Source organism: Rhinoraja longicauda, chromosome 9, assembly GCF_053455715.1.
Source record: "Rhinoraja longicauda isolate Sanriku21f chromosome 9, sRhiLon1.1, whole genome shotgun sequence".
Lineage (NCBI taxonomy): Eukaryota > Metazoa > Chordata > Chondrichthyes > Rajiformes > Arhynchobatidae > Rhinoraja > Rhinoraja longicauda.
In genome coordinates, this window is record NC_135961.1 from 46,709,440 (window position 1) to 47,183,454 (window position 474,015).

A 474,015-nucleotide genomic window follows, 5' to 3' on the forward strand; every position below is an offset into this window, starting at 1 on the left:
ACAGACCCCAGCCTGTGCAGTCTCTTATGCCTCCTTTGTTTTCTCTGTTCTCACCTTCTGTTTCTTCCATTTTTTGGATCTGCTTGAATATTCACATACACTCGGTGGCTATTGCTGAGGAGTTGCAGCAAATGTTTGGATCAGAATGGTCAGCTTCCGAGCAGAGGGTAAACCATCCAGCTGGATCTCAAACTTCTTTCCCCACAACAAAAGGGTGGTTCAAGTGTTAAATCACACACAAAATGCTCTATAACTCTACTTAGTCTCTTTTAGTTTCATCTATTTGATTCAATTTGTAATTACAATATAATATTTAAAGTGACACAAATGTCCAATTATTTATTATTTCAGAGAATCTTGTCCAATTCTTCTACAAAAGACAGAGCAAAATTTAAGTTACTAAAAATTTACTGTGCTCTTAATCAACTCCGCATAGAATTAATGTTTATTCATACTATCATAAGCTCTACACTCCCACCGTCACCTTATTAATTACCAATTTTAAGAGAGTAGCAATTTGTTGGAAATCTGTTAACTCCATAATGTTGCTGCAGGAGTTTCTCAAGACACTGTTTGCAGCTTAACCATCTTCATCCCTCCTAATGTCGAAAGTAGGATTGCTCATTGATGCTTGCAGTGTTCAGTTTCATTCATATCTTCTTGAAATGGAGCAATATATGTGTGCAGCAAGACCTTGGCAACCTCCAACGATGTTGCTCGCAAGTAGCCAATAGTATATGCAACCACACACATGGTTGACTAAGGCCATTTCCAACAAGATCTTGCCAACTTCTCTTGAGGGTCATTCTTAGTCACGTGTGTGACCAAATATGTGAAAAATTGTGGAATGCATCTCTTCTAATTCTGAAAACATTACAGGTATATTGTTTTGTACAGTATATATGACTTATATATGTCGAAGTTTATCAAGTGAAATTTTTATATGTTATGCTGACAATGTTTGTTTAGGGTCGGAGGTCAAATATGACTGGTCATGTGTGTGACCATGTGATTGAATTCCCCATATTAACCAGGAACAAGCTTAATTCTGCAGCTGCAACACTGGTGGAGGGGTATTCTGTGGCAAAAGGCTCACCCTGACTCCAAATCCTTTCTATAATCCACAAGGCACCAAAACTCTCCATTTGTCTGAATGAGCACAGCTCACATACTCAAAAACACATTATTTTCCAGATCAAGTATAGCCCAATTAATCAACATCCCATCTGGTACTTTCAATATTAATTCCCCCACGATCTGCAAACAATATCTGGACCATGTTCCATCTGCAAGGCACACTGCTACGCTTTAAAAAAAATTCTCGTAAATCTGCAACCTCCTCTACATAATTACAGGAGCATGTATAAAGGAACACCTTCAAGTCATACACAATCCTGGCTTGAGCATGTAATGGGCAGCATTTATTGCACAGGCCTAACTATCTTGAATCTGAATTTCACATTAATTTTCATTTCAGTTCAAAAGATGCTGATGTTACTCTGGGCCGAGAGTCAAAATTGCACCAGGCTATGCAAGAACAGTAGGTTTTCTTCACCAAAAGATATTAACGAATAGATAATCGCTTGATGAGTCGGAACAGCTTCATGGAACTAGAGCCAACCGTGCCAGGTACCAAACCAGATGGCACCAGGACAACACCTGCCTTATACTACCTGGAAAGCCCTAAACCGCCTCTGCACTGGAGTGGGACGCTGTGGACTCAACCTGAAGAAGTGGGGCTTCTCAGACTCTGACAAATGCAACTGTGGAGAGGTACAGACAATGGCCCACCTACTGACTTGCGGCAGAGAGGCATGCACTGCAGACGATCTCCACAGAGGCACAGATGTGGCACTGGCTGTGGCAAACCGATGGCAGAACGTCTTCTGACACATGAGCGGGAAAAAAAATAGACAGTCTTTTCTGACAACCCCATGCTCTTTAGTCCAATTTAAGTAATTGAATTTAAATTCCCTAATGGTCTCAGTGGGATTTGAACTCATGTCTGTAGATCATTAGCCTGTTTGTCTAAAAATCCAGTCCAGTGGTCTGATCAGGGCACAACGACATCTAATATAATAGATGCTGTATTCCACTTTGTATCATCGGTGAGACCTATTGCAGACCGCTGAACAAGCTTCTCAGAAAATCAAATGGCTACTGAGGCTGGAGGAAGGGCAAGAAGCGGTTTATTTTCCCTTTCACATTGAGTTACTCTAACTGATTTGTGGCTGATACAACTCCTATGCTGCGTTGTTATGGTTTAATTAAGATAAGGTATAGATGTGGGTTATAGAACTCGTTAAACTATCAAGATAATCTTAGACATTGAAGTTGAATTGAATTCACTTTTAGCTAATGCAACACCACATTTCAAGAAAGCAGGGAGAGAGAAAACAGGGAATTATAGACCAGTTAGCCTTACATCGATAGTGGGGAAGATGCTTGAGTCGATTATTAAAGATGTTATAGCAGCGCATTTGGAAAGCAGTGACAGGATCAGTCAAATTCAACATGAATTTATGAAGGGGAAATCATGCTTGACCAATCTTCTAGAATTTTGTGAGGATGTAACAAGTAGAATGGATAAGGGAAAGCCAGTGGATGTGGTGTATCTGGACTTTCACAAAGCTTTTGACAAGGTCCCACACAAGAGATTAGTGTGCAAAATTAGAGCACATGGTATTGGGAATAGGGTATTGGCAAGGATAGAGAACTGGTTGGCAGACAGGAAGCAAAGTAGGAATTAACGGATCCTTTTCAGAATGGCAGGCAGTGACTAGCGGGATGTTGCAAGGATCAGTGCTGGGACGCCGGTTATTTACAATATATATTAACGATTTAGACGAGGGAATTAAATGTAACATCTCCACGTTTGCAGATGACACAAAGCTGGGTGGCAGTGAAGGCTGCAAGGAGGATGCTATGAGGCTGCAGGCTGACTTGGATAGGTTGGGTGAGTGGGCAGATGCATGGCAAATGCAGTATAATGTGGATAAATGTGAGGTTATCCACTTTGGTGGCAAGAACCGGAAGGCAGAATTATGTCCTAAAGAGATTTAATAACAAGACTTTGGACCGAGACACATGAGCAGCTGAGCAGATTGGACAAGGAATATGAACTGTCTTCAGGTTCCTTGTTACTACTCGCTGTAAATGCTAATGGACTTCTGTGGAGTTGAGCACTCGGGTAATGCCCAACATTAAAGAGCATTGCAGTCCAGAATCAGGCCACTATTTTCCCAACTGGTCTTTGCCAGTGCATGTGATCATATGTTTCATCTCACTTCCTGTTTTGACTGCTTTCAGGATAAGCTATTGTCTCATTCATGTTGATGTGGCTATGCCCCTAAGGCATCTACAGCATTCATCTCAAATATTTTGTGGTAGAGTTTTATATTCCAGCAATGATTCACAGACATTTCTCTTGAATTCCCTTTTGATTTATTAGTGAAGATATTTATTGTCCCTAGTTTGGAGAAACCTTATCAAACTCCAATTTGTTCCAGAGACAGGTCACCTTGTTCAGTCTTTCCCAATTGGTGGCACCTTTCTGTTCTGCCATTATCCTTACACCATTTGAAAGAGTCTTTGATTAGAAACATTAACTCATACACCACAGATACCACTTGACAAGCTCTTTCCTGCATGTTTCATTTTAATTTCAGGTTTTCATTCACTGCAGGATTTCTTATTTTTATAATCTTTTCAAATTATTATCCAGCCTCTGGCACACTTTTTATGCTCTTTCTAACATGAGTGACTAGTCTATCAGCTCACACAGGAAGAGCGAGCAATGGGCAAAAGGATACCTGACACTGATGTAGAATATCACTTAATTTAATATAATGCTGTTAAAAATTCCTATACAGGTGACCAAACACTAAGACTACTTTGGGAAGCTCAGGGAGCAGACTGTTCGCTCAATATTTTTTCTCAAAGGTTGTCCAAAAGAACTACATGCAAACACAAAGAAAACATCGTCCCTTCTGTTTTCTTTGGGAAAACATCGCCTTGTTTAATTACTGCTGTTTCTTTTGACCTTGTGCAATTGAAACTGAAGCATGGGAATGAAGTGAAAAAACAGAGGCATCAGAATGTAACGCAGTTAAATCTAATCCAGACCTCGTGACAGTTGCAGACTTGTACTGAACCATACATAACATCTAGACTGCTGCCCCGGCAGAATCATAATGGACACATAATCATATGTGTATCAAAGTCAAGCATATACAAATGTTTCCATTCTTCTCCACTTTAACCTCTCGCAAGTCAAGACAGTGAAATACAACACCCACTCTTTCCTCCATATGTTTGTTATGTTACTTTTAATTATAGGTATATGCCGGCAGTAATGGAGGAATGTGAGGTATTGCAATTTGGGAAGTCTAACAAGGGCAGGGCCTACACAGTGAATGCCAGGGTTCTGGGGATGTTGTAGAGCAGAGGGATCTAGGAGTGCAGGTGCATAGTTCCGTAAAAGTTGCATCACAGGTAGATAGGGTGGTCAAAAAGGTATTCAGCACATTGCCCTTCATCAGAGTATTGAGTATAGAAGTTGAGAGGTCATGTTGCAGTTATGTAAGACATTTGTGATGCCACATTTAGAATATTGTGTTCAGTTCTGGTCACCATGTTATTGGAAAAATGTCAAGCTGGAAAGTGTGCAGAGAATATTTACGAGGATGTTGCCTGAACTCAATGGCCTGAGCTCTCGGCAGAGGTTGAGCAGGTTAGGACTTTATTCATTGGAGTGCAAGAATATGAGAGATGATCTTATAGAGGTGTATAAAATCATAGAATAGACCGGGTAAATGTACAGTCTTTTACCCAGAATCGAGAACCAGAGGACATCGGTTTAAGGTGAGGAGGGAAAGATTTAATAGGAACCTGAGAGAGAATTATTTTATGCTAAGGGTGGTGGGTATACGGAATGAGCTGCCGGAGGAGGTAGTTGAGGCAGGTACTATCATAACATTTAAGAGACATATGGACAGGTACATGGAAAGGATAGGTTTAAGGGGTTATGGGCCAAGCGCACACAGGTGGGGCCAGTGTAGATGGGATGTTAGTTGCATGGTCAAGTTGGGCCGAAGAGCCTGTTTCCACGCTGTATGATTCTATGACCGTATGGAAGTGTCGGGCACGTCTGTTCGGCTTGGATTAGATTGGACCAGCAGGTGGCTGGACAAAATAACACTTAGAAACATCTCTAGAATCTGGGAGGCTCCACTTGGATCCAGGTGTTGATGCAGGAATTTTAGTTTAATTGAAGATATAATCGAGAAAGGTCAGCAGCCGTTGGAGTAAGAGGCTAGGAATATCAACCGAGAGATGTGAGTTCAAATCTCACCAGGGTAGCTGTGAAATTTAGATGTTGTTAATGATGGGGAATTGAAAATGATGTGATAATGATGAACTAACCAGCAGATTGTAAACACTCAGCTGGTTTACTATCCCCTGTGTGACTTCAGAACTGCAGTAATGTGGTGGACTGCTGACTGCCCTTTGACATAGCAGCTGTTCATCTGCATCTTCAATGGCAAGTATATCATTTTTAAGCAAATAATCCCAAACTGTGTACAATACTCTAGCTGAGGTCTCACCAAGGTCGTAATCAATTGCAATGACACTTCTTTGCTCCTGCATTCACATTCTCTGGTAACAAAGGCTAACATAGCTTTTGCATTTCTACTGGCTTATTTCACCTGCATGTAGACTTTCAGTCACTTTCATTAACCTTCGCACACAGAGACCTAGGTCACTTTGATCATCAGCATTACCCAATCTTTTGGCCTTTTAAAAACAAAATCTGCGTCCTGGTTTTATGCCTTAAGGGTGGTGGATATTTTTTCCACATTATATTACATCTGCCGCGTTCTTGTACCTCACTCCACTTGTCGAGATCTAATGAAAGTTTCATCCATCCTCTTCCCTACTCATAACACCACCTAGTTTGTATCACCATCAGAATCATTGAAATAGGTTGTAAATAGCTGGGGCCTGAGCACTGATTCCGGCACCAGTGCACTGAACAAGGCCTGGCAACCAGAGAAGAATCTAGTTACTGCTGCAGGAGCTCCTCAGGGCAGTGTGCTGTAACTGACCATCAATGGCCTTCCCCCCCCACCCTCAATAAGAATGTGAATCAATGATGAATAATGTTGAATTCCATTTGTAACTCATCAACAAATGCAGCAATCCGTGCCTGCATGTAATGTGATTGCATTAGCACCACACAAGGGCGAGGCATTCACTGTGCCTGATGGGAAAGTCTAACCACGTACCTTTGCCAATTCCCTCACCATCAATATCTAGTGGGGCAATTAACCACAAACTCAACTGATCCGGCCACATAAAATCTACAGCTGTAAGAGCAGGCCAGAAGCTGGGTTTCTTGTGGCAAATAACTACTTCTGACTTTCCCCCGCCCCAAAATCTTTTCTCCATCTGCAAGACACAAGTCAGGAGTGCATCGGAATACTCTCCATTTTCATCCACTCTCAGAGTTAAACACCATCTCACACAGACGAGCCTGCCCTGAACATTCATTTCATCCATCTATATACCATGGTGTTAGTTTAAAACATCTGCAAATCTCACTCAGGATCCTCTATCAGAACTGCCAAACCCACAACCTCTATGGTGAAGATGGACAAAGGGTCACTACATCGACAGATTCATTTCTGAGCAGTGTGGTCATTTGACTCAAATATTTCAATATTTCTTCATTATTGTTGGGTCTAAGCCTTGGCAAAAACCTCACCGACTGAGGGGAGTACTTCCACTAGATGGCTCGCACCACCTTCTTGTGGGCCTTCTCAAGGCCACCTCAAGGGCAATTAAGGACACCAAATGCTAATGTGTGTTTCTGTGAAAGGAATGAAAAAGCAAAAACCTCAATTTATGTAGAAATTGGAGCAATGGATCAAGATTGACAACATTGTACTAGTGCAGATAAAGGCAAATTAATCAAGATTTGCTAAAGATCGGGTTTATAGTCAAACAAATAAATGAAATTCACTATACCAAAAATGTGGACTGTTACAACTGCTCACATTATCACAGTCCTTTTTTAATAGGCTGAATAAACTTTTGCAGTGTATGTGCACGCTCGGGATGATCTGTGTCATTAGACCATTTGAGTCAAAATACCTTTTTCAGTTTGACTGTTTTTGAAGGCTTTGTGTTTGCAGGCTCTGATCACTAGATGGTGCCATCTTTCAGTTCTGGCTTCTGCTCATAATTGGTTGCCAAGCTTTAAGTGAGAAGGAGGTGAAATGGATGGAACTGTTTTGTGAGCCAGCAGAAAACTCAATGGGCCAAATGTCCTCCTCCTGTTTCATAAGGAAATAAATAAGAAAATTGACTGTCAACTTGCACAGGACCAATTTAGCAAAACACAAAATGCTGGAGGAATTCAGCAGTCATGTAGCTTCTACGGAAGGAATGGATCAATTGATCACTAATGAGTGCATCAATGGATCATTATGGGCATCATTACTTTTTGCATATCTTTCATGCATTTGTTCTACATCCCTCTATATCACCGTCTATATCTCTCGTTTTCCTTTACCCTGATTCTCAGACTGAAGAAGGGTCTCATCCCGAAACGCCACCTATTCCTTTTCTCCAGAGATGCTGCCTGACGCACTGAGTTACTCCAGCTTTTTGTGTCTATCTTTGGTTTAAACCAACATCTGAAGTTCCTTCCAACACAGTGCATCAATTTAGTTTAGTTTAGTTTAAAGGTACAACATGGAAACAGGGCCTACGGCCCATCGAGTCCATGCTGACCGTTGATCACCCGTTCACACTAGTTTGATATCCCATTTTCCCATCCACTCCCTACACACTAGAAGCAATGTACAGAGGCCATTTAGCCTACCAATCCGCACACCTTTGGGATACGTGCGGAGCCTGGAGCACTTGGTGGAAACCCACGCGGTCACAGGGAGAACATGCAAATTCCACACAGTCAGGATCAATTCTGGGTTTTTGGTGCTGTCTACCAGCTGCCCATATTGTATTTATACAGTGTTTCTAATGTAGAGTAAGATTCCAAAATGTTTCTTAAATGCCATAGGCAAAGCAGTTTGTAAATCAAATGAAGGGAAACTATGAAATCTGAAAAGTTAATGGAGAATCTTGATCTGCCATGAAGATATGAAAAGGTCAGAGTCTGGGCCTAGTGTCGTGATTGACTTACCTATCAACTCTTCCAAAGCCCTTCCACTTCCTACTATGCACAAGTCATAGGTTTGAAAGAATTATCTGCACTTCTCTGAATATGTACAACAACAGCAACATTCAACAAATTTGTTTTGTTAAATTTTCATTGGCATTTCCTCAGGGACCAAGGCTGATTTGCTTCCACCCTGGTCTTGTGGGTTCTCAGGTGACTGATGAGGCCAATGTGTCTTCCACAGATGGGGAAGGAGGTGCCTGATGGGGTGGGCAACAGGAAACATGGTGAGTGTGTAGGAAGGGACTGCAGATGCTGGTTTAAATCGAAGATAGACATAAAATGCTGGGATAACTCAGCGGGACAGGCAGCATCTCTGGAGAGAAAGAATGGGTGATGTTTCGGGTCGAGACCCTTCCTCAGACTGATGTCAGGGGAGTGGGCAATACATAGATAAGGAAGTGCATAGATAAGGAAGTGTAAGGTGTGAAAACAGGACAAAGGGAATGGAGATCAAGGAAACTGTAGAATAGATCATTGTTGGTTGGGAGAGTGTAACAAAGCAAACAGAGATAAAAGGGGGAGGGGATGGAGAGAGAGGGAAAGCAAGGGTTACTTGAAGTTAGAGAAGTCAAAGTTCATACCGCTGGGGTGTAAGCTACCCAAGCGAAATATGAGGTGCTAGGCCTCACTCTGACAACGGAGGAGGCCCAGGACAGATCAGTGTGGGAATGTGAGGGGGAGTTGAGCAACCGGGAGATCAGGTAGGTTTAGGCGGATTAAGTGGAGGTGTTCAGCAAAATGATCGGCGAGCCTGTACTTGGTCTTACCGATATACAGGAGTCCACACCTGGAACAAAGAGTACCGAAGATGAGGTTGGAGGAGGTGGCAAGTGATCCTCAGCCTCACCTGAAAAGACTATCGGGATCCTTGAACGGAGTCGATGAGGAAGGTATAGGGACAAGTGTTGCATCTCCTGCTTTGCAGGGGAAAGTACCTGGTTTGGGTGGGATGGGGCGAGTTGACCAGGGAGTTGCAGAGGGAACGGTCTCTGCGGAAAGGGGTGGAGATGGGAAGATGTGGCCAGTAGTGGGATCCCATTGGTGGTGGCGAAAATGTCAGAGGATTATGTGCTGTATGGGCTGATGGGATGGAAGGTGAGGACAGGGGGACTCTGTCCCTGTTGTGAATACCAGGAGGGGAAGCAAGAATGTAGCTGTAGGATATCGAGGAGACCCTAGTGAGGGCCTCATCTATAATGGAAGAGAGGAACCCCGTTCCCTAAAGAATGAGGACATCTCTGATGACCTGGTATGGAACACCTCATCTTGGGCGCAGATGTGGCATAGACGAAGGAATTGTGAGCAGGGGAGAGAGTCTTTACAGGAAGCAGGGTGGGAAGAAGTGTAGTCTAGGTAGCTATGGGAGTCAGTGGGTTTATAATAGATGTCAGTTGAAAGTTTGTGTAGGAAGGAACTGCAGATGCTGGTTTAAACCAAAGATAGACACAAAATGCTGGGCTAACTCAGCGTGGCAGGCAGCATCTCTGGAGAGAAGGAATGGATTATGTTTCTGGTAGGGAAGGGTCTCGACCTGAAACGTCACCCATTCCTTCTCTCCAGAGATGCTGCCTGTCCCGCTGAGTTACTCCAGCTTTTTGTGCCTATCTTCAGTTGAAAGTTTGGCTCCTGTGATGGAGATGGTGAGATCAAGAGCATGGTGAAATGGTCACTTCTGCCATTTACTCTGGGTTTCTCTGTGCTTCCATGCATGGTCCATCCCAAATTTTCCTTTTCCATTTTGAGGACACATAAGCCAGAGGTTTTCAGGAGTCAGTTACAGGGTGGGAGGCTGGTCAGGAGACTGTGGTGTAGTTATATCCAAACTTGTGGTTGAGGTCTCACCAAGACATGAAACAGAAGCTGGAATGTTTAATAATCACCGGCTCACATCGTATGACTCGAGGACCTAAATACCACAGTCTGGAATTCACTGTCTTACATGGTGGCTGAACTTGTCAAAAGGGAATTACTTCTGTATTTGAAGGCAAACTGCATGGAAAGACCACATCTTATTTGGACAAACAAGTTGCTCCTTCAAAGTATCAGCAGAGGAGTAATGTGCCAAATTGCCTCATTCTACACCCTTCGAAACTTTTAATACTATCATAGATACACATACACAGCCATCATGCAAATTTCACGTTAATATGTGTAGCAGAGTTCCTCAATGGGTGACGGTGTGATGGTAATAGAGTGTTGGGTTGAGGAATGGGTGCCAATCAAACGGGCCAGCGTGCCCTGGTGGTGCTGAGTTTAGTGTTGTTGGCGCTGCACTTATCCAGGCTATTCCAGAATGTTCCCCAGGGGCTGCAGCCCTCACACTGGTGATTAGTTTTAAAGAGACGATAGATTGCCGAGGGCTGCTTGGTTTAATGTTGTTTTAATTTCTCCACCTGTTCCTCTGCTGTGCATTGTTAAATCCCAGAACTGTGATAAAAATAGATTATTGAACAAAATCTCTTCTGTTTGATGTTACATTTGCTTTACAAATGCCATAAATGTTCATATTGAGATTGTGCACTCCATAAAAGTCAAGGGAAAGCTGTAGGGATTAATCCTTGTCTCTTTGTCTGTGCTGTGCTGGCTGAGACCAGGGCCATGAGTTTTACCATCCCTTTAACCCCCCCCCCCCCCCCCCCCCCCCCGCCTGGTGTCTGGTGTCCAGTCCTCTCCCTCTGGTATGTGTTTGTGCTGGGACGTCAGGTGAGGACATGTTTGGCTGTAATGCCTGATGTGGGAGAAGAGCCAGCAACACAGTGTCCAGGTTTAATTGAAGTAAACGTGTGATCGTAGTTTGGCCTTAAGATCTTGCAGTGTGGAAGAAAATTTAAACAAAGAACAATATCTGAACTGGGATTTATCTCTCTGCAGTGAGTTTAAAGTGCAGTTATTGAAGAGAGATTTAGAATGAGGACATGAAAGAGAGCTGCAGCCTATACCCATGCAGAAGCCTGGTCAGATCATCCCTGACCCCAAGGAGCAGTTTAGTCCACACACAGGAAGGGTTCACTGCCTCTGGAGGGAGGGAGGGAGGGTGGGGTAAACTTACTAGAATTATACATAAGAAACAACAAGCTTGTCGGAGACCTGTCTGCCTTGTCATTCAGTAAGATCATGGCCTCAGCACCACTGTCACATTCTGTCCCTACACCCAATGATGGCTCTATGTAGTTTAAATCTCAATGATTCAATGATACTTAATTGTTACATACACCTAGGTACAGTGAATGCTTTGTTTTGCACACAACCTGATCAAATCATATAGCAGACCACACTTAGGCAATACACAAGTGTTGTAATGTTTCTGGCGCCAACAATTACCAAAGTTCACCGAACAGTCCTATCTCTCAGCAGCCCCACCCTGCAGGGTCCCCCCCTTCATTCTCAGTGGTCCACCGCGGGTAGCTCTTGGTGGCCCTCCTTGCTCTCAACGGCCCTCCTCTCCACAATGGCCCTCCTTGCTCTCAATGGTCCTCCTACACTCTCAAGAGTCACGAATATTTAATTGTCATATACACCAGGACCCTAACAATGGAATTCTTGAGCAAAAAAACAAATTGCTAAATCAGGCAGTGGAGGGAAATGGGCAGATGGTGTCTCAGACTCGACCCAAAATATCGCCTGTCCATTGCCTCCGCCGATGCTGCCATATCTGATGAGTTCCTCCAGCAGTTTGCTTTATGTTTGCTTAAGATTCCAGCATCTGTAGTTTCTTCTGTCCACTGTGAAATTCTTACTTGCTGCAGCTTTACAGGCACGTTAAACACAACACAACTGCACTGAAGGTCGTTTTTGCATTTTGTTTGAATAAAATTCCTCTTGCTCCAATGTGTGATTTCAATGTATTATAAAGGCATTGCAACAGGTGGCGCTCTTGCTCCACAAGTAGCAACAATTTACAGCTCATTGGTTCTTGAATTGTGTAACATAAAACAACATAAATGTAAGGTCTTCCACACAATCTGATGACTACTCTTTGTTACTGCCTATTATTCCAAATCTGTGCTAATACGTCTGCAAACCAAAATAGCCTTTGACCGCAGACAGTCACCATAGATTTCAGACATGCGTTAACCCTGGGATAACCAGAATGTGATAGTCCTATCAGCCAGTGGTGTGATAGGCAACTCTAACCTAACTCAGACCAGGAATCAAACCTTTGTCCCTAATTCTCTGTCTTATTATTAAATCTTCCATGTTTTTCTCTTCCTCTCTTTGTTTCTAAGTCTTTCTCTTTCTCTCGTTACCTGCTCCCCCTTATTCTCACATTTTCTTTGATCAAACTTATTTTTGGTGCGGCACATTATTGTTTTTCTTTTGCTGTAGAGCTAAATGGGTTCCCCAATAGCCCCCCCCCCACCCCCCAGACCTCATCCCCCCCAATAAAATCCCGACTGTAAGCAAGATTTAATCCAAAAGACAATAGGGATGTTTATACTCATATATTTGTGCAAAGGTAGGACCTGTGCATTTCCCAGTGAAACTTTGTTCAATCTAGCACAGCTCTCAACACCCAGAGAGGTTTCAACTGGGGACAGTGTTACTCTCAAAGATCCACAACCCATCAGTAGCTTCAATACAGCTGCCACAGAGGGGAGACAACATGCAGGTCAGAAGTCTGACAAAAAAGGTCTTGGGCTGAAACATTCACTCTGGTTTTTTTGCCATGCACATTGCCTGATTTGTTGAGTGCTTCCAGCATTTTCTGTTTTTACAACAAAGTAGAGAAATGTGCTCCGATTCGGCAAAACTGTAGTGTGGAATTTCCAGCTCCAATTGGTGTTGGTACGGGCAGACATTTGCAGTGGACAATCAGTGACAGTGTTACACCTGACCCCTGATGAAGGTCAACGGGGGGTCACACAGTGGTGCCCATTCCAAATTTATGAATGGTGGGATTTCCACCAGAACTGATTGCTAAAACAATCCACTCCAGGTATAAACAAAATTTGTGTGGTAACTGCTAATGAAATAGGTGCTCCGTTATCTTTGTCTCTTTGCTTCTGTCTCTCACTCTCTCATATCTTGTCTTTGTTGAAATGCCTATCTGTTACAACTCTGCCATTACTTTTCATAGTCTTTGGTTTGGATTCAGATTCAAACTCATTTATTGTCAAATGCACCAGCTTGCAATGAAACTCTTTGTTCATATGAAACTCATACAGTATACTGTAATGATAGATGAAACAAAACAAGTGCAAAACAGCAGAATGGTGCAGAGATTGTAGTACCACCTGAAGCCTCCATGTCACTCTTACTCCCTATCCTGATTCTGTTTATTTATCTCTCTGTCTGTTTCACCGTTTCCCAGTCACTGTTTTACACCCTACACATGTCTCTCCCATTTTCTTTATTTCCATGTCCCTCTCGGTCATCTTGTAACCATTTAACTCTCTAAATGCTCTTGGAATTTGTCTTTTCTGATCTTTTGTGGGGCCTTATCAAAGGCCTTGCAAAAAGCTATGTCCACTGGCCTGAGATCATCAATCCTCTTGGTGACCACTTCAAAAAATTCTCAGATTTGAGAGACATTTTATTCCCAGGGACAAAGCCGTGCTGACTCTCCTTAATCAGTCTGTGGCTATCCAACACCAACCGATAGATCCTGTCCTTTGGAATCGGGTCAAATTTTCTCACCACTGATGTCAGGCACAATGGCTGGCAGTACCCTAACTTGTCCTTGCTGCCCTCCTTAAATAATGGTACAACATTAGCTACTTAGTCTTTGTGAACTTCACCTGTGGCTAAAGATGATGCAGGACCTCACTGCAAGGCCCTCTGCAATTTCCTCCTTAGCTTCCCATAAGGTTCACTGATTTACTTGGTCAGGCTCTGGGGATTATCCAAATTAATGTGCTTTAAAAGTGCAAATATCTCCTCTTTTGTAATTAATATATGATCTAAGGCATCTCAACTTCTACCCCTCCCTACATGTGTTAATTTCCATCATCTTCACGGTAAAATTGGATCAGAAGTATTCATTTAATATTTCCCCGATCTCTTGTGGTTCCACAGAAAGACATCCATGCTGATCTTTAAGGGGACCTATTTTTCCAGAGCGACCTTTATACTCTTAACACGCCTGTCGAATCTCTTCAGATCTTCCTTTACCTTGCTTGCCAGTTCCATTTCATGTCCTCTTTTTGCTCTCCTGATTGCTTTAAGTATACTCCTACACTTATACTCATTGTTTAGAATATGGAGAGAACTCAATTGGATTAATGCAGGGTTAATGTAGATGGGCTGTTAATGGTCAGCATGGACTTGGTGGACCAAAGGGCCTGTTTCTGTGGTGTACCACTCTGACTCTGTTACCTGGCTCTTGCTGTTTCATTTACACATTGAACAGAAACTACACTTGCAGAAGAATAATTGACTTTCAATTATCATATTGATGCAGTATTCCTCCAGCATTCCTTTGGAGATTTGAGATCTAAAGTCCATTGGGAGTGTTGAGCCTTCTGACTGCTTTAGACAACTGAAATGATTATATCAAGAATTGGAAATCAAGGGAAATTTTCAGCACTGCTGTCAGGTTGTGCTAAGGTGTCTCCTCTGATTGCATTTCCTTTAAGTGTCAGTATTACAGTTGCGCAAAGGGGACTATGGAGGCATGAGAGAGGAGCTGGCCAAAGTTGACTGGAAATAGACCCTAGCAGGGGTGAGAGTGGAACAACAATGGCAGGTATTTCTGGGAATAATACAGAAGGTGCAGGATCAGATCATTCCAAAGAGGAAGAAAGATTCCAAGGGGAGTGACCGTGGGTGACAAGGGAAGTCAAGGACAGTATAAAAATAAAAGAGACAAAGTATAACATAGCAAAGATGAGCGGAATGCCAGAGGATTGAGAACTTTTAAAGAGCAACAGAAGATAACTAAAAGGCAATACAGGGAGAAAAGATAAGGTACGAAGGTAAGCTAGCCATAAATATAATGGAGGATAGCAAAAGCTTCTTTAGGTATTTTAAGAGGAAAAAAATAGTTAAGACAAGTGTGGGTCCCTTGAAGACAGAAACAGGTGAATTTATTAATGGGAACAAGGAAATGGCAGACAAGTTGAACAGGTACTTTGGATCTGTCTTCACTAAGGAATACACAAACAATCTCCCAGTTGTGCTAGTGGCCAGAGACCCCTAGGGTGGCGGAGGAACTGAAGGAAATCCACATTAGGCAGGAAATGGTGTTGGGTGGACTGATGGGACTGAAGGCAGATAAAAAAAACCCCCAGGGCCTGATGGTCTGCATCCCAGGGTACTTAAGGAAGTGGCTCTAGAAATCGTGGACGCATTGGTGATCATTTTCCAATGTTCTATAGATTCAGGATCAGTTCCTGTGGATTGGAGGGTAGCTAAAGTTATCCCACTTTTTAAGAAAGGATGGAGAGAGAAAACAGGGAATTATCGACCAGTTAGCCTGACATTGGTGGTGGAGAAGATGCTGGAGTCAATTATAAAAGATAAAATAGCGGCACATTTGGATAGCAGTAACAGGATCGGTTGGAGTCAGCATGGATTTACGAAGAGGAAATCATGCTTGACTAATCTGGAATTTTTTGAGGATGCAACTAGGAAAATGGACAAGGGAGAGCCAGTGGATATAGTGTACCTGGACTTTCAGAAAGCCTTTGATAAGGTCCCACATAGGAGATTAGTGGGCAAAATTAGAGCACGTGGTATTGGGGGTAGGGTACTGACATAGATAGAAAATTGGTTGGCAGAGAGGAACAAAGAATAGGGATTAATGGGTCACTTTCAGAATGGCAGGCAGTGACTGGTGGGGTACTGCAAGGCTTGGTGCTGGGACCGCAGCTATTTACTATATACATGAACGATTTAGATGATGGGATTAAAAGTAACTAGAAATTTGCAGATAACACAAAGCTGAGTGGCAGCGTGAACTGTGAGGAGGATGCTATGGGGATACAGGATGACAGTCCATCCCTTCCGGGAATTAACCTCCTGAACCTACGCTGCAAATCAAACCAAGAATGCCCTTCCTCAAATTTGTAGATCAAAAATGCACACAATACTCCAGGTTGTGTGAGTGGGCAGATGCATGACAGATGCAGTTTAATGTGGATAAATGTGAGGTTATCCACTTTGGTGGCAAGAACAGGAAGGCAGATTATTATCTGAATGGTGTCAAGTAAGGAAGAGGGGAAGTACAACGAGATCTGGCTGTCCTTGTACATCAGTCACTGAAAGGAAGCAAGCAGGTACAGCAGGCAGTGAAGAAAGCTAATGGCATGATTGGCCTTCATAACAAGAGGAGTTGAGTATCGGAGCAAAGAGGTCCTTCTGCAGTTGTACAGGGCCCTGGTGAGATCACACCTGGAGTATTGTGTGCAGTTTTGGTCCCCAAATTTGAGGAAGGGCATTCTTGCTATTGAGGGAGTGCAGCGTAGGTTCACAAGGTTAATTCCCGGGATGGCTGGACTGTCATATGAAGAAAGACTGGATAGACTAGGCTTATACTCGCTGGAATTTAGAAGACTGAGGGGGGATCTTATAGAAACATATAAAATTCTTAAGGGGTTGGAGAGGCTAGATGTGGGAAGATAGTTGGTAGTTGAGAAGGTAGTTGAGGCCAGTTCATTGGCTATATTTAAGATGGAGTTAGATGTGGCCCTTGTGGCTAAAAAGATCAGGGGGTATGGAGAGAAGGCAGGTACAGGTTACTGAGCTGGATGATTAGCCATGATCATATTGAATGGCGGTACAGGCTCGAAGGGCCGAATGGCCTACTCCTACACCTATGTATCTATGTTTCTATTAAGGGACACATTAGAGGCAGGAAACATGTTCCCAATGTTGGGCGAGTGCAGAATCAGGGGCCACAGTTTAAGATTAAGGGGTAGGCCATTTTGAACGGAGATGAGGAAAACTTTTTTCACCCAGAGAGTTGTGAATCTGGAATTCTCTGCCTCAGAAGACAGTGAAGGCTGGTTCTCTGGATGTTTTCAAGAGAGAGTTAGATCTTAGGGATGACGGAGTTAAGGGATATGGGCAGGAACAGAGTACTGATTGTGGATGGTCAGGCATTATCACGATGAATGACGACGCTGGCTTGAAGGGCCGAATGGCCTACTCCTGCACCTATTGTCTATTGATGAAGTTTAATTTTAGAGTCATAGAGTGATACAGCGTGGGAAAGGGCCCTTCGGCCCAACTTGCCCACACCAGCCAACATGTCCCAGCTGCACTAGTCCCAAGCTCGCCCATTCTTTCAATTACAGTGATACAGCGGGTTCACACAAACCCTAGCCTGAGCCTTCCTTCAGATCCTTTGTGAACACTGGACACTTTCCAGGACTTGTCAGTTTGCACAGCTTTCTGATAAGAGGAAGTATTCAGCTTCATATAAAACATCATAGTTGTGACTGGGCCGCCCTGCCCTCGAGAATCTCACACACTGTTTATTTTACATCAGTTTCCCTCTGAGTCTTGCTTCCTGTAACTGAGGAAAGGTGGGCTCGGACATTCAAGAGGGGAATAGGACAATCGGTTTTCCAGCTCTGTTTCCATCTGGTACATCCCTCAGATAAACATTAATTGCTGTTCCTCAGCACTGAAGAGTCTCACATCCTGAGTTCAGGAATGCAAACCTTTTCTTTTTTGGTCTGTCTGTGTGTGTGTGAGGAAGTATCTTTCTGACTGTCAGTGTGTGCATGTACAGTATATGTGTATGGTGTGAAAATGTGTATCTGTGCCAGTGTGGGGTATGTTTGTGATTGAGTGCGCAGGGAAATGGCTTTCTGCTGCCTGCGTGTTTGTGTCCACATATGTAATGGTATAGACTTATAATTGTCACGTGTACTAAGATACCGTGGAAAATCATTGTCATCCAGTGTGCATTCAAGCAGGCCACATCATACACCATACACGAGTGCAGTCAAACCGTACATGATTGGAACGGGTAGTGCAAAAGAGAAAGGAAAAAGGGTAAAGAGTGTAATGTTGCAGCTGAGAGAAAGTGCAGGGTTACAACAAGATTGGGAGATTGGGAATACATCCTCAGCATATCCTTAGTTGGTGGCACGGTGGCACAGCTGGTTGGTGTGCTGGAGACCAGGGTTTGATGCTGACCTTGTGTGCTGTCTGCCCTTAGTTTGTACATGACCACAAACCTTTGAATTCCTTTGAATGCTACAGTTTTCACCCACATCCCAAAATCGTGCAGGTTCGTAAGTTCATTGGCCTCCGTAACTTACCTCTTGTGTCCAGGAGTGGATGATAAAGTCAGTGTGGGAAATCAATGGTCAGTCTGGACTTGGTGGGCCGTCGGACCTGTTTCCAAAAAGGGAAAGAAGCTATTCTTCAATCTGGTGGTTCGTGCTTTCAAGCTTTTTATCTTCTGCTTCACGGAGGAGGGGAGAAGAGTGAATGGCTGGGCGTTATTGGTCCTTGATTATGTGGGCTGCTTTTCTGAACGGTGTGAAGTCTCGATGGGGTCGATGGGGGGAGGCTAGTTTGCGTGAAATACTGGGCTGTGTCCACAAAATTTGCCAAACCAACCTGTAAGCATGAGTGTGTGCACGTGCATGTGTGCACCTGGGTGGTTGTCTGTGTCAATGCGTGCACGTACATGTTTGTGAGTCTGTGTGACTGTCTTAAGCATTGACAATCCACCTCAAGGTGTTGGGGAGATTGCATGAAAGAAATCCACGTTGGGGAGATTCCATGCTTTCCATGCTCAGTGACAGGAAGAGTTGCTGGAAGATTGAGGGAAAGTTTCAAGGATGTGCTCATAGCCTTAAATGCAACATCCCCATCTACTCCTGTGAATCCCAGGCTCAACGTGAAGAATGTGCATTTGCGCTGGTGTTGAGAGCCTCAAGGCTGTGCATGAGGAAAGTGTAGAAGCTGTATGTAAGTAATCGGAGGAGTGCAACATCTCATAACCCTCCTCAGCCCCCTCATGGGCCACCTGTGGAAGGAACTGCTGTGCTTGCATCACTTATCATTCCTGTGCTGTCTATGCAGGTAAAACAAAATGTTTCAAACATTATTTATGGAACTCATTGCATTAGAGATTTAAAACATGAAGACGGCAAGCCCCGCCCCTCCCTCCCTGCCCCACCTGCTGTACAGGTTGTCCCACGGAACTGCAGATGCGAGAATCTTATGTAAAACCGCAAATTGCTGGGGAGCTCAGTGGGTCAGGCAGCATCCGTGGAAGGAATGGATAAGTGACCTTTCGGGTCAGGATCCTTCTTCAGACCAAATCTAAAGGTCACCTATCCATTCCTTCCATTGATGGTACCTGACCTACTGACTTACTCCAGCACATTATATTACAGGCTGGAAGGCTGCTTTGGGAAACAGGATCTCAGGGCTCCATTGGCTGAGGCTTGTTCACTGCCGGGGACTCTGTGCACATCAATGGAGTCCTCCAAGCGGAGAGGGCCTTCTTGCTCAGCCCTGCATGGCAGGAGCAGGTGGGGACGGCAGGCAGAGACCTAATTTGCCATGTTCACGGCCTGGTGCACATAAATCCCGGGAGCACATAAATCTCAGCGGGCATCCCAGTACAGTAATGAAAAAAGCCCTGCTTTGTACACCCCCCCCCCCCCCAAGTCCTGGGCACCCGCTCTCTTTTTTTTAAGAGGCGGCGAAAGCTATCCTGAGAGTTGGCCATTGGGACAGGACATTGGGAGCCTGACCGGGATCTTTAGCCATCCTGCAGATGTTGCAACAGCTGGAGATTTCTGGAGCCTCATATTTATGAACAGATCCACTCAGAGTTGTCAATCCCTTAGGATTGCCCTGCACTTGCCAGGGATTAAAAAAAAAAATTCCATGACAGCTCTGTAAGGGACTCCAGGAGCAAAAGTCAAAGGGGCAATCAAACTCTTTTTAAAAGGAATCTGTTTTGAGTATTTTGGATATTAATGATTAAAGAAAAACATCCAAGTGGTTTGACTGGAAGTCAAGAATTCTCCAATTTGGATGATGAATACTCTGCTCGCTTGCTCGATTGGTGATGGAAGATGAAACACTGTAATTATTGGCTTGTTGGGTAAGGAATGGTAGGACTGTAGGGTCAATAGACAATAGACAATAGGTGCTGGAGGAGGCCATTTGGCCCTTCGAGCCAGCACCGCCATTCAATGTGATCATGGCTGATCATTCTCAATCAGTACCCCGTTCCTGCCTTCTCCCCATACCCCCTGACTCCACTATCCTTAAGAGCTCTATCTAGCTCTCTCTTGAATGCATTCAGAGAATTGGCCTCCACTGCCTTCTGAGGCAGAGAATTCCACAGATTCACAACTCTCTGACTGAAAAAGTTTTTCCTCATCTCCGTTCTAAATGGCCTACCCCTTATTCTTAAACTGTGGTCAGGGGGTTGGAAGCAGGAGGTCACATGATGACACTTCACAGCCACCTGCAATTGACCCTCTAGGTCCAGCTTAAGAATGCGTGAACTGTGATGTCAAGGGCAGCAGAGCAGGATTTACATAAGTATCTCGGAATTAGTCAAAATTATTTGAAAGCACTTGGTGAGCAGTGAGCAGGAAGAACTCTGGTTCAGTTCTGCCCTTCATTAGCTGATCTAAAGTGTGGTCTCAACAAACCTACACCAGAGCCCAGCACCATCTACTACTCAAAACTAAAATACCATAGGTGTTAAAAACAACAAAAATGTTGGAAATACTAAGCAGGTCAGGCAGCATCAGTGGAAATCTAGGTTAACGCTACAGGTTGATGAATTCCAGAGAAAGTGGAAAATTTAGAAATATATCCAGTTTTAGTCACAGAGTTGTACAGCACAGAAACAGGCCCTGCAGCCCACTACATTGATGCTGGCCATTGTGCTTATCTATACCAGTACCATTTTGCTGCATTCATTTTATCATCCCTCTAGGCCTTGCTCATTCAAATATCTGTCCAGATGCCTCTTAAATTATGTTATTGATTCTGCCTCCACCACCTCCTCTAGCAGCTCACTCCAAATGCCAATTACTCTTTGTGTAAAAGATTTACTCAGATCTCCTTTAAATTTCCTCTTTCTCACCTTAAGCCGAAACCTTTCGTTTTAGAGACTCCTGTGATAGGAACCAGACTGCGGTGTCTACATTGTCTATCATCTCATCATTTTAGATATCTCTATCGTCATCTCTGACCCTCCATGGACAAACACCCAACCTTTTATAATAATAATAATAATAATAATAAGCATTTATTTTATATAGCGCCTTTCCAGAAGCTCAAAGCGCTTTACATAAACAATCATAACATAAAAACAAACAGACAAACTATCCTAACGGAGAAGCGGCGAATAAACAATGCCAGCGTCCTCTCACGTCAGGGTCCGGCAGTAGACAACAAAAAGCACAGGGCACACAGATACAATTTTTAACACAAACAGCCATCACAGTGATTGCTCTAGGCACACCGTCACTGTGATGGAAGGCAAAGTCTTATCTCCTCCTGATTTCTTCTCCCGTGGTGCCACGAGGTGATCGAGGCTCCCAACTTTTTGAAGCCCCCACCGGGCAATGGTAAGTCCCAGGGCCGAGCCAAGCAGGCCGATGAAAGTCCTGAGCCCCCACCGGGCGATGGAAAGTCCCAGGGCCGAGCCAAGTAGGCCGATGAAAGTCCTGAGCCTCCACCGGGCGATGGAAAGTGCCGCGGCCAGGCCACGCAGGGCGATGAAGGGCCTGCGAGCGGGTCGATCGTACCTCGCACTTCGGGGCGGTCGAAGCTGCTACGGCTGGAGCTCCCAAAAACCTGTCGCCAGCCAGGGACCTGCGAACTCCCGATGTTGCGGTCTGCAGGGCCCACGGCCGAAGCCTCCGAGATGGTAAGTCCAGGCCCTGCGACCGGAGTCTTCAAGGTCGATCCCAGCTGGAGGCCGCCGACTCCACGATGTTAGGCCGTAGCGCGAACGGAGACACGACACGGTAAAGGTCGCATCTCCGTTGAGGAGGAGATTTGAAAAAAGGTTTCCCCCACCCCCCCACCACCCCTCCACATACACAGAGTTAAAAATAGAACAAAACGTACATTAAACGATGACAATAGACAAAAAAACAAAAAAAAGACAGAGAGACTGCCGGTGAGCCGCAGCTGCAGAACACAGCCACGCCCCTTAAGACTTTAGACATACATCCAGAGCAGAAACAGGCCCTTTGGCCCACCGAGTCCACACCGACCGCGATCACCCCATATCATAATATTATCTTACACACTAGGGACAATTTATAATTTTCTACCAAAGCCAATTAACCTACAAACCTGTATGCCTTTGTAATGTGGGAGGAAACTGGAGCACCCGGAGAAAACCCATGTGCTCACAGGAAGAATGTACAAACTCCGTATAGACAGCACCCGTAGTCAGGATTGAACCCGGGTCTCTAGCAATGTAAGGCAGCAACTCTACAGCTGCACCACAGGTGCCATCCTAAATCTCTCCTTGTAACTCAAGCCCTCCAGTCCAGGTAACATTCTTGTGAATCATTCTGCACACTCTGTAGTTTAATCATAGTTCTCCTTTGGTGCGGTGACTAGAGCCGCATACAATACTCCATGTATGGTCTGACCAATGTTATGTACAACTGTCACATGACATCCCAATTATTGTGCTCAATGCATCAGTGATGTGGGCAAGCACACTATATATCTTCTTTACTATCCTTTCTACCTGTGTTGCCACAGTCAGGGAACGATGTGCTTGTACCTCAATGCCTCCCTGTTCAACAACACTCCCCATGGGCCTACCATTCACTATGTATATCTTGGCCTGGTTTAACTTCCCAAATTGCATTGTTTTGCATCTGTCTGATTTTACTTCCACCTGATAAATCTTTGCCCAGTTTCCCAGTTGATTGAGATCCTGTTGCAATTTGAGACAACCTTCTTCACTATCTACGATTACTGTCATTCGCAAACATACTAAACATGCCACCTACATTCTATCCACCTCATTGATATATATGGCAAGCAACAGGGCACCCAACACCCAACACTAATCCCTGTAGTACACCATTGGTCACAGTTCCCCAATCTGAAAACAACCTTCCATTATCACACCCTTTTTAACTTGCAGAGAAAGTGAAAAGAGCTGGAATGAACCACGGGAACAACTGTCTTCAAGGAGACCCTGGGACTCTGAAATGGTCCTGGTGGGTGTGGAGGTGGCAGAGAAATGTTAATGTGCCTTGCCATTGATTGCCCAACAAGCCAATTCAGACAGTGCCTTATCTTCTAGCACCAACGTGGGAGTTGTAAATAGGAAGAACAAATTAAATGCTGAAATTACTGTGGGGGGTGTTTTGGGAGAGAGGAAAAAAACCTGCAAATTCTAGAAAAGTGACGTATGTCGCTGGAATGTTTGCTTGGCCCATGGGTTAGAATAACAGGCTGGCTGCTGCCCCTGCCTGGTTAAGTCGCCTGTTTGTGTTCACCATTTAAGTTCATGCAGAAAGACTTGGTCAAGGTCCAGCAGGATCTCAGTTCCTGGAGGACAGCCAGCGTCCTTGGAACTGTACCTCACCAAAAGGATGCAGAAGGGGGAGGGGGGGGGCAGAGAGAGAGTGGTTGGGGGCAGGAAGCATGTCAACAGATATTTGCAGATGCAGAAAGACACTTAACTTAAAGGCTTTACAATGTGAAAGGCACTACAGAAACGCAGGCTCTGATGAGCAATGATGTTTGATTTAGGTTGGCTTGCTAAATGTAAAGTTGTTTTTTGAGTACAATCATATAAAGCTGAACTTAGCACCCGGGATAAAAGCAAAATATCTAAAAGGACAATGCGTACAGGCATTTGCTGCAGGTTTCATTTTGAGATTTTAAAGAAAAGCCAAGACCTGCCGTCTGTGGCTGTGTCCACATTATCAGGATGCCCCAAAGGCAAAGGAGAGTATTGGCTTGTGTAGTAACTTTCGGAAAGTCCACATTATCCAGCCGATAACAAACTGGAGGAATTTGTTTTGTTTAGAATTCCTCTTTATCTGCGGGCAGGGGTCGGAATTGCCAAAAGCTCGGAGAAATGTTGACTTTTAAAAAAATATATTATTTTTAGCTGTATATTTTTAGCTAAAATTTACTTACACACAAATCCCATGGTGCCAAAGGAATAAATGGGCTCCTTATTTTCAGCTTGGATTGAAATGAGGTTTTGTTTTTGTTCAAGGTTTATAACAATCTCCCATAGAAATGGGACTAATCTCTGACATTATGTGTGAATCCGTGTTTTAAGCAATATCTCTCTTTGAGGTGGGAGAGTGGTGAAATCTAATTATGCTTGAAAGGGTTTGTACTGGAGCGGGTGCAGGATGTTGGGGTGACAGAAGGGAGGATGGGGGAGGGTTCATTAAATCTGCACACTCTACTGCTTGAGTTCAGTGAGACAGTAGTTAGGAGGACTGAACAAACAGACTCAGACTGTGAGAAACACTTGCAAAGATCAATCTAAATCAATTAGAGGGCATCAGGCTGACAATTTTAAGTTTGCCACGGTAATGGAAAGAATGGAAAATCACTTGACGTGAAAATGGGGAAGAAATAAAAGCCCATTCAGGGGACCCCCAGAAGAGAGAGAAGAAAGGGAGGCAGTGAAGTTGATTTGATCAGTTCCTTGGGCAGGAAAGAGGGAAGCTGTTTCACCAGGCGAGTAATGCTCTTAAGTGTATTTCATGGTAATGTGTTGAATGGACAGGGTGGCAGAGGGTGAATGGCTGGTAGACTACTGACTCAGTGCCAGAGCACGTTGTCAAGCTTTAACCTAATCACTAAAAACAGCGGGTGACAATAATGTTGAACATTTACTACCCAATGCTTCTCACAGTCAGAGCTACTAATTCCATACAGCAAGCTAAGATGGGAGCATCACCAGGGCTTGAGGAAGATTATTTCATTTCAGAAAGTGTTATTAAGGAAGAATTTACCATTGAAACCTTCATTGAAACGTTGCTTTAAACATCTTATGTTGTAAACTGCCTGCCTTGGGCACTGCAATCTCTCACATGCAGCAGTCCAATGAACCTGTGAGATATAAACATAAATTTTTGGAGTAACTCAGCAGGTCAGCAGCATCTCTGGAGAAAAAGGATAGGTGATGTTTGGGGTCGGAACACATCTTCAGACTGAGTGATAAATACTATCCAGGGTTCAGGGAGAATCCTGTTATAAATAAATGCCATGGAGATCTCTTCCAACCAAATAAATGTTAGATGGGTTTCATGACTCAACTGAGAAAATGGCACCACTGGAAATGCAGCAGCCCCTGAGAACCTTGCTGATCTCAACCTACAGTGCATTCAAAAAGTATTCAGACCCCTTCACTTTTTCCATATTCTGTTACGTTACAGCCTTATTTATTATCATCAATCTACGCACAATACCCCAGAAAGAAGAAGCGAAAACAGGTGTTTAGAAATTTTGGCAAAGTAATTAAAAAGAAATAACTGAAACATTACATTTACATAAGTATTCAGACCCTTTGCTATGGCACTCAAAATTGAGCTTAGATTCATCCTGTTTCCATTGATTATCCTTGAGATGTTTCTACAACTTGATTGGAGTCCACCAGTGGTAAATTAAATTGATTGGACATGATTTGGAAAGGCACACACCTGTCTATATGAGGTCCCTCAATTGACAGTGCATGTCAGAGCAAAAGCCAAGCCATGAAGACGAAGGAATTGTCTGTAGACCTCCGAGACAGGATTGTGTTGAGACACAGATCTGGGGAAGGGTATAAAACAATTTCTGCTGCATTGCAGGTCCTGAAGAGCAAGTGGCCTCCGTTATTCTTAAATGGAAGAACTTTGGAACCACCAGGACTCTTCATAGAGCTGGCTGCCCGGCCAAACTGAGCAATCAGGGGAGAAGGGCCTTGGTCAGGGAGGTGACACGAACTCGATGGTCACTCTGACAGAGCTCCATAGTTCCTCTGTGAAGATGGGAGAACCTTCCAGAAGGACAACTATATCTGCAGCACTCTACCAACCAGGCCATTATGGTAGAGTGGCCAGACGGAAGCCACTCTTCAGTGAAATGCCCATGACAGTCTGCTTGGAGTTTGCCAAAAGACCTCTAAAGGACTCTCAGACCATGAGAAACAAGATCTCTGGTCTGTTGAAACCAAGATTGAAATCTTTGGCCTGAATATCAGGCATCATGTCTGGAGGAAACCAGGTACCGCTCATCACCTGGCCAATACCATACCTACGATGAAGCATGGTGGTGGCAGCATCATGCTGTGGGGATGTTTTTCAGTGGCAGGAACTGGGAGACTAGTCAGGATTGAGGGAAAGATGAACGGAGCAAAGTACAGAGAGATCCTTGATGAAAATCTGCTCCAGAGCATTCTGGACCTCAGACTGGGGCGGAGGTTCAACTTCCAACAGGACAATGACCCTAAGCACTCAGCCAAGACAAGGCAGGAGTGGCTTCATGACAAGTCTGTGAATGCCCTTGTGTGGCCCAGCCAGAGCCCGGACTTGAACATGATCGAACATCTCTGGAGGGACCTGAAAATAGATGCATCGATGCTCCCCATCCAACCTGACAGAGCTTGAGAGGATCTGCAGAGAAGAATGGGAGAAATTACCCAAATACAGGTGTGCCAAGCTTGTAGCGTCATACCCAAGAAGACTTGAGGCTGTAATCACTGCCAAAGGTGTGTCAACAAAGTACTGAGTAAAGGGTCTGAATACTTATGTAAATGTGATATTTCAGTTATTTCTTTTCAATTACCGCAAAAAATTCTAAACACCTATTTTCACTTTTTTATTATGGGGTATTGTGTGTAGATTAATGATTAAAAAAAAAGAATTAAATCCATTTTAAAATAAGGCTGTAATGTAAAAAATGTAGAAAAAGTGAAGGGGTCTGAATACTTTCTGAATGCATTGTATATTCTGTGCTCAGCTCTTTGGAGTTGAGGTTAATTCTGCCCAGTCTGAAGAAGGGTCTCGACCCGAGACATCACCCATTCCTTCTCTCCAGAGATGCTGCCTGTCCTGCTGAGTTACTCCAGTTTTTTTTGTCTTAATTCTGCCCAGCTGGAAAGAGGTCACCCCCCTCACACCCAACCCTCTCACCCTAACAAGTATTCCTGTATGTCTTTCATGGTGTCAGGGCTTTGTGTTTACCATATACTTTGTTACATGCAGAAAGCAGCCATAAATTTGAGGAGTGCAAGCTTTCCCAAACAACGACCTTATGATCACCAGACAAGCTGCTTTGGACCAACTGATTGAGGGTGTGACAGACAGTGAGAATAATTTGTGGCTCTTATTTGAAACAGTGCCCTGGAATCAGTTTAAATTTTCAACTGCAAGCTCCAGAGCAGCGAAGAAAATTCTATTCCCTTATTTAAACTCATCTCGACGTACAACTGGAGAAAATGGCAGCTTCAGAAAGTGTTAGAATAGTTAGCGCAGAGGGAGGATCCTGAGAACCCAGTCTTTGAAGGGTTTTACCTAAATTGACCTAATAAGGGAACACTGGATTGCTCCCGGATATCAAACCAACAAATTGACACACATGCCTCTTTGTAAGGAGGCGCAAGGAATAGAGAGTTAAAGCGTGAAATTCAGGAAGTCTAAAAAGTTAAATATTACTTTCAAGTCAAATGTGCCCTCTGTACCTAAAATGCATATTGGTCACAGAGATTTATTTTGCACTATGAAGTGTAAAGAATCAAGATCTGCTAACTGCTAATTTATTTTTCGTTCCATGTGGATGAGATTCAAACAATAAACTCTCTCTTGCATCTATTTAGGCAAAAAAAATCTTTGCCAAGCTGCATTTTGACTAGATTTAGAAAAGAAAATGCAACTGATGAAACTGCCCTTTGCCAACAGAGTAGTCTCCCAGATGCCAGTGGTTGGAATCAGTGGCTTGAAGTGGTGACTATACCCATTAAACAGCAGCTCCTGGTCCGAGATTGGGTCTTCAGGAGGCCTTGCCTTGTATGCCAGCTGAGGCTGATACCAGAGCTGATAGGGGAAGATCAATGTGAGGGCTAAACACCTTGAAGTGCTATCCTTTCAAGGGAAAGGAGGCTGACAGATGCCCCCACAGTGAGAGGTTGTTAATGTTCCGAAGGGTTTTGAGTGAGTCATTTCGGAGGATACCGAGTTCCAGTGTGGGATCCTGAAATAAGCAAATAAAAATGAGAAATAAGAGCAACCTTTTCAGCAGGTAGAAGGGATGGTGACGCAGTGGTAGAGTTGCTGCCTTACCGCACCAAAGACTCGGGTTTGATCCTAGCTACGGGTACTGTCTGTAGGGAGTTTGTACCTTCTCCCCATGACCTGCGTGGGTTTTATCCAGGACCTCGGGATTCCTCCCACACTCCAAAAATGTACAGGTTTGTAGAATAATTGGCTTGGTGTAAAGTAAATTGTCCCTAGTGTGTGTAGGATAGTATGAGTGATTGTTGGGCAGTGTGGACTCGGTGGGCCAGAGGGCCTGTTTCCACGCTGTATCTTTAAACTAAAACTAAGATAACTTCACCTTAAAGGCATCAGTTCTATTCACCATACTTATTCCCTTTGCTTCCAACTCCAGGTCCATGTAAAGACGCTACTTCTCAACGCCTTATAGGATTCATCTGCAATGATAATGAGCTCGCACCCATTTCCAGTTGCGAATGAGTGATACAAATTTCCATGATGCAACTCACTATTTCCAAAACTATTGATCTGACCAGTGGAACATGGCGGATCAAGAGGCAAAACGATCTCCTCAAGCTTTCTATCATTTATCTATGAATCCTTGTGAACATGAATCCTCATGAAGATTCACAATCCTCTGTCCCCATTCTTCCAACTCCCAATCGTCAGCTTCCTTCCATCTTCTGCCACTCTTGGGCTTGGTTTGGACGAACAGCTGCTGAGTCTCTAGCTGCCAACTATGGTGAGCAGCTCATTATCGCCAACTGATTTACGACTCAATTCCAAGGAAGTTCAAACATGAAGAGTTTGGAGTCTTCTCACTGAATCCCCTGGATTGCTTCCACCCCCCCCCCCCCCCCGGGTGAGAAGAAAGTGGGTAGGGAGGCAGGGGTGTAATTTGTGTCGGTAGTGGTCGAGTGCAATTCCATGGAAGGGATACAATGCCTTGCTCTCAGCTACTTTACTTTACTGCCCAACATCAGGTGCAACTCCTATCTGAACTCTGCATTCATGGTTAAAACTGTTGACACCAAGAAAGGAAGTAGTAAGGGTGATTGTAAGGATGTTAGGTGTTATGGGGAGAATGAGGTTGAGAGAGAAAGATAGATCAGCCATGATTGAATGGCAAAGTAGACTTCATGGGCTGAAAGGCCTAATTATGCTCCTATAACTTATGAACTGATGAGAGTTTCTACTCTCCAAATTAATCTAATCTCGAGTATTGTTTAAAAATCTGCTTCGCAAACCAAGTTTGCGATCGCAATGATTGGTCACAACAGGAATGTAAGTAACAAATTAAAATAGAAAATGGTAGAAACACTTAGCAGGTCAGTCTGCACCTGTAAAAAGAAACAGCCAATGTTTCAGCTTTGCCGACCTTTGCCAGATCTAAAATTCCTACTGCACATTAATGTTTGGTGCTTTGTCTTATAGCAAGTCCTTGGATAGAAACAAACTCCAGAAAAACCAAAAGGAAAAGATTGCGTTATAAAGTATTTGGACCTTTTTCTTTTTGACTGTTTCTTTTTCCACAGATGCTGCCTGCTTCCAACAATTTCTGTCTTTATTACATTATAACTGTTATTTTACACATACACTATGACTGCATGTTCCTGACATAAAGTTATTTTTTTCTCAATGCCTATCCCAAGGCCAGTGATGGGTGGATAGACTCCTGGATCTCACACAGAAATGTACAGGAAACACAACCATTTCCTCAGGGTAATTGGGAACAGGGACAGTTTGATGTCTTTTGTGGAAGGCTGTTCTCGATTCCAAACCAACAGCTGAAGGAAACTGATCGTGCACAACTTCTGCCCAGTAATCGTGCGCACTGAATGATCATGTGTCAAATAAAGGAAGCCTGTAGTTAGTGGTTGTAAGGTATATGTCTTTGCAGATATGAGCTCCTTTGAGTTCATCATTTACCACAAGTCTTTCTTTCTAATCCTGACCAAGATCCTTTTGATTTTTGTCTCTGATCTGCTTGCCACAAAAATGGTTGTTCTGTAACTTTAGTGGAACTTGGCCTTCAGATTAAATCAAATTTCTCCATGTCTCCTCTTAACTACTTGATCCAAGCATGTATGGGACATATTTTGGAGAATGGCCAAACCTCTCTGGGAGCTGATTAAAAGGGCTGCAATCTTTCAGCAAAAACAAACCATTAAATATTTGAATTGGCGCCTCAATTGGCAAATAGAAATCCTCACTAGGATTCTTCTTCCACTGAAATTGGATCAATCTATATCTCTGATCCAACACACAAGGTTCTCAACATACCCCATAATTTATGAAAATAGATCCATTCCAAATACCGGCAATTAACATTGGTCGTAATCGTGCAGATGTGCAATGAAAGATAAATGAATTGCCACTCCTCCCTTGTAAACAGAGCATTGATGTGCACAATTATCCTTTTAAAGTGCATGCAGACATGGGATGTCCATTACCGTCCATGATATAGTCTGCACATTCCCCATGTGACTGTATGGGTTTCCTTTGGGTGCTCTTGTTTGCTCCCACATCCCAAAGATGTGCAGGTCGTGAGGTCAATGACTACTCTAAATTGTCACTAGTATGTAAGTCAGCAGTAGAATCTGTGGGAAGTTGTTGAGAATTTTGGGAGGATGATTTGGGATGAGTGTAGTATTGGTGTAAATGGGTTTGTGATAATCGATGTGGACTTGAGGGGCCTGTTTCAATGCTGTATGATGCCATGATTCTATACTTTTACTTTTAAAGGTTTCCTCTTTTCTCTGCACAAGGCAGGACATGCAAGCCCAGTGCAAAGGTTTAGTTTCATTCTCACACTTCACATACTAAACACAGAAGAAGGACAATTGGCCTAACTGGTCTGTTTCACCATTCATGTAGATCATGGCTGATCGGTTTTGTTTCTCCAAGTTTGTTCCAAGTGCCTTGATATTAAAGCCATCACTTACCTCCGAGGGTCTACCTCTGACTCTTTCCCAACTTTCCCTCATGACATTCTTGATCTCTGTCTTCTGGCATCTCAAATTGAACTGCTCCCCTCCACTGAAAAAAAGTTGCTTCTAAGAGATTTTTAAGCCTATTGTTGGAAAAATGTAATTGTTTATTATTGGATATTCTATTACTCGTAATCGGAACGATTTGTGAAATGTCAAAGTTATATGCTCAGAATTTATTAAGTGATATACTTCAAATATAGATCGCAGAATCATTCCAATAGGAAAATTGAATGCATTAATTGTTTGAAGATTGACCCCTCACCAGATTGTGAGGAGGATGTGAAGGAGCCTCAATGCAATTTTGACAGATTGAGCAAATGGGCAAAAAAGTTTAAGGTGGACAAATGTGAATGTAGATAAAAAGAGAAAGGGACCATATTAGTTAAATGTTTGTTCCCACATCCCAAAGATGCGCAGGTCGTGAGGTCAATGACTACTCTAAATTGTCACTAGTATGTAAGTCAGCAGTAGAATCTGTGGGAAGTTGTTGAGAATTTTGGGAGGATGATTTGAGATGAGTGTAGGATTGGTGTAAATGGGTTTGTGATAATCGATGTGGCCTTGAGGGGCCTGTTTCAATGCTGTATGATGCCATGATTCTATACTTTTACTTTTAAAGGTTTCCCCTTTTCTATGCACAAGGCAGGACATGCAAGCCCAGTGCATTAATATAAGATTGAGAACTGCTAATGTACTAAGAGACTTGCATGCCCTTATATGCCAAACACTGGAAAGCAAACAGTCAGGTGTAGCAAAAAGAAGGTAAATTGTACATTTGCTTTCTCTGCAAGAGTGTTTGAGTATAGAAAAAGGATGTTTGAAGAAGGGTCTCGACCCAAAACATCACCCATTTCTTCTCTCCAGTGATGCTGCCTGTCCCGCTGAGTTACTCCAACATTTTGTGTTTATCTTCGGTGTAAACGAGCATCTGCAGTCCCTTCCCGCACAATAAGGATGTTTTGCTCTATTTATGTAGGGTATTGGTGAGGCCACACTTCGTAAGGTAAGGAGACCCACACTTGCAGACTACGTTTGAGTCTTCTTATCTTAGGAAAGATATATTTGCCATAGAAGGAGTGCAGCGTAGGTTCACCAGACTCATTCCTGGGATGGCGGGATTGCTGTCTAAAGAGATTAAGTAAACAATTTGTTAGAATTTGGAAGAATGAGGGAAGCACTAATTGAACATTAGAAAAATGCTTATAGGGCTGGCTGGCTTATAGACACCATGTGAAGGGAATGTTTCCCTTGGCTGACTGGCTGGAACAGACTCTGGTTACCGGGCAAGAGATTTAGCACTAAGATGAGGAGAAATTTATTCACTCAGAAAACAGTAAAACTGTGGAAAATGCCACCACAGATGCTTACAAAAGACAAGCTGTTAATAATGTTTAAGTATATTTCTTGAGGAAAAAGATGTTGGGGCTATGGGGAGAGAGCAGGGTTATGGTATTAAGATGGAAGATCAACCATGATCATATTGAATGGCAAGCGGGGACTCAAAGGGACAATTGGCTATGCCTGCTCCTATAGTCTATGTTTTCATGTTTCTTGTTAAGATCTGAACAATTCAAGGTAATCAGACTTTCCAGTCTAATTTTACTGACTCTCCCTATAATCTTGTCCTCTGACATTCTCATAAATCTTCTTTGATTTCCTTTAGGCAATGCTTAGGACTCTCTCTTTATATTACCCTGTAATATTTAGAAGTAATTCAAACCTATCCCTATTGTACTTTTCACAACTTCAAATTTAGCTGCATTTCTGGATGATCTGCGTATCATTGCAAAGGTCAGCATTTATTGTCCTAATCTTATTATAAGATCCTGTGACTTCTGGCCTATTGGCAAACCAGAAGTTACATATAGGTACAGGAATAGGTGAGGGTGGCAAGGGAGAAGTTAGGAAAAGGAGCTTGTGTGTCTTGCAAACTGAGTGACATTAATGAGCAAAATGGTTCATTTACCAAAATCCTGTGGTGTTATTGATTTAATATAAATTCCAGATCAAGAACCGAATTTAAATTGCACAGCTGCCACTGTGGGATTTGAACTCAGGGGTCTGCATCATTAGTCCGTGTCTCTTGATTAAAAATCCAATGATTTAACCACTGTGCCACTATACTGTACACAAGGGCAATGAGGAGTTTACTTCATTGAAAGCAGTGAACTGTGGTCACAGTGGTAACATGAGAAACTACAACAGCGCCTTGTTTCACAATAAACTCCCACGAGCAGCGACGACCAGATATTCTGCTTTTAGAGTCATAATGAAGGTACAAAAAATTGGCCGGGAACCAAAGGATAAACATTTCTCCTTTGTCTTGGGGTCTTCTAACCGAGAGAGAGATGGACCCCAGTTTAATGTCCCCTGTGTATGAATCACCCTGAAATCTCTTGACATGCCTTGGTGTTGAATTCTAAGTTGGCAAATGTTGCTTGATAACGCATCTGTAAACCCTTAGGTTTAAAGCTGTTACAGTTATCATTGATCACTCTTGTGCATCTTGAAGCCCTTAATCGTTTACCCAATTTTGCAACCATAGGTCAATTTTTCACAATTATCTTAATGGCAAAGATAAAGCCATAGAGTTATACTGCTACCCAGTAATCAGTCAACAACAATATCAGTCCCAAGCCTAAATGTTATCCATCCATTCCCTCCACAGATCTGCTGAGTTCCTCCACCACTTTGATTTTTGCTCTAGATTCCAGCATCTGCAGTCTCCTGTATCTCCAGCAACATTCTCACATCTGACTGAGAAGGTTATTATGGATAGAGGCTGAGTCATAGAGTGATACATTGTGGAAACAGGCCCTTCAGCCCACACCGGCCAAAATGTCCCAGCTACACTAGCCCCACCTGCCCGTGTTTGGTCCATATCCCTCCAAACCTTTCCTATCCATGTACCTGTCCAACTGTTTTCTAAATGTTGGGATATTCCCTGACTCAACTACCTCCTCTGGCAGCTTGTTCCATACACCCACCACCCTTTGTGTGAAAAAACTACCCCTCAGATTCCTATGAGGGGTATGTCTATGTCCTCTGGTCCTCGATTTACCTACTCTGAGTATTGACTTTCCGAACATTGAGTGGATCTATAGGAAGTGCTGCCTCGAGAAAGCAGCTAATATCATCAAGGCAAGTTTATTTATATAGCACATTTCAGCAACAAGGCAATTCAAAGTGCTTTACACAAATAATAATATAATAATAATATTCATTTATTGTCATTGCAACGAGTACAACGAAATTAAAAAAGAACATTAAAGAGCAATTAAAAGCGATTAAAAACAGTCATTAAAGAGAATAGAAAATAAAAACAGGCTAAAATAGAATAAGACGTATAAAATACAAGAATAAACGTTACAGTGCAGTGTAAGAAATGAATAATTTCTCTGATTTCATTCTTTCTTACTGTTTCTACCCATTTCCCTCCCATCTTTCCTCCCCTCTTTTGTGCAGTTTCCCTTGTATTGCTCAAACACTCTGCGCAAATTTAACTTATCATATATATATATGAATGTGTGTGTATATATATATATATATGCGCGCGCACACACACACATATATATATGGATGTGGCGACGCTGCCCTAGCAGCTGCAGCTCGCCTGTGGTCCGTTTGTCTTTTCTTTTTGGTCTTGTTTTTAATGTTAGTTGTATGTTATAGTTTACTTTTAGTTGTGTTGTCACAGTCTGTCCTGTTCACTCACCTGCCAGCCACGCCCACCACGTTAAGCCAACTCCCCTCACCTGTTCACTCACCTGCTCCAGATCACCAATCAAGCCAGCATATAAACCCTTCATGCACACACACTCTTTGCCAGATTGTTCTTAGCCCTCATGCAAGACTCTCCAGCATTCTCTCTTGGACTGATTTCCCGTTGCCGACCCTGCCTGCTCCCGACCTTCACGCCTCGTCGTAGCCCTGGTGAACGCCTCAGTCTTCTGTCCCCGACCACGAGCAGGTAGAAAGAAAGCTCATTCTAAAACTACTTCCTTGGTTCCGTGTGCTGCATTTGGGTCTACCTGCGGTCCGTTACATGTGTATTATGTGGTGGGGAGGTAAGATTTACATCATTTTGTGTGCGAGATACACAGGGTTGCATTGTTTCGCATATCAGCTAACCAACGAAAAGGTCAGGTCCTGATTTATACCAGCTCTTCACCTTCCCCCCCCCCCCCTGTCTGAAGAATGGTCCCAACCTGAAGCATCACCCATCCTTTTCCTCCAGAAATGCTGCCTTACCCGGTGATTTACTCCACCACTGTGTCTATTTGAATTGGATTCATGCTTCTGTACCACGTCAGGCAGCATTGGCCATTTTAGTGGCTGTCAAGGGTTTTTAACTAATCAATTCACCAATTCAAATTTTCTTGGCTCCAAGTATAAAGTTGAATGTCTTTGCAATTATATTGTGGATACAGTAGAGTTCTATTGTTTGCAAATGCCTAATCTCTGCTTCCATGACTTTTTAAAATAAAACAAAAAGAGATACAGCTCGTGGAGGTGAAATTAAAATTAACAGAGAAAACAAAGATGAACATCATTAAATATGATCAATTGGCCTGATACAGACAGAATGGTTCTCTAGTGCAAATATTTAATCGGTAACATCCAAAGTTTGAAGATCACGAAGCAGCAACTCTTCAAGAAATAGTTATAAATGTCAACTGTCAACTTATCCAAGAAGTTGAACAAAAGTAATTGTTTGCAAACATTTTATATACGAAGAAATCGCAGAGAGTTATGAACACTGCCCAGTCTAGCACACAGAATCTGCCTACTAAAATGGCGCTGAAATGTACCCATGACCTACTACGGTTTTTAGGGTTGAGTGGTCTACCTTGCTCCTCTATCATCTTTGTTGAAGATCTTAGCAAGAGCAGTCTCAGTGCTGTGGTGAAAACCTGACTGGAAGACATCAAAACAGTTGTTTAATGACAAGAAGTTGTTAAGCTGTTGAAAAACAGCTTTTTCAATAATTTTACTTAAAAATGGAAGGTTGGATTTGGGCCTGTAATTGTTCTTTTTTAAGAGTGGCTTGATGACTGCAGTTTTCAGGGCCCGTGGGAAGACACCTGAGAGAAGAGACGTGTTTACAATTTGTAGAAAATCTGAGGCCAAATAATTTGAAACATTTTTGGAAAAGCCTGTTGGCAGAATATCAAGGCAGCAGGAGGAGGATTTCAGATGTTGTATCATGTCCTCCAGGTTTTTATGGTTGATCGCACAAAATTGTGTCATGGCATTTGAATTGGTTTTACGTGGACACAGGGACGACACACATCAAGTACCTGATATGGAGGCACTGACTGCTTGTCTAATTTTCTGAATTTTGTCAGTGAAGAAGGAGGCAAATTCATTGCAGGATAGAAGTTCAGAGGCTACTGTCACAGGACGGTTTGTTAGCCTGTCGACAGTAGCAAACAAGGCATGTGCATTATTATTGTTTTTGGCGATGATGTCAGAGAAGAAGGACCGCCTTGCATTTCTCAGCTCCAAACCATAAATGCGAAGTCTCTCCCTGCCAATGTCATAGTGAACCTGAAGATTTGTCTTTCAAAGACCCAAACTACCCTGGCCACAGTCATTTATCGGGAAGAACATGCAGGAGCCTCAGAACTGTTACTTCTTCCCATCAACCATCAGGCTCTTGAACCATACTGCACCACCCAAACCACAAACCTATCTCAACAACAAACTGCTATGGACTTTTTATAGTTTACACTACATACTTTGGCTTCAGTAGTATGGACCAATTACCTAATAGAACTGATAAATTAATTGAATTATTGTTTAATGTACATTTATTTGTTGTGTTGTTGCATTAATGTGTCTGTAAAGCTGATGCAAGTAAGAATTTCATTGTTCTGTTCCCAGTGCATATGACAATTAAACTCTCTCGACACTTTAGACTCCATGCTGACATTCCCAGTGCAGAGCTGAGGAAGTGCAGCACAATTGGAGGTGTCGTCTTTTGGAGGAGATAATAAGCTACGATACGATATGATAGAACTTTATCATAAGCCTTTGGAAAATCAAGTGCAGGGGCTCACAAGATTTCTGACACAGGCTCCTCCTGTTGCTCAGTAAAGATCACAAGAAAAACTGTGATCAGACCTAAGCCTTTCATTAAAACACAATCCTCCTGCTCTTTCCCATTCACACGGTGACTTCACTCCTGGGTTTAGTTCAGTGGGCAGTCCATTATCCCACAGTGTCAAGTGGTCAATTGGCTCTCTCTCATGAGGCAGTGTCATTCGCAGCCCGGTGTTAATTCTATTTGACCTCTTTGAATTGTTGTCTGCAGGAGGAAACATCAACCTCCAAGCTGTACAGATTAACAGAACACCCGTCGCAAAGTTTTGATCTCAGAATTATAATTTACCAACTAACCGTTAACATCTTTGTTCAGGAAATCCCCTTCTGGTTATTTAACCATGCAACTGTGATCTACTTATCTCAAGCATATAAAATATGAGAGATTGTGAGATCTGTGTGTAGATGGGGAATAAACATGAGATAAATAATAAAGCATATTACTGAATTAAGTGAAAAAGCACAATGGGATCAGTGGCCCTCCCGTAATGAGAGGATATTTTCTGTGTTTAGTGATTTGAGGCTTCTGCAAATAGGCAGCACCTGTAAGGTGTCTTTCTATGTTGTCAAATCTGCTCTATATCTCCATTACCTGGTTTGATTAAGAACACAAGAAGATAGGGGCATGAGCAGGCCACTGCCTGGGTCCCTCAAGCCTGTTGTGCCGTTCTATATGACCATGGCTGATCTGCCCCTGATCGCACCTCTTCTAGGCCAGTTCCTTCTAGCTCACAATTCACTGATCTCTCAACAATATATCTCTCTCCACTTTAAATATTTCTAATAATCTAAGATAACGGATTTTCTTTTCAGACTGCCTTCATTGCCTAACAACAAACAATGCCGTGGAGTCAGCATGTAAGGAAAGAGATTGCAGATTTTAGAGTCTGGAGCAAAAAGACATACTGGAGGGAATTGACGGGCCAGGCAGCATCTGATGTGGGTCTCAACCAGAAATATCATCAATTCTTTGCCCCACAGGTACTGCTCAACAACACTGAGTACTTCCAGCAGTTTGTTCTTTTCTTGAGAAACACTTAATATTTCAAATCCGGGACTTGATAAAGAGAAACAATGAGTATAAACAAAGAATGCAGATGCTGGTTTATACTAAAGATAGACACAAAATGCTGGAGTAACTCAGCAGGGCAGGCAGCAAGTTAGAAACAAGTTAGACCAGGTAACAGCAAAGCCAGGTGAGGGCGATGGATGTCTTCTTCATGGCTTCTTTATCTGATCCATTTTCTTGTTGCCCACGTGACCAATTTTTCCTTGATCCTTTGTGCCTTTTCCCAGGCCACTGTGAACTGTGAGGAGCTTCTGGTCTCACATAACTCTCACATAACACACAGGCTGTGTAAAGGTGTGAATGATACTCATTCACACTCACAGAATAGGAGCCAGCAGCAGGAAGCCTGAGCTGGCCTGGACTCTCTGTGGTGTTGGGACTGTAACACAGAAACATCGCTCAGCACCACACCCCAGCCCCCACTGCCAGCCCTATGAATACAGGAGTCCATTAACTGCTTTATTACATTACACTCAAGGTTTCCCATTGTGTCAAAAGACTAACACTTAGAGCAATTGAATACTTCTTTAAAAATTCACAAAAGAGCTTCAACCAACTGCTCAATAACAGTGTGAAAATTGATTCTGCCCACTTCAAAGTATCCTCATTTGAAAACTATTCGCTCACAGAATATCAGACAAAGCGCAATTTTCGAACTCAGCCTCCAGTTCACACCAAAAGGTAAGAGCTCCTTGTGAAATAAGAGCATTGTTCAGGGTAACATGTCACAATCTCCCAGCACCCATCGCATCTCATCAGAATTGAAAGGAGAGTCAGTGGAGTTGTTGCCTCTACTCTGGGAGTAGCCTTTTATGTTAATATTGTTTGGTTGTTACTCGGTTGTTCATTTGAAAAAAAAAATTGCTTTGACGCCAATGTTCCCCACTTCCAACTTTGTTAAGAAATAAAAGAATTATTAATCATGAAATATTACTTGATAAATCAGAACTGATGTATCTCATTGATAAAAGTTGATTAAGAAGGCATAAGGAATAAATCATACAGTTAGAAAGCTCAGAAACCAGCACCTTTGGCTAAACCCTTTCATCGTGTCCAGGGTGCGTTCCTGAGCTAGTTCCATTTGCCTGCATTCGCTGTGAACCTTTTCTATCCACATATCCAAATGTCTTTTAAATGTTCGAATTGTACCCCCATCTCCCACTTCCTCTAGCAGCTCGTTCAATATACCCACCAGCCTTTGCGTATAAAACATGTCCTCGGGTCCCCTTTAAATCATTCCCCTTTCCCCATAATCCCCTCTAGTTTAAAACTTTCAAATGCTGGGAGAAAGTCTTTGACCATCCATCTTATCTAGAAGGTCACCGCTCAGCCTCCTTCACTCCAGGGAAAACAGTCCCAGGCCATCCAGCCTCTCTTTATAACCACAGCCCTCCAGTCGCAATGACATGTTTGTGAATCTTTTCTATGCCCTTTCCAGCTTAATCACATCCTTCCCTATCGTATGGCGATTTGAAATGCACACAATATTCCTAATGAATTAGACACGGCTGGAAGAGGTCCATGTGCATAATGGATGAAACCAAGAGTAGACTAAGCGACCATTTCGCCCAACTCTTGTGCTCCGTCAGGCAAGACCTGCTGGAGTTCCCGGTTGCTAACCATTTTAGCTCCACTTCCCATTCTCATACCGACCTTTCTGTCCTGGGCCACATGTCCTCCATTGCCAAGGTGAGGCCAGATGTAAACTTGCAGAAGAGCACCTCGTATTCCATTTGGGTAGTTTACAGCCCATTGGTGTGACCAGTGAATTCTCTAATTTCAAATAATATCCCCCAGCCCTCCATTTCCCCCTTGCACCCATCATGGTACACATCCATCTCTCCCACCATCACCCATCAATCCACTCACCCTGCTCTATTTTCCTCCCCTCCCCTCAGCTCCTTTGTTTTCCCTTCATCCCTTATTTCCTTTTATCCTTCTTTCCCTGCCCCTTGTCCCCTTCCATCCATATCCCTGCATCTGCCTTTACATTTTACTGCTGCTCTCCTAATCTGACCCTCTTGATATCCTCACCTCAAGACTGTCACTATTTCCCCCCACCTGCCCCCATCTCACCTGTACCCACCTATCACTTGCTAGACTTTGCCCCATCACCACCTTTCTTTTTTACAGCTTTCTCCACCCTACTCCATCAGTCTGAAGAAGTGTCCCGAACCAAAAGATTCTCTGTCCATTCCCTCCATAGATGCTGCCTGACCTATTGACTTCCTCCACACTTTGTGTTTTGCTCAAGATTCCAACATCTGCAGTTTCTTGTGTCTCCTATGTACTTGTACCTCTTGGTCTCTCTTTTCTAAAGCACTGCCAGACCCTGTAATTTGCAGGTATGTTCCACCCTGGTTTACATTCCCCCCAAAATGTAAGATTTGGCAATTGTTTGAATTTAATTCTATCTTCCTTTTTTCATCCAATTTCCCAGTTGGTCTAAATCGTTTTTAGCCTGAGACAACCTTTTGCATAATCCACTATATTACCAATTTTGGAGTCATCTGCAAACTTACTAATCACGCCACCGATATTCTCATCTAAACCGTCAATAAATATCATAATAAACCCAACACTAATCTCTGTGGCACACCACTGGTCACAGTCTTCCAAAGTGAAAAACAACACTCAAGTACCACCTCTACCACCACAATTTTAAGATACGATCAAGTCGAGCATTGCTTAGGCCCCACCTAGTGTGCTGTTGTACACTCACATCTGGAACCCAGGCACGTACATGGGTGTCTAGAGATACTTTGAATACCATTGAAAACCCTCTGTGCTTTGGGGGTGGGTTGATCCTTCTCTATGTTTCCCATCAGATACAAGGCGGCCAGGAATGAAAATCCCTTGAGTTACAGGATGTCCCCAATTTTAGATAAGATTTGAGTTTTCGAATGATGTACCACACAAAACGTGGCATCCTATTATGTACTAGATCCATCTCCATCAAAACAAGTGACAAGAATCCTAAACTCCTCTTTGGATTAACTCTTTAGAATTTTCTTTGCGTATTTTAATCCTGAAAACTCTACTTTTCTCACTCCTACGTCTGATGATATTTAGGTTATTTTTAATGAAATTTTTAGTGGCATTTTATCACCACGCTAAATTATCTTAGATAGACACAAAGTGCTGGAGTAACTTTGTAGGTCAGACAGCATCTCAGGAGAAAAAGGATTCCTTGTCTCCAGAGGTGCTACCTAACCCGCTGAGTTACTCCAGCACTTTGTGTCTATCTTGAGTATAAACCAGCAACCGGCACGGTAGCGCAGCGGTAGAGTTGCTGCTTTACAGCGAATGCAGCGCCGGAGACTCAGGTTCGATCCTGACTATGGGTGCTGCACTGTAAGGAGTTTGTACGTTCTCCCCGTGACCTGTGTGGGTTTTCTCCGAGATCTTCGGTTTCCTCCCACACTCCAAAGACGTGCAGGTATGTAGGTTAATTGGCTGGGTAAATGTAAAAATTGTCCCTAGTGGGTGTAGGATAGTGTTAATGTACGGGGATCGCTGGGCGGCACGGACTTGGAGGGCCGAAAAGGCCTGTTTCCGGCTGTATATATATGATATGATATGATCTGCAGTTCTTTGTTTCTAGATTATCTTGCAACTGGCCTTAAGTGGCTGCACAGATTCTGATGAGTCCAGTGATAATTTAATTTTTTTTTGAGGGGAGATTTGCTTCAGGGGGAAATGTGTCACAATAGCAGGGGAACAATGAGTTCAAGAGATGTGTCTGAACAAGCAGAAAGATCCTCGGCATACTATATTATCTTAAGGACCTTCAGTCATGCAGCACTCCCTTCACACTATATTGGATTATCAGCCTGTTAAAACTGATGGCCCCAGGGAGAGAATCTTAACAACAATTACTCACCACTTTCCTTTCTTCTTAGATTCCACCATTTGCGCCCTTGAGAAAAAAATAAACTGCTGGATGAACTCAGCACATCAGGCAACAACTGTGGAAGGATTAGACAGACTCGGGCTCAGACTCATGTCTGTAGAAGAGTCTCAACACGAAAAGGCATCTGTACATTCCCTTCACAGATGCTGCCTGACCCATTGAGTATCTCCAGCAGTTTGGGTTTTTTTTGCTCAAGATTCCAGCATCCGCAGTTTCTTGTGCCTTTATCTGTCATCTTTGTCTTTTCAACATTTATCCTTCAGCCTTGGTTACCATCTCATCCCTTCTCTCCCTGCCTGACTTACCTGCCATTCAACCCCACTTTATCTGGATCTATCACTTCCCAGCTCTTGTCCCATCTCTTCCCCTCTCCTCTTTCTAACAGTTATCTTGCTTCTACTCCATCAGTCTAAAAAGTCAGCTTTCCATTTCTCTCCACAGATGCTGCCTGACCCACTGAGTTCCTCCAGAAATTGTGTTTTTTGCTCAAGATTCCAGCATCTGCAATCTCTTGTGTTTCCAACAATGCCTGTTGTGTAACAATGTATAAATCTGGAGTCATGGAGTGACTATTCACAGCACAGGAATAGATCCTTCGGCCCATGATATCTATACTGACCATCAAGTACCTACTCGTATAAATCCCAACTAACCAGCACTTGGTCTCTAGCTATCAGAATCAGAATCAGAATTACCTTTATTGTCATCCAAAAAACAAGTCTTTTGGACGAGATTTCGTCACCCACAGTCCAACAGTAAGAGCAATAACATAAGCAATTACACAACCACAAAACAACACAAAACAACAACAAAAAAGAAACATCCATCACAGTGAATCACAGTGAGTCACACTGCCTTGGCATCCAGATGCTCCTTAACCATTGTGAGAGGCTCTGTAGCACACTGAGTTCTTCCAGCATTTCATTTAAGTTGCCTAATATTTTGTTCTGATGATAACAAAGGTTTTAAGGTCCTCCCATCTTTTACCCCTTTTATTATCCATAAGCTTTTGGTTGTTTTCTCCAGTGAAGGCCAATCCAAAATTATTATTTAGCACCTGTACCATTGTAGATCCCCGCTTCTTCCTCTGAGAAACCAATGTTTGCTATAGCTACTCTCTTCCTTTTACTATACACGTAGAAGCTCTTACTGTTAGCCTCATTTTCTAAATTAATCTTAAACTGACTTCTCCCTTTTTATGATTTTTTTTAGTCATCCTTTCTGGTGTCTAAAATGTTCCCAATTATCTGGCCAATCACAAATCTATGATTTTTCATTCTATTTAATACTATTCCCAACTTCCTAAATTAGCCACGGATTATGTGTCTTCCCCACAGAGGCTTCCTTCTACACCCTTCTGAGATTTACAGATTTACTTCCATGATTTTATGTCCCAGTCGGCATAAATTCAAATTACTGACTCTCAATCACTTTGTGATGTTTTAGAGTACATTAATGCAGGTTATTGTTAGAGAGTCAAAGAGTCATGCAGCATGGAAGCAGGACCTTCGCCCTGACTTGTCATTGCCAACCAAGTTGACCCATCGAATCTAGTCCCACCTGCCCGCGTTTGACCCATATCCCTCTAAACATATCCATCCGTGTACGTGTTCGAATGTTGTTGTAGTACCTGCCCTCAACTGCTTCCTCTGGCATGTTGTTCCATATACCCACTATTTACATAGAAACATAGAAAATAGGTGCAGGAGTAGGCCATTCAATATGATCATGGCTGATCATCCAAAAACAGTACCCTGTTCCTGCTTTCTTCCCATATTCCTTGATTTGTTAGCCTTGAGCCATATCTAACTTGAAATCTCAATTTCAATTTTGTTGAACCTACCCTGGAATACAAAGGATTAGGATTATGATATTTCACAGACCCACCAGAAACAAATTTGCAAAGTAACGTGGTGAAATCATTGAGTTTATCATAAATCATTGAGTTGAGTAACAGGCTCCATTCTCAAGAGATTTGTTTTATTCAGTGTGTAGATATGGTGCAATTTGGACCCCAGCCTGGGGTTTCACACATTCAGTAATCTCCGTACCCTGTGAAGAGCTTGGTGTGAACTCATTATCACATGAAAGCTCTCTAGTCCCTCTGATACCAGGATGTGCTCTGACAATCGCACACAAGTGACCATGGGAAAGCTGCCCCAACACCTTTTCCTCAGAGCATCTTGCACAGATGTCCATTTAATGTCTCACCCACAATCAAAGGGTCCTTTTTACAAGCTATACATAGAGTTTGGTGCAGAATACTGTTGGGGGAGGGTTGAGTTGGGGAAGTCTGCTGGTTTTATTGCTGAATCATACATCTGGGAAACAGGCCCTTCAGCCCTCCGAGTCCATGCCAACCATCAAACACCCATGTACACAAATCCCATCTCTAACCCCACCACTGAAGTACAAACCTTAATAATTATTACTAAGTCACTATTATTCTTCTCAGAGCCTCAACTGCAACATTTGTAAACCATGTGACAATGAGGGGCTTCACACTCAATCAGAGAAGCCAGGGACTATTTTGATGAGGCTGCAACTCTGCTAATAACTGTTTTGCCTTTGAATCACAAACTTCTGGGCAACACAGCCAGTACAGTTTGCAGCCTTACTGTTCTACAGCCCTGGTTTGATCCCGACCTCCATTGCTGTCTGTGTGGAGTTTGCACATTCTCTGTGTGTTGGTGTAGGTTTCCCTTGCCATGCTCCTGTTACTTCCCACATCCCAAAGATGTGTGGGAACCATTGAATTGCCTTGAAAGTGCTGGTGGTAGCATGTGGGGGTAGATGATGTGAATGTGGGCGTATAGGTTGCTGAAAAAAATTCTGGCGGAATAGGATTGATCTGTGAATCAATATAGAATGAATTAATATAGACTCAACAGGCCAAATACCCTCCTTGTGAGGATATATGAAAATACAAAATTGTACTCCAGAGGCATATTCATAAAATCTCGGCCTGGTGCACCTGTGTTGAAAGACATTGCATTGGCCACTTGTTAGCAGAGCCAATAATCAATGATTGTTACTCCATTAACCAGGTAGGAAAGATTTCATGATTTTATGTGAAGAAGAACTGGGCATTATTCATGATTTCATGGTTAATCATGAACCAAGATCTAGATTATCTGGTCACTTTCACACTGATGTTTTAGGGAGCATAGTTAGGATGCTGTAGATAGGAATCTCCACTTCAGATTCCGATTAGTTTCTTGTCATATGCGCTAGGGTGAAATGAAATTGCCTGTTTTCATGAAGCCGTACACATAAGAATGCAAGTGCAAAGCGGCAGGATGGTGTAAGATTATAGTGAAATCAGAAGGAATGCAAAAATACGAAAGTACAATAATCAAATAATGGAATGAGGTATAGTTAAGAGTAAGAGTACATGATAGAACCTCTGGGAATGGGTTGTGAAAGAAGTGATTGGTTCATGAGCCTGATAGCAGTGGGTAAGAAGTGTTGTTAAGTCTGGACATCCGAGCTTCCAAGCTCCTGTATCTTCTCCCAGAAAGTAGAAAGGACAAAAGGGAATGGCCAGGGTGGCAGGTATCTTTGACGATATTTCAGCCCTCCTGATGCAACGCACCGTGAAAATGGACAAGAAGTACATCGTTAGCCACAAAATGCTGTGGAATATCGCGATAGCCTGGAAGTACCATAGGAGTGCAAGGTCTCTGACCAGGGACAGGACCCTATCCTGGGGACAGCAAGGCCAGGAGTGGCATTTTCAATCTGCTGCACAATGAGCAGCAGTGAAATCTAGCACAGACTGGCAGCTTGGACAAGTGGGCAAACCCATGAACAGGCTAAGGAGCTGAGTGGCCTCCTCTTGCTCCTTGGGTGGTTGATAATCAGCACGTCAGCTGCAAGTGCTCTGAGCTCCTCAGTGGTAACATATCCAGATCATAATTGATTGGGTATTTGGTTGTTGATACACAATGCCCTGGTGTGACGAGGACAACTTTCATCTTCTTGGTCTCAATATTTGCCCAATACTGCAGTGGCCCCAGTGGCCATTTTCCACATGAGCCTTGGTAAGCATATTGCCTGCTGTTTAATCTGCTGGTAATGGTGGGTGGGCATCACAGTCAGGTTGAATGCTTTGTACTGACAAAGCATCTCATTCCTGAAAGACTCACTGTTTCTCTTTCCACAGACACTACCTCACTTGCAGAAATTTCCTATGTCTTCTACTTTTACTTCTGATTTTCAGCCCCTGCAGTTCTTTAAAAAAAAATCATTTACTTTTGAATACTACCTTCACGTGACTCACAATAAGATCTCAAGTAGGGAGAGGGATGCTGTACAGTAATCGCCAGTGCAATGAGTCCAGGTGATTCTCCATGCTAGGTCTAAGTTTCAAAGGTCAACTCTGGTCTCTATGACAATGATCATCTCCAGTGGCTTTGATCTCTTTATTTTTTTATTTCAAAATATACTTTATTCGAGAAACAAATATATCTAACACATGATCCTTACCACTACCAGACTCCATCCAACGTTCTCAAAGGCTATACACACATTTAACACTGTTTACACAAATTACACAAATTTACCCACCCACACTTGCCATTCATGTGGCCCACTAACGTGGTATCCCTTCCCTTATTTCTGAGGGGTGTCTCCACCACACCTTGCCCCCCATGTCCAGCAGTGGAAGGACCCTAGACGGTGTCCTCCCCCACAGATCCTTGGCGTTGGCTGCACCAAGCTTCAGTGCATCCCTCAGCACGCACTACTGCAGTCTGCAGTGGGCCAGTCAGCAACATTCCCCGACGGACATTTTGCTCTGCTGGGAAGTCAACAAAGCTCCAAAGAGCGTCTTTCACCGAGTTGATGACCTTCCAGCAGCACTCGATATACTTCCAGGCTCTCGGGATATTCCACAGCATTTTGTGGCCAACGATGTACTTCTTGTCCATTTTCACGGTGCGTTGCATCAGGAGGGCTGGAAATATCATCAATGATACCTGTCACCCTGTGCCCATTCCCTTTTGTCCTTTCTACTTTCTGGGAGAAGATACAGGAGCTTGGAAGCTCGGATGTCCAGACTTAAGAACACTTCTTCCCTGCTGCTATCAGACTCGTGAGCCAATCCACACTCTGCAAAGAGGTGGGCAACTGTCTCCTCTCCATAGCAGCCGTCCCGAGGGCAGCGTGCGCTGGTGGTGAGGTTCTGGCGGTGCAGGAAGGATCTGACTGGGAGGGCTTCCCTCACCGCCAGCCAAGCCAGGTCTTGGTGCTTGTTGGTGAGTTCTGGCGATGAGGCATTTTGCCAGACAAGCTGGGCGGTCTGCTCTGGGAACCACGCCACAGGATCCATGGAGTCATTTCCCTGCAGGACGTTCCGTGCTGACCACTGCCTGATGGACTTGTGGTCAAAGGTGTTGGTCCGGAAGAACCTTTCCACGAACGACAGATGGTGCTGCAATGTCCAGCTGACTGGCACATTGTGTGGCATCTGTGCCAGGCCCATCCTTTGCAATACCGGGGACAGGGAGAACCTCAGTCAGTAGTGACACTTGGTGCCCACGTGCCTTGGCTCTACGCTCTGCCTGATGCAGCCACACACGAAGGTGGCCATCAGGATGAGGGCGACGTTGGGCACGCTTTTACCCCCGTTATCTGCCGACATGCATTGTGGCTCGTCGCACCGGGTTCATCCTCGACCCCCAGATGAAGTGGAAGACGGCCCGGGTGATCCCTGTGGCGTAGGAGGGAGGGACAGGCCACGCTTGCGCCAAGTACAACAGCCCCGAGTGCACCACACACCTGATGACCAGATTTTTTTCCCGTTATGGAGAGGGAGCGCTGCTTCCACAGCTCCAGTTTCTTCCCCACCTTGGCTATCCCCACCAGCCAATTCTTGTCACACACCTCAGCCCCCCCAAACCAGATCCCCAGCACTGATGAAGTCAGGCTTGATGGTGAAAGGGATGGAAGATCGGTGGGGCCAGTTGCCGAAGAGCATGGACTCACTCTTCCTGCGGTTCACCCTGGTTCCTGTGGCCGACTCAAACTGGTCGCAGACGCTAATGAATCTGCAGACCGACCCTGGATCCGATCAGAAGACGGCGACATCATCCATGTACAGGGAGGCCTTGACCTGAGTGCCCCCACTGTATGGCAATGTCACTCCTCTTATTCTCACGTCCTTCCTAATGGACTTGGCAAATGGTGCAATACAACAGATGAACAAGACTGGGGACAGAGGGCAACCCTGCCTGACTCCAGACCTGGCGGGGAAGCTGTCTGATTCCCACCCATTGATTTGGACTGCACGACAGTTATCGGTGTAGAGCAGTTGGATCCAATTCCTGATTCCTTCCCCAAAGCCCATTTTGGAGAGCATGTCCCGTGTGTGATATCCTGTCGAAGGCCTTCTCATGGTCCAAGCTGACCAGGCAGGCATCCACCCGTCTGTCCTGCACGTAGGCAATGGTATCTCTCAGCAGCGCCAGGCTGTCTGAGATTTTCTTGCCAGGTACAGCACAGGTTTGGTCCGGGTGGATCACCCGTCCTAGAGCAGACTTGACCCGGTTGGCGATGGCCTCAGACAGGATCTTGTAATCAACATACAACAATGTGATGGGTCTCTAATTCCTTATATCATCAATCTTCCCCTTCTGCTTGTAGATTAGGGTGATGCTGCCCTTCCTCATAGAGTCTGACATGCTGCCGGCTAGAAGCATGTCATTGTACACTTCCAGCAGGTCTGGGCCCACCCAGTCCCACAGAGCCCAATATAGCTCGGCCGGTAAGCCATTGCTTCCGGGAGTTTTACTCGAGCCTGTCAGCTCCTCTAGGGTCAGTGGTTGATCCAGACTCTCCCGCTTGCTGTCTTCCAAGACGTCCGTGATAGAGGACAGGAAGTTCTGGGAGGCGGTGCTGTCTGTGGCCTTTCTGTTGTACAAACCCGTATAAAAGGATGTGCAGATCCTCAGCATGTCCGTCTGCAAGGATGTTACCGAGCCGTCATCCTCCCTAAGAGCTCCCCCTGTGAACCTTATGGAAGAAGAAACATGAGCACGTCTCATCCTGCTCCACATGGCGGACACTGGATCGGAAGATGATCTTGGAGGATTTGGAGGTAAAGAGCCGAGCTTGCCGGCCCTTCAACTCTCTAAGTTCCTCCCTCACATCCACTCCTCCCGACTGCAGTTGCTGCAAATCTGTCTGGAGTTGACACAATTCCCTCTGACTCTGTCTTGCTCTCTGAACCCCTTTAAATATGAAGAACCTCTTGATGTTCTTCTTGGTTGCATCCCACCAGAGTGTCGGGGAGTCAAAGAGGGGCTTCACAGTTTTTCAACATGTGTAATGTAATCCCTCTTTATCTCCTCAATGCTCTCTGGGGCCAACAGCTCCCCATTTAACTTCCACGTCCCTCTGCCTGCCTTCCGGTCCTCCTTTATTAAAAAATATATATAAATTTGTAACAAAAATAATGTATTTAATTACGATCACGATACAAAACAAAATCGTGGTAACACACCCACCACCATAGTACAAAATCACCAAATTAACTGGACACTGATTTTCAGACAACTATGTTACAATTCTTACAAATATACTAAATAACTACTATACAACTATGTCCCACTCTCTTACACCACCCAAGCGTGGATGTAACCCCGGAAAGGGGGCAGGCATCTGTCTCGGGCAGAGCCCTCTGCCGCCTGACGCCGTGACTCGCTGATGGCCAGCTTGGACAGGCCCAGGAGCAACCCAACCAGGACATCTTCGGCCCTACGCACAGGGTGTCCAAAGATGAGGATGGTGGGTGAGAAATACAGCCAGAAGGCAAGGAGCAGCCCCTTTAGATATTGGAACAGGGGCTGCAACCTCACACACTCCATGTACACATGGTACACAGACTCACACACTCCATGTACACGTGGTACAGACTCACACACTCCATATACACGTGGTACACAGACTCACACACGCCATATACATGTGGTACACAGACTCACACACTCCATATACACGTGCTACACAGACTCACACACTCCATATACACGTGGTACAGACTCACATACTCCATATACACGTGCTACACAGACTCACACACTCCACATACGCGTGGTACGCAGACACACACACCATATACACGTGGTACACAGATTCACACACTCCATATACACGTGGTACACAGACTCACACTCCATATACACGTGGTACACAGACTCACACACTCCATATACACGTGCTACACAGACTCACACACTCCACATACACGTGGTACGCAGATACACACTCCATATACACGTGGTACACAGACACTTCCTGCCCGCAAAAGTGGCAGGCGGCTGGCGAGTCCGTGAACCCCGAGAGAAACGGGATGCAGGGAATTCCTCTGTGCAGTACCCTCCACCCCAGGTCCCCAATGTATAGGGGGAGAATCTCTGCGTAGAGGGACCCCACCGGGGGGCCCCCTCGCGACCGGAAGGCAACACAGATCGCCACTTAGTGTCCGGATGGTGGACAAGGGCGAGGAAGTGCAGGGTGTGGAGGAGGAGCCCGTACAGGTGACGCCTACCTGCATCTCGGAAGGAGATGATGTTGAAACTGGCAACGGAGATCGCCATGTCAGGAGTACACTAGATCCCCTCACCAGTCCCCGGTCGCTGTCAGCAGAGCCACCTCTCCCCCTACGGACCCTAGGTGGATTGGCAGTGCGTTTTACCTGCCGGATCTCAGCTACAAGGGATGCTCTGCTGATCCCTCCGGTCCTCCTGCAGGCGACAGGAAGCCTGAGGGAGGCAGTGGTCAGAGAAGAACTCCGGCGTGAGGTCGGTGTGTCTGACCGTGACGGCCTTCGATGCGAAGAGGAAGTCTATCTGGGACCGGGCTGAACCGTTCGATTTAAACTTCCGATTTAATAAGAACAGAAACTTCACCTGAAGAACAGATACTACTCTTGATCTTCTGATGAACAGATACTACACTTGATCTTAGCCAAAAGGCAGAGAAGCAATCCAGTGGCTTTGATTGTGGAGCTACTGTCTGTGTTTAGGTCCCACGCCAACAAAGTGTGCACAAATGGATCTGGGATATTAAGCAATCACTGACTGCAAACAATGGGGCCAATTGGCAGGCAAAGTGCCAGCACAAATGGTGCAGGCCACATTCCAATCAGAAACCCATCACGGTCCCATCACTACGATGTGTGATCACATTTTGTCCCATTGATCATCAATCGAGCAATTAGCAACAGTTTATGACTTCCTGGTCACTGGAAAGACATTCCGCAGTGGCATTCATGGTAAAGAACCTCTACTTGGTGAACATGAGGCATTTTGTGACAGACATATGCTTGATTGCCCCAGAATTAAATATTCAAAGTCTGTCTTTCTTCTGATCTTTAACTCCTTCTGAGATCAGCTGCACTTCATGCCTTCTGCCTTTGGGGAAGAGATTTGCATCAGTGCCTCTTCCCAGGCTCCCAGCCGGTGTTTAACGATTGGGCTTGTAATTAAAGGCTCCATTTACTCAGACACTGTTGAACTGACATTGAGTCAGAATGAAGTGCTGATCTAAACTAGATAGCAGCGTGTAAACAGATGAGTTGAGAATATACCCATCTTCCAGCTGTCCCAGACACTGCAGAGTAACATTCTGGATTGCATTGCCACAGTTCTTTGTTGGAGAATCCCAATTAGCAGTGCCTTTAATGGAAATCAGGAAACCTGAAAACATTGAATTCTGTAATAAAAACGGAAAATCCTGGAAACACTCAGCAAGTCAGGCAGCACCTGTTGAGATAGAAACAGAGTGATGTTACTGGTTGAAGACCCTATGTCAGAAACCTCCGATAAAGAATCTATGACCTTAAACATTAATGTTGTTTCTCTTTCCAAAGATACTGTCTTTCCTGCTGGGTGTTTCCAGCATTTTCAGTTATTATTTAGGATTAACCTTAACGTCTCCCTCAGTCCAGCACCAGGTTCAGGAGCAGCTTCTTTCCCAGTGTTATTGGATTCAAATAGAACCTCTCATATGCCAAGTAGCATAAGAAAATAACTGCAGATGCTGGTACAAATCGAAGGTATTTATTCACAAAATGCTGGAGTAACTCAGCAGGTCAGGCAGCATCTCGGGAGAGAAGGAATGGGTGATGTTTCGGGTCGAGACCCTTCTTCAGACCCTTCTTCTCATATGCCAAGGATGAATTTCCGATTTTCCAATCTATCTTATTGTAATTGTTGGACTTTTTAAAATCTGCACTTTCTCTGCAGCTGTAACGCTATATTCTGCATTATCATTTATCTTTTTCACAACCCAATGTACTAATGTACGGTTCTTTTGCCGAGGTAGCATGCATCACTGTATTTCGGTACACTTTAGACTTAGACTTTAGAGATAGTGCAGAACCAGGCACTTTGGCCAACCAAGTCAGCGCCGACCAACAATCAGCCAGTACACCTACACGATACTACACATTGGGGACAATTTACAATTTTACTGACGCCAATTAACCTACAAAGCACTACATCTTTGGAGTGTGGGAGGAAACTGGAGCACCCAGAGAAAACCCACACGGTCAAAGGGAGAAACTCCATACAGACAAGATCGAACCTGTGTCTCTGGCGCTGTAAGGCACCAACTCCACCATTACGCCACTGTGCCGCCCTACATGTGACAATAATAAAGCAATAACAATATCTATGCCCCATCCATTTGCTGCCTCCCCCCCCCCCCCCCCCCCCCTCCCCCTTTCCTCATACACTGCAGAACATGCAACATGTTCCGTGTCTGGGCATTATATGGAATTAAGACCTCCGGCTTCCAGCTCCCCTCTCTGTGTTGTCGAATATCCCTGCACAAACGAATCCATTTCTCTTTCCACACGATCCCTGGAATTTACCCTTTGTTTCAGAGCACCATTTACTATTCTCCAATTTCTCGAACCTCGATAAGGACAGCAACGTAGAAATGACCGTATAAAGATTATCCACTACTCATTGGAAACCTGCGACGCTCAAGATGTAAAAAGTCCCGTCACAGAGGCAACTCACCCAATCTGAAGTATTGATATTGATGTGTTATTATCACATGTAGAAAAGAGTTTAAAATGGTTTTTTTTTGCTTTCCAGCCCAATCACACCATAGATCAGTACACCAGGCAACTGAAAACAGAAAATAAACGCTGTCGAGAATGTAGTGTTACAGCTACTGAGAAACTGTAGATAAAAAAACATGCAGGAGCTGTATTGAGGTAGAATGGAAAATCAGAATTAATCTGCAGCATAAGAGTGAATTTGTTTAAAAGTCTGACAACAACAGGGAGGAAGCTGTTCTTGAATCTGTTGGTAGACACAAAATGTTGGAGTAACTCAGCGGGACAGGCAGCATCTCTGGAGCGAAGGAATGGGTGACTTTTCAGGTCGAGACCCATCTTCAGACTGATGAATCTGTTGGAATGGGCTTTCAAGCTTTTGTATCTTTGGATGACGGGAGGGGGAAAAGAAGTCAAATTAAGTTTCTGGTCAATTCTGCACAAGTACTGTGAGCTTCAGGCACAATGGAAAATTTGCTCACAGCAACATCACAGGCACATAGGCTCAAACAAAGACACAAAAACATCAATTATACATAAATCACACATTTTATTTTGAAAGATAGTAAGAAGAAGAAATAGACTGTGAAAAAATACAACAATTGTGCAAAACGCAATCAGAAATATAAATGCATGGTAGTGCAAGAATAATCTTTAGCTTTCTCTTGTCCAGGTAGAATTAGGATTGTGTGGGTTGGTTCAAGAAACTGAAAATTGTAGGAAAAATAGCTGTTCCTGAACCTGGTGGTGTGCGACTTCAAGTTTCTGTGCCTCCTGCCACTGAGCAGTGAGCAGAGGACATGGCCAGGACGGTGGGGATCCTTGATGATAGATGCTGCCTTCCTGAGGCAGCACCTCGTGCATGCTGACACATCACTGCCTGTGATTCGGCCACCAACAGTGGTGTTGTTGGTGCATTTATCCATGGCACTTGAGCTGTGTGTAACCACACAGTCATGGTGTAAAAGGAGTAGAGCTTGGGGCCAAGCTCACAGACTTGAGATGCACCCATGTTGATGGTGGGCCTGTGCTGCCCTCGGAGCTGTGGCTTGCCTGCAGTCCGTTTGTCTTTTGTGTTTTTTGTTGATTTTTGTCTTAATTGTAGTTTAGATGTGATGTAGTGTTTGTGATTGTGTGTTATGTGGGGGGGGGGGGGGGGGGGACTGTAAAACTGTTAAATTGTCTCTTCCGAACGGAGATGCAACCTTTGTTTTCTGGGTCGTGTCTCCGTTCCCGCTGCGGCCTACCATCGGCCAAACACCTGGAGCTGGCGGCCTCCACCTGGGACCACCTGGGCTCTGGTTCGCAGAGCCCGCGGACCGGACTCACCATCTGCGGCACTGGCTTCCTTCGGATGCTGCGGGAGCAGGTTGTGACTCGTCTCCGGAGGCTACTTCGGCCACGGGCCGCATGGATATCGGAAGCCCGCAGGCCCTGCCCTGGGTGGGGGCCGACATCGGGAGCTCCGGCAGCGGCAGCGTCTTCGCCCACCCCGAATTGCGGGGCTTGGATCGGTCCGCCGCGGACCTTTCACCGTCCGTGCCGGCCTGGAATAGGCCACGGGATTTTTCTTTGCCCAGCGGGGGCTTCAATGTCGGGAGCCCCGACCGCCCCGAAGTGGCAAATTCAACAGCCTGACCGCGGGAGAAGACGGCAGGGGAAGAGAAAAGACATTCTGGCCTTCCATCACAGTGAGGAGGGGACGGGAGGAGACTCACTGTGATGGATGTTTCTTTTGTTCGGTGTTGGTTATGATTGTATGTGTTATTGCATATTTTTATTGCTTATTTTTATTGGTGTTATCGTTGGACTGCGGGTAATCTTCCATTTCACTGCACATTTATGTGTATGTGACAAATAAATTGACTATTGACTATTGACTATTGGTCCATGAGGAGAAGGTGTTGTCACTGATCCACCGTGATCGAGGTCTACGATGAGGAAATTAAGGATCTGGATGCAAAGGGAGGTACGGAGACCCAGGTCTTGGGGCTTGGTGATGTTTAAAGGGAATTTAAAACAAAAAGCTATAGTCAATGAATATCAGCCTGCTGTTATGTATATGTATTAAAAGATGGTCCAGAGCAGATAGCATCTGTTGCTGATCTGTTGTGGCAATAGGCAAATTGAAGCAGATTCAGCACTTTCTAAGGCAGGGATTAATTTGCGGCATAACCAACCTCCGAATCCCTTCATTACAGTGCATGTAAGTGCTACCGGATCATTGAGTCATGTCACCATGCTCTTCTTGAGAACTTTTTTTTCTAGTACAATAGATGCCCTTTTGCAGCAAGTGGGAACCTCAGACGCAGGAGGTTAAAAGGTTGTCCTTGAATACTCCAACCAATTGGTTTGTACAGGTCGTTAGCACTCAGTAGGTATGCCGTCTGGGCTGGATGATTTGTGTGGATTCGCTCTCCTGAAGAAAGTTCTGATGTTGGCCTCAGAGACTGAGATCACAGGATTGTCAGGGCTGTGTGGCTTGTGCAGGTGTGTGATTGTTCTCCTTTTCATCGCATAAAATGCATTGAACTCATCTGGAAATGACTTGGAAGAGAGAATGGCTGGGATGTGAGCAGTCCTTGATTATGTTGACAGCTTTCCTGAGGCAGTGTGAAATGTAAATTGAGTCGATGATGGGGAGGCTGGTTTGTGTGATGGACTGGATTACATGTACAATTCTGTAGTGTCTTGCGATCTTGAGCAGAGTAGTTGCTCTACCAAGCTGTGATATGTCTGAAAAAGAATACTTCCCATGGTGCCATTCTGGTGTACTAATGAGATAGAGCTGCGCAATCAAAGGTGCTGCCTTTTATATAAAATTTTATATTAACATCTGTCTGCCCTGTTTGCCAAATAACCCATGAAATAACTGCTGGCCTGGCAACATAACATGCTAAAGATAGACACAAAATGCAGGCGTAACTCAGCGGGACAGGCTGCATCTCTGGCGAGATGAAATGAGCGACGTTTCAGGTTTTCTCCAGCATTTTGTGTCTATCTTCGGTGTAAACCAGCATCTGCTGTTCCTTCCCAAACATAACATGCAGGATGTGGAAACACAGGGGAAAATAAATGATGATCCAATCAGATTTGTTTTTTCTGAAGATGGGAGGAGGATGATGCTCCACAAGTTGAAGTTGTGCACAAATAAACACAACTCTGCTGAATGATAATAAGCAGATTTTAACGTTTTAAGGGAGAAATGCATGGAGAAGTTTTCACAACTGTGGGTTAGGCACAACGTGACAATATATAAACTAACTAACAGGCTTCAAAAGGCTGCTGAGTGCATTTGGGACTCTGGGACATGTAAAGCTCATTACAAATGCAAGTGTTTTTCTTATGTTGTCAGGCCAATGATGGATTGGTCCAAGTGCAGGTCAACTTAATCAAAGGGTCGCCAATATGGTTAATTCAATGAATTGCTTGCCTGCATACCAACTTAAAGCTGGTATTAAAACCAGAAGCTATACAACTACGTATGACTGCCCATTGGAGTGTAGGCAAAACCTTTACCTCCACAGGCACCTGGCATGGAGGTTGGAACCCAGTCAGGACGAGTGGCAGATGAGGGGGTCAATTTGACTCGTTATTTGCCCTTTGTTACTCCAGTGTTGTTTAATATAGTCACCACTGTCCTCATGAGGCAAACTGGGAATACAAGTACAGCTAATTGCATTTTGGATTTATAACTAATAAAATTAGCAACTGCCACAATCTTTAAGCATGAAACCTCAATCCTGAGTATGACAGGGTGCATGAAAGATAAGATTAACCTAGTTATGCAATGTGAGGTGTCATGTCTCTCCACCTAAAAAAGATGTGCATGTTATAGATGAGTTCAGTGAATGTTCATCAGACATGTTTCCCAGGATTACAGATCTAACATTTGAGGAGATGATCAGTTGGCTGGACCTCTCACAATAGAATTTAGAAGAATGAGAGGTGATATTGCAATATTTTGTTAGTCAGAGAGTCTGACAGGAAAGGTGTGTGGAGGATGTTTCCTCTGTCGAGAAACAATGGGAACAAGTAAGCCATTTAGAACTCAGATGAGGAGAGATTTCTTCACACAGAGTCCACAGTAAACACCGTTTAATTATCACATGCACTGAAACAGAATAATTAAATTCTTACTTGCAGCGGCACAACAGGTTTCAAAACACAATAGATAAAATAATAAACAAACAAAAAAAGATGTTGAATAAATTTAAAAACGTGCAAAAAAACAAAAGCCAGAAGTTACTCATGCAACCAAGACAGTTCGAAGTTCAAAGTTTAGTTGGAGTTCGCAGATTTCAATAGCCTGATAGATGTTGGGAAGAAGCCGTTCCTGAATGCAGTCATCATAGTTTTCAGACCCCTAATGCTTTTACCCGATGGCAGGAATGAAATGAGAGCATGGCCAGGGTGGTGTGGATCCTTGATGATGCCCCTTTGAGGCAGCGCCTCCTATAGATTCCTCCCCCTCAGCTTTAACAGATTTTTTACAGGATGGAGTTCCCAATTTCTACATTCCCTAGTATGAAGAAGTATTTCCCCACGTGATCCAATAAATTGTTCAGCTCTAATTTAAAGGTAACTTCTCACAACCCTGTAACCAAGCAACCTAACAGGCTCCACTCCATATGCTTTCAAAGTCTCATGTGGAATACTCTTGAAACTGCATGATCTGTTTTAGCCACTGCCTGACAAACTATAATAGCAAAATTAAGAGTCAACTGCTTAATTGTTATATGTACCAACAACAGTACAATGAAATTCTTACATGCAACAGCTTAATGGGATAATAAACACAATACACAGAGATAAATATAATATAATAAGTCAACAACTGTAATAGTGCAGAAAAAACAGAAAACAAAGTCATTAGTGCAAAAAAATGACTATGTACAAAGAAGCATATACTTGTTGAGGTTAGTGTTGTGTCATGTTCAAACGCCTGATGGTTGACTGGAAAGAAGCTATTCTTGAACCTAGTGGTCACAGTTTTTAGGCTCCTGTACCAGTCAGGGTGCTCTCTGCAGTGCATTTGTAGATGTTCAATAGAGTATTCATCAACACTTGAAGCTCCTCAATCTTCTAAGCAAGTAGAGGCATTGATGAGCTTTCTTTATGATTGCATCAATGTGCTGGGCCCAGGACAGATTTTCAGAGCAATGCATGCCTGCAGACTTGAAACTGTTGACTCTCTCCACTGCCACCCTTCAATGAAGATAGTTTTGTGGAACTTTCCCTTTGAGGAAGTCATCAATCAGCTCCTGAACCTGATGTGTGGAACTTCTTTCTGTTCCTCCTTCATCAGTAATCACTGATGCAGCAATTAAAGTTAGGAATAAGCCCGAAGTCAGAATTACTGGATTGCAGAGATCCTGGAGGCTCCAAGGGCTGGACAACATTAGGTAGAGCATATGCAGAGCTGAGACCGTGGAGAAATTTGAAAGCAATTAAGAGAATTTTAGAAATTGAAGCATTGCTTAACTGGGATCAGCGAGCACATGAGTGAATAGTACATCAGCAGAAATTTGGATGACTTTAGCTAACAAAGAATGAAGAAGACTGAAGACCTAAGGAACTGCAGATGCTGGAATATTGAGCAAAACATAAAGTGCTGGAAGAACTCAATGGGTTAGGCAGTATCTGTGGAGGGAATGGACAGGCGATGTTTGGGGTCACGACCCTTCTTCAGACTGAATGGTCCTGACCCAAAATGTAATTTCCCTTCCCTCCAAAGATGCTTACTAACCCATTGAGTTCCTCCAGCACTTTGCATCTTGCTCAAGATTCCAGCATCTGCAGTCTCTTTCATCTCCTGTATACCAGAGAACCTGTTTCAGTGGGCTTTGGGATGTGATTTTTGTGTTTCCCAGTACTTGATCCAATGCATCGAAGGTACATGTCAGCCAGTCAGAAAAATCGTGTAAAGTTGCATTTGGACTGTTCGAATAAGTAAAATGTTCCCTTCCTAATGCTATTATCAGCAAGCGGTCCACGGAGTCCTGTGAATAAAGTTTGGCCCCTGGAGTAATGGATAACAGAACACCTTATTATTGTGACAGTCTGTGCATTCAGAAGAGGGGATGTTTGTGTCGCAAAAAAAATAATTTACTGCCATTCCTTCGCACTGTCTGAGGAAAAGTGAAATCTGAGCATAAAATGCTTTCAATGCCATTGCACTCAGTTGCTCAGTTCCCATAGCGACTAGAGCACTTAATCAACTTGGTAAACAGATGGTCAGTGTGCAACAGGCAGCATATGTGACAATGAGGCCTGACATCACCACAGATGGAGGGTGGAGAGAAGGCTGGTGCAGAAACATAACCTGACATTTCCTCTTCATTTGGTGCTGTATTGTAATCTCTCACACATGTAGATTAGCTGAGGTTATTCATGCAGAAAACAAAAGACAGTGCGGAACCTGCTCCTATACAAGACTCCCAACAACTCGCCACTCACACGCTTACCGAACAAGGCAAGTGACAACTCTGGACCACTGCTATGATTATGTTTGCAAAAAATATTACTTGCTTTGCAATATGACATCTGTACAAATGTAACTCTACTTTAGCAACAAACTACTAACAACCTTTTGTAGATTGCACATCATTCTTCAACTTGCAATATTCTGTCTCGTTAGTTACCTCATATAACTGATAATTTATTGTGTTATTTACCATATATTTATTTGTTGTGTTGTTGCATTAAGGTGCCTGTAAAGTTGCAGCAAGTGAGAATTTCATTGTTACCTTTCCTGAGCAGGAGAATTAAACACTCTTGACTCTTGTAGCTTCTATTTCCCCAAAACACCCCTCCCACGTGAGAGCATTCAGTCTTTAACTGGGAATATAGTCCTTTGATAAGAAGCTGCACTTATATGTGGATCTGTGTAGTCAACAACTGTGGGCCATCAGCAGTAACGGAAAATAAAGAGTCTCTGATGCACTTCATTTTCCAGGAGTTCCTGAATTCAAATAGCACTAAGAAGCCACAGAATTTATCCGTTCCTAAACTTGGCAACGTTAAAGCCAATCACAGTGGCCTATTATTCATACCGAGGATCCTTCCTTACTTTTGACCTTTTTTTACCAGCTGTAGAGAAGGCTTTGCTGAATCCATCATGAAGCACAAGAGCATAAGAGGGGTGACATTGACAAGCAGTGGGGGCACTCAGATTAAAGCCTCCCTGAAAATGAATGCCATCTTCTGCTCGATCCGCCGACAGTCAGTTCACTGATTGATTAGCGTCAGCAACATTTGAGTTTACATCGGGAGCCGTAATAAACCGCAGCATGAGCAAAGCCATGCTCTTCGGCAACTGGTCCGACCAATCGATCGTCCCCTTCATCATCAAATCTGACTACCTGGCGGTGTCTTGGATCTGGTTTGGAGGGGCCGGGACATGCAACAAAAATTGACTGGTGCAGATAGCCAAGGTCAGACATGAATTGGGACTATAGAAGCAGCACTCCCTCTCTGACCAGCAGAAATGTGGTCATCAGGTGTGAGGTGCTCTTGGGGCTGCCGTGCTTAATGCAATAGACAATAGACAATAGGTGCAGGAGGAGGCCATTCAGCCCTTCGAGCCAGCACCGCCATTCAATGCGATCATGGCTGATCACTCTCAATCAGTACCCCGTTCCTGCCTTCTCCCCATACCCCCTCACTCCGCTATCCTTAAGAGCTCTATCCAGCTCTCTCTTGAAAGCATCCAACGAACTGGCCTCCACTGCCTTCTGAGGCAGAGAATTCCACACCTTCACCACTCTCTGACTGAAAAAGTTCTTCCTCATCTCCGTTCTAAATGGCCTACCCCTTATTCTTAAACTGTGGCCCCTTGTTCTGGACTCCCCCAACATTGGGAACATGTTTCCTGCCTCTAATGTGTCCAATCCCCTAATTATCTTATATGTTTCAATAAGATCCCCCCTCATCCTTCTAAATTCCAGTGTATACAAGCCTAATTGCTCCAGCCTTTCAACATACGACAGTCCCGCCATTCCGGGAATTAACCTAGTGAACCTACGCTGCACGCCCTCAATAACAAGAATATCCTTCCTCAAATTTGGAGACCAAAACTGCACACAGTACTCCAGGTGCGGTCTCACCAGGGCCCGGTACAACTGTAGAAGGACCTCTTTGCTCCTATACTCAACTCCTCTTGTTATGAAGGCCAACATTCCATTGGCTTTCTTCACTGCCTGCTGTACCTGCATGCTTCCTTTCAGTGACTGATGCACTAAGACACCCAGATCTCGTTGAACATCCCCTCTTCCTAACTTGACACCATTCAGATAATAATCTGCCTTTCTATTCTTACTTCCAAAGTGAATAACCTCACACTTATCTACATTAAACTGCATCTGCCATGTATCCGCCCACTCACACAACCTGTCCAAGTCACCCTGCAGCCTTATTGCATCTTCCTCACAATTCACACTACCCCCCAGCTTAGTATGCAGGTGTGGTCTGTTCCCGCTCCTCAGCCTCGGCGATCACCCAAGCCACCTTCCAGTTCATTTGGGGTTCAAAGACGGAGCGGCTCCAACAGATCATGACTCAAGTCCACAGACAATGGAGGCAAAAGCATACGCAATATCGCCCTCATCCTGATGGCCACCTTCATGTGTGTCTGCATCAGGCTGTGTGTAGAGCCAAAGTATGTGGTCACCAAGTGTCATTACCTGCTGAGGTATTGCCTGTCTCCGGTGTTGCGAAGGATGGGCCTGGTACTGATGCCATGCAATGTGCTAGTCAGCTGGACATTGCCACACCATCTGTCCTTTGTGGAAAGGTTCTTCCAATTAACACCTATGACGACAAGGCTATTCGACAGAGGTCAGCATGGAACATTCTGCAGGCACTGCAGGATAAGGAACAGATGGATCCTGTCGGGTGGTTTGCTGAGAGAACTACTCACTTTGTCTGGCAAAATGCCTCATCGCCAGAACTCACCATTAAGCATCAAGACGGCTTCAGGATTGCTGCTATGGAGAAGAGACGATTGCCTACCTCTTCACAGAGTGTCGATTTTCGAAGAGGGTCTGGAGAAGGATACAAGGCTACTTGTCACTGTTCATCTCGAGCATCTCCATAACAGAGGACTCATTGATTTATGGGTTTTTCCTAGAGATTCACTTGGGCATTGGTGATGTCCCACATCCATGTCCACGTGCATGGTGAATAACCACAGATTCCCTCTGATCACTGCACCAACAAGCCTATCTCCCCAGGAGATAACTCTCCAACTAACAAAGGATATAATTCTATGATGCAATCTTCACAAACCTTCAGCTGATCTGTACTAGGTCAACATTGCCCCTTTAAGACTGTTTTCAAAGATCAATGTACAGATTGCAGTCTGATTCACTGAGAACAGGCTCAAATCTGGCCATGCATTCAATTAAAGACTTGCCAGGGGTTCACTGGGTGAGGGAGAGAGACTTTCATTAGATGTTTGTCTGGGTCAGATCCTGCATTTTCTTAACCGCTCGAAAGCATGTTGAAAGCAAGACAAATTCATGATCTCCCAGCTTACACAGCGAAGAACATGGATGTACATTTACCTTGAGAAAAATGCTTTCAAGGACACAAGGGTCTCGACCCGAAATGTCACCCATTCCTTCTCTCCCAACTGCTGAGTTACTCCAGCATTTTGTGTCTACCTTCGATTTTAACCAGCATCTGCAGTTTTTTTCCTACACATTTCAGCTTGCTCCCTTGGCTGGAAAAGCTGTGCTGCATACAATTAGAAAAAAGTGTGGGGTAAAGTGTCACACTTTACATTAGCAGTTGAGAAGGTGTACACATTATGACTGTGTGCTCAGTGCAATACTGCCATGGAAACGTGCACCTGGTTTCTGAGGGATCTGTACTATGTGCACTGACTACAGTGCTCATTAATCCCTGATAAGATAATGATAGGAATGAATTGCTTGGCTGCTGCAGTAACTGCTGCTCGCTTTTGCTGCTCGCTTTTGGGAATTGGCACAATACAGCTTTGTTCTCCAACTCGATTTCGCCCAGGACTCTTGCCTTTTTTGTCTCCTTCTTCCGCACATGACAGCGCTTTTGCCTTACACAGAGGTTTAACAATAAGGGAGCACTGTCCTGCCAGTCTACATCTCCTCACACCTTGTCTACTGCATTTGGTGCTCTGGAGGTGGTCTTCTCTACATCGGTCACACTAAGTGCAGATTAGGCAACTGATGTGCAGAGCACCTGCGCTCTGTCCTCAGTGGCAGGCCGTCCCAAGCTTCCGCTTACACGTCATTTCAACCTCCCTTCCCTTTTACTCACTGACCTGTTCATTCTCTGCTTACACCACGGACAGGGTGAGGCCAATCTCAAACTTGGAGACCAGCACCTCATATTCTGCCTGGGTAGTGCACACCCAACGGATTCAACATTGAATTTTCCACCCATCACCCACATACTTTTCCTAAAGGGTCTCCTATCCGTTCTGTCATCTAGTTCCAGCTGCCCATCAGTCCTCTTTCACCTCATTCCACATCGCCTACCTTATCAAAGAACAGTACTCACACTCTTGTGCCTCCACATCACCCTCCAGCCGCTACCTCTACCTTGACTCTTCTCTCCCCCATTTGTCCCTTCTTTCCCTTTGTTTCTTTACACTTATCACATCCTAGCTTCTGTCTCCCAACTCCACCATCTCCCCCCCCCGTTCGCCTACTACTTCCTGGCTCCTGCCTCACCCCTCCCGCACTCCTTTATATTAGCTATCCTCCCTTTACACTCTCAGTCCTGATGCAGGGTCTCTGTGTACAGACCACCAAACAGCGGTAGGGGGGTTGGGGACAGCATCAAGTAGGAAATTAGGGATGTGTGTAGCAAAGGTACAACGGTTATCATGGATGACATCCAAATTGGTAACAGTGCTGAGGAGGAGAATTTCCTGGAATGTATACAGGATGGGTTTTTAAACCAATATGTAGAGGCAGGCCATCCTAGACTGGGTATTGTCTAATGAAGACGGATTAGTTCGAGGTCTTGTTGTGCAAGGCCCCGTGGGCAACAGTGACCATAATATGGTGGAATTCTACATTAGGATGGAGAGTGACACAGTTAATTCAGAGACCAGGGTCCTGAACTTGAATAAAGGAGACTTTGAAGGTATGAGAAGGGAATGGGCTAGGATGGACTGGCAAATTATACTTAAAGGGTTGACAGTGGAGATGCAATGGCAAAGATTTAAAGACCGCATGGACGAACTCCAGAAATTGTTCATCCCTGTCTGGCGAAAAGATAAAACTGGGAAGGCAGCTCAATCGTGGCTGACGAGGAAAGTCAAGGATAGAGTTAAATTCAAGGAAGAGGCATATAAATTGGCCAGAAGCGGCAAACCAGAGGACTGGGAGAAATTTAGAACTCAACAGAGGAGGACAAAGGAGCTAATTAAGAGAGGGGCGGAGGGGGGAAGAGCATGAAAGAAAGAAAGCTTGCGAGGAATATAAAAACTGACTATAAAAGTTTCTTTAGGTACGTAAAAAGGAAAAGATTAGTGAAGACGAATGTAGGTCCCTTACAGAGACAGGTGAATTTATAATGGGAAGCAAGAAAATGGCAAAACAGTTAAACGAGTACTTGGTTCTGTCTTCACTAAAGGCACAAATAATCACCAGGAAATATTAGGGGACCGAGGATCTTGTGGGTGGGAGGAACTGAAGGGAATCCACATTAGTTAGAAAATGGTGCTAGGTAAACTGTTGGGACTGAAGGCAGATAAATCCCCAGGACCTGATGGTCTGCATCCCAGAGTACTCAAGGAGGTGGCCCTAGTAATCTTGGATGCATTGGTGATCATTTTCTAATATTCTCTCGACTCCGGGTCAGTTCCTGTGGACTGGAGGATAGCCAATGTAACTCCACTTTTTAAGAAAGGAGCGGGACAAAACGGGAAATCATAGATCAGTTAGCCGTACATCGGTAGTGGGGAAGATGCTGGAGTCGATTGTTAAAGATGATTATAGCAGCGCATTTGGAAAGCAGTGACAGGATCGGTCAAAGTCAGCATGGATTTATGAAGGGGAAATCATGCTTGACTAATCTTTTGGAATTTTTTGAGGATGTAACAAGTGGAATGGATAAGGGAGAGCTAGTGGATGTGGTGTATCTGGACTTTCAAAAAGCCTTTGACAAGGTCCCATACAAGTGTGCAAAATTAGAACACATGGTATTGGGGGTAGGGTATTGACATGGATGGAGAACTGGTTGGCAGACAGGAAGCAAAGAGTAGGAATTAACGGATCCTTTTCAGAATGGCAGGCAGTGACTAGTGGGGTGCCGCAAGGCTCGGTGCAGGGACCCCAGTTATTTACAATATATTTAACGATTTAGACGAGGGAATTAAATGTAACACCTCCAAGTTTGCGGGTGACACAAAGCTGGGTGGCAGTGTAAGCTGCAAGGAAGATGCTTTGAGGCTGCAAGGTGACTTGGATAGGTTGGGTTAGTGGGCAGATGCATGGCAGATGCAGTAAAATGTGGATAAATGTGAGGTTATCCATTTTGGTGGCAAGAACAGGAAGGCAGATTATTATCTGAATGGTGTCAGATTAGGAGAAGGGGAGGTGCCATGAGACCTGGGTGTGCTTGTTCATCAGTCACTGAAAGTAAGCATGCAGGTACAGCAGGCAGTGAAGAAAGCTAATGGCATGTTGGCCTTCATTGCGAGAGGATTTGAGTTTAGGAGCAAGGAGGTCTTACTGCAGTTGTACAGGGCCCTGGTGAGACCGCACCTGGAGTAGTGTGTGCAATTATGGTCTTCTAATTTGAAGAAGGACATTATTATTATTGAGGGAGTGCAGCGTAGGTTCTCCAGGTTAATTCCCGGGATGGCGGGACCGACATATGATGAAAGAATGAGTCGACTGGACTTAGAAGGATGAGAGGGGATCTTATATAAACATATAAAATTCTTAAAGCATTGGACAGGCTAGATGCAGAAAAAATGTTCCCGATGTTGGGGGAGTCCTGAACCAGGGGACACAGTTTAAGAATAAGGGGTAGGCCATTTAGGACTGAGATGAGGAAAAACGTTTTCACCCAGAGAGTTATGAATCTGTGGAATTCTCTGCCACAGAAGGCAGTGGAGGCCAATTCACTGGATGTTTTCAAGAGAGTTAGATTGAGGGCTAAGGGAATCAAGGGATTTGGGGAAAATGCCGGAACGAGGTACTGATTTTGGATAATCAGCCATGTTCATATTGAATGGCGGTGCTGGCTCGAAGGGCTGAATGGCCTACTCCTGCACCTATTTTCTATCTTTCTATGTTTCTACCTAAAACTCCATGCCATTCATTTCACAGGTGCTGTATGACCCACTGAGTTCCTGCAGCAGTGTATTTTGTGCTCTTTATCCCCCTAGTTGCTGTTAGTGAAAGGCTTCCCTCAGTTAGAAACATAGAAAATAGGTGCAGGAGTAGGCCATTCGGCCCTTCGAGCCTGCATCGCCATTCAATATGATCATGGCTGATCATCCAACTCAGTATCCCGTACCTGCCTTCTCTCCATACCCCCTGATCCCTTTAGCCACAAGGGCCACATCTAACTCCCTCTTAAATATAGCCAATGAACTGGCCTCAACTACCTTCTGTGGCAGAGAATTCCACAGATTCACCACTCTCTGTGTGAAAAAAAACTTTCTCATCTCGGTCCTAAAAGACTTCCCCCTTATCCTTAAGCTGTGACCCCTTGTTCTGGACTTCCCCAACATCGGGAACAACCTTCCTGCATCTAGCGGCACGGTAGCGCAGCGGTAGAGTTGCTGCTTTACAGCGAATGCAGCGCCAGAGACTCAGGTTCGATCCTGACTACGGGTGCTGCACTGTAAGGAGTTTGTACGTTCTCCCCGTGACCTGCGTGGGTTTTCTCCGAGAACTTCGGTTTCCTCCCAAACTCCAAAGACGTACAGGTATGTAGGTTAATTGGCTGGGTAAATGTAAAAATTGTCCCTAGTGGGTGTAGGATAGTGTTAATGTACGGGGATCGCTGGGCGGCACGGACTTGGAGTACCGAAAAGGCCTGTTTCCAGCTGTATATATATGATATGATATGATATGATAGCCTGTCCAACCCCTTAAGAATTTTGTAAGTTTCTATAAGATCCCCCCTCAATCTTCTAAATTCCAGCGAGTACAAACCGAGCCTATCCAGTCTTTCTTCATATGAAAGTCCTGCCATCCCAGGAATCAACCTGGTGAACCTTCTCTGTACTCCCTCTATGGCAAGAATGTCTTTCCTCAGATTAGGAGACCAAAACTGTACGCAATACTCCAGGTGTGGTCTCACCAATGCCCTGTACAACTGCAGCAGAACCTCCCTGCTCCTATACTCAAATCCCCTCGCTATGAATGCCAACATACCATTCTTCACTGCCTGCTGCACCTGCATGCCTACTTTCAATGACTGGTGTACCATGACACCCAGGTCTCGTTGCATCTCCCCTTCTCCTAATCGGCCACCATTCAGGTAATAGTCTTTGTGTGTTAATTAAGGTGATGTATATGTGCATAGAAAGTATCTTGCAACACCAGGTCAAACACCCTCGACCAAGGATTTGGCAACAAACCTGAATGAATACATCACAGTTGTTACCCACTTCATAAGGAAATATGTGGATTGTGTTCCCACACAAATCCATCGGAATGTCTCCCTCCCCCCCACCTCTATCTTTCAGTCTGAATAAATATTCCGACCCGAAACGTCACCTATCCCTTTTCTCCAGAGATGCTGCCTGACCCTCCGAGTAACTCCAGCATTTTGTGTCAACATTGCCTTCAACATCAGTAAGCTCAAGGAACTGATTGTGTTCTTTGCAAGAGGAAGGAAGAGAATTCACAAACCTGTCATCATCAATGGGACGGCAGTGCAGAGTCCAAAAGCTTCAAATTCCTGGGCATGCATATCTCTGAGGATCAGTCCTGGACCCAGCACAATGATACAATCACAAAGAAAGCCCATCAACGCCTCTACTTCCGAAGAAGATTGAGAGATTTGGTATGTCAACATACGTCTCTCTTGAACCTCTACAGGTATACAGTAGAGAGCATATTGGCTGGTTGCATCATGGCCTGGTTCGTCAACTTGAATGCCCAGGAACGAAGAAAATTGCAGAAAGTGGTGAACACTGCTCAGTCCATCACGGGTATTGATTGCCCCACCATCAAAGGAATGTACAAGAGTCGCTACCTCAAAAAGGCAGGCAGCATTATCAGAGAACCAGACAAATGTATTATTCACTGGAGTTTAGGAGGATGAGAGGGGATCTTATAGAAACATAAAAAAATATAAAAGGACTGGACAAGCTAGATGCAGGAAAAATGTTCCCAATGTTGGGCGAGTCCAGAACCAGGGGCCACAGTCTTAGAATAAAGGGGAGGACATTTAAAACTGAGGTGAGTAGGAACTTTTTCACCCAGAGAGTTGTGAATTTGTGGAATTCTCTGCCACAGAGGGCAGTGGAAGCCAAATCACTGGATGGATTTAAGAGAGAGTTAGATAGAGCTCTAGGGGCTAGTGGAATCAAGGGACATGGGGAGAAGGCAGGCACGGGTTATTGATTGGGGACGATCAGCCATGATCACAATGAATGGCTGACTCGAAGGGCCGAGTGGCCTCCTCCTGCACCTATTTTCTATGTTTCTATGTAACCCTGGCCACTCTCACTTCACTCCTGCCATCGGGAACAAGATATCAGAGCCTGAAAACTGTAACGTCCAGGTTCAGCTTCTTCCCTACAACCATCAGGCTATTAAACACTGCAACCTCCTAATAAGCTCAAACTACATAGACATGGGGGCATTATTTTTGGTTTTGCACTACTATTGTTTGTTTATTTGTTTGTCTGTTTTTTTATATATATATACTGAGCTTTCTTATGTCATTTATTATGGGTTTACAGTGTACTATGTTTCTGCAGTTCCTTCCTACACACTATGTTTACATATCTGTTGTGCTGCTGCAGGTAAGAATTTCATTGTTGTGTTTCGGGACATATGACAATAAAACACTTTTGACCCTTGGTTTCTTCGGGCTGTTACCATTTACTATTTAGGTTGCAAGAAATTACTTCGAGTGCTTAATGTGTAGGAACTGCAGATGCTGGTTTACACCGAAGATAGACACAAAATGCTGGAGGAACTCAGTGGGACAGACAGCATTTCTGGACAGAAGGAATGGGTGACACTTGGGTCTCGATCCAAAACGTCACCCATTCCTTCTATCCAGAGATGCTGTCTGATCCACTGAGTTACTCCAGCATGAGTGTTTATTGGTCATGTGTACCAACACAGAACAATGAAATTCTTATTTGCAGCAACTTAACCAGCCTGTAAACCCAATGCACACAAATAAATATAATAATTTAAAAAACAATATATTAATAACTGTAATACTCATGCAAAAGAAAATCAAAGTCCTTAGTACAACTAAAGATACAGTCCAAGGAAGCTCATAGCTGCTGAGCTTAATGTTGTGTAGTGTCAAAGAGCCTGACAATTCCTGGTGTGAAGCCGTCACAGATTTCAAACTCCTTACCTTCTTCACGATGGTAGCAGTGAAAATGGAGCCAGGGGGATATGGGTTTTTGATGAAACTAACTCCTTTTTGAGGGCGAGGAGTCTGTGTCAATGATGGACTGGGTAATGTCTATCACTCCACGTGTATATGAATTGGATGCAGTGTCTATCTGGTTTCATCTTCCACCTCCCAGTGGGAAACGTTACTATAAAATCATGCATGTTTTGAAGATCAGCAGATGGGGCTATCACTAATGGTTTTAATGCGGGCACATTAATATTCACTGCTCACTTCCAGCCCATTGTGAATGGTATTCAAAATAATTCCTGCCACTTCAGTATGTTTCTTTGTTTATCATTTTAGTTTCATTTTGAAAGTCACTCAAAATCTGCTTCCAAAGTCCTTTAAGACAGTGGATTCCCCTTCTCATGACTGAAAAAATTGAATTCTCATTGCTTTCTTGGAATTATTTGCTAACTTGTTTAAATACCAAAAGCTGTTGGGAGTTCTGGCCTCGGACTCTTGAAGTGTTGTATTGAGACTAATAACACTACTGGTAGTATAAGAAAATAACTGCAGATGCTGGTACAAATCGAAGGTATTTATTCACAAAATGCTGGAGTAACTCAGCAGGTCAAGCAGCATCTCGGGAGAGAAGGAATGGGCGACGTTTCGGGTCAAGACCCTTCTTCAGACTGAAGTCTGAATAGATCAGTCTGAAGAAGGGTCTCGACACGAAACGTCACCCATTCCTTGTATCCCGAGATGCTGCCTGACCTGCTGAGTTACTCCAGCATTTTGTGAATAAATAACACTGCTGGAAGCTGTTGGAGGATGAGCTGCCTGATTGAAACCTGGAGCTCTTTGTGGCCGAGTAAAATTCACTGGAATGCACGACTGAGGATTGAAAGTTGAATTTCCCAATTTTTTTAAAATGTCAATGTAATTCTGAACTTGCTAGACTCCGTATGCAATCAACAATTACCTCAAAGATGAACAAAAATAGATACAAATAAATGCACAGCTGGCAAGTCACAATTTGTGAAAAGAGAAACAGTATTAATGTTCATGTCAACTCTTTTTTCATAGAAACATAAAAAATAGGTGCAGGAGGAGGCCATTTGGCCCTTTGAGCCAGCACCGCCATTCATTGTGATCATGGCTGATCACCTACAATCAGTAACCTGTGCCTGCCTTCTCCCCATATCCCCTTGATTCCACTAGCCCCTAAAGGTAGGGTTCCCAACCTTTTTAGTCCCGTTTACCCCTTTGTAACTTTCCAAAAGTAAATTTACCCCCACCCTGTTTTGTTCTGTAATTTGAATTTACACTTCTACCATAATAAAGCAACCGACAAAGGGGAAATTTAAAAATACTGTTTTTAACATTATTATTTTAAGTTCAAAAAACAATAATAATAGCACATAACAATGTTATTTCATTTATTAAGAATAATTAACGATGAACAGAACCATACTAGAACCAAATGCAGTCAGTCAATATGTACAAATCCAGAATCAACAAATTTACCCCCTGGATAGGTGAAATTTACCCCCTGGGGGTAAATTTACCCCAGGTTGGGAACCCTTGCCCTAGAGCTCTATCGAACTCTCTTTTAAATTCATCCAGTGAATTGGCCTCCACTGCTTTCTGTGGCATAGAATTCCACACATTCACAACTCTCTGGGTGAAAAAGTTACTTCTCACAGTTTTAAATGGCCTCCCCTTTATTCTTAGACTGTGTCCCCTGGTTCTGGACTCCCCCAACATTTTTCCTGCATCTAGCTTGTCTAGTCCTTTTATAATTTTATACATCTCTATAAGATCCCTCTAATCCTTCTAAACTCCAATGAATACAAGCCTGGTCTTTCCAATCTTTCCTCATATGACAGTCCCTCCATCCCAGGGATTAACCTCGTGAACCTACGCTGCACTGCCTCAATAGAAAGGACGTTCTTCCTCAAATTAGGAGACCAAAACTGCACACAATACTCAGATGTGGTCTCACCTGGGCCCTATACAACTGCAGAAGGACTTCTTTGCTCCTGTACTCAAATCCTCTCGTTATGAAGGCCAACATGCCATTGGCTTTCTTCATTGCCTGCTTACCTGCACATTTACTTTCAGTGACTGATGTACAAGGACACCAAGGTCTCGTTGCACTTCCTCTTTACTTAATCTGACACCATTGAGATAATAGTCTGCCTCCTTATTTTTGCCGCCAAAGTGGATAACCTCACATTTATCTACATTATACTGCATCTGCCATGCATCTGCCCACTCACTCAACCTGTCCAAGTCACCCTGCAACCTCCTAACATCCTCTTTGCAGTTCACACTGCCACCCAGCTTTGTGTCATCCGCAAACTTGCTAGTGTTACTTCTAATTCCATCATCCAAATCATTAATATATATGGTGAATAGTTGCGGCCCCAGCACTGAGCCTTGCGGCACTCCACTCTCCACTGCCTGCCATTCTGAAAAGGACCCGTTTATTCCTACTTTTTGCTTCTTGTCTGCCAACCAATTCTCTATCCATGTCAATACCCTACCCCCAATACCATGTGCTCTAATTTTGCTCACCAACCTCCCGTGTGGGACCTTATCAAAGGCTTTCTGAAAGTCTAGCAACACTGGCTCTCCTTCATTCAATTTACTTGTCACATCCTCAAAAAATTCCAGAAGATTAGTCAAGCAGGATTCCCCCTTCATAAATCCATGCTGACTTGGACTCATCCTTTTACTGCTATCCAAATGCGCCATTATTACCTCTTTAATAATTGACTCCAGCATCTTCCCACCACCGATGTCAGGCTAACTGGTCTATAATTCCCCGTTTTCTCTCTCTCGCACCTTTCTTGAAACGTGGGATAACATTAGCTACCCTCCAATACACAGGAACTGATCCTGAATCTATTGAACATTGGAAAATGATCACCAATGTGTCCACGATTTCTTGAGCCACCTCCCTGAGTACCCTGGGATGCAGACCATCAGGCCCTGGGGATTTATCAGCCTTCAGTCCCATCAGTCTACCCAATACTATTTCTCACCTAATGCAAATTTCTTTCAGTTCCTCTGTCTCCCTTGATCCTCTGTCCACTAATACATCTGGGAGATTGTTTGTGCCTTCCTTAGTGAAGACATATCCGAAGTACCTGTTCAACTCTTCTGCCATTTCCTTGTTACCCATAATAATTTCACCCGTTTCTGCCTTCAAGGGACCCACATTTGTCTTTACTAACCTTTTTCTCTTAACATACCTAAAGAAGCTTTTACTGTCCTTCTTTATATTCTTGGCCAGCTTCGCTTCGTACCTCATCTTTTCAACCCGTATTGCCCTTTCTGCTATCTTCTGTTGTCCATTGAAAGTTACCTACTCCTCTGGCTTCCCGTTACTCTTTGCTATCTTACACATCTTTTCTTTTAGTTTTATTCCATCTCTAACTTCCCTTGTCAGCCATGGCCAGTGAGACCTCCACTGCTCTTTGGGGTGGAAAATTCAAAGTGCAGAATATTGAGTAAAGTATAACAGTTAGGAGAAGTGCTCATTCCACAATGAGGTAGGTTGGAAGATCAAGTCTACACTCTAGATTGTGGGAGACCCATTCAATAGCCTGATAACAGCAGGGAAGAAGCTGTTCCTGAATTTGGTGGTATGTATTTTTTGTATCTTCTGCTCAATGGGAAAGGGGAGAAGAGAGTGAAGTGGGTGAAAAAGGTCTTTGATTATGTTGACTGCTTTCCTGAGGCAGCATGGTGTACATGTAGTTGATGTGATGTGGTCTGTGTGATGGCCTGGGTTACAACCACATCTCTCTGCAATATCACTCTGATACACACTTTATTTTCCCCAGTTGGCATTTATGTTAGGTATTTTTACCTTAATTTCCCCAGTTTATGAAATACTGGTTATGTTACCAGACCAGTTTCCAGCACCCTATACTATTGATTTGGAGGCATATGCTGGAGTCTCATCAGGGCAGCTCGGGAATTTAATTTCATCTAATTAAATGAAACTGATAGTATCAGTAATGACACCACTGGATTATCTTGAAAAACCCTTTTATTCAGTAATGTCCTTCAGAAAAATATGGACTTAACAATATATGACCCCCCCCAGATCCAAAGGTTTGGTTGAATCTTAACTATCTTTGAAAAGCAGTAAGTTCAAGGACACAGGAATTTACAATAAATAAGAGCCTTGCCAGTGAGACCAATTTCAAGTGAAGGAATAAATAAAAATAATCCCAATCCCTCCTCTTGGATGGTCCTGTAGACAACGACACATTTGTACCAAACCTATTATTCAAGTGTAGGCCAACTCTCCAATGCACATCACCATTGCTCAGCCCTCCTTAGCAGTTTAACTATAGATGCTGGTCTCACTAACCCTGTCCACACCCTCACTTTACGATAATCGTTATTAGTTAAAGTTGCGGCTGAGGATCCTAGCTGATCTGTAAGAGAGTGTTGTTGTCTATAATAATTAAAGTACTAGCCCAGGGAATTGAAACTTCTGCTTGGAATTAAATTTAATTTGCAATTACAACTCCCACTGGAAATGACAATTTCCAGAGTGCTGCTCATCCCTACTGGAGCAACAGACAAATTCAATGTAGGTCTTCTGTTGTGGACTGAAGCACTACCCGTGACAAAAGCTCCTGAAACGAATTCTACCAATTTGCTCACATTGGCATTGAATGATGAAGACACATTTTCCCTTGGTGAGCTGAAAGAGTTGTAGAAAATTATCGGTCACGCTTCAAATCATATTCAAACCAAAACTATCAAGCTATTGACAAACCTCTAGCATTCAGAGAGCATTTGAAAGTCCTTTCAGGAGAAGGGAATTTTTTGTGTATGTTCTAAGCTTGTGCTAACCGGATTTAAGATCTCTTAGGAGTCTTGCCTGTTGTCACTGGATTTCTGTAAAATTTGACAAAGGGAATGGGATTAGGAGCTCTTCCATCACACACAGCATCACAATGTAACCCCATCATATTCTCAATGTTCATGCTCTGCGGCTGAGGTCACCAGACACCTTGCAAGACAACCAATCAACAACTATTTTCCGACAACCATTCAGGTTCTAGAACCGACCTGCACAACCCTATTCCTACCTCAGCAACGTAATACAATGGACCACCTCTTCCACTACCATGATCTTGTTTTTCTAATTGTGTATTTTACATCCTTTTGTTTTTTCACTGTCTTATAGAATTTATGTAGGTTATGTTTTTGTGTGTTGTTTGAGTCTATGTGTATCTGAAGCGCCAGCAAGCCAGATTTTAATTGTACCGGTGCCTCACCGCACACGTGCATATGACAATAGGCTTGACTTGAAAGAAAATACTGCAGATGTTGGGAATCTGAAACAGACAAAAGGTTACTAAATTTAACCATTAACTCTGTTTGTTTCTCCAAAGCTGCTGCATAACTTGCTGTGCATTTCCAACATTTTTGTTTCCATTCAAAAGAATGCATCCACCCTTGTCAATGTTCCTTAAAGCCAGTGACAAGAAAAGAAAATGATAGAAGCATTCAGCAGATCGGACAGCAGAGAAACCAAGAAAGAGTCATTGTTTTAGGTCAATGACCCTTTATCAAACTAGTGAGCATGACAGTGCGACTGAACTGGATACATTTGCAGAGATATCATCAAAACACGCTTTAGAGTCTATAAATCATTTATTGCTCTACTGGACAAATACAATTTTTTTTAAATGTTGTTAATAATTAAATTAATGTTTCTGGTGGTGTATTGATTGATTAAGTGGAAATCAACTTTACATTCTTCTTCAGATCCCGTGCTGTCTTCACCGCTTTAACATTCCACAAACTAACTCCAACTAGGCTGGGGACCTTGAAACCCATATGGCCTGAAATAAAGTGACACAATAGTCAGAAACCCATGCTCCAGATGTTGCATAAATGTGAAAATTTCATTTATTTTACACAATGTTTCAGGTCAAGGACACTTCATTGGAATTTTCATTAATTCTGATGTAGTTATCAACATGTAAGGTTAACTCTAGTTCTCTCACCACAGATGCTACCTGACCCACAGATATAAACAGCATTCTCTGTTTTTATTTCAAAGATTTGAAGAAATTCACAAAGTATTACCATTAGTAGATCCACCCTCCAGTAGGAGAGGAGAGCATAAAACCATCACATGATACATGACAGAGATATTACTTCAGCCAAAAGGTAAGTAGAATTTGGCGACCTGTGCCTTTTGACTCAACTTTATCATACATGGGCAGTGCCAAGATATCAAGATTTCTCACATACTTTCACACTAGCTCTGACTGAAGACATTTTGATCTCTTACATCTTTATTCCAATTGTAAAAGTGTTATGGATTGATTTGAGGGATGGGATTTTAGAACTAAGAGTCTAGGCACATTCTCCAATGTTGGAATGATTCATTTTATTGGTAGATCAGTAATTTGAGGACACCAACGTTGAGATTTAGTTTTTGGCAATTTGAAGTGTTTTTTTTGTGCTCAGTATAAAACCATTCCTCGTGCACAACCTCCTCCTCCTCCTCCCCACTCCCCCCGCCCCTAGAATTTTCATGTAATTATACAAATTCAAAGCAATTCCACCGAGACACTTTTTCAGATATCCCACACAGTTATAGTCACACGTGTTTAATTACAAAAATATCTCCACGTAGGCAATGCAAAGAATGAGGATTGCAAATCAGGGAAGCTGCCTTGGAAAGAGATTTCATATTTGGCAAGCAGAAAGAATTTCAAACATGTGAAAGGACCTAAGTTATGCCCATTATAAAGAACCGTGTGAAAGATGCAAATTGAAGCTATTCTTGAAGCTGGTGGTAGTTGCTTTCAAGCTTTTGCATCTCCTGACTGATGGGAGTGGGGAGAATCACTGGGTTGTAAGTGGTCTTTGATTATGTTGGCTGTTTTCCCGAGGAGCATGAAGTGTAGATGGAGTCAATGAGGAGTGGGAGGGGCTGGTTTGCCTGACGGACTGTGCTGTGCCTGTGACTTCATCACTACAGACTTTGTCAGGGCAGATCTTAGGACTATCTTCACCTGCTTCATTGATAACCATATTTCAACGGTCAGAAGTGGGCATGCTCACTGGTGACTGCATAACATTTAACTCCATTTGAAGCTCCTCCAAATATAAGGCAGTCCCTGCCTGCATGTAGCAAAGACGAAACAAGTTAAGTCGGGTATGTGTACAAATACGGTGAGGTACAGGTGAATGAAAATCTTGCTTGCAGAAGCATCCCAGGCACATAGACTCAGACAAAGACTCAAAAACATATATTATACATAAATTACACTTAAAATTCTGCACATAGAAAAAAAATTGTAGAGAAACACAATTAGAAAAATAAGCATGTCCACGGTAATACAAAAGGTGGTTTGTGGAGTTGTTGAGGTGGGGTTAGGGTTGTGCAAATTTGTTCAAGAACCTGATAGTTGTAAGAATGTAGCTGTTCCTGAACCTGGTGGTGCGAGACTTCAGGTTTCTGCACCTCCTGCCAGATAGTAGCAGTGAAAAGAGGCCAAAGCCCGGATGGTGGGGATCCTTGATGCCACCTTCTTGACAGAGGTTACAATGTGTAGCATTCACAGAGTGCTTTGCAGTTATTACCACGTTTTAACGACATTTCCTAAATCCATGACCTCTCAGACTAAGAAAAACACAACAACTGGATTCTCCTCCAAACTATAGGCCATCCTGGTTTGGAAACAAATCATCTGTTGTCCTTCATTGTCACTGGGTATAAATCCAGTGACAATGTTGACCTCTGCTTTTCCTTATCCTTTTAACCTATATTTCTCCAACAGCAGAGACCACACAATATGGGAATCCTAAGGCTATAACTGTGACTGATGTATGAGCCAACTACTCATCAGTAATGTCCCAAAATCAACCATCTCTGGGGATTGCACGACAAACTGGAATAAATCTCCATTGATCCTAGTCAGAATGTGGACGCACCGCAGGCCTGTATCACTGACCACCATGCCAGGAAAACGTTGTTCAGCCAACTATGCATGCAACACCGTGGAAGATAGTGTTCTAGGAGAGGTATGGGGATAACCTGGAGCATATCACTTTTAAGGAAGAGGCCGTGTTAGGTGTGGCACAACTGGTAGAGATGCTGCCTCACAGTGCCAGAGGCATGGGTTCAATCCTGACCTCGGGTGCTGTCTGTGTGGAGTTCACATGATCTCTCTGTGACTCCGTGAGTTTCTTCTCAGTGCTCCGGTTTCGTATGTATGGAAATACATACTTCAATAACCTCAATTGCATAATAAGTTCTGGAAATAAGAGATTTGATCTTTTAAATATGGAGGGGAGGGTTGCAACTGAATTATGATGGTGGCTGCAATTCCAAACATGGTTAATTGGCCTCTGTAAATTGCCCCTAGTATGTAGAAAGTGGATAAGAAAGTAGGATAACATAGAATTAATGTGAACAGTTGATTGATGGTCAGAGTGGACATGGTGATCCAAAGGACCCGTTTCCATGTTGTATCTTTCAATTGAAGGACCAGATGATATCTATCCCCAGTTGCTATAGGAAACAAGGGAGGAGATAGCTGGGATCCTGCATCTTTGTTAGTCACAGGTGATGTGCCACAAGGCTGGAGGATAGTTAATGTTGCTCCTTTATCAAAAAAGGACAGCAGTGATACGCTGGATAACAACAGGCTAGTGAGCCTAACATCTGTGATTGAAAAATTATTGGAGAAGATCCTAAAGGAAAGAATTTGTGTGCATTTTGAAAGGCAGGGACTGATCAGGAGGTGTCAACATAGCTTTGTTAAGAGAAATTCTATCTCACTAATTTGATTATGTTTTGAGGAGGTAAGTAAATGAAGGCAGCGCAGTGGATTTTGTCTATATAGAATTTAGTAAGGCATTTGATAAGATTTTGCATGGTAGGCTGGTTCAAAAGGTTAAGGTGAGCTAGTTAATTACATCTAAAGTTGTCTTGGTGATGAGGCTGACGGTATTGGTGGAAGGATATTTTTCTGATTGGAAGTCTGTGACCGTGGCAAGAAGCTGAGGTGGAGTACTGCAGGGATTGGTGCTGGGGCCCTTATAGTTTGATGTATATTAACAACTTGAATGTGAATGCAGGAGATAATATTCGTAAGTTTGTGGATAACGGGAAAGTTGGTGCTGTGGTTAGTGAAGAAGGCTGTCAAAGCCAGAACAGGATATACATCAGATGGATATCTATGCGGAGTGATGCCAGATGGAATTTGATCTTGACTAGGACCGACGCATTTTGGGAATTCAAATGCGCAGAATGAATGCAGTAAATGGTTATGAAAAGATGGACCTTAGGGTTTTAAGTCCACAGTTCCCTGAGAATGGCAACACAGTGAGATAAAGTGGTGAAGAATGCCTTTATTACCCAGAGCATAGAATATAAAGATTGGAATATTATGTTGGTCATCTAACACTGGTTAGATCGCATTTGAAGAACTATTGTGCCACATAATAGGAAGGATGTGGTAGTGCACAAGAGAATTTAGGGGAGATTCACCAGGGTGCTGCTTGGATTGGAGGAATGGGAGGGGTTTGTTTTTCCATGAGTGAAGGAGGCCGAGGGGGTGACTTAATCTTCTCAGGGACAGAGAAGGTAAATGGCCAAATTCTTTTTTTCCATGGAAGGGATACCTAAAACAAGAGGATTTAAGGTGATAGATAGGAAGGAGTTTTAAAGGGAATTTCTGGGGAACTGTGTTTTTCCATAGAGAAATGACATGAGAAGTGGAGTACTGCAGGGATTGGTGCTGGGGCCCTTATAGTTTGATGTATATTAACAACTTGCCTGTGAATGCCTTATTATATTAAGTGGTGGGGTAGTCTTGAAAGAATTGCTCTTATTTTCTTGTCTATGAGGTGTGTCATTCAAAATTACTTTGGAGTTTAGAGTCACTGAGTCATACAGCGTGGAAACAGGCCCTTCGGCCCAACTTGCCCCCACCGGCCAACATGTTCCAACTGCAGTAGTGCCACCTGCTGCGTTTGGTCCATATCCCTCCAAACCTATCCTATCCATGTACCTGTCTAACTGTTTCTTAAACATTGGGATAGTCCCTGCCTCAACTATCACCTCTGGCAGCTGCTTCCATACACCCACCACCCTTTATGTGAAAAAGTTACCCCTCAGATTCCTATTAAATCTTTTCCCCTTCACCTTAAACCCATGTCCTCTGGTCCTCGATTATCCTACTCTGGGCAAGAGACTGTGCATTTACTTGATCTATTCCTCTCGTGATTTTATACACCTCTATAAGATCACCCCTCATCCCCCTGTGCTCCAAGGAATAGAGTCACAGCCTACTCAATCTCTCCTTTCTTGCTCAGATCCTCGAGTCCTGGCAGCATTCTCATAAATCTTCTCTGTACCCCATCCAGCTTGACAACATATTTCCTCTAACATGGTGCCCGGAACTGAACACAATACTTTAAATGTGGCCTCACTAACATCTTTTATAACTGCAACATAACCTCCCAACGTCTATACTCAATACTCTGACTGAAGAAGGCCAATGTGCCAAAAGCCTTTTTGACCACACAATGTGCCAAAAGCCAAAAGCCTTTTTGACCACAGCCGGTTTGATGGAACAGCATAAGCAGCTGAGGACAGGTTGGGAACAGGGCAGAGAATCAAAGTTATTGAAAACTTGTAGACAGAATGGAAGTATTCCACAAAGTAGTCACTCACACTGTATTTGGTCTAAAAATAAAAATACTGGAAACATTCAGCAGATCAGGTCGTATCTGTAGGAAGAGAAACAGTTAATGTTTCAGGTCTGTGGCCTTCCATCAAGTTTGGTTTTTCTGAGGTCGAAGAGATGACATCTTCAACATTGAATGAAGCATACCAAAATGAATGTACAATGGGTAAATTGCTGCTTCCTGTGGAATGAGTGGTTGTGGCTAAATACAGAACGAGGGAAGAGGTAAAGAGGGAAGGTGTTATATCTTATGAAGTAACAAAGGACATTGTGTAGTTTCTGCATTTGTAATCTGACACAGAGAGAAATAAAATACAAAGATTCCTCAGACTCACTGTGATGTGTACCGTGGTCTTCTGTTGTAGGATCCCGGACTCGGTTGAGGTCTTCTACCTGAAATAAATAAGCTGAACAATAAGTATGTTTGATAACAGTGTCACGGATGCATTTTAAGATAATGTGTTCATTTGATGGTGCAAAGAAGAGAAAGACATGTACCAATTGTATTTCATGTACATTTCATTATAAATGATGTATATTTTTGAAATTCTGAAGTTTTATCCTTCTGTGTTTTCTGTTGCTTCTTACATCATTTTATACAATCAGTACAAAAGACACAGAAAGAATTTGGCCGACAGGCCCCAAAGACAGCAATTTTCCTGATCTCAAAATTGCCAACGAAATACAGTGAGCTTCCTATGTCTTAAGTTTCCAAAGAAGGGTCTCATCCATTCCTTCTCTCCAGAGACGCTGCCTGTTCCGCTGAGTAACCCCAGCATTTTGTGTCTATCTTCCATTTAAACCAGCATCTGCAGTTCTTTCCTACACACTTCCTCTGTCCTAAACCGTGCAACAATCATTGCAAGTCTTCCCCTGATACCTTTTTTGATATTTTCTCTTGACTTTTTAAGATTTGGGAGTAAATATTTATATGGAAATTAAGAGAAAAAAAATGACGTGTTGCGGTTGAAAAATATGTAAATGTAAATATGTAAATTGAAGGCTATTGAATGAATTTCAAACAAAGTTACTGCAGAGGACAAAGAAACAGGGAGTTCCAGAGATATAGGCACCACATTCCTATTTAGATATACAATATTTATAGAAATATAAGGCAAGAAACAAATCTTGAAATAAAAATAAAAGTCACAAAAAGCATAGGAATTTATTAAGTAGCAGCTTTAAAACTACTATCACCTGTTAAGAAATTACTTTCACAACAGCCAAAATCCTTAGAATGAAAACTTAATCAAATTAATTCAACTGACTTAAAATCAGAAAGTGCTAGAAACTCTCAGTGGTGCAGTACACAGAGTGAAACATAGATTTCATTTTACAGGTGGATAACTTTTCATCAGAAGATTTCCTCTTTCCACTCACATGGCTTCAACTGCTGAATATTTCCTGAATATTTTGATAAATTGTTTTACTTTCTGTTTGAAGATTTAGAAGTTTATCAGTCAAGGTTGAGACATATTCTGCAGAATTAAAAGACTCTATAAGACTATAATACCTCTCCATGGCTTGGTAAACAAATGAAATCAGTTAAAAAAGCTACAGAATCAAAGGATGCAGTAGATTTATTAGAATAAAGAAAGCGAATGGTATGTTGGCATTCATAGCGAGGGGATTTGAGTATAGGAGCAGAGAGGTTCTGCTGCAGTTGTACAGGGCATTGGTGAGACAACACCTGGAGTATTGCGTACAGTTTTGGTCTCCTAATCTGAGGAAAGACATTCTTGCCATAGAGGGAGTACAGAGAAGGTTCACCAGATTGATTCCTGGGATGGCAGGACTTTCATATGAAGAAAGATTGGATAGACTTGGCTTGTACTCGCTGGAATTTAGAAGATTGAGGGGGGATCTTATAGAAACTTACAAAATTCTTAAGGGGTTGGACAGGCTAGATGCAGGAAGATTGTTCCCGATGTTGGGGAAGTCCAGAACAAGGGGTCACAGTTTAAGGATAAGGGGGAAGTCTTTTAGGACCAAGATGAGAAAGGTTTTTTTTCCACACAGAGTGGTGAATCTGTGGAATTCTCTGCCACAGAAGGTAGTTGAGGCCAGTTCATTGGCTATATTTAAGAGGGAGTTAGATGTGGCCCTTGTGGCTAAAGGGATCAGGGGGTATGGAGAGAAGGCAGGTACGGGATACTGAGTTGGATGATCAGCTCAGGCCGAATGGCCTACTCCTGCACCTATTTTCTATGTAATAGTCCTTAGGATGAGAGACTGGTATTTTGTGCTGGGAAAAAAATGCCATCAAGAATCAATTGACAAAATAATTAGAGGAAGCATTTTAATTTAATGCAAATAGGTTCTCATGATTGGGAACTCACTGTCTGAAAGAGTGCTAGTACCACGTTTGATAAACAACTTTCAAAAGGGAACTGCATAAATATTTGAATCAGCGGTTTGGCTGTACAGCAGGCAAATGGGACGAATTGGACTGTTCTTTCAAGGAGCCAGCAGAGGCACAATTGGCAGAAGAACCTCCTTACATCATAGAAGGCTGTTCAGCCCATCAAATCTATGCCACTTTACAAAGCAATTCCTTTCCCACACTAATGCAAACTCCATATTGCAAGATTCAATGATTCTATGATTTTTATTTCCCAAATGTCTGGGAATTTACCCATTCCAAAATGATCATAACAGTAACTAAAAATTTGGTTGCTCGTGAATGCAATATCGTCGTTTTGGAATAGTAGGCACAGCCAATAAAGAAAAAAGCAGGTAGATACAAAATGCTGGAGTAACTCAGTGGGACAGGCAGCATCTCTGGAGCGATGGAATGGGTGATGTTTCGGGTCGAGACCCTGCTACTTTAAAGAAAAATGCACATAGGTTTACATCCTTCGCCATGCTAAAGGCTTGGGATATTGCCAAGCTTGAAGTGATTCTTGCCAAGCTTGAAGTGAAAGTCTGTAGTCTCTTTTTTGCTCTGGTTTATTTTCACCCACATGTTTAGACCGTAATGGTGTATCCTTATTGTTTTGATGTGTTTATGCTTTATTCTTAATTGTTAACTGTATGTTTGTGTTGTCATTTGTGAGCGGAGCACCAAGGCACATTCCTTGTATCTGCATACTTGGCCAATAAACTTATTCATCATCATCAAGTGATTCAGCTTATGAAACATTTTCTGGGATAATTAAAGGTTCCAAAGGTCTTTTATTGTCACGTGTACCAATTAAGGCACAGTGACATTCGAATTAGCGAGGAATTTAAGTTTTTTGTATTTTCTTTGACCTGATTGTTCATAAGTCTAATTCTACGGTTACCTTTGGTCACAACATAGATGCACAACATAATTATATCACATTATAAAATTTTTCTCCATTGGAATACTTACCTTATTACTGTTGTAGAAGCTTGCTCGGTGCCTTGTAGCAGTCATGTTTCCTAATCGAAGGTATACACAAAAAGAAGGGTCTCGACCCGAAACGTCACCATTCCTTCTCTCCAGAGATGCTGCCTGTCCCTCTGAGTTACTCCAGCATTTTGTGTCTACCTTATGTTTCCTACTCTACTACACGACACATCAAAAGCACCTCATAGACTCTCAAGATAACCAACTCTCAAGATACGCGAGATAACCACTTAAGAGGTGTCTGCGCAGTAATCAACCAGAACCAGAACCAAGCATTTTGGGACTTCATAAAAGGGGTGAGAAAACTTTTATATAAATGCAAATATTTCTCTTTTCCCCTTCAACTTTCCTGGGCATCCCTTATGACTGACCATTTGGCCTGGATCCCTCTTCAATACACCACTAAGTACGTTGGGAGATTTTGCTCTCTTTGCCACAAATAACACTAGAAATCAATATTTTAATAGATGAGGCAATTCTAGTGTGACAATCAATGGGAAGCTTACCATTTCTCTGCACTGGCAAGCTGCCTTAAGTTCAATGATTTAAACTTCAGCCAAACATTGCACGTGCTTGGGAGTTTGCTAAACCTTAATTCTTACTACATTCTACCCAAGCTGCTCTGTCTTGGATAAGTGTGCCACTAGGTAGTGAGCATGCACAACCTGTGCAGCTGAACAGGGTGATCGCTGGGTCGGCATGGACTCGGTGGGTCGAAAGGCCTGTTTCCACACTGTACCTCTAAACTAAACTCAACTAAACCCCCTGTGGGGTAAGGGAAACAATATTTAAACATATTTTCTCACTGGCTAACATGGTTTCCAAGTACATCAGTAATCTGGCTGATCGTAGATTTACTTTTTTATTCATCTTAATTCCTTCTTTCTCTCCATTTCATTAATTGCACTATGGTTAGTAGTCTCTCCATAATTCTCTTTTTGTTATTCCAAATTCTGAATGGATCATACGATAAAGATTTCTTCCTTTGAACTTCCCCACAATCTCTGTACTAACCTTAACTCATCCTCATCTAGCGTCCGAAAACTGACTGACTGACTCTGATTGGGAAAGGAGAGATGGATCAGCCATGATTGAATGGCAGAGTAGACTTGATGGGCCGAATGGCCTAATTCTGCTCCGATCACTTATGAACATTGAGGACCTTGATACAAAATGCATTGTTTTTTTCCCTATGACCTTCTAATGCTCGACTAAGCAGCTGACCACAATTTGTGACTGGGAAGTAAATGTTTAACCATTCTAAAATGATAATCATAACAGGAACCAAAAGATGGTTCCATCTCTCCTTAACTCAATGATACTGGTCAACCGTTGGACTAACATTTCCTGGTAGGGATTGACTAGATTGACTAACTCAGCACAATCAAACCATGTGGCAAAATGTTAGTGTTGGGAACGTAATATTGGTCTGACAGCCAGTATGTTGAATCATTACTCTCAACCTCCACCATCACGAAGATCAAGATCACTAAGTACAGGAGAATATCACATTCCACAGAGGAAATGTATCAATCTTCCTTCATCAGAGCAGAGTCAAAATCCTGAAACACCACAAAGGGAGCCACAATGCTAAGACTGCAGCAGTCAACGCACTTTCTCAATGACAACTATAATGCACAATAAAAACTGTATCGTTAACAATGCTCACATTCAGAGAATGTGATATGTGAATGTGGCACCCAGTGATATTGGGAATATTTTCATTGTTTTTTTGGTTAAATTTTAGATTGTGAAGTAAAATTTGTTGAAAAAAGCAATCTGTAACATACCTGCTTGAGCTGAGTTGGTCCAACCAGGCTGTGGATATTGTCCCTGATACCTCGGGCTATGAGTAGGCTGTGCACGCTGGAAATTGTGATGGTTGCCTCTACCGTGGGGGTCAGGCCTTTCTCTGGCTACAGAACATATAAAAGAACCATCTTACTGCAACAGATTGCTTGATGACAATACAATGGCAAATGAATTCTGCTAAATGGTTGCTCTCAATATTTTCACATGAGCACAATGTAGAATATTCAATGAATGCTTCATAGGGTTTCATCTTACTTTTGGTGACTTTTTTTTCCCCTTAAAGGCAAAATGACAGCAGCTGGTGAATCTGGTGCCAAGCACCTGTTGTTACTTTACTCAAACGTGGGTGATGACAGCAAGTATCAGCAACATATCAATGCTGAGGAGATCACAGACAAGCTGAATCCCATTTGTGCTCCATTAGTTTCCAACATAAGTCATTGGACAGAGACCACTGGCAGGGATTTTGGATAATTTTCTTCTCACTTGTAATAAGCCATTGACTAAATTCACAAGCTATTTTGTTGGCCGAGATTAGCATTCAGTTTAAACCATGGATTGAATCTGAATCTTATGGTTCCATTATGGATGAGCATATGTTTCAGTGCATAACTGAGAGGGGGTTTCTCCACTTAGGTAGAACATAATAGATTGCACGATCCTACTGGAGTGGATTACAGAGTGCTTCTAGCACTCAAGCCAATGTACCTCATGCAAATAACAGGTTTAGGTTTTTTATTGTTGTGTGTATCGACGTATGGTGAAATGCTTTGGTTTGCATGCTATCTAAACAGATGAGATATAGCATACATGAATATAATAAAATCAAACTCAAGTACTGTAGATAGAGCAAAGGGGAAGTTACAATGGTGCAGAATATAGTTTTCAGCATTGTGGCACATCAATTCCATAGACAATGTCCAGTGTCCGCAATGGGACAGAGGTAAATTGGACAGTACCCGAGCTTACAGAAGGACCATTCAAATGCCTGATAACAGAGGGGAAGAAACTATGAGTCTGGTGGAGTGTACTTCCAAGCTTCTGTACCTTCTGTCAGATGGGAGCATGAAGAAGGAGGAATGACCTGGGTGGGATAAGTCTTTGATTATGTTGACTACTGTCTTAGATAGCATGAAGTGTAGATGCAGTCAATGGTGGAAAATCAATTCTGTGATGGGCTACATTCACAACTCTGTAATTTCTTGCCGTCTTAGGCAGAATTGTTCCCAAATCAAGCTGTGATGGAACTCGACAGTATGTTTTCTGTTGTGCATCTGTAGAAGTTTGTAAGAGTCATTGGAGACTCCTCAGTCTCCTCATGAAATAGAAATGTCTGAGTGTCTTCCTGGCTGCTACGACAATGTGGTTGATCCACGACACATCACCAATTAACTCCAATGAATTTGAAGCTCTTGACCATTTCCACTTCTGCCCCATTGAAGCAGATTGGAGCATGTATTCCACGATACTTACTTAAGTCAATAACTAGCTCCTTCATCTTACTGACATTGAGGGAGAGGTTATTGTGCTGATACCAGGTTACTAAGCTCTCTCCAAATGTACTCCGTCTCATCATTGTTCGTGATTCGGCCCACCACACCGGTGTCATCTGCAAACCTGTAGATGGAGTTGGAGCCAAATTTGCCTGTATTATCATGAGTGCATAGGAAGCATAGTATGGGACTGAGAGCACATCCTTACGGGGCACCAGTGTTGAGAATTATTGTGGAGGAAGTGTTGTCACCTATCTTCACCGACTTTGGTCTATGGGTCAGAAAGTCAAGGATCCAGTGGCAGAGGGGTCCAGGAATTTGGAGATGAGTTTGGATATGATTATGGCGTTGAAGGTAGAGTTATAGTCTATAAATAGGAAGCTAGTGAAGGAGTCATTGTCAAGGTGTTCCAGAGATGAGTTTAGGGCAAAGGCAAATGGTAATTGCTGTGGACCTGTTGCAACCATTAGCAAACTGCAGATGATCAAGGCTGGCTAGGAGGCTGGAGCTTATGTGCATCATCAGCAGTCTCTCGAAGCAATTTGTGATGGTGGATGTCAGAGCCATTGGAGAGCAGTAATTAAGGCACGCTGCCTTACTTTCTTTTGGCTGTGGGATGACGGTGGACCCCAGACTGGAGTAGTGAGAGGTTAAACATGTCTGAAAGTACCTCTGCCAGCCTACCTACACAGGTCCTGAAGACATGGCAGAGACTCTATCCGGACCAGTTGCTTTCATGGATTGATTCACAGGACGGTCAATCTCATGACTGCTAGAGTAACTGTTTATACAGGCGCATGTAAGACTGGAAGGGCAGGACGGGAAGCGATTCTTCACTGACCTTTTGTTCAAAGCAGGTGTAGAATGCACTGACTTCATCGGGGATGAACCCATTGCTGCCGGCAATACTGCCCATCTTCAAATTGCAGCTCATTTTAGCATGCAAGCCATGCCACAATCTACGGGTATCCATGTCACTACCATGAGATTCCAGTTTAGTCCGGAATTCCCTATTTGCATCCTTAATGGCTCAGCAAAGATCGTAGATAGATTTATTGTATCATTGAGAATCATTTAACTTGAAGGCTACAGACAGTTACCCATCATTTCCGGTTGGCTAACACATGTATTGTCTTCTTTGGTATGCAGTTCGCTACACACTTGCTGTTGAAGTCTGTTGCAGCATTGGCATATTCATCTAGGTTAGCAGCTGAGTTTTTGAATATGAACAGTCCACTGACTCAAAGTAGTTGCGATGTTTCCATGGACCAACACTGCACAACTTTCGGTACTGCAGTGAGTAGAAGCACAGACAGGTAATCAGAATTACCAAAGTGTGGTCTGGGAATGGAGACAGGACATGGCCAAGGAGAAAGGACGAGAGTTGTAATGACAGGGGAAATAAATTGAGCGCAGAAATCAAACTCGTCACACCCATATTCCCAAGTCATACTGAAGATACTCGACTGCATATCCATTGAAGCTCATAGTAAATATTTGGCCAAAGATACTCTGGTTTGACTGCAGAAAACCTTCAGTGCTCCTCACTCAACCTGAATCATCTCGACTTCAGTCCGGCACTCAAGGATAGCAACAGTGTCAGAGGTGTTATATTTTACGAGACACAAAACCTAGAGATTTGATGTTTGCATAAAGGGGCGCCAAAGATTTCAAAGAAAAAATATCAAAGTAGTTTTCCTGACATTTGGTTTTCATATCTTTGCCACCAACACAAGAGACAGTCGTTGAAATGGTATCTCAGTAAAGTTCCTGGAATCTTATTTTGTACAGAAATAGTTGCCTATTTACCTACATAACAATATTGATTACATTGGATTGCAAGTGGAACACTGTAAAAAAAATTGAAAGATATTAAAAAATGTAAATCTACGATAAATTATTCTGACTTTATTTTATTCAAATAAAAAATATTCTCACCCAATCTCACTATTAAATGTATTCATTTCTCCCTTCCTCTCACTGACTTCTAACTCTCCAAATTCCTTATGATTTATGCAATGCAAATTAACAATCAAGAGTTTAATTCTGTCTCCATGGTCTACACAATATAGTGAAGGCAGTGAACAAGGATATATTTACATTATAGCCTGACCACTGACCTGGGGCAAGAGGCCGAGGTTTGCTCTGTAAAATTCTATTCTTTCCTGCACATACTGTGTTGATGAGAAACTTTAGCCTCTGAAACTCGTGAACCAGGATGTCCTAGAACCAAAAGAATGAATTATTATTAAATGACAAAAAAAATCTTATCAGAATTGAATAAACTTATCAGCAAAAAGTAGCATCACTAAAACTTGGATTTAAACATTGCATTTTAAGGGTATTAAAACTGCCCGAGGAGTTTCACAGGAGCAATTTCAAACAAAATCTGACACCAAAGAGATTCTAAAACAGGGTTTAGGTAAAAAGGCAAGTTATAAAGAGTGTCTTAAATGTAGGGAGGTTGGTAAGTTTAGTAAGGTATTCCAGAACCTCATGCCTTAGCCACTGAAGCACAAATGCTAGTGTTTAAAATTAAGAATGCAAAAATAAAAACCCAGGAATGTAGAACAGGCAAGATCTTGGAGGGAAGTGCAAGATTACAGAGGCAAAGCAAAAGAAAGTCAAGAATGGATTGTAAAAAATGGCAACTTTCAAATTGGCAAATTGCCAAACATGCAGTCAACATGGGAGGATGACCAGTAATGTATCGATATAGTCAAAACCAGAGGTCATAAAGGTATAGTTGAAAGCTGAAGTAAGGAGTGAGAAGTGTAAGCTTTGGAGGTGACAGAAGGCAATCTGGATCCTGAATAGGTTGCCTAATGTTCATTGGTGAGTTAATTTTAACCAAGCTTTAAATGATGTAGATCAGCCTCAAACAGCCAGGGAGGAGATCAAAGAACAGTACAGTCCTTCGGCTCATGATGTCTGTGCTGAGCATGCTGCTAATTTACGATATCTTATGATACAATAGAACTTTATTCATCCCCGGAGGGAAATTGGTCTGCCAACAGTCACAACTCACAAGATACACGAAAACTTGAAATTAAAATTAAAATTGAAATAAAAAGACAAGCAATTATTGGCTGGCTGACGTGTGCACAGCGCCTTAACCGGGACGAACGAACAAACAAACGCAGGCTTTTCCCCATGGCAGATGATTCTAAAACTAGAGTGCCCCCCCTCCCCCACAGTGTCCCCTTTTTTTTCTCCCACCGTCCCTCACGGCAGTCCCCCCATGACGGGTCATCCATTGTTCTTCACAGTAGTCCTTCCACCCCGGGTCCTCCATAGTTCTTCACGACGATCCCCCCACGCCGGGTCCCCATTGTCTTCCCCTCCCCTGTCATGCTCATTGACCGCTGATCGCGGGTCGATCGCGAGACCCACTGTCACCGAGGTTCCCGTTGCCGCAAGGCTCCTGCTGCCACGAGGCTCCTGGTGCCGTGAGGCTCCCGTTGCCACGAGGCTCCTGCTGCAGCGAGGCTCCCGGTGCCGGAGGCTCCTGCTGCCACGAGGCTCCTGGTGCCGTGAGGCTCCCGTTGCCACGAGGCTCCTGCTGCAGCGAGGCTCCTGGTGCCGTGAGGCTCCCGTTGCCACGAGGCTCCTGCTGCAGCGAGGCTCCTGCTGCAGCGAGGCTCCTGGTGCCGCGAGGCTCCTGTTGCCGCCGAGGCTCATGCTGTCGCCGAAGCTCACGCGGCCACCGAGGCCCCACCCCCACCTACGTCGAGGCTCAAGCTGTCGCTGCTGAAGCGCCTTCGGCCCAAACAGGCCTCGCTTCTCCGCCGTCCCCCGGGAGGCCTGTGGGGTGGGACGGGGCTACTGGGGCGCGTTCCCGTTAGCGACGCGGTTGTTCGTCGAGTGGATCGGGCCCGCGCGGGTCGCCGGGACACTACTGCCGAAACTGCACATTTGCCTGCACATGGTCTATATTCGACAATTCCCTTTTCAGATGTCTATCAAACATTCCAATCAAATCCGCTTCCACCATTTCCTCTGTTAGGACGCTCCAAGCACCTACCGCTCTCTGTTTACGAAACATGCCTTTAAACCAACTCCCTCTTACCTTAAACCTATGCCCTCTAGTATTTGACATCTCCACCCTGGAAAAAGACCATCTACCCAGTTTATATATGTCACTAGACTGTGTAGACCTGTTGGGCCCAAACCTCTCCTGCATTGGTCCAGCACCCTCTGCTCCCCCACTCCCCCTCCCCCCACTCCATCCCCCCTCAACCCCACTTACTCCCCCTCCTTCCCTCCCCCCCTCAGCCACTCCATCTCCCCTCATCCCCCCAATCCTCTCCTGCATTGGTCTGGCAACCTCTCCTAAGTTGAAAAGGTAATTTTTAAACTTTAAAATGTCTATAACTTTAAAAATATAAGACCAATTTGAATGAAACTTGGGTACTATAGACCCCAGGACAATGTGTAGGAAAATAATTGCAGATGCTGGTACACATTGAAGGTATCACAAAATGCTGGAGTAACTCAGCGGGTCAGGCAGCATCTCAGGAGAGAAGGAATGGGCGACGTTTCGGGTCGAGACCCTTCTTCAGGAAAGATTATAGGAAAGATGTTGTCAAGCTGGAAAGAGTACAGAAAAGATTTATGACAATGGTGAGTAAGGTGGGCCGAAAATTGTTGCACTATCGTGTGACGGGGGCACAAAGATAAGGCACAAACATAAGGGGGAACAAACAACCCTAACAAACAAATGGAACAAACAAGATGAGAGTTTTAGTTATATATATATAGATAATTTTATAAACTTCTATGAAATTTTCCCTCAGTTTCCAATGCCCCATAGAAAACAACCCATTTTTGTCCAACCTCCTTATAGCTAAAGATTTGGAGTTGGAGTCCATATTCTCTATTTACCACTGGAAAGGATGATATTGAATCTAAGGTGTCAAGAAGTGGCCATTCATCATGGGTCGCAATTCCATAGTATTTCAATCATACTAGGAATGGAAACTAGGGCAGCAATTCTAGTCTCACATTATGATAAAGATGAGCAATGTCAATGAAGAGGAGATACTGTCTTCATCCTGCTCCTCAAAAATAAATTGTGATCCCTCTGCCCTCTTTCTCATTCCCGAAATGGCTTCCTCTAAGATCCAGGCCTATCTTTCTCATAGCATCATATATGATTCCCTGTTAACTGTGTTTGGATGTGTATCTCTTGGACAAAGTGTGTTCTGAGAGGACATGAGGAGAGATAGCAAAGACACCTGGGGAAAAATGTAAAATCTGGGCTAGAGCAGTGTAACCATTAGATTACATAAATTCATGAAGCTACACACCCTGGAAACAGGCCCTTCTGCCACCTTGTCCACGCTGACCAAGTTGGTATTCTGGACTATTTCCATTTACAATTAACTCTGCGGGCAATTGGAATGGTGGGAAACAGCAGAGTAGTCCAATTACCTTCTTGTCTTGTGAAGGACATAATGGAAAAGGTGGAAGGGGAAAGTTCAAGGTCATGGTTTATGGTGGAAAATAAATAATGGCATTAATGCTGCGTATCAGAATGATCGTGAAATAGTGGTTAGAAGATCAGATTGAAATTTGCATCTGCAAATTAATGGGGAAAGGCCACACTTCCCCAGAATATCCAAGTTCTCTTGGATTGAAAGAGGCTAAGATAAAGGAATTAATAAGAGAATGACCAGGATCAGGAGGGATCATCAGATTTAATAAGAAGAACTACTTTAAAAATAGAGGTGAACTTATGATTAAGTAAATTGATTGTTTCAAAAATAAGAAGAATGGAGTCCAAAGGCAAGACAGCTGGGAATTAATGATGGGTAAAATGAAACATGTACGATTGCCAAATTAAACTGGAAACCCCAGGTGACACGAGGGCTGGGTGACTTAGCTGGCATCGGGACCTCCATTCTTAGGTCACAATGAAAGAACAAACAATCTCTCTACCATTTGCAATCCAGTGACCCTGTTAGAGGGTGTGCACGTGCTACGACACGATAGAACTTTATTTATCCCAGGAGGGAAATTAATTTGCCAACAGTCATAAAAACACAAAATACATTAAACATGAGAAAATAAAGTGACAAGTGGTAAGGCTTTGGGGATGTGCAAAGATTGTGGAGTTGGGAAGGTCAGTCTCAGAACAGTTGATGTCATGCCAGAACAAGATGGGATGCCCCGCATGATCAAATAGGCTGCTGACAAAAACAGTTAACGCTGACAGATAAATAATGAGTATCTGGGTGAAGAAGTTGAACCTTATCTGATGGCACCAGCAGATTGGAAGTTGGAAAGATAAAACAGGGCAACGCACAAGAGTTTGTAGTGTGACTTTAGTGAAGACGCTGCATGTTTAGCAACAAGAGTAAAATAATCAAATGTTTTTTTGTGGACTGGTACAAGCACATTGAATGGAATACACCCGTTCTGTCATATATTCTGTAATGATTTCCAGTTTGTTTTTAAATTCCATTTAAGAAGAACACACAAATGAAGTACATGCATTCATATATATACACACAAGCTGACTTTGGACCGAAAAGATTAATAATTAATTTTGCCTTGTTTTTGATAGCTGTTCTTTGTATTAATGTTACCAGATGGTATTTGCTTTTGAAAATGACCGACTGTAAACCACCATCATTAGTTGAGAACCACCTCAAGCATGAACACTCCATCTGTATACGTACATTTTTTTCCAGGAGATCCTCCATTGTACATCCATTGTGAGACTGCAGGTACTTTGCATGGAAAAGCTTCCCGTCAAACACCTCCCATGGCATCAGGTCGTCCATTTTAAATGGGAACCCACAAGCACTATTAGCTGCAATGAGCACGGAGAGGCCCCGCACAAAAAGGGAAGCCAGGTGCACAGCTCGCGAATCAACACGGGGCACCTGAACAAGAGAATTAAAGATTAACGACCGGACAATGATGGCAAATTAGTCACCTGCTGCACACGCTGTGTGAAACAAAACGAGTTAGTGGGAGGTCCGTCTGGAAGCATCCATGTTACCACAATGGTCAATGTAGCACAGCCAGCAAAGTACACAAGACAGTTTGAGAAGACATAGAACATTACGGCACATAAACAGGCCCTATGGCACTCGATGTCTGTACTGACCATAATGCCAATTTAAATTCCACATCTGCCTGCACGTAGTCTACATCGCTCTATATCGCTATGTAATCTACAGGCTTCCCTGCCCGTTGATGTGTCTGTCTAAATGCCTCTTAAAAGGCATTTGGTATCTTGGCTAACCGCGAAACCAGCAAGATGTGTCTTTTGCCTTCAAGCTAATACAAATGCAATCCAATGTTTACATCTGTAATTGGAATTTACCACATCTGGAGGTTCACAATACTTTCATTGTTGGTTTTCCAAATCATGACGTTAGAGCGAAATGGCACATTAATGGCAAACTGATCTCAATCTCAATGAGCGTGAGAAATTTCCTGAAGTTATCAGCTCCCTTTCATAAGGTGCAAAAGCAACATTATAAATTATATTGTTAATTAATTCCCAGGATGTGTAATTGATGATGTACCACCATTTATTGCCCATCCTTAGATGCCCTAGGCTGGTTCCACTGGCTACCCTTGAGGGAAGCATGACCACAAAAGTAAATGCCAGCTTTCCAAATTTAACAGACATGAGTGAACAGGTTTTTTTTTTTAAACCGAGATGAGCCAGGCCCATTTCCACTGATGCTGGATGTTCAGCTCCTTTTTCATATTTAAACCAAATTGAAAATGTCAACCTCCTGTGGTGAACTCAGAATTTGGATCATAGTTCAGTGATGTGATAGATGCAGCTCGATAATGCCCATCTTCCTCAACCCATTACCCCACAACAACTCACTCCACCAATCCAATCATTTTCTCTCTTGAAGTTATGGTTTCTCTTGGCATGGTCTGCACACACTATGCCTGCGTCATATACTACAGGTAAAAACAATGTCAAAAGTTGTTTTTCTAGTATTTTGGTTCTTGACATATTGTCTGAGTGGAAAGTTCCAATGAGGGAAGAGAATGTAACTTCCTTACCCACCCTGTCATAGTAATAGATCAGTTGGAAGTATCTTCTGTTAGACTGGAGTAGCTCTAGTCCTTCTCCAGAAACACATGCACATAATCCAAGCTGACCATCCAGAGCACTGAGGGAGTTTTGCAGGGCTGGTGCTGCAGTCTTTCTGAAGAGATATTAAACTGAGGATAGACACAAAATGCTGGAGTAACTCAGCGGGTCAGGCAGCATCTCTGGAGAAAAGGAATAGGTGATGTTTCGGGCCAAGACACTTCTTCAGACGATGCCTGACTACACAGATAGATGCAAAAAGAAAATCTAATGATATGATTTCAAACGAGTGTGAAGTAGCTCTCTCTGGTGTCTTGACCAAACATCATACTTCCACAAATAAACATCTGATTATCTGTTCATTATCTCTTGTACTTACGAGATGTCCAGAGGTCATGACAGGCACTACACAAACCCCAACATCAGAATCACTAACAGCTCTTTGCCTTGCAGTGGCCAAAGCAGGCACAAAGTTGCTGACTTCTCAAATTTGAAAATAAAAGCACCCACAGATCACTGCAAAATTACTGCCTCTTAGAAAATCTCTCCTGCAGGACTTCCATATTGTAAAATGAAAGTGTCCAAATATTAAATCACACGGAAATAAAATAACATGTATTAATTTATTGTCACTCGATGCATAAATCAATGGAAGACAGTGAGTGCATGTGTCAGACAGAAAGAGAATGCAGTGTAAAAGCAGGCATTATTTAGGAGGAGCCCGCTAGCAAATCCCGTCCCTGGGATCTGCATATGGCTTCAGTGAAGTTCACATCTCGAGCCTGTATTTTCCAAGCAGCAGAAGCAACAAATGCAGCTGAAGGAAAAATAAGGGAACAAAAGAAGAAAAGCCGTAGACCCATTAAAGCGAGTGTTTCCCGCACAAGGGCAGAGAATGTGTCTGATCTGCAGAAGGCTTAAGACAATAGTCCAAAAGCAGGGCATCTAACGTTACATTAAAATGAAGGGATAATGTCTGCTGGGTTATAGATAACAGACAGTAGGGCTTTGTGAACTTCAACTGACAGCAGTTAAAACAATACCAGCGTCCTAGCAAATTTGCTACAAAACCCACTGCCAACATTTAAACGTGTACTGTATTTCAATTAGGTTTCCCATTGGCTTATACAGTATGGCATGCAAATAGTCATGGGAAAAATCAGTGAAAAGTCTGTCCCATATAATTAGCATCAGCTCCACAAAAATCATTTGAAATGATAAATTCACAGACACTGCAGCTCTGTCAGCTTTGTTTATTAATAATGATTCCAATTTTCTCCCTCCCAGAAGTAGCCATTCACTCTACATTTGCCAATCTGAATTAAAAACCCCTTGTTGGTCTGCTATTCATCACAATGGGTATCATGGCTTAGCCTGAACCTGTGCTACTGGACATCTCCTCCTCCGCATTTTCCATTACTGGTCACCAGAAACAAAAACCTCCAGCTGGAAACAACACCACATTAGCTCAAACTACTAAAGTTAGCCTTCTGTTTCTTAGTGTGCGAGGTTCAATGGTTTATCCATGCATAAAAATGCCAAACATCCATTACAAGCCTATTTAAATAATTTATATTATATATAGTGCTTTCAGAAAGTATTCAGACCCCTTCACTTTTTTTCACATTTTGTTACGTTACAGCCTTATTTTAAAATGGATTAAATTCATTTTTGTAATTATCAATCTACACACAATACCCCATAATAAAAAAACGAAAACAGGTGTTTAGAAATTTTTGCAAAGTAATTAAAAAGAAATAACTGAAATATCACATTTACATAAGTATTCAGACCCTTTGCTTTGACACTCAAAATTGAGCTTAGGTTCATCCTGTTTCCGTTGATTATCCTTGAGATGTTTCTACAACTTGATTGGAGTCCACCAGTGGTAAATTAAATTGATTGGACATAATTTGGAAAGGCACACACCTGTCTATATAAGGTCCCTCAGTTGACAGTGCATGTCGGAGTAAAAACCAAGTCATGAAGACGAAGGAATTGTCCATAGACCTCCGAGACAGGATTGGGTTGAGACACAGATCTGGGGAAGGGTATAAAACAATTTCTGCAGCATTGCAGATCCCGAAGAGCACAGTGGCCTCTGTCATTCCTAAGTGGAAGAACTTTGGAACCTCCAGGACTCTTCATAGAGCTGGCCGCCCGGCCAAACAGAGCAATTGGGAGAGAAGGACCTTGGTCAGGGCGGTAACTCTGACAGAGCTCCAGAGTTCCTCTGTGATTTTGGGAGAATATCTGCAGCATTCCACCAATCAGGCCTTTATGGTAGAATGGCCAGATGGAAGCCACTCCTCAGTAAAAGGCACATGGCAGCCCGCTTGGAGTTTGCCAAAAGGCATCTAAAGAAACAAGATTCTCTGGTCTGATGAGACTAAGATTGAACTCTTTGGCCTGAATGCCAAGTGTCACATCTGGGGGAAACCAGACACTGCTCATCATCTGGCCAATACCATACCTACGGTGATGCATGGTGGTGGCAGCATCATGCTATGGGGATGTTTATCAGCGGCAGGAAATGGGAGACTAGTCAGGATCGAGAGAAAGATGAACGGAGCAAAGTACAGAGAGATCCTTGATGAAAACCTGCTCCAGAGCATTCTGGACCTCAGACTCGGGTGGAGGTTCACCTTCTAACAGGACAACGACCCTAAGCACACAGCCAAGACAACACAGGAGTGGCTTCATGACAAGTCTGTGAATGTCCTTGAGTGGCCCAGCCAGAGCCCGGACTCGGAACCTGATCGAACATCTCTGGAGGGACCTGAAAATAGCTGTGCATCGACCTTCCCATCCAACCTGACAGAGATTGAGAGGATCTGCAGAGAAGAATGGGAGAAATTACCCAAATACAGGTGTGCCAAGCTTGTAGCGTCATACCCAAGAAGACTTGAGGCTGTAATCGCTGCCAAAGGTGTGTCAACAAAGTACTGAGTAAAGGGTCTGCATACTTATGTAAATGTGATATTTCAGTTATTTCTTTTTAATTACTTTGCAAAAATCCCTAAACACCTGTTTTCGCTTTTATGGGGTATTGTGTGTAGATTGATGATTTAAAAAAAAGAATTTAATCCATTTGAAAATAAGACTGTAATGTAACAATGTGGATAAAGTGAAGGGGTCTGAATACTTTCTGAATGCACTATAGCATCTATAAGAAAACTGGTTGCCAATTCTAAATAAAGAACCTAAAAGGTGCTTTTTACACAGACAATATTACTAACTTTTTAAAAGGTTCAACATTTTTCCCTGCCAAACTTCAGGCACTTCGTATTAGTGTGGTGGCATACAAATATCAGGTTTCCATTCATTCTTACTTTACCCTCTAATCCCAGGAACCAGCCTCTGACATGCTGGTCACCAGATTCCTTTGCACGCAGACTTCATCCTTATAAAGACCACTGATCAAATTTTCTTTGAAGGGCTTAAAGCTTCTACTTTCAATTGGGATTGCCTTCTCCTTAAAGAAATGATGCTCAGAAATGTTTCTACCACGAAACTGAGTCAGCAAACGGTGGTTAAGTAACACAGAGTACATGAGTTTAACATGTGGAAGTGGCAGGAGGAGGATCAAAGCGCATCAAGAATTGCAACAGCAGAGCCCAGAACTATTTCTGCTCATCTGACCTACAGATACCTTCCAGTCTTGAAAGAGAAGTGAGGTATTTGTTACTCTATAAACACAAAATGTGAGATGGGCTTAATGGCTCCTCTTGTTTCCCACTGATCCTGGATTGTGGAAGGAGCCGTACAAGTGCATCGCACAATTGACACTGAATGCCCTTGGGCTTTTATTTCACCCCGCTGCTGCGCATTGCAATGCTTTGTTTGGCTATCGTACTTAAAAGGGAATGAGAGCAGAGGACCAGTGATAGTGGCGCTCACATGGACCTGTGGATGTTGTCAAGCAGTCAGATACATGATTATTTGTATAAATACCAGGTCTTTCAAAGGAAATACTACATGTCTACATGTCAGAGTGTAGCTAGCAAGAAGCTATCTCATGTGGAACTTCAGCACAATATTAAAAAAATACACATTGCTGGAAAAATAAACATGTTGCAGGATCTAAATAGTTGAAGTGCTTTTGGACATTTTACTCCATTAAAAATAAGGTTCCTTGAAGTGAAAGAAACAGCTTAACATTATGAGTGCACAAGTCACAAAATAATTGTAGATATGGGAAGTCATTCTATCTTCAATTATACTTTCAGAAAGATTCTGAACAATAATTTGCAGCATCAAACTGATTATCTTAAATGATTCCAAGCCCCTCACCTCCACTTTCCTGTCTAGAAGGCCATTCTATCCACTGACTGCTTCTTACTTGAGGGCAACTTTCAGATATAAGTGTTAAACTAACTTAATTAACTAACGTGTATCCCTCCTCTTCTCTCATAATGTAAAACAATGTTCTAGTCGTACTATTCCTAATCCTTTAACTATCAGGATACTTCTGCAAGATTACTTGTCGGATTTATTGGAATTCTTCCAAATTGACTAGAATGACAATAATGATGAGTGAAGCTCAGTTGTTCCGATGGGATAGAGAACCCAGGAAGAGATTTGAAAAGACTTCAGAAGTGTAATTATTCTGTTAAATAAGGAGATACAGTAGCAGGCATGTGAGTGAGGTATAAAAAAAAGGGAAAAGAGCCGAGCGCTTGCGCGAGGCCTCCAGCGGGGGGGTCAAAAAATTGGAAACATTTTGAAAATTTACACACAAAATTACCAGTTTCAAGCCTCTTTTATTGCATTTCAAAGTAAAAACGGACATTACAAAATAATGTGAATAAATCACTGTATACTAATAACATTTTTATTATTTTAATTAATTTAGTTATATAATCTTGCACTTAAATTTAATATTTACTCATTACAGTTCCACCACTGATTTTCTGGTACTCTTGTTTCCAGAGCTTTGCTGGTTTATCTAGCCGGCCAAGGAAGTCGGCTATGGGGATAGATGTGCTGGCTCCAGCTGGGCTGGAGTTCCAGAGCCTCGGCCGCAGGTTGCAAATTCAACCCACCAATGGCTTCCACAATGGCTGTGGAAGTCCCGATGAGGTCGAGATTGGCTGCCTTGCCCAGCCTAGCTGCCATATTTTCGGGGAGACTTCCAGGGCAGGGGGATTTCAAGTGGGCTCTCGTAATTTTGTCTGGATTTCAATGATTAGCGGCTATTTCTCGCGGAACTCCTAGCGACTTCTAGCAGAACCCTAGTGTTCCAGGGAACCCCGGTTGAGAAACGCTGCTATACATCGTTTATTTTCTTTTTTTTTCTTTCTTTTGTTCGATCCGATTTCTCCGTTGGTAAACGCGATTTTGGCAAAGTGAAAAACGCGGAAATCATGCAAAAAGCACGGAAAATGGATTTTAAAAACGCAGAAATCCGCGGAAACTTCACATGCCTGCAGGTTCGGACCAGTTTCGAAGTAGTAGGTTCGGACCAGAGCACACTGTGTGCCAATCTTGGGTGTGCCTGTACCAACAGTTACCGTGGCAGATGCAAGATTGGCCTTCCTGAGAATGAATCCATGGAAAGCAACTGGTCTTGATGGAATTTTGGCCGTGTCCTCTGGAACTGTGTGGATCAACTGGCAGAGGTATTCACAGACCTCTTTAAAATCTCACTACTCCATTCTGAGGTCCCTAAATACTTCAAAAGGATTACTATCAACCTGTTGCCGAAGAAAGGTAAGGTAGCGCGCCTCAATGACTAATGTCCAGTGGCTCTGACATCCATCATCATGAAGTGCTTTGAGAGACTGGTGATGGTGCACATTAACTTCAACTTCCCATCCAACCTTGATGCAGTTTGTGATGCAGTTTGCTTACCATCGCAACAGGTCCACAGCAGACATCATCACCCTCACCCTAAACCTATCTCTGGAACACCTAGACAAAAAGGACTCCTGCATTAGACTCCTATCTATCGACCATAGCTCTGTCTTCAACACCATAATCCCATTCAAACTCATCTCCAAACTTCCGAAACTAAGAGTCAGCTCCATCCTCTGCCATTGAATCCACGACTTTCTGACCTACAGACCTTAACCAGTGAGGGTAAGTGACAACACCTCTTCTCAATAATTCTCAAAACCAATGTGCAGGAAGGAACAGCAGATGTTGGTTTAATCCAAAGATAGACACAAAAAGCTGGATTAACTCAGTGGGACAGGCAGCATCTATGGAGAGAAGGAATGAGTTATATTTTGGGTCGAGACTCTTCTTCAGACTGAAGTCATGAAAGGGAAATGAGAAATATAGAACATGACGTAAAGAGATAAAGAATAATGAATTAAAGATATGCAAAAAAGTAATGATGATAAAGGGAACAGGCCATTGTTAGCTGTTTGTTGGGAGAAAATGAGAAGCTGGTGCGACTTGAGGGTGGGGGAGGGATAGGGAGTGAGGGAATGCTGGGGTTACTTGGTTAGAGAAATCAACATCATACCACTGGGCTGTTAGCTGCCCAAGCGAAATATGAGTTGCTGGTCCTCCAATTTGCGTTCAGCCTCACTCTGACAATGGAGGAGACCGAGGACAGAAAGGTCAGTGTGGGAATGGGAAGGAGAATTAAAGTGTCGAGCAACCAGGAGACCAGGTAGGTTCAGGCGGGCTGAGGGAAAGTGTTAAACGAAATGATCACCCAGTCTACGTTTGGTCTCGCCGATGCATAAGGCTCCACATCTTGAACAATGGATACTGTAGATGAGGTTGGAGGAGGTGCAAGTGAACCTCTTCCTAACCTGAAAGGACTGTCGAGATCCCTGTACAGAGTTGAGGGAGAAGGTATAGGGACAGGTGTTGCATCTTCTATGGTTGCAGCAGAAGGTACCTGGAGAGAAGGTGGTTTGGGTGGGAAGGGATGAGTTAACCAGCGAGTTGTGGAGGGAACAGTCTCTGCGGAAGGCGGAAAGAGGTGGAGATGGGAAGATGTAACTAGTGTTGGGATCCTGTTGGAGGTGGAGATCCCATTGGAGGCGGCGTCTTCTCAGTAACCTATACTCCCTATGCACTCACGACTGTACGGCCAAATTCAACTTTAATTCCAGAGGTGGCAGATTCACAAACAATAATTATCGACAGAAAGCATGGTGGAGTAAATGCCCCAATCAGTATCAGTGGTTACAAAGTGGAAATTGTTGAGTTTTAATTTCCATGGTGTTAATATTACCAATGACCTGTTGTGGACCAACCACATTGATATGACAAACAATTCGCCTCTACTTCCTGAGGAGATTGAGGAAGTTTGGCATGTCTCCAATGAGTCTTACAAACATGTACATATGCACCATAGAAAGCATACTGTTGGGCTGTATCACAGCTCAGTTTGGGAAAAGCTCTGCCAAAGACCTCAAGAAATTGAAGAGATTTATGGATGTGGCCCTTTCTAAAACACAGATCAGACTTTCCACCATTGACTCTATCTACATTTCATGCTACCTCAGAAAAGTAGCCAAAGTAATCAAAGACTTGATTAGTCATTCCTTCCTCTCCCTGCTCCCATCCAGCAGAAGGTACGGAAGCTTGAAAATGTGAATGACCAGACTGAGGAAGAGCTGGTGGTGCACACTTCCATAAGTTGTCCGATTCACCTCTCCCCCTTTGCAGACATTGGTCTTTCTCTATAGAACTGATGCACTACAATGTTGAGAACTATTTCTGCACTCCGTATCTTTCCCCCCTGCTCTGCCTCTGAGATTTAAGTTTGACTTTATTGTATTTATATATGGTATATCTGATCTGTTTGGATAGCATTCAAAACAAATGTTTTCACTGTACCTTGGCACACATGACAATAATACAATACAATACAATATCTTTATTGTCATAGTACAAGTATAATGAGATTAAGAATGCCACTTCCATATCGATGCTATAAAATAAAAAAAACACGGCAAAAACAAAAACAACAAAAGGAGGGGAAAAAAAAGGAAACAAGGAAAAGTGAAAAAAGGTTCATGCAGGGTCAGTTGTGCCAGATGACCATGTGGGCAGAGACAGATCATGGGGGGCTCTTAGCAGGTCCGATTCAGAGCAGCTATAGTTCTAGGAATAAAGCTGCTTCATAGTCTGGAGGTGCGGGCGTAGAAGGCCTTGTAACGTCTGCCAGATGGAAGTAGTTCAAACAGACGGTGGCATGGGTGTGTGGAGTCCTTGTAGATGCTGGTGGCTTTCCTGAGGCAGCAAGCGTGGTAGATGTCCTCCAGGGCTGGTAGCTGTATCCCAATGATCCTCTGCACTCTGCAGACGACCTGCTGAAGAGTCCTAAACCTAGTACCTGCCTCAACTACATCCTCAAATCTGGATTTAAAATCATCCACATGGGCATAAGAGGTGGAGAAACCAGTTTCAACCCACTTGATAAAATACTTCATGTAAATGATCCCATTCATATTTATACTACGTATTTTCACTTGCCAAATTGGTCTGGCAAATGCAATCAGTCTCTAACCAAAAATAGTTCATTTTGTAATCAAAGGCTTCAAAGGTTTCAAAGGTCTTTTATTGTCACGTGTACCAATTAAGGTACAGTGATATTCAAATAACCTGCATTCCTAGGTTTAGAGCTTATCAGATGGCCTAGCAGGACCCTGCTGTTGCCAATGTTTAGAGTAAACAACAGGTAACAGCATCTGCAGTCCTTGGCTTTTCAAATACAGATAACAAACTGCTGGTACATCGAAGAGATTTAATAGTTCTGAGGGATTGAAGTTATGAAGAAAAACAGGAAAAAAAGTTTCCACTGACTGGGTGTGTAACCAGTTTTAAACAAAAGAATCAAAGGGAAGTTGAGGATTCTTTTTTGTGAGTCCTTACAAAAAAAGACTTAGGGTGGTGGATAGCCATTCAATAGTGTTGGATAAACAAAAGGAGAAACATTTGTAGGAACACGGAAGGCAAGAGAAAGAGTCAGACTAATTATGCAGCTCTTTCAAAGAGGTGTGCAGACAAGATAGACAGAAATTCTATATTATCATGTCCATCGGATAATTTGATAACCAGAATTGTTATCACTAAAACAGCTGCTGGAATTACATGGGTGGGATGAGGAACATATATTCACCTCTGCCTGGCCTGAACTAAAATCCTGCTTCAGTTAAAATGATGTGTTATGAGGCAATACCACAGACAAGAGACAATAGGTGCAGGAGGAGGCCATTCGGCCCTTCGAGCCAGCACCGCCATTCAATGTGATCATGGCTGATCATTCTCAATCAGTACCCCGTTCCTGCCTTCTCCCCATACCCCCTGACTCCGCTATCCTTAAGAGCTCTATCCAGCTCTCTCTTGAATGCATTCAGAGAATTGGCCTCCACTGCCTTCTGAGGCAGAGAATTCCACAGATTCACAACTCTGATTGAAAAAGTTTTTCCTCATCTCAGTTCTAAATGGCCTACCCCTTATTCTTAAACTGTGGCCCCTTGTTCTGGACTCCCCCAACATTGGGAACATGTTTCCTGCCTCTAACGTGTCTAACCCCTTAATAATCTTAATAATAGTCTGAAGAAGGGTCTCGACCCGAAACGTCACCCATTCCTTCTCTCCCGAGATGCTGCCTGACCTGCTGAGTTACTCCAGCATTTTGTGAATAAATCCCTTAATAATCTTATACGTTTCGATAAGATCTCCTCTCATCCTTCTAAATTCCAGTGTATACAAGCCTAGTCGCTCCAGTCTTTCAACATATGACTGTCCCGCCATTCCGGGAATTAACCTAGTAAACCTACGCTGCACGCCCTCAATAGCAAGAATATCCTTCCTCAAATTTGGAGACCAAAACTGCACACAGTACTCCAGGTGCGGTCTCACTAGGACCCTGTACAACTGCAGAAGGACCTCTTTGCTCCTATACTCAACTCCTCTTGTTATGAAGGCCAACATTCCATTGGCTTTCTTCACTGCCTGCTGTACCTGCATGCTTCCTTTCAGTGACTGATGCACTAGGACACCCAGATCTCGTTGTACGTCCCCTGTTCCTAACTTGACACCATTCAGATAATACTCTGCCTTCCTATTCTTACCACCAAAGTAGATAACCTCACACTTATCCACATTAAACTGCATCTGCCATGCATCCGCCCACTCACACAACCTGTCCAAGTCACCCTGCAACCTCATAGCATCTTCCTCACAGTTCACACTACCACTCAGCTTTGTATCATCTGCAAATTTGCTAATGGTACTTTTAATCCCTTCATCCAAGTCATTAATGTATATTGTAAATAGCTGTGGTCCCAGCACCGAGCCTTGCGGTACCCCACTAGTTACTGCCGGCCATTCTGAAAGGGACCCAATTATCCCCATATGCAATATGGCGCATAATGCAATTTTTCAGCAAAAAGAAAAGTATGCACGCCAAGTGCGCATATACGTTGCGCATATTCATGTCTGAAAAATGACTATTATTTCCAACAGTCTGTAGTTCTTGGACTAAATGTACAATGTCAGGCCTATAATGAGTATATTCTGCTATTTGTAGAAAGGTTATTGAACAGAAATATTTTTTACAACACAAAGAAATATTTTTTTTGTTTTGTTTTTTCTATTTTGCTTTTTCCTTACACATCCCAATTCTCTTGGTGTTGAATAAAAGAACAATGGTCATAAAATGTATGACTAAGCTATGAAGAGTTTCATTTAAAACTACACATACCTAATTTCATTGAAGACATACTTGCTCCAGTGGTCTTCAACAGCAAATCACAACGGTTCATGTCCCCCCCCACCCCCACTCCCCTCCCCCTCTCCCCTCCCTTTCCCCCCACCTCCACTCACACCTCCCCTCCTCCCCACTCCTCCTCCCCCCACCCCCACCCCACACTCTCTCCCCTCCCCACCCCCACTCATCCCCCACCTTACACATGTGCACTTTAACCACATGTGATTTTTTCTATTACAAATCTCAAATTGTGGAGTACAGAGGCAAATAAATAAATGATGGGTCTTTGTCCCAAACATTATGGAGGGCACTGTATTTTCTTACAATATCGAATGAGGACCATCGTCTGGAATGCAAAACATGCAAACTTCACCCAGACAGAACTGGAGTGCAAAATCGAATGTGTTGCAGGAGCTGCAAAGCAGCAGCACTGTTTACTGCACCATCGTGCCAACCAAAGAACCTCAGTTCTGCTGAAAGGTCACAAGCAAGGGTCACTTGAAGTTAAAGAAGTATATGTTCATACCGCTGGGGTGTCTGAACCCTGTAAGTTCTCCATGGGTCTTCTGTTTCTCAGTTCTTATATCAGTATCTCTCCCTCTCTCTGCATTGTTTGTGTTTCTATTCTCAGAATTTCCCTATCTTCATCGACATCTGTACCCGTTGTTAGACTGTACCCGCATGTCTCTCCTCTCAGACAGCTATGTGTCTGTCCCTGTGTTCAGGTGAATGGATTTAGAGAGGGCGGGTGCGTTTCCTGCCAGCTGCTGATCCATTCAGTGGTAGCCCTGTATGGTATGTTGTGGGGCCATTCTGGCCATGCTCTCTTCTCACTGCTTCTATCAGGAAGAAAGTACAGGAGCTTGAGAACCACTACCTACAGGTTCAAGCACAGCTTCTTCCCATCAATCATCTGGTTCATGAATAATGCTGCACAACCCCAACCACAATTCTACCTCAACTCTACTGTGTCACTTTGTTCTTTGCTCTACTATAGTTGCGCTATGTACTTTGCTTTTTGCTCTATCATGGTCCAATTTAGTTTGAAGTTTTGTTTATTGTCACGTGTACTGAGGTACAGTGAAAAGCTTTTGTTGTGCGCTAACCAGTCAGTGGAAAGACAACACATAATCACAATCGAGCCATCCACAGTGTACAGATACATGATAAAGGGAATAACGTTCAGTCCAGTAACGTCCGGTTAAAGATATTTTACTTAAAATAACTGATACTTTAATGTACATTTATTGTTGCTATTGTTGCAAGCAACATGCCTGTAAAGCTACAGCAAGTAAACATTTTATTGTTCTTGTTCATATCCAGTGCATATGACAAATGAGCACTCTTGACTATTGATATCCCTCTCCAGCAAATCTGTCCATCTTACTTCTGCTCCTGATTCTCTCCCTCTTTCTCCTCATTCCTGAACATCTGCCTGCCTCAAATAATTCTCCTTCACCACATCAGTGGCTCTGTCTATACCACTATTTGTCCTTCCTACACGTACATTTCTCCCCTGTTTGGCTCCCTCAGACATGGGCGCATGTCTGTGCCCATGTATCACCCTCTCCTCACACACACACACACACGTCTGTATGTTCATGCCTCTTCCTCTATGTCTCTCTACTCCCACTCCTGTGTCTGTCACTTTATTCACGTACAACTCTGCACGTCAGTCCTTATCGTTCCCTCTGTCCACAGCCCACAATGCACGCAAGTTAACTCTGAGCAAACGCACTTGTTGGAAACATTGTTCCATCTTCATCACACGCAATGATGACCGACAGATGCACACAGACGGCAGATGCAAGACATTTTTGTGTTGCTGCATTCCAGACCACGTGCAACAATAGGACCCTCACCTCCTCCCCAGGACCCAACAGGTGCGCAGGAACCGTGGCAGATGACAGGCAGGTGCACGGACCGCTCCCGGTTTGCTGCAGGCCAGGCCCTCCCTCAGGCAGCACCTGCCGCTGCTGATACCGGCCAGTTCCAAAGAGCAATCTGATACCGTCCAATTGACTAACTGTCAGCCTCACCCTGTGCTGCACAAGCCTCCTTAAACATTCACTGGACGTTTAACTGGTAATACTGTCATACTGGTTTGCAGATTAGTTGTTTTAAAATGATTGGGGGGAGGGGTTAAGTTTTACAGGTACTAACAATAACAAGCTCTGGTGAATCTAGATCTGTCGAGCCACTGTCAGATTTTAATGAGAACCATTTCCCCCAAACAGCATGATGTCCTCATTATAAATTACCCACTCCAGCACGATGGAATGTGTGCAGTACAAATGAAGGATTGCATGGGGCAAATGTTGCTAATGAAAGGGTTCGCTTTTGCTTGAACTGAAGTTCAAGCTTGAACTGAAGGGAAGTAAAATTTACATTTCCAATTCTAAAATGAGAGTGTTAAATCATGGTAAAATTAAAAAGGATGGGGAATGAAAATTAGATGACATAAACGTTACACAAATGAAGTGCTGAGTCCTTATAACATATTTCACTGGCAGGTTTGACACTTTACTATTTCACTGCCGTATTTGGTATGTGTGATAGACGTACAACATTCACTGTTCATCCGTCCGCACTTCAGCAACGAGAATCCTCTGGAGGCAAACTTTCCACGTGTCATATTGAGTCGTGCGTGCTGCAGTGATTGCCCACAACACACTATGCAAAAAAAAAACAGGAGTCAAAGCTCAGCTGCCTTACAACAGAAACTTCACTCATTATTGCAGGCTTCAGAAAAGCCTGGCGTGTGCTTTGGAAGTTCTGGATAATTAACCAATTGTTGTAGTTACACCTTAAAACACTCTGTTCACATCCTTCAGCTTAACTTTCTTCAGCTTAACAGCTTAACATCCTTCAGTTTAACAGTCCCAGCCCGTCCCCACGTACCTCGGAGTGAAGCTCGACAGAACGCTGTCATTTAAACAACACCTGGAAGGTGCCAAGGTAAAGATAAGCGCCCTTGCCGCACTGATACGGCGCCTAGCTGGCACCACATGGGGAGCCACGATGAAGACACTGCGCATGTCCACAGTGGCCCTGGTGTTCTCAGCTGCCGAGTACTGCGTCGGTACTGCGTCTGGTGCCGTAGCCCTCACGCTAAGAAGCTGGATGCTGCCCTCAACAGCGCCCTAAGGACTGTCTCCGGATGCCTACGAGCCACCCCTGTAAACCTACTGCCCATCCTTGCCGGCATCGCCCCGGCCAACATCAGACGAGAAGCAGCCACGCTGGCCCTTTCTCAAAAGGCACAGACCAGTGATTTCCACCTTCTCCATCAGATCGTCACAGAGACACCACGACATGTGCGCCTCAAGTCAAGGGGCCCCTTTGCCATGCAAGCCCACGAGCTGCTCTGTACAACACCGGTTGACACTTCCAAGGCCACCTGGGTCAAGATGAGATGGAGAGACCAGTGGAAGTCAGCGGAATGTTCTCAGATGATTGACATCTAATTTGAAGCCAGTAAGATTATTTTCGATCCCCATATCATGGAAGAAGATATCTTAGACTGTCCAGCCTCAAACAGGTTAGCAAACCCACAAGAAGCAGCTCCTGCATTTCCAAAATTCCAGTAACAGCACTTTACTTAATGATTAGCAATGACAGCTGAAGCATGGCTTATTGACTCAAACACTACTAACCACAAAGGCATTTAGAAAGTGTGCTGAATGAGTGCTTGTGACCAAATGACTGATTCACAAAGTATCCAAGCATTCTGCAACACTCTTGTACTGCCCATTACACCATACATACTTCCAGCGAATCCTTCATAATGGTGATGGAGACTTAATCTTATCCATATACTTATGCCACATCATAAAAGCACACAGACGAGGTAGTGTTTCTGTCCCTCCAGCCTCTTGCAATTTCATTAAAAGAGCAACTGAATTGGTCGCAATGCCTGCTCTGTCCCAATAACCCTGCAAATGTAGCCTCCAGGTAGGCCTCATGCAACATGAGGGTGATGGTAGAAGGGTGCTTCTGTGACTGGAGGCCGGTGTCCAGTGGGGTGCCGCAGGGATCGGTGTTGGGTCCCTTACTGTTTGTAATCTACATAAATGATCTGGATGTTAACGTACAGGGCATGATCAGCAAGTTTGCAGATGACACAAAGGTAGGGGGGGTGGTGAATAGCGAGGAAGGGATCTGCAAGCTGCAGGAAGATATAGATGAGATGGTCAGATGGGCGGAGCAGTGGCAGATGGAATTTAATCCTGAAAAGTGCGAGGTGATGCACTTTGGCAGAAATAACTTGGAGAGGGAGTACACCATGAATGGAAGGACCCTAGGGAAGACAGGGGTACAGAGGGACCTTGGAGTATAGGTACACAAGTCCTTGAAGGCAGCAGGACAGGTGGACAGGGTGGTCAAAAAGGCATATGGGTTACTGGCCTTCATTAGCCGGGGCATCGAATATAAAAGTAGGGGAGTAATGATGGAATTGTACAGAACACTGGTGAGGCCACAGCTGGAGTATTGTGTACAGTTCTGGTCACCACATTATAGAAAGGATGTGATAGCTTTGGAGAGGGTGCAGAGGAGATTCACCAGGATGCTGCCAGGGATGAAGGGCCTCGGCTATGAGGAGAGACTGAGCAGACTGGGGTTGTTTTCCCTGGAGCAGAGAAGGCTGAGAGGAGACATGATCGAGGTGTACAAGATCATGAGGGGCATAGATAAGGTAGATGGCGGGGAACTTCTTCCACTGGTGGAAGGTTCAACAACGAGGGGACATAGATACAGGGTAAGGGGAGGGAGGTTTCGGAGGGATGTGAGAAAGAACTTTTTCACCCAGAGGGTGGTTGGAGTCTGGAACTCACTGCCTGGGGTGGTGGTGGAGGCGGGAACACTCACAACGTTTAAGAGGCATTTGGATGGGCACTTGAAATGCTACAACATTCAGGGCTACGGTCCAAATGCGGGAAAATGGGATTAAAATTAGACTGTGTTTGGTAACGGGCGGCGCGGACACGATGGGCCGAAGGGCCTCTTTCTGTGCTGTAGGACTCTATGACTCTATGACTCTATAACAGACTGCAATCTCACTGCAAAATAAATTATGATAAAAATAAATGATGATTAACCATTATTTGCTTCCTGTGATGTATGAAAGTTAACTATGGTCCATCCCTGGTTACCATGCTGAGAGAATGGTGGGCCACCTTGCAAGTCCACTGTGACATTCTCCCAGAATAGTAATGCAACACCTCCACCACTTTTACCTCCTTCTCTATCACATCTGAAACATCGAAACCCTAGAATGTTGATCTGCCAGTTCTGTCCTGTCCCTCTTGCAATCACATCTGTGTAATGACAACAACATCATACTTCTATCAACTAATCAAGGCTCCAAGTTCATCTGTTTTACCTATAATACTCATTGCGAAAGTACCTGCCTCAACTACCACCTCCGGCAGTTCGTCTCATCTACCCACCACCCTTTGTGTCAAAGTTACCCCTCAAGTTCCTATTAACTCCTTCCCCACTCGCCTTAAACCAATATCCTCTGGCTCTCGATTCCGAAGTAAGTATAGAGATAGAATTATTCAATGGATGATAACATCGATTTTGTGCCCTAAAAACTAGGAAAGGCAAAATAAAAATAATCAGGGTCGAGCTGGAGACTGTATGCAATACATACCTGTATTTGAGTGAGATGGTCAGCTGGCTTATCACGGATACATATAACTTGAGCCAAATATGCATCTAGGTCCTCCACACATAACGTGGTGACCTGAAACAAACAATGGAATACATTTAAAGCACTGGTGCCACAGGAGACCTTCTCCAATCTACCACAAGATTATGTTGATCTCAAGCGCTCTATGTTATACTTTCCGATAGGTGCCTTAGACTTCATTTCCGGCAGACTATCAAGTGCACATAACATCAAGTTACAATCTACACTACTTCTTGTGGCTTCCCCGAACATATCCAGTCCTGATATAGCTATCTATTGCATTTACAACTCTGTCCCCAAATCATTTGGGGATTTCCTCCTTTTATTTAAATGACTAAAATCTCATTAAAATTGCCTGCTCATTTTCACGGTGTGCCTGAGCAGATTCAAGGTAATTTAGATATAATGAGTGACTGGACGAAAATGGCTGGTTAAAGCTGTGAATATATTATCCACTTTGGTATAAGAAAAACAGTCATTTAGAGTACTATTTATATAATTTTAAAAAATATACAAAAATGGATCTGGGTACCAGTACAGCAGTCAGTGACAGTAAACATGCAAGTGCAGCAAGCAGACAAGGCAGCCAGAATGGTATATTGGACTGCACTCAAGAGGATTTGAGTACAGGACCGAGTATGTCTTACAACTATTCTGCAGGTCCTGAATGAGACCACATTTAAAGGATTGTATGCAACACAATACATACTGTAAGTCCTTACCTAAGAAAAGATATATATCTGCCATTACGGAGTGTAACAAATGTTTACCGGACTGATTCCCAAGATAGCAGTACTATTGCATGAGGATCAATTAGGTTGACTCAGCCTGTAATCTCTACAGTTTAGATGAATATGAGGAGGTCTCATTAAAATATACATTCTTCTGGCAGGGGTTTGACAAGTAAGATCACGGGAGGGTGTTTACAAAGTGGGGTGACTGGAACCAGGGGTCACAGTCTCTGAATACAAGGTTAGACATTTAGATCAGGAGACATTTCTTCACTCAAAGGGAACGTAATTCCTCAACTGTTGACCCTTTTTCAGCCACGAGATTTGTACAATACAATACAATACAATACAATATATCTTTATTGTCATTGTACAGGGTACAACAAGATTGGGAATGCGCCTCCCATACGATGCAATAAATTAATTAGCTAGTCAGTATTAATTTAAACAACCCAATGAAACAAATTAGAACAGTTTTAAAACAGAATAAAGTGCAAGTAGATCTGTGCCAGTTCACTGTGCGATGTGACCATCGGCTCAGCAGGACCGGTTCATAGCAGCTATGGCCCTGGGGATGAAGCTGTTCCTGAGTCTGGAGGTGCGGGCGTAGAAGGCCTTGTATCGTCTGCCCGATGGTAGAAGTTCGAACAGACTGTTGCAGGGGTGTGAAGAGTCTTTGTGGATGTTGGTGGCTTTTCTGAGGCATCATGTGTTAGACAATAGACAATAGGTGCAGGAGGAGGCCATTCGGCCCTTCGAGCCAGCACCGCCATTCAATGTGATCATGGCTGATCATTCTCAATCAGTACCCCATTCCTGCCTTCTCCCCATACCCCCTGACTCCGCTATCCTTAAGAGCTCTATCCAGCTCTCTCTTAAATGCATTCAGAGAATTGGCCTCCACTGCCTTCTGAGGCAGAATTCTACAGATTCACAACTCTCTGACTGAAAAAGTTTTTCCTCATCTCAGTTCTAAATGGCCTACCCCTTATTCTTAAACTGTGGCCCCTTGTTCTGGACATCCTTCTGTAGCTGCCCTCTAAGGCTGGTAGCTATGTTCCGATGGTCCTCTGAGCTCTATGGACTACTCGCTGAAGGTTGTCAGCAGCTGTTGGGGTAGACCAGACTTTTTCAGTGTTCTTAGGTAGAACAGTCGTTGCTGTGCCTTCTTGACCAGCGCAGCAGTGTTAGTGGACCATGTTAGGTCCTCCGAAATGTGAGTGCCCAGAAACTTGAAGCTAGACACTCTCTCCACACTGTCCCCATTGATAAAGATCGGGGCGAATTCCCCGTTGTGTGACCTACGGAAGTTGATGATCAGCTCCTTGGTCTTGATGGTATTTAGGGACAGGTTGTTAACAGAGCACCAGTCCGCCAGGTTCTGCACCTCCGCTCTGTAGTTTGTTTCATCACCGTTGGTGATCAGCCCGATCACTGTTGTGTCGTCTGCAAACTTGACAATGGTGTTGGTGTCGAATCCAGGAATGCGGTCGCTCCAGCAGGAAGTCCAGGATCCAGTCGCATAACGATGAGCTGCCTAGCTGGTAGAGATTGGTGATGAGCTTGGTGGGGATGACCGTGTTAAAGGCAGAGCTATGGTCAATGAATAGCATCCTCATGTACATGCCCTGTCTCTCCAGGTGAGTCAGGACAGTGTGAAAAGCCAGTGAGATGGCGTCCTCTGTGGATCTGTTTGCCCTGTATGCAAATTGATGTGGGTCCAGTGAGGCAGGGATGCTGGATTTGATGTATATCTGGATCCTGTAGAATTCACAGTATACAGTGAAGACTAAGTCACTAAATATTCTTAAGATGTATGGCAATGGATTTCTAAATACATAAACAGCAAAAATTCTGGGAAGGGTGCTGGATCAAAGCAGAGGGTCATATTGAATGGTGGAGTATACTCATGGGGATAAATTGCCTTCTCCAGTTCTTCTGAATTCAATATAATCATTTTCCTATCTGCAAAAATATTAAGCAGTATATGATTTGATATATATAGGATGTATGGGCAGTAACAATCAGAAAAACACAGAAAAAAAGCTGTTGGTCACTTTAAGGATGTACAGTAACATCGTAGTCAAAATATTTCATTTACACTTCTGGATTAGGATCAGGACAATAATTTACACTTATTGAAATAATTCATCTCTGCTTTTAAGTGGAATTCTAGAATGTTCACTTCTATTTTGAAATCACATTCAAATAATTTATAACTATTAACATTTACTTTCAGTACTAAAAGACTTCCCTTTTATGAGTGGTAAACGCGCAATCTCTTAAACACAAGGTTTTCATGGCACTATTGTCAAGACTGAAACAAGCGATTCTTCTCCCTACCTGCAGCGTGATATAGAGCAGCAGGCAGCAAACAACTGCAGTCGACGGAAGCTCCAGATCATGAAAATCCTGAACAAAATCGTGTAAGCCAAAACATGCGAAAAACATCCGGTAACGTAACTCCTCAACTGCGGGTCCTTCAGTTAGCCATAAGGTCTGTAAATCTGGAATTCCTCCTGCAAATAAGGATTTGATTTATTATTATCTATATACTAAAACTCTCATTTGTTTGTTTGTTTGTTTGTTCCTGAACTACAGCCAAAACGGTACACGATAGCACAACAATTCTAGGCCCACCTTACCCACCGTCGTCCCGTTGGTGCTAATGGAAGAGGTTTCATTGAAATTGGTGTTACATTTTTTAAGTTATTCACATTTTAAAGTTTAAATCTATCTCCTAGGGAGGGGGAGGGAGGGAGCAAGGGGGGTGGAGGGAGGGAGGGGGAGGATAAGGGGGGTTGAGGGGGGTGGAGTGGGGGGGGAAGGGGAAGGGGATGGGGGGAGGGGAGGGAAGAGGGATGGGGGGAGGAGAAGGTGCTGCACCAATGCAGGAGAGGTTTGGGCCCAACGGGTCCACTTGGTCTAGTTGATACTAAAGTCTTCAGTGAAAATTTTCCTTCTCAAGTGACTTGCTTCCATTGAGGAGCACTGCTCCAAATTCTGCAGGCAATGTCAGTATAACAGGTCTAGTTCTCATTGCTGGATGTGTTACAAATCATTCAACCAATATCATAGCTAAAAGGAAATAACTGATCATATGTCTCAGTGGTCTTCATGGGATCTTGCTTTATGTAATCTGGCTGCCACATTTTCATACAATAGTGATTCCAGTTCAAAGGTACTTTGTTGACTGTACAGTGCAGCAATGTCATCCTGGAGACACTTAAGGTGTTATAACTAATCTGGGCTGTTTGTATTTTTTTGCTAAATTGGTCAAAACACAGAAGGCCTGAAGTACCTGGTAGTTCTGGTGGCAAAGCTGGTACAAGATCTGGCTGCTGGAGTGGGTTCCCTGGATACACAAACCACTCCTTCACCATAGGACACAAACTGGCAGAATCCGGCTGGGCATCTAGACATAAAGAATTTCAAACAAGATTATCAACTGAACAGGATGTTCTCTTTCAGCCGACCTACAGACAGTGAATAAAATTTTGCAGACTGATAAGAAGTCATTTAAATCCACCAGGATTTCTCATTCTCTGATCAAGGTATCCATAGCATCCACTTCTTCTATCATTGTATATCAATACCACTGTACATTAAATAAAAATAACAGTACCAATCTATTCATCATTGAATTATACAAGACAAAAGGCTTCCATTTAGTCATCTTCCCTTTGCCAGCTCTTTGAAAGTGCTGTCCATGCAGTCCCACTCTGGTGCTATTTCGAAATAGGCCAGCAATATTTGAGGTTCTTTCTGTTCTGTGTCATTAATGTGAAACTGTATTAGAATGACAATCCTTTGGAGGTTCCTGGGTGGCTCATCTGGTTAAGGCAGTGAGTTGATAAGAGAGGAAGCAAAGTTAGGAAGCACAAACCACTATTTAGTAGTTAGTTTCGGCTAATCATTATTTTACAGCCTAAACTGAACTAGAGTGAAAATACGCAAGTGGGTTTGTTGTACCTGTGATATGCCCAACACACACAATGTTTTGAAGGTGCCCAATGCACAGTGATCCATACCGTTAACAAAGTCCATGACCTCAACATAGAGAAGCACAGTTAATCATTGTTTCTATAATGATTCATTGAGAATGAAGGAGGAAACAAATAAGTGAGCTACATGGTGGTTATTTTTAATATCCAGTGTTGGGAAATACAGGAATCCATTATCAAGGCAGTGAGTGGTAAGAGCACTTAGAAAACCATAGTAAGATGATGTATGGTTTAATGAAAGGGAAATTACCTTCAATTAATTTAGCTGATATCAGAGAAGATAAAGTGTGTAGGAAAGAACTGCAGATGCTGGTTTAAATCGAAGGTAGACACTAAATGTTGGAGTAATTCAGCAGGGCAGGCAGCATCTCTGGAGAGAGGGAATGGGTGACGTTTTGGGTCGAGACCCTTCTTCAGACTGATGTCAGGGGAGTGGGCGGGACAGAGATAGCATGTAGTTGGAGACAGTAAGACTGGTGGGAGAACTGGGAAGGGGAGGGGATGGAGAGAGAGGGAAAGCAAGGGCTATTTGAAGTTGGAGAAGTCAATGTTCTTACCGCTGGGATGTAAGCTACCCAACGAAATATGAGGTGCTGTTCCTCTAATTTGCGCTGGGCCTTACTCTGACAATGGTGGAGGCCCAGGACAGAAAGGTCAGATTGGGAATGGGGAGTTAAAGTGCTGAGCAACTGGGAGATCAGGTAGGTTAAGGCAGAATGAGCGGAGATATTCAGCGAAATGATCACCGAGTCTGCACTTGGTCTCGCCGATGTACAGGAGTTGACACCTGGAACAGTGGATACAGTTGATGAGGTTGGAGAAGGTACAAGTGAACCTCTGCCTCACCTGAAAAGACTGCCGGGGTCCTTGGATGGAGTCAAGGGGGGAGGTAAAGGGACAGGTGTTGCATCTCCTGCGGTTGCAGGGGAAAGTACCTGGGGTTGGGCTGGTTTGGGTGGGAAGGGACGAGTTGACCAGGGAGTTGCCGAGGGAATGGTCTCTGCGGAAAGGGGTGGAGATGAGAAGATGTGGCCAGTAGTGGGATCCCGTTGGAGGTGGTGAAAATGTTGGAGGGTTATATGCTGTATGAAACGGCTGATGGGGTGGAAGGTGAGGATGAGGGGGACTCTGTCCTTGTTACAAATGGGGAAGGGGGAGCAAGAGCGGAGCTGCGGGATATCAAGGAGATCCTAGTGAGAGCCTCATCTATAATGGAAGAGGGGAACCCCCGTTTCCTAAAGGTTGAGGACATTTCCGATGCCCTGGTATGGAAAACCTCATCCTGGGCGCAGATGCGGCGCAGACGGAGGAATTGGGAGTAGGGGATAGAGTCTATGCAGGAAACAGAGTGGGAAGAAGTGTAGTCCAGATAGCTATGGGAGTCTGAAGAAGGGTCTCGACCCGAAACGTCACCCATTCCTTCTCTCCCGAGATGCTGCCTGACCTGCTGAGTTACTCCAGCATTTTGTGAATAAATCGATTTGTACCAGCATCTGCAGTTATTTTCTTATACTATATAGCTATGGGAGTCAGTGGGTTTGTAGTAGATGTCGGTCAATAGTCCGACATCTCAGGAGACAGTGATGGAGACGATGAGATAAAGTGTTCTCGCAGAGTAGATAAAGTGAATATTATGCATTTAGATTTCTTAAAGACATCCAGAAATGGGTCTCATAAAAGGTTATTAAAAGATGTAGGCTCATGGGTTTGAGGGTAATATTTTAACATGGAACTGAGGGTAAGGATAATTGGATCATCTTTGGGTTGGTAGGGGGAAAAGTTAGATGTCTCGGGCGTTAGTGCAAGGGCCTTAGCTATTTATAATCTATACTGATGACTTTGATGAAGCAGTTGAGTATAACATTTGAACATAATATTTTAAAAAACGTTGGGGGAACTCAGTGGGTCAGGCAGCATCTGTGGAGGGAAATGGACAGAGTGACATTTCAGGTCGGGAACCTTCAAAAATTCCCACGTCTGCTTGAGAGGCAAAGATAGGGCGGCACGGTAGCGCAGCGGTAGAGTTGCTGCTTTACAGCGAATGCAGCGCCGGAGACTCAGGTTCGATCCTGACTACGGGTGCTGCACTGTATGGAGTTTGTACGTTCTCCCCGTGACCTGCATGGGTTTTCTCCGAGATCTTCGGTTTCCTCCCACACTCCAAAGACGTACAGGTATGTAGGTTAATTGGCTGGGTAAATGTAAAAATTGTCCCTAGTGGGTGTAGGATAGTGTTAATGTACGGGGATCGCTGGGCGGCACGGACTTGGAGGGCCAAAAAGGCCTGTTTCCGGCTGTATATATATGATGATATGATGATATGATGATATGATAGAGTGTGAAGACATGTATCTGCAAAGATATATTGGTCCACTGGGCAAAAATATAATATTTGGACTTTTATGAGGAGAAATGAGAGATTATCCATTCTTGTGGGATGGGAAAATATTATTTAAATATTAGATGGCTATTAAATAATATTATTTTGGAATACCAGGATGTCCTCACACAAAAATCCTAAATTAGCATGCAGATAGAAGAAGAATTAGAAAGGCAATCTATTTTATGGAAAGTGAACAATGAATAAGGATGTTTTGCTTTAACCGTACAGAGCTTTGGAGTAATGCGGCAAACGTTCACTAGATTGAGTCCTGAGATGATGGAATGTCATACGAGGAAAGATTGAGCAGAATAGCTGACAGGACTTTAGGAGAATAAAAAATCATCTCATGGAAATATTCAAGATTACAAACAGCGTTAACAGGCTAGACATTGTGGTAATGTTTGCCTAGGTGAGAAGTCTAGAACTTGTGGCACAGTTTGTGAGTTAATCACGTAAGGCTGAGTTGAGGAAGAATTTCCTGAGTCAAAAGATGATGAATTTTTTGAATTTTCCATCCCAGAATACTGTGGATGCTGAGTCATGAAGTATATTGTGGCGGCACGGTAGCGCAGCGGTAGAGTTGCTGCTTTACAGCGAATGCAGCGCCGGAGACTCAGGTTCGATCCTGACTACGGGCGCTGCACTGTAAGGAGTTTGTACGTCCTCCCCGTGACCTGCGTGGGTTTTCTCCGAGATCTTCGGTTTCCTCCCACACTCCAAAGACGTACAGGTATGTAGGTTAATTGACTGGGTAAATGTAAAAAATTGTCCCTAGTGGGTGTAGGATAGTGTTAATGTGCGGGGATCGCTGGGCGGCGCGGACTTGGTGGGCCGAAAAGGCCTGTTTCCGCGCTGTATATATATGATATGATATGATATCGGGACTTGAGGATAATGGGGTTTGAACGGGAGCATGGAGCTGTGGTCAAATACCATACAGCGTATTGAATGGCAAAGCAGTTCTATGCGGCAAAGTGGCTTACTCCTCCTCCTATTTCTTACACTCAAATGAAATTAATGTCATTAATGTAAAATCACCTGGTTTGAAGTTCTTAACCTTACAGAAACCATTCCCTATCCTTCTCTATGACTGATGTGATGATGATGCAATAATTAGGAGGCAACACTGGATCTAACAACAAAGTGGGTGAGTTTTTTGGGGGGGAGGGGGATTAATTTATTAACTACCGAACTGCTGAAAATGTGTAAACAGCTATCACTTCAAGCCAGGCTCAGATTAGTTATGATGCTACCAGCAGCCAAAGAGACTTCTAATCCACAGGGCCTTGGCTCACAAAGGCTGGGTGGGTGAAGAGATTTACTAGAATGATGCCGGAGAATAAAGACTGCATATGCCTTATGTAGGATTTATTTTCTTGGGATGAGATGGCTGTCCCATGAAAAGTGGCTGAGGAATTTTGGCCTATATCCACTGGAGACAAGGGTCAAGAGTTCTAAATTATCATATGCATTAGCAACGGAACAATTAAACTCTTACTCGCTGTAGCGTTAGAGGCACTGTAATGAAACAACACAATAAATAGACAGTGAATAATACAATATATTATCAGTGTTACTAGGTAGCCAGATGTAATAGCTTTGAAGAATAAAAGGCTGATCCAGATTCTGAGAGGCATGGAAGAGATTGAAAGTAAATGAAAATGATTGCCTCTATTCGGTGCAAAGTATAAATTTAACGAACATTGTCTCAGGACTATGGGTGGCTGTTTAGTTATAAGAGGAGGAGAAATTTCTTTACGCAGATTAAAAGGGCTGAGATTGCTCAAGTATCGAGAGCAGTCAAGGCTAAAATGGATTGAACTTTGAATATCAAGGTAGAATAGAGATCAGGCAGGAAATGTACTAGGATTAAGAAATAGGATTGCCCATAATCTTATGGATAGGTGGACAGGCCAAGTTGCGGGGCCACGTCCCTACTGCCACTTCTATATTTTATGTTCTCTAGTCTTCATTATTCTGGTCCACTCTTCGTCTGATTCTCAACTTCTACCCTCCAAGAACAAACTATTCAGGTGTCTGTAGCCCTGATTTACACAGCTTCTTTTTCCCATTAAACATGCTGCCTGACCAACCTTGACTGGAAAAAACAGTGTTGCTGGCTAGAACATTTTCATCTTGTTTTTAAATGTCTCTTTGGTCCCAACTCTCCCTATCTCTGAAAACTTTTATTTTATAAATCTTTGATATGTCTCTGTGCTCCTCCAGTTGAGACATTTTGCACATTCTAATTTTAGAAAACTCACTCCCTCGTATTTTTCAATTTTCCCTTCCCTACTCCATCAGCCTCTGACCTATCATCCACCAGTCCTTCTTCACCCCTCTCTCTCTCAGCTCTTTATACTGACCATCTCCCCTCTACACTCTCAGTTTTGATGGAGGGTCTCGACCCAAAATGTTGACTCTCCTTTTGCCTCCACAGGTGCTGCCTGACCCGCTGAGTTCCTCCAGCGGGTGTTTTTTTTCTTTCACATCACAGCATTTGCAATCTCTTGTCTCTCTGTTTTCATTTTTTTTTACTCAATACGCAGGAAGAATCAAAAATCTTCGACTATTTATGATTCTCCTTAAAATCTACCTGTCTAACAAAGCTTCATTAAACTTTATCTTTTGTGTGTTTATTTCTTATTGATCAGGTTCTTGTTAAGTGCAATGGAATGTTCTGCAATGTTACAGATGATATGTTAATGAAAATTACTGCAGCATTTATACCCTATAGTGCCAAGAATAGTCAACTGTGTGAAGAACTAGGTGGTGCAAGACACTAATGAGATGTTGAAGAGATATGAAAAGTGGGAAACCGAAAAAGTAGACTATTATAATGTAACACAGCACTTGCTGATCACACAGCTCTCATCCGCGAAGATACATTTCATAAAAGTTTATTCTCAGGTTTTTTATTGAGCAGTTATTTTGATCGTAGCTTTGTTATAGTTAGATCTTGAAAGTGATCTGTTTAAATGAGAAAGTCCTTCTGACATCAAGGGAATTGGCATGTTGGGTTCTAAGAGGAAGTAAAAGTAATCTTAGCTCTCCTGTTGTTTGAATGATGGAGTTGACCTCATTTTATGACCAAATTCCCCTAAGAGCAGCAAATGTAAGGTGCACTGCATGTTATTAACCGAAGGGTTCAAGTTGATGCTTTTGTGTGTGATATTCAATAACCTCATTTTGTCTGGTACAGGACGTTCACAGGACCAGGTCCACTAAAGCTGTGACTGGCAAGTGAAATCAGCATGAATAAATGCAAGGAATTTGCTAATACCTCAAACCGTGTCATTTGAATGGTTTAAATATTTACAGATTTCCTACTTGGTTCAGCTGAGAGAAGAATGCCATAAATAGACTGTCGAGCGGGTCGGTAAATAATTGCTTGTCCAGGAAGTTCTGTATCCAACTCATCTTCCAGAGTGTTGCTGCAATCAACTTCTCCATTACTCAAGACTTTGTAGACCATAGAGCTCTCAGCTTTGATGTGCTTTTCTCTTGCAAACTTTTAAAATTAAAAAGGAAATTAAATTTAATAAGCATATTTTTCCTTTAAACATTCAGTCTTATGAATTTACACATTCAGTGTGGTGAGCTAACTTGAACAACATGTAATTATTTCCAGTGCTATGCAGTAAGGAGATTTATGGTCCAGTGACAATAAAGTGGCCAGTACATGTCCACATCAGGAAGGTGTTCTCCCAGAAAATAGGAGTAGGAGGTCAATGTGGTCATGACTGACCTACCCCAGGCCGAAACTGCTCTTTTGTGTCCGCTCCACATAGTCTTCAACTCCTCGATCTTTCACAAATGTATGTATCTCTTCTTTAAATGTCTCTGGTGATCTACTCTCCAATAACAGCTGGAGAATTCCAGAGATAACCATCCTCTGCAAAAAGTAATTCCTACACATTTCATGATGGGTTCCTTATCTTGTAACCATACCCCCTCATTCAAGAAGCATCTGCACATCTACTCTATCACACCCCTTTGGGATCTTATATGTTTCAAAAGTTACCCAGAAACTCCAAGGAATACAAATCTAACATTTTTAACGGTTTGTGTTAGGACAATGTTTTCATCCCAGGAATCAGCCCAGTGAATCTTCTCTGGACTGCTTTTTCAACTAGTTTTTTTCTAAGGCCCCCCTCGGTCATGGCTAACCATGGGTGATGCATCCTGGTTGTTGGCTGCTTGCTCCAAACCTCGGCTAGAGCAGCGTCGATGTGTGGTCAGATGCAAGCCTGGGCGATGTCATATGAAGGATAGGCTGTTGCCCATGCAGCACGTCTCCCCTCTCCACGTTGCTGATCGATACAAAGGAACAGCAGAGCCGTTACAGTTTGGCACCAGTGCCGTCGCAGGAGCTGCCAGAACGAGGTTGTAGATAACGACGAACTGCCTTAGGGACTCCGACTCCGGATTTTTCTTGAGGTTTACTCCTGGAGCCTTTTCAATGACTGAATATGGCCACAAGGCAGTGGAGGTTTTAGATCAGAGTTTTCCCTCTCCTAGATGGACTGCCTTCCCAGGCTGACGAGCCTCATCTGCCCAAGACTTATGGAAGGGTTGGGGAGCGTCTACCTTCCTGCCCACCTGCACCTGCCCTCTGCAGCCTTCATCCGCCTTCCCAGCCATTGTGACGCTCCACTAAAGTCAGCCATCATCCTAAGCCTGTTTCACCTTTGAGGTCTTGGTTGGATTGCTCTTTGTCAGGGGCCTCCCCCTCGACCTTACCACCATGTGTGACCCTAGCAGGAGCATAGCTCCAGACGGCATCACTCTCAGGATCTCAGGACCACACAAGCTTCTCCACCTCGGCAAGGTGACAATCCACGGAGAAGTTTCAGCTAGTATAACTTTTCTTAAATAAGGGGACCAAAAATATGCACATACTCCCGGTATGAGTACAACTAGAACAGTACTTCCCTATTTTTAGTAAATAATTGAAGACCAAAAACTGTTCCTTGAGGCACTCTTCTACTTGCACCCTTCCAGCCTCAAACAGGCACATTTATTTGGCATTTTCTTCTATGTGATAACCAGTCATAAATTCATGTCAATCCACTTCTAGCATGAGTGGGATACCACTCATTTATCAAAATACCTTGTGGGAAGTCCAAATGCATGACATCTATAGATTCCTCTAGAATGGAAATGAGAAGGAATTTCTTTAGCCAGAGGATGGTGAATATGTGGAATTCATTGCCACAGATGGTGTACCCAACTCATTATTTTTTTTTACAGTAGAGATTGATAGGTTCTTGATTAGTAATAGCGTCAAAGGTTACAAAAAGGCAGGAGAATGCAGATTCGGAGGTAAAAATAGATCAGCCCTGATCGAATGGCAGAGCAGACTTAATGGGCCGAATGGACTAATTCTACTCCTATGTTCAATGGTCCCCTTACTGAACTTTATACATATATAAATAAATAAATCCTTTGGTCACTATTTAATGATGTGTTAAATTTATTCAGAGACTTACAGTGCCTGGTATTTCCCAAAAATCGTTTGAGATCCATCACTGATTTCACTGGAAAAATTCATGTGGAAGGAAAATGTCGCAATCAAATATTTTCTAGAGTCAAAACTGAATTCAACAATTTTCATATGATGAACAGTTCTTGTATTTTCATTCCGGATATCAAGCACTTACAGTTTTCCTTCTCGAATTGCAGAAAAATACTTTGCTTTGACTGTTCCCATCTCTTCTTGACCAACCGATGTTCTCTTATTTGTCCCATCACCACCATCTTTCATTGTTATCTCTAATATAATTTCATCTATTCTGCTTTCAATTCTACCTCAAATCTTACTTGTGTTCTCTCTCTGTCTCTTTCGTTCCCCTTTCACTTTCACTTGATGCTTGTTCAATTCTAACCTGAAAAGTTAAGTTTTTCTTTCCCTGGTTGTTGGGCGACCAGCTGATATTTACAGCATCTTATGATTTGAACCCAATCTTTTTGTTTAGTTGCTATAATCTTTAAGATAAAAATGCACTTATAAACCCATTCAATACCTCCTGCATGCTCCAAAGTGCTCTAATAACCAAAGTGCTTTATATCTAAAGATGTATTCATGAAATGTAGCAACAATGTAATGTAGAGAAAGGTGGCACAATAAGCGAGTTCGGTATTACAACTGCACATGCCCAGGTCATGGGTCATTTGGGATAAACATTCTCGCCAGCTGAGTTACTGTGTGTAAACAGACCTGCGTTTCATCCGTATTTTCCAGTTTTGCTTCTTCGAGGTAAGAAAATACTGCTTTCAAAACTATTAACTAGGTGTATTTATGGTACATTTGTACAAAACTACAGTGATTTTGATGGCTTTCCTTGGTCTCTTGCTGGCCCGCTTCGGTGAGTGAGCGAGATTGTGACGATTAATAACAAACATTTTTTATTATTTTTGTTTTTGGGGGGGAGGGGAAAAATGAAAAGAAATATATGATTTCTATAACTATCGATAGATAATATGAAACGTATTTGTGGGGTTTTCACCTCTTACTATACTAGTCCATGGCCACGGGCTGTATGCACGTTTGTTGACTTCTGAATGAGTTCTGCATGCACATGTGTAAGTAAAGTTGTGTAGTACAAAACTTAGTCACGAGTCTCCTGACTAATCATGTCTCTTCTGATTCCCATTACGTTGGATAATTTTAATCAGTATTTGACATTCTAATTTTCAGTTATAATCTTGTGATTGTATAAATCAATTCAATATACTTGCACCATTTCTTTTGCATTGTAACTTGTAATGGACATGTTTACAGATCGTGATTTGATAAGGTCCACGCAGCCAAAACAGATAATAAATAAATGCCCAGCACTGAGATGCATTCTCGACTGCACAGAGATATTTATAGAATGACCATGGCATCTACAGTTGCAGGCTTTCACATGGTCCGATTACAAGAAACATAACACTGTGAAACTATTGGTTGGAATTGCCCCAAACGGCATGATCACATTCTTATCAAAAACTTGGGGTAGGCGATCATCTGATGCACACAGTGTAAGAAAATAACTGCAGATGCTGGTACAAATCGAAGGTCGGGTCGAGACCCTTCTTCAGACTGATTTCAGGGGGGCGGGACAAAGGAAGGATATAGGTGGAGACAGGAAGACAGTGGAAGATCTGGGAAGGGGGAGGGGAAGAGAGGGACAGAGGAACTATCTAAAGTTGGAGAAGTCAATGTTCATACCGCTGTGCTACAAGCTGGCCAGGCGAAATATGAGGTGCTGTTCCTCCAATTTCCGGTGGGCCTCACTATGGCACTGGAGGAGGCCCATGACAGAATGGTCAGACTTGTTAGGAAGGTCACATTGTTAGGAAGAGTGGATTTTTGAACTTAGTTGATCCTGGGGATTGCATAATGGTAGATAGTGGATTTCCCATTCAAGAAGACTTGATGTTTCGCCAAGCCTATTTAGATTCCCCCTCCCAGCCAGCGGTGGTTATCAGCAAATGACCAGAGTAAAAGTACACAAAACCAAGAAGGTTGCCAATGTCCGCATTCGTGTTGAACATAGGTTGTCTAAAGTGGTTTAACATCCTGAGAAACACTTTACCCATCACTTTAGGTCTGCATATTGATGATATTTTCACCGTCTGCTCAACGTTATATAATTTACTGCCTCCATTGGTGTGTAAATAAGATGTTGGTGCGCTTGCAGATCATTTTGATCAGAAGTTCAACCTTATGTTCAACCAGATTTGATATGAACTGAAATCCAGAACTCAAACAGTAAATGTACAGAGGTTCATACAACTCTTAATTTCTTTCATTTCATTTAATCATTTATCAACCATTGTTTCAGTGTACATTAGCCATTAATTACATGTATATGTTTCGTAGTTACACAGAGTTCTGCCCAATGCATACACACAGTTTATACAGCACTGCGTTCGCGATCACTAGCTATGCTCTTTGTTCTTCCCAAAAGACCTTTGACAAATCCCATGATTCCTTGCGTTTATCTAAACCAAACTCACTTAAATACTATTGGATAATCTGCTTTCACAGATCATGGCCGAGGGAACACGGAAACAGAGCTATCGGCCCAACTCATTCATGCCTACCAAGATGCACCCATCAAAGCTAGTCACATTCGCCCAAGTTTTGTCCATATCCCTCTGAGCCATGTCTATCCATCATCGTTACTTATTTGCATATCTTTCATTCATTTGTTCAATATCTCTCTACATCACTGTCTATATCTCACGTTTCCCTTTCCCCTAATTAGTCTGAAGAAGAGTCTCGACCCGAAACGTCACCCATTTCTTCTCTCCAGAGATGCTGCCTGTCCCGTTGAGTTACTCCAGCATTTTGTGTCTATCTTTGGTTTAAATCAGCATCTGCAGTTCCTTCCTACACAATACTCTAAATGTGGCTTCACCGACCTCTTGTACAACCATAATATAACTTCTTAACTTATTTTTTCTATACTCAGACTGATGAAGACCAATGTACCAAAAGACTCTTTACTACCCCATCTATCTGTGACACCACTTTCAGGGAAAGTGGTGTCACAGGTAAATAGGGTGGTCAAGAAAGCTTTAGATACTCCTGGACTCCTCAATCCCTCTGTACTAAAAAACACTCCCCAAGGCCTTACCATTTACTGTGAAGGTCCTGCCCTGGATTGACCTAAAAATGCAACATCTCACTGTTATCTGCTGTAAACTCCATTAGCCATTTTTCAGCCCACTTGCCCATCTAATCCAGAGCCTATTATATTTTTGATGACCACCTTCACTATCTACGATACCATCCACTTTAGTGTCATCTGCAAAATTAATAATCGCCTTGTACATTGTCATCAAATAAAACATCCTTACGAAGATTCAGCATAGATTGATTATACTCTCATAATTTAGATATTAACCCATGAACCCCTGACCTCATAGTTTACGTGCATTTCTAACAGAGGGCACCAAAGAAGAAACATTATCAATTTGGCCATACTTTCTTTAAACACTGATGTAATAATATCTCAAATCACAGATGAATTTTTACCTCTAACCCGAGTTCTTGTAAAATTACAAATCAATTGACATAAACAAGTTGGCTAACCAATATCATTGCTGCCTTTGAGAGAAAGCAGTTACTTGTGGTCCATTTGAATGAAGCATTCATTTTAAATCATTCATTTTAAATCATCGTGCTCTGTTTAATTCCATTGAAAAGATCTTACCTCAGGCAGCTCTGCCAAAGTTTTATCCCCAATGCTCAGACGTAATTAACAGTGAATATGATTAAAGACCGGCTTCTTAAGTCTGTCTTCTGTCAAGTGAGTTAGAATTATTCCTGATGGGTTATAGCTCTGCTAATTTGGCAGGCTCACTCCGGAGGTGTGGGTTGCCATGTATTTGGGTAGTGCTGAGACACATTGCTGAGGAAAATTCTCTGCTACGCCTGCATGGGAGTATTTAATCCGAGCAGTTTTGTCCAAAAGGGTGATGCTCTTTTATTTTCAGTCTTCCTTAATTTTTAGAATATAAAATTTAACGAGAGAATTCCCAAAAAAATCTTGCCTCAAAGAGAAGTGATCCTGATTTTTTTTCCATGAAAGAGACAACAGAGACAATTTTAGAATTTAAAAGTACACATGCGGTTTTGTTGTAATTACCCATGAAAGTGAAGACGACATATCAAGAACAGACTATCCTTCTTGCATGCAGTGGCGGCATTACGCCCTTCCTCATCTCACATGCATTGAGCCATTGTATAGACGTGTCTTCACACTGCCTGACAATTTGCTAATATGGAGCAAGCTACCCTCAACCGTTTAATTTTCTCACATTAATCATTCCTGTTAATTAAGCATTTTTACTGTAATTTGTGAAAAGGATGTTGTGGCCCAGATAAATCCCATTCCTAATTGATCCCAGGAACATAATGATGATCTTTAGGATTGTAATGGTATAGAGGGTAGCCATTTGTCCCAACAAAGTTCATGTTAGCTCCAAGAAGAGGAATCCCATCAGTCCCATTCCACTAGACTCTTTCCAGTTTTCAGGTAGGCCAAGGCAGACCAAGCAAAGCTGTTCAGCGAAACAATCTCCCAGGCTGCGCTTGGTCTCGCCGATATATAGTAGTCCACACCTGGAACAGCGGATACAGTAGATGAGGTTGGAGGAGATGCAAGTGAATCTCTGCCTAAACTGAAAAGACTGTCGGGATCCCTGGATATAGTTGAGGGAGGAGGTATTAGGACAGGTGTTGCATCTCCTGCAATTGCAGGAGAAGGTACCTGGGAGGGAGTGATTTGGGTGAGAAGGCATGTTAACTAGGGAGTTGCGGAATGGTCTTTACGGAAAGAGGAAAGGGGTGGAGATGGGAAGATGTGACTAGTGGTGGGATCCCGTTGGAGGTGGTAAAAATGTCAGAGAATTATGTGTTGGCTTATGGGGTGAAACGTGAGGACTAGGGGGACTCCGTCCCTGTTGCGACAAGGGGGAGGGGGAGCAAGAGCGGAGCTGCGGGGTACCCACTCTACACCCCTTCTTGAACAAGCATGTTACATATGCCATTTTCTAGCCCTCCAGCATTTTTCCTGTAACTGGGGAAGTTTGGAAGATGATGGAAATCCCTTCTGCAACCTATATATCTGCTCCCCTTGCAATGTTGAATACATCCCATACAGACTTGTTCACTTGTTTACTTTTAACATAGGCAGCCATTCTGGTACTTCCTCTTTATCAATGATCACAACATCCATTATTCACTCAACCTCTCTTCTGATTAGACGGGAGATTAATGCAAAGACATTCCTGACATTCCAGTCTCAACGCATAGATCAACTTCTTTACATCTTATTGGCTCTACCCTGCCTTTTGCTGCTCAATTACTACTAACATGCTTATAGAAGACATAAAATAACACAAATTAGGAGCAAGGACAGGCCACTAAGCCCCTTAAGTTAGGTTAATTACTAAGTTACTAGGCTAAGTTACTAAATTACTAACCTTACTAGGTTAATTCCCGGAATGGCGGGACTATCATATGTTGAAAGACTGGAGCGACTAGGCTTGTATACACTGGAATTTAGAAGGATGAGAGGAGATCTTATCGAAACGTATAAGATTATTAAGGGGTTGGACACGTTAAAGGCAGGAAACATGTTCCCAATGTTGGGGTAGTCCAGAGCAAGGGGCCACAGTTTAAGAATAAGGGGTAGGCCATTTAGAACTGAGATGAGGAAAAACTTTTTCAATCAGAGTTGTGAATCTGTGGAATTCTCTGCCTCAGAAGGCAGTGGAGGCCAATTCTCTGAATGCATTCAAGAGATTGCTAGATTGAGCTCTTAAGGATAGTGGAGTCAGGGGGTATGGGGAGAAGGCAGGAACGGGGTACTGATTGAGAATGATCAGCCATGATCACATTGAATGGCGGTGCTGGCTCGAAGGGCCGAATGGCCTCCTCCTGCACCTATTGTCTATTATCTATTGTGTAGTCTACCATTTAATAAGATCTGTGTAACCTCAATTTGGTGCTCCTGTCTACCTGCTTATCAAGAATATTAAATCACTTTGCTTCAAGGACCCTTTGAGGATGAGAGTTCTATAGACAATGCCCTCTGAGAGAGAACAAAAAAAACGGTCTTAAATGAGCCACCACCTACTTTTAAAACAGTGATATTTAGTGCTAGATTCTTTCACTGGATGAAACACCTTCTCGACATCCATCCTTTCAAGACCCCTCAGGATCCCTATTTTTAAATCAAGTTACATCTCACCCTTCTAAACTCCAGCAGATGCAAGACATAAGGAATTATTTTTACATTACATTCTCTGCTCTTATTCAGTCTGTTTATTTTCAGGCATTCAGCCTTGCTCTCGCTGGAGTTATTCATCAGACGTTTATCAAACTTCCCTTTCTCTTTATCATACACTTTGTCTCCTTTGTCATCCAAGGAGTTCTGGGTTTTGTTCCCCCGCTTTTCCCTTGTGGGAATGTAGCTCGCCTGCAACTGAAACATATGCTCTTTAATAGTTCTCCTAGTGACCCATCATCTATTTGGCCCACTACATTCCCGGAACCAGATTTAACAATGCCTCCTTTCTTGTTGGTCGTAAGCATATTGATCAAGGACGCTCACTTGACATTTTTAATGGTAAAGGACGTGGAGCCGTGAACTGCTGCAACATAAGCGAGCTGTGGCAGTGGAACCTCGGCTTTGCAATGTGAAATGCTGTTCTTTGGATGTAATGTTTAACTGTTTGATCTTTCAGGCAGATGTAAGAGAACCCATGGCATGATGACAAAGAACAGCTGAGGCGATACCCTGCAAAATGGTCAATATTTACCCCTTAAGCAATGTAAGAAAATGGATTATCTTGTCATAACCACATTGCCGTTTATGCAAGCTTCAAGCATGCAAATTGGCAGCTGTGTTGTTTCATACAAAACAACAATTATGGTTTTTCAAAACTACTTCTTTCACTGTAAACAGTTTGGAATATCCTAAGAATATAAGGAGGCTTTAGAGTAGATATTAAGACATTGGGCAATATGCTGGCCAGTTTTGAAAAAAACGTCTTGACATGATATGTCAACCATCCATTTCTCTCTACAGCTGTTGCCTGACCCACTAAGTTCCACCAATGGCCTAATTTATAATTTTCAGGCAGTAACAACCGCCTAATTCATTGCAGACAGAGCAGTGAAGGAATACTTTGACTTTGATTCAAAATGTATTCCCAGAAGTAAGAAAGATAAAAAACGATTTTTGTTCATTATGCAACGCCACTTCCAATTAAGCTTTTTTAAATCAAAAACACTGTTAAGTAAATTACTCAGTGCAAAGGCTTTTTGTAGTTCAGCAACAATATTACAAAATTGTTTTTTATGTTGTTATACTGGTCTATTTCATGCAATCAGCTCCATGTTATCTTTGATACTAACAGCATAGATTCTATTAACGTAGAAACAAGGAACTGCCGACGTTGGTTTACAAAAAAGGACACAAAGAGCTGGAGTATCTCAGCGGATCTGGCAGCATCTCAAGAGAACATGGATAGGTGACATTTCAGGTCGGGACTTTGATACTACATTTTGATTGCTCCTCTGCGGGTCTGAAGAAAGGTACAGGCCCGTAATATCACCTACCTACATTCACCAGAGATGCTGCCTGACCTGCTATGTCACTCCAGCAATTTGTGTCCAGATTCTATTAATGTTTTCTACCAAACATGTATTGCCTTGAGAACAAAAATTAGGACTGGGAGTCAATTACTCACCTGCAAAATCCTATGATTTGGGTATGTAGGCATCTCACACTGCTGTGTCACTGGAGATATTTTGTTGCTGGGAAGCCATGGTGAACTCTGTCCAGGCAGTATGTAAGATTCCACTCCCTTTTCCAACAAGCTTTCATCTGAATGGCATGGCAGGTTTCTCTCCACCTCTCTCAATCCACTGTGCGAATGGTCCACACTGGAAATGTAATGTGCTACTGCCGCAACTATCTGCTTCCTCTGCTTTGTGGTTGGGCCGTTTGGCAAGTATTCATCCAGGCAATGGTACTTCAATTTGGCCACCATGTTTTCTGGCACTGTGTCGTTACCAAGAAGACAGGCTAAAAGTGGTAAGTCTGCCATCCGTAGGTTGAGGGAGTGGCAGAGGTTTTCACGGGAGTACATGACAGTAGATAGCTTTTCCAACGACAGCTTGCTTATCGAGAGGTAAGGCACAGTGTCATATATGAGGAAGTCCGTGTCCTGGCTTAGAATCGCCATACACTTATTTAACCTTGCGTAGTTTGCTACTTCATAATCGGCCTCCTCCAGGGAACACGTGGTGTTTAAGCCCATGGATTTCAAGGCAAAGCAAGTGAACGTGGCCAATCCTGATGGAATAAAGAACATCTCCGTACCTGGTTGACAGGAGCTTGCCTTTATGTACTGAAAGATTTTTGCGATCTCTAGGTTGCACCTCAGTCGTCGTTTTATCCATTCATCTCTTTTTTTCTGTTCTATTACCCCATCAATGAAAAATACCAGCCTTATGCCGGCCGTTGAGAAAGCATTCACAAAACATTTTAAACTGTCTAAATACTCACGCCACTGTCCACCATGAACCCAGGCCTCAGGGGTGTACCAATATCGCAGACATGCCAGAGTGTCCACAGCCACAACAGGAGAACATTCAGGATGGGAGCGTTGATGCTGCTCTGCCAGCTCCTTCAAGTCCACCCAGACCTTCACAGCTGGACAGATGTGATCCACAAACTGCTGGAGCCCCTTTACACCCATCACAGAGTAAGCTAATAATCCCAATGAAATGCATTCAAAGTCTGGAGAGAAAAAAGAAAGAAAATATTAATAATTACAGGGAAACAATACCTTCACCACATGTCAGGAAGAAAACATGAATTTGTTCATCTGTGAGTAAATATGATAACCAAAGTATATACTTTCGGTGCATACCTGAACAGGTAGGAAAGTTGGTGGATGTTGGAGGTCATTATTGAATGTTTCCTCCAAAGTAAAACAACGCTGCTAATGTGACGCCAAGATAGTACTGCAGAGACATGACATGTACAATACGTGGTCAACCTTGGTCGGCTTAGAACCAACGAACTTGACTCAGGACAAAAACAGAGTGCTGGAAGAACTCAGCTGCAGGGGACATCTATGGAAGAAAATGGATGGATGACATCTTAGGTCAGGACCCTTCTCGCATGGCTGGGTGAGTTATCATATCATATCATATCATATATATACAGCCGGAAACAGGCCTTTTCGGCCCACCAAGTCCTTGCCGCCCAACGATCCCCGCACATTAACACTATCCTACACACACTAGGGACAATTTTTACATTTACCCAGCCAATTAACCTACATACCACCTCCAGCACTTTATTTTTTGCTCAAGATTCCAGCTCCTGCGTTTTCCTGTGTCTCCACCTTGACTCAATGAGAGCAGCCACTGCACTAAGCTGAAGAAAAATTCACAAAGAAGAGTTCTGTATCCTGAGAAATGAATCAGTCTAGAGAATGGTTCAAATGGAAAGAACAAACTAGGTCAGATATTGTTTTAACATGTCTGGCTAAAATGTAGACCAATATTGGGTGTCAAATCTCATTTCTATCACATACAGCTGTATAAAACATTGGTTGAGCGGTATAGGAGAATTGTGGCCTGATCTGGTAGCTACAGTATGGGAACAAATGGCAACATTGGACAGAATGCAGAAGAGATTTGCTAGGATGATGGCTGGAATGTAGTGCTTGACTTAAAAGGCGAGATAAATGGTTTCTTCTCGCTGGAGCGTACAAGGCTGAGGGATGACCTTACAGAGATTAATAGGATTATGAGAGGACACCCAGATTACTATTATAAATTTAGAGGACTGGAGACTGAGGTCACTACAATTCCTGAATATTCATATTTGCATCATCAATTGGGTGTGATATACCTTGGAATCTGCTTCCAGCATAGGGTCTCAAGCGTTAATTGTGCTGCCAAAACCACTCTACACTGTGTCTGGTGTATTGCATAGCAAGACAGCAACAAGGGAATTGTCAGTACGTTTTCTGGAGACCAACATTGCTGATTGCTCGACACTTAGAGGTTACTCTCGATAATATAACTGTCATGAATTAGTGGTGGTGGGGGAGGAGATGAGACATCAACTTTGAGTAGCACAGGGACAATTATTGTATTATGTTTCATGCATTCGGTCAAATACTCAAGAGTACAGAAATTTCCATGAAAGAACTTGCTGTAAATCACCTGCTGTTCACCAAAATTGCTCTGATCAGAAATTCCCATTTGCACTGTCACTAACCTGATCCCCAAACTAATTATCAAGTCTGGCAAAGACATCAACACACTACATCCTCTTTGATATAGGAACAATTCAAAGCAATATTTTGCAAAATACATATTTTTAGGACTTTCTCCTGTTCCCTTATGATGTGACGGACATGTGGGCCCGTTGAGTCAAGAGCGATTCAGACAGCAATGCCATTCCCCTCTAATTTTCCATCCATCTTATTTCCCTAAAGAGCCTAAGAGGAATATTTTATTTCAGATCTAGTGTTGTGCAATGAAGACTTAACTAGTAATCTAAAGGCAAGAGAAAATACGCACAAGAATATAATAATGGTAAAGAGAGTACACTAATAATTTTGTGCCCATCTTCATGCAAGCAGATGCAGAAAGTTTCCTAGAAATTGTGGAGACCAGTGTAACCAGTGGACTGCCACAGGGATCAGTGCTGGAGCTCCAGTGCTGGAGATTCACAATCTATAATAATGATTTTGGACGAAGGGATCAGGTGTAAAATATCCACGTTCACTGATGTGTCTAAGCAATGTGGGTTGTGAGGAGAATGAAGAAACCCTTTGGAGAATATGGATTGACAAAGTGAATGGTTGAAGACATAGCAATTGCAGACCTACCAACATTCGATTTTACAAATTCATAATTTTGATGTCCAAAATTCAGAATTTTACATCAAAATTCATAATATGCAACTTTTCAGCAAAAAGAAAGTATGCACTCCAAATGTGCATATGCGTTGCACTACATTAATGTATGAAAAACAACTATTTGTTCCAACAGTTTGTAGTTCTTGGACAACATGTACAATGTCAGGCCTATCATGAATATATTCTGCTATTTATAGAAAGGATATTGAACATAAACACTTTTTACAACACAAAGAAAACCCCCCACCCACTTCCCCTCCCCATCCCATCCCAACCCCCTCCCCCATTCATCCACCCCATCCCCTCTCAACATCACCGGGCCTCGCGCTACGCGGCCAGGCCAGGCCAGGTCAAGCGAGCGGCGGAGCCAGGCCATGCGAGCGGCTGGGCGAGTGCTGGGGTGGGGGAGAGTGGGGGGGGGGGGGAGAGAGAGTGGGGGGGGGGAGAGGTGTAAAACAGAAAAAATACAGTGACCACCACTGGGGCAAAGAGGGAGAGGGATAGAGAGGGGGTGGGGGGGGAGAGAGTGGGGGGGGGGGAGAGAGAGTGGGGGGGAGAGAGAGTGTGGGGGGGGAGAGAGAGTGGGGGGGGGAGAGAGAGTGGGGGGGGGGAGAGAGAGTGGGGGGGGGAGAGAGAGTGGGGGGGGAGAGAGAGTGGGGGGGGAGAGAGAGTGGGGGGGGAGAGAGAGTGGGGGGGGAGAGAGTGGGGGGGGAGAGAGAGTGGGGGGGGAGAGAGAGTGGGGGGGGAGAGAGAGTGGGGGGGGAGAGAGAGTGGGGGGGGAGAGAGAGTGGGGGGGAGAGAGAGTGGGGGGGGAGAGAGAGTGGGGGGGGAGAGAGAGTGGGGGGGAGAGAGAGTGGGGGGGGAGAGAGAGTGGGGGGGGAGAGAGAGTGGGGGGGGAGAGAGAGTGGGGGGGGAGAGAGAGTGGGGGGGGGGAGAGAGAGTGGGGGGAGAGAGAGTGGGGGGGGGCAGAGTTGGGGGGAGAGAGAGAGTGGGGGGGAGAGAGAGTGGGGGGGAGAGAGAGTGGGGGGGAGAGAGAGTGGGGGGGAGAGAGAGTGGGGGGGAGAGAGAGTGGGGGGAGAGAGAGTGGGGGGGAGAGAGTGGGGGGGAGAGAGAGTGGGGGGAGAGAGAGTGGGGGGGAGAGAGAGTGGGGGGGAGAGAGAGAGTGGGGGGGAGAGAGAGTGGGGGGAGAGAGAGTGGGGGGAGAGAGAATGGGGGGAGAGAGAATGGGGGAGAGAGAATGGGGGGAGAGAGAATGGGGGGAGAGAGAATGGGGGGAGAGAGAGTGGGGGGAGAGAGAGTGGGGGGAGAGAGAGTGGGGGGAGAGAGAGTGGGGGGAGAGAGAGTGGGGGGAGAGAGAGTGGGGGGAGAGCGAGTGGGGGGGAGAAAGAGTGGGGGGGAGAGAGAGTGGGGGGGAGAGAGAGTGGGGGGGAGAGTGTGTGGGGGGGGAGAGAGAGTGGGGGGGGAGAGAGAGTGGGGGGGGAGAGAGAGTGGGGGGGAGAGAGAGTGGGGGGGAGAGAGAGTGGGAGGGAGAGAGAGTGGGAGGGAGAGAGAGTGGGGGGGAGAGAGAGTGGGGGGGAGAGAGAGTGGGGAGGAGAGAGAGTGTGGGGGAGAGAGAGTGGGGGGGGAGAGAGAGTGGGGGGGAGAGAGAGTGGGGGGGAGAGAGAGTGGGGGGGAGAGAGAGTGGGGGGGAGAGAGAGTGGGGGGGAGAGAGAGTGGGGGGGAGAGAGAGTGGGGGGGAGAGAGAGTGGGGGGGAGAGAGAGTGGGGGGGAGAGAGAGTGGGGGGGAGAGAGAGTGTGGGGGAGAGAGAGTGGGGGGAGAGAGAGTGGGGGGAGTGAGAGTGGGGGGGAGTGAGAGTGGGGGGGAGAGAGAGTGGGGGGGAGAGAGAGTGGGGGGGAGAGAGAGTGGGGGGGAGAGAGAGTGGGGGGAAAGAGAGTGGAGGGGAGAGAGAGTGGGGGGGGAGAGAGAGTGGGGGGAGAATTTGATATCAAAATTCATAACATGCATCTTCTCAGCAAAACTCGTTGCGCTTCATTCATGTATGAAAAACAACTATTCGTTCCAACAGTTTGTAGTTCTTGGACAACATGTACAGTGTCAGGCCTATCATGAGTATATTCTGCTATTTATAGAAAGGTTGTTGAACAGAAACACTTTTTACAACACAAAGAAAACCCCCCACGCCCTTCCCCTTCCCCCCCAACCCCCTCCCCAATCCCAACCCCCTCCCCCCATTCACCCACAACATCACCGGGCCTCACGCTACACGGCGAGGCGAGGCCAGGTGAGGTGAGCGGCAAGGCCAGGCGAGGCAAGGAGAGGCGAGGCCAGGCGAGGTGAGCGGTGAGACCAGGCGAGGCGAGCGGCGAGGCCAGGCGAGGCCTCCGGTGAAGGGGCGCTGCCACTTGCGGAGGCTGCTCCCCCCCCCCTCCCTCTCCCTCTCTCGCTCTCTCTCGCTCTCTCTGCCAGCGCCAGCGAGATCTGCGCCGCTCCTCCACTCTTTCCCTGCCCCATCTCCCTCTAATGCAGCGAAATAAGAACAAACACAAGTGTAGTTGCTGTTCAGAAGCCCCGCATCCCCGGGGTGAGCTTGGGAGAGAGGAAGGGAGCAGCTCCTTCACCGGACCCTCTGCCACCCCCCCCCCCCCCCTCCCCGCGCTCCTCCATGGCTCCCTCTACCCCGACTCTCTCTCCCCCCCCTCCCCCTCCCCGGGGTGATTGGTGGCGGTGGCGGCGAGGAGGGAAGATTCCTTGAGTTTGTTGTTTGAGAGGGGGCCCTGCGATCTCTCGCCTTGTCCCGGCTCTGGGTCGGTGACGATCCGCTCTCCGGTCAACCTTCACCGGCAGCTTTTGCCTCCAGTCCCCGCTGTCTAAGAGCTTGCTGCGGGCCGAATAAAATCTTGTGGCGGGCCGGATGTGTCCCACGGGCCATAGTTTGGAGACCCCTGCTATAGATCCCTTCAATGGTGGGGAGGTCAGTACCCATGATGGACCACTTTTTGTGATCTCCTTCGTTTCTGGGCGTTAAAGGTGCTGACGCAGACCGTGATGCAACCAGTCAATATGATCTCCACCATACACCTGCAAAAGTTCCAAGGGAGTATTCATCCGCAGACCAAATCTCCTCAATCTTCTAAGGAAGTAAAGGAATTGATGAGCTTTCTTAATGATTGCATCAATGTGCTGGATTTAGTTTAGTTTAGAGATACAGCGCGGAAACAGGCCCTTCAGCCCACCAAGTCCGCTCCGACCAGCGATCCCTGCACATTGACACTGTCATGCACACAAGGGACAATTTACAGTTATACCAAGTCAATTAACTTACAACCCTGTACGTCTTTGGTGTGGGGGAGGAAACCGAAGATCCCGGAGAAAATCCACGCAGGCTCAGGGAGACTGTACAAACTCCGTACAGACAGCACCCATAGTCGGGATCGAACCTGGGTCTCTGGCACTGTAAGCACTGTAAGGCAGCAACTCTACCACTGCGCCATCGTGCCGATTTCAGATAACAATTAGCACCTTGGTCTTACTGATGTTTTTGAGCACGGTTGTTGTTCTGGCACCATTCAATCAGACGATCGATCTCCCTCCTATACTCCATCATAACCCGTAATTCATCCAACACTGGTTGTGTAGTCGGCAAATTTAAAGATGGGGTTGGAACTGTGTCTGGCTACACAGCCATGGGTATAGGTTAAGTTGAGCACATAGCCTTGAGGTGCCCCTGTGCTGACGGTTATCGAGGAGGATTCATACCGACTGTGTTCTGTTGATGAGGAGGTGGAGGATTCAGTTACAAACTGATGTGCAGAGTCATCAATTTAAAATAATCATTCTTCATTGTACAAAGTATAATGTTTACCCATTCAGTCTAGAATCAGGTCTGGTCAGTTCTCAAAACTGCTTGAAATAAAGTCAAATGTTGTTGGATGAACATTGAGTTGGTGGACCCCAAGTTTGTTATACACATGAATGACCGAGTAGGTAAGTTACAGATGGTCACTTTTACCAGGATTGTATGTGTTATCTAGGTAGAAAAATACAATTACCCAACTACTTACACCTCCCAAATAAAACCTACTGTGAGAATATTGAACAACAAAATTAATTTAGGACTGATACTGGACTGATTTTGTGTAAAGAACAGCTAATATGTGGAATGGCCTTGGTGGAGCGAGGGAACCAACTGAAAGTATGCTGATTCTGTGGAGACTGTTCAAGATCCCCTGATCAAAGCTGGATTATTAAAGTTGGAACAGCAATGGAGGCAATAGTATCCCTTAGAGAACAAGGAGAAACTCGTGTTTAATCTACACACCAACTTTGTTGATGGACTCATGGTGCTAGAGAGTCCAATTTTGGGAAATAAAATGCAAGTCTGGACCTGGTTAAAACAACGGTCACTGGACATTTGCTATGAAATGCATTTTATTTAAAAAAACACCCTGAAGGGCATTCTACTCTGGATGCATATATATTATGGAATTTACATAATTTATTTTCTAATGTTTGCTGGGTAATTTTAAAATCCTTCTTGTGGATCAAAGGTCTTGTCTGCGGAGATGTATTATTTTCTGCAACAGGATTGCTGTTTTGAGAACCATGTCCATCCTACTTTCCCTGCAGACCTGGAATGACTCCTCATTTAGCACTAATGCAATCCCCAGGCCCAGTCATTAGAATTTTAAATTTTTTTCCTGTCCCAGGTGGAATAATTGCAGGGATGCCTAAGACAGCAATTATTTGAGTTCTGAGAGGTAGAGTGGACATTGTGGCCAGCAATCTTTGGTGCCACATTGGTGTTAATAAGTAATGGGGAAAATCACACAAAGTTTTTTGTGTGAAGCTCTTAATTTTTGACAAATTAGTCCCACTGCTGTTGTGCTTCTTTTAAGGAAGTTTCTCAGGATCGAGAATGATTTACATTCTGGATGTTACATTCTTAGAACGGAGATGAGGAAAAACTTTTTTAGAACGGAGATGAGGAAAAACGTTTTCAGTCAGAGTTGTAAATCTGTGGAATTCTCTGCCTCAGAAGGCAGTGGAGGCCAATTCTCTGAATGCTTTCAAGAGAGAGCTAGATAGAGCTCTTAAGGATAGCGGAGTCAGAGGTTATGGGGAGAAGGCAGGAACGGGGTACTGATTGAGAATGATCACCCATGATCACATTGAATGGTGGTGCTGGCTCGAAAGGCCGAATGGCCTACTCCTGCACCTATTGTCTATTAATGGAAGAATGTGCAAAAATAATTTTGACGTTTAATGCTCATGGCACACAAGCTACTAAATTATTTATGGAGTCATTGAATTACAGTATATACCAAGGAACCAGGCTCTTTGGCTCAATTTGTATATGCCAACCAAGTTGCACAACCAAGCCAGTCCCACTTGAGTGCCAATGGACTAACTGAGATCTAGTTCCACGGCATGGGATCTAAGATGATTTAAGACCAGCCTTTGCTGGACAAACTCAGCAAACACAAGATAGATACAAAAATCTGGAGTAACTCAGAGGGACAGGCAGTATCTCTGGAGAGATGGAATGGGTGACGCTTCGGGTTGAGGTCCTTCTTCAGGGATAAGGGAAACAAGAGATATAGATGGTGATGTGGAGAGATAAAGAACAATGAATGAAAGATATGCAAAAAAGTAACAATGATAAAGGAAACAAGCAGTTTGTCGGCTGAAAATGGGAAGCTAGTGTGAGAGGGAGAATATCGGGGCTACCTGAAGTGAAAGAAATCAATATTCGTACCACTGGGCTGTAAGCTGCCCAAGCAAAATATGAGATGCTGTTCTTCCAATTTGCATTTAGCCTCACTCTGACAATGGAGGAGACCGAGGGCAGAAACGTCTGTGTCGGAATGGGAAGGAGAATTAAAGTGTCCAACAACTGGGAGATCAGGTTGGTTCACGAGGGCTGAGCGAAGGTGTTCCGCGAAACAATGCCCGGTCTGCGTTTGGACTCGCCGATGTACAAGAGTCCACATCTTGAACAACGGATACTGTAGGTGAGGTTGGGGGAGGTGCGAGTGAACCTCTGCCTAACCTGAAAGGACTGTCGGGGTCCCTGGACAGACTCAAGGGAGGAGGTATAGCGACAGGTGTTGCATCTTCTGCGGTTGCAGGGGAAGGTACCTGGGGAGGGGCTGGTTTGGGTGGGAAGGGATGAGTTAACCAGGGAGTTGCAGAGGGGCGGTCTATGCGGAAGGCAGAAAGGGGTGGAGATGGGAAAATGTGGCTCGTGGTGGGATTCATCACGTTGGAGGTGGCAGAAGTTTTGAAGGATTATGTGTTGTATGCGACGGCTGATGGGGTGGAAGGTAAGGACTCGGGGGACTGTCTCTGTTGCGACTAGGGGGAGGGGGGGCAAGGGCAGAGCTGCGGGGTACAGAGGAGACACGAGTGAGGGCCTTATTCACAAACACAAATTCTTTCAATTCCATCTACTTCAATTACACTCCCTCTTCAACATTTATCTTTTCCAACTACCCACCCCACCATCAGCACATCCACGTAACTCACCTTCTTCTCAGATACCTTCCCTTCACATGACCTTCCATCTCAGCTGCCAATTCCGTCACATTCCTTGACTCATATTCCTCCATTCCTCTCAACACTCCACTCCTTCACAACTTTATCTCAGCTGCCTCACTTCACTCTCTCTTTCCCTGATGGTTCACTCCAGCTACCTATCATTTGCCCTCTCCCTAAGTAAGGTTGTCCTCAGTCTGAAGATGGACCTCAACCCGAAAGGTCACCCATTCCCTCTCTCCAGGGATTCTACCTGTCCCACTTAGTTACTGCAGCATTTTGTGTCTATTGTTCCGAGTCCATTTCCCCCCTCTGTGGCCATTCTCCATTTGCTGATCACCTGTATTCTCTTTATACTCACCATTTTATTGGAAAATGGATTAAACTATTTTGTAACATCTGACAGAAAAGCAATTAAAAGTGTTGCAAAGTTATAGTAGCATTCAATAGTCTGGGAAATTTGCTTTCCAGTACCACAGGATCATCAGAACTTAAATGCACAGAGATTAATAATTTATGTAGTTCAGTTTTTTTTAAAAATTAGATCTAGTTGCTCGTACTCCTTGAGCAGAATCTCGTCCCTCATCCAATGAATGTCATTGGTTCCCAAGTGGACCATAAAGGTTCAATCTTTTTACCTCCTATATTACGTCCACTTTGATCAGTGGCATGACAGATACCTAAACCTATCTTGTCAGGTTTCACTTATACCTCTGCTAGTACTGCTGCTGACACGTAGCACCAGAGAGCTAGATTCAATCCTAATCTCGCATTCTGACTGTGGGGAGTTTGCATGTTCACCCTGCAACAGTATAGGTTTCCTCCAGGTGCTCCAGTTTCCTTCCACATACTAAAGACATACAGACTGGTAAATGAATTGGTCACTGTAAATTGTCCCAAGTGTGGTACAATCTGAGAGGAGGAGGAGACTATTAAAAAAGTGAGGAGATTACAAAAAGGGATTAATGTAGAATTAATCTAAATGAATGGTTGATGGTCTGCACAGACTTGGTGAATTGTTTGCATGTTTATCTCTATGACTTTGGGATCCTTCCTTTTTTCCTCATTGTTCCACACTCCATAGACACTACAAGCAGTCGTAAACATGCTTTAACATGTAGAATGGATGAGATGAGGAGGGGTGGAAAGAGAATAGTGCAAAGAGTCAACACTTGCATTGAACATTGTGCCAAATGACCTATTACTGTGCTACAAATTATTTGTAATTTCCCATCCTGATATAGAGATGCTGAAGCTAATTGTGGTTCCCTTTTCTTATGCTGCAGATAACAGACATCCCATAAAGACCAAGAGTTAAAGCCAGTCACACACTGTGTTTACCAGGCAAGTCACTGGAAGAACAGTACAACCAATTTAAAGCTTTTCCTTAGCTTCTAATCGACTTTCAAATCATTAAGTGACAGTCCTGGAATTTGTCTTATCTGACAGAAATAAACCGCAGCCTAAATGGAAGTTAAACCGTGGCTCGAGTCCAAGTTTTTTATGCGATTAACTACCGTGCCAATCACCTGGACTGTGTCTCCAGCAATTTCTTGTCATGAGACGTCCATTAACAATTTATCAGGAACAGTAAACACTCCTTCCTCTAAATAAGCATCAATCCAAATCGAAGCACAAAGTTAATAACAATGATTTGTGACGTTAGCATGTAGTTTCCTGCCACTGAGCCTCTAAAGCTGTCGGAATCCCTCAAAGTATCCATACAGCGCTCTCACAACAAATATCAATGAGTGTGCAATGATCAAATTACATTCACAGAGAGGGATGAGCTGATAGTTGAACTGCAGGAAACAGTGAGATGAATGCATTAACTCCCATAATTAAAAATAGCACTGATGTCACATCTGTGGCGATCTGGTGAAAATAAATCTAAGGTTTATTAAATTCTATTCCATTTACTATTCCTCAGAGTGCAATTTGTCTGTTTGAAGAAATTGACACTTTCCTACAGAGGCTAACATCGCAAACAAAACATCATAAAAGATAAAACTGTTTTTTTGAAGAAGAAATTGAACTTATCCAAGGCAAAGTTAGTGGGTTAAGTTTTCAAGAGACAACTACATTGCATGAATGGGTCACTCTGGCTTACGATATGCTTGCTCTAACTTCATCTACTGTGTCCGGTGTCCCTGATGTGGTCTCTAGTACATCGGCGAGACCAAGCGTTGATTCGGCGACTGTTTCGCCGAACACTTACACTCAGACTGTTAAGGCCTACTGGATCTCCCGGTTGCTAGAGTCCCCCTTGTCCTCACCTTCCACCCCATCAATCGTCGAATACAGCATATGATCCTCCAACATTTTTGCCACCTCCAACAGGATCCCACTAGTGGCCACATATTCCCATCTCCATCCCTATCTGCTTTCCGCAGAGGCCGTTCCCTCCGCAACTCGTCCCTTCCCACCCAAACCACCCCCTCCCCAGGTACTTTCCCCTGCAACAGCAGGAGATGCAACACCTGTCCCTTTACCTCCCCCCTCGACTACATTCAAGGACCCCAACAGTCTTTTCTGGTGAGGCAGAGGTTCACATGCACCTCCTCCAACCTCATCTACTGTTCCAGGTGTCAACTCCTGTACATCGGTGAGAACAAGTGCAGGCTCGGCAAACGTTTCACTGAACGCCTTAACCTACCTAATCTCCCGGTTGCTCAGCACTTTAACACCCTTCCCATTCCCATACTGACCTTTCTGTCATGGGTATCTTCCACTGCATAGTGAGGCCACACGTAAATTGGAGGAACGGCACCTCATATTGTGCTTGAGTAGCTTACAACCCAGTGGTATGAACATTGAATTTTCTAATTTTAGGTAACTTCTACAAACACTTCACCCCACCCCCCCACCCCCCTTCCTCTACTAAAGTCAGTTAACCAGTTCCATAGTTCGCAACAATGTGACCCTCTTGGGATCACTTCATTCCGAGCCAACAATTGGCCTATCAGGGAACCACCCTGCCTGAAGTTACCAGTTGCCAGCCCTGGTCTTTTCTTGCATCACGTTTCCCCCCAATGGTGGTTTGTTGCGAGAAATTTAGAAAGCTGTGGCAGCAAAATTTGGGAGCACCTGCTCCTGTGTATAAATGATGGCAGACAATATTAGAGCAGGTTTTGCAAGGTTCCATCACATCAGATTTATTCACAAAATGCTGGAGTAACTCAGCAGGTCAGGCAGCATCTCAGGAGAGAAGGAATGGGTGACGTTTCGGGTCGAGACCCTTCTTCAGACTGATGTCAGGGGGGCGGGACAAAGGAAGGATATAGGTGGAGACAGGAAGATAGAGGGAGATCTGGGAAGGAGGAGGGGAAGGGAGGGACAGAGGAACTATCTAAAGTTGGAGAAGTCGATGCAGTTATCTTCTTATTCCATCACATCAGACATCAAATGGAAAGTTGAACAAGGGTCAGAAGCTACAAGTGACAGAAGCCACGAGTTTAGTTTAGAGGTACAGCATGGAAACAGGCCTTTCGGCCCAGTCTACACTGACCATTAATCACCCGGTCACACGCGTTCTATGTTGTCCCACTTTCTCATCCACCCCCTACACACCGAGATGCTGCCTGACCTGCTGAGTTACTCCAGCATTTTGTGAATAAAAACCTTCGATTTGTACCAGCATCTGCAGTTATCTTCTTATACTAGTGGTAATCTAATTTACAGGGGCCAATTAACCGACAAACCCATACGTCTTGAGATGTGGGAGGAAACTGAAGTACCCAGAGGAAACTCATGTGGTTACACGTAAAACGTGCAAACTTTACATGATTTGTTTTATTACCATTAGGAAATTCTGGAATGGAAAATAGAGGAATAGCCAGTTTCCTGACATTCCTATTGAGCATGCTTCCCATACTGGCACAAGGAAGATAATATTTGGGTTTGGGAACCTTCTTCAGACTGCTGGAATAGAGGGGAGATAGCAGGTAGAACAAAATGAGAGGAAAGGGTGGGGTAAAAGCTGGCAATTGGTAGGTGGATCCATCTCCAAACTAAACTAAACTATGATAAGGGAGGGGTTGTTTGGCAGATGTATCAGGTGGAGGAGGGAATGTGGAGATGGAGACGGCAAAGGCCTGTGAATGGTGAAATCTGGCAAAAAAGGATGGTGGGGAGTGAAATGTAGAAACAGATGATGGGTAGATAAAGGTGAAGAAAAATGAGGAATCTGGAGTAGGGGGGAGGATGAGTGGTGAGTGAATGGAGAAGGTAGATGAGGGGGGAAGGAATTAAGTGACAGGGAGACCAAGTAGAAAAGAAGAGGGGTTTACCTGAAATTGGAGAATTCAATGTTCATGTCATTGGGTTATAGGCTAACCGTGGGATATGAGGTGCTATTCTTCCGTCTATATGTGGATTCAGTCTGAACGAAAGAGGCCTAGGCTGGTGTGGTCAATATGGGATGGGAAGGTGAACCTAAGTGACTAGCAACTTGGAGCTCCTGGTGGCCCCGGCAGACACATTGCCAGTGTTCAGCAAAGTAAGTCGCCTAGTCTACTCTTGGTCTCGCCGATGATTTTTCAGCAATTTGTTCAAGACCACACCCTTCACTGTCTCCTCGCTTACACAATTGTGCTGCAGGTAAAATTATTGATTCCATTGTTAGCTCACTAGAAAATTATTTCTCATAATTAATTAAAAATTAAAATGTGCAAAATTATTAACTGAATGTGAAAACTGTGACAGACTTCATTATCTTCTGTGAAATTACCTTTCTCTCAAACTGATCATTTCAATCTCGAGAGCAAAACAAAAAATGGATACTGTATTTGAAATCAAGCAGATCTGAAGGTCTGGGATACAAATGGTCTGCTGTATCTGTCACTGCAGAAAAATCATTTGAAGTTGTCACATTGATTTTTCAAAATTAACTCCACAACATTTATAGTGGTATTCCATTTTGCTCTACTTTGATTAGCTTGATTTTCACCAGCTAACCCAAGACTGTAACTTCTAACTTACAAGTTAGACATGTTCCCATAAATAAATGACCATAATATCAACATGTTATGCAGAATTTCTATTAAATTATCAGAAGCAAACCTTCATCATGTCAAATGCCACTATTTTTATTTCCTCTTTTATGTTTAGCCAAATCACAGGTTGCACGGGATAACTAGGCAGACGCTCTGCTTTTGAGTTTAGTGCAGCTAAATGATGCCTACTAAAAGCTTTCAACCCAAGACTGCACTGCAGGAGCCAAGGCAGTCTTTCAATTGCTGTTATTTTGTTCTTTTTACTTTAGGATACATTAAGGTGATATACATAATAGACAGAGAAAAAGATAAACTGCATTACCTCCTTCCACTTGTTATTCAAGAACAGTAGTAACACCAAAGCCCCCCACCATCAATATCTTGGGGATAGCCAAGGACTTACTTGTTATGAATCATGCGTGTTATGGGTGCTAGAACAGGTCAGAGTTTGAGTGTCTGCAACAAATAAGTCACTTCCTGATTCCCCAAAGTCTATTCACATGAAGAAATGTTCTTCAAATGGATGAGTGCAGTTCCAACAATAGTCGAAGGTTCAACATCCCCCAAGGCAAAGCAACCTTTCCAGCACTCTAGACATTCACTCTCACCACCACTGGCGTACCAGCCAGATGGTCACTGCAGCAATTCAATAAAACTTATTTCATAAGCATCTCCTCCCACAACCCTAACCATAAAACCTGCAGGACCCTATCCATCTAAAGAGACAAAGACAACAAGTACTTGAAAGCACCACCACTTGCAAGTTCCTCTCCAAATCACCTATGATCCTGGCTGGGAAACATGCTCTGACTTCTGCGTCCTCACAGGGTCAAAATCCTGGAACTGCCTTCTTTGCCATCTGTTCAGAGTATAACATGCACGTGTTCAAGGAGATAGCTCACATGACTGAAATATTAAACAATTACTTCGTCAAAGAGACAAGGACTCATGACATCAAAAAATATATAATTGTGTTAAATAATAAGTAAAATACTGGATAAACCAATTAAGCTGTATATTATTTTAAAAATAATTATCCAAATCAGGTAAAGGATAAAGATATTGGATTACAAATATGGAAAGCACTACAAGTAATAATGATGTTTAATGGAACCAGAAGAACAGACCAAACACAAGAGAGACAGAACAGAAAAAAACAGAACAGAAATCTTGGTTAAACCACATGGAACAGCGAATATATTCTGTTCATTACATTATGAAAGGAATTTAGAATCAGGGGTGATGGTGAAGAATTTATGAATTGTATCATAAATCCAAGGTTTTGTCCATTAGAAAAAGCTGTACAGATTGGGCCACTTTTCTCGGTGATCAAAATTATGAAAGGTTTTGATGGACACAAAGGGAAGGAAGATCACCTTTGTGTTATGTACTGCTTGGATGTCATACTCCAATTGCAAAATTTGATTGATATAGAATCAATGAAATCCCAGAGGTGTGATACAACATCCAGCTGCTACCACAGTATCCACATTTAGCACAAGCAACAAAAGGCAAATTTCTACACCAGAATATTTTCATATTAAAATATAGGAATTAGGAGGATGAGTCTGAGAAGGGCCTTTTAGCTTGATTATGGCTGATCCCATTCATCAAGATTATGGCTGATCTCCTACCTCAGCACTTCCCCTTGATTCATTTCATATAAAGGAACATCAATTAATGAGCTCAATAACCTTCCTATAGGTCAAAAATGTGAAAAAGTAAAACGAGAGACCACAAAGAAATGCATTCAAAAATAATCAAATAAGGGTCTTGAACATTTTACCCTTTGAATAAGGACATGAAACTTTCCATACCACACTGGCTGAGATTATACAGATCAATTTTAAGAGAAAGCAGAATGTGCATCTCGGGGAAAAGGAGAGATGATTACACGATGGAATAAAGATTGGAGAAGGCTCACTTGTGCTAAATGTGGCATTGTACCGGCTTTGTGTCATACTCATACGTTTGTCATTGAAGCAGAATAAGGCCATTTGGCCCATTGAATCTACTCCGCCATTCAATCATGGCCGGTCTATCTTTCCCTCTCAACCCCATTCTCCTGCCTTCTCCCCATAACCTTTGACACCCTTATTAATCAAGAATCTGTCAATCTCTGCTTTAAAAATACCCAATAACTTTGCCTCCACAGCTATCTGTGGCAACGAATTCCACAGACTCACCACTCTCTGATGAAAGAAATTCCTTCTCATCTATCTAAAGGTACGTCCTTTTATTCTGAGGCTGTGCCCTCTGGTCCTCGACATCCTCTTCACATTCACTCTATCCAGGCCTTTCACTATTCAATAAGTTTCAATGAGGTCCCCCCCCACATCCTTCTAAAGCCCAGCTTAACTCAATCATCCCCGGGAACATTGTTAACTCAAACATATGTTAACTCAATCATCCCCGGGAACATTTTCCAATGCCAGCATATCCCTCCTCAGATATGGGGCTCATAACTGCTCACAATACTCTAAATGTGGTCTGACCAGTGCCTTATAAAGCCTCAGCATTATATCCAGCTTTTTTTATTCTAGCCCTCTCAAAATGAATGCTAACATTGCATTCACCTTCCTTACTGCCGAATCGACTTACAAATTAACTTTTTGGGAATCCTGCATCAGCACTCCCAAGTCCCTTTGCACCTCCGATTTCTGAATCTTCTTCCCATTTAGAAAATAGTCTATGGCTTTATTCTTTCCACCAAAGTGCATGGCCGCACATTTTGCTCTGCTGTATTCCATCTGCCATTTCTTTCCCCACTCTCCCAACCAGTCCAGGTCCTTCTGCAGACTTCCTCTACTCCACCTGCCCCTCCACGGATCCTCGTATCATCTGCTAATTTGGCTGCAAAGCCATCAATTCCATCATGCAAATCATTGTTATACAACGTAAAGAGTATAGCGACCCCAGAACCGATCCTGTGGAACAACACGAGTCACTGGCAGCCAACCAGAAAAAGCCCCCTTTGTTCCCACTCTGCCTTCTGCCATTCAGCCAATCTGGTATCTTCCCTCTGATACCATAGGCTCTCATTTGTTTAGCAGCCTCACGTGCGGCACCTTATCAAAGGCCTTCTGAAAATCCAAGTAAACAACATCCACTGACTCGCCTTTGACTATCCTGCTATTTACTTCTTCAAGGAATTCCAAGACTTGTCAGGCAAGATCTCCCCTTCTCAAAATCATGCTGATTTTATCATGTGCTTCTAAGTACTCAGAAACCTCATCCTTTATAATGGACTCTAAAATCTTACCAACCACTGAAGTCAGGTTAACCAGCCTATAGTTTCCCCTCTTTTGTTTCACTCCCTTCTTGAACAGCGTAGTAACATTTGTAATTTTCCAGTCCTCCAGGATCACTCCTGACTCTAGTGATCCTTGAAAGATCACTACTAACACCTCCACAATCTCTAAGTTGCAAACTACTCCAGTTGCAAAATTCACAGTTTGGTATGGCAATAGCTCTACCCAAGACCACAGGAAACTGCAGAGAATTGTGGATGCAGCCCAGTCGATCACACAAACCAGCCTCCGCCCCTACCCCCAATTGACTCCACCTACGAACATTCCATTTTCTTCCTCTCTCGTCGGGCAGAAGATACAAAAGCTTGAAAGCATGTTCTGCCAAATCCATGTTATCATCTGTGCTATTCTCAGACTAAACTAAGGGTGTAGTCCCAATCTCCCAACCAACCTCGCTCCAGACCTTGTACTTTTTTAAATCTGCACTTTCTCGAAAGCTGTAATACTAAATTCTGCATAGAACACAAAGTGCTGCAGTAACTTAGGCAGCATCTCTGTAGGCCATGGGTGGACTGCGTAGAACACAAAGTGCTGGAGTAAATCAGCGGGTCAGGCACCATTTCTTAGTTAGTCCGGCACTTTATGTGAGATGTTACCCGACCTGCACAGAGTTACTCCAGCACTTTGTGTTCTTCTCAAGATTTCAGCATCTAAAGTTCTTTGTGTCTACACTATATTCTGCACTTTGTTTTCCCCTTTGTCCTCCCTCTTGTACTTGTGTGCTCATATTGATTGTACTCATGCATGGGGTTAGCATGCAAAACAAAGTTTTGGAGGGAAATATGGTATAATTTGACTGATTAGTCAAGAGTCAAGTTTTATTGCCAAATGTCCCAAAACAGAACAACAAAATTCTTACTTGCAGCAGCACAACAGATATGTAAACATAGTACTCAATAGTCACCATAATAAACAACAAAAATAAGTTCAATATATAAAAACAAACAAGCATGTAACAAAGTACTTAAGTACATGTTAAGATACAACACATCCTTTTTATTGAAGCACTTACTGCATAGGACCTGCAGTACATTACATCTCCGAGCTGCTGCATCTACTGCCTGACGTAGGCAAGTTCTTATTATAAAGCACGTACTAGGCGGGACTACTACTAACAAGCACTACGATTGGCTAGCATGCAATAGCCCATCTACCTCTCGTCTTGTAGAAATAAAGGAACAACGGTAGCAAAGTTACACAAAATCGTCATATCGGGTGGCCTACAAACCCGTCCGGCCCTCGTGCGGTAAAAGACCGCCTCACCTCCTTTCGCGGGAAAACAGAAGGGGGAGGAGAGTGGGGACGCAACAGGCAACTTGACAGGATTAGTGGGAGACGACATGGGCGTGCCAGGCACCGACCGACGCGGGGAACCCGCGGCTGGAACAACGGTTGGTGGTGGGGAAGCTGAATCAACTGTGGGAGTGAACACGAGATGCGGGACGTCAGGACTCGGAGTCGCAGGACGCGGTTCCTTCACCGGAAGGATGTGTTGACGGTTGCGTCTGTAGATGGCCCCGTCCACTTCGACCAGGTATGAACGTGACTCCTTGGAAGGGCCGTAAATGTGTCCCAATCGTGTATGGCCCTTGTCAGTTTGCAGACGAACCACGTTTCCACGTGCAAGAGGTGTGAGTGGCTTACTGGACTTGTCGAAGAACCGCTTCTGTGTGTCCCATTGACGTTGTAGTTGTTTCTGCACCATGGGCGGGGACTGAATGTGCAGCTGGAGTAGCTGCTGAGAGACAGGCAGGGGAGCACGGGTTTGGCGAGACGTTAGTCGCTGGGCTGGCGAGCCTAGGACAGGATCCCGTGCAATGTTCCGTAGATTGAGTAAGTCCAGGTATACGTCGGATTTGAGCTGCTACATCTACTGCCTGACGTAGGCGAGTTCTTAATATTATAAAGCACGTACTAGGCGGGACAACTACTAACAAGCACTACGATTGGCTAGCATGCAATAGCCCATCTACAAAGCAGATAAAACATTTTTAAAGAAACTGAATCTCAGTATACATGACAATAATAAACCAATACCAAATATCAAAATCATTGAAACCCGAGAGGCGTGGCAAAACATTCAGCTGCTTCCATAGATGGAGCATGGATTTACAATATGGAGTGAATGGCTTGACTGTTACCAGTTGTTCCATGTCATTTGAAACAAAATGTAGTTCTGCAGCTTTAAAGCTCTCCTGTCAGCACAAGGTCAGACTCGAGGAACTTGCCCAGCACTATGAGAGGCTCTTCAGTACTCCAAGTTTCCGAATTATTTATTTGATTTAAAAACAGAAAATGCTGGAACTCAGCCAGTCAAGCTCCACCTGCAGAAGGAGAAATTTGTTAAAGTTTTGGGTCAGGAGCCTTTCCGCTGAACAGACTTTAAGAAAGGCTCCTTCATGCAAACTGTTAAGGGTCTGTCCCACTTAGGCGATTTTTTAGGCGACCGTCGGCGACTGTCAAAGTCATAGCAGATAGCTGAAATTTTTCTTTACCCTACGACAATGACCACAACAATGCCGAGTCAGGTCGATACAAGTTACTTTTTTTGTGAAACTAGCACCTGGCTAAGAGATTACAACGTCTTCGGAAACATCGCGAAATTCCCACGCTTACCTGACCGTCAAACTGTCGCCTCCAATCTACCTGTCAAATGTCCTGACGGTAAATAAATTGGTTAAACAAAACTATCTTCTGGTATCTTCAAATGCCTTTTCATAATTTAATATTACGTGCTTCTAAATGCATCTGCGACAACTTAGCAAACCTGGGGACAGCATGCGACAGCGCCGCAATAAGCTACGATACCTGGCGACAAGCCAGCTGTCGCCGAGAAATTTCTATCTAGAACTTTTTTTCCGCGACGCGCCGAGATCGGCTACGATTCATTGAAGACTCCTCACGATCAAGCCCGCGACACCCCAGCGAACGATCGGTGACAGCCAAGTCGCCAGCAGTCATCTTAAAATCGCGTAAGTGGGACAGGCCCTTTAATTGTTTCTCTTTCCACAGATGTTGCGTCGCTGGCTGATATCTTCCATCATCCCTACCAAGCGTCTTTCTCGCAAATGTCCGGTCACTCTCCAACAAGCTGGATGAGGTAAGGCTATGGATTAACACCCATAAATCCCTGAAAGACTGCTGCGCGCTGATCTCCACAGAGACGTGGCTCAACGCGCTGGTTCCCGACGGGGATGTGGAGCTAACGAACCGGTCACTACAGCGGGCCGATAGAACAAAGGACTCCGGTAAGAGCAAGGGCGGTGGGCTCTGTATCTACATCAATAATGACTGGTGCACCAACCACACTGCAATAGAGAGCCACTGTTCCCCAGACCTGGAGTACCTACTGTTTAAATGCAGGCCGTTTTATCTGCCTCGGGAGTTTACTGTGGTCATCATCATGGCCGCATACATTCCCCCACAGGCTAATGATAACCTAGTGCTAGCACAGCTGCACTCGGCCATCAGCAAGCAGCAGGATGCCCACCCCGACGGAGCCTTCATTGTTGCCGGGGACTTTAATCAGGTCGACCTACGAGCTGCGCTCCACAAATTCCACCAGTATGTGCAGTGCCCTACCAGGGGCTCAAACACGCTGGATAAAGTGTACACCAACATAAAGGACGCCTACAGAGCTCTCCCGTGCCCACCTCTGGGACAATCCGATCACCTTTCACTGTTTTTACTGCCCGCATACAAACCCCTCATCCGCGAGACCAAACCTACAATTAAGAGAGTCAAAATATGGCCCGAGGACGCCACCCTACAACTCCAGGACTGCTTTGATCGCACCGACTGGAACCTGTTTGCACAACAGGCAACCGGAAACCATGGATGAATAAGGAGGTACAGAATCTGTTGAGGGCACGCAACAATGCCTTTAAATCAGGTGATACTTCAGCATACAGTGTTGCCAGGTCAAACCTGAACAAAGGTATAAAAAGGGTGAAAGACACCCACAGGCAACGGGTGGAAGACCACTTCAACACCACGGACACCAGAAGCATGTGGCAGGGTGTCAGGGACATCACTGACTACAAGAGCAGCCCCGCCTGCCCCCACAGCGATGTCACACTAACCAACGAGCTAAACACCTTCTTTGCCCGCTTCGAAACTGGCAACACCACCTTGAGTGGAAGAACCACAGCCAAGGCGGAGGGACAGGTCTTGCAATTGAGCACGCAGGAAGTACAACCCACGCAAGGCTGCAGGCCCGGATGGAGTTCAAGGAAGGGTACTTAGGGACTGTGCTGAACAGTTGGCTGAGGTATTCACCAGGATCTTTAACCTGTCGTTATCTCTGGCTACGGTCCCCAAGTGCCTGAAGTCGGCTACCATGGTGCCGGTGCCGAAAAAAGCAAAAATCACCAACCTGAACGACTACTGTCCGGTTGCCCTAACTCCTATAGTCATAAAGTGCTTTGAAAGGCTGGTCCTCTCACACATCAAATCCAGCATCCCTACCTCACTGGACCCGCATTAATTTGCATACAGGGCAAACAGATCCACAGAGGACGCCATCTCTCTGGCTCTTCACACTGTCCTGACTCACCTGGAGAGACAGGGCACGTACGTGAGGATGCTATTCATTGACTATAGCTCTGCCTTCAACACGGTCATCCTCACCAAGCTCATCACCAAACTCCACCAGCTAGGCCTCAGCTCATCGTTATGCGACTGGATCCTGAACTTCCTGCTGAAGCGACCGCAGGCAGTGAGAATGGGCCCGCACCTGTCCTTCACTATCACCCTGAGTACCGGTACACCACAGGGCTGTGTTTTGAGCCCCAGGCTCTACTCCCTATTCACACACGACTGTGTTCCTGCATTCGACACCAACACCATTGTCAAGTTTGCAGACGACACAACGGTGATCGGGCTGATCACCAACGGTGATGAAACAAACTACATAGCGGAGGTGCAGAACCTGGCGGACTGGTGCTCTGATAACAACCTGTCCCTAAATACCTCCAAGATCAAGGTGCTGATCATCAACTTCCGTAGGTCACACAACAGGGAATACCTCCTTATCAATGGGGTCAGTGTGGAGAGAGTGTCTAGCTTCAAGTTTCTGGGTACTCACATTTCGGAGGACCTAACATGGTCCACTATCACTACTGCGCTGGTCAAGAAGGCGCAGCAACGATTGTTCTACCTAAGCACACTGAAAAAGTCTGGTCTACCCCAACAGCTGCTGACGACCTTCTACCGCTGCACCATAGAGAGCATCCTAACACATGGCATCCCTTTGTGGTATCTCAGCTGCATGGAGGCAGAGAGGAACGTTTTTCAGCGGGTAGTCCATAGAGCTCAGAAGACTATCGGAACACAGCTACCAGCCTTGGAGGGCATCTACAACACACGATGCCTCAAAAAAGCCACCAGCATTCATAAAGACTCCTCACACCCCTGCAATAGTCTGTTCAAATTTCTACCATCCGGCAGATGCTCCAAGGCCTTCTACGCCCGCACCTCCAGACTCAGGAACAGCTTCTCCCCCAGGGCCATAGCTGCCATGAAGCGGTCCTGCTGAGCCGGATGGTCACATCGCACAGTGAACCGGCACAGACCTACTTGCACTTTATTCTGTTTTAAAACTGTTCCTAATTTGTTTCATTGGGTTGTTTAAATTAATACTGATTAGCTAATTCATTTATTGCATCGTATGGGAGGCGCATTCCCAATCTCGTTGTACCCCTGTACAATGACAATAAAGATATATTGTATTGTATTTTCTGGTCCCACTATCAAAAGCATCTACATGAGGTGGTGCATCAAGAAGATGGCATCTATCATCAAAGATCCCCACAATCTGGCCCATGTCCCATCCTTACTATTGCCTAAGAAAGTACAGAAGTTTGAAGGTCCATATCACTGGGTTCAGAAATAGCTACTTGCCTACAACTGTAGGGTTCTTGAACCAAGCTACGCAACTCAAGTTTTACCTCGATAGCACAATACTATGAACCACTTCTTGCACTACCAAGGACTTATTTTTCTCTAATTTTGCACTTATGTTGTTTTTTGCAGTCCTTTTATTTTAATTGTACAATTTGTGTAATTTATGTATTTGATATTTATATTTTGTGTGTTATCTTGAGTCTTTTATGCTTGTGATGCTGCTGCAAGCAAGTCTTTTTTATAATTGTACCTCACAGTACGTGTGTTTGACAATAAAAAAAGACTAGAAGTGATATTCTAGGATCTACAGTCCCATGTGTTTTCCTTATTAAACAATAGACAATAGGTGCAGGAGTAGGCCATTCAGCCCTTCGAGCCAGCACCGCCATTCAATGCGATCATGGCTGATCACTCTCAATCAGTACCCCGTTCCTGCTTTCTTAAGAGCTCTATCCAGCTCTCTCTTGAAAGCATCCAATGAACTGGCCTCCACTGCCTTCTGAGGCAGAGAATTCCACACCTTCACCACAATCTGACTGAAAAAGTTCTTCCTCATCTCCGTTATAAATGGCCTACCCCTTATTCTTAAACTGTGGCCCCTTGTTCTGGACTCCTCCAACATTGGGAACATGTTTCCTGCCTCTAATGTATCCAATCCCCTAATTATCTTATATGTTTCAATAAGATCCCCCCTCTGTATTAGACGGTTGGTATTCATAGAACATTACAGCACAAGATCCGGCCCTTCGGCCCACAATGTCTGTGCCGAACATGAACCAAGACCAACACTTATCTACATGCACATAACATATATCCCTCTATTCCCTGCATATCCATGTGCCTATCCAAATGTCTTTTAAATGCCGCTAACGTATCTGCTTCAACCACCACCCAGGTGGTGCAGCGTGTCCCAGGCACTTACCACCCTGTGTAAAAACCTTACCCCGCCCATCTCCTTGAAACTTTGCCTCTCACCTTAAAGCTATGCCCTCTAGTATTAATTTTGCAGTGGCTTCTAATTTTGCTGCAGATGAGTGCCAGCCTCCCCAGCAAGTCTAGCACAGGCACAGCTCCCCACCCACACCACTCCATCACCACCCCAGGAAAGCGGGCTTGCAGGCAGCCTGCAGCTGAACTTCACGCCGGGGATGAGGCCTACTCTCCCAGTCCCGGGCCTCGGCGAAAGACACTCCCACCTCAGCAGGAGCGCCACTGGTCGGCAGGCTGCCCCGTGGACGGAGAGCCCCAGAGCCCGGCTTCAATGCCGCGGAGCCCAGCGCCATGGCGACCTCCACATCCCCAGCACCTGTGTGCCCACCTCCCTGCGTGCCTACCTGTCGCCGCCGCTGCCGCCGTCGCCGTCGCCGCCGTGCGCGCCCACGGAGAGCGAGCTCCCGACGCGCGTGCACGACAGACAGCGCCCGCTGGTGGTGTTCAGCCCAGCGCATCCCATCCCATCCCATCCCATGCCATGCCATCCCATGCCATGCTATCCCATGCCATGCTATCCCATGCCAGCCATCCCATGCCATGCTATCCCATGCCAGCAATCCCATGCCATGCTATCCCATGCCAGCCATCCCATGCCATGCTATCCCATGCCAGCCATCCCATGCCATGCTATCCCATGCCAGCCATCCCATGCCATCCCATGCCATCCCATGCCAGCCATCCCATGCCATGCTATCCCATGCCAGCAATCCCATGCCATGCTATCCCATGCCAGCCATCCCATGCCATGCTATCCCATGCCAGCCATCCCATGCCATGCTATCCCATGCCAGCCATCCCATGCCATGCTATCCCATGCCAGCAATCCCATGCCATGCTATCCCATGCCAGCCATCCCATGCCAGCCATCCCATGCCATGCTATCCCATGCCAGCCATCCCATGCCATCCCATGCCATCCCATGCCAGCCATCCCATGCTATCCCATGCCAGCCATCCCATGCCATCCCATGCCATGCTATCCCATGCCAGCCATCCCATGCCATCCCATCCCATGCCATGCTATCCCATGCCAGCCATCCCATGCCATCCCATGCCATGCCATGCTCACCAGTGACCTCACCAGCACTGTCTGGTCTTTCCTTCCCCACCCCTTGGACTAAATGATGCGGAAATGGAAAAAACTTTTTTTTTTTAATCCGTTGACGTTAAAAATCTAGAAACCCCCCAGAAAACGATGGAAACATTCAGTAGGTTAGACAGTAAGAAAGGTCTCGTACAACGTAGACTGTAGTTGATTCAATTTCCACTGAAGCTGCCAGACCTGCTGGTTGATTTCAACATCATCTCTTGATTTGGAAATATATGGTATTTTCTTCAATGTCACTGTCTTTCTTTCAACGCCACTGTAGGATTATCTTCACTTGCACAATTGGGCTCACCACTTCATTTCTCAAGGGTAATTGGGGTTGGTCAATAAATGCTGGTCTTGAAGCAATGATCGCCGGCATTGCAGACCTCAAGCATATTGCATGTTGATGATTTTTTAATGATCATTGACGGGATGTGAGTTTCACAGGCTGGGCCAGCATTCAATTGCCATCCATAGAAGTGCTGATGAGCTGCCTCAAGAACTGCTGCTGTCCTTCGGAAATGGGTATATCCACAATCCAGTTAGGGAAGGAGTTCTAGGATTTTCACCCAGTAACCGTGAAGGTACAGTGGTATTTTCTAAGTCAGGATACTGTTTGGCTTGGAGAGAAAATTCCAGGTGGAGGTGTCCCTGGGCTCTTGCTGTCCTTGTGTAAGAAGGAACTGCAGATGCTGGTTTAAACCGAAGATAGACACGAAAAAGCTTGAGTAACTCAGTGGGACAGGCAGCATCTCTGGAGAGAAGGAATGGGTGACGTTTCGGATCAAGACCCTTCTTCGGGTCTCGACCTGAAACGTCACCCATTCCTTCTCTCCAGAGATGCTGCCTGTCCCGCTGAGTTACTCAGGCTTTTTGTGTCCATCTTGCTGTCCTTGTTCTAGCTGATAGAGGTTGTGGGTTTGGAAGGTGCGATTGGAGGAGTGAATGAACTGCAGTGTAAATGATTGAGCAGATCGAATATTACATCAAGGTCTTGCCTGCCTGTTTGAGTGAACATTTAACATTGCATTGTACAACTCAGCTCATTGCTGTTTGAGGGAGAAATGTCAAAACAACAATCATTCAGCCTTGCAGGAGCAAAGAACAGATCATCCAAACTTTCTCTCCAAGTTTCCCTCCAAGCCAAACACTATCCTTACTTGGAAATATACGACAGTATAACAAAATGCTGGAGTAACTCAGCAGGTCAGGCAGCATCTTGGAGAGAAGGAATGGGTGACGTTTTGGGTCGAGACCCTTCTTCAGACTGATGTCAAGGGGGACGGGTCAAAGAAAGGATATAGGTGGAGACAGGAAGAAAGTGGGAGAACTAGGAAGGGGGAGGGGAAGAGAGGGACAGAGGAACTAATATATGACAGTGCCTTCACTGTTGCAGGGTTAAAATTCTAGGAAGCATTTTATCAGGATGCACCACAGCATAGTTTGGGAGCTGCTCCATCCAAGATTGCAAGAAATTGCAGAGAGTTGTGGATGTAGTCCAAGGTTGGTTTGCATAATGGCATGTGCTACATCAACAACTATCTGCAATTTCTTGCAGTCTTGGATGGAGCTGTTCCAACTTCGAGATACCAACTTCCTTTGATAGACACAAAGAGCTGGAGTAACTCAGCGGGACAGGCAGCATCTCTGGAGAGAAGGAATGGGTGACGTTTCGGGTCAAGACCCTTCTTCAGACTGGTTAGGGTTATGGGAAACGAGAGATACAGATGTGGAGAGATAAAGAATAATGAATAAAAGATATGCAAAAAACGTAACAATGATAAAGGAAACAGGCCATTGTTAGCCATTGTAGGGTGAAAACGAGAAGCTAGTGTGACTTGGGTGGGGGAGGGATAGAGAAAGAGGGAATGCCAGGGCTACCTGAAGTGCGAAAAATCAATGTTCATACTACTGAATGTTCATACTCTCCAGAGATACTGCATGTCCTGCTGTTACTCCAGCTTTTTGTGTCTATCTTCAGTTTAAACCAGCATCTGCAGTTCCTTCCTACAAACTTCCTTTGTCACTTTAGCCACAATTCAAGGCAGAACCAAACAATAGATCATATTTTGGAATTGGCATTTGTATTGGTTTATTATTGTCTTGTGTCACAAGATACAGTGAAAAGCTTTGTTTACATGCTATCCCGTTAAACCATACTATACCTGACTACAATCAAGCCAGACATAAGATCAGCAGAAGGACATAAGTCCCAGGTGCTTCACAACTTCTAGCCTGTCATCTAATCTTGAAACCCAGACCCCATGCAGACAAACACGTGAATCTTCAGCTGCTGGCTCGGTTCTGCCTGACATCAGCAGATCGCTGTGTCTCTGAGCTCTGCAGTTGGGCCTGGCAGGGTAGATGTTGACATGTTACCACCAGGGAAGGAGTCACAAACAAATGCAATTTAGCTGCAAAATAAGGGGCTAATCAGTTTATACTGAGGTGCGCAGAAATGTCTTCTCTCAGAGGGTAGTGAATCCCCATAATTCTCTGCCCCAGTGGATCGTGGCCAAATCATTAGATATGTTTACGGTATAGATAAATATTTAAAATAACAAGGAATTGAGAGTTAAGGGTAATTAGCACAGAAGACAAGTTGAGGCCAGTGTAGATCAGCCATGATCATGTTAAATGGCAGGAAAGGCTTAAGTGGCGAAGTGGACTAATCCGTCCTTATTTTCTTGTGTAGGAAGAAACTGCAGATGCTGGTTTGCAACGACGATAGACACAAAATGCTGGGGTAACTCAGTGGTACAGGCAGCATCTGAAGAAGGGTCTTGACCCAAAATGTCAGCCTTTCCTTCTGAAGAAGCAGTTAGACAGGTACATGTGCAGGACAGGTTTGGAGGGATATGGATCAAATGCTGGCAGGTGGGACTAGTGTAGCTGGGACACGTTGGCCGGTGTGGGCAAGTTAGGCTGAAGGGCCTGTTTCCACACTGCATCACTCTATCCAGAGATGCTGCCTGTCCCGCTGAGTTACTCCAGCATTTTGTGTCTATTCTATTTTCTTGTGTTCCTGTGATCTAGTGGAAGGCCATATGCTTGATGGTCGGTGTGGACTTGGTAGGCCGAATGGTTTGTTTCCGTGTTGTATCTGTAACTCTACTGGCAGGCTATGACAAGTGAAGGATGCTTGATTTTCACAGATTTTAACTATCTATATCAATGATTTGGCTAAGCAGAACAAATGTCATGGTTGGCGGATGATACAAAACTTGGTAGTAATATGACCAAAGAGGAGAATGTAATGGGTTTTAAGGGAAAAGAGATTATCAAAGTGAATGGGTGAGAACGTGGTACATGGAAGGTAATGTGAAAAAATCTAGGAGTATGAAACAAAAAAAGTATAAATGAGAAATTGATGTTCAAAGGGATCAAGACGTACTTGCACACATGTAATTGAAATTTATTATGCAACTGTAGCAAGCCATTCGGAAGGCAAATGGTATGTTGGCATTTATAACTAGGGTATTTCAGTACAAGAATAAAGATGTCTCACTGCAGTTGTAAAGAGCCTTGGTTAGACCACCACGGGAATATTGTACACAGTTTTGTACTCCTTACTGAAAATAAATATACCTGCCATAGTTGGAATGCATCAATGATTGAGTGGACTTGTTGCTGGAGTGGTGGGTTTGCCACATAAAGAATGAACGAAAATATGAGATCTGTATTCCCTAGTCAGGCAGAGTGAGAGGTGATTCCATTGAAATATACATTTTGTTTACAAAGCTTCATGGGGAGATGATATTCCCCTGGTTGTGGGGTCTAGAACCAGGGATCATACCCTCTGAATCAAAGGAAGACATTTACGACTGAGATAAGAACATTTTATTTTATTCAGAACATGGTGAATCTTTGGAGTAATCCCAGACTGTGGAGGTTCATGCAAAACAAAGATCGATTATTTTGGCATACCAAGAAAATCAAGCGATATGAGAAAATGTTGCTGAAGTAGAAAATGTTGCTGAAGTAGATGACCAGCTGTAATCTTGATGAATAGTAGATCAGGCTTGAAGGACCAGATGGCCTACCCCTGCTCCTAATTCTTATCTCCTCATGTTAGTGGTGAATCATGGGGGAAAAAAGTTCAAATAATTAAACAGACATCAACCTTGAGGAGCCTCCAGGGAGGCTCATCAATGGACATTGTACCTACAATTCCAATTCAACCAAATATTTGATCATTGAACTAAAATATAACACCTGGTGGAATAAAAGTAGTGTTAATCCGTATCAATTCAGCCAACCTTAAAACACTAATTTGTGCCAAACTCTCCCAAAAGAAAAACAGCACCCAGTCATTATGTGCTCCTGGGATGAATGTTCGGTCGCTGGCTAAATTATGGAGGGCACAATTAAACAGACAACGAGGCTGCACTATAGGTCAAATCACAAATCGTTGTGATGGGAGAGTAATGAGGAATAGTATCTGAGAAAAGCAAAGCACAAAGTTGACCGCTGACCTGTTTATTCAGGAGAAAAAATAATTTCTAAATAGTTTGTCAGTTTATCCATAAATTAAAAGTAATAGATATTCACTTGTAGAAATCTTAAATCTGGACCAGTCTTGAATATCCCCCCCGCTAAAATTGCTAATTTACAAAAACTGAACTAGAATTAATGTCATGATTTGGTTGATGTACTATTGTGTCATAATGTGATTTCTATGCCAAAGTCCAAATAACTCAGTAACATTGAAATTGTTCAGAAGTCGGGAAAGATAATAAAACCTTTTTCAGATGGTTAGGATCAGCCTACTGGGAGGAAATGGGGGAAGTGAGCAAACATAACTCTGCTGAAAAGCACAGTTTCTATTGCAAACAATCTCTGTTTAAAATCCATCCCAACATATTCTTAAAAATAGTTCCTGCAAATGTATTTTTGAGCAAGACAACAGTATGAGCCAACATGATCAGGTGCCTATGAACACAATTACTGTGCTTTATTGAACATTGTTTTTAATCTGGTTGGCTAAAAGAGCTCTCCCGGTTGAATTAAAAATGAACAAAGTGATAAAGTCCACAATCCTGTGGGTAACGTGTTTGCAAATTTCAGTCCTGAATTATCAAGCTCCAACTTTAAGCTAAAAACACACAAAGTGCTGGAGTAACTCAGTGGGTCAGGTAGCATCTGGAGAACATAGATGGGTGACGTTTTGAGTCGGGTCAAGCTGGAAGAGAGGTGGGGGTGGGACAATGTTTGACAAGTGAATGGTGACAGGGATTTTTGATTGGCAGATGGTTGAACAAAGGTCAGAGATGAAAGGACAAAAAGTGTGATTTAAGGATATAAGGATAGAAGAGGCGCAAAAGAGGAAGGAATATCAGTGGAAGGGGAGGGGGTGAGGATGCAGAAAGGGAGAAATGGATACACATCCTGGTTGATAGGGGTAAAAAAGAGGTGGGGAAAAAGGAGGGATTTTGTAGGTTACTTACCTAAAATGAGAGAATCCAATGTTCATACCATTGGATCGTAAGCTACCCAAGTGGAATATGATGTAATGTTTCCCCAGTTTGCACATGGCCTCATTAGCAATGGAGGAAGTCCAGGACAGAAAGATCAGTACGGGAATGGGAAGGGGAATTAAAATGGTTAGCAACCAGGAGATTCAACAGGTCTTGGCAGAACGAGCGCAAGTGTTGAGCTAATCAGTTGCCTAGTCTATGCTTGATCTTGGCACTGTAAAAGAGACCACATCTGGAGCACTGAATGCAGATAGATGAAATTGCAGGAAATGAATGTGAACCTCTGTCTCACCTAAAAGGATTGATGTGAATCCCTGATGGATGTGAGGGCAGAGTTATAGGGACAGGTTTTATATCTCCTGCAGTTGCAGGGGAAAGTGCCGGGAGGGGGTGATTTGGGTGGGAAGTGATGAAGTGAACCAATGAGTTGCAGAGGAAATGTTCTCTTTGAAAAGCAGAAAGGGGTGCAGATGGGAAGATATGACTGGTGGTGGGATCACTTTGAAGATGGTGAAAATTCATAATTCTCCATGAGAATATCGGAGAATGATGTGTCGGAAGCGGATACTGGTGGGTTAAAAGGTGAGGACCAAGGAGACTCTATCCTTGTTCCTTCGGGGCAGAAGGGGAGCAGGAGCAGAACTGTGGGACACAGAAGAGATGCAGATGAGGGATAGCAGGGGACAAACCATGTTTACTAAACAAAAAGGATATCTCAGATGGAGACGGAGAATTTGCCTGTGGGGAATGGCTTCTTTGCAAGAGGCATGGTGGAAGGAGATGTAGTCCAGATTAGTGTGGAAGTTGGTGGATTTGTCTGAGAGATTAGTCGATAGTCTGTCCCCTGTGATGGAGACAGAGAGATCAAGGAATGGGGAGCGAGATGTCAGAGGTAGTCCAGGTGAATTTGAGAGCATGGTGGAAGTTAGTGGTGAAGTTAAGGAAATCAACAGATTCTACACAGGTGCAGGTGACACCTCCATGTAGTGGATAGAGAGTTGGGAGATGGTGCCAGTGTATGTTTGGAACAAGGACTATTTGATATAACCAACAAACAGGCAGGCAGAGTTGTGGCCCATGAGAATGCCCATGACAACACCTTTAACAAAATAAATGAGAGGAGTACAAAGAGTAGTTCTTCAGGGTGAATACAAGTACTGCCAGGCAAAGAAAAGTGTTAGTTGAGAGAAACTGATTATGTCTCAATTCAAGGAAGAACTGCAGGGACTTGAGTCCTTCCTGTACACGGGACGTCCATGGAAAAGATGAAGCAATGGGGTGCCTAGGAATTGACAGATTTTGAGGAGTTGAAGGGTGAGTGAGGTGTCTCAGATGTAGGTCCGAAGGAAATGTACAAGGGGTGATAAAATGGTGTCAAAGCATTTAGAGATTAGTTCTGTGGGGCAGGAGCAGACTGCTCCTTGTACATTGTGAATTTTGGGAAGATTAAATGAGACTAGACCAACTGGACCCGTTGGGCCCAAACCTCTCCTGCATTGGTGCAGCACCCTCTCCTCCCCCCTCCCCCCTCCCCCCTCCCCCTCCCCCCTCCTCCTCTCCCTCCTCTCCCTCCTCCTTCCCTCTCCTTCCCCCTCCCTTCCCCCCCTTCCCCTCCCCCCACTCCATCCCCCTCAACCCCCCTTCCTCCCTTAACCCCCCTTATCTTCCCTCCTCCCCTCCTCCCTCCCTCCCTCCACCCCCTCCCTCCCTCCCTCCCCCCTCCCTAGGAGATAGATTTAAACTTTAAAATGTGAATAACTTTAAAAATATAACACCGATTTCAACGAAACTTCTTCCATTTGCACCAAAGGGACGACGGTGAGTAAAGTGGGCCTAAAATTGTCGCCCTATTATGTACCGTTTTTACTGTAGTTCAGGAACAAACAATCAAACAAACGAGAGTTTTAGTATATAGATGATGGCCTGGTGTTTGTCTGTAGGGTCATGGTCATAGGGTAGGTATGAGGAAGTATCCGATAGCTGGTGCCTGACCTCAGAACAGTAGATGTCAGCTTACCAGACCTCAACGGCACATCCATTGTCATTCCAACCTCCACTTAAAGTAACAATTTTCATGATCAATACATGAAATATTTAAGGAGGATTTAATGAAGAATTAATAGAACTCATTTACATTATCAGCAGAGTCAGGAACCAGAAGATAGAGAATCATAGTGATTGGCTAAAGAAACCAGGGATGATAGGAGGAAGAAGCTTTTCATTACTTTTATGATCAGAAATGCACTCCTTGAAAAGATAATGACAGCAATTTCAACTGTAGCTTTCAAAGGGGAATTTAGATAATTACATGAGGAAAAGACAAATTGTTGGGTTAGGAGAATAGAGCAGTGGAATGCGTCTGAATGGATTGTTGTGTAAAATAACTAAGTGGGCAGATTGGGAAGGAAGGCCTTGCTCTGTGTTTGATATTTCTCATACCTCATTGAATCCTTATGACATATTAAAACACCTTCATCAGATCGTCCCTTAATTTTCAATAGCCAGGGGAATGAATGGATCTTTCCCTTCCCATTTCTGACCATTGTCGCTAGGTGAATGTGCCATGTATTGGTAGCAGACACACTTGGTGTTTCAAATAATTCGACAATTCTCATTTCTGAACTTAATCAACCATAGAAGCTGCATTCAAATCAGTTTTTCTTCTGAATTGTCCCTGAGGAGCTACCCCCGATGAAACGTTCACCTTCTCCTCTACCCCACAAGTCTTCCATACCTAAAAGTGAAATTGATTAAAGGCCATTCCTTTAATCAAAGAAAATTGTAACCGGCAACGTCAGTAGTAATAACGCTTTTAAAATACTACATTGGCGTTGATATCATATGACCTACCTATAAAAGAAGAGTTACTCAGAAACATATCCGGCTTTGAAAGAACCAATATCTTAGATGTATCTCAAATTAATTCGAAAGTACTCAAACAGGTGGCAGTGCTGCGACGGGACCCAGAGAACATGTAAAGGGGAACACGACAGCACAACAATCATTATTTACCTCCATGAACGCAAACAGGGTACACCGAAACCTCAGTCCGAGTATTTGTTTTGCTATTTTTCTGCTTTCGCCTTTCCCCTCTTTACACCAGTAGCGCCTTCTGTTGATTACTGACACTGGATGGTAGCATTTCCTTGAAGCAGAATCGAATGTCTGCATGCAACCGCTAAAATAGACGCAGTGTGTGCGTGTGTGGGGATGCTCTGATACAAAAACACCGCACCAAAGGTCAGGGCAAGTGATTAGAGAGAATAAATTGGGAAAATTAAAAAAAACCAAATAAAACCTCTCCGATATAATCTGTAATGTTCCCTCACAGTTATTACACTGATGGGTACTCGTTGGTTTAGGTAAAATGACAGGATAATTTCTTAACAAATAAAATGCTCCCAACAGGGTTTATACGTGCGTGCCTGTTTAAATGTCTATGTAATCTAATTTTGCTGATGCTTATATGTGGAAACATAGAAAATAGATGCAGGAGGAGGCCATTTGGCCTTTCGAGCCAGCACCGCCATTCATTGTGATCATGGCTGATCATCCACAATCAGTACCCCGTGCCTGCCTTCTCCCCATCTCCCTTGATCCCGCTGCCGCCTAGAGCTCTATCTAACTCTCTTTTAAATTCATCCAGTGAATTGGCCTCCACTGCCTTCTGTGGCAGAAAATTCCACAAATTCACAACTCCCTGGGTGATAAATTGTGTGCATATATTTACACGTGTGATCTTGCTCGTGCGTGTGCACATCAGACGATATCAATGTTTTACATGTGTGACTTCGTGTGTATTATGTCCCAGCCACCCCAGTCCCCACAGAACCAATCATCCTCAGCCCCGAGGGTCTGCCGGAGAGATGCATACGAATGTGGTTCGTGCGTGGCTGCGTTAGAGTTTGCACATGAGCAAGGACACGTGTTTGTGTGTGTGTACAGCATATCTGTTTCATAGGCATCTGTTGGTGTGCATGTACATACATCTGTGTTGGTATTTCCCCACGCGTATATCATCTGCATGGAATTTCTCAATCTGCAAATATAGCTCTCTCTCCCTCTTCTGTAGTATACAAAGTGAAGAGCCGTTCTCTATCGAACCTCTCTATCTTGCCACCGGGAGATCTGGCTGATGCCGCTTATATCTGTTCCGGGGAAACATAGGGCCGCGTGGCATGGACTGGCACAGCCTGTGTGGTACTTCCATCTCTCCCGTACCTCACTTATTTCATTTACAACATATTTTTAATTAGGCGGAACTAGCCAATACTATCCCCTAAAGAGAATGTAAAGAGAAGAACAACCGAATTACCTCTCAGAAGGTTAGCTCTGTAAAGGGTAACAAGTGGAAATTAAATAACTTTACAGGTTGGGTTAAAGGACCTTTTAAGAGCAGATTTAGGGATTAGTCAGATGTTATTGCTGGTATAAAATTAAACAGTGCAGAACTCTGGGGAGTGTAGCTATCTGAGAGATTAATATATTGTGGAATTGGGTGCACAAAGCCTCGCTATTGTGGTGATGTATGAGAGAATAGTGAATGGGATGGAACATATGCAGCCTGTCACCGCAGGTGCCGACATCTGTTCAACTCGAGGCAGATGCTTATAGAAAGCGATAGAGTCTCTCCGACCCCGGTCCGTCCCATTCAGAGCCCACTGCTCAATACGTAGTGTAATAAATCAGATCGCATTGCACAGCAATGTTAAGTCAACGGTGCAAAGATTTTGTAAACTATCGGAATTCACCGTGGATATTAAAAACGTGTCGGGGTTGCCAATATTTTGGTTGTTGTATAATTGTGACTTGCAAGTGCCAGAGAGACTATTTTGCGTGGTCCAAGCACTTTTCGAGAAGGTTGATTAGTGCGATGAAAAAAGTCACCACAAAACATTAAACACGCGCAACAATTACACAAACACCTGCAACCTGGCGCATTATACATGCAAACCTCAACGCAGCCAGATTTAGGGATTAAACAAACTACTTTCCCTTTAGTGAAACTAAACATTGCATAATTAGTGGGCGGCTTTCAATAACACAACCAGGCAATGGTTTGGCAGAGGAAATGTTGAATTAAGTGTATTGATATATCGATCTTGGTTTCACCCCCCCCCCCCCACCACCCCCACGAGAGCTTCGCCTAATGTTAGCCTGGGTGTTGAGCGACACGCTAAAATTAAAATTAAAATGTATAAATCGAGGATTTTGAGAACATTACAGAATGTCTCCCGCGTGGCTGCTTAAGCGCCGATCTGCGAAATCGCATCAAAATAGCAGTAAATTTGAATTTCACGACATCTCAGCCGTGACTATTCGTTAAAACAACGGCATTTCATTGCTGCATTTTAGGTGTTTAGGGCGCCCTGAAAAAGGAATAATGAAACGCTTGTTTTTTTATTCGTAAAGAAGCGCTGTATTTTATCACAACCCCCCCCCACAATCAACGAATGGCCATATTTAGCAATCAGAGCAGGGAAAGGGCCCTCGTTATTCTTATATATGAGAATAAATCAGGTATAACATGCACACTTCTCAAATGCGGTAGCCTTCTCTGTGGTTACCAATCTGTTAGCTGGGAGCTGCACTGTGGTCATTGTAGAATCCATAGCCTGAAGTTGTGTGCAATCCTCTGTCATAAGCCGAAGGGGCTCTTTCAATCAGGTCGATAATTAGCCCCAGAGCCGGCAGATGTTCGGAGCAGACATTGGCACGCGACCGTCCTCAGCTCCACAAGAAAAATCAGCAAATAATCTTCCAGGGTGGGAAAGATTTCTTTTATTGCATTGTATGGGACAGCGCACAAAAACTTGTCTTCCCCACCACTTCCCCATTTTCTCGCATAATCTGTCCCTTAAGCACAGCAACAATGAGCGGGAAAGGAAGGGAGAGACAGAGAGAGAGAGAGACAGAGAGAGAGAGACAGAGAGAGAGAGACAGAGAGAGAGAGAGAGACAGAGAGAGAGACAGAGAGAGAGACAGAGAGAGAGACAGAGAGAGAGAGAGAGAGAGAGTGTGTGTGTGTGTGTGTGTGTGTGTGTGAGAGAGAGAGAGAGAGAGAGAGAGAGAGAGGGGGGGGGATCTGGAGCACTCTGAGATTGGGCAGTCTGGTGTATAAAGACACGTACTGAGCAGCTGGTCTGGTAATCTGATCTGGGGACAAAAAGGAATGCCCCCTCGGTTCTAAGATCACAGGTAAACATACCAGTTTTGTTATGAAAATGAGTCCTGGGACTCGCCGCAGCAGATGATTTTCGATGGATGGCAGTGTTTGAAAAGGTAGACAAGGGAGCTTTGTATCTCTCATCTGCTTTCCCCAGAACTGGATGAGCCACGCGACTGGCGCATTCATATTCTAATCAGCACATGCCAGGCACCAGCTCGGAGACTTTCTGCTCAATTCCTCAAACTTAAAAAAATGAATGGGGGTGGAGATGGTCATTTTAAGAATTATTTCCCGATCTAACTTACCCGCAGGTGCACCTCCATTTCAAGTTGTTTACAAATAACTCGCGCAAAACCATAACAACACGTACGTAATGTTTTTCAGGACAGCGTAAGACACAATACAACCGCCTCACTTGTAATGAATTCCATTAGTGCCAATGCCAGGACATCCTCTCTTTATTAAAATTTCTGATTCACTTCAATATGATATTAAACTTCCGATTCTAATCCCACCATCACATTTGCGATTTACGCTCAGTTCTCTTTTATAAGATATTTCCTCAGAAATATAACATTAAATTACTGATCTCCCAATTTCACACTACATTTTAACAGGTTCAGCTGCATTTCATACCTTAATGTTATGACCGTATGGAATCCTTGATTCAACCAAGAGATAAATCGGTCACTTGTAACCATCTTCTACTTTAACACACAGAGCTGGTTGAGAACTGGTATTCCAGTGATGGATATTGTACCTGGCCTCTTAGGAAGTGTGGCTGTTTTTGATGTATTAATGGACATGCCCGTGAATTTTTTCTACCTCGCCTTCTTGATAAAACGAATGCATTCAGTTCTGTTACAGTTTTACACACAGACGCACACCACAGCACCTGCTCAAGGCAGATTACATCTTATTTATTGCAAGGACGGAATCGTTGAAATCAGATTTAATTGTGGGTTATTAAATAAACAAGTTAACCAATTGTCAAATGTATCACATCAAAAGGTTCATTGCGGGGGTATTACCACGATTTCTCCAATAAATTAATTATTTGAGTTACATTTCTAGTAAAACCACGTGATGTAACCAATATGTGCACTTTGGGGTTTATAGATTTATTCTGATTTATCAATGGGGAGACAGAGAGTAAATCCCTTAGTAATGGACTATCTAAGACATATGTCATTTGTCATACCGCTACAGGTTATTTTGAGCATGCTTTTGTGCAGCATTGATCGGAGGATCGCATTTGCAAGTAAAGTCATACAGAGACATGCCACTTTCAGTGGAATAACGCCATTTGTTAGGAGCAGATGGCTGGCTATCTGCTGACCGCGTCTGAGGCGTGTCGTACCCCTTGAGATCGAATCCCCCAAGGGTTCCTCTTGTCTTGATAATGAAAATTAAACTGGGAAGAAAAAAAAGCTGAATAGTTGGACCTCGAATCCCCAGCGCTGCCCTCTCTTTGTTCCCTTAGTTACTGGTGGACAGGAGTTAAACTACAACAGGCTCCAGCAGAACCACTTAAGTTAAACAGTCTCTCTGTCTCATTCCCCCATCTCCCTCCCCTTCTCAAACCCAGGCTTAGCTATCCAGGAGGAGGAGGAGGAGAGAGAGAGAGAGAAAAGAGAGCTTTCTGCCTGATTTCACGAAAACAGAATCGCGTGGCATAAATTAAGTCCGAAAAGAATAACTGCACTGGCAAGGATTGCCATGTTTTAGTATGCCTTTCAGTCACGGTTTGCCGCTGCAATCGAGAAATCTGTACCCCGTCAATTCAACAAACGCATGCTGGGCGGTTGAGAAAGGCACATTTTTTGTCGCTTTAAACCCTTGCGCGTGGAACCTATTTACACTTGAATATTAATAAAATTGCGATGCATTAAGTTTTTGCAATGCATTAACCTTGCAAGCCATTATCTTGCGCCTGTGTATTTTTTAAAAAATCTCTTTGGAGGACATTGTTTAGAAAAACAAAATCTTTTGAATCACTTGTTGCTTCCTTTCACAACAGTACACATTACAGCAGCGGCATCAGCAGTCTCTCTCTTTCCAAAGTCAATGTTTCTGCGATTGGCTCTAGATAAATTGAGTTTCTCCGAGTCATTGCACGCCTCATGTAAAAGTAATCCGGCCAGATGAGCCATTAATGCGGCAGGAAACCGTGCAACACAAGGATGCCTTTTAAAACTATAACAATAAAAGGCACTTTCATGTGAACTCTCCGCGGGTGTTTTTCTTAATATATAGCGAGGAGCCGTGGTAAATAAAACCGCGACTGAAACATAACAAAGAAAACAGCTTACACAAACTTGACCGATAAGTTTTTTTTCAGTGAAGTGTAAAGATCCGCTTCCACAGCTGTTCATAAATCTTTGCTTACAGTGATAGTAGTGAGCACGGTCTACTAAAATAAAAGATTTTTCCCTTTAGATTTGAGTTGCGATGGATTTTTTTTTAATACAAAGAAATAAACCTTTGCGTGAGTTGGGTTTTATGAACTTTTGGTGTAGTTGTGCATTTTTGTACATAGACTGTGTGTGTGACGGTTGGTCAGTTGGTGTGGATGTGTTTGTTTGTTGGCCGGATTGAGCGCAGGACCAGAGCGAAGGCAGCGTGCGCCAAGGGGAGCTGCTCTATTGTAGGGAGCAGGTGCTTGCCGGCATTACCATACAGCTGAGAGCACAATGAGTCGCCTTGAGCCCAACAATAACAACTGCCGTAATGACAGCCACGCGAACGACACACACCCACCAACTTTTCTCTCCTCTCTGACACAGCTTTCCAGAAACACACACATTCAGAGTCAAAATCCATAAATGCTCTAACTTTCATCGGATATATCAAACTTCGGCCCCTACCATTTCTCCCGCCCCTCAAATTCCTTGCAGAAAGCGAATAGCTGGCGCGGAAAGTGGGGAGAGGGAGTTATCACGCCTCCCAGTGTCGCTATTCTGTTAACTAATAAATTGTAAAAAATTGACGGAAACTTGTGCGGATGTTTATATACAGCATTTATGTATTTGTTAGAATTTAAATGAGTTTTTGTGTGTGCTGGGAGAATTGCCCATTTTACAGCTCACTGGCCATTTGGATCCATTGAGGAGGGCAAGACCGGCCCCTTTTGTAACAGCTCGCCAGATTGGGGGGGGGGGGGGGGGGGGGGGTTGGTCGAACAATCTGTGTGTCATTAGGAATGCAGATCCCTTGTTGTATATAAAGGCAGGACAAGGCGCCTGGTGCATCAGTCTTCGAGTGTTGCGGATCGGAGTGGGAGTGATTTCGGTAACGCGTGTGTTTTGCGTAAAGCACAGCTAGAGGCACGGAGAGACAGACAGAGAGGCAAGGCATCAAAGTAAAAAGTGAGAGGACAACAAAAGCGATAACCTCCTGGATCCGACCTCATCCGAGACCATCAGTGCTCTCTTTTCTTCTCTATTTAGAATCTACCATCTTAAAATAAAAGCTTCCACTGGAATTATTGACAGAACTAAGAATTTTCAAGCTGTTCCTAAATTTCCCGGGATCGTCTCGTTGCACAGGGTGTTCCCTTCTGGAATTAAAACCCGAACGTCTGGGGTAAAAGAGGCTTAGAAAGACAGCTCACGTGAGCCAGACTGAGAGGGAGAAAGGACGGTGTTCGTTCGGCACAAGGGGAAGTTCGGCCAGTGTGCGCATCGATCTTTTAGCCCGCTGCTCTCCAGCCACGGAGCCTCATTGAGAGGAGCTGTCAGTCATTGACGCAAGGGCGGTTCTGTGGAGAATTGTAGCAGGCAGAGGATTTGGGAGAGGCAAAACAGAAGCATTCTCAGTGGAGCTGGGAGCGGCGAGGCTTAGTCCGGGCTCTCCCTTCCACAAAGGTGAAGTGAAACAGTGCTCACAGCCATGGCCCGTCACCACCTCTGCCTCTTCATCACGGTCTTTGCCACGCTTCATCAGGTAAGCACAGTTGCTCCTGACTTACCCCTCTACCTATCTATACCAAACAATCGCTCACATCTTCAGCAATCCTGTCGCGGCTCCCCCCCCCCCCCCCTCCCTCCCTCTTACACCCCTTCTTTATTTTCGCAGGCCTCCTCTTCTGGGGTGTTTGAGCTAAAACTACAGGAGTTTAATAATCGCAAAGGTCTGAGTGGCAACGCGAACTGTTGCAAAGGCGGCTCGGCTTCCAACTACGGACTGCCTTGCGAATGCAAGACCTTCTTCCGTGTGTGTCTGAAGCACTACCAGGCGAACATCTCCCCGGAACCTCCGTGCACCTACGGCAGTGCCCTCACCCCTGTGCTCGGCTCCAACTCCTTCTCCATCCCGAACGCGGAAGCGTTCAGCAACCCCATTCGATTCCCCTTCGCATTCACCTGGCCGGTAAGTTGCGTCCTTGAGGAGGGAATGAATGTGTGCGAGAGAGCGGTGGGAGTCAATGTGACGCTGAAGTTGGTGTATGGGGAGCCGGGCTGTGAAGCTGAACAAGCGTCTCCTCCAGGGTAAAAAAAGAGTTAATGATGTGGGAAACTTCACAGACCCTAACTGGCAATTTTCAGCCCAGCGTGAGATTCCAAACGGCTTCATTTTACAATGTTATGTGTGAAGGTGGTGAAATTAAGCGTGAAGATGGTTAACAATCGCAGCCTCTGCCAGTATCCTGTGCCGAGATTATAAACACACTTCTGATTAAGGAACCGCTCCTAATGTTTCAAACACAGAGGCAGCAGAGATTATGTCTGTCTTGGCGAGTGTGAAGGGCGGCATTGATCTGATTTCCCTTTTAAAAAGAGAGCAATTTTGCAGCTTTAGATAACTCTATTTTCTTCTAAACAGGGGACTTTCTCTCTGATTATCGAAGCCTTACATGCAGACCCCACCGATGACCTCAGCACAGGTAACTTCCTCCACCCCCCCCCCCCCCCACCCACCTCGTATCCCCCCCCTTTTCATTAAAGCTTCCACTGAGATGTGTATAATTTCTAATTATGTGTACGGTTCCCCATTCTTCGTGGCTTCCAGATAATCCGGATCGTCTTATCAGCCGCCTGGCTACCCAGAGACACCTCGCCGTGGGGGACGAATGGTCGCAGGATGTCCACATTAGCACCAGGACGGAGCTCAAATACTCTTACCGCTTCGTCTGCGACGAGCATTACTACGGGGAGGGCTGCTCCGTCTTCTGCCGCCCCAGAGATGATGCCTTCGGCCACTTCAGCTGCGGCGAAAAGGGTGAAAAGATGTGTAACCCGGGCTGGAAGGGGACCTACTGCGATGAATGTGAGTGCGCCTTTACCATTGCACGCCGCCACTTTAATAGGACAAGCCGTGCACTCAATCAACAGCTCTTTTAACTGCAAATGCAAACAGTCCAATTCTAACGCGACAGTGCTCCTGTTATTGAGATAAAACCTATTTTGTTTAGCATTTATTTAAAATAAAGTTTAAGTTGGGTTTCGGGAGCATGTGTTCGGTTTCCTGGTAATACCATGTATTAAACAGTCATATTTACCGACACAGACAGGCTGTATTGACTTTAGGCTTCAGCCCATGCAAACAGCGGCAACTCTGAGCACCTCCGTTTACTCTAATTGGGCCATCTCACTCGTGCGGTGACAATTGAGCGGGCGGGCGGTGGGCCGGGGTGCGGATGGGCGGGCGGGCGGCCGGCAGGCTGGCGGTGGCATGTATTGTTGTCGAGAGCACACAAGTCCACGAGGGCAGCTGCGCTGTGGGGCTGAGAGGCGGCGAACAATGAGGCAGCTGTCTTGCCGCAGCCAGCCTGCAAACCAGCTGTCCACTCTTATCTGCGCGCACACACACAGCTAGATATGAAGGGGAGGAGCTTTTGAGGGAGGGAGGGAGAGAAGAGAGAGAAAGGATTTCAGACCGACATTGAAGTTGGGGAGAACGGGACAGGCAATAAAAGCAAAATAAAAATAACAATTTTGTGAATTCTCTTTATACAGTAGCTTCGAGATCACCAGTTATCAGAAACTTCCCACCCAGAAATAAAAGCAATCACTTCCTTGCAAAAAATTAATAAATCTGTCTCTATCTCAGCTTTTGTTCTTTTTTGTTTTAAACTAAAGTTGTTTTAGGAGTTGTCAAACTTGATATGTTATTTTTTGTTGAAAAAAAAATTAAAATTGAAACTTCCCTCCCCCAGCTATCTGCCTTCCTGGCTGCGACAAACAACACGGACTATGCGAGAAACCTGGGGAATGCAAGTGAGTAATGAGAGCTGCTTGTTCCCCCTGTTGGTTGACCGGTAGATAAAAGAGGCGGTAAATGATCTGTATCGGAAGGTGCGTGGGAATAGAAGGCATCTTCCAAAGTTCAAAGAGGTTCATCTTCTGGTGGCTGTTAGGTACATCTTGGAAGCCTGGGAAACTTCAAGTCTTTGGGGATCAAGTAACAAAAGGAAAACATTGCTGTTAACTCGAATTTACACTACCCTACCGGAAAGTAAATTTACTATTATTACCAAGCTAAATGAGTGTAGGGAGACCTATTTCAGTTCTCGCTATTCTGCAACTGAACAGCTGCTCAGCGCGCCCTCTATTGGCCAATGTGGCCTGCAGAACTGGACTGGGACCAGATTTCACGCAACCACAACAGTATTGACCATTCGGAAGAGATTGATCATTTCACAAAATTAATTCAATATATTTTTATTGTTCCAACCCCACCTCCATTGGCCCAAAGAAACTCATCGTAAATCTCTTCCAAATGGGCATATGTCTTTTTTTTCAGGATGTGGGCTTTGCTGGCAAGGCCAGAATTTAGTGCCCATCTATAATTGTTCTTGAGAGGGGATAAACCATCTTGTGATTAAATTGTGGTTAAATTATTAACAATTTGTGCTTGTGTTAGTTCAGGCCTCTGGCTTGCTAATGTAGAGATTTAATTACTGCAGACCAGTGCATCCCCACTATATCCAATCCTGCACACTGAATTGGTGTTGCAAATATTAGTTTTATTTCCTCTTCAAACTAATGTTTTCAGTCCAAAGTATCAGACTTTTTACAGTCACATCAGATTTCTTAGTCTTGCATTTTGGTGTCTGCTTTTCAGTTCTTCCCATCCAAATGATTGAGCAGCTTGTTCTAAAACTGTACATTTTGAAAAATGTAATATTACCCAAGGCTTTAAGTGGGTGAACTTAAGCTCTTTCCTTCTCACATTAATTTATCATTACTATTGTGAGCTGGTAGTGTTATTGTGATGCTGCAAGTAGCAACCCTACTGTTACCTTCTCGATGGCAGTTAAGGGTAGGAAATAAATGATGGCCTTGCCTCTGATGCACACATCACATAATCGAATACATAATAATTTTAGGAAAGGAATACTGTATGTTCCATGTTTTGTTTACATTTCTTGTAGATTTATTCACATTCTTAAACATATTTATTTTTTATTTCTAGATGCGGGGTGGGATGGCAAGGACGTTACTGTGATGAGTGCATTCATTATCCAGGGTGCCTTCATGGAACGTGTCAGCAGCCGTGGCAATGTAACTGTCAGGAAGGATGGGGCGGTCTGTTTTGCAACCAAGGTAAGATCCATCTTTCACAAAACTTTTGTTTGATATTTTAGTTTTTGTTAAATTTCTTCTGTGACTGATCGATTCTTTTCTTTCCCTCTTCCAGACTTGAATTATTGTACTCATCACAAACCTTGCAAGAACAGAGCGACATGCACAAACACTGGTCAGGGGAGTTACACTTGTTCTTGCCGCCCTGGCTTCACTGGGTCCAACTGTGAAATAGAGATCAATGAATGTGATGCTAATCCCTGCAAAAATGGTGGAAGCTGCACAGTAAGTGAGCGTGTTCTGTTAAAAACATGTCTTTTAAAAAAATGTAATACAGCTCTTTCTAAGTTTGAGTTGCACATGGATAACTAACTGCTGCATTGAAATCTCATTCTAGGATCTGGAGAACCAATACTCTTGTACCTGCCCACCTGGCTTCCATGGGAAAAATTGTGAACTGAGTGCTATGAAATGTGAGGACAGGCCCTGCTTTAATGGAGGGAGATGCTCGGACAAACCTACTGGTGGCTACAGCTGTCAATGCCCAGCCAGTTACTCTGGGTTCAACTGTGAAAAGAAAATTGATCACTGCAGTTCCAGCCCTTGCACCAATGGTGAGCAGGAATGCAAATTTTGGTCATACTGGTTAAATTACTGGATTCGTATCCAAAGTCATGGGATGTTGATTGGGAGAAAGATTTGGACTCTTGCTTCAACAATTAGGGAATTTAAATTCAAGTAGTTAGGTAAACATGAAATTAAAAAAACCATTGGTAATAGTGACCATGAAATGATCAGATTGTTGTAAAGGTTATTTGGTTCACTAATACTCTTCGGGGAAGAAATCCTACCCAATCTAGCCTTTATGTGACTTCAGATGTGCACAGGACCAAATCTGTGCTGTACCCAGTAAGAAAATCTCTGACAGCCTGGGGCTACCATCATGTTCTTGTGGGACAGAAGGGTGGACATTTATCTTGTTAGCTTGGACCAAGAGAAGGGCTTTGACATTGCACAGATATGGTTTACACACAAAGTCCTGAAGTAACACAGCGGGTCAGGAAGCATCTCTGGAGAACATGAATGGGTGGCATTTCAGGTCAGGGCCCTTCTTCTGTCTGATCTGTAGTTCCTTACTTTTACAGGGTAGGCACCCTCTCTGAAGTGAGCTTTGGGGAGGGAACTGGGAATTCAATCCAATTGCTCTACACAGACTCTATGCAGTCCAAATTAATTGGTTAGAAACATAAATTTCCCAATCAAATCTGAAGTTGGGCAGGTTGACCACTTCCCTGTCTTGTTCGTATGTTCTATAAAATCCTTTGCCAAATCCATCAGGAAGATACTTGGGCATAAGAGGCTGACATTGCCAATTCGTAAACCGCAAGAGTCACTACATGCTAAGGTTCTACTTGCTAAGTCACTACATGCTAAGGTTCATTCATCTTGTGATGGATGTGCTTGGCTTCTTTGCCTGGCAATGTTCCATTCAGTTGGACTTTCCTCACTGTCTTTTATAGAAAAGTTTCAGCACGAAAACACTTTTGACCCAATGTCCTCCTGGTAGTAGAGTTGGACCCTATGTCCTCCTGGTAGTTGTCAGCACAGAATGGAGAAAGACAGGATGGACTTGAGGTGGTTTCCGAAGCAGACTGTCAAAATCATTTGGCAGAATGTCTCATTGCAAGACCTTCGTTGGCTGGGAGTGAGAGGGGCCTTGCAAGTCAGAACCTCGCGCATGGTCAAATTCTCACTTCCAATCTGTGGACTGCACTTGTAAAGAGGATGCAATGGGCCTTGTTGAGCGGTGTAATAAAGGACTCTCTGATCTCTGGGATACATACTGAGACAAACATCAGGTGTTGCTGGAAGGTCATCAACTTGGTGTAAGATGTACTTTCGTTTGCCTGAAACATATTGGTCTTCCAGTACAACAAGATATGTGTAAGTGAATGCAGCCAGTTGGCACATTCCAGGCTGCATGAATACATGCTGACATTCAAAGGCTTTGAGGTAAAGGACTGCAATCTGAAGTCCTGCTGTCACTGGACTTAGAGGCTGGGTCCTGTGTGACAGCCCTCTCCAAAGAGTATATATTCAAAGGAGTGCTGGAGTAGCTCTAGTGTATTGTCCTTGACTGTATCAATTTGATAACAATACAAGATCTAATGATTTGACACGGAGATGTAGATTGGGCAATACTATGCATGTAAAGAAAGCTATGTGGTGTTTATGTTTAATTTTAAATAAAATTAAAATTTGAAATAAATTAAAACATAGAATACAGTATAGTACAGACCCTACAGCTACATATACAATAGGGTATTTTAAACTGCCCTCTGAAATAGTCTTGATTGGAGATGGACAATAAATGTAGCCTTGCCAGTGATGATCACAACCTGTGAATAAAAAATAAGATCTGTAACTTGCAGACTCCTGCCAGTCTCTGTAGTCTACTGCCTAGATATCTGTATTCTTTAGGCCTTTTGAACATCTCTTTTCTTCACCTGATAATTTATGGTCTATTTACCGTTCATGAATTCTCCCTCACAACCTCATGTTGTCGTTCCTCCTTTAAGACGTTCCTGACATCCTGAACAACTTTTAGTTACCTTTTAGTACTACCACCTTCTGTGACCTGGCATCATATGTTGCCTGACCACCCTTACCTGAAGCACCTTGGGGGATATTTCTTTGTTAAAACCCTATTATATAAATGCAAGTTTTCATTGTAAGAATTAAATCACATAATTGAAGATTTCTTTTTCCTGTTTAGATGCTCAGTGTGTTGACATTGGAAATTCCTACATCTGCCAGTGTCGCGATGGCTTCATGGGCAGAAACTGTAATATTGATGCTGACAACTGTGTGAGTCTGCCTTGTCTTAATGGCGGAACATGTCAGGATGGAGTTAATGACTACACCTGCACCTGTCTGTCTGGATTTAATGGGAAGAACTGCAACATCTCGCTCAGTAAATGCCTCAACAACCCTTGCCACAACGGGGCAACTTGCCATGAAAGAAATGATCATTACATCTGTCAGTGTGCCCATGGGTATGGTGGCCTGAATTGCCAATTCCTGTTGCCAGAGCAGCCTCGGGATCAAACTGTTATCATTGACATTAAGGATAAATACACGGATGCTGAGAACAAGGGCCAGTTCCCGTGGGTTGCCGTGGGTGCTGGGATTATTTTGGTCCTGATGCTACTCTTGGGATGTGCAGCAGTTGTTGTCTGCTTGCGGGTAAAGTTTCAGAAGGGCCAGCAACAGCCTGACATCTCCAAGAGCGAGATTGAGACAATGAACAACCTTACTGATTGCCACCGTGAGAAAGACATTTCCATTAGTATCATTGCCGCCACACAGATCAAAAACACCAACAAAAAAGTAGACTTGCAAAGTGAAAGCTCTGCGGAAAGAAATGGCTACAAGGTCAAATACCCTTCAGTGGATTATAATCTGGTGCATGAGTTAAAGAATGAAGACTTCCTTAAGGAGGAAAATGAACGGGGAGATGTCAATACTCCGGAGGCAGAGCACAAAAATGCTCCACAGCATAATGGGTAAATAAAAAAATCAATTTGCTCTTTATTTGATGCAGTGAATGTGGCTGTTATCTGGGATATCCAGTCAATTGTTGGGAAACCCAGTCAATTGCCTAGCAACCTAACTTGCTTTTGTCTCAAACTAACAGTGAACCATCAGAAAGGAAGCAGCCAGAGTCCACATATTCGGCCTCAAAAGACATCAAGTACCAGTCGGTATACGTCATATCAGAAGAGAAGGACGAATGTATAATTGCAACTGAGGTTAATACTTTTCTTTACCCTTCCTTAATTGACACCCTAACAAGCGAAAACATTAACTAAATGTTTGTAGTATAACCAGTTTAATAATTCTTTGCCATTCCACACAGATTTTGCTTACAACTAATTATGATGTTCTAGTGGCCAAAACCAGCAGCTGACAGTGAATCTATTTGCTTTCTCCACAGGTGTGAAATGGAAGGACAATAATTGAAGTATCATTGCCTTGCCAAGAAGAGATTTTTCTCCAGTAAACTGCTGCTTAGATTGAACTGGTTCTCTGCCGAAACTGGCAAGACTCGAAGGACAGACAGCAAGCCAGGACCTGTACTCGCCTGTTGCACTGCCTTTAAATGGCATTTAAAGAAGAAAATCCATTGCACTATGGACCAACAGTTGCTTCCTGTATTTTCTACATGGGCTTAATGTCTGAACAGAAAGCCTGCACTGCCTTTGAGTGTAAATTCAGGAGAAGTATGAGAAATGTTCTCATACTGGAGATGCAAATGCTGCCTCCAATGCCTTTCTTTAGACATGGAACTATTTTCTAATGTGCGAATGGAGGAGGAAAAGTAAACACAAGTATTCTTTCAAGCACCGAAATATTTTTAGAACTTGCTTGTGCATTTCAAGGTTCTTGAAGTTCACTTCACATAATTTAAAATTCTGCTATATATGTAAAAAGGAAAAGGCACTTCGGTTCTATATGTCTATATTTTGTACATATTCGTATTTATAGAAACAGGTGCAAAAAATATTGGGCTTGTTTGTATTGGTTTTTTGTTACTGAAGAAAAGTGTTTTATAAATATTTTTTCTAAATAAATGAAATTGATTATAATTTTCTGATGTTCTCCTCGTTCTGTTTTATTCATTCTGTCAGTGCAACATATTCTCATTTTATGTTCAAACCTATTTTCCCATTACACTAAAACATAAGCTCAAGGTTTTCTATCTATCCCAATTGTATCCTACATTTTTGAAAGAGTAACATTTATGCATATTTAACTTAAAGCTGTTTAAAGCATCTTTTCAAATGGAACAATTGGAATTTGCATCTCACTAAACTTAAATATTTCCAGTAACACTATTTGATTATTTGAGTTATAAAAATATAAAGTATAATAACTCAATGGAGCTCGGATATCATATCTGTTTCTACTTTATTTTTACTAGGATTCTGACCTCTGAATTTGTGCTAGCATAATGTTTTATTTCACAGCGTACAAAGTTTCCTGTTGACTTTCTATTGAGTTTCCTCTGTGTAGTTTGTTAACAAATCAACCTAGACAGATTTAAGCTACTTGATTTGGCAGCGGTTAGTGTTTTTCCTAATTCCCATATCCTTGGGGTGCTATTCATTCAGAAACCACTTTGCATTTCTTGCCCAATTCACTTCCATACATCGAACTATCCATTAGACAGACATTTAAATTGACAAAACATAATGAGATACAGATCTAACACTGGCAACTGGGATTAGTGTAGATGAGCAAAATGGTCAGCATGCCATGGTGGTCCAAAGATCCCAGAAAGGAGAGAGGTCAGGTAATGTGGCTGAATTGATAAATTCTGATCTGCATGATAATTCAAAGTCCAAACCCTCTCAGTCATTTTTTTTAGAAAATGGAACTGGATGCGTTACACAGCAAATTTTAAGTTCCTCCTAAGTAATTTACCTATTTTGATTTCTGTGCAAGGTATCAGATTGTCTTAAATTTTTTTTAATGCAGATGTTGGAAGTCTGAAAAAAATGTAAACACTGGAAACATGCAGCAAGTCAGGGAGTATCTATGGAAAGAAAAACACCATGTCCAAGCTCCTTTGTTAGCTCTATTTCTTCCACAGATGCTGCATGATCTATTGAATGTCCAGCATTTTCTGTTTTTGCAGCAGATTGTCTTATTTATTTCATTATATTTCTGAGTGTATTAGTAGTGATGGGGTTGTGATCTTTAGAGATAAAGAAGTGAGAGAGGAGTGGACAGGTGTCACTCCTTCATTTGAAGAATAATACAGCTGCAAATTTACTAGCAAAGATATTAAAAACAGACAATGTTTGCTATGCTGGATGAATGATGTGGCCGTTTACATATATTACGGATGGCAACATTTTTTCACTTTTTTTGTACTGGAGATATTTGACCTCATCTCCTGCTGGCTTGTTTTATTTCACTGCAAATGAGGTTTTCCTGTTGAACGGGACTGTACTGTGTGCTTGCGATTAGCGGCTTGACTCATAATGTACTTTGTAAAAAGTTGTTTGTATACCAGCTGTACTTTTACTTTCTAGAGTAAACAGGATTTGACTCTTGGCTGGAAGGTGAAATGTGAATACACTCATTTTTGTGATGTTCCCTCTTTTGCTCTAGCCTTCACTTTCGTAACCCATCCCCACTATTTCCATTTTGGGATCATGTCCCTTTTTCTTTGCTATTCTTTGGCAGGAGATATGTGAGAGTTTACAGATAATTCCATAAATATTGCTGAATGCTACTAGGTTAAACAGGAAAATACAGAGGTTCAGCCAGTCCTTTGATTCTTTCCTCTCCATCCCACCCTATCCTATCACACAAGCTCTGCAAACTGTGGACTAAGATAAAACCAACAAACATTTTCCTTATGGGAAGTTTATGTGCAATTGGTAATTGTTTGACCGAGGCTTGAACCTCACCCATCTGGTCTTAAAAATACAAAGGATTTATAGTATTACCAAGCTAACTGGGAAAAAGACTGTGTAAAGTCTTCAGTATAACTAAGATGAAATTTTAATCAGTAGTTTCAAACTCCTGAAACATCAACTACATTTGAAGATTATTGGTTTCACTTTCAGATTAATTTAAGAGTTGGGATGGAGCCAGTTTGAACTCAATGCTTTGATAATAATTTAAAGCTACACTGACATTGTTGAGACACAACAGATCGCAGATGCTGGAATCTTGAGCAAAAGACGAACTGCAGGAGAAACTCACTGGGTCGGACAGCATCTGTGGAGGGAAATGAACAGAGGATGTTGGGATGCTTCTTCAGATGATGTAGAGGGGAGATTGATGGTAGAAAGAGTTGAGAGGAAAAGGTGGGGCATGAGCTGGCAAGTTATAGGTGGATAAAGGTAAGAAGGGGTAGATTGCAAAATGAATCAGGTGGGGAGAGAATGGTGGAGATAGTAAGGCCAAAGGTGATAGTAAAACTGGGGGGGGGGGGGAAAGAGAGAGAAAAATTAATGACCCAGAGAAGTGAGGGCTGGTGATGAGTGCTTGGAGGTGGAGGTGAGGGATGGCATTGGGTGATGGGGGCAGTGGAAGTGGAAAGAAAAGCATACGTAGCGTAGTCAAGGGAGAGCGGGCTGCTTACATGAAATTGGAGAATTCAATGTTCATGTAGTTGGGTTGCAGGCTACCCAAGTGGAATATCAGGTACTGTTCTTCTAGTTTGCATGTGGCCTCGCTCTGGTTATGGAGGAGGCCAAGAACAGAAAGGTCAGTATGGGAATGGAAAGTGGAATTGAAGTGGTCAGCAACTGGGAGTTCCAGCAGGCCCTGGCAGTAGTAACCTGGTCTACTCTTGGTTTCATGGATGTAGAGGAATCCACAATGAGAAGTTTAATAGAAATAGGTGAAGTAGAGGAGGTGCAGGTAAACCTCAGTTTTCATCTCCTGCATCCCTGTTCTGTGGGGGAGGGGGGAGGAGGAGGGGGGAGGAGGAGGGAGGAGGAGGGGGGAGGAGGGGGAGGAGGGGGAGGAGGGGGAGGGGGGAGGAGGGGGAGGGTGCTGCTAGACCGCACATTTGCGTAATTCTACTAAAGTGGAACTTTAAAGAAAGCTTTTGTCTATCAGGTAGGTTCAGGCGGGCTGAGCGAAGGTGTTTAGCAAAACGATCGTCCAGTCTAAGTTTGGTCTCGTCGAAGTGTAAGAGTCTACATCTTGAACAATGGATACAGTAGATGAGGTTGGAGGAGGTGCAGTCGTTTCACTTAACACCTTCACTCAGCCCGCCTGAACCTACCTTATCTCCCGGTTGCTAAACACTTTAATTCTCCTTCCCATTCCCACATAGACCTTTCTGTCCTTGGTCTCCTCCATTGTCAGAGTGAGGCTAAATGCAAATTGGAGGAACAGCATCTCATTTTTCGCTTGGGCAGCTTACAGCCCAGTGGTATGAATATTGATTTCTCTCACTTCAGGTAGCTCTGGCATTCCCTCTCTCTCTCTCTCTCTCTATCCCTCCCCCAACCAAGTCGCACTAGCTTCCCGTTTACACCCAACAAATAGCTACCAATGGCCTGTTTCCTTTATCATCGTTACTTTTTTGCATATCTTTTATTCATTGTTCTTCATCTCTCTATATCATCGTCTATATCTCTCGTTTCCCTTATCCCTAACCAGTTTGAAGAAGGATCTTGACTGAAACATCACCCATTCCTTCTCTCCAGAGATGCTGCCTGTCCCGCTGAGTTACTCCAGCTTTTTGTGACTATCTTCGGTTTAAACCAGCATCTGCAATTCCTTCCTACATAAGAGAATCAATTTGTTAGGCTGAATGGCCTGCATCTTTGCTGAACTTAAAGTATAATTCCATACAATAGCAACTAATCAGCACAGAAGGAAGAGTTACCATAATCTTGCCTTTGTAACACTTCAGCTTATGTGCAAGAAAATTTCTCAAAGCATTTTACAGTAAAGATGACTACCTCATTTTCAGCTCTGAGCACCTGTTCATTATACATAGCTTTAAGTATAGTTATGCAGCTGCTTCATGCTCATTACAGAATAGCTCACTAGGTCTTTTTTTAGATTTAAGCAGTAATTGAGAAGTAGCACACTCCTAATTGAGGGTTGTGACTATAGACTAATTCCTTTCATCCAGCTGTCTATTCTTAATTGCAACCTATTGTGCTCCCAAGTTGCTCGCTATTAACCATTCAGATAGATCTCAATGCTGTTCAGATTTATAGTCCTGATTTTAAGCTTCATTTTGACTAATGCTGTTGAGTATTTTTATGCAGCTTCTATAAGATCACAACGTGAGACTCAAGTAACTCTTTCTGCCAGAACAGCAATCAAGCATTCAGAGTTTAGTATTCTTGTCAGGTATTATCAAATCATTAACAATATGCCTTTTATATGAAATTGAGACTGTATAATATTTCATAAATGAAATGGGCATGTAACTGCTATAAGAATGTATACGTTTGTATGGCATCATTGCATTGTGGATTCATTTAGCTAATTTTAATAATTGGTTTATTTAAATAAAGACGTGCTTGCATTAACTGCACTTTACAATAAAAAATCAATGGGTTATTTTTTTATCCTTACAAATTACAATAGCATATTGTGTCCCTGAGTTTTCAAAGTTCTGAATTAATCTGTTCAGGTGTTTCCTCATTGGCAACAAAAGTAATTTCCATGGGAAAAGTACTATTAAGTGCTGCCACTGTCTGGAAAGGTAACTATTAAAACTCTGTTAAAAGAAAATCTGCTAAATACACCAATAAATGACTGGCATCACCACCTAAACCCATCTGCTGATCATGGATTGATACATAGGATGGACGTCTGCTCAACTGCATATTGACTCTTTTGTCTGCATACCTCTGCTTCCTATGTTTTCACCTCAAATGCTAAGCTGCTGATAATAGACCCTGTTATAAATCATCTATTTTGTACCTTTTCTTCCAGCTACAATCAATTAAAAAAATACTCTGAAACTAAATAAATCTATAGTTTTTTCCTATCTCTTTGGGAGCCTCAAAAGACTTCCTGGCTGTGTCTTGAGCCTGTACTTCAACTTAGCCTAAATGAGGTCATATTTGGTGCTGTCACTGCTTCAACAGTTGAATGTATGAAGTTATGGATGACCATCTCTTATAATGTCTCTGACAGACATGTTCCAAAACAAATGTGAGGAAGAAAGAAATCTGCCAAAAATGCCAATATGTATCCACTGACTGGCTGTAAAAGAGTAATACTCATACAGTGCGGAAACAGGCCCTTCGGCCCAACTTGTCCATGCTGGCCAACAATGTCTCAGCTACACTATTCCCACTTGCGTGCGCTTGGTCCATATCCCTCCAAACCTGTCCTATCTATGTACCCGTCTAACTGTTTCTTAAATGATGGGATAGTCCCAGCCTCAACTATCTCCTCTGGCAGCTTGTTCCATACACCCACCATCCTTTGTGTGAAAAATTTACCCCTCGGATTCCTATTAAATCTTTTCCCCGTGAACTTGAACTTACTGTATGTCCTCTGGTCCTCTGGGCAAGAGACTCTGTGTATCTATTCGATCTATTTCTCTCATGATTTTGTACACCTCTATAAGATCACACCTCATCTTCCCGCTCTCCAAGGAATAGAGACCCAGCCTACTCAACCTCTCCCTGTAGCTCACACCCTCATGACAACATCCTCATAAATCTTTTCTGAACCATTTCAAGCTTGACAATATCTTTCCAATAACATGGTGCCCAGAACTGAACACAATATTCTAAATGCGGTCTCACCAACATCTTATACAACTGCAACATGACCTCCCAACTTCTATACTCAATACTCTGACTGATGAAGCCCAAAGTGCCAAAAGCCTTTTTGACCACCTTATCTATCTACGACTCGACCTTCAAGGCACCATGCACCAGCACTCCTAGATCCTTCTGCTCTACACTACCCAGAGTCCTAAAATTTACTGTGTAGGTCCTGCCCTTGTTAGATGTCCCAAAATGCAACACCTTACACTTCTCTGTATTAAATTCCATCAACCATTCCTCAGCCCACCTGGCCAATCGATCCAGATCCTGCTGCAATCTTTCACAACCATCTTCACTATCTGCAAAATCACTATCTGCAAAAGAGGAAGGGAGATTAGTCCCCCTTTAACAGCCTTTGAGAATTTCAATTAAAAAGATGATTATCAATATAGACAGTTTTATGATGGTATGATGGTAGCAAAACATCCTAGACCTTTCATGTGTCAAATGGAGTCAAACAATTTTGTATCCATTCATCCTAGTTACACTCATCCTCTACAATCCTCTACAATGCTTTCCAAGATTATGGTAACAGAAAGCTCTCCGATCTTAGAAGATTCAGGACAAGGCTAAAGTCCTTGAGGAATGACGCTGCAACTTGCAGCTCACTCTCAGGTAGTTTGGCAATTGATTCTGGATTGCATGGTGCAGCGTGTTCGCTCTATGAATTTACCATCTATTTAGAAAGACTATAAGTTATGTATGTACCAACCTGCCCCAGGATTGCCCTGCTTGCTAAACCCACTAGTAGTGATTCAACACTAGCAAATTCATTCATCTGGGAAAGACACTGTCTAATCAAGCTACTATTACCAAGAACATTTCAAATAGGATTACCAAAAAGCAAGTACAGCCTTTGTAAAATGCAGGGAATAACTCTGGGATTAAAGATCTATCAGTTAACAAAAAACTGAACCTACACTCAACTACAGCATCCTATCAATACAGCCTCTCCATGTGAGGCCTGGACAATGTGTAGTCACATGAAAGAAAAATATTATTTCACTCAAATCTGCCATACAAATCTAAAATGGCAAGACAAAATTCCAGGCAAAGTATCTCCCAAATCTCCAAAGACGTACAGGTATGTAGGTTAATTGGCTGGGTAAATGTAAAAATTGTCCCTAGTGGGTGTAGGATAGGGTTAATGTACGGGGATCACTGGGCGGCACGGACTTGGAGGGCCGAAAAGGCCTGTTTCCGGCTGTAGATATATGATATGATATGATATGATAAGACAACTGAAACAACCAGTTCTTGTGGTGACAATGATAATGACTAGCTTCCAAAATAATAAGTGATAAAGAGATGATCAGGCAGCATCTCTGGAGAGAAGGAATGGGTGACGTTTTGGATCAAGACCCTTCTTCAGACTGGTGTGCAGTCTGAAGAAGAGTCTCGACCCGAAATGTCACCCATTCCTTCTCTCCAGAAATGCTGGCTGACCTGCTGTGTTACTCCAGCATTTTGTGATACCTTCAATTTGTACTAGCATCTGCAGTTATTTTCCTACACAGTGGTAAAGAGATGGTCAGTGTAAAAGTTAAAAAGATTACAAATTAACAATGGAGCAAGGCCAAATGGAACAGGTTTCTCAAAAGAGCATACGAGTTAATAACAGACAACCTGGCTATGAAACAATTATATCAAAGAAGTTGATGTCTAAAAATTTGCAAGTTTTGCTGAAAAGACAGTCAACTTTTCCAAACCCTGGACTCACCAATGGTCAGTGTAGAAATTTCCACATAAAATTTGGAATCAATATCCACAGAAGTTCTAATCAAAAACACCTGATATAACAAAATGGCCTCCGAAAGACAGAAATGTAATGATATTTCAAGGACTTGAAGGTGAAACATTTAATGGGGCAAATGAATTCATTATTGATCATGTTTTGCATGAATTATCACAACCTTTAGCTTAACACATCAACTGATAATAAATTATCTATCAATTTGAGTGCATGATTTAGCTCAGGAATGACACGAGCTGGATTTGTCTCCATCACTTTATCTGCTAAGGAGACTCAGGTTCTTTGGAGTGCAGGGGGCACTAAGGACCTTCTACAACACGGTGGTTGCATCGGCCATCTTCTATGGATGGTCTGCTGGAGCAGCAGCATCTCAGCGGCGGAAGGAAAAGACTCGACAGGCTGGTCAGGGCCAGCACTGTCCTGGGTTGCACCCTCGACTCAGTGCAGGTGGTGGGAGAGAGGAGGATGATGGCAAAGCTAACATCGCTGCTGGACAATGACTTCCGCCCCATGCAGGACACTGTCACTGCACTGAGTAGCTCCTTCAGTGACAGACTCCTTCACCCCAAGTGCGTGAAGGAGAGATATAGGAGGTCCTTCCTTCCCGCTGCTGTGAGACTGCACAACCAGCACTGCTCCCAGCAGACGAGTCAACAATAACAGCTAAGAACACACGGAAACAAATGACAATTTATGTATCTTTTATTTATAATGAATGATCTCTTGATCTCTTGCTATCCACTTTGCTGCTGTAACACTGTAAATTTCCCCGGTGCGGGACGAATAAAGGAATATATTATCAGAAAATGTTGATATTTATATACTATCCAACCAATTGGAATTTCATCTGAGCTGCAGAGTATCAACATTTCATAAACTACAGAGTTCTACATCCACCTATTTAGGAGAACACCTCCTATACCTGCAGCCTCTACCATCAATAAAAACAACGGCAGCATGTACATGGGAACACCACCACCTACAGGTTCTCCTTAAAGTCACACACCATCCTTCATTGTTGCTGGATTTAAATTCTGAAATTACTTATTCAGCAGCGATATATGAGTACCTTCACCAGAATGACTGTAGTGGTTCAAGAAAGTTGCTCACCATTACCTTATAGATGGGTAAAACATACTGGCCTTGCCAGTGATGCTCAGAACCTAAAAATGACTAAATAGAAAATTTACTTTCTGACTGACAGTGAGAAAATCGAAATATATTCTTAACTTTGAATAGGGGTGAATAGAAAGACATGATGGTAGCTTTGGTTAAAGTGAACCAAGGAGATAAAGGAAAAATAGTAAATAAATAACTCGCGGCAGCCATTAAACCAAGTAATTCATAACACCCAGCAAAGATATGATCCATAAAGAAAAAAAGATTCTCGGAGAATGATAATCTGTTCATATCAAAGTGAAATGCTTTGAAATGTGAGAAACTTTAGAAACTAGGAAAGATGACTAAATGATAATAAGATGGAGAAAGTAGATTACATAGATAGAAAATAAGCAAAAGGTATTAAAATGGACAGAGCTTTTATAATAAGGGAATAGCTAAAGTAAATGATCCCTTAGAAGATGGGACTGGCAAATTAATAATGAAAATATGAAGGAAAGCGATTTACTTTTTGCATCTTCTTTCATTGTAAAAAATTAGGGAACGGTGTGCAAATAATTTAAAACAATTACCTTACTTGAGACAAGTTAATAGTACCAAAGCCGGACAAATCCCTGGACATGGTGACCTGCATCCTAAGGTCTTAAAGAAAATATTTACAGAGATAGTTGATGTACCAGTTGAGATCTTTCAAAATTCTCTTGTTTATGGCAAGATCACAGCACAATGGAAAAAACATAAATATAAAACCACCACATCAAAAATGGTGCATGGAGGGGTCGGTGCAAATGACAAATGTATTATAGCTATATTTTCTGATGATATAAAGATAGCTGAAAAATTCATAGGAGGAGGACATAAAGAATCTGCAAAGTGAGTGGGCAAAGCTTTGGCAAAGAAGTATCATGTGGGAACTGTGAGTTAATTCACATTGGTAAGCAGAACAGAAAAGCAGAATCCTGTTTAAATGGAAAGTAGTCACGGAATGCTACTGTACAGAAGATCTGGATGTCTTCGGATATGAAATGCAGAAAGTTAACATCAGGTACAGCAGGTAATTTAAGAAGAAAATAGGGACCAATGACTTTTATTGCAATGGGATGGTGTATAAAATCTGGAACATTTTACTGCAATTGTATAGGAATTGGTGGAAACATATGGATCATGTTGAACTACACATTGGTAAAGCTGCATTTGGAACACACTGTACAATTCTGTTGTCCTGCTGTAGGAAGGATGTCCTTAAAATAGTAACGGTGCAAAAAAGATTTATGAGAATGTGATCAGAACTTAACGGTTTGAAAAAGGGTCTCGACTCCTTCTCTCCCGAGATGCTGCCGAACCCGCTGAGTTACTTCAGCATTTTGTGTCTACCTTAACGGTTTGATCTATGAGAGGTTGGATAGGCTTGGTCTTTTTTCCTTGCAGTGTAGGAAACTGAGGGGCATATAAAATCATGAGTGGAATAGTTACGGTGACTAGGCATACTCTTTACCGCAGCGTAGGGGAATCAAAAACTAGAGGGCATTGGCTTAATGTGGGAGGGGAAAGATTTAAAAGAGACGAGGGGAAAACATTTCACATGGAGGGTGGTACGTACATGGAACGAGCTGCCAGAGGAAGTGGTGGGACTGAGTACAATCATGACATTTAAAATGATTTAGAGAGGTATGTAGATAAGAAAGGTTTGGAGGGATATGCGCCACGCGTAGGTAAGTGGGACTAGCTCAGTGGAGCAACTTGGTTAGTCATCAAGTCATAAAATGTAGAAACAGGCTCATCGGACCAACTTACCCACACCGACCAACATGTCCCTTCTACACTAGTCCCACCTGCCTGCGTTGGCCGTCCCTCTAAACCTATCCTATCCATGTACCTGTCTAAATGTTTCTTAAAAGTGCGATAGAACCTGCCTCAACTACCTCCTTCGGCAGCTTGTTCCATATACCCATCACCCTTTGTGTAAAAAATCTAGTTTGATGTAAAAAATCCAGATGATCATGAATCCTTGTAGTTCTACATTGCAGAGATTCAAGGTCGGTATAAACAAGTAGGTTAACTCTGGGGAGGGGGTATACCAAAGGTTTGGAGGAACTGAAAAGGAAGTGGAGTTTTGTCCAAGACAAGATTAGCCATGATTGTATTTAATGCTGGATATTTCCATCAGAGGGTTAATCTCAGCAAAACTATAGGGTCTGTTGCTATGAAAACAGTTTCATGAAGTTAATTCATTAGATCGCATGGGATCCAAGGACAGATAGCTGAATGGATGGAAAATTGGCTTCATGAAAGGAAGCAGAATGTGATGGTGGAAGGCTCCTTCTCGGACTGGAAGATTGTGACTGGTGGTGTGCCTCAGGGTTCGGTGCTGGGCCTGTTACTGTTTGTAATCTATATCAATAATTTGGATGAGAACATACATGGCAAGATTAGCACATTTGCTGATGATACAAACATGGGTGGTTTTGCAGATAGTGAAGATGGTTGTGAAAAATTGCAGCAGGATCTTGATCGATTGGCCAGGTGGGCTGAGGAACGGTTGATGGAATTTAATGCAGAGAAATGTGAGGTGTTGCATTTTGGGAAGTAACATAGGCAGGACCTACACTATGGATGCTAGGACTTTGGGGGAGTGTCATGGAGCAGGGGGATCTAGAAGTGCAGTTGCATGCTTCCTTGAAGGTGGAGTCGCAGATAGATCGGGTGGTCAAAAAGGCTTTTGGCACATTGGCCTTCATCAGTCAGAGTATTGAGTGAGGAGGTTGGGAAGTCATTGTTGCAGTTGTATAAGATGTTGGTGAGTCCGCATTTAGAGTGTTGTGTTCAGTTCTGGGCACCATGTTATAGGAAAGACGTTGTCAAGCTGGAAAGGGTACAGAGAAGATTTATGAGGATATTGCCAGGACTAGAGGATAGCTGTCGGGAGAGGTTGAGTAGGCTGGGACTCTACTCCTTGGAGTGCAGGAGGATGAGGGATGATCTTATACAGGTGTATAAAATCGAGAGGAATAGATTAGGGAGATGCACAGAGTCTCTTGCCTGGAGTTGGTGAATCAAGGACCAGAGGACATGGGTTTAAGGTGAAGGGAAAAAGATTTAATAGGAACCTGGGGGGTGACTTTTTCACACAAAGGGTGGTGGATGTATGGAACAAGCTGCCAGAGGTAGTTGAGGCTGGGATTATCCCAACGTTTGAGAAACAGTTAGACAGGTACATGGATTGGACAGGTTTGCAGAGATATGGACCAATCACGGGGAGGTGGGACATGTTGACCTGATGGGCCTGTTTCCAAACGGTATCACTCGATGACTCTATTAACCGTGTGTAGTAAATAGACCGCAGAATCTAAAATGACAGTTAGACAGGTGGTTCCATTCTTCACCTTCCTTTCCTTTCAGATTCCAGAATCTGCAGCCTTTTATTATTTGAATATCTCTTTACAGCCTTTCTCTATCTTTACTCTTCCCTTCCCCACCTGAGCATATCCTCATCTATATCCATCTATTGCTTCTTAGCTCTTGGCCCAGCCTCTACCCCACCTCTTATACACCTCTACTCTTTCACTCAACTTGAAATGTCAAATATCCATTTCTCTCCACAGATGCTGCTTAACCTGCTGAGGTCCATCAGCTCTCCATTTTTGGCTGGAGTTTGGTCTTCTCACCCTTTTGCAGCCTTTGTGTTGTAAAGCTTCCCAATGTGCTTCAAGGAATGATGTCAACAATTAGCACTGAGCCACATAAACAAATATTAGACCTGGTGCATAGGAAATTATATTTCCTGATACTCTGAAAACCCCCCAACATTCAACTATTTGGAAGTTCCTGCGGTTCAGCAGTTGTCTCACCAGGCAATGTTTGTCGAGCTTCCTGCCCACTCACTGGGGCCCCAATTCCTGCATTCTCTTTCACTCACCAGGGCCCTGATATCTGTGCTATGTGTTCACTCACTGGCACATTCGTTTCCATGCCAGCCTCCTGGTCACCAGGGCCTAGGTTCCCACTCTCTCTTTCACTCACTGGTGTTCAGTTCCCAAACTCCCTTTCCACTCACCAGGATACTGGCCCCCGTGCACCCTTTAAACTCCCCCTCCCATTCCCAGTCTGACCTTTCTGTCATGGGCCTCCTCCAGTGCCATAGTGAGGCCCACCGGAAATTGGAGGAACAGCACCTCATATTTCGCCTGGGCAGCTTGCAGCCCAGTGGTATGAACATCGACTTCTCCAACTTTAGATAGTTCCTCTGTCCCTCTCTTCCCCTCCTCCTTCCCAGATCTCCCTCTATCTTCCTGTCTCCACCTATATCCTTCCTTTGTCCGGCCCCTCTAACATCAGTCTGAAGAAGGGTCTCGACCCGAAACGTCACCCATTCCTTCTCTCCTGAGATGCTGCCTGACCTGCTGAGTTACTCCAGTATTTTGTGAATAAATACCTTCGATTTGTACCAGCATCTGTAGTTATTTTCTTATAATATCTTAAACTTTCCTGATCAACTGGAAAATGTATTATAATGCTGCTTATCATCTAAAAGTGATTCAAAAATTGTTGGGGATTTACTGAAAAAACTATCCAATATCTAGAAAATGGGCTAATCTGGCACCATTGAAATCCTGAATATGTCAGATTATTGGAATTTCCAAATAATCTTAACAGAACCACTTCTTCTGGAGTTACTAACGGATACTTTAATCGAGTCCCAATTGAGATAACTGAACACACAATCTAAACTGACACCCCAATACACTACTAAGTTTGTATTGGTGATGCCTCTTTTGAATGAATCATTAAACTTTCACAGGTGAGTTTAACGATTTTGTAGAGAAGATTTCCTTGATAACCTTTATACCTCAAAGAGCACTTAAAAATGATCAACTGATCATTTCGCATCTTTGTTTATGGCAGCTGTTTTCGCACACATTGGCTGCTTTTTTACTATATGACAATAATTCCACTTCAGAAAGTATTTCACTTGCTGGGAACACTTTGGTGCATCCTGAAGTTGTGAAACTGTCTTTCTCTCGCTCCTTCCTTTTTCTCTATTCTTTCTTTTTTCCTTCCTTTCCTGCATTCAATTTTCATTGTTTCTTCCTCTAATAATCGCATGTGATCATTCTCTGTGTGACAAGGAGGCTTGAAAAACATGACCACAAAGCCCGATGCCAACCTCGCCCAATGCCTCCCAGTGAGTTTCCAGCCATGGGAATCCAGGCTGACTTTTCTTGTCCTTTATTGCAGCAGCACTAAGGTCACTGGTAATACTCCTATTTCCACCTCAGCTGAGTTTACAAAGCACTGATCAGGGATCAAACATCCGCATGCTCCATTGCCCTGCTGGGCAAACCATAGACCTCAATGAAGCCCTGAGTCGAACGCATGTTACCCAAATTACTGATATGCTGCATAGTTATAGAATATTAGAAGCCAGACCACAAAAATCAGTTTATGTCTTTTGTTCTTTTGCCTTCTTGACCACTGTACGGTTAACTTCTGATCTGAGCATAAATCTGCCGAGCCCGTATTGCAAGTGCCATCTCATTATTTACCATTGTATGAAATTGCTGATCCAAGCATAATGTTCTAACACAAAATCCTTAACCAAGCAGAAAATGGTCACCAATTAGTCTTTTTTTTAATGTTCAGCATATTAACTATAGTCAACCCACTGCCAACTTTCACCTAACAAAGCCTGTTTTAAAGAAACCTGGTCACTTTTGTCTTACATATGTAGAGATATCCCCATTGTTTGTATATTTTTTATTTAGATTGGCTTGCTGAATAAATGATTTATTTAGCTGTGGAGCAATGATTTGCTAAATTAACTGTGGAAAATTCACACAGCTTCTCATCCAGGTTCAGGGTAAGTTTGTCCATTGACAAATTTTATACCTCAGGAGTCAAGAAATTATACCAATTTATCCTTACTTTATTTTGTAGAACCAATAGAGAGAGAAATAGAGTTTCTGTCTCCATGCAGGCCCTGGTAGTGTACCATTACAACTAGCTTGAAGTTTATGTCATGCCACCAACACAGTAAAAACATCCTCAGGGCCATCAGAGCAGAGCAAATTGTATTGTTGAATTTCAATAAAACAGTAACGCCTGTCGAAGAAGCCAAACAAATATAAACTTGGAGTGGTATCAAGATGAAAGCCGGGCTCCCCCTAAAGAATAAAGTGACCTTGCAGATAGCAGCACACTGCCCTGCTGCAAAAGGGAACTGCGCTAATGGAGCCATTATGCAGAGAGCACTGACCAAACAACATTATGATGGACATCTAGCGAGGAGGACATCCCAATCCTCACTGTGTGGTTATTGTTTTCCCAGCACAAAATCAAACAGGCACCAAAAATAGATGAGAAAAGAGAACATATTGTTGTCACTGTGTGTTCACCACAGACTTTCCCCTTCACCCCGTGGTTTGTGTGCCGACCACCATTGAAATGTGTCGGAGCGTTAGAAAGGGTACTGTAATACAATTTCCCGATGCAATGTATGCAGTACTCTGACTGTCTCTGAGGTAATGCTGAGCATATGTAGATTGTTTTGAATTAATTGGCCTGTTCAGTGAAGAACCAATGAGTTTTGCACTAATCTGCATTAGCATGACAAGGGAACTCTCGGAGCAGTTGTTAGCACTGCAAAGGCTTGTTTAAGTCAAGCATGTGTTTCAGCTCCACAGGCTGATTAATCTTGTCACTGATTTTCTGAAGACTTTTCACTGGAGGCAGGAGAGAAAGAGAATGGTCGTGTCCCGCCTTCGAACCTGTCTCTGTGTGTACTCTTACTTCTGCCTGGATTAGTGAATATAAAGCTGTTTCTGCAGCTAAGATCCTCAATGGCGAGTTAAATTTGGACAGATTGTGAGGAGTGGAGAACATGAAGCTGAGAAAAGAGATCTGGCTCTGGCTCTGACCCACTCTTTGTGCTGGGATACTGGTCACCTGTCAGAATGCACAATGCCCGAACCCACCCCTCCTTGTGCTACTCCAGCCTGACCCCTCAGCCCCTCGTGATTGGGCGAGGGAATCTGGTTAAAGTTGTTGCTGGGGGAGGACTGGGAAAAACAATTAAAATTCAGCACAAGTAAAATGCACCGGTTTTTGGACAAAGACAACTGATAGCAGGGAAGCTTCGGCCACATCATGAGAAGCCTGCATGGTGCAGCCTCAACAATAAACACAGGCAAACAAAGCTGCCAAAATGCATACACCATGAAGAGTATTCCTTTCCAGAGGAAACCCTCTGGCTGTGATGAGAGTCGAGAAACTAGGTACCAGTCTCTTTTATTTCAAACATAGTTTAGATTTTTCTAATAATAAATCAGCTTCAAAAACATGGGCTCACTTTTAATTGCAGTGTTCTTTACCTTAGGTTTTTATAGAACTGAAACTCAGTTGATTCGAATACTTAATTCGGGAGATGTTTTGAGCAGCAATTGTGCTAGGCAATATCACTGCATCACCACTTGACTAACCATTCCATGACTGCTCCATAAAGGTGCATGATGCAGCAACGTGTTAGAATGTAAACAGGGTTTATCACTAACATCTGCTATGTATTCCCTATCCTACCCCATGGGGTGGGCTATTCTCTGCTGACACTGAGGATATTGCCATGATTTAAATGTAACTCTCTGGAGACCCAGTGCTTTCTGTTTGGAAACTCCTATGCTGAAAGTTCCCAGGAGAAGCTCTGTACGAACTCACAACATTGACATAAGGACAAGGCAGGGTGACAGCTGAAGACGCCCATGTCCATCAGGGGCCTGTGGTGAAGGTATTTAAAAATCAGTCAAATAAATCATGGTTTGCAATGGTTAACTACACCTCCCCCAACCCTATCCCCAGCCCAACTAATCACTTAGAGAAACCAAATTTAACAATATTAATCCTTGGATTCTTTTGCATTTTCAGAAGCAGGTATGACGGAGAGTTCAAATTGACTTCAGTTTAGAAGAGCTTTGTTTGTTTTGTAATGATCAGGATTGTCTATAATGTGTTTGTCGTATTTTTTTTCAAATTACATGACTGCCAGATTATTGGAATGCAAGTGGTTACCAAGAATTATAGAAACAAGATCTGCATGATTTTCTAAAACCTGTGAAACCAATGTATTCAATTCATAACCAATTCATCAAAGTATATTACTAACATTATTGTGTATCAAAGAACAGCCTGCAGCCCACATTTGCAGATACAAAGGCACCTTTGGACGAAGCCATTTCTCGTGGTACACTGGGAGAGGGGAGCAATAGCAGCAGATGCTTTCATGTCCTGCCGGCAACAGATGCTTCCTGGCCAGTGATCGGCCAGTCAGACCCGAGCACATCATTCATACACAGCACTGAGAGAGCATAATTATGGCATGGATGGAGGATGGTGGGGGCGATGTGGGGGACAAGCACAGCAATAGAGAGTTAAGGGTGGCAGATGGTGATGTCTCCAGGATTTGATCAGATCAGGGTCAATTATGTGTTCATTCTGTGGCTGCATTGCTAAGGTTTTGAATCTCTGAGGCAATTAATTTTCAAAAATAGCACAGAACCATTTCAAAATTTTCAGCATTTTCTTGTTTTCTGTTCACTTTATAAAACAATTTTGCAGTTACCAAGTCAATAATAATACGCAAATCTATGAACTGCCCACATTGAAATGTCACAAAACCTGATTCATAATACAGTAAAGTGACTGTTGTTCATGAGCAAGCTTTGGTAATATACAGGTTTGGTCATTTAGCAATATAACTACAGTAGATGCATTTAACTGAATTGGGGGTGTAGCCCCAGGTTGGTGGAAGAAATTCTATGAAGAAAGTGATGAGGATCTGTTAACACCCTCCTGAATTACAGGTATGGACAGAGGGCGGAACTGATATTAGTATTGATTAGTTTATATTGTTAGCGAAAAACTTTGAGATACAATGAAAAACTTGATGTTGCGTGCTCTCTGGGCAAATCTGAGTACATCAAGTTGTTCAATATAAACAGAGTGCAGAATATAGTGTTACAGCTACAGGGAAAGTGCAAATGATACCAGGGCTGCAACGAGGTAGACTGAAAGATTAGGAATTCATCCTCAAGATATGAGAGTTTCATTCAACAGACTGATAACAGCAGGAAAGAAACTGTTCTTGAATCTGGTCGTATGTGCTATCAAGTGTTTGTATCTTCTACCTCTTAGGGGAGGGGGAAGAGAGAATGACTATGGTGTGAGTGGTCCTTGATTATGTTGGCTGCTTTCCTAAGGCAGCAGAAAGTATAGATGGGGTTGAAAGGGAGAGGCTGGTATGTGTGATGCACTGGTCGCTTTTAGCTTTGTTTAGTTTAGAGATACAGCGTGGAAACAGGCCCTTCGGTTCACTGAGTCTGCACCAACTAGCGATCCTTCACATTAACACTATCCTACACATACTAGGGACAATTTACACATATACCAAGCCAATTAACCTACAAATCTGTACGTCTTTAGAGTGTGGAAGGAAACCGAACATCTCGGAGAAAACCCACGCGGTCACGAGAGAGCGTACAAACTCCGCACAGACAGCATCCGTAGTCAGGATCAAATCAAGAGTCTCTGGTGCTGCAAGCGCTGTAAAGCAGCAACTCTATCATTGCGCCACTATATCACGTATTGTGTTACGTTCACAACAATTTCTTGTGGTCTTGGGCAGAGCAGTTGCCATACCAAACTGTGGTGTATCTGGATAGGATGCTTTCTATGGTGCATCTGTAGAAATTGGTAAGAATCTTTGGAGATGTGCCGGATTTCCTCGTCCTTCTGAGGACGCAGAGGCATTGGTGTGCTTGCCTGGCCATAGTGTCAATGTGGTTGGACTAGGACAAACTGGTGGTGATACTTACATCAAATACTTACATTGAAGCTCTTGACCTCCTCCACTTGAGCACCATTGATAGACTGAGAAATGTGTTCCACCTTGATAATGAAGTCTATTAGCAACTCCTTCTTTTGCTGACACTGAGGAAGAGGTTGTTGTCTTGATGTCATGCTTCATAGCTCTCTACCTCAATCCACTACTCTGTCTTTTTATTGTTTGAGGTCAGTGTGACATCTCATCCAAATAATGTAACTGAATACTACAGATTAGCAAAAGAAACCTAAAACATTAGTAGATCCAATGAGGAGACTTTCAACTGCAATTTAACTACCACGATTATAAAATTGTAAATCAAAGAAAACTGCTGGAAATCTGAAACAAAATCTGAGACAGCATCTGTAGAAGAAGAAATGTAATTAACATTTTTGGTCTGGCCTGATGGGTTAACTGTTTCCGTTTCTACAGATTATGCCTGATGTGCTGAATGCTTGCAGCATTTTCTCTTATTGTTTCTGTAAAATTTTCATGTTTTAAATCAAATCTCTCCATGGCATTGTCCAGCTCTATATGGATAGGGTAACATGGTACTTACATTACAAGTCTAATTATCTGGAGACTGGGAGAAGTAACCCCAATGTAGGAACATAGCAGCATCTGAAACAGAAGAATGAATAGGCCATTATTTGCCTTGTGTGTGCTCGCCATTCAATAAGATAATGACTGATCTTTTACCTTTAAATTGCATTCCTGCTCTAACCCCATATCTCTCTTTCCTTAACATCTAAAAGTCTATTGATCTCCATCTTGAATATGCTCTGTGACAAAACTGCTGTAGCTCTTCCATTAAGAATTCAAAAGATTCATTATCCCCTCACTAAAGATTTTTTTTCTCCATCTCTGTCTTGATTGGGTGGTCCTTTATTTTGAGACAATGACTCCAAATTTAGTGGGACAGGGGCAGGCAGAAATAATGGGTCAGCCATAATGGATTCTGTTATGGATTTTGGGGAAAAGATAAAACCGGGCCGCGCGGGGCTGGGGAACTACAAGGTTGGAGGCTTCCTTCAATCCAGAGATGCTGCCTGTCCCGCTGAGCTATTCCAGCATTTTGTGTCTATCTTCAATGTAAACTAGAATCTGCAGTTCCTTCCTTCACATTTCATCTGCTGTTTTTCACATATATGACCTGGACCAGTAACCATGTGGCTGAATCTGAACTGAAATGATATCAGACTTTAAGCAAAGGCCAACCATTGAAGTTCACATCCTTGAATGAAAGGGATGGGAATCGGACTCTTGAGCTTGCTTTGATATTCAGTAATATTATGGCTAATCCAATGTTGGGCTCCATTTCACCATATCTTCTTCACAACTTGATAAGCCACTTATTTTTGTACCATTAGCTAAATTTTCGTTTTCAGAGTCAATAATATATTGAACAGTTGAACTCCCAGCACTAGTGCCTCTGGCACCCCACTAATTACAGACTGTGAATCTGAAATGGCATTCAATTAACCCAATTCTCTGTTTTTGTCATTTAGTCATTCCAATATATTCTTATCCAGAATCTTTGCTTGAATCCCCAACCTACATGCTCTTAATGCCCCATTGGAAACCCATAGGATATATTGTAGCATTACGAGAGTATATAAATGAAAATTGTTACTGCTGAATAGCAGGAGACAGGCAAATACAACAGAACAATATCTGTTGGGTTATTTCATATACAACTTGTAAAGGGCGATAGGGGAGCATGGACAGTCCTGGTCAAACCCATTTGATCCAGATACTGACTGGCTTCACCAACAATCATTAGAAGAACCCTCAAACTCCATAATTCCCAGAACTTTTGAATATTCTCTTCCTCATATCCATCAAGTCAGGACAAAGACAAAGATGTGGAAATCATCAGAAACCTAGAGCTATATATCCTTGAAATATCCCATAATTGCTGATTCACTATAAAACTTCACGGTAAGCTTTTTTGTCACACGTCATTAAGTTCAACAGTGATGATGAATAGAATAAAATCTGGACTGAAAACACTGCACCATGCAAGGAACTCATTCATGATCCAGGGGCAAGTTCCCTTGGTTTCACTGACCTGAAGGACATGGCCAGATATAAATGAGTTGTGAGCAGAACATGGGCAATGCATAGTGAATTAAAATGGTTAATTTAACATTTCAGGCCATCATTTGGAATTTTGGATCAAAGTTTATATTTATAAAGCACATCTCGAATATATTCAGACACCATGAAAAGTTATCCTACTGAATTATTCTCAGTTCATCTTTCTCCAGTTGCTGCTCAGCCACATCGCTTTTCACCATTTTCTACTTTTATTTCAGATTTCTAGAATCCAATGTTAGACAATAGACAATAGACAATAGGTGCAGGAGTAGGCCATTCAGCCCTTTGAGCCAGCACCACCATTCAATGTGATCATGGCTAATCATTCTCAATCAGTACCCCATTCCTGCCTTCTCCCCATACCCCCTGACTCCGCTATCTTTAAGAGCTCTATCTAGCTCTCTCTTGAAAGCATCCAGAGAATTGGCCTCCACTGCCTTCTGAGGCAGATAATTCCACAGATTTACAACTCTTTGACTGAAAAAGTTTTTCCTCATCTCCGTTCTAGTTTTTGCAGAGGAAAGTGGATAAATGATAAGTGGATAAATTGCTCTGTGCTTCAGAGGCCTGAACTCAATGTCTGCCTATGTGGATGGCACCATCTTCAGTTTGGCTGGCACACGGAAACAGTTCAGTCAGCTGTGAAAAGTGCATGGGAATGGTACAGGGGAGAAAGGGATGGCTGAATCAAATTATTCTCTCCTGATGCACTGTTGCACAACTGACAGAATTGGTGACTATTGACATAGTTTAGGTGTGCTGCTGCTCCCTGGACACCAAACTCTAAGGAGTGTATCCTTTATAGGAAAGTTAGAGCAAGAGAAAAATGTCCATGTAATTTAGACACCACTCTCTCTGGGCTACACTGCTAGGTGCAGCAAGACTTTTTTTGGGGAGTGGAGCTCTAGTTTCCTACTGAGAGCAAAGGGGAAACCTTTTTCTGTGTGGGTAGTCAGGTTGCTTGAAACTTTCACAAACCATACTTTGGCGATTATTAACCTGACTCATTATAGTTTGAATAGAAGAGGCACTCGTTTGAGCAACGAGTGGCTCATGCGAGATCACAAAAGCCTTATCCTAGATTTTTCTTGATGTGTCACAGTCTGTCCTGTTCACTCACCTGCCAGCCACGCCCACCACGTTAAGCCAACTCCCCTCACCTGTTCACTCACCTGCTCCAGATCACCAATCAAGCCAGCGTATAAACCCTTCCTGCACACACTCTCTTTGCCAGATTGTTCTTAGCCCTCATGCAAGACTCTCCAGCATTCTCTCTTGGACTGATTTCCCGTTGCCGACCCTGCCTGCTCCCGACCTTCATGCCTCGTCGTAGCCCTGGTGAACGCCTCAGTCTTCTGTCCCCGACCACGAGCAGGTAGAAATAAAGCTCATTCTAAAACTACTTCCTTGGTTCCGTGTGCTGCATTTGGGTCTACCTGCGGTCTGTTACATGATTGGTAGGAAACCAGACATGGTGTGATTCCTGTGGTCACATATTGAGCTTAGTTTAGTTTAGTCTAGAGATACAGCGCAGAAACAGGCTCTTCGGCCCAACGAGTCCATGCCGACCAGCGATCCCTGCACATTAACACTATCCTACACACACAAGGGACAATTTTTTACACATATACCATGCCAATTAACCTACATACCTGTACATCTTTGGAATGTGGGAGGAATCCGAAGATCTCGGAGAAAACCCACGCAGTCACGGGGAGAACGTAGAAACTCCGTACAGACAGCACCCGTAGTCGGGATCGAACCCGGGTCTCTGGCGCTGAAAGGCATCAACTCTACCGCTGCGCCACTGTGCCGCCCAGTGAGTGGAAACTATTTTTGGGTCTAAGATTCTCTGAGCTCTTGCTTTGGTGACGATATGTGAGTGCAGACACATTATCTCTACATCTGTAACCATTCTATCCCACAGAGAATCAAATCAGTCTTTCTGTTTTGTCATTTTTATGAATTCGTTTCATGTAGAAAATGGAAGCTGACTGGTGCTGATTTGGTGCAACCTGCAGCATGGGAAATGGAATCTGGAATAGGCCACATTGATCCTTAACATACTCTGTTACTCAACAATATCATGGCCGACCTTCTACCTTTCCTTCCAGACATCATATCCCTCGATCTACTGAACTGTAAATCTCTATGAATCTCAACATATGAGGATCTGCAACCTCTGAGTGAAAATATTGCTTTTTTATCGAATAAAAAATTCTGGAGATTACTTGCCAGGGAATTGCATTAATTCGTTGAAGATTAATTGACACCCAATGCAGCGAGCTGATGTGCACTAAGCATCATGCTATGACTGTCGCATGAGGATGGTATTTATATGGAATGGGATGCACAAGAAGGTAGGTATAAATAAAAGCATTTCATGGGCATTTGGACAGGTACAAGGATAGTAAAGGTTTAGAGGTATATGGATCAAATGCAGGCAAATGGGACTTGCATAGATTGGCAACTTGGTTTGCATGGACAAGTTGGGGCGAATGGCTTATTTCCATGCTGTATGACTATGACTCCATTATCCTGCTCTAGTGTTGTTTTCTTTCACATCAATTGGCCAGATGCTCATGGACAGGGTCAAAGCTGTTCTTAAATTCATTTTCCAAAAAAAAGACTGTCCAATATAAACTACGTGCTTAAGAATACATTAAGTGAAGCAAGTAAAGTATTTGAGATCCTGGGCTTCATAAATAATAATGATGATTCAATAATATACAAAATGTTTAATACAAATGAGAGGGTATACATACAAATGAGAGAGCATACAAATGAGAGGGTATACTAAATTGGTATCAGACGATGGTTCAGCCACAACAAGTCAAGTCAAGTCAATTTTATTTGTATAGCACATTTAAACACAACCCACGTTGACCAAAGTGCTGTACATCAGTTCAGGTACTAATAAACGAACAATTAAATGGCACATAAACATAACAGCACAATACATAAATAGTTCACAGCGCCCCCTCAGAGGGCCTCAAATGCTAGGGAATAGAAATAGGTTTTGAGCCTGGACTTAAAGAAGTCGATGGAGGGGGCAGTTCTGATGGGGAGAGGGATGCTGTTCCACAGTCTTGGAGCTGCAACCGCAAAAGCGCGGTCACCCCTGAGCTTAAGCCTAGACCGCGGGATAGTGAGTAGCCCCAAGTCGGCCGACCTGAGGGACCTGGAGATAGAGTGGTGGGATAGAAGATTTTTGATATAAGGGGGGGCAAGCCAGTTTAGGGCTTTATATGTGATTAGGAGGAGCTTGAAATTGATTCTGTACCTTACTGGGAGCCAGTGGAGAGAGGCCAGGATCGGGGTGATGTGCTCCCTTTTACGGGTACGCGTCAGGAGTCTCGTTGCGGCGTTTTGGACCAATTGTAGGCGGGACAGGGATGATTGACTGATCCCAGTGTATAGGGAGTTGCAGTAGTCTAAGCGGGAGGAAATGAATGCATGAATGATTTTTTCAGTGTCGTCAGATTTGAGGAATGGTTTGATTTTCGCTATGGTACGAAGCTGGAAGAATCATATCATATCATATCATATATATACAGCCGGAAACAGGCCTTTTTGGCCCAACGAGTCCATGCCGACCAGCGATCCCTGCACATTAACACTATCCTACACACACAAGGGACAATTTTTTACACATATACCATGCCAATTAACCTACATACCTGTACATCTTTGGAATGTGGGAGGAATCCGAAGATCTCGGAGAAAACCCACGCAGTCACGGGGAGAACGTACAAACTCCGTACAGACAGCACCCGTAGTCGGGATCGAACCCGGGTCTCTGGCGCTGAAAGGCATCAACTCTACCGCTGCGCCACTGTGCCGCCCAGTGAGTGGAAACTATTTTTGGGTCTAAGATTCTCTGAGCTCTTGCTTTGGTGATGATATGTGAGTGCAGACACATTATCTCTACATCTGTAACCATTCTATCCCACAGAGAATCAAATCAGTCTTTCTGTTTTGTCATTTTTATGAATTCGTTTCATGTAGAAAATGGAAGCTGACTGGTGCTGATTTGGTGCAACCTGCAGCATGGGAAATGGAATCTGGAATAGGCCACATTGATCCTTAACATACTCTGTTACTCAACAATATCATGGCCGACCTTCTACCTTTCCTTCCAGACATCATATCCCTCGATCTACTGAACTGTAAATCTCTATGAATCTCAACATATGAGGATCTGCAACCTCTGAGTGAAAATATTGCTTTTTTATCGAATAAAAAATTCTGGAGATTACTTGCCAGGGAATTGCATTAATTCGTTGAAGATTAATTGACACCCAATGCAGCGAGCTGATGTGCACTAAGCATCATGCTATGACTGTCGCATGAGGATGGTATTTATATGGAATGGGATGCACAAGAAGGTAGGTATAAATAAAAGCATTTCATGGGCATTTGGACAGGTACAAGGATAGTAAAGGTTTAGAGGTATATGGATCAAATGCAGGCAAATGGGACTTGCATAGATTGGCAACTTGGTTTGCATGGACAAGTTGGGGCGAATGGCTTATTTCCATGCTGTATGACTATGACTCCATTATCCTGCTCTAGTGTTGTTTTCTTTCACATCAATTGGCCAGATGCTCATGGACAGGGTCAAAGCTGTTCTTAAATTCATTTTCCAAAAAAAAGACTGTCCAATATAAACTACGTGCTTAAGAATACATTAAGTGAAGCAAGTACAGTATTTGAGATCCTGGGCTTCATAAATAATAATGATGATTCAATAATATACAAAATGTTTAATACAAATGAGAGGGTATACATACAAATGAGAGAGCATACAAATGAGAGGGTATACTAAATTGGTATCAGACGATGGTTCAGCCACAACAAGTCAAGTCAAGTCAATTTTATTTGTATAGTACATTTAAACACAACCCACGTTGACCAAAGTGCTGTACATCAGTTCAGGTACTAATAAACGAACAATTAAATGGCACATAAACATAACAGCACAATACATAAATAGTTCACAGCGCCCCCTCAGAGGGCCTCAAATGCTAGGGAATAGAAATAGGTTTTGAGCCTGGACTTAAAGAAGTCGATGGAGGGGGCAGTTCTGATGGGGAGAGGGATGCTGTTCCACAGTCTTGGAGCTGCAACCGCAAAAGCGCGGTCACCCCTGAGCTTAAGCCTAGACCGCGGGATAGTGAGTAGCCCCAAGTCGGCCGACCTGAGGGACCTGGAGATAGAGTGGTGGGATAGAAGATTTTTGATATAAGGGGGGGGCAAGCCAGTTTAGGGCTTTATATGTGATTAGGAGGAGCTTGAAATTGATTCTGTACCTTACTGGGAGCCAGTGGAGAGAGGCCAGGATCGGGGTGATGTGCTCCCTTTTACGGGTACGCGTCAGGAGTCTCGTTGCGGCGTTTTGGACCAATTGTAGGCGGGACAGGGATGATTGACTGATCCCAGTGTATAGGGAGTTGCAGTAGTCTAAGCGGGAGGAAATGAATGCATGAATGATTTTTTCAGTGTCGTCAGATTTGAGGAATGGTTTGATTTTCGCTATGGTACGAAGCTGGAAGAATCATATCATATCATATCATATATATACAGCCGGAAACAGGCCTTTTTGGCCCTCCAAGTCCGTGCCGCCCAGTGATCCCCGCACATTAACACTATCCTACACCCACTAAGGACAATTTTTACATTTACCGAGCCAATTAACCTACATACCTGTACGTCTTTGGAGTGTGGGAGGAAACCGAAGATCTCGGAGAAAACCCACGCAGGTCACGGGGAGAACGTACAAACTCCTTACAGTGCAGCACCCGTAGTCAGGATCGAACCTGAGTCTCCGGCGCTGCATTCGCTGTAAAGCAGCAACTCTACCGCTGCGCTACCGTGCCGCCCTAAGAAGCTGGCCTTTACCACAGCGTTGACTTGCCTGTCAAATTTTAATGCCGAGTCAAATATCACGCCCAGGTTTTTGACGTGCGGTTTGACCAGGGGGGATAGGCTTCCAAGGCTGCCTGTTATTGTTTTGATGGAGTCGGGGGGGCCGAATAGGATGACCTCAGACTTGCTCTCGTTTAGTTGAAGGAAGTTCTGTGCCATCCCACATTTTATGTCCTCAAGGCAGTGCATGAGGCTGATTAAATTTGACCGGTTGTTGGGCTTCAGGGGGAGATAAACAGGAGTATTGCATCCAATTCTGGTCACTATACTTTCGAAAAGATGCAAAAGAACAAGAGAGGGTGCAGGAGAGGTTTACCAGAACGGTTCTAAGAGTGAGTGATTTCATCAGGGTACTCTTTGGTAAATCAGATTGAGAGGATTGACTGATTTAAATGGGATAAATATGGAGAAATTATTCCTTAGTAGATGGCTCATAGACCAATGATCACTAATGGGGAGGTGAATAGCGGAGATGTGAGGAAAAACTGGAATCCATTGCCAATAGGGATAGAAGGGAATTTTGAAAGGGAAAAGTGTGTAGGTGCTTGAGGAAACATAATTTGCAGGATTTTGGGATGTGTAAAGGATTGCATTACTCTGCAGAAGCACAGTAGGGACTTAATTGGTCAAGTGGCCTCTTTGTGGCACAATGATTCAATAATATACAAAATGTTTAATATTTTGGAGATGACAGGTTAGAACACAATCTATATTTAAAGCTGATAGTTGAGGTAGAGACTTCCTACATTAGCAATAAATAATGTGCTGGGGCAGAACATTTTAAGCTTTGGTGGGGTATTTGTTGTTTTGGACTGAGAAGCATCCTGTGGAATATTTAATATTGGAACATAGTGAACAAATGGGTACCACCTAAAGCACACAAATCTGTTTTTCTTCTGGCATTTAAAAAATAAGCTGCTTTAGATTAATGATGTTTTTCCTCAGAGCATGAAAGGTTGAGAAGGAATTCCCTACTGCTCCTTTGGCCCCCATCTATTGCTATGGTATTCAGCAAGGAGCCCAGAGACAGTGGTTAATTATACCCACCCACTTCATCCCCAGCCCACACAATCCCCTCACTAACATTGCTTTTGTGTGCATCTTTCCCAGGAAGCCAAGGAAGAAATAAAAATAAATAAGAAAATTGTGCTCAGTGCATGACAGTGCTGTGCAAATTTGATGTCCACTTGCCATGTTAAGAGTATTACAATGCTTCCCACACTGATGTCTGTGCAAAGTAAAGCCACATAGACAAAGGACATTTAGCCTTCAAGTGGTTTTAACTTCACAGTAAGCACATGTTGGGGTAAGGCTCGGGTGTGGGAACGACATGCCAGACTGCAGCAAGTGCCAGTGTCTGATTGATGAGATATATTAAACCCTCCACTTGGCTTGCTGCAAACATGTTGCTTATTTTTCCATGGCAGATGGGAAAGTGGTGCGAGATCAGGTAATGTGTCACACAAGGTTCAAAGACATAAAGCCAAGCTCATTGGAATGGTAATGACAGCGTCTGTGCAGGATTTCAATTGCAAATGAATGTGCTAATGCTTCCGCGAGGTATGTCTCTATCTATGCCACCCTGACTGTCCTTGGCATAAATCCCCTCTGAGTTATCTCAAACAAGCACCATCCATTGCAGTTAAGTCTGCATTCTTTACACCCATTGTTTTTAACATTTATTCTAAATCTGGGTCTTCCTACTACTGTTTTTTGATGATGTTAATTTCTGGTATAAGACTTTGAAATGGCCTGTCCTGGAAAAGAAAGATTACTTTACTTTCATTGTACCTGGGACTAGACAGCAGACACACATCTAATGTTTCTCTTTATGCAGTGAAATGTGCTTGGAATACTGACACAGATTCAGTGCAGCCCTGTCGGTCGTGGATACATTATCAACTATTTTTCCAACCATGGTTCAGTGGGTTGCAATCTTGCCTCAGTTGTAATAGGCTCTGAGTTCAAGTCTTATCCCAGAGATGTAAATGGAAAATGTATATTGATGCTCCTGGGCAGAATTGAGTGTGTGCTACATTGTTGGAGGTGCTCTCTTTTAAATGCTTCATAGAGTCATAGTGATACTACCTCCTCTGGCCGCTTGATCCACATACCCACCACCCTTTGTGCGAAAAAGCTACCCCTCAGATTCCTATTAAATCTTTTCCCCTTCACCTTGAACCAATGTCCTCTGGTCTTCGATTCCCCTACTCTGGGCAAGAGAATGTGTATCTAACCGATCTATTCCTCTCATGATTTTGTACACCTCTATAAGATCACCCCTCATCCTCCTGCGCTCCAAGGAATAGAGACCCACCCTACACAACCTCTCCCTATAGCTCACACCCTCTAGTCATGGTAACATCCTCGTAAATCTTTTCTGAACCATTTCAAGCTTGACAATATCTTTCCTATAATATGGTGCCCAGAACTGAACACAATATTCTAAATGCAGTCTCACCAACGTCTTATAGAACTGCAACATGCCCTCCCAACTTCTATACTCAATACTCTGACTGATGAAGGCCAAAGTGCCAAAAGCCTTTTTGACCAACTTATCTACCTGCGACTCAATCTTCAAGGAACCATGCACCTGTACTCCTAGATCCCTCTTCTCTACACTACTCAGAAGCCTACCATTTACTGTGTAGGTCCTGCCCTTGTTGGACTTCCCAAATTGCTACACCTCACACTTCTCTGTATTAAATCCCATCAACCATTCCTCCGCCCACCTGGTGAATCGATCCAGATCCTGCTGCAATCCTTCACAACGTTCTTCACAACGTTCTTCACTATCTGCAAAACCGCTCACTTTTATATCATCAGCAAATTTGCTAAACTTGCCCTGTATGTTCTCTTTAGAGAGGGTGTAGGTGAGGCTTACCAGAATGCTGTCTGGATCAGAGGGTACTAGCTATAAGGAGAGATTGAACAAACCATTTGTTTTCTCAGGAACTTTGGAGATTTAGGGGAGACTAGATAGAAATATGTCAATTTATGAAAGGCATAGATATAGGGTAGAGTGTCAGAGTGATTTTCCCAGTGAGGCAATGTCAAAGACTAGATAGCATAGGTTTAAGGTGAGAAGGACAAAGTTTGAAGAAGATATGCGGGGCTAAGTTTTTTTATACAGGAGAATGCTAGATGGCTGGAACATGCTGCCAGGGGTGGTAGTGGAGGCAGATACGTTAGTGGCATTTAAGAAGCCTTTAGACAGTCACATGGATATGCAGAGAGTGGGAAGGGTATGGATTACAGGCAGACAAAGATCAGAGAGCCATTAAGAACCGGCTAAACAAGGCTAGGAATGTTTTCAGAATGCTAAACAATGTATGGAGGTCCCAGCAATACAGCACCAAGGCCAAGCTGAAGATATACAGGAGCTGTGTCCTCTCCACCCTCTTATATGGCTCGGAATGCTGGAGAATGACAGCGAGTGACATCAACCAGCTGTCAGTCTTCCATACTAAGAACCTGAGAAGAATCCTTAGAATATTTTGGCCAAACACCATATCCAACCAAGATCTCCTTGCTCAATGCCAGCCAGAGTATGGATACCATCATCATGAGAAAGTGCTGGAACTGGATTGGCCATATACAGACAGCATCCCAAGAATAGCCCTGCACTGGACATCAGAAGGGAAAAGGAAAAGAGGGAGACCCAAAGCCACATGGCGTCGAACTGTAGAGGAGGAAATGAAAACTATGGAATCGACCTGGGATAGTGTCCAGAAACTAGCCCAGAACAGACAGGAATGGAGAACCTTCGTTGTTGCCCTACATGCCATGAGGCATAATGGGCAGTAAGTAAGAGATTAGTTTAACATATCATGTTTGGCACAGACATTGTGCCCCAAAGGACCTGTACATGTGCTGCACTGTTCTATGTTCATCTCCCTTAACTTTCCCAAATTCCCTTCATGTCTTTCTCTGCGGTGAAAATATTGGGAAATTATTTATTGAGGTCCCTGCCATCTCCTTGTGGCTCCATGCATAGATGGCTGTTATGGTTTTTGACAGGCCCAGTTTTCTCTCTAGTTACAATTTTTCCTTTTATATACATAAAATCTATTTGGATTCACCTTAATTTTAGCTTCAAAAGCCATCGCATACCCCCTTTCTGTCCTTCTGATTTTCTTCCTAAGAATGCTACCGAATACCCTGCCAGCGCTGCCCTCGCAGCTGCGGCTTGCCTGCAGTCCGTCTGTCTTTTGTGTTTTTTGTTGTTTTTGTATGAATTGTAGTTTTAATATGGTGTAGTGTTTGTATGTTATGGGGGGGGGGGTGGGAGGGAACGGGAACTGTAAAATTCTCTCTCCCGAACGGAGACGCGACCTTTGTTTCTGTGTCGTGTCTCCGTTCCCGCTGCGGCCTACCAGCGGCCATGCACCTGGGACCACCTGGGCTCTGGCTCGCAGAGCCCGCGGCCCGGACTCACCACCTGCGGCGCTGGCCGCCTTCAGATGCTGCGGGAGCGGCTGCGACTCGTCTCCGGAGGCTCCGGCGTGGGTCGCGTGGACGTCGGAAGCCCGCAGGCCCCTGGGTGGGGGCCGACATCGGGAGCACCGGCAGTGACGGCGTCTTCGCCCGCCCCGAATCGCGGGGCTTGGGTCTGCCCGCCGCGGACCTTTCACCGACCGGCGCGGCGCTTCAATGTAGGGAGCCCCGACCGCCCCGACGTGGCAACTCCAACAGCCTGACCGCGGGAGAAGATGGCAGGGAAGAGAAAAAGACATTCTGGCCTTCCATCACAGTGAGGAGGGACAGGAGGAGACTCACTGTGATGGATGTTTCTTTTTGTTTGGTGTTAGTTTATGATTGTATGTGTTATTGCATTTTTATTGATTATTCTTATTGGTCTTATTGTTGAACTGCAGGTAATGTTTCATTTCACTACACATTTATGTGTATGTGACAAATAAACGACTATTGACTATTGACTATTGAAAATCCTCCAGGGATACACTTGATCTCAGCTGCCGATACCTGACCCATGACTCCTCCTACTTTCTCCTGACCAGAGCCTCAATTTCTCTCTACGTCCAGGGTTCCTTACCCTGACCTGCCTTGCCCTTCACTCTAACAGGAAGATGCATACTTTAAACTCATATTTTTTAAAGCATCCACTTTTCGAACATCCCTTTGCCCGCAATATACTACAATCAACCTTTGCAAATTTCTGTTGAATATCATCAAAATTGACCATGTCCCGATTTAGAACTTTAACTTTGAATTAAAAAGTTTAGTTGAACTGGTGGAGGCTTTGAAGAAACAGCTTCAATGGGTGGAGCTCCCAGGAAGGGGAGCAAAATAAAACAGTTCCAGCCAAAGCAGAAAGAAAGACAATTGCAAGTGATAAGAATGTAAAGTTATTCAGATATCCTAGTCAGTATCGGACATCTGAACAAGATCTGGGAGACTCAAAGGACTGCATAGAACATAGAGTGCTGGAGTCAGGAAGCTCTCTGGAAGATAAGAATGAGATCTGGAGAAGTCATCAACATGATGGAACAAGAATTACATGATGAACGTCAACAAACATTTCTGGAAGGTTTATGTGGATCATTGGCTGTTTGCATGATTCCCAATATTCAAGAATTTGTGGCAAACCAAATCATGAATTGTAGGTATCTCAAAAGAGATAACATGATGAAGCTGATAATGAAAAAGTCACTGAGAGCCTATGAGACATCATAGTGAATCCTGAAGTGAATAGTCAATCAACATTCAGCACGGATGCTGGAGATCAGATCTATCTCTCTACCATCTACGGAAAAAGTCTCAGAGAATGGGAAGACTAGTTGTGTCTTCCTACAAATTTATAAATGTATGTATGTAAATACATGTCATATTTTTTTAATATTATCAGGACGGCAAATGTGGAATGGGTAACATTGGTTGTTGGAAGGTAATTATAGGTGAATGATGTCTTCTCTCTCGGTATGCTAGAACAATTGTCAGCTCCCTGTTGTAATATTGTTTATAAGAACTTCCAGAGTCATTTGAGAAGAGCCAATTGAATAATCAATAATGTTTCTAGGAGATTCTGAGTCTTGGTGAGTTTGGTCAACACTTCATACTATAGTTAGAGAACCTAGCCAGTCTTGGTGAATCTAGTACACAGTATGCAAATAGACTAATGAGGGTGGGAGCATTACTGGACCTTATCTTGGGGAATGTAGCAGATAAAGTGGATGGAGTATTTTGAAAATAGTGATCATAATTCCATTTATTTCCAAATGGTTATGGAAGAAAGGAAAGATAGTCAAGGAAAAAGTTCTTAAATTGGGGAAAGGCATATTTTGATGAAATGACAGGATTTGGCATATGTAATCTGGAAGTATCTACCTAGCTATGTGCACATCGGCAAAGTGGGAAGCCTTTATTGGAGAAATAGTGAGAGTTAAAGACTATGGGTCTTGTGATGGTGAAAGCCAAAAGCAACAAATATTAGGAACACTGGATATCGAGGGATATCATGGGTTGAATAAAGATTAAAAACAATGTAGGACAATAGAATAAAAAATGGGGGAGGTGCGTCAATAGTATAAAAGGTGTAGGCACTTAAAAGGGAAATTAGGATGGCAAAGAAGGATGACAAAATATCAGTGGGGGTAGAATTAAGGTAAGTCTAAAAGTGTTTTATAAGTATCTTAAAGGAAAAGAATATCCAGGAAAAGAATAGGGCCCATTTGGGGGAAAAGGGGCAAGATGTAGAGGGAGCCATAATGTATCGGTGAGATCCTAACTGAATACTTTTTATTGGTATTCATAAAGGAAATGGATTTTGTAGCTGTGGGATTCAATGAAGGGGAGGTGAAACTCTAATCGAACGGTTCATAAAGAGGAGGTACTCAATGCCTTGAAGGGCTTCAATGTGGATAAACCCCCAGAACTGGATTAAATTAATTCCAGATTGCTATGAAAAGCAAAAGAAGAGATTGCTGCCAGGCTCTGAGATTTTTAAATCATTGCTGATCCCAAATGAGGTACCCGATGACTGGTTGAAGGCAAATGGGGATCTCTTTTTCAGGAAGACAGCAAGGAAAAGCCTCGTAGTTACTGATTTGTGAGCCTAACAACAGTAATAAGAATGTTATTGGATAAAATCCTGAGGGATAGGATTACTGATCACTTGGAAAGCAAACGACTGATCAGAGAAAGCTTGCATAGCTTTGTCAAGGACAGATCTCGGCTGACCAATCTGATTGAAATTTGTGAAGAGGTAACAGTGTATTCATGCGGGTAGTGCTCATGAACAGCAGCGTTTGGGAAGATTTATACTGTTCCTCAAGCAGGACATGGGGACCACAAAGCATGTAAGCAGATGGGCAGCAGCGGGATGCAGCATCTCAAGTCATCCTTTAGCCAGTGTGGTTGCCCAAGAGGGCCAGGTCACAGATTGTGGTGTGAGAACAGGAAGGCAAGGTGTGCCATTGGAGCCCCTGCAGCAGCCAGGTAAGGGAGCCACCTGCAGCAGCTGCATGGAGCGGTGGCACCCTTGAAAGGAACCAACAGCACTGTGTTTGGCCAGGTCGATCCTGGATGGCACCCTACAGTATCAAAATCCCCACTCTCACCCAGCAGCATCACACTTACAAAAAGTGAGAAAATAATAAATGCATATTCCTAAGGACAAGATCAGACTTGATGTTTGCAGAGACTTGACCGATGTAAGATGGTGCCAGAATGTGGCAAATCTTTGCGTGCTTCGTCCAGAAGATGATCTACGCTCATCTATTATAATTATTGCACTCTTTTACTTGTGTATAGTTTGATTGTACTCATGTACAGTATTGTATGATATGAGTGGTTAGCAAGTAAAACACATTTTTCCACTGTATCTTGGTACATGTGAAAATAATAATAAACTAACTAACTAGATGTGGTTTATATGGACTTCGGGTCCCACATGGGATATTGTCGTGTGTACAGTACCTCACTTTCTAAAATCAATAACTCGCTTTTGCATCTTGCTAACATTGAGGGAGAGGTCATTGTCTTGACACCATACTTGAAGCACTGAATTCAGAAACAGGAGGGTTGTGCTCCAACTTTATAAAACATTGGTCAGATCACAGCATGGGTAATACTTGCAATCCGGGTCAGCACACGCTGGGAAAGATATGGCAGTACTGGTGCAGATGAGAATCACCAGGATATTGCATGGGATGGAGCATTTCAATTATGAGGAGAGATTGGAAAGGCTAGGTTTGTTTTCATTGAGGCGGAGGAGATTTTCGCTTGATCATGACCTTCCTACTGGTGAAAACGTCTCAACATCTTTATAGGTCAAGCAGCACCTGTAAGAAAAAAAGAATCAATGTTTTAGATTGATGACCTTTCATCAGAACTCATGAAAAGTTCCTGAAAAGTCCTTGACCTAAAACATTAAGGTGTTTTTCTCTCAGTTACCCAACCTGCTGAGTACTTATAATATTTTCTATTTTTATTTGTACCAGTTCCTTTGTAACATATGTGGTTAGCAAGAGGCCAAGTTTAAATCTCACTTCAATATTTCTGTATTTCAATTTAATTAATTTAAGGATCTGGAACAAAAAGCTAGTATACGTAAGGTGATTGTGATTGACTTAAGTCCCATCTGGTTTACTAATATTGTTCAGTAATGAAATCAGTCATCCTTGCTCTGGTTTATATGTGACCTTCGATCTCCAATAATGTGATTGACTCTAAACTGTCCTCCGAAATGGCCTAGCAAGCCACATTGTCTGGAGCAATTAGGGACGGGCATTTGCTGGACTTGGCAGAAACACATATCCTGTGAGTGTACAAATGAGGCTTCTAGCTCTGACTTACTACTGAATGAATACATGGCCTACATATTCCTCCAGCCAAAATATACCAGCTCATATGTAATGTTACTTATCGTGCATAATGCTTAATATAGAAATTTGCAAAGTAACTGATGATTTGAAGCTTGCTACTTCTTGTGGTATTTTAACTTGCTCCTAAACTTTCAAGTTTGATCTCAACCCCATGTGATTAGTCTACGATCAGATCTGACACTCCCAATCTTCAGATTTTCTTTGACCAAAAGTCACTTTTTGCCATGGCTCAGGCCCACATGCATTGTTTGCCTTCTGTTCTCTCACTCAACAGGCCATTCTTCAGGCTAGGGCATTAAGGAATTAATTTTCTTAACCCATTTGGACCCTAATCAAACAAAATACAGCGGTCATTCAAATGGACCAGTGCATGTCATTCAACCTTTGGCAGGTTGGAGATTATCTGCAGAAACAACATCAAGTTGGTTGGACGAAATGGTCTTTTCTTGTCACTTTTCATATACCGAAATCAAAGTTTAATTTGAACAAATCTTTCTAATTTTGTTCATGATGACATAACCTGGACTGGTGAAATCACAGATGGTTTGGTCTCAGGGCTATGTTCTTGTTCACTTCATTATGGAATGATCCAGAAGGAATCTAAGGCAGCTTTCAGTAGAGCAATTTTGTCAGTCCAAGTCCTGTACTCTTTCCCCATTTTTCTGTAAACCATTCTCTCTGGTTTAGCCAATTCTCTTTTGAATTTCCCACAAACAGTAAGTTCCAATGACTCCGCATAAAGATAAGGTTCTCCTTAGTTGTTTCCTTGTGTCCTATGGTCAAGATTTTAATTCTGTTCCACTTGCTCTTTGAATCATCCATGAATGGAACAGCTTCCACTTACTTAATCTCTTTTAACAAGCCATGGCCTACAGTAAGTCTCCTCTTAAGCTTCTTTACTCCAAGTGAATAAGCCTAGGTTTTTCAATCTAATCTTACAGTTGAAATCCCTCGTTCCTAAAAGTATTCTAATGAGGAATTTAAAAAAAGATTAACTTTAAAAATTAAAGCAAAAAATTAAATAATAATGCTTGACAACTAAGCGAAGTGAAAGGAAGTAAGATGTAGGGAGCGGTGAATGGTCTCCTTCTGCACCTTAATGTTTCTATTGGTGAGTTTCTAGAGTTTGAGGACATGTATTATGGGGTAACAAAATGGTTGACATCTGGCAAATTAATAAACGGAGTATGGAATCATTCAAAACTTTGGTGGCATCACATTTGGCTTTGAGATATGTGTGTTTGTTGGATTATATGATGCCAGGAGAGCAGATGCAGACTAGGAAGGCCTGCTCTTCTGAATGGAAGGTAAACCGAATAGAAGAGCAGCGTCTGTTTGTTCCAGTAAGCTTTAGGCAAGTGACTCAAGCCTACTCCAATTAAAATTTCTAATTAAACTAGAAAACAACTCTCTGTTTCAAAACAGATGAGCCCATATTCAAGCGGTTGAGAGAAATTGCTCCTAAAATTAGATGTGGAGTGAATTTGGGAAGGGGCCAGCATTAGACAGACCCTTGGTCTGCATGGCCAGTGGCCAGGATCCAGTGATAGAGACATCAGGACAGCAACTCCCCATTGACAATGTGGCAGGCAGCAGTCATAAGGCATAAAATGCAAACAGTGACAGAAATACATAGTTTGACTGATGGTGAGATGAAATGGAAGGAAACCCTATTCATTTTCAAATGACAGAATCAGAGCTTTTGCATATGATGATCCTATTTGCAACTTCAATTAATTTGCTGCCTACAATACTTGAGACCTTCATTTGTGGTGAGAGGCAGTCTTTTCAATCTGCCCGCAGCATGAAATTGAACCATACATGGTTAGTGTTTTGCCAAGCCAAACTCTCAAGTTTTGCACTGTGCCTGTCAAAAGAAAGGTCTATAGTTTAGGTGGACAGATAGGAGAAAAATAATTAATTTGCTTTTAACTACATTTACCAGACCAGATTAAAGTCAATTTGTCGGAATTCAAACTAAGGTTTATTGGCCTAAATGTTTTGTCAAGAGAATACAATTAATAAAACCCTCGTATAATTAACAAACTAAACAACTAACAGAGACGTAATTGCATCAAAGCCTTACGATATATACGTCATCATTACTCAACTACCACCATTATGAGAGAACACTGCCTTCACACCACCCAGTAGCATTTTACCAAATTCTAGCTATAACATATTAATCCAGAGCAAAGGCATGTCATCAACGCCAGCAGACTGGGTCTGCAGTAGGTAGTCAATGAACTGACGTAAGAAAGAAACCTATTTTAATTCATCTTCCCAAACCTATTGTGTCAATCCATGACAGCATTGAAAGGAGGAATCAGTGCACAGTTCTAGAAAAGGCATAGCTCTGTCTTATATTAGTATATATTCTCCATGATGTGTGACATTATGCTAAATGGGATAGATAGATCAGGCCTGGCAGCTTAAAACGGGGCATCCAAGAGGCGCTGTGGAACAGCAGTAGCAGCATCAGAAATTTTGCAGCAACTTCTGGGGTGTACCTAGCTATCATTTAATATCAAGCCAAGTGATCAACCTTATTTCAATGTTGGTATGCCATTAGCTCCACATACCTAAAAATGAATTGCCAGTTTAGCAAAGGTTCAAAAGGGCAACCTATAAAGTCAGCAAGAATGAAAGAGCTAAGCGATCACACAAAAAGACCATTGCATGTATCATAGGCTATTAAAACAGTTATTTTTTTTGCTGTTGTACTGAAAATGTGCACCCCAGAACTAGCTACACCTCTAGCTAAGATGGTTCCGTACAAATGCAGTGCTGTCTTGTTGAAAATTGCCGAGTTACGTCTTGTTCATGGAAAGGAGGACAAATTCAATTTGCAATCTATCATCACCAAAGTGTTGGAAAATGTCATCAACATGCTGCTGGGTGGCACTTACCCACCAATAACATTCTCATAGATGCCCTTGTTCGAATTTTGCCAGGACCATTTGGGTATAGATCTCATCAAAGACTTGGTTCAAACAAGAACTAAATATCTGAAATCCAGAAATGAGGTAACAGTGACTGCTCTAGACAAAAAGGCAGCATTTGAAGAAATGTGGTATTAAGGCATTCTGATAAAACTGAAGTAAATAGGTATCAAGGGGAAAAGAACATTCCAATGGTTTTGCCATATTCTACAGATGGTAGATGACTGTACTTGAAGGTCAATCAACCCAGCCACAATTGAAGGTCAATCAATTGAAGGTCAATCAACCCAATCACCTCAAATGTTCCTCAGGATAATCTCAGCCTAAATATTTTTAACTACTGACCTTTCCTCCATCTTAGGATCCGAAGTTAATATTCACTGATGGTTACAGAATTTTCAATTCCACTTGCAACTCCTCAGAAAATGCAGACCATGCTTACATAGAGAAGACCTCGACAATAGACCAAAGTAGCAAGTAGCCCTCATGTCAAACAACAGAAAAGTAATGATCATCTCCAACAAGGCAAAATCTAACCACCTAACCTTGATGCTCAATGTCATTACCAATACCAAATCCTCAACCATCAATATCTTGGCAATCATCATTTACTCAATAATTGACTCAATAATTGAACTGAACCTGATACATATACCCTCGATGTGCAGGCCAGTGGTTATATATCTGGCAGCAAATAATCCATCTACAAGGTTTGTCAGGAAGCACGATAGGACACTGTTCATCTTTCAAATGATTATAGCATCAACAACTTTCAAGTGGCTTGTTGACATACAGGAGGAAACATCCCACTGGATTGGCACCTTATGTAGCCTAAACAATCGCCCTCTCCACCAAAAGCAAATTGTGATAATAGTTGTGCCATCTATAAAATACATTGCAGCACTTCCCATGACTTCGACCAGTATGGGGACATTGCCACCTGCAAGTTCGCTTTGAAGACATTCAACATCCTGACCTGCAAAAATATTGCTACTCACTCATTTTCTCTGAAACATAAGCCTGAAACTCACTAAGCCAAAGCATTGTGGGAGTATCTTCATCAGGATTATAATGGCTCATGATGAAAACTCACAACCATTTACTCAAGAGCAAAGAGCAATAAAGGATTACTGCTTGCTTTTCCAGTAATGGCTGTTTCCTGAAAAATGAATACACACGTAAACAAAAAGATCAATCATTCTACAAAAATCCAGATCTTGTATTAACAGTAGAAGAGCTCCAGGATTTTTGGTGAATGATAATCGCCCACTTTATCCAACATAAACATCAGTCAGATGTGGCTAAATTATCAGGCCTTGGAAAACAATCCTGACTCCAACAGCTTGACATGAGTTTCTGGGATGTAAGCCAGGTTACCCTGTTTGTGGCAAGGATACAACAGCTGCTGCAGCTGCACCTCAATGTCTAGAATCAATCCTAAAAGCCAACGCAACTGGCAAGATTTTACATGTCACTTCATGTGTCCTTGAAGCTCTTTCCGAGGCAGCATGTTCAATCTTTTGTGTGCACAAATGTGAATGCAGAGTTAAACATCCCTTGTTGAACTGAGGAGCAATCATTAAGCTGTGGGGACACTCTCTCTTGCTCCCTGGCAGCCCAGTGGAAATCCTGGAGATGTTAGAAGAGCTGCAGGCTTATTGAAATGAACCAAAATCTGGTTGCGTCTCACATAAGTATTAAAATGCATTTTTGGAACAATCATTGCCTAATATATCAGCAAACAATTTAAAGGCATTGTTTCAAATAATGTTTAATACTATACAATGTTAACTGCTAATATACAGTGGCTTGGTGTCATGTTGTTGGATTAAAGACCTGGCTAAAGAACCCTGAGGCACGATTTCAAATCCCACCACCACAGGTGGGGAGTTTAAATCCAATTAATTTAAAATATCTAGAATTTAGTAAGAATCCAGTACCAGTATTGGTAACCATGAAAATATAGTATTATAAAAACTCATCTGGTTCACTAACATCCTTTAATGAAGTAAATCTACTATCCTTACCCGGCCTGAGAAGCGAGATAAGGCAAATATAATGGACTGGGAGTATCTAACTACATAGGAATATTTTCCACCCAGTCTTTGCAGGTGTGCCTCCTCTAGTATAACTCAGATGAATTGAAATAGGTGAATGAAGGAGTAGGATTCAAAGAACAGTGGGTAAAGTTAAAATAAATTTCAAAAGCCAACATTGACTAGTTGTGTCCAAATGCCTAATACTGCTTTTTGTGTTTGTTTCCAGATCGTAAATAAAATGTAACCACCTTTAAAATATAATTAAGCTATTTTTAATGGGTTATGTCCTTTATCGCTTCTCCGAATATCTGTAATTCTGACACTAATCATTGTCTAAGGGCCACTTCCCTTTCCTAGCTCTGGGTTTCAAGGATATTTTTCTCTTTCTCACTGAGCTATACCCGAACATTGGGGGTATAGCACAATGGTAGAGTATTTGACTGCAGTTCAAATGTTCTCCAGTTTTAATTTGAGTGACCCCCTACTGATCTTCATGAGTTAGAAGTTGGGACATTATGTTATAGCTGTAGAAGACATTGGTGAGACCACACTTGTATTGTGTTCAGTTTTGGTCACCATGCTATAGAAAAGATGCTATTAAGTTGAAAAAGGTGCAGAAAAGATTTATGAGGATGTTGCATGGACTTGAGGACATGAGCTATAGGTAGTGGTAGAGCAGGCTTGAACTTTATTCCTTGGAGCACAGGCGAGTGAGGTGTGATCTTATTGAGGTGTATAAAATCATGAAGGGACTAAATAGAGTGAATGCCCAGGGTGTTTTTCCCAGGATAGGAGAATCAAGAACTAGAGCCTAGGTTTAAGGTGAGAGGGGAAAGATTTAAAAGGAACCTGAGGGACAACCTTTTCACACAGGGTGGTAGGTAAATAGAATAAGCTGCTTGAGGAAATCATTGAAGCAGGTACAATATTTAAAAGACATTTGGACAGATACATAGATAGGAAAGCTTTAGAGGGAAATTGGCCAAATGCAGATAAATGGGACTTTGATAGGGCATCTTGGTCGGTAAAGACACGTTGGGTTGAAGGGCTTGTTTTCATGCCATATAATTCTATGACTCACAAGGAAACAAAGGGAATATTGGTTGAACAAAGTAGTCCATTTTATTGCCTTCCATCACAGTGAGGAATGTGGAATCCACTGTGATGGATGTTTACGTTAACTTTTATGTGGTTTTGTGGCTTGTTGCTTTTCACTTAGTATGGCTGTATGGTAACTCAAATTTCACTGTACCTTAATTGGTACATGTGACAATAAACTGACCTTGAAACCTTGATTGGAATTTCATCCACTTTAAACATTTGTCCCCTCCACTCTGATGTACCATGATTACAGTGTGTGTTATTCACTACATTGAAGTAATTTTTTTCCGCTCTGCTACCTACAAGGTTAAAGGTATCAGGCACATGGGAATATCAGACACATCATTTTGATCTGGACAAATATTTGCTGTTATTTCATGGTCAAAATGCAGGAATTTCCTTTGTAATAGTATTTCCTTATCCTATCATTACTTCTCAAAAGCATTGTTTGACATTTTAATATTGAACTGATATAACCACTGAACTGCTGAGTTTGATTTTTTAGACATTATGTCGGCCAGTTTACTGTCACTACCAAATTTCAAAATCCATCCCTGACTACTCAACCTCCCCAAGCCCAATTCGTATTACCAGTAAAGACAATAAATTGAGATCACTTAATTTTGATTTATGACAGTGCTTTCAGATTGGACTCAATTAAAATGTTTGATACTTTTGACATAATGGAATTAATCTTTCTGGTTTATTTCTTCTAACCACTGCAATTTTGGCAAATAATTCAGTAGCGCAATGTGGTTGAGGAGCAACATTACTTTTACAACATTTTTTGTGAATTGCTGTGAATCTTGTATACTGTTACTGAATTTTCCAAATGTTTTCCTCATTACTTTTATGACAGCATTGGACGTAGGGATTTGGATACAAGGGTATTAACTTTACTCTGGCTTTTCAATCACCTTTCCTTTTAAACCTAGTATGTGTCATTCAATTGGAATGCCAAGTCAGATTCCAAATGATTTCTGTTTGTAGCAAAGATACTCGAGGAACAAGATGGACCACTCCGTTGAAATCGCCTATACTGAAGTGTAGTATGCAAAGGAGCCATTTTAGTAGGCAAAACCCACAGTTCGTTATGCCTCTCGCAGTGTAATCAGTGTTTTGTGGGAACAGTATGTGTGATGATACCATTAAAATGCAGAATATATCTCATCTATCAATTCACTGATTTTTATTATTTTTCCTTTTAAATGTTTCTGCCTACTAAAATGACGTCATGACGTACTATGGTTTTTAGGGTCGAGTGGTCTATCTTATTCCTCTAGTATCTTTGGTTTGTAATAAGAGTAGATCTGAGTGCAATGAGCAACTCATGATGCAGTTAGAAAGTAAGATTATTGATGCTAGATGTTGGGAATAAAAAAAATCTTCTGTAAATGTTTAATGGCAACTGAGAAGGGGAAGGGAAGTTTCACATTTTAAGCAATGATATTTGCTGTAACTGGAAATAGAACCATGGAACTGAACGCCTGGCAATGGGAGTCTGGAGTGACACATCAGGAATTCAGTGCACTTCTATTCTACTAAAGTTGACAAAACTAGTGTGGCCATGTAGAAAGCCAGTAGGTTAAAGTGAGACTATCCTCCCCTTCAGTCAGCAGTGCAATGAGTTCAATCTTGCAGTTAAACTAGGAAAACGTCTTTCGATCAACAGTCAGTGAATATTAAAATGAAATTTTAGAAACTTATTATATTCTTCAAATGATGCAGAAATGTCAAACTAGCCCAGTAAGGGTTAATGACCTCATTAGTGGTGCACAAAGACGCAGCTTGCACTTGGCACCATGGTGTTTCGTAGCTCGCTGTTAGCTGTTGGAGCTTTAATCCAAGTGTGCTCTCCAGTGGCTGTGCCTTGCACTTTATTCACTTGTTTCTCACTCCTAAAAATTCAGTTAATAATGTAATGTGAAGTGACAGTTAACGGTTGCTAAACTCCTATGAAAGGCACACCAGTGATGGCATTATCGTGTTTGTAATCCAAGGATTTTATGTTCCCCTAATTTACTAGAATCTGTTGTTATCCAGACTACAGGAGTGAAACAGGTGAATGGGAAGTCATTTTCCATTTGGACATTGTGAAGAAAACATGCAATAGTAGATCAGCACATCCCTTGCACACTCTTTTTGAGGAAAATTGACTGGTGACCAAAGTTGCACATATTTGTCACCTTCCACTCAAAGTGACTTTATCTCAAATGGAGTGCTTTGATTTCAGGAACAGAGGCACATTTCAAATTGTGGATCACCTACTCCAAGGTTTAGATGGAACATCAAAATAAAGTTTGGAGTAAGCATACACACATAAAAGCACACAAAACACACGGATACTAAACACCAGATTCCCCCAAATGATCACAAGCATCAATCTTTCATCAACCATTGACCTCCTCACCATTTCTATTATAATTCATTTTATTGTCTCTACCTTCCAATTAGTGCTGCAACATTCAGGTTATGTTATCTCGTGGAAATCACCACTTAGTATACAATTTCCTCATTTTTTTCCAAAAAGTCAATGAGGAAGCAACACACTCCACCCACACCAAAATGTTTATGAGATTGCAACCATTAGCAGCATTCACTCCATCTGAATGTATTCAGAGAGATCATAATGTTACACTGTTTTAGCAAACCATTGTTTTATAAATAATATTAGCACCATTGAACATTATTACAGCACGGATTTTCGTAAAAGCAATCCAATCAATCCATGTCTAGTTCTTTCCCCAAAGTCATGCAATCTTTTCTCCCTCATCTATCTAATTGCCTTTTCACAATTCAATCTGCTTTCAACAATCTTTCAGATCAATCATAGTAGTGTGCTAGGTGACAAAGATTTACTAATTTCACCTTCAGCTCTTTTGCCATTTACCTTAAATATGTATCTTCTGACTTTTTGTCTTCCAGCTATGGAAAGCAGATACTCCTCACCCGCTTTATCTAAATTTCTTATTGTTTTGAATCAAATTTGAATTTGAATTAACCTAATCTTTGAAAAACATACCACACCTTTCTGACACTAAATGATAACAGCTGAAATTTTGGAATTTTGGACATAAAGCCAGTTCCACCACCCAACCTTGTCCAGTCTGTTCCTGAGGATGCAGATATCTTATCAGAATATAGTACCCATAGGTAAAAACAACTTCAGGTTACACTATTTCTGGGTCTCAAAAAGTGTCAGACTTCTAAGCTGTGCTGAACCTCATCCGGTCTTTATCGGACAGCCTCTGATCAAATATTTATTACTGCTGTTTGTAACTTTTTCACCATTTGACTTTCCTTTATCTTGTGCAAGCTGAGAATGGTAGAATTATAGCATTACACAGCTCTGAAGGTGAGTTAGCCCAGTCCCTGTGCCACCATTGTGAAAGAGTTACTGTATCTACTTACTCCTACTCCTATGAATTTTCCCTGCAGCCCTGAAATTTCTCTATTGAAAATTAATATTGAAACTTTTTTCCCACCACTTTCCACCATACATGCATTCAAGCAGGAAAGATAAAATTTCAACACAAATTTGGAAGTGTGGCACATACCTCTCTCTTTTTGCACGGTAACAATTTAATGATTCGATTCCCATCTTGGAGACAAATGCCACAGTCAGTCAGGGCTTTGCTGCTATGTAATGGACGATGGATTTGCAGCAAAACTGACCTTTGAGGCTCTTCCACCATTCAATAAGAATATGTCTGATCTAATCTTCAGCCCCATTTTTTTTGTTTGATTTTAACGATCACTGATTTCTCAATTGACCAGAAATTCAATGATTCCCAATTCTTTGGTATAAAAAATTCCTAACATTCATAGCTGTCTGAAAGAAGTAATTATTCCTCAGTCTCAATCTTAAAATTGTTACCCCTTATCTTGAGGCTAAGTCTCCCTGTTCTAGAAATTCAACTCTGGAAAAAAAAAATCCATATTGCATCTGCACTGTTGTTCACCTAAGAATTTTTGAATAAGATCATCTTTCAGTATCCTAAGCTTCAAAGTGTATAAACTTTCATCCCTTGAATGAATCTAGTGACGGTAGTGTTCAAGCGCAATGAACTATTCTCTGACACAGATACATGGGGTTTGCAAAAATAAAATTTATCCAGAATAAAAAATACATACCAATTGTGCAAAATCTCTTCTGACATTCTGTGCATCTATACATTCATTAGTGTTATACTTAGTGTTCGCACTTCATTAAACAAAAGACCCTTGCCACTCATGTGGCCCCACGGGGAGATATCCATAAACTTGTTGAGCAGCGGAAGGATCCTAGACTGTGGTCCTCCCCACAGAGCCCTCTCGTTGGCTGAACCAAGCTTCAGTGAGTTTATTAACACATACTCCTGTAGTCTGGAATGGGCCAGTCAACAACATCCCCTGACAGACATCTCTCTGTGCGGAGACAGATTTTGGGCAGACCAAAGAATGCCTTTCACCAAATTACTGATCTTCTAGCAACACTAGATATCCATCTCCAAATGTATCCTTGGGAACAGGCCAGATGTCAGAGAGTCCTCTGTTACTGAGCTGTTTGGCATGAACCATGAAATGGACCCTTGTGTTATTCTCCAAACGTCTTCACAAATCCACACTCTGTAAAGAGATGGGCAACCTTCTCCTCCATGTAACAGCCATCCCAAGGGCAGCGTGCATCGGTAGTAAAATTCTCATGGCAATAGACAATAGGTGCAGGAGTAGGCCATTCGGCCCTTCGAGCCAGCACCACCATTCAATGTGATCATGGCTGATCATTCTCAATCAGTACCCCGTTCCTGCCTTCTCCCCATACCCCATGGCACAGGAATGATCTGACTGGGAGGCCCCCTCTCGCTGCCAGCCAACCAATGTTTGGGGCTTGTTGGCGGGATCTGCTGATGCAGTATTGCATCAGATAAACTGGGCAGTCTGCTCATGGAACCACGCCACGGAACCCTTTCGAGTTGTTGTCCTGCAGTGCCTGCAGGATGTTCAGTGCTGACCACTGTCTGATAAACCTGTGGTCAAAGAACCTTTTCACAAAGGTTAGGAGGTGTGGCAATGTCCAACTGACTGGTACATTGTGCAGCATCGGTGCCCGGCCCATCCTTTGCAACACTGAGGACACTTGGTGCCCACGTGCTTTGGCTCTACGCACAACCTGATGCAGCCACACATGAAGGTGGCAATCAGAATGAGAGCGACATTGGGCATGCTTTGCCACTGTTGTCTGCAACTTGTGCATCGTGACCCGGCAGACCGGCACCACTTTAATCCCCAGATGAACTGGAAATGGCCCAGGTGATATCCGAGGCAGCCGAGCAGGGGATGGGCGATACCAGCTCCAAGTACACCAGCCCCGAGAGCACCTCAAACCTGTTGAGCAAAGTTTTCTCGGTTACGAGAGTGAGTGCTGCTCCCTCAGACCCAATTTTTTTATTGACCTAGGCTATCCACTTCAGCCAATTCTTGTTGCACACTTCAGCCTCTCCGAACCACATCCACAGCACATTCAGGTAGTCCGACCTGATGGTGAAGGGGGCGGAGGTTCGCTTGGGCCAGTTACCGAAGAGCATGGCCTCACTCTTCCTGTTGTTGACTTTGGCTGCCGATGACAACTCAAACTGGTCACAGATGCTGATCAATTTGTGGACCGACCATGGATCTGAGCAATAGACAGCGACATTATCCATGCATACAGAGGTTTTGATCTGAATGCCTCCATTAACCAGCACTGTCACCCTTCTATACTCCCATCCTTCCTGGTGGATTGCAAAGGATTCTATGTAGCACACAAACAAGGCAAGGTAGAGTGGGTAACCTTGCCTGACTCCACACCTGATTGGGCAGCTAATCGATTCCTGCCCATTGATTTGGACTGCACTACAGATATTAGTGTAGAGTAGTTGGATGCAGTTCCAGATTCCCTTCCCAAAGCCCATTTTGGAGTGCACGTTCATCATGTACATGTGCAATATCCTGTCAAAGGCCTTCACCTCCCACCCCTCTGTCCTACAGGTAGGTGATTGTATCCCTGAGCAGCACAGGCTGCCTTATATTTCACTGCCAAGTACAGCACAGGGTTTGTCTTAACAGATCACCTGTCCCAGAGCAGTCTTGACCCGGTTAGTGATGGCCTTGGGCAGGATCTTATAGTCCACATTTAGCAGCAAGATGGATCTCCAATTCCTTGGTCAGTGGTTGTTCCAGACTCTCCCACTTGCTGTCCTCCATGATAGAGGATATGAGGTTTTGGGAGGCTGTGCTGTCTGGCCTTTCTGACATAAATACTGGCATAGAAGGATCTGCTGATCCTCAATATGTCCTTTTCTGAGGATATTTCTGAGCAGTCCTCTTCTTCAGGTTTTGATCCCTGTCATCTCTGTCCTGTTCACTCACCTGCCAGCCACGCCCACCACGTTAAGCCAACTCCCCTCACCTGTTCACTCACCTGCTCCAGATCACCAATCAAGCCAGCATATAAACCCTTCCTGCACACACACTCTTTGCCAGATTGTTCTTAGCCCTCATGCAAGATTCTCCAGCATTCTCTCTTGGACTGAGTTCCCGTTGCCGACCCTGCCTGATCCTGACCTTCATGCCTCGTCGTAGCCCTGGTGAATGCCTCAGTCTTTTGTCCCCGACCACGAGCAGGTAGAAATAAAGCTCATTCTAAAACTACTTCCTTGGTTCCGTGTGCTGCATTTGGGTCTACCTGCGCTCCGTTACAATCCCAGGGCTCCTCCTGTGAAATTTTGGAAGAGGCGTGAGCACGTCTCTTCCTGTGCCACAGAGCGGACCTGGATCGGAAGATAATCTTGGAGGATTCTGAGGCAGAGTGCGGCTTACCTGCTCTTCACCTCTCGGAGTTCCTCCACACATCCACCCCCCCTCAACTGCAGAAGGATGCATGCTGCAAGTCTGCCTGGTGTTGGCACAATTGACACGGGTGAATTGCAGCTGTGCTCGCCTGCAGAGAGGCAGAAGGCATTACACAGTTTTGCATCTTTGACCACCTCCATCAAGAGCCTGGAGGTGCTGTTGTTGGCAATTTAAGTTGTTAATAAGTTGTGATTTGGGGAAAAATGACTAAAAACCAAACAGTCTTAGCTATGATGATGATTGAAAACTACGGGATTGCCAAAATATATTTTGTCTATCGCCAAAAGTTACCATACTAGGTATTAACTATATACTTTAGGCCTCAGTCAACTTTAAGCCTTGGTGATACTACCAAATCATTCTTGGTGAAAGACATTAATGTGTCCCACCAAAATATATTTTGGTAATTCCGTAGTTTTGGTGAGTAAAGCAATCAGTGGGATAAATTTACCTGTGGCAAATGTTTGTGCCTATGATAACACTGGTAAAAGGGTTCACCGCATTGCCCTTGTGAAGATGAAATCTTGTCTTCACACTAAGGACATCTTCCATTATGTTGTGTTCCATTTAAAGCATGCTAAATGAGATAGATTCAAAACTACGCATCCTTAAGGCACTGTGAACCAGCAGCAGCAGTTAGAACATAAAACCCACAATAACCTCTTGACCCTGTATATCCCTCATTTTGTCATTACTATAAAGCCGGATGATCAAGGAAGAATGTAGAAGGACATGCCAAAGGCAGAACCAGGTCAAAGACTGTTTTTCTGACTGGAAGTCTGCAAACAATGGTGTGGGTCCTTGATGAAGTTGGCTGCCTTCCTATAGATTTTTAAAGAGGTACTTCCGACAGATCCCTTTGATGTTAGGGAGGTTAGTTCAAGTGATCAGCTGGGTAGGGTAGATATACACGGTCTTTTTCCAAGGGTAAGGGAGCCTAAAACTAAGAGGGGGGATGGGGTGGGTGAGGGGGGATGGGGTGGGTGAGGGGAGAAGGGGGGGAGGTGGTAAATGGGGGACGTGGTAAGTGGGGGAGGTGAGGGTGCTGGACCAATGCAGGAGAGGTTTGGGCCCAGCGGGTTCACCCTTTTCTAGTAAATTACAAAACTGTTAGCTTCATTTTCTATGTTCTTGCCTTCTCTATATTTCTGTAATTGTCTCCAATTGTATAATCCTTTGCGATATCCACCCTCCACCAGTTTAAGAACATCAGAAAAAGGAGTAGGCCATTTGTTTCCTCCTACCTGCTCTGCTATTCAATATAAACATGGCTGTTTTTTATTTACTTCAATTTCACTATCCTGAACTAACTCCATATCCCTTGATTCCCTTAATATCTGCAAATATAGCAATCTCTGTCCTGAATATATTAAATGATTGAGCATTCATAATGCTTGGGTAGAGGAGGTTTACAAGAATGATCCCAGGAATGAGTAGGTTAACCTATGATGATGGCGGCACTATGATGATGGCGGCACTGGGCCTGTACTCGCTGGAGTTTAGAAGAATGAGAAGAACCTCATTGAAACATGCAGAATACTGAAAGGCTTGGATAGAGTGGATATGGAGAGGATGTTTCCACTAGTGGGAAAGTCTAGGACTAGAGGCCAGAGCGTCAGAATCAAAGAACGTTCTTTTAGGAAGGAGATGAGGAAATTTTTCTTTAATCAGAGGGTGCCGAGTCTGTGGAATTCTTTGTCACAGAAGGCTGTGGGGGCCAAGTCAGTGGATATTTTTAAGGCAGAGATAGATAGATTATTGATTAGTAAAGGTGTCAGAGATTATGGGGAGAAGGCAGAATGGGGTTAGGAGGGAGAGATAGATCAGCCATGATTAAATGGTGGAGTAGACTTGATGAGTCGAATGGCCTAATTCTACTCCTATCATTTATGACTTATCACTATGGTCCATTTACTACATCCACATCCATTCACTTAGCCTGAAGTTTCTCTGAATTAATTCTACAATCAATACTCTGATTTAGCTTTGTGTATTCAGCAAACATATATTTTACTCTGATACCTTCATTCATATTATTGGTACGGAACAGCTGTGGCCTGAGCAGAGATCCCTGTAGAATTCCATTGATAACATTTATTACAACCTTTTGGGTGGGTGTGTCCAAAACTAATGAGCATAGGGTTAAGATCAGTGGGAGGAGGTTTAAAGAGAATTTGAATAATATATTTTTCACACAAACAGTAACTGGTATTTGGAATAAGCTGCTAGAGGAGGTGTTGAAGGCAGGAACAGAAGAGGGAAATGGAATGAATGCAGGCATGTGGAATTAGCATAGTCAGGCATAATGGTTGTTATAGATGTATGAGCTAAAAGGCCCGTTTCTATGTTGCATCACTCCATAACTCCCATAAAAATCAATATGGTGACCAGCACCTATTCTGCCTCAATGATGTTCCCAGGGTGGAAGTGTCAAAGACTGGAGGGCATGGCTTTAAGGTGAGAGAGGCAAAGTTGAAAGGAGATGTGCAGAGCAAGTTTTTTTTATACAGAATGTGTTGTGTGCCGATGTGCTGCCAAAGGTTGTGGTGAGGCAGATATTACAGTGGCAGTTTAAGAGTCTTTTAGATGGGCAGATGGATAAGCAGGGAATGGAGGTATGTATATGTATCGTGTGTAGGGAGATGAGATTAGTTTATCTTAGCATCATATTTTGCACAGACATTGTGGGTTGAAGGGCCTGTTCCTGTGCTGTATTGTTTTATGCTCTACGTTTTGAATGAAGGGTAAATACTGACTAGGACACAATGGATAACTCCCTGTACTCTTCTTCAAAGTAGTGCCATGGGATCTTCCATTCATCCAAAGAGATTTTTAAAGCCTTATCCAAAAGAAAATCTCCAAAAGATCAGTGCGCAATCAGTACTGCACTGGGAGTGTCTGCCAAGATTTTTTGTTCAACTTTACAGAATAAAATCCAAATCCAGAACTTTCAGACACAAAGGCAAGGATACTCTCAATTGAACCACAATTAATATACTCACTGACCATTTTTTCAATTTCAAACCTGAGGGAGAGACTTCCGAAAATTTAATTTTCTTTCAATGAAAAATCTTTTCATCATCTTAGTCCCGAATAACTGACCCTTTATCCTGACGCTTTGAATCCACTAACTCTAGTTTTACCAATCAGGGGATACAGCTCCTCCAAATCTACCTCACTAAAATCTCTCATAGTTTTTAGGTCTCATTAAAGGCAAATAATTTGATAAATATTTTTGTATTCAGAATGTAAACTTAAATGTTTGGAAATTTGTGCTGAACAATTCCTTTTTAACCTGCCAATTAATACTTATATAGAGATACATCCATGCATTTGTATAACATAACATAACATAACATAACAACACTTTATTGTCATTCGGCACAACACCGAATGAAATTTCAGCAGTCACAAGACACAGCAAAAAAGAAAAGAACACAGGACACCCGACCCCAACACAAACATCCATCACAGTAACTCCAAACACCCCCTCACTGTGATGGAGGCAACAAAACTTCCCCTCTCTTCATCAGGTGTTTTAAGTATGAAAAATTGTTTTGCCAAGTGCTTAAATGTTACTGTTAAGAGATATTCTTATGGCTTTTCCACACTTGGCTTAAGATGAAGTTCTGTACTCATATTTGCTGCCATAATTTCTACATATCAACATTGAGAAGAATGAGATTGCAAGAGTAGTTACTCCAGTCTAATCTGTCAGTTTGGAGTTTGTGCGTTGGGGATGGGGGTTGGTAAGAGGTTACACAGTTAGAGGTTACACGGTCGGAGTGTCAGCCCGCTGCCTAGTTGACTGTCAGTGGGGGGTTAATGAGAACACACGGCAGAATGAACGGAACAAAGGCAGACAGATTATACTGCCTCCCTTGTGGACCAGAATCAGTAACCTTCAGCAGTTGTTCACAGACCTATAAGTAGGATTTTTCCTGATGGCAGAGAAGAAAAAGTAAATTCTGATTTAAAAACAGGTTTTTATGACTATCAGCTTCACTTTCTGGATGGTTTTATGCTCCATGCTTTCCAGGACCTTAATGCAAATAATCATAACCAGCAGTTTACAACGATAAAACATGTTTGATGCATTCACTACAGTATGCATGTAGAAGCATACAAGAAAAGCACAATAATTCAATGGTACTACATTGTCACATGTACCTCAGTACAGTGAAATTATTATTTTCAACAATCAATAGTGAATAGTGCTTTGTCACATATGCAATTGCACAGTGAAATTCTTTTTGCATATGTTTGTTACACATGTGGGCGCCTATATTCAAAGTCCAAAATGTGGTTGGGCCACACACTCGATATACTGGAGCAGTTCCGACAAACCATATCCTCTCCTCGCACACCATCTTTGTGTCCCAGGGTGCTTCCTGCAGTCTACCTTTAAGGCACTGGAGGCATTACCCCGGTTCACCCTACTGGCCCACGCTCCTCACGTCCAACATCACCAGCTCCCTCCCGGTTACGCTGTCCAACGAGTCTTTGGGTTGGTTTCTGGTCATGCTGACTGCCAAGCCCTACGGCAGGTTCCCGATCCTGTTGACTGCTGAGCGTTTGGGTGGGTTCCCGGACCCACTGACCAGCGAGCTTTGGACGGGTTCCCGGTCCCACCGACAGATGAGCCTTCGTGCGGGTTCCTGGTTCCGCCTTCCGCCGAGCATTCAGGCGAGGTCCTACCGACTGGCGAACCTTCTGGGCAGTCACAGCGGCTGCAGCACCTCGGGAAGGGCTCTGCCACGAGGCACTACAGTTCAGTGACAATCCTGCTATACATTATGCACAATCATCTATCTATATATTACTAAAACTCTCATCTTGTTTGATTGTTTGTTTATCCATTTCCGAAATGCAGCCAAAACGGTGGGCTGTAAGAGGTTTGGGGTGGGCTGTAAGAGGTTTTGTTCAAATTTGTGTTATATTTTAAAAGTTATAGACTTTTTAAAGTTTTAAAAAATCACTTTTCCATTTGTCCTGGCCGTCAGCCGTGTTCGATGTCAAAATGGGAACCCAACAGCTGAGGGTCGAGGGCAGGACGGGATCTGACCAACGGGAGCTAGGGGGAGGTGTGACCCACCCAAATTTCCCTCTGTCTTCTCCAGTGCCCGCTTCAACCGACGGCATCGTTGAGTCCCTGCTCCCGCCCGGCCCAGCGCCCCGGACCATCACCGGACTACAACCCCCAGCAGGCAGCTTCTTCTCCTCCTCTTCCCGCGTCTCCTCCAGCACCCCTGCTTCAACCGACGGCGTCGTTGATGACTTCAACAAAGGCGGCCGCTCTCCTTCTTCTCCTCCTCCTCCCGCTCCGCCATCTTGAGCGCGCTGCCCGCCAGGAGGTAGTCTACGCTCCTGCCTGGCCCCAGCGCCCCAGACCATTACCGGAATACAACCCCCAGCGGGCAGTGCGGCACACACACACACACACACACACACACGCACACACATCTCCAGGGTAATAGCAGCTTCTTCTCCTCCTCCTCCCGCATCTCCTCTAGGGCCTGCTTCAACCCACGGCATTGTCGACGACTCCAATAACAATGGTGGTCGCTCTTCTTCTTCACCTCCTCCTCCCGCTCCACCATCTTGTGCGCTCCTCCCACCACCGTGCTGCCCGCCGGGAGGTGTAATCCACATTCCCGCCCGGACTACAACTCCCAGCAGGCAGCGCGGCACACACACACGCATACACACACACACACACACACTCACAAACACACCACCAGAGTAATAATAAAAATAAAAATGAAATAATAATAATAATAATACTTAGGATATAATAATGTAAGAATATAAAATGTTATATTGTATATCTATTAATATATATTAATCTCTTGCGGGGAGGGGGGGATGTGGGAGGTCTGACTGATGCCTGGGTTGAGGGGGATGAAGTGGGTGAGGGGGCTAGGGGGGTTGAGGGGGGATGGAGTGGGTAAGTGGGGGGAAGGGGAAATGGGGGATAAGGGGGGTTGAGGGGGATGGAGTGGATGAGTGGGGGGGAGGGGATGGAGGGGTTGGGTGCTAGATCAATGCAGGAGAGATTTAAAAATCACTTTTTATACGTTAATACTTACGTAAGATGGCTGCCGATCACTATTTAAACTTTAATACTTACGTAAGTATGGCCTCCGCATCCACACGTGCGCAGTCGGGGGAAGGTTGCCCCTTGGAAGGGGGCGGGACCTGCACAAGTAATGGGAGTGGCGGCCAATGAGGGGGGACGGAGAAGAGCTCTCCTGCTGCTGGCCGCAGGAGAGGTTTGCACAGAGGGTTGCCGGGCCCGCAAGAGAGATTTGGGCCCAATGGGTCCACGCCCAGCTAGTACTAACTACAAGAGTGCAAGACAGTAGACCACCAGGAATCAGAACACAAGAGTCTCCATGTTTTAGGCACCATCTTGTTCCCTTTAATTAAAAAAAAATGTTTGTCTTAATTTGGCCATAAAGGCCCGTTGTCCTTGTGGGGATACTGGATCGGAGTTGCTACAGTTGTACCATTAAACCATCAGAACGGGAAAAGAGAAAACGAGTCAGTCTTAGGCAGCCAAAGAGGTGAGGGAAGGTTGGGTAGACCAAAGGGAATCTTTTGTGTCCATCTTTGATTTAAACTAGCATCTGCAGTTCTTTCCTACACACATGGTCCATTATGTTCCCATCTTAGGTTGGACTGAGATATACATACTGTTTCTGGAAATGCTCTTGCATATGGCTAACAAATTCTCCCCGTTCAAGTCTTTACCATTGAGTGAGTCCCAGTCAATATTGGGGAAGACCCGACTAATGACACCCTCCAGAACATTGAGCTACCACTTGTGTGCTTCTCGCAACCATGTTTCCGCAATGGCCGCAACATCATAATCCCATGCACCGATCCAGGCTCTCTGCTTTACCCACGATACTCTTTGCATTGAAATAACCATACTTCAGCCCATCAGCCTCCCATATCCCTTCACTCTTTCCAGGGAATTCCTGCACTCTTTGCCTACTCCCTTTCCTGGTGGTCTCCCACCTACTTTCTGCCTGTACCTAAAGCGTGACCACCTCACTATAACCTATCTATGACACTCTCACACCCTTGGATAATCCTGAGGTTGTCTAGCTGCAGCTTAATTTCCTTAATGCAGTTGAGCACAATTCCTGCAGGTGTAATCCTCAGGGCCACTGGAAGTCTCCCTGACTTCTGAAATCCTGCAGGAGGAGCATTCCATTATCTCACTTGCCATCTCTACTGCACCAAGACCAAGGAAGATTTACACATAAAAGAAGCCCGTACCTTAAACCTGCTGGCACCCTCTGTTCCAATGCTACCAACAAATTCGCTGACTACACCATTATTGTTAGCTGAATTATGGGTGGTGATGAGTTAGGGTGGAGGAGCGAGATGGAATACCTAGTTGGGTGGTGCAGCAACACAATCTCTCTCTCAATGTCAACTAAACCAAGGAAATTATTATTGACTTCAGAAAGGGGAAGTTTGGAGATTACATGCCAGTTTTCACTGGTGGGTCAGTGGTGGAGACGGTTAAGAGCTTCAACTTCTGCCCATTAACACAACAGATGACCTATCCTGAAAGTTTAAAAAGTAGAAGCCAAAATAAAGTGGTAGCAAATACAAATGCATGCGCCAATTGTTAAATTTAAAATGATAAAATTAAAATTACTATATCCCAATGTATTTGTAACATGATAGATGAATTAATGGCACAAACAGAAGTAACTTGGTTTGATCTAATCTCCATTACAGAAATACTAATGCAACATGATCAAAGCTGGGAGCTAAACTTTCATGTATATTCAACATTTAAAAAGACCAGGCAAAAGAGGTGAAATAGTAGTGAATAAAATGAATACACTGGTCTGAAACAGTCCTGGCTTGGCAGATCACGATGTGAAACCGGAATCACAGGCGGTCACAGTGGCGCAGCGGTAGAGTTGCTGCCTTACAGCTGCAGTGCCGGACACCCGGGTTCGATCCTGACTACGGGCGCTGTCTGTACGGAGTTTGTACGTTCTCCCCGTGAGGTTTCTCCGAGGTCTTCAGTTTCCTCCCACGCCCCAAAGATGTACAGGTTTGTAGGTTAATTGGCTTGGTAAATGTAAAAATTGTCTCTAGTGGGTGTAGGATAGTGTTAATGTGTGCAGGGATTGCTGGTCGGCGGATTCGTTGGGCCGAAGGGCCTGTTTCCACTTTGTATCTCTAAACAAAAAAAATTGGCTTATTCCAACAGATTGATGTGGGTTATTTATAGGCCTTTAAATTGTAGTTGTATTATTGGCATAGCATAAATCAGGAAAGTAGGGGTGCATGTAGCAGTGTAACACAGTAATCATGGGGGAACATTAATCTACATAAAGATTGGACATCACATGAGTGATAATAAAGTGGAGGACAAATTAATGAAATGTATACTGCGATGGTTTTCTTGACCAATATGTTAATGATCCAAGGAAGAATGTTGTTAATTCTTGTGGATTGGAGGATAGAAAACCTCTTACCCATTATTTAAAACAAGGAATCTATGAGAAAACAGGGAACTACTAATCTGTTAGTCTGATAGACGTAGGGAAATTGCTGCAATCTACAATGAAGGATGTAATAACAAAATATCTTGAAAAGAATAATGTGTTATAGCACTCACAAAATGCTGGAGTAACTCAGCAGGTCAGGCAGCATCTTAGGAGAGAAGGAATGGGCGACGTTTCGGGTCAAGACCCTTCTTCAGACTGATGTCAGGTGGGCAGGACAAAGGAAGGATATAGGTGGAGACAGGAAGACAGTGGGAGATCTGGGAAGGGGGAGGGGAAGAGAGGGACAGAGGAACTATCTAAAGTAGGAGAAGTCAATGTTCATACCACTGGGCTGCAAGCTGCCCAGGCGAAATATGAGGTGCTGTTCCTCCAACTTCCGGTGGGACCCACTATGGCACTGAAGGAGGCCCATGACAGAAAGGTCAGACTGGGAATGGGAGGGGGAGTTGAAGTGCTCAGCCACCGGGAGATCAGATTGGTTAATGCGGACTGAAAACAGGTGTTGAGCGAAGCGATCGCCGAGCCTGAGTTTGGTTTCGCCGATGTAAATAAGTTGACATCTGATGCAGCGGATGCAATAGATGAGGTTGGAGGAGGTGCAGGTGAACCTCTGTCTCACCTGGAAAGACTGTTTGGGTCCTTGGATGGAGTTGAGGGGGGAGGTAAAGGGACAGGTGTTGCATCTCGTGCGGTTGCAGGGGAAAGTGCCCGGGGATGGGGGAAATGGTGAGGTCCGTGATGGTGCTGATGATAAAGGTCTGGTGTTTGTCGGTGGGGTCAAGACTCAGTCTTGACAAATGAACATAAAATAATTTTTGGCTGATCTTTTAGAATTCTTTGAGGGTGTACCGAATAGATTAAAGAGGAACCAGTGGATATGGTGTATGTAGATTGTCGAAAGGCTTTTAATTATGGCTCCAAAAGAAGGTTGGTCAACAACCTTTGCGTGGCAATGGATAAGGACAAGCTGAATGATGAAGCCAAATAATGTAAATGGAATATTATGAGTGAATTTATCCATTTTGTCGCAAAAAACAGGAAAGCAGATTATATGTTTAAATGAGAGATTGAGTCATGTTGATGCTCTAAAAGACTGTACACATGTCACTGAGAACCAGCACACGTGCAACATGCAATAAAGATGGAAAATTGTAATATGGCCTTTGAAATGGACGGTTTCGGTTTTGAATATAATTATTTACCCCATGTCTCACTATAGTCCTACAATTATACAGGGTCTGATGATGCCAGAATGCTAAACAACAGGCATTAGAGAAGAGTTAATGCTCGGTCCAGAAAGGCACACAGTTCTTGGGCATTCAGTGGATGGCAATATATGCCAAGCTAGCAACATCTACACCCCATGAAAAACTGGGATATGGATGGCGCTAGCTTTGTGTGCAGATCTCCAAGAACTTCAAGCAAATAAAGAGCTAAGAAAAAAAGATTATGAACTAGACAGAATGGTAGTGAGAGGTTCATTACAAGAGGAAGGGTTCTTTCAAACAGGAAAGTGTCGCAGTTTACAAAGTTGCTGTATTAACAACTCACTTGGTGCCTGTCAACTGGTGCCAGGCCTGTGTGTATGACTGCCAGGATTGCCCATGAATAACAATAACTTGTTCTTTATGCTGCTGCTAATTAGTAGCTGCAGATTATTTCCTAAATTTTGAGAGTAGGTGTAATGGAGTGTGCATTCGCTGGAAAGGACAACCTGTCAAACTCAAGCATGCACAAGCTACAGGAGGCTGGGAGGGGATGCAGCTTTTGCTAATGTGAGGCCTTCCACACTAACTGATTCTTGGCGAGGAAAATAGCAAGTCTTTTTCATCTTAGCTATGATCATGGATGATCTCGAAGCCGTTTTCATGGACCGGCCATTGCATTAATGCTCATAAGCCGATGCTGCCCCTGGTACTTTAAATTGATTTGTTTTAGACATTAATTTGCAACATAATATTTGCACACATTTTTAAATCAATGTTTGCATATTGAGATGAAAAACAAGAATATAGGATGGCTAATTTGTCAGACCACAGAAAATGCACATGAATAACAACATCAGTTTAAAAAAACGAAATGCAAATTGCAGGAGCTTTGCACAGATTTGAACCTTTTTCGTTTACCAATCAAAATATGTAAATCAAATATCCTCTCGTTTATATGCACCTATCATTTACAAGTCATCCCATCTCTTTTCCGGCTTTTTTCCTACACACTATAATCAGTCTGAAGGAGAGTCCCGACTCGAATCCATATCTTCCAGAGATGTTGCCTGACCTCCAGAGCTACTTCAGCACTTCGTGTTTTTCTTCCATATCTTGGCATAGTCCTATTTCTATCTTTGCTTCAAATCATTATCCATAATTCCCTGTAAAATCAAAGGGTCCTTGTCTCAGTCATATTTTATCAGCTCACCATGATTTTTCATAGGATGTGGGGGCACAGTCAAGTTATTGGATTACATATTAATCCAGCTAAAATGATATCAGATTTCCATACCAGTTCTGGAGTGTAATAAAGCTACTATCAGTAATATGTGACTGTGAAATCTGGATTTTCGAAAACTCTGGTTCACTAGTATCTTTAAACAAAATAAATCTGCCCTCTTTACCTAAAGGTGACTCCATACCTACATCAATATCACTGATTTTTAAATGACATCAAAAGTCAAGGGTAATTAGGGATGTATAATAATTGCCAGACTTGCCAGTGATGTTCATATGAACAAATGAATAAATCAGCAATTTTTGTGAAAATATCAAAATTATGACCTCCTTTTATTGACTCCTAAATCAAAGGAAACACTCTCCCATCAAAAACAGCAAGTGGCACAGCAGTAGAGGGTGGCATTGTGGCACAGCGGTAGAGTTGCTGCTTCACAGCGCCGCAGACCTGGGTTCGATCCTGACTTTGAATGCTGTCTGTACGGAGTTTGTACTCAGTGACCACGTGGGTTTTCCGGTTTCCTCCCACATTCCAAAGATGTACAGTTTTGAGGGTTAATTGGCTTCCGTAAATTACAAATTGTCCCTAGTGTGTAGTATAATGCTAGTGAATGGTGTGATCACTGGTCGGCGTTGATGCAGTGGGCCAAAGGACTTGTTTCCATACTGTGTCTCTAAAATCTAAAGTTAAAAAATAATTATAGTTCCTCTTAGTCTCTCTTAAGTTTCCTTTCATAACAATAATTTTCTATCTTGGTGAAACTACACTGTTCACTCACGTATTGTAATTGCTTTATTATTGTCACATAGATACAGTAAAAAGATTTGTTTCTGTGCTATCCAGTCATATCATACTATACATGATTACAATAAAGTTATATACACATGTTTTGCAGGTGGTGCAAAGGGAAACATGAACAGAGAGCAGAATGTAGTGTTGCAGCTACAGAGAAAGTGCAGATGAAAAAAATGCAAGGGCTGTAATGATGTAGGTAGGGAGATCGGGACTTCATCCTTGTCTATGAGAAATAGTCTAATAAAAGCAGGGAAGAAGTCGTTCCTGAATCTGGTGGTACGTGCTTTCAAGCTATTGTATCAGCTACCCAACAGGAGAGGGGAGAAGAAAGAATATCCAGAAGAAAATGGTCCTTGATTATGTTGGCTTCATTCCCAAGGCAATGTAGATGGAGTTGAAGGAGGGGAAGCTGGTTTGTGTGATGGATTGGGGCTAAATCCATAACACTCTGCAATTTATTGCTGTCTTGGGCCAAGCTGATGCAATGCATCCCAAGAGGATGCTTTCTCTAGTGCATCTGTAAAAGTTGTTAAGAGCTGTTGAAGACATGCCAAACTTCCTTAGTTTTCTGAGGAAGTAGAGGTGTTGGCGTGCTTTCTTGGCTTTAGCTTGAATGTGATTGGTCCACGACACATTATATTGATGTTTATGCCTAAGAACTTGAAGCTCTCAATCTCTCCACTGACCACTATATGCCACCTTGTTTCCTGAGATCGATTACTAGCCCCTGCATCTTGCAGACATTGAAAGAGAGGTTGTTGTCTTGACACCATGTTATTAAGCTCTCTATCTCCTTCCTGTACCATGTTTCGTCAATGTTCGAGATCCGGTGATGTAATCTGCAAAGTGGAGTAGAGCAGAATTTGTCTGTACAGTCATGGAGTATGTTGGTAATATAGTAAGGGGCTGATAACACATCCTTGCAGAACACCGATGTTGAGAATAATTGTGTAGGTTTTTTTTGTTGTATGATTTATCGCATTATATTTTGAAGTGAAATCAGGTACCTTCAACTTTGAGTCAGAGAGCCAGCCTATGGCAAGTTGGCATGGCCAGGTGGCACATTCTCTTTGTCTATTAACCAGATTAAAGCCAATTCTATTTTTAATGTTCACACTGACACATTCTATTTGTAGAACTATATACCCATTTGTAAAAACAAATGTAAAATATTTTTTTGCCGTAGTTGTGAAAATTATATTCATAAGCCTTGAGCTATTGTACCCAAAAAGCAACCTATTAGTCTGACCCAGAAAATAGAAATACTTGTTAAATTAAAAAGAGGAAATCATGCTATGTCCATTGTTTGGCAAAATAATTTAAATAAATTAATCAGATGGACCATTAAAAACATGAGCAAAATGATTAGAGATTATGTGAAAATGACAACTTCTATGATTTATTAAGTGTCATTGGTGACAAGAATTTCTGAGTTAGAATAATTTGAGAAACTCCTTAATTTTTAAACCAATGGGACATGCACTTTAAAGAATGAGTTGTCAATATTGTCAGGTCATTTACTGCTGGCAAATTTGACTCTGATCTGTGAAATTACAAGCCAAAGCAGAATCCACCCATGTGTACAGAGCCTGAGTTTTATGCCTGAGTTCTTAGAATTTATTAAATAAAGGCTATGATCCCTGATAGAACCTTGAAAAAATAAAATAAAATTATGAAACAAAAGTGGTTGAACAGATTAACTCCAACAATCGTCGTCGTGGCTATCCCGCGAGGTCGAGGATGATGGTATACGTTCCGTTACTTTCATGAACTCTCAGGTGGCTTATGAGTCCAATCCTGGCTATGAAAGTTCTTCGGCATTCAGGGCAGGTAATTCCAGATGTTAGATAGGGCTTATTTTCTTCTAATTCTGCGCATCTATTGGCTTCGAAGGTCGCTGTTCCTTTTTGGATGATGGTTCGCCAGAGTTTCCTGTCCTTGGCATTGGTTTCCCAATTGTCGATGTCGCTTTCACGTTTCTTCATGCTGACTTTTAAGGCGTCTTTGAACCAATAAATGAAGTATTTGAGCAGTTTGCTGCATCTAGCAAGGAAAGGGAAGTAAAGGCATAACCTGCCAAGATGGATATCACTGCTACAGCTGTGTGAAGATTCCTGTATAGAACTCAACACAACTGAAGAGATCATGGATCTTAATATTTCCTCATGGAAAGGAGTTTCTGTTTTAAGAACTGTCTTCAAGTCTCAGTCTAACTATCAGATCTTGTAACTAGGTTCCTATCTCTTTATTTTCCATGGACCTAAAATGCCTCAGGTTATACAGCTTCAACTTACATAGCGTTGTTCAGTACATAAACCCTGCTTAACTTATCTTTATAGTTATGCTCAGTCCTCCATCCTCCAATGACTGCCATCTCTTTTACTACCCATGTCTTTTTATATCCTTATAATCATCTTGTTTATTCCTTATCACATTTTTCATATTGGCTTTTAGCAATCAAATCTCCCGATTATACTTATATTCTTCGGATCTATCTTCCATTCAACAATTGTTTTATCCATAAAACTCTGCACTTTGATGCATTCTGCACCACAATAATAGGAATAGTGCATGCAATTACAGTTACAATTACTTGGCTTTGCTCCAAGTAATAAACCTAGTCAACGGGAATTAGAAGAACAAATATGCCAGGAGATTGCAGACAGCTGCGGGTCAAATAAGGTTGCTGGAGTAGGGGATTTTAAACTTTCCCAATATTGACTGGGAAAATCATAGTATGAAGGGTTTAAATGGGGTGCATTTCCTCAAAAGCGTACAGGAGTTTTCTTAAGCAGTATGTAGAGGCCCCCACACATGAGAGGGCAACACTGGATCTGGTATTGGGAAATTGGGAAGAGCAAGTTAATGAGATGTTTGTGGAGGAGCCTTTTGGGACCAGTGACCATAGTTCAGTTAGGTTTAAGATAGTTATGGATAGGGACAGCTTGGGTCCACATGTTAAAATGCTCAACTTTGCATTAACTAAGGCCAACTTTGAGGGTATGAGAGAAGGTCTCGCTCAAGTTGACTAGAGCAGGTAATTTGAGGGGAAAGAAACATCGGCCAATTGGGATGTTTTTAAAGGTGTGCTGACTAAAGCTCAGGATATGTACATCCCCGTTAAATTGGTCAAAAACAAGAAGGAGGCATGAGACAGGTATAGGCAGCTAGGATCAAGTGCATCCCTGGAGGAGTTTCGGGAACTAAGGAGTAAACTGAAAATGGAGATCAGAAGGGCAAAAAGGGGCCAGGGGATAGTTCTGTGTACGAAGGAACTGCAAGATGTTGGTTGTTTCTGCCTGCTCTTGTCCCACGGAAATGATTTCCATGTACCTCGACTCCATCCTATCCCCTCTGGTCCAATCTCTCCCGACCTATGTCCAAGATACGTCACATGCCCTTCATCTCTTTAATGACTTCCGCTTTCCGAGCTCCCACTCTCTCATCTTTACTATGGATGTTCAGTCACTTTACACCTCCATTCCCCACCAGGAAGGCCTTAAAGCCCTCTGTTTCTTCCTCGGCCGCAGACCCATCCAATTTCCCTCTACTAACACTCTACTCTGCCTAGTGGACTTGGTCCTCACCCTCAACAACCTCTCCTTTGATTCCTCCCACTTCCTCCAAGTCCGAGGCGTAGCTATGGGCACCCACATGGGCCCCAGTTATGCCTGCCTCTTTGTAGGGTACATTGAACAATACCTGTTCCAGGCATACACTGGCCCTATCCCCGAACTCTATCTCCTTTACATTGATGACTGCATCGATGCTACCTCCTGCACCCATGCAGAACTCATGAACTTCATCATCTTCACCACAAATTTTCATCCTGCACTCAAATTTACACGGACCATCTCCGACACGTGATCTTCCCTTTCTTGATCTCACAGTCTCCATCACAAGAACTAGACTATTGACTAGTCTATTACAAACCCACTGACTCCCACAACTATCTCGACTACACTTCTTCCCACCCTGCTTCCTGCAAAGACTCTATCCCCTATTCCCAAGTCCTCCATCTACGTCGCATGTGCGCCCAAGATGAGGTGTTCCATACTAGAACATCCGAGATGTCCTCATGCTTTAGGGAACAGGGGTTCCCATCTCCCAACATAAATGAGGCCCTCACTCGTGTTTCCTCGGTACCCTGCAGCTCCACCCTTGCTCCCCCTCCCCCTAGTCACAACAGAGACAGAGTCCCCCTAGTCCTTACCTTGCACCCCAACAGCCGTCGCATACAACACATAATCCTCCAAAATTTCCGCCACCTCCCAAGGGATCCCACCACGAGCCACATTTTCCCATCTCCACCACTTTCCACCTACCGCAGAGTCGGTTCCCTCCACAACTCCCTGGTTAACTCATCCCATCCCACCCAAACCTCCTCCCCAGGTTCCTTCCCCTGCAACCGCAGAAGATGCAACACCTGTCCCAATATCTCCTCCCTCGACTCTGTCCAGGGACCCCGACAGTCCTTTCAGGTTAGGCAGAGGTTCACTTGCACCTCCTCCAACCTCATCTATTGTATCCGTTGTTCAAGATGTGGACTCTTGTACATCGGCGAGACCAAACGTAGACTGGGCGATCGTTTTGCGGAACACCTTTGTTCAGCCCGCCTGAACCTACCTAATCTCCTGGTTGCTGAACACTTTTAATTCTCCTTCCCATTCCTACACAGACCTTTCTGTCCTCAGTCTCCTCCATTGTCAGAGTGAGGCTAAATGCAAATTGGAGGAACAGCATCTCATATTTCGCTTGGGCAGCTTACAGCCCAGTGGTATGAATATTGATTTCTCTCACTTCAGGTAGCCCCGGCATTCTCCTCTCTCTCTATCCCTCCCCCATCCAAGTCGCACTAGCTTCTTATTTTCACCCTACAAACAGCTTACAATGTCGGGCCTGTTTCCTTTATCATCGCTACTTTTTTGCATATCTTTCATTCATTGTTCCTTATCCCTCCACATCACCGTCTATATCTCTCGTTTCCCTTATCCCTAACCAGTCTGAAGAAGGGTCTCGACCCGAAACGTCACCCATTCCTTCTCTCCAGAGATGCTGCCTGTCCCGTTGAGTTACTTCAGCTTTTGGTGTCTATCTTCAGGAGATAGCTCTGGCGGGTAGTATTAAGGACAATCCCAAAAGATTTTATAAATACATAAAAGGGAAAAGGGCAACTAGAGAGTGGGACCTCTCAAGAATCAAACCGGTCACCTCTGTGAGGAGCCACAGGAGATGAGCAAGGTCCTCAATGAGTATTTCTCCTCTGTATTTACCGAGGAAAAAGACAGTAGGATGGATGAACTTCGGGCAGTCAATGGAAGTGTGTTGAGAGCAGTCAGTGTTACTGTTGAAGAATCGTGTATGAAGGTAGACAAATCTCCAGGGCCTGATCAGATATATCCGAGGACATTGCGGGGAAACTAGAGAGGAAATAGTGGGAGTCCTGGTTGAAATTTACGAGTCATCCTTAAATACAGAAGAGGTGCCGGAAGACTGGAGGGTGGCAAATGTTGTGCCTCTATTCAACAAGATCTGCAGGGAAAATGCTGGGAACTATAGGTCGGTGAGCTTAACATCTGTCGTTGGAAAGTTACTGGAGAGTATTCTGAGGGATAGGTTATACAGGCATTTGGATCAGCAAGGGCTGATCAGGGATAGACAGCATGGTTTTGTGCTTGGGAGGTCATGTCTCACAAATCTGATTGATTTTTTTGGAGACATGACCGAATAGCTGAGGGCAGAGCTGTAGATGTTGTGTACATGGATTGTGTAAGGCGTTCAACAAGGTTCCGCATGATAGGTTGCTCTGGAAGGTTAGATCGCATGGGATTCAAGGAGAGATAGCTGAATGGATAGCAAATTGGCTCCATAGAATGAAGCAGAGGGTGATGGTGGAAGGTTGCTTCTCGGACTGGAGGCCTGTGACTAGTGTGTGACTCAGGATTCAGTGCTGGGGCCGTTATTGCTTGTCATCTACATCAATGATTTGGATGAGAACATGCAGGGCAAGATTAGCAAGTTTGCTGATGATACTAAAGTGAGTGGTTTTGCAGATAGTTTAGATGGTTGTGAAAGATTTCAGCAGGATTGGCCACGTAGGCTGAGGAATGGTTGATGGAATTTAATACAGAGAAGTGTGAGGTGTTGCATTTTGGGATGTCTAACAAGGGCAGGACCTACACGGTAAATGGTAGGCCTCTGGGGAGTGTTGTAGAGCAGAGGGATCTAGGAGTGCAGGTGCATGGTTCCTTGAAGGTCAAGTTGCAGGTAGATAAGGTGGTCAAAAACGCTTTTGGCACATTGGCCTTCATCAGTCAGAGTATTGAGTATAGAAGTTGGGAGGTCATGTTGAGGTGGTATGACCTTGGTGAGACCGCATTTAGAATATGGTGTTCGGTTCTGGGCACCATGTTATAGGAAAGATATTGTCAAGCTTGAAAGGGTTCAGAAAAGATTTACGAGGATGCTGCCAGAACTAGAGAATCTGAGCTATAGGGAGAGGTTGAGTATCTGGGTCTCTTTTCCTTGGAATGCAGGAGGATGAGGGGTGATCTTATAGAGGTGTACAAAATCATGAGAGGAATAGATCGGGTAGATGCACAGAGTCTCTTGCCCAGAGATGGGGAATCGAGGACCAGAGGACAGTTCAAGGTGAAGGGAAATGATTTAGTCGGAGTTCGAGGGGTAACCTTTCCACACAGAGGGTGGTGGGTGTATGGAACAAGCTGCCAGAGGGGGTAGTTAAGGCTGGGACTATCCCATCGTTTAAGAAGCAGTTGGACAGGTATATGGATAGGACAGGTTTGGAGGGATATGGACCAGGCGCAGGCAGGTGGGACTAGTGTAGCTGGGACATGTTGGCCGGTGTGGGCAATTTGGGCCGAAGGGCCTGTTTCCTCACTGTATCACTCTATGACTCTATAACTTATTGCCATTCTTTTGTCACTGCTGGATTTAAATCCTGAAACCCCCCACCACCCATCAGCCACATTGCAGAGACATTTACCACATGTAACAATTCAATAGGACAACTCACCATCACCTACCTGGATGGGTATTAAATCCTGGTTTTGATAGTGACATACATAACACACAAATTAATAAAACAAAGCTCAATGCAGTTAAAGGGTCAAACTTGGCTTCTTCAAGATCTCCAAGTCTCAGGACTGTACAAGCACAGCAGTGGAGTGGACTAATTTGATACTGTTCGAAATGGTCAGATAGGCACATTGGACTGAACAGCCTTTTTCTATGCTGCACAATTGTGCAAATTGTTTGTTTGTAGATTGAGACGATTCAAGTGGACGGCCCGCCACCACATTCTCAAGGACATTTAGGGATGGGTACTATTGGCGCTATCACAATGGCCAGAGTCCGAAAATACAGAAAGATAATTCAATGAAACAGTGGCTTGAAGCAAACATATTATAATCAATTCCAAAAATTTACGTTAACTGTATTCACCTTATTCACATTTATTTAATCAGCATTGGCTCCTGGCCCAGTTTAACTTTAAACTTGTCATCCTTGTTAATAATATATTAATAATAATATATTCCTTTATTTGTCCCACACTGGGGAAATTTGCAGTGTTACAGCAGCAAAGTGGATAGCAAGAGACATTCATTATAAATAAAAATAAAGATAAGGATAATTGTCATCATTTACTGTGTTTTTTAAAATTGTTACTGTTAACTGGTTTGCTGGGAGTAGCGCTGGTTTTGCAGTCTCACAGCAGCGGGAAGGAAGGACCTCCGATATCTCTCCTTCACACACTTGGGGTGAAGGAGTCTGTCACTGAAGGAGCTACTCAACAGTGCAGTGACAAATGTCCTGCATGGGGTGGGAGTCATTGTCCCAATGGAAAGCCAATGGAATGTTGGCCTTCATTACAAGAGGAGTTGAGTATAGGAGCAAAGAGGTCCTTCTACAGTTGTACCGGGCCCTGGTGAGACCGCACCTGGAGTACTGTGTGCAGTTTTGGTCTCCAAATTTGAGGAAGGATATTCTTGCTATTGAGGGCGTGCAGCATAGGTTCACTAGGTTAATTCCCGGAATGGCGGGACTGTCGTATGTTGAAAGGCTGGAGCAATTAGGCTTGTATACACTGGAATTTAGAAGGATGAGGGGGGATCTTATTGAAACATATAAGATAATTAGGGGATTGGACACATTAGAGGCAGGAAACATGTTCCCAATGTTGGGGGAGTCCAGAACAAGGGGCCACAGTTTAAGAATAAGGGGTAGGCCATTTAGAACGGAGATGAGGAAGAACTTTTTCAGTCAGAGAGTGGTGAAGGTGTGGAATTCTCTGCCTCAGAAGGCAGTGGAGGCCAGTTCGTTGGATGCTTTCAAGAGAGAGCTGGATAGAGCTCTTAAGGATAGCGGAGTGAGAGGGTATGGGGAGAAGGCAGGAATGGGGTACTGATTGAGAGTGATCAGCCATGATCGCATTGAATGGCGGTGCTGGCTCGAAGGGCTGAATGGCCTACTCCTGCATCTATTGTCTATTGTCTATTGTCCAGCAGCGATGTTATCATTGCCATCATCCTCCTCTCTCCCACCGCCTGTACTGAGTCGAGTTTTGAAATTCCTCAATGGACTTGGCCCTTCATATACTGTAATGTAACCCTTGTTGTGTTCAAAGTTACAATGTAACCTTCACCAATGCTGCAGTTCTTCAGTATTTTTGTAGTTTTCAAATTGTGGCCTGGTCCGATGCAAATCTTGCAAATCCCTGATTTAAATTGTACCATCATTCGTAACTGTTCTTTCAATTTCTAAGGACTGGATTCTTAAACCTCACCACCTTTGTATCTTTCTCTATTTCTTACTATGCTTCTCAAAAACAATTCCTTTAATCAATCCATTAGCAACCAAGCCAACTTTGACTGAGTTTCAAGCTTTATTTGATAATTGTTCCTTGGGAATATTTTTTGGCATTATGGATACTCTGTAAACGAAAGTTGTTGAGAAGCTTTAAAGGATGATTATTCTACTTGTGTTTTAATTGTTGGCTTACTAATCATTAATGTTTTGGAATTTATTATAACATTTTCGAACCGTAGTTTTTTGCTTTATATCATCATCTCCTCATCCTATATCCTAAGGATTTCAAAGTTTTAAGGTCGACTATTAGCTCATTGACGAGACTCAGGTGCATTGCTGCCTTATGACCTTCTGGTTAACAGCTGCTCCTGTGCTTGTAATTCCTCACATGTTTTCATCTACTCTTGTTGTGTTCAAAGTTACTTTGTTCACCCTCCACATAGAATTAAATACCAAGGAGCTTGCACTAATATTTGTGTCAAACTACATTTTTACTTAATAACAATTATTTGAGACAATTGCTACACATACTGGGAAGTAGAGACAAGTAGCAGACAATTTTTCTGGACCCCTTTGAGAATAATAAATCAAACATGCTGGAAATTCATGAAACAAGATTCTTTTTATTGCTTTCATGGAGTCGTCAGCTTGTAGAACTCCCACTAAGACTCTAAGAGAGCTTGATATATTATATAATGTGAGACTTTAATGACTTCAAAGCAAGTATTTGTGGAAGTACATTCATAACTTGTACCTTGTTTTAAAGAAAATGCCTATTTTATTTATGTGGCATTGGTGTGGAATTAGTAACTGCCAGGAGCAATCAAAAAGCTTTAACCTTCGAGCTTCAAATGAAAATGGTGTGCTGAGAGTGTGGTTCCTCAATGCCATCTAATTTCCACAGAAAATGTAACCTCACTCAGTGGATGATTTTTTCTTCTTGTGTACAATAATTTATTAGAAAAGAGAGTTAATGCTCTTTCTATGTTGACCACTATTGCGTGACTATGGTACCTCAGACATTGTTCTTGTCACGGGATTTTGCTGTATCTAATACTATGGTTTAACAACAAAATTCCTTCTGCAAAATATATCAGTGTGGAAACATAAACTTCATTTCAGAGCTCATGTGTCTTTTGAATTGAAAATCAATTCTTAAATGATTTCAACAATTTCACGAGTGAATACAGGGAATGTGAAACACTGTACTGATTGGGGTATAATCTGATAAAAGATTTATAAGATAAGGGCCTAAAATATCTCTAAAATTCAGAAATGGAGAAATGCATATCTCCAAAGGGGGCTCCATGAGCAGTACATCTTTATTATAGAAATGATTAACTCAATTAAACATTTTGTCATGGGGAATGCTTCAGAGTCAGGGAAATAATGTAAGATAATGATTCCTTAGATCCTTTAATGTTGCCCTCAGGGGTGACGGGAGCTAGAGTTTGGTGACAGGAACTGCAGAATATATTTTTAAGCCTTGTTGCTTGACTGCAGATTGGGCCATTTGCCGACATGCAAACACTTCTATTAAACCCTTGGCTAGATCATTCCAGAAGACACCCTTGTCTGAACCGCTTCCTCAATAATTTACGATTGAAATATACATTAATAGTATATCATAAAATGAACATAACTATCCCCATGATATTCCACATGATAGAACATTACAAATATCAACTACTAAGTTACGCTGTTGTTAGCTTTCACACCAAATTTCTGCTCATTGTTCAGTTATTGAACCAAATTGTTATGCTACAGATGCTAAGATATAAGTCCTGTTAGTCTTTCACGCCTCACTTTGGTGTGGCAAATGTACGTGATGCACATGTGTTTAAATTATAGACTAGTACAATCCTACATGCCCAAGGGGCAGAAAGTAGACATGAAATAATTTTAATGTAATAAACATAATAAAACATAGTTATCAATTTGAAAATAGAAAATCAATGGTCCTGGATGAAATATATCCCAGCCTGTTAAAAGAAGAAATTAAGGAAAAGACAGCGGTTCTGACACCATTTTTTTTCAATCCTCTATGGCTACAAGAATGGTGTCCATTGGAGGACTGCTAACATGGAACCATTATTTAAAAAGAGGTAAAGTGATAAACCAAGTAACTGCAAGTCAGTTAATTTAGTTTTGGTATTTTGGAAATTATTGACAGCATAAATCTTTGTTCGGAAAAGCAGAAATTAACCTGCAAGAATCAGCATCGGTTTAAGGTAAAAGGTCATGTCTGACTAACTTGATTAAATGCTTTGAGGAGGTGCAAAACTTTTAAGAAGGTCCTGCACGGCATACTGGTCAAAAAGTTAAAATCTCTGGGATCTACAGACAAGGGTAAATTGAATCCAAAACACAGCAATTTACAGAAACAATGGGCAATCTTAAATGCATGTTCTTGTAATTTGTAAAGTCATTACCAGCAGTTTCCAGTGTTCAATGTGCGTTTCCTTGCTTTTTGCAATACCTATCAATGATATTGACCTAAATAAATATGCAGATGATTCAAAAATGGGAATTTAGTTGGTAGTATGAGTAAAGCTTTAGACTGCATAGGTTGGCCAATTGAACACAAAAATGGCAAATTGAATTCAATCCACGGAAGTGTAAGGGAATGCTTTTTGTGAACTGCATCTATATTTGCATTGAACATATCAATAATATGCCTTATTTCAAACCTTTATGGAACTGAAAAGTCGAATGGTTCATCATTAACAGAAGTACTATCAAACATAAATATCGATGCCAATTTAGATGTACACATATGGAACCAAAGATATACAATATAAATGTATTTAACTGATCTGGTGGTTTAACTAAAAATTCTAGTCTTAGTAATACAATACAATACAATACTTAACTCTACAAGGACTCCACACACCCATGCCACCGTCTGTTTGAACTACTCCCATCTGGCAGACGTTACAAAGCCTTCTACGCCCGCACCTCCAGACTAAGGAACAGCTTCATCCCGAGAGCTATAGCTGCTCTGAATCGGACCCGCTGAGAGCCCGCCATGATCTGTCTCTGCCCCTAGGGTCATCTGGCACAACTGACCCCTGCATGAACCTTTTTTTGCACTTTACCTTGTTCCCCCCTTTTCTTTTTCCTTTCCCCCCCCTTCTTGTTGTTTACATGTTCGCCGTGATTTATTTAAATATTTGACTTGATAGCATCGATATGGAAGCGACGATCAAAATCTTGTTGTACTTGTACAATAACAATAAAGGATATTGTATTGTATTATGTATTTAATTTTCATAGAAACATAGAAAATAGGTGCAGGAGGACGTCATCTGGCCCTTCAAGCCAGCACCGCCATTCATTATGGTCATGGCTGATCATCTACAATCAGTAACCTGTGCCTGCCTTCTCCCCATATCCCTTAATTCCACTAGCCCATAGAGCTCTATCTAACTCTCTTTTAAATTCATCCAGTGAATTGGCTTCCACTGCCCTCTGTGGCAGAGAATTCCACAAATTCACAACTCTCAGGGTGAAAAAGTTTCTTCTCACCTCAGTTATAAATGGCCTCCCCTTTATTCTTAGACTGTGTACCCTGGTTCTGGATGCTGCAATTGCAAATACAAGGTGCATGTGAGCTCACAATATCCCGAGATGCACAGGTGACATGTTTCTGGGCTCCATGTAGGAACCAATATAATAGATTGTCTATTTCATGATGTCAGTGAAAATGTACTGATGCTGACATCAATTGGAAAGCCATTTTAAAACTCCAGGATGGAGAGCAGCATTACCAACTCCCTGGCTTCGGGATCTCCCAGGATCAACACCACAACTTTTGTCTAATACCTGAAATTGCTCCCTGAATGATAGGCTTGAGTTATATTATGTCTGCATAAGCCAACTGCACCAGCCCAATTAGAATATTTTGCCCAATTCTGAGCTTCATGTTGTGGATAGCTCATGAAAACTTTGGAAAGAGTATAGACAAGATTTGCAGGAATTAACAGTTTCACAACGTCTTTAGAATATCTGGCACTATTAACGATGCCTTATAAATTGAATGTTCGGGATGTTCTTTAGACCAACAAAATGAGAATCGCATCTTTGATTTCTGGCCCACAATGTGCAAACGAGTAATGGCCCCAGATTGCACTCACCATCATACATTTGGCTCTTTTCAGGAGACTATTCTCACACAGGTTTAATGCCAGGAACAAAGATGTTTTTCTCTCTGCCATCTTTTATACTTTCTGCTTTTCTTTATTACACAATAATTTTATTGGAATGGGTCCTGGGCTGTGGGATTTTAGTTACGGTTCAGTTAAAGAACCTGGATAATTCTCCTTGGAGCAAAATAAACGGAGAGAAGATTTGAAAGTAGAGTGCATGATTGTGTGTGGTTTCGACAGTTAGCAGAGGGGCGTCATTCCAATTAGCAGAAGTATCAAGGACATGGGGTACAGATTTTATATTGGCCAAAAGATGCGAGAAGGCACTGAGAGAAATTTTTTTTTTTTTATTATGTAGAGTAGTTATGATCTGGAGTTTACTACTGCAGGCATGATAAAATTCAGGACATTCAAAAGGGAATTGGATAGGCACTTGGGTAAAATTAATTTGCAGTGCTACGGGAAAGAGTATAGGAATGAGACTGAATAGATTGCTCTGCTAGAAGCTAACATGGATTTCTTCGGTGCAGTAATAATTATATGGTTCTATGGTTCATTTGCATAATTATAGGCTGTGCAGTTTTAACATCCACAACATAATAGCACTATTGCAATTTTGTTATCATGCAAACTGTTGAGTGCGAAATTTGAATTAATCCATCCCCATCAGCATTAAGGCAAAGGGATTTTATTTCTAGCAAGGACTGGCGTTCACTGGTAATTGAAATAAAGCAGCACTGTCAAACCCGAGAATGCATTAAATATATTTATTCACCAACCTTAGTTGAATTCCCAATGTAACCAATATAACCTCCAAGCCATACACCACCCTGACTTAGAAATATATTGCTGTTCCTTCACCGTCGCTGGGTCAACGTCCACAAACTACACCATTGTGTGTATATTCACACTTCAAGGACTGTACCTCACTACCACTTTCTCAAGAGTAATTACAGGTGGGCAATTAAATGCTGGCTCAGCCTGCAAATCACACATCCCTTGAATGACTTAAAAAGTGCAGTTACATAGCACCTTCAACTATTCCAAGGTCTGACGGGGAATTAGGAGGGATTTAATGACTATCTTAAGAAAGGATAGAGAAGCGTATAAAATGTAGAGGTTTACAACTAGATTTCCAAAGCTTGGAGCTTAGAGAAATGAAGATTCAGTTGCAAGGGGTCGAGTGATATACCATATACCAATAAAATGTCATTGGTTAATAGCTTCAACCTCTGCTATCATTGTTGGAACATATGGAGGATAGTGGCTAGAAAATGTACAGGAAGCCAGTATTAATGATTTGAAGAATCTAGGCATGGATGTCCTTAAATCCGGATTGCCTAATTTCCAGTCTCACTAACTATTCTCTGCCTTTGAAGGTATACTCAAAACTGAGGTTGATCATAATTTCAATCAACTTCTCAAAATCTTGAATGCAGAAATATGTAAAGTACTTTACCAGGAAGAATGAAGAAAGACAATGCAAGCTCAATAGTAAAATGTGTATAAGAATAGAGAAACACCGGGGTATCTATGCAAAACCTGAAATATGGAAGAACAAAATGGCCAATAACACAAATAGAATTCTGGGTTTTATTTATAAAAGCATGATGTTAGTTTGTCTGCATAAGCCACTAGAGCTTGCCCAGTTAGAATATTTTGCCCAATTCTGGGCTCCATATTCTGGATGGTTCATGAAAACTTTGGAAAGAGTATAGACAAGATTTGTGGGAATAACTTCAAGAATGAGGGGCCTGATTGATTGGGGCGGCTACTTTCACAAAAGCAGGCAAATCTTCAGAGGATTTGAAAAAATTAAATTATGAATGGCATAGACAAAGTAAATATAAAATTATGACCAATGACTGAACAATTAATTATTCCCAGATTTACTTTGTTTTGCAAAATAACTTTGACAAAGTTCGACATAGGTAGGCCAGTCCTAGATCACAAGATCCAGGATGAGCTTACCAACAGTTTTCAAAATTGGCTTGATGGAATCAAAGGGTGAGAGTGGTAAGTTGTCTTTCTGATTGGAGGCCTATGACCACATGGATCTGTGCTGTTGTTTGTCATTTATATTAACAATTTGGATGATAACGTATTTAAAGTTGTTCGTAAAGTTGCAGATGTCATGAAAGTTGATATTCAATGGATAGACACAAAATGCTGGAGTAACTCAGTGGGTCAGGCCGCATCTCTGGATGGTGACATTTCGGATAGATGACATTTTGAGTCGGGACCCTTCTTCAGACTGATGGTCGTATTGGGTGTGGAAACAACTGGAAGCGAGAAGAGGCCGGGCAAATCATGGCCAGCAACAGATTACCTCAGGTGAGGAGGTTCCCTGATTGGGAGATTGTTGGACAGAGGTTAGATATAGAAGCAGGTATGACCCCAAGAGGGATACATAGTTGCGAACTGTGAAGCTACTTAACAGACTATTAGAGGAGGGGAGGGGGGGCGGGGGGAGGAGGAGGAGGAGGAGGAGGAAGGGAGATGATTTTAGAAGTTACCTAAAATTGGAGAATTCAATGTTCATACCGTTGCGTGTAAGCTACCCAAGCAAAATTATCAGTGCTGGTCCTCCAGTTTGCACATGGTCTCACTCTGGCGTATATTGCTTTTTATAAATAAAATCTAGAATTCTATTTGTGTTATTGGCTGCTTTGGCATTGGAGGTCAGTATGGGATTGGGAATGGGAGTTAAAGTGATTAGCAACCAGGAAATCCAGTATGTATTGGCGGATTGAAATGCACAAAATATTTGGAGTCACTGAACTAAGGGTTCTCATTCTAAAAATAAGGAATTGACCACTTAGGGCAGCAATGAGAAAAAAATATCCACTCAGAGAGAGCAGATTTTTAGAATTCTCTGTACAAGAGAGATATGGAGGCTTAGACAGGGTTCACTAGATTTTTGGATATTAAAGGAATCAAGGCATATGGAGTTAATGAAGCTCATTATAACTAGACATTATATTGAAAAAAAGGAGTAGGCATGAGGGGCCAAATAGCCTTTTCGTGCTTCTATTTTTGTTCTCAGATTAGGTGAGAATATTTTTTTTGTGTACAGAAAATAGTAAAACATTTGCAAAGTGCTGCCTGATATGGTAGTGGATCCAGATTCAAGCACAGGCTTCCATAAGGAATTGGAGAATGGTTGATGGAGAAAATAAAACATGAATATGAGAGAAGAACTGAGGAATAGTGAACAAGGAATCAAAGGTTACTGCAGAATGCAGATCAACTGGGAAAAGGTATGGCTAATTTAATTTAACTCAGACTGGTGAGGCATTTTGGGAAGTTAAACTGGGGAGACATATACAGTGAATAAAAATGCCCTGGAGGGTGTTGGAGAAATAGAGAAAAAAACACAAATACATTGTACATTAAAAGTGGCAATACAGGGAGACAAATGGTGAAGTCATATGGCACGCTTTTTCAGACTGATCGTGATGGGTGGGGGAGGGAGAAAGCTGATAAAGAGGATGGGCCGAATAAAGCCTGGTGAGTGATAGGTGGATCCAGGTGAGGGAGGGGTTTGATATGTAGATGGTTGGACTAAGACTAGCGATAAGAAGCCAAAGGTGTGAGATAAGGAGAGAAGAGGTGGAAGCCAGAGAAAGGAATCAGGTGGAAGGGGAGGGGGAAGTGGGAAATGGGTGGGAGTTCAGGTGAGGCAGAGGAAGGAGGGGAGGAGAATAAAGGAAGGGTTGTTTGTGGGTTAGTTACCTAAAATTGGAGAATTCAATGTTAATACCATTAGGTTGCACCCAAGTGGAATATGAGATGTAGTTCCCCCAGTTCGCGCGTGGCATCACTCTGGCAATGGAGGCCAGGGCAGAAAGTTCAGTATGGGAATGGGAAGGGGAGTTAAAATGGTTAGCAACCGGCAGATCCAGCAAGCCCTGACGGACTGAGGTCGAGCGTTTGGTGAAACGGTCGCTGAGTCTACACTTGATCTCGCTGTTATAAAGGAGACCACATTGGGAATATTGAATGTAGGAGGTGCACATGGATCTTTATATCACCAGGGATGATTGTTGGGATGTCTAGAAGGATGTGAGGGAGGAAATATTGACACCGGTGTTACATCTCATGGAGTTGCAAGAGAAAGTACCTGGGGAGGGTGTTGTTTGGGTGGGAATGGAGGAGAAAACCATTTTGAGGAGGGAGCGGTCTTTGCAGAAGGCGGAGAGGGGTGGGGATAGGAAGGAATGACTGGTGGTGGGATCACGTTAAAAATGACAGAAATGTCGGGGAATGATTAATTGTATGCAGAGGCTGGTGGGATGAAAGGTAAGGAACAGGACAGCTCTATCCTTGTTCCAGGGGGGAGGGGGAGCAAGAGATGAACTACAGGACACAGAGGACATGTGGGTGAGAAATCCATTTATGACAGATGAGAGGAAAACACGTTAGTTAAAGAAAGAGGACTAAAATAGAAAACCTCATCTTGGGAGTAGATACAGTGAAGATGGAGAAGTTGAGAGTAGAGGATAGCATCTTTGGAAGAGGCATTGTGGGAAGAAGTGTAGTCTAGATAACCATGGGAGCCGGTAGGTCTGTAGTTTATGTCAGTCGATAGTCTGTCCCCTGTGATGGAGACTGAGAGATCATGAAAGAGGAGCAAGGTGTCAGAGCTAGTCCAAATAAATTTATAGGGTGGATGGAGGTTAGTGGTAAAGTTAATGAAATGGCTTAATTAATGAGTCCTGCACGGTGCAGGAGGCATCCCTAATGCAATCATTGATATCGAGAGGAGTTGGGAGATGGTGCCAATGTAAGTTAGGAACAAGGATTGTTTGACTTAACCATCAAAAAGACTGGTGTAGCTGGAGCCCATGCGAGTGCCTACGGCTATACTTTTGACTCCAAGAAAGTGTGAGTCAAAAGAGAAGTTGGCGAGGGTCAGGAGTTCCACAAGGAATCAACTAATACTCCCCTCCGCCTGGCAGAACTTTTCCTTACCCTTGTTCTCCAGAGGTGCTGCCTCACCCACCGAGTTCCTCCAGCATTTTGTCTTTTGTAGTAAACCAGCATCTGCAGTTCATTGTATCTAAAACATAGCACAAAAAGTAAGGACATTTGTGTTTGGTAGATTATTTCTTTGTTGTAACAATGCTTCTTGGCAATAAATCTTATACCGTTGGAAAGCCTGTTTATTTCCCTTTTAAATGGTGCCACATTTGTAAGGAACATGCATTTGTGGGATGAGCACCAGAGCTGAGTATGTGGGTTGCGCCCATGAAAAATCTGCCAAATCTTCTCTGCCAATGCCAAACAGCTTATTCTGTCATTGACTCTTGTTCGGTGTTGTTTGGTGGATTGGATGATTGAAGTCTGAAGAAACAAGACATATTGGCAATTTAACAATTTATTCATTTAATAAACAGGAGCCTCAGTAGCGTGTGGAAGAACCATACTCAGCCACAACAGCCTGGCACCTCCTCCTCATGCTGGTCACCAGCCTGGTCACACACTGTTGTGGGATGGCATCCCATTCTTCAACCAGCATTTGTCGCAAGTCAGCCAACGTGGTTGTGTTGGTCACTCTGGCACGAACTGCACGCCCAAGCTGATCCCCAAGTGTTCAATGGGGTTGAGGTCAGGACTGCTGGCAGGCCATTCCATCCTCTCCACTCCCAAATTCTGGAGGTAGTCTCTGAGAAACCCTGCTCTGTGGGGGCGAGCATTGTCATCTTGGAGGATAAAGTTCGGTCCCAGACTGTGGAGATATGGGATTGCCACTGGTTGCAGAATCTCATCTCGATATCTCTCTGCATTGAGATTGCCTCCAATGATGACAAGCCTCGTTTTTCCAGTGAGGGAGATGCCGCCCCACACCATCACACTGCCTCCACCAAAAGATGTTACTCTATCGGTGCAGCAATCAGCATAGCGTTCTCCGCGTCTTCTCCACACTTTGACCCTATGATCCAACTGCCGTAGGCAGAATCTGGACTCATCGCTGAACATAACGTTCCTCCACATGTTCAGGTTCCAGTGCACGTGTTGCCGACACCAGCGCAAACGGGCCTGACGGTGAAGGGCAGTCATGGCAGGCCTCCTGGCAGCCCTATGAGACCGGAGATCGGCTGCGTGCAGTCTGTTCCGAATTGTCTGGGCAGAGAGCCGTCGGCCATATCGTCCTGCAAACCTTGACTGCAAATCTGTAGAAGACAGCCTACGGTTCCTAAGTGCTGACAGGGTGAGGAAACGGTCTTCTTCGGGTGTCGTCTTCTTGGGATGCCCACTTCGCGGCCTGTCTCTGACATCCCCCGTTATATGGAACTTGGCCTTCACTTTGGAGATGGTACTAGGGCTCACTCCAAATAATGCCGCAACTTGGTTTTGCGGAACACCAGCTTGAAGTTGCCCTATCGCACGGGCCCTATCCAGATCAGTCAAACGTGGCATGCCGATTCTTGGAGCAGACACCTACTGACCAGTGTAGCAGGGCCCATGCTCACAGATGCTGCCAATCAGGTGCCAATCAGGCACCTGATTGTCAGCACCTGGGGGTACCAGAAGCTCAAAACAAGAGTCAATAGCAACAGCAGAATAAGATGTTTGGCATTGGCAGAGAAGATCTGGCAAATTTTTCATGGGCGCAACCCATATACTCAGCTCTGCTGCTCATCCCACAAATGCATGTTCCTTACAAATGTGGCACCATTTAAAAGGGAAATAAACAGGCTTTCCAACGGTATAAGATTTATTGCCAAGAAGCATTGTTACAACAAAGAAATAATCTACCAAACACAAATGTCCTTACTTTTTGTGCTATGTTTATATTGAATTAAAAGTCTACATTCAGTGCACTGATCGAAATAATGGAAATACATTGGTGCATCTTAATATGTTTCAATGTCTGATGAGAAGAAATGGCTCAATTGGTTTAACCTAGTGAAGAGATTTGAGAGGATCGTGCTTTCTTTCAGATATTGGACACTGATATTTCAGAACAATGTGATAGAGGAATTGCAAAGCTATTATCCAATGAAATCAATATCCTTCTTGGCTTGTGTCATTGTATGAGTAGATATTCACACAGGTCAGGGGTGTCAAACTACCAGCCTGCCTGATCTGCAAAGCTTTTCTCACAATGTTGCTGTGCTTTGTACTTGTATCTTCATTCATTTGCTTATTCATTCTTGGTGTTGAAGCTGCGACTTGAGCATGGGCATATGTTGTGATGCTTTTCCTCCAGGTTATGCCCAAATAGTGATAAAAACAGCTCACAAACCCCGAGCTACCAAGCAAGGTTTTTTTAAAATTGCACCTGTCATGGTCATGGTGAAAATGAGAATAAACTCGACCAGTCTGATGTGAAGTAGAATATCTCAGTCAATAGGATCTTTTAGATTTTCCTTTTCTTTGACTCTTCTGACACGCAATTATGGATAGTCTCTTTAAAACTCAATTTCATTATGTTCTGTTGCATTTTTTTAAAAACACGACTGCAAAAGGCCGTGTAAAGAACGAAACAGAACTGCGCAAATGCTCTTTCACTGCGGCCGGCCACAGGGGCAACGCAGTGTCTGTTCCCCGCTGCAGTGTTCCGTTCTGGTCCACCCGAGTTTTCTTGGATTGCCAGATGGGGCTGGTAAAGTGTTTAAAATTCTGCCAGTTGCGCTGATGTGAGCTGCACGCCATGGTACGTGATCGATTTCCTTCCACTCTGGATTAACAACTGGCTCCGAAAGCAGCCCGCACTTCTGCCGTGCCTTGCTCCAGAGAAGCTATGCAACCTGATATGCTTCATACTATGCCGCTAACCACTGACCTAAAGCCCTTAAAACAAACAAGGACTTGCAATAGTGGGAGGAAGCAGGTCTGTCTGCAGAAGGGTCTCGAACCGAAATGTCACCCATTCCTTTTCTCCAAAGATGCTGCCTGACCCGCCGAGTCACTCCAGCTTTTTGTGTCTAACTGCTGCCCCCAACACCCTGGGGTACAACTAGCCCTCTCCTAACAAAACCTGGCAAACACCTTGAATCCAAATTTTCCAATGGTATCATGAAACATCATTGAGAGTGAAGTACGTTTTTACCTTGAAAAAGAAATCGCTTTAAATCATTTTTTTTTAGCCTGGATATTGATACTCACCGGTTTGCATTTTGGGGATTACATAAGCATGAGGTATGTGGGTGGAAACATTTATTCTTATCAGTGGCAGTTCACCGTTAAAACAACTTTAAACGAAAAGGGAATCACTCATACTTCCCTTCGCCCGGCCCGAGTTAGCCGCTCCAGCACTTGAACCTCTTCCTACGCTGCAACGGTTGGAAGATAAGGCGGGAAGCGCGAGCGGCCTCGTGATGCCAGGCACTCCGCACTCGCAGGCGGAGAAGGCGGCCCCGCTATCTGCACTGCGATTACTATCGATAGGAGTATTTCTTCCTCGATCCGTGCGGTGAGCTCCAGTCAACACTCGCTTCAACTATATACTAAAACTCGTTTGTTTGTTTGTTCCTGAACTAAAGCCAAGGAAATGGTGCACCATCGCACGACAATTTTAGGCCCACCTTACTCACCATCATCCCTTTGGTGCTAATGGAAGAAGTTTCATTGAGATTGGTGTTGTATTTTTAAAGTTATTCAGATTTTAAAGTTTAAATCTATCTCCTAGGGAGGGGGGGGAGGGAGGGGGGGAGGGAGGTGGAGAGAGCGAGGAGGGAGGGAGGTGGATGGAGAGGTGGAGGGATGGGGCGAGGGAGGGGGATAAGGGGGGAGGAGGGAGTGGGATAAGGGGGGGGGATGGGGTGAGGGAGGGGGGATATTCTGGATGAATGAGTGAGTTAGACCATCAGGATTTGACCAATCAGATGCTGGATTATTGGAGTTTCACTGCATTATGGACATCTCGGCTCTTATCTTTTCCTCAAAGTCACACCTCCAGGTTTCTGAAATTTTGATTACACAAAACATCTCTGTTCTTTGCGCAGGCTTTCAGAGGTGACCTTAACAACCTTAACCGTGTCACTTTTCATTTTTTTGTCTGTTCTCAAGGAGTTTAATCACAAGATCTTGTGATTTTGGAAGAAAATATTATTATAGCTTGAAATATTAATATTATTATAGCTTGAAACCAGTTCTCATTTTGTGTGCTGAGCATTTTCATTTGATTGTCACATATAACTAATGAGTGTCTGCAAATTGTGCAAGCAACAAACAACACATATCCTTCACATTGTGACCTGTGACGATCTTTACTAAGAGTACCACTACAATGGCCTGTATCATTTCTCAATGAGTGAAAAATCCTCTTTAAAAAATCGCTTTTCTTTCCTGAGTATAATGATTAGAAATAATTAGCTGTTGGAATTACGAGATTATAGAACCATTCGGCATATCAGTAAAGCAATTTCTGGAATTTGGAGTTTTCCTGTTAGTTCAGCATTCATTATTACAATGGTCTGAAATGTACTTCCGTTAAAGTTAATTACTTGGAAAAGAAGAAAGAATGTGCATCTGTCATCAGTGTATTTTAGTGGTGGTTTTACATAGAAAATCAGAGACATTATTTTATGCACAAGTTGTTACATAAAAATAATCTTGTAGGCAGTGCTGGTTAAAAGGATATTAGGGTACTAGGAGAACTCTGATAAGCAGCAAATGCCAAACATTTAGCATAAACGAGGAAGTAGTTGAGTTTCTTTCATTTGTTTCTTTCCTGTTACTTTTTATAGGTAATGACCATCCACATGGTCCTCTAGTATTTGTCCAGCTATTCATTCTTCATGCTGGAGACTAGTAAGTGAAGAGTTGTAGGTTATTGGTGAAGGACGTTGCAGAGGAACGACAACCTTGCACACAGTTCACATTGGGCAGGGCATTAGAGTGAGAACTTTGCTTGGTTTATTCTATACCTAACTCAAGGAGAATGAGTCAAAAGAACCAAAAGCTGGGATCAGCATAGGACAGGACAGGTGTAAAGTTATCTTTTAATTGTCTTCAATAGTTGACCTAGCCAGCCATCTTATATAAGATGGCCGGGGATAGGCAGAAATGTCTCTTGTCAGCATTAACTTTTACCATGAATAAATGAATGAGATAATTCAATTGACAGATTTCTATGATGATGTGGTTAGCCTGAAGTGAGGTGTGATTGATGTAGCGATTCACAGCACACCTGATTACAATGGCAGGAAAGCTGGAGAGATGTAATCCGTACATGTTGGAGCAGTTTTTCAGGAGAAAGGAGAGGCTCAATGATGCTGCTTTCTTTCTCCATACAACGTCCACACATATTTAATAACTTTGATGTAAAATGTCTGGACACTTCATATATACTCGAACTAAACTGCAGCCCGCCGTAATGCAGATGACCAAATACTTGGGCAAAGGAGAGATTCTAAGAAGTACCTTTTAAAAAAAAGAAAAGTGAGGTTGAGAGATTTGGGAGGAATTGTAATTGAAGGCACTGCCACCATTGTTGGAGCAGTGATGCAGTTCGACAGATACCAATGGTTTCCAGCATTTCCTCCATGGGTGTTAAGGCAATGGTAATTGGGGTTGATGTTTACTTTTGGCTACAGTAGTTCAAAAAATGAACGGTAAAATAGTAATCTATTTCTCATGGAAGCAAAAACAGATTATTTATTTGATCTTTTGGTGATTTAGACTTTAGAGATACAGCGTGGAAACAGGCTCTTTGCCCACGGATCACCCTGTACACTAGCACTATCCTACACTCTAGGGACAATTTACACTTTACAGAAGCCAATTAACCTACAAACCTGTATGTCTTTGGAGTTGGGAGGAAAGCGGAGCACCCTGAGAAAACCCATGCGGTCACAGGGAGAACGTACAAACTCCGTATAGACAGCGCCCATAGTCAGGATCAAACCCAGGATCTGGCGCTGGAAGGCAGCAACTCTACCCCTACACCACTGTGCTGCCCTAAAAGTAAGCCCTGATGAAAGGGTTTTCTCTATGGCGTCCAACTCCATTGACTGGCCAGGTGTATTTTTATAATGAAATCACCAGAGAGTGACTGTGATGGTGTTACCTTAGCTGAGATTCCTGTGATGTCAAGTCAAGTTTATTGTCATAAGTACAAATGTGTTAAGGGACAGGTACAATGAAAATCCTACTTGCTGCAACATTACAGGCATTTAGATTTAGACAAACACACAAAAACATAAATTATACATAAATAACACACAAAATTATATAAGACTGGAAACAAAAAAGACGTTAGTGCAGAACAATTAGAAATAAATTATCATTGTCAACTGTGCACCTTCTTGGTGCTTTCTTAATTAAGATCTGGACAGTTTATTATGATCAGGGATTGATTAAAACAGTTTATTGGCTGCAGAGTGCTCACATATGAATATGAAAAGTGCCACGACGATGCAAATACTGCTGTTCTTGAAAATCTGAAATAAGAAATTGCTCAAAATGGAGAGAAAAGCAAACTTAATGCCTCAGGTTGATGGCTTTTCATTAGAATTATGAAAAACAAGATATTTTTACATAGCAGAGATCTCATGCTATCTTTCTCAGTTCCAGACAAGCCGATGGATATAGTGACTTTTACATTTGGGGAACATCAAGCAAAAGAGTTGTGCAACTGGCAGGACTTGACAATGCCATGGCATAACAGAACCACTTTATTTCCTGGTTTCCATGCTTCCTGCTAGTTTTCTCAATTTGTATTAGTTCCCAAACCATTGTGCGAACCAAACTTATTTACAGTATTGTATTGACTTGTAAAATTTTGAATCTCCCACCTTTTGGAATCCTGCCAAGTATCAATATTGTCACTAAAGTTTAGCATGTCAGAGTGCCTGAATGTTGTTTGAGTTAGGAGAGCCTCATGTCCCCTGGAGAGCTTCCAACAAGCAGAGACTGAGGAAGGAGTAGCAATAATGTCAAATTGACTGACTGTTACAAGTTATTATTGCAAATAGCAGCAGGGTTAAGCATTTTAACAACAGTTGAGCTGTTTATCAGACTGAATGCAGGATCAGCATTTGGGAAATTCTGGCTGCCTCTGAGTAACTGCCTTGCAGCCTGCAAAAGCAGCAATTACAATCTCTTGCTCACTCTTCCTGTTTTGAATGATGAAGCCCAAAGTGAATTGCTTGTGAAGCGCCTTAAATTACATGAATTGTGCTGTTAAAGTTTCCACATACATGAAAGTTCTTATTTCAGTGCTATGTTGAATACACTTTTTTTTCACACTATTTAATAGTGCTGTTCAGAGAAATCTAGGTATATTGAAAGCCCAAATTCAGCTTATGGAGGCAGCAAATAATTAATAAAGCAGATGGGACATTAGCTGTAATTGTGAGAATGAAGTGTAAAAGTAGGGTAATTTTCTTTCAACTGTTCAGGACTTGGGCGAGACCACATCTGAAGAACTGCATAGTTCTTTCTGGTCCCCTTATTTAAGAAAGTATATACTTGCTTTTAAAGCAATGTGAGAAGGTTTGCGAGTTGATTCCACATGTGAAGTGGTTACACACTCTCTGAAATTTAGAAGAATGAAAGATAATCTAATTTCAATAGACAATAGGTGCAGGAGGAGGCCATTCGGCCCTTCGAGCCAGCACCACCATTCAATGTGATCATGGCTGATCATTCTCAATCAGTACCCCGTTCCTGCCTTCTCCCCATACCCCTTGACTCCGCTATCCTTAAGAGCTCTATCTAGCTCTCTCTTGAATGCATTCAGAGAATTGGCTTCCACTGCCTTCTGAGGCAGAGAATTCCACAGATTCACAACTCTCTGACTGAAAAAGTTTTTCCTCATCTCAGTTCTAAATGGCCTACCCCTTATTCTTAAACTGTGGCCCCTTGTTCTAGACTCCCCCAACATTGGGAACGTTTCCTGCCTCTAACGTGTCCAACCCCTTAATAATCTTATACGTTTCGATAAGATCTCCTCTTATCCTTCTAAATTCCAGTGTATACAAGCCTAGTCGCTCCAGTCTTTCCAAAGAGGAATTTCTATTCTCAAGGGGTAATGAATCTTTGTAATTCTCGACCTTGGATAGTTTTTGAAGCTGAATGAATGAATTGAAGGAAAGATTAGACACGTTTTAATAGATCTTTAAGGAATCGAGGGTTATGGAGATTAGGCAGAAAATTGGAGTAGAGGCAAAGATTAGATCAACATGATTTTTTCTGAATGGCGGAGAAACTTCACAACAACAGTCCTGAATGCAACGCTTCTAACGTAGTTTGTGATCTCAGGCGCTTTGACATTAACATCACCGAGCTGATTTTGATAGACATGACAGGAGATGGCCAATTTAAAGAATAAGGCTCTGGGTACATCTTCTGAAAGGGATAAACCAGAAGGGAAGTGCCACCTTCACGGAATGAGTTGTGTATTCAAGAATGAACTATTCCAGTTATTTTAGTCAAGCATCAAGAGCGTTTAATTATCATATGCACCGGGAACGGGACAATGAAATTCATACCCGCTGCTGCTTTACAGGCACATTAATGCAACAACACAACAAATAAATGGAGAATAATACAATAAATAATCAATTATTTAGGCAACCAGATCTCAATAGTGTAAGCTGAAGTTCATTGTGCAACAGAAGTCCATAGTAGTTCCGTTGCTAAGATAGGATTGTGAATAGGATTGTTGCCTATGGATTTGGGAGCACCTTTTGACCCTTTAACTCACACAAACAAGGAACCAACATACTATCATCATAGACAATAGGTGCAGGAGTAGGCCAATCGGCCCTTCGAGCCAGCACCACCCACCATTCAATGTGATCATGGCTGATCATTCTCAATCAGTATCCCGTTCCTGCCGTTTCCCCTTACCCCCTGACTCCGCTATCCTTAAGAGCTCTATCTAGCTCTCTCTTGAATGCATTCAGAGAATTGGCCTCCACTGAGGCAGTGAATCCACAGATTTACAACTCTCTGACTGAAAAAGTTTTTCCTCATCTCTGTTCTAAATGGCCTACCCCTTATTCTTAAACTGTGCCCCCTGGTTCAGGACTCCCTCAACATTGGGAACATGTTTCCTGCCTCTAATGGTTGCAACCCCTTAATAATCTTGTATGTTTCGATAAGATCCCCTCTCATCCTTCTAAATTCCAAATCATCAGTGCATTTGCTCCAAAACTGCAGACTTTGGATGAAACCAAAGAGGACTTCTACTTCCACTAACATCCTAAAGAGAGAGAAATTGATCTCTGGGATGACTTGAAGACTATATCAAGGAAGTATGCAGCCCTCTGGCAAGACATAATTTGCATGGAAGAAGCAGGGAAGTCTAATTCCTATAGGGTCTTGACTCAATGCTTGGAGCAAAGTGTCTTAAAGGTTAGCTAATTTTGTCTAATTAGCTAATCAGTCTGAAGAAAGGTTTCGACCCGAAACCTCACCCATTCCTTCTCTCCTGAGATGCTGCCTGACCTGCTGAGTTACTCCAGCATTTTGTGACAGCTAATTTTGTCATAGGGACGAGCATAGTACAACATGGCAATTAATCCTGGTTCTAGCATTGACAGAAGATTTGATATCATTGTGAGACTGCAATGAAGTCAGGCCACCTAAGTCATGTGAGACGTTTTGATGACTGCTAGACAGACCGCTCTATTATCAGCATGAAAATGGTCCCAAAACACCAGTGTTAACAGAAGTAATGCTATATTAAGATCAATATTAAAACTCTTAAGGAACTCACGAAGGTAGGTCTTCTCAGACTACACCTCACAGATAACACGTTGATTCTACTCGATTTGTGGAGCTTACTGGCTGCCTTAAAGTTCACCAGAATTTGCACCTGTGAAGAGATTGTTGACTTCTCTACCAATAATAACAAGAATCTTGTTTGATGAGAATGACCAGGGATTGAGTAATTTTAACTGCAAAAAAAAAGCATCCTAGATTAGAACCTCTATTATTCCTTAAGGAAAAGGTTACAGCTCCACAGACACGGGAAGTCAGAGGTCCTGCAGAAAATGTGACTTAATAAAAACAGATGATGGATAGGGTGCAGAGGCCTCAGTAAACACTGATAATCATGGCATGCTCCACAAATACCAAATGTCTACCCTACTGAGATCCATGCAGAGGAATGAACTCATGAGAAGCAGTGAAGCAGTCAACACAATTGAAACAAACACTTTGAAGACCTCTTCAACTGAGACTGAGTCTTGGACATGAGGATCTTTCCATCCTACAACAAACTAGTTGGGCTCATCTTTGCTGTCATTCTAAACCGACAATAATTTGGAAAGACAATAATTTGGCAAGGTAAAAAAAAAGATTCAGGAGCAGCCAATCTCCTTGCTGAAGTTCTTAAACTCAACGGTGAAATGCTTTAGTCATGAATCTCAATGGCTGTATCATTGTCCCAACTCCTTCCATGATCTTACTTGCTGAAATGTTGCACCTTACCGTTGACAAATGTCTTGTGTAAAGGGAACTAATCTTCAACACTCAAGGGAAACTATTAAATTATGGTAATCCAGAACCAAGATCATCACAACCTCAGATGTCAAGCTACAGTATGCAGACAATGTTTGCATTTGCTCAGAGGCTGAGCTTCATTACATTTTCCATTTGTTTTGTGGGTAATGGACCTTGCACTCACATCAACTGAACAATGGTCCAGGACCAATCTGCCTCTGCTGAACAGACTGTCCAGTCACAAATAACGTTCATGGTAAAATATGAACAATTTTCCATATTGCAGATCTGCCCTTTGGTGCAAGCATATATCGATGATAAAATTAATTATCGCTATCAATTTGCAAGCATATGATTGATTAATGAAAAGGGTATTTGAAGGTCAAGTCCACAACCTGATACCAAACTCATGGTCAAATGGGCAGCAGGGAAATTTTGTCCTCTGCTATGCTTCTGAAACTTGGACTGATCGCACACCAAGTATCTCAAAGCAATGGAAAGATAATCAAAACTTTTTCACAAAATCCTTTAAGTTCACTGGAAGGATAAATGAACCAATGTTGCCTTCAGCACCGAGATGCTAGTTACACTCATTTGCTATGTTGGGCAAACCACATCGTTCACATGCCTGATACCAGGTTTCCAAAACAGATACTTTATTCCAAAAAGAGATTACTAGGCGGTTAGAGGAAAAGATTCAAGGGCGTTTTAAAAACCTTGCAACAAACTCACTTGCTCCTGAGAATCTCTGATTCATGAATAATCAAAGCCACCAATGAAGAAGCAATGAAAGTCAATACACAGGTGGTGAAATGTGATCCTAGGATTAATAATTTGGAAGTGTGGAACCCCCATCATGGGCAGATGTACAATCATACTGTATACTGCAGGATCTCATCAATGAAACAAATGGCATTTTTATGATGTTGGAAGGCTGGGGATGTGTAAAGAGAGGGAAATTTTGATTTGGGTAGCAGCTGTACTCCATGCAAAAAAAGCACAAACCAGTATATTTGAGCAAGCCCTACCTTGCTCCCAGCAGTGCCAGTGCTATGCAGTTTACCTTTCTGATGTCGTGGGCAACATTCCTTTCTCCCCACTCTCAGCAATGGTTTCAAATATAAAGTTTAAATCTCTGTTCACATCAAGTATACATTTCTGATGATATTTCCTTCTGACTCATTTGATATTTTTGAACTCTTTGCAGTAGTTACCATCTCTCATCCCCCAAACTTATCTCCTTCACAGAGATTCTTTCAAAATCTCTGGAGCTGTCAGATTCAGGCGCACTTGAACAGGAGTATCTTGGGAACAGTGGGAAAGGGCGGGGACATCAACAGGGTCCTGCCTACCTGATTAATCAGGAACTCAAAACAATTTCCTTCAAATCTGTGCCCATTTCCTCTTTGAAGAACTGTGAATCAGTGTTTCCTCATGGCCGACAGTCCCACCCATGTCCCACATCCTGAGACCACTCTTCCAGCCTTAAACAGACATTTAACTCTTTGCCAGCTTACATCATCCATCAAAACCAACAGAAAGACATGTGTTCAAAGTATTTAAATAAATTTGATTAATTTATTTCTCAAACAAAAATATTTTGAATTAATACAGCATTTTAACAAAGTAAGGTGGTTCTCAGGATCATAATCAAAACAAGTAGAAAGAGGTTAGTGAAATGGCCAAAAGATTGGTCAAAGAGATTAAGTCTTAAGGGAGGAGAAAAGGGTGGAGAACAAGGTGTTTATGGAGGGAATTCCAAAAATGATGTAATTGACATTTGAAGCAAAAGTCACCATTGGTGAAATGAATAAATCAGGGATGAACAAGAAATCAGAATTGCAGCAACATTTTCTACTCGACAATCACAACTGGTCGCATATTTGTTAATTAACTGGATGTATTCTGAGGCATGGACAATTGATCTGGAAATGTGAGTTTAAATTTACAACAGCTGGAGAATTTAAATTCAACCAACTAAATCAAACTGGAATGAAAAACTAATAACAGTCACCATGAAACTGAATAATAACTATCCTGTACAGGTAGAGGAAATCCATTACCTAATTTGGCCTATATATAACTCCGAACCCACTGATGTGGCTGATTTTAGCTGTACTCTGAAATGGCCTTACAGGCCACTAATTTCAGGGAGTAAATAGGGAAGGGCAATAAATGCATGTAGCCTTGCCCGCAACATCCGCATTATGTGAATGATCAGTTTATGTAGGGTTATTACTTCTAGTCTCATACTTTCAAAAAGACTTTCCATCTTATGCTTTTGGCATACATCTGCTGGTGAAGTATAAGAAAATAACTGCAGATGCTGGTACAAATCGATTGTTGGAGTAACTCAGCAGGTCAGGCAGCATCTCGGGAGAGAAGGAATGGGCTGAAGGATGGATCTGGTCTTTCTGACTAAAATGAACCCTTGTCTATTTGCCTGTTAGCACTGTTCCTCTATCGTATTGTGTTATATCCGTAAAGTTATATCCTTTTAGGAATCCCTTAAAGAGACAGCAAGGTGAAAGGTTTATAGAGTACAATAAAGGTGATTCAAATTATGCCAACAAGTAAATACCAGAATTTCCCTAAAAATGGCCAATCCCTCTGCAGGGCTGATAGATTCGGCAATCCGATGTTCAGCTGGGGCTACTATTATGCTTTATTGCTGATGTTTGTATATATATATCTAGACCAAGTGGACCCATTGGGCCCAAACCTCTCCTGCATTGGTGCATCACCCTCTCCTCCCCCCTCCCTCCCTCCCCCTCCCTTCCCCCCTCTCTTCCCCCACTCCTCCCTCCCCTCTCGCCCCCCACTCTCCCCTCCTCTCCTCTTCCCTCTCCCCTTCCTCCATACCCCCCTTTTCCTCCCCCTACCTCTCCCTCCCCCTTCCTCTCCCCCATTCCCTCCCCTCCCCATCCACCCCTTCCCCTCCCCCCACTCACCCACTCCATCCCCCTTATCCCCCTTCCCGCCCCCTTCCTCCCCCCACCCCCACCCTCCCTCCCTTCCACCCTCTCCCTTCCTCCCCCCTGCCTTAACCCCCTCCCTCCCACACCCTCCGTTTCCCCCTCCCTCCCACCTCCCGGCCCGGGCGGCATAGCAACCCACCTCCCGGCCCGGGCGGCTGCCATTGGTGGAGTGGGGGTGGCGGGGGGTGGGGAGAGTCCTGTCCAGTCCCGGTGTGGGGAAGTTCAGTGCGGTGGGTAGACGGCGGTGGTGGCTCTCCCACTGTTGCTGCGCCGCTGGACTCTGGGTGGCGTGGGGAAGGCGTTGAGCCGGCCGGGGAGAGGAGGTGGGAACGGGGGAGCCGAGGGCATGCCCAGCACCAGGCCTCGGCCTCCACCTCACCAATGCCCCGCAGCACTGCTGCTGCTGCCGCCTTTCCCCTTGGCCCACCTCAGGCTTGCAGTTACCCGATCACGTCCAGTCCCACGCCCAGGCTCCGGCTGCTATCCCCGGCACCGCCGCTACGGAGCCAGCAAACCCGCCCCCAAGAGATAGGCGGCCGAGCCCTGCTCGTACCCCAGATCAACGGGCCCCAACTGAAAAAGGGGCGGACGCGTTTGTTCTGCGCATGCGCGGATGCGGCAGCCATCTTATGTAAGTACCAGATCAATGAGGCCCCAACTGCGCATGCGCGGTTTTTTAAACTTTAAAATGTGAATAACTTAAAAAATATAATACCAATTTGAATGAAACCATCCATAGCACCACAGGACGATGGTGAGTAAAGTCGGCCTAAAATTGTCACCATATAATTGGCTGTAGTTCAGGAACAAACAAACAAATAAACAAGAGTTTTGGTATATAGATAGATGGGTAGTTCATAAGTGATAGGAGCAGAATTAGGCTATTTAGCCTATCAAGTCTACCCCACCATTCAATCATGGCTGATCTATCTTCACCTCTTAACCCCATTCTCCTGCCTTCTCCCCATAATCCCTGACACCTGCACTAATCAAGAATCTATCTCTGCATTAGAAATATCCATTGGCTTCCACAGCCTTCTGTGGCAATGAATTCCACAGATTCACCACCCTCTGACAAAAGAATTTCCTCCTCATCTTCTTCGTAAAGAAGAAGTCTAGACTAGGACCACAGGTCATAGCCTCAAAGTTCAGTCCAGTGTGAAAACTGGAATGTTACCAAGCACCATCTCCTCCACCTCCCCACCGCCACCCCATCCTCTTGCCTGTTCCTGAGCTATACTGTTCTATGATTTCACCCCTGAGTACTCCCCCCTCGACAATCTCTATAGGGGAGGCTCATAAGGATAGGCACTTGAATGTTGTACAATTGGGGTGGGGGGGATGGCTGTAGGAGGGCAGAGAAATCAAATTAGCAGGATTATTCCCTTTGGGATTTTTGTCTTTTTTAATCTAATTTTCCGGCTCTCATAATAATCAGGATCAAAATGAAACTAAGCAATCATCCTTTCATGGGAGAACTCACTGATACATGCTGTTATTTTGTCAGTGTTGTATTTTCACACTCCTTGGGTACATAATGCTCAGGTTTCTTTGCCCAGTCCACAAAGAGTTATATTTGATTCCCTCGGCAGATGGAGAAATGTGGAGTAAAACTTCACAGGAGAACCAAGCCAGTTTTGCGCATTTAACCCTTAATGCATAATTTTCAAAATACATTATTGAGGGAGAGGAGTTTATTAAAACAAATGAGAAGGTGTCTTATCTCAGAGGAAGCAGTGAATACTATATGCAGTTCTTTGCTGCCTGGTTCACTCTATACTGGCTGTTTATTTTATTGTGAGGGCCTGTGGTGTAACTGTGCAGCTGCTGCCAAACTCTGAGACACTGTGAAAAGAGCAGTTCAATGAAAGTCTCAGTTCAAAAACATTGGCAGTTTGCTTTTTCTAGTTTGGCCCATAATGATAAGATTTTTCAGAATTTACAAAAGCTAACTTCACATGTGCATAGATGCATACTTCTGCATGTACTGCAAGACATACCCGCAGATGATTGCGCTTAAGCTCTATGTGAATATACATAATCCACACATTTGCAGACAAATGGATGCACTCATTCATAATACACACATTGGACATGTGTATACATACACACATGTGCATGTAGATACATAGCCAAGCACTTTTATGGCGTTATATACAGACATGCATGCAGAAGCATACACTCAGATTTACCCTTTGCAGGCTTCGAACCAATGTGTTTATCTAAACATTTGTGCTGAGAGTGAGGGGTCCTTATTTGACATATTTTGTGTAAAAACCTCGCCACCCTTGTGATATGACCTTGCCAAATGCCAAATTTATGACATTGAAAGCTCATATTGACAGATGGCTATTCAAAGTCAAAAATCCAAAGTTAGAATGGAAAGTAAACAGAGAAAAGAGGAATTTGAAAATAAATCTCAATCACTTGTGCCACGACAGATTCACTACCGATTTTCCGGCACGCTTGGTTCCAGAGTCTTGCCGTATTATCCGTTTTACCAGACCAACCGAGGTCAAGTAATTATTATACAAAAATGCACCTCCGACCCACTAATTATACCTCTCCCGTGTCACTAAAGCACCATGGACTGCAAGAAACAAACTTAAATAAATGTATATTAATTTTGCATTTCTTGCAATGCACTGGCACCAGTTAATGAGTTTGGATCAATGGCCACCTAGGGGGCTGAGGCATTGCTTTTCCAGGAGGACTTTTCCATGTCAACCCCCACCGACTCAAGATTTGCTGGAATCCATCATCTGACGCAGACCTCTGAGAGGAGTCCAAAAGTACCGGAACGGTCCGCCTAGGCCACCGGGGGATCTAGATACCAGCTCGCAAATTTAGCCTCAGAAGTCGCCGATGGGAACAGACCGGCCGGGCTGGAATACCAGAGCCCCAGTCGCAGGGGGCAAATTTGATCTGCCGAACGAGATGGAAGTCCCAATGCGGTTGAGATCGGCTGCCTCAAACGGCCTAGGTGCCACATTTCTAGGGGGACTTCTGGGAGGAGGGATTTCAAGTGCATTCTCGTAATTCTGTACGGACTAAAGGAGGTGCTGGGCCATCAGTTGCCAGAAAATCAGCGGTGGATCTGTACTTCATTTTCCAATTGTCTCAGCTATTACTTCACCCAATCAACCAGGTCACTAAAGATACTGAAATTAGTTGGAATACTAGGTAGAGTTGGTTAGCTGCAGTTTATCATAATAGAGATCTGATTGAATTATTTCAGCAAAGGGTTATGGCAGCTCTCCTAAATGTATCTCACAAACCCATGCAAGCACCTGCCACTAATGGACATTAAAGAGAAGAAGCCCGACTCAGTTAAACATAACATATCAATTATTAACTTGGATAATAGAATGTAATACAATGTATACATGTAATACAATAATATTGTGTTAACCAATTAGATTGGACCCTCAGATGTTGCTCATACCATAAAGTTTCCAGCAACATTGTAAAGTCCCAGGTAAACATCATACCCAAGTTTAAAGGAACAGTGTAGGGAAGTATGCTTGCATCCTTCAAATCAAGGACTCTGAGAGGGAGGTGCAGGGAGTACATCGTACCTGGGCCCAGGGTCCAAAAGGGGACCCGAGAGCCAAAGGAGGGGGGGGGGGGGGGGAGGAAGGGGGGGAGAATTTCCTGAAATCTTAGAAAATGTTTGCATATATTTAGTGAAGACTAGCATTCACATTTTGTGTGAGCCTACATAGTTTTATCTATCATAATTCGTAGAAATTATGATCCATAATATTATGTAGTGTTGGGAAACGTAGAGGTATAATGAATAATATTATTTGCTTTCATCAGAGCATCACTGCATCAGTATGATTTAATGAGGATTTAATGGGGAAGCCATGGAGCCAGTCTGAGACTACCCGCATCACTTTTGTTTGATTTTGTTTGGAAAGTCCACAAAGTATTGATGTACCCTTTAATGGGATATAATAATACCTGCGTATGCATATTATATACAATTATCAAATACTACGTTTTTTTAGATGAAATTTCTCCAAGTCGTTCTTTTTTTTACAAATTTACATCCACCTTTAACTTTTGCCTTCCAGTTTTATCCCCCTACCCTGGGGAAAAGACTAGCTACTCAGCTCATCTATGCCCTTCATGATTTTATAACCTCTATAACGTCACCTCTCAGCTTGTTGAATGTGTAAAGCTTTTGCAGCTCACTTGCCTGCCATTAAATTAGCACTGGAAGACTCCTAGATCTAAATTTGATGGGCAAAACAAGAAATGAAGTCCATGGAGTTTTATTACACGTGACATCTTTTGCCTGTGTGTTAATATCAGCTGTGTGGTACAAAATATTAGCTGGCATAGATATTTGCAACAAGATCATCCAAGCTAGAGAATCCACACTGGATGTTGAAGTAGCAAACACAGAAACTCTCCTCACAGATCTGACAAAACTTCGAAACAACTGGAAATCCATGTGGAATGAAGCCAAATTTATTGTGTCAAACCTAAAGATAGAAATAAAACTCTCCCTTAGATGTGGTGGAGTTAGGCGCAAAGGGGCAAGGCCGCATGATGACAGCACACCTGATGCTAACTTGGAGGAAATGAACCATACAGATGATATGCTAGAAGAGGCCTACTTCAGAAAGTATGTGTTTTACGTTTTACAGGCTACAGCTCATGGCATAAAACCGTAGTGGATAAAAACAGGATAATTAATGGAGAAGGGAAGGGGGCCCAAAAGAAACTTTGTACCACTGATAAAATTCCTCTCAGAGGCCTTGCTTCAAATAAAACATGGAACAGTGCAGCACAGGTACGGGCCCTTTGGCCACAATGTCTGGGATGAACAATAATAATAATAATAATAATATTCATTTATTGTCATTGCAACGAGTATAACGAAATTAAAAAATAGCCAATCCTGACGGTGCGTACAAACATATATGCAATAAATGCAAAAACAAATAAATACAATTATATTAAGTACAAAGATTTTTTAACAGTGTTGCGTAGTGCAGAAGGTAGTGTTCAGTTCTCGTATGGCCCTGGGGTAAAAACTGTTCTTAAGTCTGTTTGTTCGGGATTTGATCGACCTGAAACGTCGACCAGAGGGCAGATGAACAAACAGACGGTGGCCGGGGTGGGATGGATCTTTTATTATTTTGCCTGCTCTACTGAGGCAGCGTAGGCTGAACAGGTGCTCCAGGGAGGGCAGTGAGCAGCCGATGATCTTCTGGGCCGTTGTGATGACCCTCTGAAGGGCCTTCCTGTCCTTTTCTGAGCAGCTGGCATACCATGTGGTTATACAGTATGCCAGCACACTCTCGATGGAGCAGCGATAGAAGGACATCATGAGCTTCTCCTGCAGGTTGGTTTTTCTGAGGATCCTCAGGAAGTGGAGTCTCTGCTGTGCCTTCTTTACTGTGGTGATGGTGTTGGTAGACCAGGTAAGATCCTCTGCGATGTGCGTACCCAGGAACCTGAAAGCGGGTACCCTTTCCACACAGACCCCATTGATGTAGAGTGGGTCGTATTCTACACTGGTTTTCCTGAAGTCAATTATAAGTTCCTTTGTTTTGGAGGAGTTCAGGACAAGATTGTTCACTGAACACCATGCTGCCAGCCTTTGGATTTCATCCCTATAGGCTGTCTCATCTCCTTCTGAGATGAGTCCAACCACAGTCGTGTCATCCGCGAACTTGATGATGGTGTTGGTGGGATGGGTGGGGGCGCAGTCGTGAGTGTAGAGGGAGTAAAGGATGGGGCTCAACACACAGCCCTGTGGTGAGCCGGTGCTCAGTGTAATGGTGGAGGAGAGGTGAGGGCCTATTTTGACGGTCTGGGGGCGGTTGGTCAGGAAGTCCTTGATCCATTGGCAGATGGTTTGGGAAAATCCAAGGTCAGAAAGTTTGGTGACCAGTCTGCTCGGGATGACCGTGTTAAAGGCAGAGCTGAAGTCGAGGAAGAGCATCCTCACATAGCTCCCCTGGTGTTCAAGGTGGGTCAGTGCAGTGTGAAGAGCAGTGTCGATGGCATCCCCTGTAGACCTATTTGCTCTGTAGGCAAACTGGTGTGGGTCGAAGGTGGGTGGGAGGCTGGCTTTGATGTGCTGCAGGACCAGTCTATTCCCAATAACTTGCACATCAGGGCATCAAATGTGCAGCCAGGTCAATGGACATTCTGTGCATCTTTGCATTACTGGGACACCCACAGTTGAATATAAGGCAGGACAGCACAGGAACAGGCTGTTTGACCCATAATGTAAGTGTTGAAAATGCCCAGAAGGAGCAGAAGGTATATGAGTCTGAAAACTGTGACCTCCAGGTTCAAGAACAAGCTTGCATCGTCAGGTTTTGGCTTTTAATTTATTAAACGTTTTTTGTTTGTTTATTATGTTACCTATTGAGTCGTGTGTTTACAAACCTGTTGTGTTGCTACCGGTAAGAATTTGAATGCTACGTTTCAGAACATATGGCAATTAAACACTCTTGTCGCTTGACTTCAAGTGGAAGAGTATAGGTTGTGCTACTCATGAATGGATAGTGAATGAATCATTATGATTATGGTGAAATGCACTTTATTCAACTCTGAAATGATCACTACCTACTATGCACCACACCGGAGATATGGATACAACATCAAGCTTCCTGATGAACTTGAATTGGCTGCATACCTCAATGTTTAGCAATACCATTTTATGTTTTTCTTTTTTAAATAGCTCCACAAATGCCATTGAATAAATGCATAAATAAACCCAGCGTGGTTTAAAATAATTATTTTTTGTGGCAGGGTTAATATTCATACAGTGCAATATTATACTGGGTCACAAGATGGACAATTTAAATTCAGTTACACATCCTGAAATGATGGCTGTCACAAAATCTACTGGATTGTCATTCAAAACCTGCTGTTTCACTAAAATCCTTCAGGAAAGAAAATCTGCCATTGTTATCTGGTTTGACATTGTGCAACTCTACGCAACTTTGTTGTTGCCTATATACTGTCCTCTGAAATGGTGATGTGCTCAGTTCATGAGCGCTTGGGGATGTGCATTTCTGGGAATTAATAATAAATCAAGATAAATTTATTGCCATTGGATAATATTAGAAATGCCACAGCAACATGCTGTTTCGAACTCAGTTGCCCTGTGCATGTTGGAAGTCTAAGAGTTAATCTTCCTTAGCTTGGTCCAATCACATTTAAATTACATTTTATAGGTCTCTTGATGAAAGACATCTAGAAATGGCAGCACCTCCCTACTGCAAAAACACTTCCCAACCATAAACATCTCTCACTGAAAGGCAGAACACAGCCACTAAAATTCAGTTTGTTTAATTCTTATTGTCACAGTTGTGAATGATAGCTGGAGGGATTCCTTATCATTTTTTGGATATGCTTTCTTTATGACAGCTTTTCTTTTTTTTATTTTGTCAGTGAGCTTCTCCTTCCTGCTCCTCCTTGCTGTAGTAATGCTGTTTATTCCCTTCGTGATTTGAGCCCGGCAATTTAACAGTCATTTGTGGCTCACACAGGGAGTACTCCCTGTTTTGATTTGCAAGAACACAAGAAGAAACTAGCAGGAGTAAACCACCTGGCCAAAAGTTTAAACAAATGCCCTATTTTTCTTCTCGGGTGGATTAAATAATCCCATGGGTCATACTGAGAATTAGGGAAGTAGGAGTGTTCCCTCCTATGGCCTGTCTGTGAATTATGCCTAAATTAAAGAAACTAAATGAAATTCTCCTGTCATTGTCACATTTTGTGATACAACGACTGCTTCATTTCTAACATTATACCTACCAGACTTGGAATATGCTTTGTTGAGGTAGTGGAAGGTTCTTTACAAATGCAAGTACTTCATATTTCAGGATATAAAACAGATTTGCTTTTCCCATGCAGCCTTACCACAGCGAACACTCAAACCTTGAGCCATTTATTTTAGACATATAGATCTGCCTTTTATTTCACTAATAATTCCATTCTCTACTGTGGGCCTTGACTTTCTGCCGAGATTACTCAATTAAGAGGAAAGTACTGTGCGCCAGTCACTGACAATCAGTCAACAAAACAAAAAATATTCAATTAATTGGGTGACATAGCCACCTAGCCTGAAATAAACTTCAAAGAACTATACTTTGGGAATAGTCAAGAAGTTAAAACAAAACTCCAGCAGCTCTGACCAAAGAAATCTATGTTATTGACATATTGAATACTCGCAATGGCTGCTGTACATTGTGCTATCAGTAGTTTTCCTCATAGGCCTCATCAAAAGCTGGCACAAAGCCAGCTGTTTTGTATGTCTTTGTAACTTGACTGCTGGAAGTTCCCAAGTAATGGTCGCTGGAGGATATGCAATGAGTCCTATTCACCCCTGCCAACATTCAGCCAGGGATGCTCATTGCCAATGGATCAACAGTGCACCATTGAATTCACCATTGTGTGGGTGCAAAGCAGTTCCGTTCAGCCTGCTGCCTTGATTGAAAATTGAGTCTTTGAATCTGTTATTGGTCAGTGCCTGCACTGTAGAGGATGGGGTTGCACAGAGTGGGAATCAAATTGAGTTTGAAATAAAGGAATATTTTTTTTTAAATGACTATGTAATCTCCTGGGTATCATAAAGGGGTCTCAAAGACAAAAAGGTTGTATGGGTTGAATTAGTCACTACGAATAGAATGATAATTCTTAACTGATTTACTAGTATTCAACTTCCTGCTAACAACTCGTTGTCATTGAAAACAATCATCAAAATCTTACCTTAACGAACAATGATTACTGAAATCATCAGAAAGCCATTTACTTGGAATGAGAGTTACTGCAAACAATTACTGGTTTGGCCCATTTTCAAAAATATCTGAGTAACAATCTCACATTCTATGGTAAGAGTCAACAACGCTGGAAAACTCAAGAGCCATTTTTCAAAGAGGGTTGTGAACTGAAGAGGAGTTTCTGAAGTTTAGTTATAATAGGATCAAAAACCACACACTCAATACCTTGTAGCTTTTTTAATTATCTCTTGTCAGGAGTTTCTGGATCTAGATGATAAGTTTCACTCAACTCTAAATGTGTGCGATGAAACTCAACTCTAAATGTGGTGATTATGCTTTGGATTGAAGCTGCTATTTCTCTAAACATTATCTTCTAATTTCTGATTAGCACACAGTGACTATCCCTTAGAAATACTAAGACTTTGTGGAAATAAAGTTTGAGATCTATATGGAGGAATATTGAGATCTATATGGAGGAATGTGAAATCAGTGTGGGATATATTAATATGTTAGGGCATCTTGATATCAAGGAGGTAGTGTTGGATCTCTTGAAGAGCATTACGGTGGATGTCAGGGCCAGATAGGATCTACTTAGTTATTGAGAGAGGCAAGAAAGGAGATTGCTCGAACCTTGATTAATGGATAATCCGGGGTATCATATACTGGTGAACCTCATATCAGTGGTAGGGAAGTTATTTAGAGGATTCTTAGGAATAGGAATTACATGTATTTGGAAGAGAATGGACTAATTAGGGATGGTCACGATGACTTTGTGCGGGCAGGACACGTCTTGCAAATTTAATTGAGTTTTTTGAGGAGGTGACAAATGTGATTGATGAGGTTAGGGCAGTGGATGTTGTCTGCAAGAACCTTAGTATGGCATTTGATGAGGTACCCCAAGGTTGGCTGATCCAGAAGATTAAGGTGCATGGGATCCATGATTTAGTTTAGTTTATTGTCATGTGTACCGAGGTACAGTGAAAAGCCTTTTGTTGCATGCTATTTAGTCAGTGGAAAGGCAACACGTGATTACAATCAAGCCATCCACAGTGTACAGATACAGGATAAAGGGAATAATGTTTAGTGCATGATAAAGCTGATAACAGCTGGGAAGCAGCTGTCCCTGAATCTGGAACTCAAACCTCGGCATCCAGAAATGAGTAGGTTAACCTATGAATGATCCCAGGAATAAGTAGGTTAACCTTATGATGAGTGTTTGTCGGCACTGGGCCTTTACTCACTGGAATTTAAAAGAATGAGGGGGGACCTCATTGAAACATACAAAATAGTGAAAGACTTGGATAGAGTGGATGTGGAGAGAATGTTTCCACTAGTGGGAGAGTCCAGGATGAGAGGTCAAAGCCTTAGAATTAAAGGACATTCGTTTAGGAAGGAGATGAGGAGAAATTTCGTTAGTCAGGGTGGTGAATCTGGAATTCTTTGCCACAGAAGGCTGCAGAGGTCAAGTCAGTGGATATTTTTAAGGCAGAGATAGATAGATTTTTGATTAGTACAGGTGTCAGAGGTTATGGGGAGAAGGCAGGAGAATGGTGTTAGGAGGGAAAGATAGATCAACCATGATTGAATGGCGGAGTAGACCTGATGGGCCAAATGGCCTAATTCTACTATCACTTCTGACCTTATGTACCTCTTGCCTGATGGGATAGGTGAACGGAGGGAGTGTCCATGGTGAGACTTGGCTTGGTAGTTTGGATTCAGAACTGGTTTACCCATAGAAGACAGACAGTAGTGGTGGAAGGGTGTCATTATAGCTGGGGGTCTATGACCAGTGATGTTCTGCAGGGATCAGTTCTGTTGTTTGTAATATATATAAATGTCTTGGACAAAAATGCAGATTAGTTGGTTACTAAGTTTGCAGACGACACAAAAATTGTTGGAGTTACAAGTTATTCAGGGAAAGGTTGGATAAACTTGGATTATTTTTTCTGGAACCCGGAGGTCGAGGATATTCTGCACCTTCTCCAAAGCCACCACATTCTTCCTGTAATGGGGTGACCAGAATTGTAAGCATTTCTCCAAATGTGGCCTAACCATTGTCCTATACAATTGCATCATGACTTCCTGACCAAATGTCCCAATTAATTAAGGCAAACGTACATACACCTTCTTTACCACACATTTTTATGTGTTGCCACTTTCAGGGAGCTGTGGACCACCCAAAGTGCAACACTTCACACTTGCTCGGGTTCAACTACATGTTCTGTTTCTCCGCCCATTTCTATAGCTGATCTTTATTTGCTGTATACTTTGAAAGCCTTCAACATAATCCACAACTCTAGCAGTCTTGCTGTCTTCGCAAACTTACTAACCAATCCATCTACACTAATGTCCAAGTCATTTATATATCTATATCACAAACAGCAGAGGTCCCAGCACAGATCCCTGTGGAATGACTCATCACAAACATCAGGCCTGAATCACAAACAAACATCCAGCCACAAACATCCAGCCTTTTCCAACACAACCCTGTTTTCTATTAGTAAGGGAATTCTGAATCCATACAACCAGTCACTGTGAATCATGTACATCTTAATCTTTTGGATCAGCATACCATGGGGGACTATATCAAATGCCTTTCTAAAATCTATATAGGCAACATTTACTGCCCTAAATTCAATCCTCGTCATCTCAAAAAGACTCAATCAACTTAGTAAGACATTACCTGCTGTGTACAAAGTCATGCTGACTGCCCCTAATTAGCTCATTCTCTGCCAAATGGGAGTAAATGCAATGTACAAGAATCCTTGCTACGAAGTTCCCTAAAACCGATGTGAGGTTCACTATCCTATAATTCTCTGGATTCTCTCTAATTTCTTTCTTAAATAAAGTAATGATATTGGCTACTCTCCAGTCCTCCAGGACCTCATCCATGGCTAAAGAAGAAGGCATACATTAACGCCTCCATCCCAAACACACTGGACCCCACCAATATGCATACAGGCAGAACCGCTCCACTGAGGATACAATCGCTTCTGCCACCCATCTAGTCCTGTCACACCCAATAAAAACACCTATGCACGTCTGCTGTTCATCGACTTTAGCTCAGTGTTTAACACCATCATCTGCCAGACCCTGATAAGTAAGCTGAGCTGTCTTGGTCTGAGCACCTCAATGTGCAATTGGATTTTGGACTTTCTAAGTAACAGGACACAGATGGTCAGAGTCCACACTCGGTCATCTCTTAGTGCTACTGTGAACTTCTAGCCCACTTCTGTTTACACTGCTGACCCACGACTGTGCCGTCATACACCAGGCCATCTACATAATCAAATGCGCGGATGACACCACAGTCGTGGGGCTCATCACCAACGGCGATGAATCTGCGATGAATCCGCCTACAGGGACGAGGTGAGGCAGCTTGAGCTCTGGTGCAGAGACAACAACCTCTCTCTGAATGTCGACAAGATGAAGGAGATGATTGTCGACTTCAGAAGGGCTGGAGCAACTCACTCCCCTCTGCAGGTCGACGGCAGGACTGTGGAGACAGTGCAGTTTCAAGTTCCTGGTAGTGCACATCACAGACAATCTCTCCAGGAGTCAGAACACCTCCTCCTTAGTGAAGAAGGCTCAACAATACCTGTACTTCCTAAGGAGGCTAAAGAGAGTTGGTTTGGGTACATCCATTCTCTCCAAGTTCTACAGATGCACCATCAAGTCCATTCTGACCTGCTGCAGCACTGTCTGGCATGGGACCTGTTCAGCTGCAGACAGGAAGGCCCTGCAGAGTGTCGTGAAGACAGCCCAGCACATCACTGGGCCCAGGTTCCCTGCCATCAGTGACATTTACAGAGGAAGGTGCAAAAGTAAAGCCTGCAGCATCATGAGGGACTCCTCTCACCCCTTCCAAGGTATATTTGACCCGCTGCCTCCCGGAAGAAGGCTGAGGAGCATTAGCTGCAGAAACAACAGGTTCAGGAACAGCTTTTTTCCTCAGGCTGTTCGTCTACTGAACTGCCCCACCTGACTCGGGGAGGGGGGGGGGTTAGCTCCTCACCTAGCACTCTGCACTTTATGATCTCATTTATTGTGCAATCAATAATTTACCTGCTCTCATTGATGGTTTTAAATTCGCCGTTTACATGCTTTAAATTCTAGGTTAAATGCTTTACCGTTTACATGCTTTAAACCCCTGTCTATATGTATTGTATTGTATTGCACTGTCTAATTGTATTGTACTGTATCGTATTGTACTGCATGTCATCCCCTGTCTATATGTTTGGCATTTCTATTGCACTATGGCCCCCGGAGGCACTCTGTTTCGTCCCATTTGTTGCATGATCTTTAAGGAGTTGAATGACAAATAAACTACATACATACACACATAAATAAATAGATAAATAAAAGGCAAATAAGTAAATAAACAGATTAATTAATTCATTAATTTAAAAATAAGATCTTCACCAAGGATCCTGCATTGTCTTCTCGTACCTATCTAAATAATCTAAATAACCCAGAGACCGTTCCCTTCGTAACTCCCAGGTCCACTCGTCCCTTCCTACCCAAACCACCCCATTCCCCAAGCACTTTCCCCTGCAACCGCAGGAGATGCAACACCTGTCCCTTTACTTCCCCCCTCGACTCCATCCAAGGATCCAAACAGTCCTTCCAGGTGAGGCAGAGGTTCACCTGCACCTCCTCCAACCTCATCTATCGTATCCGCTGTTCCAGATGCCAACTTCTCTACATCGGTGAGACCAAATTGCAGGCTTGGCGATCGTTTCGCTCAACACCTTCGCTCAGTCCACCTTAACCAACCTGACCTCCCAGTGGCTGAGCACTTCAACTCCCCCTCCCACTCCCAGTCTGACCTTTCTGTCATGGGCCTCCTCCAGAGCCATAGTGAGGTCCACCGTAAATTGGAAGAACAGCAACTCATATCATATTTCGCTTGGGCAGCTTGCAGGTATGAACATTGACTTCTCTAACTTTAGATAGCTCCTCTGTCCCTCTCTTCCCCTCCCCCTTCCCAGTTCACCCACTGTCTTCCTGTCTCCACCTATATCCTTTCTTCGTCCCGCCCCCCTGACATCAGTCTGAAGAAGGGTCTCGACCCGAAACGTCACCCATTCCTTCTCGCCTGAGATGCTGCCTGACCCGCTGAGTTACTCCAGCATTTTGTGATACCTTCGATTTATACCAGCATCTGCAGTTATTTTCTGAAATAACCTGGGATAGATTCCATCAGGCCCTGGGAATGTATCCTTCTTAATACTCTTCAAGAGCCCCAACAGCACCTTGTTCTTCATTTCAAACTGCCCTTACATATTACTACTCTTCACACTGATCTCCCTGTCCTCTACGTCCCTCTCCTTGGTGAAAACAGATGCAAAATGCTCATTTAATACCTTGCCTCCATCCTCTGACTCCAAGCACAAATTCCTTCCTTTATCCTTGAGCTTATATCTTCTGCCTGGTTACCCTCTTGTTTTTAATAAAAGCTTTGGGATTTTGGCCCTTCAAATTAAGTTCTTTCTTACTTGCTCAAAGGCCCAGTCTGATTTCATTTTCTTAAACCTTATATACACTTCCTTTTTTCTTTTGATCACATTTACAACCTATTTGATCATCCAATGTTCCCTTACCATGACATCCTTATCCCTCTTCCTTACTGGAACATGCTGGTCCTAAACTTGGATCAACTAACCTTTGAATAACTCCGACATATCAAGTGCTGACTTACCCAATTATAACTGCTCCCAATTTACTTTTCCTAGCTCCTGCCTAGTTATTTTGGAATCTGCTTTACTATATGCTTCACCAATTGCTAATGGCTAATGGAATGTTGGCCTTCATAACGAGAGGATTTCAGTATAGGAGTAAAGAGGTTCTTCTGCAGTTGTATAGGGCCCTGGTAAGACCACATCTGGAGTATTGTGTACAGTTTTGGTCTCCTAATTTGAGGAAAGACATCCTTGTAATTGAGGCAGTGCAGCGTAGGTTCACGAGATTGATCCCTGGGATGGCGGGACTGTCATATGAGGAAAGATTGAAAAGACTCGGCTTGTATTCACTGGAGTTTAGAAGGATAAGAGGGGACCTTATAGAGACATATAAAATTATAAAAGGACTGGACAAGCTTGATGCAGGAAAATTGTTCCCAATGTTGGGCGAGTCCAGAACTAGGGGTCTCAGTCTTAGAATAAAGGGGAAGCCATTTAAAACTGAGGTGAGAAGGAACTTTTTCACGAGAGTTGTGAATTTGTGGAATTCTCTGCCAAAGAGGGCAGTGGAGGCCAAATCACTGGATGGATTTAAGAGAGAGTTAGATAGAGCTCTAGAGGCTAGTGGAATCGAGGGATATGGGGAGAAAGCAGGCACAGGTTACTGATTGTGGATGATCAGCCATGATGACAATGAATGGCGGTGCTGGCTCAAAGGGCCAAATGGCCTCCTCCTGCACCTATTTTCTATGTTTCTATAATAACATTATGACTGGTCTTTTACTTTCCTGCACGAGTCCTAGAATCCCTTGGTTTCTTTAATATCTAAACTATTAATATCTGTCTTGAATATATTAGGCAACAGAACGGCCATCATGGGTAGTTCATTCCAAAGATTTGTATATCTTTCTGAAGAAGTTTTTTCTCATGTCTGTGTTAAATGGCATACTCCTTATCTTGAGATTGTGATGCAGCCAGTGGAAGCATGATCTCCTGATCCACCCCAAAAAACAGTTTATATTTTTTTGCATCTGAATGAGATAGATTGACCTGGAGAAGATGGTAGTGTGACTCACTGCCATCTTCTCCAGAATAATTGGGCATGGACAATAATTGTTGGCGTTGTCATCAATGCAGAGAATCATAGAAGCTTACAGCACAGAAGGAGGCATAATGGGTCCATTCCAGCTAAAAAAATTACTTTTGGACCACCTCCCTGCTGTTTGTCTTTAGACTTTACTTTAGAATTTAGAGATACAGCACAAAAACGGGCCCACCGAGTCCACGCCGATCAGCGAGTACCTTGCGCACTAGCACTATCCTACACACTAGGGACAATTTTCAATTTACAGAAGCCAATTAGCCGATAAACCTGTACATCTTTGGAGTGTGGGAGGAAACTGGATCACCCGGAGAAAATCCACACAGTCACAGGGAGAACATTCAAACTCTGTACAGACAGCACCCGTAGTCACGATCAAACTTGGGTCTCTGGCACTGTAGGGCAGTAAATCTACAGCTATGCCACTGTGTTGCCCACAGATCTCTCATAATTCTAAACACCTCATCTAAATCACCTTGAATCTGCTTTGTATCAAAGAAAATACAGACTGTTCCCAGGTAATGGATGGTTTCCTTTCTTGCAGATGCTCATAGTCAATTTTGTCTGTAAGGCAGAAAACACAGCAAAATCTTTTGATTTTGTAACAATACCTCCACATTGTTGTAATGAATGACATCAAAGGCATATCAGGCTGATGAGAAAGAACAATTACTAAAAGTTGAGAGAGACAGGAAACTAATAATACTAATTGGCATGAGCGTATGTTCATACGTAGGACCTTTGAATTTAATAATGTGGGAGCTTATTCATATGTAGGGCTGGTCATAAGTCTGGTGTTTGTAACCCCCATCCTAGACAGTCTTTCAGCTTAGCTATAACCAGCTAGCCTTGGCAGAATTCTTTTATGCAGCTTTGTAGAGCTATCACATCCTTCACAGTAGCCCAGGTGAGTAACAACAATGTGCTTTGGACATGGCCCAAATTACAACTGCAGTATGCTGGAGACGAAGAAAATGAATGTTTATAGTACCGGGTGAGTTCTTGGAGAGTAAAGGGCTGCAGGAGATTGCACATGGAGGGTCACATCTGCAGATGAACTGCATTTGAAAATTAAGATTAATTAATTTAATATTGAGTGTTGCTTGACTGTGAGTCAGTTCAGATTAGTAAACACAGGAGTGATGGTGAACAGGGTTTCTGCATGCTAGATTGTGGATCGCATAGTTTGGATCATTTCAGGTTTATAGAAGATGGCCCAAGTAGTCATTGAAATATTTAACTCTAGAGTTAACAACAAATGGTTGAGGGTTTTTAGCAGATTACTTGATAAAACAGATAAAGATTTCACTCACGGCCAACACATATGAGGAACATTATCAGTTTTATCTGCATACAACACCTCTTACAATCACACATCTTCTAAGCACTCCTGAAACACTCCTTCCATCCTGATCTTCAAAGGATCTGAGTACTTTTATGTGAGATTAAGAGATGTATTTTATCAAGCAATAAGAGGGTGCAGTTAATGTAAAAATAAAGTTCACCTTGGATTTATGTTAACCTTTAACATTGTCAGGATGTCATAAAACACTGATGTCTAGTCGCCATTGTAATGTAGGAAATAATGCAATCAATTTGCACACACAAAACTCCTTTTGCCGATCACCAATTTCAATTCTATATTCCCACTTTCACCTTGCATTTTAAAATTTTCATTTATTTTTTAAATTAGTCAGCAACTTGGCCTCAATAGCCTTCTAGGGTAGTGTGTTACACAGGTTCTCCACCCTCTGAGTGAAGAAATTTTGCCCCATTTCAGTTCCAAATATCTTGCCCAGTATTCCAAGTCTGTTCCAGATAGTCCAGCCAGGGGAAACATGCTCCTCACATCCAGTCTATCTAGTTCTGGGAGAATTATGTAACTCAATTAGATCCCCTCTCATTCTCCTTAGCAGTAATAAGTACAAACTAGTTGACTTTTTTCTCACACTGCATGGCAGTCCGACCATCCTGGAATAATTTAGTGAATCTTTGTTACATTTTCTCTGTATCATGTAAATCTTTTCTCAGCTATGGAGACTAAAATTGTACTGTCTCCAAGTGTGGGCTCACCAAAGTCCTGATAATTGTCGCAAATCATTGTTTCTCAAAATCTTATTGTTACAAAGGCCAATATGCCATTTACTTTCTTAACGACTTGCTTCAATTCTCTATCTGTTTTCAGGTATTGGTCTGTAAGTACACTCAAATTTATTTGTATATCAACATTTGCTAAAATCAGACCATTTAAATAATATACTGTCTTATTGTTTCCCCCCTAAATAAGTTCATCTACTGTACCCACTTTCTCAATCTAAGTAATAAGTTCATAACTTGGTTCATCAGCACCAAATTATTTCCATCTCCTTAAAGCACGGAAAGTCAAGAAGAGAATTTGATACAGTTGTAAAAGATCACGACTAGCTTAAACAGGGTAAATATGGAGAATATAAGTTGTTTTTTTAAGAAATAAATATAGAGAATAAATACAACTAAATATAAAGAAGCTATATTCCTCACATCCCCTTTGTCTTTTAGCCAAAATTTTGAATCTGTGCTCCCAGTCAAATCATTTTGGTAAAGGGATCGGAAACATTTGGTAAACGCAAGCATAAAAAGCATAAAAGGAAAGGGACCGAGGGGTTGGGGAAGGATGACGATCACCCGATAAAAAGACATAAATATGAATATATAAGTTGTTATTTTATAATAATAATAATACATTTATTTTATATAGCGCTATTCAAGATACTCAAAGACGCTTTACAAAGCGAACAAGACATAAAAACAAACAAAAGATTTGTCCTGACGGAGAATGAAGTTATGATGTGGAATTCATTGTATAGCTGAAAAGGTGTGATAGAAATAGAATCAACCAGTGCTTTGGAAATAATTAGTCAATGCAACAGGGAAGTAGACAAAGGCTTGAAGGACAATCTATTGTCTTTGTCACAGTCTGCCCTGTTCACTCACCTGCCAGCCACGCCCACCACGTTAAGCCAATTCCCCTCACCTGTTCACTCACCTGCTCCAGATCACCAATCAAACCAGCATATAAAACCCTTCCTGTACACACACTCTTTGCCAGATTGTTCTTAGCCCTCATGCAAGACTCTCCAGCATTCTCTCTTGGACTGATTTCCCGTTGCCGACCCTGCCTGCTCCCAACCTTCATGCCTCGTCGTAGCCCTGGTGAACGCCTCAGTCTTCTGTCCCCGACCACGAGCAGGTAGGAATAAAGCTCATTCTAAAACTACTTCCTTGGTTCCGTGTGCTGCATTTGGGTCTACCTGCGGTCCGTTACATTACAATCTGGCCGTTGGTCTGGGAGTGAAAGCCGGAGGATCGGCTAACTGTGGCCCCCAGCAGCTTGCAAAACTCCCTCCAGAAAACGGATGTGAACTGGGGCCCCCGGTCGGAAACCACATCAACTGGTAGACCGTGGAGCCGGAACACATGTTGGAGGATGACCATGGCTGTTTCTTTGGCGGATGGCAGCTTTGGGAGAGGGATGAAGTGTGCCATCTTACACCGTCAGGATGGTGGTATTATTGTCTGACGGCGGCAGACCGGTGACAAAGTCCAGGGATATGTGGGACCACGGGCAATGAGGCACAGGCAGGGGCTGCAGAAGTCCGGCAGGAGCCTTATGGGATGGCTTGTGCTGGTTGCAAATTGGGCAGGCGTTGACATACCCCTGGACATCCTCATCCAGCGTGGCCCACCAGAAACGTTGTTGGACGACGTCCTTAGTCCTCTGGATGCCGGGATGACAGGAGAGACGGGAGTCGTGGGCCCACTTGAGGACGTCCCCCCTGAGAGCCTAGGGAGCAAACAGGCGACCCGGGGGACAGGTGCTGGGGCCGGGCTGGTCCTCCAGGGCGGCCCTCACTCTCTCCTCGATCTCCCAGGAAACTGCAGCAACCAGGCACGGAGCAGGAAGGATGGAGTCGGGCTCCGGGGAAGGCCCCTCTTCATCTGGAAAGCGGTGGGACAGGGTGTCAGGCTTGACGTTATGGGAACCGGGACGATAGGAGAGGGTGAAATTGAACCTGGTGAAGAAGAGTATAGGGTCCTGACTAAGTTACAAAGTATTCTTAATAGTCCCCAACTTGTTCTCGGGGGGGCCCTCACTCCGGGTCCCTGGTGTCTCGGTGGCACGTCCTCGACCGACCTCTGGCACCCACTGACATAGTTATGTTAGGAGGGACTTGCATTCAAAATTTATTTGCCTCTGCAGTTGTCTGCTTGCTGAGAATCATGGGCTACCATTAACGATAGAAAACTTTAGTCATTCGGTTTCCTCACACCGGGTTTATCAGAATAGTTTCACTGTGGTTTATTGTTGCCACCAAACCAGCACCATCATTCTATTCTCTGCCAATGTCCAAAAACCTGCCGCTGCTGCTGTCTGGGGCATTGTCCTGCTGAGGAAAGTTAGCACGGGAACCTTAAATGCCAAGTGCTGCCATGCCTTGGTGTGGTGGCAGCCAAGACCCATTCTCTTGAACCAGTAAAGAACCACTGGGTCATGTCAGCTAATATATTGCTCTAACTGTTACTACTTTAAAGCAAAGAGAGAAATGCTTGGCACAAGGCTTTGACTGCAGTTCAAAGGCTTTTCTATTGTTCAGTAATTACAATTACTTTAAGCTGCATTTTATAAATATGGCATTTGTTTGAATCCGAGTGTACTATGACCCCTTCTCCTTTCCTGTGTGCTCAAAAATCAACAAGGGTGGTCCATTACTCTCTGTGGTTGTTAAGGATGGCACATTTTAGTCATGAGCTTTTTCCTGCCTGCTCTTGGTCGTGTGCCACTTTAATACTTGCCACTCCTTTGGAGGTTGTCGGAGCGTTTCTGGCACCATGTAGTATCCGTGGTGATATGCAGAGCTGTATTGAATCCTTTGAAACGCCTACTTGCCATTGGAATGTTGAAACTCCACATGAACTAGCCACAATGCGCTGTCCGTGTTTGGAACTCGATTTTCTTTCACTCGCTTTCATTTCCAATTATTTCTTTCTTGCATGTGGAGGCAGTGGGGAAAATATGATTTTACTGACATTGATCACATCAATCAATAGAAGTTCCTCACTGAAGAGAGGACAACTTGTACTACTTGTACGTTTCTTTCATAACATGCCCTAAAAGAGTTCACAACCAATGATGTGCGGTCAGAAGAAGGTTTCTGACCCAAAACCTTGTCTGTCCATTCCCTCTTCAGACGTTGCCTGACCTGTTGAATTCCTCAAGCATTTTGTGTTTTGCTCAGGAATACAGCATCTGCAGTCTCTTGTGCCTCCAAGCGCTAATTCTGATGTATCGGCATTATTGTGATGCAGGGTGGCACAGTGATGTAGTAGTAGAGCTGCTGCCTTATTGCGCCAGAGATCAAGGTTTGATCCTGACTGTGGTGCTGCCTGTACAGAGTTTGTACCTCCCTGTGACCATGTGGGTTTTCTACAGGTGCTCCGGTTTCTTCCCACATTCCAAAGACGCACAGGTTTGTAGGTTAATTGGCTTTGGTAAAATGTAAATGATCCTTAGTGTGTAATGGTGTAACACTAATGGTGTTAGTGTGATTGGGGTGATTGCTGGTCGGCGTGGACTCGGTGGGCTGAAGGGCCTGTTTCTATGCTGTATCTCTAAAGTCTAAATCTATTTAGAAATGGCCAGATATTTTTTTATGTGGGGAATAAAAATTGGTTTCGAATTGGAAAAATCCCTATTTCTATTTTGGTGTCCAGTGTTCCCAAACTAGTTGTCAAACATTACAGGGGCTTTAATAAAATTGAGGTTATTTCATCAGAAAGTCAGCAGAAAGCAAAATACAATAATAAAACATACGCACCATAAGGTTGCCATGACTGGAGATCTACTGACAGTATTAAGGTTACTCTGGGATAATTCCATTTCCTGAAAAGGCTTGAGACTTCATTAATGGTTGATTGAGTGAGGTTGGTGGGAACACTGGAGCTCTTATTTAATATGTTTGAGAGCTGCTGCTGGAAAATACACTGCACCACATGTGAGATTGAACAGGACATTGGTTTAACATCTTGGTGAAAATACGATACCCTCAATCCTGCGGTACTCCCTCAGCACTGCATAGAACTGTCAGGCTAGATTTTAGTGCTAATGTCAAGAGACCCGAATGGCTAGAGATCATGTATGAGCTGCATTCATAAAATACTTCACATGTTATCAAGTACGACTAGTACATCTGTACTAGGGTGTTGCTGGGGATGTTGTCCTGTGAAAGATGAGCAAACTGATGTTAATGTCCTCTCCCAGCCAACATCACCAGCCCAAGCTACATTCAATCAACTCTGTTAGGTTGGCCATATAATTTGTATGCCCTACACTAGACTCCCAAAGCAGATACTTTATTCTGAGTTCTGTCATGGGAGGATATTGCCATGGGACAGAGAAAAAGATGTGAGGATGTTCCCTTTAAGAAACTGCAACTCAGAGGCCAGAGAAAGATTAGCAACATAAAGTACATCTTTGGAACCCTGGCCTGTAACTACTCAAAAGTGGAGAAGGATCATTTGGGATTGTATTGAAAACCTAAATGCTATGCATCAAGAGCATAGAGAAGCCCTGCACAAGGAGCAAAAGGAGCACAAACCTGAAAGAATCTGCAGCTTCTACATTGCCTTCATCAGATACCTAAAAATCCACAAAACTGAGAGATCTGAGTAAGGATAAGGATGAGCTGTGGCAGCAAAGCTAAATAATCCTAGCCAGTCCTGTGGTGCTGTCCAAGTTGGTGGTGGGCTGCCAGTTTGCCAGTCTCTCGGCAGGGGCAAACACTAATCTATTTTTGGCTTGATTAACTGGCAATCTCATCACGTTTCAGAGTCGGTCAGGAATGAGAATACAACTGTGCTGATATTTGCTTTAAATAGGTGGCTTGGGCAAGAGTGAAATAGGGTAGCTAATCTTCCTCGGCTATTCTGGGGTCATCAGAAATTCGAGCACTGTCTCCTGAAAGCTGCTACAAGCAACCTTGTGTTGAAAAATCAGGTGAATTCATTTTTAAAAATGTAGATAATTTTTAATATATTTGAGTGATTTTATCCATTGGGCAGAGCGCTTGCTTTGGAATCAGCTGGTTGGGGGTTGGGGGTTGAGGTTGGCTGTAGGTAGTTGATTACCAAAATGTAAGATGATACTCCAGTACAGTTCAGAGGAAGTGGTGCTACCTTGTTATCCTTTTGGACTAGACATTAACCTGAGGTCATATCTCTGCACTCAAATGAACTTAAAAGGTTGAATGGAAATATTTTGAAACATTTCAAGTTAAGTGTCCCCATATACTGCTCAATATCTGTTTGACATCAGAGTAATGTCTATTCTAAAAGGACAACAATGTAGCACTCTCTCTGCACTGTCATCTTAAATTTTGGTACTCAACTACCTATGCTCGAAAAATGTAATCCTGAGCTTTCCTAGTACTTTAAGACTCTTGTTATCACTTGTCTCTTGGAAAAAGCACCCTGCCTTTAACTGACCATCAACCATTTTCTAATGACATTTCTTCTAAGCATCTCAGAAAGTATCACTGCATTAGTGATGCTATTCAAATGGAAGTTGTTGAAAGCATGAATTAGTTCACTGAAAGAATTCTCTCAATATCGTAACAAATTTTTATTTGCTTGATAATAGAATGTTTCGCAGCAGCTCCTGGTGCTGCAAATTCCTACCTGAAGAATGAACCTGCTTTTTCCTTTGAAGATGCTGACAGATGGAATGGTTGTACGACAGTGTTAGAGTTTAATGCAATGGCTGAAGGGTTTGTATAAGCGAAGGGGTGAATTTGAACTGCCTTCTCAGAAAGGGTAGCGGATTGAAAAGTAAGTTTGAAAAGGAAATTGGGGTATATACATGAAAAGGCAAAATATGCAGGACTATGGATAAAGAATGAGGGAGTGGGACTAATTGGATAGCTCTTTCAAAGAACTGGAACATAGAATGTGTTTTATAGAATCTATTCTCTAAGATTCTGTGAAACAGGAGAGTGAATAGTCCCTGAACATGGATTTTCACAAATCTTCTCCAGAGCCTGGATCAAAGCTAGTGACTCCTGGCTGCTGTTACATTCTGCATTGTAGGCTGCTTTGCTGCTTTCTGAGGAAATTGTGCTAAGTTAACATTCAGAATTTGACAGATACCAGTCCCTGCATAGAGGGTGGAAGGAGCACAGACTCTGCCAAGTAATCGATTATTGGCCTGTAACCACTCTGTGAAGGATAATCTCTCCCCTCCACAGTTTCTTTCTCCTCCTGCTCTTTGTTTGGTCTTTGATGCAGCATAGCATTAGCGATCAGTGACAGATGTGCTGAAGGCATTGAGTGTGTGATTGTGGGATTTAAACCTACTTCACATATAACTAATACTCCATATGGGCTATTGGGTTTAATAATACAGAACATACCAGCCAGTTATATTTTGTTCGCTGCCTCCCTTATCCTCCTTTACTTATTGCTTCAATTTGTGTTTTACTCAATGTTTAATAATTTATAACTGTGATAAACTGTGCCAAATCCGAACCTCTATTTGCTCTGAAGTGAAGTCTGGATGCCTTGAATCCTTTATGTTCTTAGTCTATCTGTATGTAAATCCCAAATATTGACAATTAGGTGGCTATTCAACCCCTTCAAGGCTGTCACATACGTAAAGGAGGAGACCATTTAGTCTTCTTCAGTTTTTACACTACAGTCCAAATCTCTTTTCATAATCCCAAGGCATCAAAGGCCATTGTATAATTGGAAGTTCTTGTTTATTTGACATTTGTGATACAGTAAGATTCTGAATAATTTCACATCCGTTAATGCAACAAACTCTTCAGTTCCATATTGGAGACTACTTGGGGATTATGTAGTTGAATGACGAGGTTTGGACCAATAACCCGAGGCAGAGGCAACAGTGCTGTACTCCAACAGCCAGCATATGTTCCAGGGTAAACCTGTTCTCAGTTAACATAAGTTCTCCAGCATAGAAACCTAATAGATAGTTTGTGTAGAATTTACTGCTGCGCCAGGATGGCGAGGGGACCTGGTCATAAGTAAAATGATATTGTCAATAAAGACACTACAGATGTTCCCAACTAATACAGCAGTTGGATCACCATGGACACAAAGTACTGGAGTAATTCAGCGGATCGGGCAGCATCTCTAGAGAAAAACGATGGATGACGTTTCGAGTTGGAACCCTGCTTCAGACAACCTGAAACGTCACCCACCCTTTTTCCCCAGAGATGCTGCCTGATCCACTGTTACTCCAGCACTTTGTGTCTCTCTTCAGTATGAAGCAGCATCTGCAGTTCTTTTCTACACAATTAGACCAACATCCTGTTTGTTGTAAGAATTAAGGAAGGGCTTAAACATAGAAACAAAGAAACATAGAAAATAGGTGCAGGAGGAGGCCATTTGGCCCTTTGAGCCAGCACCACCATTCATTGTGATCATGGATGATCATCTACAGTCAGTAACCTGTGCCTGCCTTCTCCCCATATCCCTTGATTCCACTAGGCAGTAGAGCTCTATTTAACTCTCTTTTAAATTAATCCAGTGAATTGGCCTCCATTGCCTTCTGTGGCAGAGAATTCCACAAATTCACAATCTCTGGGTGAAAAAGTTTCTTCTCACTTCAGTTTTAAATGACCTCCCCTTTATTTTTACTTGAGTCTTTGTGAGCCCAATGCTAATCAACTGCATAAATATTTGTTACCTTGACATCCAGAAAGACATCAGGTTTGCTATATGTCTGTGCTGGGATTGTTGGCTCTATCACAGGATATCTGATGGAATTCACCCGTCAGGTGGAAATAACCTTCCGCTGCCAGTCAATACATGGGTTGAGGACAGGAATGGCATGGCCCAGGAAAGATTTGTTCCATTTCCACCCAGTCCATGGCATTGTCATCTGTCTAATGTCCTTCATCTCTTCAACCCTTTACAATTTCTACAACCATCAGGCTCTTGAACATTACACAATAACTGTATCAACTATGATCTTCTGTGGACTGTGTCTTTGGTTGCACTATGGACTTTGCACTATTATAGTTCTTTTATTTTACAGTTGTGAATTTATTGTATTATTGATTATTATATATTTATCTCTTTGTTGTTACGTTTATGGGCCTGTTAAGCCGCTGCAAGGAAGAATTTTATTGTCCCATTGCCAGTAGATATGACAATTAAACACTGTTGATGCTCTTGACTCTTGAACCCCTTGAAATTTCTGTGCACAATGGTATTCACTCATTCCACAATTAACAACCATTGTCTCCCAAAATAGAGGATAGGGACAGTGGAAAGGTGTGTATGACAGAAGAGCATGCATCTCAACATCAGTTCAGATCTACTACCTTGTGCTTAAATCACAGCCAAAGGATGACCTTCTTCTGATTACTTTGAGCATTGAAGACAATACTATTCCATTTTCTTACTATTTTGTTCCTACTTTACATGCATTAAACACACACTTTCATAGTGTATGCATGGTGAACTCTGTTGATATTCAATCCCATTGAAATAAAAAATAAACTGCTTATGTTTAGTTCATACAATAGGGGATGCTTTTCCATCTAGTGTACTTAAACAACATTTCCAATCCACGTCATACACTTTAGTTACATTGCGTTGCTGGGTGTTGATTATTTTTTAGATCTTTACGGGGTTAAAACATTGTGGCAAAAAATTCCAAAAGGAAAAACAGTTTCGCACAGAGAAGCAAAACTGAATCTCCTTCAAAATGGCCTTTTTACTTTCTTTGGTTCTATGCTGCACTTTCAGGCAAAGTTTAAAAAAAAATTACCTGTACTCAAATGCCTCTGAGTAAGTGTGTCCTTAGCAGAAGGTTCTTCACACCGAATATTGACAAAGGTCTCCAATCTGTGAGTCGTCCGCCGACAGCTGGGCTGCAGCTCAGAGGCCAGAGAGAGGTTAGCAACATAAAGAAGTACATGCTGAGCAGAAAGAACAAACTCACTGGACCTGTCTGACACGAAGGTCAGGGGGTCACCCAGGGCCGGTTGCAGCCAGTTTAGTAGATTGGGTCCTCGTACTGGCCCGTCCAACATCATTTAGACAAACAAGCAGATGGCAGGTGTCACCGGTGACAAAGCAGCCATCTGTGCAGCGAGGGACAGTCGTCTCCATTCACTCTCAAGCCACTTCATTAAACTATCTTCGATCAACTTCACAGGGAATGCCCCCCTCAGCCACTGGGGCCCACTTTTAGGCCTTAACTGATCTGTGGCTCCAAACAATCTTCCATGTAACTGCCTTCAAGCAGGAATATGAAAATTATGAACTGATTTACTTCGTCGATCTCAACCATCAGAAATTTGCAAACAGATTAATGTGTGCTTCACCTTGTATATAATTGATGTTCCGAGAGCCTGATTACAGCCCGGATCAAACTGAAAGTATATCACTGTTGTTAGGTGGTGGGGGTGCTGGAGGGTGAGTGGGGGCGGAGGTGGGGAGGGAACATTGCTCCTGAGCATTGTTGCAGGATAAGGGATATAGGCACAGTGTCTTCTTTGACTTACACAATTAGTTTGTGCTTTTGCTTGTGACCTTGGACACAGATTTCTTGGAAAAGTAATTTGAAAACACCTCAATCAGTGCAATCTATATAGATGATACAGATTGAAGGATAAAAATTGACCAGAGTATCAGGAAACCAATCAGGAAGTGACCCTCAAAAGTGACCTACCTATGGCACAGATTTATGAATTTTAAATTCCTGAACTATGCTTTTGGAAATTTAGCAGACATATTAAGCTATTGAAGAGTGTCTCCAGGAAACAATGTAATTATATATTTATTGGCAGATTGTTGAGCTGTGCCACACAAGGCAGCAGTATTGTCTCTGAGGTTTAAGTAAGTGTTCAAAGTTATTAGCGCACAAAACTAGACTGGCAATCAGGTCCAGTAATGTTGCATTGATGGTAATGCCAAACAGTCTCTCAACTATGTATAAAATGTACTATGTCACTGTTTTGAAGAAATATTCCTATGGTATTCTGGTTATTTAAAAAATATTGGATGTGTTTCATGTGTCCATGAGGCATTTCTCATGAAATTAAATCTCCCTTACTTTTATTCCTTATTATTACTTTATGAAGTGACAACAGCTTACATATATATATATATATATATGAAGAGAAGGAATGGGTGATGTTTCGGGTCGAGGCCCTTCAGACTGATGTCGGGGGTGGGACAAAGGAAGGATATAGGTGGAGACAGGAAGATAGAGGGAGAAGGGGAGAGGAAGAGAGGGACAACTTTAGATAGTTCCTCTGTCCCTCACATTCCCTCCTCCTTCCCAGTTCTCCCTCTATCTTCCTGTCTCCACCTATATCCTTCCTTTGTCCCGCCCCCCTGACATCAAATGAAGAAGGGTCTCGACCCAAAACATCACCCATTCCTTCTCTCCTGAGATGCTGCCTGACCTGCTGAGTTACTCCAGCATTTTGTGAAATAAATACCTTCGATTTGTACCAGCATCTGCAGTTATTTTCTTACACTATATATATATATATTATATATATATAAAATCCCAAGGGTTTTAGAGTCAATTAAGTATCTTTTGAAGTATAGTCAATGTTAAATTTTCCCCTGAGGTATGTGTAAGCCTCCTTTTTGAATTGCTGCAGCTCTTTTGGTGGCTTTATATCTATAGGAAATACAAAGATATTTGAGATATTTAAAGACCATTTTTTTAAAAGGTGCTCTGGAAATAAAAGTATTTTATTTTATCAGGACACAAGGCAAGTTTTGAAATTTACTTTAGAAATCAAGATTCCACAGTAGCATCAGGAAAATGTGTAACGGGGATGAATTTGTAGGGCTGAAGGGAAGAATATGGAGTGCCCATCCAAAGAGTTAGTTTATGCAGGGTGAGGCAAAAATATATTCTTTAAGCGTTGAATTTAACTGCAGCTGCATTCTGTTTGCTGCTTCCAAAAATCAGATTTAAGTGGAGTGCAATGCATAGCCACTGCTACATTATGCATGTAGCTCTTGGAACGAAGGATAAATTCCTAACGCTTTGATTCTCACTAGTTCTGCCTGTAATGGAGTGCAGGAAGCTGGCATCCTCGGAGCTATTAGCAAATGGATTTGCCTGCTTCAAACGCTAATTTATTTGGACAGAGAATGAGCCTAAAGTTCATGTAAAGATCATCTAATCGTGTGTTTGTCAATCTGGTCAATTGCGATCATGTAAAATGATAAGGGGGGCTATAGCATTGAATATGGAGGGAAAACAGAAGGAATATTAAAATCCCCCTCTGCAAAACAGTAGAGCCTGTGGTTGCCTGTCAAGAACCTGGCAGATTTATGAAGGTGACCACAATTCAACATGTTTGAGAGAGACCAGAACCTTATCAATAATGCCCTGCAGGAAAGTGAAACGATTGGACCTGACATTTCCAGACTCTAGTGGCTGAGAAATCTCTCTCTGACGTTCCTCAGAAAGTTAGTGAGTTTGAGATTACTAATGGTGGTCTATTGGTCCCGGACAATGAGGGGGTGAAAATATCATGCTTGACTTTCTCCTCCCCTTGTTTGCTGCATTTAAACCCACAAATTCCTGCAACACACAGACCCTTCAACCATTTCCCTCTGTCCCATAACCCTATAATTGTCTCTTTACAGTTTATTTTCCAATTCCCTTTTAAAAGTTAACGTTTAATCTGGTTTACTTGTCTTTCTGACAGTCTGTTCCATGACCATATGGCTAAATGTTCACTTTGAGCAGAAGGCCAAAGGGGCAATGACATCCCTCCCATCACACTCAAGCGTGTCTCTTCCCAGGGTCACTGGTGCAGATGTTAGATCGGCCTTCCTGAGGGTGAACCCATAGAAAACAACTGGCCCGGCGGAGTCCCAGGCCGTGTCCTTTGGAACTGTGTGGACTAACTATCTGGGGTGTTCATGGACATCTTTAATCCCTACTCTGTTCTGAGGTACCCACCTACTTTAAGAAGACCACTAGTATCCTGGTGCCAAATAAAAGCAACGACTACCATCCAGTGGCCTTGACATCTACCATCATGAAGTGCTTTGAGAGGCTGGTTATGGAACACATTAAATCCACATTAAATCCAGTTCACCAAGCAACCATGATCCACTGCAGTTCATCTACCATGACAACAGGTCCACATCTGATGCCTTCTTCCTGGCCCTACACTCATCCCTGGAACACCTGGGTAAGAGGGACACCTATAACAGTCTTCTATTCATAGACTACAGATCCGCTTTCAATGCCATTATACCATCCAAGCTCATCTCCAAACTCGTAGAACTTGGAGTCAGCACTCGCCTCTGTAATTGGATTCTCAACCTCCTGACCTGCAGACTACAATCAGTGAGAATATGTGAAAAACCATCCTCTACGAGAATCCTCAATATGAACACCCTATTCTTGGACTCGATGCTAGAATGCAGTTATACTGTAGTGGAAGTGAGCCTAGAAAGGCTGCTGGTTGTCATGTCCGTTGCCTGAATGTGCGCGCACTCAAATTATATAATACAAAGAGGTTGAAGGCCTTCTCATACTAGCATTGAGCTGCCAAGAACTATTTGCACTTTGGGTTAAGCATAGTGGAAGCACTGCTGATGCCTCACCTTGGTTAAGTGTTGATGTGCAGTGGGTGACATTGGGAAGGTTTGGCAATTATTATCTAATCCTACCTGCTCTGGAACAGTGAAATGAGGCACTTAATATCAGAAATTGCTTTTATAGAATGCTTTTCATAATTTCAGGATGCCTAAATGCTGTACTGTTTATGAAGCACAGCTTTAAGTTGGAAGATGTGGCAGCTAACCTTTGCATAACAGAATCCAATAATGTGTGAACAACAAGTTCATAGTACTGTGACATGGAAACGGGCCCTTTGGCCTAACTTGTCCATGCCAACCAAGGAGCCCCAACCAAGTTGGTCCTACTTGCCTGGGTCTGGCTTATATCTTTCTAAATGTTTCCTTTCCATTAACCTTTTCAAATGTATTTTAAACATTGTTATTGCACCTGCCTCAACTACTTCATCCGGCAGTTCACCATATACCCACTACCCTCTGTGTCGAAAGATTTTCCCTCTGTGTCGAAAGATTTTCCCTCGGGTTCCTATAACATATTTTTCATTTTTCTTTAAATCTGTGCCCTCTGGGACTTCATTCCCAACCCTTGGAAAAGTAGACTGCATTCACCCTATCTATTCCCTGTTGGACTCATTCAGGCAGATGGACATATTATGCAGGTTGGTGTTCCTGTGGAATACTGAAGGATGGCCAGCCTGTGACTTTCTGACAATCTGGACTTTCAAATCTGATTTTGAACAAAGTACTCATGTCTTTTTGGGGGTGTCAAGGTTTCCATGGAACTATTCAGAGCTGGTACAGACCACAGTAAGCTGGCCAATTGCAGCATTTAAAAGACATTTGGATAGGTACAAGGATACAAAAGGTTTAGAAGAATATGGGTCAAACCTTGGTAAATGGGACAAGCTCATATGGATATTTTGCTTGACGTGGATGAATTGGGCCAGAAGGCTTGTTTCCATCCTGAATGACTCAATGACTCCAAGTAAGTTTTGCTCAGTTTTTACATCGAGTTACTAATACAGAAGCTTGCTGTGTGAAAATTCTCACTTTACAGTACCAATTTGAAATATGCTTCATTAGGTGCAAAACACTTTGGGAAGTCCTTAAAATGTAACAAGTACTATAGAAACACTTGTTTTCATGAGAAATACTTGTTTTTAAAAATCTTATTAATTATTTTATAAATCTCAGCAATGAAAACTCAACTGCCTTTACACAAGGACCACATCATTGGTAATTGATGTTATAAAACCAGGTGACGATGGCCTTTGAAGACTAATTCAAGTGGCTTTTGTGATTGTACAGCTCTTTGGTCTCCACCTCTGCTCTATTGACCCTTTCCCAAACGCTATTTCCTTTTTCTCGCCAATCAAAGAAAGTAAGTTTCTTACTGTCCAGAAGTGTAGCTATTTCAGTTTCTCAAGAGTGTGTGACCAAATTACAATCAGCATTTCTCCTGTCCCACCAGAGTCTCAAACATCCTCGCTACTCTGCAACCATCAAAGATACCTATCGCTCCATCCCCTGACCACATTTTTGAAAATCTGACCATCTGCCTGGGCTTCTAGTCCAAGCTTGCAAGCAGAAGCTGAAGCGGGAGGAAGTTGTTTAGAAAGTTGTACAGTGTTGATCTGTGGAAACAGATGAGATCCTTTGCAACTGCTTTGAGTCAGTGGACAAATCCATATGCAAGGACCCCATGGCTAACTTAAATGCGTATGCCACGGCATCACTGAATTCCTTTGTGAGCGTATAGAGAAATGCGTGCTACAGAAGACAATATGATTGTTCCCCATCTGGAAACCATGAAGGTCCATTCCCAGCTGAAATCAAAGACTGCAGCATTCATGTCAAACAATCGATACAACAAATCTATTTATGATCTTTGCAAGGCCATCAAGGGTGCTGAGGGAATTCAGGACCAAGCTAGGACAGACACCAGTCAATTTTGAATAGCTTGCATCCTATAAAAGGCAACAAAGTTAAGTTGTGCAGTATTGCTGACAACAATGCCTCCCCCCCCCCCCCCCCCCCCAAATGAGAATGCTTTCTATGCTCCCTTTGAAGAGAAGATCGATTATCCGCCCCAATAGGTCTGTGAACTTTTACTCATGGGCACTATTGGAATTTTCAGATCAGCCTTCCTGAGAGTAAACAATAGACAATAGGTGCAGGAGTAGGCCATTCGGCCCTTCGAGCCAGCATCGCCATTCAGTGTGATCATGGCAGATCATTCACAATCAGTACCCCGTTTCTGCCTTTTCTCCATACCCGCTATCATTAAGAGCTCTATCTAGCTCTCTATGATAGCTCTATGATAAACCTGTGCAAAGCAAATGGCCCTGATGGAGTCCACAGCCGCATCCTCAGGACCTGCATGGACCAGCTGGCAAGGGTATTCACAGATATCTTTAACTTCACCATACTCTATACTGAGATTCTCAACTGCTAAGAAGACCATTATCATCCTGGTGCCAAAGTGAAACAAGGCCTTAATGACTGTCGTTCAGTGACTCTAAAATCCGCCATCATGAGGTACTTCGAGAGGCTGGACATAGCCAACATTAATTCCAATCTCCTAGACAACAATAATCTACTGCAGTTCACTTGCAGGTCAAAACAGGTTTTCAGCAGAAGCCATCTCCCTGGTCCTACGCTCATCGCTGGAACACCTGAATAACAAGGACATCTACATCAGATTCCTTTTTATTGACTGAGGTACAGTGAAAAGCTTTTGTTGTGTTCTAACCAACCAGCAGAAAGACAATATATGATTACAACCGATCCATTTAAGGTGTATAGATTAGGAATAGAGATTTAAGAGTGTGGAACAATTGTAATATGAGTTTGTAGATCTGCTTCTGTGGCTAACACACAATTAGTCATCTGTGTTGGGCGCCATCTTGGAAATAGAAGCAGCGGCTTCTTCCCCGTTGTTTTCAGACTTCTGAATGGTTCTCTCATAAGCTAAAGGTGGAGTCTCAAGCACCCATCTTACCTCATTATGTCTCTGGCAATTTTTTATCTGTATAATTTTCTCTGTAAATGTAACACTGTAAAACTGTACATTCTTAATAATGCATTCTGCTTTTTTTTCACTACTTTTTGTACTTGTGTATTGCTTTATTGTACTTATGTAAAGTATAATTTGAATGGATAGCATGCAAACAAAGTTTTTCACTGCATCTTGGTACTCGTGACAATATGTACGAATATCAACAACTGCTTTCGTTGATATCAGGAAGGTCGCAAACACAGGCACTCAGCAGTGTGGCTGACAGTTCAAAAGAGAGGAGGTGCTTTCTGCCGGCAGACAGCTCTCCAAACTTAATCAAGCAGCAGGAAGCTGGTCAGAAAGTTGCTGCCAAGTTGCTTCGGGTCTCACACAATGCACAAACAAATATTTTAAAAAGTGAGGGGTTAAAAAGCTCTTGAATGCACTCTCCTTCACCCAGCTTTTTCTTGGTGCTTCTTACAAGGGCTGTGCTTGCTGCCTTAAAGAGAAGGCCATATGAGAAACGTCTCAAGTCATGATTTTACAGTGTTTGACGCAGTGTGGGGTGGTAATAAGTGCCAGATGAGCAGTAGATGGGACACTGGTGACTCTAATAACAGATAATTACATTGGACAGGGCAAGGAGCTCTATTAATAGCGAGAAGTGGATGATAATTGGTTGTTTTTCCTGCCTTACAGCTTTGATGGTTGATTAATCAAAAGAATTGTTCTTCCCAACTCTGTTTCAGTTCTATTTTTGGCAGTCATAATTTTCCTTTCTAAAACTATGCAAATTATGTAATTGCTGCTCATCAAAACCTCAAACTCTGTCAGCCTGATTTACACCATGTGCATGATCATGGTTATTCTATTTGTTCTCTTTTTAATTGGGTAGTGATTGTTAGGGAAGGGGTTCTTGGGGGCTGGGGTGTTTTGAGGTAAACAAAGATTCATTAAGCAAATTGCGTCATTTCCATCTGGGGTATCATCAGTGTTGCCAGCGCTAGGGAAACATTTGGACTGAGATTTATCAGCAAGTGGAAGTGAATTGAAATGTGGCTCAGTGAGCTGCTTTTCTGGCTCCAGTATCCATAGGGTTTCCAGGAGCTCAGACATCCATCTAGACTGATGCATCAGAATAGTATTGCTTCACTGTCGGAGATACAGGGAGTTTTTAATGAGACCTCATTAATGAGACCTTGACTTTGAAGAAGAGCACTGGAATTCTCCATGGTGTTGTGGACATTCTTTGTCCTTCTATAAGCATCACAAAAATAGATGATCCAAACCTTGAGATAAATTGAGTTTGAACTCACCGCCAAATGCAGCAACATTTTTGCCCTACTGCACACTGCCCTATGTTCTCTTTGTGCCTGCATGGCCACAATGGCTCACGGTGACCAGGCCTCAGCCAGTGAACTGTTAAAGGCACATACACGAAGCTTACATAGAAACATAGAAAATAGGTGCAGGAGTAAGCCATTCGGCCCTTCGAGCCTGCACCGCCATTCAATATGATCATGGCTGATCATCCAGCTCAGTAACCTGTACCTGCCTTCTCTCCATACCCCCTGATCCCTTTAGCCACAAGGGCCACATCTAACTCCCTCTTAAATATAGCCAATGAACTGGCCTCAACTACCTTCTGTGGCAGAGAATTCCACAGACTCGCCACTCTCTGAAGAAATGTTTTCTCATCTCGGTCCTAAAAGACTTCCCCCTTATCCTTAAGCTGTGACCCCTGGTTCTGGACTCCCCTAACATCGGGAACAATCTTCCCGCATCTAGCCTCTCCAGCCCCTTAAGAATTTTATATGTTTCTATAAGATCCCCCTTCAGTCTTCTAAATTCCAGCGAGTACAAGTCTAGTCTATCCAGTCTTTCTTCATATGAAAGTCCTGCCATCCCAGGGATCAATCTGGTGAACCTTCTCTGTACTCCCTCTAAGGCAAGAACGTCTTTCCTCAGATTAGGAGACCAAAACTGCACACAATACTCCAGGTGCGGTCTCACCAATGCCCTGTACAACTGCAGTAGAACCTCCCTGCTCCTAAACTCAAATCCTCTTGCTATGAATGCCAACATACCATTCGCTTTCTTCACTGCCTGCTGCACCTGCACGCTTGCTTTCAATGACTGGTGCACCATGACACCCAGGTCACATTGCATCTCCCCCTCTCTTAATCGGTCACCATTCAGGTAATACTCTGCTTTCCTGTTCTTGCCGCCAAAGTGGATAACCTCACATTTATCCACATTATATTGCATCTGCCATGCATTTGCCCACTCGCCCAATCTATCCAAGTCGCTCTGCAGCCTCCTAGCATCCTCCTCGCAGCTAACACTGCCACCCAGCTTCGTGTCATCCGCAAACTTTGAGATGTTGCATTCAATTCCCTCGTCCAAATCATTAATATACACTGTAAATAACTGGGGTCCCAGCACTGAGCCTTGCGGTACCCCACTAAAACTTACAAAAAGTTTTGAACGGATTTAAATGTTTCTAGAAGTAAGAAACATTTAAAAACCTTTCCAAACAAGAGAAATTAAAAAAGAACTAAATTAAAACATTAAAATACAAAAACATAAATATTCTAAAGTTAAATAACTCAAGCAAGTCTCCACAAGGTCAGTGGCTACATTCAAATAAATGGGGTTGCCTGCATGTGCTTATCTAGGACTAGATATAAAGCACATCTGAACCCAATTTGTAATAACACAATGTTTTATTGCTCTGCTGAGTAGTGAGTCCATTGTCAAAGTGGGTTTGTCGGATGAATCAGCATCTCACCTTGAACTAATCTCAGACTATTAAATGTTGATAGTCAGCATTGCCCAATTGGGATTGATATATGCAGGGCAATGGATATTGTCTCCTGCCCCACAGAACTAATCTCCCAAAACCATGATTCTGTCCTATTCCCCTTATCCATTCCCTTTTGACCTACATCTGGAGACATCTCATACAGCCTTCAACTCTTCAATATCTATCCATTCCTAGGACCCCATTGCCTCGTCTTTCCATTGGATTTCCATCCCTTTTCACCTCCATCTCCCACCAGGAAGGTCTCAAGGTTCTCCAGTTCTCCCTTGAGCAGAAACCAATCAGTTTCCCTTTACTAACACCCTCCACCGTCTGGTGGAACTTGTCCTCATCTTCAACAAATTCTCTTTTGACTCCCCTCCCTTTCTGCAAGTTATTGTAGCCAAGAGCGCATGCTTGGGCTCCAGCCATGCCTGCCTTTTTGTTGATTAGGTTTAACAGTCTTTGTTCGACATTTATATTGACACCATACCACAACTGTTTTTCAGTTACGTCGCCGACTGCATCGGGACTGTCCCCGGCACAAAACCCATTAAATTAATTAACTTTACTGCTAACCTGCACTCTCACAAATTCACTTGGACTGTTTCTGACACCCCTCTCCCTTTTTTTGCTCTCTCTGTATTCATCACTGGGGACAGACTATCAACTGACATCTACTACAAACCCATCAACCTACAGTTATCTGGACTACACCTCCTCCTACCCTGCATCTTGCAAAGAAGCTATCCCTTACTCTCAATTTCTGTCTCCGTCGCATTTGCTCCTAATATGAGACTTTCCTTAACTAGGACATCTGATAAGTCCTCTTTCTTCAGTAAACGTGGTTTCATCTTACTGTCGTAGATGGATCCCTCACCCACATCTCTTCTGCACCCTATAGCTTTTGGCTTTGCTCCCCCTCCCCCTAAACGAAACATAGATCATAGACCAGAGTTCCGCTGGTCCTTACTTTTCAGCCCACCAGCTGCCGCATCCAACTCTTCATTCTCCGATATTTCTGCCACCTTTAACATAATCCCACCACCAGTCACTTTTACCCATCTCCTTCCACAGAGACCACTCCCACTGAAACTTGGTTCACTCATCACTTCCCACACATATCACACCATCCCTGTGCTCTTCTCAGCAACTTCAGGAGATGTCACATCCAGGGACATCCCTAAACCTCCAGGGACTCCAACGGACCTTCCCTGTGAGACACAGATTCAGGTGCACCTCCCTTAACCTCATCTACTGCATTTGGAGTTCCCGATGTGGCCTGCTTTACATTGATAAGACCACGCCTAAACTAGGTGACCATTTTGCTGAATACGTGCTTGTTACGCCAGGGCCTGCTAGATCTCCCAGGAGCTAATTATTTTAACTCCCCTTCCCATTCCCATACTGACCTATCTGGCCTGGGCGTCCGCCGGTGCTCGAGTGAGGCAAACAAGTAAACTGGAGGAACAGCATCTCATATCTTGCTTACAACCAATAGCTATGAACATTAATTCCCCAATTTTAGGGTACTATCTAAAAACACACTCCCCCCCTCCCCCCTTTTCCATTCTCTTCCCTGTGCCACTCCTGGGTGTGCACTTATTTCACCCTCCTCCCATCCCCTTCCACCTAGATTCCTTCCTCTGGCTTCACAATCTGTATCTTTATCTCACTTTTTGTCTTTTCATCTCTGGCCTTTGTCCAACTATCTGCCAATCAAACCTCCCTCCCTTGTGTTTATCCACCTATCACTTGCCTGACTCGTTCCTGCCTCCACATTTCTTGCAGCTTTCTTCTCCCACCACAATTGGTCGGATGAAGGGTTTCTACCCGAAACGTCACATCCTTTTTCTCCAAAGATGCTGCCTGACCCGCTGAGTTACTCCAACACTTTGCTCCTTGTGTCTTCTTAACAGGGAGGATCTTTGCTCCTAATCTGTTTCGTTCGTCGGCTTCAGCCCTCTCACTTTGCCAAATGCGTTTAGCTCCAAGTGCAGGCCCAGAAATGGGATGAGATCAATCTGTCAAATGCCTATCAGGTTCAATAATCATGAATTACTCATTTTCACTTTCAGAACTTATCTAAACTCTTACAACACAAACCACTGGTGCTTTAAAAAACCTCAGCTGAGTACCAGTAGCACCTATTTCTTTTCTGGACGTGGTACCAGGATTTCATTATTTCTGCCTCCAATTTAAGATTAAAACTTGCTTTGTGGGAAATGCTTCTGAACCTGGCACTAAGTGTTGAATAAGGACAGCTTTCAATGTTGGGAGGCTAATGGATGTCACATCCTGTGCCACCCTCCTCTACTATTGTCCTTTCTTTGCATGTCTTGATGGGCTTTGATCACCTCAATTGACAATTCCTGTTTGCTGTCGGACGTGGGTTGGATTCAGGGACTGTGTGACCTAAGTAATGAATTGCATTTTGTTCAAGAATGGGACTGACAGCAAACACGAGCTCTGCTCCATCCATGTACTCTAAACACAGGCTGGTATAGTAATGTTCAACAAGTCTGGTTTCCCCAGCAACTATCTGAGCCATATGCAGCCATCGCTCACTCTGCCTTTCCATTTATAACATTGCTGAAGAGGAGGAATATAAGGCCATCATTGATTTTGACAGCATATTTTGTTTTTACTTGCTACATTTATACTCCATGGATTTTTACGAAACAGAATTTTCCTATTCCTCATTCTCTTGAGACCAATTTTGTCTTGGTTTCATTAGGGTGGTGTTTCCAGCTCGGGACATGAAATTGCCTTTACTGCCATTGTTATGTGGCTCTAATGGCTGAGACAGACCAGAAGTCAATGATTAGTTAGGGTGGTGTTTTATTTATGAACAAACATAAATGTAATCAGAATAATCTCCTTGGAGGTTGTCTTGGCAAACTGATAAACTGGGTAAATCACCTATTTCCAAACCAAACATGTTATGCAAATTAGAATACTGTAAAGTTGGTCTACACCTCAGGCATGAGCTCTATTTCTTCCCAGACTTTTCTCTGGATACTTCTGAACCTTCTCTGTTTCCACACCACCTTCACCTGACGGTGTTCCTCAAGACCACCCAGATCCTATAGTTCAGGTCTGCAAGTGCCAACTCTCTCTCCAAATATGTGACAGTCTATTCTCAAAACCTGGCTCGTGACCTTGCCCACTGCATTCTAGGCCTCCCTGCTCGCTGTCTCAAGGCTTGATACTACCTGGTCTGTACCTCCAGGTCTCACAGAGTTTGTTTTCTATCTTCAACTTTCCCAAAGCCTGCATTGTATCTTCAAGAGCAGAGAGCTTGTATGTTGCAAGTGTTCCCAACCCTCTCTCTTTACCGCTGTATCTCTCAGACTGCTCTATTTCCAAGCCTTCCAGACCCACTCCATATCTCAAAACCTCCCATAACTTGCTCTGACTTCAGGCCTCCAAGTTCTTGCTCCATCTCCGAGCCTCCATGAAGCTGGTTATTGTCTATAGACCTCTTGGACTCCTCTCTGTTATCAGTTTTCTCAGACTCTTTCCATGTCTTTCCTGTTACTTTCTGTGAATCACTCTTTCCAGTTCATGGTCCAATTTCTATAGGACTCAATACCTTTGTCTCAGACCGCAGGCCTCTTCGTTCCTCCTGGCCCTCCACGATATTGAATCCCAGCTCTTTATTTTTAGAATTTCCAGATCTTTCTCTAGGTTCCTAAAGACTGTATTTTGTTTTCAAGTCTCTTAGAGTCTGCTCTTTTAAAATTGGAGGGACGCTGCACTCATTTTGCAGATTAACCTCTCATCACCCCTACTTCTTGCATCAGTCCTTGCCAGTCCTACAAGTTATAATATCCCAACGCTACACTCCATGATTTATTCCCCAGAGAGATGATGACCCATGTCATGTCTAAGGCACCCCACTGCAAATGGAACAATGTGTAAATAGAATGCTTGTCTGGCAGGTGCTGTACTGGGGAAGTATACTGCACCTTCCAACCTGCGCTCAAGACTTCTTCAGTGGCTTGACCCAAACTTTGAGGGTAGCATCTTGGGTGAAATACGCTGAAGTTGTTTATTTGAAATTTGCCATTTTTCAGTCAAACAGCTTCAAGAGATGAATAGTTCAGTAGGACAAAATATTTCTATCTTAAAACGAATGCTGTTCTCATCTGCTAATATTTGGTTTGTGTTGTTTCACCTCTGCTGAATAACTAATTTTGGAGTAGTCATTCAGTAATTATATTTTTTAATTCATCATAGAGGGACAAATTGAAATCTTGTCAGCACTGTGATGCAATAATTTCTATTAAAAATATCTAAAAGAAAAATTAGTATTCATTGACTGTGAAATGAATGAATTTTATAAAACTCACATGGTTCATTAATATCCTTCTGGGAAGGAAAACTGTCTTCCTTACCAGGTTAAGCCTGTAGATGAATCTTGACTCACAGCAATGTGGTTGACTTCGAATAACTCTCTGAAATTGCCGAGCAAATAACTCAGTCCAGGAATTGGTCTAGATGGATAATAAATGCCAGCCACCCTTGTCACTGATACCCTGAAGAATAAAAACAATACCTGAAACTTATGTATGGCATTTACAAATTATATTGTTATGCTAAGTGTCCCTTTGCCGTACATATCTGAGCCTGTGGCAGAATCTTGGCAGATAAACTTTGATTGTTTCACGATTATGGATAGCAGGGTTTGTGTCAATGTTCATGCCTGCTTTCAAAGGCAAGTTTAAAAAACATGTCTAGACATTAATTGCAAAAACAAACTTTTTTAACCAGTGGCATGTTTCAAAGTTGACATTTTGATGTGGTGAAAGCATTAGATGCCAAAGTCCATGTGCAGAACCTTAACAGTTAGGAGAGGTGTTCCACACCATCAGACTGGTCCTGCAATATGAAGACCTCAGTACCTGTAGTAAAGGTTGTGTAGGAAAATAACTGCTGGTACAAATCGAAGGTATCACAAAATGCTGGAGTAACTCAGCGGGTCAGGCAGCATCTCTGGAGAGAAGGAATGGGTGATGTTTTGGGTCGAGACCCTTCTTCAGTCTCAAGAAGGGTTTCGACCTGAAAAGTCACCCATTCCTTCTTTCCAGAGATGCTGCCTGACCCGCTGAGTTACTCCAGCATTTTGTAGTAAAGGTTGATCATTTTAAAGAAACCATGGGGCTGATTCTAAGAAACCAAGCAACCTGGAGTGATCATTGCCCAATTGAGATCAAGAGCAATGGACAGGGAATATCTCCGTGCAGATTCCCAGTAGCTGTGACAGCCAAATGCAGATATAAAATGGCTTCTTCTAACTTTTGCTTGTGGAAAATGGTGTTCTTAAATATTCCATAATGTTCACTCTCAGAATGTCGATGAAGCTAACTGGCTTATCATGGATACTTACATTTAGAAAATAAACCAGTACTTGTGAAATACGTTCAAATCATCACCATGTTTCTTTAAGAATTCTCAAAAACATATAATTAACTGCACAGAGGAGCCCATTCAATCCATTGTCTCTACTTGATTCTTAGAGATACAGCATGGAAACAGGCCCTTTGGCCCACCGGGTCCATGCTGAACATCAATCGCCCATACAATAGTTCAATGTTATTCCACTTTTGCATCCTACAAATTAGGGGTGATTTAAAGAAACCAATTAACCTACAAACTTGCTTGTCTTTGGAATGTAGGAGAAAACCGGAGCACCCAGGGGAAACCCATATGGAATTCAGACCAGGGCTCAATCCTGGCTACGGGTGCTGTCTATGCGGACTTTGTAAGTTCTCCCTGTGACCACATAAGGTCATATGTGATAGGAGCAGAATTAGGCCATTCGGTCCATCAAGTCTACACCATTCAATCATGGCTGATCTATCTCTCCCTCCTAACCCCATTCTCCTGCCTTCTCCCCATAACCTGTGACACCCATACTAATCAAGAATCTATCTATCTCTGACTTAAATATATCCACTGATGACCTCCACAACCTTCTGTGCCAAAGAATTCCACAGATTCACCAACCTCTGACCCTAGAAATTTCTCCTTATCTCCTTCCTAAAAGAACATCCTTTAATTCTGAGGCTATGCCCTCTAGTCCTAGACTCTCCCACTAGCGGAAACATCCTCTCCACATCCACTCTATCCAAACCTTTCACTATTCAGTACGTTTCAATGAGGTCCCCCCTCATTCTTCTAAACTCCAGTAAGTACAGGTTTGGTGCTGTCAAACACTCATCAGTTATCAGTGGAACTGATATTCAGACTTTTTTCACTAATTAATCGATGTACAGACATCCCTAATTGCTCAAAAGACAATTATGACTATGGTGATGAGCTCGCTTTTTTGTCAACTACAGTCTGCGGTGAAACTCTGCCAGCAATACTTTTGAGTATGGTTCAGCAAAGATGATGCAGGGATGGTAACATATAGTAAATATACTATATTTAGTATTGTGAGACCTGGAGAGGAGTTTGAAGGTACCACCTTTGGTCCTGGTATTTATTCACAAAATGCTGGAGTAACTCAGCAGGTCAGGCAAGGCAGCATCTCAGGAAAGAAGGAATGGGCGACGTTTCGGGTCGAGACTCTTCTTCAGACTGACTGAAGAAGGGTCTCGACCCGAAACGTCGCCCATCCCTTCTCTCCTGAGATGCTGCCTGACCTGCTGAGTTACTCCAGCATTTTGTGAATAAATACCTTCGATTTGTACCAGCATCTGCAGTTATTTTCTTACACTACCTTTGGTCCTGGTGATCTTAGTCTCATAACCCTTTGATGCCGCACTCAGCCAAAAGCTAGACGGATATTAAGGACAATTACTCGGCAGAGGGAGCTTGTTTTTATGTCGCATGGAGGAGGTCTGAGTGCTGACACAAACCCTGATTTCTAATTGACTATTTTTTTCAGAGGGAATCTTTGTGGAACTAGAGTGCAATTGAAGCATCAGAAGTGCTGAATAATTCCAGCAACAATATTCAAAGTTGGGCTTAGCTTCAGTGGCTGTACTGCCTTGTCACCAGGGCCCGGTACAACTGTAGAAGGACCTCTTTGCTCCTATACTCAACTCCTCTTGTTATGAAGGCCAACATTCCATTGGCTTTCTTCACTGCCTGCTGTACCTGCATGCTTCCTTTCATTGACTGATGCACTAGGACACCCAGATCTCGTTGAACTCCCCCTCCTCCTAACTTGACACCATTCAGATAATAATCTGCCTTTCTATTCTTACTTCCAAAGTGAATAACCTCACACTTATCTCATTACGGAGACTTTTTTTTAATCTACACTCTCTTTGTAGCAACACTGCAACACTCTATCACTACATTCTGCACTCAGGTTATATTTCTCTTTGCACAACTTGTTGTACTTGTGTATGGTTTGATTGCACTCATGTATGGTCTGATTTTACTGGCTAGTATGCAAACAAAGTCTTCTTGCACCTATTTTATAGAAACATTGAAAATAGGTGCAGGAGTAAGCCATTTGGCCCTTTGAGTCAGCACCGCTGTTCAATGTGACCATGGCTGGTCATCCAAAATCAGTACCCCGTTCCTGCTTTTTCCCCATATCCCTTGTCTGATAACAATGAGTATTAACAATGGACCAATCCTAAATGCTATAAATCCATTCAAAAGACTATTGTTGGACTAACTCATGGCAAAATGCAGTGGATTATACCTTCATTGTTTCAATTTTTTTCTTTTGAGGCCGTTGCTTAGGTCAAGGATGACTTACTTCCATTCCAGTTCATTGGCTTCTGTGTTAGTTTATGAGGCCAATTTGGAATTTGTAGATTCCAGCACAGATTTGGAAGGAAGCACTTGACTTGACAATCTCAGAGCCATCGAGAATGGTCCTTTTCTATTTTGAACAGTCATGGTTATTGTTCTCACAACACGGTGGGGATTTTACAGTTCTTGCATTTATATTGGTATTAGTTTATTATGGTCACATATACCAAGAAGACTTTGTTTGCATGCTAGCCAGTAAAATCAGACCATACATGAGTGCAATCAAACCATACACAAGTACAACAAGTTGTGCAAAGAGAAATATAACCTGAGTGCAGAATGTAGTGATAGAGTGTTGCAGTGTTGCTACAAAGAAAGTGTAGATTTAAAAAAAAGTCTCTGTAATGAGGTAAATTGGGAGATTGGGACTTTATCTTGTCAAAGGTCCTTTCAAAGGTCTGAAAACAGTAGGAAGAAGCTGTTTCTGAATCAGGTGATATGCACATTCAAGCATCTTCTGCTCAATGGGAGCCAAGAGAAGAGAGAATGACTGGGGTCTAAGTGGTCCTAGATTATGTTGGCTGCTTTTTCAAAGCAGCATGAAATGCGAATGGAGTTGATGGTGTGGAGGCTGGTTTGTGTGATGGACTAGGCTGCATTCACAACTCTCTGCAATTTCTTGTAATCTTGGTTAAAGAAGGTGCAGAAAATATCCTTTAAAAATATCCTTGAATCATTTCCGCTATCTACTGGTAAATCATGCCCTGAAAGAGATTAATGTCTGTTATGGGAGTTTGGTACGAGTTGTGTGGGCAATGTGGTGTGGGCAATGTGGCCTGCCCATCAGAAACCAGCTGAATGTAGTCTCTAAACGTCTCACATCTACAAGTACACATCTAAATCATTTCTATATGCGATGGGCTTTTGCATCCACTGATCTTTAAAGCAATGTTCCAGATCCTGACTACCCTCTGATTAAAAATAGGCGGCCCTTTCTCCATTTTCAATCTGCTACAAAATATATAAACTCAATGCCCAGTTATTTTTGGTTCTTCTGCAAAAGTCTTTCAGTCCGTCTGGCTCTATCTACAGCAGGTGACCAAAACTAAACACATAAATGGCTTAAGCTGGAAAGTGTGCAGAAAAGATTTACGAGGATATTGCCAAGATTCATGGGGAGAGGTTGGGCTGGCAAAGACTATTCATTGGAGCATAGGACACTGAGGGGTGATTTTATAATTGTGCATAAAATCATGATGGGGATAAGTAGGGTGAAGGGACAGTCTTTTTCCCAGGGTAGAGGAATCAAGAATAAGAGGGCATTCTTTTAAGGCGAATGGGGAATGATTTCATAGGAATCTGAGTGGCAACTTCTTCACACACTGGTGGTATGTGTATGAAACGAGCTGCCAGAGGAAGTAATTTAGGCAGGTACAATAACAACATCTAAAAGACATTTTGACAGTTACATGACAGGAAAGGTTTAAAAATATGTCAGTCAAATGCAGGTGTATGACCAACTAAGATGGGCATCTTAGTCGGCATGGATGAGTTGGACAAAATGACCTATTTCATGCTGCGTGACTCAAGACCCTAAATGCAAATTGAAGCAATTTTGGAACTTAAACCAGGGCTTCACTTTACACAATTAATGGCAAGGCCCTGGGGAGTGCTCTCTGTTTTTAATTTACAGGGACCTTTCCAGAATCTAGAGAATTTTGCATTTAGTGATAATAATAAATGCATTTAGTAATCATCAATAATCTGATATTGAAATGCCAATAACAATGGCTTCAAAATCTTTGATTTCACCGATGGATTATTTAACTTGGAGGATGTATTACTGTGGTTCAGTAACCTTTTCCAAATATGTAAAATCTATTATCCTATGCCTTTGTACACCTGGCCTTGTTGTTGTCCATCACTCGTTCTTGAGTAAGACCATGAGATCAAAGCTATGTTTTTTGGATTTATACCTGGTCTTCCCCACATACATCCTGCATCCTGTGAATGAAATATGAAGAGTGAATACATTTCACTTGATACATTTTCCTGCTGAACTGCACTTAATGAGGAAATCATGAAGGACCAGATTTGTTGTACAATGGGGAAACTTTTGGTATGAATGTGCCGCCTGACAATAAAATCTAAACAGATCAACTCGTCAAAGCTTCTTCAATCCCATTTTCTAAATACCCAAATTCTATTGACTGGAAGGACAAGAACAACAGATACATAGGAGAATCATGCCCTCCAAATCTTGTTCTATCTATACCTTAAAACACACTGCAGTTTGTTCATCTTTGCTGAGCCCAAATCTCGGAACTCCTTTCCCTACACTGTGGGAGAGTTTTTGCTAAATGGATTGCAGCTGTTCAAGTCGCTGCTCACCACCACTACCTTCTTACTGGACAATAAATGCTGGTTTTGCCAGTGATTCGCACATCTCATTAAATAAAAATCCAAATACATTAAACAAATTCATAGACTTACAGGTTCTGAGCAAATGAAGATGCCAACACCTTCAGAAGATGCTAACATCTTCACCTCTGCAAACATTGTTTGTAGTGACCCGACAGCAATCAGCTCAACAACGTGGAGAAAATTCCAGTTTACAATATAAAGGCATCAGACTTCACCTAATAACAAACTATTTGTGGCATGTAGAGATACTGTCTCAGATTTAGTTCCTCGACTTTGTCCTGAATTAAAACGATAATAATCTCTAGTTTGCAAAATTTCTTGCTCACTCTGCCATGATTACAGGACTATCGTAAATAATTTTGCCAATGGGTTGATGTCCCAGGCAATTGTAGAAAGTAAACAAACCAATCCATTAACTGGACTTTATCTCCATGAAGCACAGCATAGTGTCTGCATTGACTGATAGTTTATCACTGTTTCTCCCAATCGTGTCATCTTGTTTTATGTCACTTTGAATCAAAGTTAACTAAGGCAATGCTAATTTGGTCACATTTAAATGGCAAGTCTTTCTGATTAATTGTAGAACTACCAAATTTTAGTTTGAGCAACTCACTGAAGCAGCATTGAAACATTGCTGATCTTATCATGTGCATTGTACTGGGGGGTCATTATTATCATTCAAAGATATGTTATGAATAGCAACTTATAAAGGTTATAGGCAATCTATACAAATTTGGTCTGAGTGTTCAGATTCAATTGTCCAGGGCACCGAAACTTAATGGCAAGTTGACCTCAGGTACTGGAGTGCTGAGGCCCTGATCTCACAACGTTCAGTTGTCTTTTGACAGCTCACAGTAGTCAAAGACTTTTGAATACTTTTTAAATGTACCTGATAAACATTTAGGTCATTCATCCCACTATTAGAAGTATGTTCATTCTGATTAACTCTAATTTGACTGAGTTGTCATCAGCACTTCTCTTTTCTGAATATTCCACTTTCACAATATTCTTTTAATAATAAAAATGTTAGATTGATTGAATTGACAGACCTTTCATCTATATCAGACTAATGTGCATTAAAAACAAAAACAAAAAATGCTGGAAATACTCAGCAGGTCAGGCTACATTTATGGGATGAGAAAGAGTTAAAATTAACAATGCCTTTTTTTTGTTTTTCGATACCGTTTACTGAAACCTGTGATATGGTTTAAGCTCATTTTAAAGATAAGCATAGATAGCTTTACTGAAAGAAAGATTAATCTGAAACCAAGGGACTGCATATGCTGGAATCTGAGCAAAAAGAAAATGTTGATGTTTTAGGAGAATGAGTGGTGACCTTGGGAGGAGAAGGGGGGGAGGGGGTTCATAGATTCAGAGTAAAGAGTCACTTACTTACAAAGTTGATGGAGGAGAAATGTCATCACTCCCAGGTTCATTATTCTTTGGAAGTTGTAACTGAATTATGCAGATGGAGCAATTGGATACATACAAGATGGAGATTGACAGACATTTAAACTACAAATTGTGACTGAATTGAAACTAAACCTTAAAATTGAGTTTAACTAGGAGCCAATACATGCCAATGAGCACCAGAGAGATAGACAGATGGTCAGGTCTTGTGTTCTTGTGATACCAGCAGCATTGTATTGGACGAGAGTGGAAAGGAGAATACTTGAACAGGAGGATGAAGCAAAACGTCTGTATTCACAACACTTCACTATCTAGTTAAGTCGCAGGTAGATCGGGTGGTCAAAAAGGCTTTTGGCACATTGGCCTTCATCAGCCAGAGTATTGAGTATAGAAGTTGGGAGGTCATGTTGCAGTTGCATAAGGCATTGGTGAGGCCACATTTAGAGTATTGTGTTCTGGGCACCGTGTTATAGGAAAGATGTTGTCAAGCTGGAAAGGGTACAGAGAAGATTTACGAGGATGTTGCCAGGACTAGAGGGTCTGAGCTATAGGCAGAGTTTGAGAAGGCTGGGACTTTATTCCTTGGAACGTAGAAGGATGAAGAGTGATCTTATAAAGGTGTATAAGATCATGAGAGGAATATTTCGGGTAGATGCACAAGAGTCTCTTGTCCAGAGTAAGTGAATTGAGGACCAACAGACATTTGTTTAAGATGAAAGGGAAAAGATTTAATAGGAATCTGAGGAGTAACGTTTTCACACAAAGGGTGGTGGATGAATGGAATAAGCTGCCAGAGGAGGTAGTTAAGGCAGAGGCTATCCCAACATTTAAGAAGCAGTTAGACGGGTACAATGGATAGGATAGGTTTGGAGGGATATGGATCAAATGCTGGCAGGTGGGACTAGTGTAGCTGAGAAATGTTGACAGGTGTGGGCGAGTTGGGCCGAAGGGCCTGTTTCCACACTATATTGCTCTATGACTGTATGACTCTTCCCAGATTCTATTAAAGGTCATTAACATGAAACATTAATCCATCTCTCGACAGATGCCTCAGACCCTTGAGGGATTATACCATTTTCTGTTTTTATTTCAGATTTCCAAAGTCTGCAGTTTTTTGCTTTTCCATTTTGGGAAGAACCTAATTAAAATGGTGTGTTTATTGGAGAGAACTGGATAAATAAGGGCCTAAAAATTTTCTTCTCTGCTTTCAGTCATATGAGATACACTGGTCCCTGAGTCTAAAGATTGAGGGCTCAATCCCAGTCTCTGATAGAAGCGAACACAAAGTTCAAGGCAGACCTCGTCCAATACTACAGAGAAAATGCAACAACTGGTAGGCTTGCATCTAACTTCCCTTTAGCCTTATGTGCAAAGATGTGATTGTTGTATGCTGAAGGATGGCTTTTGGTCCTTCATGCCTCTATTGCCTTCTAGTTGCAGTAAATGTAAAGGTCCCAGAGTCAGATATCTACAGATTTTTCCTTGCATCATTTTCCTTGTACCTTCAATCTAGAGTTCACTGATGAATGTTTACCTCTTTTTGAGGTTAGATAATGAGTTTGGCATTGAATTGAAATCAGGGTTCCAGCATAAATAAGCTGTTTAACAAAGAAGAGAAAGTTGTGTGTGTTTGCATGTGTGTGTGAGAGGGATTGGAGAGTGGGGGTAAGGGATTGGCTCCAAAAAACAACATGGAAAAAGTCTCCCAAAATAAGAAAAAATGGGGGCATTCTCCAAGAATCATTAGCTTAAGCAGTTTCTGTGTCACTCTGGGAATGCCTTGTTTTATCAGTTGTTGGACTGATAGGGCCAAAGTATTCCTCAGCCATATCTCTCGCAATCTTTGTGTGTTTCCGTACAGTCTTTGGCACCGCAGTTCTGCCAGGTTTCCATGGCTACTACTGATGAACGTTTCCTCTGCTTTTGTCCTCGCCTTAAACAGCATTTCTGAGAAACTTCACATCAAAGAAACCGCAAGGAGTTAATGTTCCCTCAATTGGTAAAAATGTTCAGATTCATTCAACCTTCTCCTATTTTAATTTTAATTTTAGGTGAAGATGTAATTTTTATCTATCTGCTTTTAGTCTATCTATTCAAATATTCAACCTCAGTATCCCTTTTAAAACAAAGAATTGTTTATTGAGTCAGCGCCAAAAATTTAGGCATGCACTGTGGTTTTTTTTCCCTAACAAGATCACTCCCAGTGGGGATGCAAACATTTCCTTTATTGTTCTTTGGTTAAGAAAATTCAAAAACAACCTCAGTGATCACTGTATTCAGTGTGGGGACTCAATACAATTTTTTTTCAAGGGAATCATTAGCATGTCTGCAACTTAACTGTTTTGAAAAAAAATCGACTTTTTAAAACAATTTATGCGACTGTTTCCCCTGTCACCATTTCCTAGCCAAGAGAGCAGCTAATCTGGGTCTCTGCCAATGTTGCTCTAATAGCCGTTTAATTTTTGTTCCTCACTCCCTATGGGTTCGATCTCTGCTTCCATTTGATGGCCTTTGCTATCTCCCTGGGCAAGATCAGGAACTTGCCATATGGTAGATGATAAAACTGCCTTCTGTATTGTTCTTGCATTGAACTTGCTCTAGGGTCATAAGAACCCAAGAATGAATAATAAAGCAATAAATTTATTAAGGTTAATGACAACTTTTACAAACCACAGCGAAGCCTATGGTTAAAACCTCTAAATTCCAGACGTGTTTTGAAGACGCAACCAGTTATTTAGCTGAATACTCTATACATCAGTTCCTGAAAAGGAATCATATAATCACTCTGTACAGCCAATTCAGCCTAATGGTTCCAGGTTACCTTTCTGAGAAAGCCGGCCAATTGATTCTCATGCCCCCAGCTTTTTCCCGACAGCCCTGCAAATCTTTTTCTTTTATAGATATTTATCCAGTTTGCCTTTCAACCTTTTTATTGAATCTTCTCCCACCAACCTGTCAGGCAATGTATTCATGGATTTTTGAATGTTAAAGGAAACAAAAAAAAAAGGGGGAGAGGAAGGGGAATTGTTGAAGCCGGAGATCAGCCAAGTCATTGAATAGAAGAACAGACTAGAGGAACCAGATGGCCAATCGAACTCTCATTATGTTCTAGCTGGGGCAATTAGCTTGAGGTAACCAAGGATTAGATTGAGTGAGCGAAATAACGCAGTCTCATTTAATCAGGAGATTAACAACCTCAGATGGTTATGATAGCACTTTCAAAAAGCAAACATTTAAGAAAGGTATGATGTATTCTCTTATGAAAAGGATCTGTGAGATTTGTGACGTGAATAGTGGCAGCCATTTTAATTAATTAAAAAAGATGCAGAGCAATGGAAGAGCCAGTAAGTGGATCACCCATCATAGGGGAAGATGGTATAAGTCAATCAAGATGTAAATTATCAACGACTCCTTAAGAAGAGGAATCATTAACCCCACATTTCAAGCAATGCGGATACAAGAAATTGGAAAGATTTTATTGAGGAATTTTACATGAATATTAGAATCAATTGCAATAAAACATCAAAACCAAGGTCCATGCATATAGAGGAAATGTAAGGATGTGTGAATGGGAGCCTATGGCGCCATGAGCATACCTTGTTCAATAAGATCAAGGCTCATCCTATGCCGTCCATTTTACTATATAATTACCATATTCTGCTTTTCTTTGTATCTATTGACCTCATCCTTGAATATACTAAATGACAGAATCCTCAGCCCTCTGAGTTAGAAAATTTAGAAAATGTATAAAGGCTGGTCCTTTTTCCGATTATGCCTCCAATATTGAACCTTCCATCCAGAAGAAATAACCTGGCCTCTTGCCTGTAATCCTTCCCCAAATCTTGAATGTCTCAATGAAATTATCTCTCATGCTTGTACACTCCAGGGAGCATAGGCCAGTCTTACTCAGTTTATTTTTGAAGGGCAGTCTCATCATCTCTAGATTTAATCTTAATGCACTGATGTCATCACAAGTCTGTCCTTTGATAGAGACTAAATTGCCACACAATACTTTTTGAAAAGTCACCCAAAACAATTTCAACAGCACCTCTTTACTTTTGTGCTCAAACTCACTTACAATAGACACCATATATCATTTGCCGCGTTCTATTCCCTCACGTAAACTTTCTGTGTCTCATGAACCGGTAGTATAGAAATATAATGTAATTCTGGCCTCCTACACATCTCAAAGATTTATTTATTACTAGACCAAGTGGACCTGTTGGGCCCAAACCTCTTCTACATTGGTGCAGCACCCTCTCCCCCCCCCCCCCCCTCTCCCCCTCTCCCCCCCTCCCCCCCTCCCCCACAAAAATCTGTGAATTGATAGATGAGATATATTCTGCGTTTTTATGGTATCATCGCACATTCTGTTCCCCCAAAACACTGAATACACTGCGAGAGGCATAGCGAACGACGGGTTTTGCTTACTAAAATGGCGGGGGTTCCGCTCCCTTGCATACTGCACCAGTATAGGCGATTTCAATGGAGTGGTCATCTTGCTCCTCTAGTATCTTTGATTGGTTGTATGATTGTTGTTAATGGTAAAATAACTAATTTCTATGATCTGAAATTCTTGTGCACAACTGATTAAATCTGGAAAGTTTTTCTCTTGCTCAGCGAAGGTGTCAATCAATTCAGAATGCTTTATCAGCAGAGGGCAGAGCTCAGAGGAACCCATTAGGCCCTATGAACGCCCATCTCCCACGGTGTAATTTCAAGGTCCATATTTTTATGAAATTAGCAAAATTAACAGTGTTGACATTACCGACTTCCCAGTGTAATCTCTTTGCTGGCAGGAAATGAGATGACATCATGCTGAATGAGAAAGCAGTAACATTGACCCTTAGTAAGGGGCAATTTGGGGAAAAAAAACGTTTGAAAGTTGTTTTTAAACAATGCAGATTGAATGATAACAAAGTGAATTCGTGCCAAAATGCTTATGAAGCATTTGTACAGGGAGTGTTTGACGGCACTGGGCCTGTACTCCCTGGTGTTTAGAAGAATGAGGGGGACCTCATTGAAGCATACAGAATAGTGAAAGTTTAGATAGAGTGAATGTGGAGAGGATGTTTCCATTAGTGGGAGAGTCTAGGACTAGAGGTCATAGCCTCAGAATTAAAGTACTTTCTTTTAGGAAGGAGATGAGAAATTTCTTTAGTTAGAGAATGATGAATCTGTGGAAATCTTTGCCACAGAGGGCTGTAGAGGCCAAGCCAGTGGATATTTTTCATGCAGAGATAGATAGATTTTTGATTAGTACAGGTTGTCAGAGGTTATGGGGAGACGGCAGGAGGGAGAGATAGATCAGCCATGATTGGATGGTGGAGTAGACATGATGGGCCGAATGGCCTAATTCTACTCCTATCATTTATGACCTTATGTAACTATTGCCTGATGGGAGTGGAGGGAGTGTCCGGGGTGAGACTTGACTTGGTAGTTTGGATTCAGAACTGATTTACCCATAGAAGACAGACAGTAGTGGTGGAAGGGCAGTAGTGGTGGAAAGACTATCACTTATTTTCTTATGATCTTATGATCTTATGATTTTAGTTTAAGAGGAGGAGTTTCCCCAAAATGTTCTCACTGTAGGTTTGAGTCAGTTGAATCAATATTGAAATGTATGTCTCGTTCTCACACCTTACACTTCCTTATCTCTGTATCTCCCCCTCCCCTGACTCTTAGTCTGAAGAAGGGTCGTGACCTAAAATGTCACCCATTCCTTAACTCCAGAGATGCTGCCTGTCCCTCTGAGTTACTCCAGCATTTTGTGTCTATCTTCGGTTTAAACCAGCATCTACAGTTCATTCCTACACTGAATTCTTAAATGTTAGGTTGCTCATTCTCATATCTGTATTAGAATTGTCATTCCAACCTTACATCATTTTGGCTGCTTAATTTTTCTTATTCTTTTCAATTGTCTGACTGCTGGCCGGTTCCACAGCCTCGCTATTGAACATATTACACAAACAAAGAAGCATACTACGCTCATAACTGCCCCCATGAACCCATTTGCGATTATCCTGTCAGAGATATTCCTTTTGGTCTAACGTCCCTCACCCATCTTCGCCCTTGTTGAGAATAACTGGTCTGTATCTCTTTCCCAATTTCCTGGAACTGAAATGTTAATTGTTTCTCTTTCACAGATGCTGCCTATTTTTATATCAGATTTCCAGCATCTGCAGCTTTTTGATTGCCTTCATGAAAGATGATCCAGTTATTAGCACAATCTTGTTGATGAGAATATGCTGTACATAAATTAACTGCCATGACTTCATTGACAAGTATTTCAAAGGAAAACTCTTAGAGATGCTGGAAATGCAAATTTGAAGCAACAAATGTGAGAAATGCTCTTGAATAAACTTGCTTATTTCTAACTTTTCCCAACTTTGGTGATAGATCATGGAAGAATTAAATGTAAAATTTACTGGTTAGGTATTGAGAGGTTTTCTCTTGTGAAAGTTAATCAGAACTGGATGGCATAGTTACAGAATTAAAGATTCCCACTTTGAGGAGGATTTTTTTCTCTCTCAAAGGGTCATGAATCTTTTGAAATACTGAATACTTACCAAGACTCAGGTGCCCTGTTCATTCCTCTGCTAACTCTTTGTCTACAGATGGTACCTGATTTGTTGAATATTTCCAATAATTTCTGTTTGTAGTTCCAAGATACTTCATCTGCCATAAATTGCTGTGGATAACCTGAGACAATAACAGATGGTAGAGAATTGCAAGTACTTTTCTCTTTTAGTAAATGGGGTTTGAATTGTTCTGATGGTGATGTTGAATTCTCCACATAAAATCACAGAGGAGTATTTTAAATTAGAATGGTGGAAAAATGTTAGTAATGAACAACTTAATATTTTTTATAGTTCCTGGAATGGCAGGTCTGTTTTATGAGCAGAGATTAAATAGACTGAATTTATACTCTTTTGAATTTGAACAAATGAGAGATGGTCTCATTCAGACTTATAGGGGTTGACCAGTTGGTTGTGGAGTTAATATTTTGGCAATCTCAAACTAAGTGGTTGGCTATTCAGGACACTACAGATGAGAAGGAGTGTAGGAAAATAACTGCAGATGCTGGTACAAATCGAAGGTATCACAAAATGCTGGAGTAACTCGGCGGATCAGGCAGCATCTCTGGAGAGAAGGAATGGGTGACGATTCGGGTTGAAACCCTTCTTCAGATGCGAAGGAAATGCTTTGCTCAGGGACTCACCTGTTGAGTATATTCAAGTCAGAGATCAATAGATTTTTAGACGTTAAGAGAATCAAGGGGTCTGGGGTTAGTCCAGGAAAGTAGTACAGGTAAAATATCAGCTGAGAACTGATTGAATAATGGAGCAGGAATGAGGGGCTGTGTATTCTACACCTATGGCTATTTTTGTACATTCACAACTTCTATGTGTAAAATTGCTTCATCCACATGAATCACAAAATTAGTCAACATGGATTCATCATGATCCTATTAAATGGTAGAGAAAGATTTCAGGGCCAAGTAGCTCAGTCCTGCTCTTAATTCATATAAACAAATATTCCCAACTGACTCCTATCCCCTGGTACCACAAGTATTCTCTTCAAATGATTAACTGGTTCCCCTTTTGAAAATTAAATCTGCCATCCTTTCACGCTGTGGATTCCAGCTTATAACATAAAATTGCACTCAAATTAAATCTCTTCCTCACACTGCTGGCACTTCTGAGAATAGCTTTAACCAAGGTTATCAAGTTAGACAGTTCAGTGTGGCTACATAAAATTATATATTACATCATCACCTTGTTTTTTTCACTCTACTTGCCTGCTTTATATCTTTGAATCTATCTATCTATCCATATATATATATATATATATATAACAAAAACTCTGATCTTGTATATATGTATATATATATATATATACAACCCCCAGCGGGCAGCTTCTTCTCTTCCTCCTCCCACGTCTCCTCCAGCGCCCGCTTCAACCGACGGCGTCGTCAATGACTCCAACAAAAATGGCGGCCGCTCTCCTTCTTCTCCTCCTCCTCCCACTACGCCATCTTGTGCACACCTCCCTCCGTCGCGCTGCCCACCGGGAGGTGTAGTCCCAGCTCCCACCCGGCCCACAGGACAACACAGGACTACAACCCCCACCACAAAAAAAACACACACACACACACACACACACACACACACACACACACACACACACACACACACACACACACACACACACACACACACACACACACACACATGGAAGGGGGGGAGTGGGGGAGGGGAGTTGCAACACCAAAGCAGGAGAGCTTTGGGCCCAACGGATGGGTGTCGCGCCCGTGTGTGCGCGGTTGGGGGAGGGTTACCATTTTGTGTTCATCTCCGAACTCATGCTCAACGCCCGATTGGCCCGGGTGCCCATGTGGGGGGAGCGCCGACACTCTCCACTCTGACTCGTCACCGGGGTGTCCTGATTAGCTCCTGCCGCTCACCCCCACGTGGAGTCCATTGATTGGCTACAACCTCCCGCTCGACGCCCGATTGGCCCGGGTCCCCACGTCGGGTCGAATGATTGGCTCCGACTTCCCGGTTTCTTCCCGCTCAAAGCAACTGCCGTCACAGTCGAGCTGTCACTTGCTGAATGAGGGAACAGTCATGACGATCTCCAAGAGAGGATTTTACCCATAAAAAGCAAAAACATTCCAGATAGGATTCATTTTATTTTAAAGAAAAAAACGCCATTTATTTCAAAGAACAAACGCAATTTTCCCATGTTACGATGGGAACCCAATGAGGAATGGGGGTCAAGTTGGATGAAAAAAATGGGCGGTGCTTCCCGTTTGCCGTCGCCGCCATTCGCCGTTCTCCGTTGCCGCCGTTCCCGCTGTTCCCCGTCGCTCGCTGCCGATCAGCGCTGCATGCACGGGGCACAGGTAAGTGGCTTTCGCCTCCAACGGATCCACGGATTGTTAGGCTTGCTGTGCGCGTGGTTGTTGCTCCGCGCCTCCACAGTTGGGGCCCGTTTATGTTGAGAGGGGATGGGGTGGGTGAGTTGGGGTGGGGGGAGAGGGAAGGGGGGAAGGGGGCTGTGGAGGGGGGAGTGGAGGGGGAGGGGGGAGTGGGAGGGAAGGAGTGGGGGTAGGGGGGAGGGGAGGTGGGAAGGGGTGGGGAGTGGAGTGGGGGTGGTGGGCGAGTGGGGGTGGGGGGAAGGTAGAGGAGGAATGGGGTGGGGAGAGGGGAGTGGGTGTGGGGGGACGGGAGTGGGGGTGGTGGAGGGGAGGGGGGAGTGGGCGAAGGGAGGGGGGCGTGGGCGAAGGGAGGGGGGAGTGGGGGGGAGTAGGGGTAGGGGGAAGGGAGAGGGGAGTGGGGGGAGTAGGGGTGGGAGGGGGGAGTGGGGGGGAGGAGGGGAGGATAAGAGGATAAGGGGAATTGAGTGGAGGGGGTGAGTGTGCTAGACCAATACAGGAGAGGCTTTGGGTCCATGGCTCGCTCTGGCTGCAGTGCTGGTGCCACGGGGCCGAGGTGAGTGGCATCCTCTCCCCTTCTCTGTCCCCCCTCGCCTGCCCACGGCCCCGGGAGACAATCCCCACCTGGCCGCCCATTTTTGTAAAAGACCTCGGATCATCTCGGCATTTTTATTTTATATAGCATATTTATTTCACTGAGATTTATTTAAATTTTTTAAAGAAGAAACGTGATTTTCCCAAGTCACAATGGAAACCCTAAGAGGAAAGGCCCAACGGGTCCACTTGGTCTAGTACCTCTATAAAATCACCCCTCATCCTCCAGCGCTCCAAGGAATAATGGCCGAGTCTGCCCAACTTCTCCCTGTAGCTCAGACCGTCAAGACCAATGCACTCTTTCCAGCTTTATAACATCTTTCCTCTAGCAGGGTGACCAAAACTGAACACAGTACTCCAAATATAGCCTCACCAACATGTTATACAACTTCAACATAACATCCCAACTTCTGTACTCAATATGCTGATTGATGAAGGCCAAAATGTACTGAAGGTCTTCATGACCAACTGATCTAACTGTGACGTAACTTTCATGGAACTATATACCTGCATTCCTAGATGGCTCTACAACAGTCCCCAGAGCCCTGCCATTCAATGTGAAGGTCCTGCTTCCCAAAGTTTGTCTTCCCAAAATGCAACACTGCACCCATATCAGCATTAAACTCCATTATCCATTACTCAGTCTACTTGCCCATCTGATCAAGATCCTCTTGAATTTTTGATAACCATTTTTGCTATCTACAATACTACCCACTTTGGTATCATCTGCAAACTTACTAATCATGCCTTATACATCTCATCTAAATCATTGATATAAACCACAAACAGCAATGGGCCCAGCACCAACCCCTGAAACACACCGCCAGTCATAGACCTCCAATCCGAAAAACAATCTTCCATCATCACCCTCTGCATCCTTCCATGACGATAATTTATTATTCAGTTGGCTAGGTCTCCCTGGATCTAATGCAGTCTAACCTTCCAGAGCAACGTCCCATGCTGAACCTCAACAAGTACCATCCTGGTCCACATAGACAACTTGCCCTCATCATGCTTTGCCCTCATCAACCTTCTTGGTTGCTTCTTCAGAAAACTCAATCAGATTCATAAGACACACTCTCCAACATGCAAACCTTGCTTACTATCCCTAATCATCCCCTGTCTATCCAAATGCACAGAAACCTTTGATCTTTGTTTCTTCTCTGGTCATAGATGAGGTCCTGAAGGACTGGAGAGTGACCAATGTTGTTCTTTTGTTGAAGAAAAGGAGAGAATTTAGGAAACTACAGACTGGTGAGCTTCACGTCAGTGGTAGGGAAATTATTGGAACGAGTTCTTCGGGATAGGATTTATGCTAATTTGGAAGAGAATGGGATAATTAGGGAAAGCCAGCACAGCTTTGTACGCGGCAGGTCACGTCTCACGAACATCGAGTTTTTTGAGGAGGTGACGAAGGACATTCATGAAGGTAGGGCTGTGGATGTTATATGCATGGATTTTAGTGAGGCTTTTGATAAGGTCCGTCCTGATAGACTGATTCAGAAGATTAAGATGTACGGATTCACAATGTCATGTATGGATTCTGAACTGGCTTAGTCATAAAAGACAGAAGGTTGTGGTGGAAGGTAGATATTCTGGCTGGAGCTCTGCTGTTTGTGATATATAAATACTTAGACATAAATGTAGATAGGTTGGTGAGTACGTTTGCTGACGATACCAAAATTGGAGTAGTTGTAGACATTGGGAAAGGCTGTCATATGATACAGTGGGATATAGATCAGCTACAGAAATGGGTGGATAAATTGCAGATGGAGTTTAACCCAAGCAAATGTGAGGCACTGAACTTTGGGAAGTTGAATGTAAGGCGAGAGTATACAGATAATGGCAAGATCCTTAACAGCATTGATGTGCAGAGGGATCTTGGAGTCCAGGTTCCATAGCTCACTAAAGGTGGCAACACAAGTAGATAGGGTGGTAAAGAAGCCATATGGTATGCTTGCCATCATTGCTAGGGACATTGAGTATAAGAGTCAGAAAGTCATGATACAACTCTATAGAACTTTGGTTAGGAAGTGTTGCATGCAGTTGTAATCGTCCCATTACAGGAAAGATGTGGAAGCTTTGGACAGAGTGCAGGGGAGGTTTACAGAATGCTGCCTGGATTAGAGGGTTTCAGCTACAGGGAGAGGTTGGATAGGCTTGGATTGTTTTCTCTAGGTTGAGGGGAGACTTGATAGAAGTATATAAAATTATATAAAAGTATATAAAGGCATAGATAGGGTAGACAGTCAGAACCTTTTTTGCAGGGTGGAAATGTCCAACAATAGAGGGCATAGCTGTAAGGTGAGAGGGTAGATTTTATGGAGATGTGCGGGACAAGTTTTTTTACACAAGGGTGGTGGGGGCCTGAGCCACATTGCCAAGCGTGGGAGGGGAGGCGGATACAATAGTGGCGTTCAAGAGGCTTTTGGACAGGCAGATGGAAATGTAGGGGATGGAGGGATATGGATCATGTGCAGACAGATGAGAGATCAGTTCGGCTAGACATCCTTTTCGGCACAAACATGGCGGGCTGAAGGGCCCATTCCTGTTCTGTACTGTTCTATGGTCTGTCTAAACCCTCAGAATATTCTTCAGTAACTTGGTTACCACAGATGTTAGGCCTACTGGTCTATAGTTCCAAGGTTTTTCCCTGCAGTCCTTCTTAAATTGACAATAGACAATAGACAATAGGTGCAGGAGTAGGCCATTCAGCCCTTCGAGCCAGCACCGCCATTAAATGCGATCATGGCTGATCACTCTCAATCAGTACCCCGTTCCTGCCTTCTCCCCATACCCCCTCACTCCGCTATCCTTAAGAGCTCTATCCAGCTCTCTCTTGAAAGCATCCAACGAACTGGCCTCCACTGCCTTCTGAGGCAGAGAATTCCACACCTTCACCACTCTCTGACTGAAAAAGTTCTTCCTCATCTCCGTTCTAAATGGCCTACCCCTTATTCTTAAACTGTGGCCCCTTGTTCTGGACTCCCCCAACATTGGGAACATGTTTCCTGCCTCTAATGTGTCCAATCCCCTAATTATCTTATATGTTTCAATAAGATCCCCCCTCATCCTTCTAAATTCCAGTGTATACAAGCCTAATTGCTCCAGCCTTTCAACATACGACAGTCCCGCCATTCCGGGAATTAACCTAGTGAACCTACGCTTCACGCCCTCAATAGCAAGAATATCCTTCCTCAAATTTGGAGACCAAAACTGCACACAGTACTCCAGGTGTGGTCTCACCAGGGCCCGGTACAACTGTAGAAGGACCTCTTTGCTCCTATACTCAACTCCTCTTGTTATGAAGGCCAACATTCCATTGGCTTTCTTCACTGCCTGCTGTACCTGCATGCTTCCTTTCAGTGACTGATGCACTAGGACACCCAGATCTCGTTGAACATCCCCTCTTCCTAACTTGACACCATTCAGATAATAATTGAGGCACAACATTAGCCACCCTCTAGTCTTCTGGTACCTCACCCATGTCCAATGATGGGCTTAACATGCGCATACATACAGGGGTCAATAGAGTGGCATAGAAGAGGAAATTAGGAAGATAAAGCCGTGATCACATTGAATGGTGAAGATATGAGGAGCCAAGTGGCCTACACCTGCTCCTATTTTCTTGTTTTCTTATGGACAGACAAAATAATGCACACAGATGCCTACTGACACGCTAACCACACGCAGATACAATCTGACCACATACAAACACAGAAGGACAGAAACAAAGGTGCCCAATGCCCATACCCTCTTCATTTTTCTTCCACTTTTACCCAATACCCTAATCCTTTTCCTCACGCAATCTCCCCAGAGTTCAGCAGGCTGTAGTCATGCTGTAAGTTATACTGGCGCTCTGGGTGGGTTGAAAATGTTTATTATAAACAGGTTAACGGCTGTGTTGAGACAAACAGCAAGAATTTTAAAATAAAGACATAGACCATTCTAAAAATAGCACAGAAATTAATAGGCAGTCCCTTCCCCCTCACTCTACACCCCTTACTGCTCCAGATACTGCAAGCAATAGTATTATGAGCTAAAAATGGGTTGGAAGCAACCCAGCTGGAGGGAAAATATAGCTTGATGTTTGTGAATGGAGCCACATAAAACTGCAAATGCTGGAATCTGGAGCAAGAAAACAAACTGCAGGAGGAACAGCATCTTTGGAGGGAAACGGACAGGCGATATTTTGAGGTATGAGCAGGCAAGTGGTATGTGGATCAAAGCATCACCCACTCCTCCCTACTCTGGGTCCCCCAATTTTTTTTCTTCCCCCACACTCCCGTTCCTTTCTATTCACCATCCCTCCTTCTGCTTTTACATTTCACTCCTTCCCCTCCTTTCTGTCCATATCCCACCATTCGCACCCCTTTGTCTTCTCCCCTTGTCAACTCCAACCATGGTTATTATCTCCACTCTTTCTTCCCCCAGCTGACTCATCTGCTAATCAATCCCTCCTTTTCTGAATCCACCTATCAATCGCCAGCTCTTGTCCCACCCCTTCCCCTCATCTTTTTCTACCATCTAGCTCCTCTAGTCCATCAGTCTGAAGAATGGTCCTAATCTGAAACATGGTCTGTCCATTTCCTTCCACAGATACTGCCTGACCTGTTGTGTTTCTCCAGCAATTTGTTTTTGCTTAAGGTTCATAACTGTTGTCCCGTCATTTCTCTAGTTGCTTGAAGCTGAGGTAGAAACAACCTTTCAAAAGAATATTCTTCTTCATTGAGGGTGTCTTTGACAAAGCTAATATTTATCATTCGTTATTATTATTTTGCTGGCTATTTGCTGCCTTATTGTCCTCTGATAGGGTTGTGTGGTTAGATTACTTGAGAAACCAGTTAACTAATTAGATGTGGGTCTGAGTCACATGTGCACATTTGGGTACTATCTGGGGATGATTTAGTGCATCAGTAGTTTATGAAAATTATCAGGCATCTGCTTTGTTACAATCTAATAGGTGCAGCAACCTTCCCGCTGCTGAGAGTTATGTATGCACACCATCTCAAGCCCCAAAGGTGTAGGATTCAATCGTATGTGTACTGTATATCTGACATGCGGACGTCTTTGGACTTATTTGAGCGTACAACTGTTCATAAAGTTCATGAGGTTCATAAGTTTCGGGTTAAAAACCCACCAGGAAAATTCCCAGGTGGGCATTCAGGCCCAGTCTTTCAGGACACGGGTTTATTTTTACATACAATGTATCTCAGTGGAACATTTCTAAGGAAATCTAGCAGCTTCATGATCATTTTACTGATGCGATGACAATCTACATGCTCATGTGCAGTGACACATCACTGAACTCTACATCAAAATTATGGTTCAATATACTTCAATGAAATTACATTTTGGAAAAAAATTGCACCTGCATCTACATCATGTGTTCAGCGCAAGCAACAAAGGACACGTTTCTGTTTCCATCTGCTTAATTCCAGAACTTTAAAAACTGTGGTACTAGTGTTACAAACCATGGCATATTCCTCAGGCCTCTTGGACTACCAACTCAGGAATGTAATTTTTACACTGCTGTACAGTATCTTATTGAACTGCCAGCAAATTCTCTTTTGCAAGAGTGTCAAAATGTTGGGATTAATCTAAGTGAACAGACTGGTAATAATATCGAGTCACTTCAAAGTACAATATGTTTTTAATACAGCAGAATTAATGAAAATTAAATGGGCCCTATCTTAATAATTTGACTTAAACAAATTGCTTGAAAAAATGTTCCATATACCTATTTGGATTGAAAAGAGAAGTTTAGTATGTGTACTAAAGGATGACACAGTGGCACGGTGGTGGAATTGCTGCCTTACAGCCCCAGAGACCCGGGGTTGATCCTGACTGTGGGTGCTGTCTGTATGGAGTTTCTACGTTCTCTCTGTTACCAGATGGGTTTTCTCCAGGTGCTCCAGTTTCCTCCCACACTCCAAAGGCATGCAGGTTTGTAGGATATTTGGATTCGCAAAATTGGTAAAATTGTTTCTAGTGTGTAGGATAGTGTTAGTATACTGATCGCTGGTCAGTGCGGGCTTGGTGGGCCAAAGAACCTGTTTCCACGCTGTATTTCTATAAAATAAAGTGACTTAACATGACAAGACCAAATATAGGCCAGTATATTCATAGAATGCACTGATTGGTATTACACATTGCCGAGTCACAAAAGATCAAATTATGGTATCTAAAGTCCCTTCACTATTTAGTTTTACATCTTCTTCAAAAGGTTTTACATTTCAAGTGATCAAAATTGAAATTCCTGTTGAACTTTATGATTAGAAGTTCTGTCGATGGTGTTTCAAATTGCTCTCATATCATCCAACACATACTAGCTGGAGCACCAACAATCACTACATGGGGTGCTGGGATTGTGTTAATTTATTTTAAGCGCATAATATTTGCTGCCTAATGCCTCCATGGGGAGATAATATGAAAGTTCTGCATAAATGCCACAAAGAATGCCATTTATAAAACATCTCTATTTCTAAAACAACTTTATTATAGAAAAATCTCCCCAAATCATTTGCATTAGCCAAAAAGAAAATGGGTCCCAAGCCAAAAGTAGATAAATTGGGAAGGTTCTTTAACAGTTATGGGTGGAATGGGCGAGCTGGCCTCCCGAACGGTGGAATGCTCCCTTGCACTACACACTTGTAGAAAACACAAAAATTGGGAATAGCGAGCTCCCAGAAATTGTAATGTCCAAATAATCTGCTTATGTTGGTGTGGTGAGAGTAGTTAATGGACAGAGCATTAGGGGCAGGCCTTTGTGAAGACCTGGACTGCGAAATTCTGGGGTTCAGCCATTTGCCGTGACCTAGAATTTGCTTCCAAATACCAGAAACTCTAGATCCAATCCAGAGAATTCACAGTGAGCAATAAAGAAGGCCTTGACAACAAAGCATACCTTCAGCAAAAGATTGATGTGGGTCAGGAACATGCCAAAAATGGTGGAGGCAGGAAACTGTATGAGCACTTGATGAACAACAATCTCCAAGGCTATGGATTTAAAGCTGGGAAGTGGGAGTAACTAAGTAGTTCTATATTTGGTAGAGCTAAATGCGGGTATGTTGGGTGAGTTAGTCTTTTTTAATTATTTTAGTAACCTATTAAAATATGAGTTGGAGAAGGATCATTATCACAAACAGCATTAGCTGCTCCCACAGCTGCATCTGCTGTGTCAGTGATAGATGAACCGTATCAGAGATGATCCCACCAAGTGTTCTGCAGCAGCCGCTTAATCCCAGACTTAGAGCTGGAACAGATGTGATTTAATTTCAAAGACAGAGGAAGTATGTTCGGAAGTGCTTGCTCTGATTGGCTTCACAGCCATCTCTCTTCCTCTGAAGCCCATCTTAATGTTAACTCTTTCACTGGACTATCTTGTCTCTGGGAGCAGAATCCCGGTGCACTGTGGAAAAGATGTTTATTGAAAGATTTAGTTTAGGTAATACACCGAAACAATACATTAATTGGTAATTCTTTTAAGATCTTCTGATGAGTTAAAAATAATTATTAACCTTTAATTTAATTATTAGGTTTTTATTCCAGAATGATATGTTTTACTTGGTTTTGAAATGTGATACACACATGTTGCCTGGAATGGAGGGCTGTAGTTATAAGTAGAAATTGGATAGAATGGGTTTATTTTACCTGGAATGGCTGAGCTGTGATCTTATAAATTATGAGGGGCTTAGTGACCATAGTTAGTCAGAATCTTTTTTCCAGGGCAGGGGAGTCTTGGGCTCTCAGAGCATGGGACTCCAGTTTATCTAAAGTTGCAACAAAATCTGAGAAAGTGGGCAAGGAAATGGCAAAAGGAATTTAAGGGTGAATTGATACATTTTGCAAAGTTAAACCTGGGAGAGAGACACAATGAATACCAGGGCTCTGGAGAGTGTTATAGAACAGAGACATAGGGTAAAAATACATTGTTCCTGAAAGTAGTGACAGGTAAACAAGGTGGTGAAGAAGGTGTATGGCACACTTGCCATCATTGGTCAGGGAGCATTGAGTACAAGAGTTTAGATGTGGTGTTACAGCTGTACAAGTTGTTGGTGAGATATAGAGTATTGTGTGCAGTTCTGGTCACCAGCCTCTTGCAAGGATTTCATTAGGCTAGAAAGGGTGCAGACAATATTCACAAGAATGTTATCGGAACCGAGGGTCTTAAATTTAAGGAGGGAATGGATGGGCTAGAATTGTTTTTCCTGGGAGTGAAGAAGGCTGAGTGGTGACCTTATAGTGGTTTTTTAAAAATTATGAAGTGCATAGATTAGGTGGATGGTCACATTCATTTTCCCAGTGTAGGGAGGACTAAAATTAGAGAGCATAGGTTTAAGCTGAAGGAAAATAGTTAAAGGGGATCTGAGGGACAAGCTTTTCACACAGAGGGTGGTGAGTGTATGGAACAAGTTACTGGAGGATATAGTTGGGACAGGTAGAATTACAATGTTTAAAAAGACAATTGGACAGGTACATGGATCAGAAAACCTCAGCAGGATATGGAATTGATAAATCTCCTGCAATTACCTAAGGCAACTTTCTTCACTGTCCACTTACATTCTCAACCAAATCATTATTATAAATGACAAACAACAGGAGACCAGGACCAATCCTTGCCTCACACTACTGGTCACTGACCTCAAATCTGAAAAATAACACACCACCACAACCCTCTGTCACATTGGCTGAGGACTGGGAAATCCTGTCAGCCAAGACTCAATCTGGAAAAGAGATTGAAATCAGAGGTTGTCAGTACTGTGAAGATATTTAAATGGCTAACCACCTAGGTCCTTGGAGCAAATTGACGTTTTGGCCTTTGACCCTCAGCTGTGAAACCTGAAAGTGGGTGGATTGAATTCAGTTGAGATGGCTTTAAAATGTTATATCTTACCCAGCCACCGTAGTACCTCTTCATGAGGACAAAGTTCAACCCAGTACTTCAACTGAGTCCTAAATAGTGTCCCATAAAAAGTCAATGTAACTTCATTGCTTTTGTACACTTTGCCTATATTTATAAACTCACAAAAAATAGAGAAATAAACTACACAGCCATGTTAACACAATGCAGTTTGGTCTCTGAAACTCAGTGTATTGACTTCAATGGAACAAATTTCGAAAGCAAAACAGCACACACTAATGCAGATTATTGGTTGCACCTATAGACTGGCAAAAAAAACCTGTTTTATCTGCACTTTCTCTGTAGCTGCAACATATATTCACTATATTTTCCTTCCCTTTTTGCACTACGTGTTGTACGTATGTATGGTGCGATTGTACTCGTGTATGATCTGTCTGGATAGCAACTGGATGCTCGACTTCCTCATCAATGACCCACAATTAGTACGAATTGGCAGCAACACTTCCTCCTTGATAATTATCAGCATTGGAGCACCTCAAGGCTGCGTGCTCAGCTTTTTGCTCTACTCACTCTATACTCATTAATGTATAGCCGGACACAGTTCCAACTCCATCTTCAAATTCACCAATGACATTGAGCTAGAGTATAGGAGGGAGATTGATCAACAGACTGAGTGGTGTCAGACAACAACCTTGCTCTTAAGGTCAGTAAAACCAAAGAATTGATTGTTGCCTTTGGAAGAAAAAGGCTTAGGATCCACAAACCTGTCTTCATCGACAGGACAGTGATGGAGAGAGTCAATACTCTGCCTCAGAAGGCAGTGGAGGTCAATTCACTGGATGCATTCAAAAGAGAGTTGGATAGAGCTCTTCGGGCTAGCGGAATGAAGGGATATAGGGAGAAGGCAGGAATGGGGTACTGATTGTGGATGATTAGCCGTGATCATATTGCATGGCGATGCTGGCTCGAAGGGCAAAATGGCCTACTCCTGCACCTAATTTCTATGTATCTGTATCAAATAGCCACTGCTGCAAAGAAGCAGCTAGCATCATCACCCATTCCACCCTGGCCACACTCTCATTTCACTCCTGCCATTGCGAAGAAGGTATAGGAGCCTGAAAACTGTAACATCCAGGTTCAGGAACAACTTATTCCCAACAACCATCAGGTAATATATTTAGAAATACAGAGTGGGAAAACCAAGTCTGTGACGACCAGTAATCACCCTCACCATGTGGGAGGAGAGATAGAAGGCAGAGTATTGACTCCCTCCATCGCTGGTGCGGCTCGGCCACGGGACTTAACATCGCCCGGTGCGGCTCGGCCGCGGGACTTAGCTGCGCAAGGCTCGGTCGCGGGGCCTTCCATCGCCCGGCTCGGCCGCGAGACGTTTCAGCGCCCGGTGCGGCTCGGCCGGGGGGACTTCCACCCCCTTGCGGGGACTGTGTGGGTCGGTCGGGGACGAGCTGTCTGTCCGTGGGCGTGGGGAAGAGAGTGGAAGTTTTGTTGCCTCCATCACAGTGAGGGGGTGTTTGGAGTCACTGTGATGGACGTTTGTGTTGGGGTTATGTGTCTTGTGTTCTTTTTTGTATGACTGCTATGTAGTTTCGTTCGGTACCTTGGTACCGAATGACAAATAAAGCTCTGTTGAACTGTTGTTGAACTGTTGAATCACTGCGGCTGTTCTATCCTACACACGCCGGACAATTCACGGTGTGTAGGATAGAACCAGTGGTTCTATCTTTCCTCCCACATTGTAAAGCCAAAGACATTGTGACAGCATGGGTTTCCATTGGGCACCGCACCCTCCCACCCTCCACCCGGTGCCCCCAACCCCCACCCCCTGGGCGCTTCGGCATACCAGCTCCACCCACACACTAGGATCAGCACACAGTCCGAGGCGTAGAACCAGTGCATCGGAGCACTCGGAGGAAACCCACATGGCCACAGGGAGCACCCGAGGCCAAGATCAAACCTGGGCTCCTGGCGCCAGCTGGCAGCTGCTCCGCCAGCAACCCGCACAACCCACAGGAGCCAGCCAAAACACAAACCTGCACGTCTCTGCAACGCGGGACGAAATCCACACTGCCACAGACAGCACCTGAGGTCAGGATTGAACTCGGGTGTCTGGCGCTGTAAGATAACAACTTCACCACGGCACCACTGTGCTGTTCCAACATATTGTGTATTTTGTTTCCTTTACTGTTTATTGTGTAGTGTATACTTATTGGTCGTTTCCCCATTAATACTGTACATATTAACCCCCTTATTCGGTTCTCGCGGACAATCGGTGATAACAGACTCCTTTTGTTGTCCATTGCAGCAAGGGTTTACTGTACTATGTACATATCTGTTGTGCTGCTGCAGGTAAGAATTTCATTGTTCCGTTTCAGGTCATATGACAATAAATCACTTGACTCTTGATTCTTGAAAGGCAGATATATTTTCTGATTGTTCTCCAGGGATGCTGTCTGACCCAATGCATTACTCCAGCATTCTGTATCTGTTTTAGTCTGTTTTATCATGAAGAAAACGCAGAACCCAATCCCACACAAACCTATTCGATAATATAATTTACCATAATAAGGGATAAAAATTGGTCAGATCAGGATAAAACCACGCTGCCTTTTTTCTGAAAAAGCCCTTGTAACTTTTGTGACTGCCAAAGAGCAGTCGCATGGATAACTTCTCACCAGGAATGCAGGTCTGGATCCTCAAATTGATTAATTCTATAAAGCATTTGGGGATATTCCACTTTAATATTTAAATGCTGGGATTTAATTACCATTGCTCAGCACTGGATATCCTTGAAGGTGTTCAGTCAACTCATCCTGATGTACTGTTCGACATTTGTTTCACCAAAAAGGAGAGAAAAAAAATGTCCTTGGGGACATATTCTAGTAAATAATGTGATGAACTACAGATGTATTTTGGGGGCGGTCACTACTAACAGGCTTGTAATCAGGTGGAATTATATCATTAATGTCAAGAATATGGTGCAAATGGTTTGCAGATGTGGGACTTGGATAGAACTGTTTATCATTAGAGGGCCTGGTGATTGAACTGTTATTGAATGTGCTGTGAATTGATTATACTTATAATTCATTAACCAGACAGCGCTTGATAATGAGTGTGCCTTCTGTTAACATAGGCTGGGGGCCTCAGAGCAGGCCTGGTGGGAGGCAAAGGCTCCTTAATATTTTACAGTCAAGTGCTATATTGCTAACTTATAGCCAGAATAGGCTTTGAGGGGACATTGTGTTCTGTGGAGACCTACAATTTGGTATTTTTAGCCTTCACAGAAACTGACTGTAAATATCGCTCTCAAAGACTCAAACAAAGCGTCAATACATGTTTCAAAGAGGAGCAGGAGACTTCTTCTCAGTGTCTTGGCTAATGTCTATATTTCAGTCAGCATCAAGAAACGTTGAGATGTTATTGTGTCAAGCTGTCTGCGCATTACCACAATGACCACAATTTACAACTAACTTTATGTGTCCGAAGTGCTGTGAAAGGTGTTATCAAAATACAAGTTTTCCTTCTTCTTTGGTCTTTTTAATGCACTGACAGGTTGATGGAGTAAGTGTTCACGAATGGGGAGGGGAAAGGAGAATCATGGCAGTAAGGCCTAATGGTTAGAGTAAGACCCTAACTCCAGGTGAACTGCCACAAGAGCCGTGCAACAAAAGCTTTTCATTGTACCTCGGTACACATAACAATAAACAAAATAAAATAAACTGAACTGAACTGAATACATTCAGTCATAGGATAGACAGACTTCACTTTCTGGTCAAAAGGCTTGAATTGAAACAGTGCCTGGTTATTTGTTCGTGTAAGAAAATAACTGCAGATGCTGGTACAAATCGAAGGTATTTATTCACAAAATGCTGGAGTAACTCAGCAGGTTAGGCAGCATCTCAGGAGAGAAGGAATGGGTGACGTTTCGGGTCGAGACCCTTCTTCAGACTGATCAGTCTGATTGAGCATAGTCAAGAGTTCAGAGTGGCAGCCACACCAAGATAGTTGAAGAAGATAATGTACTGGAGCTGGACAAATGGAGCATAAACCATTCCACCTTTGCAGTCTCCTGCTGTGGAACTGGATGAATGTCTGATCCCAGCTCCTATTTACAAATCACTCCCCCACCCCCATCCGACCCCACTTTGAAATGTGTTTTCCAGACACCATCACCTGAACAGCCTCTGTATGCATTTATTTTGTTTCCCTCAGGCATCAGCCCACTTAAGTGTGCCTCTAGATTTCAGTGAGCAGGTCTCAGCAAGAAGAAGAGTTGTTCCCACACTGGGGAGGTCGAGGGGAAACAGGAAGTAGGTGACTCGGGGTCAGGGTCCTAGCATCCAGTGTAACCTGATACTGTGACATTTGGAGAAAAGAGCACATTCTGGATCTTGGACCACAAATCAGCAAGAGTGATGACAGGAGGAAGGCAATAAAACTCAACACTTCTTCTGTCTGGATGACCCGGTGGGATAAACATTATTTACAACCAGCAAATTGCTGCAGAAAGATTACCACCTTGTCACTTCCACTTTCAACCCCTGAGCCTGACCAACAGCAACCAAATAGACATTATATCCCCCTGCTGGCTGCTACTTGCTGCTATCACGAGGTTGCCTTGACATTGCAGACCCCGGTCTAATCTCCAGGCAATAACCCGAGGTGCAGGGCTAGATTCTGGGTTCTAGTCCTTGACTGCAATCTACAGGCGCCTGACCAAGCCCCAGACTTTAGCTCCCAATATCTAGATTTTATCGTTATCTTTTTTTTTGTAATTTCACTTGATGTCTCAAATCTGTGACTTATATCATGTTATTTTTTGACAGCTCCTCCTCAGGTTGCAGCAGAATTTCATTCCTGAGAACTGATCATAACCAGAACAATTTGAAAGTCGTAAATGCAATCACCTGGCAATGTATTTCAATGAAACATAGGCGGACCAAGGCAGCGAGTAATTAAACCAGGGTATTTAACTCAACGATTCGGATATTGTTGCGAATCAAGCTCTCACACAGCAGAAGATATCTGCAGCCTCAAGCAGCCAGTTTATGCATCCTGAAAATCTCCCACACACGTGTCCGTATGTACAGCCTGAACATAAGTTGGATGTTCGTAACTTGGGGAGGACCTGAATAGGCAATGTGTTGCCAAGAGATGCAACATGTGATTTCTACACAAAAATACAGTGCATCTGTGAGGTACCAATAGTATACCTGTGTTTATAATTATATTGATGCCTGATTATTGTTGCAATAACATTCCTTCTTTAAAGAAATTGTGCTAGTTTGCTTAATTTTTTTAAGTTGGATGAATCTACTTCGAAACTCAGTATTTGTCATGCTCCTTAAAGCATTATTTACTGTATTATCTTACTCAGGCAGTAAGGTACTACATCTGCAATTAGTGGATTTGAATGTGGTCATCCTTCTCTGCAACGAGTTTGTGCATTATGTTAGTGCAGCGTTTCTCAACCGGGGTTCCCAGGAACCCTAGGGTTCCGCGAGAGGTCGCTAGGGGTTCCGAGAGAAATAGTGATAAATAGGCTATTCATATGTAAATGCATTTTTGAGTCATTTTTGCATTTCATTTCATATTTATAATTTTATTATACACGTGCGGCATATCCTTGGAAAATTATTTGGTATTCAACCTGTCTTCAAAGTCTTCAACCTATTAAATCATTTTAAAGTATATTAATCATAGGGAATATATTTAGCGACGCATATACGACGCCAGTGTGAAACGGCCTTTAGTGGTCAGTGGACGGGAGCTGTACTTGACGGATTTGTGTATCATGAAGTGACTCACTCGAGTACAGACGCATGCACGGTCTCCATTAGTCCTGTCTGTGCTTCCTGGCGTGCAGGTACAGTCCCTCATTCACCCACGTTATTTTGTAATTTTTGCCCATCATTTAGGGATGTTATATGAATTTTTAAAATGTAAGTATGTTTATGTTTATTTTTGTTAGTTTATGAAAATTTGTGTTTATGTATGTATTTGTTAGTTTATGAAAAGTTTGTGTTGTTTGCCTTATGAACTTTAAGTTTATGAAAGAGAAAGAAAGAGATTAATAAAGACATATAATAATTTTTATGTAGGGGTTCCCTGAGACATGAAAATTATTTCAAGGGTTCTGCAAGGGTAAAAAGGTTGAGAAACGCTGTGTTAGTGATTAGTTGCCTGTAATTGTGTTCTAAATGTTGCCCTCATTGATGCTGATCTTGCTGCTGACATTGTCTGCATTATCATTTCTGGTGTAGACAGGAGATGGAATATAAACCATCTCATCTTCTAGCCCCACATTGCCCTGATCTTGAGGCATCAAGTTTATAAATATCTTTAACTGTGTTCCAGGATTTTCATGGATCCTTTACATGAAATGTCTGCCATCTCAACAATTCAGTTAGTATGGTCGTTGTAGTATTGGCTTCCTTTTATTTGTGCAATAGCCTGCCATTTTCTTCTTGATTTTGCAGGTGATCAATTTGGTTTTATAAAGTTGTTGTGCATTTGCTGCTTTTCAGTAGCTTGGCTGGTGATTTTCATGTTAATCTTAAGTGTAAACTGGAGCGAGAATAAGAGACATTTGAAAGTGGCCCTTGACAGTTTTAACTTGCCTTTTTATGAAATTGTATCTTGTCATACAATGTGGAGATGAGGTCGCAATGGTGAACCTGTATCATTCTACAAACTCTCTAAATTCTCTAGAGGGGAATCAGTTTCAATTTTACACACCTGTTCCGTAGTTTCCTTGCTGGGAAAGTAGAATATGAACTACTGCGGTAATTGTTGTGGCTTTTACACCTTTAATCCTTCTGATGAATTGGAACTTGCAGTAGCAATAGGGGGATTTGGCAAATTTGATCTGAAATTGGCTTTGTGATTGGAGACAGAAAATGACAGCAAAGGATTGTTTTGGGCATGGGAGTTCTGTGACCAGTGATGTTGAGCATGGAATGATGCTGGGATCCTTTCTCCTTGGTATGTGCACTAACAATATGGATACAAAATTAGGAGGTACAATCAGTCAGTTTGTGGATGCCACAAAAATTGGTGGTTGTTGTTGATATTACGGTATGAGTTGATAATACGGGCAGAGAAATGGTTTAGTTTAGTTTATTGTCACATGTACTGAGGTACAGTGAAAAGCTTTTGTTGCGTGCTAACCAGTCAACAGAAAGACAATACATATTTACAATCGATCCATTTACAATGTCTAGATACATGATAAGGGAATAACGTTTAATGCAAGGTAAAGCCAGCAAAGTCCGATCAAGGATAGCCCGATGGTCACGAAAGAGGTAGATAGTAGTTCAGGGCTGCTCTCTGGTTGGTGGTAGGATGATTCAGTTACCTGATAACAGCTGGGAAGAAACTATCCCTGAATCTGGTGGTGCGTTTATTCCTGTATATTTCTGTATATTCCTGTAAAGAATAGAAGGAGGTATGTTTGGAGTTGCATGAAAGTCGCGAATTTCACACAACATAGAAAGACCCTACAAAGTACTGAGGAGTAGAGAGACCTTGGTGTGTATGTCCATGGATCTTTGAAGATGGCAGCTAAAGAGGTTAAAAAGGTATATGAGATACTTGCCTTCAAGAGCAGAAAGTGTGTGGTACAAACATGTAAAATATTAGAGTCATACAGCACAGAACATGCCCTTCATCCCAACTTGCCCATACTAACCAAAATGCCCCAATTACAGAAGTCCCACCTGCCCGCATTTGGCCCATAGCCCTCTAAACCTATAAATTCCCTATACCTATGTCCAAATGTCTTTTAAATGTTGTGATAGTATCTGCCTCAACTACTCTGACAGCTCGTTCCATAAACCTACCACCCTCTGTGTGAACGCCATTTTCAGGGAGCTAAGTACCTGCACTCCTTGATCCCTGTGCTCTACAACATTCCCCAAAGCCCTGCCATTCGCTGTGAAGGTCCCGCCCTGGTTTGACTTCCCAAAATTCAACATCGCGCACTAATCTGCATTAATTCCTTAGCTCACTTGCCCAACTGATCAAGATCCTGTTTTAATTTTTCATAACCATCTTCACGATCTATGATACCACCCACTTTAGTGTCATTAGTAGGAATACTGTTGCTGCTTGGTTTGCCTGAAGTTAGGGAGGAAGCAATTGTGCTGGAGAGAATATTGCCTGGGCTGGATTGTTTTAGCAATGGAGAGCTGTAGATCGGCTCTGTTTGTTTTCTTCAGAGCCAAGAAGTCTGAAATGTGCTTGATTGTGATGTTCAAAATTATGACGGGTGTAGAGAGGGTAAATAGTGGGAAACCTTTACCACTTAGCATAAGTGTTTATAACTGAGGGTGTAGATTGAAGGGAAGGCATAGAAGATTTAGAAGGGCGTTGAGAAATCATGCATTTGATTTACCACTTTATTTTGTATACCACTGTGAGGAACTGGATTTTTCACTTCTGTATGATACATTTGACAGCATTTAGTTTGAGCTTAATCCTTTTGATTCCTTCCATCAACTGATGGAGATAACAGTCATGTGTTTTGTCATCTACTCCATGGATCTGGATACAAATTGTTACTAGACACAAAAAGCTGGAGTAACTCAACGGGACAGGCGGCATCTCTGGAGAGAAGGAATGGGTGATGTTTCGGGTCGATACCCTTCTTCAGACTGAAGAAGAAGGGTCAGGCTGCGTGTACTGGCAAGATGGCACCAATGTTTCCACAATGCCTTCTATTCCACTGGCAGGGGAAACATATAATTGTCATGGTAAAGGAAATGTCCCAGGCTAACATCCCAAGTAGAGACTCAAAAAAAAAAGATAGGTCCAGTACTAGACTCCTGATACTGACACTTTATTCAAGGTTCCATCAAACCAAAATACCAGGTAGGCAGAGGAAAGGATTCAACGATAAGAAGTATCTCATGTCGCACTTGTGGCTGAGTCACATTGTCACCCCCGACTGGCTCGGCCCGCAAACCGATATCCCTCTCCTCGTCCGACCACCTTTGTGTCCTGAGGGCCCTTTCTGCAGCTGACCTTTAAGGCGCTGGAGGCAATACCTTAGTTCCTCTCCTACTGGCTCACTCTTCGCGCCCATTGTTGCCAGCGGCTCCCTCCTACTTGGCTCTCCAACCGAAGGGTCGTGAGCTACCTGGGTGGGAATGGAGGTGTAAAGGGACTAAACATCCATGGTAAAGATGAGGCAATGGGGGCTTAGAAATTGAAAGTTATTGAAGAGTTGAAGGGCATGCGAAGTGTCTCGGATGTAGGAAGGAAGGGACTGGGAAAGGGGGGATATAATGAAATCATGGTATTTGGGGATTAGTTTTATGGGGCGGGAGCAGACAAAAACAATGGGTCTACCAGGGCAGACCTATTTGTGTTTTTTGGGAAGGAGTTAGAAGCAGGCAGTATAGGGCTTTGGAACAAGAAGGTTGAAAGCTGTGAAGAAGATCGCCAGAGGTGAAGAGATCAGAAACAACAGTAGCATCATTAAATTCTCCAATTTTAGATAAATACCAAACCCAGTCTTCTTCTTCATCACCCTTTCTTTCCACCCTCCTCTCTCTCCCCCGTGCCACACCTGGAGTCGTACCTATCTCCTCCACCGACCTCTAGCTTCACAATTCGCAACTCTTCTATCCTTTTGTCTCACACCATATGTCTTTTTATCTCAGACCTTCATCTCTCACCCATATCCACCTATTATCGGCCAGTCTTTGTCCTGCCCCTCCTCTCTTCCAGGTTTCTTTCCTTCCACCCCCCTTCCCCCCACCATAATTCTGAAGAAGGACCTTGACCCAAAACATCCATGTTCTCCAAAGATGCTGTCTGACCCGCTGAGTTACAGCTGCACTTTGTGTCACTTTTTCTGTAAACCAGTGTCTGCAGTTCTTTGTTTCCACTTTGAAAGCTGCATCCCACATTGTGGCACAGATTGGGCATGTCAGTTTGTGGGTCTAAAAATGCATCAGCTAATAAAGGACATTTGGAGTAACAGCACCTCACTGTTGTCTTGCAAGGAATATGGCAGTAAATTTGCAGATAGTAAATTACCACAATTAGTAATTTGATATTGATTAGATTATCTGGTCATGTAGTCTGATGGATTAACATTGTCCAGGACACCCTATTTTTTTTTCAATTGTGCCATTGGATCTTTCAAATGTGATTTGAGATAGCAACAGGGTTTAGTGAAACAAATGCAGAAAATGAAACAACTGCAGACACTGGAAACTCAGCTAAAGGAGAGCACTTCCAACAACACATTTGACTTCTATCGAAGGGTTAGCCTAGACTTCTGGATTAATCTGTGCTGTGACATTTGAACCCACAGCCTTGTACCTTAGAAGTAAAAGTGCTGCCCACCAAGCAACAATTAAGAAGCTGAAACAATTTGCTCACCCTCGGTGGTTTGAAGGTTCCAATGCCCTGCCAGCCTCCTGTCAATTTCGACCCCCTGAGTAACTGGGTGAGGTTCTGGAGCACCAATGATACCGAGAGTATTGTAAAAGTGATTCCACAAACCAAAGGCACAAATGTGGTTCAGGCACTGAAGCTAGGATACCGAACTTCTGTCATTGAGAAGGAAAACTGTGCTGGCACCCTGCAGTGCATGTGATGTAAAAGCTGGCACTGATACATGTATCACAGATTATCACATGGGAGCTTTGCACTGTCGGCATAGCACTATTTGTTCAGGAAATCCCAACATTTGTACAGCTGCCGCACATTTATGTTTGCATTTCCATTCCTAGCACAGCTTGTCATGCTGTTCGGTATCATGCAGCCAGTGCTTTGGCTGAGTAGATTGCACACTTCTAGTCAGAAATTGTGGTTTCAAGTCTTGCTTTAGGATTAGAGGCTTTAAAATTCTAGGCCTCTGATCTAGTGTAGGATTGAGAGAGTTGGTGTCCTTTTAAATGGATTATTAAACCCTTACAAAGCTGAAGGGTGGTGGGTGTATGGAATGAGCTGCCAGAGGAGGTAATTGAGGCAGGTACTATCGCAACATTTAAAAGACATTTGGACAGGTATGTGGATACGATAGGTTTAGACCTATATGGGCCCTGCCTTTTTACCGATTTCCTGGCCAGTGCTTTTACTGCATTATCATGTTAAAAAAAACAATCTGCTAGAGGAATTAAGTTGGTCAGGTAGCATCTGCGGAGGGAAATGGTCAGCCACCATTTCAGGTTAAGACCTTTCTAATGACTGACGCATAATTTGTAGTTTGGGGGAACTTGGTTTGTCTCTGGTGTTTCCTACAAATTGTACTTCAAAATTACTCTGAGGTTGTGGAAATTGCTTTTTAAGTGATTAGGTTTGTAAACTGTCTGATCTTCTAAAGCAAAACATTTCACAAATGGTTCCTACAATTTCAGAATTATGCTTCTTGATAAAAGTGTTTTGTAAATTGCTGTTCTGTCGAGGGGATTTGCCAGGTTTGTGCAATTGAAAGGTCTAGACCTCTAGAGACATTACAACATTGTAGGTCCAGGACTTTCTGCAAAGATTTAATTCCTGACGTGTCCTTGAACTCATCAATAATCACATATAATCCAATTTTGTGTTGGTTCACGAAATTTAATTTTTACAAATCAAATGCATTAAATGAGGGGTGTCAGATATGCAAATAACTTCTCCCAATTGCTTACAGCAGATCACCTCTCTATAAACTTATATCCAAAACCCAGATAACCAATTTGTAATTTATTTCCTGATTTGCTGCTTTATTCTCTCTGACATTTTGTGGGATTTGGTGATTTGCAGGAGGCACCCTAAACACTATTACTTTACGGACAGATCGATCCTGGACCATTTTGTGTTTTTTACATTTCATTCCTTCACCTCCAGTAGTTATTTCTGCTAATGGCTCTTGCACATGATTGATATCACCATTTCCAGCTCTGACCCACTTTTGGACTGTGGATTGAGCAGCATCTGTGACCAATTTGAACAAGCCTCAAGGGCCAAAGTCAATCTCAGCAAGAATGAGGCCATGTTATTTGGCAATTGTCTGACTGATCCTCTGTTCCTTTCAGTATCAGGTCCAACAACCTGCTGGGAATCTGTTTCAGAGGTGCTGGGATGGGTGGAAAATACTGGTTGGAGTGAATAGCCAAATTGTTACAGATCTTAAAGATATGGAAGCAAATTCCCCCTGTCCATGGCAGACAAGAACCTGGTCATCAAGCTCTTTCAGTGTTGCTGTATGCGGTGCAGATGTGGCCCATACCCTGTTCATGCAATGCGGCATTCACCCATGTCATCTGCCATTTTATCTGGAGATCCAGAATGGATTGCGTCCAATGAGTTCTGATGAACAGGTCTTCTGAGAAAAGGGGAAAAAATTACTCAACATATCCATCTTTCTAATAGCCAACTTCATGTGTGGTTCCATCAGGCTCTGCATGGAACTGGAGTATGCATACTATATATCATTATATTCTTCCTGGTCCTGGTGTTGCACAGATGGACCTGGCCTTCAAGCTTCGCACTGTTCCATTCAGTTGGATCTTTCTGCATCACTTTGTAGTAAGGTTCCTGCAGATAAATATGTATGAGAAATCTTGTTTAACGGAATTGATTGACATTCCTGGAAAAGGTGACCCAAGAGGATCAAAACAGACTATAGAAATGTTAAGTCTTCTTTTGCTTTGGTTCCACTTTAGTTATGGAGGTCAATAAGGGACTGGTATGCTATGGTAACATCTCACAGTCAACAGGCAGACTGTTATTGCATTAGTCCCATCAGTCAAGGGACTGACATTAGCCTACTTTGATTTCAGCTCATGTTGTACCTACAGGAAAGGCTTAGATCTGTACAATCAGATGAGGAAAAAAGACATCAATCATTGTGTTAACCTCTAAATGACTTCATCTCAGTCGTTGCAAAAAGACTAAGGGCTAGAAATTCGACCTTGGTTGCTTGTGTTAAATGCACAATTAGAAAGTAGCTGCACATTGTATTCCACTTCTGAAATTCAATTCTATTAATTCCATTTCAATGAATTACGAAAGCAGAGTTCCACATGCACCTTACTGTATAAATCAGACAATTTGGAAAGCTCTCCCTGCCCTTTTTTAGAATAATAGAAACATAGATGAAGGAGCTTGATGGCCTCGACGAGGAAGGCTCGCCGCCGGCTACGGGAGTCAAGATCATCCCGTCAACAGAAGGTTAGAGCCCCCGACTGCTGGAGGACAAGGAAGGAAGAGATTTAATTTTTTTTCACCTTCTATCACAGTGAGGAATGTGGAGGAGTCACTGTGGTGGATGTTCTGAAATCCCTGCATAAAGATCCATTTCAAATTTTAACTGATAACCTTCCTGCTTTTGCATATTTTACTACATGAGATGTTTATGTTAAGGATGATGAAAATCAGGACAATCAAGATGATAAAATCGGTGAAATTCAGATGATTATAGGTTTTGAGCAGGTTGTTCAGGTCTAGGCAATGGAAACTCTTGAAATCAAACGGGGGAATTTTAAAATTGAGGCTTATTGAAAGATATTGGCATTGATCCTGAAATCAAATTCCCTGGTTCACATTTGGAAGATGGAGTCAATTGAACTTTATTTAATGTTCCATCTGCTTAATTGGTCTCAACAGAGCACAGCTGATATTCCAGTCTATGCACTTCACAGTACCAGTGTGCAGAGAGCTGGCGACTCTCCAGGATGAGCCTGGAGTTTCCAGCTGTGAAATATTATCACTAGAGCACGTCTACAAGCAATTGCAGAGATAAAGATCACAGGGATGTAAGCAAACGGTGTGTTCTTTTATTGTTTTTCTACTCTTTGAAGGTTTGCTTTCATTTACTCAGGAGATGGGATTGAAATGATCAGTTAAACATCAGTCTATCAATCAGACAATTAAGATTCGAAGATAGATGCAAAAAGCTGGAGTAACTCGGCGGGACAGGCACCATCTCTGGAGAGAAGGAATGGGTGACGTTTCGGGTCGAGACCCTTCTTCAGATGTCTCGACCTGAAACGATACCCATTCCTTCTCTCCAGAGATGCTGCCTATCCTGCTGAGTTACTCCAGGTTTTTGTGTCTATCTTCGGTTTAAACCAGCATCTGCAGTTCCTTCTTACACAGATTATGAAGATTCTGTTGGTTTTCCAATTAGAGTAGGAAACTGCTTTGCTATGAGGATATTTATACCATGCCAATGGCAAGCATAGGCTAATTGGAGACCATGAACAAATGTTGCCGAATAATATCCATGGAGAAATGGCAATACAGGATGCACAATAGTGAAAAAGGTAGTAGTGACCATTGGATGTTAAAGAGTTAAAAAGAAAAATCAACCAGTGAAAGTTGTGGCTTGCCTTCACAAGCAATGCTAAAGCTTTATTGTCTCTAGTCACATGAGCTTATACTGCCTCTGTAGTTGAAAGTGAACAATAATTCCATGATGCTATACTGGCAGGTGGACAAGAAGGAAATGATTGCTACTCAGTCCAAAATACACACAGGGAGTGGTTTGCATCTCACATTTGGTTCAGGACCTAGCTAGTGCATGCTGACCTAGGAAGGTCCCACATTCAGAGTCTGGTTTTGTGCTGAGTCAGCTGGGGTAGAATGAACTGCAGATTTGGTTTCTCTCCTGCTTGTGTCTTTATCCACTTTATTTTCTTATTAATACCTAAAATTTATAATAAATCAGATCTGACTTGAAAAATATAAGTACCATGAAGATTCTTATTAAGAAATGCTGACAAAATGGACCAGACTCTTAAAGTTGACCAGAAGCAGGTATTGAGGCTTCAAATTGATTATTGTGAAGAAATCTAGAAATGAAAGGTAACAGGGAGTATTCAGTGGAAGGTTATCAACATCTCTTCAGTGATGAAGAACTGAAGCTGTGTGGAGAATTGGAAATGGTTTTTGAACAAGGAAGACTAATTGTTAAGAGACTATAAAGGTGATGAGCAGTTTAGATAGAGAAACAAAATTGTTCTTTTTGAAAGTGGGTCGATTGTGTGATTTAAAAATAATGAATTAAAATTCTGTAGGGAAAATGAGGAAAACCTATTTCAGAAAATTGTTGTGATTCATGTGTTTATTGGAACCCTTTTTGAATGTTTTATTAAATTTACTTCTACAATGCCTTCTGCACAGTGTATTCCAGATTGCAACAACTCGCTATGTAGAAGCAAACCTCAGTTTTTCCCCAATGGATATTTTTTCCAGTTTTCTTAAGTTCACCTTCCATGACTACCAAAATTCCTCTTGGCAAAACCAACCTCCTTATTTAATACTGTCAATGCTCTTTATCTTTTAACTCAAAGCAAGCTGTTCTGAACTACAATGTGGTCCTTGTATAGGTGGGAACATATTCAGTAGAAATTCTCAAAAGGTATTTGGAGAAGCTATGAGGAATTATAGCTATGAGGAACTACCACAAGAACAATGAGTCAAATGGTCCTTCTGTGCACATTATTCAATGATGAGTTATGCTGGAAATTGTAAGGGGCCTGGAAAGGCGCATTTAAGTTGCTTTATATAGGAGAGATCTCCTAGAGTGCTATATTTGTACAAAGCAAATAGATTTATGTAAGAAAAGTGCATTTTTCACCATTTGAAGCCCAGCAAACCCCATATGCAAACCATATATGCATAATTTGACCGAAGACTTGAAATTATATTCTTTTTTTCGGTGCACTACTTTTTGATTAAATCCTATCAGGCAGTACAAAATATTATTTCTAGGTTATCTACATTGTTCTGAGGAAAAAATCCTAGCATCTTGCGATCCAAACTTGGACACAGTTATAAAAGTAATCCCAGCACAGTGGTGATAATACAACAGACAGCTTGTAAAGTGATAAGCCTGTCTACTATTCTCAGTGACAAGTGGTCAGTGTGGAGCTATGGGGGCCCAATAAGGACACACAGCCTGCTGATTTGCTGTCATCGGGACAGGGAGTGTTTAAATAAATGCCTCTGTTATTGCTCCTTTGCAAATTGGTGTTGATAAAAGTGATTTCCTGGGTGAAGGGGGCGGAGTAGGTCAGGATGTTTCACCATCCTGGGAAATGATCCTTGTCAGGCTCGTTCTCACTGCTATCACAACCTCCTCCTCTTGGCCAACAATCTAATGATTGTTTTGTATCAGAAAGTGCTTTCCCAGGCTGTTCACCTCTGGGAGCACTGAGACTACATGGGCAACAGTCTGACAGATGACCCACGGCAATAGATTAAACAAATGGTAGAAATTAGCAGCAACTGAACACCAACCTCCCCCTCCTATTTTCAAACCATTACACACACACAACATATTCATACTTAACACAAGCACACAATCAACACACACTCGGCAATACACACTCATTTACATTTGCAAAAAGGCAATCACATACTGAATAAACACAAACACACCAATGCACAGCAGTCACATTCACACACAAACATATGTACTGACACAGTGTGTACAACACTCAGAGTCACAGATTGATATTTATAAATCGTACAAAGGCACTTGATGACACAAATGTACATTCACAAACACGTTCAATTATAGACACAAGCTCCATACTTACACAGAGACATATTTACAGAACAAACACATACATGCACAGAGAGGTGCATATGTGAATCCACAAATACACATTTATTTCCAGTGACATAAAACATATTCACACACATACCCGTACACTCGAGGATCTCACACACAGGCACACACATACATATACACACACTTGAATGAGCAGAGTGTAAACTTAGTACGATCTTACTAGTGCTGGAAGATCTGCCATTTGAACCTGTGCCAGAAACAGCAAGTTTGTTCATGTGACTTGTGTGCATAATAGATGTTTTCAATTATTTAAAGATTTCAATTGATTTATTTAAAAAAAAGAAATATACAATTCCTTCATTGATTTTCCATAGGTTTTGATTTTTTTTAAATGTATTTAATTGTCTTGACAAGCTTGAGATGTGGCTAAATTGGGATATGGCTAATCAAATATAACAAATTTATGCACATGCCTTTTTGTAATTTTGAAGGTGCTACATTTTCTGGAAGAGATGATAAATAGAGGGCCCTCTGCCTCTTGGGTGGATGTATACAAAATCTCACAGCCTTACTTGTAGGAGGTGGTGGTGGGGTGGGAATGGTCAGATGCTGGGGTCCCATTGATATGCTTGCCAAAATTTACTCCTCGGAGTCACTAAACAGCTCATTATCATTACTGTTTAGGAGCTTACTTTATTCAAACTGCTCCATGGAGGTTGCTTTGTTTTCCTTAATCAAATTGGGGATTACATTTCAAATGTTCTTTGGGACAACCTGAGTCTCTGAAAGGAATTGCAGAAATGCAATTTATTTTATCAATGAACAAATTTACAGGCAAATGTCTGTTTCGTTTTTTTGCCACGCTGTTTTAAACCTTCTGAGACCAGACAGCTGGGTTGCTAATGAGACGGACACAAATGCTGGAGTAACTCAGTGGGCCAGACAACATCTCTGGAGAAAATGGATAGGTGATGTTTTGGTTTGGAACTCTTCTTCAGACTGATTGTAGTAGGCAGAGTGGGGGCAAAAAAAGGAAACAAAGAAAAAACAAGACAAATGGGGGCAGGCAACATATGACCTCAGGCAAGGAGGTACCCTGATAGGCAGACTGTTGGCTAGAGACAAGTGTGAGCCCAAGAGAAATACGTAGTTGAGAACTGTGGAACTGGTTAACCAACTTAGTGGAGGAAGGACGGGGGGGGGGGGGGGGGGTGGTGGAGGGGGGGAAAAGGGGGAAAAAAGGGGGGAAAGGGAAGGGAGGGGGAGGGGAGGTATTTGTAAACCTAAAATTGGATAATTCATGTTAATTCCGTTGGGTTGTAAGCTACCCAAGCAAAATATGAGGTACTGTCCCTCCAATTTACCTTGCTCTGGCAATGGAGGAGACCTAGGATGGAAAGGTCAGTATGGGAATGGGAACCGGGAAATCCAGTCATCCTTGGCTGATCGGAAGTGTTCAGTAAAACAGTCTCCAAGTCTACGCTTAGTCTTGCTGATGTACAGGAGCCCACATCGGGAACAGCGGATGCAGTAGATGAGGTTAGAACAATTGCATGTAAACCATAGTCTCATCTGGAAGGACTACTGGGCTCTCTGGATGGAGGTGAGGGAGAACATATAATGAGAGAGGCAGGGTGGGAGGAAGTGCAGACCAGATAACTAAGTCGGTAGGTAGTAGGCGTTAATCGATAGTCTCTCCTGTGATGGAGACAGAGTGATCCAGAAAGGAGAGAGAGGTGTCAGAGTTGGTCCAGGTGAATTTGAGGGTAGGGTGGAAGTTAGTCATGTTAATAAAGTCGATGCGTTCTGCATGGGTGCAGCAGCTAGCCCCGATGCAGTAGTCGATGGAGCAGAAAAAGAGTTGGGGGGAGAGTGCCAGTGTACGCCTGGAACAAGAATTGATCAACATAACCAACAAAAAGGCAGGCATAGCTGGGGCCCATGCAAGTGCCCATGGCTACACCTTTAACTTGAAAAAAATGAGAGGAAGTCAAAAGCGAAGTTGTTGATGGTGAGGACAAGTCCCAAAGTGCTTCACAGAGCATTATCTGACAAAAGATTTACTTAAAGTAATATAAGAAGACAACGATGAACAAATAGCAGTGGAAAGGAACATGGATGGGAAAGGTTTAGAGGGATATGGGTCAAAAGCAGGCAAATATGACTTGATTAGATGGATATCTTGATCATATAGATGAGTTGAGCTGATGGGCTTGTTCCTGTGCTATATGACTCTAAATGCTTGGTCAAAAAGAAAGAGCTATCTTAAGGGATAAGGCAGAGACAAGGCCATGTCTGCTGTAGACATGGCCATCGGTGGTGGGAAGATTAAATTTGGGATAATCAAGAGATCAGAAATAGAGGAATATGAAAATTTGTTCAATGCTAAAATATGACCATAGATTTAACTCTCAGTGGCCACTCTGCAATTTAGTGACAGATAGCACATGGGATGGAATATATTACAACAGAAAACTGGGTTAGTGGCTGGGTTTTTGACGTCTGGATGTCAGACTGAAATCACCACAATGATTCCAGTCACATTAACCCAATAGGTCTATGATCCCATCAAATGCTCCACCGTACCTAATTATAAACACTTTGTAAATATTTCTGTAAGAATTTGCTTTGTTCTTTATTGCTGAATATTGCATCCCTTGAGCATTGATTGAAGCCTGGTAGTGGATTGCAGCTCCAATGCAGCCGAGATGTTTTATATAGTAAGTGCATTGAATATCGATGCTTGTGGTTCACATGCAGGCAGTGGGCAGCATATTACTGTTCTGCCTTTGTCATTTGATTTTACTGATCTGCAAGGTAAGACTTTGGGGAGAATCGTGTTACAGGAACTTCAACTGTCTGTAATTGACCTGAGAATTGTGGCTTAGGTATCAATTTGTTTCCATACACAACTATATGAGGGCAAAATGACGTTGTTGTTGCTGTGTACCAATTTACTTCCCTCAGACAGCATCTGTTTTCCATGGATAATTCCAAAGCTTCTTATCTTTTCTTCCAATAAGGAATAGGTTGGGATTATTTCACTTCTGTGTCCAAGTCAGGAGAATTCACCCAGAGAGTTGTGAATTTGTGGAATTCTCTGCCACAGAGGGCAGTGGAAGCCAAATCACTGGATGGATTTAAGAGAGATTAGATAGAGCTCTAGGGGCTCGTGGAATCAAGGGATATCGGGAGAAGGCAGGCACGGGTTATTGATTGTGGACGATCAGCCATGATCACAATGATCACAATGAATGGCGGTGCTGGCTCGAAGGGCCAAATGGCCTCCTATTGCACCTTTTTTCCATGTTTCTAAGGCTGTTGTGTAGATATCAAGCATATATTGACCATTGCTTCTTAATGGACTCAATTGATACTTTTTGAATAAAATCTAGAGGAGTGATTTCCACAAGAGAATTGTGAAATAGAGAAAAAAGAATTGAGAAAAAAATATTACCACAAAAGATTAAACACTATACAAAAGTTATTGAAGTATAGTGAATGCTCACAGTCTACATCCCAGGGTAGAGAATTTGAAAACTAAATGGCATGTCCCTAAGATGAGAGATTTAAACAGGACTTCAGGGGCAGCTTTTTCACTCAGAGGGTAGTCTGGAATCAGCTACGAGAGGAAGCTATACTCCTTTAAAGGAAAACAAGAGCATCAAACGTTTTTAATTGTCGTGTGTACTGACAACGGAACAATTCAATTCTTACCTGCAGCAGTGTAACAGGCCCGCAATACAATACGCATTGATAATATGTAACTGTCCTTTATCAAATTTTACGAAAGCCAATTAACCTACAAACCTCTACGACTTTGGAACGTGGGCGGAAACTGGAGGACTCGGTGAAAACCTGCAAAGTCACAGGAAGAACGTACAAACTCCATACAGGTAGCACCCATAGTCAGGATTGAACCCCGGTCTCTGGCGCTGTAAGGCAGCAGCACTGCCGCTGCACCACTGTGCTGCCCTCTGAGCATTTCTGAGAATGCTTTCTGCAACGCATCTGTAGAAGTTCAAGAGAATCCTTGTGGACATGCTGGATATTCTCAGATGGCTAAGTAAGTAACTAACTTTCTCGATCACCACATCAACGTGGAGGAAGCAGGTTAGTTGCTGGTGATATGGATGCCAAGGAACTTGAAGCTGTCAAAACCACCTCTATACCAGTCCGTTGATGAGGATAGGGTTGTATTCCCCCTGGGGATTTCATCCAGGTCAGCTGCATTCCAAATGTTTGCCCTTGTGAAAATAGATCTGATTTCTGCTACCAGGATCGATTGGACAGAGCCAGCGGAGAAGGGGAGGGCAAGCCTTGGTGGAACTTTGTTTGTCTGTTCAAAATGGACGTAAAAGGCATTGAGCTTAACCAATAGGGCTGCGTTGTTGCCAATATTACCCTTGATTTTGGAAACATTCTGTGATGGTATTCATGCCTGCCACAGTTGCCTGGCATCTGCTTGGAATAATGACGTTTCGCGTCGAGCCTTCTTCAGACTGATGTCAGGGGAGTGGGTGTACAGAGATAAAATGTAGTCGGAGACAGTAAGACTAGTAAGAGAACTGAGAAGGGGGAGGGGAAGGAGAGAGGGAAAGCAAGGGCTGCTTGAGGATAAAATCTAATTGGCTTGGTAGGAATGCAGTCATAGTCATACAGTGTGAAACAGGCCCCTCAGCCCAACATGCCCACACCGATCAACATGTCCCATCTATACTAGTCCCACCTGAAGTATACCCTCAGCCTTCTCAGACCACTGGTGTATTAATCTTTGTTGTTGCCTCGTGCTTCTGTGTGTAAGCCAGCAGGTGTAATACCAACAGAAGATAAGAGTGGTCGAAATGAGAATGAGAAATGGAGCAACGGACATATTTGAGGGTGGTGTAGCAAAGGTCAAGCGTGTAAACAACCCACACAGGAGACATGCTGATGGTATTTTACTAGTATGTTCCTGAAGTCCAGGCTATGCACCAAGCATTTTGTGGCACAGTGGCCCAGCTGGAAGAGCTGCCTCAGCATCAGAAACCTGGATGCGATCCTGACCTTGGGTGCTTTTTTTTTTAGATTTAGATTTAGAGATACAGCGCGGAAACAGGCCCTTCGGCCCACCGAGTCCGCGCCGCCCAGCGATCCCCGCACATTAACACTATCCTACACACACTAGGGACAATTTTTACATTTACCCAGTCAATTAACCTACATACCTGTACGTCTTTGGAGTGTGGGAGGAAACCGAAGATCTCGGAGAAAACCCACGCAGGTCACGGGGAGAACGTACAAACTCCATACAGACGGCACCCGTAGTCAGGATCGAACCCGAGTCTCCGGCGCTGCATTCGCTGTAAGGCAGCAACTCTGCCGCTGCACCATCGTGCCGCCCAATGTGTGTGCAGTTTGCATGTTCTCCCTGAGATTGCGAGGGTTTCCTCTGGGTGCTCCAGTTTCCTACCGTATCACAAAGACATGCTGGTTTGTCATTTAATTGGCCCCTGTAAATTGCTCCCTGTGTGTAGGCAGTGGACGAGAAAGTGGGATAACAGAACTAGTGCGAACGGGTGATTGATGGTCGATGTGGATTCAGTGGGCCAAAGGGCCTGTTTCCATACTGTACCTCTAGACTACAATAAACTAAACTGCCCTTTGACTCCTTCCTGTAAGCCAGTTTTTAATCCAATTGCTCACCTTGGATTCCGTGATCTAACCTTTTCGACTAGCCTACTGGGCTGGAATTTGTCAACGGCTTTGCCAAAGTCCATATTGATAATGTCTAATGCCTTCATCAATCCTCTTGGTCACCTCTTCAAAAAAAACTATCAGATTCGTGAGACACTATTTCCCATGTTGACTATCCATGCACAAACGCCACGCTGACTATAAATACGACAGTAACCAATAACTTTTAAAAATCTATTCACGGGATGTTGCAGGTAAAGCCATCATATATTACCTAGCCTTAAATGACTTTGAACATTTGAAAACACGGGTCTGGATTTCCACATCATTTCAGCGGCTAAGAAATGCTGGAATGGCACATTATGCTGAAAGGGTGCGATAAAGTAAGGTGGGAGAGGAACATATAGGCTGTCAACCCCAGCAGGAACCTAAGGCCAAATAGCCGTTTTTTCTGTGCTACAAATTAAATCTAAAATGAAGCCAAGACTAAAGGCAGACCAAAACAGCCTGCAACAAGGCCATTAAACGCATCAAAGCTCATCCCTCTAGCACATTAATCCTGTATAATTGCATCCACATGCATTTTGATTCCCTTTCTCTTCACTCCCCACATTACTGGTTGTGCTGCTCCTTCCCAGCCTGGCAAATCAGGCTAAACATTTTGTTCTCCGCATAAACCCTTCCTAACATCTGTTTCTAATTTTATGTTTCAATATTTCTGCTGACATCCTCGGTTCCCTATTTCTGGATTACTTTATCTATTTCAATTAACGAGGTCAAAACTCTGAGCAGTAAATGTCATAAATGAATTTGGAAAATAATCAGACATTTCGGGGGGCTCAATTTCGACATATTATTCTGCTTCAAATGACTAAATTAACATCTGCATAAAAGCACCACGTTAAGCATTATTACATGAAGATTGCCAAATGTAACAACCTATATTTTGAATACCATGATGCTGTCGATCATATTTCATTACCCTATTAATAGCCATACTTCTGGATTGCTGGGACTTTAATTCTCTTTTTCACCTATTTGAATGAAATCCGAAACTTACAACACAGCTGATGGCCATTTGGCCTACCATTACTGTGCTGCCTTACTGGAAAGCGATGTAAAGAATTTTTGGTGAGACCAAAACTCATTTCATGCTTATACCCCTCCTGCTTCTTCACCCTATTTGTTCCATATCCTCTCAAATGTATAAACATAGTATTTGAACTGTAGTCACCAGAGATGATACATAGCATTTGTTTAGTGCAATAATGTCAAACAGCATGGAAAATGGGCCCTTCACCCCAGCTCATCAATGCTGACCAAGTTGCCCATCTAAGCTAGTTCCATTTGCATGTTTTGACCAATATCCTTGTAAAACTTCCCTATCTATGTACCTTTCCAAATGTATTTTAAATGTTGTTATTATAGGTGCTTCAGCCACTTCTTCTCACAGCTTGTTCTACATACAGTATATACCATCCTCTGTGTTAAAATGTTAATTTAAAATGTTAAAAATTTAATAAGAATTCTTATTAAATCTTTCCCTCTTACCTTAAATTTGTGCCCTCTAGTTCTTGATTCCCCAACCCTGGGAAAAAGACTGCATTCATTCTGTACATGTCCCTCATGACTTTGTACATCTCTAAAGACATTATACACACATTATAAAGAAAATATAGATCATGTTTTCCACTTTCTTTAAAATCCTGACCAAGTATTCATTTTTTCAATGTCAAACATTTAGGAAACTGGAAAGGAAAATTTCAAATTGCTCGTGCTGGAAATCTGAAATAAAATCAGAAAATTCTGAAAACACTCAGTAGGTCAGGCAGCATTTATGTAAAGACAAATATTTAACAATTTAGTTTCAGGACAGAGCAGAGTTGCAAGTTTAAAAGTATGCAATTTGTTAAAAACAAAGTGTTTTTTAATCAAACAATGGGATTTTTCTGTTGGTTCAAAAAGGAAGCTGGATGTAAAATGTCTTGATCTGTCCTTCAGACGTCCCAGAGTTGGACCAATGTAATATAGAAAAAAGGAGCCAACTTGCACACAGAAAACTGCCGCAAACAGCACAGCAATAATGACAGATGTCATTTCGAAATTTTGAGTGAGGACTATATATTGGTCAAGATACTGGATAATTATCGAAATTATGCTATGGCATATTTCGCAACCACCTGAGAAAGGAGACAGGGTCTGACTTTATCATCTCATCCAAAAGATGACACCTCTAAGACTCCCACAGAACTGCACTGGAATGTCAACCACTATTTAAGGTTTTTAGTCTCTGGAGCAGAACAAGAACTCAGATTCTCTCACCTCTGACCCATCAGGCATGAGTTCTACTATCTGACAGCAATGGCTCACTTAATGCTAATGAAAATCAGGAACCAAACTTGGCCCAATTTCCCTCATGGTCCTGCACAAGAGAAATGGGGCTTGAGGAGAACAGACCATGATTGCTGCATGGTGAAAGGCGATAGCATGCAGATTGACATCTTTTAGGCAAAGGCGATAGCATGCAGATTGACATCTTTTAGATGAGTGGCAAATTGCCTGAGTTTACAGTCAAATGCTGCAAAATCCACCTTCATCTGGAATAATTCCTCAAGCATGAATCTCTTTGCAGAAGATCGGAAATGCACTATGCAGCATTGGGCACATCCAATCACTTCAGGAAACCTGATTACCACCAGATTCAGGAACAGGTTCTTCCTTCCAATTATCAAACTATTGAATGGTCCACCCATTAGATAGGGTGTAGTCCTGATCTTTCAACCGAGCTCACTGCAGATCTTAGACCTTTTCTATAACTGTAATGCTATATTCTGCACTCTGGTATTTTTCTCTTTGCACTATCTGTTGTAATTATATAGGGTGTGATGTACTCGTTTAGAGCATAATTTCATTTGACTGGATAACCAAACATTAGCTTTTCACTGCATTTCGGTGCAAGTGACAATCATACCGATAGTCTGAAGAAGGGTCTCGACCGGAAACGTCACCCATTCCTTCTCTCCTGAGATGCTGCCTGACCCGCTGTTACTCCAGCATTTTGTGATACCTTCGATTTGTACCAGCATCTGCAGTTATTTTCCTACACATCATACTGATAGCAGAACCTTAGAATTGTCACCTTTGTCAGTGAAATTCATAAACATTCAAAAGCTACTAAAAATAAAACATAACACTAAAAATGTGTACAAGAGAAATAATTTTAATTTTAAAATAATTTTAAAATGATGAAATATATGGAAATAAATAGATGACCATAAAATAATGTAATTGTAAATTGTTTTTGCCCTTCTCCCTTGCAGCCTTGCTTTTCCATTCAGATAAATAGACTTACTCTTCCTATGCAAGTCTAAATTGGACAGTGTTCAGTGGGCAGATTTCTTAGCTTAATTACTCCCAACTGGAATCCACATTGTCCAAAAATCAAACTTTAGGCCTTCTATTATCAGATTAGTTTTGGAGTCAAACAGCAGTTGTTCAAATGCCAGTGTTTCTGCTGAAGATTCAGGTCACTAAACAAAAGCCTGTCTGCTGTCATATGTTGGCACAAGTCTGAAGAGAAGCAGGTGCAATTTTTATTGTGTTTCACCACTAAACTGAAATGGTAGACGTGTCCTTGGTTTAATGCCTCTTTTCAAAATGCAGTACTCCATCAGCACTACATTGGAGCTCAATTCACAGACTTCTAAGTCAGAGCTGAAAAAGCTTTCACTGAGCTGAGATAATGCATATCTAGGTCATACTGGGCAAGGCTGGTGGTCAATTTCCTTCCCTATGATAATCCGTGGTTTCACGAACACCATTTCTGATATGATGTTTCTAATTCCAGGTTTTCTCAACAAACTAAATCTATGTTCACAAACCTCTTTAGTAGGTACTGAAATTATGCCTTTGGCTTATTTGTCCAGTCCTTTGGTTTATTAGCCCAGAAACATAAACAACTATAATTATACATTGATAATACGGTCAGCCCATAAAGTCACCGGTATGCTCTGAGTTTTGGTCTACTTACAATAGCAATATACGACAGCAGTGAAGGCATAATTAATACTTTCAAATGCTAGAGATACTAGATATTGGTAACATAATCACATAGATTGCAGCAATTCAAGTATGGACACTCCTCCACCTATTGAGGTGGTTGCTGTTGTAATACAGTAAAATTAGCATAAAGACACTTGAAACTTCAGATGCTGGAATCTTGAAAAAAAAACTGCTGGAGGAATTCAGCAGGTGAAGCAGCAACTGTGGAGGGAATGGCCAGACAACGTTTCAGGTTGGTATCCTTCTTCAGATTGACCAAGCAAAATTAACAATCAATTTGTGCACATCTATCTCCCACAAGAGCAAAGAGCAGATAACAAATAAATTCATGGCCAGGATCCTGGGGGAATAATGCCACATGATTCTTAAGTCCACCCAAAAGATTGGACATGGCTTTAGTTAGTATCCACCGAAACAATAACTCATCTGAAAGCACCATTCCTTTAGCACTGCAATATGATGTCGATATTTTGCGCTCATGTCTCTCATGCAGAGATCGGACTCGAAACCTTACAAGTTAGGCTAAAGTGTTCAAACCGACTGAATTGGAGGTGCTGGTCAGTCCATAGTCTCTCCCCTTTGCTATCAGTGCCCAAAATTTATTTCTGCATGCAATGTCCTTTGCTTATACACCTCAGGTGCCATGTTATTACCTCCCTATTTCTTTTGGGAAAAAAACTCTTAAACATTCCCATTTATTGTGTTTTCAACAACTTGCACCAAATTTCTCAGTTCAATTTCACTTTTATTGCCTTCATCTTCTCACTGGGGATCTGCCTGCAACGCGAAACACTCCAGAAGTCTTGCATGTTATTTGTGTACAGCTGTCGTGACTGGGTTCACTGGATATTTATTTGACACAGGAATATTCGACCCATTACTTTTCCCATTTGATAGCTCAGAGATCAATCATTTATATTGTTACAATGCATTGCATTGGACACAACTTGATCAATTTTATTATGAACCATGGACAGGTTGGGCAGAATGGCCTGTTTCCATGTTGTAAGAGTATGGACATTGACATTGTGGGCAATCATTTAACCTAACGTTTAAACTTAGTAAATTTGGAAGATTTTACAGAGATGGCAATGGTGGTGGTAACTTTCCCATGCTTTGTGGTACTTGTTGCAGATAATCCAGCTCTGAAGCCTTAGTCTTCATGTACTCAATCAACCAAAGGCTGTGCTATGCATTGAAGGTGGTGATAAATTTATATGCCCCTGAGATATCGGAAGAGAGACCTGCTGTGAGTGTTATTGTCAGAAGGTAGTAGAGTGTAATATGGTCAAGTTGGTAAAGGACCTTTGTTTTACGGATGTTGAGTCTTTAAGCTATCCTCTTGCACGCTTCAATGAAGTGTTGTTGATAGCATGGAGTATTGCCTCCATGTTCTGGAATGTTGTTGCAGTAGGGTGAATATTTCCCATTAGTTTTGAAGGTTAGCTCCATGTCTACAGGATGTTTCTTGGAAGTGAGGTGCAACCAAAGGAGATTGGGTAGTGTGTTGGGTGACATCTGAAGCAGACACTCTATTCCAAGCTCTGTCAGGGCAAGATATTATTATTATATTATTATAAGAGATCACTGAGCAGAGGAAACTCAAGAACGTACACAAACTCTCCTTTAAGAATAAGGTGCTAGCACGTTATTTTCACTCCCCCTCCCACCCCTCCACCCCCCCTTTCCCCCAGTGCACATCTACATCAGTGAGACCAAGCATAGATTAGGCGATCAGTTCGCTGAACATTTGCACTCTGCCTGCCAAGGCCTGCTGGAGATCCCGGTTGCTAACAATTTAAATTCCCATTCCTATTGCCATACTGACCTTTTTGTTCTTGGTTTCCTCCACTGCTAGAGTGGGGCCACATGCAAAATCCCTTTTCCTTGCACCCATCCAATCTCAAAGTGCTCCATTTCTTTTTATAGTCCTCTTTTCCCTCCCCTCTGCCTCCTCCCACACATATCCCTCCCTCTGCTTTACATTTTGCACCTCCTCTTCTCTTCTTTCCTTTTCTGACACCCTTTTGTTTCTTTTTCATCTCTTTGCCTATCTGCCAATCTCCCCCCCCCCATCTATCACTTGCCAGACTTTGCCCCGCCCCCACCTTTCTTTTCCAGCATTCTTCCCCCAACTCCATCTGACTGAGGGTCCAAACATGAAATGTCATCTGACCATTCTCTCGATAGTGATGCTTGAGCCACTGGGTTCCTTTAGCACTTTGTTTTTTTTGCCCAAGATTCCATCGTCTGCAGTTTCTTGTGTCTCCATTTCATTTTTGTTGGGTGGTCAGAATTATTCAGAGAACTCCAGCTGTGCTCTAACAATCTTATAGCCTGTGTGACCTTTTTGTTCATATATTTTCTGCTGTGGTCAATAAGCACCTGAAATGAATTTTGAATCACTACTTTCAGGTATCTATGGTTATGGAGTCCAAATATTCTGATGGGAAAAAATTTGGACTCCATAACCATAGATACCTGAAAATAGTCACAGTTTCTAAGGTTAGCTATGATTCACCCACCTTCTCTTTATCAACACTACCATCTTTGTACCATTCAATTTCTCTTATTCTCCACTTTAGTAAACAATCCCAGTGCCAGAGACCCAGGTTAAATCCTGACCGCGGGTGAGGCCTGTGTGGACATTGTACGTTCTTCCGCTGACCGAGTGAATTTCCCCTTGGTGCTCTGGTTTTCTTCTATATCCCAAATATATGTGGATTGATTGGTTAATTGGGCATTGTAAATTGCCCCTAGTGTGTAGGTGAATGGTAGAATCTGGGGGGAGTTCAGGGAATGTAGGGAAAATAAAAAGTGAGGATAATGTGGTGTTATTGTAAATTGGTTGCTGGTCAATGCAAACTCAATGGGATTTTCTGTTCTAAAGGCCTGTTTCTGTGTTATATCTCTTTATCTCTTTGTTCTCTTTGTCTGCTTTACTTCCCTGAAACATAAAACATGTTTTATTTCCAGCCTTTCTTATTGTTGGTGAAGGATCATCGACTCAAAATGCCAATTCTTTTTCTTTCCCCGTAGCAGCTATCTGCTGCTGACTTTCCAACACTTTCTGTTTATCTTGTCCTGATGATATATTCCCTTCTCTCACTTACCCTTTCCAAATACATTAGATATGACAGTGACTGCACCTCAAAAGCCAATTAATTATAAATTACTCAAACATCTTGAGGTTGAAAAAAGCACGATACAAAAAATCTAATTTGTAACCGCTTTATATCATAATTTGGAATTGCAGCAAGGAAATGAAGTGTAATTCATCCAAGGATAGGGATAATTTAATGTAAAAAAGCTATAATACTAACCATCCCCCATTCAAGCTCCCAGTATCCTGAGAGATTGACAAAGGATATTGTTCACAGAGTGAGATTTGAAGTCTAAAGATTTGTTTATGGGGGACCTATTGATTATTCTGAACTGGAGAAGAAACATTATGGGAAAAATCTAGTTCTCTGTAAGTAATGTTTGCCTTTGGAAACCTTATAGCCTGTGTGGAGACTCCACGGGAATCTAATCACATGATAGGGGAAATGCGAGACCCGCACATCGATCCTAAATGTGGTGAGAGGGATAAATCAGTAAGTTGGTTGATGTCAATCAATACAGCTCTTTTACTGGTTAACCCAGAGGGTAAACTTCAAAAATCTATCCTGACATGTACCTGGTCTTCCATTATTATTCATGTACTAATAAGACTCTCCAATATGGTATAATAGATTTGCATTTAAACTAAGTTACGATTAGTCTTTCTTGTGCAAATGTGGGTATTAAATGGCGAGCAGCAGCACAGCAATGTGAAGATGCCATTCAGGCTAATTGTAAGTCAAAAGAAAATATGAAATATACTTGAGTTGTACACAAGTATCTTGTGTACAACTGAACTTGTTCATTCAGTTAGTACACAGCTGATCTGTACCATATTGCCATTTTTCTGGGGGTGCAATTTCTAGTTTTTGAATTTTTGAAAGTTAAGGGAATTGAGGAGTATGAGGTTAATTCAGGACAGGGTGAAAGATAGTTTTTATGTTATTGAATAGCAGTGCAGGTATGAATTGCTTGCTCCTAGAGTCATGGAGTCATATTTGCCCACACCGGCCAACAATGTCCCAGCTACACTAGTCCCACCTGCCTGTGCTTGGTTCATGTACCTCCAAACCTGTCCTATCCATATGCCTGTCTAACTGTTTCGTAAACGTTGGGATAGTCCTAGCCTCAGCTACCTCATCTAGCAGCTTGTTCCATATACCCACCACCCTTGGTGTGGAAAAAGTTACCATTCAGATTCCTATTAAATCTTTTCCCCTTCACCTTGAACCTATGTCCTCTGGTCCTCGATTCCCCTACTCTGGGCAAGAGACTCTGTGCATCTACCCAATCTATTCCTCTCCTGGTTCATATAGTTCATTTTGAAATTGAACAGCTTCAAACCCTGCCTCAATGGCCCCATTTAGAACAGAGATGAGGAAGAACTTTTTCAGTCAGAGAGTGGTGAAGGTGTGGAATTCTCTGCCTCAGAAGGCAGTGGAGGCCAGTTCGTTGGATGCTTTCAAGAGAGAGCTGGATAGAGCTCTTAAGGATAGCGGAGTGAGGGGGTATGGGGAGAAGGCAGGAATGGGGTACTGATTGAGAGTGATCAGCCATGATCGCATTGAATGGCGGTGCTGGCTCGAAGGGCTGAATGGCCTACTCCTGCACCTATTGTCTATTGTCTATTGTCTATTGGGAGAGAGATTTCCGCTGCCCTTTGTTATGTAAAGTGCTTCCCAGTGACATCCTTGCAGTATCACACTTTAATTTTATGATTGTCATTGCCAAGAAGTCATAAAAACATAGAAACAGGCCCTTCAGCCCATCATGTCCAAGCTGACCATTAACCACTTATCTGTACTAATCCCATTTACCAGCATTTGACCTATAGCCTTCTTATGTCTTGGTGATTTCAGTGCTCTACCAGATGCATTTCACATGTCATGATGGTATCTGTACCTATTACCTACTCAAGCAGTGCATTCCAGATTGCAACCATTCTCTGGCTTAAAAATGCTTCTTCTAAGACCCTCTAATCCTCTTCCTTTTCATCTTCAACCAATGTCCTCCAGTTTTAGATATCTGTTATGGGGAAATATGTTTGTCAATATCCACCCTATCTATTGACTTCATAATTTTGTATACCTCTAACAAGCACCTCTCTGGTCTCTTTGAATCGAAGGAAAACAAACCCAGTCTATCCAGTTTCTCGACATAACTGATTCATTCCATCCCAGGCAATATCCTGGTAAATCTCCTCTGCACTCTCTCCATGGGCTTTTTACCTTCTTATAATGTGGCAACTAAAATTGCTCACAAAACCCCAGGTGTGGCCTAATCATGTTTTTATGAAGTTGTTCCATGACCTTTATGAACAATAGACAATAGGTGCAGGAGTAGGCCATTTGGCCCTTCTAGCCAGCACCGCCATTCAATGTGATCATGGCAGATCATTCTCAATCGTTACCCCGTTCCTGCCTTCTCCCCATACCCCCTGACTCCGCTATCTTTAAGAGCTCTATCTAGCTCGCTCTTGAAAGCATCCAGAGAATTGGCCTCCACTGCCTTCTGAGGCGGAGAATTCCACAGATTTACAACTCTGACTGAAAAGGTTTTTCCTCATCTCCGTTCTAAATGGCCTACCCGTATTCTTAAAATGTGGCCCCTGGTTCTGGGCTCCCCCAACAGTGGGAACATGTTTCCTGTGTCTAACGTGTCCAATCCCTTAATAATCTTATATGTTTCGATAAGATCCCCTCTCATCCTTCTAAATTCCAGCGTATACATGCCTAGTCGCTCCAGTCTTTCAGCATACGACAGTCCCGCCATTCTGGGAATTAACCTAGTGAACCTACGCTGCACGCCCTCAATAACAAGAATATCCTTCCTCAAATTTGGAGACCAAAACTGCACACAGTACTCCAGGTGCAGTCTCACTAGGGCCCTGTACAACTGCAGAAGGACCTCTTTGCTCCTATACTCAACTCCTCTTGTCATAAAGACCAACATGCCATTAGCTTTCTTCACTGCCTGCTGTACCTGCATGCTAACTTTAAGTGACTGATATACAAGGACACCCAGATCTCTAATATGCTCGTTATGCTCTAGTATTCTATTCCCTGGCTAAGGGAAGGCCAGTATCCCATGTACCTTCTTCACCATTGTACCTTTGTGGATCTCTAGACTTGTACATCAAGTTTCCCTGGTCCTCAATTCTACCTGGATCCGTTCCATTAATTATGCATGTTCTACACTTATTAAACCGTCCTTGCTCTGGATTCCCACTCATGAAGAAATGCTTAATTCAAAAATTGCCTTAACCATTTCTATCCTCAACAGGTAAACAAAACTATTCATTTGAATGCCCATGAGTGGTACTGGCATGAGGAACAGGTGTGGGTGTATCCATGATCTCCTTCAGCACCCTGTCAGCAGCAACTCAAAAAAGGTTTTGCCACGTGAAAGTGATCCATATTTATCCTCGAAGGTATTTATTCACAAAATGCTGGAGTAACAGCAGGTCAGGCAGCATCTCAGGAGAGAAGGAATGGGTGACATTCTGAGATTTTCCTTGCTAGAGTTATCTGGTTTGCTGGATTCTAGTTCTAGTTCTCAGGGTTCCCATTCTGTTCCTTTAAAAATAATTAGCTCCCAATTCATCACTCGGTATTCTCCAAGCACTATCTCCAAGCACTCCAAGATGATTTTCCTTGATCTGTATATTGAGGAATCATCTTGGGTATAAGCTATTTTAGATCCAGTTTTGTGCAAAGAGAGGTAATTAGTGATTTTGTAGGAAGATCTTTGGCAAAGATCCATAAAGATTGAAAGTGATTTAGTTCAATCTTGTCAAATAATTGTAAGGATGTTAAATATAATCAAAACAAACAATGAAAATATAGTGTATGAGTTGGCTGTGTTGGATTGGGTAAATATATCAAAAGGGATCACCGAAAGTGATAACATTTTAATAATGCATTTTTTTTTTTTTTTTTTAAATAATACATTGCTTACAACAAATATGTTTCAGAACACACAAATCCAAGTAGTGAATGGCAGGGCCCTGGGGAATGTTGTAGGGCAGAGGGATCTAGGAGTGCAGTTTCATAGTTCCTTGAAAATGATGCATAAGTAAATAGGGTGGTCAAGAAGTTTTTGGTATATTGGCCTTCAACAGTCTGAGTATTGAGTATAGATATTGGGATGTTATGCTACAGTTGTACAGCATGTTAGTGAGGCCCAAATTTGGAGTATTATGTTCAGTTTTGGTCACACTGGTACAGGAAGGATGTTGTTGAGCTGGAAAGAGTGCAGATTTACAAGGACATTACCTCATACCTGAACTTCTGGGCCTGAGGTATAGTGGGAGGCTGGCAGGGCTAGGAATTTATTCCACGGAACACAGGAGGATGAGAGGTGATCTTAGAGGTGTATAAGATCATGAGGACAATAGATAAGAGTGAATGCACAGAGTCTTTTACCCGGCGTAGAATCAAGAAACAGAGGACATAGGTTTAAGGTAAGAGGGGAAAGATATAATAGAAACCTGAGGGACAACTTCTTTTACATAGAGAATGGTAGGTATATGCGATGAACTGCCAGGGGAGATTGAGAAGCTGAAAAAAATAGCTTTACTTAAAGCTCGTATTGGAGAAATTAGCAAGACTAAAACCCAAGCAAACCACAACTTGACTTGACTTGAAAACCCGGACCTTCACCCTATGATTTGGAAGGGATGGCGATTGAGATAGTAGATGTCTGTTTGTCATCATGCAAAGTTCCATTGTTCTAATGAGGTTCTCAGAAGGTGTATGAAGGGCCCTGACCCAAGATTGACTGTGTAGGAAAGAACTGCCAAGAGAGCTGGTAAAATTTGGAACTTCAACAAACTGCAAATCATGCTAAATATATTGTTAAATTTGGGAAAAGTCCCACATTGGTAGCAGCCCTGTTCATAGGCATTAACATTCCCCTCCAATGCCGAGTTACAAGCATTTCCTAGTGTCTCACAGGCATTCTGTTGTCACTAAGTTTTGTTCAAGATGTTTCCTCTTCACTTGATTGGTCATGGTGTGTGTCAGATGTCTGCTTTTGTTGACACAGCCTGCCAAGTGTTTACAACATTGTTTATTCTAGTTGGCAGAAATCAGGAGTAGAACCAGGCCTCCTTTCTTTGCATGTTAATTATTAAGACACCATGCACAATTTTGTTCTTTGTTTTCAGTGGTTGGCATTGTTTGGGAAAGTCTAACAAACTGCCAAATGAAGAACCAGTGGTGGCTCCTTATGTTTTCTACTCATCCTTGGCTTTTATTTATCGTATATCTCAGGCAAATGTGGGTCCCTTGAAGACAGAAGCTGGGGAATTTATTATGGGGATCAAGGAAATGGCAGACGAGTTGAACCGGTACTTTGGATCTGTCTTCACTAAGGAAGATACAAACAATCTCCCAGATGTTCTAGTGGCCAGAGATCCTAGTGTGACGGAGGAACTGAAGGAAATCCACATTAGGCAGGAAATGGTGTTGGGTAGACTGATGGGACTGAAGGCTGATAAATCCCCAGGGCCTGATGGTCTGCATCCCAGGGTACTTAAGGAGGTGGCTCTAGAAATTGTGGACGCGTTGGTGATCATTTTCCAATGTTCTATAGATTCAGGATCAGTTCCTGTGGATTGTAGGGTAGCTAATGTTATCCTGCTTTTTAAGAAAGGAGGGAGAGAGAAAACGGGAAATTATAGACCAGTTAGTCTGACATCAGTGGTGGGGAGGATGCTGGAGTCAATTATAAAAGACGAAATTGCGAAGCATTTGGATAGCAGTAACAGGATCGTTCCGAGTCAGCATGGATTTACGAAGGGGAAATCATGCTTGACTAATCTTCTGGAATTTTTTGAGGATGTAACTAGGAAAATTGACAGGGGAGAGCCGGTGGATGTGGTTTACCTCGACTTTCAGAAAGCCTTCGACAAGGTCCCACATAAGAGATTGGTGGGCAAAATTAGAGCGCATGGTATTGGAGGTAGGGTACTGACATGGATAGAAAATTGGTTGACAGACAGAAAGCAAAGAGTGGGGATAAATGGGTCCCTTTCAGAATGGCAGGCAGTGACTAGTGGGGTACCGCAAGGCTCGGTGCTGGGACCACAGCTATTTACAATATACATCAATGACTTGGATGAAGGGATTAAAAGTACCATTAGCAAATTTGCAGATGATACAAAGCTAGGTGGTAGTGTGAACTGTGAGGAAGATGCTATGAGGTTGCAGGGTGACTTGGACAGGTTGTGTGAGTGGGCGGATGCATGGCAGATGCAGTTTCATGTGGATAAGTGTGAGGTTATCCACTTTGGTGGTAAGAATAGGAAGGCAGATTATTATCTAAATGGTGTCAAGTTAGGAAAAGGGGACGTACAACGAGATCTGGGTGTCCTAGTGCATCAGTCACTGAAAGGAAGCATGCAGGTACAGCAGGCAGTGAAGAAAGCCAATGGAATGTTGGCCATATCAAGAGGAGTTGAGTATAGAAACATAGAAAATAGGTGCAGGAGTAGGCCATTCGGCCCTTCGAGCCTGCTATAGGAGCAAAGAGGTCCTTCTGCAGTTGTACAGGGCCCTAGTGAGACCCCACCTGGAGTACTGTGTGCAGTATTGGTCTCCAAATTTGAGGAAGGATATTCTTGCTAATGAGGGTGTGCAGCGTAGGTTTACTAGGTTAATTCCTGGAATGGCGGGACTGTCGTATGTTGAAAGACTGGAGCGACTAGGCTTGTATACACTGGAATTTAGAAGGATGAGAGGGGATCTTATCGAAACATATAAGATTATTAAGGGGTTGGACACGTTAGAGGCAGGAAACATGTTCCCAATGTTGGGGGAGTCCAGAACCAGGGGCCACAGTTTAAGAATAAGGGGTAGGGCATTTAGAACGGAGATGAGGAAAAACATTTTCAGCCAGAGAGTTGTAAATCTGTGGAATTCTCTGCCTCAGAAGGCAGTGGAGGCCAATTGTCTGAATGCATTCAAGAGGGAGCTAAATAGAGCTCTTAAGGATAGCGGAGTCAGGGGGTATGGGGAGAAGGCAGGAACTGGATACTGATTCAGAATGATCAGCCATGATCACATTGAATGGTGGTGCTGGCTCGAAGGGCCAAATGGCCCACTCCTGCACCTATTGTCTATTGTTTATTGTCTATTGTTTCCTCCACCAGCCCACCCACAGACAGAGAGAAGGCAGGAGTTACTTGAAATTTAGAGAATTCAACGTTCATATCTCTGGGTTGTAAGCTGCCCAAGCGAAATATGAGGTGCTGTTCCTCCAATTTGAAACCTAATATTTTTCTCCAAACATGTTGGACATTTCCAATTCAAGCAACTCAACTATGGAGTGAATTCAGTATTAAAGCGTTTCTATAGCTGTCCCCTTAAAGGAATCAAAGATACACTGAATATCTGCAATGACAAACAGATATATAGCTGTAGAAAAATTAAGGTCCAAATGCATCTTGAAGTATGGTAGTATTGAGTTTCCAATTGAATGAATGAATGAATGAATGAATGAATGAATGAATGAATAAGTTTATTGGCCAAATATGCATTTACAAGGAATGTGCCTTGGCGCTCCGCTCACAAATGACAACACAAACGTACAGTTAACAATTAAGAATAAAGCATAACCACATCAAAACAATAAGGATACAACATTACGGTCTAAACATGTGGGTGAAAATAAACCAGAGCAAAAAAGAGACTACAGACTTTGGTTATTGAGTAACTCGTGGAAAAAAGCTGTTTTTATGTCTGGCTGTGGCTGCTTTGACAGTCCGGAGTCGCCTTCCAGAGGGAAGTGCTTCGAAGAGTTTGTGGCCAGGGTGAGAGGGGTCAGAGATAATCTTGCCCGCTCGCTTCCTGGCCCTTGCAGCGTACAGTTCGTCAATGGGGGGAAGGTTGCAGCCAACAACCTTCTCTGCTGTGTGAGCGATCCGTTGCAGCCTCCGGATGTCGTGCTTGGTGGTTGAGCCAAACCAGCCCATGATGGAGAAGGTAAGGACGGACCTAATGATAGCAGTATAGAATTGGACCATCATTGCCTGTGGCAGATTGTGTTTCTTCAGTTGCCGCAGGAAGTACATCCTCTGTTGGGCCTTTTTGACTCTGGAGTCGATGGTGGTCCCCCATTTAAGGTCCCTGGAGATGATGGTTCCAAGGAACTTAAATGAATCCACAGATGTGACTATGGTGTTGTTGACGGTGAGTGGGGGGAGGGGAGGGGGATCTCTTCGAAAGTCTACATTTAGTTCCACTGTCTAGAGAGCATTGAGCTCCAGGTTGTTGCGATGGCACCAGGACGCCAGCTGTGTCACTTCCCCTCTGTAGGCAGATTCCTCCCCGTCCTGGATCAGTCCAATCAGGGTAGTGTCATTCACAAACTTGAGGAGCTTGACAGAGGAGTCTGTGGAGGTGCAGTCGTTGGTGTAGAGAGAGTAAAGGAGAGGGGAGAGTACGCAGCCTTGCGGAGCTCCTATGCTGAGGGTCTGCGGGTCCGAGATGTGCTTTCCCAGCGTCACATGCTGCTTCCTGTCCGTCAGGAAGTTGATGATCCACTGACAGAGGGGTTCAGGCACAGTCAGCTGGGAAACTTCACAACAAACAAGCCATCCTATCCACGTACCTGTACAAATGTCTTTGAAATGTTATTTATTGCATCGGCTTCTTTTAGCAGCTTGTTCTATATACCCACCACTGTCTGTGTGAAAACGTGAATCAGCCCATTGTCCATCTAAGTGCATGTATATTCTATCACTCAGAATACTTTCTAGTAACTTTCCTGCCCTTCTTGAATCGAGGCATAAATTTTGCCTTCCACCAGCCTTCTGGCACCTCGCCTGTATTTAACAATCATTTATAAATTTCAGTGAGGGGTCCTGCAATTTCCTCTCGCTTCCCACAGTATCCTCGGATATATCTGATCAGGCCCAAGAAATTTGCCTATCTTCATACACACCAGGACCTTCAGCACCTCTGCGACCATAATACTGACTAATCTCAAGACACATACAGTGACTACTCCAAGATCCCCCATCCTCCTATCTTTCTCCACAATAGAAACAGAGGAGAAGTACTCGTTTAAGACTTTGCCCATCTCCACACAGAGATGACCCTTTTGATTCCTGAGGGGTCCCGCTCTCTTTCCGGTTTCCTTTTGTCCCTTTACTTTCTTATAAAATCATTTGGGATTATCCTTAATGCTATCAGCTAGAGCTATCTTCTGTCCCATTTTTGCTCTTCTCATTTCATAGAAACATAGAGCCATAGAAAATAGGTGCAGGAGGAGGCCATTTGGCCCTTTGAGCCAGCACCGCTATTCATTGTGATCATGGCTGATCATCCACAATCTGTAACCTGTGCCTGCCTTCTCCCCATTTAGTTTTTTAACTTACTCCTCTTTTCCCTAAAACTCCTCCAGGGATACACTTGATGCCAGCTGCTTATACCTGTCCCATGCCTCCTTCTTACTCTTGACCAATGTCTCAATTTCCCTCGTCATCCAGGCTTCCTTACATTTGCCCGCCTTACCCTTCACTCTAACAGGGACATGCATGTCCTGAACACTTGTCAGCACACTTTTAAAAACATCCCACTTTCCTGATGTCATTTTTCCATCAAACAACCTACCTCGATCTACTTGAGCAAGTTCCTGTCTCATACCCTCAAAGTTGGCATTGTCCCAATTTAGCATTTTAGGATATAACGGGCCAATGTGTGAGACATTGACCAGTATGGGAGAGACGGACTGAGGAGGGGTGAGGCGTGAATGGCAGAAGGAGCTAGGTGGGATAATAGCCATTGTGTTCCTACTTATCACCCTCCAGCCTCTGTATCCACCCTGACACTTCCCTCCCCAACCTGGTTCGATCTGCTTTTTTCCCCTTGACTCCTTTCACTTGTCACATACCTGCCTTTATCTCCCTGCTCCAGCTTTCCCCCACCTGGATCCTTCTGCCCATCATCCTTCACCCCTCCTTGGTCCGCCAGTCACCTACTGGTCCCTGTTTTATGTCTCCCCATCTCTTAGTACCAACTATCTTCCTGCTCCAGTCAGTCCTGATGCAGGATCTTGATCCAAAACATCAACAATTCCCCCCCACCCCTCCAAATGCTGCCAGTCGACGGAGTTCCACCAGCTTTTTGGTTTTTGCTCTCATCGTGAGATATGGATGCATGTCTCAAATGAATACGTCCTCAATAAATGCAACTAACACTAATTGAAATAATTCACATAGATACAATCAAAATACGACAACGTTTTATACCATGAGCACCCGCTCCACCAATAATTAGAGTCAGCGACTAGATGTTCTGTGGCTGTGCTAAAATGAGGCAATAGCATTGCTCCCAATCACCCTGCTGATCTCCTGCAAATCTGTATGGGAGCTATTTGAGGACATTTCAAGCCCACGGTATCTTAAATCTTATTCCCGACTAGGCATGACCTTGTCTCCATCAGGTAACTGGCAGACCCAAGACCAAAAACTGGAAGAATTGTAGGATAATCTTGCGCGTAGCATATTCTGCGTTATGCTGAAGTCAAACAAGTGTGAGGACACATAGATCTTAGTTTTATTAAGGTTCAGATGAGGATTGAGATACTTCTACCCTCTCCCATTCCTATTAAACTGTCTCCACCCTCAGCCTTCATTCCCCACCTCCCTCCCCCACCCATGAGCTGACATTATAAATAATCCCTTCCCTTGTCATCAGATCTTCCTTAATTAAATCTCTGCATTCTCTGCCTCTATGAACTGCCGGCCCAGTTCCAACCCCTGTCATCCTCTGGTGCTTTACTGACCCACAAATTGATCTTTGGTCACCAGTACTGAATGTGTGTGAGAGTATTGGCTTCTGTTATACTCCCCTCTCAACATGCAGGTCCACTGCTTTCAACCACATGTTTAGATGCGAGTATCAAAAGCAACTGATAGCCAGCGACAAAGGTTAAATGCAATCTCCTCCCCTCCCCACCCTCAAACCAAGCTATCCTTGGAACATCATCTATGATCTTTCAACAATGTTAAATAAAGGCATGCTAATACACCCACCCTGCCACAGGTGACAATGTCTTCAACTGTGAAACTCTATACCTCTCCACATCTCCTATTTTAAAAGTCTCCTTAGTACCTACATCTTTGATGTTATGGTCCATTACCCCAACATCAATTTTTGTAAACTATTCTTGTGCCTTTGGGAGTGTTTCATTATACAAAAGACGCCCTAGAAATATAAATTGTTGATTATAACGCAAGTGCAGAAACACAAGCTAGCGTATTTTACTCCAAAGTTAATGATCTTTTCAAAGCTCTGAATATTCATCACAGGGGGTTTCCAGGAGTTCTTTCCAAAGAATTATTTTCAACTTCCTGTCTACTCTTGAAGCCAGGCAAATTAACAAAGCAACAGTCAGTATTAATAACAAACAGCAACGCAAGCCTGATAATGTACCTTGATAAGACTTGGCTGCGAAGTTTCACATTTCCATCGGTCAAGCTTCCAGTTTTGCCCAGCAAAGTCAGGTCAAAGAGCTGGTTGGCCTCATGCTCTGTGAGCGTGAGGACAATAACGTGAGCAATCGGAGTATATCTTGTCGTGAGTAGCTGGGGAATAGTCCTGAGAGTATTGAAAACTAATTTCTTTTAGACAATTGTGAATGGTTCAGAACCTTAAATAGAGTGGTGGATTGGGATGGTGGGAGTGGGTGGGGGGGGGGGGGGGATTGGATGGGGGGATAGGATTATAATGTGGCAGGATGTAAACAATTCTGGTTGTGTGGTGAATGGTGGATTTCAGTGTTGAATCAACAGAATCATCATGAATGAAAGAGAAGGGACATTGACCCTGCTGTGAGGCGCTGTAAATGGAGAGGAAACAAAGTGCTTGTAATGCCAACGTGGACACAAAGGAGCCTTTGAGAAGTAACGCTTAATGCCGTAGTTCTGCTCCTGTGAGGCAGGAGACCCTACAAAAACGATGAAATGTTCCAACGTCTTCTGCCGCACTTGTGATTCTTTAAGAGCAAGACTAATTTTGGCATGGTAACTGATAGCAGGCACTGCATGCACAAAACAAATGTAAGTATGTTTGCATCAGCACAATCTCAACTCGCACTGCAGCTGCCACCACAGAATCATTGAATTGTTACTGCACAGAGGAAGGCCATTCAGCCCTTTGATACTACTTTGGCATTTTGTAGAGTAATCGATTCATCCCCAGTACCCTTTCCCTGTCGCCCTAAAAGTATTTTGCCTCACTGGTATGATTTTTGAAAGCCCTGATGGATTCTGTTTCCACCACTCTTATGAACACTGAACTTCCAGGTTATAATCACTCTCTGTGTAAAAGCATGTTTCCTCCCAATTTCCCTGTATCTGTTACACATCACTTTGAAATTAATGGGAACAGCTTCTTTCCGTTTACCCTTTCTCAAACACGAGCCAGTTTTAATCTGTTTCGGAGGAACAGCGGGTGACTGATGGATGAGGCATGATTATTGGTAGTCCAGTCCATTTTTATCCTCAAATTTGGTACAGCAGTTCACGAGATCTGAAATCATTCTCAAATTTTATTTTTTGTAATTGACCCACAGTTCCTGCAAAATGTTGGAAGATGAAATTTCTATGAATAGGAAATCTTAAAGTATAAATCCCGTAACTCCCCACTCGCTTACATTGTTCAACCCGTTTTCCTGTCTATAAAATATCTATAAAATTTCCTCTTGGATGTGCCAGCTTTATCTGCTATTTCTATAGACGCCTGTCTTATAAAGTCACTGGTCATGTAGTGACCATGATGCCTGTCACATTTCCTACAGCCTTTCATATAGATTTTCTTTCTGATAGGATTTTCCTTGATGTTTTTACATCTCAATTAGAGGTATCTGATAGCCATAATTGTCCTGCAGATCTTGTCTTCTTTGGCATGGGCGATATCTGCATGTTACCCTTTACCACAAAAGGAATAATATGAACAATACAACACTTTCCATAGCATCAGCACCAAGAGCTTGTAGAGACACAAGGAACTGCAGATACTTAGATCTTGTGTAGAACACAAAGTGCTGGAGTTACTTAGCAGGGTCAGGCTGCATCTCTGGAGAACATGGATCGGTGATGTTTCGGGTCAGGATCCTTATTCAAACATTGTAGCAGGGGGGAGAAAGCTGGAAAAGAGGTGGGGATGGGAAAAGGTGTGGCAAGTCATAAGTGGATAAAGGTTAAGGGGGTTTGATTGGCAGATGGTCAGACAAAGGCTAGAGATGAAAAAGAGAGAAGTAGGGACTAAATGAGACAAATGGCAAAAGGATATGAGATAAGGAGATACAAGGAGTGAAATGTAATACCAGAGAGAGGGATATAGGTGAAAGGGGAGGGGGATAGTGGGAGAAATGGTTGTGCACCGGTGGGTGGGGGTGGGGAGTGGGGGTGGGGGGGGGGGGGGGGGTGGGGGGGGGACAAGAAAGGGAAGTGGAGAAAAAAGGGGGACTATTTCCTAACTGAATATTTCAATGTTCATTGCATTTGGCAAAGCTATCCTCTGAGGTGATGTTCCCCCAGTTTACGTGTGGTCTCACTCTGGCAATGGAGGAGGCCCACGTCAGAATGGGAATGGGAAGGGAAGTTAAAATAGTTAGCAACCAGGAGATCCAGTAGGCCTTGGTAGACCAAGCCAAAGTCTTCAGTGAAACAATCACCTAGTCTCTGTTTAGGAAAGAAAACTGCTTGAGTCGATTTAAAAAAATATAATAGCAGCGCATTTGGAAAGCAGTGACAGGATCGGTCAAAGTCAGCATGAATTTATGAAGGGGAAATCATGCTTGACTAATCTTCTGGAATGTTTTGAGGATGTAACAAATAGAATCGATAAGGGAGAGCCAGTGGATGTGGAGTACCTGGACTTTTCAAAAGCCTTAGGCAAGGTCCCACACAAGAGATTAGTATGCAAAATTAGAGCACATGGTATTGGGGGTAGGGTATTGACATGGATAGAGAACTGGTTGGCAGACAGGAAGCAAAGCGTAGAAATTAACGGGACTTTTCAGAATGGCAGGCAGTGACTAGTGGGGTGCAGCAAGGCTCAGTGCTGGGAATTAAATGTAACATCTCCAAGTTTGCGGATGACGCAAAGCTGGGTGGCAGTGTGAGCTGCAAGGAGGATGCTATGAGGCTGTAGGGTGACTTGGACAAGTTGGGTTCGTGGGCAGATGCATGGCAGATGCTGTATAATGTGCATAAATGTGTGGTTATCCACTTTGGTGGCAAGAACAGGAAGGCAGATTATTATCTGAATGGTGTCAGATTAGGAAAAGGGGAGATGCAATGAGATCTGGGTGTCCTTGTACATCAGTCACTGAAAGTAAGCATGCAAGTACAGCAGGCAGTGAAGAAAACGAATGGCATGTTGGCCTTCATTGCGAGAGGATTTGAGTTTAGGAGCAAAGAGGTCCTATTGCAGTTGTACAGGGCCCGAGTGAGACCACACCTAGAGTATTGTGTGCAGTTTTGGTTTCCTAATTTGAAGAATGAAATTCTTGCTATTGAGGGAGTGCAGCGTAGGTTCACCAGGTTAATTCCCGAGATGGCGGGACTGACATATGATGAAAGAATGGGTCAACTGGGCTTGTATTCATTGGAATTTAGAAGGATGAGAGGGGATCTTATAGAAACATATAACATTCTTAAGGGATTGGACAGGCTAGATGCAGGAAAAATGTTCCCCATTTTGGGGGAGTCCAGAACCAGGGGTCACAGTTTAAGAATAAAGGGAAGCCGTTTAGGACAGATGAGGAAGTGAATCTGTGGAATTCTCTGCCACAGAAGGCAGTGGAGACCAATTCATTGGATGTTTTCAAAAGAGAGTTAGATTTAGCTCTTAGAGCTAAAGGAATCAAGGGATTATGGGGAAAAGCAGGAACGGGGTACTGATTTTAGATGATCAGCCATGATCATATTGAATGGTAGTGCTCACTCGAAGGGCCGAATGGCCGACTCCTGCACCTATTTTCTACGTTTTTATATTTCTAATCCCACAAAATGTAAAATACAGGTCATGTAGCCCAACCATTTTAATTAAATGTATTCACATGAAGGGGAATCAGGAATCATTTAGAGACATTTTGAGAGTTATAGGGCACAGAAACAGGCCCTTCATCCCACCCATATCCATATTGACATTTTTGCTGTTCTATACTGGTCCTATTTTCCTGCATTAGGTCCATATTCTTCTATACCTTGTTGACTTAAGTCTCTATGTAAATGCTTCCTGGACATGGTAATTGTATCAGGTTCCAGTACTTTATCTGGCAGTGAGTTCCAGATATCAACCACACTGAGAAAAAAGAACGTCTCTCAAATCCCCTTTAAATCTCCTTTCTCTCACCTTAAAACCATGCCTTCCTGTTTTTGACACCCCTTCTCTGGGAAAAATATTTGGACTTATACCTTATCTCTGCCTCTCATAATGTTATATAATTCTATCAGGTCATATTCGCTACAGAGAAAGAAGCTCAGTCCATCCAATCTCTTCCCATAAGTAAAGTAATCCAATCCAGGTGATGGCTATTCTATTCTGCATTCTCTCTCGTGCATTCACATCCTTCCTATAATGCAGTGACCAGAATTGCACTCCCAAGTGCAGCCTAACCACGGTTTTGTGAAATTGCACCATAACATCCCAACTATTATATTCTATGGCCCGACCTATGAAGGCAAGCATGCCATATGCCACCTTCATCAACCTATCCACTTGTGTTGCCAATTTCAGAGAACTATGGACATGGAACTTTTGGTCGCTCTATTCACCAACATTCCTTGGTGGCCAACCATTTACTGTTTATGTCCTACCTCAACTTGACTTCCCAAAATATATCAGGTACTTGCCAGAATTAAATTCCATCTGCCAATGCTCTATTCAATTTTCCAACCTGTCTATATTTTGCTGTAGCCTTAGATAATCTTACTCACTATCCACAATGCCACCAATTTTTGTGTCATCTGCAAACTTACTAATCGTATCTCCTACATTCACATCCAAGTGTTAACATATATTACAAACACCAGAAGTACTAGTACCGATCCCTGTGGTACACCACTAGTTAGACATTCAATTTGAAAAATACATATTTCCGCCATTATTTTCTGCATCCTATCACCAAGCCAATTTCGGATCAGATTTGCCAGTTCACCTTGGATCCTTGTTACCTCTCTCTCTCTCTTGTTGCACTTGAATTGAAGAAGCATATTGGTGCACCTACACCTACAACCAGATTCAGAACACAACTGTTGAGAATAGGACATTTCCTTCCCTGGACATTAGTGAAACTGAAATGTTTCATTGTTAGGTCTGATTGTGGATTTATTTAATTGCTTAAATTCAAATTCTCCAGTTGCCACGGTGGAATCCAAACATATTTCTGCATATCCTTTACCTCTCATTCAGAATCAAATTAAGTGCATCTAAGAAAAATCTTCCTCCAAATTTCAAGCTGATATCTCTAATAGAGATGCTAATCCTGCCAGGGGTCCACCAACATTGCCTGAACAACCTGTCTTTGTAAACTGACCTAGATCGATGTATGTTGTTATTTTGTTTTGTTCTGAAAAGCCGGACATTTATTGCCCACTCATAATGGCTTGCTGGGTCATTTCAGAGAGCAGTTTAAGTATCTAGCATATTTGTCAGGCCTTGTAATAATGGCACATTCACTTCATGACTTCATGGGTGAATCAGATGGTTTTTAAACAAAGTAGTTTCATGGTCATCATCATTGATATTAGATTTTAATAAATTTATTAAACTCAAATTTAAGTTTGCCAGCTGAAGCAGTAGTTACATCTTTGATTAAAAGTACAGGTGTGTAACATACCACTCTGTTGCTGACATCCCATTGAAATACACAAGGAATTTGCCAAAGGAAATATCCCAGGTACTTAGTTTGATTATCTCAGAATCATAACTAAAATGATTGTTGTACAAAAACAATAAAAATACTCATCAATAACTAGCAACTTCAGTTATTTTCCAGTACAAAGGCAAAGCCCTTCTATATCACATCAGTTGGTTCTATGTTTTTCCAGTCACTTCAACAAAAATCAGTTTTGAGTCTGGCAAGAACAAGGGGAAGCTGAGTGGTGTTGACTCAAGAACATTTACAGTAGGGAAAGTGCATGAGAAAGGCCAAGAGTGAACGGAACATGGACAGCACATAATGAAGAACACTAGAGAGGAGAGACAAGTACTTGGCGGAAAGAGGATTAACTCAAGAATGAGGGAAAGTAAACCAAATGAAATTGCAGGACAAAATACGAAGACTGTAACAATAAATTGACTCAACGTACAAAAAATAAACAATAAAATATGAAAGTAAGGAAATAGAGCCAAAGGAAAGACAAAGATGGGAAAAAATTATTTATTAAAAACTCTGTAAGAATTGTGAATGGGAAATAATAGTAACAGAGAGACACATAATTAAAACAACTAAATTAAACTAAATAAGAAGGTTAAAGTTAGAAGAAAATAATCCTATACAGATTATGGGAGTTGGAAAGGATAGAAGTAAAGCGAGATGAAATGCGAGTACAAGAATGAAATGTCAGTGACTGGAAAGTGGGAGATAAAGGTTGCCCAGTGGTCAGAGAGCAGAATGGAGATTTGGTGCAAAAATCCAATGTTATTCCTAGGAGTATATGTCATGGCGCATGTGTCTGTGCAAATTGGTCGATTTCCGAGCAATCTTATCAAGTGTGTTATGAGAGAGGCAAGTAATGGAAGTGGTAGGATGTGAGTTAATAAAGGGTTTCTAATGGTTAAAGGTGGTGAGTGTTGGAGCAAATAGCTACAGTATTTCCAACCGTCCCCATGCAGTGACTATTTCCAGCCAGTTTCATAAACTTATGGGTAATCTGTTTTAGTTTGATGTTGAATTTATGATTGGCGCTGCTGACCCTCACACTTCAAACATGAGTATAGTTGCTTACAAGCTGTTTATAATATTTATACAACACTGGAAAAATATAGGGGACCCATCTGAATCTGATCAGCCCTTGCTGTGTAAATGATGACATACTTCAGCTGTCAAAGGCACAGCTGGTCTGTGGGAGCTGCAGCAGCTTCTGTGCAGATGGAGACTTGGCAGATTTAAGTTTAAATAGGTTGTTTACATCCTTGGTACACATAGTTATACTGATATGCACATACACATTGACACAGACACTCATACGCAGACCCACACACAGACATACACTGACATTCATAGACACATGCACGCACAAGTGAGTATGCATGCCCCAGACTTGTCTACTCTGCATACGTCTACTCTGTTACATGCACACTACACAGACATACATTCATTGACATTGGATCATGTGTACTGACAAACACGTAATGACACACAGAAATACAAACATGCATGTGAGTACATGCACATTTGTATGGACATAAAAACACGCATTATATGAGGAGCATAGAATAACAAATAAGAATGTTCTTCAAAAAAGAATAATAGTGGTCCTTCAAGGTTCAAGCAACATAGCTCAATGTTTATGATATGGAGAGTGAAGATGGTGCAGTCTATGAGTATTTTGAGTCGAGGGCATAGAACTATTAAAGGCAAATGCATGGGGCTTTCGGATGACATAAGGGATCTGCAGTATATTTGCTGATGTTTGTCCTCATTCAGGATAATGTGTTTGAAGTCAATTCCAACCTCTTGCAAACCTCTCCAAACTGTTATCAATTTAAATTCACTAGTAAACTCAAATGTGCAAATTAACTTTTTCATAGAGTCATACACCCCGGAAACAGGCTCTTTAGTTCAACTTGTTCATGCTGACTAAGATGTCTATCCAAGCAAGTTCTATTTGCCTTTGTTTGGTCCGTAAACCTTCAAACCTTGTAAACTCTGAGTATGTCCCTCTTTGTATTTTACAGGTTGATTGATTCTAGAAGAATATGGTACTGACTTCAGATGGTATTGTTATCCTTAATTTGCTTAATCTCTAATTTGCTTCAATCCCTAATCTATGTTTGCTGGAAATGTTATTGCTTTATTATTGTCACACCCACTGAAATACAGGGAGAAGCTTAGTTGCATGCTATTCAGCCAGATTATGCAATATATGAGAACAATCAAGCCGTGCACAAGTACAACATGTAGTGCATAGAAAAAAATACCAGAGTGCAGAATGCAGAAGTTTGAAAACACATATCTCCAGATTCAGGGATAGTTTCTTCCCAGCTGTCATCAGGCAACTGAACAGTCCTCTCATCAGCTAGAGTGTGGTACTGACCTCCCATCTACCTCATTGGAGACCTTTGAACTGCCTTTAATCGGACTTTATCTGTCTTCAATATTATATCTTGCACTAAATGTTGTACCCTTTTTTCCTTTTGTCTGTAAACTGTGGACAGCCTGATTATTTTCACGTATAGTAATTTCTTTGACTGGATAGCACTCAAACAAAAGCTTTTCACTGTACCTCAGTACACGTGCCAATAATAAACTAGACTAAGCTTAAAAATATATAGTGTTACATACAGCATTATAGCATTACTGTTACTGGGTCCACAATGAAGATCAGGACTACACCCAAGGACATGGGAGGACTGTTCATCATTCTGAGAACAGCAGGCCAATGGTAGAGAAGAGAAGAGGGAATGGCAGGGGTGATAAATTTCCTAGATTATGTTGGTTGCTTTTCTGAGGCAGCGTGCAATATAGACGGAGTTGTTGGTGAAGGACTGGTGAATTCTGCAATTTCTTGCGATCTTGGGATGAGCTGTTGTCAGACCAAGCTGTGATACATCAGGATGGGATGCTTGCAACAATAAATCTGCAGAAGTTGGTAAGAGTCATTGGTGACATGCTGAACTTCCTTAGAATTCAGAGGAAGTTGAATTGTTGTTGTGCTTTCTTAGCTGTGGTTGTCCAGAACAAATCTTTGGTGATATTTATGCCTAGGAACTTGAAGCAGTTGTTTATCTCCACTTCGGCTCCTTTGATGCTGACTGGGTACTTCACCTTGCTTCAATACCAGCGATATCAGTGGTGATGTAAGTTGATAAAAGTAACTGAATTTGGGGGAAGATGGGATGGAAAAACAACCAAGGGTTTCAATACTCGGGCAAGGAGTGAGTGAAGTTGGCTGAAGACAGTTATAGTCCCATCATATTAATTTCAATTTCCATGCATTAAAAATAAAAAAGGCAAAATTGTAGAGGGCTCGGGGCAGTACAGTGACATAACTCCACACAGCTTCAGCAACACCGGTTCAATCCTGATCTAGGCTGTTGTCCATGTGGAGTTTGTGCTCTCTCCCTATTGTTTCCTCCGTTTGCACCAGTTTCTTCTCATTTCCCAAAGAAAAACCAGTAGGTTAATTAGCTGCAATAAAATGTAAATTGTGCCTGCAGTGTAGTGGGTGCCAAAGAATTAGAAGGATGTTGGTGGGCACTTGTGAGATAATAGGTGGCAGAGAAAATAAATGGGGGGGATGGGACTGTTGCAAGTACTCTGATAGTTAACGTGGACTCAGTGGGCCAAATGGACTTCTTGTATGCCTTAAGAAATTTGAGGAATGTTCAGCAGAGGAGCTTGGGGATAAATTGGATTGGGGACTCAACAGGTGATTCCATGGAACTTATTATTTTATTTGGGATTTAAAACAGGCTTTAGTTCAGCTGTCTAATGTACAGCTCTCCCAATTGTTGGTTTGACATTGCAGGGGGGGGGGGGGGGCACAAAATCTGCCTTTAGTTGCTAAACAGGTGTGCGAATCATTTGGTTTGGAAGTGGAGTACAACTCGTGGCCAATACACTTGTCACTGGCAAACAAAGAAGAATCTCTTCATTCCACCCACCCCAGCCCACTAATGGTAGCAATTGTCATTTGCCTAAACTAAATGTGATATGGTAGAATCTACTGTTGAAGTCAATAGAGTTGAATTTTGGAAGCAGGTAATAAAATGTAACCACTGCTATATCAGCATTTAGGGAATGCACGGGAGGATAATTTTTTTGCCCAATATATTGTTGATTATTTTCCCTCACACATTTTAACATTTTTATTTTAAGTTCTGAGAAAAGCCTCTGGAAGCCTAAGCCATAAGGAGGTTGAGAACCAGATAAAACTGCAATCCATCTGGTTGGTCACAAAAAGTAATCAATCTTATCCCTTGTTACTTCAAATATTTATCCACTTCCACTTTTCTGTGCCTTTTATCTCTCTGGGTAGCCTAACATGCACCTTCACTAACTTCTAAACAGAAAAGTTCAACTACATCATACACTGCTTTTACTTACCAAGGCTTCTTTAATGTCACATCCTAACCCAGTGATTTCTGTTCCCTGGAAAGGTATGCGGGAAATAAGTACTTCACCACTCGCAGATTCCCCTCAAAGTCATGTTCCACCCTGACTGATAAATACTTTACCAATTCTTCGTTATCACTAGGTCTAATTCCTATAAACCGTGTCTGGTAGCATTGTAGAAATACCTTCACCTGAGAGATTGCCGCAGGTTGAATCACCACCCATCTTCTCGTGGGTGGTGATCAAAGGGCATTAAATACTGACATCCTAAGAATGAATAAATCCAAAATTTCTGAGACTATAGTCCCTCATTTGTAGCAATATTAAACTCTTTTTTTATCAGTGTTGAGTTTTAGACAAGAGCTAAGAATTTTGAATACTCGAATAACATTTCCTCTGCCCTCCCTTCTCTATCTCAATGTCAGTTGATAATATAGGCCAGCAGTTGTTGTTAAGCAATTGATAGATTGCATTTAAATAACGCCTTTAATGTCACAAAAGAGGGTAAAGGGCCTGTCCCAGTTACGCGATTTTTAAGACGACTACCGGCGACTGTCAAAGTTTTAGCAGATCGCCGAGTCAGGTCGATACAAGTTACTTTATGTGTGAAACTAGCACCTGGCTAAGAGATTACACCGTCTTCGGAAACATCGCGAAATTCCCATGCTTACCTGACCGTCAAACTGTTGCCTCCAATCTACCTGTCAAATGTCCTGCCGGTAAACAAATTGGTTAAACAAAACTATCTTCTGGTATCTTCAAATGCCTTTTGTTAATTGAATATTACGTGCTTCTAAATGCATCTGCGACAACTTAGCAAACCTGGGGACAGCATGCGACAGCGCCGCAATAAGCTACGATACCTGGCGACGAGCCAGCTGTCCCCGAGAAATTTCTATGTGGAAACTTTTTCCGCGACGCGCCGAGATCCGCAAAGATTCATTGAAGACTCCTCATGATCATGCCCGCGACACCCCGGCGAACGATCAGTGACAGCCTAGTCGCCGGCAGTCGCCTTAAAATCGCCTAAGTGGGACAGGCCCTTAAGGCTCTACAGACGGGCGTCATCGGGCAAAAATTGAAGCAGATTCCCAAAAGGTCAAACTGATGCATGAGACTTAAAAGATCAAATTGGTAGGTTTTACGATGCCTCTTAATGAAGAACATAGGTTGTAGAAAGGGAGAGGGGGGGAATTACAGAGCCTAGGAACCAGGCAGCTGAAGGCACGGCTGCCAATGATGGTGTGATTAAATTGGCTCTTTGTTTACGGATCCTCTTGCCAGGAAAAACAGTATCTTATTTATTCCAGCAAAACCCTGAAGCCAAGTCTAAACTTGATTTTTTTTTAAAGACACTTTTTGTTGGACTTGGTACATCTGCCTGATGCCAATAAAATGGGCCAAGGCAGACTCCTGAATTTTCACTTGTTATATTTAGGCAGGGCGATTCACTACATTTTAGGCAGAAAGTCAGGCACACAGGCACCCATATTCCCATTATTTTCATGGTCAATTAAGCTACAGTGACTAAGAATGAATTTACTTACCAGAGCTTCCTTGGCATCACTTCCTAACCCAGTGATTTCTGTTCCAGTGATTCTGTACCTCAAGGCATGTTGGATGCGCAGATGCCTCTCTAAGTCATGTTCCACCCTGACGGAGAGGTACTTTGCCAATTCTTGTTGGGTTCAGTTGGATCTGCTTCTCAGACCGATCCTGTGATCATAATAAGACAAATTCAGGCAAAGTCAGTAAGGCTTGAAAAATCATGTAAAACCAATAATTGAAATTGGTTGATTATATTGCTTGATTTCATTGTGGTTTTATGTTTGGGATTCTGTTCATCAGCTTGAGCAGAAACTTGGGTATAAATCATACCCTGCTAAAAATCCACGAGTTTGCATGGAAATCCTTTGATTATTTGATCCACCATATATCCTGCCCCTTCCGATATATTTTGCTCATTGTGTGTTTGCAGAAACTCAAACCAGCATCTTTTTGACCTAATATTGTTCACGATCTAACATCAGGATCTTCCTGAATGCCACACAGGTAATGTTGCTGGCTCACACCTCCACCAAACCCAGGTTCAATCCTGACATTTGGTGCTGTCTGCAATGGGTTTCAACATTCAATCTGTGACAGTGTGGGTTTCCTCCAGGTCCTCTAATTGTCTTCCACATTGCAGAAATCTGCTGGTTAGTTAATTGGCTACTGTAAATTACCTCACGGTAATGGAGAATTAGGGCGAAGTTGATGGGCATGTGAGGGAGAGAGTAGGTTACAGGGAAATAAGTGAGAAATATGGTTACTTCGTAGCTTGATGGGCTAAAGAGCCCATTTCTATGTTGAAAGAAAATATGAGGAATATTATACCTTTTAATGTTGCAAAACACCTCGAAAAATAAAAACGAAAATTGTCAAGCAAAATAAAAATTACACCTAGCAACAAAAAGGCAATAGACAATAGACAATAGACAATAGGTGCAGGAGTAGGCCATTCAGCCCTTCGAGCCAGCACCGCCATTCAATGCGATCATGGCTGATCACTATCAATCAGTACCCCGTTCCTGCCTTCTCCCCATACCCCCTCACTCCGCTATCCTTAAGAGCTCTATCCAGCTCTCTCTTGAAAGCATCCAACGAACTGGCCTCCACTGCCTTCTGAGGCAGATAATTCCACACCTTCACCACCCTCTGACTGAAAAAGTTCTTCCTCATCTCCGTTCTAAATGGCCTACCCCTTATTCTCAAACTGTGGCCCCTTGTTCTGGACTCCCCCAACATTGGGAACATGTTATCTGCCTCTAATGTGTCCAATCCCCTAATTATCTTATATGTTTCAATAAGATCCCCCCTCATCCTTCTAAATTCCAGTGTATACAAGCCCAATCGCTCCAGCCTTTCAACATACGACAGTCCCGCCATTCCGGGAATTAATCTAGTGAACCTACGCTGCACGCCCTCCATAGCAAGAATATCCTTCCTCAAATTTGGAGACCAAAACTGCACACAGTACTCCAGGCGATATTACAATGGTGGTGAATAGTTTTGTGAAGGATATAGTTTTAATGATCAAGAAGGAAAGAAGGATAGAGAGATTTGGGGTGTGGCAGGATTCCAGAGGTTCGGGATCTGGCAACTGAGCTCTTTCTTCCAGTGATGGAGTAATTAAGACCATGGAGATGCAAGAATTCAGAATATGCCACTTTAACAGCTATGTTTCCAAGTATCCTGGAATAAGGCCAGGCATCGTGATTTCTTTATCTTTCTTGACATATCATTTAATAATTTTCTTTAAAAAGACTTTAATTCCTCCAGTGCTTTCTATGTCTTCTCCAGAAACTGAGTCTTTATTAAGTGTCACACACCTTTCAATATTCAGGTCTCAATCTATGTCAAGTGCAAGGGCATGTGAAAGGGTTTAATATTATGAATTATGGACAATAATGTAAATGAAGTTTCTTATGACACTTCATGTCACATATTCATTTCTAGTGTACAGAAATTTTGGGGTATATGTTTATTGAGTGAGTCATCTGATATTGAGAAGTTTAGAGCCTAAAAAATTTCCCCAAGCAAATATGTTTGGGCCAGATACTGCCTAAAGGATATTGTTTTGTGACATCCCCCAATAAGATATGACTGCACATTAGGCAGTGTCTGTCCCAAACACATTTGCTTGGGGGTATTTTGAGTCCGGCTCGAAACGTAGATGACTCATCCAGTGTCCCGTTGGGAAAGATATCCAGCATTCTAAAAAGCTCATTTGCGAGTCAGGGAAAGGGGCTTCTGAGAATTCGGGCAAGCAGCAATAAAGGTTGGATGCAATGGACAGCAGGAAAGGATGCCTGCCCCGATGGAGGGAAGTTCATGCTTCAATAGTTGTCAGCAATTGTCAATGCGTGCCTACCTTAGTAGGTTGTGGGTTCAAGTCTCACTCTAGACACTTGAGTACACAAGCTGACCAAAAATCAAAGGTGTCACATTTCAAGTAAGGCATTAAAGATCAGATTGTGCTAAAGATGAGTCAGGGCGTTCTCCCTGGTGTCCTGGTCAATATTTATCCCCCAGCCAAAACCACTACAAAAGATAATCTAGCTCTAATCACATTGCTGCTTATGGGATCTTCTTATCCACACGTTATCTACCACAATACTTACCTTACCTTTGCCTCAAAAATAACTTAATTGGCAATAAAGTGCTTCGAGAAATCCAAAGGTCAACGATGGGCAGCCTCTTTATTTCATTCTTTTAAATAAATGGATCAAATTTCTTCTGGGATTCCCCCAATAATTTCAGAAGTCCTGCGAAAAGCTGAGCGAAACCCCAAGGCAAACTTTGCAGTAATTCAAATTGAAAATGTTTATGAACACAAGAGGAATCACCTCAGAGAGGCACTGTAGTGTTTCATGAGCACTCATTACTGAGGCAATATTGACTCATTTTTCTATCATTGTAAAATTTTAGTTGTAGATCTTTAAGGCATGACCCCAGCTCCCTGTGTTTTTGCTGTAAGGATGTAATGTAATAATTGTCGCTGTTTATACCCTTACTTGTAGCAGTGGAAACATTAAGCTGCGAGCTGCCCTCTAGCCCTTGACCTGTGCTTTTCATGTCCGCGTCTAATGTATGTGTGTTTGTGCTGTTAAGACAGTGATTTTTAAAGATGATTTGTGTTCAAGAGTGATGTTAAGATCCTGCCCACCCAGGTTGATCCTGCACACCAAGCCACCCCCCACTTCATCCTTTCAGACAGATTTCTAAAAATAAGGAAAAGATGTAATTTTCCGCATGTCTTTGTTCTTATTGAAGCGAGACCAGGTGACGACTAAAACATTGTCTGGATAGAAACATAATTCCGACAGTTAATCTACAAGAGATTTTGTTTCAGCTATTCAAAAAGAAAGACGCATGAAGCTACAGACAGGAAATGAAGACGAGGACGTTCGCTGTAACAGTTAGGCGATGTTAGTCCATCGTATAAACGTAACAAGATATTTTGATAGCCCAACCAGTGATTTGTTAGCGTGAGGCATGCTAGATGATTACTTTGGACACCCCCGTAACCTTCACTCAATTGTGTTTAAATGTTGTCACCAAAGAGTGATTGAAATATTGTGTAATCTGCAGTGATCCAATCCTAGGCCAATGAAAGTGCTCAAGTGTTGTCATTATGAATATGAATATAATTTTCTTTTTTTGAATTGACAGCATATTGCTGTCACAATCATTTTATAGAGATGGTTAATGTCAATTTCATTTTTAATTACTTATGACTTTTGCCACAGCTTTGGAATATGCATTTTACAATCCAACCTTTCCATAAAAATCTAAATACCATTTCCATTGTGCCAGATTTAACCCAAAAAGGTATTGTTGCTATTCCCCACATAGAACGGCATTTATCAGTTAAAGGGGAAGGAAAGCAGTGTCCCCTGATGGCATTGAGTGTAACTACATGATTAGAAATAATGTTTTGAGTTTCAAATAGTTAATTAGACCAGGGATGTATGAGAAATAATGTTGAGGTTCAAATAGTTGGCTTGTCAGAGACAGATTCATCCAGAATTCTGTACTCATTATTCAAGACTGAAATTCATCTCAGTCACCAATTCATCCAATTCTCCCCTAAAAAATAGCAATGCAGTGCGGTTATTTTGCAATGCAGTGCAGGTTACTCCAGCCTCTTAAAGTCTCGGGAGATTTAAATAGTGAATAAAGAGAAACTCTTTACATTTGCATGAGTTTGATTGACTTTTTTGAAGAGGTGGGCAAGAGGATTAACATAGAAATATAGAAACATAGAAAATAAGTGCAGGAGTAGGCCGTTCGGCCCTTCGAGCTAGCACCGCCATTCAGTATGATTATGGCTGATCATCCGAAATCAGTAACGTGTTCCGGCTTTTTCCCCATATCCCTTGATTCCCTTAGCCCAAAGAGCTAAATCTAACTCTCTCTTGAAAACATCCAGTGAATCGGCCTCCACTCCTTCTGTGACAGATTCACAACTCTCTGGGTGAAAAGGTTTTTCCTCATATCAGTCCTAAATGGCCTACCCCTTATTCTTGATTGGGCAGGGTGATAGATGTCATCTACATGGACTGCAGCAAAGATTTTAACAAGGTCTAACCTGACAGGCTGGTCCAAAGGGTTAGCCGATTAGAGACAACATTGGCTTTGTGGAAGGAGCAAGAGGGTGGTAGTGGAGGTTTCTTTCTCAGCTTGGAGGTATGTGACCATTGGTGGAACGATGGCTGCACTGTTTGTCATGTGCATTAACAATTTGGAAGAGAATTTTGGTTGTATGATTAGCAAGTTTGCAGAGGACACTAAAATTTGTGATGTGGTAGAGAGTGAAGAAGGTTGTCTAAGGCTCCAACAGGATCTAGATCAACTTGGAAAGTGGTTCAAGAAATGGTAGATGGAATTTAACTTAGACAAGTGTGAAGTGATGCATTTTTGGGAAGTCAAACCAGGTTTAGTTGTACACAGTGAATGATAGGGTCCTGGGAAGTGTTGTAGAGCACGGGGACCTAGTGGTACAAGTACATAGTGGTGGTGATACAGATGAGTAAGGTATTGAAGAACGTGTATGGCACGCTTGCCCTCATTTGATAGGGCATTGAATAATAATAATAATAATATTCATTTATTGTCGTTGCAACGAGTACAACAAAATTAAAAATAGCATTCCTGACGGTGCGTAAAAACATATATGCAATAAATGCAAAACAAATAAATACAAATATATTAAATACAAAAGTTTTAACAGTGTGACCTAGTGCAGAAAGTAGTGTTCAGTTCTCGTATGGCCCTGGGGTAAAAACTGTTCTTAACTCTGTTTGTTCGGGATTTGATCGACCTGAAACGTCGACCAGAGGGCAGAAGAACAAACAGACGGTGGCCGGGGTGGGATGGGTCTTTTATTATTTTGCCTACTCTACTGAGGCAGCGTAGGCTGAACAGGTGCTCCAGGGAGGGCAGTGAGCAGCCGATGATCTTCTGGGCTGTCGTGATGACCCTCTGAAGGGCCTTCCTGTCCTTTTCTGAGCAGCTGGCATACCATGTGGTTATACAGTATGCCAGCACACTCTCGATGGAGCAGCGATAGAAGGACATCATGAACTTCTCCTACATCATGAGGATCCTCAGGAAGTGGAGTCTCTGCTGTGCCTTCTTCACTGTGGTAATGGTGTTGGTAGACCAGGTAAGATCCTCTGCGATGTGCGTACCCAGGAACCTGAAAGCGGGTACCCTTTCCACACAGACCCCATTGATGTAGAGTGGGTCGTGTTCTGCACTGGTTTTCCTGTAGTCTATTATAAGTTCCTTTGTTTTGGAGGAGTTCAGGACAAGATTGTTCACTGAACACCATGCTGCCAGCCTTTGGATTTCATCCCTGTAGGCTGTCTCATCTCCTCCTGAGATGAGTCCAACCACAGTCGTGTCATCCGCGAACTTGATGATGGTGTTGGTGGGATGGGTGGGGGCGCAGTCATGAGTGTAGAGCGAGTAAAGTATGGGGCTCAACACACAGCCCTGTGGTGAGCCGGTGCTCAGTGTAATGGTGGAGGAGAGGTGAGGGCCTATTTTGACGGTCTGGGGGCGGTTGGTCAGGAAGTCCTTGATCCATTGGCAGATGGTTTGGGAAAATCCAAGGTCAGAAAGTTTGGTGACCAGTCTGCTCGGGATGACTGTGTTAAAGGCAGAGCTGAAGTCTAGGAAAAGCATCCTCATATAGCTCCCCTGGTGTTCAAGGTGGGTCAGTGCAGTGTGAAGAGCAGTGGCGATGGCATCCTCTGTAGATCTATTTGCTCTGTAGGCAAACTGGTATGGGTCGAAGGTGGGTGGGAGGCTGGCTTTGATGTGCTGCAGGACCAGCCTCTCGAAGCACTTTGTGATGACCGGTGTGAGTGCTACCGGACGGTAGTCGTTAAGGCCGCTGATGACAGACTTTTTCGGCAGTGGGATGATTGTGGTGGACTTCAGGCAGGGAGGGATGGTGGATTTTAAAAGGGACAGGTTGAAGATTTTTGTGAAGACCTCAGATAATTGGTCTGCACATTCCCTCAGCACTCTTCCCGTCACACCATCGGGGCCTGCAGCTTTCCTGGGATTCACTGCTCTGAGCACGCGCTTAACGTCGTTCTCCTGCACAGTGAAGATGTGGCTGTCAGGTGCTGGAGAGGGTGTTATGTCTGCCACTGCAGGGATGTCATGTTGTAACTGTACAAGACATAGGTGAGACCGCAACTTGAATATTGTGTGCAGTTGTAGTTTGTGTACTGTAGGAAGGATGTGATTAAACTATTGTTTAAGGGAGCAGAAAAGATAGACAGGAATGTTGCCAGGATGGAGGACTTGATTTATAAAGAGAGGCAGGTACTATAGCAGCATTTTTAAAGACACTTTGACAGGTACATGGATAGGAAAGTTTTAGAGGGATATGGGCCAAACGCAGGCAAATGGAACTAGCTTCAATGGGGCATCTTAGTCAGTACGGATGAGTTGGGCCGCAAGGCCTGTTTCCTTGCTATTTTCACTGATGAGCCAAAACATTATGACCACTGACAGGTGAAGTGAATAACATTGATGATCTTGTTACAATGACACATGTCAAAGGGTGGGATATATTAGGCAGCAAGTGATCAGTCAGTTCTTGAAGTTGATGTGTTGGATGCAGGAGAAATGGGCAGGAGTAAAGACCTGAATGATTTTGACAAGGGCCAAATTGTTATGGCCACACGACTGGGTCAGAGCATCTCTGAAATGGCAAAGTTTGTGGGGTGCTCCCGGTCAGCAGTGGTGAGTATCTACCGACAATGGTCCGAGGAGGGACAAACCACAAACCGGCGACAGGGTGTTGGGCGCCCAAGGCTCATCGATGCGCGAGGGCAATGAAGGCTATCCCATCTGGTCCGGACCGACAGAACGTCTACTGTGGCACAAGTCACAGAAAATTTTAATGGTGGTCACGGGAGGAATGTGTCACAATACATAGTGCATCGCACCCTGCTGTGTATGGGGCTGCACACGGAGGACCAACAGCATGTTAGGCAGGTGGTCATAATGTTTTGACTCATAAGAACAGATAATGAATGCAGGCTTTGACACTATCCCTTAAACATCGGGACAATCATCGCTGCAACTAAAAATAGTTTTCCAAACAGAACTGTCCTGGCCGACCCATTGTTTCTACTTGTTCATGTCCCACCGAATTAATTTCCACATACCTTGACTCCATCCTATCCCCCCTGGTCCAATCCCTCCCGACCTATGTTCAAGACATCTCACAAGCTCTTTGTCGCTTCAATGACTTCCGTTTTCCACGCCCCCACTCCCTCATCTTTACCATGGATGTCCAGTCACTCTACACCTCCATCCCCCATCAGGAAGGTCTTAAAGCCCTCCGTTTCTTCCTCGACCGCAGAACCAGCCAATTTCCGTCCACTAATACTTTCCTCCTCCTAGCAGAGCTGGTCCTTACCCTCAACAACTTCTCCTTCAACTCTTCCCACTTCTTCTAAATGCAAGGCGCAGCTAAGGGCACTCGCATGGCCCCCAGCTATGCCTGCCTCTTGGTCCGGTACGTCGAATAATCATTGTTCCAGGCGTACATTGGCCCTATCCCCGAACTCAACCTCCGCTACATTGACGACTGCATCAGTCCTACCTCCTGCACCCTTGCAGAACTCACTGACTTCATCAACTTCACAACTAATTTCTATCCTGCACTCAAATTCACTTGGACCATCACCAACATCTCCCTACCGTTTCTGGATCTCACCGTTTCCATCACGAGACAGACTATTGACTGACATCTACTACAAACCTACTGATTCCCGTAGCTCTCTAGACTACATTTCTTCCCACCCTGCTTCCTGTGAAGACTCTATCCCCTACTCCCAATTCCTCCGTCAACGCCGCATCTGGACAAATTTATTGTTTGTTTGTTTGTTTTTATGTCTTGTTTGCTCTGTAAAGCGTCTTTGAGTTTCCTGAAAAGCACTATATAAATTAAATGTATTATTATTATTATTTATCTGCACCCAGGATGAGGTTTTCCATTCTAGATCATCGGAGATGTCCTCATTCTTCAGGAAATGGAGGTTCCCCTCTTCCATTATAGATGAGGCTCTCACTAGGATCTCCTCGATATCCTGCAGCTCCGCTCTTGCTCCCCCTCTCCCCATTGGCAACAAGGACAGAGTTCCCCTTGTCCTCACCTTGCACCCCATCATCTGTCACAAGCAGCATATAATCCTCCACCACCTCCAACGGGATCTCACTAGTGGCCACATGTTCCCATCTCCATCCCTTTCTGCTTTCCGCAGAGACCGTTCCCTCTGCAACTCCCTGTTAACTCGTCCCTTCCCACACAAACCACCCCCTCCCCAGGTACTTTCCCCTGCAACCGCAGAAGATGCAACACCTGTCCCTTTACCTCCCCCCTCGACTCCATTCAGGGACCCCGACAGTCTTTCCAGGTGAGACAGAGGTTCACCTGCACCTCCTCCAACCTCATCTACTGTATTCCTGTTCCAGGTGTCAACTTCTGTACATCGGCAAGACCAAGCGCAGGCTCGGCAATTGTTTCGCCGAACACCTCTGCTCAGTCCGCCTTAACCTACCTGATCTCCCGGTTGCTCTGCACTTTAACTCCCCCTCCCTTTCCCAATCTGACCTTTCTGTCCTGGGCCTCCTCCACTGTCAGAGTGAGGCCCAGCACAAATTGGAGGAACAGCACCTCATATTTTGCTTGGGTAGCTTACACCCCAACGGTATGAACATTGACTTCTCTAACTTCAAATAGCCCTTGCTTTCCCTCTCTCCATCCCCTCCCCCTTTCCAGTTCTCCCACCAGTCTTACTGTCTCCGACTGCATTCTACCTTGTCCCGCCCACTCCCTTGACATCAGTCTGAAGAAGGGTATCGAACCGAAACATCACTCATTCTCTCCAAAGATGCTGCCTGTCCCGTTGAGTTACGCCAGCATTATGTGTCTATTCTCAAAGCACTTCATCACCATGGACATTAGTGTCACCAGTTGGTGGTCATTGAGGCATGTCACCTTACACTACTTTTGAAGTCTGAGGTTACCATTTTAAAGCCGATGGCACCCTCAGACCACAGTACTAAGAAGTTGAAGATGTCGGCAAAAATTTCAGTATGTTGGTCTGAGCATATTTTGAGAATGCGACCAATTAACCCATCAGGTCCATATACTTTCCGATGGTTCATCATCCTGCGGGATCTACTGACGCTTCTTCAGAGGATCTTCAGTCTCTCTCTATCTCTCGCGCTCTCTCACTCGCTAACTCACTCGCTTCCCATTGTACAGGATGTTCAGTGGACAAGTTGCAGCACTGAGTTTCCATCAGACCCCAGTTCTAAGCTGGGCATTCCTCGTCCCAATCCTTGTACTGAACTGGGACATCTCTCATCCTGATCCTCTTACTGGACTGAAACATTCCTTATCCTGATACCAGTACTGAGCGCAGACATCATTCATTTCTATTGTACAAAAACATTCCTCATCCCAATGTTAATACTGGACTGGGATATTTCTTATTTCAATCCCAGTATTGGCTTTTGGACTCGGAAGATTTCCAGGAGTAGTTACCATCAAGTCAAATCGTTGAAGGTAGAGTAGGCTCGAGGGGCTCTGCACCCTATTCCTTCACCTAATTAGTATATTCCTAACCCCAATCTGTAATGGAATCTCCCTCATCCTGATCCAGGACAGGTTTAAACAATTCATGATCCTAATCCCAGTACTGAACTGCTTGGCTCCTAATTCCAATGTGTACTGAGGTGACCAGTGATAGCTCTCTCACCTCTGAATAAACAGGCTGTGTGTTTAAATTGGCCTCCCGGCACTCAAGCACAGACAACAGGTTTGGCCACTCCCCTAGTTTGTACAAAGTGTCCATTTTTCTACCCTTCTTGACTTTTTGAAAAATAATGTTTAGCCTTGCCAGTTCGCACAGTGTGAACATTTGATACTATTTTGGATCTAACAAGGGATGGCACAAATTTAGCTACCGTCAGTAAATATCCTTGACCAATGGAGAAGAATAATTTTGTTTAATGTGGGGTGACCCATTAATTTATTGAGGGAATAAATTATTATTGCAGGCACCAGGTGACACGAACATCACTCTGCTGTTTCTCATTCCAAGCAACATTTATTGAGTCCAAAGGCTGCACCAATGTACAGTGCAAACAAAACAGCCGGTTTTCAAAATGTGTCAGTGGCAACTGATATTGACATTTCGGATGAAGACTGTTTGAACTATCTGCTCCCTTGTTAGCTAATGGTTTATATATTGCCAATCACAAAAGAATCCCCATGAAAGGCATAGGGAGCAGAAGAAAAACGAACCAGATTTCCTGGGATCTATCATTAAACAAGGTGTCCATATAAAAGCTGGAGACGATGATTAATATCATTTTAATATCCTTCATTGCCTGTCCTTTTCCATCACATTATAAAGCTTGATTTTACAGTCTTATTGCAAACAGAGGGAATGGGTGAGACCAAATATTGTTGAGTACACCTGATCAAACTTAGAATTTATAAACAATAGAGCATACTGAATGTAATGCTGTTACAATAATCTATTTACATAGAAGATAAAACAGTACATTGCTAGCAGATGGGAGATTAAGAATGATACTGTAGAGAAAATGTTTCACCATCACATGCAGCTGAGAAGCAAAGAACCCTATAAAGGGAAGGTTCATAAATATACAAAGCAAAAAGGAGTAGAAAGATATGCTGATAGAGAGGGATATGTGCAATTTGGCTAAATGATTAAATCTGTGTTCAAAAAATGTGATTAATTAAAAATGAGTGGTGTGCTTGGTGGCTAATCTAATATTTAGATATAAAGTAAAAATGACCCCTGCAGTGGGATCTACTGAAGAATGCTGATTAATCCGTTTTTCATAATGGGATGTGCTATCGCTACGCTTTTACTCCAGAACCTTCAAGTGTATCTGGGGAAAGATTGGGATGAACCATTCCCTGACACTGTGGGAGAGTCAGTAGAAGTAACTGCACATTACATGGATGCTTCCTGTAAGGACAGGTGCATAGTGTATTGAATGGGTTCCCTTACTGGTGTAGCAATTGGAGTTCTGGATCCAGAAATGTGAGTTCAAATCCTACTAAGAGTAATTGAGAGATACTGCATAGAATCAATGCCTTTGACTCACCGAGACTGCATGGACCATCAAGCCACCCGTACACTAATCTTCCCTTCACTAATTTTATTCTCTCTACATTCTCATCAACACCCACCAAATTCTACCACTCACCACACTTCAATGGCTGCTTACAGTAGCCCATTAATCAACCAATTTGTCAGCATTTGTTTTGTGAGAGGAAACTAAAAACCCATGCAGTCCCAGGGAGAATGTGCAAACTCCACAGAAACAGCACCCGAGCTCTACTACCTAAACAGCAGTGAGTTTTCATTCAAGCTTTTTAAAAATCATTAGTCATCATAACCATGCAACTATTGGATTGTTGTACTTTGGGAGGTCAAATGTAACAGGAAAATATACTGTACAATTATGGCATGACCCTGAACAGCATTGTGCAGAGGAATCTTGCAATCCAAGTCCATAACTCCCTGAAAGTGGCAACACAAATAGAGTGGTAAAGAAGGCATATGGTATGGCGAGTCTGGAGGCTCGTTCTTTGTTGAAGAAGTTTATTGCGACAGCAATATTCGATCACAAAGTTTACTTAACGAGATTACAGACAACCATTAATTCTAACTGTTCACTTCGAAGAAGTCTCCCAACTAACGTTTTTGGGAGCCAAAACCACACGTGACGACGCTGTCCAATCAGCGGTCTCACTCCCTGGACCAATCCCTACGGTCGCACCCACACGTGACCTTGCTGGCCAATCTGAGGGTTCGACACCCAGGACCAATCTCTATGGTCGCTACAATGGTATGCTTGCCTTTATAGGTTAGGCATTGAGTATAAGGGTCAGGAAGTCATGATGTAGCTTTACAAGACTTTGATTAGGCTGCATTTTGGAGTATTGTGTAGTTTAAGTATTAAGTGTATTTCTGGTCACAATTACAAGAGGATGTGGGGGCTTTGGAGAGGGTGCAGAGGAGGTTTACGGAATGATGCCTGGATTAGAGGGTATTAGTTCCAGGGAGAGTTTGGACAGACAGGTTGTTTTCTCTGGGATGTGGTTGTAGGGAGCCCTGATAGAAATATATAATATTAGGAGAAGCATAAATAGGGTAGATGTATATGAAGACCCTTTTTCCCAAGATGGAAAATCAAATACTGGAGGGGACAGATTTACAGATTTAAGGTGAGAGTGCCAAAAGTTTAAAGGAGATATGTGGGCAGGATTTTTTTGTTACACACAGAGGGTAGTGGGTGCCTGGAACATGCTGCTGGGGGTGGTGGTGGAAGCAGATAAAGTAGTGTCCTTTTAAAGAGATTTTAGGTAGGTATATGGATGTGCAGGAATGGAGGATTATGTGCAGGCAGATAAGAGTTAGTATTGGCATCATGTTCGGCCTGGATATTGTGCTAAACGGTTTGTGCAGCTTTTGACTGTTCTTTCTTGTTCTATCACCTGGTTTCACTGCGGTCTTCCCCATTCCATCTATTGGTGATTCCACTCCCACCAGTTTAATTGAATGCTAATTGATTCATCAGTTCAAGATGGTCACTAAATGGTAGCATTACCAGCAGTAACAGAAGAATATAAGAAATAGAAGCAATGATACACCATTCACCTCATGGCTGATCTGACCTTTGACCTCAGCAATTTTGTTTATCCATTCTGCCCATTTAAAAAGTTCAAAATCTCCAGCACATTTGTCAAACAAAATTTCCCTCCATAAATCTAGATTTGCTCTGAGCAATCCTATTATTATTTTCCAAGTACCTTTTTTGCACTTCCTTAATAATTGATTTAAGAAGCATTTTCCCACGTTTCCCTTATATGAGCCCAACTGGCCTATAGTTTCCTGCTTCTCACTCTCTCCTCAGATTCAGATGAGTTTATTGTCATATACACCAAGGTGCAATGAAACTCCCTGTTTGTATGAACTTCACAGAGAGAATAGTGTACATGATAATGGTAGATACAACAATGATTGTGACGGTGTAAGCAAGTTAGCAGAACAGTGCAAAGATTGTATTGTAATATGAAGCAATCCAAAAAGAAAATATTAAAGTGCATTAATGGAATAACCAAATGAATACTAAAGTTCAATGAATGCTTTTAAATAACGACAATCTTCTGCAAAAAAAAAAATCAAGATTCTGAAGAATTTTGGAAATGCATCTATCGGTTCAATAGCCTCATCCTTCAAAATCCTGGGATGCATAACATCAAGTCCTGAGGTTAATCGTCTTTCAGTGCTATTAATTTCTTTGACACTAGATTTTTTACAAATGGCAATTTCTTTCAGTCATCATTTACTGTAAGCCTTTCATGTTCACTATTCCTGGAAGGTTTTATGTGCATTTACATGAAGTCAGAGACAAAATATTTGTTTAATTTATTTTGTCATTGCTTTATTCCCAACATAATTTCTCCTGCCTCATTTTGTGAGGGACCTACACAAATGTTTGTGCATATTTTCCTTTTTACATATATTTTACTTGTCAAGCAAGGAATTTCATTGTACCGTGATCATAGCGTCATACAACATGAAAACAGGCCCTTCAGCCGAACTTGTTCATGCTGACCAATATGCCCATCCAAATATGTCCCATTTGTTTTCATTTAACCCATATCTCTGAACCTTTCTTATCCATGTATTTGTTCAAATGTCTTTAAAATGTTGTTATTGTAAATAGTAATTATGACAATCAACCAATCTAATTCTGAAGATCTTACAAACCATTTTTATGCTTCTAACCAGCTTATTCGTGTATTCTTATTTCTCTTTTTTGTGAATTTCTTTACTGAATTGTGAAATTTTCCCAGTCCTCATGCTTGCTGCTTTTTTTACTGGCAATATTATAAGCCTTTTCATTTGCTCTAATATTATATTTAACTGTTCTTGTGAACTGTGGAGACCCACTTGACTGGCTGAAATGCATGTTGGAAATTTGGTGCCTTTTATAGAAATAAAGTGATTTTCCAGGTGTTGTCATCGAGACATCAAAAACATGACCTAGGGTTGGACCTCATCAGGATCTATATCACAGGGCTTGAGAACCAGGGTCTGTTAGACTTTGATGCTTTTAAGAGGTAAAAAACATTTTACATTCATATTTTAATAAAAGGTTATAGCCCAGAATTTGTTGTCAACAGCTGTAAAACATTTCCTGCAACTAATGTAAAATCAAGCTTCCAAAAAAATGTAAGTCTGTTTTTGATGCCATGGGCCTCTCTTTAAGGCAGGTGGATCTCAGGATCAAGAGAAATAATTCTTATTAACATGTTCTGGTGGTATTTACAAATTGGTAATATTGGAATACCTTGGAAATTCATTATCTGTTTGATTGTTTTTTTTGCAATGGTGGACAAATCCACAATCATTGGAACTAAGAGGTAGATTTAAGGGTTATTTATTTATTTATGCAAATATTGTACACTTATTTATAATATTTAGAATTATAGTCATAGTCATAAGGTATGGAAACAGGCCCTTCGCCCCAATCTGTCCATGCCAACCAAGATGGCCAATCTAAGCTTGTCCCATTTGCCCAGCATGGGAAAACTCTGTTTCCACCCTATCTATTCCCATTTTGCTTTTATGCACCTCTATAAGATCATCCCTCAGTCTCCTGCGCTACAAGACATACATTCCTAGCATGCCCAGCCTCTCTCTAAAGTTCAGGCCTTCAAGCCTGGAAATCTCCTAGTAAATCTTCTCTGCACTCTTTCCACCTTTCCAATTAATGGATTTATTTGTAGTATTTCAGCTATCTGGGTAATTGTTTATGATGTGGTTAGACTTTTATTTAACGCTGTGTAAAATATTTCAAAAGTTAATTAATAATCATGCTTCTTGCTTTCTGTTTTCCAGCTTGTGAAAATTCTTTAATGTGATTAATAATTTTGCAAGCATGATGACATCACAGCTGCTGAAGGTTCAGCACCCATTGAATTGGGAGTAAACAAAGTCGAGAAGGGTAAATTCTCCATTTAAAAGAATTCACTCTGAGATCAGTGTGGGAAGCTCTTTCTGAGATCAACAAGAAGTGCTCTTACAACAAGAATATGGCTAAATCCTACTCCTCTTTCATATACCTTAAAAAATCCATGTACTTGAATTTTTTGGCCAGAGTCAAAACAAAGGATGAGAGGAGATCTTATCGAAACGTATAAGATTATTAAAGGGTTGGACACGTTAGAGGCAGGAAACATGTTCCCAATGTTGGGGGAGTCCAGAATAAGGGGCCACAGTTTAAGAATAAGGGGTAGGCCATTTAGAACTGAGATGAGGAAAAACTTTTTCAGTCAGAGAGTTGTGAATCTGTGGAATTCTCTGCCTCAGAAGGCAGTGGAGGCCAATTCTCTGAATGCATTCAAGAGAGAGCTGGTTAGAGCTCTTAAGGATAGTGGAGTCAGGGGGTATGGGGAGAAGGCAGGAACGGGGTACTGATTGAGAATGATCAGCCATGATCACATTGAATGGCGGTGCTGGCTCGAAGGGCCAAATGGCCTCCTCCTGCACCTATTGTCTATTGTCTATTGTCTAATATCCTGAAATTTCTTTTGTGCTGATCCTACCGCGGGTGGACATGTGATTGAAATGTTGTGTATATATAAAAAGCATTTTGGCCACAAGTACAAATTTACAGACCTGGTGTCAGGTTTTCCAGGAGTTTGCTGCTCAACCTCAGCAACCCCAATATGTTCACAATTGATGCATAGGCTTATTAAAACTTATAACACAGAGGGAGGCCTATGTCATTATGTCTATACCAACATAAAACAGACCATGCTAATTCAATCTTGTAGCTCCTGCTTCGTAACACGCAGGTTATGGCTCTTCAATTAGTAAGTGTTTCTGCCTCCACCATCCTTTCAGATTTCCAGACTCCCAACGACTCCTTGAGTGAAAAACAATATTCCCCCAGTTCTTTTACCACTTGTGTTAAATCCATGCTCCTTATTTATTGTCTCTTCTGTTCAGGAAAATAGCCCTTCCTGTTCACACTGTCTTGGCCTCTCATAACTTTGAATGCTCAAGTCAAACCTCCCTTTAGTCATATTTATTCCAGAATAAATGAATACATTTGGAAATCTCTTTGACAAACAGCAATTGATGCCAGGTCAATTGTTAATTGTTAATTGTTCATTTTAAATATGAGATTGGTAGAATTATGATAACCAGATGGATCTGTGCCATGACCTTAGTGAAGAGATGGATCTTCCCATTCTAATGATGAACATTGCTAAAACCACCATTGCTCACCCCTAACTTTCAAAGTTGACCTGAGAAGGCCAATAAGTAGTGTAAGAAAATAACTGCAGATGCTGGTACAAATCGAAGGTATTTATTCACAAAATGCTGGTGTAACTCAGCAGGAGTAACTGCCTGACCTGCTGAGTTACTCCAGCATTTTGTGAATAAATACCTGAGAAGGCCAATAATATTTATTTTGCATACTAGTATCACAGATGACTTGTACTAATCTTTGAAATGTGCAGTGTAGAAAGCCCAATGATTTTTGCATGTAGATGGACTGGTCAGATGAAGGCCAGTTTGGCTGTGTTTCTTTCTCGATGAATGGACAGTAATGGCATAGTCAGCTCATTTCTTTTCTCCTCTTACCAGGCAGATGTCTCCAGGAATTTACTGATTTTAATTTAGTAATTTGCCATAAATTAATGGCCAGCATCTGAGTAAACCCTTTGTGACCATTATCACCGACAGTGACATTGCCTGCAAATACCCATCACAGGCAAAGTCAATATTCAACACCCATCTTTAATTGAATAGAAGCAAGGGATAGGAAGTTATATTTCCATCAATGAAGGTACAAAGCAAAACTCTCCTAAATAAGATGTCACTGCATTCAATTGTGCTTGTGAATCATCACTGGTTTCTCCTCATCATTGCTAGTTAAAATTCTTTGAAGATCTCATAGATATAGATGGGAAGCCTACAGTTCAGAGAATTCTTGAACAAAGTTATAAAGAATATGTTGAAGATAGATCAATAATCATATAGCACAAGAAGAGGTCAAATTTTCCCTATTGTTTCTGTTCAGGTGCTTTGAAAGAACTATCCAATTAGTACGATCCCCTGTTCAGTCCTCATAGCCTTGCAATTTCCTCCAAACAGCTAAACAATTGGCTTTTGATTTATGCTATTAAACCTGCTTCCATCACTCATTCAGGCAGAGCAGTTCAGTTCATAATGACTCATTGCATAAAATAATCCTCTTGTCATCTCTAATTCATTTGTAATTTATCAAATTGTCCTCTGGTTACTGACCCTTCTGCCTCTGGAAACAGTTTTGTTCTATTTAGTCTATAAAAAGCCCTTCATGATTTTTTGAACTCCATCAAATCTTTGTGACCTTCTTCATTATAATAGGAACAATACCAAATTTCCTAGCAGTAATTCTCAGGGCTGGAAGGTGGGAGTGTTTGGGTGCAGCAGTGATAAGTTTAAGCGTACAGCATACTAACAATCTTAAAGCTGTCTTTTGACCTACACTGAAACACGTGCAGGGATAAATACTTTTCAAGCAGGATAAATAGTCTACAAAGCACTTCACACTGGAAGCCTTTAGAGCAACAAAGCAAACTACTCAGTCATGAGCAAGCGGAGACTAAGAATGATATACAAGCATTTTAAACTAACTAATGGAAACCGAATAAGTTAAAATACACAACAAATCTGTCTGTATCTGAAAAGAAAAAAGATAGTTAATGTTTTGAGTGTTAAATAGCTTAATCAGAAGTTAAATTAACTGGAAACCCCACTTTTTTAATTGAAGTGAAACCATCCTTAAATATAGATTCTATTCTAAAATAATGAAAATTATGTGAATGGATGAATTAATCTCAGTGAGAACAGTGGATTTTTTGAATATATTGTTTGTGTGAGAGTATGAGAGCGAAGTTGATTGACAGCTACGGCTGATATTTCTGGCATTTGGCTTGCCCTGTGGAATATCTCTGACAGATGTTCTAATCTGCTATTGAAAAAAAACTTCACCCTGCTTTGACTCAGTGTTGAAACATCTGTTTCTGTTTAAAAAGAGCGGCATTTAAAAGTGAACAGGATGTGCCACACACTGGGAATTGTTTAAATGGTGATGGTCTTGCTTACATTTTTTGCCGGTAAACCAATTAATAATTTATTGCAGTTCGGTCTGGACATTTCTAAGCTGTCTAAATGGTGAAGGATTACCACAATGCCACCATAACATAATATAACTTCGTCCCTATTGCCTCTGTCCTGCCCCTCCCCAATAAATTGTCCTGAGCATGGTCTTTCAGGACTATCATCAACCCAATCCATGTGCTTTCTCTCACCCCAGCACTCAGCTTTTGAGTCCATTCAGCCCAAGACTGCCCCATCTGTCATTTTATTAAACCACTTGAGGAGTAGATAGTAATGACGCATATTTGTAAAAATGTAAGTTTGAAAAGGAACTGAAATTTTCCATTGAAAGTAATAACATGGCGATGCAAGTATTGTACTGTAAGGAGAATGATGCCACTGTGATAGAACAGATGGTACAGCAACACAAGGAATGACAAATCAAGTTACTACACCATGATGGTTGTGAAACTATTACAGTGGTTATAATTAGACGATAAGTGATGGCACTATACTATTATTGTGATTATAATGGGTGTAATGGAGTAATGATGGGGTCAGCCAAGAAGGATCAAGTTTAGCCCTTGCATTTCAACCCAGAAAATGCTCCCCCAAAGTGCCAATTCTGAACACTGGATCGATGTCCAAAGTGCGTACAATAATCCAATAAGAGCAAGTATCGCCCCCAAAATCATAATGGGCAGGTGGAGTTCTTTAGAAGAATGTATAAAATGTGAGAAAGGAATAAGAAGACACCTAATTTATGCTTTTCTTTTTGCTAGAATGATAATTTCATGAATGAAACTTGAGTTTGCACCAGCACTCATTGGGAAGTTGATGGAAGGAATATAAGAACTAGTGGAGCACTACAGTGGAAGGTATGCTATTATTATGCAATAGATGGCAACATAGCAAAATTGATTATATTATAATATAAATTATAGCATTGTAATAGAAATGATGCCTCTATAACATGATTGATGGCAGTGTAATGGAAATGATAGTACTATAATGTGATTGATGTCATTAATAAGTAATTGAAGGCGTTGTAATGAAAGTGATGGTATTATAATGTCATTGACAGTACTTTGATGGAAGTAAGGTAATAGATGTCACCGTTAAGTAACTGATGTCAGTAAAATGATGGTACTATTATGCAAATGATGACAGTCTAATGGAAATGTTGGTATTATAATGTAATTGATGGCATTGACATGGTTCCATTTTCCTGCACCAGATGCAACAGCTAATGATGAAAATGGTCCCTTTACCATATTTACACTTTTGTTAAAAGCTGAAGAGGGGCAATGTGACCTTTGGCACTTATGCTTTATATAAATGAAAGATTATTAAGAGCCTCTTTTGAACCAATGGGAAAATTATGTTCCTTGTATAGTCTTAAGAATTTTTTTAAATCTGCACTCTAACACTTGAATCAAAGCCTTCAGATTTATCCCTGTCTTTCTCTTTAAATCCTTTATGAGGTTTTAGGGCATCAAATGTTTTAGGGTATCAAATTTTGAACTTTGGATTTTACCCCAACTGTTACATATGCGCGGTGCAAAGAACGACCAAGGTAGACCATGTATAGGACAGGTATCCATCCCCAGGCCCACAAGATCAAAGCTATAAAATAGGCCCCATGCCCACAGAACGTTGCACAGTTGCGCTCTTTTCTAAGTTACTCATTACAACCGGTACATAAACTAGTCAGCTACCGTATTGAAACCCTTGTACCGATTACTCCAGAAGGACCAGCACTGGGTATGGTCAAACACGGAGCAAAGAACTTCCAACGTAGACCATGTATAAAAATGCAGGTTTATTTAGGCACGGGACAAACGGGAAATCAAGGGTGTAAAACGTGAGTGTGGGCGGACCCCGTATGAGTGACGATGGCTGAGTGACAGACAGGTTAGTGCACATGTGAGTTTCAAGGATCTCGATATAGTACATCAACAACATACTTAAACAATTGAAATAACATTTTCCAGTTCTTAATCTACTCTAAAAATTCTGCATGTAAATGGACCAGTCATATAATACTATGGTTACACTGATAATTATCCTGCTGTAAGTACTCACCGCTTGAATATCCAAAGTCTTGTCTAGATCAGTGGAGCTCCAATAACACTCATTAACAACGAGTGCAAAGCATCCCATTTTATTATCGGCACCTTAGTTATTATAAACATTCCATCATCCCACTGCAGGTACCCCTACAAAATATATGGCAGCTGCTCACCAAAGCTTCATCAACAGCAACCCCAATCCCAGGACCTCTAGCATCAGCAAGGACAAATGAAGGAACACATGGGATTGCTATTCCCTTTGGGTTTCCCCTAAATCACACACCATCCTGACTTGGAAACATATTACATTTCTTTCATTGTCGCTCAATCTAAATCCTCCAATTCTCTACCCAATAAGCACATGGGCTTCACTGGAAGCACAACAGCAATTTATGAAGGCTGCTCATCGCCACTTCCCAAGGGTAATTAGGGATGGGTGATAAATGCTTGCTTTGACAATTGGATCATATCCCATGAGAGCATTAAAAATATGATTATTTATGCAGGTATGCATGTACACAAACTCCCATTTATGCAGCCAGCCAATAAAAGTAGAATAAAATGTATTTTATTTGAAATTCCAATATTATTTAGTTAAGATCATTGCAATAGGAACAGGCTATTCAATTACTTGAGTCTGTTCTCCCATTCAGTTAGGACTGTTATCTCAATTTCATCAGCTTACCTTGGTTTCACTCAACAAAATCTCTCAATAATTTTTCTTTCCATAAAGGGTGGCCTTGATTTTACTGCCCTCGCTTTTATTCATTGATTAGGCATGTTGTTGCTGAGTAGGGCAGAATTTAAACCAATCTCTAGGAGTGCATGATTTTCACACTATTAAAACCCCAAATTCACAAATGGCGGGCTAGGTTTAAACAACAGATTTAATTCCCATACAAGCCAATGGATTACTATTAACAATATTATTGATATTAGCCTTTTACACAGGAATTAATAATATAAAAACGCACACCTACATGGCAGAATTGGAATTTACACCCCTGGTTTATTGTGAGACTGCTAACCAAGTGACTGAACCACTGTATCATCACAGGCCTGCCTGCAACATTAATTGATTGTCACCTTCCCAGCCTAAGTTATTGAAGGTGAATGATGGCACCATTATTACTGTCTGTACTGAGGTCACCCAACACAGCGCAGATTGAAGACCCATCTTCATTGTAAATGACTCATTTATGTGCACTTCCTGTCAGGTTGGATAATACCCCGTTATCACTCAATGCTTTTATTAAAAGGCACTTGAATCACCAGTATTCTTGGACAGAAAATGTAAAAGGTGAGGAAGAATGAGGTGTCAACTATATTCCATTTCTGACGAAGCTGCAGATAAATTGTGTTGGACTTGCTCACACATGAATTCATGAGAAAACAGCACATGTGGGAAATAGATTCTAGACAAAAATGAACAGAAGCATTCAGCATCTATGAGCAGGTCAGTAATCGTAATTGAATGGGACACAAAGGAATCTGACAGAACATATTTAGTGATCCTGGCAGACCCATTGTTTCTGCTTGTTCATGTCCCACTGAATTAATTTCCACATACCTCGACTTCATCCTATCCCCCTTGGTCCAATCCTTCCCGACCTAAGTCCAAGACACCTCATACGCCCTTTGTCTCTTCAATTACTTCCGTTTTCCAGGCCCCCACTGCCTCATCTTTACTATGAATGTCCAGTCACTCTACACCTCCATCACCCACCAGGAAGGTCTTAAAGTCCTCCGTTTCTTCCTCGACCACAGAACCAGCCAATTTCCGTCCACTAACACTCTCCTCCGCCTTAGCTTAACAACTTCTCCTTCGACTCCTCCAACTTCCTCCAAATCCAAGGCATTGCTATGGCAACTTGCATGGGCCCCAGCTATGCCTGCCTCTTTGTAGGGTACGTCGAACAATCACTGTTCCAAGCATGAATTGGCCCTATGTTCGAACTCTACCTCCGCTACATTGCATCAGTGCTGTCTCCTGCACCCATGCAGAACCATTAACTTTACTACTAATTTCCATCCTGCACTCAAATTCACTTGGACTATCTCCGACATCCCCCTACCATTTCTTGATCTCACCTTCTCCATCACAGGAGACGGACTATCGACTGACATCTATTATAAACCCATTGACTCCCATAGCTACCTAGACTACACTTCTTTCCACACTGCTTCCTGTAAAGACTCTATCCCCTACTCCCGATTCCTCCATCAGTTAATTAATTTCCAATGTTTTTCTCGGGGCAAAAAGACTTTAGGATATTCTGGAGTTTAAGATATAATTTATAAAGATTTATAAGATTTATAAATCTTTCTTTTTCTTTGTGAACTCAGTCCTCAAAAACTCAATATTTACAATTTTGCACCCGAGGAATTTCCTCCAGCATCTCCATCATATTTCTACATGAAATATTCTCCCTCCCCTTCTTGGGCTCTCAACTAGAAAATACTTCAGACTTTACAATTTCTCACTTCTAGTCACTCTATATTTGATTGTCTGGCAGCACAAAGTAGGCAAAGCTTGTTAACATCATCTTGTATTTATATATGAGAAATATAAACAAAATTAGTTCATGTGTCCTCTTGAGCCTGATTCACCTGTTAAAAATTGGCAAGCATGTACCTTGTGTGCAGAATCAGGAGATGTAGTGTCAGTTTGGATAGAACTGAGGAATTGTAAGTGTAAAAAGACCCTAATGGGAGTTATCTACAGGCCCCAAACAGTAGCCTGGATATAGGGTGCAAGTTGAAACAAGAGTTAAAATTGGCATGTAGGAAAGGTAATGCTACGGTGGTTATGGGAGATTTCAACATGCAGGTAGACTGGGAAAATCAGGTTGGTACTGGATCCCAAGAAAGGGAGCTTGTGGAGTGCCTCCGAGATGGATTCTTAGAGCAGCTTGTACTGGAGCCTACCAGGGATAAGGCAATTCTGGATTTAGTGTTGTGTAATGAACCGGATTTGATAAGGGAACTCAAGGTAAAGGCGCCATTAGGACGTAGTGACCATAATATGATAAGCTTTAATCTACAATTTGAGAGGAAGAAGGGGAAATCGGAAGTGTCAGTATTACAGTTGAGCAAAGAGGACTAAGGAGGCATGAGGGAGGAGCTGGCCAAAGTTGACTGGAAAGAAACTCTAGCAGGGATGACAGTGGAACAACAATGGCAGGTATTTCTGGGAATAATGCAGAAGATGCAGGATCAGATTATTCCAAAGAGGAAGAAAGATTCTAAGGGGAGTAAGAGGCAACCGTGGCTGACAAGGGAAGTCAAGGACAGTATAAAAATTAAAGAGAAGAAGTATAACATAGCAAAGATGAGCGGGAAACTAGAGGATTGGTAAACTTTTAAAGAACAACAGAAGATAGCTAAAAAGGCAATATGGGGAGAAAAGATGAGGTACGAAGGTAATCTAGCCAAGAATTTAAAGGAGGATAGTAAAAGCTTCTATAGGTATGTGAAGAGGAAAAAAATAGTTAAGACAAATGTGGGTCCCTTGAAGACAGAAAAAGGTGAATTTATTATGGGGAACAAGGAAATGGCAGATGAGTTGAACAGGTACTTTGGATCTGTCTAAGGAAGATACAAACAATCTCCCAGATGTTCTAGTGGCCAGAGGACCTACAGTTGCGTGACGGAGGAACTGAAAGAAATTCACATTAGGCAGGAAATGGTGTTGGGTAGACTGATGGGACTGAAGGCTGATAAATCCCCAGGGCCTGATGGTCTGCATCGCAGGGTACATAAGGAGGTGGCTCTAGAAATTGTGTACGCATTGGTGATTATTTTCCAATGTTCTATAGATTCAGGATCAGTTCCTGTGGAGATTGGAGGGTAGCTAATGTTATCCCACTTTTTAAGAAAGGAGGGAGAGAGAAAACAGGGAAATATAGACCAGTTAGCCTGACATCAGTGGTGGGGAAGATGCTGGAGTCAATTATAAAAGATGAAATAGCGGCACATTTGGATAGCAGTAACAGAATCGGTCTGAGTCAGCATGGATTTACGAAGGGAAAATCACGCTTGACTAATCTTCTGGAATTTTTGAGGATGTAACAAGGAAAATGGACAAGGAAGAGCCAGTGGATGTAGTGTATCTGGACTTTCAGAAAGCCTTTGATAAGGTCCCACATAGGAGATTAGTGGGCAAAATTAGAGCACATGGTATTGGGGGTAGGGTACTGACATGGATAGAAAATTGGTCGGCAGACAGGAAAAAAAGAAGAGGGATTAACCGGTCCCTTTCAGAATGGCAAGCAATGACTAGTGGGGCTTGGTGCTGGGACTGCAGCTATTTACAATATACATTAATGATTTAGATGAAGGGATTATAAGTAACATTAGCAAATTTGCAGATGACACAAAGCTGGATGGCAGTGTGAACTGTGAGGAAGCTGCTATGAGGATGCAGGGTGACTTGGACAGGTTGGGCGAGTGGGCAGATGCATGGTAGATGCAGTTTAATGTGGATAAATGTGAAGTTATCCACTTTGGTGGCAAGAACAGGAAGGCAGATTATTATCTGTCAAGTTAGGAAACTGGGAAGTACAACGAGATCTGAGTGTCCTTGTACATCAGTCACTGAAAGTAAGCATGCAGGCACAGCAGGCAGTGAAGAAAGCTAATGGCATGTTGACCTTCATAAGAAGAGGAGTTGAGTATAGGAGCAAAGAGGTCCTTCTGCAGCTGTACAGGGCCCTCGTGCGACCACACCTGGAGTATTGTGTGCAGTTTTGGCCTCCAAATTTGAGGAAGGACATTCTTGCTATTGAGGGAGTGCAACGAAGGTTCACGAGCATAATTCCCGGGATGGCGGGACTGTCATATGTTGAAAGAATCGAGCAACTGGGCTTGTATACCCTGGAATTTAGAAGGATGAGAGGGGATCTTATAGAAACATATAAAATTCTTAAGGGATTGGACAGGCTAGATGCAGGAAAAATGTTCCCCACGTTGGAGGAGTGCAGAACCAGGGGCCACAGTTTAAGAATAAGGGGTAGGCCATTTAGAACGGAGATGAGGAAAAACCTTTTGCGAATCTGTGGAATTCTCTGCCTCAGAAGGCAGTGGAGGCCGATTCTCTGGATGCTTTCAAGAGAGAGTTAGTTAGAGCTCTTAAAGAAAGTGGAGTCAAGGGATGTGGGGAGAAGGCAGGAACGGGGTACTGATTGTGGATGATCAGCCATGATCACAGTGAATGGCGGTGCTTGCTCGAAGGGCCGAATGGCCTATTGTCTATTGTCTAAGGACCTCTTTGCTCCTATACTCAACTCCTCTTCTTATGAAGGTCAACATGCCATTAGCTTTCTTCACTGCCTGCTGTGCCTATTGCACCTATTGTCTATTGTGTCTACTTACCTGCCCTGTCTCTTTCGACCCTCATTCCTTCATGTCCAAGATACTATCCATGGCAGCCTTGAATATTATTTCGAACCATTCACAACCCTCTGCAGTTGAGAACTAAGATTGATATGGGAGATGAAGTAGCTCATTGACTTGCTGTGGCTGTAGGGGTCAAATCTGTCCAGTACACATGCAACAGCATTTCAGGACTCTCCCGCATATTGGATAAATTGTCGCAACCTCGTAGATGAGGACTGGAAGGTGCAACAAGATAATTCATTAGTTGCAGGTCCTTGTTATTGGCTGAAGTCTGAATACGAAAGATTTCAGAAGTCTTCGGCAAATTGTTTGGTGAAGGGATTGTGCTTCTAGGTACAAAGCTGCGAATAAAAAGAATTAATCTCAGCTCATTTCCAAAAAGTTCAATCCATAGTCATATTATAATGTCAATCATAAATAAAATAGCTAGTCTGAATTCCCTTTCGATTTCACTGGGTCCTGGTCCTCATAAATCACAGCAATGGCAATCCTGCTCCTTCCTAATTCGTGGCCTGGAGTTCAGGCCTGTTCACTTGGCAGCAGCAAGTGACTACTTTGAGGAAGTAGCGGGTCATGGGAAAGGTCCTGTCATGTCGTAGTAGCACACACTAAACAAATAAAGTCACATGGACACAACAACTCTGGCACACATTTTAAAAAAGCTCAAGGGAGTAGCTGCCCAGGAGTTCGCCTGGTCTGAAAGGAGTTTCAGCTCTCATTGTGATGCCACAGACTATTAAGGGGAAGGATTAGGAAAATAAACAATTAGGTTGATCTTCAGTTTTAGCAGTGCAATTTGAAAGTGGGTGAAGGGATGATGCTATGTCCCTTCAAGTGGTGCGCTGCTCATTCTATTTCTTTAAAGTTGCTAACTCGTATAAACTCAAAATTAAAAATTAGGTTTGTGCTCTTTTAAACTTTGCTATAAAACAGGTATGGCAATGAGCTGTAAATATTACCCAGGTGGAGGAAATTCTGGGTACAATCAAATTTAGAATACATTTCTATTGTGAAAGCCCTTCACATCCTTGGCACTTTATAAAATGCCTTTTTCTGTCTCCGCACACCCTTGAGAGCTAACAGTGATTTTTGGTTTTAGCTGCATGGTTTGAAAGTGGGTGAAGAGGGTATTGTCATCCTCTTGAGCAGTTTCTCGGAATCGGACTCCAGTTCTCTGGCTCATGAGACCTACAGATGAAAATCAAATGTAGAAATATAGAAATCTGAAATTAAAAGAGGAAATGTTATCAACACTTGGAGGGTCTGGAACCTGAAATGTTAACTCTGTTTCTCTTTTTAACATTGCTGCCTGAACTGCTGAGCATTTCCAGAATTTCTGTTTTTAGTGGGATTTGTACTCTGCCACAGGGGGAACATGAGGTGCCTGATGGAGTGGGTGGGTAATTTGAGAGGCGGTGTACTCCATCTGCTGCTTCCTTGTGCTCCTGACAAACGGACTCATGATTCTCAGTTGTGTCCCACATGCTCCTTCTCCACTTTGCGTACTGATGAGCCACGGTTTCCTACAAGTCGGTGAGGGTGTTTCAAGGATCCATCCCTCTATCAACCTGGTAATCTCTTGCTGCGATGTCTCACAGAACAGTGTCTGTTTCAGGAACGACTGTCGGAATGTAGGCAATCCAGCAACCAATATACACACAGAAAGTCCCCTGATAGAGCAAAATAATAACAGCTAAATATTTTGTTTTTGTGGTTGAGAGACAACATAACTGGTGGCACGGCTCCCTTGGTATTGGCATATTTTGCTCTGGCCTCTGGAGTTGGATGTGAACTCACAACTTTCTGACTCAAAGGTAAGAACATAACTAACTGAGTAACAGCTGGCATTTGAAACCCATGACGTACTTTTGTAACACGGCAAACTCAGCAGGCAGGGTGCACAGTTTCATCAAAGAAGCAGAAATGATACAAATGTTCAGATTATCTCTTTCTATTTAGTGATGTTGATTGAAGGGTAAATACTGGAATAGACACCCCGATGAACCATTATGCTGCTTTTAGGAGTAATGGCATCATGCATCTGCATCAGCGGGAAGACCGGGCCTCGGATTAATGTCTCATCCAAAGAATACCCTCTCTGGCAGTATTACATTGCCAGAGTCCTCCACTGGAGGTAATTAGAAAAAAAACTGCAAGGACAGGTTAAGTAGTATCTAGCATCTTTTTAATTGTGTCCTATTGTCTGTCCTCGCAAGTTATTTTAGTTTAGTTTAGAGATACAGCATGGAAAAAGCCGATGAGTCCACAATGAATATCAATCATCCATTCACACTGGTTCTCTATGTTACCCATATTCTTAACCACTCCAAAATATAATATTTGTGGCAATTTACTGATGCCAATTAATCTACAAACATGTCTTTGAGATGTGGGAGGAAACTGGAGCACCCAGAGGAAACCCATAAGGTCCCAGGGAGAACATAAAAATTCCACAGATACAGCAGATCACTAATGAACCGAGGTCCCTGGCGCTGTGGGGCAGCAGCTTTACCAGCTGTGCTACTACCACCATCTATCTCGATAGTTCTTGTTCCTTGCTGTTGGACAACATCTATTGGTATTGGTTTATTATTGTCACATGTACCAAGATACAGGGTAATGCTTTCTTTGCATGCTATCCAGTCAAATCATACTATACAATCAAGTCAAACAGAAGTACCACAGGTTGTGCAAAGAGGAAAATACCAGAGTGTAGAATATAGTGTTAGAGTAATGAGAAAATGTTCAAGGTCTGCAATGATAGGATGGAAGATTGGGACTGCACCTAAGCTTATGGGAGGACCATTAAGTCATCTGAGAAGAACAAGAAACAAAGTTGTCCCTGAATCTAATGGTACATGCTTTCAAATGTTTTTATCCTCTGCCTAATGGGAGAGGGAGATGAGGGAATGGCTAGAGTGGAAAAGGTCCTGGAATTGTAAAGTGTAGATAAATTGATGGTGGGGAGACTAGTCGGTGAGATGGACTGGGCTACATCCACAACTCTCGGCAGTTTTTTGAAGTCTTGGACAGAGGTATTGCCAAACCAAGCTGTGAGGCAACCTTGTAGGATGCTTTCTGTTGTAGAAAGTTGATAAGAGTTATTGGATAAATGCTAAACTGTCTTAGTCTTCTGGGGAAGTAGTGGCGTTGGTGTGCTCTCTTGGCCATAGCTTCAATGTTCAGGAAAAATTGCTGCTGATATTTACTCAGAGGAACTTGATGCTCTCGACCATTTCCACTTCGGTATCATTGATGCTGATTGAAGTGTGCATTCCACCTTGCTTCCTGTATGATTCTTTAACTCTATTTCTCTGACCAAATATTTGACCATTTGTGCAAGTACGTCCTCACGTGTCTCAGAAACTCCTTGAAGCACTCTGGGATGCCTGGCTGTGTGAAAGGTGTTATATTTATGCACATTGACTGTGTTTCTGTTTACATGGGTTTCTTTAGTTTCTCCTGTGTGAGGCGTTGGAATTAACTGTAGTTAGGTAACTCTGCACCATCGAGCCAATGATAAATGGGAGCAGTCCTATCATGCAGGGCAGATAGAATGACAAACAGCCAAGGTAGGTTTTGAAGTTGTGTGTAAATTGGTATGAATCAGCCTGAAATACCATTCAACTCTACATCAATTATTATGAGGAGACATCTGTGATACAAAGGATATATTCACTAGAGAAGGAAAAACATTAAAACTAAACACTTAATATGGTTTAGTAAAAGTCATAGATGTTGCTGTTAGGATGAGTAAGGAAAGATTATTTCTTCTGACTTGGGAACCATTGGTCAAGAGTGAGGATAGTGATTAGGAGCACTTTCTTTATTTAATTGGACTTGCTCGGTCAGAGAGAATAGTTGAAACAAATCATGGTGCAGAAAGTCATGATATCAGGAAGTCATAATATAAGGAAGTTATCATGCAGCTCTGTAAGACTTTGGTGAGGTGGTGTTTATAGTTCTGTGTGCTGTTGTGGTTCTAAAGGAGATATGTGGGGCAGGATGTTTGATGCCGAGAGTGGTGGGTGCCTAGAACATGCTGTCAGGGTGGTAGTGAAGGAAGGTACAATAGTCGAGTTTAAGAAGCTTATAGATATGCACATGGGTGTGCAGGGGATGGAGGGATAAGGATCATGTGTAGGCAGATAGAATTAGTTTATCTTTGCAGCATGTTCATCACGGGCATTGTGGGCCGAAGGGCCTGTTCCTGTGTTGTAATTTTCTATGTTCTGTACATTTTGAGAGAAAAGTGGATGAATATTGGTTGCTGCAAGATATAGTACAGAACCAGACCATTCAGCCCTTCTAGCCAAGTGGTTAAGGTCTACATGAACTAAATGACAGAAATTATTTTGGATATGTTGAACACACATCAGCATAGATACCAAGCCACTTATTCATTTAAATTTAGGTAATTAAATAAATCAAGAATTTATTTTTAAACATCTGCTCTCAGTAATGGTCAGCACTGAACTGCTGGTCAATGTGTAAATCAATTTGGTTGACCAACAACCCTCAAGGAAAGGAATCTGCTGTCCTTGCCTAGTCAGTTCATACTTTGTACAAAGAGGTAGGTTTTAAGGAACTTAAAGGAGGGTGAATATATTTAATATATTAAATAGGGAGTTAGAGAGGTTAGGTCTGGAAGTTGAAGGCGTGGTACCAGCAGTGGAGTGATTAAATCTGTAATGATCAAGAAAATTGGAGGGTTCAGATTTCGGAAGATGTTCAACGTACAGTCTCACATATTTCTGAAAAGGATTTACAGGGTTGATACGGAGACAACTTTACGTAGCTATTACCATCATTGGTGCTGCTTGGCTACTAACTTCCCTTCAGCACAATGCCATTCCCCTAGAAATGTAATTCGCTGTATGAAGTGGTTGAAAAGGCACCTGATGTTGTAGGAAAATCTACATTAAAAAAATCTAAACATAAAGGTGTTACCTTATTTAAAATACTGTAAGTGGTTTGTTTATTCTAGCACTATTTCACTGCCATTACCATGGAAACCTAAATATTAAAAATAAAGTACAATTTCTATCTTTGAATAATTGGCATTCCTGTGGAATATTAATATCATATTTCGTTGAAACACCTTATTATCTCAGGGCAAGAACAAGAAACAATATTACAAACATTGAGGGAGACCGCAGATTGCTGTGGTAGTGATCTGAGACTGAGATTTACTCTCCAATAGACTGAACCAGCCTTTAAACCACAGTTTTGGCAGGTGTCCTCCAGCCAGCAGGTGCAGGAGAGAATGTATTATGGCCTGCATTGCCCTCTAGCACGACTGTGGCTTTCATTTAAAAAGAGAAACACAAAAAAAAAGGTTCTGTGAAAAGCTCACGGGGGGTTCTGAACAAACACTGTGTGCTTACATGTGTGTGAGTGACCTTGTGAGAAAGGTGCGCTTCATTCACTGACAGAGCTCTGAAACCAGCTGCTGGACTCTCTCTCTCTCTCTTGCTCTCTCATACTCACAGAGCAGTTTTTTTCATCCGTCAGCAGCCCTTCGTGACCACTAAAAATCTAGTTTTCTTGGCCTGGAGTTTAATTTGTAAACAAACAATCAAAAGGCAAAAACTTGGAGACACTTCAGAGCCTTTTTGTGGATTTCTCTGAATTTGGCCAATTAGTGCAGCGAACAGCGTACAAAGGAGATTTACCAGAATATTGTGCAGGATAGAACATTTCAGTTATGTGGAGAGAGTATAGTCTGCATTTATTTTGGTGGGGGTGAAAGGTGGAAGATTTGAGAGAGGTATACAAAATTATGAAATGGATCGAAAGGTAGACAGTGAGAAGCTTTTCCTCATAGCAAAGGTGTTTAAAATGAAAGGGTGTCAGTTTAGGATAAGGTAGAAGAGGTTTAGAGGTGATCTGAGGAAGACTCTTTTCATCCAGAGGATGGCTGGCATCTGGAATGCATCTGAGAAGTTGATGGATGCAAGTACTCAACATTTCAGAAGCACCTGATCAGAATTGCCAAAGCATAGTATACCACAGACCAGGTATTGGAAAATGGGATTAATATTGATGGGTACTTAATAGTAACATGGGCTGGATGGACTGAACTGTATGTTCCTTTGGCTCTGCAACCAGAAACATTTTCTTTATGGGGTGTACATACATATCCGAAGGCACTTCACCGAAGAGTTACAAAACAAATTTTAAATGCAGGCTGAAAAAAGGGATATTAATAATTTAAGAAATAGTTGCTGGAATTAGTCATGAAGCTATTGAACCTGCTCCACCATTCAATAAAGACAATTTAATCCTGATCACCTTCCTGCCTGTTCCTCACAACCATTGATTTTCCAAGAGTCCAAGAATCTCCCTCAGCTTTGGATATATGATGCAATCTCTTAAACACTCTGGGTAGGGAATTTCAAAGATTCACAATCAACTTGGCGGCATGTTAGCACAGCGGTAGAGTTGCTGCTTGACAGTGCCAGAGGCCCGGGTTCGATCCTGACCACGGTGCTGTCTGTACGAAGTTTGTACATTCTCCCCGTGACCTGCGTGGGTTTTCCCTGGGTGCTCCGGTTTCCTCACACACTCCAAAGACATACAGGTTTGTAGGTTAATTGGCTTTGGTAAAGATTGTAAATTGCCCCTAGTGTGTATGCTTGTGCTAGTGTACGGCGACTGTTGGTCAGCGCGGACTTGGTGGGCCAAAGGGCGTATTTCCGTGCTGTATCTCTAAACTAAACTAAAGTAAACGAAACTGGAAGAAGAAATTTCTCTTCATCACAGTCTTAACAAAGCCACCCCATCTTCTGGAAATTGTCTCTGAATTCCAGATACCACAGAGGGACCAATAATTGAAAGCTTGCACAAAGAAGTAAGTTTTAAGGAAACTTTTAAAGAAATTTTAAAAAAGGTTTAGGGAGTGAATATCAGATTTTAGGATCCAGACAGGTGAAAGCAGAATTGAAAGGGAAGAGTGATGGAAATCTTGAATGGGCAATTGAGAAGAAATCTCAGAGGCTGCAGTTGATTACCACGATAGAGAGGGGTAATCCGGGAGTGGAAAGTTAACATGTGATTTTTAAAACTGTTGTGTGGTCAGAACTGCAATGAATGTAGATTGGTGAACACAGCCATGACGGTGATTGAGTATTGGTTGGATTGAGGGAATGGTCAAGTGAAAACGAAGAATGCATCAGCAGGACAATCCCCACTGCCAACCTTTGACTGTCAGATAAGTCTAATGAGAGGTCTCTAAGGTTGGGAAAGGATTTGATAGAGTAAATGTGATGAAGGTGCATCTGTGTTCTGGGATCTCAAAACTAATGGATATAGGTATAAAAGAGTTTATAAGGAGTTAAGGAGGAATGTCTCTGTAGCTAGAGTACGAGTTTATTTTAGTTTATTATCGCATGTATGAAAAGCATTGTTCTGCACGCTAGAGAGTCAAATCATATCATGAGTATATTCAGACATAAGTAAAAGAGTGGAACAATTGTTATGGATAATGGTAGATTCTCCTGGGACAGCACTCAAGAATCGCTATATTCGGTGCCATCTTGCAACTTTCAAGTCTAAAGTCTGATTTTAGCCTAAAGAGAGATCAGTTTCTTGTTTTTCATTTTAAAACCCAGTGTTCTTGTGGCACTGGATTAATGATGTATGGGTCGGCCTGCCCCAGTGTGATGCTGTCAGTTCCTTCCACAGCTGCTGCCACTCCGTGCAGCTGCAGCAAGCTGCACTAGATCTGCTCGCTCACCAGTTGCTGTAGAGCTTCCGACTGCCTCATCTTCCCAATCCAACATCACAAACTGTGGCCACTCCAACCACACAGGCTATTGCCTCTCACAGCCACTCCTCCACTTCCGTGCCGGAAGTTGCCTGTTCAGTTTTCCCGAACTGACCATAAAACTACAGGACGCTTTCTGAGGGAGCATGAGGTCACACTCACAAACTTTCCCCTCCGCATTCCGTCACTGCTATAGACAATAAGTACAGGAGGAGGCCATTCAGCCCTTCGAGCCAGCACCGCCATTCAATGTGATCATTGGTCCATCAGTACCCCGTTCCTGCCTTCTCCCCATACCCCCTGACTCCGCTATTCTTAAGTGTTGATACCACAAGGAGTGTTGTAGGAATGTTGATACCACAAGGAGTGTTGGAGGAAAATCACTGAGAAGCGCTTAAGGGGAAGCTAGGTAAATGCACGAGGAACTGAAAGAGATGTTGACTGCGTGAGATGTGGTGAGGTGGGTGTATAGTAGATTGTAAGGAAACATGATCACCAGCACAGAAGAGTTGTGCCAAATGGCCTAATTCTACGCTGAAAAATCTGTGTAATTGCATCTAATGTTGTATGTGAAATTTGCCACGGATAATCGATATTAGACAATCTTCTGGGACAGTGCAGTTTGGACATTACTGAACTTAAAAGGGAAAATGGGGAGCACAAGGTTCCATTTTGTAGAAGTTTGAAGATGCATGAATCACAGAATGATTTACATTTGTAAACATTGTGAATTGGTGTGAAAGCAACACAAATCCATTCATTTAGAAAGAAAAAATGGAACTACAGCTGGAGAGAATTACTTGTCAATTAGGAGAGTTAATTGACATGCCTTTAATTTACAAGTTTTTGCTTACTATTTGCACTATTGAGCTGTAACCCAGCATCAAGGTAGGCAATCTACTTAAACAACTTGCCACTCATCGCACTTTTTGGGATGAGGTGTTCGTCAGGGTGAGATTTGGATGAGGGATCCAACGATGACAGCAGGGAGATGTCACGCTTACTAAAGACAAATTACACAGGGGTGGCACGGTAGCACAATGGTAGAGCTGCTGCCTTACAGTGCTTGCAGCACTGGAGGCCCGGATTTGATCCCGACTATGGGTACTGTCTGTACGGAGTATGTACGCTCTCCCCGTTTACCGCGTGGGTTTTCTCCAAGATCTTTGATTTTCTCCCACACTCCAAAGACGTACAGGTTTGTAGGTTAATTGGCTTGATATAAGTGTAAGTTGTCCCCAGTGTATGTAGGATGGTGATAACGTGTGGGTATCACTGGTCGGCATGGACTCGGTGAGCCGAAGGCCTATTTCCACGCTGTATCTCTAAACTAAACTAAATCTCAGCTGTCCTAGAGTGAAAAGCCTCCAGTTGGGAGCAGATCATAATCACAATAATCATCATAATCATAATCATACTTTATTAGCCAACTATGTTTTGCAACATACGGGGAATTTCGTTTGCCATACAGTCATACCAATTAAAAGCAACAGAACACACAAAATCCATTTGAACATAAACATCCACCACAGTGACACCTCCACATTCCTCACTGTGATGGAAGTCGAAAAAAAAGTTCATTCTCTTCCCTTCTTTGTTCTCCCGCGGTCAGGTGCCTCGAGCCTTCCGTTGACGGAACGATCTTGATTCCCATAGCCGGCGATGTTTGGGTCCTCCACATCGGGGTGATCAAGCTCCTGCATCGGGGGGGGGATCTCAGCTCCCCCGCGCCGGGCAATCTGACCACGGGTTGGGGCTGATTGAAGCCTGCGGCTTGAGTTTCCCGACATTGGTCTCTACCCGAGACTGCGAGCTCCTCGATGTTGAAGTCCGCAGGCCGCAGTTGAAGCGCCGATCCCAGGCAAGGGATCGCGGGCTCCGATGGTAAATCCACGGCCTCGCGGTGGGGCTCAAAGTCAGTCTCAGTCTCCAGCTCCATGATGTTAGGCCGCAGAGCGACCGGTGACATGATCCGGAAAACAATCGCATCTCCAGTAAGGTAAGATGCGGAGGAGACGACGAAATTGAGATTAGGGAATGGCGTCTTTGCAAGAGGCAGGGCAGGAGGGATATACAGTCCAGATAACCGTGGACATCAGTCGATAGTCTGTTCCCTGTGATGGAGACAGAAAGATCAAGAAAGGCGAGAGAGGTGTCAGAGATAGTCCAGGTAAATTTTGTGGGCAAAGAGGTCCTTCTACAGTTGTACCGGGCCCTGGTGAGACCGCACCTGGAGTACTGTGTGCAGTTTTGGTCTCCAAATTTGAGGAAGGATATTCTTGCTATGGAGGGCGTGCAGCGTAGGTTCACTAGGTTAATTCCCGGAATGACGGGACTGTCGTATGTTGAAAGGCTGGAGCGATTGGGCTTGTATACACTGGAAACATATAAGATAATTAGGGGATTGGACACATTAGAGGCAGGAAACATGTTCCCAATGTTGGGGGAGTCCAGAGCAAGGGGCCACAGTTTAAGAATAAGGGGTAGGCCATTTAGAACGGAGATGAGGAAGAACTTTTTCAGTCAGAGAGTGGTGAAGGTGTGGAATTCTCTGCCTCAGAAGGCAGTGGAGGCCAGTTCGTTGGATGCTTTCAAGAGAGAGCTGGATAGAGCTCTTAAGGATAGCGGAGTGAGGGGGTATGGGGAGAAGGCAGGAACGGGGTACTGATTGAGAGTGATCAGCCATGATCGCATTGAATGGCGGTGCTGGCTCAAAGGGCTGAATGGCCTACTCCTGCACCTATTGTCTATTGTCTATTGTCTATTGAGTGCAATTTAGTGGTAAAGTTAATGATGTCAATGAGAAGCTTCCTGGCTGACTCTCCTGCGTCCTACTGCTCCCCCCTTCCAAAAGCTCGGGCCCTCTTTCTCACCAATCCCCCGGCCTTCTCTCCTCACTTACCGGACCCTGTCTCCTCCTGCACTCTTCTACCACCTCCTCTACCCAAACCTTGCATGCCTCTCACTGCTCCAGCACTCCCTACCCCTACTCCGCCCTTCTCACCCCTATACCTCCAGTCCCATCTCTATTCACTCCTCCGACCCTACCTTTTCCACATTCCTCCGGCCCTCCCTGTCTCTACTTCTGTGGCATCCTCGGCTCCCACTCCTCCGGCCCTCTTCTCGCAATCCTCCGTCATTCTCTCCAAGGTAGCGCAGCGGTAGAGTTGCTGCCTTGCAGCGCTTGCAGCACCAGAGACCCAGGTTCGATCCCAACCACGGGTACTGTCTGTATGGAGTTTTACGTTCTCCCCATGACTGTGTGGGTTTTCTATGAGATCTTTGGTTTCCTCCCACACTCCAAAGAAGTACAGGTTTGTAGGTTAATTGGCTTGGTGTATGTGTAAAATTGTCCCTAGTGTGTGTGAGGATTGCTGGTCGATACGAATGGTGGGCCAAAGGGCCTGTTTGCATGCTGCATCTCTAAACTAAACCCCTCCATCACTCTCTGAGAGTCCCTTATCAGGCCCTGGGGCTGCTGTAGGCCCCGACACTGTAGGCCCGGAGAGTGTGTTCGGGGAGCGGGGCCGACCGAAGGTTGCAACCCGCCTGGGTGACCATCATTGGTGGAGCGGGAGCACGTGGCCGCTGGCTGGGTGAGGTCACGTGGGGCGCGGGCGGTGATGTCACCTTGTCCCGTATTTAAGGCCTCTTTATAACATATGCTATTGGCTTAATCCGGCCGCATTGGCCCCGCTGTCACATATGGAAGGACTGCTAGGGTCCCTGGATAGAGTCGAGTCAACCCTTGGAATTCGCGAGTCAATTTACTGTGCCGGAAAGGCACCACATTGGACTTTGACTTGACCTGCTGGTTCTGCAAATCCGTAGTTGCTCTGCCAAGACTATGAATCAGTATCCAGACGAAATGCAGTGTCTGTATCCAGTCCTTCCCCATCAGTGTGGGCTCTCTTGTAAAATTAGCCGCAATCATTTTTTGCCTTCTCTCCAAGTCCTCCAACCCGACTACATTGCCCCGAGAAGTTGCAAGACTTCCCTGTGGAATGGAGTGGCAGCTCATCAATGGATGGAGGGGGGGAAGAAAGTGAGAGAGAAAAAGAGAGGCAGACAGATGATGGACAGACACTGAATGCAATACATTAGATTGGAAGAAGTGAAAGTAAATTGCTGCTTCACCTGGAAGCACTGTTTGGGCCCATAAATGGGAGAAGATAAGGGGTGAAAGGCCAAATGTTGCATCATCTGCCATTACAAAGGTAAGTATTGTAAGAGGTGGGGTGGGTGGTGAGAAATGAGAGTGGACCAGGGAGCAATGAAGTGAACAGTCCCTGTGAAATGCTGAAAGGGGCATGGTAAGGGAGTATAGGCACAAAAAACTGGAGTAACTCAAGCTCGAGTCGAGACCCTTCTTCAGACTGGTTAGGGATAAGGAAAACGAGAGATATAGATGATGATGTGGAAAGATAAAGAATAATGAATAAAAGATATGCAAAAAAATAACAATGATAAAGGAAGCAGGACATTGGTAGCTGTTTGTAGGGTGAAAACGAGAAGCTAGTGCGACTTGGGTGGGGGTGGGATAGAGAGAGAGGGAATGCCAGGGCTACCTGAAGTGAGAGAAATCAATATTCATACCACTGGGCTGTAAGCTGCCCAAGTGAAATATGAGATGCTGTTCCTCCAATTTGCGTTTAGCCTCACTCTGAAAATGGAGGAATGTCTGTGTAGGAATGGGAAGGGAAATTAAAGTGTCCGGTAACCAGGAGATCAGATAGGTTCAGGTGTCTGAGCGAAGGTGTTCCGCGAAATGATCGCCCAGTCTACGTTTGGTGTCGCCGATGTATAAGACTCCACATCTTGAACAGCGGATACTGTAGATGAGGGTGGGGGAGGTGCAAGTGAACCTCTGCCTAACCTAAGGGACTGTTGGGGTCCCTGGACAGAGTCGAGGGAGGAGGTATAGGGACAGGTGTTGCATCTTCTGCGGTTGCAGGGGAAGATACCTGGTGGGGGGGAAGGTTTATAAGAAAATAACTGCAGATGCTGGTACAAATCGAAGGTATTTATTCACAAAATGCTGGAGTAACTCAGCAGGTCAGGCAGCATCTCGGGAGAGAAGGAATGGGTGACGTTTCGGGTCGAGACCCTTCTTCAGACGGGGGAAGGTTTGGTTGGGAAGGGATGTTAACCAGGGCATTGCGGAGGAACGGTCTCTGCGGAAGGCGGAAAGGGGTGGAGATGGGAAAATGTGGCTAGTGATGGGATCCCGTTGGAGGTGGCGGAAATTTCGGAGGATTATGTGTTGTATGCGACAGCTGATGGGGTGGAAGGTAAAGAATAGGGGCACTCTGTCTCTGTTGCGACGAGGGAGAGGGGGAGCAAGGGCGGAGCTGTGGGATACCGAGGAGACATGAGTGAGGGCCTCATCTATGATGGGAGAGGGGAACCCCCGTTCCCTAAAGAATGAGGATATCTCAGATGTCCTGGTATGGAACTGTTCCGTACCTGTCATGCCATTCGGTCCTAGATCTCCTCCATTTTCAGAGTGAGGCTAAACACAAATTGGAGGAACAGTATCTCATATTTCGCTTGGGCAGCTTACAGCCCAGTGGTATAATATTTGATTTCTCTCACTTCAGGTAACCCTGGCATTCCCTCTCTATCCCTCCCCCACCCAAGTCACACTAGCTTCTTGTATTCACCCTACAAACAACTAACAGTGGCCAGTTTCCTTTATCGTTGTTACTATTTTGCATATCTTTTATTCATTGTTCTTTATCTTTCCACATCATCGTCTACATCTCTCATTTCTCTTATCCCTAACCAGTCTGAAGAAGGGGCTTGACCCAAAACGTCACCCATTCCTTCTCTCCAGAGATGCTGCCTGTTCCGACGAATTACTCCAGCTTTTTGCGTCTATCTTGGGTTATACCAGCATTTGTAGTTCCTTCCCACACATGAGAAGGGAGGATGTTTGGAATCTCTCAGAAAGTGGCAGAAGTTGCAGATAATGGTCTTGAATGCATAGGCTGGTGGGAAGGAATGTGAGGACTAGCGGTGAGAGCAGAGACTCTGGAATAGATGAGATGCAGTCAAGGGCTTTGTTTAGAAAGGTAGAGGGCAATAAAGGCACCGGTACAGAAATACTCAACATCAGAGTAAATCTGACAGAGATGGAGTAACTGGGAGGTAAAAATAGAGTCCTTCTGGAGGCAGAGTGCGACAAAGAGCGAGCACTTAAATTGCCAGGATGTACAAGACTAACGATCAAGCGCCTATAAATCAGATTAGTATATATAGGTATTTGACACTTTCCATGAAGCCGGTAGACAATTAACTTTTCCATTGCATCCATTTCTTGTATAGAGATTTCAGGATCTCTGTGATAATCAACCAACCTAGCAAGGCTCCAGTAATACACTGGCCCTTAGACCCTTTGCATTGTTCGAAATGCGCCATGTACTTAACACTGCCTGCCAGCCCCCTTGGACATGTCATGTGAAATATCAATGAATATGCATTGTAACATGCTGCACTTGATGGGCATTTGATTGTTTAGGGTGGGGAGAATGCGTGGAAATAAAACCTTTGGCAGGTGGTGTGGATCGTTACACCCTGGTTATCCACACAAAGCCATTAACGAAAACCATTTCATTAACTGCTTGTAATGAGCATGAATAATCTATAAGTCTATAAATAATGCAGGGATCTTCCCATTTGACATGAACAGACAAATCCAGTTCATGCTGTCAGATTTCCCTATTCTGAAACAATATCATTAAACAGAATTCTGCAGAGGACACTTCCAGGAGCCTCTAATGTCAATATAATCCTGCAGTGGTATATACTTTAAGTAGGTTTGTAACTTCCTGTGAGATTCCCAAATTTGGACAACACCATTATATTTTGAAAAACATTTAACATGAACATGTAGCGACAGGTAGCACGAAACTAATTAAAAAGTTTAATTTAATAACTTTAATTTATAATGAGCTCTTGAATGAAACAACTTGAATAATAAATAATTCCAAGTCAATTTGCCTTATCAACCAAATACTTGACACCCATTATAAAAAGATGTTAGGGCAGGTGAGTTAAAGTTTGGTCAAGGAGAGAAGTTTAAGTATTAAGCAAAGGTTGAGAGGCCGAGAGGTTTAGGAGGATAATTCCTCTTCACATATCCACCCTCCCCAGCTCCCAAACCCATTGACTCCATGAACCACTGGCAATTACCAACAATGCTTCCACAGACAGGTTTTTGTAACAACCACACATCAGGGTGGATTTGAAAGAAGGAAGTCCCATTTTATTCACTTAACCTCCATGGCCAGACTTAAGGGCCTGTCCCACTTAGGCAATTTTAAGGCGACTGCCGGTGACTAGGCTGTCGCCGAACGTTCGCCAAGGTGTCGTGGGCATGATCGTGAGGAGTCTTCAATGAATCGTAGCGGATCTCGGCGTGTCGTGGAAAAATTTACCTGCTAGAAATTTCTCGGCGACAGCTGGCTTGTCGCCAGGTATCGTAGCTTATTGCGGGCGCTGTCGCACGCTGTCCCCAGGGTTAGGTTGTTGCAGATGCATTTAGAAGCAGATAATATTAAATTAAGAAAAGGCATTTGAAGATACTAGAAGATAGTTTTGTTTAACCAATTTATTTACCGTCAGGACATTTGACAGGTAGATTGGAGGCGACAGTTTGACGTTCAGGTAAGCGTGGGAATTTTGCGATGTTTCCGAAGACGGTGTAATCTCATAGCCAGGTGTTAGTTTCACAAAAAAAGGAACTTGTATCGACCTGACTCGGTATTGTCGTGGTCATTGTCGTAGGGTAAAAGAAAATTTCGGCGATCTGCTTTGACAGTCGCTTAAAAATCGCGTAACTGGGACAGGCCCTTTAAACCCATAACGACTATGTGCCTGATGTGGCAGTTGAGGGAACCGATAGGTGAGCATGACACTGTATAGATCGAGATCTACAGGTGTAACGGGGAGAGGAAGTTGTTAAGGAAAATAAAATGCCTTAAAAGTATATCTTCATAATGCCTACAGGTGAGGATTTAAAAAAAAACTTGTGTTTATATAGAAAGTTGTATTTATAGATTGAACTTTCACAAACAGAACAGCAGCCTGAATATCTCTCTCATTTAAAACTGCGTTAGGATCATTTTTAATGTTGCAATTGCTTTAAAGGCCACAACTGAAAATCATAATCATACAATTTTTCATTTGACTTTGAACTGGCCACAGTTATGGATTTTCTAGTCTTTGAGTGAAATATTTGCTTGACACATTTACTTTATATAAAGGGCTTGAACATCTAACATTTAAGCAGCAACTGTCTCAACCTTGGACTGTTCCAGGTGCTTCACAGCCAATGAACTGGAGTTATCTCGCAAGAAGCACAGTAATCCAATGTACACATCAAACTCTCCCAAACTGGGACGAAGAGACAGGAGCAATAAAACTGCACCCCTACAAGAGCTAGCACCTTCTGCAGAAGGAATAGAGACAGAGGTGAATCATACTAAGTGATAGCATCTGTGTTGGTTGGGATTATGCTGGGTGATGTTAGCAAGGAAATAATGTTAGTGTGACTGGGTCAAATTCTTCATGATATCTTTATTATAGTTAACTAATTTCTGCTACATCTGGATCTTTTCGTTGTCAATTGGGTCAGTTGGAACACCCGTTTCATCCTCTGATCCAACACAAAAGATCTTTATTAAAGTGCAAGGTGTTAGCTGTTCTCAGTGCTTAATATTCTAAGATGTTTCCTCCTCATATTTCAGGTGCAGTCTGTGGTACATCATCCCCCACAGGGACATTCTGTCAGTCCTACTCATTTAATTAGCTAATTACAACCTGCTGATATTAAACACTGAATATAATGTTCAGAGGAAGATCCTTTACAATTCAAATATTATTTAGCACCAGTGAACATCTGATATATGTTCCCTAAGGGTATTACGTGGTAATTGGTCTCTCCAACATAGAAAACCTCATGCTAATCTGTTTTGAGCCGTGACCAAATGTTGCCATCTGTCATTGCTTGTGCAATCAGATTGTATAGCAATGCTGTGATGAAATGACTGGGAGATAGCGAATGTCAAGGATATTGTTGGTTTGAAGCCCAAACCTTTGTGGTTCCATGTGAGGATTCTCATTCTGTCCATGTGCTGCACAGTGTCACATGATTCTTGCCAAGCCAGCATCAGTGGTGCCACTCCACAAGAAGATTGTGGGTTCAGACCCACTTGAGTACAAAGATTCAGGCCAATACTAGTGCACTACTGAAGGAGTGCAGAAATGTCAAATTTCCTTCAAATTTGAATCCTAAACTGAGGCCATTGTCTGCGTTCTTGGGTTGACAAGAGATCCCATAGCGCAGCTTTGAAGAATAGCAAGTTCCCCGCGGCATCCTGACCAGTACCTATTCTCGACGTGTAAAATAGAATATAATTAATTATAATGTTGCTTTATATAGAACTGTGCGATATGCAAATTAGTTGCAATATTTGGCACATCTTAATGCTGTGAGAGGCAATGTGAAAATACATCTCTCTTCCTTGGATGGATGTTTAAAAGTCAATTTGCCTTAGCACCTGACGATTTCTTCCCTTGCCCCACCTTTATGAAGAGACTAATTTAAGCTGAGGCTTGGCTGATACAAGCGTACTTTTCTCTATGCTTTGTCAGCACTTAATCTAGAATGGAGTACCTTTTCATAGGTTATTAACTCAAATCTGCAGCACCCCCAGTTATGATCTGTATATTAGGTTCTTGTTCAATTATATTTTGTCAAAATTCCTTCATATTTTGGCCCAACAATTATCTATAAATAGGCTTGAAAATTGTCTATGCACAAGAAACATAGAAACATAGAAAACAGGTGGAGGAAGAGGCCATTTGGCTCTTCTAGCTAGCATCGCCATTCATTGTGATCATGGCTGATCTTTCACAATCAGTAACCTGTGCCTGCCTTCTCCCCATATCCCTTGATTCCACTAGCCCCGAGAGCTCTATCTAACTCTCTTTTAAATTCATCCAGCGAATTGGCCTCCACTGCCCTGTGGCAGAGAATTCCACAAATTCACAACTCTCTGGGTAAAAAAGTTTCTTCTAACCTCAGTTTTAAATGGCCTCCCCTTTATTCTTAGTCTATGGCCCCTGGTTCTGGACATTGGAAACATTTTTCCTGCATCTAGTTTGTCGAGTCCTTTTATAATTTTATACGTCTCTATAAGATCCCCTCTCATCCTTCTAAACTCCAGTGAATACAAGCCCAGTCTTTCCAATCTTTCCACATTTGACAGTCCCGCCATCCCAGGGATTAACCTCGTGAACCTACGCTGCCACTGCCTCAATAGCAAGGACGTCCTTCCTTAAATTAGGAGACCAAAACTGCACACAATATTCCAGATGTGGTCTCACCAGGGCCCTATACAAATGCAGAAGGACCTCTTTGCTCCTATACTCAAATCCTCTCGTTATGAAGGCCAACATGCCATTAGCTTTCTTCACTGCCTGCTGTACCTCCACGCTTACTTTCAGTGACTGGTGTACAAGGACACCCAGGTCTCGTGGCACTTCCCCTTCACCTAATCTGACACCATTCAGGTAATAATCTGCCTCCTTGTTTTTGCCGCCAAAGTGGATAACCTCACATTTATCTACATTATACTGCATCTGCCCACTCATTCAACCAGTCCAAGTCACCCTGCAACCTCCTTACATCCTCTTCGCAGTTCACACTGTCACCCTGCTATGTGTCATCTGCATACTTGCTAGTGTTACTTCTAATTCCATCATCCAAATCATTAATATAGATTGTAAATAGTTGCGGCCCCAGCACCGAGCCTTGCGGCACTCCACTCGCCATTGCTTGCCATTCCGAAAAGGACCCGTTTATTCCTACTCTTTGCTTCCTGTCTGCCAACCAATTCTCTATCCATGTCAGTACCCTACCCCCAATACCATGTGCTCTAATTTTGCTCACCAACCCCCCGTGTGGGACCTTATCAAAGGCTTTCTGAAAGTCTAGATACACTACATCCACTGGCTCTCCTTCGTCCATTTTACTTGTCACATCCTCAAAAAATTCCAGAAGATTAGACAAGCAGGATTTCCCCTTCATAAATCCATGCTGACCTTGACCAATCCTTTTACGGCAATCCAAATGTGCCGTTATTACCTCTTTAATAATTGACTCCAGCACCTTTCCCACCACCGATGTCAGGCTAACTGGTCTATAATTCCTCGTTTTCTCTCTTGCGCCTTTCTTGAAAAGTGGGATAACACTCCAATCCACAGGAACTGATCCTGAATCTATTGAACATTGGAAAATGATCACCAATGCATCCACGATTTCTAGAGCCACCTTCTTGAGTACCCTGGGATGCAGACCATCAGGCCCTGGGGATTTATCAGTTTTCAGTCCCATTAGTCTACCCAATACTATTTCTCACCTAATGCAAATTTCTCAGTTCCTCTGTCTCCCTTGGTCCTCTGTCCACTAGTACATCTGGGAGATTGTTTGTGTCTTCCTTAGTGAGGACAGATCCGAAGTACCTATTCAACTCTTCTGCCATTTCCTTGTTACCCATCATAATTTCACCCGTTTCAGCCTTCAAATGACCCACATTTGTCTTTACTAATCTTTTTCTCTTAACATACCTAAAGATGCTTTTACTGCCCTTCTTTATATTCTTGGCCAGCTTCCCCTCGCACCTCATCTTTTCATCCCGTATTGCCCTTTTTGTTACCTTCTGTTGTCCTTTGAAAGTTGCCCAATCCTCTGGCTTCCTGCTACTCTTTGCTATGTTATACATCTTTTCTTTTCGTTTTATTCCATCCCTAACTTCCCTTGTCAGCCATGGTTGCCTCTTACTCCCCTTGGAATCTTTCTTCCTCTTTGGAATGAAATGCTCCTGCATCTTCTGGATTATGCCCAGAAATTCCTGCCATTGCTGTTCCACTGTCATTCCTGCTAGGATCCTATTCCAGTCGACCTTGGCCAGCTCCTCTCTCATGCTTTCATTGTCCCCTTTGTTCAACTGCAACACTGACACTTCTGATTTAACCTTGTCCCTCTCAAATTGCAGATTAAAACTAATCATATTAGGGTCACTACCTCCAAGCGGTTCCTTTACCTTGAGTTCCCTTATTAAATATGGTTCATTGGACAACTCTAAATCCAGAATTGCCTTCTCTCTGGTAGGCTCCAGTACAAGCTGCTCTAAGAATCCATCTCGGAGGCACTCAACAAACTCCCTTTCTTGGGGTTCAGAACCAACCTGATTTTCCCAGTCTACCTGCATATTGAAATCCCCCATAACTACAGTGGCATTACCTTTGTTACATGCCAATTTTAACTCCCGCTGCAACCTACACCTATATCCAGGCTACTGTTTGGGGGTCTGTAGATGACTCCCATTAGTGTCTTCGTACCTTTACAATTCCTCAACTCTATCCACAGTGATTCTACATCGTCAGTCCCAACGTCACCCCTCGCAAGGGACTGAATTCCATCCCTCACCAACAGAACTACCCCATCCCCTCTGCCCACCTGCCTGTCCCTTCCATAGGATGTATAACCCTGAATATTCAGTTCCCAGTCCCGATCCTCCTGCAGCCACGTCTCTGTAATCCCCACAATGTCATATCTACCAATCTCTAACTAAGCCTCAAGCTCATCCACTTTACTTCTTAAACTTCGCACATTCATATATAATACTTTTAATCCCTTACTTAATTCACATTTCACATCGGTTCCTATTACGCTTGGCCATGCTCTCCGATCCCTTCGTGAGCCTTCTGTCCCATTAATTCTGGGGTCTTTCTTAACTTTTCCTATAACTCTCTTTCCCTTTAACTCCATCCTTGTCTATCCCATTTGACACACCCCTCCCACTATTTAGTTTTAAACCACCCATGTAGCAGTGGCAAACCTGCCTGCCAGAATGCTGATCCCCCGCCTGTTGAGGTGCAACCTGTCTCTTTTGTACAATTCACCCTTATCCCAAAACAGATCCCTGTGGTCTAAGAATCTAAATCCCTGCCCCCTGCACCAGCTCCTCAGCCACACATTTAGATCTCCTAGCTCCCTGTTCCTGCCGCACCAGCACGAGGGACTGGAAGCAAACCGGAGATAACCACTCTGGTGGTCCTGCTTTTCAGCTTTCTTCCGAGCTCTCTAAAGTCAAGCTGCAGAATATCTTTCCTCTTCTTCCTGATGTCGTTTGTGCTGACATGCACTACCACTTCCAGCTGCTCGCTTTCACCCTTGAGGATGCTCTGCACTCGGTCTGTGATGTCCTAGACCCAAGCACCGGAGGCAACACACCGTCTTTGAATCCCGCCTGCTGCTGCTGAAACCCCTGTCTGTACCTCTCGCGATGGAGGCCCCTACTACCACTGCTCTGCCTGATGTCGGTCTCTTCGGCTTTGCCTCAGCGCCACGTTTTGACTCTCAGATGTCCACTGCTCAGACTGGCAGTGTCTTCTGTCCTGACAGCTTCCAAGCGGGTGAACCTGTTTCCAAGAGGTACAACTCCCGGGGGCTCTAGTAGTCCAAGTTTCCCTTCCTTCCTCACCCTCACTCACCTTCTCTCTTCCAGTACCTTCGGTGTAACAATTCTGCTGCAGGTCTTGTCCAGGAACGTCTCGCTTTCTCGGAGATCGTGGAAAAGCGAGAGCTCCCAATTTCTGTTATGTTGTACAAGAAAAGTGCTTCCAGGATTTACTCCTGATTTGACCCTCTTAGAACGTAATAGGAACAGGCCCTTCTGCCCACCATGTGTGCACGTTTGTATCTTTTTATTCCCTGCCTGTTCACTTGTCTGTATAAATGCCTCTTAAATGGTGCTGTGGGTATCTGTTTCTTTTTTTCCCCCAAATTAAACTTTATTCATGATAAATAAAAAGAACAGCGCAAAACTCTTTAGACATTCTCAGCGGCTATACCTACATTCATTAGCATTACATTTGGTAATGTTCCCAAAACGATCCTATTTCTCCCTGTAAAAAAAATATTTGCCTTTCAAATCTCCTTTAAACTTTCCACTTCTCACCTTAAATCTATACCTTCAAATATTTGACATTTCCATCCTGGGGAAAAAGGCTCTGACTATCTACCCTATCCCTGCCTCTCATAATTTTATATCCTTCTATCACCTTGCCTCCTAAGCCTCTGATGCTTCAGGAAAAAGAAAACAATCCTTGTTTAACCAATCTTTTTTTCCAACCAATAAACTGGCATCATCCTGGTAAACTTTGTCTGCATGTTCTCAAAGTCTCTGCAATCTTCTCATTAGGTGTTGACTAGAACTACACACGATACTCCAAAAGTGACCAAACCAAAGTTTGAAATACCTACAACAATCAGGTTCTGGATTGATTCACCAGAGAAGGTAATTTGTTTATTAAAATATAATGAATTCATCCATTGCGCTCTCCAAACGTCATATCCCCCCCCCCCCCCCCAAGTGTTAAACAGCTAGGTTTATAATGAATATATTCTGCAACATAGAAAATGGGGCAGCTAAGATCTTACAAACACAACCAGATATTTTGAAAAAATGATTGGAGCAATGATTAATGACACGATAAGTAGAAAGGTAGTATAGTTCAATGTGGCCAAGGAGATGGTGCAAGAGGGACGGCTTCAGAAAAATAAACCATTAGGCTCTCTTCCAGGGCAACAAGGACCTGTACAAGAGGGAAGTGTTGCACAGGAACACGAGGGGAATCAATAACATGTATGGTTTGATTTGCCTGTATAGTACTCAAAACAAAGTGTTTCACAAATTAAAGTAGAGTGGCAGGGGATGGGAATCACTGCAGCAGGTCAGCAATTGAAGGGACTGATGGGAAGATAAATCCTCTTGAGTAGCAGTGTGAGTGAGGATGGGCATTGGTATGGACAGGGCCGTCTTAACGCATGGGCCTGATGGGCACTTGCCCGGGGGCCCACGAGCATAGGGGCCCCATGCTGATCTGTGTATGTTAAGTGACTTGCAATAAATAAATACTACTTTAAAAATGTAGGTTCAATAAGTGCTTTTTTCGCAACATTTTCGGTCACTAAGTGCTTCTCACAGCATCTGTAAGTGCTTTTCGCAACAATGTAGCACCCTAAGTCCATCGCTAAGTGCTTTTCGGTAAGTGCTTTTCGCCGGCATGACAGGGGGGGGCTGGTAGGGAAAGGGGGGTGGGGGAGAGTAACGGTAGGGGCCCCAGTACACTGCTTTGCCCGGGGGCCCATAATGCTGTAAAAACGGCCCTGGGTATGGATCACATGCAGGCAGAAAGGACCAGTTTAATTCTGTATCATGGTCAACAGACATTGTAGGCCAAAGGATTTGTTTCTATGCTTTACTGTTCTATGTTCCATAATCAATAGTGCCTCTGATCCTCCACTCTTATCTCCATTGCTGTCATGCCAGAAGCATTGATATCCCAGAACATTATTGCCTGTCCTGCCCATCCATCAACCATATGAAAATGAGAACTATAATGTAGCGACCATAGAGAATGGTCCAGGTCGTCGAACCCTCGGATTGGCCAGCGAGGTCACGTGGGAACGCGACCATGGGGATTGGTCCAGGGAACGACATCGCTGATTGGCCAGCGATGTCAGGTGCGCGTTTGGCGCCCGTTTTAGTCAGTTCGGCGAAGTCTTCAAGGAAGACAGTAAGTTTGTATTGGTTGTCCTGTACCTTGTTGTTTAACTCTGTATTCGTGTATTGCGGCTGCAATAAACTTCGTCTACAACCAACAAGTTTCGGACTCGCCATATTGGTGACCCCGACGTGATCTGGACGATCACCGACTGAGCAGGAACCCGACGCCTCGTTGACGATGAGCGAGCAGGGCACACCGGAGTCAAGCGCGGCGGGCGTCCATCTTCCGTTATTTTGGACGTACGCACCGCAAGCTTGGTTTATCCACGCCGAGGCTCAATTCCATATAAAGAAGGTGTCGGACGAATCCACAAAGTACTTCTACCTCGTCAGCGCTCTATCGCCGGACACAACCAAGCGCGTGATGCGGTTCATCGTAAATTCACCTGCGGAAGACAAGTACGAGGCCATGAAGAAGGTATTACTGCGAACCTTCGGGTTTAATAAGCATGGTGGTGCGGCAAAACTTCTGCACCTACCGGATCTTGGAGACCAACTGCCTTCCGTCCTCATGGCCGAAATGATGATGCTAGCCGGTGAGCATACGGATTGCCCGATGTTTGAACAGGCATTCCGCGAGAAACTTCCCGAGGATGTCCGACTGCTGCTCACGGATTGTTCTTTTAAGGACCCCGAAGCATATGCAGCGAAAGCGGACGCGCTCATAGCGGCAAAAAACAAGGCAAGTGGTTCAATCAACAAAGTCTCGACATCGGTGACCACGCCACAGCGACGGCAAGATGGCGCCACGTCTCCCACCAATTCTTCGAAAGCCCGCCAAAAAGATCCGCACAAGCGCGGCTGGTGCTATTATCACCTACGATGGGGTAACGAATCCCGCAACTGTCGTTTGCCTTGTACCTTCGCGGGAAATGCCTCGGCCGATCGTACATAGGGGCAGTTACGATTGGCCAGAACCGGCGCCTCTATGTCCATGATCGATTCACGGACACAGAATTTTTGGTAGACACGGGAGCCATCGTCAGCATAGTGCCGCCGACCGACCTCGAAACCAGATCGGGTAAGACAGGTCCCACCCTCATCGCGGTTAATGGCAGCCCAATTCGCACTTTCGGTACACGGAAGATGTTCCTTGTGTTAGGCCTCCGCACGTACGAATGGCCATTCATCATAGCCGACGTCAAGCAAGCGATCCTGGGCGCAGATTTTCTCTGGGCTTTTTCACTGGTTCCTGATGTCCGCGGTAACGACCTCCGACCCTCTGCCGAAGATGAGCACGTCGCTCCGACAATCGCCTCCTCGCTCAGCCCTACTGTCCAGGCCGTCGTCGCGGCCCCCGACTCGTATGCTGCGATTCTGGCAGAGTTCCCAGAGCTGCTCGTCCAACGTTTTGACGCACCTTCGGCTAAGCACGGTGTGGTCCATCACATCCGCACCGAAGGCCCTCCCGTTTTCGCTCGGGCCAGGAGACTACCGCCAGACAAACTGGTGGTGGCAAGGGCGGAGTTCAGGAAGATGGAGGAAATGGGAATTGTCCGTCAGTCTGACAGCCCGTGGGCCTCGCCGTTACACATGGTCTCCAAGGCATCTGGGGGGTGGAGGCCATGTGGCGATTATCGGCGTCTCAATGCTGTCACCACGGCTGATCGCTACCCCATACCGCACCTACAGGACTTTTCATCTGGGCTGGAAGGAGCGGTGGTGTTTTCCAAAATCGATTTGGTGCGAGGATACCATCAGATTCCGGTGCGACCGGAGGACATACAGAAAACTGCAACTATTACTCCGTTCGGGTTGTTTGAATGGTTGCGTATGCCTTTCGGTTTAAAGAACGCGGCACAGGCTTTCCAGCGACTGATGGACCGCGTGGGCCGGGGTTTACCCTTTTTGTTTATTTATTTGGACGACATCCTGGTCGCCAGCCCCTCAGTGCAGGAACACCAGGTCCATTTGCGGACCGTGTTCCAGCGGCTCCAAGACCACGGGCTCATTATCCAACCCTCCAAATGTCAATTCGGCCTGCCTGCTCTCGATTTTCTAGGGCACAGAATTACTCCTGCCGGCGCCGCCCCTTTGCCCGAGAAGGTAGAGGCTATCCGGGCTTTTCCCAGGCCCACCACAGTAAAAGGGCTGCAGGAGTTCGTAGGCATGGTTAATTTCTACCATAGATTTGTTCCGGCAGCGGCGCGAGTCCTGCGCCTGCTTTTCCAATGCCTTGCGGGGAATCCGGTAGAGTTGTTGTGGTCCCCGACTGCAGAGTCGGCTTTTACAGCAGCTAAGGCAGCCTTGGCAGACGCCACCATGTTGGTCCATCCGAGCCCCTCCGCCCCCACGGCCCTGACGGTTGACGCCTCTGACGTGGCGGTGGGCGGGGTTCTGGAGCAGCAGGTCGGTGGCCGTTGGCAGCCTTTAGCGTTTTTCAGCCGGCAACTAAATTCGGCCGAGATGAAATATAGCGCGTTTGACCGAGAGCTTCTAGCTCTCTATTTAGCTGTCCGTCATTTCAAGTACTTCCTCGAGGGCCGCCCATTTGTGGTATTTACGGACCATAAGCCATTAACATTTGCTTTTTTGAAATTGTCTGACCCATGGTCGGCCCGCCAGCAGCGGCATCTAACTGCTATCTCCGAATTTACCACAGATGTCCGTCATGTCGCGGGTAAGCTTAATGCCGTTGCTGACGCCCTGTCTAGACCTGCTTTTCCCCCTATTTCGGCGGTGGACTGCGAAGTGGATCCCCAGGAGCTTGCGGAGGCACAGCTCCTAGCGGATACCGTTTCGGCTTACCGGTCCACCACTTCGGGATTGAAGTTGGCCCAGGTAGCTTGTGGGTCGGAGGGCACGAAAGTCTGGTGCGATGTTTCTCTTCCTCGTCCCAGGCCGGTAGTACCGCCCTCCCTTCAGCGCCGGGTTTTCGATGCCATTCATGGGCTGGCGCACCCGTCCATCCGCTCCACCTCTGCCTTGGTAGCAGCGAGGTTTGTCTGGCATGGCCTGCGGAAACAGGTAGCGGGGTGGGCACGTTCCTGCGTGCCCTGTCAGACCGCTAAAGTCCAGCCACACGTCCAGCCCCCCGTACAGGATTTCGAGGTCCCGGCTTGTCGTTTTTTCCACATCCACGTGGATTTGGTCGGGCCTTTGCCTTCCTCCCGGGGCTACACCCACCTCCTCACGGTGGTGGATCGGTTCACCCGGTGGCCAGAGGCTTTCCCATTGTTTGATATCTCGTCAGCGTCTTGTGCTAGGACTTTGGCCCTTCATTGGGTAGCTCGTTTCGGGGTCCCGGCAGTTATTACAACTGACAGAGGGCCACAGTTCACTTCGTCCCTCTGGGCCGCGCTGGCGGAACTGTACGGGTCCAAGTTACAACCCACAACTGCATATCACCCCCAGGCAAATGGACTCGTAGAAAGGTTCCACCGCCAACTTAAGGCGTCCCTCAGTGCAAGGCTTGAAGGCCCGGACTGGGTAGACCAACTCCCTTGGGTTCTTTTGGGCATCCGGACTGCTCCTAAGCCAGATCTCGGTGCGTCGTCCGCAGAGCTAGTATATGGCTCGACACTTCGAGTACCCGGAGATCTGTTTCCGGACCCTTCAGCCCTGCTCCCTACAGTCCCATCAGCGTTAGCATCTCTCCGGGAACGGGTGGGCTCCCTGGCTCCAGTGCCGACTTCACGTCATGGGTGTCCCATGGTACATGAACCGTCTTCCCTGAAGGACTGTGAGTTTGTTTTTCTGCGTAAAGATGCCCATCGCGCCCCGTTGCAGAAGGTCTATCAAGGGCCGTTCCGGGTTTTACGTAAGGGAACGGCTACTTTCACCTTAGACATGGGCGGCAATAGTGAACTCGTCTCGGTGTCCCGGCTCAAACCTGCCCATTTGGACCCGGATCAACCAGTCCTGGTCGGTCAAACCCCTAGGAGAGGCCGACCTCCGTTAGTTCCGCCCAGTCCAGAAACCCCCGTTCCGACAGTTCCTCCAGGACCCCCCGTTTCGGCAGTTCCTCCAGAACCCCCCGTGCCGGTAGTTCCTCCAGAACCTCTCGTTCCGGCTGTTCCTCCAAGTCCGGAACCTCCGGCTCCTGTGGTTCAGGCTGTCCCTCTCCGTACTCGTTATGGTCGCGAAATCCGGCTCCCAGCTAGGTTCCGCACCTCGGGTTCTGGGGGGGGTCATGTAGCGACCATAGAGAATGGTCCAGGTCGTCGAACCCTCGGATTGGCCAGCGAGGTCACGTGGGAACGCGACCATGGAGATTGGTCCAGGGAACGACATCGCTGATTGGCCAGCGATGTCAGGTGCGCGTTTGGCGCCCGTTTTAGTCAGTTCGGCGAAGTCTTCAAGGAAGACAGTAAGTTTGTATTGGTTGTCCTGTACCTTGTTGTTTAACTCTGTATTCGTGTATTGCGGCTGCAATAAACTTCGTCTACAACCAACAAGTTTCGGACTCGCCATAATAACATCATAATCCCATGTCCTGATCAATGCTCTGAATTCGCCTGCCTGCTCTGTGAGGCATTTTACTTTAAAGTAAATGCAATTTAGCCTATCAAACCTCCCATGCTCCCTGAAATGCCCCAGGCTACTGGACTTGCTTTCTTTAACCTTTATATTTGCTTTTCTTTTGCACACGTTAGATTACTACACCAGGTCCTACCTCCTGCCAGACTCATTTAAACACACCTGAGTAACACTAGCAGACTTGCAAGGGGGTTGATTCCCCGCAAGGGAGTTGACCCTCTCCAATTCAGATGCAACTTGTCCCTCTTCATAAGGTCATAAGTGATAAGAGCAGAATTAGGCCATTTGGCTGATAAAGTCGACTCCACCATTTAATCATGTCTGATCTATCTCACCCTCCTAACCCCATTCTCCTGCCTTCTCCCATAACCCCTGACACCCGTACTGGACTCTTGTACTGAACTTCTCTACCTGGTTTGCAAATTGCCTGTGTGTTGAAGAAAGTTAATAGTGCACAGTGAGTTAGAGCCTGAAATGTGTAACCTTCAAAAAACCTTTGCACATTGTTGCAAATAAGAACATTAGGCAGGTTGATGTGGAATCAGCACAGAACTGAAATGAAATGGATGATTCTTCCAAAGAGCTGCAACACAATGTGATGAGTTGAATGGTCACTGCTTATGATCCATCCACAAATTCCTGGCTGAGGTTATTAGCTACTATAAAATGTCTCTAGCATGGGTGTGCCAGGAGAATTGGGGGGGGGGGGGGGGGGGGGCTGTGTCACATTCTTAGCCGTCCACTTCTTTCCTGTTGCCAGGGTTAGGGCAGCAGCTCGGATGACAGTGTCCCTCGATTCTGCCAGGGTCATCTCTAGTCTGACTTTAGTGCACTTGAACTCCTCTGTGAGGCTAGAGAGAGGCAGCTGAAGTACCCCCTGACTGCACAAGCCTACGCTGCTCAGGCATGGAGGAACACCTGACCACTTTCTCACAAAAGAGCTGATTGTTCTTTCCATCTTCTCAACTCTTGTGAGGGTGATGTCTTACATGGTTAGTGGCCACATAAGGTGAGGTAGTAACCCAAACTGCAGGCACCAGATTTTCAGCTTTCCAGGCAGCATGGATCGGTCGATGTTCGCTAGACCTTTGATGATTTCTTGCCTAAGCTCGTTTGCCTGATCAGTGTCCTTCAGTTTAGAGTCATACCATCTCCCCAGACTTTTGATTGGCTTCTCTGACACAGTTGGGATTGGTTCTTGATCAATGAAAAACCTTTGATCTGTCAGTTTGCCTTTGATTATAGAAATGCTTCTTGATTTGGATGGCTTAAATTTCATTCTAACCCCAGTGATGTTCTCTTGAAGCTTCCCTGAAAGGCGCCTGGTGCAAGGTGCTGTTGGAACAGGGTTACTAATTTAATCAAGGAAAGCTCTCATAAACGGCAAAGTTGTGATGAGCAAATAATTCTTTATGGCACTGGTTAGGAGATAAATATTAGACAAGATGCCAGGAACATGCTCCTCTGCACATATTCAAAATAGTGCATGATATATTTTATATACATTTTTGTCTAATCCAAAAGAAAGAACCTTTAACAATGCAGCATTCGCTTTATACCTTGACTGAAAACCAGCCTAAACAATTGTGCTCACATCTTTGTGGTGATACCTGAATCTCAGGTAACTTCTAGGAAACCTATTTTAGGTAACCTCTTTTCATCCGTGCAAAATTACTTTACAGAAGATTTATTTTGAGTAATTTCAGTTAATGAATTGAATTTCACCTGTTTAACCACACAGAACATCATTTCAAAGTCTCAGTGCAAGTATATTTGAGGTGCCGGATATTTGGTGGTGAGAGTAAACAAAGACTGTTCGCTGCACCACTATCATGTTCCATATAATGGCTAACTTCTCATTATGAGTAATGTGTTTGACTCTAATCCAACAGCGATGCACTTCATTTAACTTAGGAAGGAAAAATAGTGAATGAAATTGTTTACAGTATTGAAGTGATAATTTTACATCTGTGTTTCCACAGTTGCAACTGGTTATAAAAGGTTCTCATAGTCGCTCATCTCAAACACTGGCTATCTTCTGTGCCGATGTACCAACTGATGTGCACGAGGATATCTTAGAAGGTCACTGATCCCTTCATTAAGAACAGGTGACATCCGATGTTTTGTGTTTTTAAATGGTTGCACCATGTATTCAGTATCATTAGATCTAATTACATCCCTAGTTAATTATAGAAGATGATTAATTACAACAGGTACTCTCTGGGATAGCGTATCTCCCAGATGTCATAGTTATCTCCCCCTAACATCTCCTTATGTTTGGGTTTCAGAGAAAGTCAATGTAACAACATCTTAGCTGCAATTTTGTACTGCTGTTTACAGTGCATTCCAAAAGTATTCAGACCCTTCACTTTTTTCACATTTTGTTACATTACAGCCTTATTTTTAAATGGATAAATTCATTTTTTTTATCATCAATCTACACACAATACCCCATAATAAAAAAGCGAAAACAGGTGTTTAGAAATTTTTGCAAAGTAATTAAAAAGAAATAACTGAAATATCACATTTACATAAGTATTCAGACCCTTTACTCAGTACTTTGTTGAGGCACCTTTGGCAGCGATTACAGCCTCAAGTCTTCTTGGGTATAACGCTACAAGCTTAGCACACCTGTATTTAGGTAATTTCTCCCATTCTTCTCTGCAGATCCTTTCAAGCTCTGTCAGGTTGGATGGGGAGCGTCAATGCACAGCTATTTTCGGGTCTCTCCAGAGATGTTCAATCGGGTTCAAGTCCGGACTCTGGCTGGGCCACTCAAGGATATTCACAGACTTGTCACAAAGCCACTCCTGCGTTGTCTTGGCTGTGTGCTTACGGTCGTTGTCCTGTTGGAAGGTGAACCTCCACCCCACTCTGAGGTCCAGAACGCTCTGGAGCAAGTTTTCATCAAGGATCTCTCTGTACTTTGCTCCTTTCATCTTTCCCTCGATCCTGACTAGTCTCCCAGTTCCTGCCGTATCCCCACAGCATGATGCTGCCACCACCATGCTTCACCATAGGTATGGTATTGGCCAGGTGATGAGTGGTGCCTGGTTTCCTCCAGACGTGACGCTTGGCATTCAGGCCAAAGAGTTCGATCTTGGTTTCATCAGACCAGAGAATCTTGTTTCTCATGGTCTGAGAGTCCTTTAGGTGCCTTTTGGCAAACTCCAAGTGAGCTGTCATGTGCCATTTACTGAGGAGTGGCTCCCATCTGGCCACTCTACCATAAGGGCTTGATTGGGGGAGTGCTGCAGATATAGTTGGCCTTCTGGAAGGTTCTCCCATCTTCACAGAGTAACTCTGGACCTTTGTCAGAGTGACCATCGGGTTCTTGGTCACCTCCCTGATCAAGGCCCTTCTGCCCCGATTGCTCAGTTTGGCCGGGCAGCTAGCTCTATGAAGAGTCCTGGTGGTTCCAAAGTTAGGCATTAGCAGTGAGAGAGGCATTAGTAGTGAGAGATTTAAGAATGACGGAGGCCACTGTGCTCTTCGGGACCTGCAATGCAGCAGAAATTGTTTTATACCCTTCCCCAGATCTGTGTCTCGACACAATCCTGTCTCGGAGGTCTACGGACAATTCCTTCATCTTCATGGCTTGGTTTTTGCTCTGATATGCACTGTCAACTGTGGAACCTCATATTAGACAGGTGTGTGCCTTTCCAAATCATGTCCAATCAATTTAATTTACCACTGGTGGACTCCAGTCAAGTTGTAGAAACATCTCAAGGATAATCAATGGAAACAGGATGAACCTAAGCTCAATTTTGAGTGTCATAGCAAAGGGTCTGAATACTTATGCTGTTTGGGAGTGAGCAAGATGATAAATGGGTTTTATCTTTAGTTTCACCCTAACTCCAGTCTTTGGAGTATCCCTGAGATCTTGACCAGTCAGTGTCAGTTTATATACTATATGCCAGTCTATTCAGCAGATTATCTGAAGACAGAGGCCTGGGTTACATTGGGGTTGTATGTTGACAGGAGGCTAGTCCCATTGATAATTTCATTAGTTCCCTGTCTTTTCTTAGTAGATGTGCTTTCATCACCAATCCTTGGAGCTCCAATTGTTGGCTGTGCGATACATAATTGTAGTGAGGGAGTTAAAGCCCTTCATGCCTCTACATTTTGAGGTACATCGACAGCAATAGTAGGACGGAGATATAAGCAAGAGCTATACTGAAACAGCATGTGTCAGGCATGGCTTAACTGATATCATTCTCACAACTCAGTCCTGGGTTGTTCTCTGCAATGGAAGAGAACAGACTGGACTGGAAAAGCTTCCATGGGTATGGGAAAAGACTCACCAGGCAACTATATGGACCCCTTGTAGATACAAAATCACCTTGCTAGAATTAATAGAAAAATAACTGTCCAGGGGGAACAATGAGCTGAAGATCAATATTAGTCAATAATATTAGAGAAGCAGGTGAACTTGAAAGTACTTACATTTCAAAGACTTGATGAGGTGCTTATAGAAATTAGGAGGGCATAAAATAAGCTGGTCTTTATCATGAGAATATTTGAAAATGAAAGTTTTATAGCAATTTATATGGTCTTGGTGGGACTACATCTGGACTGTTGTGTACAAAGTTAGTCTATGCCTAAGAAATGACAAACTTACCCTAGGGGGAATGCCTTGAAGATTCATTAGAGCGTTTCCAGGGATAGCACGTATGCTATGCGATGAGAGACTGATTAGATAAGACCTTCATTCTTTAGAGGATTGTGTGAAGATCTCATTGAAATGTATAATAACTTACAGGGCCCGACAGGCTGGAAGCAGGGAGGATGTTTTCTCCTGGCTGAGAAATTTAGAAGGGAAATTTAGGGAACAGAGTTACAGAGTAAGGAGAAGGATGTTTAGGATTGAGATTAAAATAAATCTCATCATTCAGCTGCCAGTGGATTGTTGGAATTTTGGTAGACTGCAGACATTAAAGGAATCAAGAGCAATGAGGATAGTGTAGAAAAATTAAGTGGATCAGTCATGATCCAGCTTCAATTTCCTGTGTTTTTCTGACATGTGGGAGTCATTTAAAGACCAGTTGATTGAAGTTCAGAACCGGCATGTTCCAGTGAGGAGGAGGCATAAGGATGGCGAAGTGAGGGAGGGCCAAAGAGGTTGTAAATCAGGGGGTGGAAGTTAGTGGAGTAGCTATTACCAGGGAGAAGGTGCTTGGGAAGCTGAAAAGGTTGAAGGTGGATGAGTCACCTGGACCAGATGGACTGCACCCTAGGGTTCTGAAGAGTGGCTTTAGAGATTGTGGAGGCATTGATAGTACTATTTCAAGAATCACTAGAGTCAGGAGCGGTTCCAGATGATTGGAAAATTTCCAATATTACCCCGCTGCACAAGAAGGGAGCAAAGCAGAACTATAGGCCGGTTAGTCTGACTTCGGTGGTTGGTAAGATTTTAGAGTCCATTTAAGGATGAGGTTATGGAGTACTAAGATATTCATGATAAAATAGGCTGCAGTCAGCATGGCTTTGTAAAGAGGAGGTCTTGCCTGACAAATTTGCTGGAATTCTTTGAAGAAGTAAATAGCAGGACAGACTAAAGGAGAGTCATTAGATGTTTACCTAGATTTTCAGAAAGCCTTTGATAAGATGCCACATGGGTGGCAGCTAAGGAAGATGAAAGCCCATGGATTCAAAGAGGAGATAAAAGCATGAATATCAGGTTGGCTGGATGACAGAAGGCAAAGAGTAGCAAATGGGGGGTTTTCTGGTTGACTGCCAGTGACTGGCGGAGTTCCGCAGGGCTTGGTGCCGGGGCCACTGCTCTTCACCTTGTATATTAATGATTTGTATGAGGGGATTGAAGGCTTTGTGGCCATGTTTGCGGATGATACGTAAAATAGGTGGAGGGGCAGGTAGTTTAGAGAAAGCAAGGACTCTGCAAAAGGACTTGGATAGGTTGGGAGAGTGGGCAGAGAAGTGGTAGATGGAATATAGTGTAGAAAAGTGTGGTCATGAATTTTAGCAGTAGGAATAAAGGCGTAGATTATTTTCTAAATGGGGAGAGAATCAAGAAATCGGAAGTGCAAAGGGACTTGGGAGTGCTGGTGCAGGATTCCCAATAAGTTAATCAGCAAGTCGAATCAATAATAAAGAAAGCAAACTCAATTATTTTGAGAGGGCTTGTATACAAAAACAGGGATATAATGCTGAGACTCTATAAGGCACTGGCAAGGCCGCATTTGGAAAGTTTTGGGCACCATATCTGAGGAAGGATGTATTGACTCTGGAGAGGGTCCAGAGGAGGTTTACAAGAATGATCCCAGGAATGAGTAGGTTAACATTTGATGAGCGTTTGACGGCACTAGGCTTGTATTCGCTGGAGTTTAGAAGAATGTCGGGGGACCCTATTGAAATGTACAGAATAGTGAAAGGCTTGGATTGAGTGGATGTGGAGAGGATGTTTCCAATAGTGGGAGAGTCTAGGACTAGAGGTCAGAGCCTCAGAACTAAAGGACGTTTTTTTTAGGAAGGAGATGAGGAGAAGATTCTTTAGTCAGAGGGTGGTGAATCTATGGAATTCTTTGCCACAGAAGGCTGTGGAGGCAAAATCAGTGATATATTTAAGGCAGACACAGATAGATTCTTGATTAGTATGGGTGTCAGCGGTTATGGGGAGAAGGCAAGAGAATGGGGTTAGGAGGGAGATATAGATCAGCCATGATTGAATGGCGGAGTAGACTTGATAGGCTGAATGGCCTAATTCTACTCCTATCACTTATTATTCTTATGATCTAAATTTGGGCAAAAAGAAAAAGAGAGTGCATATAAGATTTAAGAGAAAGGAAACAGACAGGGCCTTTAAGGAATATAAAGAAAGAAGTCTGGGATATAGGAGAGGTACTAAACGATTACTTCACATGTGCTTTCAATAGACAATAAGTGCAGGAGTAGGCCATTCGGCCCTTTGAGCCAGCACCACCATTCAATGTGATCATGGCTGATTATTCTCAATCAGTACCCCGTTCCTGCCTTCTCCCCATACCCCCTGACTCCGCTATCCTTAAGAGCTCTATCTAGCTCTCTCTTGAATGCATTCAGAGAATTGGCCTCCACTGCCTTCTGAGGCAGAGAATTCCACAGATTCACAACTCTCTGACTGAAAAGGTTTTTCCTCATCTCTGTTCTAAATGGCCTACCCCTTATTCTTAAACTGTGGCCCCTTGTTCTGGACTCCCCCAAAATTGGGAACATATTTCCTGCCTCTAACGTGTCCAACCCCTTAATAACCTAATACGTTTCGATAAGATCTCCTCTCATCCTTCTAAATTCCAGTGTATACAAGCCTAGTCGCTCCAGTCTTTCAACATATGACAGTCCCGCCATTCCGGGAATTAACCTAGTAAACCTATGCTGCACGCCCTCAATAGCAAGAATATCCTTCCTCAAATTTGGGGACCAAAACTGCACACAGTACTCCAGGTGCAGTCTCACTAGGGCCCTGTACAACTGCAAAAGGATGTCTTTGCTCCTATACTCAACTCCTCTTGTTATGAAGGCCAACATTCCATTGGCTTTGTTCACTGCCTGCTGTACCTGCATGCTTCCTTTCAGTGAGTGATGCAATAGGACACCCAGATCTCGTTGTACGTCCCCTTTTCCTAACTTGACACCATTCAGATAATACTCTGCCTTCCTATTCTTACCACCAAAGTGGATAACCTCACACTTATCCACATTAAACTGCATCTGCCATGCATCCGCCCACTCACACAACCTGTCGAAGTCACCCTGCAACCTCATAGTATCTTCCTCACTGTTCACACTAACACCCAGCTTTGTATCATCTGCAAATTTGCTAATGGTACTTTTAATCCCTTCATCCAAGTCATTAATGTATATTGTAAATAGCTGCGGCCCCAGCACCGAGCCTTGCGGTACCCAACTAGTCACTGCCTGCCATTCTGAAAGGGGCTCATTTATCCCCACTCTTTGCTTTCTGTCTGTCAACCAATTTTCTATCTATGTCAGTACCCTACCTCCAATACCATGTGCTCTAATTTTGCCCACTAATCTCCTATGTGGAACCTTGTCGAAGGCTTTCTGAAAGTCGAGGTACACCACATCCATCGATGAGAGTAGGGAAGTTGATAGTAGTCACAAAAAGCTGGAGTAACTCAGCGGGTCAGGCAGCATCTCTGGAGAGAAGGAATGGGTGACGTTTCGGGTCGAGACCCTTCTTCGGAATGATGTCAGGGGAGAAGACGGGACAAAGATAGGATGTAGTAGGAGACTGGAAGACTGGTGGGAGAACTGGGAAGGGGAAAGGATAGAGAGGGAAAGCAGGGACTATCTGAAGTTAGAGAAGTCATTGTTGATACCACTGGGGTGTAAACTACCGAAGCAAAATATGAGGTGTTGTTCCTCCAATTTGCACTGGGCCTTACCCATGGAGAAAGCCCAGGACAGAAAGGTCAGATTAGGAATGGGAAGGGGAGTTAAAGTGCTGAGCCACCAGAAAATAAAGTTGGTTAAGACGGACTGAGCGGAGGTGTTCAGCGAAACGATCGCCGAGCCAGCGCTTGGTCTCCCCGACGTAGAGAAGTTGACACCTGGAACAGCGGATACAAAAGATGAGGTTGGAAGAGGTGCAGGTGAACCTCTGCCTCACCTGGAAAGTGTTTGGGACCTTGGATGGAGCCGAGGGGGGGAGGTAAAGGGACAGGTGTTGCATCTCCTGCGGTTGCAGGGGAAAGTACCTGGGGAGGGGGTGGTTTGGGTGGAAAGGGACGAGTGGACCAGGGAGTTGCGGAGGGAACAGTCTCTACGGAAAGCAGAAAGGGGTGGAGATGGGAAGATGTGGCCAGTGGTGGGATCCCGTTGGAGGTGGCGGAAATGTTGGAGGATATGTTGTATGCGACGGCTGATGGGGTGGAAGGTGAGGACAAGGGGGACTCTGTCCTTGTTACGAATAGGGGGAGGGGGAGCAAGAGTGGAGCTGCGGGATATTGAGGAGACCGTGGTGAGAGCCTCATCTATAACGGAAGAGGGAAACCTCCGTTCCCTAAAGAAGGAGGACATCTCCGATGCCCTTGTATGGAACACCTCATCCTGGGCACAGATGCAACGTAGATGGTGGAATTGGGAGTAGGGGATAGAGTTTTTACAGAAAAGAGGGTGGAAAGAAGTGTAGTCAAGATAGCTATGGGAGTCAGTAGGTTTGTAGTAGATATCTGTCTCCTGTGATGGAGATAGTGAGATCCAGAAACGGTAGGGAGATGGCGGAGATGGTTCAAGTAAATATTAGAGCAGGATGGAAATTAGTGGTGAAATTGATGAAGTCAGTGAGTTCTGCATGGGTACAGGAGGTAGCACCAATGCAGTCGTTGATGTAGCGGAGGTAGAGTTCGGGATTAGGGCCAGTGTGCGCCTGGAACATGGATTGTTCAATGTACCCTACAAAGAGGCAGGCATAGCTAGGGCCCATGCGAGTGTCCATAGCTACGCCTTGGATTTGGAGGAAGTGGGAGGAGTCGAAGGAGAAGTTGTTGAGGGTAAGGACCAGCTCTGTTAGGCGGAGAAGAGTATTGGTAGATGGAAATTGGCTGGTTCTGTGGTCGAGGACGACACAGAGGGCTTTAAGACCCTCCTGGTGGGGGATGGAGGTGTAGAGTGACTGGACACCCATAGTAAAGATGAGGGAGTGGGGGCCTGGAAAACGGAAGTTATTGAGGAGACTGAGAGCATGTGAGGTGTCTTGGACATAGGGAGGAAGGGATTGGACCAGAGAGGATGGGATGGAGTCGATGTAGGTGGAAATTAATTCGGTGGGATGCGATCAGGCAGAAACAATGGGTCTGCCAGGACAGTTCTGTTTGTGGATTTTGGGGAGAAGGCAAAATTGGGTTGTGCGGGGCTGGGGAACAATAAGGTTGCAGGCTTTAGAGGGCAGAGAGCCGGAAGTGATGAGATCAGTAATGGTGTTTGAGATTAAGGCCTGATGCTCGTCTATGGGGTCATGGTCCAAAGATAAGTAGGAGGAGGTGGCTGAGAGTTGTCGCTTGACCTCAATCTGGTAGAGGTCAGCGCGCCAGACTACCACTGCACCTGCCTTGTTGGCAGGTTTGATAACTAAGTCAAGGTTGCTGCAGAGTGAGCGGAGAGCTGTACGTTCAGGAGGGGAGAGGTTAGAGTAAGTCAGGGGAAGTGGAAAATTTGAGGCGGTTGAGGTCCCGCCGGCAGTTGGAAATGAAAAGGTCTAATGAAGGTAGATGGCCATTGGGGGAATCCAAGAGGAGGGGGGTCCATTGGAGACGGGAGAAGGGGTCATCACTGGGTGGTGAGGACTCCTTCCCATGGAAAAAGGCCCGAAGGCGGAGGCAACGGAAGAAGAGCACTACATCATGGGGCAACAGAAGAAGAGCTCTACATCATGGGGCAACAGAAAAAGAGCTCTACATCATGGGGTAACAGAAGAAGAGCTCTACATCACAGGGTGACAGAAGAAGAGCTCTACATCATGGGGCAACAGAAGAAGAGCTCTACATCGTGGGGCGACGGAAGAATGTTGGCTACATGGATTTATGTACGGTATTTGTTATGCTCCCCCATTATAGGCTGATCCAGAAGAATAAGATTTGGTGAAACAAAATTGCTGAGGTGGCAGACTGTGAGGAAGATCTGTCAAGATATACAAGGTATGAATATTTATCCTCTATTTTTACAACTGAAAAATAACTTGGGAAAGTTAATGGAGATAGCAAGAGAAAAGTCCACATTCCAAACGAGGAGGCATTGGACATCCAATATGGTATGAAGACAAATACATCTTCTGGGCCTGATCAAATATATCCAACAACACTATGGGAAGCTAGAGAAGAAAATGTAGGAGTCCTGACTGGGATATATGAATCATTGTTAGAGACAATAGAGGTACCAGAACACTGGAGCGTGGCTAATGTTGTGCCTCTATTTAAGAAAAGCTACAAAGAAAAACCTGGGAACTATAGATCAGTGAGCTTAACATCAGTGGCAGGAAAGTTACTGGAGAGGATTCTGGGTGATAAGTCATACATAAGTCATACCACCTCTCTACCAATAACCTGTATGGAACTTTCCAATCCGGATTCCGCTCCAACCACTGTACTGAAACTGCGCTCCTCAAAATCACAAACGACATTCTCCTCTCCTCCGACGCTGGCAACCTCAACATCCTCATCCTACTTGACCTCAGCGCCGCCTTTGACACCATAAATCACTCCATTCTCCTCACCCGACTTGAAACCTCCTTTAACATCACCGGCACAGCCCTATCCTGGTTCAAATCTTACCTCTCTGACAGACACCAGTTCATCTCCATTAACAACTGTAAATCCCCCACCGCTCCCCTCCCCTCCCCCAAGGTGTCCCCCAAGGCTCAGTCCTTGGCCCCCTCCTCTTCATCCTCTACCTGTTCCCCCTTGGTCAATTAATCCGCCGTCATGGTCTCAACTTCCACTGCTTCGCCGATGATATCCAGCTCCTCATCTCCACCAAGTCAATCTCCCCCACCACACACTCTACACTGACAAACTGCATCACTGAAATAAAATCTTGGCTTCAATCAAATTTCCTTAAACTCAATTGCAACAAATCTGAAATCATCATCATTGGTCCAAAAATGCTCACCAAATCCACCCAAAACTTCATCCTCAACATTGATGGTCTCCCAGTATCCACCTCCCCTCACATCCGGAATCTTGGAATCATCTTTGATCAAACCCTCTCCTTCGACAAACACATCAAACACATCACAAAGACAGCCTTCTTCCACCTCAAAAACATTGCCCGTCTCCATCCATCCCTCTCCTCCACAGCTGCAGAAACCCTCATCCACGCCTTCATCACCTCCCGTCTGGACTACTGCAACAGCCTCCTCTATGGCGCACCCTCAAAAATCATCAGTAAACTTCAATACATTCAAAACTCCGCTGCCCGTGACCATATCACCCCCGTCCTTTACAAACTCCACTGGCTCCCCATCCACCAGAGAATCCAGTACAAAATCCTCCTCATAACCTACAAAGCCCTCCATAACCTGGCCCCATCCTACCTGACCGACCTCCTTCACAGGCACACTCCCACCTGCACCCTCCACTCTGCTGCTGCCAATCTCCTATCCCCCACATCCGGACCAAACTCAGATCCTGGGGGGACAGGGCTTCCTCCATCGCTGCTCCCACCCTATGGAACTCACTACCCCAAACCGTTAGAGACTCCTCCACACTCACCACATTCAAAACATCGCTGAAGTCTCACCTGTTCAGTACTGCCTTCAACCACTGAAGGTCACCTCACCTTCTGTCTCCTTTCTCTGTTCGTTTACTTATTTACTTATTTATCTATTTATTCATTTCCCTATGTTCTCTAAATCTCTGTAAAGCGTCTTTGAGTATATGAAAAGCGCTATATAAATATAATGCATTATTATTATTATTATTACATGCTTTTGGAAAAACAGGTGATTAGGGATCATCAGCATGGGTTTGTGGGTGGGAGATTGTGTCTCACAAATTTGAGGTTTTTGAAGAAGTAACCAAGCAGGTTGATGTGGGCAGGGCTTTTGATGTAGTTTACCTACTGTATATGGAGTTCAGCAAGACTTTTGATAAGGTTTCACATGGTATGTTGCTCTTTCAGGTTAGATTGCACAGGATCCAGAGAGAACTAGCTAACTGGATACAGTATTGGATTCACGGTAGGAAACAGAGGATGGTGGTGGAAGGTTGTTTTTCCCGACAGGAGACTTGTGACTAGTGGTGTGTCTCAGAGATTGATGTTGGGCTCATTACAGTTATAAGTCATAAAGTTATAAGGAATAGGAGTAGAATTAGGCCATTCGGCCCATCAAGTCTACTCTGTCATTCAATCATGGCTGATCTATCTCTCCTAGCCCCATTCTCCTGCCTTCTCCCCATAACCTCTGACACCTGGACTAATCAAGAATATATCTATCTCTGCCTTAAAAATATCCACTGACTTGGCCGGCACAGCCTTCTGTGGCAAATAATTCCACAGATTCACCATCCTCTGACTAAAGAAATGTCTCCTCATCTCTTTCCTAAAAGAACGCCCTTTAATTCTGAGCTCTAGTCTTAGACTCTCCCACTAGTGGAAACATCCTCTCCACATCCACTCTATCCAAGCCATTCTTCTAAACTCCAGCAAGTACAGGTCCAGTGCTGACGATCGCTCATCATAGGTTAACCTACTCATTCCTGGGATCATTCTTGTAACCTCCTCGGGACCCTCTCCAGAGCCAGCAACATCCTTCCTCAGATATGGTGCCCAAAATTGCTCACAATAGTTTGTCATCTATATCAATGATTTTTATGAGAATAGACATGGCATGATAAGTAAGTTTGCAAATGACACTAAAATAGGCTTATCGTAGGCAATGAAGATTGTTATCAAAAACTAGAGCAGAATTTTGACCAGATAGGCAAGTGTGCCGAGGAATCAATAATATAGTTTAATTTAGATAAGTGTAAGATGTTACATTTCAGGTAGTCAAACAAGGGCAGGACCTTTATAGTGAATGGGAGTGTTGTCTGAAAGTGGTCTGATAGTTCCCTGACAGTGGCGTCGTAGGTAGGAAGGGTGTGAAGAAGGCTTTTCGCACGGTGGCCTTCGTCAGTCATGGAATTGAGTAAATAAGTTGGGACATTATGTTACAGTTGTTGAAGGCATTGGTGAGGCCGCACTGGGAATATTGTAGTTAGTTTTGGTCACCCTATTATTGGAGCTGCCAGAGGAAATAGTTGAGGCAGGTACAATAACAACATTTAAAAGACATTTGGACAAGTACATGAATAGGAAACGAGTAGAGGAATATGAATCAAAAGTGGGCAAATGGGACTTTAGTTTAGATAGGGCATTAAAGAGTTCGTCCGAAGGGTCTAATTCTGTGGTGTATGATTCTATCTGATCATTATGAAATTGCTATTTGTAAATTACCTACTAAATTACAAAATAAACTACATTTATAAGTATTTATTAACCTTTAGAAACATTAGCTGGAATTGTGAATTGATCATTGCCGCTGGAAAGGAACGGACAATAGTAGTGTTGTTAATCTTTAACTAGTGAGATTTGTGGGAAAGCAGAAAGATGAAAAGACAATGAATTAGAGTCAAATCGGATAGAGAAAGTGAAATAAAACAAAGGAAAGAAATGTGGAATTGGAGATACAGAAAGGATCTGTGACAACAATATTAGAGTATATAAATGTTGAAACTTTATAAATTTCTATGACCAATACTCCCTGGATCGATGATGTAAATTATCTCCGTGGTTTAAATTATTCCCCTTTCTGGGTAGAAGATTTTAAAAGGCATTATTGAAATGACTGAGGGTTCTTACAGTGTGAAATATCAAATATAAATAATTGGCGGCACGGTAGCGGCACGGTAGCGCAGCGGTAGAGTTGCTGCTTTACAGCGAATGCAGCGCCGGAGACTCAGGTTCGATCCTGACTACGGGTGCTGCACTGTAAGGAGTTTGTACGTTCTCCCCGTGACCTGCGTGGGTTTTCTCCGAGATCTTCGGTTTCCTCCCACACTCCAAAGACGTACAGGTATGTAGGTTAATTGGCTGGGTAAAATGTTAAAAAAAATTGTCCCTAGTGGGTGTAGGATAGTGTTAATGTACGGGGATCACTGGGCGGCACGGACTTGGAGGGCCGAAAAGGCCTGTTTCCGGCTGTATATATATGATATGATTTAGGAAGTTCTTCAAACTCACAAGGAGGTTGATTACCAGACCAGCAGCAGAATGGCAGTAATTTGAAAGTATCCACAGCCAATTTATATAATTTTCCTCGGCACATATTGCTCAGTTATTTATATGTTAAAAACAAAGAGCAGCAATAAATACATTTTCTACAAAGATCAATTCTAATTTTAAAGTAAGACCTCAGCTTCCTTCAGGAATCCATGGTAAGGTTCTACATTTGGTGGGTCAGGCCTTGAAATATGGAGACCAGAGGTAGATTTTTTGTCCCTTGGGTCTCCTCTGCTAGTCAGGAAGATTATGGGTGCACTGTAACTTAATTGCATATACCCCCCTTTTTACTATTTCCCTTTCTGCTCTGATTACCAAAATTTCAGGTTTAAGATAAACAATTTGCCTCGCATCAAAGCCTTTCTGGAAGAGGGTTCCAAAGTTCTACAACTCTCTACCTGCAGAAGCGTTTCCTAACTTCTGAAAGGCCTGACTCTAATTTTAGACTATGCCCCCTAGGTCTGAAATTCCACAACATCCGCAACCTTCTGCATCCCCTGGAACTAACTAAATTAACAAACAAGAGCGAGGAATTAATAGGATTTCTTGGGGTTTTTTTTTGTGTTGGTGGCGTGAGCCACAGGGTGTTGCATGTGTCTAGTGCCCTGGTATAAATCCAGATGCCGCTGGCTAGCAATTTTTGCGAAAAAGGGAGCCGAGTGCGTAAAGCCTCATCCTGCTCTTAAATATACTTGGACTATCTCCGACATCTCCCTACCATTTCTGGACCTCACCATCTCCATCACAGGAGACAGACTAGTGACTGACATCCACTATAAACCCACTGACACGCACAGCTATTTGGACTACACTTCTTCCCACCTGCAAAAAGTCTATCCCCAACTCCCAATTCCACCGTCTACGCCACATCTGCACCCGGGATGAGGTGTTTCACTCTAGGGCATCAGAGATGTCCTCATTCTTCAGGAAACGGGGCTTCCCCTCTTCCATTATAGATGAGGCTCTCACTAGGGCCTCTTCTATATCCCGCAGCTCCTCTCTTGCTCCCCCTCCCTCCATTCGTAACAAGGACAGAATCCCCCTCGTTCTCACCTTCCAGCCAGCGTATCCAACAAATCATCCTCCAACATTTCCGTCACCTCCAACGGGACCCCACTACTAGCCACATCCTCCCATCCCCTCCCCTTTCTGCGTTCCGCAGAGACCGTTCCCACTGTAACTCCCTGATCCACTCATCCCTTCCTACCCTGTGTGCAGTTTTGGTCTCCTAACCTGAGGAAAGACGTTCTTGCCTTAGAGGGAGTACAGAGAAGGTTCACCAGATTGATCCCTGGGATGGCGGGACTTACATATGAGGAAAGACTAGATAGACTGGGCTTGTACTCGCTGGAATTTAGAAGACTGAGGGGGGATCTGAAAGAAACATATAAAATTCTTAAGGGGTTGGAGAGGCTAGATGCGGGAAGATTGTTCCCGATGTTGGGGGAGTCCAGAACCAGGGGTCACACCTTAAGGATAAGGGGGAAGTCTTTTAGGACCGAGATGAGAAAACATTTCTTCACACAGAGAGTGGTGAGTCTGTGGAATTCTCTGCCACAGAAGGTAGTTGAAGCCAGTTCATTGGCTATATTTAAGAGGGAGTTAGATGTGGCCCTTTTTGCTAAAGGGATCAGGGGGTATGGAGAGAAGGCAGGTACAGGCTACTGAGCTGAATGATCAGCCATGATCATATTGAATGGCGGTGCAGGCTCGAAGGGCAGAATGGCCTACTCCTGCACCTATTTTCTATGTTTCTAAACCTCCCCATCCCCAGGCACTTTCCCATGCAACAGCAGGAGATGCAACACCTGTCCCTTTACTTCCCCCCTCAACTCCATCCAAGGGTTCACCTGCACCCCCTCCAACCTCATCTATTGTATCCGCTGCTCTAGATGTCAACTTCTTTACATCGGCGAAACCAAACGCAGGCTCGGCGATCGCTTCGCTCAACACCTTCGCTCAGTCCGCCTTAACCAACCTGATCACCCAGTGGCTGAGCACTTCAACTCCCCCTCCCACTCCCAGGCTGACCTTTCTGTCATGGGCCTCCTCTAGTGACATAGTGAGGCCCACCGGAAATTGGAGGAACAGCACCTCATATTTCGCTTGGGCAGCTTGCAGCCCAGCGGTATGAACATTGACTTCTCCAAATTAGATAGTTCCTCTGTCCCTCTCTTCCTCTCTCCCTTCCCAGTTCTCCCTCTATCTTCCTGTCTCCACCTATATCCTTCCTTTGTCCTGCCCTCCGACATCAGTCTGAAGAAGGGTCTCGACCCGAAACGTCACCCATTCCTTCTCTCCTGAGATGCTGCCTGACCTGCTGAGTTACTCCAGCATTTTGTGAATAAATACCTTCGATTTGTACCAGCATCTGCAGTTATTTTCTTACACAAAGCCTCCCCCTGCCAGTACATGAACTCTGCATCATCAACACTCTCACGGTGCCTCCTCGTGACAACACATGGTAACTCGGGCCACCTTCAGTCCCAGGCTAAACTGCGCGAGGATCTCGGAGGAACTCTGGCCCCCAGAGATGCGACATGCAGGCCCACCGGCGTGTGGACACGTCCTGACATCCATCAACCAGGTCCCAACTATGGGTTAAATAGCACCCCGCTGCCTTGTGGGTAAGGCAAAGGCACTGGAGCTGGAGTCCTGAAAGACGATCGGCTGATCCCTCGTGCATCCGGCAACTCCTGCAACTGAGTAGGCCCCAGACGTAGCAGCCACGCCGTTACTCTGGAATCAGCCTACCAGGTCAAGAGGGGAATGCAGATGCTGGGCAAGTTTACATTCCCATTTACCTGCCCAGGCTCAGCGGCCAAATCAAATGAAGAGGACACTTCATCCTTGCTGGGCACAGTGAGATGTAACCACAGATGAAAAATCCCCCCTCTCCAAGCAAGACAACGCCAAGCCACACCATCATCTCTCGCAGATGGACGGATGCCAGTACCATTTCTTAAGGAAGCTGTTTGATAAAGTGCCAAACATTTTCAATTAGATTAAGGAATGAACAGAAAGTTAGCCAGGCTGCTTTGTAATTGAAATTTGGCGGCAGTGGTAACTCAGTTTTTATTTCCGGCATTCTTCGATGTTATAATATTTATCAATTATGTGGGAACTAGGATGTGGAGCGTGTTAGAACCTGAAGGCCATATTTTTTTCTCTCTGTTATGTTAGACCCAGGCATTACTCGAGTGAGAGAATGGAAGAGAATGGGATAATTAGGGACAGTTCACGACAAGTCATGCCTTGAAACTTGACTGCGATAAAACTTACTGTTAAGGGTAGGGTGGTGGATGTTGCCTGCATGGATTTTAATTAGGCATTTGAGAAAGTCCTTCCTGTTAGGCTGATCCAGAAGCTTAGGATGCATGGGTCTCACAGTGACTTGGTAGATTGGATTCAGAAGTGGTGCACTGGTAGAAGACAGAGAGTAGTGGTGGGTGGGTGTTATTCTGGCTGGAGGGCTATGACTAGTGGTATTCTGCAGACATCTCTGCTGGCACCTCTTTGTGATTTATATAGAAAACTTGCACAACAATGTAGATGGGTCAGTTAGTAATTTGGGCAAGATTGGTGGAGGCGCAGACAGTGAGAAAGGAAATACTGGGATATAGATCATTTAGAGATGTGGGTGGAGAAATCACAAATTGAGTTTAATCCTAGCAGTGTGAGGGTTGCACTTTGGATGGTTGAATGTAAAGGGAAAGTATATCCTTACTGACAAGACTCTTAACAGCATTGATGTACAAAGGGATCTTGGGGTCCAAGTCCATGGCAGCCTGAAAGTAGCAAAACAAGAAGATAGAGTGGTATAGAAAGTCTGCATGGCATTGAGTATAAGAGTAAGTAAGTCACGTTTGCACCTTTATTAAACTTTGGTTAGGCCGCATTTGGTGTATTCTGTGCAGTTCAGGTTACCCCCTAACAGGCAGGATGTGGAGGCTTTGGAGAGGGTACAGAAGAGGTTTAGAAGTGTGCAGCCTGGATTTGAGGATATTAGCTATAAAGAGAGGGACAACCTTTCTCCCAGGGTAGAATTGTTAAACCAAGGAGGAGGAATATTTCAAGAAAATGTGCGGCTAATGTTTCTTACATAAAGTGGTGGATGCTTGGAACGTGCTACCATGGGTGGTGGTAGAAGCAGATACGATACTGGCATTTATGAGGTTTTTAGATAGGCACGTGGATATGCGGGGAGAGGAGAGATATGGATCATGTACAGGCAGAAGTGATTAGCTTAACTCACCTCATGTTCAACGTAGCCATTGTGGGCCAAATGAACTGTTTCTGTCCTGTACTAAAAAAAGACACAAAATGCTGGAGCAACTCAGCAGGCCAAGCAGCATCTTTGGAGATTGTGGATAGGTGATGTTTTTGGCTGGGACCCTTCTTCAGAGTGATTGTGGTGAGGGGTTTGGGGGGAGTAATCTTGAAGAGTAAAGAGTAAAAGAGAGGCAAGAGTGGACAATGGACTGCTGTAAAATGATGTTTGAGAAGCAATAATAGAGACCAAGTAAATGCCAGAACTGAATATGTCTTTTGCATAAGTCTTCACACTGTAAGACACTAGCAATATGCCAGAAATTCAAGAGTCAGGGGACAGTAGTCACTATTACTAAGGAAATAGTGCAGTCACTATTACTAAGGAAAAGGTGCTTGGGAAGCTAACAGGTCTGAAGGTGGATAACTCATCATGAAAGAAAGCTTGTGGTGAATCTGAAAACTGACTCTAAAAGCTGCTTTAGATATGTAAAAAGGAAAAGATTAGTGAAGACAAATGCAGGTCTCTTACAATCAGAGATTGGTAAATTTATAATGAGAAACAAGGAAATGGCAGAACAGTTAAACAAGTACTTTGGTTCTGTCTTCACAAAGGAAGACACAAACAATCTCCCAGAAATACTAGGGGACCGAGGATCTAGTGGGAGGGAGGAACTGAAGGGAATCCACATTAGTCAGGAAATGGTGTTAGGTAAACTGTTGGGACTGAAGGCAGATAAATCCCGTGGGCCTGATGGCCTGCATCCCAGAGTACTCAAGGAAGTATCCCTAGAAATCGTGGATGCTTCAAGGAAATATCCCTAGAAATCGTGGTGATTATTTTCCAATGTTCTCTCGACTCTGGGTCAGTTCCTGTGGACCGGAGGGTGGGCAATGTAACTCCACTTTTTAAGAAAGGAGGGAGAGAGAAAATGAGGAATTATAGACCAGTTAGCCTTACATCGGTAGTGGGGAAGATGCTTGAGTCGATTATGAAGGATCTCATTGAAACCTACCAAATAATAAAAGGCCTACATAGAGTGGATAAGGACAGGGTGTTTCCAGTAATGGGAGAGTCTAGGACCAGAGGGCACATCCTCCGAATTAAGGAAATGGGGGTTGAGAGGGAAAAAAAAGATCAGCCATGATTGAATGGCTGAGCAGACTCTGCCTAATTCAGCTCCTATAACCTGTGGTCTTATGGAAGAGAGGTGGGCAGGACAAAGCCTGGCAAGTGATAGGTAGATGAAGTTGGATTTTGATCGGCAGATGGCTGGACAAAGGCCAAAGATAAAAAGATGTGAGATAATAATGGAAGAAGTACACATTGTAAAGCCACAGGAAGGAATATAGGTGGGGAGAAATGGGTACGAATCCAGGTGGGGCACAGTGAAGAGAGGGGGAAGGAACAAAAAATATTGTCCATATAAATAAAACTCACAAAGTGCTGGTGTAGCTCAGCGGGTCAGGCAATATTACTAAAGATAATGGATAGGTGATGTTTTGGGTCAGGACTTTTCTTCATGCTGATCATTGTAGGGGGAGAAAACTGGAAAAGAGGGGGCAGGACAAAGCCTGACAAACGATAGGTGGATACAAGTGAATGGGGTTTGATTGGCTAATGAGTGGACAAAGATTAGAGATGAAAAGGAGACAAAACGGTGTCAAATAAGGAGAGAAGAGGAGTGAAATATAAAGCCCGAGGGAGTGATATGTGGAAGGGTGTAGGGATGAAAGGGACAAATAAGGTGAGATAGTGGGAGAAATGGCTGCACATCAGGGTGGGGCACAGGAAAGAGGAGAGGTGTGTTGCCTAAAATTGGACAATTCAACTTTCACACGGTTGGGTTGTAGGTTATCCAAGCAGAACATGAGGTGTTTGCTGTTCATTGTCCAACCCTGACAGTCCTTGAGGTGAAGGTATTCCTACACATTTGTTGAGAAAAGAGTCCCAGAATTTGGACCTAGCATCAATGAAGGACAGGCAAGGTGGTGCAATACTGGGAGGACAAAACGCAGGAAGTTATGCTTCCATGCACCTGCTGCCTCTGTCCTTCCTGGTTGCAGAAATTATGGGCTTAGGAGGGGTGGTCGAAAAAAGCTCGCTCCCATCAAGCATACCATTTTCCATGTTCTACAGTGGACATCTGGATTGAGGGAGTTAAGGAAGGAATCCTGCTGTCTTTAACTAAACTTCAATTCCATTACAACATGGTTGAATTTTATCTACTACCTCGTCTTGCTGTTATTTTGGAACACCAACTCGGCTTGTACTCGCTGGAATTTAGAAGATTGAGGGGGGATCTTATAGAAACGTACAAAATTCTTAAGGGGTTGGACAGGCTAGATGCAGGAAGATTGTTCCCGATGTTGGGGAAGTCCAGAACAAGGGGTCACAGTTTAAGGATAAGGGGGAAGTCTTTTAGGACCGAGATGAGAACATTTTTTTTCACACACAGAGTGGTGAATCTGTGGAATTCTCTGCCACAGAAGGTAGTTGAGGCCAGTTCATTGGCTATATTTAAGAGGGAGTTAGATGTGGCCCTTGTGGCTAAAGGGATCAGGGGGTATGGAGAGAAGGCAGGTACGGGATACTGAGTTGGATGATCAGCCATGATCATATTGAATGGCGGTGCAGGCTCAAAGAGCCGAATGGCCTACTCCTGCACCTATTTTCTATGTTTCTATGTACTGTTTGAGAGTGAAGGACATAGGATGGACAATAATTGTTAACCATATGTAACGGATCTTTATTGAGGGTGGGAGTTTGCTGTGCACACACTAGTTACTTCGTTTCCTCCATTACGCGCTACTACACATGAAGAAGACCCAGAGACCAGAGTTCAATCCTGACTTTGAGTGCTTGACTGCACGGAGTTTTACGTTCTCCCCGTGACCCGCGTGGGTTTTCTCCGAGATCTTTGGATTCTCCCATACTCCAAAGACGTTATTAGGCTTAGTGTCAATATAAAATTGTCCCTGTATGGTCGTGTTAATGTTAATTGCTGGTCGGTGCAGACTCGGTGGGCAGAAGGGCCTGTTTCTGCACTGTATCCTTAAAAATAAGAAATAAAACTAAAGAAGTTATTCTTTAGCTTCATTAATCTCCTGAATTCACGAAAGCCAACATATAAATGTAAATATTTGTGTTTATGTGCGGTGTAAATGCTGGTGTGGTCTAGTTAGATATATGGCCTGTTTTACTGCTGTGGCTTTCATATATTTCAGGCCTCGCATGGAAAAGAACTGATACAAATCCACACACGAGAATCTGGTGACACTGGAACTAGTCTTTTCTTTGTTGCAATTAATGTCAAAAAGCAGTAATCAGTGATCACGTGGTGTCTGGGGAGGGGGCAGGGGAAACCTTCAGAATGAGAATTATGTCCGATAACAAATGAACTAGAATAGCAAAAAAAGATAAGCAGGATGAAAGAGCTGTGGTTCCACCAGATCTCTTTCACACACACACACATGTCACCATGCACGTTATCTAGGTAAAGCAGTGGACACATCTGAGCAAGGAGAGAAATATTAACCAAATCCAGTCATGCTGACAATTCCTCTTATCAGGCAAGAGAAATCATTTATAGAATTAACCTGTTTAAGTGCTCACCTGCTGTTCTTGTGAATGCCTTTGTCTCCAATAACCACAAAATGAAAAAGGCACCTTACTTAAATGTTCACCACACAATTGAAAGATTACCGCAGATTAGAAGCATTCAAATCCAGCCATTGCATTGCACAAACCAGCAAGATATTTCTGACTTTACTTCTTTGTTGGGAAGTAGTGTTGTCTGGACTGGGCACCTTGTGTAAATCCAAAGTGACTTCAAATCATTAGCAACGTTATATTAGCGCTGTAACTTGCTCTATTGCTTTTGTTAGTGTAGCATTTCATTGCAAATTTCACTGGGGGTAGGGAGAAAAGTGCAGAGCCTACATAAGGCGTTAGGATCCTTCTGAGCCACGTTCTTCTCCACAGCACTTTCTTTCTCAGATAAGTATCCACTGAGTTGTTCATTTAATTAGGTGATCCTTCAGATTTATACACCACACTCTGTGTGCAGAAGCAAAATTTAAACTCTCTGTCTATTTTTTGTAACCTTGGATTCCTCAACAGGATCAGGAGATTGCGATAGAAGAAAAATCAAGCAATAAAGCCAGAATGTGAATAACACTTTGTTGTATTGTACATGAGTGTGAGTGACAAACCTTCCCGCTCCAGGTTCACTGTTAAGTGAAGGTTGGATCAGATTCAGCTTCCTGGCTCGCCAAAGGACCTCAGCCAGGGCTCTGGTGTCTAATCACACAGAGGAGGTGAAGGATCAAGAAACGATAGAGAACTGCACATTCTACAAATGGAAGCAGACCTGCATCTTTTGTTGAGAGGCGAAGGGGCAGCCTGGATCTGAAAGACAGGTCTGATGCCATCTTGTTAAGCAGCAAACCCATTGAAATGTTAATTTTACGATATAGAAACATGCTAACGTGTGTGAGGGTGGGGGGTCGGGAAGGGTTGGTAAGTAAATGTGAAGTCAAGTGAGGAAATTTATAGATTCACAGTGGTAGCTTCTTTAGATGTTGTGGTGTATTATGATAAGAATCGACGAGTGAGACGGGTTAGCATACAACATATGGCCGCTTTACTTCAACACCACCAGAGAGGTAATACAGGTATCCCACAATGCTTTATACCCGGAACTACGGCAAGGCTCAGCTGCCAAAACATAAAAACTCAAATGGTAAATACACCACATTACCCCCTTTTTAAAATGAAGGTAATCATAAATAACTGAAATTAGCAAGTGCCTTATTTCTGACAATAACCATTCTCAAAGTTACTACTATGCAAAGTTACTTTTTATCACTAGAGACCCTCTTGTAGTTTTAACATGTCTCAGTCCATCTGTGTGTTCATATTAATGAAAACAACTTAAACAACTAAACAGTCCTTCATGCCGAACATTTCCTTTTTTTTAATGAAGCTTAAGGGACATAGCGGTCTGGAGGCTTCCTGACCCTTGATGATCGGCGTGGACTCAGCGGCGCAACAGCTGCAGCTGTACTGTCCACAGTCCCTGGCTCGCTGCATGATGACATGTCCTCCGGCTGTGCGGGTTGGCTCGGTGCAGAAGTGTCAGTGGTTGAGTTTTCAGTGTCCTGATCCAGTCCATCTCCCATGACTCTGAATCTCAACTGATCTCCATGTCTCCTGTAGGTGATGTCGGTGTCTCCTCCTTGTACTTTGTAAGACACCGGTCCTGTTTGATCCACTATGACTCCAGGAATCCATTTGCGTCCTCCCCCAGCCGTATTGTATAAATACACTGGGTCAGCCACTGAGAAACACCTGTCTGCTGCACGGAGGTCATGGTGAAACTTCTGCTTGTACTGTTTTTTACGAACAGCGGCTGCTGTGTCCGGACGGATGAAATCCAGACGGGTGCGCACGTGTCTGTTCAGAAACAGGTCAGCGGGTGACTGACCAGTAGTGCAGTTGGGTGTGGTGCGATACTGCATCAAAAAGAGGGAGACCCTGTCCTCCACATCCATTGCGGTGTGTGTCAGCTTTTTCATTCCACCCTTGAATGACTGAACGTACCGTTCTGCCAGGCCATTCGAGGTAGGGTGACCAGGAGCACTTGTAGAATGAAGGATTCCATTCTGCTGCATGGTTTTTAAACTCCTCTGACGTGAACTGCGTTCCATTATCCGTGACAATGTGCTCCGGCAATCCATAAGCTGCGAACAGTCTTCTCAGTCGTGTGATAGTGGCTTGTGATGTGATGCTAGACATTTTAAATACCTCCAACCACTTGGAGTAAGCATCCACCACCAACATGAAAGTGTGTCCCAAAAATGGACCAGCAAGGTCTATGTGTAGTCTTTTCCAGCTCTGGCCAGGAAATTCCCATGGATGCAAAGGCACCTGACGAGGCATCCTCTGCTCCAATTGACATGACTCACATGCTCTGCAAACTTGCTCCACCTCTGCATCAACTTTAGGCCACCATACGTACTTGCATGTTAGTGCTTTCATTTTCACAATTCCTGGATGGCCAGAATGCAGCTCCTTTAACACAGTTTTTCTCAACTTTTCAGGAATCACCACTCTGGTGCCCCACAGGACACATCCTCGCTCTACTGAAAGTTCACATCTACGCGTGTGGAAAGCTTTCAGAGTCTCATCCACTTCAGCAGGCCAGCCGTCCATGACAAATTTCAGCACCTTTGACAACACGTTGTCTGTGCGTGTTGCACGTGCCACTTGGTCTGCGTTCAGTGGAGCCTGCTCAAGATGTTCAGTTAACAGTGTGTATACGCTGTCAGTGACGGCTGTGGTCCCTGCGTCGTTTGTGTCAGGCAGCGGAACTCTTGAGAGGCCATCTGCATTACCATGTTTCTCTGAAGCACAGTACTCAATGTGATAATCATAGGCAGAGAGAATCATTGCCCATCTTTGGATTCGAGCTGCAGCCATGGTGGGCAGGCTTTTGTGTTCTCCAAACAGTGTTAGCAGGGGTTTGTGATCAGTCACAAGTTTGAATTTCCTCCCCCACAGGTACTGGTGAAACTTCTTTACACCAAAAATGAGCGCCAGTCCCTCTTTCTCAATCTGAGAATATTTCTTCTCAGCAGGGGATAATGTGCGTGATGAGAAGGCGATGGGGCGCTCCTCCCCTGTAGGCATTTTGTGTTGTATGACAGCTCCAATGCCATACGCTGAGGAGTCACAGGCCAGAGTGAGAGGAAGCTTTTGGTCATAGTGCACCAGGATCTTGTCACTTGTGAGCAGCGATTTGCACTTGTCAAAAGCTTTCTGCTCTCGACTTTTCCACTCCCACGACACCTGGTCTTTCAGCAACCTGTACAGGGAAGCAAGCACGGTGCTTTGGTTGGGCATGAACCGTCCATAATAATTCACTAGTCCCAAGAAAGCTCTCAGCTCTTTCACACAGGTGGGGGCTGGTGCATCCTTTATTGCTCTGACTTTCTCCGGTGACGGCTGGATGCCCTGGCGGTTTAACACATGACCCAAGTATTCGATTTGTTTCTTTCCAAACTCACACTTTAACTCCCTGACTCTCAGTCCGCTCTCCTGCAGTCTCTGTAGCACTTTATGCAGGTTTTGCAGATGCTCTTGTTCAGTTTTTCCTGTGATGAGGAGATCATCCAGATACACCACTACATCCAGATCTTTCATGAGGTTCTCCATGATTCTTTGGAAGATGGAGGGTGCTGCGCTCACACCAAAAGCCAGTCTGTTATAGACAAATAAGCCTCGGTGTGTGTTAATAGTCAACAGTTTTTTTTATTCATCCTCCAGAAGTACCTGCTGGTACGCTGAGGCGAGGTCGATCTTTGAAAACACTGTTCCTCCACTGACGGTTGCCATCAGCTCCTCTATCCGTGGCAAGGGATAAGTCTCTGTGGTGGCAGCTTGGTTTACAGTGAGTTTGTAATCTCCACACAGACGAATGGTATGGTCCTTTTTTTCAACAGGAACAATGGGTGCTGCCCATTCACTATGTTTGACTGGAGTAATTATGTTGGCCTTTTCCAGTCGGTCCAATTCAGCCTCCACCCGTGCTTTCATGGCAAATGGCAGTGGGCGGCTTTTACAAAACTTTGGGCGGGCCCCTGGTTCCACCAGAATTGTTGCTTTGACATCACGCAGAGTGCCAAGTTCATCTTTAAACACTTCAGAGTGTAACTCCAGTACATCCTGTATTGATGTCAGGTGAGGCATTTCCTTAATATGCTTTATGTCTTCCTGATGAGACTTGTCACTGGCATGTTTAATTTCTTTCCACTTTAAGGTGAGCATTTTTAACGTTCCTTCCACACAAAGCTGGTCCTGCTCCCTTTACCACAATCATTGGTAGCTGCTCACTCTGACTCTCATAGCTGACAGTGGCTTCAAACTGTCCCAACACAGGAATAACCTCCCCTGTGTATGTCTTCAGTGTGACTTCAGCAAGCCCAAGTGGTTGCTTTAAAAAGGTGGTCTGAAACAACTTCTCTGAGATGATGCTCACGGCAGCTCCGGTGTCAATTTCTAGTTTGACTTCTTTGCCATTAACCACAAAACATGCCCTATATGCTTGTTTACAGTTTTTGCCATTTACTAATGAAAACATGGGCAACACTATTTCTTCTGCCTCCACATACTTTGTGTTTTTATCAGTCTGTCGTTTATATCTGCTCTGTGTCGGTGCCGCCGCCACTTTTCCTCTGCATGCTCTTTTAATATGCCCGGTTTTACCAAAGTTGTAACACTTTGCGTCTTTAAAGCGACACACCTGTGTGCTGTGATTTCTGCCGTTACATCTGTGGCAGTTCCTCCCCGTTTGCTTAGCCGTGTGCGCATCCACTTTATGCACTTGTTTCGGACGCGCCTCGTGTCCCCGCAGCTGCTGCGAGTCTCTCTCCGCAGTCTCCATGCTGAGGGCGACTTCAAATGCCCGTGCAAAAGTCAGGTTGGACTCCGACAACAGCCGGCGCTGGTTTGCCTTGTTACAAATCCCACTGACAAAACGGTCACGAAGCGTCTCGTTCAACGTCGCTCCAAACTCAGTTAACTGCACACTGTTTCAGCTCCGCAACGTAACTGGTCACAGACTCGTCCGCCCGCTGGTTGCATCGGTTAAAGCGGAATCTCTCCGTAATAAGCAACGGCTTGGGTTCAAAATGAGTCTTTAAAATGTTCACAATGTCGCCGTAGGACTTATCTTTTGGCTTCAGCGGCTGCACCAGGATCCTTAACAGACCATATGTAGATGCTCCCATCACACTTAACAGAGTAGCCACTTGCTTCTCCTCTGCAATGTCGTTAGCCTCAAAAAACTGCTCTAAACGTTCCACATACGCCGACCAAGACTCCGTCTTCGGGGCGAACTCCCCTATGGAACCTATGATAGGCATTTTCTGCTTGTTTTATCCTCGTCGCCAATTTTAACTGTGGTGTATTATGATAAGAATCGACGAGTGAGACGGGTTAGCATACAACATATGGCCGCTTTACTTCAACACCACCAGAGAGGTAATACAGGTATCCCACAATGATTTATACCCGGAACTACGGCAAGGCTCAGCTGCCAAAACACAAAAACTCAAATGGTAAATACACCACAGATGTTTACTGC

At 43.0% G+C, this 474,015-nt stretch overlaps 2 protein-coding genes and 1 pseudogene across 7 annotated transcripts; 1 reads left to right on the forward strand and 2 right to left on the reverse strand.

Annotated features, from left to right (window-relative positions):
* Positions 1 to 51,301: 51,301 nt before the first annotated feature.
* On the reverse strand, positions 51,302 to 51,453 carry LOC144597087 (U2 spliceosomal RNA; annotated as a pseudogene).
* A 24,194-nt stretch (positions 51,454 to 75,647) lies between these two features.
* fam120b (family with sequence similarity 120 member B) lies at positions 75,648 to 380,434 on the reverse strand. 6 transcript variants are annotated; one of them, XM_078405393.1, is made up of 12 exons: positions 157,604 to 157,627; positions 133,516 to 133,720; positions 132,328 to 133,382; positions 122,401 to 122,581; positions 115,985 to 116,098; positions 115,027 to 115,202; positions 111,914 to 112,006; positions 94,186 to 94,392; positions 89,623 to 89,725; positions 85,988 to 86,113; positions 81,160 to 81,217; positions 75,648 to 75,955 (listed from the first exon to the last, which is right to left on the reverse strand). In XM_078405393.1, exons 3-12 carry the CDS (start codon positions 133,339 to 133,341, stop codon positions 75,916 to 75,918), a joined length of 2,112 nt encoding a protein of 703 aa, XP_078261519.1. In that variant the 5' UTR covers positions 133,342 to 133,382; positions 133,516 to 133,720; positions 157,604 to 157,627; the 3' UTR covers positions 75,648 to 75,915. The 6 variants fall into 6 exon arrangements, with proteins under 6 accessions (XP_078261519.1, XP_078261524.1, XP_078261525.1 ...); XM_078405398.1 differs by lacking the exons at positions 133,516 to 133,720; positions 157,604 to 157,627 and adding an exon at positions 380,313 to 380,434; XM_078405399.1 differs by lacking the exons at positions 133,516 to 133,720; positions 157,604 to 157,627 and adding an exon at positions 170,634 to 170,712.
* On the forward strand, positions 173,265 to 182,089 carry dldh (dihydrolipoamide dehydrogenase). Its single transcript, XM_078405888.1, has 11 exons — positions 173,265 to 173,942; positions 174,075 to 174,368; positions 174,822 to 174,882; positions 175,008 to 175,265; positions 176,155 to 176,215; positions 177,414 to 177,544; positions 177,639 to 177,808; positions 177,921 to 178,137; positions 180,300 to 181,089; positions 181,221 to 181,335; positions 181,521 to 182,089. Exons 1-11 carry the CDS (start codon positions 173,889 to 173,891, stop codon positions 181,524 to 181,526), a joined length of 2,157 nt encoding a protein of 718 aa, XP_078262014.1. The 5' UTR covers positions 173,265 to 173,888; the 3' UTR covers positions 181,527 to 182,089.
* Positions 380,435 to 474,015: the final 93,581 nt, after the last annotated feature.

What these genes read in the sequence shown, in the direction of transcription:
- fam120b (XM_078405398.1), bottom strand. Translation starts at nt 133,341, where the DNA reads ATGGGTGTAAAGGGGCTCCAGCAGTTTGTGGATCACATCTGTCCAGCT. An exon ending in TTTGCCACCAGAACTACCAG is followed by an intron (nt 115,203 to 115,984) that starts GTACTTCAGGCC and finishes CCTTATTTGCAG; the next exon opens with GAGGAATTCCAGATTTACAG. An exon ending in ACCATCTCACTCAAATACAG is followed by an intron (nt 94,393 to 111,913) that starts GTATGTATTGCA and finishes TCTCTTGTTCAG; the next exon opens with GTGCCCCGTGTTGATTCGCG.
- dldh (XM_078405888.1), top strand. Translation starts at nt 173,889, where the DNA reads ATGGCCCGTCACCACCTCTGCCTCTTCATCACGGTCTTTGCCACGCTT. An exon ending in CACCGATGACCTCAGCACAG is followed by an intron (nt 174,883 to 175,007) that starts GTAACTTCCTCC and finishes CGTGGCTTCCAG; the next exon opens with ATAATCCGGATCGTCTTATC. An exon ending in GAGAAACCTGGGGAATGCAA is followed by an intron (nt 176,216 to 177,413) that starts GTGAGTAATGAG and finishes TTTTATTTCTAG; the next exon opens with ATGCGGGGTGGGATGGCAAG.